The sequence below is a fragment of the Thermobia domestica genome, chromosome 11 (assembly GCF_964235325.1).
Source record: "Thermobia domestica chromosome 11, izTheDome1.hap1.1, whole genome shotgun sequence".
In the NCBI taxonomy this organism is placed as follows: domain Eukaryota; kingdom Metazoa; phylum Arthropoda; class Insecta; order Zygentoma; family Lepismatidae; genus Thermobia; species Thermobia domestica.
Genome location: NC_137464.1, coordinates 249183302 through 249672438, shown reverse-complemented (window position 1 = coordinate 249672438; position 489137 = coordinate 249183302). Strand labels below are relative to the sequence as shown.

The window sequence follows — 489137 nt, the reverse complement described above, 5'->3', positions numbered from 1 at the left end:
TGTGCATAACTATAAAGGTAACCAAGAAAGTTCTGTCCCTTTCCGTGGAGGTCTGTGTTCAATTGGATCTCACACCGTGAGTTGAATGCGAGTGGAGATAAGGCGAACGTCAGTTGTTGGTGTTGGTATATCCAACATACTGGTACTACCTGGTTGTGGCAATTCAGACACACCGTGAACTTGTGTAAAGACAGAGGGAACATGAGACGTCCACAGAGCGTCTTAAGAGCATGTATGCTGAACGAGTTCAAATGGAGGTCGAACGCCGCTGTAGCGGGACAGAAGATATGCCAGGCCTTTGGTGAGGGTGTCGTGACGACGCGGACATTGCAGCGATGGTTTAACAAGTTTAAGGACGATGACGAAACACCCGAAAACACCACGTGCCAGAATACCAACAATGTACAAAGAGGAACTGGGACTACAATTCAGTGTGTGGAGAAACCATTCGGCAGCACATTCATCAACTTGTGAAGCACTACAAGTTGGGTCGATGGGTCTCACATATTTTTACTCCGGGCCAGAAGGCAAGGCGGCAGTTGCCTGTGTTTATTTACTATTTCGGAGCCATTTCTGAACAGGGCGTTGACATGTGATAAAAAGTATGTCCTATACGAAGCTCCACGGCGCCGTCATCATTGGTTAGCATCCCATGAACCGATTTCAAAATAGCCGAAACCAGCACTGTACCAGAAGAAGGTCCTTCTGTGTGTTTTGGTGCATCGTGCATCGGGAACTACTACCAGCTGGTCAGAGTATCAATGCAACTGTGTACTGTCAGCAGTTGAGCTGTGCTCAACAAAAACTCAAAACTCTGGAGCCATCACTTCTGAATTGCAAATGGGTCCTCGTTTACGGGACAACGCTAAGTCCCACGTGGCTAGGATGACTCAGGACACCATTCTCAGCCTCGGATGGGAAATAATATTGCAACCACTATATTTCCCGGGTATTGCACCGTCCGATTATCACCTGTTCCATTCTTTGGACAACCATCTTAGAGAACGCCAGTTCAAATCCCTAGTAAAAGTACAAAATGCACCTGATACTTTCTTCGTTTCACGGCCCACCAATTTCTACCACAATGGATTCCATGACCTTCCAGAACGTTTTCAGAAGGTCGTCGATGCTGATGGGGACTATTTTTGATCTTCCAGGTTAGGTGACATATCGATGTTCGAAGGTGGTGGGTGAAAAATCAACCAAACTTTTCTTGGTTACCTTTATATTTAAATTTAAGACCTTGTATACAGAACCTATCTACACAAGATTGATTTTCTTTGAAATTTCACTTAATTTCTTTACGGTTTCCTGACAAAAATATTTATTTATTATTCGTGACTTAAAAAAAAAAACTATTTTATTACACTGAGTAGAAATAAAAGAGAGAGCGAATGAAATCCAAATTGAATAAAGGATTGTTTCTCACCAAATTTTCCATCCTCTATGTCTTTTAAAACACTTGTTAAAGCATATAAAATATACTGTACTTACAAATCAGTTTAGTACCTTTGTTTTATGGCTGTCTTTGTAGTAATTACCTTGTTAAAACGTTTGTCTTCAAACTATCAAATATAAATCGCAGTAAATTGTGTAATCTGCTGTCACAAAAAAGTATCGTATTTTTCGATCGGTATAAGGAAGAGATACTATACTATTTTTCGATCGGTATGGAAAAACAATATTTCTCCATACTATTTTACCATAAATTATTAATTGTCAATACACTTTGTTACTTTTAAATGAATGAAGCGAGATAATTTTTCTATGATGTTATAAAAGCTGGTCATTTAGGGGGGCAGGAAACCATTTGGGGGACCTGGCCCCAATGCTCCCCCTGGCTACACCCCTGCTCCTACTACTTTAAAAAAAGTTTCTTAAGAATGGAGTTCCAATACTCAGTGCAGGTTCACTTTAGATGGGCTTTGCCATAATGGGTATAATTACAGCATGTGAACACTGGCGTAATATGATACAACATAAAGAACTAATCAACTTGTGTTACATGGGTAAAAGCGAGAATGGTATCTATCCAAGTCTCCGCTCAGTAAGGGGTCCGCGTGGTAGTGCCGTGATGCAATGGAAGGGAACAGGCGTGTCAGCGACGGTGAGTATGGACGTAAACAACGATAGTGAAAATACATCTTGTTCCTCATATTACTAGACGCCTTACTTGTCAATAAGCTTTATCGTTACGGTTCATGACTTAACATACTATATTGACATAGGAGTTCAGTTCATCATAGTTTCTTTATGGACTATTAGTCTACGTGGTGAAAAGGATATACAATTTGGATTGTGTTTTTGAACATTATGACGTATGTCACAGGTTATATCCTCAAATATTTTGATTATTTATACACTGTTCTTCTGAAATGAAATAACACATTTCTTCCATAAATTTTCAAAACTATGTATTCCTATGCTAGAACTGCATCCATTAAATGGTTGCACCTTCTACTTTTGTTTAATGTTAAGTAAGGGTAATGCAATAATTTCACCGAGTTTCTTCATCCTCCGATTGTTGCGCCATCTTTAGGCTTAGAACATGAACTCTTCGTATATTTACTACAGTATAAGAGTTAGAAACTAGTAAACGAGGCAAGAAATACTGTTTATTTTTGTCGTTTTCAAAAAAAGAACCCGCGGAAAACATCGGGAAATTTTCTATTATTCCATTTTAGAGCCTTGAAAACTACAAAACAATTTCATACAAGAATAAACATATTTGGTAAGTTTTCTTTCCTAGTTTGAAGTGATACTTTTTTTTACCCATATTGCTTCCCTCAAGACCCGCCACTGGACGTAACCTGTCTATCACGGATAATGTTGTTCGACAGGCCGTGGGGACTCAGCGGTACAGCGTTTACCTCTGGCGCTTGGAGTCTCGGGTTCGATCCCAGCCTCCGCCACGTGAACTTTGTGGTGGACGAACATCGTGTGCGTGGGTTTCCTCCGGGTTTTCCCGTTTCCTCCCACTTTCTTCATTCCACTATTTCATTCATTTCTCATCATCATCCTCTCCTTTAGCCTAACCGGCATAATCGTGAGACGTGAAACTCAAAGATTTCATTTCATTTTTTTCAATGTTGTTCGGCAAAGTCACGTTTCACACATGTGAACACCTCAATCAGCACAAGTTAGGTATTGGAGTTCAAAAGAGCAGAATGCAACGGGGGAAATGCGTGAGTGATAGTTTAAAAGTGAATGTGTGATGTCGCCTTCTGTAGAACAGGATTATTAACTTGTAAATCAATTTTCTTCCCAGAAGTTACCAGCAACGTTGTGATATGTTTAAATAAATCGTTGTGCATGAGAAAAATTCAAGGAGAAAGCCATGGAAATAATTGTCACTTTCCAGCAGGATGGTAGCCCACCACATTGGTGCCGTTAAGTCAATACATTTAGCATGATGGTTTAATTCTATGGACATCACGTTCCCCAGAAATTAACCCATGAGATTTATTTTCGTGAAGATGTTTGAAGGACTGGACGTACTGAGAAAAGATTGCCGATGAAGAGATGCCATATACTCTGTCACATTTTATATGTCACGGAACACTTGAATAAACTGGATGTTCTTCGTTCAGCTAGAGGCGCATGTAGAGATCTTATTGAATGGTAAATAGTAAACCAGAAGTTTGCACGTTGTTTGGGTATAGGGTGTCCCTTATATAAGGAAATTTCGTGTTACTATACGCACACTCATGAAATGTATTCTATGTGACCGTAAACACGCATTAGTGAAATAGCAGCTCTCTACGAAAACGTTAACCCGTGCCGAATTGGCGACAAAGTCATGAAACATTTTCACATTATAATATAATTTAGAATGTCCAACCGTGATAACGGGGAAACAAAACTTTACACGAAGCGACCAGAGAAAGGAGGACAGCTGTCCGTGTATCGACGAACATAACCAAATGGACAGTGTTGCCAACCTACGATTAAGCTATCTTTTTGTAAATAGAATGACCTAAATTGGATATCATCATTGGAAGCAACAATTGAAATAAAGACAAAAGAAATGGTAAACCCAAATCAGTGTTGCAAACTTTTCGAGAAGTAACATGAAACGTGTTAAATGCAAACGCCGTTGGCGCACGCAGCGTTGCCACCTTTTAAAAACCAAACTTCTGAGCTTTAACAAGATATCAAATATCTCACAAGTCAGTCAGTACGTGATTTATCGATCTCACATAACCACCATAATTCTTCTTATTCCCTACCGCCTTGCTTTATAGTTTTTAAACCATACTACACAAGTGACCTTTTCCGAGTTATTGTACTTTTTCCAAACTCAACATTTCTCTTCTGTTGATGGCAACACTGTTCAATGGACACTTCTACACTTGGAGTCAGCATAAACAGTTCTTGTCAATTTTAACTTAAAGTATACAAAACGTTAGTAGGCCTACCTCACCCCCTGTGTGCGCCAACAGCGTTTGCATTTAACACGTGATATATATTCACATAATTTCTCGAAAAGTTTGCAAGACTGATCTGCGTTTACCATCTCTTTTGTCTTTATTTTCATTGTTGCTTCCAATGATCATATTCAATTTAGTTAATTCGATTTACAAAACAATAATAATAATTTTTCTTGGGTTGGCAACACTGTTCATCCGGTGATTTTCGCCAATACACGGGCAGGTGTCCTCGTTTCTCTAGTTCCTTCGTGCAAAGTTTCGCTTCTCTGTCTCTTTTGGTTTCTTCATTATCACGGTTGAACATTCTAAACTATATTATGATGTGAAAACGTCATTTCATGACTTTGTCATGACGGGTTAACGTTCTCGTAGGAGCTGCAATTTCACTAATGCGTGTTTACGGTCACATAGAATACATTTCATGGGTGTGTGTATCGTATATACGATATATAATGAATGAGTTTCATGGTGGACACTCTGTATAAAGATGTATCTTAGAGAGGTATCTAACAACGATTGACTGGATCCGCATAAAATGGGATTTAAAGTAAGTTTTTATTTCCTCGGCGATGAACTTCTGTGTTCCTTACGCTTTAGAGTTTATTAAGGTGAACATTTCTGTAAATTACCCAGTTCCCTGTGAAGCCAATTCCTGTTCACTGCATTTATGAAATTCAAATGTAACTGGAACTCTCCCGTAGGTATATAATTAGCATATGCGCCTTTGGCGCTGAGGATCCCGGTTCGATTTCTGGTGGGAGGACATTTGGTTCAGAACCTACATTAAGCTGTAGTTTCACGTCTCACACTGAACTCTAGACGTCACTGAACAACCAACCAATCAATCGAATGCTATCTGAATCTTAAACAACGGAAAGCAAAATAGCTCTGATCGAAACTCTATTATTTTGATGGAGGCATAGAAGCGGTGCCTGGTAACCTTCGGGCGAGTAAGGCGATCTACGGCTGTGGGAGAGCGGTTGCTAGGCAACACTACTATAGCTCTCTTTCACATAGATTCACTGTGACCGAATCACCCATGGTTCTAGTTTTTTTTTTTTTTTTTTTTTTAATAAATAATTTCCTCATAAAAGGCGGTGATTTATTAATAATATTTCACACTATTTTATGCATACACACTTAAAGGCGCTAATATAATTGCTTCCAACGAGGGGTTGAAAAGCCTGGGCCGGTACCATATTTAATAGAAGGGTATTGAAAAATATTACACTACAGCACGCATATTTCTAATTCGGAAGGAAGCGACGAAGGATCTTCCAGTGATTGGAAATAAATACAGTGAAACCTCCCTCAATAACGGACACCTGTACAATACGGACAGATTTTTTGTCCCGGCAAAAATATATGTTCTCTTACGGAACCAAACCCTGCCTTTTACGGACACTCTCAGATACGGACGCGGACAATCTTTTTTTCTCCCCAAACGTTTCAATAGCCTCTTCATAACGGACATGAATTATTCTTGATTATGCGATATATTACAGTATTTTTGGTTATGCGGACAGTAGATAGAAAAGTCTTTTCCCCACAAGCGTATCTATCATTAGTCTAGACCTTGTAAACCACCAAACAGAACAGCTTCAAGCTCAACTTGAATTTTTTTTCTGCCTGCAATAAACTGCTTTCTGGTGGAAATCCTAGAAAACCTTCAATAAGCAATAACATTCATGCAGGGTCAGTCGTATGGCCAAGAATTCTATGCGAAAGAAAGTCTATATTTCCCTGCCAAATTTAGTCCTTTTTCCTCTGGGTCGTGTATCTTTCCGACAATTTCATAGACAACAAGTGAATTAATGGATTTTTTTTTTACAGGGTGATGGCATGTACTTAAGAAAATTACCATGTACGCACTATCTTTTGTAGTATATGAATATATTAATATATCCCCAGCAATAATATTATTTAACAGAAATGAATTTCTCCTTTATCCCTCCCAATAGAGTATTTTCACATTGAATTTTACGTATTTATACTCATACATAATGTATTTACTGTATATTACTGTATACAATTACCGTTGTGAGAAATTAAATTTCTGTAACCTCTCTGTAACGGACACCTCTCAGTAACGGACAAACATTCATGTCCCATTGGTGTCCGTTATTCAGAGGTTTTACTGTATTAAGACATATGTACTATTGACACCTTATTAACTGAGAAATATGTCCATCATTTACTTTGCTACATTTAGAAAATATAAACCTAAGTAGCGGAAATGTTCGTTCCTCGCACAGTAAGAATAAGTTTTATGAAAAATATTTCACAGATAAATATAAACCGCTTTCTGGTCTTGGGATACTTTTTTGTTCACATAAGTTTGATTTTACTGAAGTTACGTAAAACTCTTCAATCAATAATCCCACATTCGCAACGCTAAGACCAAGTCGAATCCAGTGACAGTATTTGCGCATAAACCAACATATGGACCATCGGCCAGGCCGACAACTTCTGTGGGGCGGTAAATATTCGCGGACTAAATTTTGCCGTAGAAAAAATCGTACCATAATCATATATGAATTCTTTTATTCATTGTTTTTATTTCTTCTTAAATATAAATTATTTATTTTACTGTCTGAAATTTTCTTCACCGGTATTTATTAAAATTTTATGGAAGTGACTTACAAGACTGTAATGCTAGTACGTCCGTTACTCCACACGATACTTTTGAACGAACGAGAATTTTTGAATGCTGTCCTTTTTGCAAATGCAATGCATAGCTAGAGCTATAATCACGGCCGAGTTCGTTAATGGAATCAATCCTTTAGCATCTTAACGAGTAATAACAATTTTAAATGATGGCCGTTATTGTACTTGATAACTCTTGAACCAAAGGGAATTTTTCAATTCAGTTTTCGCCATCGAGTTCGTTAATGGAGTCAATTTGCTAACATTTTTTTTACAGGTAACAGTGAATTTAACGGTACTTACCCATAGTCCAATCCCAATTTTTACTCTTGAAACCAGGGGTGGATCCAGGACTGACTTCTGGGGGGGGCGGTTGGTTGTCATACTGCTACTTTTAAGGGCTCCAAACTTTGGGATGGGTTTTATTTTTATATATAAAATAAGAAAGTTTCTTCTTCTGGGGGGTGATCGCCAAGATCGCCCCCCCTGGATCCGCCCCTGCTTGAAACAAAGGTGTGTATATAATTCTTCAACGCCACAAAGTTAGACTTCGCGCTCTGTAGGTGGCAGCAATGATCCTCCTGCGATTGACTCTTACCGGACGAAATTGAAACTTAAGTATGCGTTTTTGCGTGATCCTCTTTACAGTTTCTTGAAGAGTTTATTGATTTTTGATTGGCCCGGGGCGAGAAATTTTTTAAATACGGTCCCGTTTCAATATGTACAAAAACACTGGGTACAACCCGATTCATGGAAACCATTAAGCAAAATATTTAGTTAACACATCCTTTCCCCAAACCCATTTTTTTCCAGAGACCCTTGTAAATGAATGTGAAAATTGATTCCTTTGTGTGCACCCATTGTGTCGTTTATGTGATGAAGACGAAAGGTTCAGTCTCCTTTCCCGCTGTCAGGATTGAATTTCGCAAAATAATGATAATAATAAAAAATCTTCATAGGGTATCACAAGCCAGTGTCCGTAGTTTGAGGAAAGTTTCCCTAATCTAGGTAAATTTCGTAGGTAAATTTAGTAAAAAAGGAAAAAAGGAATTTTTTCGACAAAACGGGATATACTATTCTTCCACTGACTGATTGACCAATATAAATGCTTATTTTTTTCCTTTGTTCTTCAGAAATAAACCAATGCAATAGCAATAGTTTGTGTGTGTGTTCAAAGTAGCATAATTTGCATTGTTACATGTGTATCATTATTATTATTATTATTATTATTATTATTATTATTATTATTATTATTATTATTATTATTATTATTATTATTATTATTATTATTATTATTATTAAAAAGTGATAGAATAATAATAAGTTTTACACTCAGTCGAAAAAGTGTAAAAAGTATTGTCAGGCACCCTGAAGGAGATTTTCCTGGCTTTCCTCATACACATCAGGCAAATGTCGGGGTTGGTACCTAAATTATAGCTCCCAGGCATTTCCTTCCTTCCCCAATCCTTTCTTCCTTCTCTTTCCCGGATAGTGTGCTCACCGCGGGACGCCATCTCTCATACCTAACTTTAATATAGCCATCAAAAATCTAAATCCTAACTTTAATATAGCTAATTAATCTTATCACATCACTTCTAACACAGGAATTGGACACTCCACAAACTAGGAAAAGTTTCATAAGAAAAGGGAAGATTTTGTGTGAGTCGAGGGAAACTTTCTTAAGGAAATCTACGAACACTGATAACCATCCTATTCACCTTTTTTAAAAATATATATATTTGGTCTAGGAATTAATTCGTGCGGGTGGACAAGAGATGGCGCAACGAACGGAGCGTCCCACAGTTCCGTGTATCCACACATGTGTTGCAAACCCCTGTCATCGCGTATCGTTCGTAGTATAGGGCAGTGGATTAAAGCGTCAACAACACCAGTTTGTAGTTAAGTGAATATGGCGCAATTTGTGCCTGATAAAGTGTTTTTGCGGGGTGTCCTGCTGCATTACTTTAAAATGCAGAAAACTGCAACTGAAAGTCATCGTATTTTGGTGGAAGTGTATGGTGACCATGCTCTAGCTGAGCTTACGTGTCAGAAGTGGTTTGCACGGTTTAGAAGTGGTGATTTCGGCTTGGCAGACCAAGAGCGAGCTGGACAGCCAAAAAAATTTCAAGACGAAGAATTGACAGCATTGCTCGAGCAGGATTCGTGTCAAACGCAGGAACAACTTGCAGCAGCATTAGGCGTTGATCAAACAACAGTCTCCAAACGCTTGAAAGCCATGGGAATGATTCAAAAGATGTCACATTGGGTTCCACATGAATTGAAAGACAGAGACGTTGAAAGACGAAAAACCATTTGTGAATTGCTGTTTCAACGACAGAGCAGAAAGGGGTTTCTGCATCGAATTATTACGGGTGATGAGAAGTGGATCCATTACGAGAACCCTAAACGAAAAAAGGCCTGGGTGAAACCAGGTGAACCAGGTCCATCACAACCAAAACGAGATATTCACTGTGCAAAGGTTATGCTGTGCATATGGTGGGATATGAAAGGTGTGGTGTACTATGAGCTGCTGCAACCGGGTGAAACTATGAATGGAGAACGTTATCGACGACAATTAATGCGTTTGAAGCAAGCTCTGGCCAGAACACGACCAGAATGGGAGAACAGACATGATAAACTTATTGTTCAACATGATAACGCTCGCCCACATGTCGCAAAACCGATCAAAACCTATTTAGAAAATGTCGGATGGGAAGTTTTACATCACCCGCCGTATTCACCAGACGTTGCTCCTTCGGACTACTACTTGTTCGATTGCATGAACAACGATTTGATTGGACAGCGGTTTACTTCTTCAGAAGATATCGAAACATGGGTCTCTGACTGGATCGCTTCCAAGGATGAGGACTTCTTTCGCCACGGAATCCGTACATTGCCTGACAGATGGGCGAAAGTGGTGGCTAGCGATGGACAATATTTTTCTTAAGGTATTTATGTATTTTGTGTTTGTACTACAGCTTCAATGTGTGCGTACCAACCGCACGAATTGATTCCTAGACCAAATATATATATATATATATATATATATATATATATATATATATATATATATATATATATATATATATATATATATATATATATATATATATATATACTGTATAAAAAAAATTCAAACGTTAATGCAGCTCAAATGTGCAACGAAGAAATATGTTCAAAGATGAGATACAGTATGCCGGGTGTTTCAAAACAACACAAACAACGTTTGGAAGGTGATTCCTGACACCAAGATAAGGCAAAAAAAAAAAAAAAAAAAGACCAACCTGGGTGCACAACTGCTTCCTTTCAGAGTCATAGGCTGCTGAAAATATGAAAAAAAATGAACGTTAAAGGTCCATAGCTCCAAAAGTATGGAACCTAACTTAGTCGGGTTAAGACTTCACTTAGGAACTAATATGTGCCCTATCCAAATATCCATGTTTCAGAGTTCTAAGGTACTTCTGCAACATTTTTCATAGAGGTAGCTGATGAGTATTTCAATTATATGCCCGTAGCCAAACTCACCCTATAAAAATTGTTGCGTGACTACTGCAGGATTCTGAAACATGGTATTTTTCGATAGCGCACATGTTAGTTCCTAATTGTAGTCTTCACCCGACTACGGTAGGTCCCATAGTTTTGGAGCAGAAAGACTTTCAAATTTCTTTTTTTTTTTTTTTTTTTTTTTTTTTTTTTTTTTTTAATGTTTTCGGCAGCCTATAACTCCGAAAGGAAGCAGTTGTGCACCCAGGTTGGTTTTTACTTTTCGTCTTATCTTAGTGTCAGGAATCACCTCCCAAACGTTGTCGGCGTTGTTTTGAAACACCCTGCATATAGCTACCTACATACTGATGGGTTTCATGACATTAACAATATTTTATGGATGGGTAATCTCATGCGTAGATCTCGAGAACATCAAGAGAAACGAATATTTTTGTAAATCTAAAAAATTGCTGCTGTTCGATAATCATGCTACCTATTGATATGAAACTGATACTGAAGTATACATCATTCAAGCTTTACGATAACCACGCCACCTATTGAGATGAGACTGTACTGAAATATATACTAACCGAACTCTGCTTGTGATAGTAGTAAGAAGATAGTATCCAATGGTTAGTGAGCTTTATCTCAAATTTATTAACCCTTGAACTTTGTTTTTTCTTGAATTATAATATTATTCAATGATATGACTATTTCAATCTTTATTATTATTATTATTATTATTATTATTATTATTATTATTATTATTATTATTATTATTATTATTATTATTATTATTATTATTATCTTGATTTGACTTAAGTTTGGAGTCCCTTTCAGCAGCAGTGAGGCTATATGAGACGTGGACTTACAGCTTAACGTATAATCCAAACCATATGAGCCCCTGCCATGAACTGAACTCGGGTCTCCCACGCCAAAGGCGTGTACGGTAACAAGACATATATCAGTCTATACACAATCTTGAGCTGAACAGAATGCCATGCTTAATGACTGGCACGTACGCAGGAATTTATTTCGGGAGGGGTGCATTAAATTTGTAGAATCATCAATACAATTACATTAAATTTCCAGAAAAGTCGAGATTTCTGGGGTCCTGATCCCCAGGACCAACTCCTTGTGTACGTCCCTGCTTAAGGATAAATTCTGATGTGTAGTTTTTGAGAAACTCATGGTGTCAAAGGTCATTGGTTGGCAATCTAATACAGTTCATAGTTTTATTTCCTTGACATAGCATACTTATTTATTTATTGCATATGTATAATATAAGCTAAGAAGCAGATTATATCTGTAATGTTGCCTGATTTATCCTAACTATGATGCGCATACTACTTTTAAGTTTGAAGTGAACTTTCCATGTTGCATAATTGTGAGAATGGAAAGGGATTACTGAGAACAAAACTAAGCTTTAAATCTTGTTTTGTGACAAAATGGAGGCTACTTGTTTCCTTCTTCAACTCGATACGGACATTTCTTTCTTAGGTTCACTCGTTGATGAAAACAAGATTTGCCTAATTGATTTTTTCCCTTTCTTGTCAAGTCTCTCTCTCTCTCGTAACCGTGACGATAATGAATTCAACAGAGATTTATATATATATATATATTCATTCCGTACTGGCAACGCTGCTTTTTAGTTTTAGCTGTTCTATGCAAACGGGATTGGAGAATCCGATGTGCTTGTTTTCCGCTCATGGAAGGCAGCACTTTTGATACACTATTCTGAAACAGAATAAAGTATTGAATCAGAAAAGAGAATACAAGATATAAACTATGTTTTATTCGGAAACAAAATGCTCTTGTTCAAGTAGGCTAATACAATGACGTCAATAGAAAAAGAGCATTCATAAACAATGTCAAAACATAGAGGAAGCCAGGTGCGACTATCAACCAATCTACGAGGCCCTCCTAAATTTTCCAGTCACCCAATCAACAGCAATAGTTCTTTTAAAACTTAATCAATACTTCCGATCTCCAATACCCCTGCCCCTGAGTACTACGCTATGTAAATTGTCTTCTTTTTTTTTTTTTTTTGAGAACTTTGGATGTTGATTCTAAATCTTTCAAAATTACTTATATCAGAATCTCTAATTAATAACTCTTCCTCGATGTCAGCATCGTTGAAATTTCGTTTTGAACCCATTACTGTGCTGTCTGCTCTCGAACAAAACAAAGAATGAAAACTGTATTTGACGAAGCCCAAACTCTATTTTAATTTCTTTCTTTTTCATCTTCTTCTTTTAATTAAGCAACAATTGAAAGCAGCTGAGCGCAAACTCGCTAAATATTGTCGGGATAACATTAATCATACTATGGGCAAGTATATTCGCCATACGCAATACAAAATAGCCAAAGCAAAATGAAAGCGTATATATACGCCATCCGCACAGCAGGTGCGTTTTGAAGATACGAGTTAACTCGCCACCCACACTGAAGGAGTTAAGGAATTTTCTCTCCATTTCTCGACAATGTGTATAATATCGGGTTGATGACACGATTCATTGCAGGATTTAGTATTCATAAGCAAGGGCTTGAGTTACACACACACACACAAACATTCAACAAGTAAATATCACTTTTTAACTGGCAGGCTTATTGTTGAACTAAGGAAGAAGTTGGTCAAGTGCTATGGAGTATATGGAGTATTGGACAAATGGTTCAAACACCTGGACATTACGGAAGTTAGAGAAGAAATAGTTAAAGAGCTTCGAAATGTGGCGTTGGAGGAAAATGGAGAAGATAAAATGAACAGAGAGAGTAATAAAGAAAGATGTTTTAAAACGGATAGGAGAGAAGAGGACAGTTCTAGGAAGCATTCTTCGTAGGAAAGTCAATTGGATTGGACACATCTTGCGAAAAAAAAATGTCTACATACCACCATAGATGGAAGGAAAGCGAAGAATAGGAAGAACATAAGTGATCGATGATTGAAAAATAGAAGAAAATATTGGGAGTTATAAGAAGAAGCTGAAGATCGAGAAACATGGAAGAAACATTTCCAGGCCCAAATCTAAAATTTAAATTAAAAAAAATAAAACTCATTAGTCCCAGGACCTACCAAAAGCCAGAATACTTAATAATAATAATAATAATAATAATAATAATAATAATAATAATAATAATAATAATAATAATAATAATAATAATAATAATAATAATAATAATAATAATAATAATAATAATACCAAAATAAGTTAACTAGAATATTGTATGTATTGCTTTTATCTTTTGCAGAGGGTGACACTCACACTCACTCCTTTACGCGTACTTTTTTAACTACTACTTGTAAGGTTTCTAAAGTAGATATATAAATTAATACTATTTTATGATACACATGTGTTGTTTCTTATCTTGCATCTGGCAATCCTGCTCTATCCGATACGGCTGGAAGTTCAGGGTGACACAGCATGATAAAAATTTGTACGTCATAGAAGCCTGGAGACTACAAGCGGTTGCCTAGGTAACAAGTAGCTACAGATAGAGAGAGAGAGAAAGAGATAGAATATGTTTATAACAAATTTCCAGCGAATACTAGCTGTTTTTTTTTTTTTAATGAGAAGTTTTGAACTAAGAGCTCAACTATACGTAGAGGTTGAGACAGGTCAGATTGGTATATTCCATCCCTGAAATCAGAAACTAGAGGAAATATGAATACATGTTTCAAGAAGAAGATAGAAACAGTTGATTTATACTTATTCCATATAATAAATGTAACAAAAATCTATTTCTAGAAGATCTATTCATCAAATAGTTTGTTAATTTATTTATTTATTTCAAAAAAAAACTTCTGGATATCGTCTTCAGAGCATCCTATAGTGCGTTCGCTCGACAGTAGTGCAGATCGGCAAAATTTCTTTCAAGTTCCAACAGCATCACTTCCACCCTCCATCCCTCTTTTGACCGCATTTACGAGGTTGCAACATCTTAACACCCACTGTCTCTGTACTTTCTTCCCAATATTATGACTAATATCAAACAGATGTCAGGAAATGCAAGAACAATGAAGCTGGTCTTGGAAACAGAGAATCGAGTACTAACTTAAAAAGGACAGCATTTGGAACTGTGGGAACTCCACGTGGAGCTGACAAACGACTGTCAATTGTTCGAAATGAATGTTATGTTTGGCCATTTAGTTATCGGAGGTGTTTTCCAAAAAGTTCCCTTTCCGTATGAACCAGTATGAACCAGTGTTTGTTTTAGAAAAAAAAAATGTTCCAGAGGCACATTTAGTACTAGGAGGGATACATTATTTTCACACGGTACTATTCTATTTATTATTATATTGTAGACGTATTATTTTAGTTTCCTCCGGGGGGGACACTCTCTGAGCTCCAGACCCCCCCCAAAAAAAAAACAGGTCTCGAAGAAACACTGGTATGGCACGAGCCACCATACACTGAGAAAAAAAGGACTAGGATTTCCGTGTGGATACATCGTATTTACGCGGGTGCGCTCCTTAAGTAATGCAATTTCATGTATAAAAGTACAGCAGGAGGGAACACCATGCCAGGTCTGGAGTTCGTTGTCGTCGCGTCGAATTATCCGTGACGTAATGAGTCACAAATGACGTAACGAAAAAGTTTAGCACAGCCTGTTAGTCTGGTGGTTACCTCCTGCTTTTCTGTTATTCACAAACTGTTTTTACGTGAGTTAACAACAGTCTGAAATGTTGAATTGTGGTCACCAACAGCTGAGAAGGACGGAACTGCATTACTGACAGTACGTTACCAACCTCATGTAGTGGAGGTACATACTGCTTTAAAGAAGTAACTCAATTTCAATTAGTGGTCACCACAAGTTAAGCAGGAATCAACTCCATTACTGGCAGGTTGGTACATCTTGCTGTACTGGTGTGTCCCCTAACTAGCATGGTGTAACTGAAGTAGTGAATGTGTGGGCCACCCGTATAGAAAGGGTGTTCCGCAAGTAAAAGCATGACGGCACAACATGCAGTACTGTGTTCCCAACACAGTACTGCATGTTGTGCCGTCCTGCTTTTCTAGCAGTCAATACCATGCATAGAATGTACGGACCAACAGATTTTACGTTGATTCAGCACGTACCTGCTGACTACATATAAGCGTAATGCAGGGTTGCATATCATGTAAAGTCAAGACTGAAGAGTTAATCTTGAAAATGATCTTCCTCCGATTAACACTTCAGCTTTTACTTTACAGGTTTAGAATTCTACCCTGCACTACGAGTTACATAATCAACCGGTACGTGCTGCACCAACCAAAAATCTGTTCGTACTACAATGCAAAGGGTCCTTACATTCCTGCATGTTTGTGCTGTATCAATTGCCAATTTCCAACAAAGTACTTACCTTTACCATGGATCTAAGGATTTGTAGTTGGGTCTACGGAAACTTCCTTCTCCACATATTTACGTTGTATTGCCTTATACTTATCACATCTATGGATCAGCCCGTTAATACCATGATACAACTGTGGGACTTTCACTTTCAAAAACTTCATACATGGTCACTAATCTGTTTACCAAAGCATCCTTGTGGTATGAGTCCAGAATGCTTTGTGAACATTGCACATAGCGCAATTGGAAAAGTGTCAAGCAGTGGCGTACGCATGGGAGGGTTTGGATTTTTAACACCCTTGAGAAAAAATATTAAAAAATAAACATTCACAAACTGGTATAATATTAAGATATGAGATACCAGCACTTTGAATTATATGAACTAGGAAACTTAAAGAGCTTCTGCTTACGCCACTAGTGTTAACAATTGGGGAACCCACCTTTCCGTCACTTTCCTCACGTGCAGAGTCTCACTCAACATGGTGTGAACGGACCGCTACTCACCTTCACCTCTCTAGCTAAAGAATTAGTAGTCATACTTCTATCTTCAAGCATTAAGCTGCTAATTTTGTTGCCAAACTTAGGTCTGTAGACACTGAGTGGCGAACTTTAGTCATCCTGTATACTTGTGCGATCATATCTAAATTCTTTCTTCCAGCGTTTTACTGTAACAAGATAGGCATCCCTCACTATATACCATAATGAAATAAATTATTTTCAATAGCGTACATTTTAAACTTCTGTGGGAGTAAGACAAACTTAACGCTTTGGCATTGTTTATTATAATTTCAGGATTCTCACCTACCTGGAAAAGTGAGGGAATTTTAAGTATGGACTTTTACATTTCTGTTGGATTTTTCTTTTTGCCTTACCCCGAAATAAAGTTATTTGTTTTGAAAAATTTTCTACCTAAACACACAGACAGATAGACAGAGAACGAGGTACGGTCTACTGTCTGCTTTGCCTGCTGAGAATGGACTATCGTTCGTCCTCATGACCGGTCCATGAACAAAATATAACTTAAAGAGAAGTGGGTACCTACAACCAATTCTTTGTACAATTATAAGCGAAACACATATTATGAATAGAAAACACCAGTTGAAATTTTACAAACGTCTTGTATTATGGTGAAAAATTTACATAACTTTACACATTCTCACACATGAAACATTGTTACATTCTTCAGGAGAAAAGAATAAACATTGTACTGAACTACTATATTTTACTTCACTTCTAATTTTAAAGCATTATTGCAAATTACTTTGTTACAAAATAACAAAAATGCAACACATGAAACGTATGGTAATTGAAAAATACAAAAACTTGCCATTCTCGTTCAAAAAATATTAACTGCGTTTCAATATGGGAGTACAAGAATTGTTCCAACAAATGTAATACAACAAATAATGTAAACAAAATTACAAACAAAAATACAACACAAAATTATGAAATACGAATAATGTAAAGATTATGAACTTTTACGATAAAGTGTAAATAGACACTTAACTAAGTACGAGGGATGTTCAATTCCAAGTATTATTTTCTCTCATGAGCATGAGAGTACACACTTACTATTACTTATAGTGTGCTATAGACGCTGGACAAAGCGTATCATTTGTTAAATAACCTATAGACATGTCCGAATGCATATGTGGAATTTGATGTTTTTGAATAACATAAACGCGAGTGAAGTTTACACATGACTTCAAGCTGAATAGAGTTAAGATAACCATATAATAATCTGTATAAGTTCTAGGATGCATATTTAAAAAAAGAAAAAGAGAAACACACCTTGCATGTGGTGCTTTATTATCTTTGTTGAATCTCTCTTTCAATATATCTGCCTGCGCTGGGGCCTTGCTTTCGAAAACTCCTATTAAAAACTAAAAGAAATATCATAATGTGATTTTTAAAGCCATGTAATACGAAACACTCCGCATGTCCCTAAACCACTAAAATTCTTTCACCTTAACAGCTCGAACTGTGTCCTTTCGTTTTGGAGATGTAAACGTATTAAAATTATTTCCATTATAAAAATAAATTTGTGTTCTGGAGAACAGAGTGGAATTGAATCATTTAGCAAAGTAGTGTACACAAGAAAAGTGAGAAGTGTAAATTATTAAAAAACGAAATATTTTCTTCGATACGTTTTACATCTTCGGAACAAAAGGACACAGTTCAAGCAGTTAAAGTGGCAACGTTTATTGTTTTGGGGACATGTGGAATGTTTTATTTTAGAACTTTAAAAGAAATTCACACACTTTCAATTTATTCTAGTTTGCAGTAGGAGTATTCGAGAGCGGGACCAAGGCTCCAGCGCGGGCGGATATATCGAAATGAAGAACTAACAAATACAATAAAGTACTACATGTAAGATGAGTTTTTTTCCTTGTTAAGGTAATTCTGTCAATAGTTAACCTTTGAATAGTGTACATAAGTACAAGATAATCTCAAACGAGGTTGCTCAGAGTCACAGTCTCTGTTAGCACTTGGCAAGTGAGATTATGCCCAATACTACTTGGAAGGGGTGTCGAAATGTTTTATTCATATATTAACATTGAAATATCTCTCGGTCAAAGGTGTACTCGTCGCATTGGGAGGATGACAGTCCCTAATGGAGGGTCTAACAGAAACTCTTCTTAGAGTGAATTGTAGTACTCACTAATTGTAAAATGCCGGATGATTGGACTCATCTGAATATTTTACTAATTTTCGTCTTCATATCAAAGAAATTTCACAACACACTGTTCCACGTCAACACTCACATACTTTTCTACCATATCATCTAACAAGTGATTTATGTGACTCATAGATTTTGCATATAATTGAATAATAGTAAATAATTGCCTTTTATAAGCATGACATAACAACATTTGTGTGTTTGCATCTCTTATACTCATGAGAAAGAAGCTTTTTACAATTACAATAAAACAGGAAAGACAAAACCTATTAAATCAGACCTAGTACAGTTCCCTTTAACTTCCCAAGAAAAAAAAAATCACAACACAGTGTTCCACGTTCACACTCATATACTTTTCTACCACATCATCTAACGAGGGACTTGTGTGGCTCATAGATTTCACATACAATGGAATAATAGTAAATAATTGCCATTTATAAGCATGACATAACAATATTTGTCTGTTTTCATCCCTTATACTCATGAGAAAGAAGCTTCTTACAATTTCTATAAAACAGGAAAGACAAAACCTATTAAATCAGACCTAGTACAGTTCCCTTTAACTTCTCAAGCAACAAATAAATAAATAAACAAAATAAAAAATAAATACATAAAATATAAAATGATGGAACTCCATGTAATCTAAGTTAGCCAAGCTATTCTAAGGGCATTCTGACAGTTATGTATATCTTACTGTCGCACATGATAGTAATTGCATTCGGCACTAAAGAAAACAGAGCAGAGGGTTGAAACCAGTCACTCTCATTGGTTCTATGTACATGATATGCAAAATAATAAGTCCAATTCCACTGTTTGAAACAGAGAACATAAGAAAAAAACTCATCCATCATCAGCAACCAATATTTTAGTAATTTGTGCAAAAGCAGGAGTGTATCAATGCATAGATCTACTGTGACAACAGAAGAAATATGTAACCTCTGACCCTTAACTTTAATCCACTTCACTACGAACAAGTTTGATTGCCGCAGATCAAACCGCTCACACAGGAGGTGATTAGTTAAATTACTAACTGATACTTTCTTTGCACATGCAAAGGCATCCAACGTTTTGTTTTCAATAAAAATATCATTGAGGAGTAGCTGTTTTCTTAATGCTATTGTTTTAAAAATATTCAGTCGGTTACAAGAGACCTTTGCAGAAAGAAAATCTGTAATCATAAATTGCAACTGTTCTGTGGAATCAACACAAACTCGGCGATTAAGTAGCCTATCCATAATTTTACGTTACATATAAATACAACTCCCGCGCACCTCACAGTCTGTGGGTACATACTCTCTAATTATCAGACCCAAGTGTCTTATCAATACCATCATCTCAGCAGCTGATGTTTTAATTCTTACATTGCAACCATCAACAACAATACAGTTTGTGGGTTTTGAACCTGAGTCGGGCCATAATTAAAAGCTTTCAATTGCTTTCTAAAATGTTAAGTGAAGTAAGTTTAGAACGAATTAGTAAAAATTCAACAAGAAATGGCATGACATAGCGACAGCAACCTTCAAAATAATCGTGAAGAATATCAACAGACACGTGGTCAAAAAGTTGAAAGCCATGCAATGTATCAAGAAAGACACATCTTTCTTTTATACCAGTTTTTGATTTATTCTGTAACAATACAGCATGTTCATAATTTACTATTGTCCTTATGAAGAACAGATTTTCAAAACACATGGTCTGCAACTATTTTTTATTTACTGAACATATTCGACACCAACAGTCTGCAACAAAACTTTCCACAAACCTCAAAATACTGTTTAGACCAAGAGTATCGCCTGAGAAACAAACATGAAACCTTATATTACCTGTGTGCACATCTGTGGATACATTAATACCAGTATTACGCAAGAAGTTAAGTTGTTCACTTACTTGCTTAAAAACTATGTCATTAACAAACTGTACTCTGTCTGATGCATGAAATAATGCTAAGAGAAATATGTGATTCAATTGTGAAAGCAAATGGCCAGGCAGAAAAGGTAGTGATAAATAAACAGCACCCAATTTATGAATGGTAGCATGGCTACCAAGAGGATTGCTTATCTCGGAATAATAATAATAATAAAAAAATCAACGGGAGCATTAAACTATCCTGCTCTTCAGTTTTGTCCATGATGTCTAGCCAGACTCTGCTTTGTATTATGTTTTCCATACCAGCTGTACAATTTTGTAGCCGTTTCAGGTTCCGCAAAATTGGTTTTAAAACTTCATTCATACATAAGAAATTCTGAAAAACTGAGGCGGAGTCTTTCTGCTTCTCACTTGTTATTCTCTGGAGTTTTTCTGCTTCTCATTTGCTATTTTTATTATTTTGTCACGGACCCTAAGGATGCCACTAAACTGTGAATAGTTTTTTCCAGGTTCCTTGTAGTCAAAATCGGTAAGTAACTGAAATAAAAAGTAGTGTTGATGTCAGAAACCTATTAATATCTCTGTCATATATAGCCTATTACATAGAAACTACTGAATTATTAACATTTGGGAGTAACTATATAAAAGTGCCTTTTCTCAAACCAGTCAGGTATTAATGACCTCACCATGGAGAATAGGTTTGGAAACCAGAAGGATAAAGATTTGTTTTTCACAGTTAAAAATCAAATCGCGCTTTAGGTAAATTAAGGTAATCTGCTATATTCTTGCTAGTATTCATGCAGTTGAAACATAAACCAATCATATATATATATATATATATATATATATATATATATATATATATATATATATATATATATATATATATATATATATATATATATATTGTTCATTTTTATTCGCGGATCTGATTAGCCAGCGAGCCGCCATTAGGTCATCAGTGATTTAAGACATTGAAGCTACACATATTATGAAATAATTCAAAAGTCATGTGCGTCCCTAAATTTGTTACAAAATTTCATATATAGGAAATAGATTGTCACGATAGTTGATCAGGCAAAGAAACAATTTTTAGAATTTATGTTCTTTCGTCAATTACTCGAAAAACATTAAGCAGATTTTGATGGGATTTTAGTGGTAGATAAACTTACTGGCGAACTTCAACTAAGTTTGACTGTTTGGTTTATAATTGTTTTCATGTTCCCACGAGATACGGTAGTTCTGGGTTTCAGGCCAGGCATAGAATATGAGGTCTTATCAAATCCAAACGCACTACAAAATGGTTGTATATATTAAGGTGCTGCTGATGATCACCTACACTTCCCCCTGCATCACACTTTATTGTATCATCTAGGAAACAGAAATGTTTCTAGGAACGTTAGCGAATGGCACTAAAGTATTATAAATCATGACGGACCGTATAGCTGACAATCTCAGTTTGTGAATTGTGAACATATTTAAGTAGGTACCCTCGTTAGCTTTAAATTGAAGAATGGAGAAATATACAAATATTACGTTTATTTCCAAAATTCTTACCTGCGAAGACACAGGACAACTGATATAATTTAACCCTTGAAGCTATATAAAATATACTCCAACTTACACACTACAAAGTTTCTGACTTGCTTCTTGAGAAAGAAAAAGATAACGACTTACTCAAGAGAAACATCTAAACCAGCTTTCACATATACAAAAAAAAAAAGAAAAGAAAAAAGAAAAAAAGAAAAAAAAGAAAAGAAAAAAAGAAACTTAATAGAATGAAATATAAAACTTGTTTGCTCTCAAATTTGATCTTACACTTTTTGTAATGCAATATTTTGTAGTTTTCTCTTACAAGAAAAAGCATACAATTGAATTTCGTATCTATGAGACAATTATTCGTCAAAACTGAAGCTGCTGCTTGTGAGGGCTAAGATTCATAAGAAACGATAAAAATTATTCGTATTTAGCATTTGATTCGAATATTGTGAAAAAATAACCAATGCACTAACATATCCCCCTACACCACTTACCAGTTGATATCCCTGTTGTTGCTTCAAGGCTGGGTATTTATTGAAATACTCGCTCAGAGTAACTTCAGTATCTTCTAAATATTTTAGTCGAGAGTCTACGGTTTCCTTCCAATACAGTTCGACGAGGGACCATGGCTGGATTGCATTACTCAGCCACTGCAGGTGTTCAGCCACAGATGGAGCAACTGAAAGAAAGTAAATATTGAGATGACGCTTCAGGTATCTGATTTTAATGCTTTTTAATATTTTATCTTTTGTAAAAGTACTAGAGACCAGATATGTAAAAAAAAACTTTTTTTCTTTGGCAGAAGGTCGTCGATGTTGATGGGAACTATTTTTGATCTTCCACGTACGTCTAAGGTGACATATCGATGTTCGAAAATGCGGGTGGAAAAGGGACAGAACTTTCTTGGTTACCGTTATATAAGAGTGGCATAACATTATTAAGAACTAACTCTAAAAATAAAAATAAAAAAATGTTGTAAGGTATAGACATTTCTTATGTATATGAATTCCTTCTATTACGTTTCTTATTATAGATTTATTTTATTATAACAACTGTATACAATTTTAATAATAGGTAAGTGCTTCATCTGTAAATAAGATTTTAGTTTAAAAACTGATCATTTATAAAATGTGTTAGGCATATCGTATTTTTTTCTGACCTTTACAGTAAGTATTAAGAGGAAACGGTGGTAATGTATAAAAAAACGTGGATGGCAAATTGTTCATGATTCTCTCTTGAAGGCAATTTTGAAATCTGGTTCCTGCTCTATTTCGCTTAGTATTGATTGTAGTAAATAAATCGAAGGACTTGTGGCAAAAGCAACCCTTGTTGAAACAAGATTTTTTTTTCAGAAAAATGAAAAGAAAGCTGCATGTTTTACAAGGTATCAGAGACACGTATAAAGAAACAGATTTGCAGAGTTTCTCATACTGTATACTAGAGAAAGCTCTCTTTTTATTCTTCAGAGAAATTTTGTATTTTAACAAGGGTTATTTTGGAAAAAGCCCCTCAATTCATATTAAAACTGGATAACTGTAATTAGTTTATACACAGACTTAATTATCAGGATTATAGACTTACAGGAAGACAAGATTATATATATATATTAATCATTATCAGCTGCTGATATATACCGCTTGTGGGAAGGTAACTCTTGGGCCGCGCCGTGATCAGTTTCACACACGACAGAATAAAGTCGCTTTAACTCAGGCACTATTAGTCCTACACTAATATAAGCATGCATTTTTTGGAAGAGCATAAAATGGCGAAAAACGTTTAGAAGACACATTTTTCCAAATTCGATCTTGTAAATAATCTGTGGCTAAAAACTGACTTCACACGCAACCAATACTAAGTGAAAATAACAAGAAAACCATTATATTTAGCTCAAAAATGCACTGAAATTAATTTGAAGACAATTACGCAAACAAAATGAAAAAAATTGTATGCTTTAGCTTCAATAGTTACGAAGATATAGTGAATAATACAAATGGCTAAAATTTCGGCTTTCTGGCATCCGGCTCTGGTGTTTTTGTGATCAGTGATGGGTATATATTCAAAAAAATATCGGATGCCAAATTGTTACATGATTTGCCCTTAGACCTCAATTTTTTAGCCCCGATGCTTAGACTATACTAAGTAATAAAAGTACTTCTGAAAGAAACTCACATTACATCCAGTGCTTTATTATCCTTATTAATTCTTTCTTTAATATTTCTGCCTGCGCTTCTCCCTTGGTCTCGAACATTCCTACTACGAACTAGAAGACACTGTGATTTTTAAGTTTTGTAATATGAAACACTCGACGTGTCCTCAAAACAAAACACATTCTTTCACCTTAAAGTTCGAATTATATCCTTTCGTTTTGGAGATGTAAAACGTATTAAAGAAAATATTTTGTTTTGTTTTAATAATTTACACTTCTTTCACTTGTTTCTCTTGTTCATTTACACACAAGGATGTAAGGTGAGTATAATCTATTCCAGCCTGTTCTCCTAAATACAAGCTTGTTTTAACAATGACAACAATACGTTCACCTCACCAGAACGAAAAGACACAGTTCGAGCTGTTACGGTGAAAGAATATTCAGTGCTTTGGGACATGTGGTGTGTTTAGTATTACAGGATTTAAAAACAAAAATAAATAAATAAAAGAATAATAACAATAAAATAGCATGTAAATACATAAAAATATAATACAAATTCTAGTATATAGTAGGAGGATTTCAGACCAAGGCTCCAGCTCGGGAGGCAATATTGAAGAAATGAAATATTAACCAGGATAGAAAGCACGAGATGCAAGGTAGGTTTCTTTTTCTTCGTTAAATATTCAACCTAGAGCACCTACACGTTATTAAAATTACTTATTTACACTTGTATAGTGTGTGTTTTTTGTCAGATCTTACTAATAGTTCTCAGAAATGGAATAACGGGAAAATTTTAGTGTTTACATGAGTCATTCGGAAACAAATGCAATTAGCAGGATTTGGACGTGAAAAGAACATAGCAAAAATTTGAAAATTTAGTCCTAATACAGCAATACCCATACATCAATTCGCGGGTTGCACTTTTCTTGTGTCTCCAGCTGCTCTAGTGGCTAGCACATATGCCTTTAGTGCGCATGGTCCCGAGTTCGATCTCCGTTGGGAGACCACATAAAACTTAATTCCACCATCATTCACTTTCATTAACCATCCAGCTCCTTTTGCTAAAAGGGTATAACTGTGGGCCGTTAAACTTAATTATTGATAATTAATTATATGCACTTCGCTTGGGAGATAAAGTCACTATCACAAAAACGATATCTTGTCTTGTAAGCTGATAAAAGATTCCATTCACCAGAGTGAACCTTTTCTTTAAGGCTTAAGTGCTTTAAAATATTTAGCAGATAAAGTAAATATATTATACAATAGATCCTAGCACTTTCAAAATATTTGGCAACTGAAAAAATACTTACCGACTTCAGTATCATCTTCAGTACAGCTGGAATCTGTTAGTGTTGCTGGTGATGAGGGTCTTGAGTTTCTTGACCTACTGAATCCAGGAAGCTCCCCAAGTTTGCGGAATCTTCTGCGCCTTGATATATAAGCTTCATACAAGATGCCACCAGCGTTCCGTTTCTTTCGGTAAGGGATAGCACTTAATGAAGAAGTGAAGTAAATAGCTGGAAGCTCCTTCGGAAATATTTTTCTTATTTCAAGAGCTAACTTAGTAAAGGTTTCTGCGTGAACTTTTAAGGATGTGCTATCACCTAAGATCGCTCTGATTATTATTCCACCAAGCTCTTTTCTCTGCCTCTGTGTTAAGAGTCCGCCGGTTGTATTTCCTGCTGCAATAAGACCTTTCCCATCCATGGAGCTCTGTAGTACTTTGAGAACCTGTAATATAAATCACCGAAACATATATTGCATATTGGATGATCTAATGTTCATGCTTAATAGAAGAGAGTTAATATTCGAGAAAACAGATACAAGCTTGAACAAAGGTAATGTATAAAGAGCGAAAGGTAATTTAAAATCTTCAAGGAAGCATAGTGCAAATGCTGCTACTTAATGTGTCGAAATACTTTTGTATGAACAGTGACTGAATATACAAGGAATTGTTCACAGTAAAATAAACATGGTATGATAAAATTGAGAACAATGAAACTGGGACTATGTATGTGAACAGAGTGAAAGGTACCTTTTTTTTAAAATAACGAATTGTCATTGAGAACTTGGTTATTTCTCACATCTATGGTTTCGAAGTGGCCTCGTTTAGCAGTGCATTACGAAGCGTCTGGAAGTACGCTGCTCCGTAAAGTGAGCCCAGCTATACGTACAAATATAAAATAAAAAGTTCATTATATCAATAACTTACAAAATTATCATCCTGTTCCCTGTTTACTTCAAAATCTTTCCTTGCACACAGTGGTTCATAAAGCTGAATTTGCTGATTTGAAGTTGCTAATTCTTCTCGTCCAACAATTGGTTCCGAAGTGTCCGGTAAAGTGTTTGCTGTGTTCGTTCGACGCTGTAAAAATACTTCTTCTGCACCTGTTGCTTTTAATACACTCGTAGATATGTCCAGTATGGAATCTTCAAACTCCGGTTCAAAGGAAGGATTAACCTACAAATAAACATATTAAATACATACAGGGTTTGTATGATAAGTAATGAGACCAGGTCTGGAAACATTGTTTTATTGATCTGATCTGTACAGGGACTTAAAAGCTTTCGAAGTACTCTCCTCTTGCGTCGATGCACTTCTGCAATCGATGTTTCCACGCTGCAAACGCCCCCTGGAAGTCAGCAGCCGGCATGTCCTTTAGAAATGTGGTCACGGCTGCTTGGATGGCTGTGACGTCTGCAAAACGGGTTCCTTTCAAGCGTGGCTTCAGCTTCGGGAAGAGGAAGAAGTCGGCCGGGCTCACATCTGGGCTGTAGGGTGGTTGTGGAAGGACTTCCACCCCAATCCGGGTCAAAAAGGAGGTCACTAAGAAGGCGGTGTGGGCAGGGGCATTGTCGTGATGCAACTTCCACCGGCTAGCGATCGCCGGTCTTTTCCGCTTGACGCTCCTGTGCAGTCTCTCAAGGACTTGTTTGTAGAAGGCGGCGTTGACGGCTTGTCCTTGGGGTACAAACTCCTTGTGGACCACCCCCACATTGTCAAAAAAAACAATCAACATTGTTTTCACCTTTGACTTCGACATTCTGGCCTTCTTGGGGCGCGGGGACGCAGGAGTGTGCCACTCCGCGCTTTGACGTTTCGTTTCAGGGTCGTACTGGAACACCCACGACTCGTCACCTGTTATGACGTCATCTTCAAAGTTAGGGTCACTGTTCATGAGGTTCAACAGTTCCTGACAACAATCAACACGTCGTTGCTTTTGTTCGTCAGTCAACACTCGCGGCACCAGTTTCGCACAGATTTTTCTCATTCCCAATTGTTCCGTCACAATCTTGTGCACTGTTGTGTGGTTCATATCGAGTTCATCAGCAATCAATCTCAACGATAATCGACGGTCTGAGTTCAGGAGATCCCTCACTTTTGCCACAGTTTCGTCCGTAGTCACTGTTGTCGGGCGTCCAGCCCTCTCCAGATCCTCAACGCTTTCCCGGCCGTTCCGGAACGCACTGTGCCAACGAAACACCTGGGCTTTGGATAGGGCTTCCTCTTTGTAGGCCTCCGTGATGAGAGAAAGCGTCTGAGTAGCCGTTTTCCCCAGGCGAACGCAAAATTTGATCGCATAACGCTGTTCGATGGAACCCTCCATGTTTGTTGATTTTCCGCCGTGACAAGAATGTTCACAAGGGCTTTGTCCAAGGCTTGTCCGCGCTCCACTAAGGCTCGGAGCCAACTGACGCGCGGTGCGTTGCTTTGCTCGGACCCCCCCCCTACATCCTCCATCACCGACAAACCCGCTCCAGCCACACGCGCGCCGCGGCGCGGCGAGTCTCATTACTTATCATACAGACCTTGTACATACTGGAAAGTACGGTTGAGAATCATTATTCAGAAGCAAACTTAATACACTAATAATAAACTTTTTAAAAGTTACAGGAAAGCGTATGCAAGCCACAACAATTAAATACGAATTGTCACTGTCCGGAGGAAAAAAAAATCGATGAGTGATTAGAAAAGCTTCACGAAAAGCTGAGTATTTTACAGTAAAAATGAGAAACAAACTTTATAAAAAGACGATATGAAACAGTAAAATTCTAGGAAATTAGTATCTTGAGCTAAATTGCTAGAGCTAAATTGGTGTAACCATCCTCTAGGCTACTACTTTGTGATTTACAAGTTTCGGTCCGAAGAGATTGGACTTCATCACCTAACTAAGGGTGGTTATACTACGTACTTAAAATTTCAAACCTATTAATAAAAGCAAGTATTTACTGACTGCATTCTCTGTCTTTCCCAAGGCATCAATAAAGGAAAAGTCTCTGTGTGGAACATCAGAAGGCAACTAACGAAAAAAAAGAAGAAAAAATACTCGGATCTGACAACACGGAGCGACCCAGCATTGTGCGTAGCTAAAGACACCGTAATGCAATAGGCAGAAAATTCAACGAAACTCACCTTTGAAGCAGTTAATATATTATTCATTATATAACATTTCACGTATATTCAACTAAAAAAAAAGTATTCCTCATATAAGCTTAGCACTAAGTATGAGATTTAAAAAAAAATGGCCAAAATTACAATTAAACTGGAAGTCTTGACAATAGTTGATTGTTGTTGCACATTGTAAAACAAAACCATAAGAATGTAACAATACAACACTATCTCCTACAGAACCCCATCTCCCTGTTTAACACAAAGATGTGACTTGTATATTCTTCGCAGGTAATTATACATGAAACATTTTCAATGGGTGCTTAGTACAAAGTATATGCTCATGATCAACTATTCGCACAACGTACATTATGCAAGAAGAATGTTATAATATATTCTTGTTCTATAAACTACTTTTTCCACACTAAACGTTTTCGTACCAAATTTCTTTGTACAAGTACTGTGTCAACTCATAAGTATTATTTGGAAATGCTCTTACATTTTGAGTGTCGACAGCTTGAGACCAAACAGTCCAGTTCTCCCAGAATTTAGCACGGAGGCCGATCTGTGGAATAAGCTGCTCCATGTCCCTTTCATTCAGGAAACGCATGGCTGTTATATCAATACAGTTTTCTTATATAGAAAAAAAAAGACAATGTTATAACTTGTGCTAATAATTATTTACACACAGCAATGAGTTGATGAAAGTGTTCTTATGATAATCAAGACTTATGAGCAATCAGAGCAATTTCTTCATCTTTTTTTCCATCGAGGGAAGTTCTACATAAAATATCTCACGGGACGAAAGTAAACAAATTACCAGCAAACACTAACTGCTGTATGTTTAATTTAAATGGATCGAATAATATTTTACTGCAATAAGTAATTAGGCTACATGCTGGAATTGGACGAAAACAATGCTATTTGCAATTTTTATTAAATTTTATAAAAGCTGCAAGCTGTTGTCATTATTTATTGAAGTTCGGCGTCCCCTTTCAAACCAAGGCTGTGTAAGAAGTGGGTCTGCATTGGACATCGAACCCAAGACCCCGTGCACCAAAAGTGCGCGAGCTAACCACTTGATCAGCTGTCTAAATGTTGAATATTTGCTACTTGTGTGGTTACATTTTTGCTAAAAATTATTCAAACGGAAACTGTTAGAGAATTCTACCTTAACATTTGTTCAAGCATTAGAAGCCGTAATTTAATTATTCGCAGCATTAAATAACGATCTAACGCGACAGGGCATAGGATGTATTGTCAGGGGTGTAGCCACAGAGGGAAAATGGACCTGGAACCTCCAAAGGAAGTTCATCTATTATGTTTCTATGAAACATGTTTAATACTTATAATAAATGAAAGTTTTTAAAATAATATATTGCAAATACAATTATTTTCGTTAAACAATTAAAAATAAAACGGCATTTAAAAGACGAGACTGTTTATATACTAGTACATCATAGGAGACTGATTTAGTGCTTCCACGTATCGTGTCTTCGGCGCGAGACTCGGATACGATTGCGGGCGGGCACGTTGTAGCGTAGCTCCACTTCTTACATAGTATTGGTGATGAAACGGACGCTAAAATAAACTCTCACAACAGCAATTTGTGAGAATTCATGATTAACACTGACAACGAGGGTGGGCAAAAACCTTTTGTTTTTCATTGAAAAAAACACAAACGTTTTTTTTTTGTTTGTTTAAACCAGGATTTTATGGTTTAAATGATTAGCACTATATATTTATATCACATGTGGAGAGAAATAAGTTTGTTTCGCCTTGGAGTTATTATGCAACAACGGGTTATGTCGGAAGGGGTCACATAAGCTTCAAGCGGAATCTAAACTGCTACTCGGCTTACATCCAAGAGAAATTATCCTCCATTTAAACTCGAAACCGAGAATAATTATAGCCACAAATGCGATACTCTACCACTCACTCACGGACTCCTGATAAAAATGCATTGTACTGATCTTTACATACTTGTTAATATAATTATCAAGAGTCATTTCAGAAGGACAAAAAGATAAACAGTTGCACAAGTGAAACCATTATACAGAATTACATACGGATAATTTCAAAATACTGCAGAGTACATAACTAATTTAGTCCAAGTTAGTTCACTACGACTTTTATTAGTCCAAGTTAAAGAAATATAACAACTTAATTTGCATATCAGTAAGAGAAGTGAATAAAGATACGAATTGGCTCTGACCCACTTATACATAAATAGATACCAAAGATACTTCTGATTTCAATAAATGTCTCTCGTGGAGTTTGTATGACCCCCCCAAAAAAGTACAGCATTTCGATCAATAGTACACATTATTAAAACGAAACAATATTTAAGCTTTTGATTCCAATTGCATAACAATAATAACAAACTATAAAAAATCACAAAAGAAACATTCATAAACTTATACAAAAAAGAAGTTGCTTTTGTAGTGTAATCTCTTTGAGTAATGAATGGGGAATTTGGATCTAAATATAATACGAATAATATAAGGGAGTGAAACGAGATAACCCACAAATATGAGTTCATCAAGATTTTACGAACACTTACACTTTTATGAACATTTTTCGTTTTCTGGTTTAAACCAGTTTTCTTTTCTTTTCTTTTTTTTTTTAACCAGCCAACCCTGCCACAGCTCCTTTCAGAAATTCACCTTTGCTATAGAATCTAGGCTACATAATATTGATTATATTTAATTAATATTGAGCACCCATCAACTTTAACCTCACAACCCTTATTGGGAGGTCACTTGCTGCAACTGAGAAGCTCCCATGCACCACGGTCCTCAGCTAGTCTCTGCCTTGGCGTAACAATTTTCTGTTTTGATATCGTCCATCAACGATATCCTCCTCACTTCCTCTTTCTTTCCTTCCACCATACCCTCTAGCACGTCCCTCATAATACAGTTCCTTCTCAGTCAATGTCCCAACCAGTTCCTCTTCCTCCTCTTAATTACATCTAATTTTTTTTTCTTTCTCCCATACTAATTCTAACACCTACTCATTAGTTTTTCGTTCAACCCAGAAGGGTTGTAGGATTGCCATATTTAAAAAATGAAGATCCGGGACGCTACTAAATGCTTAAAATGAAAAGATGTGTTATATACTAACTTCCTTCCTTCCATTAGATAGAGTTGTTCAGGTATTGCGTAATCACAGTTTTGGTCATTTTAGTAGACCTTCTCTTCCCTAGTTAAGCAAACGAAAGCAGATGATTTATCCCTTCTCCCCTGGTAAGCAATTTCTTTTTCTCAGGATCTATTACGTTTCGAGGCTTTCAGAGCCTGTTTTAGCTCTTCAAGATATGATGTTTCCTTTAACACGTTTTGTCTGTTCGTTTTTTTTTTTTGTTTTTTTTTTTAAGAACTGTTCATTCATTGACAATATGTTCTGGCGGCGTTTGTTATCTTGAAGAACTTCTTTCGTTTATTTTTTTTAACTTAATTAAATCCATGATTTATGTATTCAAGTCTTTTATTCTTTCTTCAATTTTTCAACTTTTGAACTGCCATACTCAGAAGTTGAAGAGAATAATTATATACCTAATCTTATGAAAAAAAATATGATATTTCCTTCCTTTCTTCTTCGCTGAAAGCAGGGACATTTAAGCGTCCCGAGAAACATTTTCGGGACGCAGATCTCGATTCCGTGACTGTCCCGGAATTTCCGGGACAAATGATGACCTTTCATTAACCATACATCAAAAGTATATAGTTGAGTAAATAAAATAGAGTTTTTAACTAAGTAAAATGGGACAATCACGAGGAAATGCATGTTCACGGTGTTTGTCTACTAAAAAAAAAAAAAAAAACACTTGAAAGAAACTGAAATCGAATATGGGACCCATTAGAAGTGTCACCGCAGCCCTGAGTATTTGCATTAATATTAATTATACATTTATTGTGTTTTTCCCAATTCTGGAGGTCTTTACAACGGTAATAACGCAAGTGAGACGGATAGGGCAATGCACATCAAAAATTCCTTAGTGTGGTACTTTTATTTGAGACTATTCTGGGGTTAAGTGCCGTATTGCCGAACCAATTTTAGGAAATTTACCGGGTCAACTGGAGAATTTATTTAAGTTTGTGAGGAGGAATGAGTGAAAGTCAGGTAAGTGAAATAGTAAAAGTGAAGAACGTTGTCTTTGTTGGCTGTTTTTGATGTTGTAAGCAGTACTGTATGTGGAGGCGGAAGGACTTTTTCGCGGAGAGGTACATTTCTTATGATATAGTAGCGTGAAAGACATGACGTTGGGGAAGAAGGAAGAGCATTTCGAGGGCTATTTAGCGAAGTATTTATTTAAGGAAAGGAAACCCCAGGAAACTGTTGTACACAATTTTCTTCTTGAAATTGGAAAAGTTTACAAGCCTGAGTTTTGAAGGTAAGTGACTTCTAACTGAACGGGAATCTATTTCTGCATAGTGTACAGAAGCTATATTGTATGTTAACAAGTGAAGCGTTGCAAGTGTGAAACGATGACAAGTGCTCTTGTAATTTTTACGATCGCCAAAACGCAGATATTTGTAACCATTCTCGCTAATACATACACCCACCGTCGATGACGCGCCTGCACCTTTCGGATGTACCCCCTCGCTCCCCTCGGCCTTCCTGCCATGACTCGGCTAAATAGCATTTGTGCTTTTTCGTGGCCACCTAGCACAGGTTGGTTTCTGTTTTGGCATTTATTCCGAAATTGGGCGTCCGCTTTCGCCACGTTTTTTCGCTGTTATCTCTTTTCCACACTTTCTGCAATTTGTTATTAGGTTCATTAATCCGTGCTCTTCACAAACTTTTAAAAGATTTTGCTCGTTATCAACGTATTGCTTCATAAATGTTTAAACTGTTAGTTCATTGCCCTTGTACACTCGCCATTTTGATAACATAAATGCTCGTTTCTTTCCCACAATGCAACTGTTCAGTTACCTTGCGCCAAATAGTTCCCTCCGCTCGCCGTATAGTCCCATGTTTATAACCGCTTATATATAAAAATAACCAGATCTTTCGAGACTCTTATATATTATCAAGCACACAAACGATCAAATTATCCATATCCTTCCTGTAAATTTTAAAAATTTTGCTGCAAACGGACGCCCAACTCTGGAACTTAACCCCCTGTTTTTGCGTTTTAGTTACTATGTCCCTAACGTAAAGTGACGTAACTTTATGCAACCCAACAAAATATAGGTGAATGCGGTACATTTTGTTTTGTTTTTTTTCGTTTTCAAAGTGGTCCTACGATACGGCACAAATGCCCTATTCTGTATTTCACCTTCAGTTTAAATGCTGGTGCAGATTAAGAATACTCCATCAAATTAAGATTGCACTTATCTCTTTTCTTACTTGAAACGATTCCCTACATTCTGGACTGTTCTTACATTGGCGCATGCCCAAATAAATCCGTACAGATTGATAACATGGTGCAAACTGATGTGTCTTGGAAATGATCATGTTTCCCTATTACATAGATTTATTTAATTATGAAACCTACTTGTAGTGCCTCAGAAATTGTTTCCTGGCATAGGTGTAGCTGTACCGAAATACTAAGCAGTAGGCCTACGGTTTTAAGGTGTAAACAAAATTAACTACTCTGATGACTGAAAGGCAAGGTTCTAGAACACAGGTCCCCCTTCTCATTTAGCTGTAATAAAGGCAGAAAGCAACGTGCCCTGCGGGGCTCTAACCTGCCTTCACTCGCTAACGCTCGCTCGGCAATACTATGTAAATTAAATATTAAACTTTGCTACAGGAAGGAATCAACCTAGCTACTAATCTATATAGGGCGACCTGTGTTCTAGAACGTTCCCTGATTGAAATGCATAAAATTCATATTCGTATAATTAATTGACAATAGCTCTGCATTAGATAACTCACTCACTAAATTTGCTCAATCAACATAAACTAAAATAAATCTCAGTATGCAGCTAAAAGTTACTTGCGCATATAGAATGTAGCATGTGCCCTCCAATATTTAAACGCTATCGACGCCACTTTTATACTTTGTTAACAATATTCCCCATCTCGCCGCACCTTTGAATAACGTTCAATGTATAAGTGTGACGAGCTTTAAACTTCTTTTCGGAAGTAGTAAATACACAATATCAAATTAATATTTAAGTTAAATTGAAAGTTTGGAACCAACTTTGTAAGGTTCCATTGCTGGAGTAGTATACTTACTTCTTCATCCATTACCTTCAACGTATGGTTCTTGTTTTTTAATAAAATTAATGTCCTAGCTTCCTTAGCAACCACGTTAATAGCTAGTTGTTTCCCTCTTTAAGTGTTGCCAACAAGTTGACACAAGAAGTCGCTAAATGGGAGATGAAATGACTCCAATTTCAGGTGAAAAGTCGCAACAAAATTATTAATGGAACTCTCTCTCCCTCACTATATATATATATATATATATATATATATGTGTGTGTGTGTGTGTGTGTGTGTGTGTGTTTTAAATTTGTGGTCAATTCAGATTGAAAGAATCATATGTAACTAAGAATAATTTCATTTTTAGAACGATATATGTATTTTTTAATTTATGATCAATTTCAGTTCAGCAAAATCAAAAATGAGTTTAGAAAAACGAACAAAGAATTGAATCTTACATCCACTTCACTTTTACTTACGTTTCTACAAATTATCAACTTACTCTTGCTAACATATTATTTTTGCCTTTAAACGGAAGCTCTGCAACCTAAAGGACATTATAAATTGGAATTGGTCTCCGTTAGCGGACAAGAGATAACAGCAATCGTAACGAAAATATGGAGACACATGCTATATACTTTCCCAGCTCATCAGTGCTTACGCTAATTTAAATAAACAAAAGGAAAACAAACATATATCTAAGCTGATTCGACTAATAGTACTTCATTATAGGACAAGTTGTTGGTAGCACAAAAGTCGCTAGTTTTGTACGTAAGTCGCCAAATTCTCATTCAAAAATCACCAAAACAGTCGCTAATCGAAAAAGATATTTTTGTCGCTATCCTGAAAGTTGAACCCCCTAGATTTAGCAACTTCTCCCCCGAATTGGCATCACTGCCCTCTTTTCCACACTTTTTCGTCGCAGAAGAACTAGACTGGCTGTGATTGGATAATTTTATTCACATGATTGATTTCGTGTTAAAAACATCTTTCCTCTCTCTCCTTCTCACAGAATGATATGACGTCATATTACTCTCGTAATGTAGGGAGTCACAGATTTAGAAAGAATCAGGAGGGAACAGCCGTAGGAAGGTGGTCACAACATTATATACGTAAGTTCCCACCGTCGGAATGGGTATGGCGTTAATTCTAGATTTGAAATGGTGGTCCCACAATACAAAATTTTCGCTGGACGGTGGTGTAGACAGTACTACGGATGAAACAACATTACTTAATGAGGTGACGCGCGTAAACTGGTAAAAACAGCATTTACATGCCGACTGGAGTATGCATTTCTCTCAGTGTACGTAGAAGCTGGCATTCTTTATATACGACCTGCACTTCGATTGGAGAAACGAACTATACACCAGAACAAGTCTGAAAGAATTAATAATGCATTTCAGTTTAATGAAGAAAAATGCAGATTTGTTAAACATGTCATACAGAACAAGTTCTTAATCGTTTTATACCTGTTGCATTACCTGTTCTGAAACTTCCAAACTTTATGCACCCTCTCCTTCATTGGACTATTGTTTGTTGCTTTGGAGCTCCTCGTCCTTTTCAGCGTCGATCAGTGTATAAGGTAGACCTAAGCTTAACGTGGGATCTGAACCAGGAATCGAACCGGGGTCTTCTATATCAAGGCGCGTACGGTACCCATATTAGCCATGACTGAACTGATTGACCTTTTATTATATGAACTTTTGATTCATGTAATTAGGACTTATGATATTACGATATACTAATCAATCGATATTTCTGATATTTCAACATTTCTCTATGTTAAATATTTTTATTTTTTTATATTTCTATGTTCGATATTTTTCGATATTAAATATTTTTTATTATATTTCTTATATCTTAAACTTTTTCGATATCAAATACTTTTGATTATTAAATATTTCTGATATTTCAATATTTGTCGGTATTTAAAAATTTTTGATAATTTTTGAGATTTCTGATGTTTTAAAATTTTTCGATTAATTTTTGATTTTTCAATATATCTTATATCTCAGTATTTCCTGATATTGAGTATTTTAATTATTAAGAACTTGTATATGTATTGACTTTTCTATATTTATATATTTTGATAGCAATATTTCAATATTTTTAGATGTTCACTTTTTAATGATTTTTCGATATTTGATACTTCAATATTTTATACTTTAATATTAAACATTTCGATATTCGATATTTTCGATATATCAATCAAGTATAGATTTTTCGATATCCAAATTCGAGTATCGAAAAGGTTGTGCAATTTCAGGTGATAACACATTTAATTTTTCCCCATACTCTCCTTTAGACTATGCAGAGGGCGTCCCAGGTTCAATTCCCAGGGGTGGGGGCACTGTGGCTCAGTGGTAGAGCTCTTACCTCTGTTGCGTGACTCTCTGGTTCGATCCCCGGCCAAATAAGTTTTTGGTGGACAACATATGTGTCCGAGGGTTTTCTCGGGGTACTTTCGTTTTCTCCCACATCTCATTCCATCAATTCTGCCATCATTATTCATAGTTTCCATTAGCCTAACGGAGATAATCGATGGATGTTAAACCGAAAAATAAAAGATTTTCAATTCCCGGTGGGGACACAGGATCGAAAAAGCGTGAAAAGCTTTTTCAGAGGCTGCAATCTTTCTTCCTCTCAAATTCCGCGGGTAGTATGATCGCCGAAAGACGTCATCCCTTATACGTTATAGGATAACATGGCCATAGATGCGGAAAGCCCAGAAATCTAATTCCTAATGCTAATCCTAACTATGCAAGAGGTCAATGGTAAAGCTCTCATCTCTGGTATTAGAGGTCACTGGTTCGATCCCAGGCCAAGTTAGTTTGTGGTAAACAACATTGTGTCTCCGTCCGCCTTGTCTTGAGGTTATCAAGTTTCCTCACACGTTATCATTCCACCAATTTTTTGAGAATTATTAACTTTTCATTAATCATCCGTTCTTTTAGCTAAAGGGAACAATCTGTTACGTTAAATATTCAAAATAGAAAAAAGAAGCTTTTCCAAACTCAATACACTTACAAAATAATTCAAACACGTTTGACCATTTGCATCAATTCTCACACTAGAATATGAGATGTATCCAATAGCGTTTTAGCCACTTTAAAATCCAACTTGTTTTCTTGGTTAGGGGGCAGCGATGTCTCAGTAGTAGAGCGGTCACCTTTGGTGCATGCGGTTGCTGATTTGATCGCAGCTCGCACCAAGTGAAATTTGTGATGGACAAATACCGTATGAATTTTTTTTTTTTTTTTTTTTGAGTTCTCCCATTTTCTCTTACTTTCTATATTCCAGCGTTTCATTATTTCTCATCATCACCGTCTCCTTTAGCCAACACGTTATAATCGAGGGACGTAAAACTGAAAGATTTCAATTCACTTCATTTTCTCTAGGCAGGCCGATGTGTAATCATTTCTATTTCCCTACGGTTGTACATCGGAAAATATTCGTACTTGTAGCTATGTAGCTTAATCGATTGGAGATCTTTAATGTCACTTCAAATGCCCGATACAACACAGAAATGTCCCCTGGACGTCCACCGCATATTCGTTTTGGGATATCAGGATATTCCGTTTTACCAGAGGATGTCCGGTTAACATCCTGTGGAAGTTTGTTTATGTTCCGGAAGCATAACTTCTTGTAGGACATACGTTTCCCGCGTTTTTATATGCATTCTTGACTCAAAATGGGAGATTTATCCGAAGAAGAAATATGAAACATGCTTGATGAGTTTGCTGTTGATTCTGGATTTGAAATTGAGGATTCAAATATTGACACAGATTATTTTGCCGGCGCTTCTATAGCAGGCACGTTGAGTTCCTTTTCTTTTAGCTTGTAATGACTGACCGATAAGGATAACTGTAACATAAGCATTTATGTGAGTGGGTGGGAAATATATCTTTGTAATATTCTCTTAGGTACACCAATCGTATTTATTTATTAATAGTCTTATAATTTTCTGGCAATGGTAGTACGACAGAAGAGCGACTGCAAAAAGAGCGAACGACAAAAGGGCAACTCCAGGCGAACAATAGAAATAATCTATCTTGCACTATATTTTTACTTTATACTTACACCTTTATGCCATTTCAAAGTATTTAACGTTTCTATTGATGGTTCGTAACATTTTTTTTGAAGGGCTATAATGCGCTAAAAAGCTCATATGTGCATATTTATAATCAATCATATTGCTTGTCGGACTTTTTTCATAACAGAAAAAGGCACACACACACACATCTCTCTCTCTCTCTCTCTCTCTCTCTCTCTCTATATATATATATATATATATATATATATATATATATATATATATATATATATATATATATATAAGGGCGGATCCAAGGGGGGCTATATAAGGCTATAGCACCCCTTGACCCTCAGGTATACACTGGATAAAATGGACTTCAATCCTGTTTTACACTGGATAAAGCTGCAAACAATGGTTTAGCCCCTCCCTTGATCATATCCTGGATCCGCTACTGTTTATATATATCAGCAGGGCCCGGATCTTGTTGACCTAAAATTTTTTAAAAATTGACCTATAAAATGATACTAAAATTCCTGTAAAATGACTCTAAAAATCACAAAAATTGACCTTAACACTTGCGTTTTCTTAAACGTTTATTTCGTTAAACATTGACATTTTTTAATATCCATTGGATTTTTAATTAACATTTCTCACTCATATTCACAAAATTTTGTTTCAGTTAGTTGCACTCCGTTGATCATTTATTTCTATTGATCAGTCTATTGTACGGCATTGTAAGTATTGAAAGCGTCAATTCACTCCCGAGTTGAAACTAAGGAGCACTCTTAAACAATAAAAGTTCCCAAGTGTACACTACATGAGAATAATAGATAAAAACCTGTTTAAAATCTGTGTACGCCTTCTAATCCATTTTTAGTTATTCACGTGATCACATCCTTTGTGATCAACAACCCAAAACTATCTCTTTGGGCACCTACCAACCCCCACTTTTCGTTAACCAGCTACAGCTTAGTTTTCATTAGCTTGTTAAGAATGCAGTTTTTCCACCCCAATAGTCAGGAAGCAAGAAAAGAGATTTTTCAACTTCGTCTTTTCCACATCCGTAAACCGTGTTCATTTAAAGATTTCCTTATGTAGAGGAAAGAGAATAAAAAAACCATAAGTGACCTAAAAGTTACCTTAAAATATTAAAAAAATGACCTGAAATTTCCAAACGGCAAAAAGTGACCAAAAGTTGACCCTAAAAATATATAGAATATTTTTAGAACCTGGAGTTGACGGATAACGCTTTTATTTAAACTTGAATTGTCCTATGCGTAACAGAAAAAAGTTGACTTGTCAACAAGATCCGGGCCCTGTATATCAGTATAAACCCAAAACTCAACTACTTGAGGAAAAAAAAAAATAAAAACATTGCAGAAATGGGCTACGACTCGAATGTTAAAGTGTATAGATGTCGCAAGCGTCACTACTAGGCTTCTTATCTCCAATGGATTTACTATATGAAGTATCATTTAGTGCAGGCGAATTTGGGTTTACGCTCGCACCATTTAAGTTATGACATGACTAATGCCATGACTACGCTATTTAGAGCAACCAATTTAATTATCTTTCATCTTGTCTATCTTATAACATATCATAATGCAATAGTTGACTTGGCTAAGGCTGCGACTTTCCTATTAAAAACCACAACTGGGGTTACTGAAAGTATTAAATATCGAATAGTTTCGGTTACAAGAAGGTAAAAGTGATATCTATTGTGGTGTAGAAATAACATACTATAGCTGTATAAGCAAATAAGGTCGACAAAATAAAATTATCATGTAAAAATATGCATTTATAAACCTTAATGTTTGCGAGTGTGATTTTCCATGTAATTGAGGCCATGCATAGTTACATTCAAGTGGTGAAATATCCTAAAGACAGATTCCTGGCGGGAGCACATGTGGTTCGGATTCCACGTTAATCAGTAGGTCCACGTCTCATATAGCCTCGCTGCTGAACAGGACGTTAAACTCAACTCAACCTAAAGACAGTTGTGACATTTTGTTCACAAAGCAAAAAAAAACTTACAAGGCTATTAGTCTATTGAAGCATAGCGTCCAGTTTTCAAAGAAAAGCATTCCAACAATATACAACCTATAGTTTCAGTATGCAGCCTCTATTTGTTTCTTCATCAAAAGAGTAAAGATTTGAATATTTGTGTGTGTATGATGGAATATTCTTTGCGAGAAGTGGCAAGAATTGCGCAGTCATTGAATAAAATCATAAAATCCGCATCCAATATCAGAAGGGCACACAAAATTCCAAACCTCACTAATGAAAAAGTTGCCCACTAAAGGGATTCCTTAATATTATATCTGGGGTTTTATATTTTGTAAACACCCTGTATTTTGTGCTCAATCAATACAATGGTGGTGGTTATATTTTGAAGCTAGCTATTGCAACAGAGTCTCGACTCGATGTCCCCTTGCGTGTATGTAGCCATTGCGTACTTCCGCCCCCTCGTTAGGCTGTTCATCATCAAGGCAATTGCTATGCTTCTTCCTTCTCTCTGCTCATTGAGGCTGCTGTTTCCATAGCAACGTGATAAGCTTACTCTGACGGCGGGAACGAGTAGTTCGCTTACTTGGCGGTAGAGGTCACTTCTCTGGTGGCGCGCGGACTACAGCGCGCTTTCGTTTGAGCTGGTAGTGGTGGGCGAATTTGGGTTTTCGGTTCAAAAAGCGGGTGGAAGATCGTCTCGTGTGGCGTGCGTATATTGTTTACGTACGCGCTGGAATAATTTTTTGTCTTGGAAACTTCTTTTCTTTCCAGCGCTAATTCATTAAACTATTAAAAGTAAAATATAAATGTATTTAAATGCAAAAAGTGTTGTTTATTTGACGTGCGTGCGATTATTTCGTAAAGAATTGTTGTGTGCCGGTCACGTACTTTGTACTATATAAAATTTGTTTTTGTTGTTGTTGTTGTTGTTTGTTGGATTTCAAGCTGGAAGGGCTAGATACGATGCCCGGGAGAACCCTGGCAAGCTGGTATGGTAAGTGCACTATTAACACTTTTTTTTTTCTATAATTATTTCCATGACTTCTTTTGAGATAACCATCATGCGGACGACATTCCAGGGACAGATAGCAATTTTGGCAACACCTTTTTTCTTCTTCTTCTTCTTCCTTCTTTGTTAAAAACACGGGTCTAGGAAGGTCCAAAAATACAGGTGAACAAGCCAGATGTAACAGGTTTGACCTACAGGACGCTGTCAAATTTCTGTGAATTATTTTACATGAATATTACTTCTCTACAGATTTTTTTACTAATTTACTACAGATTTTTATTGCTGAAAATGATTTTTCTTGTAGATGTTTGATGATCTTTTACGAATATTTTTTTTCGTATAGAAATCCAAATGTACAATTAAAAGATTTTAGTTCTTCATATTATTTGAATTAAAGATTTCTTCCCGAAATTTGTCAGTGCAGAAAGTGGGAGGGGCAGTAGCATACTTACGGGAATTATTATTATTATTATTATTCAATATTTGGTGCTCACGTTGTCAGCAATAGCTCTATTTTTAATCTTCGCCCTGACGTGTAGTGAGCCCACTGGTTAGCGCACATAGTAATGGTGCGCGTGGTCCTGGGTTTGATTCCTGACGGGAATTTCAGCGTTGATTCGGCATCAGGACCGGAATGGGAACCTACTTGAGTTAAAAGATATCAGATCTCTGGTGTAAAAAGCAAGAAACAACAGGGACGGGAGCCGATCGGTTGATTACACATAAATAAACTAAGAGCAATCTGACCGGCCATAGATAGCCCTTCATGGGCTATAGCGCCTCGGCTGGGAATTTAATAGATTTAATAATGATGATAGTAAGCTACAACCCAGGGCTGTAACCAAAATACTACAACCAAATACTATAATATATAACCAAAACCAAAATACTATAATAGAGGATGGGACTAGATCATTTTGGGGTTCACCTTACATTCATAGTATATACTTACCAACAAACAACTGAAGATTTTAGAGGGGCTGAATGTGGTCCCAGGGGGATCAGCATCCCTAGGTATGGGTCTGCTACATACGTCTCAGTGTGTGGGGATCACTAGTCCTAATAATAGATGTCGCTACCTGTACTTGATAAATATGGTACAGAGTTTGGGGTGATTAGTGAACAGACAAAAAAATACATTTTTTTAACGTGTAGTGTACAGCAGGCTGCAGACTCCGGCGGAACAACTACAGTACTTAGTAAACAAAAATATTGACTTATAGTAGTTAATCTCTCAGCGTTAACCTTTTGGCTACAACGAAAAATTTGCCCTTTTATACAGTGTTCCTTCCAGGCATGTTTTCGGAGGGGGGCTTTACCACCACCGATGATAACCAATCGCCCTCCACTTCGCATTTAATTAAATTGGTATTACATTTAATTATTGTGGAGATCACGTCCTTTAACAAAATAAATGTGCAGTGCAGCTCCCTCACATTTTGATTTTGCTCCCTTGTGCTGTGTTTCAAGTCGTCTATAAAATTTGCCAAAAAGTTAAATCTAAAAAAAATGGCAGCTTACTTTTTAAAAAGCTAAAAAGCTCTTTTTTTTTATCTGCCCAGATAGATGGAGTTATTTAACCCAACATATTTGAGTCATTAATCATATTAATCAAACTTTTTCATGTTCCTTGAGCATTTCATTATTATTATTATTATTATTATTATTATTATTATTATTATTATTATTATTATTATTATTATTATTATTATTATTATTATTATTATTATTATAACTGATGTGTAGAAGACTAAAGACTGTATATCGCCTTTGAAGCGTCAGTTCAAATAAAAAAGAAGTGCAAAGGGAAAAACAAACGTTTCATTTATTTAATTATGAATATCTCCTTGCAAATTATGTGAAAAATAGGCCTATAGCCTATGCGGAATTCTTTGGTCAATTAATGTCGTTAATATAACTCCACGTATTTAAAATAATAATAATAATAATAATAATAATAATAATAATAATAATAATAATAATAATAATAATAATGCGTGCCCTTACGAGAAGACTGTGCACATGATAAAATATTAGAATTTACTTCATAATACACGGAATGGTAGCGCCAAATTTAAAAGGCAGTTTTTAATATCGGGTTGGGCAACTCTCATTTTTCGTATTTGGAGAAGTTGCGTAGAAGAAAAGTAGTTATGAATAAGGGTGGCTTCAAGATTTTAATTTTGGGTAGGACCACTCCCTCGCTCATGGATACATATGCACATTTGATTAATTAATGATAGTAGGAAATTACTTTTACAGTAGTGGCTGATGCTATTTGTTAAATAATTACCTACCATTAATATAAATGGTGGAAAATATATTTACTCTTTATTATATCTTTTAGCGTTTATATATTTTTCAAAATTTCGCTCTACCCGCTAAAGCCGCCACTGGTTATGAAGTATTGTTAACCCAGAATAACGAAGCAATTGTGGTGCTTCATAAATTCTGTATCGAATTCCGGCCTAGATTATATGATCAATATCTTTGGTGCGAGAGGCACAGGTTCGATTCCCGCACCGAACCTGGGAGACCGAGGAGCCTGGTACCTTTCCGAAGTTTACTTAGGCCTTCCAGAATCTACATAGTCTTGCTTCCTTCCATCTGTGTTTGGATATCTGATGACCGACATACCAGTACGGGGTGACCCAAACTTACACCAAAATTGCACTGCCGATTCCAAGGTGGAACTCATGTAGCTCGAATACTACGTTAATCTGTAAATCTACATCTCGAGTAACCAGTGTATGGAAAGGGACACTGAAACCTAATCCCACGAATCTGGCTTAGAAAGACAAACTGTCGCTGATGTAAGCTGTTATTATTATTATTATTATTATTATTATTATTATTATTATTATTATTATTATTATTATTATTATTATTATTATTATTCAGTTAAAAGAGGTCTTGCCAGCAATAACTTATACTGGATTGTAATATTAAGTTTGTATCACACTTTGGTAGGCGATTTTTAATAGGAAAAATAGTGGATGCTATGCATTATGCATTACCTTCCTTCACAATATATATATATATATATATATATATATATATATATATATATATATATATATATATATATATATATATATATATATATATATATATATATATATATATTAATGGCACATATGAACTGAAATCTTATAAGACATATGACAATCATTATCACTTGTATATGATACAGTAATCCTTTCCGTTTGTCTAGTGGCTAGAGTGCGCGTCTTTAGTGAACGGTGTCCCGGGCTCGATTCATGGTGGTAAAGCCTTGTGCGCATTACGGTGGCTAAGATTCTACCTTAACTGACAGTCCACCTCAAAAGGAACTACAAAATTCAACAAACAAACCAGTAGAGACCTGCACGGGCCGAATTTTTCGGCCCGAGCCCAATCCAGCCCGATCGTACCTAGGCCCGGCCCAGCCCGGGCCCGAAAAGTTTTGGAGATTTTCGGCCCGAGCCCGGCCCGGCCCGATAAGTTTTTCAAAATTCTTGCCCCAAGCCCGGCCCGGGCCCGATAAATTTTAAAACTTTTTGGCCCGACCCCGGCTCGATAATTTTTTAAAAAAATTAGCTCGAGCCCGAATCTTTCTCAAAATTTAGTACTAAATTTGACCTAACCCTCAGAAACATTTTCTAAACTTTGGTTCACAACCTGACGCTTGTCTTCCGAATGGTACCATTGCCTCCTAGAACTTTGCCTGTTATCGAGAGAACAAAAACTCCATTCCCTGCAACAAAAATCTAACTTAATTGATTTTTAGCATAAAGTGAAGATGGCAATATTGTTTAGCGACAGGCAAAACATTCCCACCCCTTCTTTTTATATTTTGAGTTCAGTGAAGGTCAAGGTCAGGTCAGGTCGAGCTCAATTTACCGAATAATGCCTGCAATCCTCTATAGTGAAAGTGGAGCCGCTAAGCAACACAAACTGTAAATAGCTATTGCATTCTTTGTAACATTTTCATGGACACACTTCTTCAACGTTTGGCTTTATTCCAATTATCGTTTAACGAAAGTCAATAATTATTAAAGAATAGCAATTGATCGGCCCCAGCCCGGTCCGGCCTGAAGAGAAATCAGTGTCAGCCAGCCCAAGCCCGGCCCGGCCCAAAGAAATAACAGAGTCGGCCCGCCCAAGCCCGGTCCGTGCAGGTCTCTACAAACCAGTGAGAGTACGAAACATGTTAATAGATATATGTATAACAGAGGAACCCATCTTCCATTGTCCATGACGCAGTAGCCATCAAAATTCTCCTAACCGCAGCCTAGGAATTTCATCAAGGTGGTGCAATCCTTTCAGGACAAGGATGATCTTTATATATATATATATAGGGTGTTTCAAAAGTCCCCTGACATAGGGTAACTCTATTATTATAAGAGTTACAACAAAATTCAAGTGGGAAAACCATCTCCAAATATGATGTTTTCAATCTAAAGTGAAGGCATTTTTCAAATCGGACGAGCCATTTGGGCAGTACACTCTTTACGCGCCCAATGAAAATGCGTTCAATGAAAATGAAACGTTGCCATTTACCTGGACCCACAGCATAAGTGAATGAAGTTACTCTCTTTGACGCTAACATATCGATGGCCGGTCCTTATTTCAAACAGTAACTTCATTCATTTATATATATGTAAATGTTCATTTTATCACATAATCTTGTCCAAGGAACGGCTAAATCCCGAATTCCATTGGTACGCCACTGCAACCCCATAAAGAAAGAAATGCCACTTTTAAACTAATGCAAAGTTTTCAACTTCCAATAGCCCACTTCACTCTTCCTGGTCATGAGCTTGACTAAAACGTCTTGTGAGCCGCGGTGGCTCAGTGGTAGAGCGTCCACCTCTGGTGCATGGGATCCTTGGGTCGATCCCAGGTCGCGCTAAGTGAAATTGGTGGTGGATGAACATCGTGTGCATGGGTTTTCTCGGGATTCCCACATTCCCGTTTCCTCCCACTTTCTTCACTCTACTCGTGGGACGTAAAAATTAAAGATTTCATGTCTAAAACGTCCTGTTTAAATGTTACTTATTATTCTCGACGGCTCCTAATATTTCAAAATGTCTCTTTGTGGCCACTCTTGACCTGTATTTTATTTAGTGGATATGTGCTTTGTGAAGTAGAAGCAATTAATTTATTTCATTAAGACATTCACGTGTGTCGCTTATAGACACACTTCCCTGTTATTATTATTTATTTATTTATTTATTTATTTATTTGTGTCTACTATCAATAACGTTACTGGTGGAGGGTTGGTGCTATAAGTGTCACAAGATGAACCAACTATGTTGCCCCTTTAGTTTGGCAGATAACTTTTGTTCGTACTTTCTTGTTCCTCCCTTGCAATTGTGAAATTGTTTTGCATGTTTCACCACTGCACTAAAGAAAAGTTGCATATATAGTTAGTACATTTAGTGGTTTGATATGTTGTTATTTTGCTTAAGAGAGTCATCAAAGTTCGTACACAAGTTTTCACCTGATCTAATCGCGTATGAATCCGTGCTTTCCATTTTTTACAGTAGGGGGAAGGTTGGGATGCTACATGTTCTGGTGGTTCCAAAAGTATATAAATCATCTCAAATTCCCTAAAAGTTAGACAACCCAAACTACTCCACGATATTGCCGGTTGCATATAATTCAGTCCATCTGAAGAACAGTCACTTCTGCTAGTAAATAAATTTATTCCACTGCAATTATCAACTGCGTCAGTTGGGCAATGAACGGCATACTTTTAATGCCTTAAAAATGACATTTTCTCGAAAACTACGCATTTGAATTTATATTCATTCATATCATCCTGTTCTGCTCAATCAGTTGCTATATGTTCCACTAGCAGAAGTGCCAATTCTTCACACGACAGCAATAATATTTATGGAAAATCACGCCCCAAAGTTTGAACCCTCCATTCGCCCCTCGAGTTGAAAATCGAAGAAAAAACCTTCGTGTGCTATTAGATCTAATAAATTTATCTGTAAGTGATTCCTTTTTATGCAGAAATATGATTATAAACACTGCACGCGTTCTTTTAATAATTAATATAGAATATAGATGTCCATTTTTTTTTAAAGTTAAACTCTAATGATCTTGCACGATTCACAAATGTAAGTAGATTAAAATTAAAAGCGGAAAATAAAGTTTCATTTTAGACTAAACGCAAAGCATTTCAATACAAACTCCTAAACCCTGACGAATATGGAAACGGAAGATGAAAAAACCGTTGCGGTTCTTCATCTGAGGAATTCGTGTTTGAATTAAAGACGCCCTCAAATCCGAAGGAATGTTTCAGAAACAAGCTTCTCGTATCATTCATTAAAATGTGAAGTGTTGTAAACAGCAACTTCTGTTGTTTAATTGGCCACACTACACTAATTGAGAGAAGTTAAAAACTTCCAATATGCGGCATTTTGAGTGAAAAAAAACGGCGAAAATAATTATGTAATGGCTGGTGATTGATTACTCAGTGTTATCCAAAGAGCCATATATTGTCTGTTGGTTCTGAAATTAAAAGCAGCAATGGTGGTTGGACGGGAAAATACTTTCACTATGACAAGTACAAATCATTGTAGACTACAGATGTAATTTCAGAATATCTGCAGATACCTAAACTAAACCGCACATAAAGCACGTATGACCAATGAGCGGAAAAGAGATGAAGAGGGTGTGAAGTATACAGGGTTTATGAAAAGAATGGTACAAAGTGAACGAGATTGGGAATCTCTGGCCTAAATTTTATGTTCTTTACAGGTTGATAAAAACGATTATTTCCTTAGATTTCTTTATTTTGTAATCTCGTCTTTTTTTTTTAAGAGCAGAAATTACGTTACTGTTTAGTTATGCGTGTATTTAATTCATTTGGACCTGATTTTAGACATCTCCATCTTCCCTTCCACATTTACAATTAAAATAATATCACATTCCAATGTATTTTAAGTTTGTGCCGCATCAGTAATTGTTTTAATGTTGATGGAAACCTGAAAAATTTAACATGAAGGAGAAACGAACTTTTTGCTGTTGCACTGTGAAAAATCCGTTATTCGAACAGCGATACATTGTATAAATATACGGAATCCCTATGTTTACTACGGAAATCTGTACGGAATATACCTTATCCATATGCTACATACGTACTGCCTTTTTCCGCTTAGACGTTGCATCATGTCGCTGCAGGATGTCTGACATCTAACAATCTTCCGTATATTACATACGTGATCTATATGTTATATTCATCCATCTGTATATGAGGTCCTGACTGTCCATATGCAGTACTTTCTTCCGTACGGGAAGTACGTTTATTCGGAACACTTATACGGAAAGTACGTGTAAAACATACGTTTTCAGTTACTGGTATACGTTTGCTGCTCGATACATAGGGTTATACGTTAAGTTCCAAAGCTACAGGATTTACGTACGTAACCTACGTTTTACGTACGCCACATTTTTTTCTCAATGTGAGGAGACAAAAGTGGGATGTACTCAACAATTTTTCTACGCCATATACTAGTAAAAAAATCCCTATGGCTGTCAATATATTTTGGTTGCCATATGGGGCATCGAAACACGAACTCGAGCTTCAGAAAAGTAGGTTGATTGCAAGACCGTAGGAAGTCATTAGAATATTAAAAGGTGCAGAAAAATTGTATATACCCTAATAAATTTTCATGTAAAAAATATATTTTCTATTGTTTTCGCGAGTTGAGTAAGTTCTAGTCTCGTCAACGTATAATATAAGTGAGAAAAAAGTTTTGCAAAACATTTAATGTCAGAAATAAAAAAGCCAAGCTTATAAGTTACGGGATTTTCATTCATTTTATAAGTTTTATTCCTCCTTGTGTCTGGTTCATTCGAAGGTTAAATGTCACCTTGAGATATGCATAAAGAGCCTCTACAGTGATTAGGTGCACAAATTTGCACACTGTAGACCCAGAACCTGACATATCTTCCAAACACAAGCTAGTCCGTTTGGATTCTCGCTATGTAAATAATCGAGCGGAAGTGGGGATGGATGTGTATGCATCACTCTTCCTGAGGATGCAGATAGCAATAGATCAGTTGAAAATGATGATGATGACGCAGAAAATTTGGTAGATTATGTCGAAGGAATAAGTAGAACTGAGGTCGATCCAATGGGGTTGATTAGTACTAAGTATTTTTGTAGAGTATGTTCATATTTTTAATAGTTTTGGTAACATCATTTCCGTTTCATAATATATTTCGTTACCTTATAATTTAAATATAATATATAAGGTAGTGAGTATATATTTAAACAACCTTTTTATCAATACAGAGATGGTCATTTCAATTTAGCACCAAGAAGCAGCTACGTGTACCAGTACTTCATTACTTGCAGAAATATTATGTCGTCTATTGTTGTAAAAACATTGGTCTAACACCTGAGAGTATGAGATGGGGTAGGTATTTAAGATTGTTTAAAAGGAGAAGCGTTTTTTTCGTTTCTAATCTATCCACGCCAATCTTTCTAGTAAAATGCTACAATAGCAACAAAGTCGCCTCAGCTCCAATCTATAACTTTGGATTTCAAACCTTTGATTTACGGTTATTTCTAATTTCATTTTTAATAAAGACAAATATTTTAAATTATGTGTACTTTAAACAAATAATTTAAATAGATCCGTTTTTCATAAAGTTTATCTTTTTAAATTTATTGTTCAAAGCCTTTTCCAAAATCAATGAAAATGAATTGTGCTGCCATCTTTGTAGTTCGTTTAAACTATACGTTTGTGGACGTTTATAGGTTTGTGGCCAAATCTTTTTGACAATGAGATCTCGAAAACTACAGGCTCTAGAAAGATGACGTTTTCACTGATCGATTGCAAATTTTATTTAGATTGTCCAGTTCTAATTGAATATTAAAAAACGGCCATTATTTCTTTATTACATTTTTACGGGTACACTGGAAGTGTTGAAATTTGAAAGAAACTAAAGCATCATATCCTACGCATTATACATTCCAACACCACATGATTGTATACGGGGGTTGCATACCTCTCAGGCGTTTGTTTCATGGCCAAGTGATAATGAAAAAAGGATAACCATTTTTCCACTCTAAGTTGAATCTTTATTGTTTGGAGTGTTTTGCCCAATGAACACCATATATCACTGATATTATAATTAATTGTATGTGTAATGTATTTGCTTATTACATGCTGCATGCAAAAAGAAAGAAAACACTGATCATACATGAATTACAAACTCCAACCGGAAGTAGGCTCAAATCTTGCAAACGCTGCGAGATATTGAAAAAGTAATCGAAAAAATCTCCCCTTTTTGGTATCTCTTGCCAATTTTTAAAAAGACGTCTTTCACTTGTGTTTGTAAAGGGACATGTACAGATGTGAGGAATAATAAGGAGATTCATGCTCTTATGTGAATGATGCTTTGTGTAGAGAGCGCAGGTTCAGCTAGTCTATATATTAAAATACTAGGTTTATATGTTTGACTCCAAAGGAAAGTTTATATGTTTGTCTCCAATCCTTTCGACAATGAGATCTCGAAAACCACAAGTGCTGAAAACGTGCAGTTCTTACTGGTCGATTCCAAATTTTCTGTAGATTGTCCAGTTCTAAACGGCGTGACAAACATCTTGGCATTTGAAGGCGGCGCTATGCTGCTAGCAAATGAGAGGCCAACGGTATTGCCACGTTTATTTTGTACACATCCACGTGTATCCTCTGCCACCTGATCGCGCTGTAGTTCGTCTGCTTAGCATAGCCACTCCCCTTAGCACTCGGCAACGTCGCGTCAGAGCTTACGTTTTATTCGTTTAGCTGAAATGCCAAGATGTTTGTCATAGGCTTTAATTGAATATTTAAAAAGCATGGCCGTTATCCGTTATTTCTTTATTACATATTTTTAGGGGTGTTGAAATTTTAAAAATAAAACATACGCTACGAGTTATTCAAACCAACACAATATAGTTGTACACAAGGGTTGTATAGCTCCCAGGCGTCTGTTTCGTGGCCAAATGATAATGAAAAACGAAGGATAACCATTTCTCCAGGCTAAGATGATTCTTTATTGTTTGGAGTGTTTTCCCCAGTGAACACCATATATCACTGACATTATAATTAATTGCGTATGTAATGTATTTGCTTATTATGTATTGCGTGCAAGAAGAAAGAAAATACTGATCATACATAAATTAGAAACTCCAACCGGAAGTAGGCTTAATCTTGCAAACGGTGGGAGATATTGAAAATATAATCGAAAAAATCTCCCCTTTATAGTATCCCTTGCCGGTTTTTTTTTTTTTTTTTTTTTTTTTTTTTTTTTTTTTTTTTTTTTAAATCAAGACGTCTTTCACTTGCGTCTGTAAAGGGACATGTACAGATGTGAGAATGACAAGGAGATTCATGCTCATATGTGAATGATGCACTGTGTAGAGAGCGCAGGCTCAGCTAGTTCATATTTATTTTGTCACATGAACATATTTTTCAGAAAAAAAAAAGTCTTGCTAGGCAGCTAGCTTGTCAATTTTAATGTATATTGCATGCGTTATATCAAAAGCATTATTAAAAAAAAAAAAAAAAGATTTTCATTATTTTCCACACGTTTTTTTTTCAATCTTTTAGTATGATCAAATTGGTTTGGCTGACTAAATCATTGACCCAGGGGCGTCATTTAGGGAGGGCAGGAGGGGGCAATTGTCCCCCCCCCAAGACTTTGAGGAATACATATACTTTAATAGATTGTCTACTAATATACTAGTACAAAATGTCAAAGTCTTATGTCGGTGGTGCTCTTGCCCCCCTTAAGCGAAGTTTGAAATGACGCCCCTGCATTGACCCTTTGGATGAGACTAGCTAGCATGCGCACCGACTACATGGGTGCTTCGGGGCTCCAGCACCCACAAGATTTTTAGTTTCTATCCGGGTTTGAACCCGTTTCTCTTACATTTAAGTCAGCCGTGTTACCGATTTAGCTAGGGCAGCCCCAACTTATCATTATAATACCGGAATATTTTACTTTATTACAGCACAGCCCCTTATGACAGTGTTCATAAAAAAAATTTAACTAAAAATGAATCAATCAAATATTGAGACTTTCCTGAAAACATATAGGCTAACACACCCCGCCATTGATATGCACCCACATAAATTTTGGAAACTCGGCGCTGTTGCTAGCTAGTGTGACAATTTTTAACTTTCTACCCCAATTTTTCCAAAAATTATTTAGCTTCGAGCGCTCTTCTCTGTTTCTGTCCCACTATGCGCCGTTGGATTAGTGAAAGTTTGCTCCTTGTTTTTCGCACACGAATGTCTCGGGTAAACGAGCTGAGAAGCATATGTTCAAAATATGGTGGATCTCTCTCTGTTTCTTTCCTGTTCACTTTTAGTTGGATAAGCGAGGGATTTTGACAAGGTATTGAATTGCTGGACTGTGAGGGTGGATTCTCAAAATGCCAGATCTTCTAGTCTTGGAATGTTATACAATGAGACGTGTCTAAATTGACCATCCATGTTCCCACGGGACGTTGGTCAATTTACGAGTTTTTTTTTTTTTCAAATACACATTAATTTCCACTGGTTTTTCTGTCCCTTTCCGCAAACGTCAACAAATACCATAAAGTAGACCTTCCTTTGGAACACGTGTTTTACGCAACAGCGAGGTCATAAAGGACGGGCTTCTCACTATTAACGTGGGCTCCAAACTACCACTGGCATTTGAATTCAGTGCAGTTATCATGTACATAGACAGGGTTGCCAACTGACCGGTATTTTTATCTGAATCAACAATATGTTTCAAGATTTAAAAACAGTTATTCTTAATCTGTTTTGGGGATTATGAGCAGGTGCTGGTATTTTTAATTTTCAGAGGTGGCAACCCTATACATAGACCACCATGCAAGATCAACCCTAGCAGCATAGGCAATTTCCCACCACATTATCTCGCCTTCAACATAGCTACTTTACAGGACTATGCGACCGGCTCCGGCTGATAATTCTCAATCGGAATGCTCCGAGTTCGATCCAATGGCTGGCTATTCTGACTTAAGTTCTTCAGGGTTTTCCTCTCAGTTCCACCAGAAGAATCTGAGAAGGTAGCTTTCCATACATTCCGGTTATTTACTGTCTTACTGTTGATATTTTTGTAGTTTACTGTTAAGATTCCGTTTTAAATTGGCCTCGTAGGCCGAATCTGGAAGTTTGTTTAACAACGTAAATACACTTCATTCAGCATGGATTAAATTATGCTTATACAAAAACAGATTTTTAAAAAGGAACTAAGTAACAGTGTCACGTGTACATCTTTTGAAGAACTTTAGTTTCCATGACATATTTTCTAAATTAATATTGAAACCAGAAATGTTGGTAGATTTCTAGTAAATTTTCCGCCATTTCCGGTTTTAGTATAGATTTTATAATACCACAGTTTGGTATTACTGTTTTAACTATAGCAATACATGTTAAAACCGGAAGTGGTTTATTGCTACCACTTCCAGTTTGAATAGATGTTTGAGGGAGATTCTTACAACACTAAATCAATTTTTAAAATGTCTTCTCGGTATCTGTTATCATTTTTGCTCTGTATATATCGATATTGAAACCGGATTTATGTCACTTCGGGTTTTAGTAGAGATTTAAGGCTGGAGATAAAATCGTGTTTTTGCATATTTAATCTATTTCAGGAAATCACTTTTCTGTATATATGACTATTTTTACTCTATGGCGATCAACGTTAAAACTGGAAATGGTTGATTTCTACCACTTCCGGTGGATGGATTACCCCTACCAACGGACTGAATCCTTGGTTAAAATTGATGGTAATCCATGAAATAGTTCTGATTCCTGGACGGACAGACTAGGTAAACCAAACTCCATAAAATAATAATCAGGTTTATATTACCTCATAACAGATCTTTTTCTATATGGATGTCAACTATTAAGAATTCAATAGAATAAATAATTACAGTTCTAACCCAATATATATATATATATATATATATATATATATATATATATATATATATATATATATATATATATATATATATATATATATATATACTTTCCTTAATACAACTAGTGCCATTTTCATGTTTTCTCGAGTGCAAAGTCATATCGAATACTGATAACCAGAGTTGAGTGTATACGTAATTGGAACTGTATTCAATTATTGAAAGTATGCCACGATTACTACTACTACTACTGCTACTGTAAGTAATAGTAAATTGTACTTTCAATACCTCGAAAACGGGGCTCTACAGTTGAAATAATTTCAATAAATAAGCAAGTTGCATATGATCACTTACTTAAATAAATTTAGTGGGTAATGTTAGCGTTATTTCTCCATTTTTTAATTGATGCAATATATATATATATATATACAAAGCGGGTCCAATGGGGGGGCTAAGGGGCTATAGCCCCCCCTTGACGCTCAGGTTTACACTGGATAAAATGGGCTTCAATTCTGCTTTACACTGGATAAAACGGCAAACTATGGTTTAGCCCCTCCCTTGATCATATCCTGGATCCGCCACTGTATATATATATATATATATATATATATATATATATATATATATATATATATATATATATATATATATATATATATATATATATATATATATAGTTTAGAATTAAGGTTGCTATACGTCCCGGAATTTCCGGGATCGTACCTGAATCGACATCTGCATTCTGGTGTCCCTAAATTTGACGCATAAATATTCCGGTTTTCGCCGAATATAAGAAAAAAGTATTTTTTTTCTCAACATTTAAAAAAAATTCTCTTAATTTTGGTGGATATACCACCTCAAAGCACAAAGGAATTAAACATAAACTGAAACAAACTATTTCAGTTTAACGTCCCACGATTATGCCCTTTAGGCTACGGGAGACGAATGAATTAGGCAAAGTGAATGGCGAATTGCAGAATTGGTGGGATCAGAATGTGGGAGGAGGCGCGAGTACCCAGAGAAAACCTACGGACGTGATGTTGTCCACCAGAAACTTAATTGGCCGGGGATCGAACCAGGGACCCTACACACCAGAGGTAAGAGCTCTACCACTGAGCCACCGTGCCCCCCCCCCCCAACATAAACTGACAAACCCATAACAACATTTATTGTAATATTGGCGGTATTTCTCGTTACACCTTTCTAGAAATTTAGGAGTTGATATTAAAGCTTGTTGTATGTTACAGTATTATCTTCCAATAGGACTATGTGAGTATTTATTTATATCAATATATCATTTTTTTCTGGTGAAATAATAATTGTTTGGTCTCGTATATTTACCACACTAGTGGAAGATAGGAATGTATAGTTGCCCCTTTTATTGCGCTGATTTTAAGAATGAGAGCATAGTGTCCCGGATTCTCGCTCTTGAAATATAGCGTCGCTATTCAGAATACGCCAGTGTAATATGATGTGCCAACCATTAGCGTACGCAGGGATTTATTTCGGGTGGGGTCCAAGCTCAATATGAGGGTATTTTATATTAAAATTCCTAAGATTGTCCCAAAAATTAGGCTAAATTTACACAAAAGTCGAAATGTCGGTAGGGGAGTCCGGACCCCCAGGACCCACCCTCTGCGTACGTCCCTGGTGCCAACAACCCTCAAGAAGGTCTCATTTTTAATTCGCTAATCTGGGATGTCGCATTATTATGCAAGTTTGATTAATGCAATCTTATTTTTACAGCCCCATTTGCACATTTCCTTTATCAAATTAATATCACAAGCTTTTAAATATTAAATAGAGAACTGTCAAACGCTTTAGTCATTATGGAGAAATTTATCCCTAAATTTACCATGTCGATATGTTGAAATATGTTAATTTCTCGCAATCATCTGTTACGTAAGATAATTTTGTTTTCTGGGATATACTCTAAGTACGTTAACTGATGAATGATAGTTCTTCTGGTCAAGATTGCATTTGGAAAAAAGTGTCCACTTCATAGTGGAGTCCAGCATGTGGGAGAGCGTAAGAGTCCAAACTTCAAGTCGACCTGACCCTGGCACCCACGCTGAAAAATGAGCATTGGGTTTGGGGGAGAGGAAAGCACCGCGTCTTTTCATCTGACCTTGAATGCTGGCTCACTTCTTACGACGTGTGTTGTGGCCAAACCAGTCTCTCTATTCCACCCAACCAAAGTGTTTTAGAGGTCTTCCTTCTTTGCTTTTAGATTACTTTTTCTAACAACATGATAAATTAATGCGAAACGTTAATTGCAATTACGATGTTATTCTGTAAATACATTTTTTTTTTTTAAAGAACATCCTCATTGAAATATCCTATATACCATGTATCTGAAGTCTTTAAATTGATTGCAAAAACTTCAAACAATTTAGAGGTTGATAACTTTTTGGAATGTATTGTTTCTTTTCTTAATGCTTAATTAGTATAATTCTTAATGCGTCTAGATCCTGAAAAAAAAAAAATTGGAGTTATCACAAATTCAGTGGCGGATTCGGAGAAAAATTTAGAGTAGGGATACGTACAGGTCGTCTTACGACTTGGGAAGTGATTTTATATACAGAAGAAAGCCAAAAACTCAACGTAAAGAAATGCTGTAATCGGTTTTGTATCTACATTTGGATTTTTTAGTTGCAGCAGTAAATTTTAGGGCAAGTCATAAGTGAATCAACCATGATACCCAATTTATAACTATTAAGGTTGTGATGGTTTCAGAGGTGGCCGAAAGGAGAAATTCTGACCCCTCCAAGCTTCATGCTCCCAGTATTTGAGCAGTACTAGTGTTCATCCCACTGTATTCAGCCGTACCTGGGAATGTCTTCTATAATTATCACTACATTGGGGATTCTGTAACGGCAGTTTTCGAAACAAAATAGAATATCTTGAACAATCTTCCAACTAAAAATAAATCATATGAAAAATTTATCTGTAATTACTTCAAGTCTTATCTCTACTTCCATTAGTAGTTTCTATGCTATAAGACCCATTTATTTTCCCTCAAAATACTATTTCCCTTCACATAGACTGTTTAGCTTGCTTTTATGGGTATAATCGCCTCCGAAACGTTTCAGGAATGGTGAAACACATTACGCAGCATTTATTCCAGATTAAGATTTGATTTATTCCGAATCTTCAAGATTCGTTGGAGCAGAACTTTCTTTCTTAGGACCCCTATTCATTCTTATCTGAGGTAAAAAGATGTCTTTTAGGTGTAAATTTGCAATAGTTCATGGCTTGTGTGAGCTCAATTTCGAACATTTTGGTATTTCATTTCAATTATTTAACCCTTAACGAGTTTTCGTTATCATTTGGCTACACATTATTTGATCTTGCCTATTGCGTTTGAAGAGTTTATTTTCAGGTATTAACAGAGGAAAATCATATTCACGAAGAAATTAAATGTCGACTAAAAGCAGGGAATTCGTGTTACTATTCGGTTCAAAATCTTTTATCGTAGCGAATTCTGTCGAGGAATCTGAAGCTTAAAATATACAACACGATAATCTTGCCTGTTGTTCTGTATGATTGCGGAACATGGGCGCTTATTCTAAGGGAAGAACAGACTGAAAGTATTTGAGAACAAGATCCTGAGACGAATATTCGGACCCAAGAGGAACGGGAATGGGGAATGGCGAAAACTTCATAACGAGGAACTACATAATTTATATGGTTTACCCAACATTGTTAGGGTCTTCAAGTCTACGAGGCTTAGGTGGGCGGGTCATGTAGCTAGAATGGAAGAAAGTAGAAACGCTTTCAAAGTCTTGGCTGGAAGACCAATCGGAAAACGACCTTTAGGAAGACCTAGGCGCAGATGGGAGGACAATATTAAGATGGATCTCGCAGAGATTGGAATACAAAGTAGAAACTGGATGCAGTTAGCTAAGGATAGAAGTCAGTGGAGAGCTTTTGTGAACGCGGCATTGAACCTCCGGGTTCCATAGGCCATAGAGTTAGTTATTGTTCGATGTGGTTATTTGTGTACATAGGCCTACTTTCCGCAATGGTAGAGCAGCTATTATTGCCCCCTGGTGACAACTCTGGTGAATTTTACGCGGGAAGTAGTCTGTGGATATGTTGTTTTGCAAGCAGTGCCGGAAGCAGACAGAAAAGGTACCTTACTTGTGTTCCAACAGAAGTTTTGACAGAAAAAAAATCCCAAATTCATTTGTCGTAATGTCCTATGATTATGCTTCTGTGACGTTGATGGTTATGAACGATATCGTTGAATGAAGAAAGTGGGAGGAAACAAAGGAGCTCAGAGAGAACCTGCGTGCACGGTGTTTGTCCACCATAAACCTACTTAGCAAGAGCATGTAATTGAACCAGGAATCTCATACAACGTCACAACTAATAGGCTAGTTGTCGCCTGGGGAAAGAACCAGGCCCGTAGCCAGCCCAAAAATTTAGGGGGGGGGCCGGTAGAAGTTAGGGGGGGCGACCCAATCATATTATACATCATCACCATATTATAGTTCATTTGCAAGCCTACTGTGAACCTTTTAGGGGGCCAGCCAAAGTTTAGGGGGGCGGCCCCCTAGCCCCCCGTGGATACGGGCCTGGCAAGATCTCGTCTTAGCCGATAACATCCTTCATATCCTATCAAAAATTATCAATTTTCATCTCTATAGACTTAATCTTTAAAAAATAACGATAAATCAACTCAGTGTGTATAGGGAGTGAATAGAATCAATATCCAGTTAGCATATTGAGAGAATGAACTAAATACTATGTAACTATGCGTAGCAGTTGAACTGCAATAAAGTCTGAGATCATCAAAACGAATTATTATTTTTTTTTCTGAAAGCAAAAAAAGATATTTAGTAATTTGTTTTCGCTCGCTTAATTTCTGTAGTTAATGTGATATCTGTCCAAGTTACTTGTTTATATTCCCGTTTTTCTCTCCAGGCTCTACACCAGAAGACGCCACTCTTCTATGTTAGATATTGTGGAATGCATTGGAAAATTTCATCATCCATACTTCTTAGGTATGAGGTTCATTTAGTAGCAAGTTGAAACGTAAAAACCAATCTAGTCCTGCTTCTTCTTAAAATTCACAAACGATTTTGTTTGTTTGTCTGTTTGTTTAGATCCTCCATAAAGTACCTTCTGGATTTGAAATTCTGGCTAATAGCTGTAGATCCATTTTGTTATTTTTCTAATATGAAGGTCACGTTAATTCACTTGCACCGTAGAAGTATATCTGTACTTGTAGTGTGTGGCATCCACAGTAGTTTACTTGTAGGCTACCAGTCTTTTCTTCAACTTTTAAACCATATGATGTAAAAGTTTTTATTTGAAGACAATGGTACTCAATTGAAATTTGTAATTTGCTCATCACAGCTTATTGCTCAGCTTCTTTTGTTATTGGTTTTCCAACTCACTATAATGCACCTTTTTGGTCTTTACTTTTATTTTGTTGCAATAGTTTGCTTACTTAGGCCTATATCAGTGAATTGGTAGTTTTTTCTTTAAATTCCACGCTGTGGAACTTCAATAGAATTCCAAACAACTAAAAAATTCAAATATTTAAAGTGAAATGGATAGATTTACCACTTTCGATTTTAATGGTTGGGTGTAAGAAGAGATGGGATCTGTTCTTGAGACGATTAACTCATATCAAAACATTTCTTTTTCGCTCTTTCTTACCCTATTTGCTCTACGGGAACTAATTAACGCTACCACTTCCGGTATCGATAGAGGGATAAGGGGTGCAGTCTATTTTTGGAATGCTGAATTCCTATATATACGAGGTGGTATCAAAAAGTTTCGAGATTAGCTCTGTTTATAAGAAAATACTTTATTTATCTACGTTTACATATTATCACCTTCAAGATAGTCACATTTACAGCAATGAAGCGTTGCCAACGTTCCGCCTGTTGCTGGAATGTGCCCTGGAAGTCTTCTTTTCGAAGTATGTCAAAGACTTTCTGCGAATCGCGCTGGATCTCCACAATTGTGTCTAAACGGTGAGCTTTGAGCTGGATCCTCAGATTGAGAAAGAATCGAAGTCCGCAGGAGCCAAATCTGGCGAGTAGGGTGGATGCGAAAGTGCGATAATCTTGTTTCGGGTGAGAAACTCACGTGTAAGGAGAGCATGGTGACAGGGTGCATTGTCGTCGTGCAGCAGCCAGTTTTTCAAGCAACACAGATCTGCTCGCTTTCGCCGAATGTCCTCCCTCAGACCCCTTAAAACCTGACAGTAGAACTCACCATTCACAGTCTACCCTCTGGGGACGAACTTGTGGTGTACAATGTCGCGAATGTTGAAAAAGATTATGAGTATGCACTTGGTCGAGATGATGGGCTCTTCCACTGTGAAGACTGTTGTTTTGTCTCAGGATCGTATCCGTACCCCCAAGTTTTGTCGCCGTTTTATATATATTTATTTTGAAAAAAGTGCCACATCTAATCGCGCTGATGCTTTTTAATATATGTAAAGATTATAATGCCGTTTACATCAATTTGATATCTCAATCCCCTCTGGAGATACAAAATATGTGGGTAGATTAATATACTTCTTAAAGTGATGTGTTTGTGGAGGAAATTTTAAAATGGTTGTAACTTTTCTCAGTTTCGTTGACATTACGGCAACAGTTTATGGTAGTTGTAATTACAATAAGTTCTGGCAGTCAATTGATTTTAAGGAGTGTTTCAAACGTTAATAATGTTTATTATTATCTCCGAAACGAAGGGAATTGAAATATCGAATTGCTATAAACGGTATTATGATTTTTCCTTCCATTGAAAATATTCTTTTTGTACTTTTTCGAAAGAAAACCTTTCCAAAAAAAAAAGTAAAAATTTCAGTCTCTTGTGTCTTTCTTCCTGTTCATTCAAAATACCTTATACCATGGTCACAATATTTGACACGGCAAGTTGCTTTGAATGTGCATTGGTCCCTCACTCTAACTTGTGTTATTGCTGTTGTAAAGGCTTCTAGAATTTGGATGTTTGTGGATGTTTATGATACTGTAATGTCCCTAGTTTGCAACACTGAAGAATAAATGGATATTATCTGTTTTCATTTCATATGTAGGTTTAAAATTTATAATAACCTGACGTTGTGTTATTAAACAATATTTTTACGCTGGGATAGCAGCATTGTTAATCCGGTTGTGGTATTGTAGAATGTGTCAAACAATGCAGGATATAACATTTCAATGCTTTTTTGTTAAAGTTACAAGCAGGGGCCCCAAGTTTGCAACTAGCTTGCACTAAGGTCTGTAGAACCTATATATATATATATATATATATATATATATATATATATATATATATATATATATATATATCACTGAAACTCTTCAAAGTGGCATGTGGCAATATTCCTTACCCCCTGATAACACTGATACGTAGAACGGCGGAGTGTTTTTTAAAGAGAGTCGCAAGGGTTATGCAGGAAAAAACGTTCTCCTCCTGGCTTCTGTTTTCCTATGTACTTGACAAATACTATATTGTTTTGCTTGGTGCAACCTTTTGAAAATTGACTTAAACTATTGCTTTTGCAAAGCTCTGCTTTCTTTTAAGCACCAAACGGAAATATGATGGCAGAAAGTTTCGGAAAGTGTTGCTATTTTCACTGCTAGCTTCTCATTTTAGACTGTGTATATTTACAACGAAGGGGGTGGGGATGCACGTGCATCTTTGCACCCCCTATATCAGGCCCTATATATATAAAATATTTATATTGCGCTCTCCCTGCTGGTCTAATGGTTATACCCAGGGCCGGACCCAGGATTTTCTAACCGGGGATGCACCAATAACTATCAGTACATTTGAATTAAATTGGAATTTTTAAAATGCCTTTAGGCATCTGTAATGTGCATGAGGAATTTCCCTGGAAATGCTAAGTTTCTGTTCTGGGTAAATTCTTTTCTTGCAACCTCCAAAAAACTGACTTAAACTATTGCTTTTACAGAACTCTGCTTTCTTTTAATCCCAAAACGGAAACTTGATATGAAATTTTCGTAAAGGATTGCTATTTTCACTGCTACCTTCTCACTTTAGACAGTATATATTCCAGTGATGTGCCGTAAACTATAATTTTACGTCTACGCGATTGTCTACTGTAGTCTATACGTAATCTACATTACACCTTTTCCCGTGTAGACTATGTAGACAACCACTAAGGAAGAATTTCGTTGCTCGTTTGTTCATATTTCCTCATTCAGTTGTTTTGTTTCGGTGCAGCGAAAGATTAGGGAAACGACTAACATATAAAAAGTAGAGGGAATTATCTAATCTGTATGGTTACTCTGCTCTGCACAAGCACATACCACTTCCTTAGATTTTCCACTTCGAGCACTGGTTTTATAATGAAACTTACAAAACTAGTTCTCACCTGTGGGCTTTCAGTCTTGAAGCTGCTGTATTTGCCAATTTTTTCTTGCATATTTTAAAAATGCATAATATTTTTCATTTTCCTTCATCAAGACGAAACTAAGTATTCAAAAGTTACTATTCGCTGGTCTAGGCATTTTATTTTGTACGCAATTTCCCAAGGTAACGACAAAAGAAGCTCCTTTATTTTCCACGACGCCATATTAAATTACGTGATGTTGACATATTCTACATAGTATACGTTGTTTACATTGTCTACGCATAGTTGACACGTAAACGTAAACTATCGTTTTTTACGCGTAGACGCACATCTCTGATATATTCACAACGGAGGGGGTGCACGTGCTCCGGTTTACTCCCCCTAAATCCGGCCCTGGTTATACCCATTTTCCTTTATAAGGTTTTTCCATCTGCAAAATGTTCTGGTGAAAACGCCTACCCTGTTCATTGCTTATTGCTGCTAATTTTTCAGAGAAATAACTCAAATGGAAATGTAGACAGTGAATGAATTTTAAAATAGACTAGCTGAACCTGCGCTCTCTACACAGTGCATCATTCGCATATGAGCATAAATCTCCTTATCATTCCTTACAATATTTGTACATGTCCCTTTACAGACACAAGTGAAAGACGTATTGAGTAAAAAAAAAAAAGCCAAGGGGTATCATAAAGGGGAAACTTTTTTCGATTATTTTTTCTCAATATCTCGCACGATTTGAGCCTGCTTCCGGTTGGAGTTTCTAATTCATGTATGACCAGTCTTTTCTTTCTTCTTGCATGCAGTATGTAATAAGCAAATACCTTACATACACAATTAATTATAATGTCAGTTATATATGGTGTTCATTGGGCAAAACACTCCCCCCAAAAAGGTTCATCTTAGACTGGAGAAATGGTTATCCTTCCTTTTCCATTATTATTTGGCCATGAAACAAACGCCGGAGACATATACAACCCCTATATACAACAATGTGGTGTTGGAATGTATAATGCTTAGGATGTGATGCTTTAGTTTTTTTTTTTTTTTAATTTCAATACTTCCAATGTACCCGTAAAAATGTAATAAAGAAATAGTGCCCGTGTTTTTTTAAAAATATTCAATTAGAACTGGACAATCTGCATGAAATTTGCAATCGATCAGTGAAAACGTCATCTTTCTAGAGCCTGTAGTTTCCGAGATCTCATTGTCGAAAGGATTGCACAGAAACATATAAATGTCGTTTAAAAGAGCTCCAAAGATGGCAGCACAATTCATTTGCATTTATTTCGGAGAAGGCTTATTAAAGACAAAGGCCTTTGAACAATAATTTAAAAGGGTAAACTTTGTGAAAAATATTTCTTTAAGTAATTTATTTAAAGTACACTCTTTTAAAAATATTTGTCTTTGTTATAAACGTGAAATCACAAATAACCGTAAATCAAAGATTTGAAAGCCAAGGTTATAGGTTAGAGCTCGGTCGCTCTTAATTATTACTGTAGCATTTTAATAGGTAGATATTTCACGCTTTTGCCTCGCAATTCTTCAAGACTGTTCTGTACCAAAAACCTGATTGACTAGACTAAGTCATAACAATAAGTTCGAAAATTTCATTTTATTTGTAAAACGGGTAAAGGGATGAGAAATAAAAACACATTAACCGACAACGGGAGGAAGTACACGTCTATTTGAGGGTATGCTTATCATGGCTGTCATGTTGAAGTGGCAATACTGTATCTCGCTCGACTTTTTTAAATAGGAGGGAGGTCATGTAATATATCAAATTGGGCTAGAATTTTACGAGAAATACAATGTTTTCGTAAGTTTATATTTATAAGACATAATGAAATGCAGATTGATATGAATAATAAGAGAAAGGATATGCAAAGAAGTCGCAGTGAGGCTGATTTATTTGATACCATCTCGGTGTTCACGGTAGTATCACATGACATAATCAGTAAGAACGCCACGAACTTTTACTTAGTGGGGTGTTCAAAATAAAAGGGTGTGGGTGCACCCAGAATAATGATATACATTTTTACAAAATCTCAAAGAAAACAATATTTTTACGCCCAGGGGTGTGTGTAAGGAAATTTGGAGGAGTGTTGGGGATGTTGGAGGTGTGCAGAATACTCCCTGGACATATCTATTTTTACATTAAATTTAGAAAATATTTGGTTATGTCCGGAAACTTAAAATTATTCACCTATAGGTTAGGTACCACTCCGGCATTTGCTTGGTGTGAATGAGGAGAACTTTCAGAATGGCTGGCGTGAAAAAACTTTTTACACTTTTTCAACCGAGTGCCCCCACCGGGAATCGAACCCGGGACCATTAGTAATTTTACTTCGTTAATATTGCATATATAAAAGACATAAATATATTTATTTATTCAACACGCTGTTAATTTAAATAAAAAAAATAAATTACAAATAATGACTATACTCATTATCTGAATTTCTGCCTATCCGGATTGTCCCAGCAATCATTACTCCGGATAATAATTGAAGTTTTACTGTGCTTGTGCTCAATTGCCACTCGTTCTGGTTTTTGCCATCTTTCGTGGATTATGCAAAGTTGCACCGAAGCCAGCAGAATTTTCGTTTATATTAGATTTTCTAATATTGAACATCGTAACGTTATCGTTCATTTAATTTGACTAGTTAACTCCATAGACTCGCATCCGTTTTTCTTTCTTCTTCTTCTTCTTCTCTTTCACCGTAGTGCTAACCTGCAAAATGTTTCATTTCATAGCCCTAAAGTTGAAGTCAAAATTAAATCAGTGTGGTAACAGTTCACTTATAACAAGAAACCAAATAGAAATAATTTGTCGGTTGGAAGAGCTTACTTCGTGCATAGAAAATACTTGGCATGCAATTTCAAAGTATATAGAAAGTAAAGAAATAGAAAAAGAAGATACTTAAAGAAGAGGTGGGAGCTTGTTGCTTCTCTAAAATTGAATTTACGTTTTGTTCTTGTTGTTGTTTTAAGTTTTGTAGTGTGTTTCTAGTGCGTGTTTTGAAGGTACTGTGACGCATGCGCAGTGGCGACGCGTGCTTACATTGATTACCTAGCCTAGATAGGGAATGGGTGGGCGCAGATTTGCTATCACGTGATCCATTTGTTATTTTCATGCTTGCAGTTGGTGTGTTCACTGAGCTTTCATGGCACGTGCTTTCTTTCCTTTTTTAATTGCTAGTTTCACTTTTTGAAAGAATAGAAAGAAAGAAATCGTTAGTGAATTTCAATTTCCCATCTTGTTCTGTAGTTTCTAAGGATCATAAAACTGAAGAAAGTTTCATAATGGCGGAAAGTATAATCTTGAAATTTTGGTATCTAACAACAACAACAACAACAATAATAATAATAATAATAATAATAATAATAATAATAATAATAATAATAATAATAATAATAATAATAATAATAATACATCAATGATTGATTTGTGTTTGTCGCCGCAGAAACAAAACTTTCTATTTGGATTCTACTCTATGCCAAGCCAGTCCATTTTACCCATGTGCGTTCAGTAGCGTACACAAGGGAGGAATTTCGGGGTTTAAAACCCCGTTTTCACCAGTTGTAACGGAAAAATAAAACATTTACTCTCTCTCTCTCTCTCTCTCTCTCTCTCTATATATATATATATATATATATATATATATATAGGGTGTTAACGAACTATACCGGCAAACTGTAAGAGTTGATTCCTTACATCAAAATAAGAGAAAAAGTTCATATGGACCTATGGGGAAAAGTGCATAGTTTCAGAGCTAGGGCTGACCAAAGTCGCGACAAACCAAAATTTCAAGAGACCCTATTTCAAATTCGAGAGACAGTGGATGGTGGTTCTTATCAGCATAAAGGAAGTCAAGAATACGCAATCCAAAAATGCATATTTCATTAATGTTCAATGTGTGTACAGAGTATTCCCTGCAGGGTGAATTTCCCAGACATGCCATCAAACGAATTATGAGATATGCTCTGATTTTATGATTGATCCAAAGTAGGCAAATGATCAGCCTTGATAGCAGTGAACACGGTATCATTTGGCACAGTGTCGGAAGTGTTAAGGATCGTCAGCAGCACGGTCTCTGGTACTCGGGAAAACGCATGCTCCGATGTTTCCTTTCACACTTATAAGTGAAGAAAACGTTAAATATACAATGACGAAATACATCGAATCACACGTTATTCCGAACACAAAATACATGGAGCTGCCGGTTCCTGACAGTTCCGCCTTCCCTCCGAAGCATTGGATGTCCAATGTTGTCAAGGTTTACCTCTTGCCTAGTTTGGACCCTCCTTGAAATCAGGGTATATCTGAAAATTCTATTGAAAATATATCTGAGAATTACACCCTGTAGGGAATGCCCTGTTCATTTATTGAAAATTGATTAAATATGCATTTTTGGGTTGTGTATGCGTGGCTTCTTGTACGTTGATAAGGACCACCATCCACAGTTTCTGGAATTCGAAATAGGGCCTGTTGAAATTCACCTTTTTCGCGATTTTGGACAGCCCTAGCTCTGAAACTATGCACTTTTCGCCATAGGTCCGTATGAACTTTTTTCTTTTATATTGACTTGTATACCTTTCGAATCCTCGACGGGAGATACAAATTGCAACGTCGCAACGTCTTGTGGCAACGTCGCAAATAACGAAACAGATCTACGAATTTATGAATTAGTTATATCGATTCTTCCCACATGGCAGCTAATGTCGATATTGATTGTCACTAGCATTACTTATTAGTGTAGCAATCAATTCAACTGCTTCTTGTATTTGTAGAGTAATAGAAATGGCTCCAAGTTAATCTGTGACATTGCCACATTGTAAAATTTTGATTCCCCATAGCGGCTGAAGGAGGCCCCGGCGGACATTACATCATATAAGATTTTCGCTTTATTTTGGGCTGTAGAATAGTGCTCTATGGTCCGTGGACGGTACTTTTAGAATTCGTGGAATAAGAATGTGGAAGGAAACGGGAGTACTCCGAGAAAACCCATGGACACGATGTTGTCCACCACAAACTTACGTGGTGGGGGACCGAACCACAGACTCTACTCATCAGAGGTAAGCGCTCCACCACTGATCCACGTGCTCCCCATCGGTAACCTATGTAGTTATTATGAAGTTCAGTGTTATGCAACCTTCTAAAGTCTGTCGTTTATCAACTTCTTTGTGCGCTATTGTTTCAATGCCGTGCTCTCGAAATTCCTTAGTTTTTGTTATCTGCAAGTCAGGGTCCAGCTTTCACTTCCATGTAGTACAACAGGCAGAATTATGTTTTTTTTTTTTTTTTTTGTATGTATTTTTTCTTTTAATTTCTTAGACATTAGTCGTCACAATAAAAAGTTTTTGTAAGGAGTAGTAACAACCACTTCCCTACATCAGGGGCGCACCGAAGGGGGGTCTACCGGGTCCTGATATCTCGCAACTTCCTAACTCAACATACATTTGTACATTTTTTCAATAAAGCTAAATTGTTTAAGAGATAAATGATTGAAGTAGCATGATCTTATACGTCGTCTGTACTCTTTCTCTTATAAATACATTCTAGTTGTATTTTTTTTTTTCCTGAAAATGTAAATGGAAGTATTTTACAATTAGTTACCATCTTTTCTGGTGGAGAATAATACCTGTTCAACACTACATAGACCTTCTGGGCTTGTAGTATTGGACTGAGTGATGTAAATTTTCCGATTCATAAAAACATACTCCACTCATTCCTACATCGTTGTTTAGCCGTAAAAAATTATTTGTAATAAATATTGTCTTAAAAAAAGTTTCATGAAGTAAAAATTTAATGATTCTTCATTTCCGCAAAAAATGTTTCAAAAACTTCAATGTATTCTTCCCTCAAAATTCACCTTTGATCTCACAAAATCATATTTCGTTTATTTAATACGCGTAAGACGATATTTTCTCATAGCTTTAAACACAATAAAATCAAAGCATTTCTTATTTTCTGTTACAAAAATAATTTTCATAAGGAACTGGAACTTTTATGTAGTTATTTCATTACATAGGCAGGCGTTGTGAAGAAATAGTGGAATTTTCTGTTTTAGAATTAATTGATAAATTCACAAATGTTTCTTTTTACTTTCTTGTTAAATTCTTAATAATGAGATGGGATATTTGTACTCTACGAACTCAATGTATGTTCCCTGCACGTTAAACACATACACAGAAAGTATGTAAGTTTTTACTTGCCAGCTCGAAATATTACAAATTTTCCGCTTCCCGAAAGCTAATTGGAAAATTATAATTTGTTGCTGTCTAACTTTCTTTTTACAGGAATTCAATTTTATATTTCAATGTGCAGTTAAACATAGTGGAAAATTTTCGACCTAACATCACTACACATACGTGGTTCAAAATTGTCCAGAATAGATGGATTGAATAGATTTTCCTCTTGTTTCTACATCATAATGAAAATTTTCCGATCCATGAAAATTCCTTTCACTTGTTTGTACAGAGAAATACAACTTTCCGATTCATAAGACGTTGGTTTACTTTTTTTGGTTCAAAATTATGAAAATTTTCCGACTTATAAAGTTTTTTCAATTTTTCCTAACACAACAAAAATTTTTCGATTCATGAAAAATTGTTTCATTTGTTCCTACATGGTACCGGAAATTTTCTGAGCCATGAAAATTTTCAGATTCTTTAAACGATCTTCCAGAGAGAGCAGAGAGAGCAGAGATTTCTTGGCGGTTTTTGTGGTTGATTTAAATACCGGGCTTGGGCCCTTGCCTTCCATTTGTGTTGTTGACTGTCGTTTGTTTTGCGTGCGTATTTGTTGTGAGAGAGGACGCAACTGTCGCGCTCCTCTTTTGCTGTTCCTATGTCAGTTTAGTGGTTGTGCGTTTTAGGGGTGCGGCATCTTATAAGTTCGTCTTCTTGGGTTGGCCGTTCCTATGGTGGCTATGTGTTGGTGTGGCGAGGCTCTGATTGTCCTCCAGAAGTTGGCTGATCCGTGAATTCTGTAGTCATGTAGAAATGGGAGTTCCAAATCTTCATGTATTTGCTCGAGGCGAGTGTCTCTCGAGTGTCCAGTGATAGCCCTGGCTACTCTGTTCTGGATGACTTGTAGTTGGCTGAGGTGCGTTTTTGCTGCGTGTTGCCATGCAGGGTGGGCATACATCAGGATGGGACGAATGCTCATCTGATATATATGGCGTTTGGTTTTCAGGGTGAGGGATGGGGAGAGGAGTAGCGGTAGCAAGGCTTGATGGCGTTGACTGGCTTTCTTGGCGATGGAATGTATGTGGTGAGCAAATGTAAGTTTCCTGTCCAGTATTATTCCGAGGTATTTGTCATCATCTCGGTTCTGGAGGGGTGTTCCAGCCATGGTGATCCTGACGTGAACCCTTCTTCTGTTTCTTGTGAAGTTTACTACTGAGGTCTTCTGGTCGCTGACTTTGATCTTCCACTCTTCAGACCATCGGTGGAGAAGTTCGGCATGTCGTCTGAGGTATAGTTCAGCGTATCTGATGTTTCCATGGCTGGCAAAGATTGCCGTGTCGTCTGCGAATGTTGCTACCGCTGTGTTGGGGGTTGTGGGAATGTCCGCCGTGTACATGGCGTAGAGGGTTGGGGATAGGCAGGATCCTTGGGGGACTCCTGCTAGGATAGGTCTGGAGGGTGTTAGGTGTCCTGCATGGGCAACACGAAAGGTTCTTCCTTGAAGAAAGGATTTGATGATTCTCAGAAGGTAGTGCGGAGTGCCCTGGAGCATCATCTTGTGAAAGAGGCCTTCGTGCCACACCTTGTCGAATGCTTTTTCTATGTCGAGAAAAAGCCCCAAGGTGTGGCCTCCCTCGTTGAATCTGTCACATATCTTCTCTACCACCCGTACCAGCTGCTGATCCGCGCAGTGTCCTTTCCTGTAGCCGAACTGGTGGTCCGGGATGATGTCATGATCTTCTATGAATTGCTGAAGTCTGCTCTGCAGTACTCTTTCAAACACCTTGCTGGTATGCGAGAGCAGGCTGATAGGGTGGTAGTTGGCCGGGTTTGATCTTTTCTTTCCTGGTTTGGCCAGCATTATGACTTTTGCTTCTTTCCAGGCTTCTGGGTAGTGTCCGGTTCTCATAATGGCGTTGCACAACTAACATTCCTATACACGAGGTCAATCAATTTTATGGTTAATGAGGAATTGTTACTTGATCACTGATATTTGCTTAGAACGGAAAATTTTCCGGAAAAATATAGGGGAAAACTTTCCGGAAAATTTTCTGAAACGGAGAATTTTCCGCGGAAAAATTTTCCATCTCACATCACTAATTGGATCCTGCCAACAAAAATTTTTAGGTGCACGCCTGCCCTCTATTACTACACTTTTTGTTTCATTTCTTAATTCATTCCTATACAGCAAAGTATTTGGTAGTATCCCTTGTTTCTCCTTTTGTACTACTACGTCTGCTACTACTACTACTACTACTACTACTACTACTACTACTACTACTACTACTACTACTACTACTACTACTACTACTACTAATAATAATAATAATAATAATAATAATAATAAATAGACAAAAACCATTAATATAACAGTTAAAAACCACTTTCAAAACGTATACATTATGACCGCTCACCATCAATGCGAGTGGTCGCAATCATACTAATTCAAATGTAGATGTCAGTCTTTTACTTGGGATTTTTACGTAAGTCACCAGTGGCATATTTACGATTTCGTTTTTCGGGGAGTCGGGGGGAGGGATTAGCTAACTTTATTCCTGGAAATGTGGAAATTCTGCAAAACATTTCATTTACTTTAAAATAGTGAATAAATTTTCGGGGGGGCTTAAATACGCCACTGCACGTATGGTTTAATTTCCACTATTAAATTTTTCACAGTGGCGGCCGCAGAATTCAATGCCATCACTACGGTCGCCGTCACGTTGATAACGAGATGCTATACGCTAGAAAGCTGTGTTTTATGGCATAGAGTGTACATTTTAAACGTGACTTTGCTAATATGGCATGCCAATTAATTGTGAAATTTTTGCTGCAAGGAGGACTTGGCAGTCTCCAAATATATCAGTAGTGACAAGGTTAAAATATGTCATGGAGTGTTTTCAGTGGGACAGAGAAGGGGATAAGTGAGGCAAATGCATGATTCAAATTTTAAGGGGCGAAAAATGGTAATACTTAAAATGAGATTGCAACTGAGCATGAGTGTAAGAATTTACATAGGTTGGATAAAAGGTAGTGGCAGCTCTTACGTTGGAGGGGTGTGTCTCAGTACTACCCAGAGTTCCATACTTGATAAGGGAATGTGGGGTGATGAAGTGCAATGAGTAGTAACGATTGTTACTCGCTATAAAGCAGCAATGCCTTGAAGTTGAGGAGGAGAGTAGAAGCACCGTAACAATATGTTCCGAAAAGACGAACTACGTGCATGGATCAGGATTGAATTGGCACGTGAACGCAGTGCACGACGATGTTTTCAGGGACTTTGTAATGACCTTTTCGCCAAAATAATCACTTCGTGGGAAGCGCTGTGACGCAATAGAAGCTATCATATGAGCCATATGCGCGCTCCTTGCTGTATATCGACAAAGATTGACATGCTGACGATGTACGACGCGTTTCACACGTGTGACAGAAGGTGATAGAGATGGGAGACGTTTATATTGGATTATTACAAGTGCTCAGTGCGTAAAGCTAGGTACAAATTATAACAACGTCAGTAGTACTTTTAATCTAGCCCATTTTATAAGAACAAAACTTAATTAAGATTACGCCATGAAGGAAGAGGGTATTTTCGAGATCTAAATGTTTGAAAAAAATGAGATGTATTGACTGTTTCGACTTACCTCGAACGGTTCGGAGATAAACAAAATTATTTGTATCATATCGCTGTTGAAAACCATGATTGACTAGCGATGCATTACTCCTACCGTTACACGGGGAGGGTGAAGTTATAGTCCTGTATGTGCATTTTGACAATCCTGTGTCACTCGGAGTACTTGCAGGAAAAAAAAACTCGGAAGTTTTTCTTTAATAAGGAAAAGAAAGCATTCTTTGCATTTCGCTAGCGAGAAGAACTTACTAAAAACATTTAGCAGAAGCTGTTTTTCATCGCTTGTGTTTTACTACAATATTCGCAGAATCAGGAATCTTGTCAGCCATCTTCCCGACTTAAAAACCAATAAAAAAAAGAAACTTTTTCAGTTTTACGTCCATTGGTTATGCCGGCTAGGCTAAAGGAGATGGTGATGATGAGAAATTAAGGAAAATGGTGGAATGAATAAAATGGGAGGAACTTGAAGAACCCTGAGAAAACCCGCGCGCACGATGTTTGTCCACCACGATGTCCATTTGGCACGGGCTGAGATCGAACTGGCAACCCAACGCACCAGAAGTGAACGCTCTACCACTGAACTACCGTGGTCCCCAACTTAAAAACAGAGTACATATACACAGCTGAATTGGCGTCATAATCTCTGCGCCTGCTTAAATGTAATACTTTTATTGTTTCATTAAACTTATTGGATTGCGGTGTTTTTAGATCATTATTTGTATTATAATTTTGCCATTTAATAAAAATGTTGTAGTTTTATATCCTTGTTTCATAGTAAAAGCAATAATTAAAAATTGTGAACTATTTTGCGGATGAGTACAATCGTTGTTACGGTACACCAACAACAAATCAGTGTGATTTGGTTGCACATGTTTATCACGGTTTAGAGGTAGGGACACAGGTCAGCACAATTTAGTTCTTCTGCATCTTGGACCTTCTGAGCGTAGTAAAGAATTTCAGTGTATCTTACAATCCCTAAAATATTATGAAGCGAAAAAAAGAATTGGGATTCTTCAATTAACATATTCCATCATAATCCCTTCTTGCCTTTAAGATCTGTCTCCTTTAGCATACAGGACACAGTTGTGAGGCGTTAAAGATTTTGCACTACATCATATTTTTTTGTTTTGTTTTATTCCAAGTACTCTCTGTGCTAGAGACTTTGGTTTCCGTATAAGTGTTTTGGAACGTTTTAACTTGGTATTATAATTTTTAGTAATGATGATAATAATTATAAATAAAGATGGTTCTGTAGACTTTGTCATTTTCTCTACCTGTTTTTCTTTTATTTTTTGGTTAAAATGTTGGTCTTATTTGCTCTACTCTTACCTTGCAATATTATATTATTATAATATTATGCGTATTGAAAGAGAAAAGAATTATCTTTAAAATGTTATGTCATATGTTAGCTATAACCTACCCTTTATTCGATGAAAATGGCCGTCCGAAAAGTCTTTACGTATAATGTTAATAATTATAAAACTTTTTTTTAAAAAAAAAATCTTAGAAATCCATTTTAAGATGTTACAAACAACAGAGACACTATAATGTTCTTGGAAAGTGTTCCAAAACGTTGCAGTACAACTCCTGTTCTGTTATGCAACCACAATCACGCTAACGAATGTATGGTTGCCTATAAGCATGTTCGTTCGCCGTAATTAACCCAGCATACGTTAAGGTATTTCTTAGTCTAGCTCTACAGATTACCATCAGATCCTAAAGAAATTTATATGGGACCACCGGGAAGGTACACTGTTTGAAACAAAACAAGAACCATCAAAATTGGTGCACCTATGCCGGAGTTATACATGAACATATCCGGACTATATATATTTATAAACGGGTTAAATTAAGAATCTATTTTTTGTGTCGGTTAAAAGGTCCTACAGCATAAAAGGTTAAACACATGTTTTCGCTATGGGTAGCTTTCACTCTTATTCTTCTTTTCTTTTTATTATTAATGTTAAAATTAAGGATTATTTTTAAATTTTTCAGGGCTCCGATGTCAAAGAATGTATTTTAAAAAAAAATCTCATTGCAAGTAGGGAGAACGCAGGCGGTATCTGGGTGATTGATCTGTGCCAACTTCAGCTTTAAAACAATCAAGCGAGAAGTTGAGTTCGACAGTTTGAGTGAGTGAGCGGGGAGCAGTATTTGATTTACTGGGAGCTCTTTATGTTTGCTGGAAATGAAATTCTCCGTTCTTTTACGGGGGGAAAGTGGAGAAAGGATGAGAAGGTTGCGGCATATTTTGATGGCATGCCATTGGCAGTTCAAGAGAAAACCTGAAACAAACATGGGTGGAGTCGAATGCTTCCTAGATACTATATTTGTTTCACATGATAAATAGTGAATATTCTATTTTTTAAATAAGTCGTAAAAAAGCAAATAAATTACTATTTCTTCAGTACTGATATTGGAAAGAGGCGGTGGTTGAACCATAAAAGACTTATTGTTATATCTGTACTATTTATTTGAGTTTTCTAATCTGTAGGTCGGGCATATTCTAGTGGTAATCATACCCAACATGTCAGAGGCATTTGATTGATCATATCCTTAGTTCGAGTCCCCTCAAAATAGGATTTGGATATTTTTAAAACTGTTCTTGATGTTTGTATATTCGTATCTTCTAATTGGTTGAGATGGAAAAGAAGGCATAAAGAAGTATCACAAGAGATGTTAGAGGATATTAATATTTTGTTAAAGATGACAAAGAAAAACAAAAAATTTAGGAATGATCCAAAAAATGCATCAAAAGATTGCGATCTTGGCCAATAGTTAGTTTTTAGATCAGGACCCACAAAATTTTTGGATGGCCCTTCAATCGAGTTTTCGTATTTTCTACGGAATAAGCACACCATACTGAGTTAACTGATAGTTTGGGTTTCGCTACACTATATGTAGTTCTCCAGATATAAGGTTTACAAGAACATTTTTGTGGGCTAATAATTAGTTTTTGGATCAGTGGGCCACAATATGTTTGAACTGCCCCTAAATCAAGTTTTCGTTTTTTTAGGGAATAAGCACATCATATTGAGTTAAGTGATACTCATTTGACTACACTATATGTAGTTCTCGAGATATAAGGTGTACAAGAAAATTTTTTGATGGAATGAAATTAATTGGATTTTTTTTGGATCAGGGGACACAAATTTTGAACGGACCCTAAAGCGAGAGTTAAAAAAAAAAAAACGAAATAAGCACATTATCCTGAGTTAAGTGATAGTTTGGGTTTAGCTACACTGTATGCATTTCTCGAGATATAATGCGTACAAGAAAATTTTTTATTGAAATGTATTGGATCTTTTGATACATTTTTGGATCAGGGGCCACAAAATTTTTGAACGGCCTTTAAATCGATTTTTCATATTTTCTACAGAATAAGCACATCATAGAGTTAACTGATAGTATGGATTTGGCCACATTGTATGTAGTTCTCCAGATATAAGGCCTAAGAAAATTTTTGTCTGAAATATATTGGATCTTTTGATCCAAAAAGTACTTAATTAGGAAATATTAATCTTTGATTAAAGGGGGAAAAAAAAAGAATTAAAATGAACCACAAGGAATATTAGACAATACTAAAGGATCCAAGTAAAGAAAAAATTGTTATCGTTCTTGCTTTGCAATCGGGAGGTTCGGGTTTCAATCCGGTAACCGGTCATTGAGACAAATGTTTTCCCCGGATTTTTCTTAGGTATCAAGCGAATGCTGGGATGGTACTTTTACATATAGGTTCTGCCCGACTGTCTTCCATTTCATTTTCCATTGTTATGTCTATTTATCTACTTGTTCTACTAGAATGTAGATTCTAACTAGGGTTGCCAACTCTTGAAAATGGAAATACTGAACATTCTCCTGGAATAAATATACTCTTAAGATGCTGTTTCTGAAAAATTGTCAACAGTCGGAAAACTCACGTTGCTGCCATTTTGTTCATATAATATGGACTCTATAGAATGCCATCTAATGTGCATCTCCCTAGCTAAACAATTAATAGTACACGTCTATCTTAAAGTTTTTGCTGTGAACTTTTGCCACCACGCTTGGATCTGTAGTCATTGAGGAACGACCTTCTTTTGGGTCATCCTGTAAACTTGCGCGACTATATTTGAATTCTCTCTTCCAGCGTTTCACTGCCAATAAAATGGACCAGTCCTCACCTTACACAGTCATCCCCACCAGCTATCCGAGTGGTAAGACCACTTTGTATGACGTCACAGTAGCATCCAAGTAGCATCCCTCTGACCTTTTCTTAAGGTGGTGTTGAGTCACTGTTGACACAACTACCATCTCTTCATGTAACGTTTGTGTCTATTTTTCTTGAAGATAGAGAAATCTAATTAAATTGATTTTTGTTCAACATGCTGCCACCGCCTGTCTTCTGGCTGTAACATCAGCTCAACAGAACCTGTAAAAATACAAACTAACATAAATAGTAGTGAGATGTGCATCTACTATTGTGCAAATATTTACATTACTAGCGTATCTCTTGTCATGGTGAGTGTAAGAAAACTTTTTTACAAAATGTAACTATAGAGACATGTTTAGTGAATATATAAGATGACAATATAAAACAATCCATTGTATTATACTGTAATTGTTTTCTTCAAATTTTGTAAGAAATCCAGTTCAAATCCCAGATGTTTTTACGCAAAAGATTCGCAAAATTTTAGTAAACAATGTGCTTCTGTAGATAAGTATTATCCGATAGACATGGATGCCTCTGTTGTGAATTATAATTAGAAAAAACCTAAATAAATGAAAGTTGTTAATAATCTATAATGTAGCCATATGTGTCATAGAAAAAAACGAAATGAATTTTTTTAAGTCCCACGGTTATGTCGGATAGGCTAAAGGAGACGGTGATAATGAGAAATGAATGAAATGGTGGAATGAAGGAAGTGGGATGAAACGGGAGAACCCCGAGGAAACCCACGCACACGGTGTTTCTTCACCACAAAGTTCACTTGGCAGGAGCAGGGTTTGAACCCGAGACCTCATGCACCAGAGGTGAAAGCTCTACCACTGAGCCACCTCACATATGTTCATGGAATTATGTAATATATACCAATCTGTGTATAGACCAATCTGGGTGCACAAATGCTTCCTTTCGGAGTTATAGGCTGCCGAAAACATGAAAAGATAATTTTTAAAGGCCCATAGCTCCAAAACTATTGGACCTACCGTAGTCCGGTCAAGACTTCACTTTGTAAGTAGTATATGCTCTATTCGAAAATCCATTTTTCAGAATTATAAGGTACTCACGCAACAATTTTTACAGAGGAAATTTGGCTATGGGCATATAATATTAAGCACTCACCAAACACCTCTATAAAAATTGTTGCGGAAGTACCGCAGGATTCTGGAACATGGATATTTGGATAGACCACATACCAGTTCCTAAGTGAAGTCTTGACCCGACTACGGTAGGTCTCATAGTTTTGGAACCATAGACCTTTAAAGTTATTATTTTTTTTAATGATTTCGGCAGCCTAAAACTCCAAAACGCCAAAAACTCCTGCACCCAGGTTGGTCTATACTTATTGCCTTATCTCGGTGTCAGGAATCATTTCTCAAACGTTGTCGGTGCTGTTTTGAAACACCCTATATATATATATATATATATATATATATATATATATATATATATATATATATATATATATATATATATATATATATATATGTATATATATTCCCTTTTCCTTTCATTAATAATCCGTCTCTTTAACATAAACCCATACCTATGGGACCTAAAACTATAGAATTCTCTCTCTCACACAACACGTATATATACATACATACATACACACACACACACACACAGTGTGTGTTTGTGTGTGTGTGTGTGTGTTTATGTGTGTGTGTGTGAGAGAGAGATAATTCTATAGTTTTAGGTCCCATAGGTATGGGTTTATGTTAAAGAGGCGGATTATTAATGAAAGGGAATGATCGTGGAGTAATTGATGCAATGTAAACGTAGAACGAAACGAGAGAACACCCTAAAGCATACCAAAACGAGGTTGTTCACCACAAACTCTTATGACCTGGGTTCGAACCAGGAACCTCTCACACCAGACATGAGCATTCTATCACTGAGTCGCCATACCCCCTTTAAAATTAGGATATAGTTATAAAAGCTACTTTTACGTTATAGTATGTGAGTCGGACGATCTGACCCATTAGGTTGACGCTCGTGAGGCGAAACTCATTTGAGAGTTCGAGTTTCTCTGAAGAACAGCATGTGAAGTCCTGGAGAGATGGTGGGAATTCCTTCCACCTAATATTTTAGAATAAAATCCCACGCATACTGGTAGCTTGCTAGGCGTAAATGAAGTTCCACTAATGTCAGAAGTTTGCAAATTAATTACAGTAGCAGTGGCGGATCTACCCCGGGGCCAGGGAGAGCCTAGCCCCTAGATTTTCGAGTGACAAAAATAATTCAAGCTATTATTTATATATTTTTGAAAGTTTATAGTGAACTCATGATATACCTATAATAGTGAACTCATGATATACCTATCATAGTCTGAGTTCTGGCTGCCCCTCAAGTTTCTAAATTCTAGATCCGCCACTGTATAGTAAGTAAATAACACGTGCTTCATATGTTATTAATGGGTAAGCTAGTGGTTAGTTGTATTTCAAACCTTCCATAGCTTAATAATTATATATGTTCTTATTATTTCGCACTCTGCATTTGTATATACAATTGTCTTCGAATTTGTATGTGTTCGTGTCCTTGCCAGACTGTATTACATAAAATTTTGAATCAGGTTGAATTAAGAAGCAATTAAGGGAGAAGAGTTTCGGTTGAGGCAGACTTATATAAAAAATAGTGTACGCGTTTACGGCGCGAGGGGCACAGGTTCGATTCCTGGTAGGTACTCGTGTGGTTAGAATCCTGCATTAAGCTGTAAACTCACGCCTCATAGCTTTGGTGCGTAATGTACGTTAAATTCAAACCAAAGTTGTGTTGTAAGTTACCCGGTTGTGTAAGTTGCATCTATTTTGTGAAACCCAAATATACCAACTTAGGTATGTTTGCTGTATACTGATTTTTTTTTTTTTCAAATAAAATAATGTAAACTTGAAATTGGATTCTGGTGTGTTATGATGAGAGGAGATAATTGTCATCTGGAGTGAATGAATTTTGTTCGAGAATTTCAATTTCGTTGAGAAACAAAGAAGAGGAAGATGTGTTGACGTAGTTGCTGGTGGGGAAATTGCTTCCTTGTTCTTTTGAAAACAGTAAATTGTATTTCATCTCCAATTTGTCTACTGAAATTAAATTTTCCCTTTCTCCCAACAGACTTTTCTTTTTTTCTATTTTGTTCATTTTCAACGTCCTTTGTACAGTACTGAACAAAAGTAGCTCTCTGAGTTAAGATGACATATTTTTTGTTATTTTATTTGTGCTTACTGCTAGAAGTGTGTAAGCTCGAGTTTTTCACCATTGGTACAGTACAAGGGTAGATCAATGAATAAAGAATGCTCTATTAATAATTTAATACAGTGGTTCTCAACCGATGTGTCGCGACACATTGGTGTGTCACTCAGTCCCCTAAGATATGTCGCGAAATTTTAAAATTTAAAAATCATGAATAATTTAATAATAATTAGTTAAAATCGAGACAGATTGTACCAGTCAACACCTCCAACGGTAGCTATAATGCTCAGTGCTATACAGAGTCATTATGAAAATCTAACTGGTTTAATTATTATAATAGATATTATTATTATTATTACTTATAATAAAAATATCAATATCAAACAAGTATATCGGGACATTCAGTAAAGTGTGCCATCAGTAAAAAAAAAAAAAAAAAGGTTGCAAACCACTGGTTTAATAATTACTTTTGTGTACAGGCATATGAAAAGTTCTAACTACACCTATGAGATAAAGTTATCCTAAAAGTGGCATAATCTACTTCCACTTATTTTCAATCTCTAAATCTCTTCAGTAGGGTTGCGCATGGGACGAGACAGAATCAGTTTAACGATTTTTTTTTTTGAATCGAGACAACCTCTACTTTTTGTCATAGTGTACAAAGACATCCACTCCCTGTCAAACCCTGTTAATCTTCTCAGTGTTACCACATACAACTCAAGAGTTTACACTTTTCCTGTTGTGCAATGAACAACACCTCGGCTATCCCAGAACACTGTCAGGAGCACATTTCCTACTGATGGAACTGTTTTGGCTTTTTAATGGGGGGGGGGGGGTGTCTTGGAAAACCGCTGTGGCGAAATTCCATGGATTGTCTTTTGTTTTGAGAGCCATAATGACGGGCGTATGACTTCTTCAGCCTCGTATCGGTGCAGAAGTTTTTGACAAATGTATAACCTCTTCTGTTTCATTTCTTCTGTGATCAGACGAGGCACCCAACGGGCACACACCTTGCGGTACCCAAAACATTGAATAATGTGTGCCACTCTTTCACATTAGATGCTAAGAGTATTGGACAATTCCTGCTGTGTAATTCTTCGATTCTGACGAATCAATTCATCCACACGTTGTTTGTGATGACCATCTGGCACACTCACTGGTCTTCCTATATGGGGTTCACCGTTCAGTGGTGAGGTGCCCGGGTCTGCATCCTTGGCCTTTCGGGCCCAATGCCTCATAGTACGTTGATACACTCTCACTGTACTCACATCAACACATGTTGCATCATATATTTGCAACATTCGACGATGAATGTCAATAAATGGAACACCCTCTACTGTGGGAAAGTTGATTTTGAGTTTAACGTCCCTTTCAGCAGCGAGGCTAACTTTATCCCTGCCCGCTGTTTTAACCGTATATCTAAACATGCTGTCATATTTACATCTACCTGTAGCTTCCCAGAATACCGTCACACTGGCCTCAAACTTGGCACAGTGCACCTCAAGGTCACAGACCACCAGTCACACAGCTGCCCTCATTCAATGATTTATGAAGGTACCTGAAAAAATAAAAAATAGGAGGCAAAATTATCAGCATTCCCTCATATATATGTATATGGGGGCCCGTTTTAATCTCTCCACGGAAATATCTCAAAAACGGTGAACATAAATGAACTGAACAAAAACTCAAATAGAAAATACCATGGGGCAAATCGAATGGTGATATCTCGGTGCCCCCAATGGCCGATCTTTAAGGGGACCCGGGGCCCAACTTTAAAATTTTAAATGGAAACATGGGCGAGTGACACCTCGTTCGATAGATCTTTAAAAACTAAAAACCGATGTGGCAAAAGATTTTTCATATCGGTGACCGTATTCAAAATGGCCGCCAAGATATGTTACCTGTATCAGATAAACGTCCATTAGCAGTAATATGAAAATGGTTGAACATAAAAGAACCAAACAAAAGCTCAAATAGGAAAGCCATGGAGGCACATCGAATAGTGTTGTCGCGTGTCCCCCAGGACCGCCCTTCATGAGGGTCCAATTTTAACATTTTAAATAGAAACATGGGGCGAGTGATACTTCGTTCGATAGATCTTCAAACACTAAAAAGAGTTGTGATAAAATATTTTTCATATCGGTTGCCGTATTCCAAATGGCCGCTAAGACATGACGCCTGTATCAGATTAAGCGTCTAGTACTACTAGTATGAAAGCGGTTGGAGATAAATGAACAGAACAAAAAATGAAACAGGAAAATGACATAAAGCCCGTCGAATGATGACGTGGTGGCCCCAGGGCCGCCTTTCATGGGGGCCCAGGGCCCAACTTCAAAATTGTTAATGGGAAAGACAGGTCAAGTGATATCTCGTTCAATACATCTTTAAAAACTAATCTGATACAGGTAACATATCTTGGCGGCTATTTTGAATACGGTGACCGATTTGAAAAATCTTTTGCCACATCGGTTTTTAGTTTTTAAAGATCTATCGAACGAGGTGTCACTCGCTCCATACTTCCATTTAAACTTTTAAAGTTGGACCCTGGGCCCCTTAAAGATCGGCCCTGGGGGCACCGCAACATCACCATTCAATTTACTTCATGGTATTTCCCATTTGAGTTTTTGTTTAGTTCATTTATGTTCAACCGTTTTCGAGATTAAAATGGGCCACTATATATATATATATATATATATATATATATATATATATATATATATATATATATATATATATATATATATATATATATATACTATGTGATCCAAAGTACCGGTATACGGACACCTGGCTGAAAATGACTTACAAGTTCGTGGCACCCTCCATCGGTACTGCTGGAATTCAATATGGTGTTGGCCCACCCATAGCCTTGATGACAGCTTCCACTCTCGCAGGCATACTTTCAATCAGGTGCTGGAAGGTTTCTTGGGGAATGGCAGCCCATTCTTCACGGAGTGCTGAACTGTGGAGAGGTATCGATGTAGGTCGGTGAGGCCTGGCACGAAGTCGGCGTTCCAAAACATCCCAAAGGTGTTCTATAGGATTCAAGTCAGAACTCTGTGCAGGCCAGTCCATTACAGAGTTGTTATGGTCGTGTAAACACTCCGCCACAGGCCATGCAGTATGAACAGGTGCTCGATCATGTTGAAAGATGTAATCGCCATCTCCGAATTGCTCTTCAACAGTGGGAAGCAAGAAGGTGCTTAAAACCTCAATGTAGGCCTGCGCTGTGAGATTGCAAAACAACAAGGGATGCAAGCCTTCTTCATGAAAAACACGACCACACCATAACACCACCACCTCCGAATTTTACTGTTAGCACTACACACGCTGACAGATGACGTTCACCGGGCATTCGCCATACCCACACCCTGCCATCGGATCGCCACATTGTGTACCATGATTCGTCACTCCACACAACGTTTTTACACTGTTCAATCGTCCAATGTTTACGCTCCTTACACCAAGTGAGGCTTCGTTTGGCATTTACCTGCGTGATGTGTGGCTTATGAGCAGCCCCTGGACTATGAAATCCAAGTTTTCTCACCTGACGCCTAGTATAGTACGTACTTGGAGTGGATCCTGATGCAGTTTGGAATTCCTGTGTGATGATCTGGATAGATGTCTGCCTATTACACTTTACGACCCTCTTCAACTGTCGGCGGTCTCTGTCAGTCAACAGACGAGGTCCGCCTGTACGCTTTTGTGCTGAACGTGTCCCTTCACGTTTGCACTTCACTATCACATCAGACACAGTGGACCTAGGGATGTTTAGGAGTGTAGAAATCTCGCGTACAGACTTCCGACACAAGTGACACCAAATCACCTGACCACGTTCGAAGTCCGTGAATTCCGCGGAGTGCCCCATTCTGCTTTCTCACGATGTCTAATGACTACTGAGGTCGCTGATAATGAGTACCTGACAGTAGGTGGCAGCACAATGCACCTAATATGAAAAACGTATGTTTTTGGGTGTGTCCGGATACTTTTGATCACATAATTGACAATTGATAATTGACAATTTATTTTGATACATTCTTGTAACTTCTAATTTAATGGACAGGAAATGCTGTAATTTTATACCATGCAAATATCGGCCAGGAGCACAATGGTTGGCATACTGTGTGATATTACAAGGTTGACAATGTTGCCAACTCAACATAAAATTGTATTTTCTCAAATAACACTACATTAGACTACTAAATATTTTAAATCTACATATATAATGAAAACTTACAATAGCATGCTTATGCTATTTTTCAAATTAGGGATGCTACTGTATACAAACATCGAAAAATAAACAAATTTGGGAGGTTTCTACAATAGTAATAATGCAAATGATATGGACGGAGTAAAACACATCCAAAGTACCTTAATGGCAAATACAAGGGTCATCCTATAATGTACTTCGAACAAGGAAGTGAAAGTTTGACTTTTTCAAATAACTTTATTAGTTTAATATATCAAACCATTCCGGAAATATATATATGACTTAAAATATACTCGAACGGATATGGATTTATTAGAAAAAATATTTCCACTTGGCATCGTGTTACTTCTATAAATTTGCTACAAACTCACTCCAACATCTATACATAGCAATTCACTTCCTTTGTGAGTCTCCTATCCTTTACTTGTGTGAGTAAAAAGACATGCACAGTGGAAAGAAGATTCATGGTCATAACAAAACGATGCGGTGAATAGACAGCGCAGGTTCAGCAAGTTTACAGATTAAAATGCTAGGTTGATATGTTTGTCTCCAATTCTTTGGACAATGAGATCTCGAAAACCACAAGTGCTAGAAACGTGCCGTTTTCATATATATTAAACATGACCGTTATTTCTTTATTACATTTTTAGGGGTACACTGGAAGTGTTGAAATATCTAACAGGTAAAGCATTTCCTATGACATATACATCCCAAAACGACATAGTTGTATGAAGGGGTTGTATATCTCTCAGGCGTTTGTTTCATGGCCAAATGATAATGAAGAACAAAGGATAACCATTTCTCCAGTTTAACTTGTAAGATGAATCTTTATTGTTTGGAGTGTTTTGCCCAATGAACACCATATATCATTGACATTGTAATTAATTGTGTCTGTAATGTATTTGCTTATTACATACTGCATGCAAGAAGAGAGAAAACATTGATCATTCATGAATTAGAAACTCCAACCGAAAGTAGGCTCAAAACTTGCAAACTGTGCGAGATATTGAAAAAAAATAATCGAAAAAATCTCCCCTTTATGGTACCCCTTGCCGATTTTTATCAAGACGTCTTTCACTTGTGTACGTCTTTCACTTGTGTATGTACAGATATGAGGAATGACAAGGAGATTCATGCTCATATGTGAATGATGCGCTGTGTAGACAGCTCAGGTTCAGCTAGTAGTATATTAAATTATAAACATGTTGTTTCGTGAGAAAAGTATAGAAAAGCGGGTAGTCTCACCCCACGTTTAGCACTCTGATTGGATTTTCCCTACGGACGTAACGTGGATAACACGCGACCAATAAAAGAATACACCCGTCCTCTATTATGAGGCTTCTGATATCTGGTTTGATTACTGAGAGTGTTTTATTTGTTTATCTCTCTATGGGATCTTAAAGAAAACTTATACTTCTAATTCTCTCTCTAGGGATGCGCACGAGACGAGTCGAGACAGGATTTTCCTGACAAAATTCGAGTCGAGACACGACTCTTCCAATAGAGAAATATATATTTTTCGAGTCGAGACATCACTTTTACAGCACATTTTCGAGACGAGACAGCCATAAATCTTGTCTCGTGCGCATTTCTCTCTCTCTCTCTCTCTCTCTCCCTATATATATATATATATATATATATATATATATATATATATAATATAAGAGGAAATAAACTTTCTTCTCTCCAACTCTGTTAGTGAGTTACACAAGTTTGAAGTTTTGTGGTTTTCACGTTTTCTTTCTCCGTCAGTACTAGAAGATGTAGCTTGCAGACAAGTCATATGTGTCGATGTTTTTTATAATAGAAGCCATATATGCATAACTTTTACTAATATTTAAAAAAAATAAAAAATATTAATATAGGTTCTTTACCCTTCGTACTCTAATCGAGGCAGAATGGCGACCGTGCCGATCTAAAGACTCAAAACTAAAATGGTGTAAAGTTTCAGATCAGACTCATGTTACTACATACGCATATTTTTTTGTGAAAGGCAGATCACGAGAGCAGTCATTTCTCCTAACAGCGCTATGTTTGCAGTGTCAGGTAACACACATCCAGTAAAATTCCATCTTCAACATGTACAAAACATTTTATGGGGGTCAACATAATGTCATACAGGAATCACGACGCAGAAAATCTGCGAACAGTGATCTTTGATCTCAGTAAATCTCAATGTGATCTTTCATGTTGCAAATTTAGTGGTTATAACGTTTTGTGTGTTTATGTTAGTTGTTCATTTATTTTGTTATCAGAAAAAAAAACACTTTGTGATCTTTTAGGTTTATTTTTAAGCTATGAATCTCAGGTAAAAGGTTGCTGGTGAATGAAAAAATGATGACTTTCTTTAGTTGAACATCCGACGTTTGTGTTCTTTAGGCCAGTGTTTCTCAAAGTGTGGGTCGCGAGAAGTTTTACCTTCTAATTATGAAAGTTTTGTTTTGATGCAGAAAAAACGTTATGAAGTACTACTCTGAAAATTGGAAGCGTTTGTTAATGAGGTGTAGAATAAGTGGTTACCCAGAGCCCTGCCCTGTTTTAGTCAGGATGGAAAGAGAGTGTGTGAGTCAAAATCTGTCATAGGGAGGGCATTGCGTCGTGAGTAGTGTTTGCTCTGTTACCTTTCTATGGAAACACTTTAACTGTCTTTGAGAATACGTACAATTTCATATAACATGCAGTTATTGAAAAAGAAATTCACATTACACTTGCTCGATCCTTACCGACTGATATTCTTGTACCGACAGGGCCACTGCATTCATAAATTTACATTACAATTTAATTTGAAAGTTATATATATATATATATATATATATATATATATATATATATATATATATATATATATATATATACGATAGACAACTAGTATGTCAATATGTATTTGAATAAAAATAGGTGGGCCACAAAATACTTTTTAATATTTAATGTGGGTCGCAGTAACAACAAGTTTGAGAACCACTGCTTTAGGCTATAGTAGATGGACAAATAATAAAGGAAATTATTGTGCACTTAAATTTTTGTGTTCTCCCAACGGGAACCGATCCCGGTGCTACGTGCATCAAGGGCGGACGCACTAGCCTCTAGACCAGCAGAGATAATTTACAGTTAATGGAGTCAAGTAATGTTGTCATTTCTTGTAACAATGGACGTTGTCATTATTGCAAAAGTTGCATTTTCGATTAATTCCAAAAGTTGTGTTTTCGATTCTAAACAAATGTGACTTTAGGTACAGAAAGTACGGTATAGGTTCCAGTATTCGTGCCATGCCACACATTCCATGCCGTCCCGCTGCTGCTTCCTACACCATATCTCAAGATGGATTGCAAGGAGGAGACCTATGGGACCTACCATAGTCGGGGCAAGATTTCACGTAGGAACTAGTATATGATTTATCCAAACATCCTATTTTTAGAATCCTACAATACTTCAGCGACTTTTTTATAGGTAGTTGGCCAGTACTTCAAATTATATGCCCATAGCCAAACTCCCTCTATGAAAATTGTTGCGTGAGTATACCTTAGGATTCTGAAACATGTATTTTTGGATAGCATACATATTAGTTCCTAAATGAAATCTTGACCCTACTACGGTAGGTCCCATAGTAGGGCATGTCCACGGAAACAGGGACAAAAATTCTTGAAAGAAATTAGTTATAATTTTTAGGCAAGTTGTTCTTTTGATAAAAATATAGTTGTATGCAGCTGGTATCATTATTTTTTTTCAGAGAATTACTATTTTCTTATTTTTTCCGTAGGTTACCTTTAATCTATTAAGTTTTAATGTTGATTATGCTATACAAGCTTTATTTATTATTACATAGGTCTTATTTTTTCTGTCGGTATCCCAAGTAAAATTTCATATAACTGATGAAACCTTTTCTTAAAGTAAAGTTCAGTGTTTAACTTAATTAAACTGTGCTTATTTCAAGTTATTATAAATGTATGTTGCTTATACTTAATAATGAAAGATCGTTGACAAATGTAACGTGAGTTACCGTAACGTGAGTTACCCGACTCTGTGCATATTCCACTAAAATAAAAAGTCATAAAATGTAAATAAAAATTTAATATTTTTGCCATAATTAAATTATGTGTGTCCCTATCTTACATAGTAATTTCATGCATATAGCTATGCCAGCACAAAAGAAAATGTACTAAAAAATCACAGGTTCTGAATGTAGGGAAAAAATTTGTAACGTGAGTTACTATAGTATTTTCCTTTCTCCTAGGTTTGCTGTATCATATAAAATGACGATATTTGGTAATTATCTGTATAAATATGACAGCTTTCCTTTAAAAAAAAAAAAAAAAAGCGGAGCTTTTAAGTTTATTTGTGGTTAGTATTCTTCAAAATATACGTCATTACGTAACGTGAGTTACCATGGACATACCCAGTATTGGAGCAATTAACCTTTAAAGGACCTTTTTCATGTTTTGGGCAGCCTATAACTCCGAAAGGGACCATTTGTGCACCAAGGTTCGTCTATACTTTTTGTCTTATCTTGGTATCAGGGATCATGTTCCAAATGTTGTCAGTGTTGTTTTGACAACCTGTATATTATTTAGAAAATTAAATTATTTAAGAAATGCAGAAATATAGATAACCAACGTAGTGTTATTTCGCGGGAAAACGTCGCTCCACAAGGGCTTGCAAAATTACATTATAACTGGTGTAAAATTATGTACTTTTTAAAAAAGAAAGAAGTACTACGAGTGAGCAAAAATTGTAAAGAAAATATGAAGGTGGAAGCAAATATACAATGGAAAAGCAACTTCTAGCTGCAGGTGATCACTGGCAGTTTTTCCTTCTCTCTGCAGGCTGAAATATGGTATGGGAGGGGTCGACATGTGATGGACACCACTTCGGAGTTCGTAGGGGTCACTCTCTCCCCCCACACACATATATATCCATCCAAAGGTCCAGCGTAGACTCACCGTCTCAGTTGTCAGAAACCCACGAAGTCAGTTGTTTGTAGCTTGGGCGGAATGCAGGAGGACAAGTGGTTCCTTAGCAATGTTGCCAGTTTGGCCTCCTTTGCGAGAGAAATGTGCTTTTATAGGAAGTGTATTTGTAATGTACTACGAATGAATAAGAAGTATTGCCATGCACAACACTTTAGTTAAATAAATGAAATCTGTTGTTGCATTAGATATGTCAAGGTCATCGAGATCTCAGTTGCATTTTATAGGAAGACTGGTATGCAAGGACTACTCCCTGTCCAAACTCAATGAGAGATTTTTTTTTTTCATTATATGTATACATGATATAAAAATATTTCGATGTTACAAAGATGTTGACGTTATTAGCGTCGCCACTTTTTTTCATTTTTTGACAGCAGACTTCAGCCCAGCTTAACGAGATTCTCAAACTGAAATTTTCCCTAGGGAGGAAGAGCTTTTACGCACTAGAACTAAACCTAATGTGAATATAAAAGTATTAATAACTCATATATGTGTGCATAGCTATATACATATTATTATTATTATTATTATTATTATTATTATTATTATTATTATTATTATTATTATTATTATTATTATTATTATTATTATTATTATTATTTGTATTGTATTTGAAGTTATTAACACATGTTTGGGGTTAGAACTACAGGTTTTGGGTAATGCACCAATAAATTAGTCATAAGGAAATACACACACACACACACAAACATATGGATAAATGTTTTCTTCGTCACATCACTTGCACTTCTTCCTTCTTTTCTTTCTTTTTTTCCTCCTTTTCTAAGCATACACTGTATTCGTCTTGTCGTCTTGTTTCCACTTGATGCTGTAGCTATATTTCAGGAGCACTACTTTCGTCTTCCTCTTCCGTCAGTAGTCTATTCGTGCAAGCAGCATTGGAGTAATTGATCGATTAAAGAGCAACTTCGGAAGTTCTAGTGGATTGGTATCACTTCCTGTTTTAGAAAAGAGTTGTTAATGATGGAATGAAATGTGTTCTTGGGAAGCTAAATGGATTGCTGAAAACCATATTTCGGTATCTTTTATCGATCTCGCTCTATACTATAATCAACATTAAAATCCAAAATGGTTGACTTGTACCGCTTCCATTTTGAATACCACTTCCCATGAACGAAATCCATTCCTATCCTTTGACCGTCTATATCCGGATGAGAATTGATGGTAGTCCATCAACTGGTTCTTGAGATGGAGGCGCGGTGGCTCAGTGGTAGAGCGTTCACCTCTGGTGCTTGGGGTCCCGGGTTCGATCCCAGCCCCGCCAAGTGAACTTTGTGGTGGACAAACACCGTGCTCGTGGGTTTTCTCGGGGTTCTCCCTTTCCTCCCACTTTCTTCATTCCACCATTTCTCTCATCATCACCGTCTCCTTTAGCCTAACCGGCATAACCGTGGGACGTTGATTTCACTTTTTTTTTTTAGTTCTTGAGATTGTTTATCTACCGGACGGACAGACGGACTAAATGTATACGTGAGTGTTGGTAAACCGAACTCCTTGAGAGTTGGTTTCATTAGCAGCAATAATCTACAGGGTAGCCCAAAAGTAGGTATACAGTACCGTATTGATTAGCCCATTGCATTTTATATCTTTTCTTATTGTTATCCAAGACTTAGTTGGCAAGGTAGACTTAGTTTCTTTATTATTTGTTTTTAATGTGTTTTTACTTATAACTTAAGTTCGGAAGAGCCGAAGCAAATAAACCTATAAGCTACAATGTTATAATTGATCAATGAAGGAGTGTATACTTACTTTTGGGCCACCCTGTATTTGCAGCGATCAGGTGAACTATGAACCCCAAGCTGGTAGAACTCAGAGCGTGTGAACCAAAGAAGTCATGCAGTGCATTCGCCACGTTGTTGGAGGAACGGAATCGCTTTTCCATCACATAGTTCAGTGTTCGTAGGTTTTCTTAAGAAAATTTCCCTCAACTGACAAAAGTTTTCCCTTTTCTGAACAAATTTTCCCTCGTTTCTTGAGTTTCAATTCCTATGATAAAAGTTACGTGATAAGATTAATTTAGTTCTATTAAAGGAAGAGTCAACCACATTTGTTTTTTTTTTTATTTCTTTTATATTTTCCTTTAATTTTTCCTATAATTTCCTATATTTTCCTATAATTTTTTTTTTTACAAGAAAAGAAGATTCACACAAATGCACTCAGCGAACAATGGATGTAAATTATGCTACTTTGAACACACACACACACACACACAGAGAGAGAGAGAGACCATTGCTATTCCATTGTTTAATTTCTGAAGAACAAATAAAAATATAAACCTTTAAATTGGTTAACCAGTCTGCGCGAAAATTTCCCTGGATTTTTCACGTTTTATCGAAAAAAAATCCTTTTTACCCTTTTGCCAATTTACCTACGAAATTTCCCTAGATAGGGACTTTTCCCTCAAACTATGAACACTGACATAGCTCTTCGATGAATGGTACACATGGTTGTCCGACGATGCAGTGACTGGAGAGTATGATGATGCATTAACGCTTCCCATGTCGGGTTATGGTGTAACGGATGATGTGGCTTCGCGTTACTCTGCAGACTCCATGTTTTCAAATTTTCATGCGCGCGTTTCACTTGCTTCAAGTATACACATTAGTTCCATTAATTCGATGACCAGTGGCCAGAGGGGGCGGGGTTGCACCAAATAATTGCCAGTACATTTGAATTAAATTTGGGGTTTTTAAATGCCTTTAGGCATGTGTGGTGTGAATAAGGAATTGCCTTGGAAATGTTAAATGTCTGTTCTCGATGAATCCTGTTCCTTCAACCTTCAGAAAATTGACTGGAACTATTGATTTTGAAAAACTCACTGCTAGATTTTCACTTTAGGTAGTGTATATTTACAACGAAGGGGGGAAGGTGCACGTGCACCTTTTCACCCCCTAAATCCGGCCCTGGTACGCGGTACGTTCAAAAAGTATTGGATCCCCCCATACAAAAATGTCATTACCTTGACTGTAATGGTACATTACATGGCTCAGCGGTTGAGCGCTCACCTCTGGTGCGTGGGGTCCTTGGTTCGATCCCCGGCCAAGTAAATTCGTGGTGAATAACGTCGTATCCATGGGTTTTCCTAGGTACTCCCGTTTCCTCCCACATTCGCATTCCACCATTTCTCTAGCCTAACGGTGATAAACGTGGGACGTTTTGCTGAAAGATTCCATTTCATTTTACTACTACTACTACTACTACTACTACTACTACTACTACTACTACTACTACTACTAATAATAATAATAATAATAATAATAATAATAATAATAATAATAATAATAATAATAATAATAACAACAATAGCTGCTTCGTAGGGATTAATTGAATAGTTTTCCAACGTGCTCTGGATTTTCCATTAACGGTATTAGTGCACTGGCTGTAAGCGTAGAAGCGGATTCCGCCAGAGTAATGGGTTGTTCGTGTTCGTCTTAAAAACTGCCTTCGTCCTAGCTGCAGCTGAGATCGTTCGTTTGTGCAGCAGTTTGGTCGGTCCTCCGCGCTGCTGACAAATGGCTCCAGATATCAAGGCTTAGGTTTTTTCCCCCTTCCTTCCATAGATACCCTGGAGGCCCTGGATTGCAGGAAGAATCATAGCGAGAATCGCCCAGAATTTTCTACCAGTTTTATGGACGACATCAATAATTTCATGTTCCTTTTTCCCTAACTTTTTTTTTTCTTTTTAGTATATACACATTCTTCCTCTTTCGTTTGGATAGTAAAGAATGCGTAGGAACCTTTTCTCCAGATTAATAGCTTTAAGTTTAATATTTTTTTAGGGCGACTGGGACAATATTACTGAATTTAAGATCTATTTCCAATCTTAAATGTTTCGAACGCCTCATCCGGTGCTCAATCAAAGAATTGACGCCTTCTGGGCAAAACATATTCCGGGCAATAAAGTAACGTGAATTTAATATGAATGAATTAAAAATTTTAGTGTGCGCCTCTATTTTTGTAAAGTGCAGATGTTAGAAAAAGAAGAACCGAGAGTTGTTACCTTTTTTCGAGCACTTCGTAGGTACTGTACTTCCATTCTTTATTTATTATAATGCTGCCAAAATGTCTTGAGCCGTGGCAAAAATGCGAACTAAAGCTCACACGCACGCGTTGAGCCAATAAGGGTTCAGCGAGAGAGCCTTGCAGCCGTTTACGCCAAAGGGAATGGAATTCCTTCAGCCGATAGCAACGCTTGGAAAGGAAGACTAGCTGTCATGTCAATGTGGTTAATCTATAACACTCTAGAGCCGAGATGGCATCGTCGTTAGAGAGTATAAAATGAAAATGAAATGAAATCGTTTAATTTAGCGTCCCACTTATGCCCTGTAGGCAAAGGAAGACGGATGATTAAGCCAAGTGAATGATAAAGGAAGAATTTATAGAATGATAATGTTGGAGGAAACGGGAAAACCCCAGAAAACCCACGAACACGATGTTGTCCACCACAAACTTATTTGACCGAGAATCAAACCAGAGACCGTAAAATATGTCTATTTGTAAAGAAAGTTTTAAGTTTTACGTCCCACGGTTATGCCGGTTAGGTTAAAGGAGACGGTGATGATGAGAAATGAATGAAATGGTGGAATGAATAAAGTGGGAGGAAACGGGAGAATCTCGAGAAAACCCACGAGCACAGTGTTTGTCCACCACAAAGTCCACACGGCGCGAGTAGGTCTATTTGTGTCATTGGTCCAAATACGATTAGGATCTCCCACATAAACGTTTCCCTCGCCACTTGTTCATGTTTTTCCAACTTGAAATGATAAAGAATGCTTTCATTTATCATTTTAATTTAGATTCGGTTCCCGCGCTTCTCTAATGAGGAAATCAAATTCAAAATTCTTTATATCAAGAACCAAGAGGAATATAAAGCATGAGAGCAAAGTGCCTGCTCTAAATCAAGGTACACAAAGAAAAAATCCGTTCTCTGTATGCTACATAGGCACTGCCCTTAGATGTTGCATCGTGCCGTTGCAGGATGTCTGACATCTAACAGTTTTCCGTATATCACATGCATATACTTATGTTACCTTCGTCAGTTATATGTTATATACGTCCATTTGTATGTGAGATCCTGACCGCCTACATTGTTTCATACAGAAAGTACGTATAGATGGAACACTTATACAGAAAGTATTATAAAACAGTTATACGTTTTCAGTTATCCGTCTCCTGTACGGTAAGTCCAAAAACTACAGGAATTACGCATGTAACCTATGGTTTTAAGTACGCCACCTACAATTTTTTTTTCTCAGTGTATGTTTCCATCACGGGTGCCGATTCTGAAAGAGAGGCGTCCCCTTCTTCCAACGTTTCCTTGGGCACGCCAGGATTTGGATATAAACATGTATTTGCTTGGATATCTAAAAATAAAACAAACATACCTGAACTCAGGCGCGCACTCAGATATTTTTTGTTAGGAGGGGTCGAAGCTTTAGGGGAGAGGACAATACTACAAGCCAGTGGCGTATTTACGATTTTGTTTCGGGGAGGGCTTTGCTAACTTTCGGGGGGGGGGCTTTGCCTGAAAATGTGAAAATTCTGCAAGATATTTCATATACTTTACTATAGTAAGTAAGATTTCGGGGGGGCTTAAGCCCGGAAGCCCCCCCCCCCTTAAATACGCCACTGCTACAAGCCATTACGTCACTGTAGTTTTGAAAGCGTATTATTCTGCACCCCAAAAGACGATAAGCAATTGTAAAATCCTTCCACCTATATTTTCAGAAAAAGAATGATAGATTGTTTCCAAAAGAGAAAGAGTATAGATGAAGTGTAAGATAAAATTCTCATGTTACATCAATCTTTTCCCTTGTTAAACAAGGATAGTTTTATTGAGAGAGTGTACAAATGTATGTTGAGTTAGAAAGTTTTATGGGGGATCAGGACCACGTGGACCCCCCTCATGTGTACGACCCTGCTTGAACTTCTTTCCTCCCAAAGTAACACAGAAATCGGCGCCACTGGTTTTATACGAAAGGGAAAGAACACCATTGAGCGAGAAAGTTTTCACGTTGAAATACAGATGGTGATAAGAAAAATGGAAACACCTGAACGAAATTGCAACTTACCAGATTAATATGGTGTCGGGCCACCTTTCGCCTTCAGAACAGCCTTGATGCGACGTGGGATGGAGGCATAGAGGTCGTGAATGGCAGCAAGTGGAATTTTACACCATTGCTCGTGCAGGACATCGGCCAGTTCTGTGAGAGAGGATGGAGGTGGAAATCGTCGCCGGAGTCGTGTTTCCAAGACGGACCACAGATGTTCAATTATGTTGAGATCTGGGGATTGGGCAGGGCAGGGGAGACACTGCGGATCATAAGATTCTTTGGACGTTCTCCACACATAAACACGGCCCGTGGTTGGGAATAGGGTGAAGGATGACTCATCCGACCATATCACACGTTTCCAGTACTCAACGGTCCAAGTTGCATGGTCGCGGCACCATTTGCGGCGTGCGAAAGCGTTATGGTCCCTGATGAGCGATTTGGCCCGTGCAACACGACCCCTTAAGTTCATGTCATGTAATTCGCGGCTGACTGTGATTGTCGAAAAAGGGCGGGGGGTGCTGATTGAGTTCCTCCGTCACTTGCTTCGCAATGACACGACGGTTCTGCGTGACAATGCGCTTTAATACCCGGCATGACCTGTCACTCATGATTTTCTTCCGCCTACTGTTCCGCTTCCCCGATGTGGTTTTCCCGTGTGTTGTGTAGGCCGTCATCACCTTCGACACTATCCCACGCGACACACCTAACACAGTAGCCACTGCCGTCACACTCACTCCACATAACCGTGTACCAACAATTTGCCCTCTTTGAAAATCTGAGAAGTCTCCCATTTTACACCATCTCCGTCCGCTGCAGCCACTGGACACTGCTGTTCCACTGCGCCTGACGGAGTATGGAGACCGACCTAACACACCACCACCAGCGGTCCGGCGCTGCGGGCGCCACGACACCACTGCCAACCCATACATCTGACGTGTTGCCAACTACAGGTGTTTCCATTTTTCTGATCACCATCTGTATTTCTACAGTGGAATCTTAACACAAATAAATAGTCATAATATAATACATAATTCAAAATAATCGTGCTAAAGGTTCGAAAGAATGTTGAAATAGCAGTACCCCTGATTCATACTTTCCAAATTCAAGAATTCCTCGAGAAATACCTCTGATAAATCTTTTATAAATTGAAATCAAAAACAATACCGTCTCGAGGTTCAACAGCTATTTTCGTTAAGATATCCTTATTTAACTTCTGGGATTAAAAAGCAATTTCTGATGAAACGCCCTCTGATCTAGTCCACAACGAGACCAGAAAACGATTCACGAAAGGATATTCCCAATCCATCCAGCTAAGACTCTTTGGTAGATGGGGGAGGCATCTGATTCCAGTCCAGATGTTTAAAAACGATTTTGAAAGGACACCCTAATTCTATAGAAGATGTTATGCTTCCGCCCCCTAGTACAGTCGTAGCTGGATAATCGTGCATATTATATAAATTAATGCATGATATATATACAGGGTGTGATCGGCAACGTTTGGGAGGTGTTTCCTATTACCAAGAGAAGACAAAAAGTGTAGAGCAATCTGGGTACACAAATTCTTCCTTTCAGAGTTATAGACTGCCGAAAACGCGAAAAATTGAAGATTAAAGGTCCATAGCTCTAAAACTATTAAATCAACCGTAGTCGGGCCAAGACTTCATTGAGGAACTAGTAAGTATCTTATCCAAATATCCATGTTTCAGACAATTATTTTTCAAGGGGTAGTTGGTGAGAACTTAAAATTATATGACTCTAACCAAACTCCTTCTATAAAAACTGTTGCGTGAGTACCTTAGGATTCTGAAACATTGATTTTTGGATAGGGCACATATTAGTTCCTCAGTGAAGTCTTGATCCGACTACGCTTGGTCTCATAGTTTTGGAGCTATGAACCTTTAAAGTTCATTTTTTTCATGTTTTCGACAGCCTATAACTCTGAAAGGAAACATTTGAGCACCCAGGTTGGTCTATACTTTTTGTCTTATCTTGGTGGCAGGAATCACCTGCCAAACGTTGTCAGTGTTGTTTTGAAACACCCTGTAGATAGATAGATAGATATAAACAGTATTAATTTAAAAAAAACTGACCGAAACACCAAATATTGTCAAAGCAATAATGTACAAGATGCAGCGTATGTATCTAAATCCAATATCAATCATTTAAACAGGAACAAAATAAGTCAGTGAAGCGGAAATATGGGGTTTGAGAGTATATAGGATGAAACCGCGCCCACACGATACGATTGGTATTGATTGATCGGAATGGGTTCTATGTGATTGATTTCATTGTTTCAAAGGACATGCGATTAGTGCAGTCGGGAGAAAGATATCGCAAACGTAGGATGGATGGGGTAATTTTTCTCCATCTGACGTAGACAATCGTCAGTTTCTTAGCATCAGCACATCAAGATTCTCTTTTGTCTTCGATTCAGGAAAAAATGCAATTAAGTGGAGCCAGAGATGGAACTTTTATTAGATCTAGGTGTCGTTGGCAGTTTCTAGACAACGACTAACTGAACCAGTTCGATCCAAGTCTAAATCATAGTTATTTCTAGACCGAGTGAATTCTCCAATTCTGGTGAGAATATATGACTTTGTTTCTGGCGATTATTTTCTCTCCTTTTCAGTTTAGGATATTTAAAGGGGAGGGGGAACTACTTTCTGTCCTATCTCATTATCGTCATTACATTAATGAACAAGAGTCATTACACGAGGAACACGTATTCTTTTCGTCGAACGTGGACCCGTCGTCCAGAGGTCGATTTTGTGTTGGAGTGCTCGGCTCGCATATAAACTAGGGATGAGAATTTTCTTTATAAAAACCGAAGGAGCTTCCAGAAAACACGATTGTTCAGTATGATTTTTACCGAGGCCAGTATCTGTTCACGTTCTTGTACTCATATGAAATCAAGTTAACGAAGAAGCAAATAAAACCGAATTTTTTTTAAAATAGAAAATCAAACCGTATTGTTAGTGCCTTTTTCAGTACCAAGGCTCAATGAGACATTGAACCTACAATTTAAGATGGAATCCGAACTACCGTAATGCGTTCAGTGCCCTCACCGAGAAACAAACCCGATTATACGTGCACCGAGTACGTATAAAAATTAGAGTAATAGGGAGTAATTTATTGATTACAAAGTTTCTTTATACAGGGTGGACCAAGATACACCAAACCCAAACCAAGTGATGAACGTATATGAACTGCAAGACGATATTTTACAAGATATATACAAGAAAATCAAAGACAAAAAAAGACATACTTACAAGCTTTCCTCTGTCCCTACAGGTACTGTTGCAAATATTGACTGCCATATTGTAGGCACTGGTTCGCCTGATGGATGACGTTCATTGTGACTTTCTGTAACTTGTTTCGTTGGATGTTGGCGATGGCGTTGCGTATGTTCTTTTGCAGTGCGTCAATGGTTTTTGGATTGTTGTACGCCTTCCCTTCAGGTTGTCAAGTCGAATTAAAATAGCAATTGGATAGATCAGAAAACCTTGGAGGCTGTAGATCTTTTGACGCAATTCTGTCAAGTCTCAGGTGTGAAAACAGAATACACTGCTTCGAAGGAGGCATGTACTGTCACGCTGTCCTCTGGAAATACGTAAAATGTTGTTCATCTGGAGTCAGTTGATCCACGAAGGGCTCGAAGATGGCGGCAATGTAACATGATGAGCTCACTGGGTCTCCGAAGAAAATGGGTCCAATGATTCTCGCCTCTAACACAGTGCACCATACTCTAATCTTGACATCATGCAGCGGTAACTCGAATATTTGTCGTGGGTTTTCGACAGACCAATACCGTGCATTTTGCGAGTTAACGTAACCGCTGAGGAGAAAACACGTTTCGTACGTCATGAAGTAGAGGATGGATCGAGAAAACCACTTTCAGTTTCTTGCAGTAAACATGTGCAATACTCCACACTTTTAGCATGGTCTGTGGGCTTCAACTCCTGTAAAGGTATGATCTACTTTAGTTTTAGGTTAAGGTCCTTCAGGATACGCCGGTATGTTGTTCGCGACACTCCCGTTTGCTGCGACAGATACCTCGTGGACTTTGCCTCGGTTCTTTTTCCAACGCAGGCATTCATGGTCCTTATGAAGCTTGGATCCTCTTCGCTTAAACTTCTTTATGAGTGGATCACTATTGAACTTGGTATAGCATTTTACTTATGCTGTACTCATTTGAGTAATCTGCTTTGTAATATTCTTTTACAATGAATATTCTGGCCTTCATCAGCAACATTTTCGTGTCTGCGCTGATAGTTTTCTTTACATCGACTGTTTTTAGTTCACAGTTGCAGGTCTTGTTTTCCCCTCCCGCACATTCCCCCTCTCCGTTCAAGGTCAGTGTGTCTCCTTCACACCGCACTACATGGAATATATTATCTCATGTACAGTATCTACGTTAACCCATAAGCACTCACACTCTTTTTTGTGACAGCAGTACTTGCGCGGCGGTCCGATAGACACCAAATTGATATGAGTTTTTTTACAATATATGTACAGAAGATTTTTTGTATGTTTTGAGACATTTTTTAAAGTTTTTTTTTCATCAGGACTTCTGGCTAGCAACACAAAATTTACCTATTTGGGGGACTGTGAACACCCCACGCGAGTACTTAAGGATTAAATACACTAGCGCTTTTCGGTTTCTTATCTCCCATGTCCGGTTCAGTTTAATTTTGACCCACCCTGTATATATATAAGGTAATCATTTATATTGAAACTCTCGTGTATCTCTTAAACGAATACACAAAAACGCTAAAATTTTGTGCGATGGGAATATCGACAAGGAGAAATTGTTTGGCACATCATGTAATACTACGAGATTAACAGTGTTGCCAACCCAACAAAATGTTTTCTAATGATACTATGCATATCAGATTATCATATGTTTCAATTATACTCGTACATGTGAAATGAAAATTTACAATAGTGCCTGTATTATTCAGTGATGCAAACTAAAGACACTACAGTATCAGAAATATCCAAACTTCGGAGGCCTGTACAACTACAGTAGTAACATCGCGAGTGAGATGCGCGTGGCAACACACATCTAATGTGCCTTAGTTTCGACATTTCGAACAAATGAAGTTTTACAGCGGATTAAAAATTTGATTCTTCCCAAAAGGCTTTATTTCGGAAAACTACATAATGTCGCATCCTATTATTGAGATTTTCAATAGACCTAAAGATCATAACATCATTTACAGCAATTTGATATCTCAAACCGTTCGAAGATAAGAAAAACGAGTAGATATTACGAAGATCTTAAAGTTAATTATGGGAAAAAATAATGGGTAGATATTACTTGAATTTTTAAAAATGAGTGTTACTTTTCTTTGCTTCGCTAATATTGCAGCAACACTTTTTGGTAGTTGTAATTACAAGTTCTCGGAATAACATAATTTTAAGCAGTGTCACAAAATTTACCAAGGCTTATCATATATACGAGGTGTGTTCAAATAGTATTGAACTTTTTTGTGGCAAAAAGTACTTTTATTGATTTGAAAATCCGAAATACTAACCCCCTTCAAAGTAGTCTACTTGGTAATACACACACTACCCTCAGCGCTCCTGCTATTGTTATAAACACTTCCGGAATGCGGTATTTGGAATAGTGAGCAACCGTGCCGTCGCATTTCGCATGATGTCTTCTCTTGTCTCAAATCGGGTTCCTTTTAGTGGCATTTTTAGCTTGGGAGATAACCAAAAGTCACACGGAGTCATGTCGGGTGAGTAGGGAGTCTGACGACACACAATAATGTTATGCTTGATTATGAAAACCTGAATCAAATTTCGCGGACACTCTCCTCATACCCAAATTCTTGTTCAAGATTGAATGTACCGATCTGATTGAATGGTTTACGCTTGGGTATCGCCAAGCCTTTGGCAAAATTTGATGCAATATCGCTGCTCAAGTTTTTCTATCATTTTACGAAAAACTAAAATGCGACGACCGCTCACTACATGTCTTCACTCGTTGGCCAACTACCAACAACTGGCGCTTTCTGTGGGCCACGACTGCGCATGCGTGTTCCCTCTACATCTACACTGAAGAAAGTCTCCCGCATTTCATTGGTTTACGTGAAAAAAAAACTAGGTTGGACACTTTTTGAACATATCTCGTATATAATTTTTACACTAACTTCGGATCCTTCCTGTAAAGAAAACTTCTTCCAAGGAGAGGTGGTTGTCAAAAGCAGTTTAATCTGCAAACAATTTTGTTTGTTTTCTCCTTATTTATAAGAACTTCAAATTTTATCGTATTTTATAATCTCTAATCGGGATTCAGAGCTAAGGTTTCTTCCTGGTATTTGGCTGGAATTTTTTCACCCGAGTTGTGGACATTTAATTATTGAGGACAAACTTAATTAGTGATTCAGCAACTATTTTCACTAGAAGGGCTTTGAACTGTTGACACATCGTTGATTCATTGATGGGAACTGGACGTTCCTTGTCAACAGTGAACGTACAGCATGTGAGGGACGAGAGATGAAAGTAGGCGCTTGGAACACACGTATGCAATCGTTCAAATTCGGAGAAGAGAGGAGTTGGGTGAAACCATAATACCTTGATAATTAAAGCCATACATCATGAGTTCCTTCTGCTGCAGTTTTAATGTGTGTTCTTCGTTGTTTGAACTATTTAATTACTCAAGTGAAAAAAAAAAATGTTCTCATTTACTGCTGTATACACTAAGGTACCAAATAATGATAAGAATGCGATATACAAATAAAATATTGTAATGATATTATTTTTCACTAATCTTAATGAGGAATAAAATCATAAAAGTAAACTTTTTCTGTGATTGAAGTGGAATTTGGTTCATGGCATCCTTTCATGTAAAGACCAGCGAAGTTTCAACGTTAATTTTTATTCCAGATTTTTTACGAGTTCTGAACAAACACTTCTTGTTAGGGCAGGGGCGGATCCAGGACGGACTTCTGGGGGGGGCGGTGGGTTGTAATACTGGTATTTAGAGCTACTTTTAAGAGCGTCAAACTCGGGGATGGGTTTTATTTATATATAAAATAAAAAAAGTTTCCTTTTCTGGAGGGGCGATTGCCCCGATCGCCCCCCTGGATCCGCCCCTGTGTTAGGGTAATTTGAAAGTATATAGTATTATCTTGCTCCCAATTGGAGAGTCACGTGAATACAAGACGTGAGGGTCACTAGATCTAGAAAACTCCTAATGTGTGTTAGAAACAGGGAGACGCAGTACACTAACCACGTGTTCGTCTCTGCGTTGGACGTAATTCAGCCGGTCGCTAAGAGATGGCGTTGGAGCGGCTCAGGCCCAAAAAGGGCTGTCATATCAGTGATTATTATCTTGCCCCATTCCATGAATGACTTCAAATTCAAATAGAACAGATGTTCTGAACCTTTTTACTAGTGGCGTACCACCATAGCATAATAATTAGGTATAATTATCACCATAAGTTTACGTACCACCAACAGCGGCTCACATACTACCAATGTTACGTGTACTACAGGTTGAGAAACCCTGAAATAAATGTTAATGAGAGTAACATTAATTGTAGGAATAAATTCAAACTACAATTGTTTCACGAAGTACATTATGTAGTAAGCACACTAATCACAGAACAAGTTACGTACTCTTTTAATAGATGCAGACAAGTAAATTATTCAAAGTCTATAATAATGGTTAAATGTAATATGAAACATAATAACTAGCTACAGACAGGCAGACAGAGAGAGAGACAAATAGAACGTTTTCAGAATTTGAATGATTAATTGTTAACTTTCTGTACTACTGCACAGCCATTTTACTTTTATATAAAAAATCTCTGATCTTCTAAAGCTCATTAGCAAGATTAAGATTTTATTTCACTATAAATTTGCAGAAAAATGCATTTATACACTAAGAACCTTTCAAAATATCTTAAAGTATGTTTTAAAATGTCCGAAAGAGCGTAATTGAAAGTGTAAAAACCAGAACTATTTATTTATTTATTTATTTATTTATTTTTTAGAAATATACGGTAATGGAAAAATTAATAGTAACTCCTTATAATTTTGTGTATTTGCAAGATTAGATAAGAAGTTTCTACATAAGTAAGCATAAACATACAATGAAATATACAAGGCAAGTCGGAAAAATATTCGATCATGATCCCGGAAAACTAATGCATTTACCTGACGTTTTCTTCATTCCAGTCCCCTTAAACTAGTTCCGTTGAGTTTAATAGCATTTCTACTGTTGGAAACAGGCCTGGAACTCCTCATTCGGAAGTGCTACAAAGCAGCCGTCGCATTGCACTAGATCTCTTGTGTGCGAAAGCGAGTTTCTTCTTTCTGGTACCTTTTGAGTTTTGGGAAGAGACAAAAGTAGCATCAGGAGAGTAGGAAGTTTAAGGGGGCAGACTACTAAATATTTTTCAAAAGCTAACATTTTTTCTTTTGTCAATTTTTCGTAAGTGAAAGGAGATAATGAAATGTAACTTACCTCAATAATAGATAATATTACTCTACACCCGGAAATACTAATCGGAAGAATTGTCAGTGTTGCCATCCATAGAAATTACACTTTGACCAGAATTTGAATTACCGTACCCAAAAATCTAGGTTATGGCAGCGACTAGAAAAATGAACTCAACGGCAATTGATAACTTATCATGCTGCCTGTGTTCCTTGTTAACTACTTTTTAAATAATATTTGTATTTTAATTCTACTGTTTATTAAAAATTATTTATTTTGTACTCTTTATTACAAAATAAATACAAACATTATTTAAAAAGTAGTTAACAAGGAACACAGACAGCATGATAAGTCATCAATTTCCGTTGAGTTCATTTTTCTAGTCGCTGCCATAACCTAGATTTTTTGGTAATTCAAATTCTGGTCACACTGTAATTTCTATGGATGACAACACTGAAAATTCTTCCGATTAGTATTTTCGTTTGTAGAATCTATTATTGAGGTAAGTTACATTTCATTATCTCTTTTCACTTACGAAAAAATGGCAAAAGAAAAAATGTTAGCTTTTGAAAAATATTTAGTAGTATGCCCCCTTAACGAAGCATCGAAATGTGCTATGGTGAAAAGACCAACCACATGAGCTGCATGCATGGAATGATTATCCAGCTGCAGTCTTCGAGGCTTTGAAGTCACAGATCTGGTCATTTCGGACAATGAACATCACGTAGATGACGCAAAATATCTAAAGAGAAGTCTGTTGTATCTGTACGTCCTTCCTGTACGCAACCAGAATCAATCAATATTGATTTGATTTTAGTACGTACCTGACGATCTTTGTCAGGCCTTGGCTATTATCCATGAAGTTCATTGTGACTTCGTTCTCGTGTCTTATCCGTACACCCATATCTTTACCGTTTTGGCCGCGCTGAGAGCACGGAAGGGAACCCAAGAACAGAAGATGCAAATGTAAATGAAAGTAACGCCATCTGCAGGCTAAAGACACCACGAACCTCTCTTCTATGACGCAAAATTTGGCCAATCTATGCCATATAGTTTTCCCCAAAACAAAGAACGTCGGATACTTTTTACGACGTGAATTTACAAGACTTTTAAGGTGATTCTTCTTATTTAAGATAATGTACTTCTTATAGTACTTAAGGTATTTTTGTATAACAAAGCTACACTCTGTACAAAAATGGCTGCCTGAACGTTAATCTATGACTCACACATGATCTAGAAAAATCCACCAAGTGGAAGAGGAAGGAGAGATGTGATTCATATAACAATTGCAATTCTCAGTAATGTAGAATCGAAGAGAAAAAATGGATATGTTGTTTTTCTTTACTGAAGTGGACTTAACTTACAGAATATTGTATATTGTTTCATTTTTTACAAAAATCCCGTGAACGTTTAGAAAATATGCAGTTAAAATAATAAATAATTACCAAAAATCCACGCAAATATGCAAAAAATGTAAAAAAAAAAAAAAAAAACTATAGGTATACAGAAATTGGTAAAATAAAATAATGCAAAAAAATACGACGACAAAAACGCGACGCTTCTTTGAGCGTCCTCTACACATAAATCACTCAATTTTTAATGAAACAAAATTATAGGGTGTTCGGAAAGTATACATCTGATTCCTGCCATATTTAAAGTCACAAAGAGAAATATTTTATGCGAAGGTTTGCAACCTGCTTTGTTGCCGTGTTGCGTGGAGTTTTTTTCTACAATCCAATCGACTAGATGACTTTGAACCTGTTGTTACGTCAGATCTTGCATTGTGTTTATTTCTTTGTTTTCGAAAGGATTTAATCGAATTCACTCTCACAAGAGACTTTCTGAACACCCTGTATATCGCAGTGAGCAACGTTTCTATTATTGATCAAAGAAATACAGAACCATCAAAATACTAACCTTAATCATTAGTTTCAGGTTATGTGAGTGAATTATAAGGTAAAAGGCAACGATTCCGAAAACGAGCAAGAAAGAGTGGAAAAAGAAAAAGAAATGTATTTAACTTGCTAGACGAGTTTGGTTCATCGACAAATTGTACTATCCAACCACTCTTATTAATGAATACGTGGATTTTGTGTTGAGTCAGTAGGAACGTCCTGATTGTAATAGATTGATTAATATTATCAGTAGAACACGCACTTATAAAATCCGTTATGGAGAGAAAAACGAGTTCCTTACGGAAAGGGGAATGGTAGAAACAGCTTTAACATCTTTGTAACCGAACCAGTCAATTACCAACCTAAATGCCCAATTAATTTTCTTTTATGTCTATTTCTTACTATTATAAAATATAGCATTAAATACAGGGTAGGTCATAAGTCACTACACAAAAAATGCATTTAATTTTTTTCAACTATGAAATTAAGAAATTACTACAAGTTGTACTATTAGAGCGTATTATTCACATACTACATCATAACGTACTGTTTACGTCAGTCAGCTACTACTACGCTAGTCAATTGATAACTGAATAACTGCTAGTGTCAACAAATGACTTACGGCCCAGCTGTATTTCGAAATTCTATTTCAAGTAAAGTCCATATACAAAGTGTAATATTCTCTGCATTTTTTAGTAGTACCGTATTGGGTATTCTAGTATCTAGGTGTCCGGTTACAGTTTCACATATTGTTCTCTTTAAATACAAGCTTTTTTCCTCTACGTTTTTCATTTCACTATATTCGCCATCACGTGAGATCTGGGTTCGATTTCCGGTGGAACTCATGTGGTTTGACTGCTGCGTTAAACTGTGTGTCCATGTCTCATATAGCCTCGGTTCCATAGCTTCTAACTAACCAGTCCTTAGATCACAATAACCCCGATTTGCAGCCACAGCTATTTGGTCATGTCACTGCACAGAGACTGTTCTAAAATATGGAATTCGGTAAATACAGAATTCCATATCCAGCAATTCAGTACCTACATATCGTTAAAAAAAAAAAAAAAAAAACCTTTGAGTTTTACGCAACGGCGCCAGCTTTCCAAAATTTATGTGGTTGCATACCAATGGCTGGACGTGTTAGCCTCTAAGTTTTCAAGGAAGTCTCGATATTTGATTGATTTATTTTGAGTTAAAATCTTTCATGAACACTGTCATAAAGAGCTGTGCTATGATAAAGTAAAATATACCGGTACTATAAGTTGGAGCTGTCCTAGCTCAGTCGGTAACACGGTTGACTTAAACGCAAGAGAATCGGATTCAAACCCGGGTCGAAACTAAAAATCCTGTGGGTGCGCAGAATTTTTTGGGGGTGGGTGGGTGCCGGAGCCCCAGAGCATCCACGTAGTCGGCGTGCATAGTTTTACCTCCTACCGTTATGCCGATGGTGATGATGAGAAATGAATAAAATGATGGAATGAAGAAAGTGGTAGGAAGCGGGAGAACCCCGAGGAAACACACGTACACGGTGTTTGTCCACCACAAAGTTTACTTGGCGCGAGCTGGGATCGAACCAGGGACACCATACACCAGAGGTGAAGCTCTACCCCTGACCCACCGCGGCCCCTCCTACATATCGTGATACGTGAAAGATGTGGGTATTAGATTATGACTAGACTTCGGATTTTAAGGCAAATGCCTATTTTGTTCCCTTTATAGGAAGTAAAAAATACTTCGGATCTTTACGAATCATGAGGAATTAAGCCTATTAAAACACTTTATAAGTGCCCTAAAAATGCCTAAAATGGAGTTTAGCGCCTATTTTGGCCGTTTTGGCCTAAAAATGCCTAAAACTGCAAAAAATACAAAATTCCTGTATTTTTTAAATAAACTTTTTTTTAGTGTTGAGTGAAATTTAATTGACAAATCTGAAGGCAGAGTGAGTGTGTTTGTCGAGGCTAATTTTAGTCTAACTCGTATGAAGAAGTGAAACGCAGAGGGTGGTTGTATGTAAAAAATTGTTTCTAAAAGTTGAGCTATTTCTGCTCAAGGTCAAGCCCATTTGTGAAAGACAAAGACAAACCATCCCTTTGCATCCTGCAGACACTGTACTGAAAGATCTCTATCTCTTTCTGTCTGTCTCTCTTTCCCCAGGGGCAAAACCAAAGCTATTGCTAAGTGCATATCGCAGTAACCAATATTCCCCTCCCTGCCGTTCTGCATTCTTGGAACTATTCCACCTTTTCTCTTCTGTAGCGGCTCACTTCAGCTCTTCTGTGATCCGTTCAGCTCTCTGGAATTTGGACAATAGTTTACACACACACATTCACAAATCAACACACAGCTCTATTGAAGCAAGAATCTCTTCGGGTCTTCGCTTTCAATATTTGGGAAAAACCAAAGTCCACGAACAGAAACGATTCATGAAGTGACGCGGTTCAGTTGACTGGAGTATCCATCCATGTATCATTTTCGGGTCAGTGCAGTGATTTATCTTAAACACGTAGTTCAAGAACGATACATCGTCTCTACAACGCATGAACAATTGGACTCAACGGCTTACAGCCCAGTCACAGATCTTGAGGATTCTTAAAAAGAAGTTTTGTATCATACGCAACAATGCCAAAGGAGAAGTCTTCAAAAAGTACCTTGATTCGCCAGTGGTTGCAAGAATTTCCAGATCTAACATACGATGGAAGAATAATCTTTTGTCCATTGTGCAGCAAGCAGGTAAGAAAAGCTATTTTTATTTACAGAATTTATAAATTTAATTAAATCAATTGTACACCCCCCCCCCTCCTTGTTTCTGTATAGCTAGCTAAAGTAAAACCTTTATCAATGGGAGGTTAACTATTTTAAGAGACAACGTTACTGAGCTGCTGAACTCGTGAAAATCTAATTTACATGGAATTTAGATCAGTTAAGAAAAAACATAAAAATAATCCTGTAACACAGGAAAATCTTTAAAATGTAAAGACTTCTAGCAGCCTGCTTAAATGAAATATATGAACGATGGTTTTGAAAGTGCTAATGGAAGAAAGTGTCTAGACTTACACATTCAACAGTTTTAGGGATTCTCGGGGATCTTGAGAAAAGCGGACATGGCATTCTCGGTTCTTTCCGAAGGACTCCCCCCCCCCCCCGAAAAAAAGCGGTAAAGGTTAAAAACAATGTAAGTTAAAGTTGACATATTGTGTCAGTAACTCCAAAAGGGGTCCTCTTTTCGGAGAAAAATGTTTAATGCCAGCAATTACTCGACAGTTTCAGGAGCTTAAGAAAACATATTTTTGCTATCTCGTTTTTCAAAAGAAAAAAAAAAAAATACGAAAGAAGTTAAGAAAGGCGGGATTCAATTTTTTTTAAATGCCAACAGTTCCAAAAGTTTGAAAGAAGAAATGTGCAATGCCAATATTGATTATCTTTAAAAAGTTAAGGAAACTGGATATATCCTTTCATCCCGAAAATATCTAAAAACGAGGATTTCAGTTTGAAAGAAAAACTAGAAATGTCAATATCTTGAAAAGCATAAAAGATAGGAAAAATGTTTAAAGGCCATTTTTTTTTTTTTTTTTTTGTTATTTTTCTCGAAAAAGAAAGAAAAGATCTGTTAATAGTTAAATAACGGCGTTTGAGGTTCATAGATTGTCTCAGAACTTGTTTTACGAAGCAGAAACTTGTTTGTCTCTTTGTTTTTTTATTTATCAATTTTGCTCGAGGTGCTACTGTCTATTGTCTTAAGATGCTATTGATTTCCATCCATAGTTACAGACAAATAAATTCCACACAGGGGCAAGAAAAGAACAGTCTGACACTCGTCTAACAAGAATTACAATTGCGGATAATTTTATTTTAGGACAGATCTTAAGAAAGGAAGAATTTGTCTCTGATGTTCTCTCCCCAAAGCCAAAAAAAAAAAAAAAAAAGGAATTCTAATCGATTGCTCTCTCTCTCTCTCTCTCCTGATGAAGAATATCCATACACCTTTTGTCGCAGGGCCGCAAGAGACAACTAATTTCCAAAAAAAAAAAAATTAAAAAACGCCAATTTTATTTATTGTATCATGCTGATGTTCACGCTCAACTAAGGCATTGCTAATACTTTATTTTCGTTCTAACTTTGGTTTCTGTCAGTTGATAGTTGCAAAAATTTTGAATTTTTGAAATTTTAAAACGGCCCTTATTTTAAATTTTTGACAGGTCACTGATTTTCACACTGAAACATTTTAATCATATTTTGGGGAAAATTTGGTTCAAATCAGTTAAAAATTTTGTAAATTACAGTTTTAAAGAAAATTTTAAAGGGACGATATTTTGAAATTTTTCATGCAATTATTTTGGCATCCAAATCTCAAACAAAATATTGCCAAATTATGTTTTAATTTTTGCCAAGTTGGAGTGTGTCAGCATTCGAAATTAAATAAAATATAGTGCTTAAAATTAAATTAGTTACAGTGCTTAAAATTAAATATTATTTCTCAGATATTGATATACAATTTTATTGCTTCTGTCTGTAAATTGGGGATTATTCTGAAGTAAAATGCTCATCGATTAGTCTTTTATTTGATCTGTTCTGATTCGAAATGGGACTGGGGTATATTGGTCTTTAACGAGGTAGACCAACAAGTTTGCCTTTTTGTCAACTTTAAATCAATAATGTAACGTTCACCGATTAAAAAAAAAAAAAAAAAGCACATTACGACCAGAAAGGCAAGCAAACAGTGATGGTAGTTGTCGCAATTAGTGCTCTCAATCGGGTCAGTTCGGGTCGACTTTTGGTTGGACACCCTCGAGTAACGGGTCGGGTCAGGTCAGCCTAACTCGGGTCACGGGTCGGGTAGCGTTAGACCAACTCAGTTCACCGGTCGAGTCGGGTCACCCGAGATAGTTTGACCCGACCCGACTGGTGAACTGAGTTGGTCTAACGATACCAGACTCGTGACCCGAGTTAGGCTGACCTGACCCGACCCGTTACTGAGGGTGTCCAACAATAAGCTGACCCGAACTGACCCGTTTGAAAATACTAGTCGCAATGTACACGAAGAAAATTAGAGAATTTGAAACCGAAATTAAAGTTAAAACGCCACCATCTTCACTAGTTTTGTAAGAAGCATTTGAAAATATATTTCTAAGCGTTTTTTTTTTTTTTTTTTTAAGGTTTCTCAGGAAAAGAAGTGCCACTTAAAGCAACACATTGATGGTGCTGGACATCTTGCCAAATCTAAAGCGAAGAAACAACAGAAACAGACACAGTTAACTCAGCCTTCTGGATCTGGATCTGAATCTGGAACTGCGAACACATTTAATGCGGATCTTGCTAGAGCCCTTGTCGCTGCCAACATCCCATGGAACACACTTCAAAATGAAACATTCCGACAGTTTTTACAGAAGTGGTGCCAGCAATCGATACCGTGTGAGTCAACACTCAGGAAAACGTGTTTGGATTCTGAATACAACAATACACTTGATACAATCAGAAAGGATATTGGCGATTCCAGCATTTGGGTAGGCGTCGATGAGACTACTGATGCATGCAATAGATACATAGTGAATGTTGTTGTAGGAAAACTTGATGAAGATGGACCTTCAACTCCTCACTTGTTAAGTAGCAAGGAAATTAAGAAAGTGAGTGCCCAGACAATTGCTTACACCGTGAACAAAAGTTTGCAACTTCTGTATCCTAGTGGTGTGGATGATTCTAAAATTCTTCTTCTTTGCACAGATGCAGCTTCTTACATGATTGCTGCGTTTAAGAACCTAAAACCTTTCTACCCCAACCTCATCCATGTTACCTGTGTAGCACATGCTTTTCATAGAATTTCTGAAACAATCAGGAACGAATTTCCTCAAGTCAATGCCCTCATTTCTAACATGAAAAAAACTTTTTGCAAAGCCCCATCGAGAATCGCTGTCTTTAAAGAAAAACTGCCTGGCATTTCTCTTCCTCCACAACCTGTCCTAACGCGCTGGGGAACATGGCTTGAAGCAGCTTTGTATTACGCAGAGAACTTGGACGCTATTGCTGGTGTTGTTGGCGAACTTCCTGGTGTGGAAAACATTGCAAGTGTTTCAGTTTTGAAGGAACTTTTCAAAGATCCCATTCTCAAAAGAGATCTTGTATATATCAAGTCAAATTTTTCATTCTTACCTACGACGATCACTAAGTTGGAAGCTACGGGAAAGCCACTTAGTGAACAGGTGTCAGTAGTTAACGAAGCCGAAAAGAAAATCCAAAGTGCTACGGGGAAAGTTGGGGAAAAAGTGCAGTGTAAGTGGGAAAGTGTAGTGAAGAAGAATGAGGGATTTCTTGTGTTGGCTCGTATAGGGAAAGTTTTGATGGGAGAGGATGAAACCATCCCCGACGAAGTGGAAATGAAAAATGTATCGAAATTTAAGTATGCTCCTGTAACATCTGTCTCAGTGGAAAGATCGTTTTCGGCAGCAAAGATGATCCTTACAGACAAAAGAGAGAGATTGACAGTCGAAAACTTTGAGAAACTGTTGGTAATTTACTGTTTCCAAAATTACGAATGAGCAAGTTGTGTACTGAATGAATCACCTGATTCACTGAAAACAAAAGATGTTAATAAAAAGGGGTATGTAATAATTTATACTATTATTTTTAGAGCCTATTTTTAATTTTTAGCGCCTATTTTCCTATTTTTAGTACCTATTTTAGGCGCCTAAAATTAAACTTTTTGGTGCCTAAAATTCCGAAGTCTAATTATGACCTTCGACTTGCAAGTAAGTCTGGACTGGTGAACTCTGGGCACGATGCTGCATGTTCCTGGAGACATTGTTGAAGGCTTAAATTGTGATGCGCTGTATTGCGGTGTAGATTAGGCCTGCTCATAAACACGTTTCTTGAGATAATCTTACAGATAAAAGTTCAGTAGAGTGAGATAAGAGGATCGTGCAGGCCAAATGCCACGATGGATAACGTAATTTCCCAAAACATCGTCGAATAATAATTCGATGAAGTCCTAGGCGGCATGCGCCGTGGCCCGTCCTGCTGGAAACAAACACCTGTAATTTTATCCTAAGTGAAATGCTTACTGAACGGTTGTAGTATGCTCCCATATACAGTATCAAAAGAAAAAGAAAAATCCTTTACATTGTTGACGGCTTTTGGCCCACATCATTCCGACTTTCTGATCATGAGGAGGTTGTTCGTAAAGTGTATGCGATTATATGTGTACCCTCAAATTATCTTCTGACTGTGCCTCGTGTTCTGTGTATAATTACCACTAGAAATACGCTCATTCTCATCCAAAAGCGCTGTTTTTGTCAGAAGCACCATGAGATGTAAAACTGAAATTCGCCATTATTTCTCCTATAGCACTGTTTATGACTGAAACAAGCAGGAAGTTATGATAGACAACTATTACACTCTTGAGTATGTGCCGTCGCAATTGTACACATATCATTATTAATGTAGTACTAATCTCATTGTTAATCTGTATGACGGTCCCAACTACACACATAGATTTTTAGAACACAATATGCATTTGAGAGAATAGTACAATTATCAAAATTAATAGAAATACCTAAGCAAAAGTACAGCTTATCAGATTAATATGGCGTTGGACCACCTTTCGATCTCAGGAGATCTGATACGACCTGAAATGGAATCTTAATGGACGTGAATATTGGCAAGTAGGATATTATACCATTCCGTGTGCAGCACGTTACTTAGTTGCTTGAGGGAAGATGGAGGTGAATATTTAGATTACGTGTTGTTTGCCACGACTCGATTTTGGTGTTGTTTGCCACGGCATTGTTCTTTCTGATTTATCTTATATTATAATGATGAAGATTTATACAAAATCGACTCATAAGTTGAAGGTTACGTGGTAGAGCGTTGGCTTCGCATTCGGGAGGTCGAGGGTTCGAATCTCGCTGCCGACCATTCTGACTGAGGTTTTCCAGTGTTTCCCTCAGTCCTACCAGGCAATTGCCGGGATGGTACCTACTAAACAGGCCCTGGCCGATATCTTCCCAAATCCTTTCCATTGTTGTTGGATATCCAGTGTAAAATGGCCTCTGATCTGTATCTGGTGATTGTTAAATAAATAAAAATAAATAAATAAATAAATAACAATCAGATCTATTATATTTATAAACAGAATACATACAATACAAACGGTCCTAAGCACGTTATAGGGTTACCGCACTATCGGCTGTTAACACCACACACATTTATTTGAGTCCAAGCACTCGAGATAGTCATTTGTGTGCTTATAGAAACTCACCAAATGCATTTTGAAAATTGATATGACGAACAATTTGTGTGTGTTCGAATGTGTAGCCAGCATTGAAGCTAGGTATGTCATCAGGACTACCCAAGTAGGGAGTAGCAATCCCGACAAATGGGGACCTGGACCTTCGAGAGGGGGCCTAATAAAAAATATTTTTTCTTTTAATATTTCATAACTTTACTAGAGATTAAATTAAACAAATTTAGATTTAAATACATGTATTTAGCAATCTTTTAAACGACTTTTGTGAGAGAAAGGAAATTTAGTCTATTGGTAATACAAAAACTGGGTGACTTTTGTATTGTTACTTGGCTATTTTCAAGCCCACAAAGATTATTACAAATATTAAAATATATTGGTGGGGCAATCTCTTCGTAGCCTTCTTGAAACAAATTGGAGTATGTACGAATTGAAGTTGATTTGAGTTGTGCCCCGTTCAGCAGAAAGGCTTAATGTTCTATTTCAGCAGCAAGTCTAATGAGATCTCTCTCGTTCCAAATGCGACAATACTTATCACTTGTTCCAGGCGATCAAACACAGAGTTACCTGGCAACCCCTCTTTTTACTCCATATGTATGTGAATCTTCACGATAATGAGCTCTGATAAAATCGGAATGCAAATACTGTGGGAAAATCGTGGCAAACAACACGGATGATCGAATTACAGATGATCAATTATGCTTAGGTCTTGGGATTGAGCGGACCTAGGAAGATATTCAACTTCGCCCTGACGATCCTCAAACCGTACCGCAATAACTCCAGGTGTGGGAATAGGCGCATTATCATGCTGGGAGATGGTGTCATTACTCGGAAACAACACCTAACCATACGATGCACATGGTCCCCAAAAATGGCGACATAATGATGTACAGTGACGCTACAATACAAGATCCAATGATATCTAGCATATTACGGTGCACTGTATTACAGAGTCGCCGCTGTGTTTAACGGTTGAACGGATACCATATGGATCATACGCTTCTTTGGTGGTCCGCTACACATAAACACGGCAAGTTGTTTGAAATTAAGTAAACTAGGCTCATCCAATCATATTACATGTTTCCAGTCATCCACTCCATGTTGCAAGTTCGCAGTACCTTGCCATCATGCTAAAACGTTGTGGTACTTTATCAGCGGTTTCGTCTATGAAACCCGATCCCGTATGTCAATATCATGTAACTCGCGGCGAATTGTGTCGGCACACGCTGTGGGAGATGCTGCGTGAATTCCTTCATTACTTGCACTGCAAATGCACGTCGGTTAAATGACCTACAATCCGCTCTAAAGCTCGCCGGGACCTGTCACTAATGGTTTTCTTTCGACCATTGTTCCTTCGCTGATGTGGTTTTGCCCTGAGTTTGGTAGGTCATCACCACCTTGGACATCATCCCTCGCAACTACAGTGACCGCAACGAGTCGTGAAGCCTGGGCTGTACACCAATCATAGAACTGCTTTCCCTCACGTGTGATGAATCGGAATAATTCGGGACAATTCATGGAGCTGCACGCACAAAACGCACACTTGAGAAAACGTGAAATAGCGGAAGTTCACCAATAACGTTGCCAAATTTAGAGGAAATGACAAATGCTCGAAAATGAACTCACTTAAAGAACTATAACACAAACACTAACAATTATTCGAATTAAATTGTAACAATAATAATAGCAAAAATATAGAATAAAGACAACAACAATAACAACAAAACGAAACTTAGCGGCAGTCTGATAAGACTACATCCTCAGGAAATATTCTCCATATAGCACAGGACGCGACACTGGCAAAAAAAATCATAAGGGGAAGGGTTGATGACCGGGACTCACCCTCCCGTTCTGTTGGGTAGTGGAATTGGTAAATCTAGGTCAAGCTTCATGAGTCCTCGCGATTACTATAGTGTATTAAGGGTATTTTTCTTAAACAAAAAACGCGGTATTTTTTTCAAGTTTTTAAAAGATTTTTTTAAAGTGCAGTAATTTCTTTATTGTTTTTATTCAAATAACGTTTAGTTTAGAGAAGGTTATTTGGACTAGTAGAAAAGTATTACGTCCTAATTATATCATTCACACTACAACGAAATGTCTATGTTGGTCATCATCGGTTCCATTGAAAAGTAGTCAACTTACAGAAAATAAATGTATTTTGAAGCAAAATGTAATTTACACTGTAACGTAACAGCATTTAGTGAAAAAGCTAATTACTATTGACGTATTAGTTCATATAGCCTACCCGTTTATATTTGGAATGGCCACAAAGTTCCGGTTCCGGCGAAACCGGATCTTAGGAATCGGTTCCAGACCTGGATCCGAAAACCCGGTTCCAGAAGCGGATCTTAGGAACTAGTTCCAGAACCAGATCTTAGGAACCGGTTCTAGACCTGGATCCGAAAACCCGACTACAGAACCGGATCTTAGGAATCGTTTCTAGACCTGGATCCGAAAACCCAGTTCCGGAACCGGACTTTAGGAACAGATCTGGATCCAAAAGCCCCTAAAAGATCCGTAAAGGAGGCACAAAATTCAGAGAACCATGCGCTATTGTGCTCTCCCCGTCCAGACCAGCTTGTAGCCCCCAGAAAAAAAAAATTCGGTCCAGCAGTGGGTGTTTACCCAAATGAGTTTGCCAGTTTGCTGTTTAGCCAATGAATTTGCTAGTTACCCAGTTTGTTTAGCCAAATGAGACAAACGGCCGCTGCCTGGGCTGGGCACCTGCCTGTTGCTTCCAACATTTCATCTAACACACTGTTGACTGTTCACAGCCTGTCAGCAGCTGGGGTTTAGCGTAAGGATGGCCACAAAATTCCGATTCCGGCGGAACCGGTTCTTGGAGATCCGTTTTCAGAACCGGTTCTAGACCTGGATTCAAAAACGTTTCGGAACCGGATCTTCTAGAACCGGATCCGTTCAAAACCCAAACCCGGTTCCACCAGTAACGGGTCCGGCCATCCCTAGTTTATATATACAGTATAAGCGTTTTTCTTTTTGGTTTGGTTTTTGCATAACAATTTTCGAAACAAATTTAAATTTACATATTTTGTATAGCATTTTCGATAGCAATGGAAATTTAAATTATTTATTTACTATTTGAAATGCCCATTCTTCGCGCAGGGAGAATAAAGTTTATGATAAGTACTTGAAAGTGAAGGAATGTGTGATATAAATAAAAGAAGAGCCCAGGCCAGCAAACGTGCACGGAGAGAATAAGATTCATGCAATTTGAGAATAAAGAAATGAGTGGAATAAACAGCGAAGAGTAACGCCTTTAGCGTTATTCCTGTCAATTCCCGGGCCAGCTGACATGCTTCTTCTTGCCTAAGAGTGAGCTTAAATGTAAATCAGGAACATCAAGACATTTCTAATAGTTCACATACGTATGTTATTATCAAATATTCTTGATACTTTTCGATTATATATATATATATATATATATATATATATATATATATATATATATATATATATATATATCATGCATTTTCTTCTTAATATAGATTTAATGATATTTTAATTAATTTTATTTTTAAAAAGATATATTCGCATATGCTTAAAAAATTTAAAAATACTAAATATGCTTTCGAAGGAGACAAAATTAGTATAGTCTGTTGAATATTCTGACTAATAAAAGTGGTTCTCACTTGAAAAAGGTTTGAGAAGTGTTTTAAATCGATGTCCTCCTGTTTCTCCCCCATCGAGCTAAATTTCTGGCGATGCTACTGCATTATAGGTATTTTACATAGTGTATAGCTCACCAATTTTATGGCATTTTTTGTCGTTCTCTTATGTATGAACTGTGCGTGAAGTTAAAACCTATGTTACATTATGTTAAACAGTAGAATCTTTCTATGAAGTTTGAATTATCAACAGTATAGTATGAGCTAACCCACAAAAGGAAAATGGGTAGAGTCTGTCCATCCATACATCTACCTCATAGATATATGCTATTTTCTATTTGAACTATACCTCCGCCCTGTAGCTATCTTTTTTAAAAGAGAGAGAGAGAAGGAAAGAGATGTGATCCGTTGCGTTGTCATGACAACCGTACGCCCACGAGAGACGCTGAACGGACGGAAATGAGCTTTGGAAGGAAGAAAATATCAAGCAGTGTTGCCTAGTACGTAGTATTTTTTATTTTTATGTATACAGTTTTACGGAAAGTAGTATTTGCTTTCTCTCTACTGTCTGTTACACCGTCATTTTCTGACACATTGCTTAGTGATTTACAGGGGCGTCACCAGGAATTACTCATTAGGTGGACAGATAATAAAAAATTGTTAAGGTCTTGTTTTTTTTTTTTTTTTTTTTTTTTGTTATAAATTTAATTGAAAGACTGTTCCCGAGTTTACAACGTCACCAGAAAACTAACAGATGAATAATTTTGATTGAGTCTACGAATCATATTTTTTTTCTTTTAAGAGAAAAAGATAAAACATTGAAAGGAGAAACAACTTGCAGGAAGATAATACTGATCAGAGCCACACTTAAAAAAAAAAAAAGAAAGAAAGAAAGAAAAGAAATAAGTTAAATTAACGAATAAATTTTAGTCCAAGTGAGCAAAACAGTTTATAAGGGAGTTTGTGAATTGGTTCATGTTGGGTAGTTTGAACTAAAATCGTTTATGGAGTAATACGTAAAATGGTTGTCAATGTAGTGACAATATAGTGTACAATTAGAGCTCCTTCGTGGCTAAGCGGTTAGCGTTCGCGCCTTTGGCGTGGGAGTCTCGGGTTCGATTCCACGTTAATCAGTAGGTCCACGTCTCATATATCTTCGTTGCTGAACGGGACGTTAAACTCAAAATCAACTGTACAATTAGATAATTACACTTCTTTTTGTTTGTTTGTTAGTCTGTTTGGTTTCTCAGTGCATAACTAAAGCTAAAAGCCTTTCTATTTCAAGTGTGCCCTCGGAAAAAATGTGAAACATCCTTCGGACGCATCCCCGCAACCCTGTTACGGAGGAAACCTTCCCTTTGCTTAGGAAAAAGAAGTGAATGACTTCGGATGTTTTGCTAATTTGTCTGATTGTAGACTACTTGGAATGGCAACGCTTCTGCACTTAACAACTGAAAGATCTCGGGCGCAGCAACTTGTCCCTCTTTGAACAGAGGTACGAGAAAACACAGATCGACAGCAGCACCAGCAGAGGCACACTTGAAATAGAACGGCTCTAGAAGAAATAACACAATTGATATATGGCGTTGATTTGTCGGATCAATAACGCCTTAATGGCACGAGTGGACTATGGTCGGCCAGATAGCTGTTAGTGAGGTTACGTGTGAGCAGCTGATATTTATGGCGTCCTAGAGTCGAGTTTGCTACCCTCTTGATTTAAATACCTTCTCAATTGCTAGTTGAATGGTACAATTTAGAATTTTAGTCCTAATCCGAGTCCAGAAACAACAACACCGACTAATATGCAACATATACCAAAGGAAATTATATTCGTTTGAAGTTAAGGGGGCAGACTACTAAAGTTTTTTGAAAAACTAATATTTTTTTTCTTTTGTCCGTTTTTCGTAAGTGGAAAGAGGTAATAAAATGTAAGTAACCACAATAATGGATGTTATTCTGTACCCGAAAATACGAATCGGAAGAATTTTCAGTGTTGCCATCCATAGAAATTAGAGTGTGACCAGAATTTGAATTACTCAAAAATCTAGATTATGAAAGCGACTAGAAAAATGAACTCAACGGTAATTGATGACTTATCGTGCTGTCTATGTTCCTTGTTTACTACTTTTTAAATAATATTTGTATTTTGTTTATAAAACTTACATAAATTATTACAAAATAAATAAGTTATTACAAAATAAATACAAATATTATTTTAAAAAGTAGTAAACAAGGAACATAGACAGCATGATAAGTCATCAATTACCGTTGGGTTCATTTTCCTAGTCGCTTTCATAACCTAGATATTTGAGTAATTCAAATTCTGGTCAAAGTGTAATTTCTATGGATGGCAACACTGAAAATTCTTCCGATTCGTATTTTCGGGTGTAGAATAACATTATCTATTATTGTGGTTAGTTACATTTCATTAGCTCTTTCCACTTACGAAAAACGGACAAAAGAAAAAAAATATTAATTTTTCAAAAATATTTAGTAGTCTGCCCCCTTAAATGAGGTTGATTGCATTGCTCTCTCTCTCTCGCTCGCTCTAACATCAAATTGATGCTATTTTTGAGGAAATGAGACGCGGTTCATAGTTTGATCAACAAACACAATCACTGGACTGTGAACGCTTCATATTCCTTTAAAGTCACGTTCGTGTACCAATCTTACGAGATATTTATGTTGTCAGGATGGAAGACTCAGAAGGATGGGGAAAGAATTATGACACAGCACTTCGAAGCAGTTACATTTTCCTGTTACGCTATCATCGGAAATTTAGAGGAAATAATATGTCCACCACGATTTAGTATAGAATAGGAGCCATCATCATCGTTATCTGGGCTTCCATGTTACAAGGAGAGAGCACACGTGATGATGATTTATAATAGTGCTTCATGGCATTGTATGTTCTCTCAATTCATTCGATGTTAATGGTACATAGTTTCGTTGGTGTAGTCTTCCGAAAACGTTCAGCGCGCCATGTTTAACCTTGAGTCATATGAGCAGATCAAGGTCAAAGTACAGCCACACGTTAAGTATGCCCTTGGATCATATATGAAGATTCCAAATCTCCCGCATCCACCCTTTTACCCATTATCATTATCATCGTATCCAGAACGTAACTTGTAAAGTTTTTCCTGGTTGTTATGCTATTAAGCTGTGTTACAAAATGTTGCTCGTAAAACAAATTTTATTTACTTTATAGGTTTTATCCTATCATTACCTGAACGGAACGCAGTGGCGGATCTTGAAGGTTTTTAACTGGGGGGGGGGTCAGCAAGAACCCAGGTTGTGATAGGTATATCACATCGTGGGCGAGTGGTCCATCCGTGCGGGCGACTATTTAATATCATACCGAAAGTAAGTAAATGATTTCTATAATGGGATGTCGGTTAGTAGCTTTTTTCTTGGCTAGTAAAATTTTGTTGCTAATTTGCGTTCCTGGTATAATCATGAGTTTACACTAATCATTTTAATTCGGTATCCGTTTGCGCACTTCGTTAACAGGAAATATGAATAAAAAATGAATCGTTTCTTCCACCAGTTACAGTTAGACATATGAAGTACGAATTAGCAACTAATAAGTTGTAGGGATTTACAGATACAGTAGCTTAACAGATTAGTCACAAGACATTGCGCTTTATATGTATGCTGAATATAAATATACAACTCATCACTATTAATGTTATCCTAGAAATGTCCAATAAAGAACAAAAGGCAACGTTTAGTATAAACTTTCAAAAGTGTATAAATAAGAGTTTTCAATTATTCTTGTCACTCAAAAAACTGGGGGCCTAGGTCCCCCCCGGCCCCGGGCTAAATCCACCACTGACGGAACGCTACTGAAGTAGGGCTGAGACCCATACACAGTATGATGCACCATTTCCGTGACAGCGTTTGGAAGGTTTCTGATAAAAAAAAAAAAAAAAAAAAAAAAAAAAAATTGAGAAACTACGTGGAGATATGTAGGTATAAATTGTTTCATTTCTGAGTTGCGAGACCACTTAGCAAAATCATCATTGAGTTTATGGGGGGAGAGGGGTCGGTCACAATGGTTCAATAGTAGAGCACTTATCTCTATAGTGCATGAGTTAGGCCATGTGAGTTGTGGTGGACAACGTCACGTGCGAGAGTTTTCTCGAGGTTTACCAGTTTCCTTCATTTTTTTTATTTCATCGGCTCTTTCATGAGCATTCACTTTCATTAATTTCCTATTTCCCGTATGCATTTTTGCTTCACAGGTAAATAAAATCTACCTTTCTATCTATAAAAAATATAGGTGAGGGAAGGGGAGACATTAAAAAAAAATGAAAGTGACTATGTTTGTAACATAACTCTTGAACCACCCGACCGATCTCGGTCAAATTTTCAACATAGATGAGGTTCGGGTCTGGGATGGTTTTCATCATTTCTCTTTGACGGTTCAACTTAGGGGAGGGGGAGGGGATGCACATATAAACGATAGAAAATGACCAATATTAGTGTCGAATCCGTAGTTTTCGGTGTCGATGAGGTAAACAGTGATACTTCCGATGCCGTTTAAATCCAAATTCAGCCCCGCAACTTGAGGGAAGGAGAGATCAGGATGTTAAGAAACTATTTCAATAAACTTCGGGAGCTGATTCCCGACACCGAAACAAGCAAAAAAGTCCTGTGGAACTTTGGTCAGTGAGGGATAGTTTCGGCGATATAAGGTGCCGAAAGAGTGGGAAAATAAACTTCAGAGGGCTGTAATTAAAAAAAAAAAAAACGCAAAATATAGAGTCCGGTTTAAAACCTGACGCTCGAAGTCATACCTGCTCGATTGAAAAATGTGTTTCAAACCTCCGCAAGATGTGTGTGAGGGATTTCCCAAAGGAACATAGGAATTACTTGCCAGATTATAGGGAATCTCTAAGTTCCTTTGGGAAATACCTCGCACACATCTTGCGGAGGTTTGAAACAAATTTTTCAATCGAGCAGGTATGACTTCGAGCGTCAGGTTTTAAACCGCACTCTCTATTCTGCGGTTTTTTTTTTGTTTTTTTTTTTTTTAATTACAGCCCTCTGAATTTCATTTTCCCACTCTTTCGGCATCTTACATCACTGAAACTATTCCTTACTAACCAAAGTTCCACAGATCTGTTTTGCTGGTTTCGCTGTCGGGAATCAACTCCCGAAGTTTGTTCAAATAGTTTCTTACCTGTATAAAAATGATCAAAAATGAGCGATATTAGTGTCGAATCCATAATTTCCGGGGTCGCTGAGACAAAAAAGTGACACTTTCAATGCCGTTTAAATCCACATTCAGCCCCTATTAGTACTCCTAAGGAGGGATGGTCACATGTAAAAATAATTGAAAATGATCGATATTAGTGTTAAATTCATAGTTTGGGGGGGGGTCCTTAAGTTGATTGATGACAATTTTGTGTCCTTTATGTTCAAAATGAAACGTATTCTCCCCGTGCGAAGAACGAGCATTCTGTTAGTTCTGTATATAATACAAGTTTCATTGACAGAGGAAAAAATTCTCTCCTGCTTGCTTGCGATTTAAGTCCAGGTGGGAGCTCATGTAGGTTGGATCCCACATTAAGCTGTAGGACCATGTCTCATACAGCCTCAGAGCTGAAAAGAATGCTCAACTTCAAATTAACCAATGAAGTTCCTCCTGCCCAACGAACTTAATAGCTACACCAAGCTCTACGTTAAGGTAAATGTGTTAGAACCTGTATTTCGGAAGAATAATCGGACAGGACAAGAGAAAATGAAGAGAATGTGCACTTCTTGAGATACCCGTTTTATCTGTAGGAATTCTTATGATGATTATTCTTTTCTATACGTACAACCTTTTGCAGAGGAAATGTTTTTTATATGAATGTGCTGACCATATATATATATATATATATATATATATATATATATATATATATATATATATATATATATATATATATATATATATATATATATATATATATATATATTGGAACAGCGAAGGATGAGTTGCAGCTTGAGCGCAACTAGTATATTTTCCACTGGCTGCCCGACGAATATGAGGAGCAGGGGATTCTCTATCTCGCGAAGAAAGAAAGAAAAAAATGAGAGGATTCTATGGAGGGCCATCCATCAGAGCCAGCCATGGTTCATCTCCCATTCTCTCTGGAAGCTAAGTGAGAGGAGGGAGGAGGTACTCGATGGACCGAGATGAGATGAGATGACGCCGACCGATCTAAAGCGTCGTGACTCGATTTGTGCTCTCTGCAGTCTCCAGCCATTCCATCAGTCGAAAATCGACAAATGTAGTACATTACTTGCAGCTGTGTGCAATGTTAGATACACGAGAACCACATCTTACGATTTCAGGGTATGATATTGTCCTTTTTAAAGAAGTATCTCACGATTTTTTTCTCTTCTTTTTTTTTTAATGTATTTTTATTCTCCTCTGTCCATAATTCTTTATAGCAGTGTTTGTCAAACTTTTTGGACCTTCAACAATGACAGCGTTCGATGGGGCTAACCCCTTTCTGATGACAACGCCAACCTCTCAGGCATATTGTAGTGTAATAATGTAGGTCAAGTAACGTAAAACTATCCTTTTTGGCATACAAAAATAGCTGCTTCCTCAAAATATACAGGGTATTCGAGAAGTCCCTAACAATTTATGGGAGGGAGAACTTGAATTCAAATGAATTGTTTATAATATCAAAGAAGACACCGTAAATCAACGATATCACAACAGTTTGACATGGCCGCCCTTCGTATCCAAGCAAAGATGCCATCTCTCTGCGATGTACCTGAACATGTGCTGCAACATTACTGGGACAATTTCACGCACCGATGCCGAAATGCGTTCATACAGGTGCGCCAAATACATAATCTTCAGGTGTACAAGATGAAGATTAGGGAATTTGGCGCACCTGAGTGAATGCATGTCGGTATCGGTGCGTATAATTGAGGAGTTTGATGTAATAAGGGCGTAAGCGAGTTTACGCCCATTTTTGCATCAAACGCATTTGTGGCTTTTGCCATGCTTGTTTAGCCTCCTGGTAACATTTCAATTCAATATCGAAATGAAATGCTGCCTATTACATTGTTTTATGTAAGAAAGAAACACTACTTAAATTTTCAACATAGTTTCTCTACGACTGCATGTTGTGCGTATTCACGTTAGTGTTTTGTGTGTGTGTGTGTGTATTCCAGGGTTAAGTTATATTAAACGGTGGTGAGCAGTGGCGGATTTGCGTATAAGCTAAACAAGCTATAGCTTAAGGCGCTACTCCCTTAGGGACCCCCAAAAATAAAGGAAAAAACTGGATTTACATTTAGAAAATATAAGAGAAACAGTAAATAAGATAAAATCTACATATAGCAACAGTGCTTCGTGTTCTGTAAGTCCTATGATGTAAGTAATAGGTCCCTTTCTGCTAGTTAAATTTTTAAAATATCAGTAGTTTCTTCATTTCTGTATGACGTTCATCTACGTTCATTTGGACACATAAAGGGCCCCATTATCTTCAATAGCTTAGCGCCCCACCAAATCTAAATCTAGCTCTGGTAGTGAGATATCTCCATTCGTTCCTAGATTTCCAAAAAAGAAAAAAAACTGTGAAAAGGGCATTGACTTTAGCTGGCATCTGTACAAACATGTTTAGATCGTATGTCTTGCTTTTCTGGAGGACAGTACATGCTATAACCTATATTGTGGAGCTCTAAATGCTTTCTTGAATTCCAAGCTTCAAGCAGCAGTGCATAGAATCGATCTCTTGTATTTTTGGACAAAGAATGACTATATGTCCTATGGGAGAAAAAGAAGAAAATATAACAATTGTTTGTCCCCTGCGAGCTATTCGAGAAGAATAATGTATGGTACAGCGTTTCGAGTTTTGTCCCATTTCGTCTTCGCCTCTCAGGAGGTCTGTGGCGTGAGGTAGTGCTTCTGTATACAGCGACAGAGCTGATGTGACGTGACTAACATTTCCAAACAATGGAATTCCCTACCATGTTTGTGTGTGCTTTTTTTTTTCTCTCTCTCTCTCTGTTCAGGCAATGGTATTGTACTTTATTTATTTCAGATAAGAAACAAGTACTTTATCGTATTAGCGATACTCAAAAATAGATACAAATACTCGAAGTACATTTGTCTATCAATATTATATCTGAATGAGAATTATACTTTACCAATAGTGATACAAGAGTACTATACTGATAATAATTGAATTCGTGGTTGTGGACTAACACGGAATGTACTTGAACCTGAACCCACAAAGTGGGGGTGATGTACAGTATATATCTCCTGAAAGCTTGGGTCAAGGTAAGATCAAAACCGGTTACCAAAATTGGGGAGGTCTCAAGCATTCCGCTTGGGGGCAGCACGGTTCTCATTTTCATTAACACCTTTAAGCGTGTCTTAAAGTCCGTTGCAACCCCGAAAAATCTGAAACGGTGAGACAAATATGAAAACAGAAAAATATCTCTTTCATCATTTCAAAAGTATAACGTATCAAAGTAAAATAAATTCTCCCAGGATCCCCCGCAGGGTCCCAGATGGGGTCCAACTCAAATTTTTTAAATGGAAAGGAAGATCAACTTGCATATCGTATGGAAGTTAGTGTTAAATAAAAGAAGATAAATCAAGTCGCGACTCTACGATAAACTTGTGCAAAATAGCGGTGGGTCAAATTATCAACACAATCTTTATTGCGAAGTCTATGGCCATTTGTATGAACCTGAAACGGTGGAATAGGTGTAGAAACAAAAATACGGATATGTCATTATTTCAAAAGTATAATGATTCAAAGTAACAAAATGTTCCAGGGTCCCTCGCAGGGTCCCAGACGAGGTCCAACTCAGAATGTTGAAATGGAAAGGGGTTCAAGTTGAGTATCGTATGAAAGCTTATGTTAAGTGAAGGAAGAGAAAACAAGTCTCGACTCTTGATGAAAAAGTCTATTGCCACTCCTATTAATCTGAAGCGGTGAGACAGGTGCAAAAACAAAACAAAAACTAGAATGTATCAAACGAAATGACTTGCTTTTTGCAATGCTTTTCGACAGTCGAGACTTGTCCAATGTCCAATTCTGTATCATTTAACACGAGCTTTCACATGATGTGCTTATTTATCCCCCTTGGCACTTGAAACTTTTGAGTTGGATCCCGTCTGGGATCCTGCAGTTGAAACTGGGATATTACTATTTTCCTTTGATATATTCTAGGTTTTTTTTTTTTTTTTTTTTTTACACCTGTCTCACCGTTTCAGATTAATAGGAGTGGCAACAATAGACTTTTGCATCAAGAGTCGAGACTTGTTTCCTCTTCTTTCACGTAACGTAAGCTTATTTCAACATTTTGAGTTTGACCCCGTCTGGGACCCTGTGAGGGAACCTGGAATATTTTTTATTTAAATCATTATACTTTTGAAATGATGAAAGACGTGTTTTTCTGTTTTCATATTTGTCTCACCGCTTCAGATTTTTCGGGGTTGCAACGGACTGTTAAGACACGCTTAAAGGTGTTAATAAAAATGAGTAACGTGCCGCTCTCAAGCGAAATGCTTGAGACCTCCCCAATTTTGGTAACCGATTTTGATCTTACCCTGACCCAAGCTTTCAGGAAATATATACACATCATCCCCACTTTGTAGGTTCAGGTTCAAGTACATCCTGTGTAAGTGTGATCCGAATCATTGCTTTCGTTTTCAGTAGTGGTGGATACAAAACCGGTTTTCGGTTTTTAGCCACAAACAATTAGTGCTGCAATTACACAGATTTAGCAAAACTTATGGGATACCCACCTTATTATCTGGTTGGATCCCCTCTCACCTTGCGAAACGCAGCGATATTGCGTGGAACTGAATCTGCAGGTCCTTGATACACTTCCGGAGGCAGTTGACAGAACACAATCTGCAGAGCGGCAGTCAATAGCGGCGTGTTCGTGCCTCGAAGATCCAATGCACGGAGGCTGAGTTCAACGGTATCCCAGATGGAGTTCATATCAGGTTTCCAGAATGGCCAGCTCAGTCATTGAATCTCCCTTGCGTGCTCTCGGACCATTCACAGATGTCATTGGAGCGATGTGGCGGCGAATTGACCGGTTGAAAAGTCGCAATATCGTTAGGGTGGTGAAAGGTCACAAACGCGTGGACATGGTCTCCGAGCAGCTGACCATACCGCGGATCAGCCAACGTGTCTTTTTGAACAATCTGAGGATCCACTCCACGTTACAAAAATTCGCCCCACGCTACGACCGATATCCCGCCGCCCTGCATCAAGCCCTCTTGGCATGCAGGATCTAACACTTCATGCGGTCTGTGTCCCACACAGTGCTTCTCATCGGCACAGTGATACCATACTCGTCAGACCATGTGATCCCTATGTCGTAAACGTCGTCTACCAATAGTGGCCCACTTGTCGGTAAATATCGATCATCGATATAGCGACGCGTCGAAGGATTGCCGCTACTGTGCCACTAGTGGCATGGTTTCGTCGAGTCGAAACGGATATCTAGGGGTGTTGAAGTTACCATCGCGCAGCAACGAGGACTTCATTTTGGTCTGCGCTCCTTCGATTCATCGCGGAGAATCGCGAAGGGACCAACACGAACTATCGCCAGTCATGTGCATACGGTTATTATTATATGTTTTTTTTCCCTGACGAATTGTTCCTAAAGTGAGCTCAAAAGTAACCCTTGGCTCTACATCATTAAGGGAAAAATCTTGAGATGAGTACGTATAATTGTTTTCATTTAGATGGCAACTGTCACAGATCATTAGAAAGTGAATATAAGAGAACTCGCGTGTCATTTTGTTCAAAAATTACACAGCGAATGCATTTTATCTGAATCCAAACGGTTATCATCGAATATACACGGTCAAAGGAGCACCCTGACTAGCCAATTTAGAACGACTTCAACGATTTATCCCTCTACAAGCGATGTTTGCTTCGTCGCCTCCGTAGCGAAGTCAGTAGAATACGAAGCTAATAATCATGAGTTGGTGATTCGCGCCCAGTCTGGGATACTTCTTTTTACTTTTTTATTTTTTTCAAACACCTTAATGTAAACAAATTACGTATACAGGCAATTTCACTTATTTTGTGGAAGTAATTTTGTGGTTCATTGGCGTTCCTTCGCGTCTCTGCCGCTGGTGGTTTTCAAAATGGAAGTGGGGCCACCGCGGATCGTCGTTGCGGAGCCGACAATTTTTAGCGAAATGTCGCTATCTGCCCATCAGTGGTCCACAAACGCTTACGGCATGGGGATGTTATGCCAATGTAGTGTTCATTCGCGGTAATTGATGGCAAGTACACGCCCGAGTGTCCAATGACGCGGAGTTAGCAGTGGCATCCGTGTAGAGCGTCGGCGTCCATACCCGAGGGCACGCATGTTCCGACGGATTGTCCACTAGGAGACCTTTCTAGTGCGGGTAGTGTTGAATTGTGCCTGATTTGTTGCACCGATACTCTCCTGTCTCTGTTGACCATTCGTCCCAGGTGTCGCCAGTCTCGGTCATTGAGGGCGGCGGGATGCCTAGTATAGTGTCCTCTGTGTCCTCTGACGCTTTCACCCACTCATTCTCGGTTCACCTTTAAAGAGGTTGCGACTGAGAAGCCGAATTCCTCACTACTTCCGAAATTGAATATCTCATGCGTTGGACACTCACCATCTTCAGCACCATGCCCCGTTCAAATATCATCAACTCACGACGATGCTGCATTTCACATGAATCAGTTACACAGCCATTTCCTACAACGTCCCTCACACAACTGCAGCCATGGCGGAGCCCTGCAGGGGCGTATAACATACTTGGTGTTCGCTCTCGAATCAGTGACGTGTTATTCCATGAGTTTAGCATAGAGAGTGTATAAGGCTATTAGCATCTCATTGGTGGATCCCAATAAGATCAAGAACATAATACGGAGAGCGATAAATGAATAGAAAATCGATTAGAAAGGAATTATACAATCCGATGCAACAAAACATGTAAGTTCATCATCTCTGTAATTAGTTTGTTGTTATTAATTGGAATAAATTTTCCTGATTTCTTAACTCTGTAGGTTAACTATTTGTGTAAACCAGGAAGTTTTCTTTTAAACTGAAGACGACCAATCAAAAGAACTCCATTTGACTCAGAAGAAGGGGTCTGTAATGAGTAAAAATTATCGAATTCTCGTACCCAAACCATTTTCATATCTTCTGCACAGTGGTGTACGCAAACCGGATCTGGCCCGTCTCGAGTCGTCTTTAGCACAGATGGATCTGATACCGAAAATAGATTCTGCTTACAATTCGTATGCTTCATTTCTGACTCCCTATGCTACGACGGTTATTAGATTTCGAAACTATGCTATGCATATATTTTGGAAGTCTTAAAGAATGGATTTGTCTGTCTGACTGTCTGTTGACAGGTATGAGAAGAAAAACGCTAAGAGAAATTGAGATTTTTTAATTTTTTTTTTTTTTTTTTTGCAATCGATTCAGTGCCCCAAGGGCAGGTTCCGTCTCCTCTGTTAACCCTCTATTCAAACAGGAAGTGGTTCAAGTTAATTTCCGGTTTCAATTATTGCCATAGAACCAAAATGGAAACAGATAACAAGAAGCTGTTTCTTGCAAACGATTTATCATCTCAAGATAACATATCATGACTATCCACAACACTCTACTAATACCGGAAAGTTGTTCAATTTTACTATTTTTCCGGTTTTAGTTCTGATTTCCATAGAGCAAAAGCGGTGAATGATCAAGAAGTGGCTTTTTCTCAAGCGATTCAGTGTCCCAAGAATAAATTCTATCTGCTCCCTCAGCCGGTATTCAAACCGAAAGTAGTTGAAATAAACGATTTTTGATTTCCACCTTTATCGCCATGGAACAAAAACAGCAAGATATAGTAATTAATGGGTTTTGATATGGATTCAGCATTCGAGGAAGAGATTCTATCGTTGATCTTATTGCTCTATTGCAACCAGTAGATATAGTTGAGTAGTATTACTTCACGTTTCAGTATTGAATTACCATAGTTTGGGAGTCTTAGTTTCACGGTGTGAAACGATACTCATTGTTTAAAAGTATAATTTATCACAAGAAAGTACTGTACAGTAGTGTTGAAAAATTTACTTCTCAGAAGCTCTAAACTTTAATCCTACATAAGATTTCTGCGCATAAGTTAGACCAGGGATGCAAATAAGCAACAAAATTTTAGTAGCCCAGGAAAGAAGCTATTAGCCCACATTCCACAACATAAATCATTTACTTAGCTTTGGTAAGATATTAAATACTCGCGCGCACCGATGAAGCACTCGCCCCGGGCGAGTGAGCAAGTGGTTATTTGCATCCCTGAGTTAGACTATATATTGTAGTCTATCCTTCATCATCTTTTTGTTTGCATGTACACCAAAATTTACCATCTGCAGCTTGGTTAGCATATACACCAAAATTTACCATCTGGAGCTTGGTTAGCATATACACCAAAATTTACCATCTGGAGCTTGTTTAGCATATACACCAAAATTTACCATCTGAAGGCTTGGTTAGCATATACACAAGAATTTACCATCTGGAGCTTGGTTAGCATATACACCAAAATTTACATCAGGAGCTTGGTTAGCATGTACACCAAAATTTACCATCTGGAGCTTTTTTTTTACCATATACACCAATATTTACCATCAGGAGTTTGGTTAGCACATACATCAAAATTTACCATCTTGAGCTTGGTTAGCATATACACCAAAATTTACCATCAGGAGCCTTTTTTTTTAGCATATACACCAAAATTTAGCATCTGGAGCTTGGTTAGCATATACACCAAAATTTACCAACTGGAGCTTGGTTAGCATATACACCAAAATTTTGCCATCTGGAGCTTGAAATGCATGTTTAGTTAAATTAATAGAAATTATGTCTCATAAGACATCATTTATAAATGCTCGTGAGTCTGTGCGCTTTTTTCGACATGGCAACTATTAACCCCTCCCATGATGTGTTTCTGCCTACATGACCGTTTCTGCACACATGCCCTCTGAGAAAACAAAGAAAACATTAGAAATCCCCAGGCCCGTAGCCAGCCTCCAAATTTAGGGGGGGCTAAATGTAAATTAGGGTGGGCACACCCAGAGAGAGAGACAGACATTATACAATATATATATATATATATATATATATATATATATATATATATATATATATATATATATATATATATATATATATATATATATATATATATATATATATAATGTCTGTCTCTGTGTGTGATGATGAATAATTTCTTATGCTCTTAAAACTAAAACTACAGCGTGAAGGAATTATTATTAAAATTTTACCCTATAGCGTTAGTACAACTGCACCTGAAAGCTAGAATACTATGTGTCTCCTTTTTATTTTATTTGTTATGGCAACAAAATATTTCTTCCGTTTTCTCATCTTCAAGGAAATAAAAAAAAAAATATTTGTTAAAAAAATAGTTGGCCGAACGAACCAATCATTAAAATTTCCAAAGAATTACTACAGGAAATACGTTTTTTAATTTTTGATGACTGAAAAAATATTTTTGAAACTTGAAAACATCTAGAGAGTAATGAGATTTAATACTATCTTCAAAGAGATTCTACAGAGAAGGGTCTCAGAATCTTAAATCAATATTTTGAAATACATGTGGCCTAAACAAATATATGCATATTGGAAAAGTGAAATTAACATTTTACCTGTATTATTATTTACATCTCCTTAGATATGAAACTTTATATTTCTTTAAATATCACGCGCTTTATTTTACACTTGTAGTTCTAAACATTTTTTGAGCTTTTTTTTTATGGTGATGTTCGAAAGAAATGATATGTTTATGGGTTTTTGCTATCTACAAATTTATAAATTTCATAAGATTAGGAAACACAAACACAACATGCATATATACACTCCTCATATTGGCACACTATAATAGAAACAAGTTGTACATTTGAACAATCACTAACAACACTATCACAGTATAAGTCTCCTTGTTTTGGATGCTGCCAATCTTAAAACAATTGTGTCCAGATCGAGGTTTCTGGTGATGTCCTTGTAACTCAGCAAAACAAGATCGGCACGGTGCAGTTAATGTACAACTCCTTTTGAAAAAATGCCCTAAAAAGAAGGAATTCCTCTCACCTGAAGTAGTTCTATATAAATGTTGACCGGCTTCAGGGCAGAAATTTAGTAAATAAAATATTCAAATTTACAAACGTATAATTTCTAATTGCTTTCTTTTTAGTAACTGAAAAAAATACTTTTTGCATAACAGCTATGAGTTCCATTTTATCACAACATATTTCAACTTTTAGACGTCGTGGACCCCGTAGCCAGGTCACGCGGGCCCCTGGGGTCCGCGGACTCCAGTTTGAGAACCACTGTTCTAGACTCTTTGGAACATACTATCAACAATCATTTAGGACGATTGCTACTAAAGTCATGTTTAAGTAAAAATAATCTGTTATGATCTGGTACTCGAGCATTCAAATAAGAAATAACTCCAAAATAGTTCCCTGTTCTAGCGCAGTTACCTTCTTTCTCGAAACGAAATTGATAAGAGAAGTAACAGTTCATTAAATTTTCTTTGTATATACAATTCATATCAAAGTATACATGAAATTCTTCTTTACATTGTACAAATATGAATTCGAGATCAGTTGCTCCCGTAGGTACTAAAATGTTTAAGTTAAGAACTAATTATTTAAAGAGCTATTTACTTATTTCTATTGAAGATATCTCTTCTTCAAAATGAAACTACATTAACAAATTGTTACTTTTGTGGGCTACCCCGTAGCCTCATGGGTACAGCGCTCGCCTTCGGCGCGTCTGGTTTCGGGTTCAAACCGTACTGTGAGTCCTCGGATTGAAACCGATAGTGATTTGGATGTTATTTTAAGCTATAGGTCCTGTTTCTTTATAGCCTCCCTGCTGAAGAGAGACGCTAAACTCCCCAACGCACCCTGTTTTAAGTCAAAGGTGATATTTGAAATTTATAAAGCATTATACATATTATCATCTAATAAGGTTCAATTTTTAATTGAACATTCTGTTTTTCCTATAAGTGCAACTACTACCTCCGTTTAGTCCGTTGCATTTTTTGTTTACATACCAGAAGATTGCAAGGTATTCATTTACAAAATAGTAACTTTGCATGATTAAGCTTACGTCTAATGATCTGCTTGAACATTTGATTCTGGCACCAAAAATTGGCAACAATTATTAAATTATTTTAATATAAGTATCTAATTATTTACCCCCGATAAAGATTAAGTGAATCGAACTTATCTTTAGTTTAAAGATATATTAATCTAAGTTATTTAACAAATAGTCAAGTTGCTGCTACACTACAATTCTCATTCTTCAAGTGAACGTCGGTGCATCTTCAGAAACCAGCATCGACCAACTTTCAATTACAACCATGTTCAACTCACAACACAACAAGAGTAAATACAATTCAGAAAAAGAAACTTTTCTTACTCCGTTATCACGTGACATAAAACGTAGTCAAAATCCCCCACTTCTCTCTCTCTGCATGTCCAATATACACAAAACAAACCCATACACCTGTGTGATTATTAGAGCGAAGCAGTTGCGACCCTCTGTTGAGGGATGCTGTCTTTTCAATCTCTCGCATATTAACCGAAAGCCAATGACTCACAGCAAAAGGATGTTTTCAGTTGCAAATTACAAAAAGAACAGGGAAGAAGTAAACTCTTCGTCCGCAGATTAAGGTAAAAGTATGTTGTTTCTGAACACAAATACATGTTTGCCGATAGAATAACCATAAATTATTTTTCTCCTGCAGCGAAGGTCGTTTGCACATGGAGCATTATATATATATATATAAACAGACTCGCCCTCAAATAAATATTAGCAATTCAAAGAAGCGTAGCGCATAAATAGGCCAATACTTTAAATAAGGATAATAAAAGTAAATTTGAATACATTTGGAAATACAATTTCTTCCAACATTTCAGTCAGTGTTCGAATTAAACTTTCGAACGAGAGGGGAATGCTTATGTATTGTTGCTGTAAATGTAGAAGGCGAAAATTTATGTTACTTCTGTGATACGAGCCGGACATAAATTTTTACCGAAGGGGAATTTCCCCGGCATCCCCCGTTAATTCGAACTATGATTTTAGTTAGAGGGGCTGCAAAAAATTTAGGGGGGGCTGAGCCCGCCCTAGCCCCCCCGTAACTACGGGCCTGGAAATCCCCCCTCTCCTGAGATCTTCTTTGGCCAAGAACAACTGTACCTAGAGCCTTAGTAACAGGCCTATGATTGATTGGTTTGAACTTTTAACACTATTTTATATTTTATTTTTCTTGTTGAGCTATATGTGAGTGAACCAAGAACTTAACGTGGGATCCAGACTACGTGAGCTCCTGCTGGGAGTTGTACCCAGGTCTCCCACACTTCTAACAATATAACAAGGAACAGCAGCAAGAGCCTTGTAAATTGTACGGCCGCCAGGATTGCAATATTTAACCCTTTTAGGATTTTAGGTAACTTTTGTTAGTATGGCATATCATAGTTTTTGACCGCTTATTTAGGTTCTATAACAGGTATTTAAGCCGCTTTATATATATATATATATATATATATATATATATATATATATATATATATATATATATATATATATATATATATATATATATATATATATATATATATATATTATTATTATTATATATATTATTATAATATATATTATTATAATATATATTATTATTATTATTATTATTATTATTATTATTATTATTATTATTATTATTATTATTATTATTATTATTATTATTATTATTGGTCAAGTCAAAGATGGACCAAAGAACACTTCAGATGCGTTTCGGAATCGGATGGTCAACTTGGGGCACCAATTGGGGGCGGATAGACGTGACTTTTTTCTTTTTTCTTAAGGCAAAAAAAAAAAAAATCATGCCTTTAGTTTTCAAGATATCAGATTGAAACTTTGCATACGGATTGCGTGTACCTTTGGTTATTTCTCATTTTTTTTTTTTTTTTTGAGATCCTTGTGTGGAATCGGGGCCGGGCTCGAGGGGCGCAAGTGTTCCGAAGCGGTGATTTTTTCAGAAAAAAATCCGGGTTTTCCCAATTTTTCCGGTTGAAGTGTATGATACGGACATGTGAGTAGTGTCATTGAAATGGGCTCGTCAAACTGAAGAAAATGGCGTTTGAACCATGACGGTAGGCGAAATACTAATGACGCAGTACATTTTGTAATTATTTTTATAGACACATTTCAATATATATGCATATATATGGAAAAAATTGGTCACCTTCAGACTTTCAAAAATTTCTCCCGACTTTAGTTTTCAAGATACAAGTTTGAATTTTTGCACACGTATTATGAACATAACAACGTATTGTTGTATTTTTTAAAATCATATCCCGACGTGAATCCAGGCCCAGGGCAGAGGGGCGCAAAAATTTCGAAAAAAATCTTTTTCGAAAAGTCTCTTGGTTTTTCCCGATTTTTCCGTTTCTGGTGTATAATATGGGCAAGCAAGTGGTACCGTTGGAAAGTATGCTCTATTCTGAAAACAGCGAGGTATGAACCATGATCATACGATAAATAGTAAGGAAGCAGTAACTGTTTGAGTGAAAGTCTAAAATTTACCTCAAAAAGTAGAAATCGTAAAGGGGTTAAAAGATCACGAAATGGATGATTCAACAAACTTTTCCTTCTTGTGTGAGGCGTAAACCTCATAATCATTCCCGCTTCGGTTTTCTCGTATTTCAAAATTTTACAAAACCAACGTACACTTAAAAAAAAAAAAAAAATCTTGGTGTATTTTTCTTGTTTACATCAGTAGGATAGTTAGCATTAGGAATTAAAGCCTGAGACAAACATCTTGGCATTTCAGCTAAACGAATAAAACGCAAGCTCTGACGCGATGTTGCCGAGTAGTAAAGGGGCGTGGCTACGGCTAAGCAGATGAAGTACAACGCGATCAGGTGGCAGGGGACAGACGTGGATGTGTACAAAATAAACGTGGGAATACCGCTGGCCTCTCATTTGCTAGCAGAATTTAAAGGGAACTTGCAACGCCGCCTTCAAATGCCAAGATGTTTGTCACACCGTTTAGATTTCTGGGCTTTCGGCACCTATAGCCATGTTAGCCCATCACACATATGAGAGATATCTCTTGGCGATCACACTGCCCGGGGAATTTGAGAGTAAGAAAAGAATGGAGAAGGAAAGAGGGACTATTACATTAGGCAACATCCCCTCATTTGCCTGGTGTGAACGCGGAAAACCCAGGGAAAACCTCACTCAGGATGACTGGGCTGGAAAAGCTGCTACACTTTTCCAACGGAGTCTCCTCATTGGGAATCGAACCCGGGACTCCTCGCACCAAATGCAAGAGGGCTAGTTATTACGCTGCGCGCGGAGCCTTTCAGTAGGGTAGTCAATGTTGTTCGTTCGTTGTTGAGTGTCTCCTAAGATTATGAGGTTATAATAGATTTGCATACGCATTTGTTAACAATAATAAAATATCACAAGAACAATATTTCAAAAGAGTAACATTTTCTGACTAGTAAAAATTTACGCAGATTTGTCAGAACCTAAACTCTTCGTCAGGGAAACGCAATTCGACATAAATGACCTGGTCTCCTCCTCTTCGCGATAACGCCTACTCCCACTCAACACACAAATAATACACAACATTGAAGAATTAGCTGTCCTACTCTCCATACAGTCTCAATCTAGCACCGAGTTACTTCCATCTTTTAACGGTGTTAAAGTGTGAATTGCAAGGTGAACGTTTTGAAACAGATGAAGGAGTGAATCGGAATGTAAGAAGAGTGCTAACAAGTCAGAGCTTTTTTTTTTTTTTTTAAGGATTTGGACAAATTGGTACAACGGTGAGACAAATGCCTGAATCTGAATGGAAACTTTCTTTTTTTTTTTAAGGATTTGGACAAATTGGTACAACGGTGAGACAAATGCCTGAATCTGAATGGGAATTGTGTAGAGAGGTGAAGAAGGACCCACCTGTACAGTTTACAAATGTAATCTAAAATATACTGTATATATAGCTTAGGGAAATGTACTATATATTGAACGACCCACGTACAGCTCACAGATGACGAGAAAAACCCTAGCAGAAGTAGTGTGACGTAGGTATGGGCTCGCCCACTTATCGCACAGGGGTTTCAAAAGACACCACGGAATAGCATACATATAACTTTACGCGGAGTGGCAGACGACATCTAAGTGTAGACCACTCCTCAAAAACCGAAAATGGACTTGACCGTGTCGTTGACCTTTCTCCGCGACCCCTGTTTTAGGGTTCTTCTCGTCATCTGTGAGCTGTACTTTAATTTTTCATAACTTCCCTGTATTAGCAACATTATGTCATAGATTTTATCTTCAAGAAGACTCTGGTGTTCCTACTTTTTAAAATAAGTACAGTATAGTAATTAAAATGGAGATACAAACTTAGGATAAGAGCAACACCATTCACCTCACAGGAATTAAACCTGGAACCACTTACGTGCAGTTACATAATATTATTTTAACTACGACGCAAAGGGCGACTTTTAAAGATCTAAAGTTGGTTCTGCTCTTCTCTAATTTATTTTCCGGTTCATTTGGCACTACAAATGAAGCTGCTCTTTATCGAAGGATTCAGAGCCAAGAAGGAACATCCTAAGCGAAATACGTTTTAGCTTTAGACCAGAAGGGAGATTTTTCATTTAAAAGAGAGAGAGAGAGAGAGACAGAGAACATTTATGAGTCTTCAAGTGACACTCGAGTTACTACAGTATTATGGTTGTGAGAACGGAAAACTTTTATGTCACTTAAAGGAGACTCTTTTCTTAATTACTGTCTCTGTTATCAATGAAAGCACAGTCATTAACATTTATAATTCCCTCGAGAGCTGGCAGTTAGAGGGACTGAGCTTCTCTTACATTTTAATGATGATTACGCCAGAAGTAGATTATTAAATATTTTCAAAAAATGTCATAGAAGAGGGTTTTTTTTTTTTTAAGGAAAGAAAAAAGTCCACCACTCAGATTTACATTAATACAGTGGTATCTGCCTAACTTGGTCCGTTGGTTCTAAAGAAAAACTGACTCACAAGTGGTCAGTTTACAACTAATTCAATGAAAGCTGCGTAAGTTGATCTTGCTCCGTTACCATAGGAAAGAACCTGCCTAAACCAGAGGTGAGGAATCTGTGGCCTTCGGAGTCATAAGGTGCTGCATTCTTAGACTGTTATTTAAAAAATGCTAAATTGTGAGAAATATGATATATATACAAGAAATATAATTCCATAGTTACATACAGAATCCAACAGAAAAATGTATACACTGTTTAAGAAAAAAGCCTATATATCATATACTGTACATTTAATTATTGTTCAAACATGTGTTACAAACCTTCCAGTAAGCATATGTTTATATTACATATTCAAAATGTTGGCCGTTGCTTGGAACGCTCGAGAACCTTCGCCAGAAGATCACAGAGCCATGTGCATCGGTCTCCATTGATACACTGACCTTGTAGCTGCAGCGACCCCTCGTCGTTCCATGCGCCTCAAACTTGTCAACAATACGTTTGATTGTTAGGTGGATTGGTGGTGCGGCACCAAACTCCCCTCTGTCCACTGACGCTGTACTTCGATGGCATTCCCAAACTTGATAAAACTGCACTTCAAAACGTACTTTCGCTGCTCAAACGTCAAGCGTGCTCATGCCATTTTCTTACCTCACTCACTGTGCTGACAGTACCGACATCTGTTGAGCGAAAACTGAAAACAAAATTGACAATGCCGACATCTGTTAGGCGAAAAATCATACTAAAGATACTTAAATTTCAAAACAATTCTCAATGCCAGTATACTGGTACAGGATGGCAAAGAGTGTATACATTTTTCTGACGGACTCTGTGTATCAAGTACTAGAGTGTAATACAACATAGTTTGATACATTTTCATGTAAATTATTGATGTAACCAATAACTGTAAAATACAACAAAAATCAGATCTTTTCAAAACCATTACGGTCTTTGAAACAAAAAGGGTTGTTACCCCAATCGTGATGTAAAGGAATTCTGCTTGTCTGTCGGTTCAAACAGGGGCGGATCCAGAAGTGGGTTGCAATACTGCTACTTAAAGCTACTTTTAAGAGCTCCAAACAATTGGATGGGTTTTTACTTATATATAAAATAAGAAAGTTTCCTCTTCTGGTGGGCAATCGCCCCCCCCTGGAGACGCCACTGGGTTCAAAGAACATAAAACCTAAGCACCTTACTCATGATGGCCAGCGTATGGTTCAATAATATCATACATGAACATCTTTGAAAGTTACATATTTTAAGTTCGAAAAATGGACAAATGAAAGGTGTATTCAAGTTTTTTTTTTTTTTTTTTTTTTTTTTTTTTTTACGTCTTAACAGACTTCACTCTAGGTAAAGGTTGGTAATATCGTATATAAGTATTTTTTATTAGTCTTATTGCGTATTGAATTCAGCGCACTTTAGTGCCGTGGTAGATGCTAGTATAAGTGTTATTAATCTGTACGCTGTCATGATGATGTGGAAAACACGTTCAAGTCACACACAGCGCAAAAATTGCATGAAAGAGAGAGAGAGAGTAGCAGCACTCAATGTCAGTATCTATGCATTGAATTCTTCCTTGTCAGTTTGTGGTGGACAAACACCGTGTGCGTGGGTTTTCTCGGGGTTCTCCCGTTTCCTCCCACTTTCTTCATTCCACCATTTCACTCATTGTTCATCATCACCGTCTCCTTTAGCCTAGCCGGTATAACCGTGGGACGTAAAACTCAAAAATTTCATTTAATTTTTCTTCCTTGTCAGTGACCGCTATTTCGGGCGACTACTTGGGGCAGAGGTTATACCTTTCATTCATACAACTCCGGACTTTTTTTTTTTTTTTTAAAGCAGGAAAGCACTCGTCCACAGTATCCTGGAATGTGCAAGGCTTCTTCAAGAAACGACGAACATCGGTACTTTCTTGGTCTGTGTGGTTGCCTGACGTCACCTATCGAATATTTGTTCGCTCCGAACTTTCAAAAGGCATTGTTGGTAATCTTATGGATTTGTACTCAAGTACCGTGGCAGGCAGTTCTTCCACGAATGCATCAAAAACCTTTGATTTGATACCACGAATTATAGAGACTCCAACACGCCATAATGAAGATTAAAATGTTCTACGCTCGAAGAAATATACAAGGTATTTCAAAACAACACCGATAACGTTTGGGAGGTGATTTCTGACACCAAGATACGATAAAAAGTATAGACCAACCTAGGTGCACAAATGCTTCCTTTCGGAGTTATAGGCTGCCGAAAAGATGAAAAAATGAACTTTAAAGGTCCATACTATGAGACCTACCGCAGTCGGGTCAAGACTTCACATAGGAACTAATATGTACCCTATTCAAAAATTATGTTTTAGAATCCTGAGGTACTTCCGCAACAATTTTTATAGATTTAGTAATTACTTCAAATTATATGCCAGTAGCCAAACTCCCTCTATAAAAATTGTTGTGGAAGAACCTCAGGATTCTGAAACATAGATTTTTGGATAGGGCACATATTAGTTCCTAAGCGAAGCAGTAACTTGACTTGACTGCAATAAGCCCCATAGATTTGGAGCTATAGATCTTTAAAGTTCATTTTTTCATCTTTTCGGTAGCCTATAACTCCGAAAGGAAGCATTTGTGTACCCAGGTTGGTCTATACTTTTCATCTTATCTTGGTGTCAGGAATCACCTCCCGAACGTTGTCGGTGTTGTTTTGAAACACCCTGTATATATTTTCCATTTCGGTTAATGCGTTTGGCAACATTGCACATGCCTAATATAACGGTAAGAGCTTCAGAAGATACTACTAAATAGATGAGGTATTGATTGTGGCTTCATGTATTTGCCTTCCAGCTAGGCTATCGAGCTGTGTGTGCGTTTTGTATCCCTTGCTCTCTGCCCCTGGCTATGTTTGCGAAAATATTGTTTCTTTTCCATGTTTTGCGTTGAATTTGTTATATTGCATTTGCAAAGAACCAGCTTCAAGTGGTGATAAAGTATGTTAACACAAGAAAATATATCTAGTTGGCGAATGATATGAAGCAATAAAACTATTATTTTCGTGTATGATTGAAGTGGTGGATGTTTTCCGGTTTCGTATTTTAATACTTCTGGATGGAATTCTCGTTGAAAACTTCGTTTTGCTTTCCTCTAAATTTTCTATTTCTTATTCACATAAGGTGAAAATCTTTAAAAATGAAATGAAATCTTTAAGTTTTACGTCCCACGGTTATGCCGGTTAGGCTAAAGGAGACGGTGATGATGAGAGATGAGTAAAATGGTGGAATGAATAAAGTGGGAGGAAACGGGAGAACCCGAGAAAACCCACGAGCACGGTGTTTGTCCACCACAAAGTCCACACCGCGCGAGCTGGGATCGAACCAGGGACCCCAAGCACCGGAGGTGAACGCTCTACCACTGAGCCACCGCGCCCCCAAACACATAAGTTGAGTAATGATATTAAGCAAAGTTACTTAATTGGCCATTAGTTAATCAACCAGGAAGTATGTTGTTTCCTTTTCACTATGTCCAGGAAACACACACACACACACACACACACACACAGAGAGAGAGAGAGAGAGAGAGAGAAAATCGATCCTTAAGAGCTTCCCGTGCAATTACCAGGGAGACGATATTCCTCGGTCGCAAATAAATAGCTACAGTTCTCACTTTCCAAGTGGAAGACTCATCTTAGACTCAAGGCGACAGTTATGTTCGGACCTCACTTCAACTATAGGTGTATGTCTCATATAGCCATTGAAATATGTGGACTAAGTAGGTAAACGCTATTCACCAGAATCTAGTGTCCTGTAAACTTTTAAGCTTACAATTTAACTGAAAAGATTAACTCTATATACAACAGGCATGTTTCATGGTACCAACCTACCAAGGGAGGAACAAGAAAACTAAAACACAATCGTAACGTCTACAATGTGAACACAGAAGTATTTGTTCATTTTACGCTATCACTATCTCAGTTCAGTCCACACTGCCGTCCTACAGCTCCTCACGTAGTATGGAATTCGCCTTTGCACACCATTACCAACAGACCAACTATGCGAACGCTACCTGTCCACTGCTAACTCAAACATTAACGTTTTCCAACTGCAGATGTTTCCATTTCTTTCTATGTAACGTAATGTTTGAAACTAAACTTTTGTCCACAATTTCATCTTGATCGATATATTATGTGATAACTACTGTGAAATTTTCCATCCCTGCAAAAGATGGTCGCGAACTTCTGCAGTGTTCTAGTAACACGGTGACCGAGTTGGCAACACAGCCGCTGCCAGGACTAAAAGTTTTCCCTCGCGTAGTTCAAATGAATGCAATGTAAATGAAGGAGAGTGCAGCATTGCCAACAGAGTTAGTCGAAATTAACAACTTATCAAATTTAAAGTAAACAAATAAAAATAAAAACTGACCAAAATAAATACTTATTATTATTACTAGTCTATGTTGCAGCTTCAGTAGTACCTTCATTAGACACTATTTAAGTTATGTGTATTTTCCAATCCAGAAACAGCAGCACTTAGATTTTTTTTTTAAGAGCTTTGTTGGCTAAACGACCAGTGGCCGATATAGAAGATAAAAATGGGGGCCAGCCAGAACCCAGACTATGCTAGGTATATCATGAGTTTACCATAAACTTTGAAAAAATATATATAAATAGTAGCTTAAATTCTTTTTGTCACTTAAAATACTGGGGGGGACTAGACCCCCGGCCCCAAGCTAAATCCGCTAATGTAAATGAGACGGATCACATATACAAGTGAACAGTGGCGTATTTACGATCTTGTTTCGGGGAGGGCTTTGCTAACTTTCGGGGAGAGGCTTAGCCTGAAAATGTGAAAATTCTGCAAGATATTCCATATACTTTTCTATAGTAAGTAAGATTTCGGGGAGGGCTTAAGCCCGGAAGCTTCCCCCCCCCTAAATACGCCACTGCAAGTGAATAATAATCAAGGCTTTTAGGTTACCAATGTTTGATGTACGGTCAGTACAGCGTTTCCCATCATTATATCGTAATCTTTTTGGCACGTATCTTTTGGCACGAAAGTTCAAATCTGCACAACAATGCCTCGAGAAAAATCCTTGGGACCAGGTAAACGAAGGACAGTCATACCAACTGTTCTTCGTGGCTCCCAGATATAAACTCTTCTACCAGTTCAACTGAAATGTAGTGTGCGAATTGAATGTAGAGTAGTTCATATCGCTATTATTCTCTTCGTAATATATCGGTGTTTAGATCATCATCCGTTTCAAGGACTGTACCGCCACAGACACAGCACACATAGCTATTTTTTCAGGAACTGGAGATAGTAATAATGTGTGTCTACGCGTAAAAATCGATAGTCTACGTGTTTACATGTAAACAACGAGTAGATAATATAAACAAGGTAGACTACAATGTAATGTATGTAGCAACGGCGCCGACTTTCCAAAATTTATGTGGGTGCATATCTATGGCGGGACGTGTTAGCCTATATGTTTTCAGGGAAGTCTCGATGTTTAAATGATTTATTTTTAGTTAAAATCTTTTATGAACATTGTCACAAAGGCCTGTACTGTGAAAAAGTAAAATATACTGGTACCATAAGAGTAAGTTGGGGCTGCCCTAGCTCATTCGGTAACACGGCTGACTTAAACGCAAGAGAAACGAGTTCAAACCCGGGTCCAAATTAAAAATCTTGTGAGTGCGGCGCACCCACAAGATTATTTGTGTGGGTGCCGCAGACCCGGAGCAGCCACGTAGTCGGGGCGCATAATATGTAGACAATATGTAATCAATCTTATATGCTAATTGAAAGTTTTAAAATAAAACAAAATAACACATTGTTGTGCCGTGTAAAATTTCTGTTTGTCCCAGGTTTCTTGGCCTTTAGGCTAAGGGAGACGATGATTAAGGCAAATGAATGATGATGATGGAAGAATTGGTGAAATGTGAAAGTGGGAGGAAACGGGAACACACCGAGAAAACACACGAATACTATGTTGATTATGACTGTAGGCAAAAGGAGACTGTGATTATGAGAATGAATGAAATGATGGAATGAACAAACTGAGACGAAATGCGACAACCCCGAAACAAAAACCGTCGCACACGGGTTTGTCTACACCAAAATCACTTGACGAAAACCGGGTACGAACCAGAGACCCACGCACCAAAGATGAACACTCTACCACTAAGCCACCACGGCCGCCAATAAATTGTTATAATCTTCTTTCTCCCTGAAAGGAAAGTGAAAGAGATTCGTAATTTTTCTTTGGAACTTATTAATATGTATGTAACTTCAAATAAATGGGCCTAATATCAGAGGCGTATCTAGAACGTAAAAACTGAGGGGACGGCCAGAACCAGACTATGATAGGTATATCATGAGTTTACTATAAACTTTCAAAAATATATAAATAATAGCTTGAATTATTTTCGTCACTCAAAAAACTAAGGAGGCCTAGCCCCCGCGGCCCAGGGCTAGAGCCGCCACTGCGTAATATGAAAATAATGTAACATTGTTTATATATAGGTCCTTTGTGCCAGAGGTGAGCACTCTACCAAAAAAAAAAAAAAAAAACGAACGTACTTGAGTTTATTTGAAATACTTCTTACAGTTTGAATTCCTACAAAACTCGGTAAGGACACGAGTTCATAAACATCGAGGATATTTACAAAATGCCCTTGTTTTTTTTAGTAAGAAAACGCTCCTGCTCATCGAACCCACGGTGGGTTTTGTCTCACGAACATCAGCCGAACTCTATGCTTATTAACTACACCAGAGGTTCTCAACCTTTTTCGAACGTAGCAACAACTTGGGTGAATGAGATTGTCTTGAGTGGCTCCCATTATCTTCATCCAATCCTTCCATGTCTATACATCGCCCCTTTTTATTTCAGCGCATCTTTTGGAAACGAGAACTCCCATGCTGAGAACCAATGGGCTATATCACACCGTTTCTAAATCTGTGGACATAATATACCTACCACAAACTTCAATTGAACACCCCACTCGGGGTTGCAGGAAGGACGTTGGAGATCAGAACCTTTGAGTAAGTTAATAAGCATATAATCCTTTTCTTGGGAGGGGGGGGGGAGCATTCTAAATGAATTTATGAAGTGCGTACGTCATGGATCAATAGGCAACCTTGGGCAGTCTATAAACTCTTATGGAAAATTAACTTCATTTTCTAACGAAATGTGTTGTGAACTCAGGAACCAAATATTTCCTCAGATATGTTTGAATTCAATACTACGTATAAGTAGGTGTTCATCCGAAAATAGAAGATTGAATTACGTGTACCAAAGCCGAATATAATTTCTATTCGTAACATAACCATTTCGTAACTTTTCGAATTCTGTGTGCTTCTGTAAGTATCACATTGTTATTATTATTATTATTATTATTATTATTATTATTATTATTATTATTATTATTATTATTATTATTATTATTATTATTATTATTATTATTAATGTATTTTGTTGTTTTACACTGACATGAATAACAATGTGAAATTAGAGAAAAAGTATACAAGAGAAAAAATAAAATTAGTAAAATCGATTTGAGAGGAACTGCACAAACTGATTGAATAAAATGTGATAGGTTCGCCACTCTGAAAGTAGAGTATTATTATTATTATTATTATTATTATTATTATTATTATTATTATTATTATTATTATTATTATTATTATTATTATTATTATTATTATTATTATTATTAAGTATTTCGAAGCTTAGCAATTTTGTAAAATTTCACTTATCTTTCAATGCTTGGCCTGTTTTGGCTTTACTGGGTTCTCTACAGCTCCAGATCTCCAAATGAGAACCATTTAAGAAATTATCCTATATTTTTGGTGTTATCGTGAATGAATTATTGTAGGTGTTGGCAACGCTGGGCTATTGTGTTCGTTGGTGCGCTGCCAGCTCCACAGCATCCATTCTTCGCTTCCTTCCTTTCGGATTCCTCTCTCTCTTTCTCTGTTGCAGCGCTGGCATAGGAAGAGGCGGAGGGACGCAGTGGGGGATGGCGACGGCCAATTACAGCTCCGAAAAGATTGGTGGCTTTCGAAGGAGGTCTCAGGAGGGAAAAAAAGGGAAGAAGAAGGGACATTCTGCTCCTTGCTATGACATTCGCTTCTCATTCACGGAATTAAGTTAGTTTTATAACGAAATATCAACTCGTGACCCTCCCTCGAATTTCCAAAATGTGCTGATGTATGTAAAATTCACAACGATGGCTTCAACTTCACGAGAAATAATTAAATTTGGAACGTTCGTTCTTTCTTCCAGCTCTGTTGCTCGTCAAACAATAAGATGAGTGGCGTTAAAGACTGAAGTCAAATACAAGTGGATAATGACTCATCAAGTGTTCAGATAGTAAAAGAATGGATTCATAAACAAATATAAATACAGAATGCGGCCTAAATAAAAACTCAAATGCGTTACATAGTATTAAATAATAAAATTTAAAAATCCTGCCATTAAGCCTCTAGGGGCTTAGCTGACAATTTGAAATGGAGGATTTATGGTCAGCACATTACGCGTCTCATAATTGTTATTGGTCTTCTTGATGATAGTCTTCTACCTCTTTCTTTCAGGTAGCTCCTCAATTATCCTCACAGCGCAGGGTGAACGCTGCACTGCCAACGCATTTTCTGGTTTTCTCCTACAGCACCCATCTATATACAGTAAAACCTGCCTGTATTGTTCACAATCTGTTCCACTGCAAAGTAGGAGTAAAAGTGAGGGGAACTCGAGAGGACGCCGTTCCCTCACTTACAAATAAATATCTATGGCGTCCCTTCACTTCCTAAAGATACAATGGGCAAAGATAGGCACCGGGACGGCGTGACGTCAAGCGTCCCCCAACCTTTTTAGCTCCACTTTCACCCTGCCGCAAAGTGTCCAACTTAAAGAAAATAACTAGTTTTGCAACAAAAATTATCGTGGATCGTAATAAGCTCTTCTAATGCATCTACTAATTATTATATACGTATTAATCCGTTTTTTTTAAAACAAATAATACATTGTAACATTTGTTTTTGAAATATGAAAATATCCTAGGACATAAACATCTATTGCCATTCGCACACTGTTTTAAATGTAATTTCAACATGCTAGCTGTTTTCTTTTCTCTCCTTCACCTAAGACGATACAGAGAGAAGGAAATGTAAATTGTCATCAGCGTGATTTTTGCCAAAGATTGTATCTGCCCTTCTTCTTATGATGCTCATTTCCAAACAAGTTAACAAAGGAAGAACATTTTTTTGTTCTGTATATATACAGGGTGGACCATTTATCTTGATACGATCTTGTAATTTTTATACTAATAAATACAAAACGCTGAAATTTTGTTTCATGCAAATATTGGCAGGAGAACATTCTTCTGCATACTGTGATATGATTAACATTGTTGCCAACCCAAAATATTTTTTTCAATTAGCACTACGCCAGGTTATTACAAATTTCCAATCCACATGTAAACCAAAATATATGAGGCGTATAGTTTCTAAATCCGCCATCTCCAATTTTCAAAAAAAAAAAAAAAAAAAAAAGGTAAGTAGATTTACTGGTATTCCTTTCCATGCCCTACATGATGGTGAAAAGAGTTGTTTGAAATGTCGCCACCTCCACCCTCAATTACTGCTTCAAAGTTCAGGGTATTCTTCAAAAGCCGCCATCTCCACTCAGCAGTGTGTTTGTAAACCCCATCATCTCGATTCTATTCTATTCTATGCTATGAATTGAAGACCGACGTTAATGAAAAAAAGTTGCAAGATGTTGTTCAACTCCTAACGAAACACTTCGGGGAGAATTGGCGTGCTAATTCAAACTTAGCCATTTATGTTGATGTTGAAAAGAGACTGACTGTGTCAACAGAAGAAAGTGTAGATGAGGATTAGGCTGAATGCCAGTGTTTCGAACATGATTCTGATGAGAACTATATCTGAAAACAGTGTAAAGATCACTTTCAATCCTTTTCTTGTTGGTAAAGGTGGCATTTATTCCGAAGTTCCCATCCTGTTATGTCAGGCTATGTTAGGTTAGGTTAGGTCCCAATGGGTTAGATTAGGTTAGTGAGGTGAGGTTAAGTTAGCTTATGTTATGTTAGGAGACGATATTTCTAAACTTCGGAACTTGACTCGTAAATGTAGCTAACGTACTATGATTATAGCGTCATTTTTTTTCCTTGTTTGTGCACATTATAATGTCACCCAACAAGTTAATATCGTTGTTTAGATTCAGTTTATCTCCATCTATTGTTCTGTTCTGAAATAGTTATCAGAAATTATAATAGTAATGACCTCGAAGCAAATAAACGCCAAAAAACTTCAGTATGTTTGTTTCAAAGTCCTCCGTCTCCAAAAGTTGTTTTCAAAATCCGCCATCTCCAAACTGCTTTCTGCAATAACCGACAAATGGGATGAGAGAGATTTTTGTCATTTGGTAGTTCTAATGAATGTCCAGAAAGCAGTAAAGTATTTATAAAAAGAAAATTTTATCTCACATAATCTCTGAGTTATCAGTTTTTCCTGTTTTTCTCGAAACCGTTTATGAAGGAGATGGCGGATTAAGAAACTATACGCCTCATATATAAGTATACTTGTCATGCAGTGTTGCAAACTAAGAATGCTACAGCATCACAAACAGCGAAAAACAATCACATTTTGGAAGCTTTTACAATAGTAAAAACGCAGGCGAGACGGACGTGTAATGCAATCCAAAGTAACTTAGTGTCAAATACTACGGGTCATCATATGACGTATTTTGAACGAGTCATTGTTGGTGTGGTGAGGGCCCAAGCGAACAATCTATTGAACTGGCAACGTTGTTTTTCCATTTAATATTATAAGGCGCTTTACTAGAGCCCTTCTATTTCAAGTGTGCCCTCGGAAAATATGTAAAACATACTTTGGCCCCACCTCGTCGTCATCTTAAGGAGGAAACCTCCCCTTTTGCTTTGGGAAAAGAAGCGAATGTCATCGGCTGTGTTTCCAATTTATCATTCAGTCGTTTGGTCTATCGTAGGATATTAGAATGGCTAACAAGATAGAGAAGCCTGTGAAATAATACGGAAGATTTCAATGTGGCATCCCTGTCCGGCCGGATCCAACTATTGAAAGGGGCCGCGGTGGCTCCGTGGTAGAGCGTTCACCTGTGGTGCATGGGGTACCGGGTTCAAATTCCTGCTCCCGCCAAGTGAACTTTGTGGTGGACAAACACCGTGTGCGTGGGTTTGCTCGGGCTTCTTCCGTTTACTCACACTTTCTTCATTCTACCATTTTATTCATTCCTCATAATCACCGTCTCCTTTAACCTAGCCGGCATAAGCGTTGGACGTAAAACTCAAAGATTTCATTTCATTTCCAACTGTTGAAAGATCTCGGCCAAAACAACTTGTCCCTCCTCTTTTGAGAGAGATACGGGAAAATACACGTATACAGCAGCGCCAGCATGGGTACACTTGAAATACAAAGGCTCTAGTATGGAGGCCAAATGGTTGGTAAAATTCCGTCACTTTAGATTGAAAACTACGTATTTGCAACAACTTTTTTGTCTTTCCACCTTTTCGTATGTTTACTCATATTGGAAATATTAAATATTTCAGTTTAACGTCCTATTATGCCCTTTAGGCTAAGGGAGACAGATGATTAAGCCAAGCGAATGATGATGAAAGGAACTGTAGAATGAAAATATGGAAGGATACGAGAGTACCTCGAGAAAACCCACTGACACGATGTTGTCCACCACAAACTTACTTGGCCGGTGATCGAACCAGGAAATCTCACACAACAGAGGTAAGCGCTGTACCACTGAGCCACCGTGCCCCTCTACTCATTGGAACACCAATTAACTTTAAATCTAATAAATAAAATTTGTATTTTCTTTAAAATGACACTACGTCGGGCTACTGCATACTTCAAAACTATGTTACACAAAAATTGCTATACCACATTTATTATTCAATGTGTTACAAATTAGGCGCTAAAGTATCAGAAACATCCGTAAACGTCTAAATTTTGGAGGCCTGTGCAACAGTAATAACTTAAGTGAAAAATATGCGTCAATGCATATGGAAAGTACATTTGTCTCGAATACTTTGGCCATAAGGCGACGCATTTCTAGCATATAGAAATAAAATTACAAAGGACTGAAAATCCTAGTTTCCTCAAAAAGGTTTTATTTCGAGAAACTATTTAAACAAGTGTCACATCAAATCACGTATATTGTTTGTCCCGTGTATGTGTATATGGGACATAGGTTGGCACCTTCATGAGGTTACGCCTCAATCTCACTCACCCTCAGAGTCAATGCGTGAGGTTAAGGGGTTTGAAGTGGAGTAAGGATGAGGGGCTGAGGGCGATTGAGGTTGACGGTAAATTTATGACTGGAGATTGACTGAGGTTTGAAGAAAGTGCTCAGTATGATATTGCGTGTATATTAGTGACCCTTTCTGTAGAAAAAAAAAATCTATCGTGACTCGTGAGTGGGAGGCATTTCCATTTGAATCCTGCTTTCCATTATCTAAAATGCAATCGAACAGTGTTAATGAATTTCTTTCGTGCGATTGGTAAAAGTTTCACGCATCGAGGAGGGAGGATCCTTCCAAGAAGAACCGTTAGGTTAAAAATGGTCGCTATCTCAGGAAAGAATGATATTGTTCATGGTGCTCCATTTATCATATGTCTTATGGCGGAGGGAGATCTTGTCTCACCTGTCACAGACAGCAGTCGCAGAAGAAATGAGGGTGTTAGTAAAAGTCTCCACTCCCGCTCCCGCTGGATACATCTTTCTGCACATTGTACGTCTTCTCCATCGAGCACCATTACTCATCACAGCCAAAAAGACCAGGAGCTTTTGCATGTCCAATGGAAGAGTAGCAAATTTCATGATTGCATCAGAATATCGTTCTTGAAAACAATGCAAAAACTCTCGTTATACATATGATTTCCCGTTTTCTATTTCTATCTTGATGGTTTTTTTCGGGGTTACTCCGTTTCCTTCCTCATTCGTATTGCATGAAAATATATGTAATATACTCTCTTCTTCCCATGAACCAGAACTCTCGTTTCAACGAAGAGAAGCTTTTTTTATCTTGTTTTTTAAATCGATGGGAGTTTCCGGAAAGTTTTTATTGGTTCCTGAAAACTTATTAAAAAAGAACATTTAAAGCTATCTGCCAATGACATTTAGAGAAAGTAGTAAGAATTAGAGAAAACCACTATGGTTGGCCTGCTTCTCTAACTCCCAAAAAGTGGGCAATTGAAGAAAAGAAAGGTTTGCCTTTTGCTAACACTGTTTTATTCAAAAAAAAAAAAAAAAAAAAAAAAAAGGATTTCTTACCGAAAAAAAAGTTCTTCTGAAGAGATTTTGAGGACTGAACACTGGAGCAGAAAAATAAGGAAGTGGATAGGGTGGGCTGATGTGTTGTCTCGTGGCTATACAGTTTACGTTTAAGATTTCAGCGTGGGAGATTCGGGTTCGACTCTCATATGAAGCTTATTTGATTCAGATCCCATATTAAGCTGTAGGTAAACGTCTCTACAGAGGTTATTCAGTCTACATTTGGCCAATTTCGACTTACCTAAAAATTTAGAAGAATACATGGCGCCAGATCCGTAAGTGCTCGATGTGTTTCCCTTGGTTCCTAACAATAGCCCGACAGCGTAATTTCCACTGTAATAGGCTTCTCTGAAGAACTGGGAGGGGAATCTTGTCCCATTCCCTTTGTACAGCTTTCCAAAGTCCTTCCACAGTTGTCACACGCCGTTTTCCTAGAGTCATCGTCCTGGATTCTGGCCGCGGTGGTTGAACGGAGCTCAATGTTATATACGCAGCAAGTTTATCCTTCAAAGCCCTCTACCAAAATAAACTATGCTAAGTATAGTTTGACTCAGAAGAGTTTCCATAATTTTTTGGAGAAGGTTGTCCAATGTAAGTCAAAATGTTGGACCCGATGTCAGAAATTTATACTATGAAGCCTAATAAACTAAACATATTGTGAGACATTCGCTTCGAAAGGATAACGTTCAGTTTGGATTCCATTCCTACCACTAAGAGTCAGCAACGAATAGTTAAGAAAAATAGCGTCCACTGGACTACATGCTATAAAAGTTCGGCAGGAGATAGACTATTGGCTTGATTTGTGCCGTGTTAGCGATGTGCTCACAAAGAACACTTGTGATATGATTAAAAAATTATAGTTTATCTTTTTTAGCGCATGTCTCACAATAACATATGCTCACTAAATTTCACAGAATAAATGTCTGAAATCGGGTCCATCATTTTGACTTACCCTGTTTAGTGCAGCTTAATTATTGACAAAACAAATATAATACCAATCCAAGCAGTGCAACGTAACTATAACATAGAAGATATTTTCAAATAGTGTGGTGAAAATCCAATGGTTTATGATAATGTGACTGCTTCTTGGCTTTTGTATAGCCCGCTCCCCCAGTTCTTTGTCACCGGAACTGGAAGAGTCACAACAACTACTACTGCTACCGCTACTATTACTACTACTACTACTATTACTTATATAACAGAACCCAACCAACACCTGCGGGGCTACTAACCAGTTCCTACCAATACTACTACTAGTACTACTACTACTATTGCTACTAACTACCACTACTGCTACTACTACTGCTATTATTACTACTACTACTACTACTACTACTACTACTACTACTACTACTACTACTTACACTAAAGCTTCCTTACCACAAGATTTACATCTTAAATTTTTATAACATGTGGGGGGCGCGGTGGCTCAGTGGTAGAGCGTTCACCTCCGGTGCTTGGGGTCCCTGGTTCGATCCCAGCTCGCGCCGTGTGAACTTTGTGGTGGACAAACACCGTGCTCGTGGGTTTTCTCGGGGTTCTCCCGTTTCCTCCCACATTCTTCATTCCGCCATTTCACTCATTTCTCATTATCATCGTCTCCTTTAGCCTAACCGGCATAACCGTGGGACGTTAAACTTAAAATATTTCATTTCATTTCATTTCATTTCATTTTTATAACATGTGATTCCGATTCATTATGAACTAATATGAATCGTTAGAATCACTATGATTCGTTAAAAATCACTGGGGGGGGGGTGGGCTATATTCAATCCTGCTTCTTTTCGCTACTTAATGCGTTGAGTGCGAATGACGCGCTAAGTAAATGGTAGTGTTAATACATTTACGAAAGAAGAAGGAGACAAAGAAATAAAAATATATATTGGCGATTAGCACGAAGATAAGATTGAAAGCGCTATTAAAACAAGTGACTGGGAGATAATCTTAATAGCTCTTCCTGATCCCTTCTACTGCGAAATGTTCTCTTTAGCACGGTTATATAACATGCATCAAAAGTTTTTTTTGTTTCTCTTTCTAACTTTTATTATTATTTTTTTATTTCTTTCTTTGTGTTATTCCCCAACGCGCTATTGAGCAATGTAGTTACGGCTCACTGCAATTTCTCATTTATATTGCAGATAGGGATTTCTCCAACAGAAACACTAAATTATAGAAACGAAAGAAATAGGATACTGATGAAAAGTTTAGTTCACTTCCCGGAATCGACTCTTTCTAATTGTTGCAAACAGTGATTCGTTTATCTGGGAGTGATTTTCAGCTTCCATTTGATTTTCTTATTCTTTATTATTATTATTATTATTATTATTATTATTATTATTATTATTATTATTATTATTATTATTATTATTATTATTATTAGTTTAGTCTCACGACTATGCACCAACGCTAAGGGAGACTGTAATGATGAGATGGATGATAATGATGAAATAAAGAAAGTGGAAGGAAACTAGAGAACCCCGAAAACACCCACGCACATAATGTTTGTTCACTAGAAAGTTCACTTGACGAGGGCAGGGATCATATTAGGGACTCCATACAGCAGAGGTGAGAGCTCAACCACTGAGCGACAGTGGCCTCTTGCTTCTTCAATTTGATTCTATTCTTCATAATTATGAAGTTGTATCCCTTTGATCGGTGCAACAGTTGCGGTAGATATTAATAGAATACAGGTGCAAACGGAAATAAATGAAAGATGAAGGATTGTCATGTTTATAGAGATTTTCTTTCTTTCTTTCTTTTTTTTTTTTTTCAATGCCATGCAAAGTTAAGTAAGGTTTGATACATTCATCTTAATCTACCTGCTGAGTCGATCTTCCTCACTCAGGTTCCACTAAAGTCATTCCGATTCCTTTCAGAGATTCGATTCTTTTGGCCCGGAGGAATAGTTCTTTTCGTGTGAATCAGTCCACAACTACCCATCACTTTAAGTAGAGGCAAAAGCGAGAAAAGTATATTCTGTGTGCGTGTATGTAATTTCGCACGTAGCCATGTATGAGTTAATGCAAAATCCACTATTATTTTCTTTTTCGCTTTCTCGTATTGATCGTTTATTAAAAAGGCTGCCCCCCTTTGTTTAAATTAGAAGAGAAACAGTTGATTTCGGATTCTTTCTTTAACTTTGTAGTGAATGAATAAGTGTTGTACCATTTGAATAAAAAGAGGTAGGGACACTTTTGCTCATTTAGGTACTATCTTTTATAAGTCCCTTCTCCAATCCAGGATTTGAGATGGCGTTGTGCCAACAAATTAGGTAACAACTTGGTTTTTAAAATCAATTTAAACAAAGATACATTCATAGTTTTTGACAAATTTGTTTTTAAGTGATTTTGTTTTGTATGTAGTTTTACGCGTCCGTGGGTTTTCTCGGGATACTCCCGTTTCCTCCCACTTTTCATTCCACCAATTCTTCCATTATCATTCACTTGATTTAATCATAGCCTCCCTTAGCCTATAGGGTATAATCGGGGACATTGAACTTTTTTTTTTAACTAGTGTATCATCACCAGCTAAAAGTGGCCGACGATGACTATATTAACAAGAATCTATTGACGGAAAACTTAGTGTGTAAACAGGAGATTTCGACTTTGTCCGTACCATCTTTATCTTGTAGTATAATCAGCAAATTGTGTAACCAATTTAATTTTTTAATCAATCTCTGGACGAAACATTGAAAGTGACATGGTCGATAGAGCTTTATAGCGGCGGGCGTAGTTAGTATTTATCCATAATTTTTATTCAAGAAAAAGAAGGGACACGTATTGACACTTCTTTGCTTTAGAGCATATATTACTCTTTATGGTCTCTTTCATTAAGGCAGCTTTTCTTATATTCATTTTATATTTATTTTTTAAGTCTTCCAATGATAACTTTAAAACTATTCGATTTTGATTAAATATAGTGTATGTAGATATAGATATTTCTTTGAGACTTCGCAATTCTTTCTTGTTTCGGAATGAAATCTGTCAAGAGGATAACGAAGTGAATTTACCTCTTCAAGGTTTTTTTTTTTTTTTTGTGGGGGGAGGGGAAATTACCTTTTGAAAAGTTTTTTTTGAGGGGGGTAAAATGATCAGGGAAATTTGATTGAAAATAGGAACAAAAATAGAAAATTGGAATTTTTTATTGTTCACAATGCAACAGTACTACTACGTTCCGTACTGAAATTACAATTACATATATATTTGTATTTGCAAATTTCAAAGCTCATGTAAATTTATCCCAAATGATTCCAACCCCCTAAGCAGTATGTATATTTGCTAATCCTCAAAGCAGTCACTCAATTTTCATTAAAAGGTAAATTCACGAAAGGTATGATAGAATGTCTGGTAGTCAAACAGACGAAATGACACACACTGTGGAAAATATGTAAGTTTGCTCCAATAATAATAATAAACTTTCTGTTACAAAACCTCAAAGAATTTAAAACTCGAAGCAATCACATTTTTTTTTTTTTTTTTTTTTTTTTTTTTTAATTGTGAGAAGTAGGCTATGGTCAGCATACTCGCTGTCCCATCGCCATTGTGGCTACTTTTGTTCAAGCAACGCCAATCTTCCTCACGACGCTTTGGCTGATGTTTCAGTGCCAACATCAAAGTGAATAGTCCTAAGGGTGCATTACCGAATGAGCACTGACCAAATGCGACGCCGTTCCTCACCAGCGATCTCACGAGAACGATAAACCAAGGAATAATAATAATAATAATTTGGATATGAATAAAGATAAGGAAACGAATGGTGGGATGAAGAAAGTGGGAAGAAACGTAAAAGCCACGAGAAAGTTCAATTGGGATAAGCTGGGATCGAACTAGGGACTCCATGTACGGAAGATGCTCTACCACTGAGCCACCGTGGACCCAAAATTAAATTTGTTAAAGGAAAATTTCAAAATGCTTTGAAAAAAATCTAAGTTGAGTCAAGTTTTTGTTTTGCGTTATTCTGCAACGCCTAGGTTATGAAAGACGGGACTAACGTGGCCACCGAACAACGACCGTTGTACTTGAATCCAGTACAATAGGCAGGTATACAGACTATCATGCAAGAGCAATCCTTACAGTATAGGCCAGTCTCCACTGTAAAATTTCGCTTCGAAGAGAGTGGATTACAGGACCACGCGATCAGCCTCGGCTAGACAAAGAAAAGGAAAAAAAATGTAGAGATATAAATGTTTCATGTCGGTAGCTGCGCCTAAATCCTAAAAAGAATCTTTAACGCCCAGACCAATGTATTTCCATCAGAACTTCTTCTTTGTGGCCCGCGTAGCGTAGTCGATAACGCTCTCGCCTTTGTTGCGAGCTGTCCCGAGTGCGACACCCGGTGAGGACACGCAGTCGAAGAAAAAAGTGTAAAAGCCTTTTCAGGCCAATCATTCTGAGTGAGGTTTTCGGCATTTACACCAGGCAAATGCCGAGATTGTACCAAACATAATGGTCCCAGATCGCTTCCTTCCTTCCCCATTTCTTCCTTCCTCCCCGAATTCCCGGTGTTCGCCGAGGGCTAACATGACCATAGATGCCCAAAGCCCAGAAATCTAATTTGTAATCCTAAGAAATTATTATTATTATTATTATTATTATTATTATTATTATTATTATTATTATTATTATTATTATTATTATTATTATTATTCAATTAGTGGTAAGTCTTATTTAAAGTGTTTTCTTTACAACATCTAAACTTATTCGTAAACAGAAAATAACTTTTGACTGCTTGCCGTTCTTTTTTTTTTTTTTTTTTAATCTCGACAAACAAATTTGGATATTGAAATTGAATATACACAAGATAAAAAAAGGAAGAAGAAGAAATAGAAAGTTAACTCATAAATCAGATGCAAGTGGAGTTGAGGATCTTTTATATTTTTAGAAAATATTTTATACTTCTTAGTGTTTTATACTTCTTGCTGTTTCGCGTCAAAATATATTACTACCTCTTTGCAATGTTATATCGTGACTTGGCATAAGTTTGGAATATTGTGCGCATTAGCCAAGCTTTCTATTTTTCTCTATCTGTACCGAATATAATAAGCATTCACGTGCGAGGAAGCTTTTGTATTGTATTCTGTATAGTAATGGAAGGATTGGGATCTCGGACTATTATCCCAACCTTGTCACGGGAAAGTGGGATAGGGTTGAAGGGCGTAGGGGGTTTTTAGAAGGAAGGGGGCAGGAGGAGGAACGCTAAACGGCAAGACTTTAATTGATGCCGGGCGCGGGGTCCTCGATCGATCAAGCCCAGCAGCTAGGAAACAGTGTTGCCAAGCCTAGATAATTCGCTCTGCTGCTGGGTTCTTTGTGCAACAGAAAGCCCCTGTGGAGACCTGGGAATTAAAAACAGAAAACAAAAGAAATAAGGATAAAGAAATACAGCCCCCCTTCTTCCTTCGTTGTTTGCCGAGCGACGACGACTTTCATCTCGTTAAGGATTATATATAAAAAAAGGAAGATAAAGGAAAAGAAAGAACAAAAAACCCTTCCGACTTTTCTTCCCGAAAAAGAAATAGAAGTCCGGAGAGCTTGAAAAGTTCGGCGTGACGCGAGTGCCAACTTCCTTTGTCAGGAAGAAGGATCCCCCGATCGCACTGTCCATCACGCAACAGAAATAAATTGCTGCTCGTCACTTTTCATTTTATAGCCTAAATATATACAGGGTGCAAAAAAATATACGGTACCTTGTCACGTATGAAAATAAGCTGAATTTCTTACCATACAATTCTTTAGTCACCCCAACCCGATTCTTGGAAACCTTACTCTCGAAAACCTGGAAAAAGTGTAAAGATATTGCAGAAATAAGTATAACTATTATTTTAAATTTATAAAAACGAATAATTTATTGTTGAGTCGTCCTATAAGGTGTTACGTATATTAAAACAACTCTCCTATGTAAGAAGGTTATTTTTTAATTAACGTTCATTTGTAAATACTGTTTAAAATTGTATGTGCCCTTAAGAATGAGTGCGCGCGCACGTTTCCAACACTCGTTGCGTACAATCGTACCCAATTTGCGTTCATGGCGGCATTTTGTACGTTTCGTAGTGTAAGGTTAAAATGTTCAAGAGAACAAGAAACATGACAACTGAGAATATTGATCGCTAGATATGTGAGGTATATGATGACATTGCAAGGAATATAGTGCGAAAATAACTGAAATTGTTCACAGAAGGTTAAAAAAAAAAATTGCTAGTTCAGATTCAGGATCCGATCTTCTCGCTAAGAGGAATCCAATCATCCACCATACATTCTAGATCTTGAATCCTATTCACTACTACCTCTTCCACTATCAGAAGACCTTCCTCCTGAGCGGTAAGTGTTTAGTCACCGATGAAGAAGTGAAAACAACCGTGAAGAACTGGCTATCGTCACAGGTGGTTGTGTTTTATAAGAAGAGTATCCAGAAATTCGTTGTTGATTACGATAAATGTTTAAATCGGCAAGGAAATTACGTAAAAAAAAAAAAAGGTATAGAATTCTATGAAAATTCAGGAAATAGATGTTTGAAACAATGTTTCTTTGTTTCATTTTTATGGTAAAATGGACCTAACTTAAAAAATAACCCTTGTACTTTAGTGACCTGCTAAGAAACCTGCTATAAAGACGCGTGAAGATGGAAGAGCAGATAATTAAACTTGATTGCCTTTTCTACACACAGCTTCCTAACTGCAGCCATGGTTTATTTAAAAGTGCTCATTGATTTGAACTTACAGTGGAGTATCGTTAATTCGAACTTGGATAATTCGAACAGAAGTCCATTCCCCTTGAAAACTGTATTGAAAACAATAGTAAAAAATCGTGGATAAATCGGACTTATGAACCCATGTTTTGGATAATTCGAAGTAAATACAGTTGAAAATTTTTAATGTTGGACAGATGTAAACAGAGAAATACAGTTTTAATGTGTTTTCAGTTATGCAGATGCAGCCATAGAGAAGAGTAATACAAAAGATAAATAGAAAATCTATATAATGATAAAGATGAAGATGAGTTGGGGAAGAAGTAAAGATAGAGAACGTGTGCCAGTCTCATCTTGTTTCAGAATTGGTTGAAAATTTAAGATGAATTATTGATAAAGTCAACCAAATGTTATTAATATCGTATTCCACGCAATACATGAAATTCAAGATTTGTTGACTGTACAAAAACAATAAAATTTAAGCAAATGAGGTTTACGACTTCTTAAAACAGGAGAACAGAATATTTAAATTGTTACTGGCGTTTACTTGTTTGGGCTATTTAATGTGTGTTGTAGTGTACGTAAATACATTTTCCATTGTACACGTAGTTCGAATTATGTGGAGTCAATGTCGTTTGTTAGTTTGCGGTATTCGATCACGCAAATAATAAGCTGCTTTAAAGGTAAAGTCTATACCATATGAATATGTTTCTGATGCACAGTACTTTGGTTTGTTTGTTGTTATATATGTGAAAATGAATGTTGTTGGATAATTCGAATTTTGGATAATTCGAAGTTTTTTCGTGTCCCCTTGGACTTCGAATTAAAGACTCCACTGTATATAACCAAATTTGCAATTTGCATTTTTCTCTCCTTCGTACATAAAATCATTCAAAGACATTTGACTACTCCTTAAATATTAATACATTGAGTAGTTCTGCACAATAAGCGGCCACTTCAGGTGTTTTTTTTTATTATTATTATTTTAATCAAATGTACATAATTCTTCATTTCGTACATGATCAATCGCTATACGTATTTGTAATTGACGTAATGCACTTATGGAAAAATTATAACTTAAGAAGTCAACAGTAGAACATGCTAGGGTACAGTTTAAAAAGTGCATATATATATATATATATATATATATATATATATATATATATATATATATATATATATATATATATATATATATATATATATATATATATATAATCTTTGGACATTGTTTCGTTAAACGGTAAGAATATTGTTTGTAAATCTTACTTTGGTGCCTAGGGTCTCTGGTTCGATCGTAGCTATGGTGCATGTGCGTGAGTTTTCTCGGGGTTCACCCGTTTCATCCTTTTTTTCTTCATTCCACCTTTCATCCAATCTTATCATCACCATTTCCTTTAGTCTACACGGCATACACGTGGGACGTACAACCAAAAGATTTCATTTCATTTTTGCACCTAATACATATTCAATGTCTTTGAAGAATGGAGAGGCTCGGGGGAAGACAATGGTAAGCGCCACTTTCGGTGAACGTGAGTTATTAGGTTGAATTGGTTGAGATCGAGCAACAGAACAGTATGTAAGTAGTATAAATTCGGAAATGTACCTTTAGGTGGAAGGAGAATGCTGTTTATTATGTGTCATTGCATTGCATTGTGTGAGAATGTTGGATTTCCTTTTGCTTGAAAGTTAGAAAATGTCACTTATCATTGTTTTCACCCGAGCTGTCCAATTATGTATTGCATGTGATTTGCACGACCCTAAAGTTTGAAAACAGTGGCTAAAATATAAAAGCAGTCTACCTCACTTGAAACATCAGGAGGGGCCGCGGTAGCTCAGTGGTAGAGCGTTCACATCTGGTGCTTGGGGTCCCGGGTTCGATTCCAGCCCCCGCCAAGTGAACTTTGTGGTGGACAAACACCGTGTGCGTGGGTTTCCTCGAGGTTCTTCCCTTTCCTCCCACTTTCTTCATTCCACCATTTCATTCATTACTCATCATCACCGTCTCCTTTAGCCTAACCGGCATAACCGTGGGACGAAAAACTCAAAGATTTCATTTCATTTGATTTGAAACATCAGGCTTGAGATGCACCCGTCGCTACAAGTTTTTTTTTTTTTTTTAATTCTTTCCCTTTTCGAGAATATGTGTCGTAAGCAGAATTTAATCAAGGGGAGGGGTTAGTGTCTAAGTTCACGTCGTTTGAGAATTTTTGTATATATATATATATATATATATATATATATATATATATATATATATATATATATATATATATATATATATATATATATGTGTGTGTGTGTGTGTGTGTGTGTGTGTGTAATAAACGTTTATTAGGATCATATTAGTGGCTCTTTAAAGATTGTTATGTTGGTGCGTACGTCCGTTACTACACACGATTAGCTTAAATGATAGCGAAGTTTTGAATTCTGTTTTTTTTTTTTTTACCAGATCGATTATTTCGGGCGGGATCATTAATGGAGTCAATTAGTTAAGATTTTCATAGGTGATGGGTTGTTAATATTTCATTCATTCATAAAATTTTATTATGTTCGCGTAACGTTAATATACAACTCTCAAGTCAGAATGTTGAAGAGTTGCATAAACATCCGTGCGAAGATATTTGCATAGTGGTAATCTTTATTATAAACGCAAACCTATAGTCATTCATACATATACTTTTTGCATCATCCTCTTTATTGTCTTGTTCAAGGAAATATTAAAACCTCCTCCACTTTGCGTATGTCACTGTTTGAGATAGTTATTTAAGACATTGGTATACAAATTGTCTCGATATGAATTTCTCATCTACAGGGTGTCTCATAATTATGTATATGATGTTTGCCTGACTGTACTGTTTGTAATTCTGGACAAAAAATTTCGATATGGCAACACTGTGTAGCCTGAAAATTGGGATAAGGGTCACTGGACTTATAACCGTTAGTGTATGCCAGACAAGATGACGGAACGGTTGTCTCTGGAACAGTGTGTGCGTTGTGTGCATTTGTATTGTGGAACAAGCAGTTACAGTGGCCAGCTCGATCTTCCACCACCTGACATTTTAATGTTATTTTATTTTTAAGCGCAAGGTGTATCAACATCTCATACGCTATTTGGCCCGAACTACAGGAAGCTATCACAGAAGAGTTCCACAAGATACCAGTATGGGTCCGTCAAGCTGCTTGGTACGACATTGCTCTTTGTCCCCAGGAATTTATCGATTTGGATGGTGTATTGTTGGACCATGTCATAGAGGACAGAGATTAAAATTCTTGTAACGAAAGGCATAAAATTAATGTGCTTATGTTCAAGTTGTGTTGTCAGTTTCTTTACTGCAGTCTATGAAACATCATGTGATAGTTATGGATCACCCCCTGTAGATATTCTGATAGCCTATAGATAGAAGTCTTCTTCGTTTATAAGCTCTCTTCCATTTTCCTTCCAACATTTCTTAGCTTCTTTGGGAGTTTGTGTAACAAAATTGCGTTTTGCTTTTCTTTTCTTACTGGGAGACTAGAATTCTGCACCAACACCACACGTAAAAACTATCCACTTTTGTCCTTTTTCTTCGCTGAGTATTCATGTTTCTGGTCCGTATTGCGCAACGTTTTAAATAAAAGTATTTGTGTTTCTTTACGTCTGTCGAAATTAGGGTTAAGCTCCTGATTAAATTCTGAATATATGCTGTATATTTTGTTTGTTATATGCGCAAGGAATTCCTTAATATATTAAGAGAAAATAAAAATGCAAAGACAATATCATGAAGAATAGTGAACTCGTAGTTCTACAAAATCGAAACCTGATACATAATAATTCGATGTATTTTCTTCAACATTCTCTTTCAACATCGATATTGATTGTACTCATTTATCTTTCTTCACAGCTCCTGTGTAAGACTCCTGACTTGTTTGTTTTCAAATAACGATCTGTTATTTTTTAATACTTCCTTTAATTAAAAAAAAAAAAACACAAATGTTTAAAACTGAATTTTTAAATTAAAAGAAATATTAATTAGTCTTTCGTGTTGATGAATTTTATTTGCTTTCGATTTTTTTAAATATAATAATTAACTACGCTTCTAAATTTAAACATCAGCAACATCATACATTAATTAACAAAAATTCAAAACTGTTTTTCTTTCTTTTGAACTGATTAGTTTTTCATCCCTGCCGTTCCAGCAACATAAAAACAGAACAACCCATGAGATTAATGTTTCTATAATTATTAAGATTTTCTTTTTTGCCTGTCAAAAAGAAGAAAACTATGATTAGCTTCTGAATTTTCCAAAATAACAACAAAAGAGAAATTACTTAAGTTCCTATATTGATTGAGGTGTTTACATCCTAAGAAGTTATATTGAACCTTGTTGTAGTGTGTTTTTCTTATAGCCAGGCACTGTATTTTGTAGGGGAAAGGAAGGTTTACGATTCGATAAATAACTAACTATATGGCCTACGGAAGTCGGAGGTTTAATGCCGCATTCACAGAAGCTCTCAACTGACTTTTATCTGTAGCCAACTGGATCAGTTTCTACGTTGTATTCCTATTTCTGAGAGACCCATCTTAATATTACCCTCCCAACCGTGCCTAGGTCTTCCTAATGGTTGTTTTCTGATTGGTCTTCCAGTTAGAACTTTGAAAGTGTTCCTACTTTCTTCCATTCTGGCTACATGATCTGCCTACTTAAGCCTCCTAGACTTGACCCTAACAATGTTCGGTAAATGGTATAAATTATATAGTTCCTCGTTATGAAGTTTCAGCCATTCCTATTTCCCGTTCCTCTTGGGTCCGAAGATTAGTCTCAGGATCTTGTTCTTAAGTACTTCCTGTCTCAAGTCTATGTTCTCTCAGAGTAAGAGACCATGTTTCACAACCATACAGGACAAGAGGCATGATTACCGTTTATGTTGTATTTTAAGTTTCAAATTCCTCGACAGATACGATAACAAATGATTTTAAAATATTGGTGCAGATATTATCATGTTATTTGTTATTAACCATGCCTTACACCCTTACTATTAGAATGGATTTATTAGCTTAATATTGTAACATATATTCTTTGTATATTGAATGTAGAAAGAAAAGTATTCCGTATGAAGTACCGTATTTATTATTGAATCGTTTTAGCTATACAAACAATACAAAGTAAAAGGCCTGGTATCTTCCAGGGAAAACGAACAAAAAATAAAATAATATAAAAGAATGACTTATTTGTGTCTGCAGAACTATCTGGATCTGTACGAAATAATAAAACGTTTTTCCTTTGTAGGCACGACACTAAGATAAACACACAATGCACTGTAAAAACACTGAATATAAAATGTCCAAACATAACAAATACCGGCACTCATATTGCTTGCACAGCAGACAAAAGACAGTCGCAGTCTCTTGACGCGATTACGTTTTTATATGATGAAAAAGGAACAATACAGCATATTGTGCTTATGAAAAATTTAAGATGAAAGTTTAACTAACTGTTTACGTAATTAAAATAAGAATGAATACAAAAGTAACACACACACACACACACACACACACACACACACACATATATATATATATATATATATATATATATATATATATATATATATATATATATATATATATATATATATATATATATATATATATATATATATATATATATATATATATATATATACAGTAGAGCGTCGATTATCCGAACGTCGGACAACCGAACAACCGCTTAACCGAACTGTGTACTCGCTCGCATCTATTATAAAACGAAATATATTATAAAAACACTTCGCTTTAGCCCTGATTCGTTTATGTACCTTTAAATCACTACGTTATTATAATAAATATATCAACTACTAATTACTAACCATAAACATGAATTGTGTCCAGATATCGTCGATTTATTCTTCTGTTTTATACGTACATGAAATGTCAACAGCAACCATAGCTTTTGTACATATCTTCCAATTTCGTGTGTATAACTCAGTAATGATCTTTCCTATAACAACTAATAATCTTATCAATAACAAACTGATAGTTTTTGTCATAGTCTTTTCCCATGACAACATGTCCTGTCAATAACAGCGTTCTTTCTTTTAATTACATCTAAGCTATATGCTTAATTATTGCGCCTCTGATCAGTGTTGGTAAAATGGGTACAGATTAATTATAATAGGAATGCATCGCTGTATGAATGTCGCCCAGAACGGGAATTCCGTAACAGTATTATAGTGAAGGAAAGAACCCTGTATATTTTCAAAACATTCACTTTTTGAATAGCCCTCGTACTAATTATTACTAAATCAACTCTCCTATTAATTATTATTATTACATCAATATAAGTAGTTTTCTCTTCTCTTCTTTCTCCATATATATATCAATTCATTTATAACAACATTTTTCTTTTATTACTAATCACATATCATAAAGCGTCGATTCATTAAAAAATATTATTTGTGGGTCTATTCAAAATTATAAGTAACTGATGACTTACACAGAGTTACTAGTTAATTGTTCCTCTTTTACATTGAGCGATAACATTCATATACAGACATTATTTACAATTAAGATTGCCATCATATCACACGTCAACAACAAGATCAGAAGGTAATAATTACATTTAAAAGCTTCAATTTAAGTTCACTGTCATGGATTTCAAGTTAACACAATCAAATCTCTTTTGAACATGTAAAGTAAAATAAAGGTAAACATAACATTCAAAGTTAATACAAAGATAAGATAAATTAATCACATCATAACATGTTGCTCAAATATAAAGTCCAAATGAAGTATTCATAACACAACTCATAACATCTGAGAGAATAAATTAGGAATTGTTATCCATCCGTAACTCAAATCTAAGTTACATGGCCAAAAGATTCAAACAAGCTAAACGATAAGTCGCAAACGGGAATACAGCCATCTTCAACTACATCTATGCCAAGAATTTGAGCACAACTCTTAGCAAGAATAAATCCAATTCCTCCAATGGCACAACACACATCTACCAAGGAAGTTTCTTCGTCAACTTCAACCATTTCTGCGATGGAAGTATACAGCATCAAAGTATTCACTTGAAAATAATAATCTGGAGATACTCGAAAATTCATGTCACATATAGTTTCTTTTACATATTCTTTCTTGAACAACAGCTGTAGTGGTGGAGGTTTCTCACCTTCTTCCTTTTCATTGAAGATCTGGAAATAGAGCGATGTTACGTTCAAGCAGTTTCTTTCTCTGTTTTGGACATAATCTTTCAAATCGTCCGTAATCTTCTCTATAGACGAATGCTTCAGAAAGTCAGCAAGTCCTTCATTCTTCTCTTTTCTTTCTTCTGCCCAATTTGTTAAATCTAAATTCCTTCTCGGCAACAAATCCATTAGTCGCGTGAGTGAAGATTTTATTTCTTCAGTATTCTTCTTCAACTGTTCTCTATAATTAACATCCCACAAAGGTATTGTAGCCTGTTTTATTCTGTCTTCTACGGATAACTGAACTTTCGCCTTTTTATAATCCTTATCAACAGAGTTTTCCAATTTTCGCTTACGTTGATCAGCTTCGACAACTTCGGCTGAAAGAACTCGCTTCTTCCAACTGTATCCATTCAAAATCTTTACTGCCATCTGTTGGTCTTCTTCAGTTTTGAAGATCAAATAAATCCAAGAACTCGCTCTTTTCGGCGACTTAATAGTATGGCTTCCCAACTTCAAATTATCAGTCAACAATTTCTTCAATTTCCCTAACCGGTATAATCTCGGCAGACCTTTCACTTCAATTTTGAATACGCCTGTAGTAGTAGTGGAGGTTTTCTTGACCGGAGATGACGGTTCTTCTTCAATTGTAGCATCTTCCGTATCATCATTCGTCACAGGTTCTATGGTTTCATTACCATCTTGTTCTTCACTATTTTCGTTTCGTCCATCTTCATCTAGCTTTTCATCTAGCTTTTCATCGTACAATTTTTGTTGTCGATCAAATTTCTGTTTTAGCTTTTCATTGTGTTGTTCGAATTTAGCATCTAGTATCTGTTCTAGCTTTTTATTGTATTGTTCGAATTTAGCATCTAGTATCTGTTCTAGCTTTTTATCTAGCTTTTCTTCGTACAATTTTTGTTGTTGATCAAATTTAGCATCTAGTAATTGACTAATCGTATCAACAAGATTAGAATAGAAATGTTCAGACACAGTTACGGCATTTCCAGAAATGGTTTCATTTGAAATACTGGGTACTTCTTCAATCTCGGAATCCTGCATATTGCTAATTCTTTGGATTCTCTTCCCACTTCTCAAAGTAGTGAAACTCATAAAATACGTATACACATAAACTCAGTTCTTACTATTCTTCGGAACTAAATAGTATAGTATAGTCCCGTGTCTTCGGCACCAGATAAAACGAAATATATTATAAAAAACACTTCGCTTTAGCCCTGATTCGTTTATGTACCTTTAAATCACTACGTTATTATAATAAATATATCAACTACTAATTACTAACCATAAACATGAATTGTGTCCAGATATCGTCGATTTATTCTTCTGTTTTATACGTACATGAAATGTCAACAGCAACCATAGCTTTTGTACATATCTTCCAATTTCGTGTGTATAACTCAGTAATGATCTTTCCTATAACAACTAATAATCTTATCAATAACAAACTGATAGTTTTTGTCATAGTCTTTTCCCATGACAACATGTCCTGTCAATAACAGCGTTCTTTCTTTTAATTACATCTAAGCTATATGCTTAATTATTGCGCCTCTGATCAGTGTTGGTAAAATGGGTACAGATTAATTATAATAGGAATGCATCGCTGTAATTACTCTCCCACCCTACCGTCCATCATCCCCCTCACTCCCAAACCAAGTTTCCCAAAGTAGTCGCCGCACTGAGCCACCGCTGGCGGAACATTGCTTCTAATGGGGCCTTCATAAGGCGCTGCTGACCGGCCAAGCCGCCTGTCGCTGTGTTTCAACAATCAGCACACTTTTGTCGGTTTGGCACTGGCTGTAGAAGTACAGTACAGTACAGTACAGTTCGATTATCCGAACAAACCAGTTTTCCGAACACCCATGTCCCCCAATTACTTCGGATAATCGACGCTCTACTGTATATATATATATATATATATATATATATATATATATATATATATATATATATATATATATATATATATATATATATATATATATATATATATATATATATATATATATATATATATATATATATATATATCTGTGACAATGTTCTGTTAGTTAGAATTATATCTTGGGAGTTTGATTTTACGGATTTTCATACTAACTAGATATTTTCTACACATACATAAACCCCATGAGAGTACCATATTTTCCCATGATTCTCGCTCTAGTTTATCGATTTGCTATAAAATTAAGAAAATTAATAAAACGTTAATAATTATAATTATCTAGCGCCTATTGCTTATACAACCCAAACCTTCACGATAGTTCAATGGTTGCAGAATGCTTGGCTTTCTGCTGACCTCATATCTTACAAGTTTGGTACTTCTCTTTTCGTAATAAGAGGAAAGAGACCATTGCTTTTCACAATGCAATTAAAAATACAGTACAATGAATAAACACTTAAAAGCAATGTTTTTATAAAATGTAATATAAAGGAGAAAATAATTTGGTGAATATTGTTAGTGACATGCTTTATCTTTAGTTTTACGTCCCACTGTTATGCCGTCTAAGCTAAAGGAGACGATGATGATTAGAAACGAATGAAATGTGGAATGAAAAAGTGGAAGGAAACGGGAGGACCCCTAGAAAACTCACGCATACGGTGTTCGTCCACCACGTCCACCACAAAGTTGTTGCTCACAAAATCAACGAAAGTGTTGAAAAATGCACTACAAAGGGAGTATATATATATATATATATATATATATATATATATATATATATATATATATATATATATATATATATATATATATAAGGTTAAATTTCTGGGAACAGTAAGGCTTATTTGAAAAATAAGTATACTTTCTAGTGAAACTGAATGTTCCAAATAGTGGGTTAAAGTAAATGTTCAAAATGATGGTCTACAGCATCGATATATTTCTGAGTACGAGTCACGACTGTTTCCGTACTTCGCACCAAAGTGTCCAATGGGATTTTTGTGCACATCGTTTGAATCCCATCCCGAAGTGTGTTTGAATCACATCCTAGCATAGTACGTGCTTTACGACGATACACCTCAACTTTTACTGTGTTTCACAAGAAAAAAATCGAACAGCGTAAAAGCTGGAAAGCGTCCTATTCACTGAACTGATACGTTGATCCAAGTATGTTCGTACATCTCAACGATAGTGTGGCGGGACGCCATCTTGTTGATAATAATACCTGTCATTACCGTACATTGCACAAATCGGAGATAAAATGGAATCAGCAAGCATTTTTAGGTACTTTCCTCCAGTTACAGTACTTTTCAAACGGAAAGGCTCAACGATTCCTCTAGGAGACAAATCATACCACACACATTTACTGCAAGCAAATTCACAACTTTTTTAAACGATAACCTGGGAATTATCTTAAGCCCAGTAGATATGATTATATCTATTGATAATTCCATTAAGTTCAAGTTGTGCTTCATCCAACCAAACAATGGTACCCATAAATCCAGTTTACGTGTAACTATCCCTTGAACCCCTTTATACAATTATATCGTACGATCTGAAGGGTCGTCGTCACGTAGTTGTTGAAATCAGTCTTGGAATGTACACATGCAACTTATCATTCTCCAGTATGCATAGCATACTACTAGCACTTATACCGCTCTCACGAGACCCTTGCCTTGATTTTATTTATTTATTTTTTATTTTATTTATTTATTTATTTATTTATTTTTTTGTGTGAACGCTGAAGTACCTCTAGCACTGTAAGTAAGGATTCAGCAATTGTAGCCGTGCGAGGTCACATCATACACATGACACACTCTTCTATGAACCTCGAATTTGTCTCGTAGGTGTGTAATTATAACCCTTGAAGGTGGATCAATCTCATACACACATCTGCACGTATCTAAACCTCAGCAACATTCTCAAACTTCCAGTACCACTTAATAAACTGATTCCACTCTTCAAAGCTTAATTACCCGTCTGCCGTGTTGAAGTTAACCCTCTTGTGTTAATGACCGGATCTGAACTTGTTCACCTTACGTTGATAAAAAGTTAGTATGTTGTAGATCCGCAGTTGCCGTGATGACAGCCACGACTCTTCTAGGAAGATTTTTCGTAAGGTTCCAATAGACTTTGGCAGATATTGCTCTCCATTCTTCCTAAAACATGGCGAACAGTGCGGTTGTAATTTTCGAGCGTTTCTGGTTGGGCCCTCACCTGGCGTCCTAAATTATCCTAAAGATGTTTAATAGGGTTGAAGTCGGGGTTTGGGGTCTGCCAATCGAGTGCTTCATGTCCATCTCCCTAAACCACTCAGTAACGCTATATTGTTACGTTGAGACACAAACGACCCACTATTGAACTTCTACCAAAGAACAGGTAGTGTGGAGTTGTGTAGAGCTGCTTGATACGAATCGGCTGCCATGGTTCCAGACACTAAAACAAGAAATTTCAATCCAAATAATGAGAAACATGCTCACACTGTGATTTCTTCATCTCCAAATTTCACAGTGGGAACAATGCATTATGGTAAGTAGTACTTACCTGATATCAGTTCTAGAGATATTCATTGGATTGCCTCAACATGTACGATGATTCGTGACTCCACTGTTTCACTGTCCACTCGCACAGTGCTTTGCTTGCGTTCTGTATGATCCTTGGCTTAGGGCCTGCAGCTCGCCCATGGAAATCCAGTCCAAACTTCTCATGACATATAGTACGCGCATTGGCAGCAGTCCCAGATGCCAACGTAAATTCTGTGGCTATGCTGTCCAACGACTTTTCTTCGTGTATTTTCGAATACGTCTCATATATCGCCGGTCCCTATGAGACAATTTTCGTGGCTTCCCTGCTCGGGAATACGGTTTCATCGCTTTTTCTCACTCCCACTTTACCACTACATCACACACTGTATCACACGGAATCTGGATCTTGTACCTTTCAGCTCCACTTAGTTCTCACCGTCCGCTCATTTCGACTGCTAGCATCACTCATAGCACGTTCGCCGAGTGTGTGAACTTTTCTTCTGTGCAGTGCCGATGTCTGGAGAAGCTTAGCTGTCTTTCGAGATGTGTTCAGTTATTAATGGAATATAACATATAGGCGTGAGCGAATTACTTCCCAATATCCATAAAACTAGCCCTCAACCGTAGGAAGAGCACCTAATACCGTCATAGTCTCGTTTCTTCATGAAAAAAAGAGAAAAGCTCATCCATATGAGCTTCGCGGTAGTTATAGATCACAGAATATCACACGAATAATTAAGCCGAGACGTCTCTTGCGTCACAAATAGCCTATCAGTGGAGTATATATAGTCTGTAGAAGGCAGGGCACGTAGCTTGCGTAAGAAATAGGCTATTAGTGGAGGATGTATTGCCAATGGCAGGTGAGACACGTCCCTTGCCTGAGAAATAGAGTATAAGTGGAGTGTGTATAACCTATGGAAAGGAGACTTACAGGCGACCCAAGAAGAAGAAGAAGAAGAAGAAGGAGGAGGAGGAGGAGGAGGAGGAGGAGGAGAATAATCTAAAGATGGATTTTAGGCGTAGATAACAACAACCATGAGTAGATTAATAGCATAGTACAAGCATTCGTTTCTGCAGTAATGAACCTTTAGCTATATTTTCTAAGTTGTACATTTATTTGTAATTCAAAATATTAAATGCAATTTATCAGTTATTCGATTACAGATTTGCTTATTTTTGTGTAGTGAAATAATCTGAATACAATCTAATCATACTTTTTCCTCCTTTCTTGCAGGTAAACCCAAACTAGAATATTTGACTGAAGATGCGTCATCGGAAGTTGAAGGTACGCTAAATTATCAAATTATTTTAGTTACTTTACTTTTACATTTCATACAGTTACGCACAGCCGGATCGAAATCATTTTTTTTCGGGAGACTAACTTGAGTTTACATTATATTCAAACATATATACAAACAAACTGAAAGTTTCAAGGGGGCTGAAAATAGTTTCAGGTAGCTCACCATCCAGGCTATACGGGCCTAAAGTTAGGTCATAGGCTAGTGGACATTGAATCTCTATTAGAGAATCAAGTTGTCAATGATGTAAAGGCGAGTACACTAGTCAGTTGATTATTCAAAGGACAAATATGTTCATTATTACTGTTTACTTTAATCAGTGGTGTCTCGTGACGTAACGGTAGTTCACAGCCGTTAGAAACTTTTGATTCTAGAATTCTTTCAGTATCCTAAATACGAAAAACCGTAAAAAGTCAATGAAAGTAATCAATATATATTTACATATAATAAGAAGTACCCATACATAAACAAAGGCTCTATTTCATTAGTATATGAAATCATTTCTGATTTTCTTCTAGACAATCAACTTCCGTCAATAACTCTTCTGAAGTTTAGTTTCACCATTTTTTTTCTATGTTGATACTATAGCTAATGCACTGAGACTATTTTGAGCTACGGCTTTTATATTCTTTAATATGCTAAAAACAACTTTCAGTTTCTGAAGTCATCGGATTACTTACTATGGTTTTCATTAATTTTGTTGTATGCCATTCTCTTTCTACAGACTCACCACCATTTTCACGACAATATACTAAATGAAATCTCCATTAGACTGCAAACGTCTGCTATCTTGTATATTGGAATTGCCAGGCATGCTATTTTGTGAACTGTTAACGGTATACACGAAACATGCAATGTATCAAAGTAGCTGCGGAGGCACCTTTAATTACGAACGCTTTGTCCAAGTACTTTTGCATTGTTTTCTGAAGACACATCATGACTGTTTATTTTGAATTTACGTTCTCTGTCAGATTTTAGGCTATATAAGACGAGATTTACAGTTTAAAAAGGATATTACTGTAATGTCTTTGATGTTCTCCCATCTGGAATTGAATCCTGGGCCTGTCCACCAAAGACATCCACTAGTCACTATAGATATGAGGAGGACAGGACATTTCATGAAATCAACCAAACCACGGAAAACACCAGAGCTACTAGAATTTTCGGACTCCTAATAGAGGCAGACAGCATATTCAAACATCCCAAAATCTGATGGAATCAATCAAAAGTGAGCGAATGTGACTTCTTTTTCTACAAGATTATTATGAGTCTTAATAGAAATGACCATGCGAACGAATCGTGATAGAACATTTGACGTACTTTCCAGGCACACACCCAGACAATTTTGTTGGATGAGTCCAAAGTTTGGGAGAGGGCTCCAATACTATAAGACACTTACATCTATGTACGATTGATCCGCTGTAATTCTACAGCCGAGAAACGATATCTAATCGTTAAGTTCCGCCATCTATATTCTAAGAAAAAGATATAGAATTAGATTTTTTAAAGAAAAGAAATAGTACAAATGAATTGTAACAACAGATCTTTAGGCTACATCAGTCATTTCTCTACTAAACAATTATACTTTTATTATGAAAGCGTATAAACGTATGCCGAGTTGAGAAGTTTTGAGGGGAGATACGAACCAGATAGATTCTCCGTGTGGGTGCGCCCCTGGTGCTCACACTAGTTAAATTCAGGTTAATTATAATGTGTTTATTCCAGTTCTCACACTTCTTTACTTTTTCAATCAGATGTTGCGAATATATTACATAATTCAGGTCCACTGCTAATTCCCTTCATATAAGACACGAGAAAAACAAGACAATCATATTTTCATTTCATAATCTACGTTTCTGCCATTTATTGTTTTAAATTAACGTTGAAATTTCGACACAGTTTACTTTTCACTTCTAGATGATAGTTAACTTTGGTCGATTATGTTCTAACTTCATTCTAAACTTTCATAATCCATCAGTGCGCTAAAAGACAGACAGTAGTTTGCAATCGCTGAACAGAATCCTCTACAAAGTAGGGTAACGATAAGATTTTGTTTGCAAGAAATCTTCTGAAAAATGTTGCCGTATCGAACAGGCCTTAGCTTCACTAGTATTCAGAAAGTATTTTAAGAAAACTTAACACTACAAACCTATCGCGAAGGGTATACGAGAGTATACGGAACATATCCACCTAATTTCTTTTATAGTTCAGCATACATTTACTTAATTGTGAGATGTAATGGAGGAACATGCATGAATATAAGCTATAGTTTTGAGAACGGCGGAGCGCATACCTACCAAAAATCCTAGCAGTAATAGCTGATGGAAATTATGGAAAAGAAATAGTAAATACTAGCTAACACATTTATAAATCAAACAGTATACCATCACACAACACGTTTTCACTTTCGCTACTTCGAAACATACTGAGAGAGAATAATGTTTCTGCGCATAAAGTACAATCTCCGAAGTAAGTTCCGTTCCCCCTCCCAAAGGATTTTTAAAAAGAAGTGTTACAGCCGAACGTACATTACTGTAAATACCAATACTCATCCTTCTCTATTTTGCATATATTTAAGATGAATATTGAAATAAAAAAATCAGTTCCAAAATTTCCTTCAGGTTCCCACAATACAGAAGGTGAAATTTTACAATTGTAGCAATATTACAAAGTACATTAGGCACGTTTTGATACGCTATTTGCTTTTCTTACAAACATTTAGTTTATTTAGGAAGAAAACCGTAGCCCAAAGAAAAATCAGAGATTATATGTATTTAAAACTGTCTTGAAAAGCAATTAAAATTTATTTTTGTTCTGCATTAATATACGTAAGAATCACTGGAGAAGAGTTCTAAACCTCCCATTCCCCTTGGTACGACCTCGGAAAGCCGTAATTTTGTTTATTCCATTAGTTTATTTTCATTACAAGAAATTGAGATAAAAAGAAAGGTAGATAACTGATTGAAAGAATAAGTTATATACTAGTACGTTCTTCTATTTTAAATTGCAGTTCATTCTTTAATTTTGTTTAAAGCGCCACATTACTGTTTAACATTAAAAAAAAGTAAATAAATAAATAAATTGAATAAAGTAAAGTTAAATGAATTGAATGAATTAATTGTTGTAATTGACTATTTGTGTTTTGTACGATGTTCCCTTTCCTTGAGATTACATGCTATGTTGAATGTATCACTGACTAGTGACACCGAACCTACTGGGCCCGTATGGGCTCGTCATCAACAGTCACTGATACACTCACCAAGCCAATCATCTACGGAAAATAGAACTCAAATCTGGCCCGAAATATAAAGCTTCCAAACTCTCTTCCATCTCGACTCACAGTCCGATATCCAGGCCTGCAGTTCATCATCCACTTCCCATCCGGAAATAGGTTGTGAACCACGACTACAGACACAGGACATCGACCTACGAGTGGAGCTGGCAATGAGCACAATGAAGATCTTAGTGTTGTCTGTGAAAGCCCTATCTGAATTTAAAAAAAAAATATCTTGAAACAGAATTTTGTAACAAAAAAAAAATCCAAACTAAGATTTTGATAGAAACTGATAAAATGAGAAATTTTCTACAGATTCGGTTGTTTTCAACTCGGTCACACTAAGGAAAGTCTCTTCCCTGAATTTCACAGCTATTTCATTTCCCCAGTAGACTTATTCTGTACGTACTGCTCTTTGCTTTGATCATGCTTCGCATGCATACCAAAAACATCAACTCCATATTTCTACTACTTCTTAAAATTACAAGATAATTAGATTTTGTATTCGAAAAGAAAGATGTTTTCACGGCTAGTAAGTTTTATTCTTTAAAATATTCATGAATGTAGTGTTGGACAAAATATTCGATAACAGGAAAATCTTTACATTAAACTGACATACCCATCTAAGAAATATGATCGATTTCAATATCTTTCAGAGCCAAAACATTCTTTACTTTTGCACATATTCCCAAAATATTCATATTCTTTAATATTCATTTAATATTCTTGCCTTCCAGAACATTTACATTGAATCGACACGCAAAAAACAAATGAAAGGACGCAATATAAATACAATACACTACTGAAAATAATACTTCACTGCCTACTGTTGTGGTTAGCTACTTTCACTTTTGTTTATATATTCTTTGGTGCTTAAACTTCTCTGTGCATAGAGATTGTGGCCGGCGTAGAGGATTTACGCTCTTCGCGACCTCTCTTACAGCTCGGACCCACTAAACAATCTAGCACAGGTAAACATTCACTTACATATTGACATACTTAAACCTAAATCCCTATTCTAACTATACTAACTTAACCTAAACAAGCATATATATATAAAAAAAATCACACATATATTTCATAAAGCACCATCCTTATTTTGTATTTATATTTTGTTTTTGTTTCGCTACCACATTCATACCGAAGACGCAGTGGTTACTTGCATTAGTGTCGCTCTGAATATATTGAGTTTCTTAAAAAAAAAGGTATTTACTAGTAATTATAAAAAAAACTGAAATTTCTAAACTTGATGGGTATCAGATTTAAAATATTACGAAGGTTTAGCCTATTGCCGAAAGTTTTCAGTTACCGGTACGCAAAATTCATGTACCCTTGCACTTAACAGTAGCCGTGAATCTGACACTTATTTACAAAAATCAACGTTTAGAATCATTTTGTTTCAAAACCAAAGAAAACATGCCAAAATAAATAAAACTTAATTCCGAGCAGTGTTACCGAAAATGAATACTTTCAAGATTTTTGGGGAATCTAAAACATCTTTTCTTCACTGGGGGAAAATGTGTGTGTGGTACACACATTTTCTTGAGGTTACAACAATCGCTCTGTACTGAGATTCTAGCTTTCTTTCTCCCCCCATCGAATGAAATCACGATGTCACATTGCCCGAATCTGCATGTGTGCGGCGTTGAGGGAAACTTTACGCACTTAACACTTCATGTTATGGATTTTACACATACACCAGAAAATATAATCACACATATCTGTTCTCGAGACAAGGAAATGTTAAAGATGCCAAATACCTGGAGTGAGTTTCACTTTCACTAGTTCTTACTTACTTGAATCTGCTTCTTAAACAGAGACTGAACTGATATATAAAAAAAAAGGTTTCCTGACGACTTTCTCCACTTGAGTTTCCTGGGAAACTCTTAAATTGTGGTCTCAAAACAATTTCGGATACCAACTCCTGCAGCACCTATCCGGAAAAAGCCATCGAGCGTCGCTCAACTTCTTCTTCCTCGATGCCTGCACAACGACTCAATGTTTCCTCTCCGTCACCGTCTCCTCTGGCTTCTCCTATGCTCTCTGGCTGACCGAGAACGTAAAATTTGCCCAGGAGCTCATTCCGTAACACTAGACACCTTCCATGCTAGTATCCCTTATGCAATACGAAATCACTTCACAATTAGAATATTACTGGATTAATAATTTTGTTGAAAACACCAAACACAGCACGTTTGTCCCTGCTGACAACTTCTAATACTCGCCAAAACGAAGAATTTATCACAGTTTAACGTAACCACAAATTTCTCCACAATTTCTGCAGACGCTGAACACCGCACGTCTGTCTCCTGAAATGGCTGACGCCGTAAAACAAAGAATTACATGAAGATGATCCCTAATTGGAAGATAATCGTGACGTAACTATCGGATGATAGGCTTCTGTGTGAAGATCAAAGAAAACCGAAATCTCAGCCGCAGCTGTGATTGTGGATTATCCAATCAAATAATTTACTTCGAAACAAAGAGATGCACCAAGAAGAAATTATGGCTGACTTTCTTAATTTGGAATTTTGAAGAAGATTTTACGAAATAAAATTTTTAGCTTTCTTGTGAAGATTCCCTATGCCGAAATATGAATAGAAATAAACTGAAAATCATTGAAAAAGCTGGAATATACACTTATTTGTCTAAAATAATGATATATTCTTGGATAAACACGTAAAATATACAACCTATAATTAATAATCATGTAATCTTCATATAATATCCATTGAAACGATTTATTTTACTAAAATTACGCAAAATTTTCGACCTACGGTTTTCCTACTATAAAATAAAAGTTTCTCTTACATTCTAAATAAATTTTAAAATTTCCCTTTCAATATACAAGGTGCTCAAAAGCACCGGGCCATGTTACGTTATGCTGAGCATAAGGTAACAACTGGAAACTAGTCAACAATATTTGTCAACGCTGCTCTTGCAAATCTTGATTTGAACGTCAGGAGACCGCAGTTCCTCCCCTCGACTACCCACGCTTTCCTTTCGTACTATAGTACTCGCACCGAGTCGTGAAGCTTAGGCTCTAAACCAGGCCTGCCCATGAATTGGCTCCCGGAGCCGAAGCGTGAGCGACAACGAGCGGAGATAAGAACAGGTGAGCACAGGTGTTGGTAGCTCCGCCCCTTCCACTGCATCCGATAAGCGTTGCCAACCACACATGATGGTAAAAAGCCTACGGCCAAGCCTGGTCACAAATTCGCACGATGTTGAAGCATTGAGCAGACGCAAGCGTGAAATGTGCAGGTGTGCTCTCCCCCTCCCCATTTCGAAAGCAGTGACGCGAAAACACTGCAGGAAATAAAATTGGTACGTTTTTTTGATCGAGGAAGACGCATGATAGAGGTTACAGTTAGCGTTGAAGTAACTAACAAATGAAAAAGAAAGAAAGAAAGAAAGAAACTAATATTAAACATGTCAGCTTACAGACGTAAAACGACTGCAAAAATCGGAAACGAATTGTTTCAGGCCTTTTTTAGCTTGCTTACACAATTCGTGACATTGTATTACATTAGCACTCGGTCTGTAACTTGTCACTCGCTTCACGTTTGCTAAGTTGTGAACGCCTTTCGTTGCTAGATTGATAGCAGAACGACGGGAGGTTGATAATAATAATAATAATAATAATAATAATAATAATAATAATAATAATAATAATAATAATAATAATAATAATAATCAAATAATAATAATGCGTATTATTATTTTTATTTTATTATTATTATTATTATTATTATTATTATTATTATTATTATTATTATTATTATTAGTAGTAGTAGTAGTAGTAGTAGTAGTAGTAGTAGTAGTAGTAGTATTCGGACCAAAGACGGATGAAAATGGGGATTGGAGGAAATTCATAACGAGGAATTGCATAGTTTATACCGCTCACTTAACATTGTTAGGGTCATTAAGTGTAGAAGGCTCAGGTGGCCATTCCGTGTAGCCAGAATGGAAGAAATTAGAAACGCTTTCATAATTTTAACTGAAAACCCAATTGGAAGAAGACCACTAGGAAGACCTAGACGTAGATGGGAAGACAATATTAAGATGGATCTTGCAGAAATAAGAGTACAGAGTAGAAACTGGATCCAGTTGGCTAAGGACAGAAGTTAGTGGAAATATGTTGTAAACGCCGCATTGAACCTTCGGGTTCCATAGACCATAGAGTTAGTTAGATATTATTATCTAAAAGAAATGTTCAAATGTTGTTAAGAGACAATTACACAGAAGAACTGAGATCCGACCAAACACTAATTTGCCGGAAGGAAATTCCAGTGCAGTCCAGCCCACTTTAAGCGTTATCCGTGCAATCCACGTTTCATGTTCAAGACATTGGGAATAATTGTTCGTATCATTCAGTTGGAACGTTCCCTTCCAAGTTTACGCTGTTACAGTAGGCCTACAACATCGTGACTTTCAAAACCAGTCAGTAACTATCGAAGAAAGACAAGCGTGTAGCTTCAGTCGTTGATATGATTTAACATTCTTTTTCACTTTTAACAAGCTACCGGCAAGCAACCAGCCAGGGACAATATATTTTTCCTTATTAAAAAGACACTCCTTGTTAAAAAAAAAAAAAAAAAAAAACTAATGGTAACCACTAATGGTCACTCTTAAAAATGGAAAATCTCTTCGGCTCTCTTAATATTTTGTTTGATTCTTTGCGATCAAATTAACATTAAAAGTGGAAAAAATGAAATGAAATCTTTGGGTTTTACGTCCCACGGTTATACCGGTTAGGCTAAAGGAGACGGTGATGATGAGTAATGAATGAAATGATAGAATGAAGAAAGTGGGAGGAAATGGGAGAACCCCGATAAAACCCACGCACACGGTGTTTGTACACCGCAAGGTTCACTTGGCGGGGGCTGGGATCGAACCCGGGACCCCAAGCACCAGATATGAACGTTCTACCACTGAGCCACCGCGGCCCCACTTTAAAAGTGGAGTAAGAAATACTATTCTTCCTATTGATAGTGTAATAGTGGCTTCTAATCTCCACAACCAACCCCTTGCTAAGCCTATTCGTACACACATACATGCATAAGCTAATTTTCTGGAGATAATACTTACTTGTTAGATAATTACAAACAAGTGCTACAGTATTTTTTTTTTCGTATCAACAGATTATCTCTTTTCCTATAAAGCGAAACAACATACCCACACTCGGATTAAGAACTTGATAATATATATATATATATATATATATATATATATATATATATATATATATATATATATATATATATATATATATTGAAAACTGGTTTTCCATTGGGCAAACTGGCAAATGTTTATAAATGTAAGCGATGGTTTGGTTCCACCACATCCTTCTTTAACAAAAGGAAAGAAAAAAGAAGAAAAGGAACGTACATAGTTTATCATTTGATTGCTGTTACCAGTTTGTGTTGTCTATAGTTAACGGTTACCACATTGTAAAAAACACTATACACTAAATGGCAATCAGTTACCATACATACTTATTTTTATTTGGTAAGCTAGTGATTACCGCCAAGGTTGACAACACTTCCGCTCCTCTAAGGACAAAACCCGAAGATTCACGAAGCACGAACAACGGTATTTGCTCGTAGAATGCTCGTGAGCGTTCACGAGGAGAGTTTCCACTATCTGCTCGCCGTGGCCAGGGCTGCTCTAAACCAATCATAGAAATATTTTGATTGAGCTCCAACACATCGGAAAACTTCGGTACAATTCGTGGAGCCGCTTCCCGAGCGCACACTTTGGGAAACGTCGAACAGCTGAAATTCACCAACAATGTTGCCAAACTTTGAAGACATAGTAAACGATATATAAAAAAGGGCATTTAAAAATTACCAATAATAACACTGCACAACATTAACTACTATAACAACTATTCTAAAATGGTAACAATAGCACAAATAGTAATAACGAAAATATAACGCAACTAAAAAGAATTAACAAAACGGAACTTGACGCCAATCCGACAACACTGTACTCTCGGGAGATGTTTTCCGTGTAGCGCGAGAGAAGACACTGACAAAATTTAATGGGTGGGGGTTGACGACTGGAACACACCCTCGTGTTCTATTGGCTGGTGAAATCGGTAGATCTAGGTCAAGCTTCACGACTCGGCGCGAGTACTATACACACAGAAGTCTACCACGCTCGCTGCTCTGCTTTGAACGTGGTGTGATGATGGAATGCATATACGCAAGGGGTAAAGCAAGCTGAGAGTAGAAACAAAACGACAGTATAATAATATTCTAAATATTATTAAATATCTTAAGGAGCAACAAACAGCGCACGATATTTGGTGGTTCACGTGCTCTTGCGAACTGCACAAGGCGACGCCACTGATTTTAATCAAGAGTATATATCGGTTATACAGATACCCCTACAAGACATTCTCCTCAGGCCCCATACCTCTCCCCGTATATCCAATTCAGGCTTGAAGTATAGACTAAAAAATGAAACCACGATTATATCGTTTAAGCTAAAGGAAAAATATAGTTAATGGGATTATGTAAAAACTGATGGTATGAGAAATGTGGGAGGAAACAGGAGAACCCCGAAAAATTCACTGACACGATGTTGTCCACCACAAACTCACATGAGTGGAAAACAGGAACCCATTGCACCATCTTCTACTGAGCCACTGTTCACTCCAATGTTAAAAGAAGTAATGTGAGCCGTCTGTGAACACACAAATAGCTGTACATGTACACTTAATGTCGCTGACGCAGCCCCGCGCTGCTACGGCTCCTCCAGCTTTGTCTTGCCCTGAACTGAAATAGATACAAAGTTAGCGTAGTGATAACATAGAATATGTTTCATAGTTTGTGGACCATTTGATTTTATTGCATTTGCAAGCATATTATTTATGCCATATAAATTTGCACTCGTATTATAAATCTACTATTGCAGAATTTGTGCGTAGAGTCCTAGTAAGAAATAGAAAACAGTTAAGGCGGTTTTTATTAAATTTTGGCAAGAAAACGCTATACTTATAACTATAATATTCTACCCTCTTAATGTTATTCTTCACGGAGGAATGCAACGTTAGATATAAAATACGGTAGGCTACAATTGTTGAAGATACTAAAAGCTGAATTTGTCAAAAAGGCAGGGTATTTGTAATAGACTTCTACTTGGGTTCTATTCTGAAACTGCATCAATGTAGCCTGTCTAGTTTAAAACTTACACAATTGTAATTCAAATTTTATTACTAAACAGATGTCTACAATTTCGATTGTTAGCAATATCCTAATAAAGTAACTGGTTTTTAGTTGAATAATACTATTGGTTCCCTTTCCAGATTCAATTTCTAGTGGGAGTGTTTGTATCCAGAGATGTAATGTGTGTACGTCGTATAACGCACCTAATATTTTTAGAGTACAGCCTACAGCGTATACTCCCCTTAAAGTTAGGAAAGAACGAAGTACATGGGAGTAGATACACGCTATATTTTTTAAAACAGTCCAGGTATAGGCCTACTCACCAAAAATTCTAGCATTACACCACAACGTGTATCATATACTACAAATCCGACATATTATTCAGATAGTAGTTACTCTGTATCATTTTATTCAGTTAACAGTAAGTCCCATCCTGTTGTCAGGGTGCGAAATCCTGGGGGTTGGGGAGAATCTCCCTCACAATATTTTCGAAATAAAATTTGCCCCCGACAAGTATCTTAGTGATGAATGAATAAAGTGTGCAAGAAGTTCGCAAATTAAGTACAGTAATTAACATATACTTAACATGTACCTTCATTTAACATGATCTAGTTGTACAGGAAGACAGGGAAAACAATTGAAGTTAGTAATATCCCTAATTTCACATAGTTGAATAATTGTGGATGTTCAAGTATGTTAAATCATTCCAGTGTGAAGAGTTTTTTTTTCTACATTTCTCCCCCTCCCTCATATTTCGATTTTAATAATTTAGCACCCTGCCTGAGGATCCGTCTTATATAGCTTGACTGCAGAAGAAAAAAAAAACATTAAGTGCAGTCAACAATCAAATAATTCGACGATAAATCATTATACAGTACTTAAAGTTTATGGAAAATTAAAAAATAAATATAATTATTAAACCATTATTGAAAGCAATATTTGTTATCTCGTGATATCTTACAAATTGATGAGGTTTTCGAGAATTTTCAGTAGCAGCACAATTTTGTTTGATTATCACGATAGCTGTCAACAGTGGTGTGTTTCGTAGACATTCAGTTGTTATCAAGACAGATCGTACTTAGGTTAAATACGTGTTTGTCGTGTGCAACTTATTTAAATTCTTTCATCTGCCTGATGAAGAAAGCAATGGAGTGGGTAATTGAACAATGCAAATCAGTATTCATTAAGAAAGGTGAGTGTGTGGTACAATAAGATTTAATTTAAATTAAATAATAAGTAGTTTGCCGGATTGTGTAAGAATTACTGTTAAGATTTATTAGAAAGCCAATAGCAGAATTACTTCAAATTTACATTATAGTTTTCGTTTCGCTAATTGCGCAAAATTTCTTGAACTAGTGTTTAAAAACTAAAATACGAGTAAAGTTTTATTTTACGGAATTCATTTGACGCAATGACTGTATTTAATACATGATGTGACCGTTAGTATTCGTATTAGAGGAAATAAGAAAATAACCCGGCTGGAAGAGCAGTTTAGGGGCCCCACGGTAGGAGTCGTATACATCCCGTAAAATACGGGATCGTTCGTTTCTCAGAGTTCTGTCCCAATGTTCTGAAAACGTTTGCCGTAACGCTAAAATATCCCGTGTTTTGTCTATGGAGAAACTTCAATTTCATTTCATTTTCCAAACTACTGGGTCAATAGTTGTTAATGAGGTCAGTCAACAAAAACTAACATGATATCTCATTGTTTTTCCCACAAAGTCATTTAATTTCTACTACTTTCAAGTGACAGACAGACAGTACAGACAATAAGTGTTTTAGTTTGACAGATTTAGCGTTTAGTTGTAGTAGCAACATAAATAACCGAAATATTGATTGTGTGTTAAAAATCCTTATATATGTATTTGCGTATTCAAATACGCAAAATGTGTAATTATCCTAGCACTACGGATTACATACAGTAAATTCAATTATTGTAATGTAGAAAAGGGACCCCATTCTGTTTGCTCTATTGTAAATTCAGACTATAATGATCATAATTGAACAAGAAATTACGAATATACCATGTTTTCTAAATGCTATATTGTTGTACATCGCAGTAATCTTCAGGAAGGAGCCCGTAAGGTATCAAGAGCCTTATGAACGAAGTAAGATCTACAGTTATCTTTCTAATGTCTGTGGGAATACTCTGTGACGTGCATCTGATGTAGGCCCGAATTTTTGTTATGTTTTAGATACTTACATAAGGATTAAAAAAATATATAAAAGAACGAAGTTGAGGGTGGAACCCCGGCCGTAATTCCGGTTCTGGGCACTCCGAGACTGGCTATTAGCATCTAGTTTAGGCACCAGTCTCCCACCAGCGCCGATTGGCACCGAAATATTCTTAATATTTAGTGCATAGTTTGTGCACGCAAAATTTTCGTTTGTTGCACAACTGAAAGTGTGTGTTCTTGGCGTGGCGCCAGTCCCCCACCAACACCGATTGGCGCCAAAATAATCTCAATCATTAGTGCATTGGAAATCTCGTTTATATACAAAAGGGAGTGTCAGATTTTGATGTACCTCTTTTGAGCACCACCATTCGATTGGCACCGATGCATTTCGGTTAGAGTTTTGGCTCGTGAACCTAGCCTAGAAGGACTGCTGGACGATTGGAGCCAAACTTACAGTAGCCATTGCTTTCTAGCAATTAAAAGCTTAAAAAAAAAAAAAAAAAAAAAAACTATGTTTACATATACAAAGGAAGACAGAGGTCATACTTCATAAAATTTGTCATAAAAAACGAAACAATATTTGAAGAATTTATTATCCTTGACGCTCTGAAAATAAAAGAGCTTTAAAATATGTTCTTAACAATTAAAATTTATTCTTAAAATAATTTTAAAAATTTAATCTTTAACAATTATGTCAAGATATATAATTATATTGGGGTATGGTGTCTTAAAACTATTGGGACGAATGTTTTCTGGAGTTTCAAAGAACTTCATACATGGGAAAGGGGTTACCTTAGTTGTAGACTATATAGTGTATTAGGCCTATTTCCTGTGTCCACATGTATTTTTCTATTTCTGTTTCGTTAATATTTAATTGTACTATATACATAAAAGATAAATACCGTAAATGTAAAATTCATATATTTTTCTTCTAAATAAATAAATAAATGTTTCTCTATTTGGCGGAAGCAGGGTGAATCCCGATGTAATGCCACGATTGTTCCAATTGGATGGACAGATTTGATGGATTATACCCTCTGTCCCTCTTATATATGTAAAACAGACAAGTTTATTATTATTATTATTATTATTTAATTGTAGGACGAAGAACTATGGGTCCTCCAAGTCAGTTCAGTCATCTTATTCATTCTATGCTAGAGCTCCGTGGCTAAGCAGTTAGCGTATGTGCCTTTGGCGCGGGAGACCCGGGTTCGATTCCCGGCGGGAGCTCTCATGTGGTTCGGATTCCACATTAATCAGTAGGTCCAAGTCTCATATAGCCTCGCTGCTGAACAGGACGTTAAACTCAAAATCAGCTCAACTTATTCTATGCTAGAACCAAAAGCTGAACCAATGCATTACATGGGGAAATATGCCCTCTCTGCTCTCGCCAAATAGGATAAGAAAAATTGATAAAATATGTTATTTTTCATGGCTTCATGGAGAGTAAATTCTGCAAGTTTTGTTTTATTGTGATAAATTTTACAGAGTATGTCCCCTGTCTCCTTTTGTATATGTAAATAGATAAGCTTATTTCTTTGAATTCTAATCGTAGGTCCTAGAGCTACTGCATAGATTCTATAAGTTTGACTCCAATCGTCCCAATCCTTCTAGGCTGGACCCAAAAGCTGAAAACCTAATCGAAACCATTTTCGTGCCAATCAGTAAATTTGGAGAAGCTGGTGCCCAAATAGAGATAGGTCAACATTTCACACTGTTCGTACAACATGCACAAACGATTGAGATCATTTTGGCGCCAATCGGCGTTGGTGGGAGCTAGCACCTAAATTAGATACGCCAATATCTCACACTTCCTGTTGTGCAGAAACAATCCACCAACGATTGATAACATTTTGGTGCCAATTGGCGGGGGTTGGAGGAATTGTCATTTAGACAGCTTCTCAAATTAGTTTTTGAATACCTTAAAATTGCTTTATGCATAAACGTGCACAATCAATCCACGAACGTTTGAGACTGTTTTAGTGAAATTCTGAAGTGGTGGGAAGGATAGCTGTCTAAACGGGCGTATTAGTCCTATAACCTTGGATTTTTGTATAACTGTTCTCCTTACAGCCTAGGCTACCGATAAAACGATGTTTTACGAAACGTAACCCCTAAGGGGGTTAGAGGTGCTTGAATTTTTTTCTGCTTGCTAGATCTCCGAAACTATCAAGAGTAGAATTGTGAAATCTATTCTATATATATAAAAGAGAACGTACAAATCCTTTGTCCGCTCATCACGCTAATACGGCTGAACCAATTTCTTTTATTTTTGGGGGGTTATTAGGATTTGGACCCTAGATGGTTTTTATCATATCACTTTAATTTTCAATTACCAGTGTCTTGAGATAATTGACCATTCAGGTGTCCATTACGTACAAATCCTTTGTTAGTTCATCATAGGTATAAAAATAAACGTATTTATATGCAACCCGCATGACCGTGTCACTCGGCGGGTTAACATACATGACAGGCGTTATAATGGTTTTTATCATATCACTTGAAAGCGAAAAAGTAAAAATTATCTAAGTAACAAAGTTTATTGCGTTCGGGGGTGACCGCAGCGAAGCGGGGCGGGTTAACATAAATGACAGGCGATATAATGTTAACATTTACTGCAATCTTCTATGGTTTTTATCATATCACTTGAAAGCGAAAAAGTAAAAATTATCTAAGTAACAAAGTTTATTGCGTTCCGGGGTGACCGCAGCGAAGCGGGGTGAACGCTGCTAGTTTTGTATAAATGTTTTATTTGTATCCTTCGCTCTAAATTAGATGGAAATGTTTGCAAAGTGCCGCCTGTAAGCGAGATCTTCTTTTTTTTTTTTGCCAGGTCCTTAAAAGTATTGAGCGCAGAATCATGAAATTCCTGTTACTTACTTAGACTTTTATCTTCTTGCCAGTTAGCTGGGGTCGGCTTTTCGAATCACTGTCCTCCACATGTTTCACAATTCGATTCACTGCAGCATCAACTGCACCTTATTGTTTCATTTCATTCAATTCTATAGCATGCACACGGTGAGCTATGTGTTCCAAAGGTGTGAATAAACCGCCTGAGTACTTTCTTCCACTTGTTCTATTACTGGTCTCACCGTTACTGTTTTTTGAATCACTGCATTGTTAATTCTGTCATTCCGTGTTACTCCACACATCCACCGAAGCATCCTCATTAGGGATGGCCACAAAGTTCCGGTTCCGCGAGGAACCGGTTCTCGAAGATCCGGTTTCGGACCTGGATCCGGAAACCTGATTCCAGAATCGGATCTTAGGAACTGGTTCCAGACCTGGATTCGAAAACCCGGTTCCAGAACCGGATCCGTTCAGATCCGAAAACCGGTTCCACCAGGAACCGGTTCTGGCCATCTCTAATCTTCATCTCCGCAACATTCGACTTCTATTTCTCTTTCTCTTCTTCCTTGTACAACATTCTGATTTCAGCAGTCGATTCAGCGTCTCAAGAGAACATATCATCACCATCCGTAACAGTATGCCAAAATCGGAAACGGTTGGAATTTATTAGTACTTCCAATTTCAATATTTATTTCCATAGAGCAAAAACGATAAGAGATATTAGAAAATGCTTTTTCACACAGATTTAGCGTCGCAAGAAGGAGTTTTGTTTCGACTTTTATCTATCTGTTGAAACCGGAAGTGGTGAAATATATACGCTTGAGTGCTGTAATCGAAAATGATTTTTTTGTTCATTTTCGATTACAACACTCATCGTATAATGGATTAAAAGATGAAGTAGATAGTGACAGGCAATTATATACAGGGTGGGCCATTTTAATCAATCCACGGAAATATCTGAAAAATGATAAAACATAGAAAATTTTTTTGAAGTACACGTTATATATTGCTAAGGGCGAAAACCAATTCCGCCAAAAGTACCCCTCCCCGCCCCCGTAAATGGGGGTAACGGAGGGTAACTTTGAAATGTCAAATGGGAACATGGGTCGAGTAATACCTCGTTCGAAAGGTCTTGGAAAACTAAGTAACGCTGTACCAAAAGATGTTTCATATTGTGCACCAGTTTCAAAATGGCCGCCATGATATGGTTCGGAAACTCCAGTACCCGTAGTATGAAAACCATGGAAGGTAAATGTATGGAAGAAAATTGAAATATGTAAATATCATAAGGAATATCGAATGGTGTGGTCCCTGTGATCCCAGTGGCCTCCCTGAAGGGGTCTTGGGAGCTAACTTCAAAATTTCAAATAGTAACATGAGTCGAGTGGTACCTTGTTCGATAAATCTTGCAAAATCAAACATCTTGCAGGAAAAAAACGATTGAGGTGAAAATGCAGTGTTCTCAAAAGGCCGCCGAAACATAGTATCCGTGTCAGAGAAAAGGTTTAGTACCCGTAGTATGAAAGCGATTGGAGATAAATCAACAGAAGAAAAACTGGAGTAGCTAACTGACGTAAGGCACATCGAGAGGTGTTGTCGGGGTGACTCCAAGGGCCAACTGAAAGGTATCCGGGGCCAACTTGAAAATTTCAAATAGCAACTTGAAGCGAGTAACATCACGTTACATAAACAAATTAATATCAAACAGCTTCTGTAAGAATATTTTCGACATGAGACACCGTTTTCTAAATGATCGCCAAGACATGGTGAGTGTGTCTAAGAAAACGTCTAGTGCCCATAGTATGAATACGGTTAGACATAAATGAAAATAACAAAAATTAAATAGGAAAACCACGGAGGCGTTCCAATGCTCGAGAATAATACAACAGAGATAAAAAAAAATATTAGAGTAAAATTGCCATAATGTACAGTGAACTCTTTTTAATTCGAAGTCCAAGGGGACACGAAAAAACTTCGAATTATCCAAAATTCGAATTATCCAACAACATTCATTTTCACATATATAACAAACAAACAAACCAAAGTACTGTGCGTCAAAAACATATTCATATAGTGTAGACTTTACCTTTAAAGCAGCTCAATATTTGCGTGATCGAATACCGCAAACTAACAAACGACGAGTACGTGTACAATGGAAGATATATTTACGTACAACACTACAACATACATTGAACAGCCCAAACAATTAAACACCAGTAACAATTTGAACATTCTGTTCTCACTTTTAAGAAGTCGTAAACATCATTTGCTTAAATTTGTTTTTGTACGCTCAATAAATCTTGAATTTTATGTACGCTATTGCGTAGAATACGATATTAATAACATTTAGTTGACTTTATCAATAATTCATCTTAAATTTTCAACCAATTCTGAAACAAGATGAGATTGGCACACGTTCTCTATCTTTACTTCTTCCCCAACTCACCTTCATCGTTATCATTACATAGATTTTCTATTCATCTTTTGTATTACTCTTCCCCATGGCTGCATCTGGATAACTGAAAACACGTTAAAACTGCATTTCCCTGTTTACATCTGTCCAACTTTAAACATTTTCAACTGTATTTACTTCGAATTATCCAAAACATAGGTTCAAAAGTTCGATTTATCCACGATTTTTTCCTATTGTTTTCAATACAGTTTTCAAGGGGAATGGACTTCTGTTCGAATTATCCAATATTTCTAATTATCCAAGTTCGAATTAACGAGACTCCACTGTATATAGAGAAATCCAAGTCCTGCAAAATAATCTCTCCCTGGGCTCTGTATGTGAGTGGGGTGGAAAGTAACAGTGAAAGTTCAAATGAGAACTCTACTTTAATTCGCAAATTAAGGCTACCTTACAAATAGGTATGGAGTGGTTGAAACATTTGTTTGTAAGGATGACGCTGTAGTGACTAAAAGAAAGGTGAAATTTTATTTGAATGGTAACGCATATCTGTATGGCTGAGTATGATTTGATGCGAAAACAGAAGGAACGTTATACGAAAGAAGTTGTCGAATAATGCAGCTGCTGGAACTTACAAACGTGTGAATTTGCTAATCTCCGTCGCCACAGAAACTTTTATGCAATGCGTGCTGGTTATTCAGAAAGCATTTCGGTGATATACGTACATACCGTTTCGTCCCTCAAGCTCACAGTATGACACGAGTGCTAATAGTTAATCAAAATGTAAATATGGCCATCCGCACTAACTATGTGCACCGATTCTCTATCCATGAAGTCTGCCTTCCAAACAGCATTGGGTAGGTGAAACGTACGCCCGAACCGTTGTCCGGTCGGACATTGAAATTTTGAAGTTAGCCCCCAAGACCCCTTCAGGGAGGCCGCTTGGATCACAGGGACCACACCATTCGATATTCCCTATGATATTTACGTATTTCAATTTTGTTCTATTCATTTACCTTCCATGGTTTTCGTACTACGGGTACTGGAGTTTCCGAACCATATCATGGCGACCATTTTGAAACTGGTGCGCAATATGAAACATCTTTTGGTACAGCGTTACTTAGTTTTCCAAGACCTTTCGAACGAGGTATTACTCGACCCATGTTCCCATTTGACATTTCAAAGTTACCCCCCGTTACCCCCATTTACGGGGGCGGGGAGGGGTACTTTTGGCGGAATTGGTTTTCCCCCTTAGCAATGTATAACGTGTACTTCAAAATTTTTTTCTATGTTTTATCATTTTTCAGATATTTCCGTGGATTGATTAAAATGGCCCACCCTGTATATATATATACATGGATTGAGCACCGCAAGAATGTGTTTAACCTCTGATTTTATTCCTCTGTTGTAGCTGAAAGTGATATATATATTAATTAGCGCTTCCGATTTCAATATTAATGTCCATGGAGCAAAAAACAGGAAGAGATAGCGAGTACTGAATGTTATAGATCTGGATTCATCGTCCGATGAACAGGTTCTGTCTTTAATCTTATTAATCTATTGCAGTCAGTAGGTGAAGATCTGGTGCGAGGGGTCCCTGGTTGACCCATGTCAGTTTGTGATGAACAGCATTGTGTCTGTGGGTTTTGTCGAAGTTCTTCCATTTCCTCCCAGTTCATAATCATTCGCTTTCATTATTATACATTGCTTTCCTTTAGCTCACAGGGCATAGACGAGATGCGTTTAATTAAAAACTTTGTTTCATTTCATATTGTCTACTACACTCATTCACTACTGCAACAATGCAAACACTCAAATAAAGTTTCCATAAAGTTTCTTTTTTTATACATATAGTTTTCTTTTGTATTAAAATCTTTTTGAAAAATGTAGGAAAAATCTTCGTACACATTCATTCATTGTTAATAGATGCTTTAAACTGTAATAGCAGGGGTGCCCACAAGGGGGGGGGGCTATGACGCAAAGTGCGTCATTGAAATATTTGGGAGGGGTTAAAAATCTGTATAAATATGTTTCAGGGAGTGTAAAAATTAATCGAAAAGAAGATATTTTTCATGGAAGAACACTTACGGGTAGACAATTGGGGGGGGGGTGCGTCATGGACATAAGGGGGGGCACCACTGTGTAATAGTACATGGCTTGTTCTTCCGTAGGCAAAATTCTGGCTCCTGCAGTCTACAGTGAAGAAATTTTTAAGATTTCAGATTCCATTTTAGTGTTTTACCTCTCTCATATGACGTAATGGACGCTATTATTAAAGCGTTAATTACTGTCATTCATTCTTATTCTGGATTTGTTTCAGAAGCTGGTTTTGTTTGGTTTCAGCTTTGTTTTGGGAGTTACTAGATATATTCTCCAGAAACGTTAATGATTTACAAAAGACAAATACAAAGTGGCTCACATTGATAGTGCCTGCAGCAGCCTTCAAGAAGCATTTTGTTTCGGTGCTGAGCTGGCATATTGGGTGACTAAGATAAACCGTAGTGGTCCTGCACGTGACCGGGTCGTCACTCACGAGGATTTCTCTTTAAGCATCCTACAGGAGCCGGGAAATGAACCAGATCTTATATTCTCTTCGCTTTTCCCCTTAACTCGGAAGGAAAAGTCGCTTGCTTCGTTCTTTCTTATTTTGGCTGGGGCAGGTTTTGTGTGTATGTGTGCAATGCCCTTGCGGGTCTTTCATCTCCCGGCTTTTATTGCATTTCAGTTTTTTTTCTCATTCTTTTCTTTTTTTTTACAACGTTGCTATTTTCCTCTCTCCTCTCGTCTGTTGTTTCGCTCCCTCTCTCGAAGCACTCTTCGCCCTGTGTTTTCATTACTCTGGGAAGACAGAGGAGAAAATATTACATAACCTTCTCCGTCTTTTGAGTCGGGGAATAATTGGAATTGCAGGGAAAGAGAGCAATATTTGTTGCCCTGTTCCATCTTCAGACGTTGAGTTCTTGTTTATTCATTCCCACGATGTATCTTATTATGAAGCAGTATCAATGATAAGTATAAAAAGGCAACATTAATTACTGTCTTCTTTTTAAGTACAACATCTGAATCTATGCAACCCGAGCGAACGTTATATTTCGTGGTTGCATAACATGAAGGATAATTTCTAACAAGCGAACGTTGAGTAGTAGTTGTATTTGTGGTGGGTTAAAGAACAAGTGTACAGCTAGCACCAAAAGTTTTGTTTCATTAATGTCATAAAATTTATATGACAAGGCGTCGTAAAGGGAGAAAAACCAGGAGTAAAAGTGAAGGCAAACGCGGTTACCCTACTTCCAAAAAATATTTATGGCGTCCCCCCACTTCCTAAATATATTACAATGGGCAAAGATAGGAACGGGGGACGGCAAGAGATTACGTGTCCTCCTACCTTTTCAGATCCACTTTTACCCCTGGAGAAAACTGTTGTTACGTGTGCTTATGTTGCAAAATATTTTCAGTATATAGTACGTAGTTTGATCTTTTCACAAAGCACTTCTTTTCGGCGACCTCGGGCGGTAACAACGACGGAAAATGTGGCACATGTGAGACCATCCATTCAGCAATCTCCAAAGCGTTCAGCACTTAAACAGGTCGGCCAGGCGATTATTTTCTCAGTACAGAACTTTTTGCTCTAAAATTCGATACCCAAACTTGAATAGTTTTTCTATCCGAAACCATGTCATGTCGGTCAAGTCTGAACTGAATGCAAAATGCTCGCTGAGTAGTAATCACCGAATATGCTCCTCCACAACAAACGTACGATGCTCACCGCGTCATGGCATTGCGACTACTGAAAATGGCACGTATTTTGTATAGCGCTATCGATCGATACCCCCTCCGCTGCCGTATCCCCGCCACAACTCGAAAAGTGCTCCCTCCAAATACGGGAGGACTTTTTTTTGCCGGCCCCTGTGTTATCTCTTTTTAAGTGGACATGACTCATCTCATTGACAGCTATATTTTACAGCCAATCAATATAGCCGATTGACAAAATTGGTCTGGCGCGTGTGCTTGTGTATTGAGATCATGATATCTAAAGAGATATCTTCCAAAGCATTCCCTTTCAAGCTGGGTTGTTGTGAGGAAACTTTATAAATTGATGAGGACAGTGTGTTCCGTAAAGACTGGCTAAAAACAAGTACAAACTATACCCAGGGCTGACACATTTATTTTTTTTTCTTATTATTTTTTTTATATTCTACATTTATTCAGGATGTAGAACGTATATCCAGGGTTTCGAAACATGTATACCTCTCAGAGGTCAAAAGTTAAACTTTTTTTGAGGATCAAAAGTCATAAAATTTGTCCATCATGAACCTGCCCGTTAATTTTTTTGGAAGGTCAAAAGTTATTGCTAACATGGGTTAAGATATTTTACAAAATTTCAAGTAGAATGCTTTTTATGACCAGTTTTTACTTTCAAAATTTTCTGAGGGTATTCTTGCATGTAAAACTGAGTACAGTTTCCAGTAGCGAGTAACATCGATAGAATGTGGTCTGGAACTCGTCACTACGTTGGAATTTTCAACCAATAACAACGTAGATTCCGCCAGGTACAGTTCGCTACGAAAGCATTGGGCCTGAAATTTCTATTAATTGTAAATTAGTTGCTTCAGGGAATGATGAGCCAAGAATTTTCTGATTTCTCAGGAAGTGACATTTCATCATTAAAACACTGTACTTTAACAACGTGTCAAACAGAAAAAGCATTTTATGTGTATAAAAGTGTGTTAAGCGACAGGAGGATTACTATAGAAAATATTGACATATGTGTAGTCGTTTATTGCAATTTAAAAAAGGCAGTAAATATGGCGTTAGTTTAAAGTTAAATCATTTTTAAAAATCAATAAAGTGATAGTTATTTATATTAGTTTCTTCTATACTAGGGGAACCTAAAAGAAACCGGACTTTTGTTCTAAAAAATATATATTTATTAAGTATTTTATAAAATGCTTTCAGTCTCCTTCAAAGTACTCTCCAGTAAATGCGATTCATTTCTCGAGTCCTCTTTTCCACTGCTTAGGCTAAAGCACCTCTGGAACTCTTCAATTTTTATATCGTCCAGTGTGCTCTGTGTGTGTGTGTGTTTTTTTTTTTTTTTTTTTGTATCACTTTCAATCTGATTTTTCAAGTTCTGGCTCAAATTCAGACGAATGTTTTCGATCCTGTGTGAGCAGGTGAGAAACAAACTTAGCGGCAACACGTCTCATTTGCAATACCTCACGCTGGCACGAGCTTCAACTCACTCCTGTCTGTTTCGAAATGCATTGAACATGAAACGACGATCCTCGTTGATTTTTTGACAGATTTCTTCGGTATTTTCGTCGTTTCGAAATGATGAAGAGCACCCAGAACGAGCATGATCTTCAACACTCATCTTACCACACTTAAAGCGTCCAAACCACTCAAAAACTTTTGTGCAGTTCATGGTATACTTCTTGAAAGCCTGTTGAGGAGTTTGGTATGTTTTCGTTTCCGATTTTCGAAGTAGGAAGCAAAATTTCAAACACATTCTTTGTTCCCTTGAATCTGCCATAATGATTTTGCAGGCGATGAACGGAAACAGTTAAGAAAAACAATAATATGATCAAACGTTAACCTCCTATACCGCTTGGCCAACTGATTTGGGAAGGTCTCTACTAGACCCACCTAGCGGGAGAACTCTCTACTATGCCTAGGAACAGCGGCGCTCTTTCAATCCGGTTTCTTCTGGGTCCCCATCCCCATCGTATGTACACCAATTTACTCACTCATATTGAGCATGCCCACATGCATTTGCAAATGGAATCAACTCAATAAAAGGGACTATTGGATATTAACCACTGTCCACACAGCATATTTTGTTACATCCTTAGCTTTTTACTGCAAATTTTAGTGCATATTTTCGCAATTTTTAGTGCATAATTGCATGGATATTTTGACCTTTTTCTTAGTGCATATCAATCCGAACTCTATTAATAACGTATTACTTGCGAACCACGTATTGTATACGTCGCTCAGATACTACTACACTAGTCAACTGAGAACTGAGTAACTGTTAGTGTCAAGCTACTTCTGGTCCACACTGTATTTTGCTAAATAAGTTTATATATTTATTTTCTCTGAGTGAAACAGTGTTTTACGTTTACTGCTAGTGTTAGTTGTAGGGAGTTAGAGAGCATGCAGAAGAGAAGAGGAAACACTCCGGAAGGAAAGAGAGAAAGCAAATTGAGTTCCATCAAACTTGCCCAAGTGGAATCCTTCGAAATGTCACATCAAAACGAAGATAAGCTTCCGGGTTCCCGCATGAAGTTTTCACAACCGTGGTAGAAAAGACACGGGCCAAAAATATACACCGAGAAAGATAAAAATTCTCCTTCTACTGCAGCTACGAGAATGGTTTTTACTGCTACTAGAACAGTAGTTCTATGGCCCCCACGTAAATTTCCCCTACAAATTCATATCCTGTGCTTATCACATGAATACAATTACTACATGCGGTGCTCGAAATTACAAAGAATGGAGGATGAGTTATCACAGAAATGCAGATCTCCAGTTCCCTTTAATCTCTCTCCTTATTCAACTCACACGAAATAAGCAAGATACCAGATTTACTGCTTTTCTCGTGTTTTATTGTTAATCAGATTGTGTACTCAATAAATAATTACTCCTACTCTGCATATCATTGTCAGGAAAGATTTTCTTCATAATTTTTGATGATAATAGCTAGAATAATGCATTTGAATCCTCGTAAGACCGTTCCAGGTTTTTAAAAAATAAGTGGTACGCTTTGTCCATATCAGTCTGAATATTATTATTGTTACATAACGTTATACCAGTATAAAAGAGGTTTAAATGAGTGTTAATCAAAACTTATCTTCTAAACGTTTAGAGTGATACTAATTATAGCCAAGTTTCATGTTCGTTTTGGTTCTCCGTTAAACGTATTTGCTTTATAATTATCGTGACTGATTTTATTCTTTGATAGATATAAATCTAGATGTGTAGCTACTATTCATAGGATGAAAAGGGAATAGAGTATGATAAACTCTCCTTAAGATAGTAAAAAGGATCATACCTAGAACTGTAAACTTTCACCACATTCCCTGTGTCCCTTTCACCATTTTTTCCTCTGCTAAAGAAAGTAAAAAGGATTATTCCTAGACTTATAATCTTTCACCACATTCCCTGTGTTCCTTTCCCTATTTCTTCCTCTTTTAAAAAAAAGTAAAAAGGATCGCGCCTAGAATTGTAATATTTTACCACATTCCGTGTTCCTTTCACCATTTCTTTCTTTGCTAAAGAAAGTAAAAAGGATCACGCCTAAAATTGTAATCTTTCACCACATTCCCTTTGTTCCTTTCAACCATTTCTTCCTCTGCTAAAGAAAGTAAAGGATCACTCCTAGAATTGTAATCTTTCACCACATTCCCTTTGTTCCTTTCACCATTTCTTCCTCTGCTAAAGAAAGTAAAGGATCACGCCTAGAATTGTAATCTTTCACCACATTCCCTTTGTTCCTTTCTCCATTTCTTCCTCTGCTAAAGAAAGTAAAGGATCACTCCTAGAATTGTAATCTTTCACCACATTCCCTTTGTTCCTTTCACCATTTCTTCCTCTGCTAAAGAAAGTAAAGGATCACGCCTAGAATTGTAATCTTTCACCACATTCCCTGTGTTCCTTTCACCATTTCTTCCTCTGCTAAAGAAAGCAAAAAGGATCACGCCTAGAATTGTAATCTTTCACCACATTCCCTTTGTTCCTTTCACCATTTCTTCCTCTGCTAAAGAAAGTAAAGGATCACTCCTGGGTCATTCCATACGAATTCACCAGATACATGTTGCTTCATAGTCACAGATTTGGCTGATTTTTTTTTTTTATACTGAGTGGTCTAAGTAACAGAAATGCAATATGAGAACTTTTTAATAGATACTGCGGAAAATACAGGGTGTTCAAAAAGTGACGAATTTCTCCAAATTGGCCGTTTCTGAAAAACACCCTACGACAGAAAAAGAGCCATATCTCAACAACTATTTGACCAATTGTAATGATTTTGGTCTTGTTTGAAAATGGAAGGTCTGTACAAACCGAAGATGTCATTTTTGCATGCGTAACTCCAAAAATCTCAGAAAAATCTTGTGAACTAGACAAAAAATACTAACCAAAATAACACCTGAAATGACAATTTTTTAAATGGTGAATCCCAGGTGATAAAACAAAATAATTTGGTACATCACCTTACTAATACATACACAATAACATAAATAAAAATTAAAAAGGTATTATTTCTGACAATGAAATTATCACAATTTTATTGTACCCTTACCTGGTTGCTGTCTGACGCTTTAGAAGAGTCCATATTTCTGCAAACACAACACATATGTCACAAATTGAATAGTTCTAGCACACCAGAAGATATGTGGAAGTACGTCACTACTGTGTAAGAATTAACACTCACATAATAGAAGGCAAAATGCTCCAATTATACATCGTTATGAACAAGGATATAACATAATAATCACAGTATGTCCAAAAAAGACAATGGTATGAAGGTACAGCATGTAGAAACTCCCACCGAGAAATACTTACAAATACTGCTTCTGAAAGAGGAACACGATATTCGCAGTATCTTCTGCACTGATGTAATATGTTCGTCCTGTTGATGTGATGGAGCATTGATAATCTTCAGGACATCGCTTGTGAGGATCCAGCATGTGTCAGGAGTTGAGGGCCAGGTGTAAGACATAGATGGACCGTTAGGATGCATGAACTGTACTTTTACATCACCATTTTCTTGTGAAACATCAATGATCTTTCCCAACCACCATTTTCCACAATAAACACAAGCTACGTACTGCTCTACTTGTAACTCAGTAACTTGTGACTGTACATGCTCCCTTTTAGCCAAGTGTACATTGTGTGAATGAAGAGAACCAGAAACTCTGTGCACTTGAATTGTTAGTGAATTCGGTATGGGGATGAAACTATGATAGTGCCTGATACCACGAATTGGCTGTGTATTAGTGTACCTTTTCTCCAGAGCAATGGAAGAAGCAGATATTTCTGATGATGAAACATACAATATTTTGATGCCAGTGATATTCTTGTCTGCATAATTGAAGAGATCTTCAGGAGTTAATATCATATTATCTCTTGGGTGTTTAAGACTGTTGTGAGTAGCCATTCGTTTCACAGTGGCACCGATACCATCACATGCCGTTTTTCCATGGCTTGTGCCAAAGAAATGCCACTCCGCCATTGTGCCATGATCTTCCAGATGGTAGCACAAATTTGTGAGGTTTTAGTAATTTTTATACTGTGCTGCTGAGCCGTCACTGAAATACAAAATATGGGCCACTTCCGGAACAACTTTTCTAATATGAGCAACAATGTGTTTCTGAAATGACCAAAATGTATTTGTATCATGCTGCAAGCAGTCACTTATTACGCACATACAGAGGTGACAGACATACCCAGAAGCATCTCTGTAATAGACCAGAAACGGATGAACCGTATCTTGACAAGTACTCCAATGAAAACTCTGAATGGAATCCTGAATTACAACGGAATAATTTTCAGAGAAATCAGCAATAATGATAACTGTTTCTTGTGTTACGTTTTCCCTTGATATTTGCAAAAAAGTGCTCTGACATTTAGAAATGAAGTGATGAGCTGTAAGTTTTGAAAGATTGGTAACCAGTTTGTCAATAAAGTCATCCCATGGCTGTTCTATGCATGCAATAGTTGATCTGTCCGTTTCTTCCCACTGGTAGTACTTTATAGTATCTACAAGGTTAAACATTTCGGATTGCAGCAGTTCCGACTTGACAAACTCTTCTGATGGACAGTTTTTGCAGCGACAAATCATGCATTCTTCATTCTCTAATGTACAAACCAATTTTTGGAGCATACCCTTATAATCTTGTATGTGTATGGCTTGTAGCATCAGCTTGACATTTTGATGATATTTACATACACAAACAGAATGTATTCCACGGCTTACAGTGGTCACACACTCCTTGGGACGTAACTGGCAAAATTTAGAAAATCCATTTTTTTCTGTTGGATGCTTTTCCTTAAAATATGTAAAGATTTCCTTCAAGTTGAACAATAACAGCCTCTTCTGTTTCAATTCCCTCCCATTCTCAGTCGGCACAGACACACAATCCTTTTTACCAGCACAAACTCGACTTATATCATCATGTAGATAAAATTCTTGAACACATTTTATAGTATCATTGCTTACACTTGCACCTTTTCTTTTGCCAGGTTTGGATAGAATACCTTCTATGTTTCTGATCGTACGTGCTTGTCTAACCATGTATTCAGTTGTTTCAAAATATTCCATAGTCTGTGGTATAGTCCATGAGTTAGGAACTAGAGTCAGTATTTGCACCTTATCCGGGATGGTAGATACAGCAAATTTTCTCCTGAGCCCCTCCATCAATGTGTCACAGTCTGACCATGTGGTAGTGCACGGCGTTGGAACACTGTGTAACTCATGAGGAGGAACATGTAATAGATTTGCTGCTGTTTGAACACATTTTGTACTTAAATCTAACAGTTTCTTTTTCATGTATGGTGTACGCCTTTTTCTGGATAGTTTCTTAACTTTGAGAGGTGAACACCCAACAGCAGTGAGGGAGGTGTTCAGTCCCTCCAAAGACGTACTTGGTTCAGAAAACTCTATATCTTCAGACTGTGAAGCACATGTATCTTGTTGCTCCGTTTTACCTGCAGTAAAAATATTTTGGTAGCATGTAATGCACACTTTCTGTCCTGGTGCATTGTTCAGATTTGTAAGATTGACTTCACACAACATTTTCAGTGTTATAGTTTTAAAAGATTTCTTTCGTGGTTTATGAGAATGCAAATTCAGAGGGTCACAGCATCTTCTTTGGTTATGTTCATATCTTGTGAGATATTCTATCTTGTGACGCTCACAAATATGTAGTGAAGCAGTCACCTGTTTCATTCTGGACAAGTCTTGCTCTTAATTTAAGAAGTTCTTGGTTTTCAGCACTTAAACTAGACACAGAGTACAATGGCTGTATCTCCACATGCTCACCACTACGAAGGAAACAAGTCTCCATTTTTACCCACTCAGACAATGTCAACACTCACTATACTGTACAAGTTTGGAGTTGTTTCTCATGTAGCTAAGTAGTTTTGTTAATTACCCACAGATGGCAGAACTGAACAATGTACATTCTTCACATATTCAATAGATGGCTCTGATTCATCCAAACCTGGGAAAAGAAAAGAAGCAAGTGTACGCCAAGATACTATAAGATGTATATATTTTATATATCCTTTATATATTTTAAGGAGAAACATTCACAAGAACATTATTGGATTTTCTAACTTTTGCCAGTTACGTTTCAAAGATTGTGTGGCCCTACATATAATCACAATGTCACGTTGATGCTGCAAACAATTCACATAAAGATTATAAGGATATGCTCTAAAAATTAATTAAAGGGAAACGAAAGAGTACATGTCTTTGCGAAAATACAGACTCTTCTAAAGCGTCAGACAGCAACCAGGTAAGGGTACAATAAAATTGTGATAATTTCATTGTCAGAAATAATACCTTTTTAATTTTTATTTATGTTATTGTGTATGTGTTGATAAGGTGATGTACCAAATTATTTTGTTTTATCTCCTGGGATTCACCGTTTAAAAAATTGTCATTTCGGGTGTTATTTTGGATAGTGTTTTTTGTATATTTCGCAAGATTTTTCTGAGATTTTTGGAGTTACGCATGTAAAAATGACATTTTCGGTTTGTACAGACTTTCCACTTTCAAACAAGACCAAAATCATTACAATTGGTCAAATAGTTGTTGAGATATGGCTCTTTTTCTGTCGTAGGGTGTTTTTCAGAAACGGCCAATTTGGAGAAATTCGTCACTTTTTGAACACCCTGTATTTTCCGCAGTATCTATTAAAAAACTCTCATATTGCATTTCTATTACCTAGACCACACTACCTTTCAGTACAAAAAAAAATCAGCCAAATCTGTGACTATGAAGCAACAAATGTTCCTTCAATCTGGTGAATTCATATGGAATGACCCTCCTAGAATTGTAATCTTTCACTACATTCCCTGTGATCCTTTCACCATTTCTTCCTCTGCTAAAGAAAGTAAAGGATCACGCCTAGAATTGTAATCTTTCACCACATTCCCTGTGTTCCTTTCACCATTTCTTCCTCTGCTAAAGAAAGTAAAAAGGATCACGCCTTGAATTGAAGACCTGAATTGCAGTACATCCCAAGTCCACCGGAGTATTTTTGTGATTCTAGAAGAAAGACAAGATTATACTTGGGATGCTATTCTGTTTAGCTGATTTTTTTGTATTTTTTTAAAAAATAAAGGTTTTGATTTTGATTTACGTATTATGCAAGTGAATAGTCCTTCAAACATAGATGCTAACATAAAAAACAAAAACAAACAAAAAAACTCCAAATACGAAGAAACAGAGTGAACTTGGGATGTTATGCAATTCAGGTCTTCAATTGTAATCTTTCACCACATTCCCTGCGTCCCTTTCACCATTCTTCTTCTGCTAAGGAAAGTTAAAATGATCACGCCTAGGTTTGTGATCTTTCACAACATTCCCTGTGTTCCTTTCACTATTTCTTCCTCTGCTAAATAAAATAAAAAAGGATCGTGTCTAGAATTGTGATCTTTCTCGACATTCCCTGTGTTCCTTTCACCATTTCTTCCTCTGCTAAAGAAATTAAAAAGGATGACGTCTAAAATTGTAATCTTTCACCACATTCTCTGTTCCTTTTACCATTTCTTCCTCTGCTAAAGAAAGCGAAAAGATGACGCCTAGAATTGTAATCTTTCACCACACTCCCTGTGTTCCTTTCACCATTTTTTCCAACGCTTCTCTCAGAATGTGTTTTTCTCAACAGAAATGTCCTCTTTTAAACGATCTCCAATTATATTAGTTTGCCCCTATTCTTGCCAATACCTTTCACTGGCCTTTCGTTCCAAGTTGCTAAAGTTTCACAATTCTTCTTAAACACAGATTTCAGAGGACTATTACCTTCTGTTCTCTCTCCGTAGTATTCATCTTTCTGGTCGGTATAGTACAGTACTCAATATTAGGGTCTTTTATTTTTTCGTAACTCTTTATTCCCCAACCCATATATTAAGCTTTTCAAGATCATTAAACAATTCTAAAGATTTTTCACCACGTGTATCTTTGCTGTCTATTCCCACTCACGTTTTTAGATTTTCATTATTAATAGTACCTAGGTATTGAAAAGTTGTCACAATCTTACTCTCTTACCTCAGACTTTTATTGATTATCTCAGCTTCCCTCATCTCAGTCACCATTGCTTTCGTTCTTTCATGTCTATTTACGTCTCACGGTCTTTTCACAACTTGTCCTAATTTATCAACCATCATATTAAATTTCGATTCAGATTCCGCAATACCACCATGGTGACTGGAACAAAGTGGTTGGCGTCAAATATAGAAATAAGAGGGAAGAAAATAGAACAGCTAATTAGTTTTTGATATCTGGGTAGTATTATTAGTGATATATGAAATGTGAACGTGAAATAAAAACAAGGATAGATATGGGGAAAGAAGCCTTTAAGAGAAAGAAAAGATTATTTTGTGGGACCTTGAATAAAGAGTTGAGAAAAGACTTATAAAATGCTTCGTCTGGAGTATTGTATTGTATAGGTCAAAAACATGAACATTATGCAAAAAAGATGAAGAACGACTGGAAGCTTTCAAAATGTTGGTGTGGAGCAGAATAGAAAGAATTAGCCTTGTCGAGTGGAAAATGAATGTGAGGGTGTGAGGAATGGAGGAGAAAAGAACAATAATTTTAGATATTATTGAGAAGAGAAAGAGAAACTGGCTGGGACATTGACTGAGAAGAAATTGTATCATGAGGAACGTGCTAGAGGGTATGTTGGCAAGGAAGAGAGGTAGGGGGGCGAAGGAGACTACAATTAATGGACGATATAAAAGCAGAAAGATCATACGTGAAGACGAAGAGGTTAGCGGAGGACCGTGGAGCATGGAAGCTTCTCAGCTGCGGAACGTGACCTGCCAGTAAGGGCAGAATACCTAAGATGATGATGAGATATTAAATGATGACAGTGAAAGAAAATACTTCCGTCCCTTTACCGGTTGCAGTATTCTCCATCTTTTCTTCTTCTGTTCAAAATCCGAATGGTTTGCACATACGTAAGGTTCTTTCGAGTCTTTGATCTTTCAATTTCGTGCCAATCCCTTTGACTCCTACCAAGATTACCCAGTTTACGTAGCGAAGAGTGTTTCCTAAATCAATGAACAATACATATACATTTCATTTCTTTTCTCTAAATAGGCTTTTTCTTATTACTCTATGGGAACTATTGCATCTCTAGCATCTTTTCTCCTCCTAAATCAAAATTATTATGCTTCAATTTATAACGATAACATGTATAAATATGTATATGTTGATATGGACAACAGTCTGTAACGTGTGATAGAAATTTCTTCTATGGCTAGTTCTGAACATGTAACTTGTCGTTTTATGCCCAGACATGTATAAACATGTTTTTCTAGACAGTTCAGATATAATACGCAAAGAAACCATTAATAATGGATGTATTCTCAATTATAAAGAAGAAATTTTATGAAAAAATAATAAAGTAAATGCAGAAAGTCTTCTAAAAATACATCAGTTTAAATATATTTTATCTTGAGTGTTATTATTGAACATCGTTTCAATTAGTTCCAGAAATTTTGACAACGAACTTAGGGCTAATGCAATATATAGATGTTATAAACTTCTCACTTCTTCGTCCATATAATCTTACTTTTTCACATTCGAAGCTGAATTTTTCTTGAGTACGATGTGAAGTTAATAGTTTCCTAATCTTCACACGTTGTATCCGATTTTAGCTAATTTTCCTTTTCAAAACCTAAAATACACAACCCATTCTTGCTATCCACAATTTTTCAACGTATCTTTTGCATCTGCCTCAAAATATATGTCGCTTATTAAAGCCATTTCTATCTTTAGTTTCTGTATTGTCGTAGTTGTTCTTTCTTGCTCCCTTTCTATTTTTATTGAGTTTACCTTCACAAAATACGTTATTCTAATTTCCCTATCCTTTCAAATTTTCTAATTTTTAATGTTTCTTCTATAATCGAGCTTCTTGCATAATATTACCGTTATATGACACTCGCTAGATTCAAAAGATCTCACTCTAAGTTAATTCCTTTGTCTATTTCTTCTCAACTTAAACACTGTTCTCTGAAATTCTGAACGAATCTGTTTTTACTTTCACGCCTTCGAACTTGATATCCACGATTCGATTCTTGATGGTAGAGCCTTGAATTTTGAACACATCATTCCTATCCCCAGTTTTTTCAAATAAGTACAGAAATCAAATAATGTTATAAGTTGTACGTTTTATGGAGAACACAATATACTACTTAGCCAACTAGCTAATGATTTTGAGATGGCTTCTTTTTTTTTTTTTTTTTTTTTTTGCTTAGTTCGTCATCTAAACCAATAAAGTCATAATTGAATTCAAGACTTATTCTTTCAGAATGGAAATATGGAAGTATATCAACAACACAAACTATGTCGGAGCCGCGGTGGTTCAGTGGTAGAGCGATTACCTCTGGTAGTAGAGTCCTTGGTTCGATTCCTGCTCTCGCCAAGTGTGCTTTGTGGTGGATAAATATCTTGTACATGAGTTTTCTTGGAGTTCTCACATTTTCTCCCATTTTCTTCATTCCACCATTTTGTGAATAATAATCATCATCAACATTTCTCTTAACCTCAGAACATAATCGTGAGACGCAAAACTAGAAAAATCTCTTCCAGTAAGTGTATTTTCTAAGTACTAAATAGTTACATAAAGAAATTTGGATTCATTTTTACTTTTGTAATATTTTGAAAAATGTGGGGAAATATTGCACAACCGATAAGCACCCAAACATAAACATTTCATAAAGCATAAATCATTGTTGACAAACTTTGGCAGCTGGAAAAGGCGGTTCATCTTCCTTGTCTTACCCGTTTATCAGTTCCTTTCGCCATAATTTGTGAGAGTTGATCCATGTTGATCCGAAAGTTGTAAATTTTCTACACTAAATTTTTAATTATGTGTTTTACTCTTGTTATTTTTATCTCGTCTCGAAAACGAGACAAGTCGAGACAGAACTCATCGAGTCGAGACATTCTATATTTTCGAGACAAGACGATAGCATTAATTTAATGTCGGGATTTCCCTTTCCCTAACGTATTTATTTCACCAATCTTTCCCTAATCATTCACTTTTATTAATCACTCGTCCCATTTGGGCTACAGGTTAGGTTCTCAACTTATGATACATGAGCGGCTGCTGAAGTTGTACGCCAGTGGAAAAGGTTGAAAATCTCTGGCCGAAAGGACTAAATCATGGGATTATTAAACTGGAGGTTTCATTTTTATTTCCCTTTAATCTGTCTGTTCTACCAGACCACGTATAAATTGGTGTTGAGATTTTTTTTTTTTTTTTTTTTGCAAGTTTCTTGCGAATCATCCTGTACTATAAGATGGACGTTAGGAGCTAAGTAAACCACAACTCAAATCCAAGTATTTCTACAGTATACAGCATAGTAGTCTACATGTAGATCATATGGGGGAGGAGGAATTAATAAATATGAAACATTTCCTTATTTTTATTGCATTTTCTCTCTATTTGCTTTTGTTTTGCTATTTTCTATTCTATACATCATCATGTTTGTTGCTCTGTTTTCCATAGATTTGCTTTTCCCAACAGAGAATTAATATTATACAGGCCTCCATCCTACACAAAGATGATAAATGAGGTCGCTCGGAGGATACAATAAGCAAAGCCTTCCAGCATAAAAGATATTGACGAATTTTTGTTTCGAGAATGAAGAACGGACCTTGCTAGTAATATGTATGTATATACAAATTATACCCCTCCCCTCTGTCTTGGATGTGGTTTTGAAATATGAATGTTAAATCATTGGGCTAAATTTAAATTATTTTTAGTTCCTAATTATTGTAATTTTTAGTGAAATACTTTGATCTACGTCTGTCTTTTTTAAATTAAGAAACAAGCAACCTGGTTTAGTTAAAAAATAACATTCATAATTTAAGTGAAAACGTCATAATGTCGATGGATTGAGCAGTGAGGGTATATAGGGGTGGGGTTTCATTGAGATTAGCATACCCTGAAGTCGGTGGATGCCTGTTCGCTAAATTTCATTCATGGAAAATACATATAATTAAATATCCCATTTTAAACAAAATAGCCGTCAATTCAATTCGTATCTTGCTAACCGGTGATATAATTGTGAAACTAAACATTCTGTTCATTTTTTTCCTTATTTATTTGTTCAAGAACAAATCTACTTATCATTAAATGTACTGAAGATATTGTGCCAACATCTTCAGAAAGATTTACAAATACTAGAGTATATTTTACATACAGGAGAGAGAGTGTTTGTGTTAACAAATTACCACCCGGTTCAATAACATTGCTTTAGTTTTAGCATGACCAGTGCATGGATGCTCCACATTTTAAAATAAATGAGTAACCATTGATGAGGTATTATAAAGTTGGATTTGATAATAACTACAAGATTTCTCTCCTATTTTATGATGCTTTCTCTCTCTGTCTCTCTCTCTCTCTCTCTCTGTGTCTCTCTCTCTTTCTCGCTCTCTGTCTCTCTCTCTCTCTCTCTTGCAGTGGTGTATGCCAGGGAGCTTCCGGGTTCTAATTCCGTAAATAAGTTTTTGTGCAAAAATGAACATTTATCATAATAATATACTATGTATGCGAAACGATATAAACTTGTGAGCTTGAACCTCCCCTGATGAAATTCTACGTGCGCTCAGGGTCGGCTCTACCATATGTGCAACACGTGCATTTGCATGGGGTGGCAGCTTTCGAGGGGTTGCAAAATCTATCATAACTGTATTATTTAAAATAAATATTTCTTGTTGGACTACATTATGATGGTACTTAAATTTACTAAGCTGATCTTCTATTTGAATACTACATTCATAAATCATGTTTATGTCGTATTAGCTTAAGGTCACAGGGACAGTGTTAAAGCAAATCGTCAAACAAATCCCAGCATGAATAGCTTGTTTGTTTTCAAATACAAGAACTCAAGTCTCGAACAGTAGCGAACATCTGTTCAATTTAGTTAGTTATCACAGTTTCGATATAAAAAACTAGTCTTGTCTTTGTCACAAACAAGTTCATTATCATTGAAGGCAGAAACAAGTTATTTTTGGTTTAAAAAAATGTAGAAGAAAAATCAAGAAATAAGATAAAAGAGCTAGTTACACTGGAATTGCAAACTAATATATTGAGATTGGAGCTCGATGTTGAATTCTATAAAAATTATTACTATCTTTCCTCTGCAGGTTGTTTGTTTTAGGTCTCTTTCATTAACGTCATAGATCCTTATTTAAAGAAAGAAAAAAAATCAACCACCCAACTTGATTGTATTTGTAGTGTTTAGGCCTTTCTTAGTGCCAGCGCACTTTCTCTCCCCTTCGTTCTTTATGATGAGGCAGCATACTTAGTGACTTTTAAGATTTATTCTTTCGGGAGAAAGGGAGGGAGCAAATGATGCTATTGTACAGGTCGGCAAATTACCTAAGGCCGCCCCTGCGTACGCTACTTCCCTCTTTCATATGTATTAGACCTAAGTACAATAGCCCTAATCCTATGTGTAATGCAAAAACATATCCATCTGTCCATCACGCTAATACTTTCAGTGTTACTCAGAACTGCAAAACATTTCAGAATTGCATAAATGTCGCCGGATTACTTGGATATTCTTAATAGATTGGTGGTTACGACTACTTTTTGTTAGACCAGAATCCATCTATAGCTTGCAACGTTATGGAACGGTTTTCGAATCCCGTACGGGGCTATGTTCATCTCGGTTCATTCAGCTCCGCTGGGTGGAGTGACGGAATCACGTGGTTTGGTAGAGAAGAACCACGTGGTCTGCGGCACCTGGTTCGCGTGCCGCTGTAGCAGGGCGGAATCAATAGAGAAGCCCATCATCCCAACCGATGCAGCCGCATTGCAGCTCAGCTTAATCTTTCACAACAAATGGCCCTAAACTTTATATTCGAAGCTACATTCCATGCATTGTACATCTTTTGTGTTGTTTATGTTTTGGTCTTACCGAAAGAAATACAAAATTGTTTTTTGCCTGATAACTAAACCGGCAAATTCGAGTATATGTGCGCAATTGTGGTTTTGTGCTTTGAGCAGCTTCAGTGTTTATCAAACATTTTTCTTAATATAAACATTATCCGTAGAATATAAGGTTCATAGAAGATCTTATAGTTATATCGTAGTTATTCTCGCTAATATAGATGCATGCAGTCAATTCAGCATGAAAACTATCTTTCTTTTTAAAAAACTTTGTTTCTGTAACAATCAATATGCTTTTCTAACACATTTGCACTGAGAAACTGAACAAACAAAATATTTAATAATGTGCTAAATGGAAGTTTCATCTGCAATAGAATATTTGAAATTACAACTTAAGATGCAGGAATGTTATGCGGAGAACAATAACAACGAATTATTAAGTTCGATCTTCACTCGCACCAAGTAAGCTTTGTGGCGGACACTGCGTGGGTTCTCTCGTTTTCTCCTACTGCCTTCATTCCATCCTTTTGTTCATTATCATGATCGCCCCCCCCCCCCCACCGCCGAATAGTCTCAGTGCCTAAATTTGGGACATTAAACTTCGGTGAGTTGATTTTGAGTTTAGCGTCCTTTTCAGCAGCGACGCTATATGAGACGTGGATCTACTGATTAACGTGGAATCCGAACCACATGAACTCCTCCCGGGAAATGTTAAACTTAAAAAATGAACTAAATAGACTAGGGATTAGAGATGCAAAAAAGCCGGCTTTTTTGAATCGATGGTTTTTTTTCACATAAAAAGCCGGCTTTTTTGGGAAAAAAACGAGAATTTTGGAAATTTTGGCTTTTTTCAACTTCATGATTTTTCTATCTAAATAGCTTTCTTATAGTATATTCTATAGTTAGATAAAAATTCCATGACCTGAATGTGATATTTCGCTCTGAAATTCACCATCAAGATGGATGGAGCACATGTTTTACGAATTAAAGCTAACATGAAGAATGTAGTATTTGAGGGTAATTTTAGAGGCTATTTAACTTTATTTTAACTTTTGAGTTATCGACATCTTTTTTCTTCTCTAGTTTGTCATCCGTGTTTCATTTCTAAGAGCTTTTAGTACTCTAGCTTCTAGCGCAAAAGTTAAACTTGCCCGTTTTTCTATTTATCTGTCAAAGCGTACGTTTTTCAATATATCCGTCAAACCGTACTTCCACATTTCTGTTATACTGTAGCTGTGAAGTGACTTAGCAATAATTTTCCGGACACAACCTTGAATACCAATTTATACAAATAATCAGTAGCGGATTTAGAAAAGTACTTTAGGAGGGTTTTTTTCTGATTGTTTCGTTTCCTAAAAAAAATTAAAGTCCTAATTTTATTTGGGAAGTGCTTGAAGTTTATGAGTACAGGCATAACTAATATTTCGTTTCGTTTATATGTTTAGCAATAATCTTCCGGATACAACTTTAAAAATCATTTTATACTGAGAATCAGTGGCGGATTTAGAAAAGTATTTTGGGAAGGGTTTCTTACTAATGTTTAGTTTTTTTAAACATTCGTAATTTTTATTTGACGGGAGCTTAAAGTTTATGAGTAAAGGCATAAATAATAGATATTTCGTTTGTTGCAGACATTCCGTAACTTTGGAGAACGGGCTTCAGTCCGAAAGACCGCCCCCCTAACCTTCGCAAAACCGTCACTGCTGGTAATTAGTAATAATAACGATTTAAAAACAATAAAAAAGGAAGTCGCCCAACTCACAGTACACGCAGTATTTCTACATTCACAGATGGAATGAAGAAAAGCTTTGTCAGAATTGTCGAATGCTGGTTGAATCCCGGACTTCCCGATAGAAGTGCAAAAGCTAATCAGTCAGTCATGTTTGTTGTGCAGTTGTATTTAGCTTAACTTAAATATATTCCGTAGACCTTTTTTTTTGGGGGGGGGGGATTCCGTAATGATATGTTGAATCCCTCTTGTTAAAAATTCAGAAAACTTGAGTATTGGGTAAATCGTGATGGTGGTTATATAAAACTTAACTGTAGAATTTCAAGAATATACAGAACCAAAAGCTCTAGATGTGCAGCCTTTAAGTGTATCATATAAATCTAAGTATTTCTCTTATGTTTTATTTTAATTTTATTTTGTTTCAAAAAGAGGGTATGGAATATTTTGAAGTAAAAATACTACATACTATTTTGCTAGTTATTTGTGTATTCTTTAAAAAGAAGTGTTTACTTTTAGGGCTGGCTGATTTACACCAACTTTTTTTTTTTAATAACTAGTTTAAACCACAAAAATAAAAAGAATGAAAAATGCGAATCGTGTGAACTTCATGGTAACGTTTCCAGATATCAAACTACCTGCAATAGTTTTATTTCCCTTTCACCTTTTAATCAAGGTGTCCCATGTTCAATTCTCGGTCGAACCAAAATCCTTCTTTCATCCGTAACCCAAGTAGCGGTTCGGATGTCAGTTTAAGCGAAAGTCTCCTTGATAACCTCGGTATTTCGTAAGGATGTTAAGCCTAAATATACGAAACAAACCAAATTGTATATTTCTACATGCCTAAATGCGTGTTGTTTTATAAAGAAGCCAATATTGCTTAAATATATTGATAGAAATTGGCAAAATTTATCGATTGCCTACGTAGCTTCCAACATTAGCTTGGATTGGACTTTCAATGATATCTACGTACCGGTACTAAATTTGTAATTTAATACCTCAGTTTTAGCGTATTGATTATGGTACGTTGACCTTTAAATTTTACATGCAAAGCAATAACAGGTTTTTCCCGTTATTGTCTTACATTTCAAGTAATGACGGGATTTTCCCAATGGCTAGGGCGGGAGATTCTCAACTTAAGAAATTTACTGACCGCACTTCTTTAAGCTTATGGGAGTTCTTCCGGCATAACCCCGCTGTTGCATAATAACATCAAGGCGAAACAAACTTAGGCTATTTCTGTGAATATGTAATATAAATACATAAAGCAAAAAATCTAAGTCAAAAAGCCTGGTTTAAACCAAAAAAGCCTGGTTTAAACATCCTCCAAAAAAAGGGTTTTTGGCATTTTCAAAAACAGCCACGGTTCTTGCCAACTCTGCTTACTTTTGTATATAGGAGGTTAAAAAATTCTTATTATATACATTGGTTAATCCTGTGGAATTCATAATGTAAATATGTTGAAGAAAAATTGTTTGAAATATTTTTTCGAAATTCATAGTTTATTTTCGATGTTTTATATTATTATCAGCATCAACCACTAATTAAATGATTTTTTGTGTTATAGAGAAGCGATACAAAGTCTGTTTTATCAATTTAAACCAGTATTTTGAAAAAAGCCCAAAATTTCCGAAGCAAAAAAGCAAAGCAGAAAAAACCGAGTTTTTTTTTTCCAAAAAAGCCGTTTTTTTTCCGAGCCCTTGCATCTCTACTAGGGATGGCCTTTTTCGAAAAATCTGTTTATCGATTTTCGGAAATTTCATTTTTCGTTTTTCGCTTTTTCGAAAAATTTTCCGTTTTTCACTTTTTCGAAAAAATTTTCGTTTTTCGTTTTTTCGAAAAAATTTTCGTTTTTCGTTTTCCGAAAAAAATTCGTTTTTCGTTTTCGAAAAAGTGTTTTTCCAAAAAATGTGGCCGTCCCTAATCTCAAGATTAAAGAGATTCGCAGTCACGTCCGGATGTGTGCAACACTGGCACTATAGAGCGTCTCACCCTTAGATTGCAGTACAGGAGTAAATGGCAATGCTTTTCCTTGTGCCCATTGTTGCCAAACTTAGCCTGAATTTTAGAAATAGTTTTATTTACTATATATGGATAGATTTTTGTAGAACATTGTATTCTCTATCAAATAATGTGTTTTTCTCATATCAAGAAGAATTTTCAAGTATTGAAATAAATTGAAATAGTGAAATCTTGCTAATGGCAAATTCTAACGTCGCGTTAAACATATCACGTTATAAGTTCGGAACTGTAAGGAGATACAACGTTGAAACTTATACAACTATTAACACCATATTTGGTGCCAATGTTGGAAAAGTTGGCATTCAAAAAAACTTTTTGAATTTTAAAATAAAAAATAAAATGTAAGAGAAAGTGCATATACTATTGCAATGCAATATCTAAAAAGTTGACTAGTGAGAAACTTTTTTATTTTTCAGCTTAGATGGGGGTGCAAAGCGAGAAAAATATTGAGAAAGGATTGAAGTTATTTTTAAAACAAATTGCAGATTGATATCTTTCTTTATTTAGGTTTTATGACTTTTAGTGTTAAGAGTCACTTTCCAAAGCGCGCGCATCTGACCAGAAGAAAGGCAGTAACAAATATTGCCAATGCTATTTTCCTTATAATGTTTGTTTTAAAGTTACTGATGTAAAGTGTTGTGCTATACCTAAGAGTATTCACACTTGATGCTATGCGAGAACAAACTGCTTAACTGTAAAATCGAATCCTGGACCACACATACAAGAAACATTGCGTCATTTTCCTTGAGTTACACACACACACACACACACACACACACACACACACACACACACACACACACACACACACACCTATATATATATATATATACATACAGGGGCGGATCCAGGATATGACCAAGGGAGGGGCTGAACCATATTTTGCCGTTTTATCCAGTGTAAAGCAGGATTGTAACCCATTTTATCTAGTGTATATCTGAGCGTCAAGGGGGGGGCTATAGCCCCTATAGACCTCCCCTTGGATCCGCCACTGTATATATATATATATTTATATATATATATATATATATATATATATATATATATATATATATATATATATATATATATATATATATATATATATATATATATATATATATATATATATAGGGAGCGTATAGTTCGTATTTTCTCTCTTTCAAGAAAGACAAATTTCAACTGCGGATGAATAGTAAGTACAGTAAACACTTGAATCAGAATAGTAATTCAGTTAGCAATAACATTAATCACAAAAATGTACTTGGTACTCAAACAAAACAAACTTTTCCTTCAGAAGATCAATATCTATGGAAGGGGAAAAAGCAGATCAATATCTGTTAATAATAAAACTCCTCACTCCTGATGATAAAAAGTTATTTGTTCTTGTAATTGATTCATTTAGAATTCGCACGTGGTCCCTAATGTTGTTTCGAATGTTGACAATTTTGATAATAAAAGTTGGTTTCGTTTGTAATTTCACTTCTTTATTTACTTTGAATACGCAGATGAAGATGAGAAAAACATTAACAAAAAATAACTTCATGAGCTCACAAAGCAGAATTAAAAGGCTCTTTGTTATTTTCCCCGATGTTTCTTTATGAAACATGAAAGAAACAAAATGAATTTTCGGAGGGTTTGATAATTCTGTTTGGGTTTGTTTCCTCGTCCAACGATCTATACCTTGTTGGCTGTCACTCTACGTGATTTAAAGTCACAACTTGTGCGTTTGTTAAGAACAGATATATTAGGGTTTCTTTTCATTCTTCTTCTGTTTCCAGACTGACATTGTGTGTCTGAGGTATCAGAAGTGAGTATAGAAACCAGGGAGGTTCAGTGTCTGTTCACCATTACATTTGTCATCATCATCATCATCATCATCATCATAGGTGTTCTGCCATTTTTGGTAGGTCACTTGCTGCCACTGAGAAGCATCCATGATCCACGGTCTTACGTTAACCTCTTCGTCTTCACGTGTGATTTTTCTATTTTGATATCGTCCAGTAGTTGTATTGTGCTGCCAAAATGTCTTGAGCCGTGGCAAAAATGCGAACTAAAGCTCACACCCACGAGTTGAGCCAATAAGGGTTCAGCAGCTGCTCAGCAAGAGAGCCTTAGCGAAAGAGAGTGGAATTCCTTCAGCCGATAGCAGCGCCTGAAACGGAAGACTAGGTGTCAAGTCAATGTGGTATATTTATAGTTTCCTTTGTCCCCTCCCTCTTTTACCTGTCACCATACCCTCCAGCACAATCCTCATGATACAGTTCCTTGTTAGCCAATGTCCCAATCAGTTTATCTTCCTTTTCTTAATTATATCTAAAATTGTTCTTTTGACCCCCACCATTTCTAATATTCTCTTATTCGTTTTTCGTTCGAACCAGCTAATTCTCTCCATTCTCCTCCACACTCACATTGCGAAAGCTTCCAGTCGTTTTAAATTTTTTGAATAATGACCATGTTTCTGACCCTTACAGTACAGTACTCCATACGAAACATTTTATGACTCTTTTTCTCAACTCTTTATTCAAGGTCGCACAAAACAGACTTTCTTTCCTCCTAAAGGCTTATTTCGCTATTCCAATCCTTGCATTTATTTCACGTTTACATTTCGGGTTTATTCCACACATACTCTTCGGGTTTTCAACTACAGACTGAATACATGGAAGGGATTTCACCTTTAAGCGGAAGCAACGGAAGTGATTAAAAGGTATTTAGCATGCGTTCTTTTCTTCTTTTCTAAATTTTAAATTTACAAATATTTCGTTAATATTCACAAATGCATTTATAATTTCTATATAGTGCGATGTTCCATTTAGACCTCCTGGTATTTGTTATATATCATACTATTGTTCCGCGGGGAAAATCCGATCTAAACCATCGGAAGTGGGGAGCAGCCGCCTTCACAATATATTTTACAATGTAACTTTTGTTTGACAAACGAAATTAGTTTTGCGGATATTTTTCGCACATAGACAAATGAGCGTTTTCGTACGTCATATTTTCTCGTCACTTATTACGATCACCCCTACTCCAACACTCTTATCCAGGTTCAGTAGCAGTATCTCACCCATTGCTATTTGTTAGCTTGCCGCACAATCGGTACAGGAAATTTGTGTGTGAAACAGTTTAGCCTGCCATTTATTTCAATCATATGTTTTCTATTCGTTTCATATATTCTCTCGATTTCGTATTGCTCCCATTAAAATTTTACGGCAACGATTTATATATCATCATTAAAGGAAACCCCTACTTAACATACAATTAATAGACTGTTGTTTCGTACCCTCCAATTCGACGTTCCAAATGAATTTGCGCAAATGGAATGGCAAAAGCGATGAAAATATATGAATTTGAGAAAGGCTTTATTTACAGTCAGGCACTCTTTCAGTCCCTCTTGTTCTTTCTTCAGAAGAAAACATACGGCGGAAGAAATGTGGCAACAGCGCGCTCCATTTACTCTGTACTGCAATCTAAGAGTGAGATGCGCTTTTTATAGACGTCTTCACGGGCTTGGGCCAAGCCTGTGGGCCGGACTTGGGCTACAAAGCATATATCACTTTGGGCCGTAAAGTTTTAAATATTCAACCATATTTCTCGGGCCTAACTTTGTAAATGTACTGTACAACAGTGGTGCCCACCCCCCTCATGACCATGACGCACCCCCCCCTCAATTGCCTATCCGTAGGTGTTCTTCCATGAAAAAAATCTTTTCGATTAATTTTTACACCCTCTCAAACACATTTATATAGATTTTTAACCCCCCCAAATATTTCAATGCCGCAGTTTGCGTCATAGCCCCCCCCTTGTGGGCACCCCTGTGTACAATGACATTTATTGGACGTTTGGACCGTTCTTTCTGGAGAACTTTTAAAGCACAACTGCAAATTTGATTACCACACGAGTTCGGGACTAAATGCTAAAACATTTCGGACTCGGGTCGGGCCTTACATTATAAATTCAGAGACCGGACCGGGCTCGGGCTAAAAAATTCCGCCCGTGCACACCTCTAGTGTGAGGTCAGCGCGACAGTAGCAGCAAACAGGTCTGGTCTCCCAACATGAAATAGTTGAATGGAAGGGACGAAACAAATAAATATCTTCGACCCGATGACTCATAAATCATACTTCTTTCTATACGTTGATGAATGCGCAGAAAATGTCACGAGAAATTCGTTTACGGTGCATCCATAGCATGCCGTATGTTCGACACATTTAGGCTAACCAATTATCTCTGAATGGATAATCAGAGACAATCCACGGGATTTGAACTTGTTATCTCCTACTTACGAAGCGAGAATGCTAATCGTTCAGTTACACTGTTAAACTTTATTCTGTGTCTAGTTTTAATTTTAAGAGAGGTTAGCATTTCAGCGTGAAGCCATGGAGATAGTTTTGCCCTCGAATTTCGTGCCGATTATCTAATTTACTACGGCCGTGGATTCCAGTTTGGATTTTAAACGTTAGGTCCATGTTTCCGTTGTCGTAAAAGGACGTTATAAATAAAATAAATAAATAAATTTTCCAAAGTTTTCCGAAAATGGCTAATAATTTTGTTCGTATTTCACAAATAAATATTTCAGTAATAACTACAATGAGATGATTTAGTTTAAGAAGTTGGATTGAGAAAATTTAGCGCCGTGGACCGTACAATTTATTTATTTATAATGAGTGCTACATGCAAAAAAAAAAAAAAAAAGTCATTGAAGATTGAATTAATGAATAAACAATATTGAAATGAAGAACTTCCGTATGTCAACACGGAAAGAAATACACTGAAAATTTTGAGAAGCTCTATGTGACGTTTTTCTTTTATCTTCATTTCCTTTTTTGACTACTTTTTCTGTACCTAACTCTCGTGGGAAAACCCTCCCTCTGTCTTGCTTTGCTTTTTAAGCATCCTAGTTGTTTCAAGTAGTTACTCTAGCGCTCGTTAGGTGGCAGGAAATTATTGAGGGCTTAGTGAGGACACCATCTACAGGAAGTTTCCAGGAAGTTCAATGGTGCACCTGAAGAGAACGCCCGAAAAAAGAATTAATCAGAAACTGAAAGCACTACGGGAACAGGTGTGAATTGTGAGATAAACGTAAGTTTCCGGAATATGCGGTAAGAATATTACATTTATGACAACATATATAATTAAAATGTCCAGATAATTGCTATCTTATGAAATTGTAATGGTTTTCACTTATGTTTTAGTATTTCAATAGAATAGCGTAGGAAGGAGTATGTTGTATACTTCACACTTGATAGCTTTTACTGACTTAGCAATTAACACAGTACGAAGCGTAGAGTGAATACTCACTCTACGGTACGAAGTACTTAAACAAATTATAGGCACCGAACGAGAGACATACGGGAGGATTGCCATGCCCAGGGGTGAATTCAGGGACAATTTCCTCGATCCTAAATACAAGTTCTGGATTAATTAAATATGCTGAAATAAGAATACTAACAGAAAAAGATCCCACCTCAATGGATGCATATGCCCTCCCAGAATGGGCGCCCGCAGGATGTTTTCCAAGGGGGGGGGGAGACACACAGAATTGCTAGAATGAAACCCAACAAAACAAAACTCATTGCTGTCAGCACCACGTCAGCAAAAGAAACAACAAAGAGCGAAATTATCTTTTCAGCTCAACTGACGGATACCATCATTCAAAATACTTAGCATTGCATTCAGCATCAGGATGAATATAGTTATTACTGAAAAAACATGAAACATCACATGGGGGAGAGAATTAGATTAAAATCTTGGGGATGAGTTTGACTATACTTTGTTACTCTAATCATTTAGTAAATGTTGATTTGAAAAGTATACTATTGTCACCAGAAGAGCCTATAAATGTTAACGTTTTTCGAAAATCCAGGGAGGGGCAATTGCCCCCTCTTGCCCCCCTCTGTTGGCGCTCATGCATCCCAGGGATGTGACTTAATTAACACTTGTTTTACCCCTCTCCGATGTTGCTCAATATAGTGCCTATATGATATGAATACCAAAGCTTCGTTTTGTACATTTTGCTCCTTCAAACTAGCCTCAGTTTGGCTGACTGCCTAATCTGAGATAAATATGAATCATAGTTCTAGCTGAAAGTTTCCTTTAATAATACGCTTGTTTTAATAGTAACATGCGGTATGATACAAGCAGATTTGTGATAGATTTTCCACTCACTGGCGCAAATCCCGTGGGGGATGAGGGGGGACATGTCCTCCCCAATCTTGGAACTGGGGAAACTGTTCCCCCAATAATCCGATTTGATTTTTTTTTTCTTTTGAGAGAAATGTGATGATTTGTGTCCGATTGCCACAAAGGAAAGTGAGATATAACTGATGTCCTTCCAGAATAAGAGTCAAATCTACCCGCATCCCAATGTTGAAATCAACTCTGCTCCCCTAATCCTCCAGAGAACATCACTTATATATATATATATATATATATATATATATATATATATATATATATATATATATATATATATATATATATATATATATATATACAAAAATAAAGGTGCCGGTACGCTGGACATGAAGTTCATAATGATTAAAAAGTTGGGTATTTTTCAATATATTATTATTATTATTATTATTATTAATGTGTGGCGGGCCGGCGGTATGCGTTTGCTTAGACCGGCACCCACACAAGAGAGTTTTGTAATTTACCAAAATACTTCTATTTAGTCAACCAAAGTTTCTGCAAAACACCAACTATAACTCGAGCGGTAAAGTTATACTGGAAACAGGAACTCAGCTAACAAAACAGTCTGAAGAATCTTAGTATTACACGGTAGCGTTGGCCGTGGCCAAGACTTATCTTCTAATGGAAACAATGGAATCGTTATCCTGATTAAGGTTTTATAACCAAACAATCCTTTGGGATATCTCTTGAAACAAAACTCGACAAATATGTTCCTTGCAGTAAGCCTGCAGTTTATTGGCTCTAAGCAAATTACAAGAACCAGAGCCGGGGCGATAGTGTAAGTACTGTGTCTATATATAAGAGAGTTTAACTTACGTGGCGACGTTCCAATAGGTAGTAAAAATAACTCACTAAATGTCACTGAATAAAACAAACTAACTGTAGCACTTTTCACAAATAAAACAAAACTGCACTAGACTGGGAGGGCACGAATCAGTCCTAGTGGGTAGGTAGGTAAGAGGTATACTATTTGATCTACCGGTCTGCGAACAGACATCAAATAGGGTAGGCTACCAGAGGTTAGGAACAGGTTACCGTTTGATCTACCGGTCTGCGAACAGACATCAAACAGGGTAGGTGTAAAGGTTACCGTTTGATCTACCGGTCTGCTAGGCAGACATCAAACAAAGTTGGTTACCAGAAGGAATTAAGGTTACCGTTTGATCTACCGGTCTGCGAACAGACATCAAACAAGGAAGGTGTAAGGGTTTACCGTTTGATCTACCGGTCTGCGAACAGACATCAAACAGGGAGTCACTATTTGATTACCGGTGCGTTTTAGGCCAGCTAAGCAATAAACTTAGAGTCTGTCAAAACACACATCAAATAGGGGTGCGACAGAACTTTAGCCGTCAACTTCCTAAGCTTGCCAGCAGTTTCTGGAGCGAGTCCGGGCTGAAGCGAAACTTGCGGAAGTAGATTGCCAAGTTCGGAAGGAGGTAACTTTAGCCGTCAGTTTCCTAAGCAGACCAGCAATTATGGGAGAACCCTGGCTGAACCGTCTTGCTTTCAGAAACAGATTGCCAAGTTACTGTGAGGATTAGGTAGGGTAGTACTTTGACCGTCAGTTTCCTAAGCCGACCAGCAATTATGGGAGAACCCTGGCTGAGCCATCGAGCTTTCGGAAACAGATTGCCAAGTACTGGGTAAACCAAGGTAGTGAGGTAGGTAACCAAGAGATTGAGTAGGCAGGCCTCCGTAGAGGCAGAGAGGTCGAAGGCAGAGGGATGGACAACTAGAGACTTCTTCGTGATAAGTTCCTGAACTGAGACGTACCTAACGAATTGCGTACTCCTCGTAGCCTGCACGTCTCTGAGGGGTTCAGGAGAGGGACGTTGTCCGACGAGAGAGGCCAAAACATGCGTTTTTAAGGGCCTCGGTCGGAGGTGCAAGCGGCACCAATTTACGGTCTGTGTGCAAAATGGTAACGTGAGCAAACGTTGCACGAGGACCGTAAGGTCAGAGGTTGAGCATGCGTGGAGATCTAAAAAGTACCTAGGGCGGAGCCCGAGGGGGACCAGTATCCTGAAAAGAAAGATTATTGGCTTTGCACACGATTTCGGGTGCAGATGACCTCGGAAGAGTTCCACTCTGAGGGGTGGAGCGACTAACTATTGGAACGAGCCATGCCATTAACATCTAGATTGGCTAGAACAAGGTGCCTTGGGCGGAGCCAGGCAAAAGATAAGATTTTGTGTGTGCGCATGCGTGTGCGTGTGATGTGTAGTCCTTGAGTTTAGGTGTGTGAGCCCCTTTCTCTGGAAGAATGAGATTACATCGAGATATTACAGAGAATGGTACAAATAGTATCTTAAACTATAAACATATACTAAACATAAAAGATTTCAAGTAATAAACTTGAAAGGTTTTATACATAATGAACTCAAGACCCTTCAATAGTTTATCTTACTTGTTTTCGACCAAAGACACACATATATATTTAATGTTCTGAAGAACGAAAAAGAATCTTCTTTCAGAAGCAAAAATGACATTTTAAAGATACACAAACTATATGGGTTTTCTTAACAGTATTCTACCACTAATAATAATAATCTAACTTGTTAAAAGACTACATCAATATAAAAAAAAAACTAAGCTTCTGTATCGAACCAGAAGGGGAGAATGTTTATCTTAACTGCGGTTGACCTATAGGTCAGAAAGGGGGAACTCGGTGAAGGCAGACAGGATGTCTGGTTTCCAGCTAGGAAAAAAAAACACTCAACACGAATTTGTATTTTAAAAGAAGTAAATGAAATACGAATTCTGTTGCAGTTTAAAAAAAAATAAAAAAAAGAAATAATTGTTCGCAAAAAATAGTTTGCGAATTTGCGGCACTACAGTCCTTCCTCCTAGGGAAAGAAAAATTTTAACTGTAAGGCAAAAAATTTAGATTTTAACTGTAAGGCAAAAATTTTTCGTACTAACTACAATCAAAGTAAAAAAAATTCCAAAATTAAATTTTAACGATAGTTCCTAGACCTAGTAACTCTCTGATTGAGATGAGGTGAATCATCCTCTTGTGATTCCTCGTTAAAAGTTATTTCACCAGAAGCAGCTCGATAAGTAGCATTAAGAGCTGGACTATTTGATTGTACACCTGCAATGATTGTTGGCTTAAAACATATGGTTCTGATACAGTCTGAATTACACCATTTATTCCTATGTCTACAACAATTAAACTTAAAACTACAATACACACAAAGAAATATCAGAATAGTAAACATGATTATATAAGTCAAAATAGAATAAGAAAATACATGATTACTTTGTCTTATCTGCCATTCTTGTTCGTTAATTAATTTTTCAACATCCTCAACACGATGGCTGGCATATTGTAAATCTGTAACTTTGTGTATGATATGATTTAACGGCAAAGTAAATTCCATATTCTTAATATTGATCTTTGAGTTTGAGAATATACAACAATCAATGCTATCATTTAGTAGTGGAAGCAAATCTTTACTTGTACTGTTACTTACATATATTTCCTGAGAACTGATTAAGGAATTTGGACCATAAGCTTTACAGTTTTTATCTAAAGTTAATTTTCCAGTTTTATGAATCAAAACAGTTTTCGACACATCATTTCCACAGACTATTGTTAATTTTTCTGGGAATGGCGAAGCAAATAGCCATTCATTATTATCTAATGAAATCCATAAAATATTTCTTAATTCTACTATACGTTTGTTACAATCTGCTGGAATTGATTTAACAAAATCAATAAGTTTTACTTCACAGTCTTCATTACTATGTGTAGGTTTTAACGGAAATGTTTGTTTGCAAACCCTTGAAAATGAAGTTAACTCCTTACAAGTATTAAACATATGTTCATCAATTTTACCATAATATTGTTTCGATACTTCAATAATCAAATACGGATTTTGAGGCTGTATAAAGAAATACTTATTGTCTTTAAGCTCAGTTGGAAATGGAATTAATTTATACATATTAAATCTTAAACCATCAGTCAAAGGTAAACTAATAACATAACCAAGAATTTTCTGATTGATGAAAACAATGGATCTAGATGTTTTCATTAATGTATGACATGCAAATTCATATATGTCTGACTACGAGTATTGACTACGTTTAATAGACAACACAGTGTCATGCATAGTTTTCAAAAGACTATTTGATAATAATTAACATATGAAATGACATCTGATTTAATTATCGTAAATAATTAAATAAGAGTCATTGATAATTAACATCTGAAATACCAAAATGAGAATTTTTAGATTTCAAGCAACCAAAAAATGAAGCTAATTAAATATTCCTCTTTGGTTTTTCACCATGTATATATTTTTAAATTTGCTCAACCTTGTGGAGTTTTCGGGTGATTACACTTAATTAAAGTTCTCGATGAGAATACCCAGAACATATAACCAAAAGTTTTTTTTTGATATATATATCAAGCAAGCAGACAAGGAGAGAGGATGTCTCATGATGGCTGCGAACAAAAATGGAAACTACACTACCTACTAATATTATCTACTAATAATATAACTTTAACCTATTAGCATGAACTACAAATGTTTTTCTTCGATTAGCAATAGTACAATTAACACCTTTAACTTTAACTACTTTGTATGGACCGATCCACTGTGAACCCAATTTCTTGGATCGTCCTCTTCTAACAGATTCATCTTTAAGTAACACTTGATCGCCTACCTTAAACAATTGTTCTTTATGAGAGGCGGTCTTATCATATTGTTCTTTGTTTTTAACCTTAGCTTGTTTCAGTTTTGATCTAGCTAACTCGTAACTGTTCTGAAGCTTCTGCTTTAGTGTTTTGATGTAATCATCATACGCGTAATTAATGTCGGTAGTTTGTTTCTGTAATATACCAGGGATGTTAGCCATCCGGCCAAACATCAACTCGTGTGGAGTATAGTTAGTTACTGAATGCGGAGTTGTATTGTAAGCAAAAGCAGCGTATGGCAACCAGACGTCCCAGTCCAGTTGGTTTTCAGACACATAATGCCTCAGATACTCAGCAAGAGATCTATGAACTCTTTCAACGAAGTTAGCTTGAGGGTGGAATGCACTAGTATGTAGTTTCCTAATCTGGAACATGCGACACATTTTCTTAAAGGTATCGCTCATAAAATTAGTTCCTTGATCGGTTAAAATGGTTTGGGGTATACCGAAAACACAAACAAATTTCGTCACAAATGCTTCAGCTACGGTTTCTGCATCTTGTTGCTGTAGGGGAATGGTCACTAAATATTTCGATAATTCATCTTGGCATGTTAAGATGTATTTGTTTCCGAGAGAACTCTCAGGAAACGGCCCTACAAGATCTAAAGCACATTTCTCAAATACTACTTCGGGAGTGGTGGTCAAAACCATTGGAAGTTTGACATTAGGTTGGGTGAGTTTGTTCTTTTGACACGACTCACATTTCTTTATGTATTCTTCGACATCGGTGTTTAGTCTTTTCCACGATTTTGGATCGATATTGTTCAATTCTAAGTACGATTTGATTTTAGCTATAGTTCGATGAATACCTTGGTGTCCACCGGTAGGAAGGTTGTGAAACTCTTTCAAAATCCTACTCTTTGTTTCTTCGTCAAGGGTAGAAGGTTGACCTTCTGGATCGGGGTCTAAATATGCAATACGACTCAATGCATCAGCATTGGTATTACGGACACCTGCTTTATAAACAATCTTATAATTATATTCTTCTAACTTAATTCTCCATCTTAAAAGTCTACTACTAGGATCTTTTACACTAAACACCCAAAGCAAAGGTTTATGATCAGTCACAAAGGTGGTTTCCTTTCCAAAGATGTATGGGCGGAATAGTTTGGCAGCCCAAACTATCGCAAGTAATTCACGTTCGGTTGTGGAGTAATTTCTTTCAGCATTATTTAGTGTACGACTAGCGTAAGCGATTGGTTTGTCTTGACCAATTTGGCCCTGAGACAAGATAGCGCCAATTGCGACTTCTGAGGCGTCACAGGTAATAATAAAGGGACGGCTCATGTCAGGATATTGAAGGAGAGGTGGTGATGTCAATTTTTCCTTCAAAGTTTGGAACGCTAGTTCTTGTTTAGTCTCCCACTTGAATGGAACATCTTTCTTTAACAAAAGAGTGAGAGGTTTGGCTATATTGCTATAGCCTTCAATAAATCTACGGTAATAAGAACTTAATCCTAAAAATCCACGCAATTGCTTGACATTTTTCGGATGCGGAAAATGTAACACTTTCTCAATTAAGCGAGGGTCTGGCTTCAGACCTTGATCTGTTATTTGATGTCCCAAATATGTTACTTCTTTTCTAAGAAATTCACACTTATCAGGCTGGAGTTTGAGGTTGTAGGTTCGAAACCTATCAAATACAAGTTTCAATCTTGACATATGGTCCTTTAAGTCTCTACTATAGATACAACAATCGTCTAAATACGAAAAACACTTTAATCCTTGCAATCCGGATAGAACAATATTCATCATTCTCTGAAATGTTGCGGGGGCACCGCATAATCCAAAGCTCATGCGATTATACTCGTAATGACCATATGGTGTACTGAAGGCGGTCTTACTACGGTCTTCAGGTTTAATTCTAATCTGTTGGTACGAACTGGCTAAATCCAAGGTCGTAAAGTACTTTGACTGCCCTAACTGATCTAGTATTTCTGTAATATTCGGTAAAGGAAAGCTATCTCCAATAGTAATCTGATTAAGCCTACGAAAATCTAAACATATACGAATCTTAGGTTTGCCTGATGCATCCATCTTTTTCGGCACTATTAATATTGGAAAATTCCAAGGACTCTTGCTTGGGGAAATTATACCTTCATCTAACATCTTATCGATTTGATTTTGTACTTCTGCCTTATGTACCTCGGGAATACGGTACGGTTTCTGAGTCACGACTGTGCCTCGTTTGTCGGGATGAATGGGGATGTTATGTTCAATCACATCAGTATAGGAGAGTTTGTCTCCCTCTAAATAAAATAAATCATGATATTCTTCACAATGCGACAGTATTAACGCTTTCTCTTCTGGATTCAAATGGTCTAATCGCAAGTTCTGCCTAAGTACTTCTAAACGCGATTTTAATCCTTTAGTTTGACTTGCATTGTCAGATTTGCTCAATGCATAAACACTATGAGATTTTGTCATATCAAGAAGTGGTTCAAAATCTAAAGAGATTGGAGGAATTTGTACGTCTACCTCATTTTCAGTCAAATTCAAAATGCTAGTTATACATTTGTTATCGGATGCTTTAACTATAGCGTCTGGCAGGAATACACCGTCTGCCAAAGTACGTTTGGACAAAAATCCTATCCCATTATTTTCAGTCTTAACTTCAATTAGCTTTTCAGTACGTGCTGGGATCTTTACTTTAGTTCCTACATCAATTTTCAATTCAGCTTGTCTGTCATACGAAATTACACAATGATGTTCAAGAAGAAAATCTCTGCCTATTATACCGGCTACATTAGGAGGTAATAAATCACTACGCATTACATGAAAAGTATGAGTCACTCTATTCTTGCCTATTTCTAATCTAAGATCTAATGTACCTAAAGTATGGGCATGAAAATTATTGAATCCATGCACTGGAGTGGAGTCACATCTATGTATCTTTCTCAACATTGACTCACGTAAATGGCTATACTTAATAAGCGATAGATCTGAGCCTGAATCTAATAACATGTCGTAATTCTTATTTAAATCCATCATTCGTACTTTAATTTTACCCTTTTCATCGATTATACTCTTAGTGGAACATTCGCATAATTGGGCGTAACGTCCAATTGTATCAGACTTAACAGAATTTCGATCAGGTTTCTGAGGTGGGGACACCTTCGTACAATTATTACTCGTTTGTTCAGTGGAACAAAGGAAAATCTTCTTAACATTATCATTCTGATTTCTATTACTATCAACACGTTTCTCTAATTTAACTCTGGAGGAGTTGTGTTTCGATAAACAACATAAAGACTTATTCTTGCTACAAGATTTTGGCTTGGTGCTGTGGTCAGCACGGCATTTCTCTTTCAATTCACAATCATGCGTGTCAACGACGGGATGACGACGCGGTGAGACATTATTCGGTTTTGGTCGCGGAGAAGGTTTGCGCGGTGTACGGCGCTGAGGACACACATACACTGGGCGACGCGGCGAAGGACTATGCGCTGGGCGATGTTGAGTGCGACGCGGAGAATGACTATGCGATCGGCGACGCTGAGTGCGACGCGGAGAATGAGTACACGCTGGGCGATGACATTGAGGACGGCGCGGAGAAGGATCTCGCGCTGGGCGACGCTGAATGCGACGCGGGGAACGGCTTCGCGTTTTGCGGCAACGAGAACTACGCGGAGAAGGACTGCGCGTTTGCCGGTGATGAGAACAACGCGGAGAACTCGTGTTCTTTCGGGTACAAACATGGATACGCTTCTTCGCACAAGTATGGGTACGCTTTGCACGACAATGATAGGAGTGTGTACAACGTAAAGCACAACAAGAATTGGAATCCTCTAATTTGTCACTATTTTCACTACAATGTTTATCATGCGGTTCTTCATGCGAGTCTACTGAATGATCACAATCTTCTAAACAATGAACCTTTTTCCTAAAATTTCTTCTATCCTTACGGGAATGAGATGAGTTATGAGAATCTCTAGATTTACTTTCAGAATGCTTTTTCTGGGAAAATTTCCTATTTCCTTTCTTCTCTGACTTAAGGTTATGATTTGAAGAATTTGTCCTATCTTCATTCTTAGAATCTAATGGCTTTCGTCTCTGAGACAATATGTGCGACTCTTCAACTAGAGCGAAATCTACTAATTGAGCGAAACTATCATCTTCTGTACTTTTACCACGAATTACTGTTTGAATGCGGGGATCGCTAATTCCCTGGACAAAAGATGCTTTTGTCAAATGATCAATAAGTGAATGAGCACCAGCTCTTTCAGTTTCACGACATATTTTCGAAGCAGCAGCTTTCAGATCAGCTCGAATTGTATCTAACTTGCTAGCCCATGAGCTAATACCCTCATTTTTGCCTTGCCTGGCAGAAAACAATAAACAAGCATAGTAATCAATAGATCTATGTGTAGCATAATTCTCTTCTAAAATTGTCTTAACTGCTTCCCAAGTATCTACGTTCAATCTAACTAAAATACGATTTCTAGGTTCTCCTAAAATTTTCGACTTAATAAACTTCAATAATACAGGCTTATCACGGGGGTTAACTAACCCTTGAGCAATTTCACAACTATCAATAAATTGCCTCAACTTAGAACGATCTCCTGTAAATGGTTCTGCAATAACCTGAATTGCCTGAGAAACTTTAACATATTCTGGCTGTACGTTACTTCCGTCAGCTTCTGCCATGATTAAAAATTCAAATTACGTTTCTACGTGGAAACAACAAATTAAATAAATGAATGGACCTCTTAGATTTGCGAAAACTCGAAGGTTTGAGCAATAATGGTTTCTGAGAGGAATTTCTCACTTAACCTAACTAAATCTAAATTTACGATGGGTTTATCACCTGTATGGGGCTTTAAATGCCTAAAAAATGCACTGCACTTATTTAAACACTAATGAACTGAAATCACTACTGTGCGTTTGGCGTCACGATACAGTGAGCAGGATGTTTTGCTGATTGATGGCCAGTCAAACAACAAAAGCGTCCTTTTCCCTTTTTCGCTTCCGCCAAGGAGGATGGAATGAAAGTTAAACAGATGGAAAAAACTTTCAGCACACAATAAATATCACACATGCAAAATGCACATGCACAAAACACAGTTCACTTAAATAACTTAAACTGGTATCAAAGTTTACGATGTCACGATTATTCCTGATATCCTAAGGCTGTGCAATAAGTTCACGATATCCTAGGTTGTTCAAGATATCCTAAGTTGTTCAAGATATCCTAGAGATGTTCAAGATATCCTAGGTTGTTCAAGATATCCTAGGTTGTTCAAGATATCCTAGGTTGTTCAAGATATCCTAGGTTGTTCAAGATATCCCACCGCTGCCACCAAATTATGGTGACAGATCCCACCGCTGCCACCAAATTATGTGGCGGGCCGGCGGTATGCGTTTGCTTAGACCGGCACCCACACAAGAGAGTTTTGTAATTTACCAAAATACTTCTATTTAGTCAACCAAAGTTTCTGCAAAACACCAACTATAACTCGAGCGGTAAAGTTATACTGGAAACAGGAACTCAGCTAACAAAACAGTCTGAAGAATCTTAGTATTACACGGTAGCGTTGGCCGTGGCCAAGACTTATCTTCTAATGGAAACAATGGAATCGTTATCCTGATTAAGGTTTTATAACCAAACAATCCTTTGGGATATCTCTTGAAACAAAACTCGACAAATATGTTCCTTGCAGTAAGCCTGCAGTTTATTGGCTCTAAGCAAATTACAAGAACCAGAGCCGGGGCGATAGTGTAAGTACTGTGTCTATATATAAGAGAGTTTAACTTACGTGGCGACGTTCCAATAGGTAGTAAAAATAACTCACTAAATGTCACTGAATAAAACAAACTAACTGTAGCACTTTTCACAAATAAAACAAAACTGCACTAGACTGGGAGGGCACGAATCAGTCCTAGTGGGTAGGTAGGTAAGAGGTATACTATTTGATCTACCGGTCTGCGAACAGACATCAAATAGGGTAGGCTACCAGAGGTTAGGAACAGGTTACCGTTTGATCTACCGGTCTGCGAACAGACATCAAACAGGGTAGGTGTAAAGGTTACCGTTTGATCTACCGGTCTGCTAGGCAGACATCAAACAAAGTTGGTTACCAGAAGGAATTAAGGTTACCGTTTGATCTACCGGTCTGCGAACAGACATCAAACAAGGAAGGTGTAAGGGTTTACCGTTTGATCTACCGGTCTGCGAACAGACATCAAACAGGGAGTCACTATTTGATTACCGGTGCGTTTTAGGCCAGCTAAGCAATAAACTTAGAGTCTGTCAAAACACACATCAAATAGGGGTGCGACAGAACTTTAGCCGTCAACTTCCTAAGCTTGCCAGCAGTTTCTGGAGCGAGTCCGGGCTGAAGCGAAACTTGCGGAAGTAGATTGCCAAGTTCGGAAGGAGGTAACTTTAGCCGTCAGTTTCCTAAGCAGACCAGCAATTATGGGAGAACCCTGGCTGAACCGTCTTGCTTTCAGAAACAGATTGCCAAGTTACTGTGAGGATTAGGTAGGGTAGTACTTTGACCGTCAGTTTCCTAAGCCGACCAGCAATTATGGGAGAACCCTGGCTGAGCCATCGAGCTTTCGGAAACAGATTGCCAAGTACTGGGTAAACCAAGGTAGTGAGGTAGGTAACCAAGAGATTGAGTAGGCAGGCCTCCGTAGAGGCAGAGAGGTCGAAGGCAGAGGGATGGACAACTAGAGACTTCTTCGTGATAAGTTCCTGAACTGAGACGTACCTAACGAATTGCGTACTCCTCGTAGCCTGCACGTCTCTGAGGGGTTCAGGAGAGGGACGTTGTCCGACGAGAGAGGCCAAAACATGCGTTTTTAAGGGCCTCGGTCGGAGGTGCAAGCGGCACCAATTTACGGTCTGTGTGCAAAATGGTAACGTGAGCAAACGTTGCACGAGGACCGTAAGGTCAGAGGTTGAGCATGCGTGGAGATCTAAAAAGTACCTAGGGCGGAGCCCGAGGGGGACCAGTATCCTGAAAAGAAAGATTATTGGCTTTGCACACGATTTCGGGTGCAGATGACCTCGGAAGAGTTCCACTCTGAGGGGTGGAGCGACTAACTATTGGAACGAGCCATGCCATTAACATCTAGATTGGCTAGAACAAGGTGCCTTGGGCGGAGCCAGGCAAAAGATAAGATTTTGTGTGTGCGCATGCGTGTGCGTGTGATGTGTAGTCCTTGAGTTTAGGTGTGTGAGCCCCTTTCTCTGGAAGAATGAGATTACATCGAGATATTACAGAGAATGGTACAAATAGTATCTTAAACTATAAACATATACTAAACATAAAAGATTTCAAGTAATAAACTTGAAAGGTTTTATACATAATGAACTCAAGACCCTTCAATAGTTTATCTTACTTGTTTTCGACCAAAGACACACATATATATTTAATGTTCTGAAGAACGAAAAAGAATCTTCTTTCAGAAGCAAAAATGACATTTTAAAGATACACAAACTATATGGGTTTTCTTAACAGTATTCTACCACTAATAATAATAATCTAACTTGTTAAAAGACTACATCAATATAAAAAAAAAACTAAGCTTCTGTATCGAACCAGAAGGGGAGAATGTTTATCTTAACTGCGGTTGACCTATAGGTCAGAAAGGGGGAACTCGGTGAAGGCAGACAGGATGTCTGGTTTCCAGCTAGGAAAAAAAAACACTCAACACGAATTTGTATTTTAAAAGAAGTAAATGAAATACGAATTCTGTTGCAGTTTAAAAAAAAATAAAAAAAAGAAATAATTGTTCGCAAAAAATAGTTTGCGAATTTGCGGCACTACAAATGATAATACTTATAATGTCTAACAGCATATCATTGCAGTCTTGGAATTAAAGTTCTTACGTACATATATATAAAGATGCTTTAAAAATGTCTGATTCTTACATCTTAATTTTATAATATAATAAACGTAACGATAATCAATATTTCTCAGTACAGTAATTTGTTTCTTGCTGTTTCTCGTTTTGTATCAGGCGAAACTAAGCTGCTTTTGTTTTCAAAAGGCATCAAGAGTTCCACAAATACTGAATTTTAATAATAACACACATAGAATATGTTGACATAATGTTCTTCAGAATACTAATCATGCTACCAAAATACTCTACAAACCTCTATTAAATTAATGGATAACTTTGCGGGAAAAAAATCTAGCAGATGTTTTCACTTAATCCTGTGGCGGGCCGGCGGTATGCGTTTGCGTAGACCGGCACCCACACAAGAGAGTTTTGTAATTTCCCAAAATACTTCTATTTAGTCAACCAAAGTTTCTGCAAAACACCAACTATAACTCGAGCGGTAAAGTTATACTGGAAACAGGAACTCAGCTAACAAAACAGTCTGAAGAATCTTAGTATTACACGGTAGCGTTGGCCGTGGCCAAGACTTATCTTCTAATGGAAACAATGGAATCGTTATCCTGATTAAGGTTTTATAACCAAACAATCCTTTGGGATATCTCTTGAAACAAAACTCGACAAATATGTTCCTTGCAGTAAGCCTGCAGTTTATTGGCTCTAAGCAAATTACAAGAACCAGAGCCGGGGCGATAGTGTAAGTACTGTGTCTATATATAAGAGAGTTTAACTTACGTGGCGACGTTCCAATAGGTAGTAAAAATAACTCACTGAATGTCACTGAATAAAACAAACTAACTGTAGCACTTTTCACAAATAAAACAAAACTGCACTAGACTGGGAGGGCACGAATCAGTCCTAGTGGGTAGGTAGGTAAGAGGTATACTATTTGATCTACCGGTCTGCGAACAGACATCAAATAGGGTAGGCTACCAGAGGTTAGGAACAGGTTACCGTTTGATCTACCGGTCTGCGAACAGACATCAAACAGGGTAGGTGTAAAGGTTACCGTTTGATCTACCGGTCTGCTAGGCAGACATCAAACAAAGTTGGTTACCAGAAGGAATTAAGGTTACCGTTTGATCTACCGGTCTGCGAACAGACATCAAACAAGGAAGGTGTAAGGGTTTACCGTTTGATCTACCGGTCTGCGAACAGACATCAAACAGGGAGTCACTATTTGATTACCGGTGCGTTTTAGGCCAGCTAAGCAATAAACTTAGAGTCTGTCAAAACACACATCAAATAGGGGTGCGACAGAACTTTAGCCGTCAACTTCCTAAGCTTGCCAGCAGTTTCTGGAGCGAGTCCGGGCTGAAGCGAAACTTGCGGAAGTAGATTGCCAAGTTCGGAAGGAGGTAACTTTAGCCGTCAGTTTCCTAAGCAGACCAGCAATTATGGGAGAACCCTGGCTGAACCGTCTTGCTTTCAGAAACAGATTGCCAAGTTACTGTGAGGATTAGGTATGGTAGTACTTTGACCGTCAGTTTCCTAAGCCGACCAGCAATTATGGGAGAACCCTGGCTGAGCCATCGAGCTTTCAGAAACAGATTGCCAAGTACTGGGTAAACCAAGGTAGTGAGGTAGGTAACCAAGAGATTGAGTAGGCAGGCCTCCGTAGAGGCAGAGAGGTTTGAAGGCAGAGGGATGGACAACTAGAGACTTCTTCGTGATAAGTTCCTGAACTGAGACGTACCTAACGAATTGCGTACTCCTCGTAGTCTGCACGTCTCTGAGGGGTTCAGGAGAGGGACGTTGTCCGACGAGAGAGGCCAAAACATGCGTTTTTAAGGGCCTCGGTCGGAGGTGCAAGCGGCACCAATTTACGGTCTGTGTGCAAAATAGTAACGTGAGCAAACGTTGCACGAGGACCGTAAGGTCAGAGGTTGAGCATGCGTGGAGATCTAAAAAGTACCTAGGGCGGAGCCCGAGGGGGACCAGTATCCTGAAAAGAAAGATTATTGGCTTTGCACACGATTTCGGGTGCAGATGACCTCGGAAGAGTTCCACTCTGAGGGGTGGAGCGACTAACTATTGGAACGAGCCATGCCATTAACATCTAGATTGGCTAGTACAAGGTGCCTTGGGCGGAGCCAGGCAAAAGATAAGATTTTGTGTGTGCGCATGCGTGTGCGTGTGATGTGTAGTCCTTGAGTTTAGGTGTGTGAGCCCCTTTCTCTGGAAGAATGAGATTACATCGAGATATTACAGAGAATGGTACAAATAGTATCTTAAACTATAAACATATACTAAACATAAAAGATTTCAAGTAATAAACTTGAAAGGTTTTATACATAATGAACTCAAGACCCTTCAACAGTTTATCTTACTCGTTTTCGACCAAAGACACACATATATATTTAATGTTCTGAAGAACGAAAAGAATCTTCTTTCAGAAGCAAAAATGACATTTTAAAGATACACAAACTATATGGGTTTTCTTAACAGTATTCTACCACTAATAATAATAATCTAACTTGTTAAAAGACTACATCAATATAAAAAAAAACTAAGCTTCTGTATCGAACCAGAAGGGGAGAATGTTTATCTTAACTGCGGTTGACCTACAGGTCAGAAAGGGGGAACTCGGTGAAGGCAGACAGGATGTCTGGTTTCCAGCTAGGAAAAAAAAAGAACACTCAACACGAATTTGTATTTTAAAAGAAGTAAATGAAATACGAATTCTGTTGCAGTTTTAAAAAAAAATAAAAAGAAAAGAAATAATTATTCGCAAAAAATAGTTTGCGAATTTGCGGCACTACAGTCCTTCCTCCTAGGGAAAGAAAAATTTTAACTGTAAGGCAAAAATTTTTCGTACTAACTACAATCAAAGTAAAAAAAAATTCCAAAATTAAATTTTAACGATAGTTCCTAGACCTAGTAACTCTTTGATTGAGATGAGGTGAATCATCTTGTGATTCCTCGTTAAAAGTTATTTCACCAGAAGCAGCTCGATAAGTGGCATTAAGAGCTGGACTATTTGATTGTACACCTGCAATGATTGTTGGCTTAAAACATATGGTTCTGATACAGTCTGAATTACACCATTTATTTCTATGTCTACAACAATTAAACTTAAAACTACAATACACACAAAGAAATATCAGAATAGTAAACATGATTATATAAGTCAAAATAGAATAAGAAAATACATGATTACTTTGTCTTATCTGCCATTCTTGTTCATTAATTAATTTTTCAACATCCTCAACACGGTGGCTGGCATATTGTAAATCTGTAACTTTGTGTATGATATGATTTAACGGCAAAGTAAATTCCATATTTTTAATATTGATCTTTGAGTTTGAGAATATACAACAATCAATGCTATCATTTAGTAGTGGAAGCAAATCTTTACTTGTACTGTTACTTACATATATTTCCTGAGAACTGATTAAGGAATTTGGACCATAAGCTTTACAGTTTTTATCTAAAGTTAATTTTCCAGTTTTATGAATCAAAACAGTTTTCGACACATCATTTCCACAAACTATTGTTAATTTTTCTGGGAATGGCGAAGCAAATAGCCATTCATTATTATCTAATGAAATCCATAAAATATTTCTTAATTCTACTATACGTTTGTTACAATCTGCTGGAATTGATTTAACAAAATCAATAAGTTTTACTTCACAGTCTTCATTACTATGTGTAGGTTTTAACGGAAATGTTTGTTTGCAAACCCTTGAAAATGAAGTTAATTCCTTACAAGTATTAAACATATGTTCATCAATTTTACCATAATATTGTTTTGATACTTCAATAATCAAATACGGATTTTGAGGCTGTATAAAGAAATACTTATTGTCTTTAAGCTCAGTTGGAAATGGAATTAATTTATACATATTAAATCTTAAACCATCAGTCAAAGGTAAACTAATAACATAACCAAGAATTTTCTGATTGATGAAAACAATTGATCTAGATGTCTTTGTTAATGTATGACATGCAAATTCATATATGTCTGACTACGAGTATTGACTACGTTTAATAGACAACACAGTGTCATGAATAGTTTTCAAAAGACTATTTGATAATTAACATATGAAATGACATCTGATTTAATTATCGTAAATAATTAAATAAGAGTCATTGATAATTAACATCTGAAATACCAAAAATGAGAATTTTTTAGATTTCAAACACCCAAATTAAATTTATGAAGTTAATTAAATATTCCTCTTTGGTTTTTCACCATGTATATATTTTTTTAGTTTTTTAATTAGCTCAACCTTGTGGAGTTTTCGGGTGATTACACTTAATTAAAGTTCTCGATGAGAATACCCAGAACATATGACCAAAAGTTTGTTTTTAAATATAATCAAGCAAGCAGACAAGGAGAGAGGATGTCTCATGATGGCTGCGAACAAAAATGGAAACTACATTACCTACTAATAGTATCTACTAATAATATAACTTTAACCTATTAGCATGAACTACAAATGTTTTTCTTCGATTAGCAATAGTACAATTAACACCTTTAACTTTAACTACTTTGTATGGACCGATCCACTGTGAACCCAATTTCTTGGATGGTCCTCTTCTAACAGATTCATCTTTAAGTAACACTTGATCGCCTACTTTAAACAATTGTTCTTTATGAGAGGCGGTCTTATCATATTGTTCTTTGTTTTTAACCTTAGCTTGTTTCAGTTTTGTTCTAGCTAACTCGTAACTGTTCTGAAGCTTCTGCTTTAGGGTTTTGATGTAATCATCATACGCGTAATTAATGTCGGTAGTTTGTTTCTGTAATATACCAGGGATGTTAGCCATCCGGCCAAACATCAACTCGTGTGGAGTATAGTTAGTTACTGAATGTGGAGTTGTATTGTAAGCAAAAGCAGCGTATGGCAACCAGACGTCCCAGTCCAGTTGGTTTTCAGACACATAATGCCTCAGATACTCAGCAAGAGATCTATGAACTCTTTCAACGAAGTTAGCTTGAGGGTGGAATGCACTAGTATGTAGTTTCCTAATCTGGAACAGGCGACATATTTTCTTAAAGGTATCGCTCATAAAATTAGTTCCTTGATCGGTTAAAATGGTTTGAGGTATACCGAAAACACAAACAAATTTCGTCACAAATGCTTCAGCTACGGTTTCTGCATCTTGTTGCTGTAGGGGAATGGTCACTAAATATTTCGATAATTCATCTTGGCATGTTAAGATGTATTTGTTTCCGAGAGAACTCTCAGGAAACGGCCCTACAAGATCTAAAGCGCATTTCTCAAATACTACATCAGGAGTGGTGGTCAAAACCATAGGAAGTTTGACATTAGGTTGGGTGAGTTTGTTCTTTTGACACGACTCACATTTCTTTATGTATTCTTCGACATCGGTGTTTAGTCTTTTCCACGATTTTGGATCGATATTGTTCAATTCTAAGTACGATTTGATTTTAGCTATAGTTCGATGAATACCTTGGTGTCCACCGGTAGGAAGGTTGTGAAACTCTTTCAAAATCCTACTCTTTGTTTCTTCGTCAAGGGTAGAAGGTTGACCTTCTGAATCGGGGTCTAAATATGCAATACGACTCAATGCATCAGCATTGGTATTACGGACACCTGCTTTATAAACAATCTTATAATTATATTCTTCTAACTTAATTCTCCATCTTAAAAGTCTACTACTAGGATCTTTTACACTAAACACCCAAAGCAAAGGTTTATGATCAGTCACAAAGGTGGTTTCCTTTCCAAAGATGTATGGGCGGAATAGTTTGGCAGCCCAAACTATCGCAAGTAATTCACGTTCGGTTGTGGAGTAATTTCTTTCAGCATTATTAAGTGTACGACTAGCGTAAGCGATTGGTTTGTCTTGGCCAATTTGGCCCTGAGACAAGATAGCTCCAATTGCGACTTCTGAGGCGTCACAGGTAATAATAAAGGGACGGCTCATGTCAGGATATTGAAGGAGAGGTGGTGATGTCAATTTTTCCTTCAAAGCTTGGAACGCTAGTTCCTGTTTGGTTTCCCACTTGAATGGAACATCTTTCTTTAACGAAAGAGTGAGAGGTTTGGCTATATTGCTATAGCCTTCAATAAATCTACGGTAATAAGAACTTAATCCTAAAAATCCACGCAATTGCTTGACATTTTTCGGATGCGGAAAATGTAACACTTTCTCAATTAAGCGAGGGTCTGGCTTCAGACCTTGATCTGTTATTTGATGTCCTAAATATGTTACTTCTTTTCTAAGAAATTCACACTTATCAGGCTGAAGTTTGAGGTTGTAGGTTCGAAACCTATCAAATACAAGTTTCAATCTTGACATATGGTCCTTTAAGTCTCTACTATAGATACAACAATCGTCTAAATACGAAAAACACTTTAATCCTTGCAATCCGGATAGAACAATATTCATCATTCTCTGAAATGTTGCGGGGGCACCGCATAATCCAAAGCTCATGCGATTATACTCGTAATGACCATATGGTGTACTGAAGGCGGTCTTACTACGGTCTTCAGGTTTAATTCTAATCTGTTGGTACGAACTGGCTAAATCCAAGGTCGTAAAGTATTTCGATTGCCCTAACTGATCTAGTATTTCTGTAATATTCGGTAAAGGAAAGCTATCTCCAATAGTAATCTGATTAAGCCTACGAAAATCTAAACATATACGAATCTTAGGTTTGCCTGATGCGTCCATCTTTTTCGGCACTATTAATATCGGAAAATTCCAAGGACTCTTGCTTGGGGAAATTATACCTTCATCTAACATCTTGTCGATTTGATTTTGTACTTCTGCCTTATGTACCTCGGGAATACGGTACGGTTTCTGAGTCACGACTGTACCTCGTTTGTCGGGATGAATGGGGATGCTATGTTCAATCACATCAGTATAGGAGAGTTTGTCTCCCTCTAAATAAAATAAATCATGATATTCTTCACAATGCGACAGTATTAACGCTTTCTCTTCTGGATTCAAATGGTCTAATCGCAAGTTCTGCCTAAGTAATTCTAAACGCGATTTTAATCCTTTAGTTTGACTTGCACTGTCAGATTTGCTCAATGCATAAACACTATGAGATTTTGTCATATCAAGAAGTGGTTCAAAATCTAAAGAGATTGGAGGAATTTGTACGTCTACCTCATTTTCAGTCAAATTCAAAATGCTAGTAACACATTTGTTATCGGATGCTTTAACTATAGCGTCTGGCAGGAATACACCGTCTGCCAAAGTACGTTTGGACAAAAATCCTATCCCATTATTTTCAGTCTTAACTTCAATTAGCTTTTCGGTACGTGCTGGGATCTTTACTTTAGTTCCTACATCAATTTTCAATTCAGCTTGTCCGTCATACGAAATTACACAATGATGTTCAAGAAGAAAATCTCTGCCTATTATACCGGCTACATTAGGAGGTAATAAGTCACTACGCATTACATGAAAAGTATGAGTCACTCTATTCTTGCCTATTTCTAATCTAAGATCTAATGTACCTAAAGTATGGGCATGAAAATTATTGAATCCATGTACTGGAGTGGAGTCACATCTATGTATCTTTCTCAACATTGACTCACGTAAATGGCTATACTTAATAAGCGATAGATCTGAGCCTGAATCTAATAACATTTCGTAATTCTTATTTAAATCCATCATTCGTACTTTAATTTTACCCTTTTCATCGATTATACTCTTAGTGGAACATTTGCATAATTGGGCGTAACGTCCAATTGTATCAGACTTAACAGAATTTCGATCAGGTTTCTGAGGTGGGGACACCTTCGTACAATTATTACTCGTTTGTTCAGTGGAACAAAGGAAAATCTTCTTAACATTATCATTCTGATTTCTATTACTATCAACACTTTTCTCTAATTTAACTTTTGAGGAGTTGTGTTTCGATAAACAACATAAAGACTTATTCTTGCTACAAGATTTTGGCTTGGTGCTGTGGTCAGCACGGCATTTCTCTTTCAATTCACAATCATGCGTGTCAACGACGGGATGACGACGCGGTGAGACATTATTCGGTTTTGGTCGCGGAGAAAGTTTGCGCGGTGTACGGCGCTGAGGACACACATACACTGGGCGACGCGGAGAAGGACTACGCGCTGGGCGATGCTGAGTGCGACGCGGAGAATGACTATGCGATCGGCGACGCTGAGTGCGACGCGGAGAATGAGTACACGCTGGGCGATGACACTGAGGATGGCGCGGAGAAGGATCTCGCGCTGGGCGACGCTGAATGCGACGCGGGGAACGGCTTCGCGTTTTGCGGCAACGAGAACTATGCGGAGAAGGACTGCGCGTTTGGCGGTGATGAGAACAACGCGGAGAACTCGTGTTCTTTCGGGTACAAACATGGATACGCTTCTTCGCACAAGTATGGGTACGCTTTTCACGACAATGATAGGAGTGTGTACAACGTAAAGCACAACAAGAATTGGAATCCTCTAATTTGTCACTATTTTCACTACAATGTTTATCATGCGGTTCTTCATGCGAGTCTACTGAATGATCACAATCTTCTAAACAATGAACCTTTTTCCTAAAATTTCTCCTATCCTTACGGGAATGAGAAGAGTTATGAGAATCTCTAGATTTACTTTCAGAATGCTTTTTCTGGGAAAATTTCCTATTTCCTTTCTTCTCTGACTTATGGTTATGATTTGAAGAATTTGCCCTATCTTTATTCTTAGAATCTAATGGCTTTCGTCTCTGAGACAATATGTGCGATTCTTCAACTAGAGCGAAATCTACTAATTGAGCGAAACTATCATCTTCTGTACTTTTACCACGAATTACTGTTTGAATGCGGGGATCGCTAATTCCCTGGACAAAAGATGCTTTTGTCAAATGATCAATAAGTGAATGAGCACCAGCTCTTTCAGTTTCACGACATATTTTCGAAGCAGCAGCTTTCAGATCAGCTCGAATTGTATCTAACTTGCTAGCCCATGAGCTAATACCCTCATTTTTGCCTTGCCTGGCAGAAAACAATAAACAAGCATAATAATCAATAGATCTATGTGTAGCATAATTCTCTTCTAAAATTGTCTTAACTGCTTCCCAAGTATCTACGTTCAATCTAACTAAAATACGATTTCTAGGTTCTCCTAAAATTTTCGACTTAATAAACTTCAATAATACAGGTTTGTCACGGGGGTTAACTAACCCTTGAGCAATTTCACAACTATCAATAAATTGCCTCAACTTAGAACGATCTCCTGTAAATGGTTCTGCAATAACCTGAATTGCCTGAGAAACTTTAACATATTCTGGCTGTACGTTACTTCCGTCAGCTTCTGCCATGATTAAAAAATTCAAATTACGTTTCTATGTGGAAACAACAAGTTAAATAAATGAATGAACCTCTTAGATTTGCGAAAACTCGAAGGTTTGAGCAATAATGGTTTCTGAGATGAATTTCTCACTTAACCTAACTAAATCTAAATTCGCGATGAGTTTATCACCTGTATGGGGCTTTAAATGCCTAATTTCAACACTAAAATGCACTGCACTTATTTAAACACTAATGAACTGAAATCACTAATGTGCGTTTGGCGTCACGACACAGTGAGCAGGATGTTTTGCTGATTGATGGCCAGTCAAACAACAAAAGCGTCCTTTTCCCTTTTTCGCTTCCGCCAAGGAGGATGGAATGAAAGTTAAACAGATGGAAAAACTTTCAGCACACAATAAATACCACACATGCAAAATGCACATGCACAAAACACAGTTCACTTAAATAACAAACTGGTATCAAAGTTTACGATGTCACGATTATTCCTGATATCCTAAGGCTGTGCAAAAAGTTCACGATATCCTAGGTTGTTCAAGATATCCTAAGTTGTTCAAGATATCCCACAAAGCTGACACCAAATTATGTGGCGGGCCGGCGGTATGCGTTTGCGTAGACCGGCACCCACACAAGAGAGTTTTGTAATTTCCCAAAATACTTCTATTTAGTCAACCAAAGTTTCTGCAAAACACCAACTATAACTCGAGCGGTAAAGTTATACTGGAAACAGGAACTCAGCTAACAAAACAGTCTGAAGAATCTTAGTATTACACGGTAGCGTTGGCCGTGGCCAAGACTTATCTTCTAATGGAAACAATGGAATCGTTATCCTGATTAAGGTTTTATAACCAAACAATCCTTTGGGATATCTCTTGAAACAAAACTCGACAAATATGTTCCTTGCAGTAAGCCTGCAGTTTATTGGCTCTAAGCAAATTACAAGAACCAGAGCCGGGGCGATAGTGTAAGTACTGTGTCTATATATAAGAGAGTTTAACTTACGTGGCGACGTTCCAATAGGTAGTAAAAATAACTCACTGAATGTCACTGAATAAAACAAACTAACTGTAGCACTTTTCACAAATAAAACAAAACTGCACTAGACTGGGAGGGCACGAATCAGTCCTAGTGGGTAGGTAGGTAAGAGGTATACTATTTGATCTACCGGTCTGCGAACAGACATCAAATAGGGTAGGCTACCAGAGGTTAGGAACAGGTTACCGTTTGATCTACCGGTCTGCGAACAGACATCAAACAGGGTAGGTGTAAAGGTTACCGTTTGATCTACCGGTCTGCTAGGCAGACATCAAACAAAGTTGGTTACCAGAAGGAATTAAGGTTACCGTTTGATCTACCGGTCTGCGAACAGACATCAAACAAGGAAGGTGTAAGGGTTTACCGTTTGATCTACCGGTCTGCGAACAGACATCAAACAGGGAGTCACTATTTGATTACCGGTGCGTTTTAGGCCAGCTAAGCAATAAACTTAGAGTCTGTCAAAACACACATCAAATAGGGGTGCGACAGAACTTTAGCCGTCAACTTCCTAAGCTTGCCAGCAGTTTCTGGAGCGAGTCCGGGCTGAAGCGAAACTTGCGGAAGTAGATTGCCAAGTTCGGAAGGAGGTAACTTTAGCCGTCAGTTTCCTAAGCAGACCAGCAATTATGGGAGAACCCTGGCTGAACCGTCTTGCTTTCAGAAACAGATTGCCAAGTTACTGTGAGGATTAGGTATGGTAGTACTTTGACCGTCAGTTTCCTAAGCCGACCAGCAATTATGGGAGAACCCTGGCTGAGCCATCGAGCTTTCAGAAACAGATTGCCAAGTACTGGGTAAACCAAGGTAGTGAGGTAGGTAACCAAGAGATTGAGTAGGCAGGCCTCCGTAGAGGCAGAGAGGTTTGAAGGCAGAGGGATGGACAACTAGAGACTTCTTCGTGATAAGTTCCTGAACTGAGACGTACCTAACGAATTGCGTACTCCTCGTAGTCTGCACGTCTCTGAGGGGTTCAGGAGAGGGACGTTGTCCGACGAGAGAGGCCAAAACATGCGTTTTTAAGGGCCTCGGTCGGAGGTGCAAGCGGCACCAATTTACGGTCTGTGTGCAAAATAGTAACGTGAGCAAACGTTGCACGAGGACCGTAAGGTCAGAGGTTGAGCATGCGTGGAGATCTAAAAAGTACCTAGGGCGGAGCCCGAGGGGGACCAGTATCCTGAAAAGAAAGATTATTGGCTTTGCACACGATTTCGGGTGCAGATGACCTCGGAAGAGTTCCACTCTGAGGGGTGGAGCGACTAACTATTGGAACGAGCCATGCCATTAACATCTAGATTGGCTAGTACAAGGTGCCTTGGGCGGAGCCAGGCAAAAGATAAGATTTTGTGTGTGCGCATGCGTGTGCGTGTGATGTGTAGTCCTTGAGTTTAGGTGTGTGAGCCCCTTTCTCTGGAAGAATGAGATTACATCGAGATATTACAGAGAATGGTACAAATAGTATCTTAAACTATAAACATATACTAAACATAAAAGATTTCAAGTAATAAACTTGAAAGGTTTTATACATAATGAACTCAAGACCCTTCAACAGTTTATCTTACTCGTTTTCGACCAAAGACACACATATATATTTAATGTTCTGAAGAACGAAAAGAATCTTCTTTCAGAAGCAAAAATGACATTTTAAAGATACACAAACTATATGGGTTTTCTTAACAGTATTCTACCACTAATAATAATAATCTAACTTGTTAAAAGACTACATCAATATAAAAAAAAACTAAGCTTCTGTATCGAACCAGAAGGGGAGAATGTTTATCTTAACTGCGGTTGACCTACAGGTCAGAAAGGGGGAACTCGGTGAAGGCAGACAGGATGTCTGGTTTCCAGCTAGGAAAAAAAAAGAACACTCAACACGAATTTGTATTTTAAAAGAAGTAAATGAAATACGAATTCTGTTGCAGTTTTAAAAAAAAATAAAAAGAAAAGAAATAATTATTCGCAAAAAATAGTTTGCGAATTTGCGGCACTACAATCCGTTTCGTAATAATGAATAAAAACAATTAATTGGATACATTAAAATAAGAACTGGGCAAAGGCTCCTCAGCGGAGAAAGTACAGAGGTGGAGTCCCATCATAATTTTTGTACTAACTTTCAGTGTAGTCGGAGTTCAGCGACAGACAAATTTGTTGGGATTATTTCGTTGTGGGCGGTCGGCCAGTCTTTTCAGAAACAAGTCTGGTTGGTTGAGAACCTTTATGGTTTATATTACCGTGCATAAAAAGGAATGGATAAAAGGGAGGCGCGAGGATGTGTCAGCGAGCGAGAGACAGAAGGGCCCAAATATTTCTAGTCTAGACCTAATTCTGTTTAAAAAGAAAGTTACGAAATAATTCATATAGCTAAGCTTTTCATTTAAAAAACTTTAAATATTGTAAGTAATTTGGGTAGTTTAAACCACTATTAATTGAGGTTTGAATTTGTGTTCTTTTGCATTGTTGAGGTGTGAGGAATTTGGTTTGTTGTTAACGTAGGCTCCAATCCAAACCATGATTGAGGCTTGGATTCGGTACAGTTGGCGCCTTGGCGGGCCCACAGACCGTGACGGGCTCACGAGTGATGGCCATCGTTCCAACTGCTTTGGGCTCGCGATCTCCCCCAATTTACAATAATTTTCCTAAGAAAAAAAAATTGACTACAGTTGATTATGACAAAAGAAAGATAACTTTTTTTTTAACACTAATTAACTTTATTTAATTTAAACGTTAGGTATTCACACCAAGATCTCTTTACAGGGCCGGCGCTAGCAATTTTGCCGCCCTGGGCGGTGCTTTCACATGCCGCCCCTTTAATCCGCAAACCTTATTTTGACAGATGACGTTCAAGTGTCATTTAAAGACACGTATAAAATGGAAAAGTAAACAAAGAAAATGCACTATCTTTCTGGAATGCTTACGTAATATTTAAACGACTCTATACTGACACAATATTCAGTATGCTCGATTTCGCTGTATATCTGTAATATACAGCAGCGCATACAGAAAATAAAATTTAAAAAATATACTTTAGTCATGACTAAAAATTTTAATTTTTAGGCTTATTTTATATCGAAAGGCGTTTTCAATAGAGTATGGAGCAAGAAGATAATTAGTAAATCAAATATTATGGTAAATCTAAGTGATTAGCCTAAGCCTTATAATGTACTAAAACACAATAGAGATACATAAATTTAACATACCTTAATTGAAAGGAACTTTTCTTGCTTTGATATAAGCAAATTCCTTTATCACATTCGCGTAGTCCAATGTTTTAGCCAATTTGTGTTCTATTGATATCATCGCTAGACCACTCAAGCGTGTTTAAGATATGGAAGAACGTAGATAGTTTTTAATAATCTTAAGTTTCGAAAAACGTCTTTCTCCACTTGCCACTGTTACTGGTAAGGTTAACAAAATTCTAAGTGCAACACTGACATTGGGAGCAAAGTTATGTTCATTAATTATTTTTAAAGTCTCTTTTGGTGAACTTTTAGGCTTAATTATAGCGGATAACACTTTTAGTTCGTCTTTCAAATCATGGGGTTAATATCCTTCTATTCTTCGTTTGTTAAAATGCTGGCAAGTTTAGTACACTTTTCAGACAAAATTTCAGGTGGCATATCTTTAAAATTACTTATATCGTAAAGTAAATCGAAATACTCGTCGTGATATTTAAGTTGTTCAAACCTTTCTCTTATAGCTAAGCGTTAGAACTTTGTAATAAAAATCGATCTTGTATCTTGTTTGTGGATCTTCAATAGCTTCATCCTCTGCCTCGCACTGAAACTCTCTTCTTTCGACTTCGAGCTTGCACTGTATTACATATCCGTGGATCATCCATATCTAATGCTGATGCCAACTCTGTCCCATCAACTGAGTAAGAACGAAATTTTGCATCATTTCTTCTCTCAATGTACCCAGATATGTTTTCAAGAAATCCTACTGCATCCAACTCATGAGAATCAATGCTTTGAAGATTTTTGCTTACTATGCTTATGTGAAGTAAAAAGTCATTTCAACGAGTGAGTAAAGGAAAGGAAAGTAACGCTGCTGGTTTGCTATATACAGAGAATCATGGGCGACCATTCTATCTGTTCTATTGTCATTACTTATTTGAAGTAAGGCATCATAAACTTCCCCTATTTGATAACTGAGTCAGAGCATCAATTCGGCTCTCCCACCTTGTGGTGGTTAATGATTTTAAAGTGAGACTGCTAATATGTTCCTTTAGTATGGCCCAACGTTGAACTGACGCAGAAAAAAAGTCAAACTTTTTTTAGCTATACAAAAAATGAAACATTTCTCAAGAAAAAATATGCTGTACGATTTACTATATTCGGAATAAACAATTTGTAAATTGGTCAAAAACTCGCTGTTAGAACCTAAATGTCTCTAGATGCTACAGGCTAGAACGGCCTGTCTCAAGTGGGAGTGTATCTTTCGCACACTTGGAGCGGAGCGTTAAAACATTATTGAATAGAAAAAAAATAGAAAAAGACACCTTGTAGTCTTATGCGCTCTAGCTCAAAATCTTGTCTACGCCGCTCCAAGGGAAATATTGAACGAGATACCTGTGGCTAGAAGTTTGATAATTGGAAATGAGGAGCAATGTTCTGAATTTCCTGAGTGAGTATTTTCTTGAATGTGAGTGAAGTAAGTTCAATTACATTCTCATGTGAACACAATTTTATTTTTTCACGTGAGCCTATTACGAAGCATTATATTTTGATAGCATTCTTTTCTATTTCAAATTTTGCCGCCTATTAGGCTTGCCGCCCTGGGCGATGGCACGGCTCGACCCCCCCTCGCGCCGGCCCTGTCTCTTTAACAACAATGGCGTAACTTACGAGTAGGAGCAACTGCCTTCGTATTTAAGCTCCCCACCTTGTAAGTGAGCCCAATTAAAAATAAAACTTTCTTCATATGAATATATAAATGAAGAATGGAATAGATTCAACACATAAAAGAAAAAAATCTCTTAAATGAAATGTGATCTAGGCCCAATTCAGTGAAATTTCTATTATTAGGACCCCGATAAATAATATATACCGGTATTTCTTAAGGCTTTAAGTCTGGTCAAATATTATTCCCTCAATTTAATTAGTGAAGCGTGGAATAAGGCCACTATACCATTTCCAAAAGAATTCAAAATAATTCAAGGTGCTGCTGCTGCCTCAGCATCTGAACAAAATAGATTTCTTCATGAGGAAGCATAAATGTGATCGGCGCCCTAGTTCAGTAAAACGTCAACTGGGACCTCTGGAAGTAATTAAAACATTTATGAAGATTTTAAATTCTATGGAGCACACATTTTAATATTTTTCTAATGGGCCTAAATACAGGGTCCGACCAAAAGATCTGTATTCAAAGAAGGCACTATGTGAGTTGTGGTGCGGATTCAGCGGGGGAAGGGAGTCGATCGATAGCGGTATACGTGCCATTTCCCGTAGTCGAAAGGGTGTGGTGAGCATCGGTGCGGTGAGCATCGTGCATTTGTTCCGGAGGAGTATATTTCTAATGGTGGTTCTGTGTTTACTACTCCGCGGGCATTTCGTATTCGGTTCGGACTTGTCCGACATGATTCTGTTCCGTGTAGAGAAAACTGTTCAGGTTGGGGTATCAAACTTTAAGGCCTACCGCTCACTGGCAACATTTTGTTGGGCAACTATCTTGTTGCTCTGGCTAAATGCATTGAGTCTTATGGGAGTCCGCTCACTGAGGCGACGGCGACAGAAAAGTTGCCGAGGTGTCGCCAAGCAGGGCGACAGCAGGGCAACAGCTCGGCGACGGAACAGTTGCGCAACATTTAAAAATGCATTGAGTCTTATGGGAGTCCGCTCACTGAGGCGACGGCGACAGAAAAGTTGCCGAGGTACCTCCAAGTAGAAAGGTAAAAAATAAATGTTTTCTACAAGTTTTTTCACCTAACAGTTCGTTTCGTGTATAGCGCGTGAAGAGAAGTGTTCGCAATGGAAACTAATACATTCTTTGATTAGTGACTAGCATGTCTTTAATTAGTGATAAAGACCATGAAAAATTAATTGAGGAAATAGAGAAACACCCAGCGTTAAAGAAGAAATATATATAAAGAAGAAATAGTGGAAGGAAGTGTGTTTCGCTGATAAGAAACTAGAATGAGTTTTCCAGATAAGAAAAAACAACACAAGTAGGTATATTATTCGATAATGACATATTGCTGTCATACTACACACTACTACTTTCATTAATTTCCCACAACTAGAAAAAAATACAGATAAAATTATCATTTTCAAGTTTCTTTCCATTTCAAATATAAAAAAGAAAAAAGTGTACAGTATAAAAAATGGCCAATTTCAAAATGTGAAGAATACGCGGGAAGAACGAAGAAAGCCAATTTTTATTTTATTGCTATACGTGGTACATCTGAAAGTACAGTTATGGTAAAGGTTGTCCGATTGCCGTTTTTGTTAGTTTCGTTCTGTTAGTTATTTCCAGTCGTTTTATATTTTCGTTATTCTTGTTATCTTTTAAGTCGAATAATTGTTCCCTTTCGTATTAGTTTACGCAATGCTGTTATTTTTGTCACTCATTGACGCTCAGGTACGTCATTTAGGGGGGCAGGGGGGCAATTGCCCCCAAGAGTTTGAGGAATACATATACTTTAATCAATTGTCTACTAATATACTAGTACAAGACGTGAAAGTCTTATGTCGGTGGGGCTCTTGCCCCCATCAAGCGAAGTCTGAAATGACGCCCCTGTTGACGCTACCTTCTACTTCTAAAGTTTGATAGCATTGGCGTAATTAAGATAATTTGCTGGGGAGCCATGACCCCTTACTTCTAAAAATTGCAAGAACATTTTAGAAGATCTTGTTATAATAATGTTATATATGTTGTCTGAGTCCATCCCCCGCCCTCATTGTTAATCTCTTCAAATTATTTAGTTCCGCATTGTTAGTTCCACTCATGGCTTGTTTGAGCTTATAGACCTTTAACACGCCCGAAACCCTGTGCATTCTAATTCCGAGTGTAAATTGACTTAAAAAAAAAAAAAAAGTGCCCACGATAGGGTACATGTCTAATAGACCTTTAGTATTAATTTGACGATGCTCAATCCACCCAATTTTGAGATTATTTTTCTCGAGACCCCATAGCTGGACATGTTAAGAAAATAGTTATATTGGATTGAGCGTCTTGATATTAGTAGAAAAGGTGTACTTTGAAATTTGTCCAAGGAGGTCTTATTTCATTTATTTAAATTGATTTATTTAACCATTGGAATGGGCTGTTTTTTTTTTTTTTTTGTTGTTTTTTAATACCCGAAACCAGTAATTATGTGAACTGTTCCGGTTGCCGATTATGTAAATTGTGATATCAAATGTTCGGCAACTTTTCTGTTGCCGTCGCCAGTGAGCGAGGGTATGGCAACAAAACTGTTTTGTCTCCGTGAAGTTGCTGACTGCAGGCGACAGCGACGAGATAGTTGCGCAACTGTTTTGTCGCCAGTGAGCGGTAGGCCTAAAGCAACAGGTTCTGCACTGAGAAAAAAAAATCGCCTGGCCGACCTCGGACTGTAACAACGCCGGAAAATGTGGCGCGAATGAGAGCGTCCATGTAACTACCTCTAAACCGTTGGATGAATGCTTGCCCTCCCAGGAAAAGTTTGAAGTTTCGGCGCTGTTTCATAGCATTCCTAAAAGTATTATTGTGGAATAATTAAAGCTCGATTGTGCCATTTTGAATGAAAAATTGTCCCGTACTCCAAGAAGAAGAAAAAAACTAAAATCTGACTGTGTGCATCCCTAACCCTCGCAATATAAATTATTCCCCATAATATTGTCTCGTCCAGTGTTCAAAGTGGGAAAAAAAGTAAGAGGCGGTATGTTTTATTATGATTTTGATTCAACATACCGGCTATTTAAATATTGTCTTGATCACTGAAAAACCAGAGACGGTATGTCCTCATTACTGAAAAACCAGAGGCGGTATGGCATACCATCACATACCGTCACTTTGACCACTGGTCTTGTCTTGAGAGCTGCGTGAACTCCGTTGCTATATAGTTAATGTACACCTTTGGCGTGGGAGACCTGTGTTCGATTCCCGGTGGGATCTAATGTTCGAATCCCACTATAAGCTGTTGGCCTATGTGCAAAGGCGCCGATCCTGAAGGGCGAACCCCCCAATGCTAATGTGGCCCCCTTTGTATTTTTATGAATATGTATTTTTTTTATTGTTATATGAATTTTTAATGAATATACAACATTTGGCATAATTGAATTTACTTTGTCTTAAAATCCTTATATATACCTTCTTAGATTCTTGTCTGCAACAAGGTCTCGGGTTCAAACCCTGCTCCCGCCAAGTGAACTTTGTGGTGGACAAACACCGTGTGCGTGGGTTTTCTCGGGGTTCTCCCGTTTCCTCCCACTTTCTTCATTCCACCATTTCATTCATTACGCATTATCACCGTCTCCTTTAGCCTAACCGGCATAACCGTGGGACGTAAAACTCAAAATTTCATTTCATTTCATTTCATTTTGTCTGCAACAAACCATACATCTGAGTGCTCCCCTCCCCAAAGTTACAGAAAATTTGGCGATCTTGTCCATGTCTCATATAGCCTCGGCGCTGAACCGGATGTTGAACTGCAGTCCAAGAGGATTTCAGGAACATGCCAGCGGCCACCTCTATAAACATTTGTTGTATTAAGGGGTCGCGGTGGATCAGTGGTAGAACGTTCACATCTGGTGCATGCGATCCTTGATTCGATCCCAGCTCGCGCCAAGTGAACTTTGTGGTGGACAAACACCGTGTGCGTAGGTTTCCTCAATGTTCTTCCGTTTCCTTTCACTTTCTTCATTCCACCATTTCATTCATTTCTCATATCACCGTCTCCTTTAGCCTAACCGGCATAACGTCGGACGTAAAACTCAAAGATTTTCATTTAGTGTATTAAATACTAGTTAATGCTAGTTAAAAATGTTTGATCGAAAAAGATTTCGAATTCAGAGTTCTAGTTCGTACTCCTTTCCGAGTTAAAATGTATGAATTTTCTACTGAATGACCAGGTTTTTGCTCCCCCTTCTCACCACGCAAGGAAAAGATTCATGTGAGCAGAATATACATATAATATTAATTACGTTATCCCTCTGATATTCATTCACCATGTTCAACCATAATGTCAAAAATATCGCTGTGTTATAAACCCAACAATTTATAAACAACCATGTATTTCTATCGAATTGTTTGCTGTCTCTCTCTTTTCCTGCTGCATAATATGATATGCAGCTCATTCCTGGCAATCAGGTCTTACGTCATTGTTTACAAAAACGGTTAGCGTTCTTACCACACCCAGAAAAAAGAAAGAAACAACCACATTTACATTCTTTCTGTCAAAGCCACCATCACGATTAAGTTATTACAATATATCCTCTTACAGTAAGCAAAACGTTAATTTCCTTCGTAAATGTAAAATTAAACCATGCAACAAGAATAGTTTTTATCTGACTCATCAGTAGTTACATACTAAATGTTACGTATAGTATCAGTGGCAAAAATGGTGTATTATTTTTGGTCAGGATGACTTATTTTATTATTTTTTGATAGTTTAGTAGAGTAGATGAGTGATTCGCAACCCTTGTGTCGCGAAATTTAAAAACCATAAAAGATTTCATGATTAGTTAAAATTAATTTTGAGGAAGAGTGTATTCTGTTGAGGAAGACAGGAAGACAGAAAGAAATACGAGCCAACGTCTCTAATGGCGGGGAAGTGTGTCATGACGTTGTAGGCGTTTATCAAAGTGTGTTGCCATTCAAAAGAGATTGGGAATCACTGGCGTACGTGATCTTGAAAACAAATAATTTAGGTCTATTTTTTTTCTTGCTCTGTTTATAAGTTCTGCATTGTTTTTGACGATGATGACACATAATATGTATGCACAGAATATTGCATGACATGTTTAAAATGAGCAAGATTTGAACTTACGAAAACGGGACGCGTATGAATCGGAGAATGGGGGCGTTAACTTTTGATTCCCAGATTACATTATGGATGCCAGCATTGTTTCCAAGTAACATATTCAAAGGCATTCAGAAGTTCCAAATACTCAAGAGCATTCAAAAGTTAAAGGCTTGACTTTAAAAAATCCAGTGAATGTTGGTTACAAAATCCGAATGAAATAACTACACAAAATTTCGCTGATACCAGGCGGGAAACATCCAAAACTTTTAGAACAAAGAAACACGATCTTTTGAAAGCTAAAATTAAGGAACTTGAAAAGAATAGTAAAAATAAAAACATCCGGGACATGTATAAGGGGATCAGCGAATTTAAGAAAGGCTATCAACCTCGTGCTTATATATGAAAGAAATTTGACGGTACAGTTCTCACTGATACGGATAGCATCTTAAATAGATGGAAACATTTCTTTGAAGAATTGCTTAACAACACGGGCGTCTCTGACGGGGGGGGGGACGCGTCCCTCCCAATATTTTGAAGTACAAAATATTCAATATTTTATTCTAACTTAATTTTACTAACGACAGGCTGTGAAACGATTATAACAGAATTCTTGATATACCTCAGGGGATCCGTTGAATGTAAGCAGAAAAGTAGCGAATGGAATCGAAGATAATAAACAGGTTAGGCTAGGTAGCACCATTTAAATCACTTTCTTTGGTGTCCCCTCAAATTTAACATCCCAGAGACGCCAGTGCTTAACAAGCAATCAAAAACTAGTGTATGTGGAGAAAATGAGATACACACCGCAGAACCGTATATTCCAGAACCCAACCGAATAGAACTAGAGACCGCTATAAAGAAATTAAAGAAACACAAATCTCCGAGTGTAGATGAAATTCTGGCTGAGTTAATTTTAGCTAGAGGCGAAAAATTGTGGAACAAGATACACAGAACTCATCCTCCTTATCTGGAACAAGGAAGAATTGCCACAAAAGTGGAAAGAATCAATCATTGTTCCAATTCACAAGAAAGGCGACAAAACTGACTGTAATAATTATCGAGGCATTTCTTTTTAGTCAACATCCTATAAAATCCTTTCAAATATTCTATTAGCAAGATTGACACCATACGCAGATGAAATTATTGGAGATTATCAGTGCGGATTTAGACGAAATCGATCAACTATCGACCAAATATTTACCATTCGTCAAATACTCGAAAAAAAAAGGGGGAATACCAGTCCGGTACATCAACTATTTATTGATTTTAGAAAGGCGTACGACTCGGTTAGGAGAGAAACAGTATACAACGTTCTTACAGAACTTGGAATACAGAGAAAAGTAGTTAGATTAATTAAGATATGTTTAAATGAATCCCTAACTAAAGTCCGGATAGGAAAATTTATGTCCACGAGCTTTCACGTCGAAAATGGCCTGAAACAAGGAGATGCGTTGTCGCCATTATTATTTAACTTTTTCTGGAATACGCTGTAAGGAAAATCAAAGATAGCAACCAGGGCCTAGAGTTGAACGGTATTCACCAGGGTATGGTTTTCCGCAGAAAATAAAAAAGCACGTATTCGTTTATTTTATGTGTTGTATCTACCTGCCAAATTTTATCAAAGTCGGAGTGTTACACTTGGGAAGTGTTACTTGTAATTCACGCGTTACACAAAATGGGACAAATAGGGCATCCAAGATGTCAATGCGAAGAAATAGGCACACCAGAACATCACCTATTATGATGTCCATTACTGGAAGAACGGCTAGAGAGAAGAGATGAAAAGGAAAGAAATAAACAAAATTATAGCTAATGAGGAGGGTTATAGGATATTAAGCAAAATAACAAATGACTAATCAGAAGTATTAAGAGGACAATATACTAGGACAAATGATTAAAGTTGTAACCAAAACGGACAAACACCGAAATGGAATGATGTTTATAATGGTGTAGCTGAATGAATCGAAGAGTGGCTGTGAATCTTTCTGGGCCGGAGGACTCCTTCACGAACGTCGGCACTCAGCGTGTCCCAGAAAAAAACTGTATGCCTGCAGTCGATATATCCCTATGTAAAACCGGATACGAACTCCGGATATATCGAGTGTGTGTGTGTTTGTGTAGTGAGAACGGTGTCGGAAAGTGTGTTTTGTGTAAATAGTAAATTTATAAATACCTTTAATGAAAAAATGTCTCGAGAGGGAAACATAATTCAGTATGCGCATTGCCGTATTCAAATGGCATGCGAATCTCACAAGGAACATACATGAACGTGTAGTCCGGACATCCGAATCAAAAATAGTCCATTCGATAAACGTAACAAAAATATGTTCATGCACTAAAAGTTAAGTGCCATGGACAATGGAATAAGTCCCTGGAGCTCATTAATCCTATAAAAAAAAAAAAAAAAAAAAAACTGTAGACTCGCAGTGAAAAAGATATTACATCAATACTGTTAATTGGAAAGTCATGCTTTATAGTTCATTCTCTTCAGCATGAAACGAGTTCTCTAGAGGTGCTATGTATTGGCGCCCATAACGTATTTGAAAACGGAAAATTGGGAAAAGTTCCCTCCAAAAATTCCTCCCATCAAATTTGGCCCCCTCTGGAGTGGCTTCAGATAAAAGCACACAATCCAAATGTATCTTGAAAAATACAACAGGGGTTAAAAAATGAGTGTACCAAGTTTCGTTTTTATAGACGGAATAAATATGAAAGGAAAGGTATACCAATACGCTATGTATATACAAAACTGGATCGATGACTTGATCTATAAAGAAAACAATATAAAAAGTATAAACGCAATACTATTTATTGAGATATCAAGAATTGTACAACCATTGCTTTTGGAAAGGATGTGCATTGCGGGCCATGCAAGCGCTGTTTTTGTCATAGGAATCCAAACTCAAGAGCCTGACGCTCGCGAACTCGGCACTCGTGCTCAGCTCGCTGAGGATCAATAATTGAGCGCAAGCCCGAGCCTCAATTATATAAGTGAGCGCGAGTCCGAGTGAGAGTGAGGCCAGTCAAGAGACGTGCGAGCGCGAGCCTAGTTTGGGGAAGTGAGCGCGAGTCCAGTTGAGAGATGTGATCACTAGCGCGAGCTCAGTCGAGAGAAGTAAGCGCGAGTTCGAGTGAAGGTGAACCCCCTTAGAATTAGTGAGCCCGAGCCCATTCGAGGGAATTGAGTGCAAACCCGTGTAATCGCAAGCCCAGTTTAGGAAAGTGATCTTGAATCCAGTTGAGAGAAATGATCGCGAGCTTGAGCCCGGTTGAGGGAAGTGAGCGCGAGCCCGAGTGAGTGCGAGCTTAGTTGAGAGAAGTGAGCATGAGCCCAGTCGAGAGAAGTGAGTGCGAGCCCGAGTGAGCGCGAGCTCAGTTGAGAGAAGTGAGCGCGAGTCCGAGTGAACGCGAGCCCACTTAGGATTAGTGAGCGCGAGTCCGAGTGAACGCAAGCTCACTTAGGATTAATGAACGCAAGCCCGAGTGAGCGCGAGCCCATTCGAGAGAATTGAGTACGAGCCCGTACGAGAGCGAGTCCATTTTGGGGAAATGATCGCGAGCCCGAGTGAGCGCGAGCCCAGTTGAAAGAAGTGTGCTCGAGCGGGAGCAAGCCTAGCGCAAAATGTTCATCTATGATTTTTGTCAACACTGTATTTGCATGCACGTTTTTGTTCATGCGCTGTTTTTGTCCACGCTGTATTTCCATGCACTGTTTTTGTCCTTATATCTATTTAACTAGGAAGAGTGCCAGTCAATTATGTAACCTGAAACACAGTGAAGCCATTTGGATTGTGAAACTTAAGGGACTTCTGCTGTAATTGTTTCTGACTCATCTTTCCTAAGGATGTCTGTAAAAATTGTCTATAAGTGATGGCGATCCCAAGTGAACTCGAGCCCAGTTGAAAGAGTTGAGCTCGAGCGCGAGCGAACCTAGTGCAAAATGTTCATCTATGTTTTTTGTCAATGGGCTGTTTTCGCTCACACGATATTTGCATGCGCAGTTTTTGGCCCTGCGCGGTTTTTGTCCATGCGGTATTTGCATGTGCTGTTTTTGTCCACGCTGTGTTTGCATGCTCTGTTTTTCTCCTTGCGCTGTTTTGACCGGATACCATTACATAATACCCCCACTATAAATCGGAAATGGTGAGACAAATGTAAAAACAAGAAAGAACGTGTGACATTGTTTCCAAAGTACAAAGATTTAAGTTAAAACGTCTTGTCCCAGAGCTCTGACAGGGTAATGCAGTTTATACGTTTATGGTCGGTAGTAGATATCCACAGAATATAGAAGACGAATCATCTGTAATCCAATATGGCTGCCAGCGTGAAAAATGAGTTCGTATATAAATATGCTATTTCTTGCAATATTGTGATTAAACCAACAAAGTTTGACGAAACTAGATGTACCGAAAAGATTTACACGTGGTTTTGTATTTCTCGCCATCTTGTAATAATAAGTTTTTTTTCTTTTTTGTATATTTGGTATTGCTTGAAATATTGTAATCAAACCACGAATGCATACAAATATAACCATCACGAATACATTACAATAGAGCCCCCAACTTGAGTGGTGCAGCAAGTCCTTTATTTATGAACTACGTATGACAAAATTAGAGACGTCCGGAGGTATTCAACTTTTGTTTGGCAGTATGAATAGGAAGTCAGAGTTGTGTGTTCATCGCATATTCGTTATATTCACGTAAATGATATCGAGATATCCGTAACAAACGTGTATTAGGAACATATATGTGTTGTTACGGAATGAAGTAATAGTTGAAGTGAATTCAAATTCATTTGTTCTTTAGTGTTCCTATTGTTTCTAAATACATAATGGAGAAAAATAGATTTAGATGTACTGTTATGAATGATTTAGGTTTTAAGAGGCTATCTTGGATTCAAGGTGGCCATAGACTTTTCATTTATGTTTGTGTTTACACTTTGACCAGCAGCCATTTTGCACAGGATTAGCGTAGAAAGTCGAGTATGTTCCATCTTCTTTATTTAACAGCAGCTTTCAAACAATGTGCTACTTAACCCCTCTTTGCCATTTGAAACGTTTGAGTTGAACCCCACCTGGGACCCTGTGAGTACCCTGGAATAAGACGTTTTAACTTAATTTGTTGAACTTTGAAAATAATGCCACACACCCTTCCCAGTTTTCACATTTATCTCACCGTTTACTATTTATAGGGGTGACCATGGACATTATAATTAAGTTTATGTTTACATTTTGACCCGCCGCTATTTTGCACAGGGTTGTCGTAGAGGGTCGAGACTTGCTCCATTTTCTTCATTTCACAACAGTTTTCAAACGATATGCCACTTAACCCCCCTTCCATTTGAAACTTTTGAGTTGGACCCCTTCTAGGTCCCTGGGGGACCCTGGCTCAAACTTGTTTACCCCAAAATGTGTGCCCTTGAAAATGATAGAATATGTGTTCGCCGAGATTTCCATTTAACCAATTTGTTTCCGAACAAATGACACGGTTGAAACTATTCTGCCAGCTAATAGCTTTTGCATTACAAAATGTGTTGTAACCCACGATATTCCGCCCGGTGGCACGTATAACTTTGAGATTCGCCTATTTATAACATATCAAATGCAAACACAATTGTCTCGTTCGGATCTCATCGGAGCCACTTCGCGACCCTCCCTTGTTAGTAGAAGAAAAGGTATGATTCTGTTGCACATTTTAGTTTTGCCAAGCAAAACAAAGTCGTATGGTGACAGCCAGTGGCGTATTTAGAAGGGCTGTCGGGCTCAAGCCCCCTTCTCCCTGAAATAAATTTGTTAGTTTTTCGCATTCCATTTGTAAGAATTTCATTGACTTTCCATTTTCTTATGTTCTTTGTTCAGAAATAATACTGTATTTGTCAAATTTCATTCCATCTAATAACTGCGTTCTTTTTATCTTTCTTTCGTCCATTCTACTCTTCTGTTTCTTTTTCTTAGTTTTTACTTTCTTTCGTTTCTCCTATCACACTTTCGACCATTGTTAGTTGTGATTCAAGTCGGCCGTCGTCAGTAACACCAAAACTAAGAGGAGTGATAAGCGAAACTATTGTTCCACACCAACTTGCACGGATATCAACATAAGGGGATTTGAGTTATTATATCAAAGAAATATTTACATCGTTTAGTTATAAAGAAAGGTAAATGTTTGAATTAAAGAAAATCACAAGGGGGAAATGTGTAGCCCAGGAAATTAGATAGGCCAAGAGGATGTTTTTTTTCTTCTATAAATAGAATAAAAGATTAGATTTACCGCTAAAGTTTGGTATCACATAAGATTTACTAGTCTCCAATTCTTGCCATTAAAACTACTGTACAATCAGTATATTTCAGTTTTAACTTGTCTCAACATTTTCTTTCAAGTAAAAACGTACACAGATAAAACTGAATACTGACATTTCTTTTGTAAAACGAAATCTGTTAAGTTGAAGCGAGATTACATTCGTGTGTTTGCAGCACTGGCGTCTCTTGGCATGTAAAATGTGGGACATCAAAGAAACTGATTTAAATGGTACTACCTAGCCCACCTGTTTATTATCTTCGATTCCATTTGTTACCTTTCTGTTTACCTTCACGAACCCCCTGAGCCATATCAAGAACTCTGTTACAATCGTGCCACAGCCTGAAAATGATATTCCAAATAAATATAATAATTATTATTTATATGTTATTCTGGCGTTAGTAAATAAATTAAATTAGAATAAAATATTGAATATTTTGTACTTCAAAATATTGAGGGACGCGTCCCCCTCGTCCGCCTGCCAGAGACGCATGTGATTTGCTGCAGCGTCATTTCGGATTTGTCTGGGTGGATTAGATCCTCCACCGACATACGAGTTTCACGTTTCTTCCAAGTATATTAGCAGACAATCGATTAAATATATTTAATTCGCAAACTCAAATGGGCAATTGCCCCCGGCTTCTTCGTGTTGTGCACCCCCGAAACAAAATCCTAAATACGTCACTGATGACAGCAGCTACGAAACGGACATATTCAGTATTTTGAAATTCTTGCTACACGCAGAAATAAGACAGAGAGAGAGAGAGAGAGAGACCAATAGGCGGAGTAGGTAAGTAAACAAGCGTAGCGCCCATTAATGATCGATCTGTTCTCGTGTTGTTTGGGTTTGTAGTCAAGATTGGAAACAAAAACAAAAGTCCAGGAAGGAAAATATTAGTAATTTCATGATGGATAAAAATCAATAACGCTCACCAACCGACAAAGGTATTATCGATTATAGACGCACAAAGGGCAATTGTGGTCGATGTCCGTCCGTGACAATGAATTATTTGCTGATTGATTGTACAGACTGATTATATGCAGTTGTCATCCGGAAAATATTCCAGAATTTTATAATTATAATAATAATAATAATAATAATAATAATAATAATAATAATAATAATAATAATAATAATAATAAACTTTAGATGTGCTACATTTTTGAGACCTGAGCCTTTACTGAACATGAAGTTAGAATCAAAGGTTATGTCACATCCAGACGGCAAATGATGGCTTAACACCCAAAACAAACTCTTGGCCCCCCAAGTGGGGGATAGTTTGTGTTTAATAATTACAGCAAATTAATAATGTTTATAATAGATTGTGAAAGAAACACTTTTTTAAAAAATTAAACTACGTCAACATGTTAAACTAATTAAAAGAGCCTTAAAATCATCCACTTTGCACTCTCATTTGCTTAACTGGACAAACCCAGACCCAAAGGAAAAGAGTTTTCTCCACAAATCTCATAAGCAGCGGGACATTTTAATACTATAGAAATTGACCCTCCTTCCCTCTTAGAAATGTAATTTTCAAGACTGTGAAACACATTTTATTACTTTTAGTTAAAAGTTGAAATTCCTAGTTTCACGCATCCAGCTTAAGTAAATCCCTCTTTACTTTATAAATATTTTCTGAATAAGTATTGGAAAATTCGAACATTAAAGAAAGTTCATCCTTTGTTCTTTCCCTTTTGTATGTTGATTTTTTTAAACAGTGGAAAGTTTATATGTCATGTTCCATTTTACTGGCTTCAGAGATTTACGAGATACACTATTTTTTTTAAAAAAAGTACCCCACCCCTTTTTACAATTCGTATTTCTAAAAATTTTTTCTTATATCCTGCTTTCGTAAGAAAATGATTTTTTAAAATTAAAAATTAACGACTCTACTTGTAGTAGTATGCCCAGCAGGTCACTTATCTTAATTCTTTTATATAAGAGTACAGAAGATAAACACAGTCAAACTCATTGAATTTCATGGACAGTTTCCGATTTCTTTTGACAACTTATTCGTTCATTTCCCACAAGCTGTAGTTTTAAATTCACACACTATCAAGACCCAGGTTTCAAAAAGATAATAAACTGAAAAGATAATAACAATAATATATGTATTTATGTATGTGTGTAATATGTATATATTTTTGTTTTATTGAAGCTTTCGTGATTTGGAAATATACTTTTGGCTTGCTTTTAATATGTTAAAAAGCCTACTTCCCTAGAAAAGTTTGTAGACTACACCCCTAAATGACTATGTATTGGTTTCTTCGAACGTATCGTGTTGCATATTACATTAGTAATTTAGCGTTATTTGTTGATTTTTCTGGCTTATACATATCAACTCTATCAAAACACACTGTGAAGTATAGTATCTCTCTGTGCTCTTAATATATATAGTCGGTGTTTAGTGTTCACTTGTGAATTATCTAGTGAACTTTTGTCCTAATTAAGCAAACTTTGGTGGGCTTTTGTCCTACCATTGGAAAGTTAGAGTGGGCTTTTGTCCTACTCCTAATAAAATGCAGTCCACTGAGTATATATATTGCAATTCTGAATGCTTGCATGGCTTCAGAAGTCTGGCAAAATGTGCGTTGTAAACATTTTTCTTTAATTATTTTTTAGGAATTTGTCATGGGATTCTTGTATCTCCATTCCAAAGAAACGAATTTCTTAATCAATTATATAATTAATTCTTAGAATGAAATATAATGTATTTCATGTATAAATGCAGAACAGATAATAATAATAATTTTAGTAGTACAAATATAGCTATTACCGTTGGAATTAACAACGTTCGTAACATTATTGCCAACTAGTTACTGCATCGTCTCAATTTCGTATGGTGGTGGCGAATTTCAGAACTAAAACATGTGAATGAAAAAGGCACAAGACCTACACGGTACAAGACCTAAAATTTAGGTCCAGTGCTTATATTTTAGAACTTACGCTGTTTAGGTCTTGTGCCTTTTCGAACTTATGAATGCTACCCAGTCTGTACATTGGGTGCAGAAATATGTCCTTTCGGAGTTATAGGCTGCCGAAAACATGAAAAAATGAAGTTTAAAGATCCATAGCTGCAAAATTATGGCACCTACCGTAGTTGGGTCAAGACTTCACTTGTTAACTAATATGTGCGCTATCCAAAAATACATGTTTCAGAATCATTCACCAGGGTGTATATCGGTCACGAAAGTCGAAAAAGTCACGAAATCAGAAAACCGTCACGAAAGTAAAAAAAAAAAAAAAAAAAAAAGTCACGAAATTTAGCTTTTGGGTCACGATTTTTTTCATCTGTACAAATATAAGTATAGACTGGAAAATTGTTTTATAAAACGTCAAAATTCAGCACCAAAAATGTATATGGTCGGCTTCAGACGCTACCAAATCGCAAGCAAAGCACGCTTCTATCGCATGCGTGAAAATTTGGCTCAATTAGCACCCAAATTTGCTCTTGAAAATGCTACTAATTTTTATGGTTTGGGAAAGAAAAGATTACGAAAAAGTCACGAAATTTCATTTTGGAATTTTAGTAGACACCCTACTCACGCAACAATTTTTATAGAGGGAGTTTACTTACGAGCATATAATTTGAAGTACTGGCCAACTACCTGTATAAAAATTGTTGCGGAAGTACCACAAGATTCTGAAACTTGGATATTTGGATAGGGCATATACTAGTTCCTTGTAAGTGAAGTCTTGACCCGACTACGGTAGGTGCCATAGTATTGGAGCTATATACCTTTAAAATTCATTTTTTCATGTTTTTGGCAGCCTATAACTGCGAAATGACATAATGTTTGCATCCAAGTTGGTGTATACTTTTTGTCTTATCTTGGTGTCAGGAATCACTTCCCAAACGTTGTCGGCGTTGTTTTGAAACACCCTGTATATTATCACACTAGCAAGAGGGCAGTACAGTGTGAACAAATGAAATCAAATCCTTCAGTTTTACGTCCCACGATTATGCCGTGTATGCTGAAGGAGACGATGATTACGAGAAATGAATGAAATTGTGGAATGGAGGGAGTGAGAAGAAACGTGAGAACCATGAGAAAACCAACGCACACCATGTTTGTCCATTACAAATTTCACTTGACGTGAGCAGAGGTCGAACCAGGGATCCTACGCACCTCAAGTGAACGATCTACCACTGAATTATCGCGGCCCATTTCACTATGTGGTTAGGGATGAAAGTGAAATGAATTTTGGCTCGAATATATATGTTGAGACTTGAAACAAATGTAAGTGTGTTCTATGTAGATATTTTCGAGATCATAATTAATGTTGGAATTTGTAATGTTTTTGTGTAATAATAACAAAAAAAAAAGAAAAAGAAAGAAAGAAAGAAAAAAACGAGTGTAAAATAAAAATGAAGAAAAAGAAGAAAGAAAATGAATATTCAGTTGCAGAAAATTGATTTCCTCGGGTGAATCCCTGTGTATATGTGCAGTGTGCATAAGCATTTAGGCCTATCCGTTGATGCGAAAATGTCATAAAGTTGATGCAGTGTTGCCATGTAAAAAGGCTATTTAATGCAAATCCGTAAAATATGTGTTTTTTGACAGAAACGCGGTCCTGCCAACACTGTTGTCGTAAAATTACTGCAACAGATGTATTTTAGGTTAATTAATGATCAGGAATGAGAATTTGGACATAATTGATAACCTGACTTTTTATGCAAAAATTTGCAATAAGAAATTACTCACCTACAAGTGGCAACCTTGGAATCCTCATGGAAAGATTTAGGATTTAGATTTCTGGGCTTTCGGCATCTATGGCCATTTAGCCCGTCACGATTTGAGGGATGACGTACCTCGGCGAGCACACTATCCAGGGAAAGGGAAGGAAGGAAGCGGCCTGGAACCTGTAAGTTAGGTACCACCCCGGCATTTGTCTAGTGTGAATGAGGAAAACCTCATTCAGGGTGGCTGGCCTGAAAAAGCGTTTTACACTTTTTCGACCGAGTGACCCCACCGGGAGTCGAACCCGGGCCTCGTGGAAAGAAATTAGAAATGTTAGGGAAATCTTTTGATGATCACATCATCCTCGAAAATTTGTGGCCCTCCCGTTCTCCGGACTTAACACCACCTAACTTTTTCTTATGCGGTTACCTGAAAAACTCCAAGAATAACTCCAGGACCATTGAAAAACTGAAACGAACATTGAAACAGAAATTCAATCAATCACCAGGAACACTCTTAAAAAGATGTCAAGAAACATGGTGAAGCGTGTAAATTTGTGCTTACAAGAACGTGGCAGGCACTTCGTGCGTTTAATGTAAGACGCCCTTCTCTTTCCACGAGGGCGCGGGAGACCCGGGTTCGATTCCCGGCGGGAGCTCATGTGGTTCGGTTTCCACGTTAATCAGTAGATCCACGTCTCATATAGCCTCGCTCATTAACGGGACATAAAACTCAAAAATCAATCAGTCAATCAATCTTTCCACGAGGATTCCAGGGTTGCCAGCTGTGATTATTTTTTATTGCAAATTTTCGCATAAAAACTTAGGCTACTAATTATGTGCAAATTCTCATTGCTTATCATTTATTAACCTAAAACACACATGTTGCAGTAATTTTACGATAACAGTGTTGGCAGAGGCCGCGTTTCTTTTTTTAAAAAAATACGGAGTTGCATTAGGTAGTCTTTTTACACGGCAACGCTGCATCAACTTTGTCACATTTTCGTACCAATGGATAAAAGTTGATGCATACTGCATCTGATTTTTATTTATTTATTTATTTATTTATTTATTTATTTTGCATCTGAATATTGATTTTCTTCATTTTGTTCATTTTTTATTTTTACACTTTCGGTACTTTCTTTCGTTACTACACAAAAACGTTACATATTCCAACATCGGCCATGATCTCGAAAATATCTACATAAAACACGCTCACATTTGTTTCAAGTCTCTGGTTTTTATCGTTCTTGGTTCAAAAGATACACGTAATCAAACTTTAGGTTGCACAACTTTACGGACACATAATATAATTAGACGGTATATTATCTGTAAATGGTTATTTATACAGGGTGTTTCAAAACAACATCGACAACGTTTGGGAGGTGACTCCTGACACCAAGATAAGACAAAAAGTATAAACCAACCTGGGTGCACAAATGCTTCCTTTCGGAGTTATAGGTTGCCGACAACATGAACTTTAAAGGTCCATAGCTCCAATACTATGAGACCTACTATAGTCGAGTCAAGACTTCACTTAGAACTAGTATGTGTCGTATCCAAATAGCCATGCTTCAGACTCCTGCGGTACTTCCGCAACAATTTTTGTAAAGGTAGTTGGTGAGTACTTCAAATTACGTATATGCCCGTAACCAAACTCACTCTATAAAAATTGTTGCGCGAGTACCTTAGAATTCTGAAACATGGATTTTTGGATAAGGTACATATTAGTTCCTAAGTGAAGTCTTGACCCAACTGCCTTAGGTCCTATAGTTTTGGAGCTATGGACCTTTAAAGTTCATTTTTTCATGTTTTCAACAGCCTATAACTCCGAAAGGAAGCATTTGTGCACTCAGGTTGGTCTATACTTTTTGTCTTATCTTGGTGTCAGGAGTCACCTCCCAAACGTTGTCGGTGTTGTTTTGAAACACCCTGTATATTATTTTATTTATTGCGTAGGTATATTTTTACACTTTACTACCTCGAATTCTCTACACCGGTATTTACTTGTATTTGATATTGAGGAGCAGGGCCGGATTTAGGGGGTGCACTGGAGCGCGTGCACCTCGTTCGTTGTGAATACCGTATACACTATCTAAAGTGAGAAGATAAAGAGTGAAAATAGAAAATACTTTTTCGAAAATTTGATATCATGTTTCCGTTTCGAGCTTAAAAGAAAGCGGAGTTTTGCTAAAGCAATAGTTTTCTGAAGCTTGAAGGAAAGGATTTACCGAGAACAAACACTTAGCATTTCCAGGAAATTCTTCATACTCACCACAGATGCCTAAAGGCATTTAAATTTTTTAAAATTTAATTCAAATGTACTGGTGCACCCGCGTCAGAAAATCCTGGATCCGGCCTTGTTGAGGGCAGAGATACTAAGTACGGCCCTGGTTATGGCTATAGTCAATTGGCAGCCACCATAGCGTCTCCAGAAATTCATCTTCGCGACTTCACTACTACTACTGCTACTACTACTACTACTACTACTACTACTACTACTACTATTATTATTATTATTATTATTATTATTATTATTATTATTATTATTATTATTATTATTATTAGTAGTAGTAGTAGTAGTAGTAGTAGTAGTAGTAGTAGTAGTAGTAGTATTAGTATTAGTATTATTATCTCTCTTAAAGTGAGTAGCTCCTCCTATCCAGATGATGGGTATGATGAACCCATCTCCCTGATTACACTGAGAAATTACTCATGTGGCGTACATAAAAATGTAGGTTACAAGCGTAAATCATGTAGTTTTTGGGCTTTATGTACAACCCTATGTAACATTCTGTAGAAAACGTGTAACTTAAAGCGTGTGTTTTGTACGCACTTTCCGTATAAGTGTCCCAAATAAACGTAATTTTCATACGAAAGAAAGAACTATATACATATAGGCGGTCCGGATAGACATATATAACATATAACTGACATATCGTCGCTGCGCCTCGAACAACCGCTATGTGACATTTCTGCCTAAAATGAGTTATGTCTTGCGAATAAACCAGAAAGCTGTCAGTAAGTGTCCCTTATAATGTCATAAGTTAATAATCAATTGTTTCGCCATAACAATGACAAATTATAGACTGAAATTAAAGGCTTTTGGTTCTCATTACTTACGCATTGATTAATGTATACAAATCATCTATGTGCTTATAAAGGCGCAAAAGGTGCTACGTAAACACAAAAATAATAATATAATACTGCTGAAGCAAGCTACAACAACGTGCAGTGCATAATAAATGCAGAACCAATTTTGTTACAGTTTTCAAGTGTTTCCGTGTATTTGACAAAATTTTAAGAGTTCGGAATGTTTTTTGCTTCTCTTGAAAAGTTGTAATTTTAACACATAGCGGTTTTTCGAGGCGCAGCGACGATATGTAACATACATATACGTATGTAATATACGGAAGATTGTTAGATGTCAGACATCCTGCAATGGCATAATGTAATATCTAAGTGGGAAAAGGACAGTACGTACCGGTATGTAGTATATGGATAATATATGCTCCTTTCAGATTTCCGTAGTAAGCATAAGGATTCCGTATATTTATACAATATACCGCTGTCTGGATAACGGATTTTTCTCAGTGTAGTTTTGTTAATGAGAAGGGGATGTAAAATGCATATCACAGATAAAGTATTTGACTATTGCTTCGTGTTAGGGGGTGTGTGTGAAACTTTGGTATTTGAGTTCATTATTAAAATTGAGTGCATATAGACCCCAACTTCTTTAGAAAATTCTGCTTCTAAGAAGGGGGAGAGAACTAGTTCCTATAATATATTAATTTTCTACTTTCTATTCATAAAACGGCGAAAGCGAGGAAACGGTTGAACGATTTAAAATAAAGGTTTGAATATTTTTGTCAGCACTATGTTTCAGTCATTACGCTTGAACTGAAATGCGTATTTTAAGGTTGGGGGAGGGAATGGGGTAAATTATTCTCAAAGGATTACGATTGCACTCTTTGAAATGAATTTTTGAACATAGCATTTGAGTTGTACAAGGCTTTTGTGGTTTCATTTCCATTCAAATACGCTTCCTAAGCAAGGGAAAGGATTCAAATGTACCCTTCAAATATTTTCTCTAAACCTATTCTTGTGCGAAGAACGAACATTGTGACTAGTTCGTTGTAAATCATGAATTTATGTAAAAGGCACATACATATTTTCGAACTATGTTTGATCTGTTTCTCAACTATTCATTTTTTATCCATTATCTTGAACATTTTTTTTTTAAATATACAAATAAAAAATATGTAATGACTTCAGTTTATATCATCATTCAGATGCGGGCAATGTCCGTAACAGAATGCTGGTAGTGTATTAGCTTTGATGGTTTCATGAGATTTTTAATGTGGCGCTCTCCTGATCAATATCACCAGAGCAGAGGTCTATGCATAGGGAGCAAAACAGAAGCCGACAGATTCAACAGGGAGGGATGGGATGGGTTGAACGTAGTATGTTCACACGCAATGCAAAAGAATCAGCGATACAATCCAATTTCTTTCCCATTAGCTAGCCTCTTCTATGTGACGTCATCAATTATAATTTATCGAGATACTATGTAGATAGTGGCCATACCTATTCAAACTTTTTTTTTAACATTATGCTTAACTTCGTAAACCTGGGTGTTCCCAGCTCTCTCAGCTGGACTAGTGACTAGCACGTGTGTCTTCGGTTTACGAGGTACTGGGTTCAATTCCCGGTGGGAGAACCAAATGTGAATGCATTACAGTGGTTCGAATTCTATCTTAAACTGTAGATGCATGTTTCGTATAGCCTTGATGCTGAAAAAGAACACCAAGCTCTAGTTAATTAAACAAGTTTATGGCGTTCTTACCCGTGGTAAGGAAGACTTGTATCCGATTTCTGTGAAAAGAACCAGTTTCGGAGGTAAGGGGGGTCAAAGAGCCCCTGGGTACCAGATCCTGGATTTGTAAGTTATAATGGCAACATATAGAGTTTATTTTTTATTTTTATTTTTTTAATTTAATTAGCTGAACCTGCGCTCTCTACACAGCGCATCATTCGCATATGAGCATAAATCTCCTTCTCATTCCTCACAACATATGTACATGTTCCTTTACAGACACAAGTGAAAGACATTTTGATTTTTTTAAAAAAATCGGCAAGGGGTATCATAAAGGGGAGATTTTATCGATTATTTTTTCTCAATATCTCGCACCGTTTGCAAGATTTGAGCCAACTTCCGGTTGGAGTTTCTAATTCATGTATGATCAGTGTTTTCTTTCTTCTTGCATGCAGTATGTAATAAGCAAATACATTACATATACAATTAATTATAATTATATGGTGTTCATTGGGCAAAACACTCAAAAAATAAAGATTTATCTTAGACTCGAGAAAGGGTTATCATTTTTTTCATTATTTGGCCATGGAACAAACGCCTGAGACATATACAACCCCAATATACAACATTGTGGTGTTGGAATGTATAATGCTTAGGATCTGATGCTTTAGTTTTTTTTTTAATTTCAACGCTTCCAGTGTACACTAAAAAAATGTAATAAAGAAATAATGGCCATGTTTTTTAAATATTCAATTAGAACTGGACAATCTACGCAAAATTTGCAATCGATCAGTGAAAACGTCATCTTTCTAGAGCCTGTAGTTTCCGAGATCTCATTGTCGAAAGGATTGACCACAAACATATAAACATAGTTTAAAAGAACTCGGAAGATGGAAGCACAATTCACATGCATTTATTTTAGAGAAGGCTTATTAAAATACAAAGGCTTTGAACAATAATTTTATATCATAAACTCTATGAAAAAGATATAGTTAACTAATTTAGACTATTTAAAGTACAAATACTTAAAATGTTTGTCTTTGTTAAATTTGAAAGATTTGAAAGCCAAAGTTATAGGTTGGAGCTCAGGCGCTTTTAATTGCTATTGTAGCATTTTAATAGATAGATGTTTCTTTCGAAAATGAAAGTTATATAAGACGTGGACCCTCACTTAACGTGGAATGTGCAGTGGTGCTATTCAGCTGGTTCGCACCGGTTGTTAAAGTATTTCGAGTTCGCAGAACCGTTTGTTAAACCCAGACATAAATATAAACATGCATATGCACGATGACCTAACCAAGAGTGAAAGAAAGAAGCCAAACAAATTTGTGAAAACATCTCTGTACTTTTCCCACTCGTTTGCATTGTTCTAAAAATAAGCAACTTTGACTTGCCAACGTTCAGAAATAAATTTGAATGACGCCAAGAAATTTATCTGACGCGACTGATAAATAGCCACATACACATTTCGACTAATGTATCCTGGGAAATAATTAAACAGGCAAAAGTTTCCTAGACTTTTTGCTGGAGCATGGTATAGGGCTGCAACTCCTCAAAATGGTATTTCAGGATTTAGGGCAAAAGGAATCAGTCACTATGATTTAATTCCAAATGTGTTTCTCAGAAACTGTCTTTGGTCCTAGCTTAACCCGCCGTCGCACGCGCCGCGGAGTCACACTCCGCAGATAGAGAAATTTTAGTTTTCTTTGAACTGTTAAAAGAGTTTGTGCTGCAAAATATATATGCGCAATTGTCAAAAACGTTGGAAAGAAAATGTGAAACAGTTTAATATCGCTTCAAAACAAAATACACATTAAAATTAAGATATAGACCTATAAATAAATATTGCGGAGTGAGACTCCGCGCGCGTGCCTTGATGTTACAATTGACCACGCGTGGTATGGAGGGTTAATCTCCGAAACATCGGATGTCCCCAAGCCTGTAGTTGATAATGAACATAGTGATTTCGCTTCAAAGAAAGAAACTCCAACTCCGACAGATTCCCCAACCCAGAATTCAATACATGATAAACATCAGTTATCGCTTTAAACTCCCGAGGGTAACATCTCATAACAAAAGAACGTGACTAAGATTTTGTCAACACCTAAAATTGAGCTTCCAAACGTTTGCAGAAAAGCAGTTATCAGCAAAGCAGTTGTTCTGAGACAGGAATTGTTTATACAAGTAGAATTTGAGGGAACTTACAAACTTCGAAGAAAATTGGGAAGATGGGATTAAATACACTTGGATTATCCAAACAAGTCGAAAACGATGATTATCGACAGAAGTTGTGTGTTAACCAAAATCAGCCTATTAGGAAGAAGCGCCATCAGAAAAACAATTTTTGAAGTGATTGTGGAAAACTTTATTACCAACAAAAACTAAAGATCCTGGATTCAATACGTGGAGTACAAATTTTGGTTTCATGAAAACTGTGTTTGGTTTCGGGGAAGTATATGTCAGTAGCTGAACTCTTATCAGGAGTGTGAAGACAGTTGTGCACTGTTGGACGATTAATAGTATTTTCTTTTAAGATTACATCTGAGTTATGTGAATCCGCAGAGTAGGTCTATTGTTTTAATACTTTTAATACTTTGAGCATTTTTTTAAAATTAATGGTTCATTGTGTATTATTATTTGCTGCACACTTATTTATTGTGTTTCCAATTTTGTTCTTCTAGTATTGGTTTCAAAACCTATCCTGTAAATCCTGAAATTTGTAAGTGGCGATATTATGTTTAGATGCTTACAATATCGCCGTTTTGCCTTTTGTAACAAAACCATGAATAAACTGTAACTAGTTTCTCATATTGAAATTCAGGTGCTATTGTGCTGCCAAAATGACTTGAGCCGTGGCAAAAATGCGAACTAAAGCTCACATCCCGAGACACCCACGCGTTTAGCCAATAAGGGTTCAGCAGCTGCTAAGTGAGAGAGCCTTAGCGAAAGAAAGTGGAATTCCTTCAGCCGATAGCAGCGCCTGAAACGGAAGACTAAGTGTCAAGTCAATGTGGCATATTTATAGTCATTTTACTGCAAAGTTCTAGGTAGTTGATGAAGAATTTATTTTTTTCTTGTTGAAGATGAATTATTTTCAATATTCCGAATTGATGGCGATATTCGCCTCAGTTACCCTATATCTAACTACCTACTTATCCGTCTCTCTCTCTATCTCTCTAGAGAGAGAGAGAGAGAGAGAGAACCGGTTGTTAAAAAAATAGAATAGCACCACTGGGAATGTGAACTGCGTGAACTTCTTCATAGGATCTAATCCAGCTCTCCCTCGCCGGTGTATTTTTTATTGGGAGTTTGAACGTGTGACCATGTGATCCTAAAACGCTAGTCAAAGGGGTTCGTTTCGACTCACTACCCCCCTCATAGAAGCACATACGGCGCGTTCTGTGCACAAGGTTATAAAGTCAACTTTTGGTTATTCTGGACATATCTCATCTTTAAGATTTATATTTAAAGCTCCTTTCAGAGTTGAAAAAATTCGTGTCCAGATATTGCAAATATATAAAGGGTGGACCATTTATCTTGACACGCCCTCGTGGCATCTAAACTAATGAACCAAATACGGTCAAATTTTGTACTCTGGGTCGACCCTAGCAATTTGCCGCCTCCCCTTTTCTCCAGAAAGAACAAACCTTAGCCACAATTTTAAATATGCTACCCTACAGTTTTAAGTAAGTACCCCATCATGAACAACGAAGAGAAAGGAAAGTACACTGGCACTCAGAAAGGCCTAAATAATACAAATACAATCTCGTTGTGTCTGGTTTTTTCTTTAAACAATAATGTTAGTGAAAGATAAAACAAACAAACACATTTGCAGAGGAAAGATTATGATCTTTTTTTTAGAATACAATATCGAGCTTCAATATCAATATATCAGTTTGCAATTCCAATGCAGCTAGCTCCTCTATCTTTATTTCTTGATTTTCCTTCTACATCTCTTAAAAAAAAATAAAAAAATAAAACGTTCCCACCTTCAATGATAAGGAACTTGTTTGTGACAAAGATAAGACTAATTTTCGTATCAAAACTGCGATAACTAACTAAATGGAACAGGTATTCGTTTGTGTTCGATTGTGTATTTGACCAGAGGTGTCCCAACTCTCGAGTTCGGCGCTCACGAGTTCGAAACTCACGCTCACTCAACCTCAACCTCACGAAGTGAGCGTGAGGTCAGACTGGTTATGTGAGCGTGAGGTTGAATGAGCGTAACGTCAGGCCGGTGATGTGAGCGTGAGGTCGAGTGAGTGTGAGGTGAAACTGGTGACGTGAGCGTGAGGTCTGGCTGGTGATGTGAGCGTGAGGTCAAGTGATCGTGAGATCAGACCGTTGAGGTGAACGCGAGGTCAGACTGGTGATGTGAGCGTGAGGTCAGACTAATGATGTGAGTGTGAGGTCGAAATGAGTTTGTCAGCGTAAGGTTGGATCAAAGTAGACACCTGGTTCTTCCAATAGCAGGGAGAAGTATATTGTAATTCGAAAAGACTGTAGATATTTTGTTCTCTACACAAAAGCTTCTTTTTCTCTATCTGAAGATAACACCTGCTGTGAAATGACCATAGGTAAGCAGGGAGTATCTTTGATCCGCTACCTTGTTTTTTCATTGGCCAACTTGGGATAGAAGTTTTAGTTTCTTTGTTATCAGGTATTTCTTAGAAGCAAGTAGAAAATAATCATGGAATGTATTGATGTTTTGTCAGGCACACTGGCGTCTCTAGCATGTAAAATTGGGAGGGGGGCATCAAAGAAAGTGATACAAATGGTACTACCTAGCCCAACCTGCTTATTATCTTAGATGCTATATGTTACCTTTCTGCTTACCTTCACGGACCCCCTGGGCTATATCAAGAACTCTGTTATAATCGTTTCACAGCCTGATAAATTAAATTAGAATAAAATTGAATATTTTATATTTCAAAATATTCAGCGGGACAGGTCCCCCTTGTCCCCCCGCCAGAGACGCCCGTGGTCAGGCACACTGGTGCCGCACAGTGGAGTATTTGGCCTCGAAATCCGGTCAAGAATATTCATCATTTAGTATCATAAAGTAACCGATTAAATTCAATTGTTTTGTATTTGCCTACATTTTTAAAGATACATTACCGCCAAAACTGGTTTGAATATTTTTTTTTTTTTGTCTCTTTGACTATAGTTTTTTCTTGTGATTTCATTTGCCATTGTTTAAAGGGATTTTGTAGGCCAAGTCAGAATTATTTACGAATTTTCTACAGGGGAGGGGAATCTTGAATCTTGGGCTAGCAGTTAACCAGATAAGAATTACAGCCCTCCCCGCCCTTGCCCGAGGGGAGCCCATCTCTCTAACTACTTGGGCGCAATTTCCCCGTGAATAGACTATTCGCCCCAAAACAGAGTGCTTAAATTCTTAGCGAGATTCCCCCTCCCCAATGAGTTTCCACCAGTGTTGGGCAAAATCAATTGAAATCAATTGCAATTGATCAATCAATTGAAAGTAATTGCTCTGAAAATCAATTAATCAATTAATTGAAATCAATTAATTTCAATTGCAATTGAATTCAATCATAAAATTTGCAATTAAAGTTTCGTCAATTGTTAATTGTTAATTGGTCACCACGCAATTGAAACTTTTAATTGTTAATTGTCAATTGCAAAGGGTGCAATTGAAACATTCAATTGTTAATTGCAATTGACAATTGAAACTTGTAATCGTTAATTGTAATTGTTAATTGCAATTGAAATCAGCAATTAAAACTGAATATAACAAGATGTGTGTATATTGTATTGTCAACTTGTTACTGTTTTACATATTTCAAATAAGGTACTTATAAGAAATGCTGGATACCTACCATCCCTTTCCCCCCTGGGAAGAAAGCCGTGAAACTAAGTATTTTTTTAAATATATTATGTTTATGGTTCTATCACCCTCGAGAGAACTCTATATGCCCGTCATGCATACAATAGGAATGAGCACGAGCGAGTTCGAGCGAGTTTTCTTTAAAACTCGACTCGACTCGAAGCAGACATCTTTGAGTTCGACTCGACATCTCGGCTCGAAAAATTTCCCCCAACTCGACTCGAATTCGGATCGAGTTTCCAGTCGAGTCGAGCCAATTCGAGCTAAATCCTTTGTGTAGTTCCAAGTACTACTATCTTCAAGTATCCTACATAGACAATATAATTATCAATGATACTACTACTACTACTATAACTAATTATTATTATAACACCGTGTACCTGTATAAACATGGAATATAGGCGGTTTGTATCGGAATACTAAAAATTAGTTAACTGTCGATCTCGGTAGTCAAGAAATCTTCAGGAGGCAAGGACATCGGTCACGAGGTTCTTGGCTTGAGTTGAGGAGGAGCAAGTATTCGGGCTCGAGCCAAAAATTATTAGAAGTTATGGGACTCCAGCCAAACATGTTTAAAACTGCTCGACCCGGGTTTAGGGTTGTCAACGACTCAAGCGGCTGCTCACAGCTCATTCACTTTTCGAGCCGAACCGAGAAGTGAGCCGAGCCAACAGCTCATCCAACAGAGCCAGCTCGAGCCGAAGGCTCGCACGAGCCGAACCGAACCGAGCTGATTGCTTACCCCAACCGAGCCGGTTCGAGCCATTGGCTCAGTTAAGCTAACTCGAACCCAGTCTATCGACTCATTACAACGGAGCTGGTTCGAGCCATTGGCTCCAATCGAGCCGAGTCGATAACTCGCCTTTACCGAGCCGGTTCAAGCCATTGGCTCAATTGAGCCCAGTCGATGGGTAATCCCAACCAAGCCAGCTCAAGCTGTACGCTCAGTTGAACCGAGCCGGGCTGGTTGACATCACTATTCCGGTTGGGCTTCTACTTTGGCTAAAAAATTGGACCGTGCAGTTCTCAGCTTTGATGGTAAGAACTACAAAAAATTATATGAAATCTTTAGTTTTACGTCCCACACTTATGCCGGTAAGTCTAAAGGAGACGGTGATGATGGGAAATGAATGAAATGAAGAAAGTGGGAGGAAACGGGAGAACCCCGAGAAAATCCACGAGCACGGTGTTTGTCCACCACAAAGTCCAAACTGCGCGAGCTGGGATCGAACCAGGGACCTCAAGCACCGGAGGTGAACGTTCTACCACTGACCCACCGCGCCCCCTGGTAAGAACTACAGTATATACTTATATTGGTGCTCACGGCGTCATTAACTTGTTCCACCACCAACGAATTTCGAGATACTTTGTTTTGCATCTTTTGTGCGTGTTTTGTGTCGCTTTGTGCGCCTATTCCCACATTTTGTGCATCACCGGAAGTAGGTCAAAATGGGCCTACAAATATGACGGAACAAATTATTGCTCTTCCGCCACCAATGAATTTCGAGGTCGTTTCCTTCACATCGTTTTGTGCCGTTTTGTGCGTCTACTTCCGTTTTCTGCGTCACCAGAAGTGGGTCAAAATGGGCTTCCAAGATGGGACGAAAATGACCAAGAGTTCCGCTACTATCGAATTTCAAGGTCGTTAATTTCATACCGCGTACCCTTTTGTGCGCCTATTTCGACGTTTTGTGCGTCACTGGAAGACGGTCAAAATGGGCCTCGAAGGTGGGACGAAAATGACCCACTTCTCCGCCACTACCGAATTTCGAGGTCCTTCCTTTTGCATCGACTACTGAATTTTCGTGCTGTTTCGTGCCCCCAATTCCACGTTTTGTGCGTCACCAGAAGTGGGTCAAAATGGGCTTCCAAGATGGGACGAAAATGACCAAGAGTTCCGCTACTATCGAATTTCAAGGTCGTTAATTTCACACCGCGTACCCTTTTGTGCGCCTATTTCGACGTTTTGTGCGTCACTGGAAGACGGTCAAAATGGGCCTCGAAGGTGGGACGAAAATGACCCACTTCTCCGCCACTACCGAATTTCGAGGTCCTTCCTTTTGCATCGACTACTGAATTTTCGTGCTGTTTCGTGCCCCCATTTCCACGTTTTGTGTGTCACCAGAAGTGGGTCAAAATGGGCTTCCAAGATGGGACGAAAATGACCAAGAGTTCCGCCACTATCGAATTTCAAGGTCGTTAATTTCACACCGCGTACCCTTTTGTGCGCCTATTTCGACGTTTTGTGCGTCACTGGAAGACGGTCAAAATGGGCCTCGAAGGTGGGACGAAAATGACCCACTTCTACGCCACTACCGAATTTCGAGGTCCTTCCTTTTGCATCGACTACTGAATTTTCGTGCTGTTTCGTGCCCCCAGTTCCACGTTTTGCGCGTCACCAGAAGTGTGTCAAAATGGGCCTCCAAAGTGTGACCAAAGTGACCCATTGTTCCGACACTATCGAATTTCTAGGTCGTTTCTTTTGCATCGTTTAGTGCCTATTTTTTAAAAAAGTTTTTTGTACCTAGTTCCTCGTCTTGTGCGTCACCGGAAGTGAGTTAAACAGGCCTTTAAAGTGGGAGTTAAATGGCTCACTGTTCCGCCACTATCGAATTTCGGGGTCGGTTCTTTCGCATCGTTTAGTGCCTGTTTTGTACGTCACCAGAAGTGTGTCAAAATGGGCTTCCAAAGTGTGACGAAAATGACCCACTTCTCCGTCACTACCGAATTTCGTGGTCCTTCCTTTCGCATCGACTACTGAATGTTTCGTGCCATTTTGTGCCCTTATTTCCACGTTTTGCGCGTCACCAGAAGTGTGTCAAAATGGGCCTCCAAAGTGTGACGAAAATGACCCACTGTTCCGACACTATCGAATTTCCAGATCGTTACTTTCGCATCGTTTAGTGCCTTTTTTTAAGTTTTCTGCGCCTATTTCTCGTCTTGTGCATCACCCGAGGTGAGTTAAACGGGGCTTTAAAGTGGGAGTTAAATGGCTCACTGTTCCGCCACTATCGAATTTCGGGGTTGGTTCTTTCGCATCGTTCAGTGTGTATTTTGTACAGTTCTGTTCGCCTACTTCCACGTTTTGAGCATCACCAGAAATGCGTCAAAATGGTCGATCAATGTGTGAGGAAATAGAGCCATTGTTCCGCCACTATCGAATTTGGAGGTCGTTTCTTTCGCATCGTATAGTGCCTGCTTTGTACTGTTTTGTGCTCCTATTTCCACTTTAGTGCGACAACGAAAATGGGTCAAAATGGCCTACAAGTATAGCGGAATAACTTAATGCTGTTCCGTCACCATCGAATGTCGAGGTCGTTTTCTTCACATTTTTTTTTTTTTTTTTTTTGCATGATTTGTGTCGTTTTGTGCATCAGTGGGAGAGGGTCAAAATGGACCTTGAAAGTGGAATGGATATGTCTTTTTCTGCCATATTTGTAGGTCGTCTTGGACCCACTTTAGTTGGCGTACAAAACGTGAAAATGGGCGCAGTAATGGTAAAAACATGCACTAAACAATGCGAAAAAGCAACCTTGAAATTCGATACTGGTGGGAGAGTAGATCATTTTTCTTCCCACATTGAATGTCCATTTTGACCCACTTCCATTGATTCGCAAAACGTGGAAATAGGTTTACAAAACGGTAGAAAACACGCACAAGATGATGTGAAGGAAACGACCTCGAAATCGTTCCTGACGGAACAGCATTAACTTGTTCCACCATATTTGTAGGATAACATTGACCCATTTCCGGTGACGCAGAAAACGAGGAAATAGGCGCGCAAAACGACACAAAAAATTTCCATGTAGTTAAGCTAAATTTCCATTTAAGTTTGTAAGCTTAATTATATGGAAAATTTTATACATTTTTCCTTTACGTTGGTCTACTTTACGTTGATTTGGGACTTTTAAATTTTATTCAGTTCTTCACTGAAAAGTATCTATAATTCAACAAGGAAATAATTATTAATTATAATTATTATCTATATAATTGAATTCATTGTAATTTGTTCCATAACAAACACTTTACCATTTCGTACTAGCTGTTATGCCCGTTCTTCGCATGGATCAGATAAAATATCAATGTAAACGAACTGAACAACGGGAGAACAATTAAGAAACATTTCTAAAATTGGATATATTTTGTGTGAATATATATCCAACAACGTACATGTGTTTTCATTGGGAAGGCCGATGGGGGCTGAATTTGAACGTATACACTATCGGGGGTGTCACTATACGTCTGAGCAACCCCAATAAATATGGATTCGACACAAATTCCACTACTTTTATATGTCCCGGTGAACCACCCCTCAGACCCCCTTGGTTCGTATTGTGAAAAAATCTCCTCTGGCCCCCACCAACCCCCAACCAATACCGCGAAAACTATGAATGTGACACTAGCATATACCATTTTCTACTACTTTTTACATATGCTGGTAAAAGTCCCTATAATCCTCTGGTTCCAATTAAAAAAAAAAAAAAAAAAAAAAACAATGCCTCTGGCCCACAGCCGATGGGGGCTGTATTTGGAAGTCAACGCCTGTGGAAGTATCACCATTCATCTCAGCGACAGCGAAAACTATGGATTTGACACTAATATCGGTCACTTTCCATTATTTTTACATTTCTCGCAATTCCCCACCCCCGGTGACTCCCGGCCCGCATACAATGGTGGCTAAATTTGAAAATCATCGCTAATGAAAGTATCACCATTGATCTCAGCCACCGCGAAAACTACGGATTTGACATCGGTCATTGTGGATTATTTTTACATGTCTCGTGATCCCCTTTATAATGCCCCCCTTTCTTAGCTGATGGGGGCTAAATATGAAAGTAAACGTGGTCTTGAGTTTCACCATTGAGCTCAGCTATCCCGAAAACTATGGATTTGACATTAATATCGGTCATTTTCGATTATTTTTACATGTCTCGGAATTCCCCCCTCTGGTGACCCAAGGCCCGCATACAACGGTGAATGAATTTGAAAGTCATCGCTAATGGTAGTGTAGTCATTGATATCAGCAACCGCGAAAACTATGGATTTGACACTAATATCGGTCATTTTGGATTACTTTTACGTTTCGGTATCCCTCCCGTTGACCCACGGCCCGCAGCCGAACAAGGTGAATTTGGAAGTTAATGCGATCGGAGTTTCACCATTGATCTCAGCGACCGCGAAAACTATGAAATCGACACTGTTATCGTTCTACTTTTACATGTCCCGGTAAACGCCCCCCTGAGACCCCCTGGTTCGAATTTTGTTGAAAACGCTTTGCCTTGGTGCGGGACCTGGACCAAGGTATCTTTGACCAAAATTTGGTAACTCTCGGTCGACTTTTCTGGTCCCCAGGCCGGTCCCGGTAAGCGTCCCCTGGAGAAGCCCTAGTAAGGAATTAAAAAATAAACTCTTCGTCTTGGTCTGGGGCCTAGACCAAGCTACCCGTGACCAAATTTTGAAAAGTTTCGGTCCACTCGTATCGTCCACAGGCCGCACAAAGATAGACAGACAGACACACGAACAAACTCTATTTTATTTATATTAGAAAGGTCAGATCCGCCGTTATTGTATTAGTGCGGTGCTTGAGCGATTGATCGTAGAAATTCAAACTCCGATAGTGATAATTTTATAGGCTTGTTTTATTACAAGTTTAAACTCTTTAGACAGTAGAGAAGAGGTCGTGAATCATGGGTCAGAGTTGATGACAATGGGTTTTGGTGGGTCTGTGGGTCACAGTGGGTAAGAGTGGTTTATGGTGGGTGGTGGGTCAGAGTGGGTCACGGTGGGTCGTGGGTCACGACGGGTGGTGAGTCAATTGGTCGTGGCTAAAGTTTTCATTGCCCCACGCCCTCTCTGAACTACTGTGTTGAAAATTAATCAGTGAAAATCAATTGCAATTGATCAATCAATTGAAAGTAGTTGCTGTGGAAATCACTTGCAATTGAATCAATTGCCAATTAATTTCAATTGCAATTGAATTACAGAATTCAATTGCAATTACTTTCCACTGCAATTACTTTCAATCAATTGATCAATTGCAATTGATTCTCCTTTTTCAATGGCCAACTGCAATTAACAATTAATCAATACTTATTTCAATTGTTAATTGCAATTAACAATTAAATTTACAGATTAATTGTTAATTGTTAATTCAATTGAAATTTGCCCAACACTGGTTTCCACAGTGGTTTGCATGTCGAATACATTGCAGGCTACATCACTTAGTAGCCCTTGTCCATTCTTTCTAAACAGGATCAGACTATACACTATTTTCTTCCACCTTCCGTCATAATTTTATCCTTTCAAGCCACAGAGAATATATTCATTCACCTTCACAGTTACCGTTCTTAAAAGGAAAATTATAGTATAATTAAAAGTGCGATTCTGTCATTTTGAAAGAAAATATGTCCTCCCCCCCCAAAAAAAAGTCTAAGGAGTGCAATCAACGCCCTGAAACCAGCCTGTGGGCACCCCTGCCTGCTCCAAATAGAAAATAGAATTTACATATTTTCTGGGCGAGTATTTGAGAGACATTATTACAGCTTGATAAGTGTATAGAATTTCATATACACCGACTATTTACTTGGAAATAACATTCAAATAGTTAGCAAGTAATTGTTTTTGTATAAATATAACTATGCAGAACAGCCGTAAATAAATGTTTTGTATTACTAGGGTAAATATGCCAGTCCTCAACCACTTAACTCATTTTCGTATAATTCTTAATCGTTGTTCAGAGAGCGGAACAACTTAGGAGGATGCAACTAGCTCACGTGTGTTCCTAAAGCTATATTTTATCCAAAACGGAGATAACTTATACCATTTATGTAATATTAGTCGGACAAATACCGATGATTGATTTATTTTTAGTGTTCGATCCAGGGCCGGATTTAATGTTTTGCCGCCCCTAGGCCCAAAAGCGTTTGCCGCTCCCCCTCCTCTAGGCCCAAAAGCGTTTGACGCTCCCCCTCCCCCAGTCGACGTGCAAAATTTTAACAATACAAAATAATCGTATAGAAAAAACTTATTTTATAAATATCTTCATTTTTGTACAAATTTTAATGCATTTTCACTTTTTATCCTGCAAAGATAGATTTGAATTGTTACAAATTCATTTTTTTAAGTAAATTTACAGAGAATGATTAATTTGAGTTTTACAATACGAGCTAGTTCAATAATACAAGAAATTCGTTTCGAATTTTCGACTATACGTAATAGTTTTAATATATAATTTAAGTTTTAATATCTCGAGTTCCGGAAGTCGGAATGTCAAAACTACTTCAGATTCGTGTTCCTCGTGATCTAGTTTACAAAATATATAAAAATCAGGTGGGGTCCGGTTTACTTCCGTGGTCACTTTATGATGGAATATTTTGAGTTCCGAAATTCGGAATGTCAAAATTCCTTCAGACTCGTGTTCCTCGTGGTCTGATTTACAAAATATATGAAAATCAGGTGGGGTCCAGTTTGCATCCCTGCAGCCCGTAAATTCGCTTCTATAGGAATCTTTAAAGTTATACTTGAAATTGTCGTTCGGCATCCTTGTAGCTTTCGAAGGCATGAATAATTCAAGTATGTTTGTCACAACATCTACAAACGAATATTATGTTACACAGTTTTATTGTTGATTTGTTGCCACTCCGATAATTGTGAATGTTGTGGTTTTGCATGTGTTGACTGCAGACACCTGCAATAGTTTATACGTAAAGGAAACACTGATGATATTTTATTCTGTATCTTTTTACTTTCCAATAACGATAGCCGTGCCTCTTTGTGAGAAATTGCAGCTTATTTTTTAATTCTGCCAATTGTAAAAGTATACTCAAGAATTTCCCTACACTAAGGCATTTTAAGAGAAAAATAACTTCTTTCCCCTCTGCAAATTTTGAGCATTTCCCTACGCCGAGGAAAATTTCCGTCCATCTGACATCTGTGAGCCGCAGTGGGGGAAGATTCTTTGCTGTTTTCTCGTCGTTACTTGATATTAGTGCTCTCGAATTTTTGTGACATTCACGGTTTTTTTTAGAAAACCGGTTTTCTGAAAACCGGAAACCGCAAATGCGGTTTTGGAAACCGAAACCGCAAAAGCGTTTTTCAAAACCGAAACCGTAAATGCGGTTTTCAAAACCGACATTTCGGTTTTATGAAATTTCAATTTTTTCAAAAACCAATTTCGGCAGCACTAGTCTCAACGCGGCTGAAACATATCCACTTGAAAGCGGCGCGCGCATATGGCTGTAGGTTTCTCACTCGCTGAAACAACCTAGCAAAGAGACATCAGGCAAAACGAATCAGTAGCAGTGATACCATACTTAGCAAAATTATACTATTTTAAATCCAGTATACTTTTTATTCTTCCTTTTAGGTATTCAATCATATTTCACGGAAAATTATTAAGAAATAGAAGGAAATAAAATAAATAAATTAATAACTATCTTAAGAAAGTTTTATGGATACAGTAATTCATATAAATCTTTCACGATCTAGGTGGAGCTTCTGTTTAATCGCAATACCAGAGTGTATCAACACTGAGAAAGGCAAAAGCAAAGGGCAGGAGTTTTGTAGTCTGCTATTTTGTTGTTGCTTTTAAAATCATTAGGTAAACTTGTATTTGGGTCTGTCTAAGTTAGTTATTTATTATGTGCAAATCAAATGATTGGAAATAGGTTTACTGCACCAGTTGTTATTAAATGGCATGTCTAAGCTCTTATATAAAAATTAGTATTAACTTCAAAAATAGCGAATTTATGAATCTACTTTTTCAATCAGCAACCATGCAAAGCTAATAGGAAGATTATACATAAATTATTAATTCAATTTAATGTATTTAGTGTATATACCGAGATATATACACTTAGTGTATATATATATATATATATATATATATATATATATATATATATATATATATATATATATATATATATATATACAGAGAGAGAGAAAGATAGAGATATAGATAGATAGATAGATAGATAGATAGATATAGTAGTGCAACCTTGCGAAAGTGTTTCTAACGAAATTTTGTTACGAGTTTCACATATACGTACACATGAAAATGTAAAAATTGTTACATTGAAAATATTCGTTTTGGAAATTATTATTAAAACAGATCTCCTATAATTGAGGAGCTTGTTTCCAAACTCCACCTAAATCATTTTTTGTAATTTTACAGGAGAAGCGAAAAACGTGTATCGCTCTTGTTCTACATTTAATGAAAAATATTTGAACGATATCTTTTATGTTTAGTGGTATGATCTGTCAGGAAAGTAAATGTACACCTATTTTTCGAGCCTGGCATTCCTGCGCTCCATCCGTGGAGAGTATGAGAATTAAATCAATCAAATGTTTACTGAGGGGCAAAAAGAAAAGCTTAATCTGAATAAGACATTGCAGAGGGGCACAAGCTGTCAATACGAATAGTGCATTGTGTAAATAAAGGACGACACCGAAAGAGAAAGCCAGAAACAGCTGTTAAACTTACAAAAAAAGAGTAAAAATTGTCGAAGTGGGAACATAAAACACAAATACAACAAATACGCCGACAACTAAATGATCACCATGCCGTGATCTTGGTGTAGTGGTTAAGGTGCTGGCTTACAAATGCAAAGGACGCAAGTTCGAATCTTAAGCGAGGACATTTAAAAATTTTTTGTTAATAATACATACAACTCATGAGAGATGGTAAAAGAGGTCGTATTTAGTTTTTCGTAGCAATTATTATTGGTAATGTTTAGTACTGATAATACCTTTTGTCTTTGCGTATTGCTTTTGTTCTTGTCTTCATTTCGAAAGAGAAGAATATCCGAACAAATGCCACCAAAATTCCTCATATTTTGAATGTAAACGCCATTTGCAATTAGTAAAGAATAAAAATTGAACGTTCCGATGTAGCTGCAAAAAGTAAAAAGAAAAACATGGAAGTGGACCATACTCATGGTTATTAAAAATACAATTTCTCCATGCCTTACACCTCCCGACCACGTTTCTACGTTAGCAAGTAAGAGGTTTGTGTTTAGGTTAGGTTGGTCAATACGTTTTGCAAAGGGGCCCGGTTTAGCTCTGACGCACCACAGGTGCGAGAAGGGAGAAAAACACTTTTTCTCTCTCCCTCTGTGTGTCTACTTATCTATCTATTTGTATATATATAACGCTATTTGTGAATGCCATAACCACCCTAATTTTCAGCGGATTAAGACGAAACTTGGCACAAACATTAATTGTTGAAATATCTTGATGAGTTCGTTAACCAGAATAATCAGATGAAAATGTTCAAAATGGTGGCCCTTCAAACTCTTAAAAAGTTCCAAGGGAACCAAATTTCGCCCATAAATAGGTATTCACAAAGTTTGAATAAATTTTCCTCTTTTACTGAAATATTTGTGTGCAGAAACTTATTGAAATATTGGATCCGATTAATCGCCTAAAGAGGGTTCACGCCCTTTCGCTACGGTCAGTTTTTTTTTCTTGCAGGAGGGGTTATTTTCCTATTGGAACAAGATGATTGTTAGTGATGATATGAAATTACACATTGAAAGTGAAGTAACTTGTGTAACGTGTTATTTGAAAGAATAATATAATAAATGTGCATTCCTCTAACACAGAGAACTGTAAATCATGTATTTCGAGTTCGGGAGCCTGAATGGCGAGGAGTGTTATTTGATTTGCTTTTTAGTAACACATTGCATTGCAAATAAAGGTAGGCACCATTAGTGGTAAGTAAAATAATAATAATAATAATAATAATAATAATAATAATAATAATAATAATAATAATAATAATAATAATAATAGGTGTTGTTTGTGGCAAGGTAATATCTTAATCAATTATTCTTCAAACGTAATGATTGTAACGCCATATCTCCCTTACAAACAAAATATTAGCAATTTATATCGAGAGAACGGGAAACTGTAGAGCGATGGGACCAACGTTGGACAGTATGCACTCATAGTACTCAGAAAAGTAAGCGATTTCAATGCAAAAGGAACGAAGAGTCATAGTCATGGGGCCACGGCAGAGCCCTCTTTAGGCAAAGTGTCAATAACTTATATCGAGAGGTGATACTGGGATGGGACCAACTTTGGACACCGTGGACCCATAAAGCGCATCGAAAAAAAATATGGGGGGGGGGGCGCCAGCCAGCCTTACTTATTTCCACATAATAATATAAAATTATGTTCTCGAAATACACACACGAGTTAGCTACTAATATTTCATATTATTATTATTATTATTATTATCGACAGCGTCTTTTCATTACGTGTTTGACATGAAGCCAAAGAAAAGATCCATCATTCGTAGAAAGAATAATAGTCAGTTACTTTAACTGTGAACGACAGCGAAAAATACGAAAAGAGTGGACTACCTATAGCGTAAAGAAGCAATATTTTCTCTCAAATGGATAAAAAATCAAGCCGAGATTAATTCGAACTCGCATGGACGGCGCGAAAAGCCAGTGCTTTGTCCACTTTTTTTTAACTGACTCACTGAACGTGTTTCAGTAACTTACTTATTGCTAATTTTACTTGCTTCACTCGTTTAACTTGCTTTTTCTAATAACTTATAACGACAGAGACACGAACACAGAAACATCGAGAACAGTTAAAAATCATAGATGCTCTCCCGCCGGGAATCGAACCCGGAACTCCATACACCAAAGGCGCACGTGCTAGCGACTAGACCAGCGGGAAGGGCACCACTTCCCCCCTGTGTCGTTAGGGATTACGACCACTGTCTTGCCAGCTATCACTTCTGTGGGTTGTATACTATGATCACATGTTTCTTCTCTGCTGCAAGAGTAAAACCTACATTATATGTAATACATGAGGTATTTAGACCTACATGCTCTTCATATAATGTAATAAAAGGGTCATGCTGGGAATAAGAAAAAGAACATTCCTTGGACAAAACGGAAACTATTGGCATCAGAAATATTTATCTACGAGGCATGCGCAGTAGTATATTTCAGAATAGTTACTGTTTTGTTCAGTAAACGAAGAAAGGGGTATAAAAAAGCAAATATGTCGCGTCAACGAGATCGACCAGATTTGACAGGGGCGGAAGCAGATTTATAGTAATACAACAACTTCGCTCAGTTGATACGAGCCGAGCCGGTTGATATCACTACCCGAGTTGGTCTTCTGCTTGGGCTCAAGAATTCGACCGTGCAGGTCTCAGCCTTAATTTTAAGAACTACAGTATACTTTTAAGTACTACAAGAAAAATACCTTTTACTCGACTCGGATTGAACTCGAGTCGAGTCGAATTTTGGCTCGACTCCTGCTCATCCCTATTCGTATTTGTATTTTGTTTCCACTTCAACAATTTCTACACTTTTTTTTCTTCGTTTACCTATTGTTTCTGGATTTCTCTGTAGGTGTCGTCCTTTATTAACACCATGCACTATTCTTATTCCCAGCTTGTGACCCGCTTCAATGTCTTATTCAGTTTAAGCTTTTCTCCTTACATTGACTTGACATGTGATTGATTTAATTCTCACTTTCCGCGCACGACCGATGAAAATGTTTTATTATTATTATTATTATTATTATTATTATTATTATTATTATTATTATTATACTATTGAACTTGCACGGCGAAATTACTGTATAATACGATATCATTTCAGTAATTTTATTCCATTGTATGTTATTTAATTTATTAATGGGCACTAAATTGTCTCCAGATCAACGAATAAATTAACTACGGCATGCACTTTGGTGGAAATATCATTACATGAACATGTTTGGAACGAACCAATAATCTTATTGCAACGATATTTCCACCAAAGTGCATGCCGTAGTTAATTTATTCGTTGATCTGGAGACAATTTAGTGCCCATTAATAAACTAAATAACATACAATGGAGTAAAATTACAGAAATGATATCGTATTATACAGTAATTTCGCCGTGCAAGTTCAATAGTATAATAATAATAATAATAATAATAATAATAATAATAATAATAATAATAATAATAATAATAATAATAATAATAATAAAACATTTTCATCGGTCGTGTGCGGAAAGTGAGAATTAAATCAATCACATGTGAAGTCAATGTAAGAAGAAAAGCCTAAACTGAATAAGACATTGAAGCGGGTCACAAGCTGGGAATAAGAATAGTGCACGGTGTAAATAAAGGACGACACCGAAAGAGAAATCCAGAAACAGCAGGTAAAAGGAGAAAAAAGAATAGACATTGTTGAAGTGGAAACATAAAATACAAACACGAATAGGGATGAGCACAAGTCGAGCCAAAAATTCAATTCAACTCGAGTACAATTTGAGTCGAGTCAAAGGTAATTTTCTTGAATTGAGTTCCGAGCCAAGTCGCTGTTTTCGAGGTCTAGTTTCGAGTTGAGTTGAGTTTGATAATGGCTCTCTCGCTCGTTCAGCTCGTTTTAACTCGTTTTGAAATATTGGCCTGATCAGACTGGAAAGCAAAAGCAATGAGAAATGTAAGCAATAATGTGGAATACTTTTAGTGTTGCTCACGACAGAGGTGCGTCTCATCTCGTAATTTTAGTGCATCTCGTGGGGCAATTTTAGTGTATCTCGTCTCGTCTAGACAACGAGAAGACAAGAGTTTATTATTATTATTATTATTACGAGACAGCCTCAAATGTCGTAATCACCAATATAAGTATATACTGTAGTTCTTAAAATCAAGGCTGAGATCTGCACGGTCGAATTCTTGAGCCCAAGCAGAAGACCAACTCGGGTAGTGATATCAACCGGCTCGGCTCGTATCAACTGAGCGAACAGCTCGAGTCGACTCGGTTGGGATGAGCCGATGACCCGAGCCGGCTTAGTTGGAACAAGCCATCGACTCAGCTCAATTGAGCCGATGGCTCGAGCTTTCTCGGTTGGGATGGGTCACCTACTCGGCTCATGTGAACCGGTTCGAGCCAGCTAAGTTGAAACTAGTTCATCAGCACGTTTCGACTCAGCTCAACTAAACCGATGGCTCAAATCGGCTCGGTGTGGTGAGCTGTTGGCTCGGCTCACTTCTCGATTCGGGTCGATATTGAATGAGCTGTAAGCCGAGCCGCTCGAGCCGTTGAGAAGCCCAAACCCGGTCTCAGCTGTTTTGAATATGTTTGGATGAAGCCTATAACTTTTAACAATTTTTTGCTCGAGCCCGAATACTTGCCCCTTCGGAACTCAAACCCAGAACGTGACCGATGTCCTTGCCTCCTGAAGACTTCCAGACGACCGAGATCGACAGTCAATTAGCTTTTACTATTCAGATACAAACCGTATATATTTTAAAGATTATACATGGAGTTGATATAATAATAATAATAATAATAATAATAATAATAATAATAATAATAATAATAATAATAATAATAATAATAATAATAATAATAATAATAATAGTTTTAAACTTGCCCTGAAATTTGGCAAAACTTACTTAAAAGTAGAGATTTCGGGGAAAGGGTTCCGTACCTTCAAGACACACCTCTGCAACTACCAACATTTTAAACTAGAACCTTTTATTGAAGTTTCATGTAGAAAGTATGTTTTGAGGAAAATAACTGTAATAAATATAACTGAATATCACGCGACAGTAAGGCATATAATAAACTAATTTTTAGAATATGCAGAGGTAAATATAAAAGCTTCGCTACAAAAATACCTAAACAGAGCATAATTCAATGAGCTCTGAAATACAATGTAACGAAATAGCCTATGAGATTCAGTCTATAGAGCAATTGTTACTTAAAGAATGGACATACACTATTTCGAGAATCGAGACAAAACGGGAAATGTTTACGATACTTTTCGTCTCGTCTCGATTCTCATCTCCAAAAAGAGACGAAAATTTTGATTTAGCCCTGACCCGTCTCGAATGTAAAATGTTAATTCTCATGTTATTTTATTTGTTTTAGAAACGAGATGAGAAACTCCTCTTCTCGTGAGCAACATTAAACCAAACCGAAATATTCTTTCCAAATGTCACGTTTCTCCTTGTAATGGTATGACCTGAGCGATAATTTAGCTTCTAGCTTTTAATCTTCTACGAGATAATAATAATTATTATTATTACTATTATTATTCCTGAAGATTTGATAGTTCAAGTATTGAAACATCCGAGTATTCAAATATCTGAATATAATAAAACGTATGTTATCGCTGATCAATCGCCATCAAAAATTCTAAAGTAAGAAAAAAAATTGCAACGTGCATTCGCAGAAGCACCTTGACCACTGAACCGCGATCGCTACGCGGTAAACGATCCGTCTTTAGTCTGGTTACGTTAGGTTTCTTTGTCTCCGCTTGCAAACTTGTATGTTATATTTTTCGATTCAAAATGTCTTTCGTATTTCTTTTATGAAGTCGGTAAAGTTTATATTAATAACTTGAGTTTTTCTTAAACCACTGGTTCACAAGTTCGTTCTTTCTCCACACGAAACTACAAATATGACAGATTGAATTCTCATACTCCCCATTTCTTTCAAAGCAGTCGCCATTACCTGGTCAAAGACTTATTTCCGCCACGATTCATATTAACCAAAATAAATTCATTTTTCGGAAGCGGAACTTTCACTTTCCGGATTTCGCAAAATTATGGAATTCAGTTATACTCCGGAACTCAGAAGAATTTCGGAACTCGGAAAGAATCCGGAATTTAGAAAATTCCGGAATTTAGAAAAACTCCGACTTTCGAAAAATCCGAATTTTCCGAATTCCGGAATGTTATCGAAATCAGAAATTTCTAAATTCCGGATTTTTCCGAATTCCGAAATTATTACAAAATTGGAATTTTCCGAATTCCGGAATTTGTCCGGCTTTACTTTCGGGAGTCCGAAAACTAATAATTCCGGAACGGGCTATCCCTAGTTTATACACAACCTTTCAGAACACTAAGCTAGTAGCTGTCTACAAACAAACAAGTAATGCAAAGCATGTTGTATACTGCAATACGTCATGTATTAAAATCCGACACCATGACCCTTTTATTACATTATATGAAGAGCATGTAGGTCTAAATACCTCATGTATTACATATAATGTAGGTTTTACTCTTCCAGCAAAGAAGAAACATGTGATCATAGTATACAACCCACAGAAGTGATAGCTGGCAATACAGTGGTCGTAATCCCTAACGACACAGGAAGTGAGCGTTGCCATCGCCGCTGGTCCAGAGGCTAGCACGTGAGCCTTGGGTGTATGGAGTCTCGGGTTCGATTCTCGGCGGGAGAGCATCTATCATTTTTAACTGTTCTCGATGTTTCTGTGTTCGTGTCCCTGTCGTTATAAGTTATTAGAAAAAGCAAATTAAACGAGTGAAGCAAGTAAAATTAGCAATAAGTAAGTTACTGAAACGCGTTCGGTGAGTCAGTTAAAAAAATAGTGGACAAAGCACTGGCTTTTCGCGCCGTCCATGCGAGTTCAAATCAATCTCGGCTTGATATTTTATCCACTTGAGAGAAAGTATTGTTTCTTTTCGCTACAGGATGGATTTTCTCTTTGGTTTCATGTCAAACATGCTCACGTAATGAAAAGACGCTGTAGATAATAATAATAATAATAATAATAATAATAATAATAATAATAATAATAATAATAATAATAATAATAATAATAATAATAATAATAATAACAACATAATAATAATAATAATAATAATAATAATAATAATAATAATAATAATAATAATAATAATAATAATAATAATAATATGAAATATTAGTAGCTAACTCGTGTGTGTATTTCGACAATATAATTTTATATTATTATGTGGAAATAAGTAAGGCTGGCTGGCGCCCGCCTCCCTAATTTTTTCGATGCGCCTTATGGGTCCACGGTGTCCAACGTTGGTCCCATCCCAGTATCACCTCCTGTTTTCTCGATATAAGCTATCGACATTTTGACTGAAGAGGCTCTGCCGTGGCCCCATGAGTACCCATGACAATGACTCTTCGTTCATTTTGCATTGAAATCGCTTACTTTTCTGAGTACTATGAGTGCATACTGTCCAACGTTGGTCCCATCGCTCTACAGTTTCCCGTTCTCTCGATATAAATTGCTAATATTTTGTTTGTAAGGGAGATATGGCGTTACAATCATTACGTTTGAAGAAGAACTGAGGAAGATATTGCCTTGCCACAAACAACACATATAATTATTATTATTATTATTATTATTATTATTATTATTATTATTATTATTATTATTATTATTATTATTATTATTATTTTATATTATTATTATTATTATTATTATTTTATATTATTATTATTATTATTATTATTATTATTATTATTATTATTATTATTATTATTATTATTGTTTTACTTACCACTAATGTTGCCTACCTTTATTTGCAATGCAATGTGTTACTAAAAAGCAAATCAAATAACACTCCTCGCCATTCAGGCTCCCGAACTCGAAACACATGATTTACAGTTCTCTGTGTTAGGGGAAAGCACATTTATTATATTATTGTTTCAAATAACACGTTTCACAAGTTACTTCACTTTCAATGTGTAATTGCATATCATCACTAATAATCATCTTGTTCCGATAGGAAAATAAGCCCCTCCTGCAAAAAAAAAAAAAAAAAAAAAAAAAAAAAAGCCTGACGGTAGCGAAAGGGCGTGAACCCTCTTTAGGCGATTAATCGGGTCCAATATTTCAAATAGTCGCTGCTCAGAAATATTTCAGGAAAATAGGAAAAGTTATTCAAACTTTCTGAATACCTATTTATGGGCGAAATTTGGTTCCCTTGGAACTTTTTAAGAGTTTGAAGGGTCGCCATTTTGAACATTTTCATCTGATTATTCTGGTTAACGAACTCATCAAGATATTTCAACAATTAATGTTTGTGCCAAGTTTCGTCTCAATCCGCTGAAAATTAGGGTGGTTATGGCATTCACAAATAGCGTTATATATATACAAATAGATAGATAAATAGACACACAGAGGGAGAGAGAAAAAGTGTTTTTCTCCCTTCTCGCACCTGTGGTGCGTCAGAGCTAAACCGGGCCCCTTTGCAAAACGTATTGACGAGCCTAACCTAAACACAAGCCTCTTACTTGCTAACGTAGAAACGTGGTCGGGAGGTGTAAGGCATGTAGAAATTGTATTTTTAGTAACCATGAGTATGGTCGACTTCCATGTTTTTCCTTTTACTTTTTGCAGCTACTTCGGAACGTTCAATTTTTATTCTTTACTAATTGCAAATGGCGTTTACATTCAAAATATGAGGAATTTTGGTAGCATTTGTTCGGATATTCTTCTCTTTCGAAATGAAGACAAGAACAAAAGCAATACGCAAAGACAAAAGGTATTATCAGTACTAAACATTACCAATAATAATTGCTACGAAAAACTAAATACGACCTCTTTTACCATCTCTCATGAGTTGTATGTATTATTAACAAAAATTTTTAAAATGTCCTTGCTTGAGATTCGAACTTGCTTCTTTTGCATTTGTAAGCCAGCACCTTAACCACTACACCAAGATCATGGCGTGGTGATCATTTAGTTGTCGGCGTATTTGTTGTATTTGTGTTTTATGTTCCCACTTCGACAATTTTTACTCTTTTTTTTGTAAGTTTAACAGCTGTTTCTGGCTTTCTCTTTCGGTGTCGTCCTTTATTTACACAATGCACTATTCGTATTGACAGCTTGTGCCCCTCTGCAATGTCTTATTCAGATTAAGCTTTTCTTTTTGCCCCTCAGTAAACATTTGATTGATTTAATTCTCATACTCTCCACGGATGGAGCGCAGGAATGCCAGACTCGAAAAATAGGTGTACATTTACTTTCCTGACAGATCATACATAAGAACATGCTAAATTTTAAGAAATGTCTGATTTTAGGTTTATGCCTAAATGGCGGGAAAATGTTTCATTTCCGTCCAAAAACCACTTAAGTCATTTGTTTTCTTCAGAAAAAAGTCAGTTACTGCTCAATGATTACACTCTACTATCATTATATCTTGTAAAACATATAATAATAATAATAATAATAATTTATATATGATTATACTATGTGCTTATTTACACTAACATGTAAGATTAACATAATTTGTGTGTTTTTAATGAATTTTTATTTGTTTTAGTTCTAAAATTTATATTTTAAACTTTCATTTTTTTAAAGCGTACTTTTATATTGATTATATTTTATTATTTCTTTACCAAGTTTCCGGAATATCTTGATCGCTTGCTTCCCTTCTCTTCCTTCACAGGCCCTAGTAATCCAATTTCCATTTTGCAGTACAGGTGTATTGTTTTCAGCCAGTCCTAATAGCAACGTAGTAGTCTCTTGTATATACTTTTCTTTAAATACCTTCTTAAGCAAATTCTAAACAGATTAATTTTCGCTCCAAATCTAAAAATAAACACCAATCAGAGAAATGCTAGCAATGAATATCGAACTTTCAAAGCAGATAAATAATACCGACGTGACTTAAGTGGAATTTGGAATTAATATTTTTAATGACTTAGGCGTATTTTGAAAAAAAAAAATGTGATTTTTTTATATTTAATTTCAAGACGACTTATGTGAATTTTGAGGGGTTATGTAGTCAGGCATGTGTATCTACTCCTGATACACAAATAAAGCGCAAAAACCGAAAATTTAAAAAAAAAAAAAAAAAAAAAAGACAGGTGGTGTTTGGAAACAAGCTCCTCAATTTTATTCACTCAGAGGTTTTCATCAGGAAGTAAAAACCTTAAACTCAGAATGTTATTAGGTTCTGGATATCGATTCGATATTTTGCACCATGTGTCTGCTCTTTCTAATAATAGATTAAAAATGAAATTAAATCTTTGAGTTTTACGTCCCAGGATTATGTCGGCTGGGCTAAAGGAGACGGTAAGGATGAGAAATGAATGAAGAAAGTGGAATGAATGAAGAAAGGATGAGAAAAGAATGAAGAATATATATACTGTCTACCCATTGCGAAACTTAACTCTACTCTACTGGTTATGTTGAGAAAGTGGTATAGGTATATCTTGATATTGAAGACAAGAAAACATCGAAAACTATCCAAATACTGAAAACTATCGAAAAATCCACATCGAAAAATCCCGACATTTCAAACTATCGATCGATACATCGAAATATCGCAAGTCATACTCACGACCCTGTGCACCAAAGGTGCGCGTGCTAGCCAATAGGCTTGCGGGAAGAGCTGTGTCCAAACTCACTAAATAGGCGCTCACGAGGTCGGAGCTCACGCTCACTCGACCTCAACCTCACGAAGGAAGCGTGAAGTTGAGTGAGTGTGAGGTCAGACTAATGAGGTGAGCGTGAGGTTAGAATGAGGTGAGCATGAGGTTGAGTGAGCGTGAGCTCAGGCTGGTGATGTGAGCGTGAGGTTGAGTGAGTGTGAGATCAGACTAGTGAGGTTACAATGTTGTGAGCGTGAGATTGAGTGAGGGTGAGGTCTGACGTGGTGTGAACGTGAGGTCAGACCGGTGAGGTGAGCGTGAGGTCGAAATGAGTTTGTGAGCGTGAGGTTGAGTGAGGTTAGGTCAAAGTGATCACCTCTGTATTTGACAACAATCATGTAACTCACTCTGGGATTTGCTTTAGCACTGTCCTTGTGAGTAACAAGTTGTGACCTTAAACTAATGAGACCTAAACATGATTTATGAATGTAGTATTCAAATATCATCAAGAAATCTGTTTCCAACAAGGAATATTTATTTTAAATAATATAGTTACGACAGATTTTGCCACCACGTGCAAATGCATGTGTTGCACATATTGTAGAGGCGGCACTGTTTGTGCTGTGCAATTATCGGCAGGAGCGACAGGGGCGTACGCAGGGGGTGGGTCCTGGGGGTCCGGACACCCCGAAATCCCGACTTTTTTGTAAATGTAGTCTACTTTTAAGGGCAATTTTAGAAATTTTCATATAATTTAGCCTCAAATTTTATTTGGACCCCCAAAACGCTTTTGACCCCTCCCGAAATAAATTCCTGCGTACGTCCCTGGGAGCGAATGTCTCTTTTTCTCATAAATTTGGTAAATGGAGTTGATTCTCTTGTGCTCTGAACGCCTTTATCGGAATCCCACGTTAAGCTGCATAGCCATGTCTCAGAGTGTCATATAGGCAAAGTACTGCCGTTTCTAGTTTAGTTTTATCCAACCTGGGGTACACGTAGGCCTTGGCACAAATCCCAGGGGGGAATGAGGGTGACATGTCCCCTTCAATCTTGGAACTGGAGGGCACTGTCCCCCCAATAATCCGATTTGAAATGTGTTTTGAGGGGAGAAATGTGATGATTTGCGCCCGATTGCCAAAAAGGAAAGTGAAATGAAATTTGATATCCCCCAGAATAAGCCTCAAATCTGCCCGCCTCTCAATGTTGAAGACAACTCTGTTCCCCTGGTCCTCCACAGCAGTGTTTTTCAACTTCACAAATACTTTGAACATTAAAAAAAAATAATAATAAATAAATAAAGATTATGGAAACGGTCTTATCCATCCCCCCCAATGTTGAAGACAGATTTGCGCCACTGCACGTAGGTACGCGTAGGGGGTACGTAAAGTTTAAAATAACCATAATGCGTGTTATATTTCGTGAATGATAATTAAACCCATTTCTACCAGAGAAAGTTTGTGTTGCCATGTATTTCCAAGAATCCCTGTTGCTTTGACTAGCGTTATTCTGCTGTTTCCAGTAAAACAAACTTAATTAACAAGTAATAAATTATTTAATTTATTTCTGATCTAGTTCCGTGTAATTTGGATTAAGGATAGCTTAAATCTGTGGGTTATACGCTTCAATGGAACGTATCGTTACGGGTTCGCGAGAAAAGGTTGAATACTACTTCGCTAGTCTAATAGACCTTACTGTAGTGCCTTGAGAAGTTTGAAAACCAAAAGGACTATTTCCGTCCATGATATAACCTTACCTTGAGAAAATACTGCCGTGGTTTGACTGCAGTGGTTTCACTTATACAGGGTGTCCGGTAGAAAGTAGCAATACTTTGGAATTTGTAGTGTAGATGATTCTAAGCAAAAAAGTTCCATATCAAGGTGGATCGTATTCTTAACGGTTTGAGAGGTACAGGTTGTGAACCATTCATGTTGCTTATTGTTCACCCTGTAGTTATTCTATAAAGGTGAGACATAGCGTATCGGTATTTGAAAGGTGATGGAATTGACTTCCCAATGTTATGCAACTTGGCAGTGGTATTTTTGAAATGGTAAGGTTATTCCATCAACTTTCAAAGGTGCTATGTCTCACCTCTGTATATTAACTACAGGGTGAGCAATAAACAACATAATTTCAGAAATGATTCACAATTTGTTGCTTTCAAACAGTTAACAATAGGATCCATGTTCATATGATTTTTTTTTTTTTGTATAGAATCACTCGTACTAGAGCCTTTCTATTCAAGCATGCCCCTCCTGGCACTGCTGTTGGTGTGTGTTTTACCCGTACCTCCCTCGAAAAGGAGGGTCAAGTTGCTGTGGCCGAGATCTTTCAATAGTTGGATGCGGACATGATTTCCATATTGAATTATTCACGGGCTTCGTTCGCACTGTCTTGTTAGTCATTCTAAATAGCCTACGATCTCACTCGCCAAGAGAAATTGGCGGCTTGTGTATAGCCCGCTCCCCCCAGTTCTTTGTCACCGGAACTGGAAGAATCACTACTACTACTACTGCTGCTATTACTACTACTACTACTACTACTACTACTACTACTACTACTACTACTACTACTACTACTACTATTACTACTACTACTGCTACTACTATTACTACTACTATATCGAGAACAGAACCCAACCAACTCCTGCGGGTCTTCTAACCCGTTCCTACTACTACTACTACTACTAGTAGTATTGCTACTAACTACCACCACTACTACTACTACTGCTGCTGCTACTACTACTACCACTACTACTACTTATACTAAAGCCTCCTTACTACAAGATTTACATCTTAAATCTTGATAACATGTGATTCCGATTCATTATGAACTAATATGAATCGTTAGAATCAGTATGATTCGTTAAAAATCACTGGGCGGAGCTGGCTATACTCAATCCAAATTGGCAATACAGCCGAGGTCATTCATTTCTTTCCCCAAAGCAAAGGGAAGGTTTCCTCCTTAAGAGGGCGATGAGGGTGGGGCCGAAGTACGTTTCACATATTTTCCGAGGGAACACTTAAAATAGGAAGGCTCTACCAATTCCCAAAATATTGACACTTCTTCCTGGGGCACCCTGTATAATGCCCTTTTTTTAAAAAATCTCAAATTTAGCAAGTTTCTGTACGAGTATTAAATACACGAACATTTTAAGTCTCGTGTAATTTGTAGTGTGGAGGAGAACTTGTAATCTCTCTTTCTTAATGGCTATATGGTTAGTGTTCTCATGACTGGTGTGGGAGCTGTGTTTTCGATTCTCGGTAGGAGAGTACTTAAAAATATCAAAGGACAAGAGACAAAAGGATGAAACAAGAAATGGGATAGGAAAATGGCAGAGGGCATATCGAATGGAGTGTTCTGTTTGTCCCACATGGACTTCTTATCATGAGGCCCGAAAATTGTAAATAAGATGTCATCTAATACATCACTGACAAGACAGTCGAAAAATCATTATTTTTTGTAGGAAAAAGTTGCTCCTGTTGGTGACTTTTGCATTTAAAATTTTCAAGTGATGCCTTAGGATCCTATGAGGCAAGCAGAGTACTTCAATCGACGCATCCTCTGGCATTTTCGACCTCAGTTTTTCTCCATCCTTTTAAATACACAGAAGGTGATTTAAAGGTGTGGACACACCCTTATAAATTGGAAATAACTGGATTTGGAATTAAAGACGCTAATGTTATTGAGGGTGAGGTCTATTCAACAGAGCATATGACCACCAGAACGGCCATATTGAATACATTTTTTTTTAATGGGAAGGGAAAAAATGAAATGAAATCTTTAAGTTTTACGTCCCACGGTTATGCCCGTTAGGCTAAAGGAGACGGTGATGATGAGAGATGAGTGAAATGGTGGAATGAAGAAAGTGGGAGGAAACGGGAGAACCCCGAGAAAACCCACGAGCACGGTGTTTGTCCACCACAAAGTCCACACGGCGCGAGCTGGGATCGAACCAGGGACCCCAAGCACCGGAGGTGAACGCTCTACCACTAAGCCACCGCGCCCCCCATTAATGGGAAGGGAGTTATATTATATGATAAAGGCTAGAATGTTACCAAAAAATCCAATATCGATTTTTACATATCTTTATTCTTGGAAGAGTGGGAGTAAGAACGTTAACTATGTAGCCACGAGCTAATGTACTGTAATAGAAATCAGTGTGGGAAATAGACAGGGGTGTCCAGAAAAGTCTTTAGGACGAAGATTACGTCCATGAGATTATTTAGGGAAAGTTTTATTTAGTTATTTATTTATTCGAAATGGTAAAATCAAACTGAAGAATAGTAAATTTGGGAGGATAATGAAAAATTGTGGGGAAGACTGATAAATTAGGGGGAGAGTTGTAAATTTTGGGGAAGAATGGGAGAGAAAGGTAAATTACGCCTCGAGCACTATGAATATAGAAAGAATAAGCTCATGGAGGTTGAAATGGCGAATTGATATTAATTTTGTTGAATGGTAAAGTAGAAAACATTGAGGCTAGATATTTTAATGTATTATGCCTTTTTTGTAGTTTAACGTTTCACGATTGTGCTTCGAGATAAAAGAAGACAGCAGTAATGAGGTAGATGATAATGGTGGAATGAGGAAAGTAGGACGAAATAGGAGACAACTCCGAGAAATTGTCCACCATAAAGCCTACTTGGCGGGAGCTCGAATCGAATCAGGAATCCCACTCACCGAAGGTGACCGCTCGACCACTGAGTCACGGCGGCCCACACGTCATTGATGACTCCTCTTTCGTTTGGTCGTTGTTGATTAATTGAAGATGAATGCCTCTTTTCTCACCGAAATTATGTGAGACGGGATGTACTGTGTAAAGTTGAATCCGGCTTTGTTTCCCCAACTAGGATCAAACTAGGCACCATGCACGTTAACATGTTGCCAGAAAAAGGCACGTTTTGATTAAAGTAATACGGATTTTTATTTCTGTTTATACACCCATATTCACTGCTTTACGTCCAGCGGGACATAAAACCATTAAATATTCGAGCCATAGGCCAGTGGTTTCCAACCTTTTTTGACTGGTGATATACTTTAACGAACAGTTACGACATCGCGACACATTTACTTGATTTTTTAAATTAATAATAGTAGTGAATTCTATGTTTCTATAAGGTAGTAACTCTGTAGTAGTAAGAATTGTTTCTGTTGCTGGGGTCATTGACTGGTAATGTATGTCTCAAAATTAATTTTCATTAATTATTAAATGCTTCATAGTTTTTAAGTTCTGAAATTTCGCGTCACACAGGTTTAGAATCGCTGCCATAGGCAAATGCTCCATCGTCGAACTTCCGTCAATATTAGCGAGACGTTACAAAATTATAAAAATAAATATGTATGTTTAAAATATGTGTATTTCTAAGGAGGGGTTTTGGCTTGTGCTTATCTTCACTTTCAAATTTTCTTCGTTTTGCTTCTGATACAAGTATTTTGTCAACGTTATTAGTAGATCTTGACCACTGGCGGCTCTGTAAAACTATTTAATTTTGAAATAAATATATATTTCTTGTTGAGTACTTCATGATGGTGGTAGTTAAATTTACTAAGCTGCCCTTCTATTTGAATACTACATTCATAAATCATGTTTAGGTCGCATTAGTTTAAAGTCACATGGACAGTGCTAAAATAAATGGTCAACCAAATCCCAGCATAAATTGTCGGATTGTTGTCAAATACAAGAACTCAGTTCTCGAACAATAGCGAACACCTGTTCCATTTAGTTAGTTATCACAGTTTTGATTATGAAAACTAGTCTTGTCTTTGTTAGAAACAAGTTCCTTATCATTGAAGATGGAAACAAGTTTTTTATTTATTTTTTAACAGATGTAGAAGGAAAATCAAGAAATCAAAAATTAAAAAAAGCTACTTGCATTGAAGTTGAAAACTGATAGGCCTATATTGAGGTTGGAAACTCTGTATTGAATTATATATATATATATATATATATATATATATATATATATATATATATATATATATATATATATATATATATATATATATATATATAAAGATTATCATGTTTCCTCTGCAGGTATATTTGCTTATCTTTCACTAACATAATGGATTATTATTTAAAGAAAAAAACAGACATAACTTAATTGTATTTGTAGTGGTTAGGTCTTTCTGAGTGCGAGTGCACTTTCCCTGCCCTTCGTTGTTCATGATGGGGTAGCATCAGATGCACACCCAGAAAATTTTGTTAGGGGGAGTCCAAGCTTTGCAAAATGTCCAACACTACAAGCCACTACGTCTGTGTAGTATTGAACGGGTATTATTCTGTACCCGACAAGTAATTGTAAAATACTTTCACCTATATTTTCAGGGAAAAAAAATCATTTTCCTGTTAAACGAGTATAGTTTTATTAATAAAGTGTACAAATGTATGTTCAGTTACTTTTTTTTTCTTCAGGGAGTCCAGCCATCCGTGGCTGCGTCCCTGGGCAACATACTTAAAGTCGTGGCTTAGATTTGTTCTTTCTGGAGAAAAAATGCGGTAGATCGTGCCATTGCACGGGGCGACACATTGCCTAGGGCCGGCCGTGAATAGCTAAGAACTGATTGTGCCAGTAAGGTACTATTTAAAATTAAGTTCAATAGTTATATATGTAAAACACACACACACACACACACACACACACAGACATATAGATATAGCGGATCCAAGGGGAGGGCTGTAGGGGCTATAGCTCCCCCTTCACGCTCAGGTATACACTGGATAATGGGCTTCAATCCTGCTTTACATTGGATAAAACGGCAAAATATGGTTTAGCCCCTCCCTTGATCATATCCTGGATCCGCCCCTGTATGTATGTATATATATAGGGAGACGGGTGAGTAAGACAATTAAATGACGATGGAAGAATTTGTGCAATTAAAATATGGAGACAATCCGGAGTATTCCGAGAAAATTCATAGACACGGTGTTGTTCACCGCAAACTTACTTGGCCGGGATCGAACCAATGATCCCACACAGCAGAGGTAAGTGCTCTACCGCTGAGCCGCCGTGAGATTATACTAGCCTATGGGAAGTTAATTGTTATTTCAACTCTAATATTTGTTTGTCATATCAGACTTTAAGAATGCCATCAAAGTGAAATATCACTAGGAAATCCGAAGTAAGACAGAGGACAACCGGTTATGCCTCCAATACCGATGCCCTCTTGTAGAAATCTGGAGCCGCCACTGATCTCGACATTCACCAGGCGCAACTGAGGGATGAGGGAAAAACCCAAAATAGTGATTTCTAGGACCTTCCAACTGAGAATGTTGTTTCTCATTGTTTTCTACTCAAATATATCGAGCGGGGCCCCGGTGGTTCAGTGGTAGAGCGTTCACCTCTGGTGCATGGGGTCCCTGGTTGGATCCCAGCTCATGCCAAACTTTGTGGTGGACAAACACCGTGTGCGTGAGTTTACTCCGGGTTCTCCCGTTTCTTCCCACTTTCTTCATTCCACCATTTGATTCATTTATCATCATCACCGTCTCCTTTAGCCTAGCCGGCATAATTGTGGGACGTACAACTCAAAGATTTCATTTCATTTTTTCAAACATGTCGATAATAACTTTGACATATTGTCCGCACAATAAACAAAACAATAATATAGAAGAATCTAATAAGCAACGCTTTTAAATAAGTATCTTGGCTGGTTGATTTGGAGTTTAGCGTCTCTTTTAGCACCGAGACTCTATAAGATTTGGACCTTAGTTTAGCGTGGGGTGAAAACCACACGAGCTCCCACCCAGCGTTTTCTTTCAAAAATAAATGTTTCGCGGGGCACACAAATAAATGTTCCGCGGGACACACTTAGTATTCGGAAGGACACACATTTTCACACGGTAGTATTCTATTTATGATTATAGGTATTATTTTGTTCTGCGAGCTGCACTCTCAGAATTTCGGGGAAAAGAACCCCCCAAAAACTTCTGGGAAAAACTGCTCCCACCGGGAATAGAATTCGGATCTCTCGCGACGAAGGAGCGTCTACTTTTAATAAGACTTTTTCAATCGATAAACTAAATCAATTTCTTTACTGTATATTCGGAGCGTTTCAAGGGCTCGCGGAATGCTGTTTGAGAACCCAGTAATACCACAGAAACTTTACTGGGTAAATAGACTACTATTACTAGTGAGAATTTTGTAATTATATTAAAATATTAGAATTGTTTTTATCATCTGAACCTGTTAATGAGTATTTTTGAATAGAACTTCCTAACTCAATTTTGGAAGCTTCCATTTTTCCTTTCTTTCATGATTTTTCATAAATCGTGAGTATACGTAATGGAAAGACAAAGTGAATGGAGATAGGGAATAGCACGAACCACATTTCGTAGCAGCATGTAAGTGTAATAAAAACAGTACACTGAAACAAATAGAATGTATTGCGTTAGTATGGATATTATTGTAATCCGAACTTCTATTTTGTTTCTCAATCATTATATTTTGTTTCGATTACAGTATAGAAATCACATACAATTATATAAAATATAAGAAATTAGTGAATATGTATTTTCTAGAACAGACACTAGAAGTCGCTAGTAAACGTGTTTCTCTCTTCGCTTTGGTTTTACAACAGTTCTTATAACCAACAATAGATGGCGAAAAAGACGCCATCTTTGTTGTTTGATTCGTATTGTATGTCGGAAGTTGCGTAGGTATTTTGTGCTTACTTATTTCTAATATTGGGAAGAATCCTGTTGCATTAGGTAAGTGTTTAAAATATGTTCTAGCTTTAATACATCTATTTTAGTTTAATATAGTAAGTGAGCAAGGAAGAGTTACCGTTTGCCTTTATGAAAAATCGATGTTGAACACCGAAGAAAGATTGCGAAAGGATTCCATTTCCGTGGGAGAAGCGCTCGCAGCTGAGTTGACCATGCCGGTCCATCATTACTTTTCGCTCAAAAGTTGTAATAATTGTTACCTCTGTTAAGTTTTTGGGAGGATTTCACTTCATTCAAGTATAGCAATGTTTTATCTTCATTAAATGTAAAAATTGCCATCATATGAAGGATAATTATAATACTTAGATATAAACAATAGCAGACTTTGTTCTTGCAAATGACTATGAAAAGTTAATTTAGGCTTAATGACATTTCGATTCGAATTATTCTAATGATAGTGTTACACATGCATACATATGCTCGTCACAAGTTAATTGTCATGCATACTTTAAAATGTCCCGGATTATTTATCAGTAGTGTTGGTATAGTGATTTCATTATACCAGTGAAAGGTATAAAACATGAAGCAGTAATTACAGTTAGGTATCTAACTTTGCATTTTAGCTGTTTACTGTTTAATGTGACCTATAACCGTGAGATTGTATTACGTTTTATCTGCTGCCGACGAGGTTAAAAAAAAAAAAAAATAAATAAATCGTTGCTGCCCAACAATGTTTTTGAAACGAGATATCTACATGTGTTTTGAACACTATCCTTGAAAGATATGGTTTGGGTGTAGTAAAATTTATGCTTAGAATAGCCAAATATATTTGCAGATTCACTCGCCTTTGTAATGTATATACATGTTTGTGCAGTATTGTCAGTGGTGCCCACCCCCCCTTATATCCATGACGCACCCCCCCAATTGTCTATCCGTAGGTGTTCTTCCATGAAAAAAATCTTCTTTTCGATTAATTTTATCCCCCCATCAAACATATTTATATAGATTTTTAACCCCCCCAAATATTTCAATGACGCAGTTTGCGTCATAGTCCCCCCCTTGTGGGCACCCCTGGTATTGTTGACATAGTGCCACTTTAAAGGCCGTCTGCTTCCAATGTTGGAAGTCAAAGGGAGTATTACTGAACTGTGTTGTTTATTTATTTATTGTAAGGGGAATTTATGTCACAGTGTACTTTCTTAAATTTTTTCGACTGTATGATATATAGGCCGTACCACTACTGTGGAGATAAATTTGCCATTGGCTTGAAGAATGTCCTTATTTTAGGTAGCTTATAATTTTTGAACAGATGTAGCGCAGGTGCTTGTCTTTGTATTAAACTAGAAGTGGTATCGATTACATTCGGGTGAAATCAGTTGTAATTTCAGACTAATGGGTTCTTGGGTTTATGAACAATAAGTAGTAGTTGTTGTTTTCCGAATGATACAGCATTATTTTAAACTGTATTTACCGTATGCTTGTTTGTGTCCCAAATTCCCATACACTGGGATTAAGGGTGTCCACTTTGCACGAGAGGATTTTCATGCAATAACAATATGATGGGTTCAATTTCCCCTTCTTTAGCTTATTTCCTTTTCACTGAATAAGGCATTTATTCCGTTAAGCTTCCCAACTTTTCAACATGACAATAATTACGAGTAAGTTAGGTTATATCTGAACTTGATCCATAAATAACAGAAATACGGTATGGGTAAAGGAGGAAGACGTGAATGTTTTGCAGCCTCTATAGATGCGAAATTAATTAAATTCTTACTGAGCTGAACTGGATATCGAACCCGGTTTTCCCGTTCTGGTGCGTTAACCAACACACTACTCAAAACAAGAGGCATGTGTTCGATCCAGTTCATCCTATATTTCATTCCAAAACATGCACTCGGGTGGTTAAAATGCGACAAGCAGTTGATGGTTATCGACTTTCTTCGCAACTAAGATGGCATCTGTCATAAAATGTCTTCCCTGTATTTTCTTAGGAACATGCTCTAATTAGCAAACGCGCACACCTTTGCTTCACCGACTCTTTGGTTCGAATCTTGGTAGGAGAGCACTGGACACATTACGGTGGTTCGGATCCTTCTTCAAACTATAGGATGGCCACAGGCACTATAGCAGAACATGCCGCGATCTGCGATGTGATCGCAGAAAATTTGCGGCGCCTGTGCAGAAAAATTGTCAGAGGAGAAAAAATAGCCAACAGAAAAGTATAAAAACATCTCTCTATGTATAGATGTCTTAAATGGACGGACTACTCGCATAAGTATAGTTTGAACTGTTTTTTACTCACGTAAAGCGTATTTTTAAGAATCACAAGTCTTTATTATGCAGAAATTTTTTACAGAATTCCTGCAGAAAACTTTTGACTTACAAAAGCTCATCACAGAAAGACATATTTCTGCCATCGGGGAAACACTCAGTTGAACAAGTGTAGCAGTTTTTTTTTTTTTTTTTTTTTTTAATCAACCACCCGGAGTGAGGTTTTCTTTATTTACAGCAGGCAAATGCCGGAGTGTTACCTAAAAATGGTCTCAGGCCGCTTCCTTCCTTCCCCATTTCGTTCTTTCCAATTCCTTGGGCGTTGTGATCGCCGATGGACGTCATCCCTCTTACGTGACAGGCTAACATGGCCATGGATCCTGAAAACCCAGAAATCTAATCCTAATCCTTAAACTGCAGGTCCAAGTGTCATGTTTATTCATACAAAGATTAAAGTAGCTTCCTAATTACCTTAGTATTTTCTAATTTGTAATCCTGTATTAGACGTTGGGTGTAATTTGGTTGGATTGGGTTTTAGCGTCTCATCCAGCACTAAGGTTATGAGACATGGGCCTGCAATTTAATGTGGGATACAAACCACATGAGCTCCCTTCGGAAATCGAACCTGGGCCTCCCGCACCGAAGAAACGTACTCTAACCATATAGTCTCATGGAAGCTCGTGTACGAAATTATTTAAAGGGTTATACCCACAAACAGGCGAATTACTCCGTTCTTGTTCGAAAGTTGAAACCATTTAGTCACATGACTGTACGCAGAAAAATAAACACACTGCTGAACAAGACAGCACTTGTTTAATATAAAAACTGGATGAGCTTGACACGTGATGTTTTGATCTTCTATCCAAGATCCTCATCAGACGTACACTCAAGATCATACGTACGTCTGTGTACGTCTGATGAGGATCTTGGCTAGAAGATCGAAACATCACGTGTCAAGCTCATCGCAGTTTTTATATTAAATAAGTGCTGTCTTGCTCAGCAGTGTGTTTATTTTTCTGATTTTATTTGCAAGACGTATGACTATGATTGTGTGTCAGACTGTACGCAGACACCTAGTGAAAAAAAAAAAAAAATGTGAACTACCACTAATCTATCTTTAAGCCAAAGATGTCGCTCCAAAGGCACAAACAATTCCAACAAGTGACTGAAGCAGAAACAGTTCCAGAAAGTGACTGAACCTATAAGAACCGATTCAAGTCACTGTCCGAGTCAAAGTAAAGACTTGCCGTCATATATGTGTGTTGCAGTACGTAAGCTCTGGAAACGTCCTCGGCATTTGTTAGAATACATGGATTGAATGTAACTATTGTACTCAGAGACGTTTGGTGAAGTTGAATGTGGAATTGTCTTTTGTAGTTGATGTTTCGTGTGATTTGCTGGAGGATCGACTTCGGATCTTAACTCAAAAGTTTAAACTAAGATCGTAGAAAACAAAATATTATGATTGTTCTGTCTTATGTGACATCGAGTTTATTACTATTTTTTATCTTTTATTTTTGTTGTAGGTAATTCGAACGAGCCACGAGAAAACAGGTTTTCTGGAGCAGAGACTTCGTTCTACGAGAGACAGGCAACGCAATATGAGCAACAGCAATACGATACCAATTATGGTTATTACCAAGTAAATCAGGGTAAGCATAATTATTTATTTATTATCGTTATTATAGTTTAATAAATAAATCCTGTAAAGACGAAAAACTATACTTAGGCACTCAAATGATACCGTTACCATTTGGGTGCCTTAGTGAGTATAATTTTAATTATGAATATGCATTTAAATTAACCTTATATATATATTTCAAGTGCTTCGCGGGAGAACTTTTCGTTAGGGCTTACGCTTAAAATTTTTTGTTGGTATCGTGACATCGTATTGGAAGACATAGTATGTATCATAGAAGATTACCAGATGAGATTCTTTAAAAAAATACTAGAAACAGGTTTAATTTGGGTGTTAGGTCAATAACCAAATTATTCTATTAAGAAACGCTATGGTAAGATGTATACCCCACTGTTGTTACAAAACTATGTCAAGACCGGCATACAAGAAAGTCTGAAGCCTAAGCACTGACGAAAAGTTCCTGGGCTAATAAAAGCCCCTTATTACACCATTAAGTAAATTCTGTAAAGTTGGGTTTCTTCTTGTTAATTGAGCATTTGCTTTAGTGGTCATAGTCCCCATAGCAGAACATGCCGCGATCTGCGATGTGATCGCAGAAAATTTGCCGCGCCTGTGCAGAAAATTGCTAGAGGAAATATATCCAACAGAAAAGTGTAAAAACATACGTGCTATGTGTAGATGTCTTAAATGCACGGACGACTCTCATAAGTGTAGTTTGAACTGTTTTTTACATCGCGTAAAGCGTATTTTTAAGAATGACAAGTGTTTCTTCTGCAGAACACTTTTGCATAAATCTTGCAGAAAATTTTTAAGTTACAAAAGCTCATCGCAGAAAGACAAAGAAAGTTCTGCCATCGGGGTCATAAGTTCATGAGAACAAGAAAGGGGTGCTTTATGTTGAACATTGTATTCGGAACTAAACATGCCAACTTAGAAGCACAGTTAGAAGTATGGGTAATCCCACATCTAGTTCGTATTATTAAAATACGTAATAAACCAGAGATGTAGTGTTACCATTAAAGCAGGGATGCAAATAAGCAACAGAATTTTACTAGCCCACATCTCACAATAAAAATCATTTACTTACTTTCGGTATGCTATTAAATACTCACCCACTCCGATGAACCACTCGCCCTGAGGGAGTGTTTATTTGCATCTCTGCATTAAAGTTTGTATCCAATTGATAAAAGGGAAATAAATATTTATGTTCTATTTAAGTGGATACAGTGATAGCTGGATCTTTTGATAAAAGTAATTGTAAAGAGTACTTCAACATATAGGCGGTAAATGGTGCTATAACAGAGACAATAGCTTCCGTTCATGGAATGTTGTATGTGGACACGTACCAATATATTGCCACTTGTTTGATATGTTGTGTAGCTGCTAGACAATTATTCACTCTGAACAGACTTTCACAGTGGTCAGTGATCATGTATTCGACAAGACAATGTACATTTTTGTCGCTTACGCAACTGCTTATATCATCCAGATCTTTACCTGGGCCGTACACGCTTTCTTTTGTTGACAACATCCGATTTCTGGGCCTTCAATTGAATCACCGCCTGTCTTGGGGAATCTATCTACGAGAGCAAAATTATCGCTGTCTAAGGGCGCTTAGTCTTCTGAAAGTGATGTCCCATATTTCTTGGGGTGTTGATCGTATTGTCCTTCTACGACTGTGTCGTATCCTAATTCGCTCAAAGTTGGGCTACAGATGCATTGTTTATGGATTCGTTAGAATTGCCACGTTACATCAACTTGAACATAGTGCATTTGGCTTTTGGTGTATTCCATACTAATCCTATTCCCAGCTTGTATGTTAAAGCGCAGAGCCATTTTTAACTGAGTACCGTCATCGGTGGATGCTGTATTTTGCCTCACTGTCCATCTTTTGCACTGGAAGCTGGAGAGCGCTAGAAAGCTTTCTGGAATTCGTGCTCTGGAACTTTCGGATGACCTTGCCGTCGAAGTCCCCCCTTTATGTCAGTTAGATCTTTTATGGAAGATAATTCGTACAGCTATTTCTTTCCATCTGGCTTAATACAAGGAACCCAAGCACTAGTCTTCACGAATTTCAACATAGTTTCGAGTTTCGCTTCCTCTTACAACAGTTTCAAAACTACTATAATTTTACTGATGGTTCCAAAGATGCGGATTATGTCTTTTTTTTTTTTTTTTTTTTTTTTCCTTCTCAACTACATGTACTTATGGTTTTAAATTACACGCCCTTCCTTCAGTCTTCACTATTGAACTGGTTCCAGCTTTACAAACTTTACGTTATGTGTCTGCATGTCATATGCAGAATCGTAATCTGTTAACATGAATTACTTAGAGTAGCCTCCTTTATGTGCACAGTGAACATATTTTCGTCTAGCAAATCCTCCATCATGTCTTAGATTATTAGCACAAGGGTCTGAAATACAACTCTGCTGAGTTCCAAGCTGTGTTGCCATACCTGGTAATGAAGAAGCCGACCGTGCAGCGAAATTTGCTGCCCATTAACGAGGAGGGCTTCATTTCTCCATACCCAGCATGGATTTACGTTCTTTATTCAATACTCAGTTGTGTCAGTGCCGGCAGCTCGAATGGGACCGAGCTGTCAACAATAAATTACGTGTACTTAAACCTACACTTGGTGTCTGAACCACCAGCAAGGGCGCCCATATTGTGGCTTCCAAGAGAAGGGGGGGGGGGGCAAGTATAAGTGGTATTTCAAATATAGTTTCAAATTTTGTTGTAACTATTCTAAAAATTCAATTGAGTTTTCAATATTCCGAAGTACAATTTCTTCTAGGGGGGCGAGCGCCCCACCTTGCCCTCCCTAATGGGCGCCCTTGACCACCAGCTCAAGATCTCCACAGGAGGAACGAATTTTAACTGTACTTCGCATCGGACATTCACACTTAAACAAAGAATTTCTACGTCGTACGACCTAGAAGACCCACCATTGCATGCGACTTGCAAAACTAGACATAGTATTGAACATTGCTTATGGATTTTCCTCATCATTCTCAGCTTCAAGCTGACTTTGTCGTAACAGCAGACTTGCCAACACTGCTCGGAGATTACCACCAAACGATCTCACAATTTTTTATATGTCTTCGTCACCTCTATGTCCTGTTTGCATAGTGATTGCCCTAGTGTTTATATTTAACTCATTTGTTAACTTTCTCCTATGTGTCTGTTCTTTGTCTATTGTCACTCAACGCATTTTTCGTTTCCTGTTCACTTTATAATGAATCCCGACAAGTATTTGGTTTCTTTTATCTTTCATATTAACTTGGAATTTTCTTTACTCTTCCCGCGTGCCCCTGGCAAAAGAAAACATAGCACTGTTAATTATTTTATCCTAGTGTTTTTAGCACTGTGTTTGCATGTTTTTCTGCCTTATAATTTCTTTCATGACACTTATTACTGAATTTTAGACACTGACGAGGGTGAAAAGTCTTTGCAATATAACACACACTCCAATTTCTTACGTCGGCATTTGTTAGTACAAAATTTTTCCTTAGGCTAATCTGACCTTTAATTAAGAAAAATAGTCTGTATAGATCTTCGCCCGGTCAGGTAGCGCACGTTCTGCATGTTATTCATGATGTTGCTTATCGGCTTCCAGCGATCTTGGAAAAAAATGAAATAAGATCTTTGAGTTATACATCCGACGGTTATGCCGGTTAGGCTAAAATAAAATTCTGACCACTAACAACTGTAGTCGTTTTCACATAACTTACAATATTGATAGGTCTTTACAAGAAAGTAGCCGGATAAATTTGAAGATTATCAGGAATAGCGCTCTCCAATAATAAAAGTTTTCGACCCGGACGAAGGTCACAGGACAGGACAGTTGTTGAAAATTTGGTTACGGTAAGTAATTTCGACAACGCAGATACAAGGGAATAATTTTCATTTTACTTATAAAGTTGGACCGTTAAATTAGATTCGGTTGTGATTCGAATGTTTTACATCCTTCGACATCTTTTCGATGTATGTTTGTAAGGCAACCTTTGACATTTCCAAATTCGTCTTCCAGACGCTACCACATAAAAGTTCTGGAGTGAATGGGATTTTTTTTTTCGGTTTTGGTATGACTGTTTTTTATAGTGGTAGTTGACACTGTGAACAACAATTTAAGGTATGCCTCAAAATAATGTCAATTGTTTTGCGGCGTACAATTGCAGAAGTTAACAATTAAATTGTCCCACCATAATAACAGTTTGGGTATAATTTCATATGAAATGGACAAGTGCGTATTAGTTTCCGTGACTTAGGGCACATATTCTCATTGAGGTAGTGAATTTTTTATTTATTTATTTATTTATTTGTGTGGTCTAGTTCTGAGTTGTTCAGATTTGCAACAATACAGTAATCGTATTCTTTTCGATCAGTGTTCGTAATGTTTTGAAATATCGCGGAGATGTACAGATCTTTACATCCATAGGTGAAATAGCGGGAATTTGTCATTCATTGATAAAGAAAGTATTTCATAAACGTGGATAAAGAAGATAATATAAATATGTCTTGGTTTGTGATTTTCTTATTTTTTTTATTTTTTTTTTTGAGAGTAGTTGTAGTAGTAGTATTAGTAGTAGTAGTAACTTATACATCAATTGTGATGGAAGTCTCGTACTATTGGTATTGAAAATGTCATTTTGAATAGCGATATTTTGGTAGTGTTAGGATCATATTTTAAAAGGAGTCTGTTATATGTCGAGATAACTTGTATATTTGCATGCAGGCCCGTATTTAGGTAAGTGCTATTCTGTGCTCGAGCACAGGGCGGCAGAATTATGGGGGCGGCAAAATTTTGGATTTTTTTCCTTTTAAGATTCACAATAAAGTAATATTTACAACTAGCAACCCGCAGAGTACCGCGCAAGCACGAGAAAATATGTTAATGTGTTTAATTCGCTCTAATTACAGTAGTTACTGATTAGCTAGCTTATCTGGTTATTTTAAAAAAATCATCCCCTTCCACCTCCGCCCCAAGGGGTGAGGATGAACTCGAACATCGTGCATGAAAACTGATACTGTTAAACGCAGCGACCTCGAAAACTGTTAATTCAACAAGAATACCTGTCGCCTTCGATAACTTTTAAAATCTCACCCCCTCCCTGGGGAGTGGAGCATGACCTTAAAGTTGAATTGGGTTAAAAGTGCCACTATTCATCTCAGCGACCCCAAAAACTATTAATTCAACTCTAATATTGGTCGTTTTCGATTATTTTTAAAGTGCCCCCATGTTGTTCTTATGGGGACTTTGCACCCCCATATCTCAGCTCAGGTGTGACTTAGATATCTGAAACAGGTCATTTGGATCATTTGTCTGAGAGCTTTAAAACATATTAAAATTTCATGTTTCTATCTATTATGGTTCTTGAGTTGAAAGCGCTACAGACAGACAGTTTATTGTACATTGTAAAAAGTCGTCGTGTTATTTCAATGACATGCCTGTGTGTTAACGCGATTATATTAAAATATAACACAAACAGGTGGTTAGAACAACTCCCTCTCCATTTGGAGTTGTGTGTCAAATGATGGTAGTTGAAGTGACACAGCCTGTGTATTGAACTAACATAAATGTAAAATCGTCGGTGGTGTTTTCTGCGTGATTGCCAAATATGTTGGGCATCTAATTATAAAGGCTTATGTACTGAAGCTACAGACAAACACAGTAGGAAAAAAATACTTAAGCAAATCCTGGTATTCACAAAATTTTAACATGCAAACTGCGCGATGTATGTTCAATTGTTTTACATAATGTTTCTGAAGAAATATGTCAACAGCGAGAAACAACACCATATTACTGTTACTTCTACACTGCACTAGAGCTCACCAGTCAACACCGGGAACTGTGTTTCAGATATGGTGAAAAACAAGTAGAAACACGATTAAGAAGCAATCATGTTATCAGAATATGGGTGTTTCCTATCATTCTTGAACAAGATGCTGGTGAAGGTTGTGTTTCACACCATCAAGAAATACATCAGAATAAAGCATGAGGCGAACGATAAAAAATTGTATGAAGATTTTCAAAATGGAGTGTTCTATAGTTTACTATTCTTATTTTAAAATTATAATTTGTTTCCTTCCTCGCCCTGTTAATATTTTAACACGGCATTTCAAGAAAGGGCGCGTTCGGAAACACTTGGGGAAATTGACGATGTTCACGATTTAATCTGATGCAGTTCTTTTCGTTAAGTTCGTTTGTTTTATTTCCGAACGCGATGAACTGGTTGTCGTGTTAACTAGTTGGTATTCAAAGATGGAAAACCATTGTAAGCGTAAGCAGCACACCACAAGCTTTTCCATCACAGAAAAAGGGGTTACATCAACACCGAAATAGGTGTCGTAATAACAGAAATAGAGTCGAACTAACACTAAAGCGGTGTTAATCTAGTGATCTGACCTTGAATTTTAACACAGAGGAAGTAATTGCGTCATTTTTTAAATAATTATCAAATGTCAATCTATCGGTTGCTGGTGTATAACCCGGTAATGCATATGCTTCCTGTGTTATATAAAGGTGTGTACTGCAGTTACATAACATGGATTCGTATCTTATGTTCTAAATAAAAGGAGTCACAGCATGTTAATGAATGCCTAGTGTAAGTAATACGTACTGTGAGATATGAAATGTATCCTGTTGGTTGCGTGGTTACTAAACTCGTTGCGTACCTGAACACTCATCCGTACTTTTGGTGACGTTCTGTAACTTACGTGTAATTCACTCAGTTCCGATTCTTTTCCATTTCTCTCGCTAACCAATGACATCTGAAGTTCATAACAGTTGTAATAAACAAGTCCATAATCAGGGCTTCGAAAACTTGTTTTGCAAGTAATCGCCCGAAAATAAATAAATAAATAAATAAATAAAATAAAAATTACTCGTCAGACCATTTTGCAGTCATAGGGTTTATGCAAATAAACAAAAATCACTTTGCAACACAGTAAACATATCAATACACTTTAATTTTATTCGCATGTCTCTTTTTAAATAAATTAAAACCACCTGCTATTTATTCTGAAATACACGTTTTTGATTGTTAGGACTTTATTCGCCAAATGCAAAAAGTATAAGCAGGCGAGTGGATTTTTCAAGCCTTGTCCATAGTTATTACTAAGAGAGAAAAAGGAAATTTTAAAGAAACCGTGTTCGCCAACCAGTCGAAGACCGAGATTTTTTAACCCTAGGAATTTTTAGTTACTTTAGGTAACAGGTCATCCCAAGGGCGGGTTGTCCTCGAGCCCACTCAGTAATAATTTTTATATAAATAAATGTAAAGGAGTTGTTTAAATTTTGTTAGTCCCTTGTACATAATCTAAATGAGATTTATGACTCATAAAAGCCGCCAATAGTGCAAAACTCTTGTCCCGTTTGCTACTGAGGCAAGAAAATTTTTATTTAATTCGGAGACATGGGAGATGAAATTACCTTATATATCCTGACCAGATAATAGTATGGTTCCAGCTAGTCCCAAGAGGGTTTGGGGAGCTCCTTGGTCCCAATACCCTATTTTATAAATTAATTATAACTAATGTTTTATGGCACTATAGCAAATTGTCTAAGTAATCGTTAAAAAAAAAGAAAAAAAAAATGGCTGATAAGATTTTGCTGGAAATTTTCAATAAAAACTACCTTGTCCCTGGGATTCCTAAGAGTGTAGAAGCGACATAGATTTCAAACCTTAAGCTGTACAGTTGAGTTGGAAAGAATAAATTCCATTTGACTTCCTAAAGAAAAGAGATTCTGCATATGGTGCAATATTGGATAGGGTTTTCTTGTTTATTGTAATTAATGACTACCATGGTCACTACTCAAGTAAATACTTCGACTTTTAGTTAAAAATAATGCATTGGAATTCATACCTTAACATACTTTCATGTTCATGTAGTTCTTGGATAATGGAATGCCGCGTGTGATAAATTGCTCAATATAAAAGTAGTTCCGAATGACTGACTGATCAACGTCCACGCCAAACCGCTGAAGATAGAAACTTCAAATTTGGACAGTGTAGGACATGTGATGCACCATTAAAGATTTTTTTTTTTTTTTTAATTAGACAAAGAAAGCGAAATCGGACTGGCAATTAAGATGTCCATATCTCGGAACTCTGAGGATTAGAGACATGACAGGATTTCCAATCTAAAACAGTTAGACACGTATTTCAGCGTTTTTGATATTTAACCTAGAAGGGAAGAAAAGAGGATGAAGAGAAAAAAGGTATAAGGAATACAGTTGTTAAAATACGACATGCATATCTCGGAATCTTTTAAGGTAGAGACATGAAATTCGGTCTTCGGACTTCTTTCTTGAAATAATTAGAGACTTTATTTAGCGTTGTTTCATATTTCTTCTAGAAAAGAAGAAAGGCTGAGTGAGTAGAAAAAGAGACGGGGTCAGAATTTTTGTAATAAGGGTGAGGGTTGGAGTTATTGTAATAGGTCCATGTTGCTATATCCCTTAAAGTTAGACATAAAATTTGATGTTTGAACTTATAATATGATACATTTTTTTAATTGTCCGAGAAGAGAAGAAAAGAAGGTGGTGACTGCAATTATTGCAATATGTCCATAGCTCGAAGTCGCGTAAAGATAGAGACATGAAATTTGATGTTTTAATTAAACACAGGTTTGATCATTTTTTGGTGTTTGACTTAGACTAGAACAAAAACAGGTGCTGTGCTGTCCTAAGATGCCGATACGAGACGTTTGAATTTTGTATGAGACTTCTATAAGAATGAGTCCAGACGAATTCTATAAGAAAGGTGTAGAAGAATTTACGCAATATATTGTCCACAGTAATACATACAGGTATTTGCTAGTCATATTGTAAGTTTGTAGAACTGAATCAGATTCATTCTTCTAAAATTGATATCAACTATTTATATTTTAGTGCTTTCCTTAGAGGATTCAGTTTGTTGGTTTGTTTTTCAGCGTTTAATATTGCTTTTCAATATTAGGGCTATGTAAGAGTTGGACCTACGATTTAATGTGTGGTCCGAACCACATGAGCTCTCACCGCAAATCGAATTCGAACTCAAAGGCACGTGTGCTAACTTTATATAGCCACGGAGAAACTCTTGTAGTGTATTAAAATTTGATCGCGATACTGGTAGACATTTCCTTTCCGTTCTCTTGTGGGTTGACTGAATATTTCTACTTTATAGTGCATTTTATGAAGGGATTGTTTCAAAGTTCTTTAATTTTATTTATTTATTTATTCCTTATACATGGTTTAGAAATTAGCTCATATGCAGCTTGTCGATTACTCAGCTTTGTATCTGTAAATTTACTTTTGAATATGCATACGACATATTGTCAACTTGTTTATTTCATATGAAATTACTCACAGTTCTCGTACTAGGTAAATGTTACCCATATCATTGAAACAGGTAAGTTATCGTAATGTTTACATAAACTGGTAGACCCATAGGAAAACGACCATTAGGAAGACCTAGGCGCAGATGGGAGGACAATATTAAGATGGATCTCGCAGAGATAGGAATACAAAGTAGAAACTGGATGCAATTAGCTAAGGATAGAAGTCAGTGGAGAGCTTTTGTGAACGCGGCACTGAACTTCCGGGTTCCATAGGCCATAGAGTTAGTTAGTTTATTTTGTAAACAATGAAAATTCGTATCTTTGAATAAACATTTCACCACCATGTACACTCATCATATTCCATATATGCTTGAGTCGGTCATCTTTAAAAGGTGTGTGTCAGTTAAATATAGTGAAACATTCTCTAATTTAGAAAAAAAATCAATAAAAGAAATGGTTAGTTTGTTGAGGTGTAACGTCCCTTTCAGAACCGAGGCTATATGATACGTGCACCTACAGCTTAACGTGAGTTCCGAACCACATAAATTCCCGCTTGGAATTGAACCCGGGTCTACCACGTCGAATTAAAGAACTGGAATGTGCACAACATGAATACATGGAAGTTTTGGATATAATTTGATAATTTTAAAGATTAAATGTTCGAAGAGGTTTACGTTGCTTCTGTAGTTCAAATTTTAAGTTACAGCTGCACAACAGTTGATTATTAGTTTTGAAGTACCAGCATTTAAAATAGAAAACGTAGGTGGAAAATCAAAAATCTTCTTTCATAAATGCTTCCGTATGTTGAATGTTTTATGCACACTATTAAATCGTAGGAAGAAACTAACGTAATTTTTTTAAAGTTAAAATGCAAATTTATTTATTTACTTTCTTCAGTTAACAAGAGGCTTACAAAACCTATTGTATTTGTACTATATTATACAATAGTGCAAAATCCAAGACGTATAGAAATAATTATTACATCATTTACAGGCATGTGACTTCTCATAAGAACAATTGTATGCTCCGTTAACGTAAAGGGCATAAATATACAACGTTAAGCTAATAATGAAATGAGTCACTTCTGTACCGCTCTTTTTAATGTTTAATCTACACTGGGATCTTTCTGCAGATCGTTCTTTGCTTTACTGGAATTCTATTATTGTCCATTCGATTACAATAAATCACATAATCGAATGGACAAATAATGGAATTCCAATAAAGCAGAACAACGATCTGGAGAAAGATTCCACTGTGAATTGAAATATTCAGGTTAATTAATGCATAAACATTAAAAGCCAATGGAACAAGGGTGTTACCGGCTTGTGTTACTCATGCTCTTGGGGTGATGTATGGTCAGCACATCCACTCCCTTCACCATTAATGCTAGATTTCTGCACCGGAGTTACGATATTTCTTTCAAGTAGCTTCCTTTTTGTCCTCACAACGCTGGGTGGACTCTGCAGCTCCAACATCATCTGGCGACATCTTTCCTCGTATCAAGTCTGGCACCGCTTGACTTCGCTGATTATTTCACGAGAAGGGCGTTGGCGTTCTTAATATAATATTACGACCTGTTGTATACATGCATTTTTCATCGTAACTTGCATAAGACTTAATAATAATAATAATTTCAACTCTCCATTTGAATGTTGAAGTTATATTGTAATATCAGCATATCTTCATAGTTGTTATTTAAGTTGCCGATGTGCGTCATGGAAAACAACGTCTCCTAATAGGGCACTTCCTGGATTTCCCAGTTAACATCATGTTTCAAAGATCCCGCTGTTCGTATTTTATTGAGATAGAGACTATGATGGTTTTCTGAGACGAAACATTTAATATTATTAAAAATATACATATAATAATGTTATTTGCTCTGATATTGTCGTAAATGCATGTATTATTCTTACTGGCGTATAATTTTCTACTTTATTTTCCAAGTACTTGGAAATGATGTGTCTTCAATATTAGATTATGCAGAAGATACGTAAATATTTCAGAAGCAGCATTCAGTACACATGGTGATACATCATTAGTCCCACTCGTCATTGTATACTTTTATTTATGTTTTTATTACTATTATTTTGCCAATCTATGTTAATTTAAATAAAAATGGACATGATATTAATGAGTTATTTACTTGCGTTCTACTAAGTTCACATATATTGTAACTTGCTCTGCTCACAGAATGTACAGATTTAAAATACTGGGCAAAATAATCAGCTATATTTTTCATCATCTGACATTTTAAACTATCATTGGTTGATTTATGCAGCTTACTCTTTTTGGGAAAGGGAGGGGCAAGAGAAGAGAAGAACATGACTGGTGCGTCAAGGTCTGACATTGTTGACAGTCGGAAATACATGAACAGGTAAACCTAATTTTCAGTAGAGATTGCATTTTGCGCATAGGGAGAAGACTTTGAAAATATGCATTGTGTGGTTAACGTCCATAATTGGATTTCGATGGTTCTCCAGAAAGGGAGAATTATAGATGTGGCAGATACCGAAAAGTATGATTTTGGAAGTGAAGGTTTTACGAGTAAGGGTCAAATGAAGGCTGGATTGGAGAAATTTACTCTCTAAAAGAAAGTCGTTGATGTGTACGGTAGTTATGTTCTGTGAAAGCGAGAAACCCAAAGTTTGATAGAGGAAATTGCGCTGAATACAGTGTAGAAAACTGAAGCAAACAAAGTAAAATAATCCTGTAAATTAAATAGATAGAAACAAAATGCAATAAATTATTGAGAGATAAAAAAGAAAAAAAAAGATCGTTGTATAAGAAGAGAACAACGGTAGTAAAGTGAAGATTGAAGGGGACGATTTCGACGGACAGAGGTAGGCTCACGGAACTGCGTTGACATCATCCGAAAATCAAAATTTAATAGTACTTACATGATAAATAAACACACTGAAGAAACATATATATCGTCAACAACTTGACGACGGTTCTTATCTCAAAATCTCACTTTTTCAGACATAAAGAAGGAGACAATAATTACGGGACAGGAAAGCAGTTGAACATGTAATAACTTATCACCCATTTCAGATCATAATCATTTGGAATTATTGATCAATTATTGCATATTTAACTTTTTCCTCATGTGTAGAATTATATTTCTTTGTCTGAATGATCCTTCGTCAAATTGTTGACTGTATATACATAGTTTATTGACATGAAGCTAGGGTTATGCAATGCACATCATTTTTCTACGTAATCTCCCTCCTTATCAATGCACTCGGCTCAACGGTCAACGACCTTACGTATTCCTTGCAAATAATAGGTTTTCGGTTGATCGTGAAGCCACTTTTGCACCGCATTGTGCACGTCTAAATCTGAGGCAAATCGGCGACCACACAAAGCATCCATGAGTGGCCCAAACAAGTGAAAGTCAGAGGGATCCCCTGTGAGTCCCAAAACACAGTTAACATAACCTTTCCTGCCGATGGCTCAGTCTTGAATTTTTTCTTCGTCGGAGATCCAGGGTGTTTCCACTGCATACTCTGGCGCTTTGATTCTGGCTCATAGTGATTAACATGTGTTTCATCACCGGTGACTATTCTGCTTAAAAATGCATCACCTTCGTTGTTGAAGCGAGTGAGTAAGCGTTGACAGACCCTAACACGAGTGAGCTTATGTTCTGCAGTAAGCTTTCTTGGTACCCACCGTGCACAGACTTTATGAAAACCGAGCTCGTCATGGATGATTTAGTGGGCAGAGCCATGACTGATGGTCAAAACAGCTGCTACCTCATCGATAGTGATTCGCCTATTCGCCAGAACCATCTCTCGAGCTTGCTGAATGTTGTCATCTGTAGTGGAGGTTGATGGCCGTCCTGCTCCCTCTTCATGTGTTACACTTGTTCCACTACTTTTAAACTTCTGGAGCCACAAAAACACAGTTCTACGTGATAGTGTACTTCTCCCATATTACGATGATAGTCTGCGATGAATGTCTGACCCCTTTGACACCCTCCGACCAGAGGAATCGGATCACTGCTCGTTGTTCCTCTTTGGTGCAAACTTCTAATGGAGCAGCCATGAACAGAAGCAAGAAAAATGGAGGAATTAAGATCACATTCACAGCATTACCCCAACAGTATAACAATAAAATATGCGAGAACAGAAGACAAAGTGCGCAATGTAAGAAGAGTTATGACAAAAGTGTTGATAATTTTTGACTCGCCTACGTGTATAAAGTATACTAAAAATTATGCCAGTTTCTCCCAGTGTGCTTTTGCTCACATGCGTAACTTTCGTATATAAGGAGGCTAAGAAATTTATACCTAGACAATGATCCGGATGTATTGGGGCCTGAAATTTCGTGCAGTTACTCTTCCTTTTTCACATGTCCTCTATCTGTGGCGCCACACTTTTCACATCTGTGGAGCAGTATCTTAATATCAGGTTTGGAGAAAGCTACAGGTTTGGCTGCATGTTCGTTCTCTGCTACAGTAGTGACCTCATCATTGTGGAAACGTGCTTCCCACAAGTAGATCAGTTTCGCAAGAGATAAAAATCGGTACGAGTCGGATAAATATGGTAGGTGAAAGTCAGAAAAATTCATAGCGGAGACAGCAAATATAAGTAGCTTTCTGCAGCACTCTTCAGGCTGTCTTGTCACCTTGCAGCAAATACGCAATTTGATTTTTAAAAAATCGTCTTTTTTTTTCTTGCTAACATCCGGTAACTTGAGTAGCAAGTTCCTGTGAAATGGACCTACACCGTAGACCGATTTTGTAAATGATCAGTCGATATTACACTTTTATGGTCTTTAAAGTATCAAATAGTTACGTCCAGCGTTCATTTATGGTCACCATTCTTTTTATTTAAAATATTCCACATTATGGTATACGACCAATGTACTTTTGAGAACCGTACTACGCGGTCGTTGAACGTGGAAGCTGTCAGCAACCTAGAAACAAGTTGTCATCCGAAATGTACTACCATGAGCAAAATAAATGACGCGTCTCTTTATTTTGAAGTTTTTTGAAAATATCTCCGTTTTCTTTATATGTTCGAAATTTCGGAAGGTTTCCCCAGCAGGACAGGTTAATAACAAACCCTTTTTTAATATTTGTGTTAGATATTAGCTTAAAATAAAGAAATTAGAAGCAAAAAACATTAAATCGACAGAAATCTCGAGAATTACCAACTCTGTTAAAGTGGGAAATTTTCAAGAACACGAGGGAATTCTGCATTTCAACACGAAGCAGCGACATCTATGTCACTGAGAGAAATGTGGATTAAATCTACAAACTAAACTTTTAACGAATATTTCTAGTATGTCTTATTATATGCATTATCTGCAAACTCCAAATATATGAATATATGCTAAGTATTAACATAAAGATAGAGCAAATAGTGGAAATTATCTATGGAAAAGGACGAATTGGTAAGACGATCGTAATGAAATATCGTCTTTAGCGGAACAGGCTCAGTTCACGTAAAAAAACAAATAACTCAGTTAGTTAAAGCACCGCGTCTGTATGCTGAAGGTAGCGGGTTCGATCCCGTGGAAGTGCCGTTATCATTTTTATCACTACATTACGGTTATTTTTTTATTTTTTATTTGGGAAAGAATCAAATTGTAACGTATGTGTAAAACTCATGACGATACCAAAAAAAGAAAAAATGCTTTTGTCGCACTTGCATTAGCGTCCCTAATTTTGTTTGCAAAGAGTTTCGTAATTATTTCCCCTGTGCTCACTGCTCACCATATGCTCGCTGGCGCATAACGAATGTTTCCCAGTAAATGTTAATTCTAATTTGGAGAATTTTATAAAGTTTCACAATATTTCTCACTAGATAGTCTTTTATCTACGTGTTTGGATATTTTGATAATAGATTTCCCTATTAAATGTTTAATTTTCCCTAGATGTTTAATTACGGAAAAGTTTTACAATGTATTTAATTGAATTGAAATTGTTTTGAATTTACTACATAAGGTAAGTAGACCGAAGGAGGAGAACTCAAGTAATTGATATTCTACGTAAAAGCAACCTATTGTAGAATGATGATGCTTCTTACCTTCAGCACATAATCTTTACGTTAGAGAGTCAGACAGAGAAAAATCCTGGTTTTTCCTCCTCTATGACCACCCATCTTAAACCTCTACATATCATTGTTCGTCTCACAAAATTTCGGTGCTCCAAAAACATTCAAATAATAATAATAATAATAATAATAATAATAATAATAATCCTGAATATGCCACCCTTACATAATGTAGGATATCTTAGTTTCCTAGTTTAAATCTTAAATATCTTAGTTTAAAATGCTTTCTTTAGTACTTATTTGAGCAACCATGTAGGAGGGGGTACGACTTTTTATTTTGCCCCTCTCATTTCAGTAGCCTTCCAACAGAAAGTAATTTTTGATAAGCAGGACAGACAAAAGGAATAAGAAATATATTTACAGCATCCTCTCCCCTTTCATGATTGGAATATCACGTAATATTTTTTATTCTACGAAAGATGGCCCTGTGCGGTTAGGGGTAGGTAACTAAAAAAATACCTAATATATAGCGCCCCTTGATTGTAATATTACCGCTTCTTTATTTGTACGAGGGAGCCCCTACACAATCAAGGGTGACAAAAAGAATAGGAAGAGTGTCTATTGATTCCAGTGGTAGATCCAGCACGAACTCCTGGGGGAGGAGAGGGGAAGTGAAACATTATTTTGATGATGTGAAGCTGTCACAAATTACCAGTTAACTAAACAACAATAGTGGGGGGAACTGGAACCCAGTCAGTTTAAATTGATGTAAAAGTTTAATTTTTGGATTCATATTAAAGTTTTGGTTTCAAATGAGAATTTCAGTCCAAGTGGTAAATGATCAAATCTCGTGGGGCTCTTCAGTGTAGGCTAATACGGCCCCCTTATGAGAAAAGGCAAAATTATTAACATGTTTATAGCTTTCGAATTTTTCGTCTATTTTAAAGAAATATTTTGCTTCGTATTAAAGTGTTGGTTCCAAATGACAAACTCAGTCCGAGTGGACAATGATCAAATCTCCGGGGGGGTCTTCAGTATAGGGGGCTACGGCTCCCTTATGGGAAAAGGCAAAAATATGAAAATGCTTATAACTTCCGAATTTTCCGTCTATTTTAAAGAAATTATTGGCTTCATATTAAAGTCTTGGCTTCAAATGACAATTTTAGTCCGTGTGGACAATGATCAAATCTCGGAGGGCTCTTCGGTGTAGGGGTTTCGGCTTCTTTATGGGACAAGATTCACGTAGTTGATATTGCAAAATTGTTTTGTATATATAAGTGGAAACTTGCACCATTTGGTTAATTTTACCTCTTATGTTTTGCAGATTCATATTCCAAGCAATAGTTACTTCGCAGAGCTAAAAGAAGGCACTTACTAGTTTCATTAAAATGAAATGTCTTTTATGAGAGGAACAGACGAACGAACAGGCACCCAAACGTTGGTTGAGTCGTACGGTTGAAACTCGTTAAGCTCGCTTCAATTATTATTATTATTATTATTAATAATAATAATAAAAATAATAATAATAATAATAATAATAAAAATAATAATAAAGCATTGCAGGGACCTTTGGTGCAGGGGGTCCGTGGCTCGATTCCACTTCGTGCCAAGTGAAATTTGAGGTGGACAAATACCGTGTGCATGGGTATGTGTTTTCTTGAGATTTTCCATTTTCCTCTCACTTTCTTCATTTCACCATTTCATTCATCATCATTCTCCCTTAGCGTAGGTGCATAATCGTCCAACGTTAAACTAGATATTGCAATTTCAATAATAATAATAAAAATTAATTCAACTGAAAGGACTGTAATTTATGTGGACAGCAATTATCATAAATATGCAACCATTATAAAAACAATGCTTTGAGTAGAAAGATAATAATTCCCAAGTGTTAACGAATGCGCACGAGATAAGACATGTCTCGAGAAAGAGACAAGACGCGCTTTGTGACATCCAACATAATACGAGGCAAATGTTTTGGACACGAGATAGCTTGTAAAATGTCTCGTCTTGTCTGGAATGTCTCGAAAACAAAAGTCTAAGTTTTAAAATTATTTTTCAAGATCTATTCTCTCAGAAGTAGTTCTCTGCCTTAAAATTAATAACGACATTTGTGATTTTAAAAAAGATAAACAATGCCTAAAGTTAATAGTTAACTTTTCGAAAAGAAGCTTCATTAAGGGTGAACCTGAAAGATGTCCACAAACTTTGGGAGATGATTCGTAACATCAAAAGGAGACAAATGGTCCTCTTGCAGTTTTCGAATTCAGCTTCGTTGTCGAGATACAGGGTTGCCAACTGGTCGTGTTTGAGAAACTCACTGGGAATAAATTCAAGTCCAAGAATAAACTACTACTCATATATTTTTCAGGTCAATTGACTTATACCATGTTGTAAGGTCAAATATTTATTTATGAAGTGTGTACAAAATTCGCCAGGGTCTTTTCTGAGAAAATCGTCGTGAAAAAGTCACCTTCAAGAATAAACTACCCCTCGTAAATTTTTCTAAGAGAAATATCTGATACTGCAATATAGGGTTGTTAATTAAATATTGATTAATGAAAAATAAACAAAATTGTTAAAACCATTTTTGAGAAAATAGCGTTTTTCGATTTTCGGCTGTTTGTAAACCACACTTATTTTAGGTGGTAGGAAAAAATGGAAAAGCTCCTGTAAGAATACTAAGTAAACCCTAAGTTTAAAATTTGGTGTAGATAAGTTGAACGGTATGGCCTCTAGGCGAGTGCATATAAAAGTGTGCCGAACGGACGGACCGGAAGGACGGGTGTCGAAAAGTCACATTTTCGGTATGTAGACGCCATGAAACATGTAAATCCGTTGAAATCTGAATTTGATATTATTTTCACAATCACTATATTTTCTTCTCTCTTTTGTCGCTCGAAAAAGAAAAGCCTTAGTTTACCACAAAAAGCTAGGGAGTTTCTCAAAAAATATTCAATTACAGGGCCACCGCACTAAACTTTTTCAATTCAATTTTTTAACTGTGTTAGGCCGCAGTTGTTACTGAAGTGTGTATTTGGATAATACGAATAAAATTATCGTATTATTCAAATACATCGAATGTCAGATTATCGAATAAAAAACTTCGATTGAAGAAAATCCATACTACAAAACTAACTCACACTTTGAGCACATTTTCATTAGACATAAAATAGACCAATTAATGCAATCATTGTTTATGAAATATGAAAAAAATCAAGTGAGTGACTTTGGGAAAGTCGTTCAAAAAGAACACGTCAGGAGTAACCTACCTCTTGTGAATTGTTTCGAACAATGAGTTAAGATATACTTTTGGTTATTAATGAAATATTTATTTGCGAAATTTGAACAAAATCGCCTGTCGTTCGAGGAAATTGTCGGGGAAAAAACCTTGACCCCAAAAATAAACTATCCGTTGTAATTGTTTTTCATAGAAATGACTTATACTAAAATATAGGGTTATTAATGAAATACTTATTTATGAATTATCAATAAAATTGTCCGAGTAATTTTTGAGGAAATCGTGAGGGAAAAATAACTCCCCGAATAAACTATCTCTTGAGGATTCTTTCAGGGTAAGCGAGTTATTCCATATTACTAGGTTTTTAATGAAATATTTATTTCTGAGTACGAACAAAATTGCTTGACTCATTTTTGAGAAAACCGTGGAGAAAAACACCCCCAAGAGTAAACTACCCCTCGCATATTTTTTCAGAACAAACGAGTTTTGCCATATTGTTCGGTTATTAACGAAATATTTATTTTTGAAATATGAATAAACTCTTTTGAGTCGTTTTTGAGAAAATCGCCCAGACAACACTCCACCAAGAATAAACTACCCCTCGCATTTTTTTAGGACAAACGAGTTATGCCATATTGATAAGTTATTAATGAAATCTTTATTTATGAAATATGAACGAAAACATTTGAGTCCATTTTGAGAAAATCACTGAGAAAAAACTCACCCCCTTAGTATAAACTACCCCTTGTAGATTTTTCTCAGATAAATGCCTTATACCACAAAATAGGGTTGCTAATTAAATATTGATTTATAAAAAAAGAAAGAAAACAAGATCGTTAGAGCCAGTTATGAGAAAATATCTTTTTTTTATTTTCATCGTACAGGAAACTACTCTTGTTTTGGGAGTAGGAGGGAAATAAAAAAAACTATAGGAAATACTATGAAAATCTTAAACTAAAATTTGGTGCAGATATGTTGAACACACCGTAAATTTTTCAACTAATTTACGGTATGTTCAAGTATGGCTTCTAGGCGAGTGCACAGAAAAGTGTAGCGAACGGACGGACGAACTGATTGACATGTATCGAAAAATAACTTTTTCGGTGTTAGGGGCTATAATACGTGTAAATTCGTTGAAATCTCAAATTTGATTTTTTTTCGAACACCATACTTTCTTCTCTCATTTGTCACTTCAAAGTAAAAGGAACTCAGAACTACAGATAGAAGACACCTACTTTTACACATATACATTTATTGATTTAAAACTGTTTTAGTTTGTGTCATTTCACTTCCAATTGAAAGGTTTTACAATGATTAACGGCATACCAATGACGAGACGGAAGGTCAATCGAGTGGTAATTCAGTTCCGTCCCTGTTCTTAAGCCATGTTCGTATTACTTCGAACAGTTTTGATAATGAAAAGCATACCTCTTAATATAACAGACTTCTTTCGCGTAAGAAATCGAAACTCAGTTGGTCAGAGCAACTAGTCTGTAAGAATTAGGTTGTTAGTTAGTTAGGAGCCCAGTACGAGTAAGGGTTTTTATTACTATTGTTTTTATCTTTTTTATGTGAGGAAAAATCAAATTGTGACATCGCGATATCAAACGTATTTGATTAGGTAGCTTTGTCTTAGCTAAACTTTAAACATCAGTAACCGTCGAAATTATTTCACCAACTGATCACTTACTGAACATTTCAAACACGTCAAACCAGTGGCATAACATGAAGGTTAACCTCTCCTCCGCAGTCCTTAGTTATGCGTCCGTACTTTCAAGGGCGGACTAAGGGCCGGGCGACTACCCGGGGCGCCAGAGAAAGAGGGGCACCAAAACGAGCCTCAAAAAGTAAATTTTATAATGTGCTTTCTACTGACGTTTTTGGTTTATATTCTTGTAAAGTAGTGGCAATTATATGATCTTTTTCCATTTCACTATGGAAGAAGAGAGTTTCATAGTACTAAGGGGGCTGTATCGAAAAATTGAGAGATGGCATGTAGAATAAAGAGTGCCGGGAATTAAGTATTGTTTGTTTGTTTGCTTGAGTTTAGCGTTCCACGGTTATGCCTTAATGGGCAAGGGAGATGTGGATACTAATTATAGTGGAATCCGAACCACTTTTATCGTTCAACAGTAATCCACCGGGAATTGGACCCGGTACCACAGAAGGCAGGCCTGCTAGCCACTAGACCAGGGGGGTGGAGTTGGTATTGTTTATAGCGGGCCATATTATTTGTGAACTTTTCCTAGGTAATGGATTTCTTTTTGAAAATGGGTTTAAAACAGGGCGTCATTTAGGGAGGGCAGGGAGGGGCATTTGCCCGCCGTGAGTTTGAGCTGTATATAGATTTTATCATTAGAATAGTAGTAAATCAGTGAAAAACGCGAAATTTTACTTATATCAAGAGGTCTTGCCCCCCCACCCCCAAAGCAAAATCTGAAATGACGCACCTGTTTTAAACTATTAAAAACACTATGATAAAATGTAAAATATAGGCTACTACTAGGGGAAGGGCGCCAAAAAGTCACTTTGCCCGTGTGAAAATTTGGACTGCTCCGCCCCTGCGTACTTTCTGTATATTTTTTGGCCTTGCAGCTTGTGCGGTCCCCACGCCACATTGTTGCGGGGGCGCTATTTACGCCTACCCTTCGAACGTAATTCAATAACTGTTTAAGAAATTCTACCATCAGCGTGAAAACGGGAATATATTTTTCTAATAGTCCCATAGAACTTTCACTCAGAATGCCAGATGCAATTTTTCAGAGTGGACTCTGGCTAAGTAGAAGGAACATGTGTTTCCTAAGTAAGTTCCTTTCAGAAAGTTTGCTATTTCTTTAACAGTGATGTAAATAAATATACTTATCGTTATTAGCTCGACACCAAACCATCCTGGACAAATCCCTCTAGAACAATGATCGGCAAAAGTTATTCTGCATAATTTTATAAGCGACTCAAGGGTGAAACACTTGTTAACGAAAGCAATGTTGTGTATATACTGCCTTGTTTCTGACAAAATATAAAGTCTTTTGTAATCTTTAGACACTTTTCCTATTCTTTTTGTCACCCTTCGTTGTGTAAGGAAGCCTCGAACAAATAAAGAAGAGGTAATATTACAGATAAGGGGCGCTATAAATATATTAGGTATTTCTTTTGTTACCTAACCATAACGGCCTAGGGTCGTCTTCAGTAGAATAAAAAATGCTACGTGATATTACATTCACGAAGGAGGAAAGGATGCTCTAAATATATTTCTTATTCATTTTGTCTGCCCTGCTTCTCAGAAATTATATACCTTCTGTTGGAGGGTGCTGAAAAGAGAGGAGGGGAAATAAAACGTCGTGCCCCCTCATACATTTTAAATTTTGTGACGTGGTTGGTCAAATTATTACTAAAGAAAGCACTTTAAACTAAGATGTGTAAAGTTACAACATTATGTAAGGGTGGCATATTCATTAATAATAATAATAATAATAATAAATATGAATGTCTTTGGAGAGCCGAAATTATGTGAGACGAACAATGATATGTAGAGGTTTAAGATGGGTGGTCATAGAGGAGGAAAAACCAGGATTTTTCTCTCTCTGACTCTCTAACGTTAAGATTATGTGCTGAAGGTAAGAAGCATCATCATTCTACAATAGGTTGCTTTTACGTAGAATATCTATTACTTGAGCTCCCCTCCTTCGGGCAACTTTGCTTATGTAGTAAATTCAAAACAATTTCAATTTAAGACAAATATTTATAGAGAAAATTAAACATTTAATAGGGAAATCTGTTAACAAAATATCCAAACACGTAGATAGAAGACTATGTAGTGAGAAACATTGTGAAACTATAAAATTCTCCAAATTAGAATTAACATTTACCGGAAAACATTCGTTATGCATCAGTGAGCACAGGGGAAATAATTACGAATCTGTTTGCAAACAAAAATTAGAGACACTAATGCAAATGCGACGATATTTTTCTCTTTTCTCCAAATAAAAAATAAATAAAATAACCTTAGTGATAAAAATGAAAACAGTACTTCCACGGGATTCGAACCGTCTACCTTCGGTATACAAACTCGTTGCTTTACCTAACTGAGCTATTTGCTCTTTTACGTAAACTGAACCTGTTCTACAGTAAAGACAATTTTTCATTACGATTGGGCTAACAATTCGTCTTTTTCCATAGGTAATTTCCACTATTTGCACTATCTATACGTTAATACTTAGCATAGATTCATATATTTGGAGTTCGCTGATAATGCATATAATAAGACACACTAGAAATATTTCGTTAAAATTTTCGTTTGTAGATCTAATCCACGCTTCTCTCAATGACATAGATGTCGCTGCTTCGTGTTGAACTGCAGAATTCCCTCGCGTTCTTGAAAATTTCCCACTTTAGCAGAGTTGGTAATTCTCGAGATTTCTGTCGATTTAATGTTTTTTGCTTCTAATTTCTTTATTTTAAGCTAATATCTAACACAAATATTAAAAAAGGGTTTGTTATTAACCTGTCCTGCTGGGGAAACCTTCCGAAATTTCGAACATATAAAGAAAACGGAGATATTTTCAAAAAACTTCAAAATAAAGAGACGCGTCATTTATTTTGCTCATGGTAGTACACTGATCACTAATGTTTGCTGTGGGAGTTTGAATAAAAATGAATACTGAATTTAAATGGCATATTTCACTGCATGTTGTTTTCATAAACTTCTACCCTCTAACTTTATGCAAATATTCATATGTTGCGTATCACACCATTGAAATTTAATATTATCTGCTTATCATTTTACTACGTCTAAGATCGAACACACACATCACCTTTAAAGGTCGAATGTATTAAACGTCCTTTACTTGTAAAAATTTTTGGTGCTCTGTTGAAAAATGTGCGGATGGTACTCAATATTGCGAAATAAAGATATCTGGGATCAAATTAGTATAGCACTTAAGCAAACTAGATTCGGGATAAGCATTAATGAAATACATGAACTTATTAATACAGAAATCCACGAAACGCAAGTTTACTCTGCGTCAGCCATGATGTTATGAGGGTCTCTGTTGATAGGGTAAGTACGATTTTTTTTTTTTTTAATCTACGGAACACTACGCGTCGATTGGTTCTTACAACCGAAACAATTAGTTACTTATTACGTGGATTTTAACGTAAGTATTTATGTCATGTTTGTCGTTTATAAAAAGTAGGGGGCGCGGTGGCTCAGTGGTAGAGTGTTCACCTCCGGTGCTTGGGGTCCCTGGTTCGATCCCAGCTCGCGCCGTGTGAACTTTGTGATGGACAAACATCGTGCTCGTGGGTTTTCTCGGGGTTCTCCCGTTTCCTCCCACTCTTCATTCCACCATTTCATTCATTTCTCATAATCACCGTCTCCTTTAGCCTAACCGGCATAACCGTGGGACATAAAACTCAGAGATTTCATTTCCTATCTAGATCAAAGTTGAAATACAAAACCGTACGAAGTATGTATTTAATAATCTCTCAATACAAGTAATCCAATTGTGTTATTAGCTGACAAACTTAAGTAAAATAATTTTTAATCTTAACATGTTAAAACATTACGTACTTCAGCTATGATCTAGCCGGCCCGATTTTGCTTGGAAAAAAAAATGTAAAATTCAATATATGACAAGTTTGGCATAAATGTTTAAAGTTACTTTTTGATGAGATTTTGGTCACTTTCTCATGTGCCTTTGGTCACTTTTCAACGAAGAGACCAGACCACTATGATCCCTGTATACCGTTTTTTAGATTACAGTTAATGGACCAAGAATTTTGACAATGTCTTGCTTACTCATTTCATATTGTTGCAGGAGACTTGAGGAGAAGGCTTTCAATTTTTAGTTCAGAATTGTACACTCATGTCCAAAATTATTTTCGCATGTCTATAAATATGTTGCTGTAGGAATAGAATTTGATAACGATTTTGCCCGGTATTTCTTATGTTAGTATGTGTATAATCGGCAAAGACATGTGTGTGCAAATTTCATGTCAAAAGAGCAGTAAATAAGAACAATAAAACTTTCTTGTCCATTTAGCAACATTTTATTTTACTCGTTCTAATTTTCGTATTTATAATTCTTTTCCTATGAAATTTACCACAAATATACATTTCTCGATTATACACATAGTATCAGTATTAAAGGTACCCTGCAAAATCATTATCAAATTATAAGACAGTTATAAAGATGCCACAATCATTTTAGACACAAGTGTACATATCGTAACCATTTTACCTTAACTAGAATATTGACATATATAAATGAGGGGCTAAAGAGAACAGTGATGTGACATTGTTATATTTTTGAGATATAAGCAGTTGTATACTTTGAGGCCCCTTCAGAATTCAGGAGAATCACGTATCCTGTTTAATACAATTTAATAGCTCTAGTGGTTTGCCATTATATTCTAAAAACAAAGTGTGTTTACTTGCGTAGTGTTCAAACATACATGCAATGTAATTGTTTTCCATGTCATACCACTATTCCACAAACATTTCCTCTCACTGTTCAATAAACACTAGTATTTACGTTTCCATGATGGTACAGTATTAGTTGAACTTTTACTCGCTGACATCACGGAATCTGGGGCTTCGACATTATCCTTTTTCAAGTGCCTGTAAAAATCATGCTGGACTGGAGTAATATTTGATGAGAGAGACATGGAATTTTTCTGCAGTAATGGAAACACTGGTGTTTCGAAGCTGCGTCATTTTCTTGGATGGATTTGTTGGCCGTCCACGAGTGTTCAGCTTCCAGTTCACTGTGTGAAAGCCCACAAACTCATTCATTGAATACTTGAACGAAAAAATGTATGGAGTGTGTTTTTCAAATTTAAGTCCACCGAATATTCAGCTACTCTACCTTAGTTCCATCTGTGTCACTCTTCCACTCACATATCACGGTATCAGGAAGCATCTGTGGACACAAAATCTTCCAATGTAATCTTGACAACATCAAACTGCTGGCGACGGGCTTTCTCATCCGTTAATACTTGATTTACATCCATCAGTACAACACTCAAGCTTTCACAACGATCTTTGTGTACCTTACACCACTTTTGCTCTGACAGCAAGCACGTTTTCTGTGACTGTTAGTTAACCCAATCCTCTAAAGAGGGCTACAGAATGCAGATATCACACTTCTGTTCCTGAAATGCTTCAGGGTGTCATCCACTGATCAAACGTGAAACCCCATTTTGTTCCACAGTCATTTACACCACTGTTCTTTTCATCCCTCCTTTCGCTGGTTCGAAATAAATAATTTAAATGCACATCTTTGTATGTCACCGTTCATCTCAGCGACCCCCAAAAATGTGGATTCAGCACTAATATCGGTCATTTTCGATGATTTTGAAATCTATCTCCTCCCCCTCCCCGAAAGTTGCGGGTTTGAATTTGGATTTAAACGGAATCGAAAGTATCACTGTTCATCTAAGAGACCCAGAAAACTATAAATTCGACATTGATAGTGGCCTTTTTCGATCATTTTTATATATTTTTCTCCCCCTCTCCCAAATGGTGGGGATGATTTTGGTTTTAAACCGGATCGGAAGTGTCACTGTTCATCTGAATGATCCCGAAAACTATGGATTAGACACTAATATTGGTCATTTTCGATCATTATTATATATAGCTCCTCCGTGCTGCGGCACATGGCATCAGAATTGTCACTGTTAATCTTAGCTACTCCTAAAACTATGGATTCGACACTAATATTAGTCATTTACGAACATTTTTAAATGTTTTTCCCCCTCCCCAACTATCAGGATTGAACTTGGATTAAAACAGCATAAGAAGTGTCACTGTTTCTCTCATCGACCCCGAAAACTATTGATTTAACACTAATATCGGTCATTATCGGTAATTTTTGATCATTTTTAAATTTCTCTCTCCTCCTCTCCCTACGTTGCATCGTCAAAGTGAATAGCCAAAAGTAATCCCTGCCCCTAAACTCATGTATGTTGAAAATTTGATTGAGATCGATCAGGTGGTTCAAGAGTGATGAAGCCACAAATGCAGTCATTTTTATTTAATTTTTTTACATACATATCTTCCCCTCCCCTACGTTGGCTCGTCAAAGTGAAACGATAAAAAACACTCGAGACCCGAACCTCATATATGTTAAAAATTTGATCGAGATTGGTTGGGTGGTTCAAAAGTTACTAGATTTTATTAGTTTTTATTTATACCCCCCCCCCCCTGCCCTAGGATCTACTGTTAAAGTGAAATTACAAAAATGTTTCCAGATCCGAACCTCATGTATCTTGTAAATTTGATTGAGATCGGTCGGATAGTTCAAGAGTTAATAAGTTACAAAAATATTCACTTTCAGTCTTATATAAATTGATTTTTATATATCTCCGCCTCCTTCTTCTCCCTTATGTTGCTCCGTCAAATTTAAATCATAAAAACGATCCCAGGCCTGAACCTCATCTATGTTGAAAATTTGATCAAGATCGGTGAGTGGTTCAGGAGTTATTTATTTTTTATACCCCCCTCTTCCACCGCTCAGTTCTACTATTAAAGTGAATAGCCTAAAACCAACCCAGCCTTGAATCTCATCCATGTTACAAATTTGATCGAGATCGGTCGGGCGGGCCAGGAGATTTAAGATCACAAACATAGTGATTTTCAATTTTATATTATAGATAACGGGCTGAACCGTTTGAGGTAAATATTTGAACGTAGTACCTACGTCAAACTGGGATTTTTATCATGTCACTTTGATTAAAATACATATCCTAAGGGAGGAGATCAAAATTTATGCCAAAAATATTCTTAGGAGCCTTTCAAGTTAGGAGGACGAAACTTGATATATAAAATCTTAATTAAAAATAATGGAACACGTGCTCTTTGCAATCTTTTTATGATTTAGAGCTACGTTATATCAGAAATGACTGGCTGTCTACTTATCTGTTAGAGGGAATCATGATTAATACAGGCAGTATGAAAGAGCCACGGGTTACTACCCTCAATCTACCGGTCGACACGTTAGCCAGCCCTGCTCCGAGACACTCCGGAATTCCGTGTCATCCAAATATCAGGTGGTGCAACTGTGCTGCGTACAACATATTTCTTTATGGCAGTGAAGATAATTAACATTTCATTAAGTTAGTTTAAAAAAAATCGTTCTTGCATTAACAGTAGCTTCAGGCTCAGATATTTCGGTCAAATAAAAAAAGAACGTGAAAGGACTGGTATAGACATGGTGTACATTACAGAAAGATACACACCGACAGCAAAACTCACGGCATACCCAATAAATATCTGGTCGGTCCCCCTCTGGCCCTGTGGAGCGCAGCGATACAGCGTGGTCCGAAATCTGCAAGTACCTGGTACAAGTCTGGAGGCAATTGACACCACGTAGTCTGCAGAGTGGCAGCCAGTTGTGGCCTGTTCGTGGGTTGAGGTTTCAATGCCCGAAGGCTGAGTTTAAGGGCATCCCAGATATGCTGAATGGGGTTCATATCAGGGCTTCTGGATGGCCGGGTCAGTCGTTGGATCTCACCTGCATGCTCGTCGAACCAGTCACGGATGATATTGGCGCGATGTGGCCCCGCATTGTTCTGTTGAAAGACCGCAATGTTATCAGGATGTTGAAACATCACAAACGGGTGGAGATGGTCTCCGAGCAGCTGACGATACCGCGGAGCACTCAGTGTGTCTCCAGAACAACCATGGAACTCACTCCATGTCAGGAAAACTCACTCCACGCCATGACTGATACCCCAACGGCCTGGACCACGGCCTCTTGGCATGCGGGATCCATCGCTTCATGCGGTCTGCGCCACACATGCCTCCTATCGGCATGATACACTTGATAACGTGACTCGTCGGACCATATGACGTTTCGCCACTGTTGCACTGTCCATCCGTGGTGTTCGGTGGCAAATGCACGCCGGAGTGTTCGAAGACGCTGGGTTAGCAGTGGCAGACGTGTAGAGCGACAGCTCCCATACCCGAGGACACGCATGTTCCGACGGATTGCCCACTGAGAGACGTTTCTAGCACGGCAAGTGTTGAATTGAGCCGTGATTTGTTATACAGTTGCTCTGCTGCATCTGTTGACCACTCGTCCCAGATGTCGCCGGTCTCGGTCATTGAGGGCCTCTGGACGCCCGGTATGGTGTCTGTTGTGGATTGTGACACCTTCATTCACCCATTCTCGGTACACCCTCGACACAGTTGAACGTGGGAAGCCGAATTCCTGCACCACCTCCGAAATCGAATGTCCTATGCGTCGGACATCCACCACCATGCCACGTTCGAATGCCTTCAGCTCACGGCGACGTTGCATTTTACTGGATCACTCACACTGCCAGTTCCCACTTCATACACACAACTTAAGCCGTTGCGGAGTCCTGAAGGTGGCGTTGAGCACACGTGGAATCCATCTGCGAAGCAGTGACCTGCTATCCCATGAGTTTTGCTCAGTCAGTGTATGTTATAATGTGACACATCCTTATTTTTACATTGATTAACCACAATAAGCGAAGCCTCATAGGTTGTCAGAAACCTAAAGAATAGTAATTTACAACTAGGCTCAAGAATAGATCTAGGCGAAGAAATTATTATTAAAAAAAAAAAACAGCATTTTGTATTCACTCTTAACTTAAAAACATATATGCATGTAGTGTGAATGAACAAATGCTTTTCCTCGAAGGCAATACTTGGTCCCATCAGTCATTTCCAAGTAGCCTTTTTTTGGTATGGAGTTTGTTCATACGAAAAAAAGGTATACATATATATACCGGGTGTGTCATTTATAATGTCAAACCTTGATGACGGAGAAACCAAAAGAGAGAGAGAAGCGAAACTTTGCACGAAGCAACTATACAAAGGGGCACATTGGTAGACGTATTATTTGACATTACCGGATGAACAGTGTTGCCAACCCAGTATAAAGTTACGATTTTTTAAATGGAACGACCTAAATTGTATTTCAAATTGAATTCAACACTAAAAAGGAAGACGAAAGATATGCCACCCGCAGGTCAGTGTTACAAACTTCTCGAGAAATAACGTTAAATATGTGTCACATTTAAACGCCTTTTGCACACATACGGAGTGAGGTACACACTAGTTTTGCACAATAATTTAAATATTGGCCAGAACGATTTAAATTGACACCAAGTTTAGATGGGTCCGTTAAACAGTGTTGACATAACAGAAAAGACAAAAGTCGAGTTTGGATATGGTGCAGTAACTCGAAAAAGGCCATAAGTACATTACGGTTTAAAATTTATCAGACAATTTGGTATGTCATAAGAAGCATTCTCACGTTTATTTGAAGTCGCTAAGTCAAGTACTTACCGAGATATTCGGAATTTTGTAAAAGCTGACAGCGTTACCAACTTCTACAGCACAAAATTCTCAGCTTCTCTCTCACTTTTGGTTTCTCCGTCATCAAGGTTTGACATTATAAATGACAGACCCGGTATATATAATATTTAAAAAGAAAAACCGAAATTTTAAATTTTCTTACTCAGGTACGATCTTAATTTTTCTGTAATGGATTCTGTTAATACAATTAAAATAAATTCACTGCTTATTAGACAATATTCTGTCCGGGGCTGTTGTCTTCGGTGGTTTTCGAATTGGCAACTCATTGATAAACACTACTCCATACCCTGCACTTATCATGCAATGAAAATTATCAATAAAATTTGGGTTCTCACGAACCAACTCCTGAAAGCGCGTAGCAAATCTAAGGTGTTTATGTGCATTCCTAATACGAAACTGGCGGAGATATGCTCTTTGTATCAAGACAGTTGGCCTTTCCTTTTCGAAATTAACTTGTACAATTTTCGTTCGTTGCGCTACAAGATTTTTCCATATCATACTTCCTTGACGCCAATTTCGTGTAATCTGAAACGTAAGAATAGTGTGATGGTTATAACGAATTTTCTCTGCTTCTACCACGGCGATCACAACAAACATTCACATTCACTTTATTCTAATAGACAATATGTGTTATAAATCTTTTGTGAATTATGGCTCACCCATATAACATCGTTGGCTCTTGCAATATGATAAGGTTCAAGAAGCCGGAGGCATTGAACGTCAGCTGATTTAGGGTTTGTGTGCAAGTGTCAGCAGACGTTACCAAGAATATTGCATCAACAAGAAGTAGGGTGAGCGGGTTTTCTTTCTTTCCTTTTAAAAGGGGTAGTTGAATGTATAAGAATTGCAGCAATAAGAAACATATTTGAGTGGCTTCAATAGGGATACAGATTCTCAAAGAACTCGGTCGGATTTTCACTGTTCTGTTGCATCAACTGCTGGCAAACCTCCACACGCTTTTGTTTCTGTGCAATGGTGAGGTCATGAGGCACCCATTATACACACACCTTGTGCAGCTTCACAACCTCATGAATGATAGTGTAGAGGGAACCCCGTGATAGACCACGTGATTCTCCTGTGCTCCATTATCAAATCATTCACTCGCGCAGCATTGCTTGGTCTGCGTGCAGTTGCAGGACGCCCAGTGCTTTTGTTTTTTGGCAGCACTGTCTTTGAATTCGGATACCCCACGAAACACGGATCTGCGACTTGGTGCTGTGTCCCCACATAGGGCTAATAATCTGTTGTGGATGTCTGAAGTATTCACTCCTTCCTTCCAGAGAAACCACACTGTCCACCGTTGCCCATGTGTGTCTGCTTACATGCTGTCTTTTCGCTGTCCACCAGCGGCCTGGCAAGTTGGAACAACTGCTGCTACAATATGCTACCTACGGAAAGAAACAAAACTATTTAGTGGGGTTTGATAGTACTATAGTCTATCTTAGTGCATACATCAACAAACATTTCAAACTGCTATTTGGCACCAGTTATAGGGGGAGTGCCAATCATTATTGAACGAACTAAATAAATGTAAAAATACTCGCCACTGGCGAGCAGGCAAGTGGATTTTTTCAAGCCCTGCGTATCATCACGAGTAATTTGCTACAGCAGTATTCACTGGCATCTCGGACAGTCTTTGTCCAGGATACGGAAGCAAAGCGCCTGATTCCTGCCTATCTTCGAACAATTTGTGCCATCGGTATACTGTGGTGTTGATTGGTATATGCCTGTTAAAACATTGCATATGTTTCCGCAGCACTTTTCCCTAAACGCCAACATTTTATGAGATGTCGCTGTTCGTCTTGAATACTCATCTCAAAAAGCAATGTGGTGGTGGTGGTGATGGTGATGATAATAATAATAATAATAATAAACTGGAGGGGTAAACGAAACACGTTCCACGTAAATCAACACAGCTGCTCATTAACGTGGTTTACAAACATGTGGCAACTTGCTACGGATACAACATTAGTCATCCTAGACGATGAGACTAGTGCCGAGACTATAAGCACTTAAGCAGTGTAACCAAGCTAGGAGAAACTGTCTCACCTTCTCTGTAATAATATATGGAAATAATAATAAAACCTGTCCAATTCCCTGATCACACATTGCACCATTCCCTATATTGTATTTATGAGCTTTCCTGGACAAGTAAAATATACCTAGTATTGGGAGAAAATGTTGTTATCCGAATAATCGTGGTCCCGTCAAATCTTGCTCACCCTGTCCAGAGTGAATTTAAAGTGCATGTGCTTGTCATCAGGCTTCTGATGTTACAGCGTCTTGAAGTTTATACGGATATAGCTGAAACTTCTGTTTACTCTCAAAAACTATTTGGTGATTTACTTTACCGTTTAGATTCTCTCCGGGGCTTTTGGTTGAAATGAGCGATGAATTCTTTTAATGTCTTCCTCACGGTCTTATGCTACTTTTTCTGTCAAGACCATGTACTAATTCTTCATGTTGGCAAATGGGAGGTCCCTGAGTTTGGATAACAGATTGTGTCTTGATATATATCGCGCAACGGATTGTCCTTTTCTCTCGCACAAGTCTAGTTTACAAAATTCGCTGTGGAAACCACAGACATGTAACGATAGTATGTGGGATTTCTTGAGTTAGCAGTTAAATTGCAAATATCGCAGGTTTCTCGGAGGTCGCAGTGGCTCAATGGTAGAGCGTTCACGTTCGGCGTGCGGTCCCTGATTCGATCCCGACTTGCGCCAGGTGAGCTTTGTGGTAGACATACACCATTTGCGTGAACTTTCGAAGGTTTTTCTGATTTTTCCCCACTTCCTTTATTTCACCATTTTATTCATTATCACTCTCAGTCTCCCTTAGACTGTGCATAATCGTGGGACTTCATAACGCAGTCCCTGTCGTTAATAGTTTCCGAATTATTTATTAAAAATCTATTAAAGATTTTTGCAACAAGCTGTATTACCGCATTATATTGTAAAAGAACTTAGCTCTTCTGCACTTTTAGGTCGTTTTCATCTCAGTTTTACCTTTTGTGAAGAAATTGATAATTATGTTGGATGTCGTTGTAAAGTGCTTATGGAAACACGCACTCGTTACCGGCTTGGTTACTTGATTAGAGAGATATTGTTGCCATTGTACATTTTTTTTTTTTGTGAAACAGCACGAAAGAAGGTTAATTACATAAAAATAAATAATTAAATGAAAGATACTAAACGAATGAAGCAGGTTCAGCTGTAGGAGAGTAGGATTATTTCATAGGAGTTTCGAATCGTTCTGGCTTTCCAGGTCAGAATGTTTTACCTCTTAATTTATGTCGCTCTTTAATTTTGTGGCGAAGCTGAGTCAATACCGAAAATTTTACGTTGCCCTCTCCGGGAACAGAAATCAAAATTTCGAGGCTAGCCATTCGAATACATGGAAACATTGCGCTTTACTGAAACTTTTTGTAAATGAATATATGAAAACTGATTTTCTGTTTTAAATGTCGAGATTTTGCTGCAGTTTACGTTTGAGAGATTCGTGGCTTTTTTCTAGTTGCAGAACCGACTTTAAAAGTAAAAGAATAGTAAATAGTTGACGTAAACTTGTAATGTCTGAGTACCTTATTCGTATATATTTGTATTTGTATAGGTCTTTTAATTGACTGTTCCTTTATATTGGTTTACAGGAAACACAGGAAATATTGGATATACCGAGCAGCGTTCATATACATCTAATCAGTCTTACCAGAATTATCCTTTGTCCGCAAGTCCTGGCTACGCTTACTCAAATCATGGGAACCAATCACATCATGGAATGAACTACAACAACAATCAATCAGTATATGGGAATTCAGGATTAGGACATTATGGTTCACCAAATCCTGCACACACAAGTAAGTAGGAGAGTCCTTTGTGTTTTTGTAGATTTTAGAAACTAGGGACACGAGAAATTTTGGTAATAAGGATTTCAGATAAAGCATAAATGATCGGCGTTTCTTAAACTGTAGTCAGCGATCCACAAGTGGTCCTCTTAGATGGAACGTCAGTCCAAAACAAGACAGAAAAGATACCACACATAGAGTTGAGAATCTCAAACAGGTTTAGATTACACAATTCAATGAGATAAAGATTGTACAAATTATTATTCTTCATCATCATAGTTATTATCTTTCAAAAATATTTTAATTGTTGAATTTATGCTTTGTTAACGTAATGAGCTAGAATGAATATTTATAACAACATAATAAAACACCAAACAAGTGATAATATATACTGCAAGTAGCAGTGGCGTAACAAGGATTGTAAATGAGATTCTTTTTCAATATTATTTTGTTGTACAGCAGACAGGGTCTTTGGGGCTGAGTAAATTAATGCACAGATAAAACTTTCTTTGCTAGTCAGGACTGTATGCTGGTGAGGCTAATTACAGCCAAACAAACCAATCTTTAAGAAGGTCGTAGCCGGCTATAGAACTACTTTGGAAAATACCCAGTGGAACAGTTACGAACTACGTCTCAGCTACCAACTACAGGATATCTTGCATTATTCTGTCAGCCGTGGCCAAGCGAAATACAATAGCTTCGGTCGTTTTTGTTTACAGAATAACCATTTCAAACATTCCTTCGGAACAGTGTCTTGTCTGGCGGAAAAAAAGAAAAGCAATGCGGTTATCAGGAAATAAAAAGTTTTACGAAATCTACCAGGAACACATTTACCTGACATTCCTTCGGAACAGTGTCTTGTCTGGCGGAAAAAAAGAAAAGCAATGTGGTTATCAGGAAATAAAAATTTTACGAAATCTACCAGGAACACATTTACATGACCATATGAACACTTCTTTTTGGAAGCGTGTTACCTACGTCTGTCCTCTCCCATCAAACAGAACACCAGTCTCATTTGTCTCAATGATAAAAATTTTAAAAATCTGAGATCAAGAATTATACAAGTAAACACTACTTGCCAGTAGCGTTTATACGCCGGGGCGGTGACCCACGGCCCCAGAGGTTTGGGTGGCCCCCGGCTCCGTCTAAGTAAATGAAAAACACAAACGCAAAATTCAGTTTGTCACAAAAAATGTTTTTGGAAAACGAATATATATATATATATATATATATATATATATATATATATATATACTGAAAAAATGTGATAATGCAATAGTTTTAGTATTTTAAAGTAACTCGCTAATTTACTTGACTTTGTAATGGAAAAAAGTATGTATTTTACATTATGAAATTATCAAACAAAGTTATTATTTAAAGTAGTAAATGTAGAAAATTTTTCTGTTACGAAAATAACACATATTTAAAATTTTGTTTAACAACATAACACATATATTCAATCAAAATTTAGAAACTATTTACTGCATTACAAATTACATAACCTAGCTCTCTACAATTGCCTTGTAACTGTTTTATTCATTAATGTTTCTGAATCGTTAAGAAGATGGTTTTGAAGTTTCTTCAAGATCTTTACAAGTATCATCGTCGTCTTCCAATGAATTTAATATAGTTTATTTGTGCATGATTCTCCCGCACATTCTCCACACATTGATTTGCAGTGGAGTCCTCCTTTTCGATACTTAAAGTTTCTGGAACATTAGGATCGAGTGGCCTACTATATCCACATTTACGTGCACGCGTGGAGGGCGAGCCCGTGGCCGTTGGAACTACTTGATGGACAGGCTCCGCCAAACAAGGCATCCTGCCCGAAGTTCCTCGTTCTGACTCTTAGTTCTCGTGAACGTAGTGCACTGTCAAGATCTGTCCCCCGACCTTGACACCTTGGTGTGTTGTAACCACTATTCTCTAAAGGAGTGGGATACGCCCACTGTGCGACAGAAGTTCTGCCTATCAGTTACCTACTGGTAAAAGAGAAATGCTAGCGATCCAGTCCTTCCATGGTCTGCAGCCATGGTACCCGTGCTTTTAAGAGCAAGCTCATCTGCCGCAAATGCTCACCGTTACCCAGATTCCTGGGATTGGCTCCCATGAGCTACCGAATCCCATGGTATGACCACAGCCCGTCAGTCCAACCCAATCAATGGGAGCCCCAGGCAATGCCCGAGGGGGCTTGTTCGTTCCCGGCCCTGCCTACCTCTAACATACAACTGGCAACCTCCTTCGCTTGTAGAGGTACCACACACACGTCGAGATGCTCCCGCATCTCATTCCGGATCCAATGGTACGTGTTAAGTCACCATTTGAATTTGGTGCTAGCCCATTCCCTACAAAGTTTCTTCCCTTTCACTGGAATCAAAAACCGTTACCCAGATACAGATGGTGATCAGAAAAATGGAAACGCCTGTAGTTGGCAACACGTCAGATGTATGGGTTGGCAGTGGTGTCGTGGCGCCCGCAGCGCCGGACTGCTGGTGGTGGTGTGTTAGGTCGGTCTCCATACTACGTCAGGCGCAGTGAAACAGCAGTGTCCAGTGGCTGCAGCAGACGGAGGTAGTGTAAAATGGAAGACCTCTCAGATTTTCAAAGAGGGCAAATTGTTGGTGCGCGGTTATGTGGAGTGAGTGTGACGGCAGTGGCTACTGTGTTAGGTGTGTCGCGTGGGACAGTGTCAAAGGTGATGACGGCGTACACAACACACGGGAAAACCACGTCGGGGAAGCGGAACAGTGGGCGGAAGAAAATCATGAGTGACAGGTCACGCCGGGTATTAAAGCGCATTGTCACGCAGAACCGTCGTGCCACTGCGGAGCAAGTGACGGAGGAACTCAATCAGCACCTCCCCCACCCTGTTTCGACAATCACAGTCCGCCGCGAATTACATGACATGAACTTACAGGGTCGTGTTGCACGGGCCAAACCGCTCATCAGGGACCATAACGCTTTCGCACGCCGCAAATGGTGCCGCGACCATGCAGTTTGGACCGTTGAGGACTGGAAACGTGTGATATGGTCGGATGAGTCATCCTTCACCCTATTCCCAATCACGGGCCGTGTTTATGTGTGGAGAACGCCCAAAGAAGCTTATGATCTGCAGTGTCTCCGCCCAACTGTGAAACATGGCGGCGGCTCGGTGATGCTGTGGACCGCCGTATCATGGTTTTCATTGGGTCCTGTGGTCACACTTAGCGGACGAATCACTGCCAACGATTATGTCGCAATTTTAGGAGACCACTTGCATCCTATGGTCCGGATGTTGTTCCCGGACAATGACGCCATCTTCCAGGATGATAATGCACCCATTCACACAGCTGGCGTTGTTGCAGCGTGGTTTGAGGAACATTGGGATGAAGTTCAACACCTCCCCTAGCCCGCCCAATCCCCAGATCTCAACATAATTGAACATCTGTGGTCCGTCTTGGAAACACGACTCCGGCGAGGATTTCCACCTCCATCCTCTCTCACAGAACAGGACGATGCCCTGCACGAGGAATGGTGTAAAATTCCACTTGCTACCATTCACGACCTCTATGCCTCCTTCCCACGTCGCATCAAGGCTGTTCTGAAGCCGAAAGGTGGTCCGACACCATATTAATCTGGTAAGTTGCAATTTCGTTCAGGTGTTTCCATTTTTCTGAACACCATCTGTATCTGGGATAGGCACTTTTCCCCAGTTGCCGTTCAGTCCCCCTGCAGGCAGGAATCTGACACTTCCCTCTCCGTAGGATCGTCCAAGCAATATAGTGCTTCCTCTAATTACGGCAGAGGTACATTGTACATTACCAGATCCAATGAGTGATGTAGACTGTCTGTTCAACACAGACATTGTCATTTGGAAGCCATGTATCGCCTGGAAGGCTTGCCCAAGCAATACGGGGCTGCTGATCTTTTACATGTCTAGGTATCACGTACATGTAGAAAAACTACATTCTGAACCCAATGGTACGTGTAGGCCACCATTGGGAGGGACCACCATACCCTCCCTCGGTAGAGTCGTTCAAGCAATACGGAACTTCCTCTAATTACAGTAGAGCTACACCGTACATTACCTGACCCAATGGCTGATATAAACTGCCTACCTTTAAAGACAATGGTCATTTGGAGGCGGCGGCTCCCTGGTAGGGTCGTAGACCTGCATCCAGTAAGGTTAACAAAACCTGGGACGAACGGTCTCACTTCCTCAGCGCCCGTAAAGTACGACTGTGCGTTAGGATACTAGGTATCCCATCTCGGACCCCAGAGCACGTACAAAACGCTCCGTGAAGGCAGTACCTACATCATCATCCCGGTTAGGCATTGGACCCGTCCCTCTGGGCATACCAACTACTCACTCTTTCATACGTGCTGGAGTACCACATAGCCTTATCTCCCGGACCAAAGGGCACGGCTTAGTTGCCCATTTCGGAGGACAACCGAAACTTCACCTCCGCCGTTAGGGGCGGCAGACCTCACTGAGAACGTGATGAAGTTACACGTAATCTCCCGGATCCAATGGCACGAGTTAGTCGGCCATTTCGAAGGATAGACTAAGCCTCACCTCCGCCGGTAGGTTATTGTCCAGCTTGTTGGAACAGTCTATGAGGAAGAGCTGCTCAGGGTGCTGGACATTCAAGATAGTCACTTGATTCCCAGTACCACTCAAACCTGTCTCCCTTCAAAGCATCCATCCCGCCACAAGGCATGCGGTAACAGGTGTATAATGAGGGGGTCCATCCCCCTTTCTCAGCCCGGGTTGGGACCGGCTACGACGGGGCTTAGTGTATAAAGTGAACCGACAACAATGGATTGCATATTTCTTTCAACATTTGTGAATTTATAGTCATATTTATTTACTCATCGACTTAAAATATATCTAGAGCACACACACAACCCTATTATAATGTAAAAATGCCTGTTTAAATTTACATAGAAAGGTTTTTATCGCCATCGATTGGCCGCCAAATTGATGATGTCATGTTATGCCACTGCCCATTTCTATTTTTGGCAAGTTTTTATAGAGTAACAGACGCACAAAAGAACTATTGAAATGCAAATTAGCTTTCCAAAAGTTTTTCGTCTTTAAAAGTATTTGCATATGTTCAGGGTAATCTAAGTGCTGAAGATAATACCAGGCATATTTAAAATGGCGGTAACACATAAAAACGATATGAACAGAAATCATTTGAATCATGTACCTTTAATTTCGCGCCAGAACGATGTTCGTATCTCAGTTCTGTGATATTTCGTATAAGCATAAATTAATGCATTCTCATGGCCGCCATATTGATGACGTCATTTCAGGTGGTTGCTCATGTGCTATTTTTGACGATTCTCTCAGGAGTCTCAGTGGTTTAAAAATGTGTTAAAAGTTAGTTTTCCAAACGTTTTTCCGCCTTTACGCTAAACATGTGGCAACATTTTTATAATTAATCTAAGTGCTGAAAATTCAACACCTTGCGCTACAGAAAATGGAGTAGTTCGCTTAATTGTTAAGATATAGAAATAATATTGGTATCTTTAGAAAGGTGAGACTCCACTTTATAACGTTTACTACAAGGTGTTTTTTCGTATATCTGATAGTTTCATAGTAATCTACTTTAAAACAAATAAAGTGAAACGGAGAAAATTAATTTTTAAGATAATAAACGCCAACACGTAAGAACGATATTAGCTGAAATCACTTTTATAATGCTTTATCTTTAACTTGGCATCAGAACGAAGTTTATATCTCAGTTCTGTGATGAGATATTACCGTATAAGCAAAAATAGTCGTAGTTGCATGGCCGCCATATTGATGATGTCATTTCAGGCGGTTGCCCATGTGGAATATTTGGGATTTTTCTGTGGAGTATCAGGGGAGTCCATAGAATGTGTTAAAATGAAAATTTGCTTTCTAATATTTTTTCAGTTTCGAGCCATTTTTGGCTTAATTTTCCTATGCTAGTAGGTTTTAGGGTAAAGAAATCCGTGTTCGGTAATGTCTTTGAGGAATGATCACTCTTATATTTTCCATAAGTATAAGCTTTGCTTTGTATATACTTAAACACAAACAAACTATTTGCTGAGCAAAACAATATATTCACATAAAAAAAAAAAAAAACTACATACGTGTTACAGTTTCGCCAACTAACATGTTGGCTTCATCAGACACTATCTAGACTAGATAGTGTCTGATGAAGCCAAAATGTTAGTTGGCGAAACTGTAACACGTATGTAGTTTTTTTTTTTTTTTATGTGAATATATTGTTTTGCTCAGCAAATAGTTTGCGCGAAAAACTCTGTCATAGATTTAATATTACATTCAGGATTTTAATTGTTACCCGTACTATTGTTTGCATGTTTCAGAGCTTGTAACGATGTTTCAGAGCGTTTGCATGTTTTAGAGCGTGTTAATTGTAAGAAAATACTTTTTTGTTCATTAAAAAAAAAATAATAATAATAATAATAATAAAAATTAAAAAAAACGCGCCGCGCCCTTTTGTAGAGATTTCCATAGATATATATTTGGAAATCTCTACCAAATGGCACGTAACTGCTTTGGTATATATTCGAAATGTGTTTGGTTTAGGTGGTGGAAAAAAGATAAATGCTAGTCTGGGGCCCAATCGACTAAATGAATTTAACAAGTAGAATACAGTTAATCAGTGTTATGTGTTCGTTAGTTGTTGGAAATTTGTTCCGCACAATTATGAATTTACTACCGAAACAAAAAAAAAAAAAGTTTCTTAAATTTATCAGATAATATACTCAAATAGTCCTACTTTCTTACATAGCACAGTCTGAAGGAATTATGTTAATCATTTTTGGAAGTGAGTGTATAGTACTATCTATTACTTTTCGTAGCTATTTTTGTAGATACTTAAAAATTGATTTTTTTTTTAATAGCCAATGTATATATTTTCTATTAAAATTCCAGGCCAGCAAAATTATCAGAACAATCAGCAGCACTGGAGTGATTATGGGCATTCCCCTCCGCAAGTGATTGGATCCCAAACTCCATCCCCAGCACATACTCCTACGCCAGTGTCGAACGTAGCTCTTCACTCTCCGTCAGCAGTTTCTGGTCACTCACCTCAAACACGGACCCCAGGAACCACAATGTCAGGGCAGTATCCTTCTCATCATGGCCATCATTTGGGAAGTGGTGGACAGAGCCACGGCATGGCTTGGAACCATTCCAATGTTACTCAAGCACAAGGTAGTAGTCAAGTTTGTATTTAGTGACTTTTGAAAGCATCTTAAGATATGGTATTAATTTTACAGTTGTATATGTAGTGTTGCAAAATTTCTATTGAAGTAGACTCTAGGGCTGTTTCAAATGATAAAGTTTGATGTATGAGGAAGCCAATTTAATGATGGAAGAGATGGGATATAAAGCTCCCAAGAACTCAAAAGTCAGTGCGAGGAACTGAATAATTAGTTTCTACTTGTAATATACAGGGTGGACATGGAGTCACTCGCTGATAACAAACATTAATAACAAGGAAACTAAGAATGATAGAAGCATGCGGTTTGCGGCAAATAATAGGAAAACTCAGTGTTTTTTTAAATACCTGATTTAGAGAATTTCCACATGTGCTCCATTAGTCGCCCATGCGATGTCACATGCGAAACTTGCGTGTCGGAGACGTTATTCTTGTGTTAACGTATGAACAATCTGCACTTTATATGCATATAACTTCAAGCGTTTATGTAAAAATTTTAACAAGTTGACTTCGGGATATCCAGTTCACATGATGCGCAACGCAAGAATTTCCATGATCTTCGGGTTAAAGCAACATGAACAGCTACCACACGCTCCTCACTAACACTCGGTCTACCGTTTCTATCACGATCTGAAACACGTCCTGTTGCAATAAACTTGGCTATACAATTCTTTTATGCTCTTAACATCTGGTGGCTGCTGTTCATACACTCCTGAATGTTCGTTGAACTGTGACGGGAGATTTTGTTTCATGATACCACAACACACACTTCGCTTTCTACTTTGCTGACGCCATTTTTAAACAAATGACTGTCGCACTGCGGTCAGTTGCAGTAGATGGCAGCACAGGCTGTGGCAAACTCTTGAAGTATCACACAAGCGATGTTTCCAGACCACATGCTTCTATCGTTCTTTGTTTTCTTGTTATTAATGTTTGTTAATCAGGGAGAGAAATTATGTCCACCCTGTATTAGCAAAGGCGAAAGCAAGATCAAAAAAGATAAATAAGGATAAGAACAGCTTGCAGCTGTGTAGTGACTCCTGAAAAACTTGCGATGCCTGAATGATTCAAAACAAAAGAGGCCATTGTAAAGATGTTACCAGATAAAGAAATTTTTACCTTTTTCTTTTTTTTTTTTTTTTTCGTTTTTCAATTGAACAATTGTCAGACAACACTATCGCTTAATCTTCTCTTATTTTGTGTTATGGCAAGCTGGTGGTTCCTCTAACGCCACTTGATTAATATAGATAATACAAATTTTCAACAGGTAATATAATAGGTTATGTATCTGGTAGGCTTAGGTTGTCTAAAAGTGTTGAGCCTTTAAAGGGCAAAATTGAGAATACATTTATAGTGATTTGAAAATATGATTAAATCTTGTATGCATCATTTTATTTCATGACGTGTCATATGGCAACATTATAATCCCGTCACTATAGAACTTAACGTGGTTTCTGGTCAGAAAATTGAGACACGTGGTTTTCACAGACCTCTTTTCAAACTAACTAAACATGGTTCAGGGAGATTGACAGAAGCTGAAATAAATTAGTCTCGACAGTACCAGGTCGAGCTAATACGGTGAATATAATAAAGTTACTAGCCAAATTCTCAATTTTTGTCGGGTCGTTAAAAATATATATATGCGGTCTGACGTTGTCAGTGTGGTATACGACGTTGACCAATTCTGGCCGTTTCTTTTCAATTCCTAGGTGCACTCCCGTTAATTGTCAACAGCACAGATTCGAGTCTATCACTCAGCCCGGCGGCAGCAGTTTTTGATGCACGATGACCTAATCTGCCGAACTCACAACATAACATTCTTGAACGTCAGTGTGGGCTTTGCCACAGACTGTGTAGCTTCTTCTCGGCTTCGATCATGATCTTTTCGGCACATTGTTGTCATAGGTTATCCACTTTTCATCACTCAGAGGGTTTTCACTGACCTTCGGAGAACTTGAAAAAGTAAGGAAATTTCATGAAAACTAAGAAAAGTCAGGGAATTTTAAGTCAGATTTTTGCTTCCCGGATCCCTTTTTTCTTTTTGCCTTACCTGGCTATTTGGTAGTAGGGAATATTTGATAAAAATAATAGTTTGTTTTGCAGAATTTCTGTACCTACACACATTATATACGCGTACATGGATAGTAGGTGAAAAGCTCCCTGGTCGAGAAAAATATACTTGGTTTTTGATATCGTATATAGACCTAGGAATGTGTAAATCGTGACCTGGAAAACGTGGCACTCAGGGAATTTGTGCTCTCCAAATAAGTGCGAATTTTGACTCGTGATCAGCCACTTCAGAAATTGTTCGATTTTGTTACGTTTCAGTAGAGATTCCCAAATCGAAGTTTAATCGAGTAAATGTTTTTGAGTGAGATTATGTGACATCCAAACGTCCAGCTTCTTTTTGTAGCCACCTTTCTCCAAATGGTTTAACACTGATTGGTGATGGATGTTTACGTGATTGGCGATGTGATGTCTACTTATATTCCGGTCTTGCTCAGCTTTTTTCCGAATATCATCCACTTTTGATGTGATCGGTTGCTCACTGCGAGGAGGATCTTGGACTTCAAAATTTTCAGAACGAAAGAGATTGAACCATCTTTTTGGTCGCTGCTTTCGACCGTATCGTTCCCATAAAATTATAAAATGTGGCTTAGTTTTGCGGAAAGTTCGGTCATTTTAACGGCTCAACAGATTACCTCTGATCATAAAAATTGCAACACTTTTTGCAAATCTACTTGCTTCAACTGTCAGCTCTGAAATGACGTTAGGCCTGACCCACTGCGATTCATATACTCTGACATTTGGGACACTAACGCCATCTCGTACACATTAGACTCAATACTTTTCAGACTGCCTGATCTATATGCTATTTTGTATTTTAACCTTATGACGCCAGCCTGAATGAATTGTGGCTAAGTGAAAATGAACGTCCAATATTCCAAGCAACTACGTCGCTGAATCGTTTCAACTGTCTTCTTAGCTTTTGTTGATTTCATAACATTTAAACTCGTCAAGAGAATTTGGAAACAGACAAGATATCAGCATTCCGTGAACTCTGGGAAATATTCGATCTGAATTTCCATGACTTGTACAGATCTGGAAATTTCCAAACTATGGATCAGTAGCTGGTACCTACTTGTGGAAGACTTTTTGGGTGTTTACATTCCAAGTATGTCCGGAAAATACGTGTGTGTAATATATATATATATATATATATATATAAAATAATTGTATTTGTGGTAGGGAACCAAGGATCTCTAAGCAGGAGAATAAAAAGTGGTTTGTGTTTAGTATATTATTCTAGTAAGTAGAATATATTATATATATATATATATATATATATATATATATATATATATATATATATATATATATCAACTATATATAAAACTACATGAGCTGAAATAAATGATTGAGCACTTCCTGTAGGGCTACAATGACTAAATTTGGCATGATTGCAGCTTTCCGGAACTAACCGAGAGGAAAATTGCCAAAAGTGAATATTTAAAATTTTTAGGGAGTCTAAAGAGGGGATGAAAAATTTCCCCATGTTATTTAAAAGGGCATTTTTTTAACCTATAATCTCATGTTTTAGGTACCTAGAATTGGAATAAAAACTTGAAATTCGGTATGATTGTACGTTTTCATTAACACTACCTATAGGCCAGTAAATGAAGGGTCGAATAAGGAAAAAAAAAATGGTGGAAAGCTGGAACAATTTTTTTTTTCTTTGTATAAGTGTCCGTAACAACATATTAATTTTGCACCACTCTATGACCCCGGATTTGGCCGCCATCTTGGAAAAATGTCGCCAAAAATGAGTTATTTGTAAATATTTCGCATGGAAAGCATTTAAGAGCAAAACATGTTATTACAAAAAATAATCTAGTAGAGTGGTGCAAAATTAATATGTGGTTACGGACACATATAAAGAAAATATTTTTTTTTCCAGCTTTGCTCCATTTTTTTCGTTATTCGACCTTAAATCACCCCTTATTGACTGGCCTACTAAGTAAATCAGTAAAAATAAAAAAATTCCAAATTGTGAGTGGTTATGGAGAAGTGAAAAATCTTTCCCATGTTATTTATATGGGACACTTTTTACATCCCCAAATTATTGAGCACTTCCTGTATTTCTACAATGATTAAATTTCAATTGATGTAGCTTTTCGGGATAAACCCGCAAGAAAATTGCCAAAAGTGAATATTTTTAATTGTTAGGGGGTCTTAAAGATTGTATGAAGAATTTCTCCATGTTATTTAAATGGGCCTTTTTTTTAAACCTATAATCTCATGTTTTAGGTACTTAAAATTGGAATAAAACTTGAAATGCGGTATGCTTGTACGTTTTCGTTAGCTTACCTAAGTGAATCATCAGAAATAAAAATTTCCGACCGTAGAGTGGTTTTATGAGGAACTGAAAATCATTCCCATGTTATTTATATGAGACGTCTTCTACACCCCAAAATATTTAGGCACTTCCGGCACTATTAGAATGATCAAATTTGGCATGATTGTAGCCTTCCAGGACTAACCGACAAGAAAATTGCCAAAAGTGAATATTTATAATTTTTTAGGGGTCTAAAAGGGTTGAAGAAATTCCCATGTTATTTAAATGGCGTTTTCTTGGGATACAAAATCTTATCTTTTAGATAGTTGACATAGGAAAAGAAGCGATAGAATTGTGGGTTAAAGAGGTGCGAGACCGTAGGCCGAGCAAAGACAGTGCGTGTGGGCGAAGCCCCCGGATGGGCAGATTCAGAAAATATGAAGAGTAAGTTCACGAAATTCACTGTTGATGCAAAAGGCGATAGATAAGGAATGCGAGGCCGTAGGCCGAGCTACTATTTATTTTTACTATATCATAGTAAATAAAACTCAGCAACTGTATTTAACAATATAATAAAAATAAAACCTAATAAAAAATTGCCTATCAACGTTATTGGTTGGGGTCCGCACGGTAGGGACCTGCCCGGCCCGATAAATTTAAAAAAAAAAAATAGCTCGAGCCCCAATCTTTCTCAAAATTTAGTATTAAACTTGACCTAACCCTCAGAAACATTTTCTAAACTCTAGTTCACAACCTGACGCTTGCCTCCCGAATGGTACCATTCCCTCCTAGAACTTTGCCTGTCATCGAGAGAACAAAAACTCCATTTCCTGTAACAAAAATCTAACTTAATTGATTTTAGCATAAAGTGACGATGGCAATATTGTTTAGCGACAAGCAAAACTTTCCCGCCCCTTCTTGTCATATTTTGGGTTCAGTGAAGATCAAGGTCAGAGCTCAATTTACCGCACAATGCCTGCAATCCTCTATAGTGAAAGTGGAGCCGCTAAGCAACACAAACTGTAAATAGCTATTGCATTCTTTGTAACATTATTCACGGGCACACTTCTTCAACGTTTGTCTTTATTCCAATTATCGTTTAACGAAAGTCAATAATTATTAAAGAATTGCAATTAATCGGCCCCGGCCCGGCCCAAAGAAATAAGAGTCGGGCCTCGGGCTGAGCCCGGCCCGTGCAGGTCTCTACCGCACGGACCCCAAGTTGACATCAACGTAATCTTACGACGGTTGGCGTCATAAGGTTAATTGGTAATCTTTATATATGATGTGCTGACACTCTTCTTGGAAGTGGGGCAAGAAAAATAGACAAAGGGTACTTTTGACCCCTCGTGTTTGTGTGTGTGCGTAACATATTTTGACCGCATTAGGTTTTTTTTTTTTTTTTTTTTTTTTTAATTTTATAATGTAGCTTCTAGAAACGTTATAATATTTCAACATATTATTATAACAATAATAAAATGCTTATAACAATAATAACAGACTGTGCATTACATGTACACATCGGGAATCATACTTTGGGTGACCCCAGACAAAGATACGATGCGTATAGATGACATAATGTGTCGCTGGTATAGTGGCTAGCGCGCGATTATGATGCATTAGATCCGGGTTCGATTTCCGGTAGGAGAGAATCAACACACTACAGTGGTTCAAATCCCTTTGACGGATTTCTCACCGCCCTGGTGAACGTGGAAAAAGTCAAGGAATTCAGCTTACTCTTATAAAGTCCTGGTAAAGTCAAGAGAATTTTAAGAACGAATTTTTACTTGTTAGAAACCATTTCTCTTTTTGCCTTACCCAGCTATTTCGTAGGGAATATTTTATAAAATAGTTTGCTTTGCAAAACTTCTCTAATTGTATACTTACTATATGCATGCATAATAGATGAGAACCCCTGGTTGGAAATAATGTAGGTGCGTTTTTACATTAGTGAATCGTGACGTAGGAAACCTGGAAAACTGAGGGAATTCGTGCGTGCCAAGTAAGTGGAAACGCTGCACTGAACTGTAGGTGTGTACTTTACAGCTTCGCTGCTAACAAAGGACGTAAGCCCCTCTAAAATCGGTCATGCTGCATGTCATAGCCACCGGTATGGATTATTGCATGATATCGCAGTTTCCATTGCAGCAATATCGGGTATATTGCCCCTTTTCAGAGGCAATCTACCGTGTGAACCCAACATGATAAAAGGTGTTTCCTAAACGTCAAGTGGCTCCTAAAACAAAAGTTCACAAAAAACGCCAGATTCTCTTCTTTCGGAATGAAATCTCTAAAACCTTCATACATAATATGGTTTATCCTGTTATGTTGATTGTTTTCCAGAATAACTAACTTCATTCCTAATGCAGATTAAAGTTTTGGGTCAGTTCTAGATTTCTTTGTTCAGAGTATTTGCCGATTTGTATACTTAATTTTAGAAGTCACTGAACTTTTGATTATTTTCCTGTTTTTATCAGTGTTGTTAAATCTTGATATAGTTGCAATATTAACTTCAAAGTTGTCCTGAATTGTCCAATAAGCATGTGATCTACTTTCTTGTTCGTGTATATAAATGAAAGTGAAAATAAATGAGTGTATGTTCGCTTGAGTCCCCTTTTCTGTCATATTAATGCTGAAGACGAGATTGAAAGTATCGGTTTGTCAAATTTTGAACTGAGAAGGAGATTCTGTATTAGATTTATGTATAATAGATATTAACTAAGAGTGATTCTATTTTTTAAAATTACATTTTATTCTTATCTTCCTTGTAGGAATGAATTTGCACCAATCAAACATGGGCTCTAGCATGGGAGCCGGAATGGGTACTCAGTCACATGCCTACTATCCTCCAATCTCCTTGGCTGTCCACAACAAGCAACAGCAACAGCAACAAGCGCTTGGAGATCGCCGCTCAGGAACTGGAACACCAACTACTGGAGAGATGCAGTCGCCGTCATCTCAGACGTGGACCGGGACCACCACGGGAACAACTCCTGTGAGCAGTGCCCCAAAATCAATTGGGGAGAGGCACAACCCTCTGATTAGCTTACAAATGTTGGTGAATCAGGACATGAACAGAGGTACATCAGCGTATAGGTCAACTCCTCCTATGGCTCATGGGATGGGTCAGGAGATGTTAGATCTTTCAACATCAGTGCAAGCTAAAGATGCGTTCAGTGGAGAGACGCAGTCAGACAGCACCTCGTCGTCCGGTCCAATTTGTCTTGCTCCTGTGTCTCAGCAGTCGAGTGAAAAACCGGTTTCTGTAGAACAAACGTCAGTTAAAAATGGGACAATTACGACGGTAGCCTCTCCCCCATTGCTGAATGGGGAGTTGAGTTCTGGCGGTGACAGTGGAATCAGCAGTCCGATGGGTAGTGTGTCGACTAGTGCTACTATTAGTACAGTGACAGCGTCATTACCAGAAGTTGCAAATGCTGTGCCTGTGTTGCGAGAGACACCCAAAGAAATCGCCGAAAGCAGTCTTAACCCTGAAACTAGTGTTAAAGAAGTTTCAGATTCAAAAGAAGCCAAGGGAGCTCAGTTGAGCTCGAGTACTTCGGCAGAAACGAAAGAAGTTATTCCAAAGCCAAGTGAAGGCGACGCATCGAAAGAAGTGAAGTGCGTGACTCTTAATGTGATAAAAAAAAATGTTTCTGATAGTATTACAAGTTCTGATGGTGTAAAATCTCAAGAAGTTGTGACTGGCAATCAAGTGCCCGACTCATCGGAAACTGTAATAGCCAAAACAAACAAAAGCGAATCTTCGGTTATACAAAGTACTGTTTCTTTCGGTGTAACTAATAATACCAATGTTCAAGGCGACGATAAGAAGTGTGATACAACTGAAGGTACTTTGCCTAATGTCACATCTCCTACATCTAATCGAACCAAGGCAACTATTAAGCGTTTCAAAAAAGTTGATGCAATCGTCGAGAACCTCGTTGAAAGTGGTTCTACGAAACTTGTGAGCGCTAACATGGATCAAGCGACACCGGTGATTACGTCTACGGTTGCAAGCACGTCTGAAGATAGTAATGCAGATAGTTCTTCGAATGTTGGCTCTCCTCCTCAAAGTTCTCCGCAGAAATTCAATAAACAAAAGTCCCCCGACCCAACAAGGGAAGAGGCTGTATCTCCAACGTTCGACGATTCGTCATTAGACAAACCACGCAGAAAAAGGAAGTCTGACAATCCAACGAGGTTGAAGACACCGGACAGCGAGGTTGCCAATTCGCCATTAAAAGAATCTAAACCCCCAGCAGAAGAGGAGCATGCGAAACCTAGTAACCAAACGGAATCTGAAAGTAAACCCAGTGAAAACACTTTGCAGCGTGAAAATACAAAAACATCTGTGAAGGAAAGTCCGGCCCCGAAACCGGAAGTTCAGGAAGAAGTGATGGATGTGGATCCACAACCGGATTCAACAAGCGTTCCTGTGAGCGAACAAAGCCAACCAGAACCCAAATCAGAGATTATTGACGATGTAGAAGCAGAACTGGAAAAAATACTTGAGCCTGGACCGGAACCTGAAATTAAACCTGAACCAAAAACAGAACCGGAAATAATGGATTCAGAACCAGATCCTTTAGAAGCTACATTAGCAGCGTTAATGTCTGATAAACCCGAGGAGACTGAAGAAAGCTCAAACAATACTCCTGTTAGTACTGTATCAGTAGTTCCACATGTCGTAAGTACTTCCGCTGTTGACTACAAAGAAACAGCAGACGTAAAACCTCCAGTAGATAGTCAAAGTATAACTAACTCTGCTTCAAATGCTTCCAAAGCTGTTGACAGCGTATCAGAGAAAGAAGAGAAGAAACCAGATGACCCTCTGTCCGTAATGACACCAACACCAACAGAGGAGAAAACACCTCAGAGTTCGGCTCCACCATCTCAACAGAAAGGAGAAAACGGCGATACGTTCAAAGAGGTGGAGAACGAATTGGCCAAAATGTTTGCAGGGATTGTGGAAGACGAAGTGAAAGAGGAACCTCGAACGCCAGAAACATCCAACGGGGACAATACGTTGTTCAAAGACACAAGTTTGAATAGCACAATGATTGGTTCCTCGGCAGGTGAGACGTCAGTGGATACCAAACCATCGATCAAAAGAGGAAGGCCGAAAGGCTCGAGGAACAAACCGTCAAGAAGATCGACAGACAGTATCTTCGGCACATCGTCAGCGGAGAGTACGCCAAAGAAAAAGAAACAAAAGAAGTCTGATGCTGATTCTCAGCGTAAACTGAAAAAGGCAAAGTTATTTCCCGATGATAATGCTGACTCGTCTCTTCCAAAGAAGAAACGAAAATCCGATGGCAAAGGCATCTCCATCAAAGTAGAATCTGACCTGAAGAGAAAAGTAAATCAGGAGACAATATTTGAAAAACTAAAAGTGCCATACGTACACATAGAAGGACCAAGAGACAATCCATATTCAGTCACAGTTGTGAATCTACCCTCCCGAGAAGACGAAGAAAGTGAAAAAGTAGCGAAAAAGAAGAAAATCAGTTACCATAACGAACTCGATTACCGAGGAAAAGTGTCTAAAGTGGGTTTCAGCAGTACATTGTCTGCCCGCTACGACGCTAACACCGCTGATCGGACTTGGATTTGTGTGTTTTGTAAGCGTGGTAGTCATTCTGAAGGCTTAGGTGATTTGTTTGGACCTTACTACATTGGAAAGGAGAAACTTGATGATGAGTACTCAGCAGATGAGAAAGAAATCACGGCAGAGCAAAAGAAGGGAGGTAAGAATAAAAGAAGTATCAGGCGAGCTGATATGGCAGATCAATTCTCTCAGAAGATGTCAAAAAAGGTGAGACTATATTTCATGTAATAAAACTCTAGATTTGTCTAGTAGATAGGTCTAAGCTTAACTTACGTGATTTGAAGTTTAACTTTTGTCCACAAACACACGTCTCTTGCTCATTCTGACAGTGTTTGGAGAACGTGTGGAAGGCTCACTTTCTGTTTTCTTCGGAGTTAGGCTGCATTTGGTTTCATGTTTTCAGATTACAAAATGTGTTCCTTGAGTTCAGTTGACCAGCCCATTTCGCAAAGGAAGATCGGTGTTGATCAGGTCATTTTTAAGAAAAATATAGATTTCAGAGAGGTAATTTAATTTAAAATATTCAGAACTGATTTCCTAACTAACCTAGACACATGGTACAAGAAGCAGCATGCTCAAAATAGAACAGAGATTCGAATATGTAAGCTGAGTTACACACACACTTATCGAACCGTCGTCACAGGGAAATAAAGTTGTAAATTTCTCCTCTTTTTTTAAATATTTTTTTTTACAAAAAAAAAAAAAAAAAAAAAAAAAAACTATTCCCGACAAAGTATATAAAAAGGCAGCTTTTCATAGAATTATGTCTGTAGCTCATTTCCTAGTTGACCTAGTCTCGTGAAACAAGAAGTATACAACAAGAGATCGAGAACATGTATGAGGACTTAATTTTGGAAATTTCCTCCTTGTCTTTAATTAATGTAGTTAGCTTTTTCTTATTGTTTTTTTTTCTACGGGCCTAACTGTGTACACACATTTATTGAACCGCTGTGTTACGGAGGAAGGGGGCTAAGACTTTTTTTTTTTTTTTAACGAAAAACTGGTTTGTTTCCCTTATTCCTAGCAAACTTTGTATACGACATATACGAAATCGTCATAAATATTTTCTTTGACACGTTGGTATAAGATCTTGTTTCTATATTATTATAGATTGATCAGTAGTTTGTTTTCATCGGAGTTTAACTAAGATTTTTTTAAAAGTATTGTTTTAAGGGTTAGATAAAAATTTGAATTGTTCTGATTTTGTTGGCTATTTCCATTTAGTGTAATTTTGAACTGTTTGTTTTCAGATATTTTTGTTTATTGTATTCATTTTAAAAATAATATGAAGATTACGTAAGTATTTTCTAATATTCAATATTCAACAATCAAAGTCGAGAAGCATGTATACACCATCTAAGTACTGCAATGTTGCCATACGTCATTGGCTACAAGCCCGACTTTTCCAGGTTGAACTTCGCAACAGCGTTTAGGAAGTGTGCCTCTATTGCTCTATCTTTTAAATATTGTTTACTTTAGCCAAGGTTTGCATTAAGGTAAATACCCCAGTAATGGACACTTCGGTGGAAATGCGTGAAAAATAAGACATTGTCTAATGCAGGGAAGTTTGCATTGTATTGGAAATTATCTACGTGATATAGTGGTTCCACTCAAGATTGTTAGGCTGTCGTCTGCTAAATGTACGGGCTCTGCAGTTGTGGTAAAGTTGTAGTGTCGATTGTACGCGCTTGTTTTCACATTGTGTTAAGAAGTTGAATAATAATAATAATAATAATAATAATAAAAAATCACGATCACTTGGCAGCTCTCCTATAGTAAACCTATGGACAAAATGAAAGGTGTGTGTTTTTCTACGCACTAATATTGGTATAAGAAAGGCATAAGTGTGGCAGAAATGTATATTAATAAACTTGAACCGTCAATATTTTTGGGGTGTCCATGACTGGTAAGATAAAGGTGCTATTTGCCAATGCTGGACACCCCTTGTCCATTACTGGTAGAATTTGAAAATGCATCAATAATACAAATGCCCACTGTATTACTGATGTAGCTTAGCAACTTTCGTCCAATTATGGCCACTTTGCACACGTTCCAGTTCATATATATGCGGGATGATTTAAAATAATTACTACAATGCTTGCGAGGTGATTTTAGAGGTCAAAAGAGGACAAAAATGTATATTTCGTTGTTTCCTATGGGATGTCGCCGTTCCGTTGGTAGGGCTCCTTAAGGAGTCCAAAATGTGAATGATCTGTTTGGCTTTTCGGCAACTTTGGCTGAACGTAAGGCAATGAAATTGTGTGGGATATTGGCAAGAAATTGTATAGGATCTATTCGTAAGATAACATCCCGGCATTTGACCGGAAGTCAGAAACAGACATAAACAAACGGCTCAATTAGATATCACAGTTTTGAATTGAGCCATTTATTTCCATGTCTGAGTCCCAACGGAAAAATACCGGGATTTATTTTACGAATAGGGCCAATATCCCACACCATTTTTGTTCCTCATGTTCAGCGTGAAAGAAAACATCGCAGCATGCTTTTTCCCGAGTACGAGAGACCGTACTACTGACGATCCTGAACACTTCCGGAAGGGACAGAGTAACTTAATGGTAGAGCGATTAGCTCTGGTGCGTTGGGTCCTTGGTTCGATTCCCGGCCAAATAAGTTTTTTTGTGGTGGGCAACATCGTGGTTGTGGGTTTTCCCGGTGTACTTCAATTTTCTCTCACATGGTCATTCTATTAATTCTTTCATCGTTCACGTACCTTAATCATAGTCTCTTTTAGTCTAAAGAGCATAATCGTGGGACGTTAAAATGAAAGATTTCGTTTCAACCACATTAAGTGAAAATGAAGAAAACTAAGATAAGAATGACTTCAAGAAGAGGGTTTTCTCATTCATTCTCAACCGGAAGTCGTCTCGTGTTTCCTTATGCTTGGACGACCTGAAATGCCCGTTCTTTGCACGGAGAGAATAGGTTTGTAAAAAATATTTGAACACTCTTCAATGAAAGTATAGTGTTAACGATCCAGTTTTCCTACCCTGTGTCAGTTTTGAGCCACATGAACTGATTCTACTTTCTTACGAAGTGTACATTATGCAATATCTCGATATATATACGTATATATTACACAATTATCTTACTATTGTTTACTTTCTTTTGCTAATCACCCAAGATTAGAACCAGTAATCTTCAAATTAAATATGATATTTTGTATTTAGAAATCAAAATTCATGAAGTGTTTTCATGTCGACAAAACAATATAGCATTTGCTTTATTTAAAAATAAAAATTAAAAAAAAAAAAAACTCAGATCATTATTACTTCGTTAGTTAATAGTCTGGTTGCATATTTAAGAAAGAATAGTGATTCCAGTTGGTTATAATATAATTAATGGTGGTGTGTTTAAGAAGAAAACTTGTTGTCATGTAATTCAAGCAAACAAAATAAGTTCATTGTTGCTAAATTTCACGCCATATGTTAGCATTAAAATGTTGTTGCTAGGGTTATTTTTTCCCTCTCGGAGAAACTAATAGGTTAAAGGCCTAGGTTGGGCGATGGTCCACTCATGCACCTGTCAAAATTTGTGAAGCAGTCTAGGAAGAGTGCCGCCCAGCATCGTTACAGTCACTTTTATTTAAACATAGATGATGCTGAAAGGAGATGAAATAGTGTGGACTTTCGGAGCATTTCCTGAAATTGAAAATTTCTTATTCTGAAACAACCTATACATCCACCTCGCTTTTGACCCTCATTATACCTGTCTCGAGTGAGACACTCTTTATCTTTACCGTACGCTACATACAGGGTAGGATTCAAAAGAAATGAGCCTTCGTTCAAAAAGACAGTTTTATTGAGCTGGTAGGTACAACTGACTAATAGTCTTCAAAATAGGCACCTTCTGCATCAATGCATTTCTATAGGCGGCTTTTCCATGACTCAAAGGCTTCCTCGAAAGTCTGTTCCGGGATGGCTGCAAGGGCTGCCTTGACATTTGCTGTGATGTCCTCGATGGAGTCGAAACGTTTTCCTTTCAGCTGATTTTAAGTGCGGAAACAAGAAGTCAGGAGGCGACAAGTCCGGACTGTAGGGAGGCTGGGGTACCACAGGAACGTTGACTCGGACCAAGTAGTCGGTGATGATGAAGGCGGTGTGGCTGGGGGCGTTATCGTGGTGAAGCGTCCAGCTGTCCTTGATCTCCCTGCACTTGCGCGTGACGCTTCTTTTCAGCCTTTTCAAGACGACTTGGTAGTAAGCAGCGTTCACGGTCTGTCCGGGTGGGACAAACTCGTAGTGGACGATCCCGTCAATCCGAAAAAGGCGATGAGCATGGTCTTCGTCTTCGATTTGCTCATCCGCGCTTTCGTGGGACGGGATGAGTTTGAGGTGTGCCACTCAGCGCTTTGTCGTTTTGTTTCTAGATCGTACTGAAAAGCCCAAGTTTCGTCGCCGGTTATCACTTTTCCGAAAAAGGCAGGATCGTCTTCGCACAATTGCAGCAGTTCGCATCGGAGCACTCGGTTCCGTGTCTGTTCTTCAGTCAAAACTCTTGGCACAAGTTTCGCGCAGACTTTACGCATGTGCAAGTCCTCGGTAACAATGGTTTTCACCGTTGTCTCCGATAAGTCCAGGGCTTCTGCTACTTGGTAGAGACTCAAATGCCGGTCAGTGTTCTAAAACTCACGTATTCGCTGCACATTCACGTCAGTACAGGCCGACGGCGGGCGTCCAGACCGGGGTTCGTCAGTCATCTCTTCCCGGCCCTCACGAAAGGCCTTGTGCCACTTTTTGACTTGAGAATAGGACAGACACTCAGTCCCAAACTCCTGTTGAAGCATGCTTGCGGAAGGAGACTTGCCCAACCGGAAGCAAAATTTGATCGCGCAGCGTTGCTCTAACAAACTTTCCATATCGCCGTGTCAGGCACCACCGTATATGGACTACTGTCAAGACCGATGCTACTGCTCCGAAAGCTGGAAGCCAACTGACCCGCGATGCGCTGTGAAGCAAACACCCAGCACCACCGTTGCTGTCAACCGGAGCGCGCTGCAGGGTTCGCACGCGTCAGTATAAAGTAAGGCTCATTACTTCTGAATCCTACTCTGTAGATCATTTTGTCCCATATGCATCCACGACCACTAGAATACAACTAAATGTCCATTGAGGAACATTACCCCATTTACATTGTGAATTCATTTATTCTGAAATATTAACCTAAAATTTATCTTTCATCTGAAGGCCAAGAAAGTACGACAGTCCATAGACAATGCTCCAATACTAGGAATGGCTCCAATTGTTCCTGGATTACCAGATGCTCCTCATGGCCCAGGAAAAGTAGAAAACGGCTGGGAAGTTTGGGTCCATGAACCATGTGCAGTGTGGGCAGCTGGTGTCTACCAAGTAGGTTCACGCATAGTTGGTTTGCAGGAAGCCGTGTGGGATGCCGTGCATACAGTGAGTATTTATGTATTTGAACTTGTAATGTAAAATTATAAATGAATGACTAAGAAAAGTTAGTAGTTTCCTGAAACTAATGTTTCCACTATCAATTTTCTTTTAAATGGATTGTCATGAAAGTGCCTTAGTCAAAAAACAATGTACGATCTTAATTAGGAATGTATTAAATGTTTCGCCGTTCATTCTACTTAAAACTACGCTAAACAAAGCAGATGGAAACAGTACGACCAGTCTGTTATTTAAAAACAGTACTTTGGATTACAAAACAAAATTTTGAGAAATTTCTGGTGAGATTTACTTTCGTAATTGTTTTCCTCCTTTTCCTCAGAAATGTAGCATTGTAATTTGTCAAATAAGGACGTCATTTCCAAAATTGTTTGCAACAACAGATTTTAAAATTCATGTTATGCATATAGGAATGATGGAACGTTTCACTTTGTCTATCACCAATCTAGATCCGTAAATCACGTTCTTCTCCCTACAGGTTAGAGGACAAAACCCTTAAATAGCAGGAAAGTATTAAACTATTTTAAACATGTACAGGTTTGCAGCAAAATTTGATTGCACTACACAACTTCTTTTCTCAGAGTATTAGAATTAAGCAGCTCGATTTGGATTCTTACTTAATGAATACTATAGGACAGTTGTTCTCAGTCTTTTCGGTGAATGCGCTTGTCCTGAGTGTCCCCCGTCATCTTAATCCAATCCACTCATGCACGAGGCTGAACGTAAGTCTTGGATGAAACGGTTTATGAGGCTGATATACTATAGATAATACGAAGTTATAATTTTTCTTTTGCATGTTTTTTCATAAGTGAAAGGAAATAATGAAATGCAACTTACCACAATCATGGATAATGTTATTGTACAACAGAAAATATGAATCTGAAGAATTTTAAGTGTTGCCATCCATAGAAATTACAGTGTTGCTAGGATAACATTTTCCCCAAAATCTAAGATAAGGCAGCGGCTAGAGAAACAAACATGAACATAACTGCATTTGATTACGTATCATGTTGTGTTGGTATTCCGTGAACTACTTTTTAAATAATAGTTGTATTCAGTGTGTAATAAACAAAACAGTTTTAACGTACACTTATTAACATTAAATAATAATGTTATTTAAAAAAGTAGTTCACAGGATACCAAAACAATGTAATACGTAATCAAATTCAGTTGAGTTCGTTCCTCTAGTCGCTGCCTTAACTTAGATTTTTGGGGAAAATGTTGTTCTGGGAACACTGTAATTTCCATGGATGGCAACACTGAAAATTCTTCAGGTTCATATTTTCTGTTTTAAAATAACATTATGTATGATAGTGGTAAGTCGCATTTCATTATCTCCTTTCGCTTATGAAAAACAAGCAAAAGAAAAATGGTAAATTTTGCATTGTTTTTAATGTCAGGCTCTTTAAGAACCAGAAAAAGGCTTCAATTCTTATCAGCCTTCAAGAATCTACAATATTATTTGTAAAATGAATAATAACTTTAGTTCAATAATAATACCTAAAAGGCCATGAAATCTTAAACGCCCTTAAATAACCTATTGCCCCTCTTTTGTTCCAGCGCCTCCTTGGAACACGAACGCCCACATCGAGAACTACTGCTATATGGTACATATTACGTATAATATTCTCACCGTGTATGCTCTGTTGGGGTATTTAGTTGTTATTAAATAATTTCAGTAGTCTCTGCTACTTCGGTAGCTTCATAAAGGCCGAAACACTTGACTCAACGGTATATTCCGGAACAGTCTTGGAATAAATGATGAAACATCATTTCTAGGAAAATTAGCATTGTTTTGAAAAAAAAAAAAAAAAAAAGCCACAGAAGTAAATACAGTTATCTTAATTTAGTAACTTAGAAAATAAATTGGGCTGGCGGAAATCCACTTTTGTTGCGCAATGAGCTATTCCAGACGTAATGTTAGAATATATTTTAAAACTATGTTCATTATTATCGTTATGGTTATCCAACTTGTGTATAAGTAGTTAACCGGACAGTAGAAAAAGTGAGTATCTCAGTTTAACAACTAGCAATGTTCGACAAGAATTTCGGAACGTAAATGTACCGATCTTTTACTTCATTTATTTATTAATAAAAAGCACTTTATTTTATTTTGATGTGGATATAAACTTTTCCAATGTATCTATGTAAGTTTAGGTTTCATTTTCATGTACAACTTGAGTTATATTCTTACGTCCTTCTAAGTTTCACTGTAGAAGAATTTTCGTTGGAAAAACTAATTTTGTAAATGATTCGTAATCGTGAGTTGTGTGTGAATATAAGTCTCGTTGTTTCTTTTTAATCGTAAGGTGTGCGTAAAGTGCAATCAAGGTGGAGCGAACGTTGGTTGTGTGAAGCGGGGCTGTGAGGAGAGGCTACATTATGGCTGTGCAAGGGATTATGATTGGGAACTTGACGAAGATGGATATATTGCCAGCTGTAATACTCATAAGGTAATGAATACATTTTTCATACACTTGGCGAAAGATGCCAGTTGCTTTTAAGGTTACTTGTATTGTTAATTGATGTGGATGTTGGGATAGTATGCTGATTAGCAGGCTATCCAGTATTGTGCACTAGTATCGACAGTTACTTCCTGGGTTTTAAACAGCACATCGATTTTAGTGAATTTTTGATGTAATACAGTTTTCGAAAAGTCGTTCCCTATTTTTGTTGTACTATCTTTGTAATCTGTAGAGACATTTCAGTGGAATATAGTTCGTATTACACAACAGTATTTAAAGTTCTACCTGGTAACAAGGTAACACTGTGCACTGACTGGGAGCAATCCGTCTCAGACCACAAGGAACACTTGGAGTCTGCATGCTTCTTGCCAGATCTGACGGTGTATGACACACACACACACACACACACACACATATATATATATATATATATATATATAGTAACCGCAGGCATTTCGGATGAGTACAAGCGATAATTCTAGGTTTCAGGACGAAATAGAGGAATGGATTGGCGTGAATGCTGTTCAGTTAGAAGTGTACCGATGACGGCGACGGACATGCTATTTGGTAAATCTTTAAATACTGTTGTGAATTGTTACAAAGTTGTAGTAAATTGAAAGTAGGCTGATAGGATGTTTATTCACTACAAACTGACGTGGTCTAGATTAAACTTTGGAACACTGAACTACTGTCTCTTCCTTTTCGACTCGAAGTTAGCTAAGAGAAACATAAATATGCGTACATAGTAGAAAGTAATTAAAAGCAGCCAGCCAAGAAGAACAAAATATTATCTAGTGGTGTTTAATTCGGTATCAGACTAATTGGAGTGATTTCACTTCAACTGCTGAGGAAATTTGTCGAAAAGAAGACAGATTTTAAGAAAGCGAAAAAAAAAATCATTTAAAGAAATATAGGCAGAAGTCTTGAATCAAACCACTGTTGATCACATTAGCTCAAAAACTGGAAGCTAGTCTGTGTGCAGATTATTAAGACTCGAATTTCTGTGAAATATATTTTATGCTGGCTTTTTTATATGCATAATTAACTATAAACACATTTGTAATTCTTGTGAACACGAAAATACCGTTATATAAATGCATATTTGAAGTGTTGTCAAGTAGGCTATTTGAAACACTTCCTTAGGAATATTTGAGAGCTCCAGGGCTAAGCAATTAGCGTACGCACTTTTGATGTGGGAGATAGTTCCATTCGCGGCGGAGCTCTTATGATTCGGATCCCACGTAATAAGATCCACGTCTCATATAGCCTTGCTGCTGAAAGGAACGCTAAACTCAAAATCAAATCATGAAATATTTTACGTGTAACGTAGTTCGAAGGTATATTGTATAGCGTGAGGGTTAATGGTTCTTCACCTAACGTAACAGCAACCACTTCGAATATTTCCCTTTTTCCTCCTCCCTCTGCAGTGATACCTGAAGTTCAATTTTGAAGTTGCATATGGTGGAAATTATTTCGATCCATAACCAAAGGAAACTTTAAAAGAGGGAAATATGAGAGTACTGCTGCGAACGTATTGGTAATCCACATTGAGCATGATCAGAGACCTCGGGATTTACCTGCGGGGGCTCCCACTGAAATCATCACTGTTACTTACAATAAGACTTTTGCATTGAGCGCAGGAGTTTTTCGAGCGTGAGGAATATTTGGCATACGTTGCTTTTTTTTGCCTGAAAGAACTTGGCATCGCTGAGTTTTATTTCAAGACACCTAAATTCAATTGCTCTAGTAGTGTGAAGTTGCGTGGATTTTTGTATCATATTTTGACATTCTTAGGGCATATTGTTAAAGTTTTAAGGACATAGAAATCCGAACCTTACTGATTACCAACAGAAAAGTGATTGCTGATTTTAATGTTTACTTGAGAAGGAACTAAGTTAAATAATATGTGAAGGGTAAGGGGAAAAAACAAGGAATGTCCATGTATGTGCTTTTTCGGGTGCTTTGTCCTATCTGTTGGTGAATCTTGGTACTATTTGACTGTCTATGGCATGCATGCGTAGATGTAGAAATGTTCATGTAAAAAGTGGCAAAAGATTTCATAACCCTATTCTTTATATGCGGTTTTCAGTATTAAAACGCCGTTTTCTCGAAAATGCAGTTTTGTGACATTCCTTGTTTTTTCCCCTTACCCTTCATGTGGTCTTTACGTTTCTTATTTAGTCTCTGACAGTCGATGGGAGCAAGATAGATTGCCAAAATCATACCATTAATTAATAATCTTACTAGAATTCCCAGAAATACATACAAATATTAGTATTCTATCAGACCTTGTTTCCATTTTGTACTAATACACAATAACACACTGAGCAAGGGTATGTGATAATATGTTAAAAAAAAATCACGTAACAGTTTCAACACAAGAACTGTGTCTTCATCAGACTTCCATTCGTTCTGGTTGCTTGAGAGTTGGTCATCACTTGTATACTCTCCGGAGATTAACTTCTAATTAGGCTCCGCCCCTTCGTTTAAAAGTAACACTTGTATGGCTTTCACTTTCACTTTTTAGCTGCACACGTGTCCAATTAAAAGTTTACTTTTTTCGCTGGATACATTCTGTCCTCTAATTATCCTTATTTTCCTTATTAATTTTTTCTGTTTCTTCCTTTCCATTTCTTCATCTTTAAGCAGAATCTTCTCCCACTCTTTATTTATCGAGAATCCTGCATTCCAATTCACCACCTTGTCTCCTGCCTTCATAATCTCCCTGGCTTCCTTCCATTTTCTCACCAAAGTTCTGTTCTCTACTTCTATGACCTCTGCTCCTTCCCATCCTATCCTGTAGTTTGTCTCTTTCTGGTGCTTGTATATCGCATTGTTGTCCCTTTTCAATCTTACATCATCCTGGTGCTGTTTAATCCTTTCTTGCATTTTCTTTTTTGTTTCTCCTATGTAAATTTTGTTACACTCCGCGCATCCTACTCTATATATTACTCCCCTTTAATCTTTGTCCGCTATTTTCTCTTGGTTCTTCCGACTAGTTCAGTTATTCTGCTTCCTCCTTATCTGTACGTCCTAATTCCTGCTTTCCGAAGCATTCTCTTGATCTTCTCTTTTTCTTTGCCTAGGCTTTCTATTCCAAACCATTTTTGTCCTTGAACTATTTTTTTTTTTTTAATTATTCATTTGGAAGAATAGGTAATCAGCTCTGTAGTTATTTATATGAAGTTCAGCTTCTGATACCTTACACATGTGTGAAACAAATTTATTCATGAATCATCTTCCACTTAACGTGGTATGATAAGTCTTGAAAATCTAATGCAGTAACTAAATGATATTAAAGTGTACCTGAAAATTGTATATCCAAATACCAGTGCTAAACATTCTCCAAATTGCTAGCAGACAGCTAGTATGTAGGAGAGTGAGTGGCTGTTCTGGGTGGCGTAGTAGTTAATATATCGGCACGGTATGCCGGAGGCCCCGGGTTCGAGTCCAGGTCCAGTCGGTCACTCTTTGCATTAGTATGTAGGAATTTGAAAAATGATGTAATGAACAAATTAAAACTGGATTGTCTTGCTATCTTAGTTGGTAGAGTAACTTAGAGATTCAAGTTATCCTACTTTTGAATCAGCGATAAATATAACCAGGTAATATTTTCATAGAGTTTACACTGCATTTTTGTTGAGATATAATGGTTGACCTTGATCCAAGCTCCTGAAAGGATTATAATTCAATAATTAGCTGTAGATAATAAGAAAATTATCTCAGAATTTCTTAAATTAGACAAAAGATTAAAGTTAAAAAAAATAATAAGTGTAAATGAACATTGCAGTATGTAAAGACTTCTTTGAAAATAGCATGTTGCATTAACTTTTACATGCATCATCATTTAAGATGATTCTAAAGCTGTTCCAGAAAGAGGATGTAGCTAATTTATGTTCTTAATAAAGAAGCTTGCGCTGTTGTTAGGAGTTTGAACTTGGTTTAATTGTTCAGTTTTCGAATCAAGATTAAATAATACTGAACTGGAAGTAGAATCAAAAAAGGAAAGTGACAAAACAATTAAAAAATAAAAAAAAAAAGTGAAAACAAACGCAATCAGATTCTTGCATGAAAGGAGGCTTTATGAAATCAAAAGGCCAAAGAACATTTATCCTGATCTGAGAAAATCCTGATCCAATCCTGATCTAAGAAAATTGTTGTTGCTTAAATCGTCATAATTTACGTGAAACATTGTTTTTTACAGCCATTACTTCACTTGCAGAATCTATTTCTTTAGTTCTGTCTTTGAATTATGTACCTCCAGAAAGAAAAGTACTAAACTTTGATAACCATATGTAGAAAGGATGTATTTGTATACTAGTGATCCTACTTTTCGACCAAAAATTTGATCATTAATGGTCGCTTGAATTTCTGGTAACCTCTCTGTAAGCAGAACATCTGGGTTCAAGTTCAGCCAAGTCAGCGTTCAAATGTGTATTTGTGTGCTTACTAGGATAAAGTTCATTTGAAAAATATATTAATAATACGAAGGTGATTCAGAAAGTAATTCCTCCAAAGAGATACCTTTATTTTTGTTTGACAGCATCAATACATGTATCAGTGGAAAGCTTGTAGTGTCAGCTACAAATGGTGGCATCGTTTTTCAACATAGTCCCCATTATGGGCAACACACTTGCGACAACGTGAAACATAGTTTTTCATTATGTCGGCGAAGAATTGTGGTAGCTGCTGGCGACGCCATTGCCGAACTTCTACTTCCACCTCCGCGTCACAACTGTAGCGTTGGATCTTAAGGTAAACCTTAAGTTCAGGGAAGAGTCCAAAGTTGTAGGGCGCAAGATCCGGACTATAGGCAGGATGAAGCAGAATGGCAATAAAACTTTGCCAGCAGATGGGAAAACTTTGAATTTTTTTGGCGGAGGAGAGGATATATGGCGGTACTCCATCGACTAACGCTTCGTTTTCGGGTCGTAATGATGTATTCACGACTCGTCACCGGCGACGATGAATGTTCCTGGACGCACAACCTTCCGCAGTCAGAAATTCAATGGCAGCCGGCTGTTTCAACCGGACGTCACCACCAATGACATGGATTGCTTCATTGTTCTGGAACGAGAAGAGATGAGAAGGTGAAACAAGTGACATTAGCTTAAACATCAGTGCATTAATGTTACACAGTTGAGAATAGAGCAGTTGCAGCACTATTGCTCAAGTAGTGGGCTTGGAGGCATTAATTTCTGAATCACCCTCGTATCATGTAATATTTTAATAAAATAAGCAAATATTCTGTTGTGTTTGCCATGTATTTATTTATTTATTTATTTATTTATTTATTCTGTTTTAGAAAAGAATATCGTCTCAGTCAATCCTTCCTACGTAATAATACATTAGGAAGAGAACATGGATTTTGTATAGACGGAGGAAGAATTATATATACATACACACATCACTTAACCAAGACTAGCATTAAGGGAAGATAACAGTGCGTGAAATTATGCATACTTTTTTTTTTAAAGATGCCAGTGCATTCAAATAACTGGGTTTCCTCGTCGTAGTGTTTAACTTACGTGTGTCTTTGCGTAACGGAACAGTGAAAAAAAAATTAAAAACACACTCAGTAACAGTGATTTTTGTCCTCTTGATAACTTTTCATAAGTGAGTTTTTTTTTCGGTAGAAAAAAGTAATAAAAAGAATTCCTTAATTATGAGAAAAGTATATATATATACATGCAAAAATATGAAGTTTAATAATGATAATAAAGTTATTTTCCTGTGACATTTTTTAAATCGATGACGCTAATACTTTGTCTGATATCATCATCTAAGATATTACGAGTATATTGAAAAATTTGAATGTGTTTGACCCGAGTGCTTGCCAACGATATGTGTGTGGATGAAGCGTTATCTTAGTGAGTCATCTGTTTCGAAGTAGATGTGTGTGGAACAGTTTGAAGATATTTTTAAAAATGCAAAAACCGATAATACAAAAAAAAAAAAAAGTTGGCACAGCCTCTTTATCTGTGTGTGTGTGCGTATGCATGTGTATGTATGTGTGTGTTATTCCTTCCACACTCTCACTATTGTTGCCAAGAATTAATGCGACGTGCTCATAAAATTAGGACATTGTCTTGATTGAATGATTTCGGGAAGAAATTCTAAGAATCAGGCTGTGTTGGATGTATATTGAAGGAGCCCAGAAAGATAATGATCTTAAAAAGAAAGTTAAAAAAAAAAGTACTTCACAGACGGAACAGAGAGAAGCTTGTGATGTTAATGTGATTACAATGGTGTGTTATCACTGTTTAACAATATTACAATTAAAAAAAAAAAAGTTTATATCGAAAGTGACTTCACAGTGTATTGAGGGGGGGAAATAGGGAGAAGTATCTTTCGTCAACTTGTAATAATTGTAAATATTAAGCAGAAAAAATTTAATAAGTAATTGTCATTTTAGTTTTAAACAAAAACATACAAAACAAGAATATATTATGATACATATTTCTTGCAGCAGATGTCTTAATTTCTAGGCAGTTATTCTTATTGTGCGTGGCAGTTACATACCGTTAATGTTATTTTTTATTACTCAGAAAGAGAAAGGAAATTATGTATAAGTGGTAGATACTGTAAAAAAAGAGCACTTCCAGTAATTTCTGTGTGAATTTAAGAAACAGTTAATTCTTCAGTAAAAAAAAATGAGAAAAAAAGAAAAAAAAACGTTACTCTGAGTTTTCTTTGTATGTGAACAAAAGCATTTACAAATTTGAATTTATGATCAAAACAATTCCTAGACGTTGATCGGTTGTTTTCCTTCTTCCTTAGTTCCTTTTCAAACCGTTGTTTCTGCCTCGATGTTTTTATTATTAATCTTTTTTCCAAATTGTGTCGGTAATTCGAATAAGATTTGCGTGGTGAATGCGTACAGTGTTAAGACCAGAACCCGAACAAGGAAGATGGTAGCAAAGTTCTCCTGTAACTGTAGTTCCATGTGAACAGCGAAAGATAAGAAATTATGAGAGTGAATAAATTATAAGAATGAAGTATAGATTATTATCATGATGGAATGTTCATTCCTTCTGGCTAGTATTCATAAATTTTACATTAAAATTTTAAAAAGTATATAGATTATATATATATATAATTCAAAACTTTAAGAAAAAAGTCAAAGTATTGTTTTTTGAAAGAAAAAATTCATGTAAATGATTCTTGGATAATTGTGTATTGACATAATTATGCCTGAATAAAACCTGTAAAATACGACATGCTTGTGTTGATATACTTCGGGTACTTTTGCGCAGAAAGCTTTATTAAAAGAAATGTATTATGAGTTTTTTTATATATTATTGTTAATTAATGGGAAGATTTTTTGTGTTAAAAATTGTTATAAGTGTAGAAAAATATATAATTTGGTCATTATCCTTGTTTTAAGAAAATCTGCAGCTTTGATAAAATTATATGACTTCCAGCTTTGTGGTGGACAAACACCGTATGCGTGGGTTTTCTCGGTTTTCTCCCATTTCCTCCCACTGTATTCCTTCTACCATTTCATTCATTTCTCATCATCACCGTTTCCTTTAACCTATCTGGCAAAACCGTGGGATGTAAAACTCAAAGATTTCATTTCATTTTTCTTGTATATGATGTGCAAGCTTATACACACGGATATTGACTTCACATGGAAGCATTTGCTAATCAAACAAAAGTTAAACTTTTCATGTGACAGCCAATATATGTTGAAAGAACTTGTTTAGAACAGAAAGTTTGTATCATTTAATCACTTTTTATTTTTATTTATTTATTTATTTATTTTATTTTTTTGGAGTGTCCAAACAATGACCACAAAATCGAAATTTAACAGAACTGGTTCGATCCAGATTTGATAACGAAAACAAAATAAAAGGACAACGAGTAAGACTGCATTGTAACCAGCAACTGGTTCTGTATCTTACTTTACCCTAAAATGTATTGCTGCTTCAAGTTGGCTGTAGAATAGTACCATTTTTTGTAATATGTTAAGATATGCATTTCAGTGCACTATTTTCTAGTACGAAATGAAATGGAATGTTTCAATTTAGCGCTCCACGATTATGCCCTTTAGGCTAAAGGAAACTATGATTAAGGCAAATAAATGTAGATGGAAGAATTGGTAGAATGAGAAAGTGGGAGGAAAGGGGAGTACCCCGAGAAAACTTGCGGACACGATGTTGTCCACCACAAACTTACTTTTCCAGGGATCGAACCAAGGACTCCACGCATGAGAAGTAAGCGCTCTGCCACTGAGCCATCGTGCCCCCATTTTCTATTACGAAAAGTCAAAAGTTTATTTACCTGATGGTATGTCATGACCTTTCAGAAAACTGATATTTCGTTGACTTCATTCTTGTGAATTTTGACGAACATGTCAATACTCAAGGATTATTTCTTCAACTGTTACTTATTCCATATTTGTTTTATCCTGATATGCAAGAAAATGATACCTTCATCACTTAAAATCCAAAACTAATGGCTTTTTAAGCCTATTCGCTTGTGAAGTGGGTAGTGTTGCCAGATTGTTCAGAGAGAAAAATAGATCTTAACGATATTTAGGGGTGGGGGTCGCGAAAGGTACGTGATATTCAGAATTTTCGTATGACATACGAAGGGTAACTAAAAAGTAAGGTTAAAAGGCCTGCAGTGAAACGTGATATATATGAATTCATACAACTAATACAGCCAACAGATAGTACATAGATTAGGTTATTTTTCGATATAGTCTCTATATCGGTTGAGGGACTTGTCGTATCCTGATAAAAATCCTGTCCTTGCGTGTGTTCAGCCACGTTGTTATGAAGTGCGAAGCAACGGCCTCCTTCAAATGCGAGAACAGGTGTAAGTCGCTTGGAGCGAGGTCCGTGCTGTAGGGAAAGTTTTCGACTGTTTATGCCATGCTGAATCTGCTACTGCATTCCTCATCGGTGACGTTTTCCCTACCAACCGCAAATTTTCGACACATTCATGCTGACGAGACATTAGTCTCTCCGTAAACCTCTACCAGCTGCCGCTGAATTTCAGCCGCGGTTACATTTTTCGCCCCCTCACAAATCGAACGAGCCTCCATTTGTGTATCTTCATCTAGTACCATAGGTGGTAGGTGACTGAAAGTGCTCAGTTGCCAACTCTATATATATTAGAATTACCGCACACTCCTCGTTCCAATATAACACACGAAACTCCAGAAATGTCAGCCTTGTAACCTGTTTTTGATCGTCCCTCGTATATGGTTTCACAGTTACGTATAATAATTTTAATTAGGGAGTAGTTTTATTAAAAATAATTGGAACACAAAAAATACGTATAGGTCTGGTGGCAACTCTTCTGGTTCGGACCCTACGTGAAGCTAGATCTTTGTCTTATATAGCCTCGGTGCCGAAAGGGACGCTTAACTTTAATTGAAAGGGTAATTTGGATAAGGGCGTATCGACGTATTTCTGGTAAAATGAGATATACTTATTTTCTGCAAGTTTGAGCATGTCCGCATGTGTCTAGGTGGTGGTTATGTAATATCTCTGCTCCGTAGCGAACGCCTGTCTCCAAAAATATTGTGCGAATACGTTGATTAATTGGATAAGGGCGTTTGTTTTTCTGCTCTCCTAAAAAAATGAAGAATTGCTAGTTACGCCCTTATCCAAAATAACCCCTCAATTCAAGTAATCAAGTTGTGCCACGCTACTTCAGCTGCGGTAGAGATCTCTAATATATTCACACAGCGTCAGTAATGCATTCAAAATCGTGTAAACTCAGTGGAAGATTGCAGATGTATATCCCAGGAAAGTGAGATGTTCGGATTGTCACGAAGTCAGTCGCTAAGCTGTACAGACGCTCTCATAATAAACATGAACATATGGTCTGTCAATAAAAAAGAATTAGTATGAAGTGAGGTTGTATTATTTCGAGCTTGGAGAATTTCATATGTCCAGTTTTCCTAAATATTGACTTTGTCGGCTATTTCGATAGCTTGATACCTGCTATGCACGGGCGTCTCTGGCGGAAGGGACGAGAGGGACGCGTCCCCCCCCCCCCAATATTTTGAAATACAAAATATTCAATATTTTTTTCTAATTTAATTTATTTACTAACAACAGAATATCATATAAATAATAATAATTATATTTATTTGAAATAATATAATATTCAGGCTGTGAAACGATTGTAATCGAGTTCTTGATATACCTTACGGAGTCTGTGAAGGTAAGCAGAAAGGTAACAAATGGAATCAAAGTTAATAAACAGGTTGGGCTAGGTAGTACCATCTAAATCACTTTCTTCGGTGTCACCCCCAAATTTTACATGCGAGAGAGGCCAGTGCTGCTATGGCAGCTCGATATGCTAGCATGCTTCCAAAAGCCAATAAATGTTTAACTTAATCCCCGATGTTCAACTATTGTAGCTAGTCACAATTCTGATTTTTGCCAATATTATGAAACTTCTAAACAGTCTCCTGAACAGACAACTGGACATAATGACATAGGTGCTCTCAAGACTCGATTTTATTTATTGTAGGCCTCAAATATAACAAGGAACGGCAGTCATAGAGCTTAAACAATGTGGACGATCAACACAATATCTATCGTGTAAGAATCCCATTCATAAAATAAGGACATTCAATAACATATAAATATATCTGACATCTTTATTCTGATATTTCATCGAACTATGACAACAATATGAACTCAAGCAATCAAATTAGGAATACAGCATTCTGTTACTTTCATAGCTAGTTGGCTAGCGCATTCAACGACAAACGACATTGTTTAAAACACTCTACATGGACACAAGAATAACACCACCAAAATAATATATATAGGCGCGGATCCAAGGGGGCCTATAGGGGCTATAGCCTCCCCCCCTTGAGGCTCAGATATACACTGGATAAAATGGGCTACACTGGATAAAGCAGCAGACTGGTTTAGCCCCTCCCTTGATCATATCCTGGATCCACTATTGTGTATATATACACATTACCGTCCAAAAGTATTTGAACACCTACATACTTCGGTGTAAAGTCAAAGCAACGACGACATATTTAGTGGTTGAAGTCCGATGAAACCCATCGTCTTAATGTTATTGTCCCCAAAATATTGTCCACATTATTGGTGTGACATCATTGTTAGTCTGAAAAACAATAAATAGAATGTTCTTTGAATTTAGGCGTTTGTAGCAGTTTCGTTTGTTTCAGTAGATGGTGTTCCTTGGCCTTTGTTTTATCGGTTGAGTAATCAGTTTTATATTTACGTAAGCCTATAAACCACATTTGGCTTATTTATCTTGTCGCATGTGACTTGAAAACGTGCATCAACATTGTAAAGTTTCATAGTCTGCAGCGTACTAATATTGTTTTTTAGTTTTTCAACAGAATGGCCAAAACAAAGGACTATTCCGAAGAGAGGAGAGGAATTATCATCGGTCTTCATAAATCCGACAAAAGTATTCGGGAAATTTCACAATTTCAGAATATATCACTATCAAGTGTGCACTAAATCATCAAGAAATTTAAGACTCAAGGCACAACATCCAACAACTGTCGTTCAGGCAGACTCCGGGTTAAAACTTCGACGGAAGATTTCAACGTAGTGCTAAAAGTAAACACAACAGACGCTTGACTGCAACGGAAACAGCTGCGCATGCCAATGTGGGCCGCAGTAAACTGCGAGTGTGATTACAGCTAAAAGAAGCTTACTGGTTACTGGTCTGACGGGATGCATACCAGTATCGACATCAATCCTCAAGACGATAAACAAGAAGAGGGTCAATTGGACAAAATAACATCAAAATTGGACAACTGCTGACTAAAGAAAGGTCATCTGAAGCGACGAATCAAAATTGGAAGTGTTCGGGTCCAAGACAAGAGTATTTCTCCACCGTCGGCCTGAAGGGAGAGCATTTGAACCATGCACCATCCCTTCGGTCAAGCATGGTGGAGGCTCTGTGATGATTTGGGACTGTTTTTGATGGTTCCGCAGTGGTGTATATATTGTACGAATACAGGGAATACTTAATAAAGAATGTTAAAGGATATATTGCAAAATAATAATGTTCCTTCTGGAATCCGTCTAATTGGGCCAGGGTTTATCTTTCAACACGATAATGACCCTAAACACACATCCAAGCTGTGCAAACAGTTCTTGGAGGCTCAAGAACAACAAAATACGAAAAAGCCATGACATGGCTCCCACAGACTTGAAAAATATAGAGCTGCTGTGGGATGAACTGGACAGACAGGTACGAAAACGTTGCCCTACATCTCAAGAAGATTTATGGCACATTAAAAAACTTTGTTGCACGTTTACCCAAAATTTTTCAGACTCTTTTCAAAAACAAAGGTGGACATATTAATGAATCAAAATTATGAATGTTTGACTGTAAATTGATGTATCACACTTTACGTACTGAAAATGTATATTTTCTAAAGGTATGACAATGTTTTGTTTAATCTAACTGCATCAGAGCATTGTTTTCGGGGTGTTCAAATACTTTTGGACGGTAGTGTATATATTGTAATGTTCCACGTGGTGTTGTATACAAACAACTTCACGCTTATGTTTACAAACACCACATGGTTTTACAAGAGGATTCTACACACCAGATGGATCCACTATCACCTGCAGACCACGGACTTCTGGCTCCTCCCATGAAGTAGACGACGACAACGGAGCAGCAGCGCCACCGCCGTCCGAGGACCGCTATAAATTTGATGGCCGACAGCGGACGTGTACCAGTTCTCTGGTGCCCCTCCTACTGTTTGCAACAGAACATTAGGAGTAACCTAACCCCAGGCCTCTAGTCTGCAACGAAGCTCTGTCGGGAATCCTAACCTCAGCCGCTTAGCCTGTTACGGGGCTCTGTGGTCATCTAACCCATCCTCTGCTTGTCACGGAGCATTGGGAACCCTAAGGCTAGTTTTAGATGGAAGCATTTATCGTAGCATTTCTCGTAACAAAAATCCTATCATCGATATCCTACCGTGTAAAGTAGCAAATGCTATAGCATTTCCCATGCCACGGCATATCCTGTAGCATTTTTTGTTGATAGAACCTGCTCTATTTTGTAGCATTTTCCCCAGCATTTCTGGTCCGATTGCAGCGCCGTGGTGTGTTAAAAAGAAGCGAAAATCTAACCTTGCAAACTTAGAGAAATTATCTTTAGTTTTTTTTTTTTTGTTTTTTTGTTTTGTTTTGTTGTAAAATACCGTTTATAGTGAATTTTATAATAAAAACTGGTAGTGGGAATCGATTGTGGACGCTCTTTTTATTTACGCTCTACCTACAACCTATATGGGACAGAGTTTTACAATATAATATTCGACTGAGGAATACGTAATGGTTCGTTACAAAGTATATTACACAATTTTTTATTGCCTGTAAATTGTATTTTAATGAAGAATGCATCGTATTAGCTGTCATACATCCTGTTTCATATGCTCAAAAAAATCCTTGGAGGACATAACGAAATTCACAACTATTAGCCGATTGGTTTTGAACTGGTCCTGGGTTTGAGCCTCTGGAGAACGACCTATAATTGTGGCTAAATACCCGCTTTGTTCTTACATAGTACCGAGAATTTATGTGAGCAACATAATACGATCACGGAACGTCTCCAATCATACAAAGAAAGAAAGAGAGAGAAAATACCTGGACAACGAAGATTTATTGGGAATTCCAATTAAAAACATGGCACACAAGTTTCCGTAAAATGTATAGATCACCATCAAAGTAATAAATACTAACAACTTTCTATGAAATGCCCTTTTTATGATTCACTTAAAAATAATTCACTTTTCAAAGAAGAAGGGGCAGGAGCTCCTACGGGATTTTCTGGCAAAGATACGAAAACTATCGATGGACGCTGTAGTAGATAAGAATTATTCCACAGTTCCCCAGTCACTCTTGGCAACGTCATCCGACACCCATCATCAAAGTCAGGGAATTTCCTGCCAAAAGTCACGGAAATAGATTTCTCCAAATCAGTAGGATTCTAGATGTAAAGTAGTTTTGGATATCTGACAAATACCAAACTACAGTACTTAAGACTATCCATCCCCCCATAGGTTATGCAGTTCTCAAAATCTCGCCTTATTTGCATCCTAGGGTGCAAGAAGAATATTATATAAAATTTCAAGGTTCTATGACTAATAATAGTTTCGGACATTGGCCAACATCTAACAAAGAGGAAAAAAAAAAAATAACTAAGCTCTCCGTCATCCCACAGGATATGCAATTCCTATAACCTCGCATTATATGCAACTTAGGATGAAGATTATACAAAATTTCAAAGTCTACGCCTACTAGTTACGGAGATGGTGAACGTCAAAAGAAACTACCGTATTTAACCCCCCTCCCATTTCCCCTTAGAGAAATAATTCTCTAAAGTTAGCCTTATTTGCAGTCTAGAGTGCAAGGATAATATTTGTATAAAATTTCACGGCTATATGTCTAATAGTTTCAGAGATCAGAGGAACGCTAAAAGAAAATATTTAAGGCCCCTTAGAATATATATTTCGCAAAATTCCGTCTTACCTACTGCTTAGGGTGCAAGAGGAACATTTTCACGAAACAAGGTTCTAGGCCTACTATTTTCTGATAGCTGTTAGTGAGTGAATCAGTAAGTGGGTTTACTCTTTATATATACAGGTTGGTAAGAAACTATTTGAACAAACTTCGGGAGCTGATTCCTGACACCGAAACAAGCAAAAACAGTCCTCTGGAACTTTGGTCAGTGAGGGAGTTTCGGCGATATAAGGTGCCGAAAGCGTGGGAAAATGAACTCCATTCAGAGGGCTGTAATTCTAAAACAACGATACGTAGAGAGTGCGGTTTAGAACATTACACTCGAAGTCATACCTGCTCGATTGAAAAATGTGTTTCAAACATTTGCAAGATGTGTGTGAGAGATTCCCCAAAGGAACGTAGGGATCCGATATAACTTGGCAAGTAATCTCTACATTCCTTTGGAGAATCCCTCACACACATCTTGCGGAGGTTTGAAGCATACATTTTTCAATCGAGTAGGTATGACTTCGAGTGTCATGTTCTAAACTGCACTCTCTACGTTGCGTTGTTTTTGAATTACAGTCCTCTGAAGCTCATTTTTATTATTATTATTATTAGTAGTAGTAGTAGTAGTAGAAGAAGAAGAAGAAGAACATTGGGCCTACCCTGTTGATACTATCACCCTTCGTCACTGCTTATATCGCCAAAACTATCCCTCACTGACCAAAGTTCCACAGGACTGTTTTTGCTTGTTTCGGTGTCAGAAATCAGCTCCCAATGTTTGTTCAAATAGTTTCTTACCACCATATATATATCGGGTGTTAATGAATATACCGACAAACTGTAAGAGCTGATTCCTCACATCAAAATAAGAGAAAAAGTGCATATGGACCTATGACGAAAAGTGCATAGTTTCAGAGCTAGGGCTGCCCAAAATGGCGAAAAAGCCAAATTTCAAGAGGCCCTATTTCGAATTCGAGAGACTGGATGGTGATCATTATGAATGTAAAGAAAGTCACGCATACGGAATCCAAAAAAAAAAAAAAAAAAAAAAAATGCATATTTCATTAATGTTTAATGGGTGTACAGATTATTCCCTGAACGGAGAAATTCCCAGACATGCCATCAACCGAATTTTGAGATATGCTCTGACTTTATGATTGTCCAAGGCAGGCAAACGATAAGCCTTGATAGTAATGAACACGGAATCCTTTGGCGCGATGTCGGAAGTGTTAAGGATCGTCAGCAGCACAGTCTCTCGTACTCGCGAAAAAGCATGCTGCGATTTTTTTTTCTTTCACGCTTATAAGTGAAGAAAACGTGAAATATACCGTGACGAAATACATCGCATCATACGTTATTCCGAACACAAAGAAACATGGAGCTTCCGGTTCCTAACACTTCCGCCTTCCCTCCGAAGCATTGGATGTCCATTGTTGTCAAGGTTTACCTCCTGCCTACTTTGGACCCTTCTTGAAATCAGGTTGTATCTGAAAACTCTATTGAAAACATACTGAGAATTACACCCAGTAGGAATACCCTCTACACCTATTGACAAATGATAAAACATACACTTTTGCATTGTGTTTGCGTGGCTTCGTTTACGCTGATAACAACCACCATCCACAGTTTCTGGAATTCGAAATAGGGCCTATTGAAATTTAGCGTTTTCGAGATTTTGGATAGCCCTAGCTTTGAACTACACACTTTTCGCCATAGGTCTATATTAACTTTTTCTCTTACTTTGATCTGAAGAATCACCTCGTACAATTTATCGGTATAGTTCATTAACACCCTGTATATATGAACTAGACTGTTAATGAACTAGACCGACAATCTGTAAGAGGTGATTCGTCACATCAAAATAAGTCAAAAAGTTAATATGGATCTGTGGAGAAAAGTGCATAGTTTCAGAGCTATGGCTGTTTAAAATCGCGAAAAAAAAAATTTTAAGAGGCCCTATTTCGAATTCGAGAAATCGTGGAGTGTCAGTCCTTATCAGCGTAAAGGAAGCCTACACAATCCAAAAATACGTATTTCATTAATGTTCAATGAGTGTGATGAATATTCTCTGCAGGGTGAAATTCCCAGACATGCCATCAACCGAATTTTGAGATATGCTCTGACTTTATGATTAGTCCAAAGTAGGCAAACATATGCTTTTATCATATCACTGCTTTTAACATATGTCTGTAGCAGTTTTTTTTTTTTTTTTTTTCTTTCTTCAATTTCTGTTGTCCATGATTTAGAGCCACATAATGCTATACACCACATGAAAGTTTTCATGATTTTTTTCTTAGCTGAGAAAACTACTCCTTGAAGGAGTGTAACACAATTTTGCCGAATGGAATTTTAAAGTTGAATTCAAAGATAGTGCCGCTGTAAATGAGGTCTATATTTTAGTAATATCATTTTCTTTTTCTTTAGAGAGCCTTACTGTGTGAACGTATAGTTTGAATGATTTGTGTTAATTATTAACAACGCTATGAGAATCATTATATTACTGTCAGTACAACCTTCGTACTACAGAATGAGTACAGTAAAGATAATCAACATGTCTACCATAAATCATATGATAATGGAATTTATCTATACACTCTGCTTACGTAAAATTTTGGAAGATTTTCTTGTAAGTTCTTAACGAATTTTATCAAAACTTCCCGCAGAATTTGAAGTAACCAATCTATGTATTTATAAATGAAAGTGACTATGTTTGTGACTTAAGAACTCTTGAACCAAATGACCGATGTCTATCAAATTTTCAACATAGGTGAGGTTCGGGCCTGAGATAGTTTTTATCATTTCAGGTTGACATTGGAACGAAGGGGAGGGCGAGACATGTAAAAGTCGAATTTATAGGTTTTCAGTGTTGCTGAGACGAATAGTCTCACTTCCGATGCCGCAAAATGAAACGTATTTTCCCTGTGCGAAAACGGGCATTCTGCTACTGTAAAATAATGAATGCTGAATATGTACGTACAACTGTATTATAGAATTTGTTTTATTGTTATGAATAATAATAATTAGTTCCGTTCCATGTTAAAACCAGTTGAGAATGCTCCAAGAGCATTGCTAGAACGAACTTAAAAGGAATGGAGAGATGGAGCGGGAAGGATAACTGTCATTGTTGCTAGATGTAAAACTTTTTATCCGCACCATCTTTTTCTCGCAAGAATGAGTAAAATGTCATCTCTCTATGACTTACAGTGCTCGAGATATCGCTGCTTAAATATCTAGAAATTCGAAATTTTTGGGGCAATATCTGGGGAACGGTGGCCAGTTGGCCAGTAGACAGTTAATCAGTGGTCACCAGTTAGCATTTGATACCAAAATGTTCACTGTCGTCTTAGGTATTGATCAACACCAATATAATCTCTCTGCAACTTATGGTTCCTGAGCTATTTTTCGTTAAATATCTAGAAATTGGACAACATTTCTAGATACGAAGAGTATGGTAAACATTTTGGTACTGATAATAATAGGTGGCCATTGGCCAAACCAGTGGCCACCGGTTACTATTTGATACCAAAATATTTACCATCCTTTTAGATATTGATCAACACCAACATGATCTCTGTATGACTTACGGTTCCCTAGATATGGCTCCTTAAATCTCTGGTAGTCGGCCATTTTTGGCCAATATTTCGGGAACAGTAAGAGTGACGCGAAAAATTTAATCACTTTCTCTGATAGTTTTGGTGCTCTTTCGCATGCAGGGTTCAAAATTGTAAAAATCGCAAATAACAGACCGACTCACAGACATAGAGAATTCAGTAACGAACTTTTTAAATTCGTTGAAAATAAACCATCCTCTGCTCCTAAAATATCAGTGATGGTACTGTAATAAAATCAAGTAAACATTTTAAATTGGAAATCTCTTTACTTTTTAATTTACAAAAAAAATAATAAGACAAAAACTGTGAAGATACATTTTGTATTGTTTTATAGCAAGAAAAACAGCGTTTCGTAATTAACAAAAACACAATCCTTTTGTTCAGTGAGCAACAAGTCCCTGATACACACATTTGCGAGTGGATTTTTTTTCTTTCTTTTTGGTGAACTTTTTTTTTTTTGTAGAAATATATTTTATTTCTGTCTACACATATATACATACTTAAGACTAGATGTTTGATACAAAATACAAAGGGAAAAATATATTACAAATCCATTGCCATTTAAAAAGCTTTAGGTAGAAGCAAGTACAGCAAATCACTTGCTTAGAATAATATTTTTTTTTTACAAAAATATACATTATGTATATAAAAACCATGTATACACGAGACATTGCATTTATAGCAAAATCTTTGTATGTGACTAGCATAGGACAATTGTAAAAATTTTTACATTTATACAAATTGTATAATTTTCAGATTTCTCATTTCTGATCTAAGGATCGTAACGAGTCTCATTTCAGCTTTGTTCTCCATGTCAAAATAATGTCAAAAAAAAAAAAACACATTTTCTTAACTCCTAGTATTTTAGTTACTTACGAAATGTTTTTTAAGTAAAATTGTTTTCGAGATTGATATTCATTGTTGAAAAAACAAAACAGAAAGTCAACAATGCGAACAAACGAAAACACTGGCCATTTTACTTAATATTATTTTGTAAGAACTAAGTTTTTTACACGGCGAAATAGTTGATATAAAGCTAAAATTTTTTGCAATATATGAACATCTTTTTTCTGAAGGTGCTCGTGACGATCCTTAATGGTATTGAGTACTAACCCTATCTATATTTTTTTAACCCATTCATTTATATGGGAAGTTATTTTTCTTTCTTTCTTTGTAATGGTAACTGGAATTGTAATGGTGGGGTTTTACTGATTTTCCCGCCTAATTAAATATACTTAGCTTTTCCAAACTGGATTTGTTTCATATACAGGGTGTTACAAAAATGTATCAATATTTTGGGGACAGATTCCTCACATTGAAATATAAGAAAGAAAGTTCATATAGACCTGTGCTCAAAAGTAGATAGTTTAAGAGTTATAGGGTGCCGCAAACGAAATAAATAAATTTTAAAAAGTTTATAGTTCCACCACTATGGGACCTATCGTAGGCGGGCCAAGACATTATTGAGGAACTGGATACGTGAACTATCCATATATCCATGTTTAAAAATGCTCTAGTACTTGCAGACCAATTTTTAGAGACGTAGGTGGAGAGTGATCAAGAACTCCCACAAAAGCCTCTCTAAAAATGATTGTGCAAGTAACGGAATTTCTGAAAGCTGGATATTTGGATAGTTTACATAGTAGTTCCTCAGTAATGTCTTGGCCCGATTATGATCGATCCTATAGTAGTGGGACTATGTACCTTTAAAGTTTATATATTTTCCACGTTTTCGGCACCACATAACTACGAAATTGTGCACTTCCAATCACAGATCCATATGAACTTTTTTTCTTTTTCTTATTTTGGTGTGAGAAATCTATTCCCAAAAAATATTGTACCAAATTTTTTGTAACACCCTGTATAAAGTTAATATTACTTAAATTTGATTATTAAAATCAAATTTCGACGAAGAAAGGGACAAATAACTAGCTTTGAGGAAGAAATCAGTAAAATTAAACCATTACAATTCCAGTTAATTCTAAGAAAACAAAAAGATAGTTCCTCGTATAAATCATTACGCTAGAAAACAAAGATACGGCAGGTATTCAACATTTGTCAAAATAACATCATCTTCATTAAAGCTGTGAATACTCTTCTTCTCGCGATTGGTGGTTTTGATAAGATCTTGTTTTTATTGGTTAATGCCGCTGTTTCACACACTCAGTTTGCCAATGGGTCTTTCAACAGTATCTTGTAACTCGAAGAACTTTATACATTACATAAACAAGTGTTTCAAAATTCCTTATAATATTTCAAAAGTGATTCTATTCTCGAAAAGTTGGTTTCGTTTCCTTTATATTGCGATGGTTGTAAAGAAACGAAAGTTCATGAGAGTTCATAGAACAAACACTAGTAGTTAGAAAAGGGTCTTTGAAAATTCTAGATGTCATATTTGGACTAGCCAAAAATATATGTATATATAGTCCAAAATATAACGTCCTCAGAACTGGGAGACATTCACAAACTCATCACATGATATTTCTTTAACACTCCATCTGAATAACGAGAACTCAAAAAGAGCGACCCCCAATTAATAAAATCCAATTTTAAAATGACTTGACAAAATCCAAAAGAAAGAAATATATATATATATATATATATATATATATATATATATATATATATATATATATATATATATATATATATATATATATATATATATATATATATATATATATATATATATATATATATATTGTTGTTGCTACTTTCCTAGCACTTAACAAAAATATACCTTTAAAAAAAATACAGTTTTAGAAATTTTGTGAATTGTTCTACGTCCAAAAGAGTGATACGTTGACTTGAAGACTAATTTTTCAACAACAGGAATAGTAAAAACTTAGAAATTTTATTGATAGTTTGGTAATTAGGAAATTAATATATACAAAACTTTTACCTAGGCATTATTGTTTCTGAAACATTTGAAAAAATCAGAAAACGTAGGACCTGGATGCAATAATGACAACACCTGATAAGCTTCCAATATTCAAATTTATACATTTGAGGTCTTTGTATTTCACATAAAATGTAGGACATAGTCATTTGTTAAAAAGACAAGCAAATGGCTGGTGTGATACGATACCAAACTGTGGAAAAGCTAAAAGTCTAGTTGTTAACTAAGATGAAGTGAAGGGGCATGACACGATCAACAATTTAGATTGAGTCATGTAGCTGTTCTATCCATCTTCCACACCAATGCTTTTGTTTCCTTTTAAAAAGTGTGATATGTCGTTATAAAAGTTCTTAACTATATTATTTTTAATATTGGAGGTTTTCTTTTTTAACTTAGGTTAGCGAATGACTGCCGTATGCACTCCTGATCAATACTTGGTTCAACTTTTTGTTTTCCAGTATCTAAAGCTAGTAGAACTCTCAAAATTTATCATTTATACCAGTTCTAGAGGAGCGAAGATGGGGGAGAGAGCTCATTTTCTGCTTAATTTATGGAAACAAATTTAGTGCATTTTTGTTTGTGTTTCAAGCAGACTGGTAAGTGCTGTGGGATGCATATGAAATCAGTTTGATGATGTTTCAATGGCTTTTTCTGTTGTCAAGAGTGAACTTCAAATACAAAAGGTGGGGGTGCAGCTATTCGATTTAATATGGACCATAAACACTTTTCATTATGTATTTAAGGTTTATGTAGTTTTTCTGGAGAAATGGCGTAATAGTTTAACGTAAATGGCACATACGTTAGTGCAGCTGTACCTATGTAAGTTTCATGTTGTGGTAATTTATTATATTATTAGTACTCGAAAACCCATAAGGAAATCGACTAGTAATTACAATTTTAATATGCCAATGAAGCTTAACTGTTATATCACTTTTTTTTCTTCAAAAAACAGTTCATAGACCCAGATATGTAATTTGATTTGATCTGAGTTTAACATTCCATCCCTATATGAAACGTGGACGTACAGCTTACCGTGAGATCTGAAGCACATGAGCTCCCGCCGGGAATCGAACGCGGGTCTCCCACGCCGAGATATGTAATGAAAAGTTTGTATAACTCATATTAAGTAGAAGCTCTTAAGAAAATAATACTAACAAAATAAGGAGTATTACGACTGTGTTAAGTATAGTGTGTCCTATTCATATATTTTTTAAAAAATGCTATGAACTAAAATAGACAGGCCATTTTAGGTTATAGCACTTTATGAAAGTACGGAAAAGGACTATTGAAATTTTATTATTTTTTTTTCGTATTAAAAAAAAATGTGGAAATAATGCTGTAAAATTCACCGTAATTTTTTAATCAAAAGTAGTCATTTAAAAAAAATCTTACAACTTCATACTTTGAATAAAAGGAGAAAGACATTCCTTTCTATTTAGCTAACTGATGTGTGTTTAGTCTGCAGCATTAACATAGAACCGTTTTCTGAATATATCTTTTAAGAACTCTGGACTACTCATTGCTAAACTTCCGTTAAGAATTCAATTATTCAAGGAAAAAAAAATCCCCAATTAATATGGAATGGAAGGATAACTTTTGATTTTTAATTTTATTGATTTCTGGAGGTAGAAAGTGTAAGAGCGTGACTTCACGCAGATTGGTTTCTCATCATTCTCATGTCGCTTAAACATATCAAGCGGAAAATACATTTTATGCACAGCTTGTAATCAGGAGAAAAAAAAAATCACAATTCAGTTGTAATTTCATCTTGTGGTCTTCGACCAAAAGGCACTATGTCTGCTTCTGAATCACAATCCAAAGTCCACTCTGCAAGTATTGTTACATTTGTAGCACTCACTTCACTGTTTTTGTTTTTTAATATCCCTTTGAGGACTTCCGGTTGATCAGGCTTATTTGGTTGATGATGTGGTGTCACTGAGCAAAAGCCGTTTTTACTGTAATGTCTATCAGTGCCATTCGGCTGGAAAGACGTCACTCCATTTGGTGTTCTATCCGTTATGTCACTACTTTGGGTTTCCGATGAAGTTTGGTCCTAAAAAGAAAATATTGTGTTATATTACAGTTACCATGATGCGGATTACATTTAAAAGGAAAAGTAAACGTTACTCAAAAGTGACCCTTAAAACAATGCTTTAAAATCTTTCCAATACTTCACGAAATACGTAACGTAGAAATATTTAATCAGAATTTCCTATGGGCAATCTTATGCTTACACAGTGTTTCTTATTAAGATCAAAAGAGTTTCTTATTTGCTATACAGGGTAGATTTGTCTGACCAGAGTCTAAAAACTTATAAGCGGCGGACGCTCTCGTAATTGCAAAATCTGTTATTACAAAATAATTATTATGAAACCACAATAAAGGAGAAACAACAGAATAAGGCGAACTACCTAAATATAGTTTTGCATATCTTGAAAGAAAACCTGAAATATATATGGTTTTATTCATTTATGCAACACAACTATAACTATAGTCCCTCTCACTTCACTTCCAACCTTTTCGCATCATGTGGCACATATCACCAACAATGCATATCAAAACCTTGGGTTTCTTTTCAGGACAATCAAAGAATTTATGAATGATAACACTTTAAAAGCCCTTTACTTTTTTCCTTACATAAGATCCAAACTTGAATATGCCTCACTTATTTGGAACACTTCTGTGAAAGCACGTAGTTAAAAAGAAGAAGAAAAAAAATTCATACGTTTTCTCACATACAAGAGAACAGGAATTTACCCAAAATATGAATCGTATGATAATTTACTTCATACCTTTACAGTTCAGACCAGGGGCGTCATTTAAGGGGGGCAGGGAGGGGCAATTGCCCCCCCCTGAGTTTGAGGTTTCAATAGCTTTTATTAATAAAATAGTAGTAAAGCAGAGAAACACGCGAAATTTTACTTATATCAAGGGGTTTTGCCCCCCCCCCCCAAGCAAAATCTGAAATGACGCTCCTGGTTCAGACACTTGACAGACATAATTGGAATAATAATGATCCCTCAAAACACGCAAAAATAGTGACCTGTTCTACTGCAGGAAGGCACGTACAAATGCACTGCATATGTCACCTACATAGAGAATTTGTGCTACATACAATAAAATCAGTAAGAGTTATGAAGATGTAGTTCTGAAAAGTCAGTCAAAAAGCTAATATTGAGTGTTTTGTACTAATAATAATAATAATAATAATAATAATAATAATAATAATAATAATAATAATAATAAAAATACATTTAAAAAGTCCTATATTCAAACATCAGCATCATTATAATTAATTTTTGCATTCAATCTGAGTGAGGAGACAGTCGCAGGTACCAGGTGTCGCTCCCCTCACTATCTGCTGTCGTCACTAGTCCAAAGATAAAGTATGTAGAAATAAATTAATGTGTAATTCATGCTATTGAAAGCTAAAATTAAGGAACTTGAAGATAATAGTAAAAATAAAAATATTCGGGGCATGTATAAGGGGATCAGCGAATTTAAGAAAGGCTATCAACCTCGTGCTTATATATTAAAGAAATCTGACGGAACAGTTCTCACCGATACGGATAGCCTCTTAAATAGATGGAAAGATTTCTTTGACGATTTGCTGAACACGCAGCCAAAAACTAATGTGCGTGGAGAAAGGGAGATACACACCGCAGAACCGTATATTCCAGACCCCAATCGAATAGAAGTGGAAGCCGCTATAAAGAAATTGAAGAAACACAAATCTCCGGGTGTAGATGAAATTCCGGCTGAGTTAATTTTAGCTGGAGGCGAAAAATTGTGGAACAAGATACACAAACTCATTCTCCTTATCTGGAACAAGGAAGAATTGCCACAAGAGTGGAAAGAATCAATCATTGTTCCAATTCACAAGAAAGGCGACAAAACTGACTGTAATAATTATCGAGGCATTTCTCTTCTGTCAACATCCTATAAAATCCTTTCAAATATTCTGTTAGCAAGATTGACCCCATACGCAGATGAAATTATTGGAGATTATCAGTGCGGATTTAGACGAAATCGATCAACTATCGACCAAATATTTACCATTCGCCAAATACTCGAAAAGAAGTGGGAATACAATACCCCGGTACATCAACTATTTATTGATTTTAGAAAGGCTTACGACTCGGTTAGGAGAGAAACATTATACAACGTTCTTACAGAACTTGGAATACCGAGAAAGCTAATTAGATTAATTAAGATATGTTTAAGTGAATCCCAAAGTAAAGTCCGGGTAGGAAAATTTTTGTCCACGAGCTTCCACGTCGAAAATGGCCTGAAACAAGGAGATGCGTTGTCGCCATTATTATTTAACTTTGTGCTGGAATACGCCATAAGGAAAATCAAAGATAGCAACCAGGGCCTAGAGTTGAACGGCATTCACCAGGTTATGGCATATGCTGATGATGTAAATTTAATAGGGGATGATAGGAGAACAGTAGAAATAAATGCAGAGATCTTATTAAACGCTTGCAGGGACATGGGTTTAGAAGTAAATGCAGAGAAAACTAAATACATGGAAGTGCGTCGGGACCGTAATACGGCAAATTGTGGAGGCGTTAAAATATTAAATAATACTTTTGATAAAGTGGATACTTTCAAATATTTAGGATCAATATTAACAGACGAAAATCATATTCACGAAGAAATTAAATGTCGACTAAAAGCAGGGAATTCGTGTTACTATTCGGTTCAAAATCTCTTGTCGTCGCGAATTCTGTCGAGGAATTTGAAGCTTAAAATATATAAAACGATAATCATGCCTGTTGTTCTGTATGGTTGTGAAACATGGTCGCTTACTCTGAGGGAAGAACATAGACTGAAAGTATTTGAGAACAGGATCCTGAGAAGAATATTCGGACCCAAGAGGAACGAGAATGGGGAATGGCGGAAGCTTCATAACGAGGAACTACATAGTTTATACGGTTTACCCAACATTGTTAGGGTCGTCAAGTCTAGGAGGCTTAGGTGGGCAGGTCATGTAGCTAGAATGGAAGAAAGTAGAAACGCTTTCAAAGTCTTGACTGGTAGACCCATAGGAAAACGACCATTAGGAAGACCTAGGCGCAGATGGGAGGACAATATTAAGATGGATCTCGCAGAGAGAGGAATACAAAGTAGAAACTGGAAGGAATTAGCTAAGGATAGAAGTCAGTGGAGAGCTTTTGTGAACGCGGCACTGAACCTCCGGGTTCCATAGGCCATAGAGTTAGTTAGTTAGTAATTCATGCTATAATTATATGTAAGGAAATTGTACGTACTAATAATGTCAATTATTGCCTATAATGATTTTAAGTGACAGTTAGTTTGAGAGCAGTTTCTTCAGTACAAAGTTTCCAAATCTTTTTCACATTTCCAATTGTCTCAAGTTATTATCCAGAAAGTACGTTCAATCTCTAACAGCTAGAAAACTGAAAACCCTTTACTAGAACTACAAGTATTATGATTCAATCACTATGGCAAATGTATAGTATTCAAAGGGAGAAATTTCTTAGGAACCAGTTATTTATATTAAAATTTATAGAAATATGAAGTTAGTAGTTATAATGAGACATTTGTGTGTACTTTTTAAAATTTTCCGATAAATAAACCGATTATGTAGAACGAATTAGCTACATTACATTACACTATACACTCATAATTACTAATAGTATAGAGAGAAAAATAGAGTATGATTACAGTCTTTATAGATTTGAATTGCCAACCTGAGTACACAATACATGTAAATATCTTTTCTCCTCTACCGTCTTTCAAAATTATACACACAAATCTCTTCTGACAAATTGTTAGCGTCCTCGTTTTTGGCGGGAATCACTCGGGTTCAATTCCCGCCAATATTAAACACAGTGGCTACAGAACTATAAAACCACACACGTGGGCAAGAGAGGGCAGTTGCCCCAAACTTTTTTGAAGTGACCCTTTAATGTCTATAGTTTCATTTGGAAATATAAAGTTTTTGTATGCATTTCTGGTTCATAGAAAAAAAAAATGGTGTCATATAATATTTGCTGTTGCGTCAGTACGTATTGGTTATTTGTCTTCCCGTGGAGTTAAGAAAGTTAAAGAAATTGCGTTTTAATTGGAATTCAAAGCAATTAATATTGCAATTGCATATTTCTTTAAATGTCGTAGCATATGCTTGTAGTATTAATTACTGTATTTCATTTTCTAATAGTATGCAATAACATACATACATTTTATGGCATGTGTGGAATTAAAAATACAAGTTGTTCATTAATCCCCAGTTTCAATATAACTTCTACAAAACAAGCCTCATTATTCATTACTATGATTAATATTATCCTTTCTATTTATTTGTTTTGCATTTGTTATTAAATAATCTGATCAGACAATTTTCCAGACAGAATATTAAGATGTTCATGAACATGGAATCATGTCTCTTCTTACACCTTCGTTGTTTAAGAGTACAACGGGCTAGTACCTATTTGCGTTGCTCTTGTAAATTTACTTAATAAAATATTAAATACGATATACGATATTTTAACTGAAAAAAGATAGTATCCTATTAGTTATACAATCTTTTGTGAAGCAAAGTGTTAGAAACAACCAGAAAAACTAACAATGATATACAAATATTCAGATCATGTCTTGGCTCCCGAATATTAACGTCCAATCGCTGACACTGAAGCCACATTTAGTGAATTGCATAATAAAAGGCTTACTGGAGTAGCGTGTGCGCAGTTCGACTTCATTCGAATACCTATTTCATGACAATGTACATCATCTCGAAAAACTGGCTCCACTAAACAGCACTCTGCAAATATTAAAAGTTACGGAGGCAAATTTTAATATGTTTCTTTGAACCTTATGTTATGTACCCTGGTATTCCCAATCAGATTGTTATATTTCTTGTACGGTTTCAGTTACCAATCCGGTTGCTCTCTACATTTTACCGAACTTATTTTTTTCCACAGAAAACACTAAATTGTTTCACTTCATTTGAATATGAAATGTATCTAAAATTATATGGGAAATAGGTAAATGGGTAGAACTTGAGAGGTGTTCCAGGATGAAGAAAGTTTGGGAGTGGCACCTGAAGTGTAAACATCGTATTAGTGTGGTGCTGCGTAGAGGAAGGGGGTTAAGTGTAATATCTCACATTTCACACTACATATACACCTTCTCACGTATACACATCCAAATCCTTTTTACTTTATCTTTTTTTTACAAATTTCTAACTTTTCCGACCATCTGGGCAACTGGCCCTCTCTCACTGCTCAAACTCTCTTCCCGGTTTTGACATTTATCCAATTTTGACAATTTATACCATTCTTGGCTGACATTCTTCTTCCCTGATTATGACTCAATTTTAGACAACATTCTTTCATTTCATATCTATTTTTATCACTTTTATATGTTAATACTTCAGGCAAATTCACATTTTGATCTGCCACTTTATTCAATGCAAATGGCGGTGAACGTCATTTTTTTATATAATTGCCGAAATAAATAATTCTAATTTACAGAATTTTTTAGCACACAAGGATGAGATATCTGGTGCACTTAATTGATAACACCAATAATGGTGATGAAAGCAAGAGAAACTTTGTATGAAACGAATATAAAAAGTAGGATCTTAGACTGTTTTTATATTAGTACCGTTAAGTTATGAGTTTAGTGTGTCTAAGTGATCAACATTTCTATATCTTGCTTAATTTAATGTTTACTGTGGAAAAAGACTACTGTTGACTAAAATTTTAAAATGTCTATAAAGCCAAGGCACTACTCGAGCAGACGGTTCTAGCAAATTTTGACACATTTCTTACATTTTCAAGTTAGGTTAGAGCTTTCTGTTTCGTTTAACAGAACATGCAGTAAAAAATTAGCTCCATTACTATTTGCAGATTGACTTCAGGAGAGTTTAGTATAAATACAGTGTGAACGTATGGCATAAAAACTACACTACACAAAACATGAACCAACTTGTGCCAGGTGGCCACTAAAATGCACGAATGCTATATAACCGAGTCAGGGCAGGAGTGCCAAAGGGGACCCAAGCGGTAGCGAGGGATGTGCATCCGTAGGGAGCAGGCGCATAGGCGTATACGCATAAACGAGGATAGTGGAAGAGCACATTTACACATACAAGACTTTCACTATCATTCAAAATTCATTTCAATGTGCTGTGCACTGACAGTAATTACTGATATTCACACTCATTCCTTCACGAAAAATGTTTCACATTATATTTTGCCTATAAATTTTCTATTTGGTAGAACCGTCTGCTCGAGTGAACCCAAAGCCAAAACTCTCCATTAGTATTTAACCGAACACAATAAGATTGATTATTGAAATCATACTAGGAATACAACAGTACGACTAGGATTCCCAGGGCATTTAATACGTAAATTTGCTTCTGGGATTTTGATTTAAAAAAAAAAAAAAAAAATCCATTTACTTTAGAATCAGAGAAAACATTAAAATAGTAGTAATTTCTTACGCTGATTGAGTTTTGCCTCTTGTACCGTCGAAGGACTCTCTCTCCCCAGGTGAGCAGCTTCTTCCAGTCTGCGGGAACTGCAACAATCTGCTCTTCTTTTCGATTTAATAACGTTAAAATACGAGATAGATCTCGTAATACTGTCCTGAAAATATAATATTCATTTACTTAGAAATTTCACCCACAGCACTATACTAGTTTGGGCTACAGCGCAACAATAATAAATATTATTAAATAAACAAATGTGCAATATTTTACATAATAATAATGATAATAGACTGAGATTCCTGACAAAATACCTTAATAAATTTCTGAATCATTTAGTGGTTGCGGTTTATTGCATGTGTGTGAACGCTCGAAAGAAAGACTTGATTAGCATTATCTTTGAATACATTTAGAATAAATTGCTTCACGCATTCTTCTTTTATATTACTTGAAATGGTGAAATTTAACATTCGTAAATGCAGAAAATAAAATGTTTGGAACTTTTAGTGTGTGAAAGTCGTAAATACTGCATAGAAAATATGTCCCTTAAGAATTTATGAAGGCTCCGTATGGGAGCTATTTGCAATTCAAATGAAAATTAAAATGTTAATTGCTCCTAATAATAGAAAAAAGGTCAATAGCAAAATCCTGATATTTCGTCTGGTACCTCTAGACTCCAGACATAGTCGTTGATTCAAAAGGAAATCAAAAAATGCAGGGATGGGTAACTGGCTCTCTATGTAAAGAAGAACCACATAAAAAAAAATAATAATAATAATAATTAAAAAAAAAAAACAGCTACTCTCATATGCAATCATTTTCTTGCCTTTCCTCTATTTGGACTATGTTTGGATGACTGAGGATCAGAACCATAAAAGTTAATTGTGGAAAACAGAAATAACAAACTCCGCTTAGGATCAATAAGGAAATCGAAGTTTGCGCGATCGGAGAAAAGTGTACGGGTGATGTAGTGTGCAGTGTAAAGTGAGCGATGTGTTCTTTTTATTACAGTAATGTTGTATTTTCACACACAGGAGTGTGTAATGCTTGTTTAAGTGTAAGTGTGCATGGTGTAAACATTAACATCCTCTATTAGGAGAATGTAGTAAAAATTTATTAATAAAAAAAATCACACAGGAGGTAACCAAAATATAAAAAAAATGTTTAAAAAAAAAGAAGAGGAAAAAATAGATGGAAAGGCTATCATACAATACAGGTGAAACTTAGACCCAATGAAGATGATAAACATACAAGAAAGACTAAGTATGATAAAGGCAACGAGGATGAAACAATTGAAGACTAGAGTAAGCTAGACTTGAGTCTAGAATAGAATAGAATAGAATAGGAAGTTACAAGATGAATTAATATTAGGTAGGTAGATGCTTATAATTTTTTTTTTTTTTTCATTTCTTTTTGTTGATTTTTGTTAAATTTTATCTTTTGTTGTTTCTTAGTGTTGTGGTTTCGTCCAATTTTCCTATCCCTCGTCCCTGTCCATCCTTGTCCAAATGGAGATACAAATGAATGGTGAAAAAATAATAAAGCAAAGAAGATCGCAATGATGATAGCCCTGTTTCGGTTAAACTTTCAGGTGCGATCTGAGCAAATATGTTTGGATATACAAAGATATCAAGCTTTTGATATTAATTTGATTTAATACGTATATTGGGAGTAGTTAAAGTAAGATTATGACTTTTGCTTGATGTCTTGAAGTAATAGCTTACATTTTCAAGGTTGTTATAAAAGAATATAAAGCCAATTACTCTAAACAAGAAACCAAATTCCTATTTATTATGTTATATAGTAAAACCCATTCAGGTGACCAGCTGATTAATTAAATCGGACATCTAGGTAATCATATAAATGTAAAGACGTGGTGTTATTGCTCTGTAAGATATTTGGACCATATGGATAGGAGGAACAATTTTCAATAGAAATGAGCGTGGCCCCTGAAACCGGTTTCACTGTCAACTGCTACCTTAACAATATGTAGAACCAAGAGTAATTTAAGTATGTTCATTGGGTATTCTTTGATTAAACTATAATTGTAGAATTTCTAGAATGGACAATGCAGTTCATTATACACGATTGAGTTTCTTTAAACAAACATTAATACATACTATGGAATTATTTACACATTTTATAAATTATGAGATATAAATAAAGCCACGGACCCTCTATTTTTTTCACGGACCTTTAAGGGTCCGCGGGCCAACAGTTGGGAAAGACTGTAATAGTAGAAGCTCAGTATTCGCACACTTTTCTTGTTAGGGATCACATATGTTATTAATTTCTTCCTGGTGTAGGAAATCTCCAAGCTCTATAAACAACACTATTGCACCAAATAACATACTATGGATTGCCATATATATTCAAAAGGTACGCTTAGCTTATTTATGTTCAGATATCAGTAAGTTTATGAAACAAATTCTCTTAACTTCTGGTTCTTAACTCTTCCGAAAAAAAAAAAAATTCTAATAGCTTGCCGAAATCAGATCATCAGGAAAAATAAAACAAAATAATTACTAATGTGACAAGAAGTGAACATTGATTAAAAAAGAAGATATCCAAAATTCGGACAAGAATTTTGAAAAAATAATTATATTGAAAATTACGATGATCATAAAATACATTGAAGGCAGCCTTACACTAACAATCACCACATTTACACCAACGCAGTAAGCATTCCAAACTTCAGTAAACCAAATTTTACACGGTATTGTGCACTCCATTTACAAAATTTTACTCCATTATCTATTTATTACTGGAGTCCCTAGTTCAATCCCCGGCTAAGTTAGTTTATGGCACACAACATCATGTTCGTGGGTTTTCTCTCCTTCCACATTTTCATTCTATCAATTCTCCTCTCATCATTCCCTTGCCTTAATCACTTGTCTTCCTTAGCCTAATGGTCATAATCGTTGAACGTTAAACTGAAAAAAATCAATTTTTTTTCCTATTTATTACCTGTATGCTTTTGATTTTGAATCTGTGCGATAACCCTCTGGTGGGTGTAATTTTTGAACTTTTCTTCTTGTGTCATTTAGCATTGAAAGAAAAACTGGGGCATCTGGTCTCAACGTTGCAAGAACTTTTAAGAATTCAGTGCGTTCTGCGTTATCTACAAAAAAGAGGGAAAAAAGCAATAATTAGCTTTTTCTATAATTACGTATGTATATATACTATATCTATTATTGATAACAGAAATCTCTTGTTGATCACAATGTTTAACACAACTAGTGTCAAACATCAGACAATGCAAAACCACGCTCAAGAATTCTATTATTCTACTTACAGTCCTGAATTCTCTTTACGCTTTCAAAGTTTCGACTCTCCCCTGGAGTCTTGGTTACGGAGGTTAAAACAGAAAGAAAAAGGAAGAAACATCAAGGAATAGAAATGGAACGGACTAGTACCAAGGAAAGATCTGTGTTATACGAAAACACGTTGTCAAGTACGTCAGTGATCAACGGATGAAGATGATGCAAACTGTTTGACGTGTTTTTCGTACAATACAGCTCTTCCCTTGGTAAGTCCGTTCCATTTCTATTCCTTTTCTTCCTGTTATTCACCTCCGTGACCAAGACTTCAGGGGAGAGTCGAAAGCTTGGAAGCTTAAAGGAGATTCAGCAATTACAGAAATCGATATGTAGAATGATAGTGTCAAACACTTGAAAAGTACGATTATGTACACTCATGTCTAAAATTATTGTCGCATGTCTATAAATATGTTGTTGTAGGAATATAATTTGATAACGAATTCGGCCGGCATTTCTTACAATGTTAGTATATGTATACTCGGCAAAGACATGCACATGTACGTGGCAAATTTCATGTCAAAAGAGCAGTAAATAAGAACAATAAAACGAAAATAAAATTTTCTTGTCCATTTAGCAACATTTTGTTTTACTTATTCTAATTTTCGTATTTATAATTCTTTTCCTAGGAAATTTCCCACAAATATAAATTTTCCCGATAGTATCAGTATTAAAAGTACCCTTCAAAATCATTATCAAATTATATTCTTACAAGAAGACAGTTATAGATATGCGACAATCATTTTGGACATGAGTATACCTTTACCATTACTAACTAAAAATTTCAAAAGAATTTATATATTACTTAAATTGTGTCAATAATAATAATAATAATAATAATAATAATAATAATAATAATAATAATAATAATAATAATAATAATAATAATAATAATAATAATAATAAATCGTGACGGGGGACATGGCCAGAATATTGACGTTCCCATAACTCCCAAATCAATATTTATTTATTTGTTAGGCAGCAAAGAGTAACAGCCACAGGTGCGCTCGAGTAGTAGGTACATGATACATGTAATACAAATTCAGTACATACAATCAAATTTATACAATAATGTCATAGAATATACTTGATAAGAGGCAAATTACACATGCAACTCATAAGCTGCACATGCAGTCGAAATTATAAAATTTTAACATACAATAAACTTTAAAATGATTTTATACTGGGATAAAATATGACATAAAATAAATAAATAAAACAAGAAAAGGGGATTACAAGAAAAGTAATCTATATAATTAAAAAATCTCATATTAACTATTAAAAAAAACATGTAGTATCTGAACATACAACTACAAAGAAAAAATCTTAAGCCTAAAAGAAAGAGAAAAGACGAATAAAACAAGAAAAAGATGGTCAAAATCCAGAACTAACAACCGTGCAGTTTTACTATAGTATAAGTAGAAGCAGCAGTAGTAGTAGTAGGAACGGATTAGAAGCCCCGCAGGGGTTTGTTGGGTTCTGTTCTCGACGTAAATTGGGCAAATTAAAGACTTCCCCAAATTTTTCTGTACATTTTACAATCTGTGGATCCGTATAGTAAAACTGCACCCTAACAACCCCCTCTCCTTCAAGAAAAAATAAATAAAAACCATCTCAAATGACACCACTCTAAATTAAATAGATAACACTAAAGGTTCTTTAATAGCTGAATAAGTTCTGAACGAACTTTCACAAATTTCGTTGGAAAATATATAGAATGGAATAAAATTTAATTGCAGTATCAATGGTTTTATAAATCGATGATTTTGCAGTAGAAGCTTTAGAAACAAAAGGAACAAAATCTCTTAGTGTTACGGTAAGGAATTCTGATGCACACATAACCATCAACAAAGAAATCTCCATGAAGAATATTATGAAAAAAAAAATTAAGATCGAAAATATACTGTATATGGCCTGTCAGCTAAAGACAAAAGATACATTTCTTTAGACACACTAGACAAACTCATATCTGTGAAATCGTTGAATTTCTCTCGTAACCAGACTATTAAGTTATTCTGAATAGACTCAACAGTATTTACAAAATAGTTGGCTTTCTTCTTCCAAATCACCATACCATATTCCAAATAAGAACGCACATTACACATGTAGAGAATTTTGCAAGTATTAATAATGTATGTGGTGTTGATTGATCTAGAAAAGGCTTTTGACCGAGTGAATTGGGAACTGATGGAAGTTGGAAAGAAAGTTGGGTTGGAATGAAAAGGTCGAAGACTCATAAGAAACATTTATTAACCAACAAGTAAGTGTTGGAATAGGGGAGGAAATGACAGAGGAGAGTGTAATTGGATGGAGACTTCGACAGGGATGCTGTCTCTCGCCTACTTTATTTAATATCTATCTAGAAGAGAAAGTGGGAAAGAGCCTACAAAATGAAGACAGCATTTCAAGAGAAGGTAGAATGATTAGGTGTACACGGATTGCAGATGATATGGTGCTTATTGCAGAATCTGGACAGAAAATCAATAACATGTTAGAAAACTTGAGGAAGGGCTGTGAAGAATATGGGATGAAGACAAAAGCCATGGTGATTGGAACGAAGGGATCAGTGTCAAATATAGAAGTAGGCGGGGAGAAAATAGAACAAGTGGCTAGTTTTCGATACCTGGGTAGTGTTATTAGTAATGATATAAAATGTGAACATGAAATAAAAGCAAGGATAGGAATGGCGAAAGAAGCATTTAGGAGGAAGAAAAGTCTATTTTGTAGGGCCTTGAATAAAGAGTTGAGAAAAGACTCATAAAATGTTTCGTGTGGTGTATTGTACTAAATGGGTCAGAAACATGGACATTACGCAGAAATTATAAGAAACGACTGGAAGCTTTTGAAATGTGGATGTGGAGAAGAATAGAGAGAATTAACTGGGTCGAACGGAAAACGAATGAGAGAGTGTTAGAAATGATGGGGGAGAAAAGAACAATTTTAGATATTATTAAGAAGAGGAAGAGGAACTGATTGGGACATTGGGAATGAACTGTATCATGAGGAACGTTTTAGAAGATATAGTCACAGGAAAGAGAGGGAGGGGGCGAAGGGGACTACAAATAATGAATTATATTAAAACAGAGAAATCGCATGTGAAGACGAAGAGGTTAGCGGAAGACCGTTGAGCATGGAAGCTTCTCAGTTGCAGCGAGTGACCTGCAATAACGGCAGAATATCTAATAATGATGAATATTGGAAAACTTACTGTAAAGCCATTTTAGCATCACTAAATTTTTCCTGGCCTTAGGTGTGATTACCTATAAATATTTTTGAAACAATAATTTGTTACCTAATATTATTCCGAGTCTTTAACATAAGTTCCAAATTAAATTTCCTATGATCACCTATTATATACGTATTTATAAGACAAAAGATCAATTTTCACAATAAATCGAAAAAGAATGTCAGAAACCTTCATTAACACGATTTTTTCTACGAAGAGCAGTCAAAAAAGTTCCCGGAATTTTGTCGCAGCTCTTTATTATCACAAGATAAATATACACTCATTTGATCTCATTCAAAGCAGGCACTTTCGGAACACACACGCATGCTCCACCGCTCCTGCCATTCTGGAAATATTGGCGAAAGTTCTTGTTTAGTATTTTCCGAAGTTCAACTGTCGTGGTGGATTCGATCTCTTCTATGGTGACGAAACGGGTATCTTTGAAGCCCATTTTTAGCTTTAGGAAGAGCCAAATATCCGTTGGTCCTAAAATGTCTTAAGGATTATCAAAGTCTCTGAAGAAGATTTCCCCAATATGCACATGAACTTGATGTTTGTGCGTTGCGCGAACTGCGACATTGGTCCAACTGATTACCATACACTCCTCTGTTGAGCTACACCATTCACACATTGCCTGTTATGACATGTTAACAATCGTCAAATTCATAATTAGGCGACCTACGGACTCTACTGTACAGGATTCATTGTGATTACATTACAAATGCCAAACTACCAGTACATTCCGGGATTTTTTTTTTGATTGCCCCTCGCATAAGCAAAAAAAAAAAAAAAAATCGATTTGTATACTTTGTTTACTGAAAATGTAAAGTGTTATTTTTTTTCGCATTTGTTTGTATCTATCTACAGAATTCACTTACTTTCAAGAATTCCTGTTTGTGTGCCATGACTGGCGTAGTTATTGCGGTGAGGCTCCAATGGTTCTTCCATAGCTTTCAGCCTTCGATGCCGCAAATAGAGAAACGCTCCAAGTAATACTCCTAAACAGATAGCAGCACCGCTCACAGCTCCTACAATTACAGCCAATGTTCGACCAGATAATCCTACATTCTCCAGGAAAGTATTCTCTGCAACAAATAAATATATTATTTGTATTTATGTTTATACATATAATATCCATACTTATTATTATACAATTGCTGAGATTTCAAATTGCATGTACCGCAAGATTTTAGAGAAAGATGAAAGGAAAAAAAATATATAAACATTTTAAATTCCTTTCCCAAAATAACCGCGAACATAAAAAGTTGAGAATCAGTTTTACTAGGTAAGCTACAGTACATGAGTGCTTTATAAATCCACACTTGACTTCGTCACATGCACCGTTAGTGTTGATTAAATTTATTTTTGCCAAAGAAACTAGAAAATCCAAAGCAAACCATACTTCTAGTTACTTCGTTTGTAATTTTAAAGAAATAGTTCCCAACAAATTTAGCAAATTTAAAGGAAAGGGTCGATGAAGAAATATAACCTACTATTGTCGAATCTATGTTCATTCCCTTCGGTTTCAGCTTTCGATTTTATGAGATAAAGAAAATTTTAATATCCATCAAATGGCGTAGTTAATTATAGAACATATTGTGGTAATTTTTTGAAATATCTGTTTTTATCATCAAACTTTTGTTAGAAACCTACAAGGGACATCTTTTTTAACAGTATTTTTGAACGGAGTGAGTGAAACTTTAGTTTGTGCGACTATTTAGTTTCGCATACATTAGGTGCTTAAAAATCTACGTATTTGCCGTAAGTACCACCTGTAAATTGCTGACATTCAATGACATTTTATAACATAAATATTGATAGGGAGACAGGGGTAAAAGTGAGGGGAACGGGGAGGACGTCGTCCCCACTTGCAGAAAATATATGTGGCGTCCCCCCACTTTCTAAAACAATTACAATGGGCAAAGTTAGGCACGGGGGACGGCGTTACGTCATGCATTCCTGTACCTTTACAGATTCACTTTTACCTCTGTAAGGAGATATCGTTTGACACTCCACAATATCATCAGATCAACAGTGTAACCAACTATATAAAGTTGTATTTTTTAAATGATGTTACCTCAACTGATTAGATCAGTGGTTCTCAAACTTGTTGTTATTGCGACCCACATTAAATAATGAAAATTACCTTGTGACCCACCTATTACTATTCAAATATACATTGACATTCTAGGTAATGGTGGTGTATTTCAAAGCAATTACATTTTGTAAACCATATCTCTAATTTATTATTTCCTAAATTAAAAAAGAAAGAAAAGAAAAGAAAAAATACATGATACACAAAAATAATTGAAACGCAAAATCTTTGTACTGCTATTCATAGAGATGTATGCGATGCATGTTCTTGTTTTCGACATTTATTAATAACTACATTGGTATCCACGCTGATCCTAGTTCAGGTGTAAGGAATTGAGATGCAGCCAGTTTCTGTATTTGTCTTGATCCCATCAATCGCTGAAAACCCAGTTTCACATAAATAGGAGAAATAAACTGGAATAGCACCTTCAAAGCTTCAGTTGAAAGTTGTGGATAGGTTTGCTGAATGGGAAGCCACAACAGTGCCAGCTTTTTAGGGTTGAAATTCATATGAAATGAGCTATCTTGAGATATGTCTATTAGTTTCTCATCAGTCTTCACTGATATTCCAGTTGAAATGCTACTGAAAACGAGTTTGCAATCCACTTTTGTTGCTTACACATATCTTCAAGGAAGTAACATTCAAAATTTTCTTTCAATGTCTCCAAATGTGTGGATATTCCAGAAAGTACGGAATCGTCTGCGTTTACTTCATTTTCGATCACGAAAGTTTGAAATGTTTTGAGACAGTCATAATTGTGGTTTCCAACGTTACTCTTCCAGAAAACAAGCTTTCTCATGAAACCTTCATCTCATCAACAAACGCTTCCAATTTCCATTTTCTGAATAGTACTTCACAATATATGTTTCTCCATCTACATAAAATTTTCATAATTAAAAGAAAAAAACTCACGACTCACCTAAAAATAGCCCGCAACCCACACTTTGAGAAACACTGGATTAGATATTTCAAATCTACGTGTAAAAAAAATAGATAATACCACATTGATTATCCAGTATTACAAACTAAGGACGCTGCAGTTTCACAAACATCAGTAAACACACATTTTGGAGAACTCTGCAATAGTAATATCGAAAGTGAGATGGACGTGCCAATGCACCGGTACATTGAAATACCTTAACATCAAACACTATGACCACAATGTGACTTATTTCTAAGAAGCAGGAAGAACGTTACAAGGGATTGAAAATTTTGCTTCCTTCAAAAGATTTTATTTCGAAAAAGTGATCAAGTAATTATCATATCCAATCAAGAGATGATTTAGAATAAAGCCGTTTATCTCAAATTATTCTCAACTCGTTCCGCAGATATAAAGAACATGGATATACATTGGTATATTCAGTGGTGCCCCCCTCATGTCCATGACGCACCCCCCCCTCAATTGTCTATCCGTAGGTGTTCTTCCATGAAAAAAAATCTTTTCGATTAATTTTTGCACCCCCTCAAACATATTTATATAGATTTTAACCCCCAAATATTTCAATGACGCAGTTTGCGTCATAGCCCCTCCTTGTGGGCACCCCTGGTATATTGCTTAAAAGGACGTAGTTAAGAGAAATCGTTTTTAAAAAGGTTTTCGTTTGCTTCTGCAACACTGCAGCAATTTTTTTTTTTTTTTTTTTTTTTTTTTTTTTTGGTAGTTGTAATTACAACAAGTTCGAGATTCCTCTACGATTGAACTCAATAGTAAAAATCATGGATAAATCGAACTTTTGAGTCAAACTGTTTGAATAATTATAATTCGTAGTAATACAGTGTAATACTTTTTAGTGTTTGACAGATTGCAAAATGTGAAATGAAATATTCCAGTTTAACTTCCCACGATTATGCCCTTTAGGCTAAGGGAGAAAATGATTAAAGCAAATGAATGATGATGGAAGAATTGAAGGGATGAGAAAGTGGGAGGAAATATAAGTACCGCGAGAAAATCCACGGACACGATGTTGTCCACCACAAACTTAATTGCCAGGGGATAGAACGAGGGACCCCACGCTCCGAAAAATAAAGTGTTCTACCACTGAGCCCCCTTGATAGATTGCATACAGAAGAATTCGCTTTCAACTGGTTTTCAGATTTCAGTTATCCATAGGAAGCTGTGCAGAATACGAGACACAATCAATTTGATAATAATAAAGAAAAAGGGGACGAGATCGGCAATAGAGTACAGAAACAGCAAGTGCCAAACTTATTTAAAATTTCCAAAATGTTTAGTGTTGCCTCGAGACGAACAATAAGGCTGTCTTGTTCCGATTTTCAAATTATTTCTTGTCTCTTCTTGATTCTTGAAGGGCTCTTCCAGTTTCGTCTCTTTTTTTTTTTTTTAATATATGTACAAAATTTAGACCCCATTTTTTCTTAATTTCATTTAAAAGTTACCAGAATCCTTCTACGTCAGAGATAAAGATATAATATAACAACATTTAAATCATATTTAATTTTGAAGTATTTACTATTGTTTAATGACTTTCATATTTTCAAACATTGATAACTGCTCTTTATTGTACGCCTAGAAATATTTTATCAGTTTGTAGTTTTTATACAATGGATCATATGACACTAAGTATTTGAGATCTAAGACAGGTGAACTAGTGTTAGCCACGAGATTCGAGCGATTTCTCGTCTTGTTTCGAAACGAGACGAGATTTTTCAAGTTTCTCGTCTCGTCTGGGGTTTAAAAAGTTCTCGTCCCGTCGGGAACATTGGAAATGGTTGAATTTTTTAAAAAAAAATATTGAATGTTAACCAAATAATATTAACTAACTAACTAACTCTACGGCCTATGGAACCCGGACGAGAAAGCTCTCCATTGACTTCTATCCTTAGCTAACTGGATCCAGTTTCTACTTTGTATTCCTATTTCTGGGAGATCCATCTTAATATTGTCTTCTCATCTGTGTAGGTCTTTCTAATGGACGTTTCTCGATTGGATTTCCAGTTAGAACTTTGATAAAGTTCCTACTTTCTTCCATCCTGCCTACATGATCAGCCTACCTGAGCCTCCTAGACTTGATGACCCTAACAATGTTTGATAAACCGTATAAATTATGTAGTTCCTCGTTATGAAGTTTCTGTCATTCCCCATTTCCGTTCCTCCGAAAATTTGTCTAAGGATCTTTTAAATACTTTCGGTCTACGTTCTTCCCTCAGAGTAAACGACCATGTTTCGCAACCATACAGCACAGCAGGCATGATTATCGTTTTATATATTTTACGCTTCAAATTCCTAGACAGAATTCGCGACGATAAAAATATTAACGACGTAAATAAAGGTTTCACAAAGATGACTACCAAGGAGCTAAAAGGACGAGTATTTTCTTTTTAATATTTTGTGAGAAGAAAGTCAAACATAAACTATTTTAGTCGGAAGTCGGCGTTCTCCAACTTAAGCAAGCAACAGAAGTTGTTGAAATAGAAGGATAAAGCGCTCAAGATGCATGTGCTAGATGCGCCATAATTTTATTATCAACAATATTACGATAAAAAGAAAAAAAAATACAACAAAGTGTCACTTAATCTCTTTCATAATGTAGCCTTCTTGTATTATGTAGCCTAATCAAAAAAAGAGAGTTTCGCTTGCCAGCCCAGTGTTATGAAAGCTACTGAAGGTAAACTAGTACTAACACCTTACTACACGAAAAGGTAAGAGTAAAGTGTTTAAAGAGTGAACTTACCTCTACACACGCGACCCATGTAATCCACTACACTGGACCATTCATCTCGATAGCCAGGCGGACACTCATCCACGCATTCTCTTGTTCCATACATTATTTTATGCACACATTTGTAACATACATCATCTGGCCCGCATCGAAGACAATGCTCCTGGCCTCCACAGCCTGGAAAATAAATAATTTTAAGAAATGTAAATACAGAAATTTTTAATAAATCTAATAGTTCAAAGAAATATATACATATAGAAATAATATAGCCGCACGATTTGGGTATCAGTGAAATGTAGGGACGGTGTTCAGAACTTCTAGAAATCACTTGAATTGCACAACAAAGCAAACATTTTGTCTTGGAAATTACCGCGAATGTTTCATCGTTATATGGTGAACAAACAAGTAAAAAGTTGCATTTCATTTATGTCCTTTATATATATATATATATATATATATATATATATATATATATATATATATATATATATATATATATATATATATATATAAAGATACACGATACTAATAATGCTAAAATAGGTTCATTTTATACTTCATGTACACTTAGCTTTAGTAATTAAATTACAAGTAGGAACCCGAATTAGAATCTAATTTAAGACTACTGGCAATTCTAAAGAATAACCAAAGCATACGGAAATTCATTCCTTCGCAAGGAATTTTACATTTACATGAAAAACAAGGAGTTACTTAGAGAAATATTACATTGGCTAAAGAAAGACTAGTGTATGTCACATTTATAGAATGTATCTAATGCATTCCAGTTCAAAAATAACGTAACAGGGAAAATTATTCCTTACATTCACTGAACACTGAACAACATTGAGAATATAGTTATAAAACCCTCTTGGCAGTACTTCTCTGGTGCGAAGTACTACTCAACAAATGAAGTGAAATTTTTAGCTTAACGTCCCACGCTATGCCCTTTAGGCTAAAGACCGATGGTTGACAGTAAATAATTATGAAATAAGTGATGGGTTTGAAGGAAACCAGGAGACCCTTCTCACACCAAAAGTGTGCACTCTACCACTGAGCCTCAGCGCCCGCTGAAGTAGGCTAACATTCACGTTTCAAAATGACGTTGTTGATCAGTTCGAACGTTACAATAATTTGACTTTGTAATATAAAAATAAAAAGAATAACTAGTGAAAATAAAACATGTACCATATTTTCCTTCAAAAACACAACACAAACATTATATATATATATATATATATATATATATATATATATATATATATATATATATATATATATATATATATATATTGAAAAATATATACAGTACTAAAATATAGCTTGGAACTTCTATCACTTACGAGTGTAACTCCAGATGAATGATCGGAAGTATACTAGAATTGTTAGAGCGCATTCCTTTATTTCATATGATCCCAGGTTTAATTCCCAGTGGGGAACAACGTACAGTATATTGCCCGAGACAGTGGCGTAACTAAGGGCTTGCAGGCCACCCCGCAGACAACATGGAATGGAGCCCCTTCTCTACGTCCTACTTCACGATTTAGGGAGCCCCGTGATGACTTGGGCCCCCCGAAATGCGGGGTCTGCAGGACCCTTATTTACGCCCCTGGCCCGAGCTTCGGAACACAATTAAGGAACTATTTGAATTAAGGTGCAGCAAACTTCGATCTAGAAAGCCAAAAATGCCAATCCAAGGATTACACATTATCGATTATCAACTATAAACACTCTGGGCTCCTCGAGACCTGTAACATCAGTGTCTATTTTATGTCATTAATTAATTGTTATGTCATAATTATGTAATTACACTCTTATAATTACAGTAAAACTTTGTTAATCTGAACTATTTAGGGGAATAAGTTGACTGGATTAACGGAACTCCGGGTTAACTAAAATAACAGAAAAGAACAGTAGAAAGTGCATTAAAACTCTGCTTACAACAACAAAATACATTTATTACGGTGCATTTAAAGGGCATAGGCGTAAAATGTAAAACAATGTAGTACATACAAAGCAATACGTACATTGGTGCCCTACATTATGATGATGCGTCATAATGATGTAATACAAAAGCGTGTCAGATTTTGTGATGCTACAGCCGCAGTTAAATCAAAGAAATGCTACTTGAGTTTGACGATATTTATTCATGCTAATTTGTTGAGCATTTCAATACTATCCACAACGGAGAACTCCGTAAAGTATTCTTAATTATCAAGGAGCTATGTGACGAATGTGATTGTTGATTTTTTTTTTTTTTTTTTTAGCTACCATAAGATGTTATTCCTTTCTTTCTTTTTCCTTTTTTCTTTTGTTTTTTACCTGTTCGGATTAGGCAAAGTTGGGGTTATCAGGGTTCGGATTAACGATGTTTAACTAAGTATTTGAAACAAAAATGTCCTAGAAATATTTGACCCTATAGAAATGTTTGAGATTAGAAGAGAAATGCAAAGAAAAAGTAATTATTTCAACAAAGTAGATAGTTACAGTATGTGGAGAAAATTTGTTGAATACAGATGTTTCATCTTTATATTAGTCACTAGCCTTTGGCTAGTTGGAGGCTCCGCCCGCCAGACCCCTGCGTTTGCTCAGCCTACGGCTTTGCACCTCTTAAACCCACAATTCTGTCGAATTTCAAGTTTATTTTCCTTTTTCAACTATTTTGTATTCCAAGAAAACGCTCATTTAAATAAAGGAATTTATTCACCCTCCCCTTTAGACCCCTTGAAAACTAAAAATATTCACTTTTGGCAGTTTTCCTATGGGTTAGTCCCGGAAGGCCAATCATGCCACATTTCAACGTTCTAATCCTGCTCGAAGTCCCTGAACTTTCTGGGCTGTAGATGATGCCCCATATAAATAAGATACGAAAGATTTTTCAGTTCTTCATAAAACTACTCTAAAGTTATAAATTTTTATTTTTAGTGGTTTTGTTAAATATTTCTATAGAAAACGTACAAGCACACCGAATTTCAAGTTTTTATTCCAAGTACCTAAATATGAGATTTTAGATCCCAAAAAAGGGACATTTAAATAACTTGGGAAATTTCTTCATCCCACCTTTAGACCCCCTAAAAATTAAAAATATTCACTTTTGGCAATTTTCCTGTGGGTTAGTCCCGGAAAGTTACACTCATGCCAAATTTCAACTTTCTACGTCAACCAGAAGTACCCGTTGTTTTATGTCAGTTCATGTAGTTTTATATCTAATTAGGATAATTGCGTAGAAGAATACTGAATGATTAGGGCGGTACTACGCCTAACCATCGACACAACATTACGCACTATTCGAATGTGAAAAAAAATACATAAATTAAATAGTATTTTACATTTACGGCTAACAACTGCTATTGCAAAGTTAGATTTATTTCGAAGATGGATTTATTCGATCGAATATACAGCTAAAATATTGTTTCACGATGTTCATTTGAATCTGTGTACGCTAATATATTTTTCTTTCTTTCTTTTTAATCAAAGTAAGATCGTATATTGCTCCAGCTGTCCCTGACAAGGAAAATCACTATACTTGACCCTTGACATTTGCTTGTAATAAAACTACAAATGTTCACTTACGAACGTTAGTATTATTTTACAAGTGACACAAGGAATCATATTTCACAGTTTTTAAAATAATGATTTGACTTTATTCCTTTTATAACTAACAAAGAACTGGACTGTTGGGACTTGCAAAACCTGTTTTCCTTAGTTCCGGTCCACTTGACCAGAAAAGTAATGCATTGCGGGGGCGCAAGCAGTCTAGACTTTTAAAAAAAGGCTTCGTTTTGAAACGCACCTTTGTTTTCATTTTTATATGATTTTTACTAAAGTTCCGGCTCACTAACTTACTTCCGGGTATCAGCTCCTGTCCATCCAAAAGTGAAAACAAGTTTTTCTTAGCGGCAATTTGGTCATTCCAGTTGGATTGTGCAGGTCTTTGAAAATCTGGATAAATTTACACTCTCTAAAAGCATTCAAATAACAACAATAACATCGACAATTGTCGCTTCTGGAAGATATAAACAAAGACAGGTAACAAAAGGATGGGTTTCAAGAGGAACCGAGGAGGAAGGGGAAACGTGATGGAACGTCGTGCAAGAAGTAGAAGCTGGAATGTGGTTCAACCGTTACGCTATGTTGTAAGATGACGTCATATTCCGCGCCCAACAAAACAGCAAAATATTTCTATTGGCATTCTGCCTCTACGGAATGCAACAATTCTAGCTTATGAATATATTTCTTTTGGTACATCCGTACATCTGTTTTCTTTTAATATCATCTTCCGTATCAGACATGAAGGAAAAGGAAGGGAAACGCAATTCACTTTCACTGCAATTCTTCGGAAAGAAACAATTTATGCAAACTATGAAATTAGTCTTTTCAAATGACGTAATGCAGTGGAGAACTTTATTCAAGAAACGAGCCGGCAATCTTATACAGATTCGTTAATGAAGAGTGTGCCCCTTTTACTATTATTATTTTCTTTGTTTATCGAAATTCAGCGTCCTTTTTCTGTATCGAGGCTATATCAGACGCAGCGTTCGAATTTCAATACTCTTCCACCAGGAATAAAATCCGGGACATCACTATTTCTATCTATCTCAGACATCCTCTGGGGTTGTTGCAGCGACGCAACAATGTTAGTTGTTGCCCAGGGTAAAAACTCGTCTTAGCGCCCCACTTCCCCCGACAACCAAACCAAAACATACTCCGACTACACCTGATATTGGCATCACATAGTAATTCTCCTATTTCATTTCTTCTTCAAGTGGTAAAGCTTGATTTCAAAATTGCAGTACATAATTGAATTTTTAGTACAAGATAAAACACCAATCTAATTAGTATTTGATTGCCAAATAATCTGAGAGTAGCATGCTTGACATATTCTTATACTTTTATCATAATAACAGCAAATCACAATGTTTTTTGGAATTATATCGGGATGTGCACATATGTAGAATGAATCAACAGTCTGTTGCTTCAGACTAGAATATTTAATGACAACAGTCAAACTGTTGTCTCGAGTATTGTACTCGGACATTTTGCAAATCTCTTAAATCGGTGTAAATTAAATGAAAACACAAAAAGTTGGAACTAAATTTAACTTTCCGGGCTCTTTTGGTTGCAAAGGTTTTTATAATGTCCCCAAAAGATAGCTTTCAAGCTGACTTACACTCTATGGATATGATCCTAAGGTTGGTGGGTTGTTGTTGCCCTGTTAAGTTTCTGAAGTATTTTTTTTTTTTTTTAATGATCTTTAGTTTGGTAAAACTCCTTTTCTTGCCTTATAGTGAAAATAACTACATCTGTTTGTCTAATTTTGCGCCCCCTCAATCTGGCGCCCGGGGCACAAGACCCGTTTGCCCTCCTTAGTTCTGGGGCTGAGACGTAAAGTAGTATGTCATAAAATATTAATTTCACAGAAGAAGCGAAAAAGTATTTACAAGACAATATTTTGTTGAATTGCGTCGATTGTTTATTAACGAAAAAAATGTTCACTACCTGCGTTCCAGTTGTCCACATCACAAAATGTTCCTAGTGTCCCTCGTACTAATGTAAGGAAAGAAAAATATGATAACTCAAGTTCGGTCAAAAAGTGACGGCATAGTTCACCTCTCAGCCCCAGAGTTACGTCATTGGGTGGTTGTGGTCGGACTTAAGCAAGATTATTCCTTTTCCATTGCGTCCTGGATCATTTATTTATTTACTCATACTTAAGTTCTTTCATCCTTGAACTACATAAGATACTTGGGGGACACGCCCCTCAATCCATCCATTAGACACGCCCGTGCGATTCCCCACAAATCTTATGGTTTCTTGCTTGTGTATAGATAGAAATTTTTCAATGTTTTTAACGTAGTTTTCATGTGAATAGTCTATAAACAGACAATAGACGGATAACATAGACAGCATTTAAAATCCAATTATGAGACATAAGTTGCCTAATGCTAAAAGCGAGTAAAGCAGATTTCCGAAGTTGGAAGTGACCTTACCTCCGCAGCGATGATCGATTTGAGATTCACATAATAGCGATAAAATCCAATAATTCTACACGAGTCTCAATTACGTTGCACACCAGTTTTTAATTTTTAAATTTTACATTTACTTATTTTTAGTTTAACGTCCCACGATTATGCTCCGAGGCTAAGGAAGACAGCGAGATGAACGACAATGACCAGATGAAGAATGTAGGAGAAAATGGGGAATCCCTGGGAATACCCACAGACATGCTGTTTATTCATAATGAAGTTAACTTGGTGGGAGCTGGAATCGAACCAGGAACCCCAGGCACTAGATATAAGCGCTCTACCACCCAGTCATCGTAACAATGGCGGGACTCCGGGAGAAGTAGTGCATCACCAAGTAGACTACTTTGAAAGATATTTGCTAACAAAGGTTCAATACTTTTTGAACACACCTCATATGTATAATTGTTTTCCGTATGAATCTTCCCCATGTCTAATGACAAGACAATTCGAAAAAAGGGCCCATCACTATTACAGACTGCGATAACATTATCAGGAAGTTGTATGATTTTATTTGCTTGATAATTTGATTGGTTTGCTCTTTGCTGAAAAACAAGATTCGTATATCGTCCAACTAGGATTAAAAAGGATTTTTTTTTTCCGAAAGAAAAAAGGAATTGGAACGTGGAAGGATTCGAGGATTACATTGAAACTTAACTTCCTAAATACAAATACGTACTTTTTTATGTGACTTAACCCTTTTTAAATTTTATGGAAACTATAGTTCCCATGGAGCAGTGTCTTCTTTTTGGGCTTAAAAATGAACCAATAAAGCTTTTTACCTCGGTTTTTATGTTTTCTCAAGCATAGAAGCATTGTAGAACATGTTTCGTGGGGGGTTTTGCATATCGTGACTCCATAACTGAATGACGTCATAAGGGGAAAAATATGTTTTTTTGTTACACCTAAGTTCATTATTTTTGGCGGGCTTACTTTTGCAGCTAGAAGATTGAATTTTTGTACATTCAGTGTATACCCTAGTATTTACCATGTTTTTTTTTTTTTTTCAGCTCTGTACCTTAACATGGGTTGAGTCCAGAGGGGCGACAAGGGGGGAAATGAGATGTTTTCAGGGTAATTTCCTCTTTCCCTCAAATTTCCCAACTCTGGTACATGATGGGGAAATTTAAAAAATACGATATCAAAGAGTGTTCCATTCTGAGGAAAACGAGCTATGAGCCATGGTCCTAGATTAATTAGGGTCGTCTCAGGAAATTTTCATGTGAGACCCTGTATAAGCAGACATGTGCAATATTCTGGGAATATGCGTAGCACATTGGTAAATATTTTTTCCCGCCCTTATTTCTCAAGACAGTAGTCTGGAATTTTGTACACGTAGTCAGCATACCAGTTCCTATTTTCTGAATTTTTTCTGATGTATGGTTAACACAGGGGCGGTTCCAGAGAGAGAAAACGAGGGAAAGGGATTTTTCTTGTTAAAAATTTCCTTTCTTACCGATTTACTCGCTTTATACAAACGATGGAGAGATGCGAGTAGTACCGTCTGAAAGATTGTTCTATTCTGAAATGAACGAGTTATGAACCATGATCCTAGGTTAATTAGGGACGTCTCAGAAAATTTTTTACATTTCATCCGGGTCATTAAAGGTAAAATTGTTCATTGTGGGGAAATTAAAAAAAAATCCCTTCCTTTCTTTTCAAGATAGGAGCCTGGAATTTTGTACACGCAGTGAGCATACCCATTGCTATTTCCAGAATTTTTTCTGATGTTTACGTTAACACAGAGGCGGCTCCAGAGGACCCCAAAATTTAAAACGAGGGATTTTTTAAAGAAAACTGAGGAATTTCTGCATTTTTTTTTCCTCAGGTGCGTCATAGGGACATTTGAATAGTACTTTTGAAAAAGCAGCTCTATTCTGAAGAGAACGAGCTATAAACCATGATCCTAGGGTAAATAGGAACGTATCAAGAAATTTTAAAGTTATATTTTGTGTTTTTAGGCCTATTTTGGGTGCATTTTTGATGCTTTCCCACAGAGGTAAAAAAAAAAAAAAAATTCCCCTCCCTTACTATTCAACCTATGATGATAAAATTTGGTACGGTTGTTTACCCGTTTAGTACACTAAGTAGTATTTTTTTTTTTTTAATGTGAGTCTTGTGCGCAGACCCATGTGGGACCCAGAGGGCCTCAACCATCTTTTTTAAATCCCAAAAATCCCTCAAATATTTCCCCTCCGGTACATCATAGGGACATGTAAATTGTACTGTTTGAAATGTTGTTCTATTCTGAAAAAACGAGCTATGAACCATGATCCTAGGGTAAATAGGGATGATACTGTCGCTGCTTATCTCAGACTCAAGAAAAACGCCAAAAAAGACCGATTTAAAAGGGTTAAGTAAAAATAAATAAACAAAAGCAAAACTCTTATACAGTAAACCATCGTTAACACGAATCCCAAAGGACAGAAAAATCAAGAGTTAGTGTTTTAAAAAATCATGTTAACCGAACGACCCTAATTTTATTTTTGGAATAGTTTTTTTTTTATGCATACGCACTACAGTATATTATACATGACGTCATAAACACTGCAGTACCTGTATTCTCTTATGTTGGAAGATTAAAAAGAAGGTTTATGATATCGCATTCATCAATCTTCTTTATAATATCAGTTTGCAACTGTAAATTGAAAAAATGTATTCACAGATCATTTTCTGCTCAAAAATTCCCGTATATTGCGCTGTCTCAGATGGGAACGAAAATGTCTGCTAACATCACGGTTAACTGTACTTATGGCTTTCGCAAAACTCGCTGAAAACTAGGATTTTTTTCTTTTAGTTTTATTTGCAGATTTATACTTGTCTCCTTCCTCTTGGCCTTGGCCAGGACTTCTTTCGTACTGGCTCACTTTTAAACAATAGAAAAGCACATCTGAACACAACTGCACTTGTTACCAATGGCGGCTCGTGCTCTGAATTTTAGGTGGTGCACAATGGATGACCTCTCCTTTTTCATTATTATTATTATTATTATTATTATTATTATTATTGTAAATAATAGTTTAATAATAATAATAGTAATAGTTAGTATAACTCAGGGGCGGATCCAGGACGACTTCTATGGAGGGCGGTGGGTTGTAATACTGCTATTTAGAACTACTTTTAAAAGCTCCAAACTGTGGGATGGGTTTTATTTATATATAAAACAAAAGAAAAGTTTCCTCTTCTGTGGGGGGCAATCGCCCCCCGGTTCCGCCACTGGTATAAATAATAATAGCGATTTCTTTATGGAATGCTTCAAGCATGCAATGGAGAAGCTCATTTTATATGATTTTTGACGTACTGTTGAAAATTGTTGTGCTTTCTAAATGACTCTTGAAAGCGTTGTCAAATTAATTAATCTACGAAATACGCCTCGATTTGAAGAAGAGTCTGTTTTTCATCATGTTCTCTTGAAGCCAATTCGAAGGTGCCACGAAACTAAATGCAATTGATGATTATATTGAGCACGTACCTGTTTTGCGTCACTTTTTGATTGTGATTCTCAATGGACCGCTTATAACAAGCATCTAGTTGAGCAGCAATATTCACACTTCCCAACACAGTGAGATTAGAACATGTCTTATAGGAGCTGACGAATTTTCATGTTCATTTATTTTGTCGTGCAGATGCTGGATATCCGCACCTTTTTTTATTCCATGCATCTTCCCCCGTCCCGAACAACAAACAGGGAAAACAAAACAAAGCATTTTTAATTTCACATTCACATAACCACTTATGCTGTTCGTACAAGTTGAGATTAAACTTCCTTGTAAATGTTCGTTTCTGACTTCTAATTACTTGCGTTATATTGAGAGTCGGAATCGGTCTTCCGATGTCTTTCACAAGTAGGTTTGCTTCTGAAGTTCTTTTCGAAAACGGCTAATTCAACAGAGACGTTACAGAATTCATTGCTACAATAGTTCACGTATATCAGGGACAGACACGAGATTATGCAATTACAGCAACAATATTCCAATGAACAACAAAGACCGACACACATACATACACACACACACACACACACACACACACACACACATACATACAACACTACAATGTCCACTACCCGCTTTAAAATCTCACCCTTTCCCCAATTAACGCTCTTTTTCTAAAAATTGCCCTCCAATTTTCTCACTCACCCATACACACATGAAGACATTGTATCAATGCTGCCAAATTTCTACTCCTTCAGATACGAGTGTATTAAATATCGACACCCTCAATTTGTCTTCACTTTTCACGGGGTCGCCTTTAGTATCTCCTTAGCTGCCTTGATCTTTGGCAATCTCACATTTAGGCAAGGCGCAAGTTTCTCTCTCTCTCTCTCTCTCTCTTTCTCTGTAGCGACTTATTTACCGTACACAACATTGTCACAAAGGAACATACTATTCCCCTTCAGGCGAGAACCGTGTCAACCAATACTACAGGGGGAGGGACGGTGGAGAAGTTCCAGTTCCAAAGCGTTATGTTTTGGAAAAGCTGTTTTTGTTTGGTAGATTTGTTTGCAAAAGATCTGCAAGCATATGGATCCTTATGAGGCAGTGCACGGCGTGATAACCTCCCCTCTTACTGCGCAACCCCCGCAGTGGCCCAGAAGCTGTTAAGCTGGGGAGTTTGGCAAACTCTCAAGCAGAAAGCAACTAGCAAGCCCCGTTTCAAACGCACTTGTTTAAGAAAAGATGATGTTGACAATAAAACGAAAAGTGATTTAGCATAAATAAAAATTGAAAATATTGGAAGGAGGTTTGTACAAACATGCAAACATTAAGAGAAACCGCCGCTGCTTGTTACCGTATTCGCTCGAAAAATGTGCGAATGTTCTCACCCTAACTTCAGAGGTGAAATTTAGTAGAAAAAAATAACGTCAATATTGTTCACACCCGAAAAGCCAAGTGGTGGAAATAGCGAGCTATTAAAGCACGTTCGTAAACTCCAATTCTTGGAGTTTTCACGCAGAAAATACAGACCAGGTTATAAAATTCGCAACTCTGCTGATAATGGAAAGTTACATATTTATGACTGCCTTCACAAGTTTGCAGCCACAGGGATGGGTAGAAATTGTTTTGCATTATGCTTTAGCAAGCTCGTCTGTCAAGCAACTGTAGTGTTCAGCGCTTGGAGGAGGAAAGAATTGACAGCTCATAAGAAAAAAATGCATGTTTTGTTTCTTTTATTTACTAGGTAATTTCCTTTTGTATAAATACTGTATTCCAAAAACTGATCTGGAGTAAAATCTGAAAATTGAACTGGAGGAAAAAAGAAAATGTTGAAAGTTCGTGTTAAATGAAAATCTGTAATGACGCAACAGACTAAAAATGAGTTCCTAATTCGTGCTAACCGATAAAACTTCCTAAGATGTCGTACATCGCTGCCGGGACCGAATTCTTGTTCATTAAACGAGTGTTCGGATTAAGGGAAGTTTACTGTATTAATAACTTTTATTTACAGATTCGGCAATTCATAATTATTTTTGTCAGACACATCGCTCTCATGAAGATAATGTACCTGATGAAAACAATGAAGAAGGTATTAATATACGCGTTTTGATAGGGTCATTTTTTTTTTTTTTTTACTTGAATTTGTCCCGAGGCCAGAATGAAGTTTATATGTAAATCTTTTTGACAGTCTGCAATCCTTTTACATATGTATATATAAATCTCCGAGTGTAACTTCTTTATAAAAAAAAAAAACAAATCGGGCACTTACTTGGCAGATTCACTGAAATATTGGATGCTTCTTATTATATTACTATTTAAACTTCTATCTATTGGCAAGAGGAAACAAAAACACTACCTGCACAATGAAAAAACAGGCTTCAATGGCAACAAATAGAAGAAAAAAAAGGGATAAAGGAATGTTGTTCCCCTTTGAAAGAAAGGTCACATGCCAGCACACTAGTCAAGTGGAAACTGTGTACTTTTTCTCCATGAACACATGACATTTTTTTAAAAAGAGTATTTGTATATTACGTAATGATGTCCTTGCACATAAAAATATTCTTCCTTCATTTTATTTAACTTTTTTTTTAAAAAAAAATCTTGACCGTTAATTAGATATTAGGCTAATAAGCACATTGCGGAGGAACATAAAAAATAATTTCCAGTCTTATTTCTTCATCCGAAGTATATGAATGTACGTGCAAATTACTTCCTTGAACCATAACAAAACCGGGGCGAATAGAAGAGGTATTATGTATCATTATGGTTAATTTAACAGTAAGAGGGCACGATGGCTCAGTGGTGGAGCGATTACCTGTGGTGCGCGGAATCCTTGGTTCGACTTCCGGCCCATGCGCGCCGATTACGTGGTGCTCTGGGTCTTCAGCACCCACATAAATGATCTCGTTAGTGCGGCGCACCCACAAATAAATATTTCTCACTTGCCATTATCAAAAAATAATAAGCAATTAAAATATTAAGATGGAAGTTAAAATTTCTAACCTCTTAAACATTAGTGAACTTTGTGGTGGACAAACACCGTGTGCGTGGGTTTTCTCGGGGTTCTCCCGTTTGTTCCCAGTTTCTTCATTCCACTATTTCATTCATTACTCATCATCACCGTCTCCTTTAGCCTAACCGGCATAACCGTGGGACATAAAACTCAAAGATTTCATTTCATTTCAGTTCTAAAACATTAATTTATCATAGCACAACCCTTTATGACAGTGTCCATAGAAGATTTCAACTGAAAGGAAATCAATCAAAAAATATCGAGACTCCCCTGAAAACATGTAATACATCACGCATATGTACCCACATAAATTTTGGAAAGTTGGCGCTATTGCCCCGGCCAACTAAGTTTGTAGTAGACAACATGTGTCCGTGGGTTTTCTCGGGGTACTCCCGTTTCCTCCAACATTTTCATTCCAGTAATTCTTCCATAATTCATTTCCCTAAATTATCCAGGTCTAAATCTAACAGGCATAATCGTGGGACGTTAAACTGAAAGATTACATTTCATTTAACATTCTACTTATGCAGAGGCATGTTATCCTTACAATGGAGAGTTTTCTTGTCAAAATTCGACGGAAACCACGCCCTCTCGGCTGGGATATTTTGGAGCAGGCGGTCCCGGGTTCGGTTTCCTATTCGGTGTGAAAACATAGATCAGTCATGCTAGTTGGTCACTCAAGCTAGCTTTGCATCTATTCTGGTTCAAGGGAAGGCCCCTTGTGACACTGGGACCGTACGAGCAGCGTTAGTGACGGTGAATATCTGCCTAAACCCCGACAAATGCGATGAAAACGCGCACAAACCTTTGCTAGATGGTCATCAGACGCTAGTTTTGCATTATAATTGCGTAGTGATGAAAAACAACTTTTAATACAATTTGTACGTTCGCAGAGGAATTACACGTTCGTGGCTCTTAATAAATGCCTTCCTTCCACAGTACTTCCCTTTGTCAGTTAACACACTTCATGAGTAAGCATGAGAAGATAAACAAATCCGAGCAGAAAGAAATAAAACATATACAGGACTCTGATATGTATTAGTTTGTTTATTATACATTTCGTGGAATGAACGGAAAATTATGCTTCTTACTTTTGGGTGCAAAGTGCCTACAAAATCTTTCTGAAAACAAGTTTACTAGTGTTTATAATTTCTAACAGCACAATTCATCACCTTGCTTTTACATAGTTATATGTCACCGACGTAACATTTTACAAAAAAACAGCGAGTGCAATAAGGGAATGACCAAGACGAAAGAAATTATACAATCTTAAAACTTTTATTAAAATACTTTAAAAATACATTAAGTAACGTCTCAGTCTGTACGTAACGCTGATTTCTAATAGTAAACAATCAAGGTAACAGCTGTCCGTAACTGTTTGAGGACAATAGCTGTACAGTAATTAAAAAACACATATCATTGTATTTTCTCCTACTCTAACGGCTAATACACACGCCCCTGAAGCATGAAGTACCGGGTTCGATTCTCGGTATTAGTTCGTCCAGATACGTTAATACACTGTCTATGCATTCAATAATCTCCGTAATATGTTATACGAACGACGAAATCAAATTAAACTCAAGGATCATTTTCTGAACTGTAGAAAGATTTCAATTACTTTTTAAGCTCTCAATGAAATCACTTATATTTGTATAAGAGTAGAAACACTATTTTTTTATGTCTGCGAACTGAATTCCGATTTCCTTTGTGAACTATACAAATTAAACATATTAATATTTCTAATATTAAAACAAACATTCTTTAAGTTCCGGTTTTTAATGTTAAAACTTTTTTTTTTTTTTTTAAATAAAGTTCACCAATCGGTTGGTAGTACGCTAATATTTTTCATATCTATCTGTATTTCCATAATGCTATGTATGAATACCCATTTCCATCCTCCTTGACAAACGAAAGATATCTTTTTTTTTCGTAACAAAAAGTAATTTTCTCCCCTCTCCCCGTGATTCTTTATTTTCCCCTAACAAACACATGTCCTGCTCATGCTCATACTCACCTTTCTGGAACCCTGGTTATTCTAATACAAATCACAGAGCTCCTTCGTGGCTAAGCAGTTAGCGTACGCGCCTTTGGCGTGGGAAGCCCGGGTTCGATTCCCGGCGGGAGATCATGTGGTTCGGATTCCACGTTAATCAGTAGGTCCACGTCTCATATAGCCTCGCTGCTGAACGGGACGTTAAACTCGAAGTCAACTCAACAGTTACCTAGTTACAAGATGTGATACAAACGTTTTTTTTTTCAAATGTGCAATTCAATAAACTATTTCTATATTTCAAAGTTCAGATTTCACACATCCCACTTTATCAACGAACAATTGTGTTCAAACACAATAAATACCAAAATGCGCCATGTGTTAAATTAAGGGTGTAATAGAAACAAAACCCAGCTTTTAAAAACCACTATCATCATTAAGTAGAGACTAGTACTACCTACGGTATAATATTTAAAAAAAAAAAATCGCATTCTTTATACAACTTGCAATAGACCTGGTAAATACGATATATTTCTTGCAAACGCCAAAATATAATTCATGAAATTTCTACGTTATTGAACAAATACTGCGCAAATAAATCATGTGCTCGTGCTCAAGTCAACACTACTGTTGACCAGTTGACGGAGATCTTTTCCAAATATCCAGGAGGGTGAAGCCGTTGGAGAACTTCCAATTATGACTAAAGCAATCCCAACGACTGAAAAATATTATACACTTCCGTTTTTACACGTGTCGAAACATCAACCTTGTGAAAACAACGATTTTCTACACTAACCTAAACACGTGCAATATTATACATCAATTGTTCTTATATTTTCCAAACAATATATTTTATACTTCGCGGACAATGACAATTTAATTATTCTGTTTACATCAAAGGGCGATGTTTTAAACATACAATTCATTTCCGGTGAATAACTACGAAATGCTATTAGGAATATATTAAATTAGGAACAGGGGTAAAAGTGGATCTGAAAAGATGGGGGGACCGCAGTAGCGGCATGACGTCACGCCGTTCCCCCTGCCTATCTTTACCCATTGTATTTTTAGGAACTGGAATGACGCCGTACATATTTTTTCGAGGTGTGGGGACGGCATTCCCGCGTTCTCCCTCATTTTTACCTCTGATTAGGAACATGATAAAATATTACTTCCTCCCACTACTGTGTGTGTGTTTTTCTTTTTTTTTTAATCTAACTCCATAGAGTTAAAAACACTGTCGATACATTTCCTCGCCATACTCCTGATAAATCACTTCCTTCTAGGTGAAATCTTTCTCATACATACTGTACCATGTTTTAACGTAGCCCTACTACGGGATATGACGTCACTTTCGGGTCACTTTACTTTACTACCTATGATTTCTGCATTATTATTATCGTTTTGATACTAGAAACCAAGTACTGTATTTGAGCATACTAATCTTTATGTAGCGTAAGTTTATTTCAAGTCTGAGTGGCGCGTAAGAACAAATCTTATATTACATGAAAAAAAAGTGCACTATAAATTTTCATCGTGCATGTGTCTTGTGAATTTATCACGAGAATCTTTGATAAAATATTGACATTAACAATGTCCCGGTTTGGAGCTTCAGAACTTTGGCAAGTCTACCTAATAGGTAGTTATCTATGTAAACTCAACTTACTGAGGTTATTGCTTTTGAAATGTCCTGAATTTTCACGTGCTTTACATGAGAAAACAGAAAATAGAAACCAAGTAATGACTGATGGGGGAGCACATTATATGTTGTTCGTATTTACCGGATTTTAGACAATATCCGGATGACTAATAATGGAGTCAGAGTGACGTCAATACAATTTTCCAATTACACAACTAAAAAGCTTAGTCCTTGAAACAGGAAAAACCTTTATTCACTCACTATTGAAGAAAGCAATTCACCCTTGTGGCCCTCATCGTATTCTATAAAGAATCCATCCTTCTCAATCATCTGTCGTAAAAGAATCCGGTCGTCGTGAAGCGCGCAAAAACGTGACTCACTTGATGCTGTCTTCAGTTCGAAGATACAATTTATATGCTGGAGACGTGTTCAATATTCACGAGTCTTTTTCTCAAAGCCATCATAAGACTGGGATTGGCCTCAGGGGGCCGAAGGGCTTCTCTGTCATTGTCCTCCACAACCTACCGCTCCGCTCCGTTCATCACAATTGGACTTCATAGCCGTGGGCGATGCCCAAAACGCTCTTCCACAGACTAAAAATCTTCCGTTCTTGACACTGAAAGAATGTGCCTTTCTTTTTATTATTATTATTATGCATGCATGAGTACCAGCCGCTTTTCCAAGTATTACTCAACAAATGTTGTTGTTGGACTTGACCACTACATATCAACACAAGTTGTAAGGTTTACACTTGTTATTGCATCATATTTAACACTGATCTGTGCACAAGGCAAATCAGAAAAAAATGTACACAGCTGGAAATTTAGAGGCTTACAGTTCGTCTTTTGTTTGCTGAATATACGAGGAAAAATCAATATATAACGTGTAACAGTTTAAATAGAAGAAAGTGTAATAGCCTATGTAACACATCAAAAATATACAGAAAGTGAAGGCTTATTAAAGTTACTTTTCAACATAGATGCAAAATCTTTCAACGAATTTATCCAATTATGACTCAAGTTTTAAAATATTCTGGACATAGAAGTCCATTCTTTGAGACTACAGCCACCTACGCACAACCGATTTGACTTCCTCTTTGTGACTACAATGTTGGCCCGCCGAGAACTTTTTCATTGGGCGAAAAAAGATTACAATCTGAAAGCTAATCCACACATAAGGTGCTGTGCTATGGTCCACAAAGTTTCTTTTCAAACAGTGTGACTGAAAATTCATTGGGTTGTCTTTTTAACTCTCGCATGACGTGCTACGCCTATGCTGTCCCCTGCTACGTTCCGACAGTGCTGCTTTGTAAATAAACCACCTCGGTCTTGATCTCTTGGCTTTCGTCGCAGTACTCGAAGCAAAACGAAATTGGCCAGAACCAACAACAACGTCTTCCTCATTGCAGTTATTTAGAAAGCAGAGTAGAGGTACAGCATGGGAACGGCATAATGTGAATGGTCGCGGTCTGCCAGAGGAATGGCATGAGCACGGCATTCTATGTATGAATTAACTTTAGGGTTAGGCTATTTGAGAAAGCGTTTTTGATGCGTTACCCCCTGTAGCGAACCGGCCAAGGTGGCAATTCATTAATTTTATTTTCACCAGAGTTGTAAATCATACTGTGAGCCAGTCAGGGTTTCCGGGTCTTTTTGCCAGGTCCAGGTGTGTAATAGCAGAGTTCAAATACTCTGCACAAACCACCTTCCAAACAGCTGTTTCTTGCTACAATCCCCTTGCCTGGCAATACGTCTTTCCTTTTTTTCCCTTCCTTTTGAAATCTTTTAAAACGAGCAAGCGGTCTATTGTTCCAAAACGCACCAAATACGCTCGAGCTGACGTTTTCTCCGCGTTTTTATTGCTTTCGCGTTTGTGATTAGCCATCTACATTTAAATACATGGTCAGCGTATTCCAATAGTACGCATGAGCAATAAATACGCTTTGCGATCGCCTCAAATAGCCGGGTACTAAACTTCAACAAACAAACAAAACAAATTGCGAGACGTGAGTTTCTCCTACCATAGGTATCTGCTAAGCTGAGCAAAAGCTCTTTCGGAGCGGAAGACCCGGATTCCACCTGGACTGTAGGCTCACTCTCGTATAGTCTCGGCGCTGACTGGAAAAAGGCGCAAAGTTCCGAATTAACCAACCAAGACTAAGTTGCTTCGTTTTCTCTCACCTGAAAATAGTATATTTCCACTTCATATAAGCCATTACGTCGAAACTGAAGAGTCACTGCTTTGGACAAACTTTGAATATCCATGTCATGAATTTAATCCAATGGATCTAGAAGGTAAATAACTGGGGGGGGGGCATACTATGATAGGTATATCATGAGTTTACTATTAAACTTTTAAATATATATAAATAATACCTTAAATTATTTTTGTCATTCAAAAAATTGGGGACTTTTTAAAGAAAATTGGGGACAAAAAATTGGGGACCCTAGGCTAAATCCGCCACTGCACTGATGAAATGAAAATTTTAGTTTAACGTCCAATGGTTATGCCTTTTCGCCTAAAGGAGACAGGTGATTATTAAAACTGAATGATTATGAAAGTGTTTGCTTTGCTCCCACTAGGAATCGAACCCGAGACCACGTGCACCAAAGGCACACGCGGTAGCCACTGGTCCGGCAGGGAGAGCTAAAAATACACTGGTGTTGCCATCTATTGGCTATACTCAATCATATACACTCACCTTAAAACTATCTTGCTCTTGATTCTCTCCGACGTACCACCGGTTTGTAAAAGAACGTGTCCTAAATTTACATATTAGCTTGAACGCAACGCTTTACGTAAATATAAGGTCATTTTTTCCATACTGGAACTAATATTCATTCAGTAGTCAGCGTCTATTTCAACAGATGCGACAACAGAGAAATGTAGAAAAAGGAAGATTCATTCAGAAGAAGACAAAACTTAAGGAAATGATGAGCTTTCATATTATGACGTAACTATCAGAACAAGTCGTTTGTAAGTTGAAAGCGCCTACATAACAAAACAACATCAACATACTGTCCTCCAGCAACACAACAAAGACATTTATTGTCTTCAAGCGTAAAAAGAACATCAAGATGGCAGGATTTTTTTTTTTTTTAATTTGTCTGATGTGTTTCCTGGTACAACTACGAATGTCAAAAAGTTGAAAGCTGTTACTTTTAGATTGAGGAAGTGTAGAAAAAAAAAGAGAGAAATTAAGACTAACGCCTACATCTTTTAGTTCATTAACTAAGGACAAAGAAATGCAAGTCCTATTGGAAGATAAAATTGTTTTTACTTAATTTCATGGGACTTTCAAGTATTAAGGAAGCATATTCTGGCCTTGCTGCATTTGAACCGTGCGGGGCTATGGGTGTAATCGAATAATTAAGAAATTAATTGTAATAGTATCCAGAGGTGGATATTGTTTCCTTACTTTATAGTTTACAGAGGTGGGCATTACTTCCTTATTCTATGTTTGTACGAGGGACGATCGAAAAAAAAATTACAAAGCATAAAACTTCTATATTATTCGCTGTAACTTAACGAAAATGTATTTGTACATTAATAACATCTCTGTCTTGGTTCAAGTCTGAAGACTTCGGTTTCTGATCATGTATACCCGAGAAGCGGACATTAAAAATGATGACTCGTCTGGAAAATTGATCACGAGTAGAAGTGAGATCAGTGGGTGCAGTTCCTGTGGGCCAAAAACACTACACCTGCTAACATCCATAGCAGATTATACAGGGTATGGAGAGGGCTAAAGTTCAAAGCAACATGTAGGGAAGTGGTGTCGTGCCTTCAAAGAAAGGCGGACCAACATTGTTAACGACAATCCTGGACACAGCGGTAGACCCAGTACTTCAACCACTGACATTACGCTTGGAACGACTACAGCACCCCTTCTACAGCCCTGATCTAGCCCCAGTAACTTTCACCTTTTCTCTGTTCTAAAGCAAAAAATGGTTGACCATCATTATCTGACATGTGATTATGTCAAAACCACTGCCTCACGGTGCCTACGAGAACTTGACGTGGATTCCTACGCAAATGGTATAGAAAACTTTATCTACCGTTGTGATAAGAAGTTGAACAAAAACTGTAATTACATCGAAGACTATTGTTGAGTGCCCTCTATCACCAGGTGTGTTGATCTTCCAGCTATGTCTCACACATAACCCATAATAAACTTTGTAACTTTTTTTTCAATCATCCCTCGTACGTGGAGATCATTTCCTTTTTATTTTATATATGGTTATATCATATAAAGAGTATTCAAAAAGTTTTGCACAGTGGTCTCTATTTTTTTTTTATTTGTTGCAGGAGGAGAATGAAATTTTTTGTGAACATATTTGGAACATTTAGCTATACACTGAGCCTACTCAATGTAGCCTCCATCAGCTGTGACGCATCTGGTCCAACGTTCTTTCCATGATGTAAATGCACTTTGGTAATATTCTGGGGATTGATTTTTTACACCATCGCTTAACACAGGAAATAAGGTCTTTCTCACTATCAAATGTTTTACCGGGCAGGTGGGCCTTCAGACGCCCAAAGAGGAAAAAATCATACGGAGCCAAGTCCGGACTGTAGGGAGGATGAGAAACAATTTTCCAACCCATTTTCGTGATTTTCTCTTGCGTGACAAGGGTTGTATGGGGTTTGGCATTGTCATGGTGTAGTCTGATGAGCTTACCCTGAAGCTGTGGTCTGTGGGTCTTGATGGCACGTCGCAGCTTGTCCAATGGCAAGCAATAACGGCCCTTGTTAGTTGTGGAGCTTGTCCTTGAATGATTTGATTAACGATCTCCTTATTCACATCACTCACTACCGTCGATGGTCTACCGCATCGTGGATTGTCCAGTAGAGAGAAATCACCTTCTTTAAACCTCTGCAACCACCGCTGGATACTGCTGCGATCCAATGTGTCCTCCCCATAAACAGGGAGCAACTTCGTGTGAATCGATGTGGCAGAGTTATCGCCGGTCTTGAAGAGGAACTCCATCACCGACCGTTGTCGCAACCTGACATCTACTTCACGGTCCATTATGACTCACCTGTAAATAAAAGAAAATACTTTTATATGCCAACTTATAGCTAAATGTTCCAAGTACGTTCACAAAAAATTTCATTCTCCTCCTGCAACAAATAAAAAAAAAATTAGAGACCACTGTGCAAAACTTTCTGAACACCCTTTGTAGTATCTAGGGAATTCTTACTCTATGGTTATCTATCCAATGTGGACATTATTTCCTTACTCTGTGGTTATAGTTCACAGAGATAACTATTAATCTCTTCTCTTTACTCTATAGTACCCACAGTTGGGCATTGATTCCTTACTTTATTGTTAGTATCCAGAGGTAGGCATTAGTTCTTCAGTCTATGGTAAAAGTATCCACACTTGGGTATTAGTCTTTTAGTCTACGGTAATAGTATCCAGAGGAGAGCGTTGGTTCCTTACTGTTCCCAATAACGTCAAACAACGTTGAGTAAGGCTTGAAGAATATGACCACCTCTGTTGCTGTTTTTTTCATGATTTCGAGCATCAAATAAAACCAATAAATTCTCTCTCTCTCTCTCTCTCTCTCTCTCTCTCTCTCTCTCTCTATATATATATATATATATATATATATATATATATATATATATATATATATATATATATATATATATATATATCAATAAAAATAAATAAATAAAAATGTATTGTGAGATTAATTGTTGTGTATAATGTGATGATGTTAACTTTCCTTAGAACTATGGACTGTGAAAATGTATTACTGACTGTTGGCCGCGACACCTACTGGGCCCCGTGCAGGTATGCTACCAATAATCACTAATCCATTCACCAGACCACTCGTCTCTGGAAAAATGGAACTCAAATTTAGCCCACAGAAGATAATTCCAGAGTATCTTCCATCACAACTCGAAGCTCGGCATCCAGGCCTGCAGTCTGCTATCCGCAACTCGTCGTGAGAAAGGTTACGAACCACAAACCACCGACACAGGATGTCAACCTCCCAGTTGAGTTGGCAATGATGACTACTGAAACTGAAATTTGTGTGTAATGGCTCTACCGAAAAAGAAATCCAGAACAACTTCTAACTAGAATTTTGCGCAACGGAAGAAAAACAAAGTAAAAGAAACATAAATCCAAATTGAAAAAAAATCCTTCAGTATTCGGTCGTATCTTATCTCGGTCGCACCACCAACAAAAAAAAAAAAAAAAAAAAAAAATCATACTTGAAATTCGTGTAAATTCACTTTCTACTGAAAGTTGAAATACTGCTCATGTATTTTTCACTTCGACTATCTCTCCAGATTTTACTGTATATTTTATATTTTTATAGCTCAACACACACTTCAAATTCCCAATTCTACTTACACACAATCATATTCAACGTCTTGCGAATAAAATCAGAAAAATAAACACACTGCTAAACAAGACTGCACTTATTTAATATAAAAACACATTTACACGTGACGTTTCGATCTTGGCTAGAAGATCGAAACGTCACGTGTAAATGTGTTTTTATATTAAATAAGTGCAATCTTGTTCAGCAGTGTGTTTATTTTTCTGTTTTTTTGATGTAGACGACCACTAAAACACCATTCGCATTAAATTCAGTAAATTCTGAAGTACTTTCTCACTTTCTGCACAGTTTTTGAACGAGGAACTGAATTGTATGTCCTATTTCCAGCACGGTTTTAGGTAAAAGGCAAAGAATACCATGGAGAAGAGAGCTAATTCGCTCTTTGGTGACGCAACAAAAGGATAGCACCTAAAATCTCGACACATCAAAAGGAGCCGAATCAATGATAAAAACTGGAATGAGCCTCAAACGAAACTGAGATTTCTTTGAGCTCCAATGAGAAATAATTTCCACCTAAACAAAGGGATGTGCCAAGAAGACATCATGGCCGGATTTCAGAATGAAATTTTGAAGAAATTACAAAATTAAATTTTCAGAGTTTCTTGGCGAAGATTCTCTACATCTAAATTCCCTTGAAAATAGCACAAAACCTATAAGAACTACAAAATACACACCTTTGAACCCACATAACTTAATACTAAAGACAAAATATGCAACAACAATAATAAAATATTATATGTAATTTTATGGAAACTACTTCTTCTATGTTACTCTTTTGACGAAATATTACACTTTTAAAACTGAATTTTCGATTGTCTTTTGGAAATAAATATAAACTAATATACAGGTTGTCCAAAAATTTACGGACCATGATACATTATATATATCGAAGGTTCTAAAAGTGACACCCACAGACTACAGAGCATTATTCTGCAAGTTAAAGCGAAAACGGAGAGCGCGAATTGCACTGTGTCAACGTCGCAGATAAAGAACCTCAGAGATGATCTACCAATCCATCTAACAGTCACATCGATTCTTTCCAGATGGCAGCTAAAGTCGACAGACGTTGACACTCGCACCACATATTATTATAATAATCGATGTAACTGATGATCGATGAATTCAAAGAGCAATGGCAATGGTTCCAAGTTAATCTGCGACGTTGTCACATAGTGATATTTTGATTCCCCATAGCAGCTGAAGGAGACCCCGGAGAGTATATCATTATATAGCATTTTCGCTTTATTTTCACCTGAAGAATAGCGCTCTGTTGTCCGCGGGCGCCGTTTTTAGAACACCTTATACATACATACATACAAACATATTCTATATATATATAATACTTCACTGGGAAGTAATCAATTTGTTTTTTGGCATGTGACAACCATTTCATGCCCTATCATCCATCAATATAGATTAAAATAGATACTCGATCAGCGATGATCGTAATAACGATCGAAGATTTTCTTTTCACACCCAGCCTATCTACATGTAAATTTATAAGACAAGGAAAAAAAAAAAAAAAAAAAGGAAAGGAAATCGTGGATCACCATTTGTATTTTCTGTTATCACACAAAGAGGATAAATTTACTATATTTCTAATCTTTTAACTTTATAAGAATCACATGTGCACTCATAACTGAGAAACGACGCCATCTGAAAATCTCCATTCATCAGATTTGCGTGATATACACAACTCGGTTCTTGCGTAGTTTGGATGTCTAATTATCGACAGATGGTCATATTCCAGAAGTGACTATTAATAATAATAATAAAAAAGTAATACATATAAGAAGAAGAAAGAAAGAAAAAGAAGAAGAAAACTACGTCAGCAGCTTCCTTCTACCAGTTATAATTTCTGAACATCTTCCAATCCCATATCACGGAAAGATTTAATTCATACACGTTTGGAACACTCCCGTACCACTTTCGTTCACACGTTTGCTTCATAGTGCTCTAGTCTAGTCTCCTTGCTCTGCAGGTGTTGAATCCTTGCTTTCCAGAAATTTAAAGACATTACTTTGCATAACTTAAAAAGCTGCACAGACAAGCAGTATCCTATTCTGAAAGCACGCATCTTGCAGTTGGAGTCTCATTACTTCAATTTCGTTTCCTTTAAAATTCAATGATATTTTGAGATCTCACACTCCAAGAGATTTACAACGTGACATGGAAAATATTGCTAATTGGTGTTTTCTTAACAAACTTAATGTAAACATAAACAAATGTAACATTTTATCGTTTACCAGAAACAAAAGTCAAATAGAGTTTGATTACTCAATGAATCAGATCTTACTAAATAGATTAAATTCAGTCAGAGATCTTGGAGTTATATTTGATACGAAACTGACATTTAATAACCATATAGAGAACATAGTTAACGAATCTTTCAAGATGTTAGGGTTCATAATTAGAATTGGAAAGGAATTTAACAATAGTACTACACTAACAAAAATGTATTATGCCTATGTGCGATCAAAACTGGAATATGCTGCTGTGATTTGGAACCCATCACAACAGCAATACAGACACCAACTGGAAAAGGTCCAATCTAAATTTATCAAATACTTGACGTACAAGACAACTGGAATCTATCCATATTATGAAAATTATCTAACATTAATAGACAACTTCTGTATCCCTACACTTGAACAAAGGCGAAATGTGACAGATTTGATTTTTCTCCATAAAATAGTACAAAACGAATTTAATTGTACAGATCTCATATCAACATTAAACTTTCATGTCCCAACACTTAAAACTCGTGCTAATAACTCTGGTCTGTTTTATTGCAAAAAAGCAAGGACCAACGTATTATTGAAATCACCAATTTGGAGAATGTGTTCTACTTATAACAAAATATGTATGAAACACAAAGAAATTGACATCTGCAATATGAACTCTATGTTTAAGAAAACTATTGTAAATGTATTATGTAATACACCAACTCTATAATTGGGCTTATGCCTGTTGTGTTGATGGCAAATAAATAAATTAATTAATTAAAAAGATGGTTCTCGTAGACAGACGCAATGGTTCAATGGTAGTGCATTCGTTTCTAGTGCATGGGGTCCCTGGTTCGATCGCAGCTCCCGAAAAAGGGCTTTGTGGTGGATAAATACTGTGTGTGGGGGTTTTCTCAGGATTCTTTCTTTCTTTCTTTCTTCAATACAAATTTTCATTCATTATCATCGTTATCAGCTTGCTTAGCCCCAGTGGGACATAAACCCAGAAATTTAATTCCAATGTATACACTGTCCGAAATGGGGGAAGGGGATTTTTGGACATATTGATAATGCAGTACACTACAGTTCTTAAATTTGATGATTTAGCGGATCCCTTTGATATTATGTAGATTTCGTCTGATTCTAACTATTTCTTTAATAAAAGTTAGGAAAATGTTTATGTTTTCATGTATATAAACTATTTATTTTTCATTACAAAGATTGACAAAACTAACTTCATTATTATTAATAATAAACTTATACCACAAGCCACGGAACCAGGATATGCTAACACTATCCAGGATGTCTCAATGCTAACACTATCTGATGAGTACAAACAATCACCTACAGAAAAACATTGGGCTTTCGAGGAAAGATTTATCGCAAATACATGAAATCAGAAGAGAACTTTTCTATCATGAAGGAACACAATGCTATTTTCTTCTTAAAATAAATACTTCTGTAACGAATTATAATCACAAATGCATCGCATTTTGGGATCCAGTTTTTCGTTTGCATCGCAATTCTAAGATTTTGTGTAGCGAACTGCTATAAGATACCGCTTTAAAATGCCGATATATCAGTTAATTCTTACACTACTGATTTAGGAACAAATAAAAAAGAGGGTCTGTAAATAAATAAATAAATAAATAAAAAGACTCATCAAATGTTTAATATAAAATGTTGTATACTGCGAAGTAGAAACATGAACATTACATAAAAGTGATAGAAAATGACTAGACGCTTTTGAAATAAGTGTGGAGAAAAACAGAAAAATTACTGCGTCCAACGAAAAATCAACGAGGGAATTGCTACGACTAGCAGAATATAAAAACAGTACGGTATTGAAAGTGGTGAAAAACTTAAGAAAAGTGGTTTAAGACATTAAGAACAGCTTGTATTCTGAGGAACATGAAAGAACGGTGAAAGGTAAAACAGGGAGAGGACATTTAATAACATTTAATGACTACATTTAATAAATTGTATTTAAACGGATCACTGCTACTTCAAATAAATGACATTTTGAAAGTTTTACGTTCCACGATTATGTCGGTGAGGCTACAGGAGACGGTGAAGATGAGAAATTAATGAAATAGTGGAAAGAAGAAAGTGGGAGGAAACGGAAGAACCCCGAGAAAACCCACGAGCACGGTGTTTGTTCAACAGAAAGTCCACACGGCACGAGCTGGGATCGTACCAGGGGCCCCAAGCACCGGAAGTGATCGCTCCACCACTGAGCCATCGCTCCCCCCACTGCTACTTCAAGATGAAGATTTTACTCAATGACCGTAAGCAGTAGAATTGTCAACGAGAGCAGACAAGAACTAAGGTTTTGTAGTCTCATTTTCAAAAATTTATGTATGTACAAAATTTATGCTCTGATTTTTCCTTTACTTCTTCTCAAAACTATCAGAAACCTTCTGCTTACGAAAAGTCCACGATGGGTATGCTATAGCAACATTCAAACATCAATTATTATTGATGTACAGGGTGGCCCATAATTATGTATATGGTGTTTGACTGACTGTAGTATTTGTAATTCTGGGCAAACAGTTTAGATATGTGGCCTGATTGGAGATAACGGTCATTGGACTTAGATCCGTTAGTATATGCCAGACAGAATGGCGGAACGACTGTCTCTGGAACAGGATATGCGTTGTGTGCGTTTGAATTCTGCGGAGTTGCCAGTTCGATCTCTCGATTTGAACCACCTGACTTTTTCTTATAGGGTGTTTTAAACGACATAGTGTATCATCATCATATACGCAATTTGGCCGAACTACGGGAAGGTATCACAAAAGAGTCCCACAAGATACCAGTATGGGTCTGTCAAGCTGCTTGTGACAACATCGCTTTTCGTCTGCAGGCATTTATCGATTTGGATGTGCATTGGTGAACCATGCTACGGAAAGCAGATTAAAAGTTTTGTAAAACAAAGGTATAAGAGTTTATTTAAGTTCAAGTTACGTTGCTAGTTTCTTTACTGAAGTTTATGAAACATCACGTACATAACCCTCTATATTGAGTAATGGCTTGCATATCTTTAAACGTTGATGAATGCTCTTCATTGTATTTGTGCAATCACTTTATAGTTTATATTATATAACACTAAAAGAGCCTTTTACATTTAAGACTTGGATGAACTAATGTTGCCCATGAAACTTGAGATTATTTTTTTCACCCCGGTGGGGGCACTCGGTCGAAAAGGTGTAAGAACGCTTTCTCAGGCCAGCTATCCTGAATGAGGTTTTCCTGGGTTTTCCCTCATTCACACCAGGCAAATGCCGGGGAGGTACCTAACTTATACGTCCCAGGCCGCTTCTTTCCTTCCCCAATCCTTTCTTCCTTCTCTTTCCACGGATAGTGTGCTCACCGAGGGACGTCATCCCTCAAAACGTGACGGGCTAAATGGCCTTAGATATCGAGAGCCCAGAAATGTAAAAAAAAAAAAAAAAAAAAATCATTTAAAAAATCCTAATCCTATTTTTTTTCACCTTCCCTAGAAAATGAGATCAGAATCGCCATGTTTCTAGTTTCTTCTCGAGTTTACAAGCCATTTCTCGTCTCGTTTTCCAGATTAGACAAGAAACTTCCTGTCCAGTGTTGAATCCAGACATTTTCATCCGGGAGAAATGCCAACTCCTCGGGGGGAGGGGTTTCTTTTCTGTATTTTTGCAAGAAAACATAGGGCAAGAGTATAGTACCTACTAAAATACAAACCTTTCTTCAAAAGTTAACAATTTCATGTTCTGCCGAACTCGTTCATAGCGTTAAGAAACACAGGTTTTATTGACTATTTGGTATTCTATCTTAGATGTTACTTGTTTAATATTTTATATAGAATGGGTCTGCGTCACTTATATGTATATTGAGAGATCGGATTTCGTCTGCACGTGCACGGAAAGAAAAGCAAATAATTGGGTGAAGTAATTTCTACATTTTGTGACTGAAATTTTGGGAGCTTCTCCCGGGGGGGAATGAATTTTCTTCGGGGGAGATTCCCCCGGGTTACCCCCTGAATTTATTCCTGTTCCTGTCTCGTGAGCAACATACGTAAGCAGCTTGATAGAAGCCTAGGAAGCTTCTCAAACTGCAAGTAACCTGACAGTGCATGCTGATGATAATGACAATGATATAATATATAGCGTCATATCTATACAGAAAGTTGGGAGGATGAAACACCAACAGATGACAAATATATATATTTATATAAACACCGATCAAGCAATTTAGAACACCGTGAATGCATTTACTTGGAAATGACGAAAAAAACAAAGTTGGATCGGACATCGGCCGAGAAGCTAAAATTACACAAACAAATAAACAAGAAAACAAACACACACATATATGCAAAACCTGACCCTCCCCAGCCTAGGAGATGTTTGGCACCGATTCACATTCACACACAACTGATTTCATCAGCTCTCCCATCTGGAAACAGCTTTGCCACCGCCAAGAGGTATTTAACCTATTGATGCCTTCTACTTACGACCAACATGCCAAAGGATTACATGTTGCTACTACCGTACAACACGGAAATGTTCACTATATATACACACGGAACTCTACAATATAAGCACCTATAGATCTCGCTCACTTGAACAAAATAACATGAGCGAGTGTAAATTCTCATGCGAAGTTTTAGACAAAATTCAGAAAAACGCAATCTGAAAACGCAAAGTTCAGAATCTAATTTAAAAAAAAATGCTGTACGATAACGTCTTTGTCTACTAAGATGGAACTGATACCGACACTAATTAAGCTTTTCATTCTGACACTAAAGAACACGACAGTACACAGTATGGATTCTTCTTCTTCTTTCTCTCCCCAATCATAGATTGGTGGGTAACATGGGAATTTTAAAACTTTTCTCTCCCTTAGGAGAGCTTTTTTATACTTCGATAAGGTCTTCTTCGTAACTGTACCTATAAAATAGATATTCTATCCTTGGTCTTCCTCTTCCTGGTTTTCTTTCTGCCTTTTCCTTTATCAGCACGATGATCCAATCGGTGTGTCCAATAAGATGGCGAAGCATGTTGTTTCTTCTTTTTTCTATTATCTTCATGATAGGGCCCTGTCGTCCTTCATTAGCTTCCCGTAGTACTTTTTCATTCCATTTTCTTTTGGTCCATGATATGCGCAGCATTCTGCTCCATCACATTTGACATGCTTGCAGCTTGGATATTATGCTGAAAACCTGGCCATTTACCTTTACGCTTTTGATGGATTAAGAAAGAGATATTGGTTAGTCGGATTTAGATTTAGCGTCCCTTGCAGCACTGGGGCTGAATGAATCGTGGACTTACAGCGTAACGTAGGATCTGAACCACGTAAGCTCTTGCTGGAACCCGGGTCACGGTTAACGAGATGTACTCCAAACTTATGATTAGTTTTTAAAATCTAATTTATGTTTCATTACAAAATTTCCAGAAATAAGATGTGTCAATCGATAAAGGACATCGAGCTGAACAACATGATATGCTTGGGGGTATAAATTCTGATGCGTGGTTTCCGAAAAATTCTATGGCGCAGAAAAGTATGTCGTTAATTTCCAATCTGATGCAGTTATTACAGTTGAAAGTTTTTATTCGTATTTATGTACTCTATACGAAAAAAAAAAAAAAAAAAAAAAACAGGTAGCAGATTGTATACATTCATTTTCCCTAGCAGTGACCGGGAACGCCTATAGTAGTTGCAAAGATGGGAAGAACTGACAATAGATGACTTCTAGTATTAGGAGTACAAACTACTCTCACAATATAGTATTGAATTTTGAGATTTTTTCATCCATTATTATTATTATTATTATTATTTGCAACAAATACAAGTATCTCAAACTTGTTGTCACCGCGACTCACATTAAATAACAAGCAGTGTTTTGTGGCCCACCTACTTTTATTCAACTACACATTGACATTCTACGTAATGGTGGTGTATTTCAAAGCAAATTTTGTAAGTTATATCTCTAATTCCAGTTCATTCAATAACAGTTCGTATGAGTGATTAACATGTAATTTATTGGGAATGTTGTGAATACCCCAAATGTTAAAGTAGAACTCGATACTTAAAGTAGCCCCGCGTAGCGTAGTCACTAACGCTCTCGCCTTTGGTGCGAGCGGTCCCGGGTTCGATTCCCGGTGGGGACACTCGGTCGAAAAAGTGTGAAACGCTTTTTTAGGCCAGCCTCAATGAGGTTTTTCTCATTCACACCAAGCAAATGCCGGGGTGGTACCTATCTTATAGGTCCCTGAACTCTAATTCCTAAACCTATTCGATACTTATCAAAATTTAGTTGGTTTCTTTTATGTCTATCGTAAATATCTGATTTTCAAACTAAATTGTAATGTAAATTTATGAATATAGTGTCGGTAAGAGAATATCAGTTGGTGACAATCGAGCAAGTGTAATATAAATTTCTTTCTCAGTACCTGTATCACATGAAACTGTACACATGCTCAAAAAGGGCTAAAGTGTTTCCATAAAAGATTAACACAGAGCTGACTACTCCCGACGAATGCCCTACCCCGTGACAGATTTCGACTCACCCACTCTCTATCCTAACCCAGCATCTCTACTGACTGTATAACAGGGCAGGGCTCTGACAAGTAAACCTTACGTTTGGGTGAATCGAGTTGCTGACTGAGACACATATGATAAAGTAGTACTAAATGTGGTCAGTATTTCAGTGAAGTTGTAGGTGCGAAGCTCCAGGGGTTTAGGAGATACAGCTACCAGAACATCACATGGAAGTACAGAATAGTCTTCATACAGTTGGAGGTAAAAGCTCTGTAAGACCTCTTGTAACGACGAAAGGTGAATAACAAATATATGGGTACATATTAGGACTAGGGGGAAGTCATATAGTAACGGTATACCTGACAGCGGCCATCTTGAAATCCGCCATTTTGAATTAAGGTTAAGTTTTTAAAATAGGGATAGGGTCATGTGATACATGATTTAAGGCGCAAATTTAACCAGAAGAACAATGGTGACATTAATTTTTATTTACGCGCAATTGGTAAAAAGTTACAGGAAAATTAAATATTGTTGCAGCATATGTATTAGTCCTTTACCCCACCTTGTAAATTTTGTGTTAATGATAATAATTAAATAAAAAGCAGATGGATAAATATTAGGTCTATGGTAAGAGTTGCCTTGGTGGCGGCCATGTTCAAATCAGCCATTTTGAATCAGACAAAAGTTTTAAACAAAACGCATAACAGTGACACCTTATTAATAGCAAATTTTACCATAAATCCAACGGTATAACCATTTTTGCTTTATCATTAACCAGCATTTGTTACGTCACCATTGTATTTCTGATTAACTTCTAGCCCAAGTCATCTATTGCATCACTCTATTCCCATTTAATTTTGTGCTGGTTAATGATAAAGCAAAAATGGTTATACCGTTGGATTTATGGTAAAATTTGCTATTAATAAGGTGTCACTGTTATGCGTTTTGTTTAAAACTTTTGTCTGATTCAAAATGGCGGATTTGAACATGGCCGCCACCAAGTCAACTCTTACCATAGACCTAATATTTATCCATCTGCTTTTTATTTAATTATCATCATTAACACAAAATTTGCAAGGTGAGGTAAGGGACTAATACATATGCTGCAACAACATTTAATTTCCCTGTAACTTTTTACCAATTGCGCGTAAATAAAAATTAACGTCACCATTGTTCTTCTGGTTAAATTAGCGCCTTAAATCATGTATCACATGACCCTATTCCTATTTTAAAAACTTAACCTTAATTCAAAATGGCGGATTTCAAGATGGCCGCCGTCAGGTATACCGTTACTATGTGACTTCCCTCTAGTCCTAATATGTACCCATATATTTGTTATTCACCTTTTGTCGTTACAAGAGGTCTTACAGGGCTTTTACCTCCAACTGTATGAAGACTATTCTGTACTTCCATGTGATGTTCTGGTAGCTGTATCTCCTAAACCCCTGGAGCTTCGCACCTACAATTTCACTGAAATACTGACCACATTTAGTACTACTTTCTCATATGTGTCTCAGTCAGCAACTCGATTCACCCAAACGTAAGGTTTACTTGTGAGTAATCCCTTAATCTTCACCTCATTAATAGACGATTCCAATTTTCATTTTCTGAATAGGAATTCACAACGTATGTTTCTGCATCAAAATAAAATTTTCACAATTAAAAGGAAAAACTTCTCACGACCCACCAATAGGTCGCGACCCACACTTTGAGAAACACGCGACAAGAATATGAGGAAAGTAGTGACTAAGACTGATCTGTTATTTTCCACTTACTCTGCAGTGATTCTTCATTTTGTCACACACTTTGTTACAAGGTTTCCTAGGTCACTTCTTGTCTCTTCGTATCCAGTTCGTTCCCCCTCCCCCTTTTTTCAATAAAGCCGTTTTCTTTCCCCGAGTTTTTACATCTCTATCATAGGCCAAAGATGACTACCCGATAATACGGATCCGGCAAAATAATTTCGCGAATCGGTGGTTGCAAACAACTGCTGTAGATTTGCAATTTTCTTCCTCTAATTGGGCTTAACCTAAGTATTAATACAGTGGCGCCTCTGAATTTATTTGATACGGGAGTTGCACAAGAACATAGTTAGTTGTATATATCACCTAAAATCTTGTAGTACTTCTTGCAGGGAGTTAAATAAAAATCAAAGTCACGCCATTAACACAATTGCTTTGTTTATGGATTTCAATGTATTTTGATTTAATAGTCACAATCATATACGTATGTAGCTTAATTAAGGATTTGTGTAGTGGAATATACCAGCTGCAGTGTATAAAATTTGTAGTGAATCTGTGCTGAAAAAGATAAACATCTTATTTTTTTTTTTTTTTTTTTTTTTTTGATTGGCAGCCAATTAATCCCTTTCCTATTTAGCTGCTGATAAGGCCTCCTTCACTTTATCAGCCACATCGTTTAGAAATTAAACTGTTCACTTGAAAAGGGGGAGGGAGAGAGGGAGAGAGAGAGAGAGAGAGAGAGAGAGAGAGAGAGAGAGAGAAACAGTTCCGCTCCACATCCCTTGATGGTCATTGAAGTTCTTCCATCTTCCATTACAAATGGAAGAGAAATAGGGCAAAGTAATATAAAAATACAAGTTCTTTGCAAGTGAAAATCTATAATAGAATAAATGATGGCAGCTTGTTCCTTCGAAGCGTGTTACTAGTGGATAATTTGGTGCTTGAACGAAACTTTGTTCCTTCCATTTTGTCCTCAGAAGAACAGAAACAAAATTTAATTATAATTTACTGTAACTGAAACTTAACCGTACTGAGTACCTATGCCAACTTCGTTCTTTAGCTCAGTGATTCCCAACCTGTGTGTCGTGACACAGTAGTGTATGACACCGCATAGGGTGTGATGCTAAATTTTAAAAGTTAAAAACTATGTACTAATCAAAGACTCAAGCGGCAGCAACATCGCTCAATATTGCATAGAATCAGTACTTTATACTGCAATACAACTTTATTAGTCCTTACACGATTATAATTCACATTAGCCCTCCCCGCTGGTCTAATGGTTAGTGTGAGTACCTTTGGTACACGTGGTCTCAGGTTCGTTTCCCGGTGAGAGCACAAAAATTCGCAACCATTCACTTTACTGATCCATCTCCTTAGCCTAAAGGCTATAATAATGGGACGTATAATATTTATAAAAATCATGTAAGTGTGTCGTCAATCAAGAAAGGTTGGGAATTAATGCTTTAGACCATTTAATTTAGATGACGAATTATTTTTCTTTTCTTTTCGAAATAAGCTGGAATATTAACAATACTTATTTCGTCTTCAATTCTAGTTCAACTTTATCTTTTGTTTTTTCAAAAGGAATTTGCTTTGTTTTTAAATGTAATACAGTGGGGCAACGATAACTCGAAGCTGAAGAGAATAGATAAAAATGCGAGATCAAGGTAGCCACAACAAAAATTCGAGATTCCGCGTTTTCTCATGAAAAGTGACTATACAGGGTGGGCCAAAAGTAGGTATACCGTACTGATCAGCTCATTGTATTTTATATCATTTTTTATTGTTATCCATCAGGTAGACTTAGTTTTTTTTTGTTATTTGTTCTTAATGTGTTTTTACTTATATCTTCAGCTCGGAAGCAAATAAACCCATAAACTGGATCAATGCAGGAGTGTATACCTACTTTTGGACCACCCTGTATATACAACCTCTATAATTCGAATTTTTATTCATTTTACCCCTAGAACTCGAAGTTGTGAAAGTTTCTTAAATTTAATAAGATGACTGGTAAAATAATATAGGGCTACTAGACATGAATAAGAATTACAATTACAATACACATTAGCAACAATGACAATTATGTAAAAGCATAGAGCTATAACTTCGAGTTGTTGAGATCACATCAAAAGAATTTCAAATTACAGAGGTAAACTTCGATTTGTAGAGGGTAGCAGATACGAAAGTTGAGGGGTACCGAGGGTTTTTTTTTTTTTTTTTTTAAATATGATCATGAAATCCTTAAAATTCGAGTTATCGAGGTTGTAATTTTTAAACATTCGACTTATAGAGGTTATTTTTAACATTGAGTATTACGGAGAGTTCAAGGAAAATGTGAAAAATAGAGTTATCAAGGAATTCGGGTTATCGAGGTTCAAGAAAGTAAATTTTAATCTTATATATAAAACAAAGTTTAATTTTCACTAAGTAATGAAAATTTAAATAGATTTCAAGAAAACAAAATCAGCAAAACTATTAAACTCTCGGTACATTGAAAAGAAAACAGAAAATGAATTCGTCATATAGATCAAAATGGAAAAAGTTGAATTTTGATTTTAACGTCACGTTCAGCAGCGAAGCTACATGAGACTTGGACCTACTGATTAACGTGGAATCCGAACCACATCAACTCCCGCCGGGAAATGAACCCGGGTCTTCCACACAAAAGGTACGTATGCTAACCGCTTAACCACGAAGGAGCTCTCAATGAAAAAAAGATGGCACTAGTATTCAGCATCGTTAATTGATGAAATGCAGCATGCTCTGATATTTAGCCATCATAGAAAAACCATGGTAAACATACTGTAGATCGGGTTGTCTCTTCCATGTATTGAACACACAACCTTGTGGTAAATTAAGAGATACCGCGACGACTCGTGAATCCTGAGTCCTACACCAATCATAGAATTGTTTTGCCTCACATTCGATGCATCGGAAGAATTCGGAAAGATTCGTGGAGCTACTTTTTGTACGCATACTTGAGGAAACGTAAAACAAAGCAAGTGGACCAACAATGTTGCCAAACTTAGATGTGGCGAACGAGTGACAAATAATAATAATAATAATAATAATAAAATAACCGAAAGAAGTGTAAAACACAAACACTAACAATTATTCCAATTAAACGATAACAATAATAGCAAAAATATAGAATAAAGACAACAAAACGAAACTTTTCGATAATATGATAACATTGTATCGTCAGATGTTCTCCGTTTAGCGCGAGAGACAATACTGGCAAAATTTCATGGATCGGGGCTGACGAACGGGACATACCCTCGCGTTCTATTGGCTGCTGAATTTGTAGAAGATCCAGATCAAGCTTCACGACTCCTCGCGATCACTTTGAGTACACAATTATTGTCCTTTCCTGTTGTGCATGTTATATCCACACCCACACCATAATACCTGAAATGACATTTTTGTTTCGAGATGAAATACGAACGCAGAATATACGTACATGTAGTCTAGTACAGCAGATATAGAATATGGAAAGTGACAATGTTCTATAGTCATTTTCACTAGATAAGAGTACATTTTACGCACATGAACTTCTTCATGTAAAAATATATAGCAATAGTGTTAATTTCTTTTTCGTTGTCAATTCTTATGAGCCTGAGCTCATGATTCACGACGATAATTAATGGGATTTAATTAACAGAACACACTCTCACGCAATCTTTATAAATTATGTTTTAATGCTCAGAAAACACTTAAGATACTAAGTAAGAACTCCCAGCGAAAAAAAAAATCGTACATAAAATCTAGATCTTAAATAATTTTAGAATGCATTTGTTCTCAGACAAAAAAAAAAAAAAAGTATCTAGTGGTTCGGTTCGGCAGAACTGCACACGAGACGAGATAAAACAAGATTTTCATGATGGGATAGAGAGATTTTTCAATGGAAAAAGATGCATTTTTGGAGACAAGTTATCACTTTCATGTTACATTTTAGAGCAGGCTTTCTTCCAGGAAATTTTATCTGGATAGGAGAAACAAGATCAAAATGTAACGGTGGGGGAGGGGGGAGTTGTACTGGGACACTATTTGCTAAAGAGCGTGCCGTACACTTGTAATTGCAATTACAGTTGCCTTAGTATTATTAGTGATGATATGAAATGTGAACGTGAAATAAAAGGAAGGATAGGAATGGCGAAAGAAGTCTAGCAGGAAGTAAAGTCTATTTTGTGGGATCTTGAAGAAAGAGTTGAAAAAGGACACACAAAATCTTTGTATTGTACTGTATAGATCAGAAACATGGACATTACGCAAAAATTATGAAAAACGACTGGAAGGTTACAAAATGCGGGTGTTGAGAAGAATGGAAAAAACTAGCTGGTTCGATCAAAAAATGAATGAGAAAGTGTTAGAAATGGTGGGGGAGAAAAGAACAAGTTTAGATATTACCGTAAGAATAGGAAGAGAAACAGGCTAGGACATTGGCTAAGAAGAAACTGTATCATGAGGGACGTGCTTGAGGGTATGATGGCAGGAAAGAGAGGGAGAGGGTGAAGGAGACTAATTAATGGACGACATAAAAACAGAGATAGCGTTCGTGAAGATAAGCGGAGTACCGTGGAGCATGGAAGCTTCACAGATGCTGCAAATAAGCTGCCAACAATGGCAGAATACCTAGATGATGATAGCTTTGAGTAGCAATTATCCCACTCCGGAGGGTACGTCTCTCCACAAACTGAAAGAAAAACGCGGTTTTTGAAACAAGATAACTTTCACAACTCTCGCCTCCTGGGCATCTCACTCGTAGTCTCGAATATGACAAGGAATGTTATATTCTAAACGATCAAATCATTTGTTTTGTTTTGAGTTTAGTGTCCCTTTTAGCAGAGAGGCTATATGAGACGTGAACCTACAGCTTAACGTGGAATCCGAACCTCATGAGCTCCCTAGGGAATCGAACCTACAAATTAAATTAGGATCGATCTGCAGAAGAGGGAAAAAGAAATATTGTCTGTTCAAAAACATGGGAGCTACTCTTTATCAGTCAAATTATCCTAGCCACAACATTAGCAAGGCATATGTCAGTTGTCAATCTTATTATTAATCTTGACCCTTGCTTATCGTGTTTTGAACAGGAATTTCATTCTCAATGCACTAATACAGCTGCACTTTTCTTCCCTCTGCCTACAACTGCTGTATTGCAAAAGAAAGGGCGTAGTAATCCTTCCTTTAATTCTGCAATTCTACGAAATACGATAGCTTCTATGTTTCTTAAGAAAAGAGGCTATATGAGACAATGCCTGCAGTTACAATTTAACAGAAAGAAAGAAAGCGGGGAAAATCTAATGCAATGCAGTTCGTGTCCTTACGTCTACTTGCGGTCTCATGCAGTTCAATTGTTAGTGTGTAATTCGGGCTTCGATCCCCGATGCAGAGATCAATACATTATTTTCAGTGTTGATAAAGTATCGTGAGCCCCTTCAATAAAGAGAGACACTGAATTCCGATGTACGAGTAGAAAACCAGAAACAACAGTGATGGTTCCGAATCCGACTACAAGTGTCAGCTGAAATTAAAGATTTTGATTCTGTATATATTCCAAGAGCCCAAACGACATTTCCAATAATGATGTGGAAGATGGTTTCACGTAACAAACAAATATATAAATAAATATTATGCCATATACTTTTAAATAATTCACAAACCGTTGAGTGTCATAGCAGGAAATTTACTTTTGAATGTGGCTGCTATGTGTATTAGGTAGTAATGTTTAAGATAGATACACCCTTCCCTGCCCCGACATACAAAGAAAAAGAAAATTGTATGGTTTCTATGTTTATTGCAATTTTAATCATATATTTACAGGCACAGGTATCTCGAAGATGCAATTTTTTAGGAGCATGATGTACTGGCAATTATTTCCAATTTTGTGGATATTCGCTCGGTTCATTTATTAATATTCTTAGATATGATTTATCCAACACGAATGTAATAATCAAACACGTAATATGAAGAACAATCAAAGACAAAAGACAACACGCAAAGAAATACCTTGGAACAACAACATTTGTGCTTAAGAGTCTTCATCCCGGCGAAATTAAAATACCGCTAATTTTACAGTAATTATCTGATATCTTCAAATAGATAAAAGATAATTGAAATATGGAACAAGAGCGACCTAGACAATATTATTTTGCGTGAGGTACCGTTATCACAAGTCACCTAGTGGCTTTCCGTTTTCAGCTGTTTAGAAACGCGAAAATAAATGCCGATTTTCAAAATGGCTCGAAATCGAAAGCAGATCAGTGAGTCGTGATAACGGTTTCTCATGTACAATAATATTGTCTAGTGCGCTCTTGTTCCACATTTCGATTATCTTTTATCTATTTGAAGATATCACATAATTACTGTAAAATTAGCGGTATTTTAATTTCGCCGGGATGAAGACTCTTAACACAGGATACAAAACAGATTCTTATTCCCGTATAAATCAGTGACTTAGTTTCGACTCTAATCTTCAGTTAGATGTGAATCAGCACATTCCACAAAATTAGAAACTCCGTAACCTTTGAGAAACAAATGAAATGTAAAAAAAAAGATAAGCTAAAAACAAAAGAAGAAAAGCAAAGATCTTGACCATTTAGCAATGAGAAAGGCATCAATTCACTTTGAACAACACAGAAGCCAAGAAAATGGGTCATCCATCTGTCCATCAAGTGGATCGTATCGTATGCTGTTTCTGGCCGCTGTAGGATCTCAGCTTGACTGGTGCCCTTTGGTGTCAGCACTTTTTCTTTGTTCTCAACTTCAACAGACAATGTAGCTACTTTTTAGAAGAGAAAGAAAAATCTGACCCGGTTTCCAAACTCTCTGGGTGAACGGAAAGGGTGTGACTGAGAATGAATTCGAATGCTAAGTATGTTCTGTACTACACATCACACTAAACACACCCTAGTTTAGTTTCTTTTCATACGAGTGCCAAACAGTCTGCTACGCATAGAAAATAAAAAGATTCAGTGGCATTCGCAGAATTTTATCAGGGAGGGTTAAACTTTGAGATTCTTTCCATTTCAGGTGTTTCTATACATGCCTTAATCTTAGTATGTATAATGTCCTTTTGGCAGGACTTAACGTCCTAGAAGTCCTACCATGTTTATCTATAAATTAGAGTACTTTGTATACGTCCAGCAGGACAAAAAGTTTTCCTGGTGGAAAGAACATGAACACTAGTTTTAGCGCAAAAAAGAATCATGCTGGTACGACTGTTCGTTTAATAATGGTGGTATATTTTCTAAAGATGATCGTGTATACGTTTATGCTCCTTTTTTGATCCACCAAACACCAATCGTGTGTGGAGTAGAGTGAATTTTGGTGATAACTGGGAAACACTAAACCTAATCTTATATTGTTTATTGTATATTTTAAAATGCATACTGCCTGCTGGAAGGTTTCCGTCCTTCCGGAAGGACAAACTCTCATTCTTTCCATTGAGAAGGTGTGTCTTGCCGGTAGAACGGTGGCTCTTGTACAGAAATCCTTCCGGAAGACCCTTCCGGTAGGACAGAGGTTTGTACGTTCTATCATTAATATGGTAAATGCTTATTTTTACAGTATATCTTGCTCAAAGTGAGGCGATGAAGTCCGTTGTTTTGGAGTTTAACTCTCTTTTAGCGACAAGGTGATAGGAGACATGGGCCTACAGCTTAACGTGGAGATCTCACCGGGAATCGAACCTGGTTCTCTCTCATTAAAGGTGCTTAAGCTAACCATATAACCACGATGCAGCTCTCAAAGAGGATGTTAAAATCCGAACCCTCTGTGTATGGTACTGAAAGTATCTTAGCGAAATACTACTTTTAAATTTTAAACGCGAAATTCAATTACTGTTTCATCGTAAGAAATCATTGGATATTTTCTAACATCAAAGTCTAAACTCTAGTGTTATAGATCATGAAGAGGTGTAGCGACCAGACGATTGTATGTTAAACTCTGTTGCTTCTTTTTGGTTTTCTACGTCTTAGTTCCCTGTCTCTTAATGCAAGTTGCCCTCTAAATATTTCACGACACATCGTTAATAACGAAAATTCTGAGACTTCATGACTTCTAACCGAGGATGACATCCACTAACAACTCGACTGCGGTGAATAAAATCCTCATACTCTCAAAGTATGACGTGATTTAGTACATTCATTTCTTACGTAAAACTGTTAATGTTTCAAGATGTCTCTCATTGTTGAGAAATAGTCTTAAAACCAATTTTGACACCGTTCATTTAGATGGAAGCAACAAAGGGAAAGAAAGTGGGATTAGAAAATTAACCCGAGTTTATATTTAAAGGCATCATTTCGACATTCGTCTGGTGGAGCTGAGAAAAACGAATTGGACAAACCTTAGACATTATGAATATCCGTAGCTTTTGTCACTGAAACTTTCAGACTTCAAAGAAAAAACGCTATCTACTTCCCTACTCCCGACTGGTTTTCTCAAACGTCTACATAAGATGATTTTTTTTTTTTTTTTAAATTTTATCGGGAAGCCTAGAAACAACTACCACGAGTAGTTTTCAAATAAGTATGGCCTAAATAAATAACAGCGTCCACTAAATATGCACAACATTGTCATCATCATCGTAAGTACTTTATCACTTGAAAATTCCACTGTATTTCTGGAGCTGAAAGGTAAACCATGTCAAGTCACTTTTTGGCCGAAATTGAGTTACGGTATCAAATTTTTTCTTACTTACATTAGTACGGGGGACACTAGGATATTTTTGAGATGTGGACAACTGGAACGCAGGAAATGAAAGATTTTTCCGTCAATAAACAATCGACGCAATTCAACAAAATATTGTATTGCAAACACTTTTTCGCTTCTTCTGTGAAATTAATATTTTATGACTTATACTACTTTACGTCTCAGCTCCAGATTTAAGGATATACACCTAATGATCCCATCAAATCTTCTGCCACCCACCAGATTCAAACTAAAAAAAAACTATTTGTGAAAAGGCTGTTAGATATAAAAGATAATTAAAAAAAAAATAAACTCTGCCAAAAATAATAAAGAGAATCCTGCGAAAACACATTTATGATTGAATGGGTTTGCGCTTATAATAAGGATTACAAATATCTTTTTAATGTTTTCGCCTGGATGTTTATACAACCCCTAACGCTTTAAGTATTTTGAGGGTTGCATATTAGCGTTACGCGAACCGTACAACTATGAATGGCTGGGATGTGGACATTCGTCGTTAAAGTCACCGTTACTCGTGAAGATGTTAACGGGTTGACTCTATTAACGAACTCAGTCGAGATTTCCGCTCTAGCTGTCTCGTGCTTAAATAAATTTGCTTTCATTCAAGAATTATCGTGTGGTGTAACGGACGAACGTAGCGCTAACATAATCTTAGTAACGGACCTATACCTATTCGAGTTTTACTATGCGGTTTGCCCTGTATGAGTCATAACTGCACGAGAAACTGAGAACTGCACAATTTATACAGGTTTTCACGCAGTTATTTGCGCTGAGCGTGTGCCTTTCGTGAACGATTTCCCGATTCGATTACTTAAGGAACAGCATCGAGGATCGAACGCATTGCATTGATTCAGATCACACTTTAAAATGAGTAACCGTACTACTCACAAGGGACTAGTCTAGTGTTACCCGCGAGACGATAAACTGTGCAGTTAACTGAGATAAACGTACAGTTCTCTCCGTTGGCATCCTGCTTTTGTGATGATGGCATCTAGTAAAGGTGTTCATTCGTTGCCAATCTGATAAGTTAAAGTTTTTACTGTGCCGAAATGTTTTATTATTAATTTATGTATTGTTTAAAGAATTTAAACATTATGTCTATTTTTGTATACTAATAGTACCATACTACTATTACTTATAAACAGAAAGGATTTTACAACATTCAACAATTTTCAACTGAAACTGAATTAATTTATACTTTTTTCCTTGGTATCACTGACAACAAAATCAAGATAGACACCCAGGCCGGTAGCCGGCGCAAAAATGTAGGGGGGCGGTGGAAGTTAGGGGACCGACTCAACCATATTATAGTTCATTTGCAAAACTACCGTGAAAATTTAAGGGGGAGCGAGCAGCAAAAATTTAGGGGGCGGCGGCTCCCTCTAGACCCCTCATGGATACGGGCCTGTAGACACGATAATAATAATAATAATAATAATAATAATAATAATAATAATAATAATAATAATAATAATAATAATAATGTGCATTTTTAAAATATTCTGTAACGAGGAAGATGAAACATCCAAAGTCAAAAAATGTTTTCTATTGCTATATAAAATTCACGTACCTTTATGAACGTCGGCCCTTTTTTTACAGTTTCGCGGGGAAGGGGGAGGCATGCTTCCTTGGTTACGCTGCTGTTCTTCGAGAACCGAAAAATTTACGAGACGATGGCGATTTAAAAAAAAAAACTTTATTTCTCGTTTTGTCTCGTCTTGTAGACACTACAAAGGACACAAATTCTAATCAATCAATCCTTGCAGCTATAACTGGTGACGTCACTGATTACAAAACTATATTTTACTTATGATTTATTCAATATTGCGAATTCGCATATCTTCAATATCGCACACAAGTTCATCACGAGAGCGCTACGACTCCTGGTAATTAAACACATCTTTTGAACCTGTCCGACATTTTGTTTCTGTCGGCAAGAACCATCAGATGTTCACCATGTACTAACATGTGTTCTTTACAGAATACAGATTCAAGCGGACGAACATGTAAAAGATGGACTCTATAAAAGCACTAAACGATGTTCCGTTAGGATTTGTATAAAAATAAAGAGTTATGGAATTATTTCAACCGTATTATGCAGTAGATATTGTTTGCGAAAGTCATCTTTAGCAGCTCTTTGATATAACGGTTGTGCATAGTATTAATGTCTAATGCTAACAGAGAATATAATACAATTTCATTCTTCAAGTCACGAAAATTTCACCATGTTGTGTAGGTTTCGGTATGGAAATGTATTAACAAACTCAGAAGATGCCTATGCCTGCATGACTGTAATTTTTTTTATATATATCCATAACGCACAGAACAGTTGTTGAAGAGGAAGCTGCCTTTCAAGAGGCAGTAAACATAGAAAGTCTTTTGCTTATAAAAACAAGAGCACCGCAATTGTCCGCTATGTGAAGACGCTTTCTTCCGCTTGTTTTAGATTCAATCTATACGGTACACAATATACGTGCCCGAGACAATTTGTTCAAATAAGCTTGTTAAGGACGTGACGAACTTCCGGTAGCTGAATAATGCATCTACCAAGGTTTTTTCCTTATGTTTTTAACGTTGAGTAAAACAAAAAGTGTACCTAAACTTTAAAGAAAATAATACCATAATAATAAAAGATTTCTCACTGCTACTGGTACTCAGGAATTTCCTATTTTTCAATGGCTCTTTGTTGGTTGGACAATAACCAAAATTCTGTGACTACAACGGGGACCGAAACCAGGGTCGTATAGTATTATGGTACATGCCATAAATGAAATGAAATCTTTAAATTTTACGTCCCACGTATATGCTGGCTAGTTTAGGGTCTAAACGAGACGGTGATGATGAAATATGAATGAAATGGTGGAATGAAGAAAGTGGGAGAACACCGAGAAAACCCACGCACACGGTGTTTGTCCACCACAAAACTCACTTGGTGCGAGTTGCGATCAAAGCAAGAACCCCATGCATCAGATGTAAACGTTTTACCACTGAGACACCACGGCCCCTGCATGCCCTAAATATTGATATACAAGGAAACACTGTTAAACAAGACAAGACGAAGTACACCCAGTTTTCCAACAAAAGACTGACAGAATACTCATATTTTTGCCAGACACTTTCCTTGCATGTTTTATTGAATAGGTCTACATATATAAAACGAATCTACATAATTGGATATGGAATGAATTGTATTATTTATTAATTAACAACCTTGCATTGTCCCCCTCAACGCATAATTGAATATACTTTACAGTACATTGCTTATTTATATATTACCTCGATATATAGATGGTAACATTCTTACATATTTTATAGAGTACATGCTTGACTATGTTCTGAATTATATTGCTTATTTATATATTATTTATCATATTAAAAGGTTTCAAATACATTCATCTTAACAACATTAACCAAAGAAAAAGAAAATTTAGAAACGATAATTGGGCAGGGCTTATATGTATATTAAAGGTACACTCATGTCCAAAATTAGTGTCGCATGTCTATAAATATGTTGTTGTAGGAATATAATTTGATAACGAATTCGCCCGGTATTTCTTATAATGTTAGTATGTGCCTTATAATCGGAAAAAGACATGTATGTGGCAAATTTCATGTCAAAAGAGCAGTAAATAAGAACAATAAAACGAAAATAAAACTTTCTTGTTCATTTAGCAACATTTTATTTTACTCATTCTAATTTTCGTATTTATAATTCTTTTCCTATGAAATTTACCACAAATATACATTTCCCGATTATACACATAGTATCAGTATTAAAAGTACCCTGCAAAATTATTGTCAAATTATATTCTTACAAGAAGACAGTTATAGATATGCGACAATCATTTTGGACATGAGTGTACAATGCAACTATTCGCCTAGTGGGACTAAAATTACAGAGAAAAGTCAGGATTGTCCGACCCAGGACTTCCCGAATGCAAGTGAATGCTAACGAGAGGACACCTACGACTCCGGGGGGGGGGGGGAGAATGAAATACTAAAAATTGAACATACCGTTGAAGAATGTTCCAGTGAATTAAAGTCAGGTTAAAATACTGTAAAAATCGTTAGATAAGGGACTTCTAATTTATCTACTTAATTTAGACACCTATTTGTGGAATCATGTCTATGACTTCTATAGTTAGTTATTCGTTTTAACCTTTCGGCGGGCGGGATGTAGCATCATTGTTTTGAAATTTTCACCAAAAACCTTCGACGGAGACAGATTTTTTTTTTTAAAAAACCTTCGACGGAGAATCATAATATTCCTACCTAACTTCTGTTATAATTAGTTTTACAAAGACACAAGTATTTCGCATTTAAGATGTTTCATTACATGCCGCATACTGTACGGAGCTGTTCCAGTCAGGTAACTCAAAAAGGCGCGCCTGCGGAACATTTCACACAGAACGAAGGGTAGAAAATTCAGGTTTTACTGTATTAATTTTGAAAAATCGAAACGAAGGGGAAAATGAATAACGATACTATCGACGCAAACTTCCACATTAGTTATCAACCAACCAGAAGAACATGCAAATGAAGGAATTTTTTGATAATTGTAATGCAAATATTGTTTTATAGTTCAACACACTTGACGAAGGCAACTATGGTTCATTGATGACATGCATGACGACATACGTACACGCACAAAAGAAAACGTGAATTGACACGCTAAACGAAGCTAAATAGAAAACAAAGGCTAAGGCATTTCCGGTCCCAAAAACTATTCTATTCAGAGCTGCCGTTACACAACCTAAGCACAAATGACCCCGAAGGGATTCTTTTTACATTGATCAACTACCAACAGATTTAGAAGCTGTCAAACGAAGTGCGAATATGAGATAAAAGCAAGGATAGGAATAACGAAAGAAGTCTTTATTTATTTATTTATTTACAAACATAATTCCAGATACAGATGAACGCCAGTTTATATTAGAATATCTAACAAATCCAAGAGATGATAACATAATGGAATAATAATAATAATCCTTAAGGAAGAAGAAAAAAAACTATTTCATGGGACCTTGAATAAAGAGTTGAGAAAATGCTTCGTATGGAGTATTGTGCTGTATAGGGATCGACATTAGGCCAAAATAATTAAAAACGACTGGAAGCTTTCGAAATGTGGGTGTGGAAAAGAATCGAGACAATTAGCTGGGTCGAGCAGAAGACGACTGAAAGGGTGTTAGAAATTGTGGAGGAGAAAAGATCAATTTTAGATATTATTAAGAAGAGAAAGAAAAACTGGCTAGGACATTGGCTAAGAAGGAATTGTATCATGAGGGACGTGTTAGAGGGTATGGTGGCAGGAAAGAGAGGGAGGAGGCGAAGGAGAGACTACAATTAATGGATGATATTAAAACAAAAAGATCATACGTGAAGACGAAGAGGTTAGCGGAAGACCGTGGAGCATGAAAGCTTCTCAGCTGCGAAAATGATCTGCCAATAATGGTAGAATACCTATGATAGTGATGATGATGGAGTCAAACTTCGATTTAGAATGTACGTCAACGTCTCTCATGAGCTTTAAAAAATATATATTTCAAGGTTGCAAAAGAACATTTCGCTAATTTTCAGAGGAGGTTCTTCTCAATATCAATTACCAGGTATTTCCAGGGATTTTTTCTTCAATTATCGATGTATTACTTACTGTTAATGATGTTTCAGGTAATTAAACACGAGTAGTTAAGCTGTTAATGTATCCAGCGATTTTTAATTATTTAAACTGGCGTTTCAAAGGCAACTTACTGCCTTTATCAGAATTACGACGATAAAACTAGTGTTGCCCATGAGACGAGATAGGTTTATTTCTCGTCTCGTAAATTTTCTGTAAATCTCGTCTCGTCTCAATTCTCACAGAACTATTTTTCACCTCGCCTCAATTCTCGACAAATTGTTTATCATCTGGTCTCGTTTCGTAAACATATGTGCAAAATTTATTACCTTAATGTAATTTAGAAGTTATATGAATCCTTCTGGGTTCCCGAGAAATCCACGAAGAGTGTGATATAATAACATTTAAACTATATTTATTAATGGAGTATATTATGTAATAACTTGCGTATCTTTAACATTTCATAAATGTTTCTCATTATAATCGTACAATCAGTATCACGAATTACGTATGAATCAAGATTTTGGTGAACTAATCTTGCCAACGAGACGTGAAAATGTCCTGTCTTGTCTTGTCTCGTCTCGTCTCGTCTCGTTTTCAACCACTTTTTGTCAAAGTGAGCTCCTAATGTTTCCACATGTATTGTAGGCGGAAAAATCTGTGCGCACCTATAGTTTATATATATATATGAAGGTTAGACTAATGAATTTAATACGGTATTCTGCAATGAAATTCATTGCAAACACTGACCCAAGCTATATGACAGTTAAAAGGCCTTACACGTTCGAGTGAAACTATCGGGTTACTGTCACAAAATATTTCCAACTAAATGCATCAACATAATTAGTCTGTTGATGACCGGAAACCATATCACGGCAAAAGTGTAGTTTCGAATCAAATATTACGCTAAACTTTCTGCCCTGCAACTTCGACTTCCATGAACTCTTCTGAATCTTAGTATTCCGTAGAGATGAGTTGCATTAGTACGACTTCTTGTATTCGATGATTCAATGAATAAAGCTTGTGTTTTAGTGCTATGGATCTTGAGTTTTCATAGATTACATCACGTAGACAATAAATCTATCGCTCGTTATATGTTAGTATTGATTGCTTGAATCAAAATTCCTCACAGGATTATAAAAGAGTATCATCCACAAACATAGAAGTCAAGATGCGAAGAGGCATCGCTTGTGTTTCAAATATATTATGTATGGAGACATAGCATCGAAATAAAAGTGAACTTTGGAGAACTTCTTGCAGTTATGAAAGCGGGTAGGATAGATTGTCATTAATAGATACATCCATTTCCGTTATGAAGAAGGTAGTGTGTAAGGCGACTGGGGCCATGTAACCGTAACTCTTTCAGGCAGAGACTAGGGTTCTATTCCAAGAATATTCGAATGTTATAGGAGCGCTGGACTGTGTTGCAGTCGAGAGAGAGAGAGAGAGAGAGAGAGAGAGAGAGAGAGAGAGAGAGAGAGAGAGAGAGAGAGAGAGAGAGAGAGAGAGAGAGAAAGAGAGAAATTGTTTTCAAACTCGACCAGGTAAAGTAAGAACTTCATGGTTGGAATTAAGAGTTTTCACTCAACCCTCGTATATTCTAGTTATAAATATATAAAAAGTAAATATAAAGAAACATTCTTAACCTTTAAAATTCCTTTTGTATCATTGAACTTTTAGAAATAACTTTCCCTTTCAGCAAATTAAAGATCTTAATTTTCTTTGACAAGGGAAATTTCACTTTATCTTGATAGTAATGAATGAGATGAATAATTCTGCCTCTTATCTGGGTGGTGCTGTATCTACAGAGGTCAATATGCTATCAACAAAAGTATGTAACTATATTCGTCATTAACGGTGAATCTCTTGCCCACAAGTTGTTTGCAAAATTACCATACTTACTAGAAATTATACGTACAACGAAATACCGTTAATAGAATCACCCTGTTACGGATCACATACTTTTTCATATATATAGTTATAATTATTTAAACGAAAGAAGAGGAAAAATATATACTATAGAAAGTAGTGACATTTCAGTGCTTTCTTATAATTCAAATCGTAATAATCTGTGAAAGCATTAATTACTCCTTCCACCTGGTGCTGTGCATATGTCCATTACAAACACATCAGAACACAGGGATTTTATGGGTGCTTTTTTGTTTAAGAAAACTGACGTGAACGTGTGTTTATAATATATATATATATATATATATTCTTCAATTCATATGCAAGAGTCATCTTTGCACGGTTGTTACGTTACTTAATTACACACAATCCATTTATATAGCGCTTTCAAGTGGAGATTAAAACAGACACACGCCACTTCTCTCACGCATATTATGGTGCGTGACGCGTTGTGCAACTGAGTCAAACGACAAAATACTATAACATTTCGTTTGTGTTTGTTGTTTTAACAGACTCAAAAATATTACTCCTTTGTTTTTCAGACTAACTAGCAATAAGATCTACTTCAAGAGATGTTTATAAATGCTATCGTAAAAAGTAATTTGTGATTGTATCAGTTGTTGGTTAGATTGAAATAAAATACCTTGTTTTACATCCCGTGTGTATATAATATATTTAAAAATTTTATTGATGTGCTGATAAAGCAAAAGGGAGCTGAAATGTGTTCATAAAGCTAAATTTACAACCAAAAATTTGGTTGGTTGCCTTAGAGTTCAGTGTCCCTTTCAGTAGCGAGGTTACAGCAGGGTGTCTACTAAAATTCCAAAATGAAATTTCGTGACTTTTTCGTGACCTTTTCTTTACCAAATCATAAAATTTCCTAACATTTTCAAGAGCGAATTTGGGTGAGAATTAGGCCGAATTTTCATGCATGCGAAAGAAGCGTGCTTTGCTTGCGATTTGGTAGCGTCTAAACCCGACCATAGACATTTTTGGTGGTGAATTTTGACGTTATATAGAACAAAAGTTACTCCAATCTGTACTTACATTTGTACAGTTAAAAAAATCGTGACCCCAAAGCTAAATTTCGTGACTTTTTCGTGACTTTCATGACCGTTTTCCGATTTCGTGACTTTTTCGTGACTTTCGTGACCAATAGACACCCTGTACAAGAGTCATGAAGCCAGGGGCACACCAACGGGGGTGGTCCACCGGCCCCTCAAACTTCGTAACGAGACAGACATTTGTACATTTTCTTAAGAAAATTATGTTGCTCCAGAAGAGAAATGATTGATGTACACTCATGTCCAAAATGACTGTCGCATAACTGTCTTCTTGTAAGAATATAATATAATAATGATTTTGCAGGGTACTTTTAATACTGATACTAAGTGTATAATCGGGAAATGTATATTTGTAGTAAATTTCATAGGAAAAGAATTATAAATACGAAAATTAGAATGAGTAAAACAAAATGTTCTTAAATGGACAAGAACGTTTTATTTTCGTTTCATTGTTCTTATTTAATGCTTTTTTGACATGAAATTTGCCACATACATGTCTTTGCCGATTATACACATACTAACTAAGAAATATCGGGCGAATTCGTTATCAAATTATATTCCTACAACAACATATTTATAGACATGCGACAATAATTTTGGACATGAGTGAACCTTAAAAATTTGATCTTACCTTACATCCGCACTTTTTCTTTTGTTATAAATACAACTACTATTGGTCGACTCCGCAAACTTCGGACACCCTCAACATAAATTTGTGGGTGTGCGCCTACGTGGAGCTATAGTTTGACATTAGTTTCGAACCATACATTCTGCAGGGAATATAAAACAAGTCTCCCTAAGAAAAAAAAAGTGTTTTTTGCTCACTATACATAGATAGGCTGTTCGCAAAAAACACCGAAAAACTATTGAAAATAATTCCTCCATGAAAACACACACAAAAGACCCAATATGGATACTATTTTTGTCCACGAGACGAGACAGAATTTTCGTGGCTATATACGATACGAGACAGGATTCTTTAAATTGATACATATATACACCTTTCGAGACGAGAAAGCTCTTTCACTTCATCTTTTCGAGACGAGACAGCCCCAAATCCAGTCTTGTGGGCAACGATAGTGATTAGTGATTACGCAAATGTTCCATTTCGGATTTATATTCAACCAAAACTTTATCGAAACGATAAATAACAGAAGATAAAGAAAAATGCATAATTCGATAACGAAGTATCGGATCAACATCAGGTAGGAATAATTAAGTAATTATTTAGAGCAATAGATTCCATCTATCGATACACCAGTAGATATGAACCAGGAATAGTGATCTAGTTAGTATAGAAACATAGAAACTGTCTAAACCCCTGAGCCCTGACGTCTTACAGGTATAAGTAATGTCCACCAAAGTCTTTAAATTTCTCGAGTCATCTTAATTTTAGTCTCGAAAACGAACCGACAATTGTCATGTTTCTCCACTCATGCAGAACAAATTCGTCTCGATTCATTTTCAAGATGAGGTATATATATATATATATATATATATATATATATATATATATATATATATATATATATATATATATTAGTTGTAAGGCATTGAAAAATAAATTATATATTTGTAATATATGATATAAAATACTTTTTACTAGTTCTACGGTTCCTGAACTGCTGTAAATAGACATTATGAATAATTCTGTTCAAGGTATTGCAAGTTATTAGTACTTTCAACTTTGGGGGGTCGTTTCATTCAGTTTGGTTTTTAACCATACCAATTTTCTCCTTATGGGAGGCTTTACTACACATGACCCATCCATCTATTCAAAGGTCATCTATTTAACTCTTGAACACGTATGAGATTTCTCCTACCATAATTTTGTAAAGCGGAAGTGTTTACATTTTTAAAAGGTTATATATATATATAAAAGAAAAGAATCGTGACGAACGAAAAATGCCAGTCATTGACACACCTCAGCGGAACTTCAAGCACCAAAACATCTCTTTTCCTTTTGACTATCGTCTTCATTTCAGTCTTTATTTATTACTATTTTTGAACAATGAACAAACGTACCGAAACGACAGGCTATTCGGAACAAGAGGTTCAATAACTTCTAAAAATAACAAACTCGTTTTGAAATTTGGATAAATAAAAATCTGACTAAAGCAAAGCAAAAGAAAGACAAATATATTAATAGTCTTGCGTTACAGTTTTAGTAATTCTATTAAGATAATAAGCAAGGTTATTACTAGGAATACGATTTTTTTCATGAGCACTTTTTTAAGAGTAAAAACGAACACTCAAGAAAGTACCCGAGGTACCAACGTTTCTTCCAGTGGGAAGTACACGTAATTTTCCAGATCCTTTTCCTCTTCTTTTGGTTCTACTTTTTTTAAAATCCAAATTTCTCGGTTATCGAGGATTGAATGTACAGTAGAACCTCTCTCGTCCACCCTCGGCTGGTCCGTCACTCCGGTTCGAGCCGAATTTGTCCGGACTCGTCGGTGACTTAACAAGGCCCATTGTCGTTTACTGCTGTCGCGGCATTGTTGTTTACTTACTGTTACCGCATATCTGCTTTAATGCATCATCATTTCCTGTATCATTTCTTTTGTTGTGCGAGTTGTCTGTACTGTACTTCACAGTTTTTCTTGCTTGTTTGTTTTTAATGTAGAGAATAATAGTTATTTTTGAGTTCAGAGATTGTTTACTGTAAATCCGTATTTTTTCTCTATTTTCTGATAATCTGACCTTTTTTGCGTTCCAACCATTCCCCCAGTTCCAAACGTAGAGGGGTTCTACTGTACTATTACCTTGTGCAAGAATTTTGACAAGATCAAACAGTTTGTGTTTTCTCGGGATCCAAACGACGTAGAGGCAATTTCCAAGGCGCAGTACTTAGCCACAGAGGATGCATGATTGGTGTTTTTCCACACATGTTCTTTGGGGGTAAATTGCCCCCCCCCCATAGGAAACCAAAATAATACCTCTATAACATAATAATAAATAGAATAGTACCAGCTGTGCCCCCTGGAATACTGTGTTCCCCCGGAACATTTTTTTCTCAAGGAAATACTCTTCATGATTGGTAGACGGGAAGAACTATTGAGTTGATGCAATTAGAATATCCTACGAACGTGTATCACTTCCGAAGGGGAAAAAAATGAACATCACACCTGATATTGCTTAGCATCTGGTGACTGATTATCCTGAATGAGTTCTAAGCCCTGGTCGGTTTTCTTTCATTTAATATTATTATTATTATTATTATTATTATTATTATTATTATTATTATTATTATTATTAAAGACATTTTGTCACCATTCGCTAGTTTTCCCCAAGCTGCGAAACTCCATGCATGGCATTGCTGTACGCAAAATTTCGTAAAGGAAGGGACGAGAGCTCAAGCACTCTTTGTCTCTTTCGCTTTCTCCTCCCTTTTCCTTCCACCATATATTTCATCACGCTCCCGGGATTGGTTGCCAGATCTAATGGTTTTCCCGTAATTTTCACGTTTTTGTGGCACGTTCTACTACATGAAGCCATATATGAACTTCGCATATCGCATTTTATATATATATATATATATATATATATATATATATATATATATATATATATATTTCTTAAAATCTAGGAACCCTATCTTTAGAATACAGTACCTTGTCGTACAATAAATAATGTTATTACGACATACAAAGAGCAAACAGAATATATACGCATTACTGTACGTAGAACAAAAGAACACAACATGCAAGGATACTTTTTTTTTTTATGACTGTTAGATGTCAAAAAGGGCAACGTGGAACTCGTAATTTTCCAGAATGGTTACTGTTTACTAATTTCCCGAAAATGTGTGTTATTTTCTATTATTGGATATATTTTAGAACACATACATAAAAAGTACAGAGAAGCATAGTTGCATGCAAGAAAATAGCACATATTCTCACAGCAACATTCGCAAGATTACATTATACCAACCGGTTTTGGAATACCGTAGGACGAGTACACATCAATTTTGGTATAGAAGTTGTTCGTGACAACTGCTAAAAACATGTTGGTCTCTTCTTTGTAACATTTAACATCAGACTCTCCTAGGTAATCACAACAATACTTTTTAAAATCCACTAAATCCACTATCGAGTATAGTTAGACGTTCTGAAAAGTACAAAAGTAGCCTATTAAGTTTATTTGTATCTTATATATAAAAGAGAACGCACAAATCCTTTGTTCCCTCATCACGCTAATACGGCTGAACCAATTTCTTTCATTTTTGGGGGGTTATTAGGATTTGGACCCTAGATGGTTTTTATCATATCACTTTAATTTTCAATTACCAGTGTCTTGAGATAATTGACCATTCAAGTGTCCATAACGTACAAATCCTTTGTTAGTTCATCATAGGTAAAAATAAACGTATTTATATGCAACCCGCATGACCGTGTCACTCGGCGGGTTAACATAAATGACAGGCGATATAATGTTAACATTTACTGCAATCTACTATGGTTTTTATCATATCACTTGAAAGCGAAAAAGTAAAAATTATCTAAGTAACAAAGTTTATTGCGTTCCGGGGTGACCCCAGCGAAGCGGGGTGAACGCTGCTAGTTTTAAATAAAACTTCAATCGTAGGAGTTATCAGACTTATTTTTATGCATAACATTATTTTAAACAATGTTACGAATATACAGTGTTGCACACTATACAAAAAAAAGCTTTTCTCGTCTCGTTTTGTAAATGTATGTACAAAATTTATGGTGAGATTTTCTCCTTAATTTCATCTAGATGTTATCAGAATCTTTCCGCGTCATCAGAGGCCTACAAACGATGTCATAATATTTAAACATTATTTACTATTAGAATATATTGTGTAATGAGTTGCCTAGCTGTAACCAATGGTAAATGCTCTTCATTGTACTCGTACAATTACTTCATCAATGTATAGTTTCTACAATATCAATTAAGGAATATTAAAAAAAAAAAAAACTCGACCTAAGATTTCGGTGAACAGTGTTGTCCAAAAGAACCATGACATCTGTCGTCTCGTCTCGGAAACTAGACGAGAATTGACACGATTCTAGCGTTCTTTTGACTGTAAAAATATATAAGGTCTACTTTTCGTCCCGTGGGCAACAATAGTAAGTACTGTATACTTACTTTTGAACACCCTGTGTCGCATGTTTGAAATGTTCCACGGGAGTCACAGTGGCACCAGTATACAGTATCCTATCAACACCTTCTTGTACACGCACTTTGAGCAAAATTCGTGAATTTCTACTGGATGTTCCTAAATGCGATTTCACCAGTACGTAACCGTGCTCCAGAGAAGGAAAGTGTAATCGCCAGTCGTACTTAGTTTAATACAGTGACGGAATACCAAAATGAAATGAAATCTTTCAGTTTTACGTCCCACGTCATGCCGGCTAGGCTAAAGGAGACTGTGATGATGAGAAATGAATGGAATGGTGGTGGTGGAATGAATAAAGTGGGAAGAAATGGAAGAACCCCGAGAAAATCCACGCACACTGCGTTTGCCACCACGAAGTATATTTGGCGCGAACTAGGACCGAACCAGGGACCCCCACGGACTAGAGGTGAACGCTCTACCACTAAGCTACCACGGCCCTGGACGGAATATCGCACATTTTGAATACTTACTTGCGACTGCCATGGATTAAGTGTTGTCAAACTATTTGGAAGAGGGAACGAATAATATTAACTCTAAAGCATAAGAGGGAAGGATAATTTTGATAAAAAGAAAATCGAAATAAGTAATAGAATAATAATAGAAGTGTATTTGCCAATTATTGGGAAAAAACGGAAGTTACATTTAAAAGCAGGAATACACAGGCAAGTTGATTTTGATTAAAACAAAGATAAATACGTGAAAACATCTTTTGTGATACACATCTGCCAACAGCTGACAAAATATTAGAAAAATAAGTTGCGAAAAACAAGCATGAAAACCAAGATAAGTAAAAAGGAAAATTAGTGAACATAATAGAATATCTAGTTTGAACGAATTGTTTGTAGAGCTATTAGTGTTACGTTCAATGATAAATATGTTCTAGTAAAAGATTAGAAGTGTTAGTAATAACTATACAGAAATTGTAATAGATTTTCTTCCATGAAATTATTTACAATGTGTAAACGAAAACTTCAGTTAGTAACAGATTTTAGGATCTAAAGTAGGGTTTCCATATTTGTATTTACAAAACCAGGATACGATATGAAAATTTAAACTAAAAATCAGGATACCCAATAAAAATTTACACTAAAAATCAGGACACCCTATGAAAATTTACACTAAAAATCAAGCTACCCTATGAAAATTTACACTAAAATTCAGGACATACTATGAATATTTACAGTAAAATTCAGGACACCATATGAAAATTTACACTAAAAATCAGGACACCCTATGAAAATTTACATTAAAATTCAGGACACCCTATAAAAATTACACTAAATTTCAGGACGCCCTATAAAAATTATAATAAAAATCAGGACACCCTATGAAAATTTCCATATAGTCATAGTTATGCATTTGTTCTTTGCTGCAATATCAGAATTAATTACTAGGTCAACGCTCAGTAAAAGCAAATAACAGAGAATATATTTATATTAGTTGGGTATCGATTACTAATAAAAAATGGTAAGCGATAACAGTGAAGAAAGACGAAATTATGTGAAAAATAAACTTTCACTGGGTTAAACTACCTAACAATACACACAAAATGATAATTCATGGCTTTAATTGTGCAAACTGAAAACATGTTAAGTTCTAATAAGAATATCTAAGAAGTTCACAGTAAAGTGTTTTCCCGAACGGAGAAGAGTTGTAAACAATTTTGGTTTAAGGAAGTTTTTAATATTATTTATTTATTTATTTTCCTGTCACTTTGAATTTAGTCAGCCCATGAAATACATATTACAACTTTCAGGCACTAATAAGATGATTAGGCAACCAAACGACACGGGTGGTAAGTTGGGTTGCATAACACCCTTGACGCCAATTTTATTTATTTATTTATTTATTTATTTATTTATAGTTTCAAACTAACGGAAGAAACGTACCAGATGTTCTAATCAATATGCATGGCAGTGCATGACAGGACAGTCAAGTGCTGCAAAGAAAATTCGTCGGCAAAGAGAAATTGTTCTGCACTACCGGAAGTATGTTATACAGGAACAAGAGTCCAGGGCAATATCGTCGATTTCGAGGCTCCGTAAAAATATATATATATATATTAAAGTTTGAGAATGAGGGTTAGAATTTAAGCAGATACTTGAGAGATGTTCTGTATACCAAATTTCATATTCGTAGCTTCAACGATATTCGAATATTGAACCCCTAAAATATGCAGTTTTCAGGGTCGCTGATTCACTCACTGACATCACATTGATTACGTCCAGAATGATTGTCGCATATCTATAACTGTCTTCTTGTAAGAATATAATTTGATAATGATTTTGCAGGGTACTTTTAATACTGATACTATCGGGAAAATTTATATTTGTGGGAAATTTCATAGGAAAAGAATTATAAATACGAATAAAATAAAATATTGCTAAATGAACAAGAAAATTTTATTTTCGTTTTATTGTTCTTATTTACTGCTCTTTTGACATGAAATTTGCCACATACATGCCTTTGCCGATTATACACATACTAACACTATAAGAAATATCGGACGAATTTGTTACCAAATTATATCCCTACAACACACACATGCGACAATAATTTTGGATTGAGCAGGGTCGGATCCAGGATTTTCTGAGGGGGTGCACCAATAACAACTAAAATAATCAATCGCACTAAAACTCTACAAAGTGACATAGGACGATATATTTTTTTATCCCTGACAACGCTGATACATAGAAGGGGGGGGGGGTATTATTTTTAAGAGGGTCGCAAGTGATATGCAGAAAAAAATGTTCTTTCCTCCTGGCTTCCGTTTGATTCCCCTATTTGACGAATGTTATATTGTTTTTCTTGGTGAATCCTTTTCCTGCAACGTTAAGAAATTGACAAACTATTGCTTTTGCAAAGCTCTGCTTTCTCTTAAGCCCCAAATAGAAAAATAATTGCAGAAAGTTTCGGAAAGAATAGCTATTTTCACTCTTAGCTTCTCATTTTAGATAGTGTATTTACAACAAAGGTGAGGGGTGCACGTGCACCCCTTAAATCCGGCCCTGGACATGAGTGTACTTCCCAATGAGATAGAGACGTGAAACTCGGCTACCTTATAACGATTTTTATATACAACAATTAGAAAATTAGACAACTTTTCTTCAAACCTGAAATGATAAAACATTATTTTTTACTGATGTCACTTCCCTCGTGTCCTGCCACTGGAATAAGGTAGCAAGCGCCAGACTAAACACAGAACTCGTAGGTACTGTATCTTGTATTTGAAAAGTAGGATCCACTAACTGAATAAGAAACTTATAGAGAGCAAATATTTTTGTTATTTTCCACATAAGAGCCTAGTTTTCGCATGTCTAAATTGAGAATGATATAAACCAATGATATAAATGAATCATTTGTTTCATCTCTGTTTATTTTAACTAAAACCCACTGTCTCCCAACGCAATCTCCGAAACTATTGGGAAAAGGAACTTGAAATTTTCAAGAAGATTCTCTTATAGATTTACGAACCAGGGATAAGATGATGGTTTGCGAAATTAGATTTAAAAAAAAAAAAAAAAAAGTGTTAGAAAATTTATTTTTCATCGTTCAACTGTGTATCTGAAAGAGTTGCTGAAACTTGAAACGTTGTATAAATGCACCCTACAGCATAAGAGAAAATTTTGAAATTCGGCCCCTAAGGAAAGGGGGAGAGAAAGGGATTTAAGGCGATTTTAAAATTTTATTATATGTTTTGTGTTGATCGACTGGTCATACACACACGAAATTTCGTATACGATGTCATTTTCCTACACACGAGTACGAATATTTAATTATTTTGCATGAATTCATCATGGACGACCCAGAGAAAACGGTGCAAACGGTTAACGCATCCAAAAATCTTGATCATTCCAGTGACTCGCAGATGTTTACGCTAGTACAATATTAATACAAAATAATGAATATCAAAGTTGAAATGTGCACGAGTAGAACAATTTTTGCAGACTAATTAACTACATAATTATAAACGATAATTCAGCGCAAAATAAATCTAGGTCATATACAGACTAATGTTCGCGTAACGATATGTCGATAGATAAATTTTCATGACTTCATTAAAGGAAAATAACAAGGTATGACACACAATACACTGATATTTTCATCTTTTTGTGTCTTTATTATATTATATATTATACAAAATTAATCATATAAGATCTAAATAACAAGACAGTGTGAAATAAAAATCCTCCACAAGACTTAGAAAACATTTCATGCTTCAAGAATACCGGTATATCAGAAGTACAGGGTGATAAACAAGTTTCTATCGCCTCATGCCTTTCCCCTCCTCCCCATTCGCGGCGATGCGTTTACTACCTTACAGTTATTAAGACGATTGAGTATTGGTACTAGAATTCTACAATACAGCCGCTAAGGGACATGCTCACCTTAAGCCTTATCATATCCGGATAATAAGAACTTCCAAGTTTTCTTAAGTGTAAGTAAATCGTATAAAATTCGCAGCTATTTGGTTCTCTAATTGAAAAATCATATTTTCAACGAACTTAAAAAAAATTCGTTACTGAATTCTCTCTCTCTCTCTCTCTCTGTGTGTGTGTGTGTGTGTGTGTGTGTGTGTGTGTGTGTGAGTGTGTGTGTGTGTGAATGTTTGTTATTTGCCATTTTATTTTTCAATTTGAGCCCTCTATTCGATAGAGTATCAGAAACTATCTGAAAGAAGTGATGGAATTTTTCGCATCACTCTTACCGTTCCCGAGATATTGGCCAAAAATTTCCGATTTCGGGAGATTTAAATAATATATTTTTTTCATTTAATTAACTGCCTACAATTTGTTTTATAATTTTCTAGTTATTTATTACAATTTATATTAATATAATTATTTATATTATAATATCTATTGAATTTAATCAAAAAAATTAATATACAATTTCATATTAATTTCGAAAACAATTAATTCTTTTTAAGTTCGTTCTGGCAATGTTCTTCGAGCATTCTTAACTGTTTTTTTTTTTTTTTTTTTTTAATGAATCTATTCGATGCTAAGAGACAGAATTAGTCTAGGTACTGTACAATCCGCAGCAAAAAAAAAAAAAAAAACCTGCAACATTAGCATGTACGTTTATTGTGAAACAATGAAGTCTTTGGCTCCAAAATAAGTGTGCAGCAGACGACACCGAAGTTTATCCTGGTGTGATTCGTACCACTTAGTCGCTATGTTGATTCCCTGCACTGTTAGGCGTCGTTTCACAATAAACTTACATGCTCATGTTGCAGGGTGTTTGCTGCGGACTGTACAATCAAACGTAATGCCTATGCAACTGACAGTATCGACTATTCTATAATCGAATTAGCTCAGCTGCTAAATATCGTATTTGATAGAAATGTTTAAAAAAAAAAAAATCAGTGCGGATTTACAATCATTCCCCCAATTTTTTAAGCAACAAAAATAATTGAAGCTATTATTTATATTTTTTCAAAAGTTTATGGTAAGCGTTGCTTTTTATAATTTATTGGAATTTTTTTGAAACATTAGATATAGTTTCAGTTCCAATTTTTCTGTTATGCAATGTGTGAAACAATACTTGAGGTCCACAATGTCAACGTCCAACCTAGTCATTATATCCATCGAGAGAGAGAGAGAGAGAGATACAGGCAGAGAGAGAGACAGAGACAGAGACAGGCAGAAAGAGAGAGAGACACACACACAGAGAGAGAGAGAGAGAGGCAGAGGAGAAAAAGAGAGAGAGATAATGGCAGAGAGAGAGAGACAGACAGAGACAGAGAGAGGGAGAGAGAGACAGAGACAGAGAGAGGGAGAGAGAGAGAGACAGAGAGAGGGGAGAGAGACAGAGACAGAGAGAAGGGGAGAGAGAGAGAGACAGAGAGAGGGGAGAGAGACAGAGACAGAGAGAAGGGGAGAGAGAGAGAGTTAAGTTGGAAACTTCTGCAAGACCCATGAAAAATTATAAACTCATACCTATTATAGTCTGAGTTCTGGCTGCTCCCCACTCCCCAGTTTTTACCTTCTACATCTACCACTATTCACAATAAAGACGTTGACAGAGGATGACATTTCATTGATAGACGTTAAGAAAATGTTTCCCCTTGAAATTGAAGCTCAGAATTTTTCTCCCGAGTTCCCTTCATCCTCTTGTGTTACATTTATTTTATTCCTGTAGAAGCAATCTGAAATCATCACTGAGAACATCGTAAATTATGTATCAACAGCCTTCCTTTCGCCATCAGACATTGACTTGCCTGTCATCTGAGAACGATTTCTCTCCGGGTTAAATGAAAAGCACGTGTTTCTATTTCTTTTTCTTGGATGAGAACAGTTACACTAGAGATGTCAAGGTTGACACCATCCGTAGTGAGATCAAACCATGTGTCGCGCATATACCATTGTTCCTGGGCGAAGCATTCACATGCAGCAGCGATGGAACACACGGAGTGCGACAACTTTCTCTCGCCATATCATCCATCCTAAGAAGGCAAAACAATCAAGAGAAATTGATGCAATACACCACAGACAACGCAGCCTACTCATTCCAATTACAAACCTTTCCCAACTCTTTTCTTCTGTCAGATCTTCAAAACACAGCTGTGCGACGACAGGGTATAAATCAGGTAACAAAAATTATAGAAAAAATACTCTCTCTCCCTCCCACACTGTAAACATTCCACAAGTGATGTTGAAAGTGAAAATTTCAAGTAAACAAAATTTCTCTAAGAATAGAAGCATTTGAGTTTCCATTTTAACCTATATTTAAAATAACTGAATGAAAATGATGGTAAGTGGGATATGAGTTTGCAAAATTCGATATATACAATCAGGGTCGCAGACTCCCAGGTTTCTCCGGTGCTCGAGCAGTCCCCGAAAATTGTTGTAGAGTTGCTCAGCACTCACACAAAAAGTAGCAAAAATAAATAAAAATAAAAGGAAAAACAGGAAAAGAAAAGAAAGAAGAGAGAAAATTCTAACATTTCACCCCATTTCTTAAATGATAACCGAGTCCGATATTTTCATGGAGTGTATATAGAGACGAGGAAATATAAAGTTTGGGCAAACTTTACCAGAGATGAAAACACGTACAAGAATTTTAGGAACGATTTAAAAAAAAAAAATCAAAAGATCGTGATCTTGAGCAATAATTAGTTTCTGGATGATGGACCACAACATTTTTTGGAATGCTCCATAAATTGAGTTTTCGTATCTTTTTTTTTTTTACGGAATAAGGGCATCATACTGAGTTAAGTGATAGTTTGGGTTTGGCTATACTTTACGTAATTCTCCAGATATAAAGCCTACAAGAAAAATTTTGATTGAAATATATTGGATCTTTTGATCCAAAAATTCCGAAAGTGTAAGCTGATGACTTTTAAGTCACGAACCGTGGTATTTTCAACACAATTTTTCATAGTTCTTGTATCACAAATGGTCAGCGTTACGAATGGCGTGATGAGAGTTTAGTTAAGGGATTAGAACCTTAAAACCCTAGAAACTCGCTGGTTACACAGCCACACACTCACTGAAAAATATATATTTTCCACCATGACAAAAAAAAAGAGGGGAAGGAAAATAACTAACTAACTCTATGGCCTATGAAACCCGGAGGTTCAATGCCGCATTCACAAAAGCTCTCCACTGACTTCTATCCTTAGATAACTGCATCCAGTTTCTACTTTGTATTCCAATCTCTGCGAGATCCATCTTAATATTGCCCTCCCATCTGCGCCTAGGTCGTTTACCAATTGGTCTTCCAGTCAAGACTTTGAAAGTGTTTCTACTTTCTTCCATCCTAGCTACATGACCTGCCCACCTAAGCCTCCTAGACTTGATGACACTTAGCTCCTCGCTATAAAGTTTCCGCCATTCCCCATTCCCGTTCCTCTTGGGTCCGAATATTCGTCTCAGGATCTTGTTCTCAAATACTTTTTATGTTCTTCCCTCAGAGTAAGCGATCATGTTTTGCAACCATACAGAACAACAGGCATGATTATCGTTTTATATATTTTAAGCTTCAAATTCCTCGAGAGAATTCGAGACAACAAGCGATTTTGAACTGAATAATAACACTAATTTTCTGCTTTTAATCGACATTTAATTTCATCGTGAATATAATTTTCGTCTGTTAATACTGATTCTAAAATAATAATAATAATAATAATAATAATAATAATAATAATAATAATAATAATAATAATAATAATAATAATAATAATAATAATAATAATAATAATAATAATAATAATAATAATAAGAAGAAGAAGAAGAAGAAGAAGAAATACCTAAAACTAAATTTTCAGGGGGACACGATAGCTTAATGATAGAGCGCTTACCTTTGGTGCGAGAGGTCCCTAGCTCGATCCCCGCCCAAGTAAGTTTGTGGTGGACAACATCGTGTTCGTGGGCTTCTTCTGGATACTCCCGTTTCCTCCTGCATTCTCATTCCACCAATTCTTTCATAATCATTCACTTGTCTTACTCATCCGCTTCCCTTAGCCTACAGGGGTAATCGTGGGACGTTAAACTGAAAGATTTTATTTCATTTACAAATTTGGGCTTCAAACTCGTCACCAACAACACACTTTTGGAAACCACTGACCTACTTTACTATTATCAGCTTCCACAATAACACATTCCAAAATTAAGATTTTTTTTTTTTTCATTTTTAATATGTTGAGAATAATAGAAGAAAAAGCAGGGACAGAAGTGATAAAAATACATTCAGTGAATATAATTGTGTCTAGCAAAAAGTAATCAACATACTTCCTATTCAAAACTTTACTCCCATTCCTTTCGGCGACATCACTAACTAATCCTGATTTCGAAAGGAGGAAGTTATTATTTCATGACCTTCTACAAGTGACAGTGATTATTATTACATCCCGCTCATTCATATTCTGTTGAATCATAATATTCAGCTTAGACTTATTACATACATTAATTACGTACAACAACAGTTCGCTTTTTATTAGTGTTTCGTGACTGAAAGCAGAACCTTCAGACGCTTCTTTCCAACTCTCTACTCGAAAATTTGCATCATTGACATCAAAAGTATTCTGCCATCAGTAGCACACTGTTGCCACACTTTTAGAAGATTCTAAGCACTACGGTTCTCAGCTAACCTATTCGACCAACATTTCTCTCTTCTTCCTCTTTCTCTTCCACCTTCTACTACATTCTCATACCTAATAAGACTTTTTTCTCAATTAACGTCTTAACTAATTTTTCTTTTTTTTTTTTTTTAAACTATCCCAGAATATTGTTTTTATCTCCTTTTTATCTTCTATTATACCTAAGAAGAGGTTTTTATTCCATTAATATCCAAACTAGTTTATATTTTTCTTAAAGCTATTTCTAGTCGGTCACACTTAACAACACTAACTAACTAACTCTATGGCCTATGGAACCAAGAGGTTCAATGCAACGTCCACACACACACACACACACACACACACACACAAAAAAAAAAAAAAAAAAAAACTGTCCATTGAGTTCTGTCCTTAGCCAACTGAATCCAGTTTTTACTTTGTATTCCTATTTCTAGGAGATCTATCTTAATATTGTCCTCTCATTTGCGTAGGTCTTCCTAATGGTCGTTTTCCGATTGGTCTTCCAGTCAAGACTTTGAAAGCGTTTCTACTTTCTTCCATCCTAGCTACATGACCTGCCCACCTAAGCCTCCTAAGACTTGTTGACCCTAACAATGTTTGGTAAGCGGTATAAATTATGTAGTTCCTCATTATGAAGTTTCCGCCATTCCCCATTCCCATTCCTCTTGGGTCCCCGAATATTCGTCTCAGGATCTTGTTCTCAAATACTTTCAGCCTACATTGTTTCCTCAAGAGTAAAACACTAGGTTCCATAACCATACGAAACAACAAGAATGGTTAATAGTTTTATATATTTTAAGCTTTAAATTCATCGACAGAATTCGCGACGAGAGATTTTTAACTGAATAATAACACGAATTCCCTGCTTTTAGTCGACATGTAATTTCTTCGTGAATATGGTTTTGATCTGTTAATATTGATAGATATTTGAAAGTATCCACTTTGTCGAAAGTATTATTTGACATCTTGACGCATTCATAATTTGGAGTATTACGATCCCGGATAATGTCTAACACACTTCCTTAAGCTCAATGCTCATTCACTTTCCTCGTTCGGCTGAGAATTTCAAACACCTCATTATTAAGAAAGAGCTTACTCAGTGCACAGGTAAACAAAGCTTTCTCAAATACCAGTATTTTCTTCCTCAATTTCAGAAAGCAACTGAAGAGTGTTCCTAAGTTTTCCTCAGTGGTTTCTTGTTCGACCCCGTTAATCTTCACTTCTTCTCTATACTGACATTTCTAATGCCTTCAGTCGATTTTCACTGTTCTTTCGTTAATGTTTACTAGCTTCCCCGCACTTAACACACACAGACATTTTCCGTAACACAAGAAAATGACGGAAGTGTGTAATAGGGTGTTATAAGCCACTCTTGTAGGCAAATTGGATTCACTAACACTGAGAGTAGGCCCGTAGCCAGAACATAGGTTTTTCAATGTGAACCGTCGATAAAACGCCTAACTCTGCACAAGCCAAGACACCGTACCAGTCAAAATCCAAAATCAAGCTTTTGCTACTTTTTTTTTTCTCAATCGTACGAGCAATATGTATAAGAATTTTGTGCCTACATGACAGTTAATGACCATGAACCCTTTTGGGAAGGAATCTTTACAGACACGGACCCAGCTTCTGAAGTTCTTGGCGCCTTTCTCTCGGTGAAGTGGTTACTGCAACGTATCGCACTTTGAGTCTCGAGTATGGAAGTAATGTTCAATGCCGTCTACTTCATGCAAATGTCACAAGGCAGTGGCTGTGCAATACATTTTATCTCCAAAAGAGAACTGCGTTATCCCGCACTCCCTGTTTACCGGACGTGGCCCCGTGAAATTAATTTCTATTTCGTAAACTCAAGTCTGCATTCAGATGACGTAAGGGCTATCAAGAGGGATACGACAAGAGTTTGCAAGAGAATTTCACAAAACGACATCCAGCAAACCTTCTATGTACTGACGGCAAGGGCGCAACGACGTATGGATGACGGACTGGTACACGTTGAATGATCCAATGTAAGAAATTTTCTATATTCATTCTCTTGCCTTACAGCTCCAGTCTCGGTTTCAAATTGCCGCACTGTGCATATATATCAATCGGTACACAACATCGAACTGAACGAAATGCCATGCTTATGGATAAACTCTCAAGTGAGTTTACATCTCTCAGTTTATAATATATAATCTCTCAAGAAAATAAAGAAAAGCGAATTTTTATAACGTTAAAAGTATACCATTCGTTTTTAATAATAAATAAATTATATTCTACTAGAACAAATTGTCGATTTATTTATGTTATTATTACTATTACTATTATTTAAGGTCCCAAGTCTATGCACCGAAGAAACACAGACAGTGACAATGACGATGAGATGGATTGTAATGATGGAATGACTAAAATGTGAGGAAATAGGGGAACCCACACACATGGTGGTTGTTGCTCACCACAAATCCCACTTGGCGGGAGCTGGGATCGAACCACGGGTCTTATGCACCAGAGATCGAGCGCTCTACCACTCAGCCACCGCGGCCCAGGATATTTAAAGTATTAAGCATTTAATCAATTGAAAATTATTTAAATTGGAATGGTAATTCTTTATGGTGGCTCAGTGGCAAAGCACTCACCTCTGGCGTATGGGGTCCCAGCTTCCGCTAAGTGGGCTTTATGGTGGACAAACACCATGTGCGTGGGTTTTCTCGGGGTTCTCCTGTTTCGTCCCACTTTCTTCATTCCACCATTTCATTCATTTCTCATAATCACCGTCTCCTTTAGCCTAGCATAATTGTGGGACGTAATACTCATTTTCACTTTAAACTTCCCTAAATTTAAAAAATACTACATTCGCAAAATTTTAAGTTAAAAATAAAGAGAAAGGACAGTTCATCAAAGCCAGATAGATGGTAACTGTAAATTCATCCATCCAGCATTTATAAAGGATTTTCACTTTCCAAGGATGTTCTAATTCCTCCCCTTAATCGTATGTTTGTTAGTTGTATGAAAACTGAAAATGTCACCAAAAGAACACATTTCATTTTCTCATAGCATCAATTCCCACCTTCTCACTCCTATTCTCAGAAAAAACGAAAGAAAGAGGAAAAAAAAGGGAATCTTGTCAGAAGACGAAACAATGGCATCAAACGGGAAAGTAACTTTTAACTCATCAAATTACAAGTGACAAGTTCTGAATCATCTATTTGTGTATGTATGTGTGTGTTCATTAAAGAAGAAGAAGAAAAAAAGAACAGCAAGAAATACATGCTATGGCGAAATCTTGTCTTCTCACTCAAACGTAATAGACTATCAACCGCATGAATCCTAGTTTATAGAGGCAATATCTATATGAATAACACAGCGGTCGTTCCTATTGTACTTGATATGGTTTCACGCTCACTACTCCACGATGGTTGAACACCACAGTTTGTCCATGATGATTGAACACCAGAATCTGTCCACAATGATTGAACACCAGAATCTGTCCACAATGATTGAACACCAGAGTCTGTTCACCATGATTGAACGCCAGAGTATGTTCACCATGATTGAACGCCAGAGTATGTTCACCATGATTGAACGCCAGAGTCTGTTCGCCATGATTGAACGCCAGAATCAATCCAAAATGACTGAATACTAGAGGTGTCCACAATGATTGAACACCAGAGTATGTCCACGAAGACTGGACACGAGAGTCAATAGGTGATCTCCAATGAACAGATTTTGTCTTTATCTTAATGCCTGCCATATCTACTATCTAATGAATAATAATACACATGGAATATCAAATAGTGTATTTATAATCTAATCTCTTTATATATATTTATTATTTCGTTACGTCACGCGGTTCTCTTCTAATGAGTTAACGGAGGTTGAAAAAATAAGATACCCTCGTATAACACAAAACTACGCAAGAATAATTCATTCTGGGTAGAGTCAAATAGCATTAATAATATTTCAAAAAAGTAATGTAAAGCAGTCTTGTTTTTAGTTTAGTTTTTTAACACCAAAGTTCTTACGGAAAGAAACTTCGAAATATGTTCACTTTGCTCATGTAATAATAATCACAGTGCGGCATTACCCACCAGCGTGGCGTGATACACTTAGAGAGAATACTTTGTTAGCATAACTATAAATTACACTATTAATAACCATAAAGTTACCTATCCCCTCTAAACTCCACAATAGACATGATTTACTTACCTTCGGTGTGATAATAAATACTCGCCCGCATGGATGAACCACTCACCGCGGGCGAGTGGTTATTTGCATCCCTGCTATACACATACGTACGTATACATAATAAGGCAGGGGTAAAACCAAGAGCGCCGATCCTGGGGGACCCTCCAAAGTTCATGTGAGCCCCCTCATTGCATTTGTAAATATACAATATTTTACATAAATTAAATGCAATTTGTCTTAAAATCCTTACATAGCCTATATGCCGTCTGCATCTGAATGCCCCCTCAAATTTACAGAGAAATCGGCACCCTTGGGTAAAAGTGAACGCGGGAGTCCGACGTCCCCCCACATCAAGAAAATATATGTTGCGTCCCCTCACTTTCTACAAAAAATATGATGGGGAAAAGATAGATACGGGGGACGGTGTGACGTGATGCGTCCCCCTACCTTTCTAGATCCACTTTTACCCCTGATAATAGGCATACATGTCAGAATATAGACATACCTAAGACATACGTAAATACGTCTTAGGTATGCATATATTCTAGCCTGAAGCTCTGTCGATAAATCGTGGTAGACTAAGGCCGCTGTGAAAAGAAGTAGGGAAGTACCACTTTATTAAGCTTAAGAGTCTTCATCCCGGCGAAATTAAAATACCGCTAATTTTACAGTAATTATGTGATATCTTCAAATAGATAAAAGATAATTGAAATATGGAACAAGAGCGCCCTAGACAATATTATTTTGCGTGAGGTACCGTTATCACAAGTCACCTAGTGGCTTTCCGTTTTCAGCTGTTTAGAAACGCGAAAATAAATGCCGATTTTCAAAATGGGTCGAAATCGAAAGCAAATAAGTGAGTCGTAATAACGGTATCTCATGTAAAATAATATTGTCTAGGGCGCTCTTGTTCCACATTTCGATTATCTTTTATCTATTTGAAGATATCACATAATTACTGTAAAATTAGCGGTATTTTAATTTCGCCGGGATGAAGACTCTTAACACTAACTATATGGCCTATGAAACCCGGAGGTCCAACGCCCCATTTACAAAAGCTTTCCATAGACTTTTGTCCCTAGTCAACTAGATCTAGTTTCCACTTCGTATTCCAGTTTAACATCTTAACATAATAATAATAATAATAATAATAATAATAATAATAATAATAATAATAATAATAATAATAATAATCTTCGTAGTACATTGACAGTGAGAACAGTTGTGATTTCCGACAAATCTTTTGAAATATCTATCTATGTATCAATGATGTAGCGGTCACCTACAGTGTAAAGGATCGTAGCATTTTCTCGGCTTCTCTTATTTCCTCTTACATTATCATTCCGCCATTTATTTCCTAATAACTAACTATCATTAATCATCCGTTTTCCTTAGCATAAAGGACACGTACGTACATGGGACATAAAAATAAAGATTTTACTCCACTTTTCACTTTGGAACAATGAATAGTAACAGCAAAAGTTATCCTGCTTAAAACAAAATAAACTACCGGTACTGACTCCCTCAATATAGTGCTTAGGGGGGGGGGGGACTTGTGTTTCCAGTTCTGTTAGCTCAATCACCGCAGCACTGTAATTTTATGCGAATCCAAATTATAGTTTGGAACACAGAGACACACATTTCGAAAACACCGTAATTTATACAAGAGAAAATAAAGAAATAATAAAAAAAAAAATAAAGAAACACTCTTATTATGGAAATTGAAAATATACTGGAAGATTGAATTCAAGTCCAGAAACGAAAGGCTGATTAGAAAGCACGATAATGGGAAATCAAAATTACGTTTATACCAAGAATGTTATCCAAAAGCCATTACACAGGTCACAGATTTTATTCATTCAATGCAACATGGGAACGCGTGTGACAGGTACCAGAGACAATCATCTCGACGCTATGTTCATGTTTATATTTTTAAAAGAAATCGCTTTTGTCAGCTTATGATTTCATTTAGTGCGTCGTGATGAAGTTATGAGATCTAAATGCGATATCGCAAGCTAAATTGAATTGGTGAAATACCCCAAGTGACTCAAAGCTATTCTCATCTTCATACTCCCTACTTTCTTTATACTAACAAAAATGCTTACTTTCATTACCATTTCTGATTTTCGTTATGAAATTGGCTAATCATGAAATCAAGTGAAATCGCCAGTTGCAAGTCCGTCGCTATCTCCCATCGCAACAGCCTGTCCCCTACGTATAGGGTGTTTTGTAATTCCTGGTACTTGAGCGTGTACATTTTATTTGTATCTCTGTGTGTGTCATACACAGACGTAGGCCTACGTATTTACATACATACAAGTCTATGCCAGTAATTGGTACAAAATCTTTCAGTTTAACGTCCCACGATTATACCTGTTAGGCTAAGGAAGACAGATGATTACGTCAGGGGATGATGGAAGAATTTGTGGAATGAGAATACGGGAGTATCCGAGAAAACTCACGAGCACGATGTTGACCATCACCGGGATCGAACCAAGAACCCTATGCAGCAGAGGTAAGCGCTCTACCACTGAGCCAACGTGCCCCCGTCTATATTAGTAATTTCACGCTGTGTGACATACAGACTGTGAGGTTTCTTGAGAACTTGCTAAGCAGGCGACATCTTGTGGAAAAAAGTGGTGCCAACTAACACGTTAACAAAAGAAAGGATAGCCTAAACTTGTGTGATAGGTGTATTTCAATTCTGCATGTAAGGCGTTGCGGCTAATAAGGGAGAAATCAACATCGGACATTTGTATTTTATTTATCCAAAGTAATAAACATAATTTATGGAGAAACAGTTTGCTGAGTTCGTCTCTATGAAGAAAGTTTACCAAACCAAGCCTTTGTTCTATTCCTTCTTACTACTAGCTTCCTATCATTTTATACACAAATTACTGTGCCCAACATGATTTGATATGCTGAACAGACAGGAGCGTCATTTCACATTTTGCTTGGGGGGGAGACCCCTTGATATTAGTAAAATTTCGCGTTTTTCACTGATTTACTACTATTCTATTGATAAAATCTATATACATCTCAAACTCAGGGGGGGACAAATGCCCCTCCCTGCCCTCCTAAATGACGCCCCTGTGAACAGATCAAACAGAAATGCAAATCAGCAGCAGATGTTGGAACAAACAATCTTGATACAAATAAATAGTTACAGCTGGATAGAGCATTTTCTATTAGCAAAGTTAGAGAAAGCTTTCCTCAAAACTGCTTAAGTGAGTACCTATAAACGTACTGTTTGGTATCGTGATCGCTGAGATTGTATAGGTTAGAGCAGTGGTTCTCAACCTAATTCCTATTACGAACCCCATTTTATCATATCCTCTTGCCAGCGACCCCCTTATAATTTCTGGTTTGTAATAAGCTTGTGTGGGATTTTTAATATACCTATTGCGGAGATCTCACAATATCCATCTATTTCTATAATAGTAGAATCCATTTCTTCTATATAAAGGAAACAGTATGTTCTCTAAAAGTAAATAGATTAAAACCAAACTTGGTCAGTTCATTCATATTACAAATATCGAATTCGATCCGTCATATTGTTTCAAAATGCAGGCCATTTGAAAATTTTAAAACTTCATAACTTCCTTGGGGACAATTGTTTAAAAAGTTATCGAGTATTTTAAATGGTAATGTGTACTACGAAGATTGAACCAGACATTGCCGCACTAGCGAAATCACACCATGCTCAGGTATCTCATTGGCTTTCCATTTTAATTGTATTTTAATATGCAGGTTTTGTTGCATTTTAATTTTTCTGGTATTTCAATATAAAGTTCTCATTAGTTTCATTCTTTCATTTAAATTGATTTTTATACACCTCTGCACCTGTTGAAACGTTCAGTAGACCTACTTTCCATTGTTCTCAATAGTAAGTATAAAAATAAAAATTTTGCACATCAAAACAAAGTTCAAAACATTTTCCGGTAGTAGATTCTAATTATATTAATCTCTTCCGCTTATCTTCGCGACCCCCAGGTTGAGTAACCCTGGGTTAGAGAGTGGCAGCTACGTTCGCATGTTGGGGGCACGATGGCTCAGTGGTAGAGCGTTCACCTCCGGTGCTTGGAGTCCCTGGTTCGATCTCAGCTCGCACCGTGTGGACTTTGTGGTGGAGGTGGACAAACACCGTGGTCGTGGGTCCACCATTTTCATTCATCACTCATCATCACTGTCTCATTTAGCCTAACCGGCATAATCGTGGGACGTAAAACTCACAAGATTTCATTTTCATTTTTTTTTTATATACGTTCGCATGTCCTTGTCGAGTTCTACAACAATTCTCGCGAGTTGTACACTCAGCGACAGAAGTTCATTTCGTTTAATGAAATTAGTTTCGTAAATAACTTGAGAATGAAAGGACAATTTGAGTCCAGTTTTCAGTAAATTTAAAAATGAATGTAACTTTCTGTACGTTCCAGCAATACCACCGTTATTCCCAAAAGAATTTCCACCAAACGGAAAGAACTTTCGTCGCTGACTGTACAACGTAAAGAATGCGCTTTTATAATCTCAGAAACAAAGAGGAGGGAAGAGGTGGAGCAATGGAAGAAGCAAATGTTGGCAGAGTACGAGTATTCATGATCCACTAGTAGTATGCTTGCAAAACCATCGACTACGTTATCGATGATCTTCTTTCTCTATTACCACTGTCTTTTGTTAACATCATGTTACATAGCTCTTTTCCTTCTCCGTGTAGTTTACCAAGATCGAGAGCAGCAATTTCCGACATCGCAGGACATTCAGGTGGAAATCACTGCTCTATAAGAAAGAAAAATGAAACTGGCTCCATATCTAGGGTATACGCTTCGCAGTATAGAGAAAACACATCTGAGACCTAATAGTGAAGAAAAGCATTGGTTTTACAGCACTTGGTGTGAAAAATATATTTTTAAAAATAATAGCGAAATAGCTAGCAATATTCAATTCAGGGCCGTGGATTACTGTTTAAAAAGTTTACTGTGGAAAGTAGGAATTATATTTCTGGACTTTCGGCAATTATGACCATTTTAGCCCAATATGTACGAGAAATGATGTCCCTTGGCGATCACACTACCCGGGGAAGTGAAAAAGGAAGTGGTAATGGGCATTTATGTTAGGTGTCATACCAGCATTTGCATGTGTGAATGATAAAAACCTAGGAAAAACTCAATAGGTAAATAAAACAAGACGGCTGACCTGAAAAGGATTTTACACCTTTCCTACCGAGTGTCCTAGAGGGTTGCGCACGAGACAAGATTTGAGACTGTCTCGTCTCGAAAATGTGCTGCAAAAGTGATGTCTCGACTCGAAAAAAAAATATATATATATATATATATTTTCTATTGGAAGACCTGTGTCTCGACTCGAATTTTGTCAGAAAAATTCTGTCTCGACTCGTCTCGTGCGCATTCCTAGTGTCCTTAGTGAATGTGAACCCGGGAACACTCGCATTCCATGGAAAGTAGATTAATTTAATTTGTATATACAACATCTGATTGCAGCGAGGTTATAAAGGATGAGGCCTATTGTTTAAAGTGCGATCCGAACCAATGTAGAATGTCCGAATCTCTTCCACCAGGAATCAAATCCGAGACCTTGTATATCGAAAAAAAAAAATCCCGCTTACAACTAGACCAAAGTGGAGGTTCTCCAGAAAGTGGACTCTTGAATAATATCTGTGCCACTGGTGCACGTGGTCTCGGGTTTGATTCTCGGTGAGAAAGCACACACACACACACAAAAAAAAAACTTCACAATCATTTATTCTCATTACTTATCCGACTCCATTAGCCTAAAGGGCATAACCGTGGAACATTCAACTACAAAATATCATTTAATTTTTCCGAGCGACGAAAAATCGATAAAAAAAAAAAAAAAAAAAAAAAAAAAACTGAACATTTGAATAAGATACTATTTCTATCTTTCTATTTCATTTTTCTTTCTTTCTTTCTTTTCTTTTCTTTCTTTCTTTCTTTTTTTCTTTTGAGAAAAAGAAATTAACTAGTTCAAGGGTGAATTCTTGTGTTTATCTTCCTGTGCAGTGAATTGTTAGGGCCATGTCTAGGAGACTCAGTGGAGAGGTTATGCAGCCAGAATGAAAAATACATAAATAAATTCCGAAATTTTAACTAGAAGCCCAATCGGAAAAAAAGGTCATTAGGAATACCTACGTGCAGATGAGAGGATAATATTAAAGTGGACCTTGAAAAAAAAATACGAAGTAGAAATTAGATCCAATTGGCTAAAACGTTAATTTGATTGAGAGCTTTTGTGAATGGGGCAATGACCCACGGCTCTGGGTTTCATTTATAATAGTACTGTATTATTATAATAGTATTATTTTTAAAAATGTAAGTAGCCTATACAGGGTGTTATAATAATGTACCGCTATCACAATATTTTGAGAACAGTTTCCTCACATCAAAATAAGAAAAAAGTTCATATGGATTTGTGTTAAAAAGTGGATAGTTTCAGAGTTACAGGGTGCCGAAAAAGTGGAACAAGTGAACATGGTAAGTTCATAGCTCAGCTACTATGAAACTTATCGATCGAGGTCAAGACATCACCGAGGAATTGGTATGTGAACTATCCAAATATCCATGCTTAAGAATGCTCCAGTACTTGCACACTAATTTTTAGAGAGGTAGGTCAAGAGTGATCAAGTACTCCCAAAATGGCCTATCTAAAAATGATTGTGCAAGTATCGGAGGTTCTGAAAGATGAATATTTGGATAGTTTACATACTAGTTCCTCAGTCATGTCTTGACCCGACTACAATCGGTCCTATAGTAGTAGAACACTGCACCTTTAAAGATTTTTTCTTTTTAACGTTTTCAGTATCCGATAACTACGAAAACATGCACTTCCGATCACAAGCCTATATGATGTGAGAAATATATTTCCAAAATATTGACAATTTTTTGTAACACCCTGTATATATATTGGAATATAGTGAAAACATAAAATAATACATTTGTTTTCGAAGGGTACTACAGTAGGATAATTATTGAACATTCTAATAAAAGTAATCCCCACTTGTAAAAGAGTTTGAGACATGCTATTTAAGTTGGCAGCGGTCTTTAAACGAGTGGCGTACGCAAGAAAGGTTGCAATGTTTTAACCCCCCCTCCCTATCGAGCAAGATATTATGCATAAATAAACATTTACCTTAAGGCGGCAGACTACTAAATATTTTTGAAAAACTAATAATTTTTCTTTTGCCCATTTTTCGTAAGTGGAAAGAGGTAATAAAATGTAACTTACTACAATAATAGATAATGTTATTCTACACCCGAAAATACGAATCGGAAGAATTTTCAGTGTTGCCATCCATAGAAATTACAGTGTGACCAGAATTTGAATTACTCAAAAATCTAGGTAAAGGCAGCGACTAGAAAAATGAACTCAACGGTAATTGATGACTTATCATGCTGTCTACCTTTCTTGTTTACTACTTTTTAAATAACATTTCTATTTATTTTATAAAACTTACATAAATTATTACAAAATAAATAAGTTATTACAAAATAAGTAGAAACATTTTTTAAAAAAGTAGTAAACAAGAAAGGTAGACAGCATGATAAGTCATCAATTACCGTTGAGTTCATTTTTCTAGTCGCTGCCTTTACCTAGATTTTTGAGTAATTCAAATTCTGGTCACACTGTAATTTCTATGGATGGCAACACTGAAAATTCTTCCGATTCGAATTTTCGGGTGTAGAATAACATTGTTTATTATTGTAGTAAGTTACATTTTATTACCTCTTTCCACTTACGAAAAACGGACAAAAGAAAAATTATTAGTTTTTCAAAAATATTTAGTAGTCTGCCCCCTTAAATCATATGAATTTAAAAGTGTGAACCCTTCTTCCACTCTTGACGAACTTCTACGTACGCCACTACCTTAGACAGTAGCAAAATTGAAAGAGTATGTTATGAAGTTTACAAGGAATTCGTGGTGTTTTTAAAACAATTATTTAGCGTAATTTACAATGGCAAGGACTACAGGAACCGATTCTCATACCTTTCCTCTTGCAGGCCTGTTTAGATGGGTAAGGAGAAAGAAAAGCGAATAAAGTATAGCTAGCAGTAACCAATAACAAAATAAAATTCAATGTAAAGCAATAAAAGGTAATATAAAGCGGTTCCTTTACCATCTTATTTAAAAGCTTACATTCTCTTTAAAAAAAAAAAAAAAAACTATTTCTTTTTCAACTTCTCAACCTGGAATAGTCATCTTTTACGCCCCCATTTGAATGAATAATAAGTTATTCACAAAGTGAAACTGGACGAAATTCGTGAAAAATTCACGCGAACAGGCTAAGTTCAGGATTCAAACACAGAACCTTTTGGGTATCAGACATGTCCGTTATCTCTACTCATTCGCAAATTGCAACTGGTGCCATGGTGGCTCAGTGGTAGAGCGCTTACCTCTGGTGTGTGGGGTGGGGTCCCTGGTTCGATCCCAGTCAAGTCATTTTGTAGTGGACAACATCGTGTCCATGGGTTTTCTCGAGGTATTCACGTTTTCTCCCACATTATCATTCCACAAAATCTTCCATCATCATTCATGTCTTTAATTATCTGCCTCATTCAGCCTAAAGAGCATTATCGTAGGACGTTAAACTACCAGCAAATTGAAACTAAAGTTCATGTAAAAATCAAAATGAATAAAAAAATATTTAAATGTCAGGGTACTAAGTCAAATCTATTTTAATGTCAGCTAAGATGTAAATGACATTATTTGTTTAGTTTCACGCAATATATATCACTTAGTGTGTTTTTCCCTAATACTCCTCAGAAAACCATTCCCAATAGCGAAAATTCTTCTATATTCTTCTTTCGGCAGGTGTGAGAAAATGAAAAGGGTAAAAAAAAAGAAAAAAAAAACGAAACTTACCTTGAGATTCAACGACCGCAGGAATTGTTCCCATAGTGAATAAAAACAAAATTACGATCTCAATATGAAAAGGCACTTTATTTCTACCCATTTCTTCGCCAACATTGGGTATTTAATGTAAATAGCACTTGCGTTCATTCCACAAAGTTACACACACTTGAAACACTACACTTCACATGGTACAGCAAAAAAACACAACACAACATGAAAACACAGCAACCAGAAGCGACTCTCCGTATCCACACGAACACTCGCGCGGTTCACAAACAACTGAAGAGCGAGCGTCCGACAGACACGAAAGCAGCGCCCTCTCTCTCTCGTCTCTCCACCTTATCGCCATCCGAGACTCAAGAAGACAAGAGCGAGAAATGTTTGGACGAGTCCATTGGCCGTCCATTCGTAGGGGATTATAAAAACCGTTAACGATACGCTATGCCCTCAGGCCGTAACGTGATAGAAGAAGGATTGTCTTTATATACCAATGATCAAACTGTGTGATAGCTCATCGGCTCCAATATGTAACCTCAACTTCTCTGTCTTCAATTTGAGCAACGTTTCCGAAACACTCCTCTTGTCTTTTTAAGAAAGAAGCCTATGGACCAAAGTTTCTTAAACTTTTTTGAGTGGGGACCACTATTCCTGCCGCCTTTGAAATCAATTTTTATCATCATGTTTAGAGCGTATGTTAACATCCGTATCTTGCGGTTTTAAACAATATAAATTAAATTTGCTGAATTTTATGTTGGTAGGCTACTATCTGAAATATCCATGGAAATTATATTTAAATGCCATTACTCCCTTACGATGTGTATTTAATCAAAGTGAAATAAAACTAAATCAATAAATAATAAAACTGAACTCGATCCAAGTTCTACGTTAAAAAAAAAAAAAAAAAAGCATTCCACAGGGAATAACCTGTGAAAAATTTAAATTTCCTTCTTTCCTGACGATACTTTTTCAATCAAAGTAAATTGATAAAAGCCCAGCACTATGTTCAAAACGTCATGTTAAACAGTTGAAACGTTTCCTCACTACAGTCATTTTATGAATACAAAAGGAGAAAATAAGATTTCCTTCTAACTCTCTTTAGAAGTTTAATTTTCGAAAACATTTACATATGACAACTTATTTTAACAAGTAGTTTGAATACTGGGTTTTATCACTCTCACATGAGAGCCTCGTACGATACCCAATTTTTGGCCTGTATGTTTAACTCCCCCTGATATGCACTTTAATGAAAATCTGATAGCAATCCGGCTCAAAGGTACTGCTAATTATGTACAGAAATTCATTTCAAACCATTCAGTTGTTTTCCCGAATCGGTTAAGATAAAATGGACGTCGATGTCATTTTATATGCTGAGAAAAAATTGTAGAAATGGTTCTCTTTACGTGTGTAAACTTACCAGAACCACTTTAGAAAATTAAGAATATTTGCATCCCATACGTTTGTACTGCGTTTGTATCGGTTTATACCGTAAATATTTTAGTTTGAAAATTTTTTGAATTCGAGAAAAACGAAAAATAAAGTGTTCTCGCTAAGTTCACGTGGACATAGCAGGACCAGAATACAAATTTTTACAAATCTGAAGATTTTTATGTACGAGTCGTTTGTACCGGATTGTACCGTAAAAATTTTCGTTTGTATCGGCTTCAAATTCGAGAAAATCGAAAAATAAAGTGGTCCTGCTAAGTTCATGTGAACATAAAACTATTGACTAATTTCTTTAAATTTGGAGAATATGTGTATTCCAATAATAATTACACAAAAATTTGACAGACACAAACCAAACTTTACTTACATTGTAAAAATAAGATCTGTTTTTACATTGACTATTTAAGATGTTTAAATAGGGTGTCTTACTTAAAGTGTAAAGAATACATATGAGTAAAATAAAATGACTTACACAACAAATAAAAAAAAATGAACTCGCATCTAAAAGTTTCAAACTTTTTTTTTTTTAATATTATCATACCTTCAGAAAGTACTTTAAAACCCAAATTCACGCGTAATAAGAATGAACATAGAACAATTTACACAAACATAATGTAAAATCTTTCTTACAACCGAAATAATTAGTTACTTATTACACATGGATTTTAACGTAAGTATTTATGTCATTTTTGTCGTCTATAAAAAGTCTAATCATACTCTAAAATAATTTTAACTATATATAAAACTACATGAGCTGACATAAATTAAAAGGGTACTTCCAGTTGACATGGAAAGTTGAAATTTGGCATGATTTTAGCCTTCCGAGACTAACCGACAGGAAAATTGTCAGAAGTGAATATTTTTAATTTTTAAGAGGTCTAAAGGAGAGATGAAGAAATTCCCCATGTTATTTAAATGGGTCTTTTTTTGGACCTATAATCTCATATTTTAGGTACTTGGAATTGGAATAAAAAAATGAAATTTTGTATGCTTATACGTTTTCGTTAGCATTAACTAAGTAAATCGCTAAAAATAAAAATGTCCAACTTTAGAGTGGTTTTATGGGGAACTGAAAAATCTTTCCCATGTTATTTATATGGGACATCTTCTACACCCTAAAATGTTTAGGCACTTCCGGCAGGATTATAATAATGAAATTTGGTATGATTGTAGCCTTTCGGGACTAACCTACAGGAAAATTGCCAAAAGTGAATATTTTTAGTTTTTAAGGGGTCTAAATGGGGATGAAGAAATTCCCATGTTATTCAAATGGGCGTTTTCTTGGGATACAAAATCTTATCTTTTAGATAGTTGAAATAGGAAAAAACTTGAAATTTGTAGAATTGTGGATTTAAGAGGTGCGGGGTCGTAGGCCGAGTAAACGTGAGGATCAAGGGGCGAAGCCCCCAGCTGTGCCAAATTCAGGAAATGTAATTAAATAGCAAATGCATAAAATTCATTCTTGATTGAAAGGCTGATACCTACGAGATGCGAGGCCATAGGCCGAGCAAACGCGGGAGTCTGGGGACGGAGCTCCCAGCTAGCCAAAGGCTAGTCATACTCTAAAATAAAAATCCTCTTCTACTTTTAAATGGAAAGAACATTCCGATTACTACATTAAACTCAAATGTTCAGTTGTCAATTTAAATAAAAGAAATGGATAATTCCAATAAATTTCATCACACTCCATTGTTTAGTGATAGTTAAAAGTATATATAAATTAAACCTTAAATGGAACAGAATTGCCAGGGATATTTTGATTTAAATGCGAATATCAAGCATTTACAACTTCCAATCGAACACTTACTCGTTTCCTCGATTAACACTAACCAGTTTTGAAATTCTGACTTGCTGGAATTTTAAAAGATGAATCAATCACTAACTTTTATTGTTTAATACCTTCCGTTGGTAATGTTTAATTATTGTATTTGTTTGAAGTTATATCGTTCCCATATGCCACCACAGTGAATGTACAGAATTCCATATTAAAAAGCGATTTCAGAAAACGAAAATTATTGAACATAATGAATATAATAGTAAAATGTTTTTTCATTAAACAGAGAAAAGACGAAAGAACAACTTCCAGAGAAGATTACACGATTTATAAGATTGATGCACATATTCAATCCTAAATTTCTGAAAAATTGCAAAAATACTATTTTCATGAATTTAGGATTACACATAAGATATATCCTAATTTTCGACACCATGCTTATAATTGTTGTAATATTCAACAATGTTTTTCTTCACGAAATATTTTTCTTCTTTCATTTGAAGAAGCACATTTGGGAGTTTTTTTAAAGTTCAATTTGAATAAAATATTAATTCATTAATTATGGGCAACAGTAAATTAATAATTGGGGACGAAGACTCGTTACAAATGAAACAGTTTTCATGTCTTGAGAGTTCCGGCGCTCCCAACGACTACGAAGTCTAATTATAACATACATAGTCCTATGTTAAGATCATTTTCAGTTGGTATAAACTCTATTATACTTTTGAGAGAGTACGTCTTATCTTGAAGGGCTATAACTATAGGGAAGTCTTTAACCTGAAATCCCTCAAACGTTCTATCGTATGTCCTACAAACCTGTCAGAAGGTGCAACATTATCAGCAAGAGTCACAAACACTAACTCAATGAAAATAATAACCTCTTGTAATTTGGATGTATATGTGCACTTCCCACCACAAAATGACTATTCAAATCTTTTCATAACTTTTTTTTTTTTTTTTTTTGCAGAGGTTTTGTGACAATTGCTTAGAAATAATTATCATTACATATGTAAATTATGAGCAATCAACAGTTAAAATTCTCCGAGAAACTGCTAAAACATCCTTTTTACATTGGAGATATTCAGAA

General features: G+C 36.8%; 2 protein-coding genes and 1 non-coding gene across 8 annotated transcripts; 2 read left to right on the top strand and 1 right to left on the bottom strand.

Moving 5' to 3' along the window:
* Positions 1-41376: 41376 nt before the first annotated feature.
* LOC145664906 (uncharacterized) lies at positions 41377-372923 on the top strand. 6 transcript variants are annotated; one of them, XM_081731985.1, is made up of 9 exons: positions 41377-41698; positions 172613-172663; positions 306645-306770; positions 340312-340518; positions 347420-347701; positions 354816-357862; positions 362860-363075; positions 365394-365537; positions 370855-372923. In XM_081731985.1, exons 1-9 carry the CDS (start codon positions 41668-41670, stop codon positions 370888-370890), a joined length of 4140 nt encoding a protein of 1379 aa, XP_081588111.1. In that variant the 5' UTR covers positions 41377-41667; the 3' UTR covers positions 370891-372923. The 6 variants fall into 6 exon arrangements, with proteins under 6 accessions (XP_081588111.1, XP_081588110.1, XP_081588112.1 ...); XM_081731984.1 differs by lacking the exon at positions 41377-41698 and adding an exon at positions 59581-59647; XM_081731986.1 differs by lacking the exons at positions 41377-41698; positions 172613-172663 and adding an exon at positions 184192-184317.
* A 14095-nt stretch (positions 372924-387018) lies between these two features.
* Positions 387019-485177, bottom strand: T48 (FU domain-containing protein T48). The gene is made up of 6 exons (XM_081731982.1): positions 484843-485177; positions 407334-407498; positions 402425-402631; positions 397971-398124; positions 395019-395163; positions 387019-388598 (listed from the first exon to the last, which is right to left on the bottom strand). Exons 1-6 carry the CDS (start codon positions 484931-484933, stop codon positions 388290-388292), a joined length of 1071 nt encoding a protein of 356 aa, XP_081588108.1. The 5' UTR covers positions 484934-485177; the 3' UTR covers positions 387019-388289.
* TRNAQ-UUG (transfer RNA glutamine (anticodon UUG)) lies at positions 438077-438150 on the top strand. Its single transcript has one exon. It is a non-coding gene; the product is annotated as a tRNA-Gln (tRNA).
* Positions 485178-489137: the final 3960 nt, after the last annotated feature.

What these genes read in the sequence shown, in the direction of transcription:
- LOC145664906 (XM_081731984.1), top strand. Translation starts at nt 59,596, where the DNA reads ATGTTAGATATTGTGGAATGCATTGGAAAATTTCATCATCCATACTTC. An exon ending in CTCAGAAGATGTCAAAAAAG is followed by an intron (nt 357,863 to 362,859) that starts GTGAGACTATAT and finishes TTTCATCTGAAG; the next exon opens with GCCAAGAAAGTACGACAGTC. An exon ending in CCAGCTGTAATACTCATAAG is followed by an intron (nt 365,538 to 370,854) that starts GTAATGAATACA and finishes ATTCTGTTTTAG; the next exon opens with AAAAGAATATCGTCTCAGTC.
- T48 (XM_081731982.1), bottom strand. Translation starts at nt 484,933, where the DNA reads ATGGGTAGAAATAAAGTGCCTTTTCATATTGAGATCGTAATTTTGTTT. An exon ending in CATGGGTCGCGTGTGTAGAG is followed by an intron (nt 402,632 to 407,333) that starts GTAAGTTCACTC and finishes TATTTGTTGCAG; the next exon opens with AGAATACTTTCCTGGAGAAT. An exon ending in ACAAACAGGAATTCTTGAAA is followed by an intron (nt 398,125 to 402,424) that starts GTAAGTGAATTC and finishes TCTTTTTTGTAG; the next exon opens with ATAACGCAGAACGCACTGAA.